The sequence below is a fragment of the Pongo abelii genome, chromosome 4 (assembly GCF_028885655.2).
Source record: "Pongo abelii isolate AG06213 chromosome 4, NHGRI_mPonAbe1-v2.0_pri, whole genome shotgun sequence".
In the NCBI taxonomy this organism is placed as follows: domain Eukaryota; kingdom Metazoa; phylum Chordata; class Mammalia; order Primates; family Hominidae; genus Pongo; species Pongo abelii.
In genome coordinates, this window is record NC_071989.2 from 169,914,952 (window position 1) to 170,491,667 (window position 576,716).

Consider the following 576,716-nt stretch of genomic DNA (forward strand, 5'->3'; position numbering starts at 1 on the left):
ATTTTCTTATTTGTTGTCTGTCTTCTCACTGGATTGCAGACTCTCTGAAAGCAGGGACCTTGTCTGTTACATGTCATGGTGTATCTCCTGACATTGCATTGCCTGGCCCTAACCTTGTGTTCTGTTGCTATTTGTTTAATGTATGCATGAATTAAATGGTTTCTTTTTTGTGGCATACATATTTCAATTAGCTCCCAACACACCACCAAAACCACCTCAACCGCTATAAGAACCCAGCAAAGTAAGATTTTGATAGTATTATGGTGGAAATCTTTGCCAACTCAGAGATATTCATTTTCTGTGCCTTTTTCTAGTTTTTCATTTTGCCCTTGGTATTTTCTGATCTGTAGCCCTTGCTGATAGCATTGAAAAATTGGGCTTGCCTAGACATGTTGATGCCTAAATCATAGCTTGGATCCTTCTTTCTGTTCAGCTTCAACATCCATCTGAATCTAAAAATTATATAGATTTTACACATCAACAAGGGTAATGTTAAAAGCATTCTAAGATAATAATGGAGTGCAGCCTATTGACAGGTGGCCCAGACAAGTCTAATATATAAGAAAAACAGAAGACTGAAACATAACTTTAAAAATGCCTTGATCCTAAAGAATAATGAGAACTGAATTATTATCAGAATAGATTTGTCACCGCTTAGAAAGCTAGCCCAATATAATACCCCAATTCTAATACACTATTATCTTTTCATTATTTGAATTCTCCAAAAACCGTTTTCTGATTTCTGTTTCTAAATTACATTAGGTGTATTAGACATTCTCTGATTCTACTAACATTCTGTGAACTTTCCATCAAGGTTATAGTCAAGAGTAATTGATTGGTTTCATGCACAATACATTGCAGCAGGTCATTTACTCCTATGTCTCTAGTCTGTGAGTTCTGTAAAATTCGTTTTTTGTTTGAAATGTATCTTTGGCACCCATCACAGTGACTAACATATGGGAAGAAATCAATAAATATTTGAATTATTGAAAATTTTAATTCCATAGTCTTGAGTTCCCATACCTAGTACACATAAATCGCCATAGGATGTTACCATTGGGAAGGATTTCACAGCATTTTCTAGTTGAGCTCCTTCACTATGTACATGAAGAAACTGAGGTACAACTAAGTATCTTAAACAAGTTTCACAAGTCACTTCTAAGAAGTGACTAATTGTGCCTTTTGATGTTCACAAACACCAAAACTTGATAGAATGTGTTTAATAATACAATCACAATGAATATAGTAGGATCTTTTCTCAGTAATTCTCCAGCCCTGAAACTTCTTGAGGTTTTTCTGAGTTCTTGTTAGGCATGATAATTTCTTGGAGAGATGTGCCAGTTAACAGAGTTTCCTGGATTTTTGGAATGTCAGATGACAGGGAGCTTCATTTTTTCTCTGGGTCAAAAACAACAACCAAAAAGTGTATCTAATTTGAAATGTAGCCAGTGCTTCTGATTAATAGATTAAAGACCTTCTAATGTTTATTTTTTACTTATTTTGTGCTAGACATTTTTCAAGGTGCTTTACATGAACTAGCTCATGTAACCCTCATGGCTGTCCTGTAAAGTAGGTTTTATTATTATCATTTTTATTTTGCAGGTTGAGGAAATCAAAGGACAGAGAAGTTAAGTTAGGAAGTTAACTTCTGCAAGGTCACACAGCCAGCTAGAAGAAAATTCAGGATATGAAACCAGACATAGCATTTAAAGACAACAGAGAAAGTGAAGTATTATCAATCTAGATGGAAGTTTCTCTTCCTAAATCATTTGCAAAGTGAATCATTCAGAAACACTCTCACAGACTCAACTGAATAATGTTTAATCAAATATCTGTGGACCCTGTGGCCCAGTCACATTGAAACATAAAATCATCTTTGGACTGTTGAATTATATGGGCTCATAAATACTCTATTGTGATTGGGCCTGCTAGAGCTGGATTTTGTGGTACTTGCCACCTTATTATTCCTAATTGATATAGTTTGATTAAATAAGTCATGTGTACACAGAGCTATGCCTAATACCTGGTATGTACCAATTATTCAACAATTTGTATTCAATATTATGCTAACCATGACTTTCTTTCTATTATTTTAAGCATTTCATTACTGCCTGTAAGCTGCTTTCTCAGGTTCTTAATCTCTCCAAAGCCCTCTTGACCCATTAAAATCTTATCTACATTTTGCAGTCCACCTCTCCTTTTCTCCAATGACTTTGCCCAGATCCCGGGTCTCTATCCAGCCTAAATGAGATGCTTACGGCCTCTTCCCCTGTGTTCACAGAGCACCTTTCTTCTGTAACTTTACACATGGCATTGTAATTGATTCTTTGTCTCCCCATTCCTTGAGGACAAGGACATGTTGTCTATGGCTGTTTACAGACTCACAGATAGTAGACACTCAATAAATCGAAGTTATCAAATTCAGTGAAGTTTCACTATGCAGACTCATCTTAGGAGTAATGCCCGTTGTATTAACCTAGGTTTTAAGGAGAAATGGAACTGATACCTACCTATCTGTCTGTCTGTCTGTCTATCTATCTATCTATCTGTCTAATAATAAATTGGCTTATATAGTTGTGGAGGAAAGAGACGTTCTAGGATCTGTAATCAATAAGATGGAGACTCAGAAGATCTGATGGTATAAGTTCTAGCTTGAGTCTGAGTCCAAAGGCAGAGAAAGACCAAATTCCCAGCTTGAAAACCAACAGGCAGAGCGAGGGAATTATCTCCCACCCAGGTTTTTAATGGATCAGATGAGACCCACCCACATTGGAGAGGGCAATCCGCTTCAGTCAATCTTCAGATTCTAAAGTTAATCTCATCCAGAAACACTTTCACAGACTTGGCAGAACAACGTTTAATCAACTATTTGTGCACCCTGTGGCCCAGTCAAATTGACACATAAAATTAACCATCACACCCATGGAGAGTGAATAGAAAGAACTCAAGAAAGCCTCCCTGATATATCAGAATCATATTAATAATTCATCCCTAAGTAGCATAGGAACAATAAAGCAGAGGCAGTTTTTCTAACTAACTACATATTTCTGAAAATAACGAGGGATTAGTTGACTGGAAGTTACGTATAAAGGTATAATGTATCAGAGTCTCTTGTAATGGTTCATAAAATCTTGATTTTTTTTTTTGTTAGAAAAATATTTTCTCACTTCCTCATCCTAATGCCCCATATTTAAAACTCATTTTTCAAGTATTGCCGAGCTTAGAATCCAACCAGAGGCTCCCAACCCACTCATGAAGAGTTTTTTCATCATTTCTGCCAGTGATCAGAGGAAAGGCTTGAAGTTTTAGGGAAGGGTGGGGGTTGCTAGGGGACTCCTTGCCTTGGCTGTCACAGTAGACAGAACTTCAGGCCAAATGTTTTCTTTTAATCCTCAAGTTGAAAGTAATTTCCACATTCTGTGAAAGGACCAGAGATAAGACTGAAGTGAGGTGTTCTGTGAGGGAATGAACAACCTCCTACAATAGGGCTTTCCAAGGAGACTGATTAGGTCTCTTGTATTGTTCAAGAGGAAAAAGGAGAGCAGAAAGCCATTTGATGCAGAACTCGAGCAGAGCCTCTCTGGGATCAAAAATGCTTCTATCCATCTACTCAGACTCTTAAGGTCAACTTCAAAACTCTGCTTCCGAAAGAAAAGCTGGAGTATAGGAGACTCCTCTCCCCTGTGTCCTGTGAAGCTGGACAGCCCGGAGCTTCCTCGTTTCATTGTACTGAACTGGCGATAAGAAACAGGAAACAAGGACAATGCCCTTTTCCAAATCCAAGGAGTGTGAGAAGGTCATCAAATATAAATATTTCAGTTCCAAATGATAATCACTTAGTTTTGGATTTCTAAAACCAATGCTGTTAATCACTATACAACATCTCTAGGCTTAGTAGAGATTTTTTTGTTTTTTGTTGCTTGTTTATATTGCCATATTGTGTTCTAGTTAAGAATCTCTGCTTACTCAGACTTTCTTACCTGAAACACAAGGTTTTCAGCAATGTTATTTCCACATCTAACATGATTTCAGGAAAGCCTTTTGATTGGAAATAATTTTATAATATCACCATAGCAACTTATGTAAATGTGCAGTTACTAAGATGTAAATCCACAGCTGAACTATTAGGAAGAAAAAACTTTAAGATATACAGTTAGCATTAAATAAAAACAGAATTGTGTTTTATAGGGATGATGGTACAAGAAGTGTTAAAAATGAATCAGGGCCAGGCGCAGTGGCTCACACCTGTAAACCAAGCACTTTGAGAGGCCGAGACAGATGGATGACTTGAGGTCAGGAGTTCAAGACCAGCCTGGCCAAAAATAGTGAAACCCTATCTCGATTAAAAAATACAAAAATTAGCCAGGCATGGTGGCACAGGCCTGTAGTCCGGGCATGGTGGCACATGCCAGCTATTCGAGAGGCTGAGGCAGGAGAATCACTTAAACCTGACAGGCGGAGGTTGCAGTGAGCTGAGATCACACTACTGCACTCCAGCCAGGACAACAGAGTGACTGCGTCTCAAAAAAAAAAAATCTGATACACACACACACACACACACACACATATATATATATATATATATATATTTTTTTTTTTCCTTGAGATAGAGTTTCACTCTTATAGCCCAGGCTGGAGTGCAATGGCACGATCTCGGCTCACTGCAGCCTCCGCCTCTCAGGTTCAAGCAATTCTCCTGCCTCAGCCTCCCGAGTAGCTGGGATTACAGGCACGTGCCACCATGCCTGGCTAATTTTGTATTTTTTTCAGTAGAGATGGGGTTTCTCCATGTTGGTCAGGGTGGTCTTGAACTCCTGACCTCAGGTGATCCACCTGCCTCTGTCCCCCAAAGTGCTGGGATTACAGGCGTGAGCCACCACACCCAGCCTGATTTATATTTTTAATATGAGAAACTGCAAGGGGAATTCAATGCAATGCGAACGTTTTAAAAAATTCCTGAAGAAAATAGCGCTTGTGCAGCAATATAAGACAGGCTTGCAGGAGTTTTCATATTAGAAGCAGGTTGAAAATGCAGAGTAGGCATAGCTGTTGAATAATTCAAGGATTGATGAAAATGATCAATAATGGTATTGTCAGATTAGTCCCTTCCCCAGTCAAATGTGCCCAAATTGGGAGTTTCAAAACTAGGGAATTTTTCAAAAAACTATTAGAACTGAAAGGATTCTTAGAGGTCATTAATGATGCTTGACTCCATTTTTCAGTAAATGAATATGCCAACAATTTTACAGTGGTGGATTTGGCTCTTTTGCCTGCACAGCTTCTGATCTTCCTTCATGTGGTAATATATACTGTGATTTTCTTTGGTAGACTACCCTCCCCATTATATCTTTGTGTTTGAGCAGAGCCTAATCCACCCTAACCCGAGGCTCCTGGGGAGATGCATGGCCCACAACATCATTCCCTGACCACAAAAATGAGATCAGAGCCTAAGCAAGGGCTGAAGTCCAACAGATGAGAGCTCACTCAGATTTTTTTCTGGAACTATTGGAAAAGAAGCTTTCTCTTTCCACTGGATTTGGTAAGGTGGTAGGATATAAGCCAAGAGAAGCAGGTAGTCATCTTAGCATAAACAGGATTGAGCCTGCCAGAGAATGAAGGCAGCCTCCAGAAATGTGACTGAAAACCTCAAGTGAGCACTTGGCTATGCCTGGCAATTCTTATATACAGTCCTAGTCAATCTACTTTCTCATTTTCTGTGAGGTCCATTTCCTTTTTTTCCTTCATTTTCCATTTCCTTTTTCCTTCCTTTCCCAGCATCCAATACATTCCCCTCACCATCCACTGGCATCTGATGATCCTGCCTTTTATTTCACTGTGAAAATAGAGGCAATCAGAAGAGCTTCCTCTGTCTCCAGTGGCAAACCTATCAACATTCCAGATTCTTTAGCCATATGTTTTTCTTTCTTCCATTACAATGACCTGTCTGTTCTCCCATCTAATAACAACTCCCTCTTATGTGCATTGGATCCCAAATTGCAGAACCTACTACTCAAAGAGGTTGCTCCTGGATTTACCCCTTGTTTTCCTTCATTGTCAATGTTCTCTTCTCTGTTGTGGTATTGCTACTAGTTCATACTTTTTGTGATTTGCTCAACTTAAAAACACATGTGCAAAAAAAAATGCCTTCCCTTAACTATCATATCTTTCTTCAAGTTCTGCCCTATTTTGTTGTTGTCATCTATAGTGAACATTTTTCGTAATATTATCCATGCTCCGTGTTTCCTCAGTCTCTCCTCTCATTTCCTCTTTAACCCTCACCAATCAGGACTAGAATCTCCTCATCCCCTGAAATCACTCTTGTCATGTTTTAATTTTCCACAATGTCTCAATAGCATTCGGCAGTTAATCACTCCTGCCCTCTTGACATATTGACTTCAGTTGACTTTGAAGACATCTGTTTTTCCCTTGTCATTTGCTGTTTCTTTTTCATTTTTGTGGCTAGACCCTTTTTCTCTGCTACAACAGGACTTGGTCCTAGCTCTTCTTCTCTTCTCCACTTACACTCAATGTGCATGGTTTTAAACATCATCTTGCTACTCATGAATAATTGCCATGTTTTCACTGTCATCCCTGACTTGTCCCCTGAGATGGTCTAATATGCATTTCTGTGAATCTCAGAATACACTCATGAATATTTTTTTCTGGTTAGATTCCAAAATATCAGAGTCAATCTTCGTTCCTCTTTTTGTCTTACACTGTACATCTAGTCCATTGGTAAGTCCTGTTGGTCACAAATCTGACAACCTCGCTCTCTCTATCTTTAAGCTTTTTCTTTGTTCATCTCTCACTTGGATAATAACCATAGTCCCCTAAGTGAGTATCCTGTTCTTGGAGTGCCTTGTTTCCCTCAGACAATACTAATCAGCAGGCAGATGAGTTATTTTAAAATATAAATCAGGTCATGTACTTCGGTGCTCTAAACCTCCAATGGTTTTGCATCAGTTTTGTAGGAAAACCGAAACTACTTACTCTAGCAACAAGTTCATACAGGTACTAGTTTCTTTTTGCTCCCAAATTTCTTTTCTGCCACTCTCACTCATTTGGCTACAACCAGGCAGAACTGCTTGATACTCCTCCAAATGCAGGTATGCTATGTGCGTGTTCCAGCCCTGGCACCTGTACACCTGCTGTTCTCTTCACTTGGGCTGCTCTCCTGAAGGATTTCTATGGCTTACCTCCTACTCATTGTCATCTCCCTGATCTGTTCTAGTCCAGCCTCAAATCTCACCATACCTCATTTTTCCTTAACCTTGTTTTATTGTTCCTCATAGCACTTATCACTCCCTATGATATTATATATTTATTTGTTTACTGATTGTCTCTACCACTTGAACATAACTTCATGAAGGCAGAGCTATGTCTACCCTACCACTATGTACTCGGCACCAGAATAGCATCTGACACGGAATGTGTGTTCAACAGATTTTTTTTGAAAATATCAGTGAATAAATGAATGAATGAAAGCATCAAAGTTTCTGTTACAACATTTGAGCACCCAAATCCAGCAATGCCAGAATGCAGCCCTCCCCACACATTCTCAAACACACGAATGAAAAGACCCTCTCTGACTTATATATAAGTTCAATTTCCTATAACTTACAGCTGAAATAATTTTGGTGCAGACAGTGATATCCTAGAACTGACTCACATTAGTTTATGAGCATGGAAAATACTATCATTTCTTCCCAACTCTGCTTTCAGTTATATTAGTTTGAAGTCAAGTACGTTGGGGTTATTTATACGATGGGAACCAGCAAACTTACAAACTAGGGCTTTACTTTCTTATGGAGAACTAGTTTGAAACATGTGCCAGATATTTAAAAAATATCACTCTGGTTTTTTTGTGGCGTGTAGATTCTCAGTATGAAGCATGTAGGCAGGGAGGCAAATTATAAACAATCCAAGAAAGATATGTAGCTTAGTATCATCAGTAGAAATGATTGTACCTTGAAGGATCTATTTTGAAGTCTGAGCCAATAACAATGGAGGATAAATTGAATGAAAGTACTGAGAAATCAAGAAAGAGTTCTTGGTTGGTGATATGCACAGGTTGATAGTGATGACATTTACTGAGATGAGAAAGAATGAAGTGAAACCAATTTTAAAAGGACCTAGGCCTTTCATGTCAGAGAAATAGGACAGCAAATCCTTTCAGATAGTTGCTGTCGAGGCTAAAGAATAATGCATGGCACACTAGTACAGATTTTCAGCTCTAGGTCTCTTGCTGATTATTAAGTGATCCCAAGTATTCCCCTTAACCACACCCAAGAAAGTCTTATATTTTTTAATTCTTTATGTGAGTGGACTAACTTGGGTTGTTTTGAAGGTTTCTTTCAGTTTTTCTCTTATTTCCAGGAACACCTGCTTCTCCACAGTCCGACACTCACAAGTTTCTGTTGTCTCATGAAAAGAGAACTCCTTGTTTCCAGAATCAGAGCTGGGTATTCTCTTCCTTGCCCTCTCATTTTAACTTATTTTGCATTTTTCTGTTGACCAGGCAACTGACTGAATAACGGTTTATATACATTCATATCCTAGCTTTTCCAGCTGTGTAAGTTCATCCCTTTAACACATAGACTTGAAAGAATTTACTTTGTTCAAATTGGGTCTTATAATTGGAGAAGTATATTAGGAGTGTGTTTATATATGAGGGAATCATATGTACTTCTTATCTCTATTGAAGGATATTTTCCAGTGGACAAATATGACATTTGTCCAAATGAAAGACATCCCAAAATGGTATGGGTAGGCATTTGTAAAGAAGGAGGGTAAAAGGAAACAAAGTAAGAAAGATTAATGAGTCCACCTTCAGGAGTAATGTGCTGCTTGCTTGAGAAAGAACCAAGTACTGTTAGTTCCAATAATGGTTCCATTAATCAAAACCTTGAAGTAACTGCATAATCAGGCAAAGAAGCTAATGGATATTAACAAATTGCTGTACTCTCTCCTTTGCTGGTATCAGCAGTAAGGTCAGGGTCTTCTTTCTGTCCCAAAATATTATAGCTGGGGAAAAAGAAGCAATGTCTACAATTCCCAAGCATTGAAATCTGCCCCCAAAGAAGGCAGGACAGTTTCTCAGATAACACATAGAGGGAACTTTGCATATTCTGTACTCATCTTGGAGATTTACGAAGCACATTATAAAGTCTCGCAGTAAAATAACTTGTTTAATTCTGTTGCATCCAAAGTTTCTGAAATTACTTTGCTGTTACTACAACAATCTAAAATACACTTTGAGAAAGGTTCTGTTGAGTCTCTACAGCTTTGTTTACTTAATCCTCTCTCTAAGGATAAACAAGCTAGAATTATACTACTTGGGCTCCACAAGTCTCTATAGCATGGCATTTATATTGTCTTTATCTGAGCAGAGTGCCTGGTATGGAATTTGTGCTAAGTCAGTCTCAAAAATTATTAACTCAATTTGAATTACATTGAATCTTATCATTTGCCTGATGTGAATATAGATTGTCCATTTCTGTTTCTGTCAAAATGTGAAGTCATTTTCCCAGTTTAGCCAATCCCTATTTGAAGTCTCTCTTCTAAGAACATGTTTTGAACTTATTTAAAGTCTCTGCTTTGAGAAAATTCCACAGTTACTTCCTGGTTTAAAATCTAGAATTACTTTTTATTTATTCAACACACTATTTTTAAGCTTCATGGAAGTCTTCCTGGTCTTCATTGTTATATGGTGTTTATTTTGTTTCAGAGAAAAGCTGCCATTTTAAAGTTTCCAATTGCCTTCTTTGAAGATGGTGAGTCTTAGAGCAGCTTTCTTTGTTCTTGGAAGAATCTGACTGGCTTTTCTGAGGTGAAGCCTAGATACAGAGGTCCATAGCACGTGTAGGGACTGTGTAACACAATCTTGACAGCCTCCAGGCTCAGCTAGGGAGGAAGATGGTTGTTTTCTATGGCTCAAATGAGCCTTTTGAGGGGGAAGGTATGGAAACCAACCTCTTACTTTTTGGAGAAGTTATTAGAAATTATCCGATAAATTAAAATGGTACTACAAAAGTTTTGCTATCTAAAACAAAAAAACCAAGGGCCCTCAAAATGGAATTCATCATGAGGAAAGGAAAATCTAATTTGGTGAGGAAATAGACAGTTATGAAGAAAAAACTAGTTTGGGCAGCGACCAGCATCCTAGCACTTAGAACAAGCTTAGGGACACTGGCCGAACCAGTGAGCATAATGTAAAGAGCTCACACAGAGGCAGGGAACTGCAGAAACAATGGTGTAGCACAGAATCCTGGCAAATTATACTACGTGGACTAATTTTCAGTAATCACACTGTGTGGCAGTAACAGACGCTCCTGTAAGTCAAACCCGGGAATCTTTCAGTAGAAAGATAACATTTTCTAATTATTTTGTGTGGAAATGGATTTAACCCACTTGGCTGGAGTAAGCCCCCAGTGGCCTGTAAATTTGAAGCAAGAGATTTGGGTAATTAATAGGCTTTTAAGAAGATATGTGACTTTATTCTGTATTTGTTCTTTTTCCCACCCCCAGAGTTGTTCCTATTGCTTCAGAAGTCTGACAGCTTGGCTATGTACTCTTATACCCTGTCCTCTTCCTTGGATAATTTTAGTAAAATACCCTCCTGATGTTATTCAAGATATTCTGTTTCCTATGGAAAGAATGTTTGCCTTTTTATTTTTTATTATTTTAACAGAAGAGCCTACTAAAAGCATGTGAGACAGCACAAAGAGGAAACTTTTCACTAAAAAGTTTCCTTATCTGATAAAAGGGGGTAATGTCAAAATTCCTCCCTATATTATCTAATATAAAAGCTTTTTTTTTAACCAAAGGAGTAATCTGTCTTTTTCATTTTCTCCAACATCTAGTAAAAATTCATACATATGTTAGGTATTCAAAAAATACTTACTGGTTGATAAGAGAGCAAGAAACATGGCAGTAACAGAATGATGTTTATGCAGAAGGCAAAGATGATAATGAATCCAGCCCTTGAATTTCCCAGGTGAGTCACCTAGCCTCTCCTGGCTTCACTTTTTCCTTTTGAATCATTAGGATTGACACTAAATTCTGGAGTACCATCTAGCACTGAAATTTTGAAGACCTAGGTTAAGTATAGTATTATTTAAGGGATTTATATTTTGAACAAGTTTCCTTGTTATTACAAGATGACAAATTCTAAATAAAGAAGCAGTCCTTGGTTATTATTAATAGAAGTGTGTTGATTTCCATTTAATTCCATTATTTATCACCAAGACACATAATCATCAGATTCTCCAAGGTTGAAATACAAGAAAAAATGTTAAGGGCAGCCAAAGAGGCCAAGTCATCTACAAAGGGAAGCCCATCAGACTAACAGCAGACCTCTCTGTGGAAACTCTACAGGCCAGAAAGATTGGGGGCCAATATTCAACATTCTTAAAGAAAATAAATTTCAACCCAGAATTTTATATCCAGCCAGACTAAGCTTCATAAGTGAAGGAGAAATAAGATTATTTTCAGATAAACACATGCCTAGTGAATTTGTTATCACCAGACCTGCCTGACAAGAGCTCTTGCAAAGTATGAAAGTATGAAGAGTAAAAACCATTACCAGCTACTACAAAAACACACTGAAGTTCACAGACCAGGGACACTATAAAGCAACCACATACACAAGTCTTCAAAATAACCAGCTAGCATCATGATGACAGGATAAAATCCACACATAACAATACTAACTTTAAATGTAAATGAGCTAAATGGCCAAATTAAAAGACATAGAGTAGCAAGCTGGATAAAGAACCAAGAAAGACCCATTGGTATGCTGTATTCAAGACACCAATCTCACATGCAAAGAAATACAGGATCAAAATAAAGGGAGAGAGGAACATTTACAAAGCAAAAGGAAAACATAAAAAACTAGGCATTGCAATCCTAGTTTCTGACAAAAAATACTTTAAATTAGCAAAGATCAAAAAAGACAAAGAAAAGCATTACATAATAGTAAAGAGTTTAATTCAACAAGAAGAGCTAACTATTTGAAATATATATGCACCCAACACAGGACCACTCAGATTCATAAAGCAAGTTCTTAGAGAGCTTCAAACAGACTTAGATTCTGATATAATAATTTTGGGAAATATTAAGACCCCACTGACAATATTAGACAGATCATTGAGACAGAAAATTAACAAAGATATTCAGGACCTGAACTCGGTTCTGGATCAAATGGACCTGATAGTTATCTATCAGGCAGGAGGGAGGCTATACCCTGCAAAACCACAGAGGCAGAGCTTCCCAAGACCATGGGAACCCACCTCTAGCATCAGTGTGACCTGGAAGTGAGGCATGAAGTCAAAGGAGATCATTTTGGAGGTTTAAGATTTCACCGGATTTCGGACTTGGGTGGGGCCTATAGCTGCTTTATTTTGGCCAATTTCTCCCAATGCTTGTACCCCATTGTATCTAGGAAGTAACTAACTTGGCTTTTGATTTTACAGGCTCATAGTTGAAAAAGACTCGCCTTGTCTCAGATGAGATCCTGGACTGCGGACTTTTGGGTTAATGCTGAAATGAGTTAAGACTTTGGGGGCCTTTTGGGAAGTCATGATTGGTTTTGAAATGTGAGGACATGAGATTTGGGAGAGGTCAGGGGCAGAATGATATGGCTTGGCTCTGTGTCCCCACCTAAATCTCATCTTATAGCTCCCATAATTCTCATGTGTTGTGGGAGGGACCCAGTGGGAGATAATTGAATCATGAGGGTGGTTTCCCCCATATTGTTCTTGTGGTAGTGAATACATCTCATGAGATCTGAGGGTTTCTGCTTTTGTTTTCTCCTCATTCTCTCTTGCTGCAACCATGTAAGAAGCACCTTTCACCTTCTGCCATGATTCTGAGGCCTCCCTAGCCACATGAAACTGTAAGTTCATTAAACCTCCTTTTCTTCCCACTCTCATGGATGTCTTTATCAGCAGCATGAAAATGGAATAATACACTAATTATTAGAGAAATGCAAGTCAAAAAAATCAAAACCACAAGGAGACACCATCTCACACCAGTCAGAATGGTGAATATTAAAAAGTCAAGAAACAACAGATGCTGGAGAGGTTGTGCAGAAAAAGGAATGCTTTACACTGTTGATGGGAATGTAGACTAGTTCAACTGTTGTGGAAGACAGTATGGCAATTCCTCAAAGACCTAAAGACAGAATTAGCATTTGACCCAGCAATCATATTACTGGGTATATACCCAAAGGAATATAAATTGTTCTATTATAAATACACATGAATGCATATGTTCATTGCAGCACTATTCACAATAGCAAAAACATGGAATCAACCTAAATGCCCATCAATGATAGACTGGATATAGAAAATTTGGTACATATACACCATGGAATACTATGCAGCCATAAAAAAGAATGAGAGCATGTCCTTTGCAGGAACTTGGATGGAGCTGGAGGCCATTATCCTTAGCAAACTAATGTAGGAAGAAAAACCCAAATACTGCGTGTTCTCACTTATAATAAATTATGTGAACACATGGACACATAGAGAAGAACAACACACTGGAAGGTGGAGGGTGGGAAAACGGAGAGCATCAGGAAAAATCAGTAGGCTTAATACCTGGGTGATGAAATAATCTGTACTACAAACACTTATGACACACATTTACCTATGTAACAAACCTGCACATCCTGCACTTGAACCACTGAAAAGCTCAAAAAAAAAAAAAGAAAACTAAAAAAAATTCCATTATTGTCAGAGAACATGCTTTGTTCCATTTTAACTTCTAAAAGTTTGTTGAGGTTTGTTTTATGGCCCCAAATATGGTCTATGTGTGCTTGAAAACAATGTTTATTCTACTGCTGCTGGGTGGAATGTGCTACGAATGTCAATCAGGTCTAATTGGTTGATGGTGTCGTTTGGGTCTCTTATAACTGTTGATTTTTCTAATTATTCTGTCAATTACTAAGAAAGGAATATTGAGTACTCCAACTATTATTGAGGTTTGTCCATTTTTCCTTTCTGTTTTATTAGGTTTGCTTCATGTGTTTCAAATCTCTGTTGTTAGCTGCGTTCACATTTAGAAAACTCATAACTTCTTGGAGAATTGACCCCTTTATCATTAGGTAATATCCTCTTTTTTATGGTAATATTTCTTTTTCTGAAGTCTACTTTTTCTGATATTAACATAGTCATTCCAAATTTGTTTTGATTCATGGTTGCATGGTACGTATTTTTCTATCCTTTGTTTATACAGACATTTCTACATTTAAATCATGTTTCTTGTAGACAGCATATAGTTGGGTCTTGCATTTTTATCCAACTTGTTAACCTATCATTAGTTAGTGTATTAGAACAATTTTAATTATTTATATTGTTGGATTTAAATCTACCATTTGTTTCATTTGCCTTTGTTCTTTCTTTTTGCCTTCTTTTGAATTAAGTGCTTTTTATTGTACTATTTTATTTCCACTATTGGTTTATTATTTATACCATTATTTCTAAGTTCCTTAGTGGTTGTCTTAAGGTTTACAATGTGAATCTTTAATTTATCATTGTTTACTTTCAAATAATATTACATGACTTCATACATTGTATAAGAACTTTATGAGTATATTTCCTGTTTCAATATCCTATCCTTTATGGTTTTGTTTTTCTGTTTTATTTTTACATATGTTGTACATATATTAAACAAAACTAAATATAAAAAGAAAATATTGAAAACTAAATATAACATAAAATATTACATTATTCTAACATATGTTTTCATGTGTTAAACAAAATAAATGTCAAATATTTTTGTTTTATATCATTGTCTTTTGGAGTGATTAAAATAATAAAAAATGTCTTCTACATTTACCTTCATTTGAATATTTTCTATTTCTAGAACTTTTTATTTTTTGTGTGTAGATCCAAATTTCTGTCAGGTATCACAGCCTTTTGAAGAATTTTATTTTACATTTATTATAGCACATGTCACCAATAATACATTTTCTCTACATTTCTTTGTCTGAAAAGCCTTTATTTCACCTTAATTTTTGGAAGATATTCTTACCGAGTATAAATTTCTGGGCTGATTTTTTTTTCCTTTTAGTACTTTTAATATGTAACTTTATCATATTCTAGCTTGACGTCAAATGACTTCTATCTTTATTCCTTCATAGGTAATAGTGTAATAATTTTATGCATATCTTCAAGAATTTTTGTTTATATTATAATTAATTTTCAGCAGTTTGTATAGTTTTGATTTTTTTTTCTCCCTCTGCTTGAAGATTTCTGCATTTATTGGACCTACGGTTTGATGCCTTTGAATATTTTTGGAGCATTCTTGGCCACTCTGTCTTCAAATACTTCTTATGCTCCATTCTTTTTTTTTTCTTTTTGAATTTCAAATTACAGGTATGTTAGATCCATTTACATTGTCAACAGACTCTTTAGAAACTGTATTTTTTCTGTCATGTTTCCTCTTTGTGTTTCAGTTTGAGTGATCTCTACTGACCTATCTTCAAATTCACCAATTATTTCTTTGACTGTGTTGAGCCTATTGCTAAGCCTGTTGAATAAATTCTTCATCTCCAATATTCTGTGTATTTGTCTTTTACTGTCGTTGTATCAAATCACTGTAAACTTAGTGGCTAAAAACAACACAAACTTATTATGTTACAGTTATGGAGGTCAGAAGTCTAAAATGGGTCAGCAGGACTATATTTTTTTTTCTGGAGGATTCAGGGGAGATTATGTTTCCTTGTCTTTTTCAGCTTCTAGAGGCTGCCTCCCTTACTTGGCTTGTGACTCCTCTCTCAGTCTTCATAGCTAGTGGCACACTATCTTCAAATCCCATTCCTTCTTTTTGATCTCCACTTCTGTCTTCCCATCTCCTTTTCTGACCTGACCTTTCTGCCTTCCTCTTTTAAGGATCTTTGTAATTATATTGGGCCCACCTTAAAAATACAGAATAATCTCCCCATCTTAAGATCTTTAACTTAATCACATCTGCAAAGTCCCTTCTGTCATGTAAGATAACATATTCACAGGTTTTTCTGAACTAGGATATGATTATCTTTGGGGGGCCATTATTTTGTCTACCACATCCTAGTTTTAATTTCTAGCATTTTCATTTATTTTTAAATTATAATATAATTAATTACTCATTTGCCCATGCCAATTCCCATCTTTTCCATTGTATCATTTAACCTGTTAACCATATTTATTTTAAATGCTGTGACCAACAGTTCTAACAACTGGTTACTCTCTGAGCCTTGTTCTTTGGTTTGCTTTGCCTTTTGACAATGGGTTGCTTTTGTCTTGCTTTTTTGTATGTATTATTATTCATGAAATTCCAGTCATCTTGTATAAAATAAAGGATACTGAGCTGAATAACATTTATATCAGGAAATAGACTTATTGCCCCTTCTTAGGCAATAAGTATAGAGAATTGAGTCACTCTAGCCAGGAATTGAGTTCATGTGAAGTTTGTTGTTGCTAGTTTCTTTCAGTGTTCTACCAGTTTTTAATTTCCCTAATGATGGCTTGGGCTTAGGGTAAGGCTAGAGCTGCCAGAGAGTTTGTAACATTTTTTTTCTTCCACTCTAAGCTTTCAGCCTTCCCTATATACCAGTGCACCAGAGGGACCTCTTCGTGCTCTTGTCCCACTACTAGTGGTAGATTCTGTTGCTTTACATGGTTCTTGCCAGGCTGGTTGTTAGGGTCAAGGTGTCTTCTGTGATCTATTATTGTTTCAGTTTTAGGCAGAACTTGTGTGCTCAGGGTTTCTCATAAGTCCTGTCCTTCTTCTCCATTGCCAGGAGCCAAACTCTCCCTTATACATATAGTGTGGGAGAATAACATTCCTGTACCCAGTGGTATGAGACCTCTAATAGTATTACTATAGGATCGTGTACTCTGGATTACTTGTTGCCCCTGCCTTATGGGTCTAATGCTGTTTTCCATTTATTTTCTGTAATATTTCCTCTTAACCCTGGCTCTTGGGGATTATAGAGTGTGCTATCCCTCTCTCAGATGCTTAAGACTTTGAGTAAAAAGCCAATATGAGGCTAGGGCTGATCTTTTGTCCACATTTGCAATGCCAACAGAGTCTTTCTATGGCCACCTGATGTGCCCCTAATCTTTCCCATGGGCATTGGTCAAAGTTCATAGAAAATAACCTGTGAGTAGGTCCAAACTCATTTTTGTCTGTGAATCCAGCAGGTCCATATTGTCACATTAGTCCACATTTGAGCTTTAGCAGTTTATAACAAATGTAACTGATACCTTTTAACCTATTTTTACGGTGGCCCCATGTTTTTCTTTTCCCCTCTTACAGATGAGGTCATCCAGTGTCCCACTTCTCCTTGGGGGTAAGGTAGGGTATTTCTCCTTGGATTTCAGCCTACTTGGTTTCTCTGCCAATCCACCTCTTTGAGGTGTAATGATAATAAATATTGTGATTTTCCAGTTTATCAAGCTTTTCTTTTTCATTGTTTGTGTAAGAGGGATTGACATTCTTTCCAAATTAATACATTCTAAATAGAAGCAGAACTACCTATAAAATTATTTACTAACAAAATATTGATGTTCTTTTCCAAAAGGGAGAAATGCTTTGGTGAACCATGTAATCTCATTCTTTTCAATTAACGGTCTTCCTAAGTAATAATAAAAATGATAATACTGATGGTATTGAAGATGCTATTGATGAGTATGCCAGCTACATTTCATTAAATGCTTACTGCGTTCCAGACGGTGAGCTAAATGCTTTACATGCTTGATTTATTTTTAATACTTTCAACAAACCTAGGGTATGGGTAATGTTATAATCATCCTCAGTCTATATATGGGAGAAGATGTTTAAAACTTTTCCAAGCTACTGATTAGAAGACTTAGTATTTAAGCCTGATACAGAGCCCCCTTCCAAGTTAATCCCCAGGTTATACCATTGCCTGCTTTACTTTCTTTGTATTTAAGTGCTCTTTTGCTCAGATGCCTTTTCTTTCCCTTGACCTTTGCTGGGATTTATGTCTTTTAAAACTGTGTCATTGCCCTTTTAAAATAATATATCATTTCTTATATTTATTGTCATTGCAAGTTTTACTTCTCTACTAGACTCCTGAACTTGAAACTCATGGTGGAATTCTAACAAATTTTAGTTCATTGTGGCCTCTAGTTTTTAGTGCAAAGCCTTAAACCTAGGTAAGTTTTACATATGGGTTTGCCAATCTATCACCTTCAATTAATTTATAGAAATTTTGAAAATAAATACTTCACTTTTTGCTACTTAACTTAGGAGAATGGTAGAAGATGTCTGAAAATGTCATAAATCACTCAGTCATTTCTAGACTTCTTCAGTTGTTGCTGTGGAGTTTGAAGGATCTATAGAGAACCCAAATAATTCATTCAACATCTCTCACTTCCTGATTCCACAAGATGTCCCTGCACCTAAGTGTGTGATTCTTCCTGCAAAGTTTCCTATCAAAGTAAAAGTCACAAATTAGCAGCTACCCTGTTTTTAAGACAGGAACCTTAATATAGTCTTTGTTTCCTATATTCCCACCCTCCAATCACCATATCCAATCTAGAACAAAACACTCTAGATGCTAGCTCTTACATAATTCTTGAATTACTCTCTTTATATCTCCTTGCATCACCCTAGTCAGGGCCACTTTTATAATGTCTGAATCTGTGCAATATTTTTCCAACTCATCTTCCTATTTTAAAGGAGGGATGATGAGTTTCTCACATATCGGAGCTAGAATGAGCCTTAATATGTTACTCCAACCCCGTTACCTGCTTAAAACCTTTGAGCAGCTCTCCACTCCTCAGAAAAAAAGGGACAAACTTACTAAGAACTGTTCTAGTTATTATTGCTGTATAACCGACTACCCCAGGTTGGGACTTTATCTGAGTACCCCATGGACTTTAGATAGTGAAGATGGCTTGTTTCTCTTCCACAATGTCTAGGGTCTTATTTGGGAAGAATTGAAGACTGGGAGTAACATGATGGCTGAGGGCTGGTATTGTCTAAAGGAGAATAGGAGAATTCACTCATATGTCTGGTGGCTGATGTTGGCTGTTGTTGCATATCAGCCAGCAATTGTTTAAATGTCTACATGTGATCTCTCTTTCTCATCTTTTTGCATGTGCTAGTTTAAGGATTTGTCACTGCAAGGTGACTGAGTTCCAAAAGCAAATGTCATCAGAGAGTAAGACAGAAGTGCTTGACATTTGGATAATCTAATCTGAGGAATCAAAATGATCACCCCGGTTCAAGGGGAGAGGTATAGACTACACCATTTGATGGGAGAAAACTGGGAAGGTCACATTCAAAAAAACATGTGGGATGGGAGCTACTGTTGTAGTTATCTTTCAAAAATACAATTTTTGTAAGGCTCTTCATGATTTGACCCCTGCATACATCCCTATGACAAGCCCTTCATCTGCCTTGAATCCCTCTCACCATGGTATCCTCTGAGGCTAGTATGTGCTGGCCTAGAGTAGGTGCTCCAAAATACTCATTGAAAACATAAATTACTGTGTTTTCTTGACAATATATAGAGGTCTGTTTGGGGAATTCATGGGGCTAGGCAGAGCTCTTTGAAGGAGGCTCCATGCTGGACCAGTGCTATATGAGCTGTAGTTAACAGAACTCTTCAGAGTTGTCATAAGTCTGTCGCTTTAGCATCCTAAGGTTTCTTGCAAGCTGATTCTCTTCATTCCCCACTCAAATCAACATTCTCTGCTCAAAGCAAATAAGCTAAATTGGTCACATAAAACTTGCAAAGGGAAGAGCATCTTAAAATTGCTGCCAGTAACTCCACTAGGGATTGAAAAAAGAGATTATATGGTTTTTCCTCCCTCAAATTGGCTAACAGAGCTATGTGAGCTTCTCAGTCTTCCTATAAACATTGCTATGGTGACTGACAGGTAATTAGCTGTTTATCATACACACTCACAGGCATACTCACAGAGTTCCAACCTGGAGTCCTCTTGCTGCAACAGCCTGTTAGAATAAGAAAAGGAAATCAATCTGCAGACTGTTTTTAAAATTACATTTTTTGGAAAGTCTTCCTATTGTGAATCTTCCAGTTAAACAAAATATTTATGGTATAGACAAACATTACTAAAAATGAGAATATTTTCAACTTTCCCCTAAACATTCTTTATTTCACTCCTCCCTTAAAAACAGCATTTGTGTTTAAAGTTTTATCATATAGTTTGAGCTGAGGAGCTGAGAGAAGAGATTACAAAGCAAAGGGATAGAGACAATAATAGCAGCATTAAAGGTGAACTCAACTGTTAAGAAAATACACAAGAAAACCAAGTTTTCTTTCAGCTAGAAGTCATAATGACTATTATTTTCTTTCTATTCCTGACATTCTCCATAGTGCTAATCTGAAAAAGAAATAGACAAAGCGGATATTAAAAAAGAGCAAATTGCTTATTTTAGTCCGATTCGATATTATTTTATGAGAACACTAAAGCCTATTGTATATTTTATTCACTTAATTTCTGAACACATTTGTATATAGTAACCTTCCGTAATTATATCCTATTTATGCATAATCAAAAGAGGCAGCTGGAAGAAAAACAAGCTCATAGTAAGATCTGCTGTAGAGATTAAGAGCCTAATTAATATTTTTAAGGAGCAATAAATTCTTTCTCAATGCACACTTATAATTATGTCATTTAAGTTTCTTCATGCACACCTTTATTTTGCAACATAAAGAAAAAAAACCTTTGAAATAAATTACCAGAGTATTTATTTGGTCTTGCTTTAAAGGAACATGGTAGCAGAAGCTTCAATGTATGGAGACATAACCTAAGCTAGCCTAATATTTATTAAATGAGAACACATATCATACATTAAGTGAGTTTAAAGAGCATATTTCAGAAATTGTGCTAATGTGTTTCTCAGCAAGGAGCCTGTGCTCGTTGATCACTTCTCTCCAGGAAGCCAAGTCTCGTGTTATGCATTACCGGAGAGGGAAGTTGAAGAAGACAAGTCATCAAGACGGAGAGAGGAAACTTCTTTTGTAAACTCTTGAAATCTGAATGTGTAATATATCTCTCAATCAACTATAACATCCTGAGTTATCACAGTTTATTCAGAGGCATATTTAATAGAAAAAAGGCAGGAGGTATATTTTCTGCCTCCTGAGTGTGACATTTAGGGATTATCTTCCTGGTTAAAGCAAGAAACTAGGAGTGCCACCTCCCTTTCCACATTCCAGATTCCCCAGTCCCTTCCAGATTCCCTAGTCTCAGCCCTCACCTCCAACGAGATGAGACTGTTCATTTGAGCTTTCTAGACTAAGACACCTAAAAGAGGGGCAATAATAGGCACCTGCAGCAAATCTGCTGGCTTATAGTTTGGAGAAAGAGGACACATACTCCTGTTCATCTGAGGTTAAGTTTTGATTTGATCTGACCATCACACCACTCTCATTGGAAGAGGAGATGCAGCACAACTCAGTTTTGCTTCCCTTGGCCCCTGCTCTTGGCTAAACTGGGTCCCCCACCAAATTCACATGTTGAAGCCTTATCACTAAATATTAATGTATTTGCAGATAGGGCCTATAAAGAGGAAATTAAATTAAATGAAGCCACGAGGGTGGGGGCCTCACGATGCTATAGTGGCCTTATTAGAAGAGACAGAGCCTGTGCATGTTCTCTCTTTCTCTCTGTCTCTCCACTGTGTGGATGGGGACATCCGGAAGCCAGGATGTGGGCCCTTATCAGAAATCAAATCAGCTGGCACACTGAACTTCCTAGCCACCAGAATTGTGAGAAATACATTTTGTTTTTCATAAACTGCCAAGTCTGTGGTATTTTGTGATGGCAGCCCCAGCCAAGACAGCCCCAGAGTCTCTGATGGAGCCCAAACTGACAATGACGTTGTCCATATATAAGGGATCTTTCTGGATCTGAAAGCTCCAGTCTTGCCATATCCCTGCCCTTTTATACTTGGGTTCCATCAATTAGTACTTCTAATTTAAGGAATGTTTACAAACATACAGCACTCCTAGTTCTCTAGCATCAACGCAATCATGTACTTCACTGTGCTGAGCCTGGGGCATATGAGAGAGGAAGGCATAGTCAGTGCCCAGAGTCCCTAAAGATTATCTCTGCCTCTAGCTTTCTAACTTTCGGGAAAACTCATGTTATTGTACTATCATTACTTCTGGGAAACTTCACCGCTTTCCAATAGCTAAAACCAGGATCATTTCTTATTCTTATAATTCTCACAACACTGTAAGGTGCTATTCACCTCATCACTCCAGAGGAGCCACCTGAGGAGTTCAGTCGTTTGCCCAAGATCATAGGTCCCAATTCTAGATTTGAGCCCAGGGCTGGCTGATCTCAAAGCCCAAGTTGATGATTGTAATGCAATAAATTCATCCAAATATCCAATGTGGATACATTGCAGAATGCAGAATTAGCCTGATGAAGGAATCCAGACTGATGAATAAGCTAATTCCTCTTAGACAATGTACTGGAATCTTAACAAACATCATTTTTCTGTAGAAATTTTCTCAAATTGGGGAGTACATTTTTGGCCTTTTTAATTAGATGCGTAAGAAATTTGATCTATAAGAAAAAATAATAAAAGGCTCATGGTCAGCTTTGTGGTTTATCCAAAGCATGCAAAGGATCCAGAAGACAAAATTCTGCTTTCCACAGCTAGTGCATTAAGATGAAAAATACTGGGTATGGGTTAGAGTATTATGATTATGAGTGTGCTTGTCTTTTTTCTCACGACTTCTGTAATGTTATTAAACTGCTTTCACAGGTGAAAAAAATTACAATTTTTATTAAAAACTTAACTCTTAAGCTGTACATGCTTAACTGATTATTAGCTCATTACATCCTTACAACAATCTTGTGAGTTAACTACTATCATTATATTTGTTTTACAGATGAGAAAACTGAGGCTCTGAGAGGTTTAATACTAGTAAGTGGCAGAGCCAAGATTTAAAGGCAGGTATTCTTTCCCCAGAGCCCATACACTGGCTATAAAAGGCTACAAAAAAGGCTACAAAAGCCTACAATGTACTGCTTTTTTGAATGTATAAATCTAGTGAAAAAGAGAAATTCAGAGTATTAGAGACTGGAGGTCTAAGAGAGAGGAGAACAAAAAGGAGATGGGATTAGGAATCTAGGGTGCTGGATAAAGATGCTTGGATACCTGAGAAGAAGTTGCTTCTGGTCCATAAGAGGTGTCAGAAAGAGCTTTGCTCTGTGGCAGTCCCCTTTCTAAATTTAATATGTTATTAACACCCAGTCTTAAAATACGTGAGTAGCTTTACATCCTTGTATTCTCATCCACAGTAATCATATTTCACGCTTTATTTCACTGAGAGTTTCTCATCACAAATTACAAGGTAAATGCCTTTAATGGGTATGTTTTAGCCTCCTAATTAGCAACCTTACATGGCAAATTATTTTTTAGGTAATCCCATCCAGAAAGGGCAATAACTGTAGTACTAAAGTGGTTTGCAAATAATGGAAACAAAATGTGCTATCTAGAAGCCAGGGCACTAAAAAAACTCAGGTCAAGCAAAACAACTTTCTGATACTTTATATTAACACATCATGCCTCAAAAATAAATACGTAAGTGATATCAGTTCTACTCAACTTGCAACAACGACAGTAATACAAATAAATCTGGGAGAGTAAATATCCTCCTACTGTGCATTCTAATGATTTCACCCTTTAGAATGAACACATTTTACCTCCTCTGAGGAGAACCTTTTGGCAATTAGTAAAATCACCATTTGGAAGGGCCACAGAGAAAAAGAAATCAAGTTCCTTGCCTCCATCCATCCAACTATCCTTTCATCTCTCCTCCCTTGATACCCACCAATCTAATAGTTATTTGTTGAGCACCTAACACTGAGTGGTACAGGTCAATCACAAACTGCCAGTTTGCTGCTATATACCTTGTTGAGTGCTTTCTCTTTATCATTTGCTCCTTGTTCATTTCTTTTCTAAGTATGTTCTGTGAACCACCTGCCTCAGAATATCCTGGGTGTGTTCTTAAAAACACATACTCCTGGTACTCATCATGGATCTACTTGGTCAGAATTGGTGGCAGGAATATTCATTTTTTTAAAATTCCAAAAATAAATTCCATCTAGTATAGATTAAGAAAACTAACCCAGACCAACTCTGTTCCATAAGAATTATTCTTAAAAAAAGGATCAGAATCACCACAATGTCTTCCACAATGGTTGAACTAGTTTACAGTCCCACCAACAGTGTAAAAGTAGTCCCATTTCTCCACATCCTCTCCAGCACCTGTTGTTTCTTGACTTTTTAATGATAACCATTCTAACTGGTGTGAGATGGTATCTCATTGTGGTTTTGATTTGTATTTGTCTGATGATCTAAAGGTAAGGAAGTGGAAAAGGGTGCAGAAGACCTTGAAAGGACATTAGCAGGAGCTGCATCTCCTTTGGCTGAACCTCAGAGGTAAGAGCCTAGACTGAGTGAGGTAAAATTAAAGATCTCTGCAAATTCTCAGACAACCTTGCTTGTTCATTCATTCATATCTGATGACCTTCTTTTATGACCTGTGACTACTTATATTCTCTTCCAAAGCCTACATACCTAACTCTGAATTTGGAATCAGAATCCCACATTATTTCTATGACCACAGGCAGGGCACTTAACCTTCCTGATCTTTAGATCCCCTATATGAAAAATGGGATGAATTATACCATGTATGTTAACTCTCAGACTGTTTAAAAGCAAATGCTGGTGGCTACATTCCTTTTGGTTTTGCAATCCTGCTCACCACTAAATTAGGCCGTGATGGTTCTCAGCTACCTGAAGCTCTCTAGTCATGTTAGACCTGTTTATTCTTTATTCCTTTACTTCTTCTAGCCATCTATCTCAAAGGTCTAAATCTGTCCTTTACGCTTACACTTCTGTTGGATATGAAGAATTATTTCTCTGTATAGCTGCATGCTAAGATCTAACAATGTAGTTACCCCAACAAGTTGAATTTTGAATAATTCAGAATAGGATTTTCTCTAGCAACCAGTGGCGAATTTCATAGCAGACAGCACTGAAAAAGGACAAATGGGAGCCCACACTACATATAAATCATACATTTTAGAAATGCTTCTGATGCAAATAATAACACTAAAACACCATTTATGGACATTCAATACTTAATTCATTCACTTATATGTGCATTTACTTAATTATTGATTGATTTTCTATGTCAGACAGTATGCTAGGGGCTAGGGTTTCAGCAGTAAGTAAAATACCTTGGATACCTTCTCTCACAGATCTTATAGTCTAGGGAGGGAATAGAAACACATGATTTTATGCATGTGGACGGAAAGACGAAAGACGTTCCTTTGTCTTAGTGATGTTCCAGCAAGTCAGTTTTACCTGTAGGTGGAAATTAAACTTGTGTCCGTAGGTAGATCTATGTGGAATGGACAAAATATCTAGCAGGGGAAAAAACTGGAAAGAGAAGTTTATATTTTAGTGGGTATAAATACAATACATTTTAGGACTTTTTGTCTCTGTTCTTTAGATTTGCCATGATTATCTTTTATGGAGTCAACACAGCATTGTTCATGGTCATGTTCAAAATTCTCCTCACTCAGTTTTGACATGTCAATTAAAGTGGTGGGTGACCCCTCTAAGGTAGAGCTCTCTGGTGTGCTTATGGAGGGGGTTGTGGGTGTGTGAGTGAATGAGGCAGAGAGGATGGTCTTTAAACTAGGGTTGAACTTTTCTGAAACTAAAGTGGCAAATAGCTCAGCACGAAGGTTGGAGGAAGTAGATGAGAGGAAACAACACCTATGAAAGGCCATAGTCTAGTTCTTGATAGGGGCTGGTCCCCAGAACCATTGGGGTACAAAAAACTCACAAATATTATCTCCAACATTAGCAAGTTGTCATACATAGAAAAGAAAAGTGCCTTATCAAAGGACATGATCAAATACTTCTCAAAAGAAGACATACATGAGGCCAAGAAACATGAGAAAATGCTCAGTATCACTAATCATCAGAATTACCATAAGATCATCCAAATTACCATAAGATACTATCTCACACCAGTCAGAATGGCTACTAAGAAAAAGTCAAAAATAACAGGTCAGCAAGGTGGTGGAGAAAAGGAAATGCTTATACACTGCTGGTGGGAATGTAAATTAGTTCAGCCACTAGGGAAAGCAATTGAGATACTTTCCAAAGAAATCAAAATGAACTACCATTCAACCCAACAGTCTCATTCCTGGGTATATACCCAAAGAAATACAAATCATCCTACTATAAAGACAAATGCACAAGTATGTTCATTACAGCACTGTTCACAATAGCAAAGACTTAGAATCAACCTGGATGACCATCAATGGTAGACTGAATAGAGAGAATGTGGCACATATACACAATGGAATACTATGCAGCCATAAAAAATAATGAGATAATGTTATTTGCAGAAACGTGAGTGCAGCTAGAGGCCATTATCCTAAACAAGTTAATGAGAAACAGAAAAATATGTCACATGTTCTCACTTACAAGTGGGAGCTAAATATTGAGCACACATGGACACAAAAAGAGGAATAATGGACACTGGGGTCTACATGAGAGTGGAGGATGGGAAGAGAATGGGGAGTGAAAAACTGCCTATTGGGTACCATGCTCACCACCTGGGTGACAAAACCATTTGTACACCAAACCTCAATGGCATGCAATTTACCCATGTAACAAACTTGCACATGTACCCCCTGGACCTAAAATAAAAGTTTGAAGAAAAAAATTAATTTGAATTTTACAAAAGAAATGTAAGCTAAAGTGAAAACAAAGCAGTGAACTCATCTCATATAATTATTAAAATGTAATTTTTCCAAAATAAAAAAGTGCCTTATCCAAGATCATGAAGTAAGTTGGCAAGAAAGCCCAAGGCGTTCCAGTTTTCTTTCTAATATTCTTTTTACCACATCTCACTGCCTTCATAGACTGAAGCTTGATACTGCTATCTAAGAGGCCACTCATCCTCTGGATCTCTCTCTGGAAACTGCTGACAGAAAACTCATTTTCCACTGACTATGTAACACAAGTTAAGATTTATACCAGATGCCCCAGTGACATTGGTAAACTTTTCCCTCCCATGGTGAAGATGAACTGCTTAGAGCAAGACGCTCTGAATGTGGGGCTGCAGCTCATATCAAGAAAGGCTCTATGCCAAAGGCCTTGTGCCATGGAACTGACACGTATTATCCTCATCATTGTTATAAATGTCAAAGTCATCAGCATCACTCAGACAAATCACATTAATTTGTTCCAGGCACTTCAACATGGTAAAGAACTCAAATAGCATAATCAGATATACACATATGCAGGCTTAACTTAACGTGCATGAATTCAGCTCTGCACAGTTGCTCCCTACCCCACAAAAATGTGTGTAGGGATTAAGGTAGAGACAGAAGTGGAAAAAACACAGAAAGAAAGAAAAATTGTTAAACAATATTGCCAATTTTACCCAGTCATCCCCAAATGTCTTTGCCATTTGGCAGAAGCAATGGCTAATTCCAGCCATAAGATTCTCTTCTTCAGGTAAAACATTTGGCAAATTGTACATTATGTGATATAACAGATATATACTAACATTGAGCACTCACTTCATGCCAAATATTCTGCAAAAAGCTCTGTGCATATTGTCGTGTTTAATCTTCCCAGCGGCTCAACAAGCCAATGGCAGCTTGCATATAGCACATGTTCTAGAATCATGAAACTGAAAAATTTTTATCTGGCAATACCAATTTTCATTTATGCTTGTGTTTATGGTTTTCAAAGTACATCCACATTCATAATCTTACGGAACTCAGTAATTTCACAGATGAGGAAATGGTAGGAATGGTGATTGTCTTTCTGAAGAGCAAGCTTTCCTCTGATGAGTGACTCTTTTCCCCTTCTATGTGGTCTTGGTGGGGATGTCAGTCATCATGCTCACAAGCTGCTACTTTGCCCATTACCCTCCCAACACTCAGTTAGCAGCCTAACTTCTTAGATGATCACCTTCACCTGGTTCCTTAATTTTTATAAATAGAACAGAGAGAGATGGAGAGACCCTTCCTGCTTTGGGTAGCAAGTTATAAGGCAAAATGCTTGAGCCTACCAATGGCTATATTTACTACCTCATTGAATCGACATGAGAAGAATGTCTATATAAGATGGGTCAGAGTTTAGGTTACCTCAAAAGAAGGAGGTCTTATAAATGGCAAAGAGACAGACATTGTTATAATTGATAAGACTTAGGATCCAGCCATGTCTGAAACCTTCCTTTCCTTGAACTTTGATTATGTAAACCAATCAATCTCTTTTTCCCATCCCCCTTCTTAAACTAGTTTGACCTGAGTTTCTAAAACTTCCAACCAAAGCAGTCATAATGAATACACCTACAGAACAGGGACAAGAACCATAATCCTGGTCTTTTCTGGTGTGTAGTGCTCTTTCTCCTAAATCATATGTTTCGGGCAATCTGGTGCTTAAGAAATCATCCAGGGAAGGCTACTCAGATAGGGTGGCAGAACTGGAACTATTTTGCTGCTGAAGAAAAGAGGAAGAATAACAGTGTGGAACTGCTTGTTCAGTAGGAAAGGGCAAAATGAAAGAGAACTAGTAAGTGAGTACAATGAAGACAAGTAACTTCTTTCTTAATTTTGTAGTTATTCCTAAAAATTATACTCAGTTGGCACCCACTGCTGACTCCAAGGCAATGTTTCTTATCAAGGAATTCACAGCTTCGTTACTTAGGCATGGTAACCAAAATGGGGATGATTTTACCTTTCTTTCCATCTTTACCACTGTTTTGCCCAATCCAGGACTTTTGACCTGCTTAGAATATGTTAATTCACAGAATATAGTCATTTCCCTTCTCAGACCCTCCAGGCAGTTTGGCAAGAAGTATTTTCAGCTACAGATCTTGCAATCAGCCACTCAGACCTGCTGGCTCTTGTGCACTGACAGATAGAGCTAATTAGCACTCAGCAGCTTTTATGCATTATCTCTGACTCCAGAACATCCCTATAAATGAGGGGAAGGTTTGTCTCCGCCCCGAGGGACAAGAAGAAAACCTCAGAGATTTGGAGGTTATACAACTTTCTAAAAGTTCCTCCTTCTATCTCAATTCTACTTATTCTTTAATGATCAGCTCTTGTCCTGTGTTTTCTGAGCAGCCTTAGGAGATTACATCAACCTTTTTTGAAGTTTTCTTTGTCATATAGGCTTGTATGTAATTTTTGTAACATACCATCACTATAGACAGTGCATCAATTGCTGGCATTGTTCTTATCCATCCATCATCCATTCCTCCATCAATCCATCCAGCATTTATTGAATGTCTACTATGTGTCAAACACAAGTGGGGATTCTTAGAACCATGTAGAAAAGAGCTTAGTTCCATACTAGTTGGGAGAGATAGATGATAGATAAGAGAACAAATTAGCAAGATATTTACTGATCATGATGAGAGTTATGGGGTTAATAAAATGAAATAATGGTATGCAGCATGAGGAAAGCATTGAGATAAGTAAAGACCTCTCTGAAGAGGTGATGTTGAGCTCAGATAAGAAAGTGTCAGCCAAGCAAAGATGAAGGGATGGACATTTTTTCAGAAAGTCCTGAGGAAACAATAAATGCAAAGGGCTTAGTGTGGAGATGAGGTCTCTGCATTTGAGAAACAGAAGGAAGGTCAGCATGGCTGGACCATGATGAGTGAGAAAGAAGAAGACTTGAAAAGAGGTAGAAGATTCACCTCCTCTTTGAAGTTTCATCTAACTGCAGTGGAAGATCATCAGAGGGCTTTTACACCATAAGGTGACATAAATGGATTTAAGTTTTCAAAAGATCCTTCTGGTTATTAAGTGGAGAATGGACTATGGGGCAGGAGACAAGCAGAAACTTTACTACCATCCTCCAGCTTACTATGGGCCTGACACTGTGCTACTTATGCCATTTCTTCTGCATCAAAGAGGCATTGAGTATACTTGTATTTCATAAATGAAGAACCAGTTGAGAATTTGCCCAATATTTCATAAATATTAAGCTAAGCCAAGATTCAAATCTACATTCAAACCACTCCAAAGCTTTTGTCCTTAAATATTTGATTTATTGCATTCAGCTATGCCATAGATGCTTTATCTTTATAGATAAGAAAACCAACATCCCGTGATATACTAATTTTAATTTTGTGGAAATGTCCATTTTTGTGCACTATAAAGGTGGTGTGTAGCAGGAAGACTGATGAGTGGTTTTTCAGTGGAAAATATGCAGTAACTACTATAAAAGATCTCTCTAGAGGATTAGCATAAGAAACATATGATTCTCCAGGGAACTGTGATTCAAGAGCAGTTTTTTCCTGATATATAGAATCAAGGATAAGAAGAAAACACTGCATTTTTCAAATATTACTTCTTTTTAAAGGGAATTTATATGCTATGGGAATATTTGCAAATTGGGGATTTCAGAACATCTGCTGACATATTTTTCAGAATGTCAAGAGTCTATAGTATATTTATAAGTGAAGGCTTGGGAATATCATCACCAGGCCCTCTTGGGGAGGCTGCCAGACTTTGTTCTGTCAATACCATGCTACAATTTACACGTGAAAATACCAATTTGATACAGAAGTCAATAGCTATGAACTCCATGATTAAATTTAATAAATTAAGCCATGCGAAGTTTTGTAGTTGCCTTCAAATCTGGTCTTGGAGATACTGGAGGTGTCAAACGTGTCATTTGGGAGATTTTCTTTCTTCTTTCTTTTTTTCTCTTTTTTTTTTTTTTTTTTTGAGACTGAGTCTTGCTCTCTCATCCAGGCTGAAGTACAATGGCATGATCTTGGCTCACTGCAACCACTGCCACCTGGGTTCAAGCGATTCTCCTGCCTCAGCCTCCTGAGTAGTTGGGATTACAGGCATGCACCACCACACCTAGCTAATTTATTTATTTTTATTTTTTTGTATTTTTAGTAGAGACGGGGTTTCACCATATTGGTCAGGCTGGTCTTGAACTCCCGACCTCGTGATCCGCCCGCCTCAGACTCCCAAAGTGCTGGGATTACAGGCATCAGCCACCGCACCCAGCTGAGATTTTCTTTTTAAGGAAAGAATGGCAAGTTGGGGTAAACCCCTCTTCTAAACTGTAGCATTCATTGGATAGAAAAGAATCACTTTCCTGGCTTTCCATGGGGACTAGCAGAATTCCAGTCTGTAGCCACTCACTGAAGTTGGGAGATAATTGGGGGAAATTGACAAAATTCACATAGCCTCTAGCACCCACAGTTAAGTCCTCCCTAAATTGGAGAGAGTACCACCCCATTGTGTACAATACTTTGTACTGAACAAACCTCTTCTCCCCTTAGAGCATACCTGCACTAGGTATTTACCTCTTTGGAGGCCAATAACTAATCTAATTATTTGTTCACATATCTCAGAATATATATACTTACCTCAGATAAAGTGATGACATTGTACTTGTGATTTTATACAGACAAGACCCATCCTAAAGACCCAGATGCTAGGGTAGCTCTGCGGGAAAGAAATATCTAGATAATCAGGCCTCATGGGCTCCCTAACTACCCCATTTACTCAAGGATTCCAGTGATTTGTTAAGGTTCAGGCCACAGAGATGCCTTAAACACAAGACAGTGGTAGACTATAGTGTCTAAAGGGTGAGAAAGCCCAGAAAGTTCTAGTTTTAGCAAATAGCCTCACTTTGCTCCCTATATTTTATTTATCCAATAAATTTTTATTGAGAATCTACTATGTTACAGGCACTGTTCTAGGTGCCTGGGATATATCAATGAACCAACCAAACAGAAATCCCTGCCTCATACTCCCAATAACCAAGATTTTGACTATTTTTTACAGATGAATTGATAAACAAAATGTATATAAACATACAAAGAAATAATGTGCAACCTTAAAACAGAAGGAAATCCTATCTCATGCTGCATCATCAATGAACCTTAGAGGATCTTATGCTAAGTGGAATAAATCAGTCACAAAAGAACAAATACTATGTAATTCCACTTATATGAGATGTCCAAAGTAGTCCAATCCATAAAAATAGAAAGAAATATAAGGTAGAATGGTAGTTACCAAGGATTGGGGACGGCAGGAGAAAGAATTGCTGTTTGTTGGGTGTAGAGTTTCAAACTTTGTAGTTCCTACAAAAAGAGTGTTTGGAACCTGGTGAATCAAAACACAGGCTCCATTCTGTGATATAAAACAGCACATCACAAAGCGTTTTTACAGATACCTTGTTTCTAATTTTTTTTTTTTTTTTTTTTTTAGACAGAGTTTTACTCTGTTGCCCAGGCTGGAGTGCAGTGGCATGATCTTGGCTCACTGCAACCTCTGCCTCCCAAGTTCAAGTGAGTCTTCTGCCTCAGCCTCCTGAGTAGCTGGGACTACAGGTGTGCACCACTACGCCTGGCTAATTTTTTCTTTTTTTTATATTTTTAGTAGAGATGGGGTTTCACCATATTGGCCAGGCTGGTCTTGATCTACTGACATTGTGATCTACCCGCCTTGGCCTCCCAAAGCGCTGGGATTACAGGTGTGAGCCCCCACACCCAGCCCCTTGTTTCTAATTTTTATCTGTGAATATGCACGTGTTCCTTCTTACAAGATGAAAAAATTCTGGAGATCCTTTTCACAATAATGTAAATATATGGAATGTTACTGAACTGTATACTTATGGATAAGATGGCAATTTTTTTTTTTTGAGACAGAATCTCGCTCTATCACCCAGGCTGGAGTGCAGTGGCACGATCTTGGCTCACTGCAACCCCCGCCTCCCGGGTTCAAGCAATTCTCCTGCCTCAGCCTCCTGAGTAGCTGGGACAAGAGGCGCCCAGCACCACGCCCAGCTACTTTTTGTATTTTTAGTAGAGACAAGGTTTCACCACGCTTGCCAGGCTGGTCTTGAACTCCTGACCTCAGGTGATCTGTCTGCTTTGGCCTCTCAAAGTGCTGGGATTACAGGTGTGAGCCACTGCACCTGGCCAAGATGGCAAATCTTATGCTGTCTATTTTTTTGCCACAATAAAAAACATCCTTGCATTATGGAATTTATATTTATTCTAGTGAGAGTTAGGATGCAGTGGGGCTAATTTCCAGTATATAATAAACATAATAATAAACTATCATAAAGTGTGTCAGAAGATGTTAAGTTCTAGGGAAAAGGTAAAAGGTAGAATAGGAAAGGGAGTATTCAAAGGGCCAATTGCAGACGGGAGTTCAGTATTCAATTAATAGCATTTAAGACCCATTAAAGGCGATATTTGAGAAGCACTTGAAACAAGTGAGTCAGCTAAACAAGTAACTAGGAGGAAGACACACATTTTAAGCAAAGGGAACAGGCAGAGTAGAGCACGTGTTGGGAATATACCTGTTCTGTTAGAATAGCAAGAAAGCCAGAATACCTGGGGGCCATTGAAGAATGTCTTTGTAGGGAAGTTGGTTAGAGTTTTCCTCCAAGGTTCATCATTTTTATGTCATGGTTGCATGCTTTCCTGTTCATGAAGTTCCCAGTATTGTGCTAGGTGTTAAAGATAAAGTGGTAAGTAAGCCAGGTATGTCCTTGTCGCCTGTAGGTGAGAGAAGCAATTACATCAGTAACAATAACTGTGGTCATGTTTGATATGAATGTAGAAAAGAACTAATTTCATCTTGGAGGTAAGAGAATGCTGAATGCTTCTCTGAGGATGGAATGGATGTTCCAATCAAAATGTCAGAGAGTAGCAGTTAGCCAATAAATGAGCAAGCAGAACAGTATTCTGTGTAATGGAGTAGCATCTCTAAAGGCCTGGAGGTAACAGATATCCATAATTTTATCATGTTGCAAAACTGAAACTCTGTATCCATTTTACGCTATTTCTCCATTTTCCTCTCCCCTTTCTCCTGGCAACCACCATTCTACTTTCTGCTTTGATGAGTTTGACTAGGTTAGATACCCAATATGAGTGGAATCATCTAGTATTTACCCTTTCATGATTGGCTTATTTCACTTAGCATGATGTCCTCAAGTTTCATCAATGTTGCATGTGACAAGATTTCCTTCTTTTTTAAAGATTGAACATTGTCTGAATATACCACATCACTTCCCTGTATTCATAAAAAGTATACTTTTACTTCTGCAAGAGCACTATTTCTGCTATTGGTGAAGTTTGGAGGAAGATGAAATAGTCCACAGGAGGACTGTTATATTCAAACTCCACTAGACGGATTGGCTCTAGAATCCTGTGAACTTAAGAGCTCAGTTAACCAGTTTCCCACGCCAGTGTATCACATGCTTCTAGCATGATGTTTGATGCCCGGGGACTATGATATCTGTGGTGAATCTGTTAGGATGCATGAAAATCCACTCCTGTCTCACAGTGTTGTGTCCGGAATTGGTGCGTTCTTGGTTTCACTGACTTCAAGAATAAAGCTGTGGACCCTCGTGGTGAGTGTTACAGTTCTTAAAGGCATTGTGTCCGGAGTTTGTTGCTTCTGATGTCCGGATGTGTTCGGAGTTTCTTCCTTCTGGTGGGTTCATGGTCTCACTGGCTCAGGAGTGAAGCTGCAGACCTTCATGGTGAATGTTACAGCTCTTAAGGCGGCGCATCCGGAGCTGTTCATTCCTCCCGGTGGGTTTGTGGTCGCGCTGGCTTCAGGAGTGAAGCTGCAGACCTTCACCATGAGTGTCACAGCTCATAAAGGTAGTGTGGACCCAAACAGCCACAAAACAAAGCATCCACTGTGGAAGGGCACCCCAGAAGGTTGCCACTGCTGGATCAGACAGCCTGCTTTTATTTTCTTATCTGGCCCCACCCACATCCTGCTGATTGGTCTATTTTACAGAGAGCCAATTGGTCCATTTTACAGAGAGCTGATTGGTCCGTTTTGACAGGGTGCTGATTGGTGCGTTTACAATCCCTGAGCTAGACACAAAAGTTCTCCACTTCCCCACTAGATTAGCTAGATACAGTGTGGACACCAAGGTTCTCCAAGTCCCCACCAGAGTAGCTAGATACAGAGTGTCAGTTGGTGAATTCACAAACCCTGAGCTAGACACAGAGTGCTGATTGGTGTATTTACAAACCTTGAGCTAGATACAGAGTGCTGACTGGTGTATTTACAATCCCCTAGCTGGACATAAAGGTTCTCCAAGTCCCCACCAGATTCAGGAGCCCAGCTGGCTTCACCCAGTGGATCCTGCATCAGGGTCGCAGGTGGAGCTGCCTGCCAGTCTGGCCCTGTGCACCTGCACTCCTCAGCCCTTGGGTGGTCAATGGGACTGGGCACTGTGCAGCAGGGGGCAGCACTGGTCAGGGAGGCTCGGTTGTGCAGGAGCCCACTGCAGGCCGGGCCGGGCTGGGGGCAGGGGTGGGGGGGAGGTTCAGGCATGGAGGGCTGCAGGTCCCGAGCCCTGCCCTGCGGGGAGGCAGCTAAGGCCGGGCGAGAAGTCGAGCACAGCAGCTGCTGGCCCAGGTGCTAAGCCCCTCACTGCCCGGGACTGTTGGGGCTGGCTGGCCGCTCTGAGCGCCGACGCGGACCCCATGCCCACCCAGAACTCCCGCTGGCCCGCAAGTGCCGCTCACAGCCCTGGTTCCCGCTCCTGCGGCTTCCTCCACACCTCCCTGCAAGCTGAGAGAGCTGGCTCTGGCCTTGGCCAGCCCAGAAAGGGGCTCCCACAGTACAGCGGCGGGCTGAAGGACTCCTCAAGCGCAGCCAGAGTGGGCGCCAAGGCCGAGGAGGCACGGAGAGTGAGCGAGGGCTGCCAGCACGCTATCACCTTTCAGTGTGAGATTAGATCGTTCCCATTAGCTAAAATATACAGCATTCTAAAGGCTCGAAGCAGGTAGGAAGACCACTATACTTCCTGGAATGGCCAAAGTGTTTTCTTTCATTTTTTTTTTCCAATAGGAAACCCTTTAAATCGAGTACCAGACACAGAAGTGAGAGCTTTTAATAGCGTGTTCTTTTCCTTTTCATTAATCCACATAGCCCCATTCTGGAACAGTTGTGAATAAACAGGAATTTAATGGGGTCAGGAAAAAAAAATCAAGATGGAGCTGTTACAGACTAAAATACTGGAGGAAAAGGAGAACAAAAAAAAGGGAGAGAGAGAATCCTGGGAGGCCAGAAATGCAGTCAGTGAGATGCAGATGGAGGTACACAAGGAAGAATATTTACCATGGCACAGAGCATTACAAAAGCCACAGAAACAAGTTGAAAAGGGGGTAGGAGAGGGAGAGAGGGCAGAGTAAGGGGCAGCGACCAGAGGCAGGAATTGGCCCAATGTAATCATGCCAACTCCCAGGGAGATTGCTGAGGGGTTCCAACCTGCAGATCCATCTGTCTCCTCGAATTCTAGGGCAAACCTCATTAGTGTGAGGAGGCACCCCACGGCTCAGTCCCTACCTCTCGGACCTCAGATCCCCATCTGGCAAGCTAACAAAGCAAGTGTGTTTGCTCTGCCATAAGAGTTAGATTTTCTTATTCATTCTTTTTCTGATAAGTAAAATGTAACTTTCCCACTATTTATTGGCTTTTATTTGGTGTGCCATGTTATGTTATTCTAGCCTTAAGAGTCACGTTAATTCATGTTGGGTTGATTGCTGCAGAAGGTGAATAACTTAACTCTTGGTGTAATTAAACTCTGAAATCCTCATTCTCAGTCATTTGACCTGGCAGGAGGCCAAGGACATGTACCAGACTTCCTAGTAGTGGTTCCTTGGATGCAGGCATGAGGCTACAGGGCTGGGGTTACTCTGAAGGCTATTGGGTCATGTGCTTGATGAGATGTTCTGTTTCCTCCTGGAAGAAAACAGAAGTTTAGGGGACCACTGAAAATCTAGATATTTACATTTCGGAGGGGGAAAATGTTATTGTATAGAGAACCCCCCCAAAATCTGAAAAATGTAACTAAAATTTATTCAAGATGTATCCATGCCACATAACCAGAGCTTACTTGATGGTGGTTAAAGTTTGCATAGGCAAGTTTGTTTCTTTTTTTTTTTTTTTTTATCCCCCAGACAGGGTCTTACACTGTCATGCAGGCTGGAGTGCAGCAGCATGATCACAGGTCACTGCAACTTCGACCTCTGGAGCTCAAGTGATTCTCCCTCCTCAGCCTCCCACGTAGCTGGGATTATGGGTGGATGCCACCATGCCCAGTTAATTTTTTTATTTTTTATTTTTTGTAGAGATGGGGTCCTAATGTGTTGCCCAAGCTGGTCTTGAACCCCTGGGCTCAAGCAATCCTCCCACCTTGGCCTCCCAAACTTTTGGGATTAAAGGCATGAGCCACTGCACCCAGCCCAAATTCATTCTTATCAGGGATTTGAGGGCTTGTCACTCTCTTTATATCTACTTAATTCACTGATTTATTCAACAAATATGTGTCAAGTTCTTACCCAATGCAGTAAAATATTTTTTTTCTTGCCCTCATGAAGCTTACAATGTTTTATAATAATTGAGGTTGGATTAGGAGAGGGGAAATTTTCAAGCAAACTTTCAGAAGACATAGATTACACTCCTCTTCTTTGGGATAGTTGAAGACACTGCTTCCGATTCTTCTCTTTCTTCCAATCCATTGAGAATGGAGCAAGAAGGTGAGATTGGAACCACATCCCCTGCCTTGTACTCCTGGCTCCTCTGCATATTGCTTGCGTGACCTTGGGCATATCATGTAACCTTTCTTTCTGAGTTTCATTTCTGGCATCTATAAAATCCAATGTATCAGATTTACTTAGCTTACCAAACTTCTATGTATTTGAAATAAAATCAAATACAAGAAGCACCTTGTTAATTGTAAAGCTTTATATGATGAGGTGTTCTCTTCTGCCTCTCTTACCTTTGGCTCTGGCTTGGGGCTTCAGGCTGATCCAATCCCCACTCTGCTGCGTCCAGCTCTGTGGCCTTAGGTGTTTTTGTGAGACTCTCTGAGGCTCAGTTTCCTCATCTGTAAAGTGGATGTTATTGTATTTAACACATATGACTGCAAGGATTTTTAAAAATAACAATATAAACTTCAACGCTGCTAGACAGAAGAGACGGAGTCTTGCTCTGTCACCCAGGCTGGAGTGCAGTGGCATGATCTTGGCTCACTGCAACCTCCGCCTCCCGGGTTCAAGCGAGTCTCCTGCCTCAGTCTCCTGAGTAGCTGGGATTATAGGCGGGCGCCACTACGCCCAGCTACTTTTTGTATTTTTAGTAGAGATGGGGTTTCACCATGTTGGCCAGGGTGGTCATGAACTCCTGACCTCAAGTGATCCACCTGCGTTGGCCTCCTAAAGTACTAGGCTTACAGGCATGAGCCACCATACCTGTCCATGTTTGCCTTCTTACTGCTCTGCCTGCTTTTCTTCCATTCTTAAGTTTACTTTTAAAAACCACTAGGGAAGCAAGATCAAGATTGCTGTGTGTGGGAGGAAAACTATAGAAAAGTTCATCTTTCCCCAACCATAATAATTTTTAAGCACTTGGCACCTCTCTTCTCTGCCAAAACAGTAGTCACTCTAATAGGGTTAATAATTGATGAGATATTAATAATAGCTAAAAAATTAAAGCTCACTCTGGAATTGTGATCTGAACACTTCATAAGAATATCTCATTTAATCATCCACTCTCTGAATTAGGTACTGTCATCACCTGCCTTTTGCAGTTGAGAAAAATGAGGAACAGAGAGGTTAATAACTTAAGGTTACAGTGATGGAGCCAAACCTTAAGCCCAGAAAGTCTGATACCAGTATCAGCGTTTTTAATCACTTGGTGTTCCGGGCTCCTAATCTTCATCTTTAATTTTTCTCCTTTCTATTTTTAGTTGATATGTAATAATTGTACATATTTACAGGATAGAGTGATATTTTGCTATGCGTATACAATGTAAAATTTTCCCATAAGGATAATTAGCATAAACACCACCTCAAATATTTATTATTTCTTTGTGTTGTGAGCATTTAAAATCCTCTCTTATAGCTTTTTGAATATATTCAAAAAATTATAGTTAATCATATTTACCCTATAGTGCTGCAAACACCAGAACTAATTCCCCCAATCTAGCCATAATTTTGTATTTATTAACCAACCTCTCCCCAACCTCCCCACCTACTTCCTTTCCCAGCTGCTAATACCCACAATTCTACTCTCAACTTTCATGAGCTGAAACTTTTTTTTTTTAGCTCCCACATATGAGTGAGAATATGTGGTATTTTTCCTTCTGTGCCTGGCTTATTTCATGTAACATAATGACTTCCAGTTCCATTCACGTTGCTACAAATGACAGGATTTCATTCTTTTTTTAATACTAAATTTTATCCTGTTGTGTGTGTGTGTGTATATATATGTATACATATATACAGTTCTTTTGCCCACTTTCTAATTGGATTCTGTTATTTGCTGTTGAGTTGTTTGAATTCCTTGTTTATTCTGAATATTAGTCTCTTGTGTGATGAATAATTTGGAAATATTTTCTCACATTTTACAGATTGTCTCTTTATTGTTTTCTTTGCTGAGCAGAAGCTTTGCAGCTCAATATAGTCCTATTATATATATATATATAATATATATATATATAAAATATTTTCTTTATTCATTAATTCTTTCATGACACTTAGGTTGATTCCATATCTTGGCTATTGTGAATAGAGCTGCAGTAAACATGGGGGTGCAGGTTATCCCTTTGATACACTGATTTCCTTTCCTTTGGATAAATACCCAGTAGTAGAATTTCTGAATTGCATGTTAGTTCTATTTTTGTTTTTCTGAGGAACATCCATACTGTTTTCCATAATGGCTATACTAATTTACACTCCCAGCAACAGTGTATGAGAGTCCCTTTTCTCCCTATCCTCACCAGCATTTTTTTTTTGTCTTTTTGATAATAACCATTCTAATTGGGATAAGATGATATCTCATTGTGGCTTTGCTTTGCATTTCTCTGATGATTAGTGATGCTGAGCATTTTTTAATGTATCTTGGCCATTTGTAGGTCTTCTTTTGAGAAATGTCTATTTAGTTCTTTTGCCCACTTTTTAATTGGATTCTGTTATTTGCTGTTGAGTTGTTTGAATTCCTTGTTTATTCTGAATGTTAGTCTCTTGTGTGATGAATAATTTGGAAATATTTTCTCACATTTTACAGGTTGTCTCCTTATTGTTTTCTTTGCTGGGCAGAAGCTTTGCAGCTCAATATAGTCCTATTTGTATATTTTTTATTTTGCTGCCTGTGCTTTTGAAGTTTTAGTCATAAAATCTTTGCTGAGACCAATGTTCTGAAGTGTTTCTCCTCTGTTTTCTTCTAGTAGTTTCATAGTTTTGGGTCTTACATTTAAATTTAATGCATTTTGAGTTAATTTTTATATATAGTGAGAGATAAGGGTCTAGTTTCATTCTTCTGCATATGGATATTCAGTTTTCCCAACACTATTTATTGAAGAGGATGTCCTTTTCTCAAAATATGTTCTTGGTGCATTTTCAAAAATCAGTTGGCTGAAAGTATGTAGATTTATAACTGGGTTCTCTATTCTGTTCCATTGGTCTATGTGTCTTTTTTCATCCAAATACTATGCTATAACAAGAGTGTTAAAAGTAGATGTCCTTATCTTGTTCCAGTTCTTAGAGGAAAGTCTTTTGACTTTTCCTCATTCAATATGATGTTATCTGTGGGTTTCTCATATAAGACTTTTATTATGTTGAGGTATGTTCCTTAATGCCTAATTCATTGAGAATTTTTATCATAAGGGGATGTTGAATTTTATTAAATACTTTTACTGCATCTATTAAGATGATAATATGGTTTTTGTCTTTCATTCAGTTGGTATGATATGTCACATTTATTGACTTTGCAGAACTTAGATAAGCAAGTCAGAAACATTGTCAATTTCCTTTGCCCAGCTCAAGACTTATAAAATATGAAGACCATACCACGATCATGTTAGATATATCCCAGGAATACAAAAGTGATTCAAAATACACATTCAGTGGGTTGTACGAATATATAACGACCTGTATCCATATAGAATATCATACAGAGTATTTTTACTTCCCTAAAAACCCTCTGTACTCCACCTATCCATTCCTCTCCCACTCTAAGGACTAGCAACCACTCATCTTCTCACTGTCTTCATAGTTTCACCTTTTCCAGAATGTCATACAGTTGAAATCATAGTATCCTGGCTTTTTAGATTGATTTCTTCCACTGAGTAATATTTAAGTTTAAATTTAAGTTTCCTACGTGTCTTTTTTTGGCTTGATAGCTCCTTTTCCAGTGGTGAATAATATTTCATTATCTGGACGTACCACAGTTTATTTGTCCAGTCATCTACTGAAGGACATCTTGGTTGCTTCCAGGTTTTGACAATTATAAATAAAGCTGCTGAAACACTCATGTGCAAGTGTTTCAATGAACATAGGTGCTCAACTCCTTTGGTAAATACCAAGGAGTTGATGTCTATTTCATCTTGTAACAGTATGTTTAGTTTTGTAAGAGACTGCCAAACTGTGTTACAAAGTGACCATATGATTTTGCATTCTCATAAATAATGTATGAGAGTTTCTGTTGCTCCACATTCTTACCTGCATTTGGTGTTGTTATTCAATGGATTTGGTTACTCTAATAGCTGTGTACTGATATCTCATTTTACTTTGCATTTTTCTGATGACACATGATGTAGAATGTTTTCATATGTTTATTTGCCATCTGAACATCTTATTTGGTGAGATCTTTGGCCTGTTTTAAAATCAGATTGTTTTCTTATTGTCGAGTGTTAAGAGTTCTTTGTATATTTTAGGTAATAGTCCTTTATCAGTTGTGTCTTTTGCAAATATTTTTTCTCAGTCTGTGGCTTGTCTTCTCATTCTCTCAACATTTGCTTAGAATGTTTTGCTCTTTTTATTTCCTAATTTTTCCTCTCCTTTTGTTTCAAACATGAACTGCCACATTCAACATGCCTTCTCTTTATAGGAATGTCACTGCTGCCATTGCAGTTTCAGCTATTACACTCAGATGATTTATTAAATTTCTTGGACCCCAATCAGTTTGGTTCAAGTTCTATACATCACAATTACTTTTTCATTCAACTCCAGTTTATTGGTTAGGAATAGCAGAGTGGCTGTGGATAATCAATTTGTTACCAATAAAATTGATAACATAACCATTTGTGAGTCCTTTGGAAGTCAAGAATTATAATAGATTGTTTTATCTTTTCCTCTTATTTCATTTGCATAATGTTCCTGCCAGATGTTATTCTGCTCAAGTTGCTGATGAGGACATTAGGTTCAGAGACAGTGACCACAATTAATATGTAATGCAATCAAGTTCCATGCCTGGGCCTGTGCTCTTTTTTTTTATACTGAGCAAATTTCCACTGTCCTCCAAGTTTCAACTTTCTGATTAGTGAAGTGTTAAATTGACCAGTAACTTCTTTTGGAGCTCAATATTACCCTTCAGAAAAAAATGCAAAATTGCTTTGTATGTGTTTCTATTATGAACATTATCTTTTTCTTTCTTGTTAAAAGAGCTGCCTCCTGATTGTAGTATTCTCTCAAGACCAGTGACACCTAAGAGATTTACTTCATTCTTACATTTTTAGTCACATCACTTTTATCCTTGCATAATCGTCACATATCTATTTTAGTGAGGAATGAAAAAATAGCATAAAATTCTCTTCTTTACTGTGAACGATGTGTTGTGACAATAAATATAAATAGCTTGAATTTATTCCAAGTTCCAGGTCTATTTCAGCAAATGCCCATTGTGAATATTCATTATAAATGTTAAAATACTGATCTCACCTTTGCACTGGGCAGGCAAAGTCAGGATAGGAGTTGTGACATTTTATTTTGCAATTACACCATGTAGGTCCATCTTCTATGCCATTTTCTTGTGCTTCTTGTGGAAGCAGCATAAAAATGTCGAAAAATATTCCTTCTTATAATCTTCAAGCATGCTTCATTATGTCGTCCTCCTGCTTCAGATGCATCAACGGTATCTGGGGAAAGCTATTATCTTAGTCTATTTTGTGTTGCTATAACAGAATACCGGATGAAATTTATAAAGAAAAGAGATTTATTTGGCTCACAGTCCTGGAGTCTGGGAAGCCCAAGACCAAGAGACCACATCTGGTAAAGTTCCTCTTGCTATGTCATAACCTGGCAGAAGGCAACACATGGTGGGGAAGTTCACCTGAAGACAGAGAGAGAAAGTTGGGCCAAACTCATCCTTTTATCAGGAATTCAGTTTTGAAATAATGGTATTAATCTGTTCATAGGGCAGAGCCCTCATGACTGAATCACCTCTTAAAGGTCTCATTTCTTGATAACATCACCACAATGTCAACTAAATATTAACATGAGTTTTGGAGAGGACATTCAAACCATAGAAGCTGTTAAAGCAGGCAGGTGCAGTCCTAGTTTTCGAGTGGAAGCTGTGTTAATTGTGTCCTCCGGGAAATAGATGACTATGTGGAATTAGGAGTATGAGAGTTTTATTGAGTGTGAAAGAGAAAAAGAAAAGAAGAAATAGTGGGCAGAGAAGCTTCCAACCACAGTGCAGAAATGAAAAAAGTCTTGACCAACCCAAAGGGGATCTCTGGAGCAAATATTTCCTGTTACGGGAGTTTTGGATTGGAGAAAAATATGCTGGCCCTAGAATCCTCACCATGCTTAGTCTTTAGGTGGAGTTGCTCAGAAGGAGCATAGATTCCACTTGAAAACTAAAGAGTCTTGTGAAGGTGTTAAAAACTGAAAGCTGTCAGCTTGCTGAACTGCTTGCAACAGAATGACAAGTTCTTTCTTCAAGGGAGATTCAAGTAGCACACCTCCCTGGCTGTCACAGCCCATGAGAAATCTGATCCTGTTCTCACATGGAACCAGTTAGCCCCAAAATCTCCTAAAACATTCTTCAGCATTCTGCATTCTCTTCCAATGCTTTTTATACTTCATTGCATTTTTAAAAATTGTTGTCTTACAGAAAACAATATTCAGTTCATTTAGAGTGAAGGTAGTGCCTCTTCACACAAATACAGTAACTTTGCAGTAGTCTACATCCATGTATACCCAAAACTTTGTTATAGTTGTTATAAACATATTCTATGTGTTATAAATTCATAACTATAATAAATTTTTCTTTTACCTGTTGTATAATTTATATAATCTTCCTCATAAGAAAGTACTAGTAAAATAAAATAGAATAAAATAATATTTTGAATTTATCCAGATATTTACCATTTTCAATGCTCTTCAGTATTGTCTAAGGATCTGAGTTTTTATCTGGCATCATTTCTTTTCAGTATGTAGGATTTTCTTAAGCATCTTTGCTAGAAAAAAAAAAAAAAGTCTCTCAGTTTGTCTTAGCCTGAACCTGTCTTCACTCTTGAAAGGAATTTTTTCCTGCGTGTAGAATTTGGTACAACCGTTTTCTGTTTCTTTCAGCACCTTACAAATATTGTTCTACTCTTCTGGCCTCTGTGGTTTCCAGGAAATCAGATGTTAGTTGGATCATTGTTCTTTTGTAAGGAAAGTATCATTTTTTCTTTGCTGCCTTCAAGATTTGCTTTTCATCTTCGGCCTTTAACAGTTTGACTGTGAGATAAACCTCGGTGCAGGCTTCTTCATGTTTCTTCTACTTTATGTTCATTAACTATCTTGTATCTGATATAGAGGTTTTTGAGCCATTATTTTCAAAAACTTTTGCTGTCATAATTTTAGAATTTTTACCCTCTCCTTCTGGGTTTCCAGTTGCATATATGTTGGATGCTTTGATACAATTTAAGAGGTCCCTGAGGCTCTATTTTATTTATTTATTGAAAACATTTTTCTTTCTTCAAGTTTGATAATGTCTGCTAATCTACCTTCACATTAGTGTACCTATATCTGTAATCTGCAGATTTTTTCTTTAGCTGAGCTGTTCTGATTCTGCCCATGTATGGTCCACAGATTAATTGGAGATGTGGGTAGAAAGAATTTGGAGATCCCCTTTTTTCCCCTCTGGCATTCTCCCATTCTCTTCAGCAGCCTCCGTTCCCTCTGCTAGAAAAAAAAATGCATTTGTTTTTCAGTTGCACTCTGCCACTGCATGTGAGCCATAGCGACTGCGCTTAGCCCTAGACTGAAAGCTGTGGTAATAAGATGTTCCTTGTTCAACTCCTCTCCTCTGCTCAGAATGTGCACTCTCCACTTAAGTCTGCCTTCTGCTCAGTCTCCAGTACCTCAGGTCGCTGCTCTTTTTATTATGCTTAGATTCTATAGGTTTTTTTTTATTTCTGGGGAGTCATCAGGTAGGATCTTACTCTGCCATTACTACTAGATGCTGTTTTAAAAACACTTCCTCTATATTTCAACTATGTGTGATTTTGTTAGTTTGTCAACTTCGCTCCCTAAATACCTATTGAATCCGGTCACCTCTTTCTAGATTGGCTGCCACCCTACTAGTACCATTACATCTGTGCTGTCAACTGGTTTCCTGTTTTGTTTTGTTTTTCTCAGTCACTCTCATTCCTCCTTAAGATCTCAGCTCAAATATCATCTTCTCCTGGTAAGACCTTCTGGCCCTTTGGGTTAGGAGAGAGGCCCTTGCGATAGGCTCTCAGAAGCCATAATTTTTTGACCATCAGTAGTGTATTATTCTAGCCATTTATTTTGAAACAACATCTTTCAATAGTAAATGTTTTGGTTTTACATTTAGGATTTTGAGAAAAAGTTATGTCTTAAAAGGTTCTGGGCCTTTTTTTAGTTTCTGTAGATTGAGGCTATCATGCATCGGCTGTGTCTCATTAAAGCATTGAAAGAATTACACATTACAGTAATTAGAGAATTCAGTATGTTTTGGCAGTCAGGGCATAGTAAGTTTATTTGCTATCAATGCTGTGCTTTTCAAAAATTCAACCCTGTTCTTGCATATTCACTTTTGGCAGCTTTCAAATATGATCATCATTTGAGTTTTGATAAATCTGAGTGCTTTTATATGATTCAGGCCCAGGGCAAAATTGTATTTATTTTGAATTTTTATTTTTGAAAAGAAGTTAAAGAATCTTGGAATTCATAAAAATTTAGTTTAAAAAGATGTTAGGTTTCAAAGTTTGAGCTGTGAATACATAAATAAAGTCCCCTGGGAGAGATGTAAGCAAAATGGGAGAATTGGATTTGTTGAAAAATGATATCTCTTCTCTTCACATTTAGGGAAAAGTATCTTTTATACCTCATGAAAACAGAATCAAAAAACTCAACTCGCCACCCTAAAAATGTCTTTGATTTCAGATTTTATATTCTTCAAGAGGACTGAAAAAATCTGACTTTTCTGGATTTATTTATGTAGATTTAATTACTACATGAAAATGGGGCTGTATACTCAAATTGTGCCTCATATATTCTTACGTTTTTCTTGCTTGCACTTGTTTTATTAGGAACTAAAGAAAAAAACAAAACCAGAAAAGCCACACTGCAAACATATCAGCATGTAGATTTCCACCTCAATACAATGCATCACTTTTTTAAAAGGCAAAATTTCATAACATAAAATTAACCACTTTAAAGCATAAAATGCAGTGAAATTTAGTATATTCACAATGTTATGAAACTATCAACTCTGTCTAGTTTCAAAACAGTATTATCACCAGAAAAGGAAAGCCATATTCATTAAGCAGTCACTCCCATTCATTTCCGCCCCCACTTCCCAACTCCTAGAAGCCACTAATTGGCTTTCCTTCTCTAGGTATTTGCCTATTTGGGGTATTTCATATAAACAGAATTATACAATATGTGACCTTTCACATTGCGGCATTATCAGTACTGCATTTCTTTTTATGGCTGAATAATATTCCATTGTATGCATATATCACATTTTAAAAATCTGTTTCCACTTTTTGGCTATTCTTAATAGTACTATTATGAACATTTGTATACAAGATTTTTTGAATACCTGTTTTCAATTTTTTCGGATATATATTTAGGGGTAGGATTCTTAGTCATATAGTAACTATGTTTAACATTTTGACAACCCACCAAACTGTTTTTCACAGTTGCTGCACTATTTTACTTTCCCACCAGCAATGGGTAAAGCTTCCAGTTTCTTAACATTCTCACCAAAACTTGTTATTTTCTTTGTTATTATTTTATTATTAAACAAGTTACTACAACTTGTTATGGTTTGTGTATTTTTAAAAATTTATAGACTAATGAGTGTGAAGCTGTTCCTAATTGTGGTTTTAATTGTATTTTCTTAATAACTAATGATGTTGAGCATCATTTTGTGTGCTTGCCAGTTCTTTGTGTATCTCTTTTGGAGAAATATCAATTCAGTTACTTTGCCCATTTTTATTTATTTTTATTTATTTTTATTTTTTGATAATGAATACACTAAACAGAGTTGGGAAGCATTTTACTGAAAGCAAACTATAGAAAATAGACTTTTTTTTTTTTTTTTCCGAGAAGGAGTCTTGCACTGTCTCCCAGGCTGGAGTGCAGTGGTGCGATTTCGGCTCACTGCATCCTCCGCCTCCTGGGTTCAAACGATTCTCCTACCTCAGCCTCCCGAGTAGCTGGGATTACAGGTGTGCGCCACCATGCCTGGCAAATTTTTTTTTTTTTTTGCTTTTTAAAAAATTATTATTATACTTTAAGTTTTAGGGTACATGTGCACAATGTGCAGGTTAGTTACATATGTATACATGTGCCATGCTGGTGTGCTGCACTCATTAACTCGCCATTTAGCATTAGGTATATCTCCTAATGCTATCCCTCCCCTCTCCCCCCACCCCACAACAGTCTCCAGAGTGTGATGTTCCCCTTCCTGTGTCCATGTGTTCTCATTGTTCAATTCCCATCTATGAGTGAGAACATGCAGTGTTTGGTTTTTTGTCCTTGCGACAGTTTACTGAGAATGATGATTTCCAATTTCATCCATGTCCCTACAAAGGACATGAACTCATCATTTTTTATGGCTGCAAAGTATTCCATGGTGTATATGTGCCATATTTTCTTAATCCAGTCTATCATTGTTGGACATTTGGGTTGGTTCCAAGTCTTTGCTATTGTGAATAGTGCCGCAATAAACATACGTGTGCATGTGTCTTTATAGCAGCATGATTTATAACGCCGCATATCTACAACTATCTGATCTTTGACAAACCTGAGAAAAACAAGCAATGGGGAAAGGATTCCCTATTTAATAAATGGTGCTGGGAAAACTGGCTAGCCATATGGAGAAAGCTGAAACTGGATCCCTTCCTTACACCTTATACGAAAGTTAATTCAAGATGGATTAAAGACTTAAACGTTAGACCTAAAACCATAAAAACCCTAGAAGAAAACCTAGGCATTACCATTCAGGACATAGGCATGGGCAAGGACTTCATGTCTAAAACACCAAAAGCAATGGCAACAAAAGCCAAAATTGACAAATGGGATCTACTTAAACTAAAGAGCTTCTGCACAGCAAAAGAAACTACCATCAGAATGAACAGGCAACCTACAGAATGGGAGAAAATTTTTGCAACCTACTCATCTGACAAAGGGCTAATATCCAGAATCTACAATGAACTCAAACAAATGTACAAGAAGAAAACAACCCCAACAAAAAGTGGGCGAAGGACATGAACAGACACTTCTCAAAAGAAGACATTTATGTAGCCAAAAAACACATGAAAAAATGCTCACCATCACTGGCCATCAGAGAAATGCAAATCAAAACCACAATGAGATACCATCTCACACCAGTTAGAATGGCAATCATTAAAAAGTCAGGAAACAACAGGTGCTGGAGAGGATGTGGAGAAATAGGAACACTTTTACACTGTTGGTGGGACTGTAAACTAGTTCAGTCATTGTGGAAGTCAGTGTGGCGATTCCTCAGGGATCTAGAACTAGAAATAGCATTTGACCCAGCCATCCCATTAGTGGGTATATACCCAAAGGACTATAAATCATACTTTGCCCATTTTTAAAATAATTGAATGGTGTGTCTTTTTGTTGTTGAATTGTAAGAGTTCTTTATCTATTCTGGATATTAGATCTTTTTCAGATACATGATTTGCAAATATATTCTCCCATTTTTATGTTGTTTTTTCACTTTCTTGATACTGTTCTCTGATGCACAAGCATTTTTGATTTTGATAAAGTCCAATTTATTTTTTTCTGTTAATTGTGCTTCTGGTATAATATATAAATATCCTTTTCCAAAATTAAGGTTATTAAGATTATCCTTATGGTTTCTTCTAAGAGTTCTATAGGTTTAACTCTAACATTTAGGTCTTGGATCCATTTTGAGTTGATATTTGTATATGAATTGAGGTATGGGTCTAACGTTATCTTTTTACACGTAGATATTCAGCTCTCAAAGCACCATTTGTTAAAGAGACTGTTCTTCAATTGACAATTGATGTATGGGTCTAATGCATTCTTGTTCAACAATGTTTTAACACCCATAAAAACTACCTTACTTGGATAATAGAAAAAAAAGTTTGTCTTTTAATTGGCATACGTTATTTATAAAAATCAGTCTAATCTCTACATTTTACTGGTTAGGGTAAATATTGATATTCTCTACTATAATATACTATGCTGTTCTTTTATTCAACTCTTCATTCTTTCATTGTAGAATTATGGCTTTTTGCAAAGGCCAGAATTATTGATGGGCATAGGTCCACACTTGCTATCTTGGTTCTTAAGTTTAATATAAATGTTAGGAGTGAGGCAGAACAACATGGCCAAATAGAAGCCTCTAGTAATTGTATCCTCAGCAGAAACACCAAAATTGAACAACTATTCACAAAAGAAAGCACCTTCCTAAGAGCCAAAAATCAGGTGAGCAATCACAGTATGTGGTTTTAGCATCATGTCAAGGAAAGAGGCATTGAAAAGGGTAAAAAAGACAGTCTTGAATTGCTGACATCACCCCTCACCCATCCCTCAGAAACAGCCACAAGGTATGGAGAGAGAATCTATGCTGTTAGGGGAGGGAGAGCACAGTGATGGTGGGACTTTGCATTGGAACTGAGTCCTGCCCTATCACAGTAGAAAGCAACATGGGGCAAAACTCAACCGGAGCCCACAGAGGTAGCATTTAGACCAGCCCTGGCCAGAAGGGAGTTACCCATTGCAGAGATCAGAACCTAAGTCTTGGCAGCCCTGCCACCACAGGCCAAAATGGTTTAGGGCCCTAAACAAACTTGAAAGACAGTCTAGGCTATAAGGACTGCAATTGCTGGGCAAGTTCTGGTGCTGCGTTTGGTTCGGAGTCAGTGAACTTGGGGGACATATGACACAGTGGGACACAAGTCAGAGAAGCCAACAGAGTGCCTGTGCCACAACTTCCCCAATCCCACACAGTACAGCTCACAGTTTCCCCTTCAGGAGAGGAGAGGAAAGAGTAAAGAAGACTTTGTCTTGCAACTTGGATACCAGCTCAGCCACAGTAGGATAGGGCATTAGACAGAGTCATGAGGCCTGCATTCCAAGCCCTAGCTCCCAGAGGACATTTCTAAATACACCCTAGGTCATTAGGGAAGCCATTTCCCTGAAGGGAAAGACCTAGTCCTAGCAGGATTAATCACCTGCTGACTAAGGAGCCCTTGGGCCTTGAAAATAAACATCAGTGGTATCCAAGCAGTTCTCACTTAGGTGAGACCCAGGGCCATCCTAGCTTCAGGTGTGACCCAGAACATTACCAGCTATGGTGGCCATGGGGAGAGATTCTTTCTGCTAGAGGAAAAGAGTAAAGGGGACTTAGTCTTGCAGCTTGGGCACCATATAGGCCACAGTGACGTAGAGCACAAAGTGGTTTCCTGGAGCCCCTGATTCCAGGCATTGGCTCCTGGACAGCATTTCTGGACCCACCCTGGGCCAGAGAGGAGCTCACTACACTGAAAGGAGAGACTCAGGCCTAGAAGCATTCACAAAAGCTGAATAAAGAGCCCCGGGGTCTTGAGTGAACATTTACAGTAACCAGGCAGTAATCCCCATGGGCCTATAGGTGGTGATATCCATGGAGAGGAATTCCTTCTTCAAGAGGAAAGAGCAAAGGCTTTGTCTTGTGGCTTAGATGTCAGCTCAGCTGCAGTAGGATAGAGCACCAGGTAGATTCATAATGTTCCCAACTTCAGGCCCTGGGTCTCAGACAACATTCTGGACCTGTCCTGGGCCAGGAGAGACCTCACCACTCTGAAGGGTAGGACACAAGCCTTGTTGGATTCTTCATCTGCTGATTGAAGAGTCCTGGGTCCTTGAGTAAAATCAGTGGTAGCCAAGCAGTGACTGCCATGGGCATTGGGTGAGACTCAGTCCTGTGCTGGATTTGGGTCTGATACAGCACAGTCCCTGTGTTGGTGGCCACAGGGTTGCTTGTGTCTTCCCTCTGCCAGCTCCATGTAATTTAGCATGGAAAGAGAGAGAACCTCTGTTTGTTAGTGGGAAAGTAGGGAGGAGAATAAGAGTCTCTGCCTTCCATTCCAGAGAATTCTCCCAGATCTTATCCAAGACCACTGACATGGTACCTCTTTGAGTTTGCTAGTGTCACAGTGTTATTAGGCTTGAGATGACCCCCAATGCAGATGTGACCAAAGCTTTAGATCACAGCAATCAATTCTCTTTTAATACCTGGAAAGCCTTCCTAAGAAGGATGGGTGCAAATAAGCCCAGAATGAAGACTATAAAAAATACCTAAGTCTTCAATGCCCAGACATCAGCAAACATTCACAAGCATCAATATTGTCCATGAAACCATGACCTCATCAAATGAACTAAGTAAGGAACCAGTGGCAATCCCAGAGTGACAGAGATGTGTGACCTACAGACAGAGAATTCAAAATAGCTGTTTTGACAAAGCTCAACAAAATTCAAGATAAAACAGAGAAGGAATTAAGAATCCTATCAGATAAATTACAAAGAGATAGAAAGACTTAAAAAAAATCAAGCAGAAATTCTGGAGCTGAAAAATTGAACTGACATACTGAAGAATTCAACAAAGTTTCCCAACAGTGGAATTGATCAAACAGAAAAAATATCCAATGAGCTTGAAGAAAGGCTACTTGAAAATACACAGAGGAGAAAAAAGAAAAAAAGAGTTAAAAGAATGAAACATGCCCATGAGATCTAGAAAATAGTCTCAAAAGGGCAAATCTTAGAGTTATTGGCCTTAAAGAAGAAGAAGAGAAAGAGATAGGGGTAGAAAGTTTATTCTAAGGGGTAATAGCAGAGGACTTTCCAAACCTACAGAAAGATATCAATATTTATGTGCAGGAGGATTATAGAACACCAACCCGATTTAATCCAAAAAAGACTAACTCAAGGCATTTAATAATCAAACTCCTAAAGATCAAGGATAAAGAAAGAATCCTAAAAACAGCAAGATAAAAGAAACAAAAAACTTACAAAGCAGCTCTAATATGTCTGGCAGAAGACTTTTCAATGGAAATCTTACATGCCAGGAGAGCATGGCATGACATATTTAAAGGGTTGACGGAAAAACTTTTATCCTAGAATGGCAAAAAAAAAAAAGAAATAGTAAAGATCAGAGAAGAAATAAATGAAATTGAAATAAAAATACAAAGGATCAATGAAACAAAAAGTTGTTTTTTAAAAAAGATAAAGAAAATTTGACAAACCTTTAGCCAGATTGACTGAGAAAGAGAGAAAATTCTAAAAAATAAAATCAGAGATAAAAGAGATACTACAACTGATATCACAAAAATTCAAAGAATCATTGGAGATTACTATGCACAACTATATGCCAAAAATTGAAAAACCTAGAAGAAATAGATAAATTCCTAGATACATATAACTACAAAGATTGAAGAACAAAGAAATCTAAAACCTGAATAGACAAATAAGTAATGAGGTCAAAGCCATAATAACAAGTCTCCAAGCAAAGAAAAACCTTCAACCCAATGGCTTCACTGCTGAATTTAACCAAACATTTAAGGAAAAATTAATACCAATCCTATTCAAACTATTACAAAAAATAGAGGAGGTGGAACAATTTCAAACTTATTCTACTACACCAGTACTGCCGTGATACCAAAACCAGAAAAGTACACATCCAAAAACAAAAAAAGAAAACTACAGGTCAATATCCTTGATAAATATTGATGCAAATATCTTCAACAACAGATTGGCGAAGTTAAACAACGCATTAAATAGATCATTCATTATGACCAAATGGGATTCATACCAGGATGCAAGGTTCATTCAACATAAGCAAATAATTCAATGAGATACATCATATGCACAGAATGAAAGACAAAAGCCATATGATCATTTCAATTGGTGCTGAAAAAGCATTTGATAAAATTCAGCATCCCTTCGTGATAAAAACTTTAAAAAATCTGGGTATAGAAGAAACATACCTCGATACAAGAAAAGTTATATATGACAGATTCACAGCTAGTACCATACTAAATGGGGGAAAAATAAATATTTCCTCTAAGATGTGAAAAAAATGAGGATGCCCCCTTACACCACTGTTGGTGGGAATGTAAATTAATACAGCCACTGTAGAACTGAGAACAGAATGGAGCTTCCACAAAAAACTAAAAATAAAACCACCGTATGATCCAGTAATCCCACTATTGGGTATATATCCAAAAGAAAGGAAATTAATATATTGGAGAGATATCTGCACTCCCACGTTCATTGCAGCATTATACACAATAGCCAAGATTTGGAAGCACCCTAAGTGTCCTTCGACAGATGAATGGATAAAGAAAATGTGGTACATACACACAATGGAGAACTACTCAGCCAAAAAAAAAAAGAATGAGATCCTGTCATTTGCAACAACATGGATGGAACTGAAAGTCATTATGTTAAGTGAAATAAGCCAGGCCCAGAAAGACAAACTTTGCATATTAGCGCTCATTCGTGGGATCTAGAAATGAAAATAATTGAACTCATGGAGAGGAGAAGGATGGTTACCAGAGGCTGGGAAGGGTAAGAGGGGTTGTGGGGATAGGGGATGGTTAATGGGTACAAACATATAGTTAGATAGAATGAACAAAATCTAGTATTTAGTAGCACAAGAGGATGACTACAGTTAACAATAATTTATTGTACATCTTAAAGCAATTAAAAGTATAATTGGAATGTTTGTAAAACAAATAAATAATAAATGTTTGTGGCAACAGATACTCCATTTACTCTGATGTGTTTATTAAACATTGTATGCCTGTAACAGACTATCTCATATACCCCATAAATATATGTACCTACTATGTACCCACAAAATAAGGAAATAAAATTTCATTAAATGTTAAAGAAGTCCTTATCACATCTACCATGCATGTTAGCCTATTATAAAAAATTATTAAGAAGGCTGTAGGAAATGCCATTGTTATTAAATATTTTGAACATATTTAATATGTAGTATTTTTATTATGTTTTTAAACTTTATGCTGAAATTGATGCTTTTTTTTTTTCTTTTTTTTTTGAGACAGAGTCTCGCTGTGTCGCCCAGGTTGGAGTGCAGTGGCGCGATGGTATCAGCTCACTGCAAGCTCCGCCTCCTGGGTTCACGCCATTCTCCTGCCTCAGCCTCCGGAGTAGCTGGGACTACAGGCGCCCGCCAACGCGCCCGGCTAATTTTTTGTATTTTTAGTAGAAACGGGGTTTCACCTTGTTAGCCAAGATGGTCTCGATCTCCTGACCTCGTGATCCGCCCGTCTCGGCCTCCCAAAGCGCTGGAATTACAGGTGTGATGATGCCTCTTGATTATACTGTGGCTACTAAATTATTTCTACTAAATTTCATTAAGTTAAAATGAATAATTTTCCATTTAAGGATCCATACTAAGCACAAATCAATTCCTATTGAATTTATAGTTTATAAAATTTGTCCAATGGACTTTCTTTTCAATTCTAACTCTACTGTAGAAATGCCTCTAAATATATAGAAATTGAAATCTAAAAGTAATGTGGACAAAAACCTAGGGAGATGAATGGAATCTCTAAGTATGTGTGAATGTAAGTTTTGCTGCATTTACTTTGATTTTTGTTAATATGTTTAGCTAAATTTCTAACCATAGGCTGCTGTGTATGTGTACTTAGTTGTGTGTGTATATGTATGTGTTCGTATGTGTATGTATGTATGTATATGTGTAGCCATATAACAAGGGAATGTCAAGAAAGAAGCACAAATTGATCAGGCAAATCTCTAAGTCAGTGGTTGGCAAACTGCAGCCAGTGAGACAAATCTGGCCTGGCACCTGCTTTGTATGATCCTTGTGCTAGAAATGGTTTTTAAATTTTTTAATAGCTGAAGCAGATAGTATCACATAAAAATTATGTGAAACTCAAACTTGACTCTTGAAAAGTAAAGTTGAATTGGAACATAGCCTGATTATTCATTTCCTTATTGTCCATGGTTGCTTTTGTGCTACAATGGCAGGGTTGAGACATTGTGACAGAGGCTCTATGGATCACAAGCAACGCCTGAAATATTTGCTATCTGAGTCTTTACAGAAAGTGTATGCTGACTTCTACTCTAAATGAAGGCTAGAGTAGAGTGGTAAGCAGGACGCTTTTGACCTAGGGATATTTTGAAACCGGTGAATTTGAGCTTCAGTTTCCCAGGGACTTTCCTTTCTGAAAAAGGAGTTTTAATAGGAAACTTCTACTGTGTAAATCTGGAAAAACACAGGGCAATGCTTTTAGAGTAAGTTACAAATCAGAAATAAATGGCTCTTCCCACCCCTAAGGACTGTAATTGAATGTTGCCTTGGTGCTAAGCAGAGTACAGGAACCTCTGAATTGTTTAATAATACGACCTCCTTGTAGGGGCTTCAAAGCACAAATTAATGCGACTTAGGTAGTCCAAAGAGCTTCAAGTTGTAAATTTATTTTAAATTTGTCCCAGAATACTTCCAGGTGCCTGGCAAAAGCAAGTTGATATATGTACTTTTATCATTATTATTTATTTATTATTTTTTCTAATTTGGTGTCAAATTCTCTCTCAAAAATGGCTACAGGCTGTGAGTAGTGGCTCATGCCTGTAATCCTAGCACTTTGGGAGGCCAAGGGGGGCGGATCACCAGAGTTCTAGAGTTCCAGACCAGCCTGGCCAACATGGCAAAATCCCGTCTCTTCTAAAAATAAAAAAATTACCCAGGCGTGGTGGTGGGTGCCTATAATCCCAGCTACTCAGGAGGCTGAGGCAGGAGCATTGCTTGAACCCGGGAGGCGAAGGTTGCAGTGAGCCGAGATCATGCCACTTCACTGTAGCCTGGGCGGAAGAGCAAAACTCCATCTCAAAAAAAAAAAAAAAAAAAAAAAAAAAGAAAAGAAAAAAAAGAAGAAGAATGGCTATAAACCCCAGCCCTGCCCTGTGGGACTCCAGAGGGTTTGGTTGTAGATGTTCGTAGTGTTCCTTTCATGGGATACTTCTTTTTCTTGGTGGATGGACTAATGTCTAAGTGGTTGACTTGTGACCAGGTGTCCTTCTCATAGGAAATTTGTTTAAACTGACAGATGCCCCTGTGGCTCTTGTCTGACCTGTGTCTAGTTTACTCCTACCAAGATACCCTAGGAGAGCCCTAACTAGGACAGAAGTTAGGCTCAGGTGTGCTGGTCAGGCGAGACACAGAGGAGGCAACTCAACAAAACACGTGAAATAACAGAAGCAGTTTATTTCTCACAGATCAGAGAGAGGCAGTCAGCATCCTTGTAGGGCCAATAGGAAGGAGGGAGGCCATCTGGCACACACATGCTCAGCCCATGGATGGGGAGCAAGAGAGAGAGATAGACCTGTGTACCAAAGCCTTTATTCGAGTCCAGGGCATTACCCAAGCAGGTTTTCTGTGGGGAGTTCTAATTGGGGGTTTTAGAGCAGGCAAGAGATCTGTAGAGACACACTGTGACTGCGAGGTGGTCACTGCAATGTATCTGCATAGTCCGTGCAGGGTTTGGGAGTCAGTGGGGTGAATCAAGTGTGTTGTATCTAGCTGTCCCATAGGGAGGTGGTCACCAGGAGTAAGTTGTGTAAGGCAGGTATCTAGATCGACCATATTGAGGAATTTGGAAGAGGCAGATAAATGGAAACTGTCAATGGTGACCAAGCCCTGCTTTGGTATGAGAAAGTGCACCTTATATTCAAAATGGATTCTGAGTCAACATAAAATTATAGGAAATCACTCATATCTCATTCTTCTCTTATTTTCATTGTTGGATAAAAAGTAGAGTTTGGAAAGTTGGTGTCTTAGGCTGTTCTTGCATTGCTATAAAGAACTGAGACTGGGTAATTTATAAAGAAAAGAGAAACCTTAGGAAAGAGGCCTCAGGAAACTTACAGTCATGGCAGAAGGTGATGGGGAAGCAGGCACGTCTTACATGGTTGAAGAAGAAAGAAGAGAGAGTGAAGGGGGAGGTGCTACACACTTTTAGATCTCGTGAGAACTCACTATCATGAGAACAGCAAGGAGGAAGTTCATCCCCATGATCAAATCACCTCCCACCAGGCCCCTCTTCCAACACTGGGGACTACAATTCGACATGAGATTGGATGGGGACAGAAATGAAAACCATATCAGTTGGTACAGTCTCTGTTAATTGTCTATATTGTCCATTTTTCTGTATTCTATTTCATTAATTTCTATTCTTGTGTTTAAGTTTTCCTCGCTTCTATTTACGGTGAGTTTAATTTGTTCTTTTTCTAACTTCATAAGTTAGAAACTTTGATCAATGGTTTTTAAACCCCTCGTTTTCTAATATAAACACTTGAAGTTATGATTGTTGTATGGTACAGATTCACTCTAAGCACTGCTGTGCATGCCTTCTACAATTATTTTTAACTTTTTACTTTGAACTAATTTTAGATTTAAGGAAAAAATTTAAAAAACAGAGTACAGAGAGTTGATGTGTACATGTCCTCAAGCTTTCCCTAATTTTGCTGCCTTTCATAACCGTGGGATGACTATCAAAACCAATACATTAATATCGGCACAATACTTCTAACTAAACTATGGACTTTGCATGGATTTCACCACTTTTTCCAATTTTTGTCTTGTTTTGTTGTTTCTTCTTGTTCTACTCCAAATGGACAATTCCACAGTGTTTTCTTGTCTTTTACAACCTTAACATTTTTTAAGAATGTTCGTCAATTATTGTGTAGAATGTCCTTCAATTTGGGTTTCTCTAGCACTTTCTCATGATTAGAATAAGACTATGCTTTATTCTTTGTAAAAATACCACAGAAATAATGTTTCGTACTTTTTAGTGAAACACATCAGGGAATTCATAACATTAAGTCTTATTATTTTTTATTTAACTTTGATCATTTCACTAAGTATGCTGTATGTTCTTTACGATTTGGACGAAAATGTTTTCTAACATTCTTTGTCATTTATTTTTTAAATGATTGATTATTTACAAGTGTGCTTTGTTTTATTTAACAAATATCTGGGATTTCTAAACATCAATTTATTAATTTCTAAATTAATTCAATTTCATCAGAGAGTGTACTTTGTAAGATTTTACTTTTGTTGGAATCTATTAAAACTTACTTTTAGCCAGGCATATGGGTTATCTTGGTGAACATTCTATGTGAACTTAAAAAGAATGCGCATTCTATGGTTATTAAGTGAAGTTCATAAATGTCAATTCGCTCAGGGTGTTTAAAATCTCCTACTGTGATTGAGAATTTATCTCTTTCTCCATTTAGTTTTATTAGTTTTTCCTTCGTACATTTTAAAGCTATGCTATTAAGGCATGTGCATTTATAGTTATTATATTCTTCTGAAGAATTTTCTGTCCATTATTACAAAATGTTCCTCTTTATCTCTGATAATGATTTTTGTCTTTAAGTCATTTTTTTCTGATGTTAATATAGCCTTTCAGCTTTTTATGCCTACTGTTTGCATGACATTTATTCTTTTAGTTTTAACCTATGTATGTTGTTATACTGAAAGTAGATTTTTTTTTTTTCTTTTGAGATGGATTCTTGCTCTTGTCGCCCAGGCTGGAGAGCAGTGGTGCGATCTCAGCTTATGGCAACCTCCACCTCCGGGGTTCAAGCGATTCTCCTGCCTCAGCCTCCTGAGTAGCTGGGATTACAGATGCCCGCCACCAGGCCTGGCTAATTTTTGTATTTTTAGTAGAGATGGGGTTTCACCATGTTGGCCAGGCTGGTCTCGAACTCCTGGCCTCTGGTGATTCACCTGCCTCGGCATCCAAAGTGCTGAGATTACAGGCATGAGCCACCATGCCTGGCCAGATTTCTTGTATACAGCTTATCTTATAACTGGGTCTTCTATTAAATCCAATCTAACAATCACTATCTTTTAATTGAAATGTTTAGTTAACTGAAATTTAACCATTGCTATGGATGAACGTAACTGCTATTTTGTAATTTATTTTCTATCTTTCTGCCTTTTTTTTTATTATACTTTAAGTTTTAGGGTACATGTGCACAACATGCAGGTTTGTTACATATGTATACATGTGTCATGTTGGTGTGCTGCACCCATTAAGTCGTCATTTACATTAGGTATATCTCCTAATGCTATCCCTCCCCCCTCCCCCAACCCCACAACAGGCCTCAGTGTGTGATGTTCCCCTTCCTGTGTCCATGTGTTCTCATTGTTCAATTCCCACCTATGAGTGAGAACATGCGGTGTTTGGTTTTTTTGTCCTTGGGATAGTTTGCTGAGAATGATGGTTTCCAGCTTCATCCATGTCCCTACAAAGGACATGAACTCATCATTTTTTTATGGCTGCATAGTATTCCCTGGTGTATACGTGCCACATTTTCTTAATCCAGTCTATCATTGTTGGACATTTGGGTTGGTTCCAAGTCTTTGTTATTGTGAATAGTGCCACAATAAACATACGTGTGCATGTGTCTTTATAGCAGCATGTTTTATAATCCTTTGGGTATATACCCAGTAATGGGATGGCTGGGTCAAATGGTATTTCTAGTTCTAGATCCCTGAGGAATCGCCACACTGACTTCCACAATGGTTGAACTAGTTTACAGTCCCACCAACTGTAAAAGTGTTCCTATTTCAAGCAAGTCTCCTGTCTCAGCCTCCCGAGTAGCTGGGATTACAGGCATGCGCCACCATGCCCAGCTAATTTTGTATTTTTAGTAAAGACGGGGTTTCTCCATGTTGGTCAGGTTGGTCTTGAACTCCCAACCTCAGGTGATCTGCCCACCTCGGCCTCCCAAAGTGATGGGACTACAGGCCGCGCCTGGCCTCTTTCTGCCTTTTAAAATAAATATTTTGCTTCTTTCTTTCTTAGGGTTAATACTTTTTTAAAAAATTTTCTCTTTTAATACTTCTCTTGTCTTTTTAGCTAAACCTTTTAGCATTATTTTAGTGACTGCTATAGGATTACAATATTTATTTTTACTGTATAATAATTTTCTTATAGTTAATTTGTACCACAACTAGTAAAATAAAAGAATTACAACAGTATAGTTTCAACTACTCTCTGGCCTTTGTGTTATTGTTACTTTACATATTACATCAATATATATTAATGAGCTCCATTAAACATGTTATAATTTTTCTTTGAACAGTCTTATGTCCTTTAAAGAAATTAAGAGAAGAAAAAAATCATATATATGTATATATATGTATGTATATATGTATATATATGTGTATATATATGTGTGTGTGTGTGTATATATATATATATTTAGTGCTCTTTCTTTCTTCTTGTAGATAGAGGTTTCCATCCAATAGTTTTTGGTTTCATTCCATCCTAAAGAATCTTGTTTAATATTTCTTGTAGTGTAGGTCAGATGATGATGAATTATTTTTTGTATCCTTTTATTTGCCAATCTGCTTTCCAGTTTATCCAGCCAATGTGTTCTTTCAAATATTATACTTTATAGTTCTAGAATTTTTATTTGATTCTTTTAAATCCAAATCAGGTTTAATTTCCGTCAGAAAAATTCTGACTTCACTTCCCAAGTCAAATAAATGTGTTAACAGGCATCCCAGTGACCACTTTACTTGATATAAAGTTTTCCTCTAAAGTAAGTCCCCTTCATGTCAGGTATTTTTAACTCACACTTTCCTTGCTTTGCTCCAGGACGATCTCACTCAGGCAAAATGCCACCTTTGACTGCACTTGGGGTGAATGAGAGGAAATCTTTAAATGAAAATACTCCTTGCTACCACATACTCTCTAATAGGCCTGAATTCAGAACACCACAATACAGGCCAACATAGGCCATTCATAATGCCTTGTCTTGCTGTTAAGGTATCCCAGGGAGGCACTTACCACCTTTTGAACAGCATTAGTTTGGAAGAATGAGTTTTAGAGCCTAAGAAGCCCGCTGCTGTCTCTCCCTTCCCAGGTAGCTCAGGGAAGGAGTGGCAGCCCACTGTGTCAGTTCCCACTAAACACTGATGACCAGTCAGTTTGCTCTGGTGAGGAAAGCACAGCAGGTGACTTAGCTCAGTCAAGACAAGCCTGAGACCCAAGGGATGGAATTGTGACTTCTAAGGTTAGAAAGCAGAGGCGAATGAGAACCTTTATTTTGTTCTTATGGTTTTTATTTCTCTGCTAAGTTTTCACGTTATTTTTCTATTATAAGCATATTTCCCCTGAAGTCCTTGAATGTATTTAGGATAAGCCTCAAAATCCAAATTTTGTCTTCCCTGTGGTGGGCAGCAAGGCAATTGTTCGGCTCTCCATCTTCCATCTATTGCTTTACACTGAGAATTTTGGAGCCTCCCTGATTTGGGAGCAGCTCAGGAATTGCCAGATAATTTAGGCAGAATGTATTTGTAGACCTTGACAGGCGGAGGTTCCTTCATTTCCACAATTGCCACCTTAATTTTCCAGGCTGTCTGCCTGCAGTGAATATCATTGCCTTATTCTCTAAACTAGTGAGAGTGAGGGACCATGCCTGAAGTGTTCAATTATATGAAGTAATAAATCCCTCATACACTTCTTTTTGTCTTAAGCTAGTTTGATTTTTTTTTTATCTGTTGCAATTGAAGAATGCCTGACTAATATAAAGTCTGTTGCTAATTAGCAAGCCCTCTGGCAAAAATTGTTCTTGTTTAGTGGGGAGTCATGGATTCCAATCCTCTTGTTTGTGTTAAATCTGTGCTTCACCTGTGCCTTTCCCTGTGTAAAGTCACAACTGTAATTGGTTATTTGTTTAATTTCTATATTTCTTGCTAGATTGCAAGATCCTACCAGAGACATCATCTTCTTTGCCACTGTTTTTCCAGTGCATAGCAGGGAGTGATCAACAAATATTTGTTTAGAGAATAAAATGTGGCATTTGAATTTCTCTATTGGATTGTAAGTTACTATTTATTCAAGCAGTTATCAAGTCAGGGATTAATTGTCAATCTATTCTCTATGCTATAGCCAAAGTAATCTATTAAAGAATCAAAACAAGTCATGTCACAGATAACTAAAATTATCCAATGGTTTCCAATGCATTCAAGACAAAATGTAATCTCATTTCCAAAGTACAGAAAGTGCTCCATGTTCTGGTAGTTTTCTCTCTCTCTAATCTCATGTCTTACCACTCCTCCTCTTTTTCATTATGCTCCAGCTTATTGGTCTTCTTTCTGCTTCAAGAACTTATTCTCGCCAAGCTTATTTCTGACCCAGAGCCTTTTCACTTGCAGTTGTTCATTCGGTTTACAATGTTCTTCCCGCAGCTTTCCACATGGCTGGTTCCTTATTCAGATGTCAGAAGCTCACTTCTTCAGAGAGCTTTCCCCTTATCTCCCTACCTCTTACTGCACATATGCATGAGTACTTTCTTACCACAAATATACTCTCTTCAGTGCATTACTTTATTTGTGCTACTTATAGAATTATTGCTTTAAGAAGCCATCATGATTATTTATTTATTTCCTTCTTTATGGTTTATCTCACGTCAAAAAAGATAATCTGCATGGGAGCAGACACTTCATCTGCCTTGTTCGTCTCTGTATCATGCATGGAGTGCCCCTGACAGTGCTTGCTGGATGCATAAAAAGGAATAAAAAGTATTTGATGAATAAGCTAGGCCCAGTGGCTCACACCTGTAATCCCAGCACTTTGGGAGGCTGAGGTGAGTGGATCACCTGAGGTCAGGAGTTCAAGACCAGCCTGGCCAACATAGTAAAATCCCATCTCTACTAGAAATAGAAAAAAAAAAAAGAAAGCTGGGCATAGTGGCACATGCCTGTAGTCCCAGGTACTACAGAGGCTGAGGCAGAAGAATCGCTTCAGCCCTGGTGGCGGTGGTTGCGGTGAGCCGAGATCGTGCCATTGCACTCTAGCCTGGGCAATAAGAGCAAATCTCCACCTCAAAAAAAAAAAAAAAAAAAGATTTGATGAATAAATAAATTTAATCCTAACAATAAAACCAAGGGTGATTGCAAATAACCCAGTTGTTAAAATGGTCAATGCACTCTAAACATAAGTCAAACCAGTTACTTGGAATCATGAGGTAAAACTGTCACTCCTCTGCTTCTGTATGGTGAGGAATTAGTTTGGATGACAGAAACACAGCCTCCTTACAAGGAAACTAATAAAGGACCAGCCCACATTGTTTTATTGTTCTGCTCTTTTTGAAGTAGAATTTATACATACAAATGAGAAGCATTAAAATTAATACTCTCATACAGCGAGACCACATCGATTTTTCTCCACAATTGATCTTATTCATTCTGAGCATTTACTATGTACTCGATATTCATTTAGGGGCAGGCATTGACCTCTATATTCATATGATCTTTTTTTTGTTGTTGTTTTTTTTTTTTTTTTTTTGGTTTTTTTTTTTTTGAGACGGAGTCTCGCTCTGTCGCCCAGGCAGGAGTGCAGTGGCACAATATCACATCCATATGAGTACCTCTGGTAATTTTTACTGTAGGATCTGTCATTGATTTAAATGTAGATCTCTTCTTAGCACACTTATTTATAAACAGAATAGACATGTATAGAACTACTTGACTGTTTATGCTATTTGCCCTGCAATTGTGTCTGGAGGTGGCATAGAGAAAATGACTTCACTACCAAGACTTCAGTAGTGTTAAGCAGGAATAAAGACAAGTATAGTTTTCTGGCTCTTTCTTTTACATGTTTTTCAGGCTTGCCAGTCTCTGGAGAGTTCTGTTCCTTCCTGAAGATTCCCATAAACCATGGAGGTGACTTGAGAATAAGTCTGGTCAGTAATCAGAAACAGAGTACTGTGTTTTCTCCCCTTTTTCTGGCTCTCTGTTAGGGAATGTCATATCGCTGCATATTCATCTTTGGGCACCACAGCTTTTTCTTTCTATGTGATTCACTACTTATTTTCTCTGGGTACTGCCATGCGCTATTACTGCCCCCATTGGTATGGGGCTCTGGTGCTCTGGTGTCTAGAAGCACTTAACTACCAATAGTTGGTACGTGGGGACGTACCAACTATTGGTAGTTAAGTGCTTCTAGACACCAGAACCCTTGAAGTGCCAAAGCCATGCTATTTTAGGAAAAACAGAGGGTTTGATTTTCCATTTTTTGTTGCTTACTTCTCCAGATGGCCTCCAACAAGGAGGTGGTGCTTCCTGGTGAGTTAGCTGCTTCTGATTCGGGGTTCTTTATCTTCACCTCTATTAAGACTTTTGCACAAATCCATAGTAAGGTATATAGGCAAGAAACAAATCTGCAATAATTGTGCACCCACTCTGATGACTTAAGTCCTTGTTACTGAACCATGTGTATCTGCCTGGATCAATAACAACTACTAATATTTATAGAGCATTAGTCATGTGCTTGGCACTATACCAAGTGTATTATGTCTTTAAAGCTCAATTAAATCCTATAACGTAGTATATTAGTCAGAGTTCTCCAGAGAAACAGAAGCAGTAGGATGTGTGTGAGTGTGTGTGTGTGTGTGTGTGTGTGTGTATTTCCAGTCTGAAGGCCAGCAGGCTTGAAACCTAGGAAGAGCTGAAGTTTCAGGTTGATTTTGTGGGCAGAAAACAATTACAACCACAACCTTTGTTCCAACTTGAAGGCAGTCCAGCACGAGGAGTTCCCTCTTATTTGAGGAAGAGTCAGCATTTTTGTTCCAGTCTGGAGGCCAGCAGCCTTGAGAACCAGGAAGAGCTGATGTTTCAGTACAAGGATCATACCAGCACAATCTTGACCACCCTGGTGAAAAGCTAGTTTTCTCTTCCAAGTGAACTTACTCATGGCATAACCAAGGCTATTGTTAAGCTAGTCAATAAATGGTGGCTGTTTATATTAATCATCTCAAATTGTGTAGAATGTGTCAGTTTTTTGTCAATTGCATGCTATTTTGAATATTTTTTGTGCACATGTCCTCTCTTCAGCTAGATCTCAAGAACCTTGAGGACAGAGTCCATCTTCCTTTTTGCTTTACTGCACACAATGGGGAGGATATTGTTAGATACTAACCGTTTGCTAGTGACTAGAATTGATTGGCAGACATGGTGATTACAACTGGGTAGGCTCTTGGCAAAGGATACTGCTCTTTGGCACCACTGTGCTTTTTTAAGCTCCACTGTGTTGAAACTCACGGTCAATATAATTCAGAACCAGAGTATAAAATTCCCAGTTAGAGAGTGTTGTATGGTAATGGTTGTATTCACTTGAGATTTTAATTTTTGATGAAAAGTTCAGTTGCTCACTTGTTGGAAGGTTTTCTAAAGTACCTAAGCAGTTCATAAGTGATTGTGGTTAAACTTTCTGGAGTAGAGAAAGTATGTAGGTACAGCATTTGTCCAGGGAAATTGATACTGACTATTTTCTTCTCCTGATGATGATTTTGCCTTGCTCAGCCGACCATGGCTCAAAAATCAGAAGAGTCTAAAATCTGTCAATATTACCTTAAATGGAAGTGCAGTACACAGAGAGTTAATTCAAGTTCTTCCTGAATGGTGATATGTCACCACAAATTGGATTTTTCTCAAGTCCAACATCACCTTACCCTGCAAGAAGTGCCACTAGCACCTAAGCCTTCCACTAGGGACACGGATATAGAGAAAAATCTAAGATGAAATATGCTGCATCTTCATGTGCTACAAAGTTTCTATGCCCTTGATTGGACTAAACATAAATTATAATATTTATGAGTTTCTGTAAACCTTTCCAATCAATCAAGATCATGTCTGAAGTGCTCAGAGATGTCACCTGTTTGTCTAACACTGAAAAGGAAGGGATTACCTGTTAACTCGTTGCAATTGTGTGCTTCATTTAAATAAGTCCATTCTGTCTCCAATATTTTCAATATGAGTACAGAATTATTTGGCCCTGGTATTTCTGGGTAATTATGCTTTTTCTCTAAATTGTTTTCTCATTTCAGCATAGTCAAAAATGAGAAAAAGATATCCTCCTAAATGTCTGTAAGGTATGACTTTAACTAGGACTTTGTATCTGTGAAGACATGTTGAAGCTGTAATTCTTGGCTGCTAGCACAAACCTTAATCTCAAATTGCATCATCTTAAAACATCTTTAAAAGCTGTCATTTCATCAATGACAGTTTTGAAATGATAGACTTATAGAGATGAAACTATATTATCCAAAGCAGATCACTTTGGACAGGACCCAGGAGCAGAAACAAAGATTACCATTCAGGACATAGGCATGGGCAAGGACTTCATGTCTAAAACACCAAAAGCAATGGCAACAAAAGCCAAAATTGACAAATGGGATCTAATTAAACCCAAGAGCTTCTGCACTGCAAAAGAAACTGCCATCAGAGTGAACAGGCAACCTACAAAATAGGAGAAAATTTTCACAACCTACTCATCTGACAAAGGGCTAATATCCAGAATCTACAATGAACTCCAACAAATTTACAAGAAAAAACCAAACAACCCCATCAAAAAGTGGGTGAAGGACATGAACAGACACTTCTCAAAAGAAGACATTTATGCAGCCAAAAAACACATGAAAAAATGCTCACCATCACTGGCTGTCAGAGAAATGCAAATCAAAACCACAATGAGACACCATCTCACACCAGTTAGAATGGCAATCATTAAAAAGTCAGGAAACAACAGGTGCTGGAGACGATGTGGAGAAATAGGAACACTTTTACACTGTTGGTGGGACTGTAAACTAGTTCAACCCTTGTGGAAGTCAGTGTGGCAATTCCTCAGGGACCTAGAACTAGAAATTCCATTCGACCCAGCCATCCCATTACTGGGTATATACCCAAAGGACTATAAATCATGCTGCTATAAAGACACATGCACACGTATGTTTATTGCGGCATTATTCACAATAGCAAAGACTTGGAACCAACCCAAATGTCCAACAATGGTAGACTGGATTAAGAAAATGTGGCACATATACACCATGGAATACTATGCAGCCATAAAAACTGATGAGTTCATGTCCTTTGTAGGGACATGGATGAAATTGGAAATCATCATTCTCAGTAAACTATCGCAAGAACAAAAAACCAAACACCGCATATTCTGACTCATAGGTGGGAATTGAACAATGAGAACACATGGACACAGGAAGGGGAACATCACACTTCGGGGACTGTTGTGAGGTGGGGGGAGGGGGGAGGGATAGCACTGGGAGATATACCTAATGCTAGATCATGAGTTAGTGGGTGCAGCGCACCAGTATGGCACATGCATACATATGTAACTTACCTGCACATTGCGCACATGTACCATAAAACCTAAAGTATAATAATAATAATAATAATAATAAAAGAAAAAAAAAAAAGAAAAGGCACCTCTTCAGATCTCAGCAGAAGGACACTGGATACTCAGATTTCTAAGCGTCTAAACCATGGCCATTTTGTAGAATAAAATGCATGGAGCTTACAACCTGTCTTAAACCTCATGCATTTGCTGAAATGTACTATAACTTACAAGTATCTTTTATATATGCTTGATATTTATTTTTATTTATTTATTTTGAAACAGAGTCTCACTTTTTGCCCAAGCTGGCATGTAATGGTGCAATCTCAGCTCACTGCAACCTCTGCCTCCAGGGTTCAAGTGATTCTCCAGCCTCAGCCTCTTAAGTAGCTGGGACCGCAGGCATGCACCACCATGCTCAGCCACTTGTTTTTTGTATTTTTTGTAGAGATGGGGTTTTGCCATGTTGCCCAGGCTGGTCTTGAACTCCTGAGCTCAAAGCAATCCACTTGCCTCGGCCACCCAAAGTGCTGGGATTACAGGTGTGAGCCACCATGCCTGACCTATATATGCTATTTAATTTGATCTTCTCAACCAACTTATAAAGCTGGCAGGACTACATCTGTATCAAAATGTGGAAATTGAGACATGGAAAGCTGATGATGGTATTGAGAACCTTGTTTGAGTTTTGGCTTGGCCAGAAACCCTTTGTAGCTATTAAGTCAAGTCAAGCAATATAATCTCATTGAGCTATAGCTTCTTTATCTTCTAAATGAGGACAAATAATACATATCCAACTTCTATGAGGAGTACATGAGGCAAAGTGTGTAAGGTGCTTACATAGCATAATGTCTGGCACATAGTTCGTGATTTGTTTTGGCTTTTTCAAGGTTACTAAGTTAATAAATCACTGAGCCAGGCTCAACACATCAATTTTTATTAAGAAGTAAATAGACTAAATATTGAAACTCAGTATAATATTATCTGTCCATTTACCCTTGACAACTTTTGAAATTCGTATCAGTGATGTCAAATACTAGGACAATGCAATAGCTGGCACCTTGCATTTCCATTGCATTTGGTATTTTCATAAAGGTTCCCAAAGGAGATTCTCTTTCCTCCTCACAAGAATCCTATGTAATCAGGGTACACCATATGCCTACTTTACAGACAGATCAGGAAATTAAAATGTAGGCCCAGCTGGTTCTCTGTCCATGGCACTCATCGCTCAGTAATGAAATTGGATGATACCACAAGATGACAGGGCTTTTTCTCAGTACCTCTTCAAATTAGAAATTGTTGTTGACTGGATTCACTTGTCCATATCTTTCCTCTTCCTTGCGAGTAAATATTTTGGATTATACTTTGAAAAGAATTTCAAATCCATCCACTTTTCTTCACCTAGGTCAGAACCCTGGGCCAAGCCACTATTCTTGTGGAGTCCTACAGTACCCATCTAAATGGACTTTGTTTTTACTCTTGTTTCCCTCTAATCCATACACCATGCTGCAGTCACAGAGACCACCTTAAAGTATGGTCACATCATGTCTCCATCCTCCAATGGCTTCCCATGCTTATAGGACAGAGTTACAAATTATCATTGTGATCTTGGAAGCCCAGGGCGACCTGGTCTTTATCTCAGGCCGCTCTCCCTCTTGATCATCAAGTATGAGACACATTGGCTGACTTTTGCTTTCTTTCTCTTTTTTTTGAGATGGAGTTTCACTCTTGTTGCCCAGGCTGTAGTGCAATGGCGTGATCTCAGCTCACTGAAACCTCTGCCTCCTGAGTTCAAGCAATTCTCCTGCCTCAGCCTCCCAAGTAGCTGAGATTACAGGTGTGCACCACCACGCCCAGCTAATTTTGTATTTTTAGTAGAGATGGGTTTCACCGTGTTAGTCAGGCTGGTCTCGAACTCCTGATCTCCAGTGATCCACCTGCCTCGGCCTCCCGAAGTACTGGGATTACAGGCATGTGCCACTGTACCTGGCCATGACTTTTGCTTTTTTGAGCTCAGGAAGCTCTTTTCCATCTCACTGTCTTTGCAAATGCTGTTCCTTCTCTTGAAATTCATGTTCTCCCAACGCCACCCATACATCCACAAGGATATGGCTGGTTCTTTCCAGTCTTTCCACTTTCACATAAATGTCCCCTTCACAGAGCTACTATCTTTGGCCTCCTTGACTGAAGTCACCTTGCATGGTTATTCTTCGCAGTCTTTCCCTACTATTTATCATAATGTGTAATATTTTATCTGTGTGTATTATTCAATGTTGTGCCTCCTCTTTTAGACTGAAAATTTCTTGACAGCAAATACTAGGCTTGTTTTGTTTATTGCTGTATCTTCAGCACCTAGAATAATACCTTTCTTATTCTAGGAAATTTCTGTAGATCACCAAAGCATATTTATTGAGTGAATGAATCAATCAACCCATTTGTTGTTTACTGGGCCATTCTTTGAGCCCAAAGAGGGCTCAGGGACCAACTAGTGGTTTTTGAACTGCTCTTAGGAGTCTTTTGTTCTATGTTGGTGTCTTAAGCAAGAGCTGATTTTCACCTAGCATGCCACAGATTGGCCTAGGTGTGCCCAATTCATCACTCCCTCAGCTTTGAAGTGACCTTAGACCCCCCGCCAAGTCTAAGCTAAACCTCCAAGTCATTCACTTTCACCCAGTCCTGCCATCAGCCCATCCATCTGCCTAGGTGAGCTACACCAACATTATCAGTTCCTATGTGTGCCGGAAGTGAAAAGAGTGCCTTAACCTTGGCTCAGTTTGAAGTAGGAGACTGTGGGTGAGTAGAATGGTTTGGGACTGAAGTCATCCTCCTTTCTTTCCACCTGCTGCCCTATCCCACCTGCAACCTGAGGATCAAAGCAGCTATAAACTTATCAGCTTTAACAAGTGAAGGTTCTGGTTAAATTTCACTTCTTAGATTTTTTTTTTCATGCAAAGGACTCTGTTCCTGAAAAGATAATTGCAAAATATTATTTAAAAGGCCTCATTTTACAAAATAAAGAAACTGAGGCAAATGATCCTCTATGATGATCTGTTCTTTATTTCCTCTCAACAAGACATTATAAGGCAGTGGTTCTCAACTTCTAAAGCTACAAGGTAGAATCTGCTGGACACTTAAATATTTTTCTAATACCCAGGCTATACCCCAGACCAAGTAAATCAGAATCTCTGGAAATGGTTCCCAGCCTTGAGGATATGATTAAAAATAACTAACACTTGTCAAGATTCATTATAATAATAAATAAAGTAAATCTCTGACCCTTCATCTCCCTAGTGACTTGTGGCTTCAGATGTCTCTGAATAATGGCAATAAAACTAAGAAATAATATTAACTTAGCTTTAAATTAACTGGCTTAAAGGCATTTATTCAGTAAAACTTTTTTAAATTGGAAAAGTTATCATTTTCTTTTAACAGTGAAAGAGCTCTGGAACTAAGGATTGATTTCTGGAAAAAGATAGGTACTTGCTAAATTTAGCAATTTGTTGCCTAATTGGAGATAGCTATTAACCTCTTTTTTTGAAGGCAACATAAAGTTTTTTTCATATTTATAATAGAGTATTGGAATACTATACAGGCTAGAGTACCTAATGCCAGTTTCAGATTTATGGGGAATATTACTTAATTCCATAAACAACCAACAGTATGTGGCCGTTTTTAGCCTGGGGGCTGTGATTCTCAGTGATGCTCCACCAAAGGCATGTCTGTTACATCAAGTGTGGTGATTAGGCAACTACAGTTTCCTCCTGGAACTGCCCACCTCTACTCTGGGGAAAAGAGTCATCACTTGCAGGTTTTCTGTGAGATTCAAATGTGAAAAATTTATATCAAGCACTTAGCACGATGCTTGGCAAATGACATATGCTCACTAAATGTTGTAGGCCATTGTCATTCTTATGATTGTGTTATTCTTATGATTCTTTTATTACTACAATTTTAAAACCAAGAGGGCTGAAAATACCCTTTTAGCACACTCCGTATTCCTTTAGCTCATTCTCAGCTCCCAGTGTTGTGTTTGGTGTACTCTTTTCTTACATATAAACTGTTACTGTACACTTAGATATTTAGTAAGTGAGTGACTTCACGGAAGAAAACCACATCCAGAAATTCTCCTAACTTGTTAATTAGTGGAGATCTTTACTGGTTCATCAATTTTTCAGGTTCTTATGAAGAAAACATTAATAGTATAAATTATATACACATTATTCCTCTGTCAGCACTGAAAAATTCTCGTTGATTCCTCTTTATGAAATCAGATTCCACGGAAGTCAAAGAGTAAGAAAATAAGGAATGCTTCCCCCTTAGTAGAGATAATATAAGGAAGGACAATACAAGCCCATTGTAAAATTACAGATCATAAGTCACTGCTATTACCCTGCAGGTCTTGGTGTTAAATGGAAAACACAGAAAGGGGAGGGAACATTGGTTAAGTTGTTTAAAAACATTTAACTATCTTCGCTTCCTGGAAGCATATATAGAAAGGCATACATTTAGGTGTCTACATAATAAGAGAAAGTACATTGCACCAGTACATCAAAACTAGAGCAACAACTACATTATGTCACTCTACAGTGCTGAATCATTAGGAAGCCACACTCAGCATCAGTGAAAAGAATATTTCCTTGAAATTGGATTGTTTAAATTACAGGATGTGCATTTGGATACTACATTCACCATGCTGGGTTTTAAATAAGAAAATTGAGTTACAAGTCTTGTGGAGTCCTGACTTCCATCCCCTTGCTTCTAAGCAAGAACAAATCTCCCTCACACACTTGCTCTCTTGAGCCCTAATCTTTTACTCTTTTCTCCCTTCCAAAGGATCACCAGGTTGTGGGTAGGAAAACACCATCAGCAGTTTTTCAAACAACTGTTGGGTTCTTTGCCAGCTACAAAGATTTTCTTAACTGCTCCTTCATTTAAGCAGGCTTCCCTGATAGTCATGTAACACTCCTGGATTGGAAGTGGACACGTCCTTTTGGGGGGCCCATAGTCTTGTCCAGTCTTGTTCATAGGAACTCGGGATGAAGTGAAGGGAAGTGGAGAGAAGGAAAGGTGGGGGAAGAGAAAAGAAAAGCACAGTGGCTCCTTCTTATCTTTGAGTCTCCACTCGAATGTCTTTCCTTAGTCTCCACTCAAATGCCCCCTTCCTTGTAAAAGCCTTTCCTGACCACCCAAGCCAAAACAGCGCTCTTTAGTCACCACCCTCCTGTTTTACCTCCTTCGTGCCATGTATTCCGTGGAATACTATTGTTCTTGTTTGTGTATCCCATTTCCTGTCTCTTTTCTCAGATGATGACTGTGCAGGCAGTGACCTTGTTTTCCTTGGTCACTATGGCTTTGAAGCCTAGAACAGTGCCTAGCACACATAGACATTCAATTTGTGAATGAGCTTTTGAAAAAAACCAGAAATATGATTTTTTCAGAGACTCAGAAGCCATAGATCAATATTTCTTTGTCCATACAGGGTACATTTGTCTGATGTCTTAGTGATAATTCATTTAAAAATATCAAAAGCTAAATTCTTCCAAAGGCCTTCTTCCCTCAAATCATGCTTCCCTTTTATATTTACTTTCTCAGTGAAGGATACTCTTCAAGATGTAAGAAGCACCTTCTAGAATTATTTAACTCAAGGCTATATGACTGTAAGCATTTCTCCTTCATTTTCCTTCCCAAATCTCATAGCAAAGAGGAATGGTGGATTGATTCCCCAGTTCTGGGGGAAAAAAAGCCTAAAGAAGAAAAGGAAATCACTAACCTCATTTGAAATTTTGCAAATGCTTGGCTTCCCTTACTAACTAACTTTGAGCTTTAAAATAGTTAAATGCTCTCCTGTACAATAGGAACTAATCACAGGGCAGAGGATTCATTCACTCATCATTTAAGCTAACTTTATTTGAGACCTATCATGGACAGGGAATAGGCTATACAAAACAAACACATGACTTTCCTCCAAGAGTTGATAATCTAATCGGACATTCTAAATGAGCACAAAACATAGTAAAAAATAAAAAATTAAAGAACTAGGGCTAAGTGCATAACTATACAGCACATAAAAGGAGCCATGAAAATTCATAGGTACAAGAGCTCATTTTTGGAGGTAAGGTAGCATTAATATTTGGCCAACTAATATTTGTTTATGAGCAATGATTAGACATTAGGCCCTGGGTGGGTAGGAAAGAATCGGTCTCTTTATTTAGAAGAGGGGAATGAGAAGAGATAAATAATTACAAATTATGATAAGTGCTATTACAGAAAAGATGAGGGTAGTATGAGAAAATTATCTTAGGTGACCTACTTTAGGTGGTAGGCAGGAGAAAAGTAGTCTTGAAACCTTTCTGAGAAGATAGAAGTTGGGCTTAGATCTAGAGCAAGAGAATGACATAGTCAAGAAGCAGAAGGATGCAGGCAGAGGAGACATATGTTTGAAGGACCTAAGGAAGAAATCACCCAGGGATGTTAAAGGAAATGAAAGAAAGTCACATGGCTGGAATAAAGAGAGCAGAATGGCCTGAGATGAGCTTGGAGAAGTGGGCTGATTATGCAAAGCCTTCTAGGACATTGTAAAGTGTTTGTTTGGTTGGGGAAGATTGAAAATTAACCAGGTATGTCATAGCTCCTAATTTATCTGGATATCAGTCAATTAATAATTACTGATTGGGCATAGTGCTAGGCACTGCTTCATGGCAAGTTGAAATAAATAGATCTCAGCTGAATATTGCTGAAACGGATTGTTGACATCTACTGGTAAGGATGCTTGCCTAAGAATATGATGCTTTCCCTCTGAAGTCCAATGCTCACCCTCGGTCTCATTAAAAGCATTCAGAGATATAAATAGCCTCATGTATTCTCTGCTCATTATTGGTAAGAGGAAATTACAAAAGGGGAAAATGCCTTCATCAGAAGAAACTTCTTTAATATAGTTATAACTAGATAATGTTTTATATCTGCTTCTGTGGCATCCCAAAGGGAGGTCTTTTATTATCAGCATCGCCAAAGTTGTGCTAAGTCTGCTGTATGCCAAATGCCTTGGAAAAATCCCACTGACAGCCATGGCTGTTGTGATGTTTGAAAATTACAAGTGGTGATAAGATGTCAGGAGTCCCACCTGCTTCAACGAGTTGGAAGAGACTAAAATAGTACTTTGAAGGTAATAAGTGTGAAGAAGAACATGAAGCTTTTTCTTGATTCTGGGAGAATGGGGAGGGGAAATTTCAAACATTTCTATAGCCAGTTATTTCCTCTTTGATCTGGAATATCTTAATAGGTTGGGAGAGCAAAATGGGATTTAGACCAACCTGCAGAATCTTTGCACAGCTTTTCCAACTTTAACATGCAGGTGATTCATCTGGAAAACTTGTTAAGATACAGATTCTGCCTCAGGAGTTACTGATGAGGCTTGACGTGATGTATTTCCAATAAACTTTTAGAGATGCAGGAGGCACTGGTCCACAAGCCACAATTTACAAGAAGCTAAACAACCTACTTTAGAAGTAGAGTGATGCAGAGCTGTTGAGGGATATTAGAAAGATACTTTTGACCCTAAATATTTTTCTACTTAGAAGTCTTTGTATCTGGAATGTTCCCAATAAGTTATTTCCTCCCGTGTTTTCCTGTCTTAATTTCTAGTTCAAAATGCAAATACTTTATGAGCTGAAAAACATCAAATCTCACCAAATTCTGTTGTGTTTACTTCCTAATATCTCCACCACAGCCTCTTAATTTTTCATGCTGTTTTTTCATGCCTTTATCATTTTTCCTGTAAACTGCTCCAGCAGCATGTTAACTAAACATCCTCCCTTTTGTCTCCTCCTTTTTCATACAGGAGGCAGAGTTATTTTTCTAAAATGCAAATCCTACGTCATTCACCATCCTAAGATCCTTCCACGGTGTCTTATTGCCATGAGGATAAAATTTAACGGTATCATGAGAGGGATTTTTCCTGTTATTCTGAAATTAAGTTAAGGCCCAAAGTTGAAGGCAAAAGTCCCTAAATTTTTTTATATACAAATTCATGAATTGCTAGGAGAGATTAGCAAGAGATAGAGAAATAGAGATAGAGATAGAAAGATAGATAGATAAAAAAATTTTGAACAAGGAATTGGCCTGAAACATTTGTGAAAGCCAGTTAAGCCATCTCTGTGAGCTGTTTTCTTTGTGCCTTGTAGGTAGAGAAGATGGATATAAAGTGGGGAGAACAGGAGTAAGGGGGAGCCCCACAAGACTGGCTGAAACCCTGCCAGGTTTTCTTGTCTCTGACTTTGGTGACAAATGTGCCTTGTAGAAGCCAGGGTCCTTCAGCTGGAAACTAAACACATAGACTTTGCCTAGAAGTTAAAGAAGCTAAAAAATGATCTAGAATAAAGTACAGCAGTTTCAGATCGCCTTCTGCTTTACTAAAACAGTGTCATCCAATCCAGAAATATGTGTGTGAGGTAAATAATGGCTGCTGCTTCCCTTTCTTTCTCCAAATTTTCCAAGGATCTTCCCTCAGCACACCCTAACTGGAGAGATACACAAAACAAATACTGGAAAATGTAGTCAACCTAATCAAGATGACACATTATAAAGTCATCACAGTTGAGTTCATTTTTAAAAATAGGCTCCTAAGATCATATTCTTTTTTTTTTTTTTTCCTCCAGAGTACTTACCTTAGAACTTGGGAATACATTTTTCTTTAACTAGGCAAGGAACTCTATTAAAGCATGAAATTTACTTGGTTTTGCCCCCAGATTATATTCAAAATGACTAGCAAAAGGCTTCACAATAATAGACACTCACATACTTGTTAAATAATACATGGATGAATGCACAAATATATAAAAGCCAAGAAAACTGTAGGAATAAAATATGTTAGTTTGTATCAAGTTTCTGATATATGGAGACCCTAAGCCCATGGGACATTTGAAGTAATTAAAGGTAATAGGACACAGTACTGGAGAGGAGAGAACTCGGAGAAATAGCCACAGAGGGTCTTCACAGAGTATACAGCAGAGTACTGATCAGTGTATGAATGTTAGAAAATTCCCTAAAATGAGAGACAGAACCATCCAAAAGGATTAAAGACTTAAGTGCTTGGCATTCACACAGGGCAAGAAACAGTGACACAGAAGTGACACAGATATTAGAATTAGCAGATGAATACTTTAAACTGGTAATTATAGCTGGGTGTGGTGCCACACGCCTGTTAATCCCAGCACTTTGGGAGGCTGAGGCAGGCGGATCACCTGAGATCAGGAGTTTGAGACTAGCCTGGCCAACATGGTGAAACCCCATCTCTACTAAAAATACAAAAATTAGCCAGACATGGTGGCAGATGCCTGAAATCCCAGCTACTTAGGAGGCTGAGGCAGGAGAATTGCTTGAACCTGGGAGGCAGAGGTTGCAGCGAGCCGAGATCACGCCACTGCACTCCAGCCTAGGTGACAGAGCGAGACTCTATCTCAAAATAATAATAATAAAAAATAAAGTGGCAATTATACATTAAAAAATTAAGTAGAGACAAGAAAGATGTAATAAACCAATCAATTTGAACTTCTAGATATGAAAACAACAATATCTAAGAAGAAAAATACACTGGATCGACTTAAAGGCAGATTAGGCATTGATTATATATTTCAGTATAGATTAGGGAATTTGAAGATATATCAATAGAACATATTCAAAACGAAACACAGTGAAAATAAAGAAGAGAAAAATCAATGAAAAGAACATCAGTGTGCCCAGGGACCACTTCCAGCAGCCTAGTATATGTGACAGTAGTGTCTACCAAAGAGAGGAGGAGTCCAGATCCATAAAATATTTATCAATAAACATTGGCCAAAAACTTCCAAGATTTGATGGAAACTATAAACCCACAGATGCAAGAAACAAAAAATTTTAATCTGAGCAATTATAATTTTAAAAGCTATGCAAGACACATCATAATCAAATTGCTCAAAACCAGTAATAAAGAATATTATGCATAAATTAGCAAAGTTAAGAATAACAGTAAACTTTTCACCAGAAACAATGCAATCATGTGTGAGAAGACATCATTAAAGTACTGAAAGTAAAATATGTCAGCTGAGAAATCTATACCCAGCAAAACTATCTTTTGAATAAGTGAAATAAGAAGGATTAAAAGGGAATACTGTGAATGACTGTATGTCAACAAATTATATAACCTAGAGAAAGACAAATATTTAGAAAGATTGAAACTACTGAAATAAACTCAAGAAGAAAATGAAAATGTGAATAGATCTGTAACAGAATATATTGAATTAGTAATCAAGAAATTTTCCCCAAAGAAAAGCCCATGACCAAATGGCTTTACTGATAAATTCTAATAAAAACTGAAAGAACTAACAACAGTTTTTCAAAAACTTCCAGTAAAATAGAAGATGGAGAATATTTCCTACCTTATTCTATGAAGACAATACTACCCTCATCCAAAAAGCAGACAAAGACATCATAAGAAAACTACAGATCAGCATCCATTATTCATGTAGACTCAAAGCTCCTCAACAAATAGTAGAAAACATAATTTATTAGCATGAAAAATAATCACACCACCACCAATTGTGATGTATCCCAGAAATGTAAGATTGCTTCAACATATGAAAATCAGTAAATGTGAATACACCGTATTAGTAGAATTAGAGACAAAATCCCTGTGATCATCTCATTTGATGCAGAAAAAGCATTAGAAAAAAAAAGCCAGCCCCCTTTCATCTTAAAAACATTAAGCAAACTAGGAATACAAGTGAGCTCCCTTAACCTGATAAAGAGCATCTATTAAAAAACCTCATAGCTCATGTCATGCTTCATGATCTAAGACTGAATACTTTCCCCCTGAGATCAGAAACAAGATAAGCACGCTTACCCTTGCCTCTTCTACTTGACATTGTACTGGAGGTTCTAGCCAGGGTAATTAGGCAAAAAAAAAAAAAAAAAAAAAAAAAAAAGAAAGAAAGAAAAAGCTTTCAGATGGGAAACAAAGAAGTAAAGTTATCTCCATTTGCACATGATTTTATATATATAAAATTCTAAGGAACACACATAAAAAACTATTGGAGTCAATAAACAAATTCAGCAAGTTTACAGAATAGAAAATCAATATATAATAATCAATTGTATAATGCTAACAACAAAAATTCTGAAAATAAAAATATTAAAATCAATTTATAATTGAATTAGAAAGAATAAAATACTGAGAAATAGTTTTACCTAAAAATATTCAAGGCTTGTGCACCGAAAACTGCAAAATATTATTAAAAGGAATTAAAGAAATCCTAAATAAATGGAAAGACATCACATGGTCATGGATTGATCTCTGCTCATGACTAGCCTTCACAAATAAGGGCTATGTTATTCTTCTACAGAGTTTTTGTGCGTGACTAGGATTGGGACTCTCTTTGCTACTTAACGTGAGCATCTTGGATGAGTCCAGAGCATGCTAAAGACTTCTTGGAATCTCCGTTTATCAGAGCTGAGGAACTGGGCAACTCAATCAGCCCTGCTTCTAGTCAGCACTGTTCTTTTGCATTGAAACCTAGCCTAAGCATTTACTCTTTCCTTTCATTTTCTTCAGTACACATCTCTTGGTTTTCCCCTTGTTTCTCCACTCAAGTTTCCCACAAATGAGGTGAGAGTATAGTGCTGAAGAGATCCTTGTGGCCTGGTTGTTTTCTTATATTTGTTCTCATCACTTGAATACGGGCAACTGTCAGTCTCCCAAACAAAATTGTCCATCTTACATGCAAATATTATGTAGCCAATATTAGAACACTGAAAATATTTCAAATAAATGACCTCAATGTCTACCATATGAAACTAGAAAAAAGGGGGCAATTAAATCAAATGTAAGCAGAAGAAAGGCCAGAATCAAAATTAAACCCAAAATAAATGAAATAGAATGCAGAAAATCAACTGAAAAAAATCAAGGAAGACAAGTGGTCTTTTTGAGATCAATAAGATTATCAACCTCTAGCCACACTAATAAAAAAATAGAATATACAAATTGCCAATATTAGCAATAAGAAAAGTGATATCACCACAGATTCTACAGTTATTAGTAGGATAACAAGAAAATATTATAAATGACTTTTTTCTATAAACTTTCTAAAATACACAAACTATAAAGAAAGAGATAACATTAGCCTTGTATCTACTAAAGAAGTTAAAACTGTACTTAAAATTTTTTCCATAAAGAAAACACCAACCCAAGATGACTTCACTGGTAAATTCTACCAGGTACTTAAGGGGAAAGTAATATCAATTCTACACAAAATTATCTAGAAAATTGAAGAAAAGGGAATAGTTTTGAACTCATTCTATGAGACAGCTACCAAAACCAAAGACCTTACAACTAAAGAAATCTACAGACCAATAACACTCATATACATGCATACAAACATTCCAAACAACATTTTAGCAAATTGAATATTGAGAAAGTACAACACATCGTGACTAATTGGGATTTATTTCAGGAATGCAAGTTTTGTTAAACATACAGAAATTAATCAATATTTTCAATATATCGCCTATCAAAAAAAGAATAGTCATCTCAATAGACAGAGAAAAAGCATTCAACATAATCCAGTATTTATTCCTGATAAAAACTCTCGGCAAAAGTAGAGGCCCGATGGAACAGAATAGAGAGACCAGAAATAAAGTTGCACATCTACAACCATCTGCTCTTCAACAAAGTCCACAAGAATGACCAATGGGGAAAAGACTCCCTATTCAATACATGGTGGTAGGGTAACTGGCTAGCCATATGCAAAGGATTGAAACTGGACCCATTTCTTAAATATCAAAATCAACTCAAGATGGATTAAAGACTTAAATGTAAAACCAAAAACTACAAAAACCCTGGAAGATAACCTAGGAAATAGCATTCTAGACATAGGCTCTGGAAAAGATTTCATGGCAAAGATGCCAAAAGCAATTGCAATAAAATAAAAAATTGACAAATGGGACCAATTAAACTAAAGAATTTCTGCACAACAAAAGGAACTATTAATACAGTAAACAGACAACCTACAGAATGGAAGAAAATATTTGCAAGCTATGCATCTGACAAAGGTCTAATATTCAGTATCTATAAGGAACTTAAACAAATTAACAAGCAAAAAACAAAAACCTTATTAAAAAGCAGGCAAAGGACATGAACAGATGCTTCTCAAAAGAAGACATCCATGCAGCCAACAAACAAATGAAAAGAAGTTCAACATCACTAGTCATCAGAGAAACACAAATGAAAATCACAATGAGATATCATCTCACGGCAGAGTGGCTATTATTAAAAAGTAAAGAAATTACAAATGCTGGCAAGGTTGAGGAGAGAAGGGAATGCTTTTATACTTTTTTCCACAATGGCTAGTTCAGACATTGTGGAAAGCAGTTTGGAAGTTTCTCAAGGAACTCAAAACAGAGCTCCATTCAACCCAGCAATCCAATTACTGTATATATTCCCAAAGGAATACGAATTGTTCTACCACAAAGACACATGCAGTACCTTTCACAATAGCAAAGATATGAAATCAACCTAAATGTCCATCAGTGTAGACTGGATAAAGAAAATGTGGTACATATACACCATGGAATACTATGCATCCATAATAAAGAATGAGACCACGTCCTTTGCAGCAACATGGGTGGAGCTGTAGGCTATTATCCCAAGTGTACTCTCTTTTTCTTTCCATGACTGCACTGGATAGAATCTTCAGTACAATGTCTAATACATGTAGTGACCAAGTGCAATGGCTAATGCCTATAATCCAAGCACTTTGGGAAGACTTAAGTGGGAGTATCATTTGCAGCCAGAAGCTTGAGACAAGCCCAGGAAACAAAGTGAGACCCCCATCTCTCCTAAAAATAAATAAACAAAAATTAGCCAGGCATGGTGGTACACACCTGTGATTCTAGCTACTTAGGAGAATACAGGGACAGAAAACCAAATACCACATGTTCTCATTTATAAGTGGGAGCAAAATATTGAGCACACATGCACACAAAGAAGGAAACCACACACACTGGGGCCTACTTGAGGGTGGAGGGTAGGAGAAAGGTGAGGATAAAAAAACTATCAGTTTGTACTAGGTACTATGCTTATTACCCGGGTGATGAAATAATCTGTACATCAAATCCCTGTGACATGTAATTTATCAATATAACAAACTTCCACATGTACCCTTGAACCTAAAAGTTTTTTTAAAAAAAGTAGGAATAGAAAAAGAACTTGCTCCTACCACTTGTTTGTTCATTTTTGAGACAATCTCGCTGTGTCACCCAGGCTGGAGTGCAGTGGCATGATCATGGCTCACTGCAGCCTGGAACTCCTGGGCTCAAGCTATCCTCGTTCCTCAGCCTCCCAAGTAGCTAGAACCACAGGTACGCCCCACCATGCCTGGATAATTTTTATTTATTTACTTTTAGTAAAATAGGGATCTTACTTTGTTTCCTAGGCTTGTCTCAAGCTCCTGGCTGCAAATGATCCTCCCAGTCCAGTCTTTCCAAAGTGCTTGGATTATAGGCATTAGCCACTGTGCCTGACCACCACACATATTAGACATGGTGCTAAGGATTCTATCTAGTGCAGTCAGGGAAAGAAAAAGAGAGAAAAGGAGGGAGGAAGTAAGGGAGAAATGAAGTAAACAAGGGAGGAAAAGAAGGAAGGAAAGGAGGAAATGAGGGAGGATGGAAAAAAGGGAGGGAGGAAGGGAAGAAAGGAGAGTGAGAAGAAGGAGAAGAGAGGAAGGGAGGGAGGGGGGAGAGAAGAAAAAAGAAAGGAAGAAAAAAATAAAGAGACATTCAGATTGGAAAAGTGAAATAAAACTACACTGGAAATGAGAGTCAGCTGATGCTTTTAGATGAAATTTACAAAAAAAGCTACTAGAACTAATAAATGAATTTAGCAAGTGTGTAATATAAAGTTTGACACACAAACATCAATTGTACTTCTGTATGTAATCAATGAACAATCAGAAATTGAAATTAAGAAAGCATAACTATAATATCATAAGAATGTTAAATACTCAGAGATGCATTTTACTAATGACATGAAAGCCCTACGATACTGAAAACTATAACAAATTTGTGGGAGAAATTAAAGATTTGAAAAAACAGGGAGTTATCAAAAGACTAAATACCGTTCAGGTATCAGTTCTCCCCAGATTGATCTATAGATTCAGCACAATCCCAATAGCATCAAAGGTTTTCCCAGAAATTGAAAAACTGATTTTAAAATCATTATGGAAATAAAATGGACCTAGGCTAGACAAAGCAACCTTAAAAATTAAAAAAAAAAAGCTGAATATTGGAGAATTGATACTACCTGATTTCAAGGCTTCGTATAAAGCTACAGTAATTGAGATGATGTGATTTTGGCACAAATATAGACAAATAGATCAACATAACAAAATAAAGACTCCAAAAGTAAACCTACACATTAAGGAACAACAAAATTTTGACAGTGGTGTGAAAGAAATTCAGGAGAAAAATAATAGTTTTTGACAAATTGTACTTGAACAATTGAATATTCATATACAAAACATCAACTTTGTTTTATACCATATAAAGAAATTTAACTAAAAATGAAACACAGAACTAAATGTAAAACCTAACATGTTAAAAGTTTAGAAGACTATATGGGAGAAAACTTTTGTAACCTTGAATTATGCAAAGAGTTTTTAGACATAACATCACAAGCACAATCCATAAGAGACCAAATTTTAAAATGTAAGCATCAAAATTAAAATCTTTTGCTCTTCGAAGAAGTTTGTTAAAAGAATGACAACAAAAGCCACTGGGATAAAATATTTGTTTATATCTCTACCTATCTATATATTATAAAGACTTGTATCCAGAATATATGTAGACTACTGAATAATTCCAGAAGAAAACAAACAATCCAATTTTTTTAATGGTCAGAAAATCTTAATCAACAAACACATGAAAAGATTCTCATGTCAGTAGTCATTAGGCAAATGTAAATTAAAATCACAATGGGTAACAACTACACACCTGTTAGAATGGCTAAGATTTAAAAGATCAACCCTACCAATGTTGGTAAGGATGTGAAAATCTGGAACTCATACTGTACTGTTGAGATTGTAAAATGAGACAATCATTTTGGAAAACAGTTTGCAATTTCTTATAAAGTTAAACATACTACTAATATGTGATCTAGCCATTCCATTTGTAAGTATATACCCCACCAAAATGAAAACATATGTCCCACAAAGTTGTACAATAATGCTTCTAGCAGCTTATTTGTCATAACCAAAAATTGGAAACTCCTATTCATTAACAGATGAATTGATAGATAAATTGAGGAATATCCATATAATGAATTCTACTAAGCAAAAAAGGGAATGAAACATTAATACACGCAACCACATGAAAGAATCTCAAAATAGTTATATTTAATAAGACAGGCCAAAAAGAATATGCATTGCATTTTTCTATTTATGTAAACATTTTGGATATGCAAACCAATATATGGTGACAGGAAACACATTAGTGATTGCCTGGGAGAGCAGTACAGGAATGGTGGGAATAAATGGTTATAGAAGACCAGGATGAAACTTCTGTGGGTGATGGATGTGTTCATTATTTTGATTGCGATGATGGTTTCATGGGTGTATAGATACGTCAAAGTTTATCAAACTGTACACTTTAAACTTGTGTAGTGTATTGTATGACAATTATACCTCTGCAAAACTGTTTCTTTTATTAAAGATCAGTTTTAACCTTCCAAGTATCACAAAGTTTGAATGATTCTAACTCTGTTATTTGATTGTCATAAAACGTTTATATCAGCATTAGGACAGATACCAAAGGGCACAGAAGAGCTCAGAATGCTCGTGACATCTTGTTATCTGCTGCCTACAGAATCCAATAAAGCAGCAGCTCCCTACAAGTACAGTCAGATCCTCTTAGAATTTTTTCTTATTTAGTTGAATGACTTTTCTTTTTTTCACTGAAACGAGGAGTAAAAAACAGCAGGAATTTAAATGTTGTCAAATGTATTTATACAACTCCATTTTCAGTCTTCACGTCTATTCAAAGTTCTTTCCCAATTTAAATTCAAACCCCAAATTTTCAATGTTAAATTTTGCACAATGTCGATTAATTTCTAATTTGCTATTATTTAAATGATTGGCACATGACAAATGTCATTAAAATAATGGAAAGAAGTCATTGCAGTGTCACTGCACAATATTTGTATTTATATGTATTTCAGACTTGGGTTTCTCATATTACCATGCCAGTGTTAAACTGTTGTGATTTAAAAAACAATAATAATAAGGCAACAACAATAAAAATAAGCCAGAATGATTCTGTTTTCTGCTATGGCACTCATTCAGCAAAAAGATGAACTGGTCACTCCCCATAGAAATAGCCATGGTATTGCCATTAGTCAATGTGCTAGCCTTTTAGTTGATCTATGTTTATTACTTCCATACCTGGTCAAAATGATTTATTATGTAATTCTCACTTTTTATTATCTTGTCTCATAGATTTTTCAATAAGGGGATGACCATAATTCTTTACAGTTGTACTAACAATAAAAGAAGGCTATCAGGATAGTTTTCTCTGGAGACCATTTAAAGTCCATAACACCTGGGATAACTTAAGTGATTTGTGGACTGCAAGTTACAGATGACACCCTGCAGAAAAGTTCCCAGCTGGAAATTTCACTTTGCAGTGAGGTCGCCTTGTGGTTGTACTATACCATCAGCTAATTCACAGAGATATTGAAACAGAGATTGAAAATACTTTTGAAACAAAGCAAGAAGAGTCCATTTAGGAGCGGGACCTGTGTTTTATCTACTATATATAACTTCATATGATTTAAATTTTTAAAAGTCAGTAATTCCTTTGCTGGTATAGTTTTATAGCATATATTCATTAATTCATTTAGCAAAGATTTACTAAGAGCCTACATTGTCCTAAGTGCTAGAGATACAGCAATACAGTCCCTGTCAAGACGTGACCAGTATACTGGAGAATAAGACTGCTTAGATATTTTTACCTTTGGAAACAACTTTGGAGAGTGTTACAGAATATATTATTTTTAATAACTATCTATGTACCCATCTATCTATTCATCTTTCCGAGACAAATAGGGATCTCTCTTCAGCTCATGTTCCCAATTAGATGTTACTTTGTCTCCAGTGAATAGCAGAATTTAATCTTTTCTATGAGAATCACAACACAGTTACCAGTTCAAATCTGCAGGACAAAGCTGCAACATCACCAAGGAAAGTCATTCCTGGGTAAGGAGAAATTAATACTGAGAGACACTGGAGAATAGAAGGATGGAGAGAAACAAATAAAGAATCTTTCCTTCCTATATACATGACAAAGGCTGTTACCTAAAGTAATTTTGAGTAATGTCATGAATGCATGAGGTTGGAGTAACATAGAATTGGATTGCAGTACTGGTTATGGATCACATACCCCATCCCATCCCACCCATTGCTTTCATCCCACTACCAGCTGTGGGACAATGGGCAATTATTTAATATTTTAGAGACTTGATTTCCTTCCTCTAATTTTCTATTAGGTCAGTGCAAAAGTGATTGCACTTTCAGACCATGAATGTTAAATCATTGTAACTAGGCTCAAACACATCTTTATTAATCAAAACAGGAACCATTAGGATCAACACATTTTTGCCAATGAGAAGTAAGTTTGCTTATTCCTGTGGTGTAAAAATCCTGGCTTTGGGATTTGGTGAACGCTTGAAAAGCATTTTCTGCATCCTGCTGATTATGGAAACGTTTTCCCTGCAAAAAGTTGTCAAGATGCTTGAAGAAGTGGTAGCTGCTTGGCGAGAGGTCAGGTGAATATGGTGGATAAGGCAAAACTTGGTAGCCCAATTTGTCCAATTTTTGAACTGTTGGTTGTGGAATGTGTGGTAGGGCATTGTCGTGGAGAAGAATTGGGCCCTTTCTGTTGACCAAAGCTGGCTGCAGGCATTGCAGTTTTCAGTGAATCTCATTGATTTGCTGAGCGTATTTCTCAGATGTAATGGTTTCACCGTGAGTCAGAAAGCTGTAGTGTGTCAGACCAGCAGCAGACCACCAAACTGTGACCATGACCTTTTTTTTGGTGAAAGTTTGACTTTGGGAAGTGCTTTGGAGCTTCTTCTCTGCCTAACCACTGAGCTGGTCATTGTTGTGTAAAATCCGTTTTTTCTCACACATCACAATCGGATCAAGAAGTGGTTTGTTGTTGCATAGAATAAGAGAAGATGACACTTCAAACTGATGATTTTTTTGATTTTCACTCAGCTTATGAGGCACTCACTTATTGAGCCTTTTCTCCTTTCCAATTTGCTTCAAATGCCAAATGACCTAGAATGGTCGACCTTGAGTTCTTCTTGTGTAGTTGTAAGAGATCAGCTTTGATGACTGGTCTCAATTGGTCGTTGTCAACTTCCAATGGCCTGCCACTAAGCTCCTCATCTTCAAGGCTCTGTCTCCTTTGCAAAACTTCTTCAGCCACCGCTGCAATGTACGTTCACTAGCAGCTCCTGGGCCAAATGCATTGTTGATGTTGTGAGTTGTCTCCCCTGCTGTACGACCCATTTCAAACTCAAATAAGAAAATAGTTCAAATTTACTTTTTGTCTAACATCATTTCCATAGTCTAAAATAAACATAAGCAGAAGGTAATAAGTCGTTAGCAAAAAATCATAAAGCAAGAAATGCCCATTAAAATGATGCATAACATAAGCACATTTATTTAAGAATGTATTCCAATATCAAATGGCAAGCTCCAGCAATGCAAAAATCACAATTACGTTTGCACCAACCTAATAGAATTGTTGTGTGTATTGAATCAGATGATCCATGGAATAGTTTAACATTGCCTAATGCTTATTAAGATTCAATAAGTATTTATTTGAATAGATAGAATTTGGTTGAACAATCATACAAAACTGAGTAATAATATATAAGATTTGAACATCACCACAATTGATTTATTCTTTCTACATAAATATAGATATAGATATAGAGTTAAGTAGACCTCATATATCTTATGCATATATAAATATCTATATCTATATAAAAGCAATGCATCTAATATGCAAAATATACATTCTTTTCAAGCACTCATGAGACATTTAAAAAAATTAACCCTGTAGTGGTAAATATAATATGTTACATTTTAAAAGGTTAAAATCATTGTGATGAATACAATAAATTATGCTGGATAACTATAGAATATTACTTGAAAGAATATATATACATATATTTGGAATTCAAGAAACACATCTAAAAAATACAAAATTTTAATATAATTTATAATATAATTATAATAATTATATATAATTTATCATTATAATAGTTATCTATAATTTATAATTTAATATAAATCACTAAGTGCTTTAAATTATATATATAATATATATAATAGTCATTCATTTAAGTCACTTGGTAATTTACATTAAAATTTTGTATTTGACTCATAGGTTCTTTAAATGTGTGTTTCTTGAATGCCAAATATATGTATATATATTTTTTCAAGTAATACTTTATAGTTATCCAGCATAGTTCATTGTAATCATCACAATGATTTTAACCTTTTAAAATGTGTTGTAACTTATTATATTTCCCATACAGGGTTAATTTTTGTAAATGTCCCATGAATGCTTGAAAAGAATGTATATTTTGCATATTAGATGCAATGTTTTTATATAGATATAGATAGTTACATATGTATAAGATATATGAGGTCTACTTAACTCTATATCTATATCTATATTTATGTAGAAAGAAAGAACAAATCAATGGTGCTGGTGTTCAAATCTTATATATTATTACTCAGTTTTGTATGATTGTTCAAAATATATATTATATATAAATATATAATATATATTCAAACACGTGGGACATATTATATCTATTATACTATATATTATAATCATTCATATATACTCATTCATGTTTATATATACTATATCAAATAATATATATTTGATATAATACATAGCAAAACATGTGGGATACAGCTAACCCTGTCCTTAAAAGGAAATTTGAAGTTTTAAATTCCTATAGAGCAAAAGAAGAAAGGATTATAATTAATAAGCTAAGTATTCATTTTAGGAATTTAGAAAAATAACACCAAATTAAGCCTAAAGGACATGGTAAGAACAGTCTAAAGATATGAGAAGAAATTAAATGGAAAACAAACCATGCAACAGAAGAATCAAGAAAGTCAAAAGTTGTTTCCTTGCAAGGACTATGAAGTTGGTAAGCCTTTAGGTGAGACCCATTCACACACACACACACAATGAAAAGTGGGTCCTCGCTACAGATTCTACAGACATTGAAAACAAAGAAACAAAAACCTAAACTAAATATTATAAAGAAGGTATGAGATTCTTTTTACTTTTTTAATCCACTGGGTGAGTGCTTTGTTTTTTTTTTTTTTTTTTTTTTTTGAGACAGAGTCTCACGCTGTTGCTCAGGCTGAAAGTTGTACTATCTAGGCTCACTGCAACCTCCACCTCCTGAACTCAAGCAATTCTCCCACCTCAGCCTCCCAAGAAAATGGAACTAGAAGTGTGCATCACCATGCCCAGCTAATTTTTCTAGTTTTTGTAGAGACAGGGTTTCACCATGTTGCCCAGGCTGATCTCAAACACCTAGTCTCAAGCGATCTGCCTGCCTTGGCCTCCCAAAGTGCTGGAATTACAGGTGTGAGCCAGCACACCAAGCCAAAGGGTGCTTTTAAAAGACTGAAGATAATTGATGTTTATGTCACAAAGGCAATTTATAATGGGCCTATTTGTGGGACAAGCTTGAAAATAAATGGTGCTACATAAGCCCTCTGTTCCTGAGGTAGAAGATTCATAAACACAAAGGTCAAATGACTGAGAAGATGCTTTGGATCATATATTATGCATCATGTGGCAATAAATAACATAACCTCTTTCTTCAGTAGCAATTTAGTGTTTCTCTCTTGTAATTCAATGTTTATGAGAACTGAGGTTCAGAAAGGCCAGGAATCTTGCCTAAGGTCACCCAACCTGTATAAGATGGCTTCATCTCAAATAGGTTTGTCTGCTTATAAATCTAATATTCTTCTTTGTTGTAGTTTAAAATCCATTCACCTCATTAATATGTAATTATGGTTTTATGTTGGTTTCAGACTAAGGAACTGAATACTATTAATTTGAAATTCTGAAGTTAATTTGTGTTTTAATATTTTGCTTTAAGTTTCATATTTTCAATAATAGGTGGGCTTATGTATGAGACCTATTCAAGGCTAATTTTGCATCACTTCTGATTCAGCTTTCAGACTTTTTCAGTTCTTCAATAGGGCCCCCCAGAAAATCATCTCTAGGGAAGAAAGTTGGAAGGGGCACCAATCTTACTCTCATTCTTTCTTGCTAGTACAAGAATGAAAACAAGTTAACAGGTATAACTGTTTTTCTCTTACCACTAGGCTGAATGACCCAAGGGTATTTTTTTTCTTTTTTCTTTTTTTTTTAAGAGAAGTCTATCTACTTCGGTCTAAATATGGTTCTTAAAAGCAATTTTTAAAATATACGGCATTGTATTTGTTAAAATTCAAAGTGATTTATGGGGAAGGCCAAAAATCCCAGCATAGTGTCAAGGAGCACAGGAAAGAATAACTGAATTCAAACATAACATGATAAGGAATAGAATAAGTGCCCAGTATGGAACAGTAAAAAGACTAAAAATGACCAATAGGGATGAACCCTTCTATTCACAGAAAAGAGGGTGATTTCTCAAAAAGACAAGAGTGAACAACTCAGCTAGGAGTTCAGCAGTGGGCTTACATGAGCCCAAACTAACTTATTTTACTCGATACATATTCACTGACCAATTTCAGCACTGATTTAATCATTGGGAAATCAGTAGTGACCAAATCAGATCAGGGCATGTTTTTGAAGCTTGTATTTTTAGCATTTTAAGTGAGAGGATCAAACAATAATTAAACACTTAAATATATATATATATATATATATATATATATACACACACACACACACACACATATATACATATATATACACACACACAGATACACATACTAGGTCAAATACAAGGGCAATGAAGAAGCATAAATCATAGTGGTGAGGAGAACTGAATGAGTGTGGAATAATGCTAATTTACATGTAATCAGTGATATACCCACTACAGCTATAATATTTGCCTAGAGGCATCAGTGAGGTGGGGGAAACAACTATACGAATATCAGGCGGAATATTACTGAAGGCAGAGGAAAGAGAAAATGCAAAGGCCCTGAGGCAGAAGTCTGCTTGACATATTCAAGGAACATTGAGAAAGCCAATGTGGCTGAAATGGGGCAAACTAGGTGGGAAGTTACAGGAACCAAAGTAGGACAGGTACCAGGGAGAGGAGTCAGCTGACTCCAGGTGTCGGAGCTTGTTACTACTACAAGGATTTGAATGCAAGACTACCAAATGATATTTAAATAAGGTGATATATTTAATAAATAATAGAAAATGTATAATGCTAATAAAATGATTTAAAGTGAGATTATTCTGGTTCATGTAGAAATTTTAAGTTATTTGCATTTTTGCACTAGTATAAAATAGTGCTGCCATGAACATAACCCTGTAGATGTATTTTTTCCTATTCACAATTTAATATTACATTTTTTTCTTTTGGAAGGGTTTGCATTTTAGCCTCATGTATTACTTTTCAATGAGGACAAAGTGAATGGTGTGATTTTCAGAGAAGTCAGACTTTCACATGTTGAAAATTGGAGAAAACTGCAATTATCAACAGTATGCTATCTTTAAGGTTAAGAGATATGATATCACATGATTCTATTTATTACCCCACCAAATATTTAATAAAAGCCTATTAAAACTGGAGATTTGGGAGGAATACAAACTTAACTGAAACACAACATAGCCTTTGATTTTTCAATGTCATGCAGTGTGGTTACTGTTATTGAAGTAGTCTCTGTACTTGAAATTGGAGTACAATTATTTTAGAATTTTGCTAGTGTAATAAAATGCTAATCACATTTAGAGTCAAAAGGTCGGGGTTTAACCTCAGTCTTTAATATCTACTAGCTGCAACCTTGAGCAATGTAGTAATTTCCTGTTTTCTAATTTGCAAAAGAAGGCTGATGAAATATTATTATAGTAATAGGATAACCTAAGATAAGATGATTAGAAATAATACAGTTTGTTAAAGGAAGTTCAATAATAACATCAATGATACTGCTAATAAGGGAAACAGTTCAATGTGGGGATTAAATGTGCTTGGATTTAAATCCCAGCTTTTGTGCTGGGATTAACTTTGGTCAAATTCCTTAACTTTTTCAAGCCTCAGTTTTTCAAAAGTAAAATAATGATAATTATGACAACTACTTGTCAGAATTGCGGAGAGACCATTTTTTGCTAAAGACATTTTTGAACGTCCATGAAGTGTTTAACAGAGTGTCTAGCATACCTTAAATGTTCAGTAAATTTTAGCTATTAAGGGTGATGAAGATGATAATTATGATGATGATTATACTACTCGTGAGCCATAACTGTAATCAAAAGAAAATACTTCTGGTTGATTTAAGGTGAGAGAAATAGAAGCGATGTTGGCAGCTCATAAAGCACAGGGTGAAAGACTAGAAAATTGGGTCCTGAAAACAGGCAAGAACAACTAGGACCTAGGTTACCCACATCACAGGCAAAGTCACTACAGAAGCAGATGGTGAGTACAGCAATGTACATGTGACATCATGCTTTGTGCTGCAGCCACTAGAAGCACAAAGCAGAGATAGTGCCAATTTTTCCATCAATACCACTGGAAATCTGTTTGCTACTCCTCACTTGTCCCTCTTTCTCTGAGTCACTAGTTTCCATCTGAAAGTTCCTGGTTATTGCTTTTGATAAGCAAAACCTAGGTCATATGTTTGTGTCTAACCTCTTAGAGGCATTAAAAATTCCTCATTTAGACCTTATTTCTCCCTTAGGAGCTCATAAGATAAGAAAAATGTTATTCAACACAGGAAAAAACTTCTAATACTGGGAAGCCAGAAAAAAAATCCACTAAAATGTTGAGGATTATAAATAGTGAAGATGACATACCCTCATGATATTTAGAGATAGCCCTGAATGGCAACAGAAATGAGCCACTTGTCTGAACTTTGCTTGCTCTTGCTTTTGTCACCACATAGTGGATGCTTTTTGCTCTCTGCTCTTCTTGGGACCATGTTGTAAATATTAGCAGAGAGCCTTTTGGATGCCCTGTGAACCCTACTATTTCCTTGTGGTAAAAGATGGCATAGACAGGCCTTCTTCGTATAAATCATCATTTTTATAAGAGCATTATTCTTTGACAGGATGCAGGAACAACAGACCAAGTAGCACACCTTTGTTTTATAGCTAATATTCATAATAAATCATTTTAAATCCATTATTTAAAAAGTTAAATGATCAATATTTACATGATACTGCTGTAATATAACCTAGAATAATAATTTAAAGTTTCGGGTAAATTCCACACAATTCTTCTCTGGATCCCAACATGTAAGCACTCCTTTTTGGTTGCCAGGCCTTCAGTTTTCAACTCCCACGAGAGCAATATGCACTGTGTTACTCATCATTACCATTCAGGAGTGACTCTGGAGACCTCCTAGTTTCTGAGTGAGTGGCATCCACTGTAGTACATCACTCAGTTTAAAAAATGTGATATTCTACAATATCGTACTTGTCTGAAAAGAAAAAGACTTTTCCTAAAAATATATCCTGTAAACAAATAACCTGCAAGTCCCTCATGTCTATGGTTTAAGTGATTTTAAAATGGTAAAGTTATTTCAATCAGGTTGCACTCTTTGCTGCTCCCATGTTTCCCTTGTTAATCAGTCTGGTGTTTGGGATCATTATTTTCTGGATTTTCTTGTTTGTGTTATGTTGTTTTGTTTTATTTGCTTTCCTGATTCCAGAGGTGCCACTGAGAGGTTGAGAAATGCCTTTTGACAGTCTAATGGGCTAGCAGAAAATGATTTGGAGTCCAAAGACTCCCAGTTGTGGATAAGTCTGGTGTAACCTCTCTCTTTGGGTAGTGTTCCCAGATGAATGCAGAATTGTACAGCCTTTATAGATATTTCAGCTCAGAATAGAATACGCCCAATCCCTGAAATTAGATTGAGGTGATCACAGAGTGCCAATGCTTCAAGGCATTCTATAGTATTAGTTCTCATAGGCCAAATATAAGTCTTTCCTAAAGAAAGATAACATCTTCTGAGAGTTTAAATCATTTGTAAAATATTTTTCAGACAAAATGCCTAGCACACATTATAAAATAACAAGGTACATAGCAGACTATGCAACATTGATGATATTGGACAATATAAAGAGACAGAGTCTTCAGTCATGAGTGTCTTGAAATACAGACATTTAAATAACATTTACATTTAAAGAAATTTATGCAAAAAAGATTAAAAATGGACTGTTTTGACTGAGAACTGGAAACTGTAAAAAAAAAAATTAAAAAACCAGAAAATAAATAATGTGAAATAAAAGACTGAAAAGATAAAGGCATAAGTAAAAAACAGAAAAAAATGAATATATATACCAGAAGGTGGGTAAAAATAAATAAATAAAAATAGCCAGAATAAAACACAGAAAGATAAAAAATTAGTAAAATTTTAAAGAATAAGAGGTGGTCAAGTATATGTGTAATAAATATTCCAGGAAAGGAGAAAGATAAGAACAATATTTGCAAAGATACTGGCTGAAAATGTTCAAAACATACAGACATTAGGTCACAGGGCAGGATATACAGTTTTAAACACTTTGAGCAAGAAAAACAGTAAGAAACCTATCTCTACACACATTATAGTAAAAATCTTCCAAACCAAGAAAAAAGATAATTTTAAAAGTAGCCAGAAAAAAACCTTTACAGCAGCAACAAAAGAACGGACAACTGACATTTTAACAAATACAGTATAAGGTCAAAGTCAATAGAAGCAAATGACCTTTCAAAATTGTGGACCCACAATTCTATATTCAGCAAAAAATATTATTCGAGAATAAAAGCAGAATTAAGACACTTTCAGACATAAAAACATCAAAGGAATTAGTCACTATCAGGTCTGTACAAACATAAATACAAAGATGTTCTTTGGACAGAAGGAAAAGGATCTCATAAGAATAGTCAAAGATGAAAAAAATAAAGAGCAGTGAAAAGGTAAAAAATGTGGGCAATTATAAATAAACATTGATAGTGCAACATAATGTTAATAATATTTTGTTGACTTTAAAAAACATGTAGAATTGAAATATTTTAAAATTATATAAATTAAGAACAAGGTACCCCAAATAAAAACATTCTAAGGTCTTTATCTAAGAAGATAAATAGTTATTAATGTTAGACTTTAATAAGTTAAAAATACATGCAAATCTTTAGAGACAACACTATATATATACATGAAAGACTACATATCCTTCAAGATAAGAGAGGAAGTAAAATCCCAAACAAATCAGTAATGAATAACAAAAATGAATCTATAATTTAAAAAAACTATCAATCAAAAAAAAGTCCTAGACCAGATGAATTTACAGCTGAATTCTATCGGACATATAATGAAGGGCTGGTACCAATCATACTGAAACTCTTCCAAAAAATAAGGAAGGAGTTACCTCTTCCTAACTCATTCTATTAAACCAGTATAATTCTGATACAAAAGTCCTGCAAAAACACAACAAAAAAAGAAAACTACAGGCCAATATCCCTGATGAACATAAAAACAAAAGTCTTCAACAAAATACAAGTAAACCAAATCCAGCAACACATCAAAAAGTTACTTCACCACAATCAAGTGGACTTTACTCTTGGGATGGAAGGATAGTTCAACATATGCAAATCAATAAATGTGATTCACCACATGAACGGAATTAAAAACAAAACCATAGAATCATCTCAATAGATGCAGAAAAAGCATTCAATATATCCAAAATCCTTTATGATAAAAATTCTTAATGAAATAGGCATCAAAGGAACATACCTCAAAATAAGAGTCATCTATGGTGTCCATTCTCACCATTGCTATTCAATATAGTACTGGAAGTCCTAGGCAGAGCAATCAGGCAAGAGAAAGAAACAAGCATTCAAACAGAAAAAGAGAAAATCAAATTAACTCTCTTCACTTAGGATATGATTCTATATCTAGAAATCTCTAAAGATTTTGCCAAAAGACTTTTCGACCTGATAAACGACTTTAGCAAAGTCTCAGCATACAAAACCAATGTATGAAAATCAGTAACATCTCTATAAACCAATAATGCTAAAGCTAAGGACCAAATCAACAACACAATCCCATTTACAATAGCCACAAAAAAATAAAATACCTAGAAATACACCTACTCAAGAAGATGAAAGATCTCTACAAGGAGAGCTACAAAACACTGCTGGAAGAAATCACAGATGACACAAACAAATGGAAAAGCATTCTATGCTCATGTGTTGGAAGAATTGATGTTCATACTGCCCAAAGCAATCTACAGATTCAGCGTTATTCCTATCAAACTGCGGATATCATTTTTCACAGTATTAGAAAAAAAACTATTCTAAAGCTCACATTGAACAACAAAAAAAGAAGCCCAAATAGCAAAGAAAATCCTAAGGAAAAAAAACTGAAAACATCCCATTACCTGAATTCAAACTATGATACAGGGACACAGGAACCAAAACAGCATGGTACTAATAAAGAAATAGACACATAGACTAATGGAACAGAAAGGAGAACACAGAAATAGAGCCACACACCTACAACCAATTCATCTTCAACAATTGACAAAAATAAACAATGGGGAAAAGATATCCTATTCAATAAATGGTGCCAGAAAAACTGACTAACCATATGGAGAAGAATGAACCTGGACTCCTACCTCTCATTATATACAAAAATTACCTCAAGATGACTTAAACACTTTAATGTAATACCTCAAACTATAAAAATTCTAGAAAAAAATTTAGGAAATACTCTTCTAGACACTGGCCTACGCAAATAATTTATAATGAAGACCTGAAAAGCAAATGCAACAAAATAAAAAATAGACGAACAGGACTTAATTAAACTAAAGAGTGTCTGCATAGCAAAAGAGAAACAGACAATCTGCAGAATGAGAGAAAATATTCTCAAACTATGCATCTGACAAAAGATTAATATACAGAATCTATAAGGAACTTAAACAAATTAATTAAAAAAATCAAACAACCTTATTAAAAAGTGGGCAAAGGACTTGAACAGACACTTCTCCAAAGAAGACATACAAGCAACCAACAAACATGAAAAAATATTTAACATCACTAACAATCAGAGAAATGCTAATCAATACCACACTGAGATACTATCTCACACCAGTCAGAATGGCTATTACTAAAAAGTAAAAAAGAAAAACTGATTTTGGCAAGGTTGCGGAAGAAAAGGGAACACATACTTATATAATATTGGCGGAAATGCAAATTAGTTTAGCCCCTAAGGAAAGCAGTTAGGAGATTTCTGAAAGAACTAAAAATACAACTACCATTTGATCCAGCAATCCCATTACTATATATAGAGTAATGTATATATATAATATATAAATAATGTATATATAATATATAATAATGTATAAATGTTTTATATATAATATATACGCAATATATACCTTATATATAATACATAATATATATAATATGTAATATATATTTTCTATATAATATGTAATATATAATATATAATATGTAATATATAATGTAATATATAATATATAATATGTAATATATAATATATATAACGTGTAATATATAATATATATAATATGTAATATATAATATATAATATATATTATATATAACATATGTAATATATAATATATAATATATAATATAACATATAATAAATATATTATATATAACATATAATATATAATATATAATGTATATATTATAAATACATAATGTATATATAATATATAATGTATATATTATATAATATATAATGTATATATAATATATAATATAATATATAATATATAATGTATATATAATATATAATATATATTTTATATATAATGTATATATTATATATAATAATGTATATATTATATATAATAATGTATATAGTATATATTTTATATGTAATGTATATAGTATATATTTTATATGTAATGTGTATAGTATATATTTTATATGTAATGTGTATAGTATATATTTTATATGTAATATATATAAATTATATATTATAGATTATATAATATATTATATATTATATATAATATATTATATAGTATATTATATATAATATATACTATAGATTATATAGAATATATATTCTATAGAATATATACTATACAATGTATATATAATATATATAATGTATACATTATATATTTTATATATAATGTATACATTATATATTTTATATATAATGTATACATTATATATTTTATATATAATGTATACATTATATATTTTATATATAATGTATACATTATATATAATATAATATATATTATATATAATGTATATATAATATATATGATATATAGAATATTTTATATATCATGTATACACTATATATAACATATATATGTTATATATAGTGTATATATAATATATAACATATATATGTTATATATAATGTATATATAATATATATGTTATATATAATGTATATATAATATATATGTTATATATAATGTATATATAATATATAATATATATGTTATATATAATGTATATATAATATATAATATATATGTTATATATAATGTATATATAATATATAATATATATGTTATATATAATGTATATATAATATATAATATATGTTATATATAATGTATATATAATATATAATATATATGTTATATATAATGTATATATATTTCATATATAATGTATATATAATATATATTTTATATATTTTATATATAATGTGTATATATACAATATTTATTTTCCTATAAATAGTTGTACCAAAAAGACACATGCTGTTCACAACAGCAAAGACATGTAATCAACCTAGGTGCCCATCAACAGTGGACTGGACTTTTTTTTTTTTTTTTTTTTTTTTTAGGTGTAGTCTGTTTCTGTCTCCCAGGCTGGAGGAGTGAAGTGGGGTGATCTTGGCTTACTGCAACCTCCGCCTCCCAGGTTCAAGTGATTCCCCTGCCTCAGCCTCTTGAGCAGCTGGGATTATAGGTGTGCGCTACCACAGCCAGCTAATTTTTGTATTTTTAGTAGAGATGGGGTTTTGCCATGTTGGCTAGGCTGGTCATGAACTCCTAACCTCTGGTAATCTGCCTGCCTCGTGGATTTTTTTTTTTTAATGTGATACATATACACCACAAAATACTACACAGCCATAAAAAGGAACAGGAGTGATGGGCATCAGAGTCCTTGTCTCATTCCATTTCTCAAGGGGAATGCTTCCAGTTTTAGCCATTCAGTATGCTACAATTGGGTGCGAATCCATCTATTATGGGCTTTTTTTGGTTGGTAATATTAGGTGACTAAGACAAGGTCCTCTATATTTTTAATGACGGTTTCATCACTTGAACTGTCTTGGATTGATGGGTATGTTCAAGTGAACTATTATTAGTCTGTTTTTCCTATTTCTTTATTTAAAATTGTTTTAAGTTCTGGGGTACATCTACAGGGTGTGCAGGTTTGTTACACAGGTAAACGTGTGCCATGGTAGTTTGTTTCACCTGTCAACCCATCACCTAGGTATGAAGCCCAGCATGCATTAGCTCTTTTCTCTAATGCTCTCTCCCCATCCGCACGCTTCCCCGACAGGCCCCAGTGTGTGATTTTCCGCTTCCTGTGTCCACGTTTTTCCTATATCTATTAGCATTACCTGTGGTTTCTTCTTGCTGAAACTTGCAGCTGTAGTATTTTGGTACGTAGATACTAATAATTGTTATATCTTCCTTGTGGACTGTGGTTTTAATTTCTATAAAATATTCTTCTCTGCTTGATTTTATTTTTGGCCTGATGTTTTTCTTGTTTGATAGCAAGACAATGACACTTGATTTCTTTGCATATGAATTTCTCTAGTATATCTTTGCTGTCTTTTTATTTATATGTCTTGAGATTCCCTTTGTTAAAGTTATGCATCTTATACGCAGCATCAAATTTTATTTTGCTTTGTTAGTAAATTTGAAAATATTTTTATTCAGATAAGGGGACTCCATTAACTGTATTGGCATGACATAATGTCTGTTCTTGTTTCTGATTTTTTTTTTATGATTTACTTAAAGTCTTTTACTGAGGTCTATTTTCCTTTTGAAAAAACAATTTTAATAGGAGAATTTGAATTTTTATTCTCTTCATTCCTTTGGTTTCTCTTCAATTTTAATACTTTCTGTAGTTTTCTACTACAAGGCATAACGAATTAATTAATAACCACTTCTTTCGTCTCCTGGCTAAAAGTGGGATAACTTAAGCATTAAAAAGAATGAGGGTGGAAATTCTTTTTTGTAACTATTTAACAGTTATCATGTCAGCAGGCCCCAAGCTATGGAAAAATATACAAGACTTAAAAGTTAGTTTATGCAATAGAAAATAGTGAAAAAAGAAAAAAGATGGAGTTACCTAAAAATTAAAAGATAATTAGGAGACATAACCATTCAAAGTGCATTGGCCTTATTTGGATCCCAATTCAAACAAAATGTAAACATACATACATACATTTATAAGAGAATTAGTGAAATAGAAAACTGACGTTATCTGGTGATTTTGAAAAATTATTTTTAACTTTGATTAGTTGCCATAATGGTAGTGTAGATGTGATTTTATTTTTAAATGGGTGTCTTTTTTATAAGCTATACATACAAATACTACAGAAAGATATAAAACATGAATTTGCTTGTAAATCATATGGTTTGGGGATGTAGAATGTGGACCTACAGGAAAAATACAATTGCTATAAATTATAAATTGCTTAAGCTGGAAGATAAACACATGGATTTGTGATTTACTATTCTCTCAATAATTACATACATTTGCAGTTTTCAATATTAACAGCTACAAAAAAGAAAAAAAAAGAATAATTACTGCAATTCGGTAGAAGGCATTAGTTATACTTTAAAAGCTACAAATTCATAAGACATATCTCCTACTCACCAAAATAAGGAGATACAGGAACAAAATACATGTCACTGGGAACCATAGAAGATTGCTAGGATTTCAACCATTCAGTATAACACTGGTAATTAAAGGGAAATAAATAAGTATTTATCATGCTTTTGCCTTTGACCTTGACCCCCAGGGGATTAAACAGCGGAAGTGAATGAGGGACATTTCTTTTTATAAAGAATTCCAGTCTCAAACTTCTGGGCTCTAGCAATCCTCCTGCCTTGGCCTCTCATAGTGCTGGGATTACAGGCATGAGCCATGGTGCCTGGCTAATTAAAAAAAAAAAAAAAAAAAAAAAAAAAAACGAAAGAAAAGAAAAGAAATGAAAATCCAGGTAATAAATGCAAAAGCAATGACAGAATTAGAAAAAATACATCGTTTTACAATCCATGATAACATAGATGATTCAAGTAAATGGTCGTCAAATAATGGTGACCATTAAGTGAAAGATTAATAAGTACTTTATAATGAAAGAATCAGGTTGTCTCCATCCATAAGTATTGATCAATCTTAGTACCACTAAAAGTGAGACATGTATCTTGTCTTATGATGCAATAGAAAAGATATGATACCACAAGGAATTCTGAAAAATTCAAATTCTGCATTTCATTGCACAGAAAATACAGTTATAATAAATAAGTTCAAGTATACAATAAGGACACAATCTGAAAAATCCAGAATGTGGAGTAGCACTTCATATTTGAATGCTTCAACAAATCAGTAGTATCAAAAGTACAAAAGGAAGAATTGTTCTATCTTAAAAGAAACTTACGAGTCCTAACCACTCAATACAGTTAGTGAGCCCTGCTTAAATGCTAATTTGAACAGACTGAATATAAAAAGACATTTTTTAGACAATTAAAGATATTTGAGTTTAGATTTGGTATTAGATGGCATTAACAAATTTATGTTGATTTTGTTTTGTGTGATAAGGCATTAAGATTATATAAGAAAATGTCATTTTTGAGATGCGCATTAAAATACCTTGAAGTTAAATGATGCTACACCTGAAATTTGCTATAAAATATTCCGGAAAAAAACCTCAGAGAATTAGTTGAGACAATAAAGCAAAAATATTGACGGCTATTAAAGTTGGGTAATTAGGAGATGGGGGTGATCTTTATGTTCTATTTGGGATATATTTAGAAACTTCTAAAATAAACGTGTGTTAAATGGTCAAAGTTAAAAAATATAAGATTTACAAACAAATCATGATGGCTGAGACAGATGTAAAATCAGCCTTTAACACTTTGCTAATGAAGCCATTAATCCTTATGTCCCACCCTTGAAACATATATACACATACACACATTTGCAAATCCAGAGTTATATGTTCCTTTTTGGAGATTTTGCCTTATAATTTTATCAATTCACAGAAGTTGAGGAGGAGAGTAAATCACAACTGCCTTTGGCAATCAGTTTGAAGTCTGACATTTGGTGATAAAGAATAGGCAAAAAGTCAGAACATATATGCCCTCAAAGACATAATTTTATGTTTTTCAAAACAAACCTGAATCATGCAAGCAAAATGCAAAAGGAATTGTTCAATGACCTAAAACATACAAGTGAAAGGCAATACGTGCATGTATATACAGAATATGTAAAACCTATGCAATGTCTTTGCAAGACAAACACTACTTTTCATTGAAGTCAAAAGAAATCTGAGTAATCACTTGAGAAGATATTTTTATTTCTTCTTGTTTTTTGAGTAGTCAAAGCTTTTATTTTTCTATGATCCAAACTGAATCTTATGAGACAAAGAAGAAGAAATCATGAATTTGATAGACCTTTTTGCCTCTTATTTGCTGGGTGAGCCTTGCATGCTAAATCTATATGATGAGTATAATAACAATTGCTTCATTCGTGAGGATTAAATAATAGGCACAGAATAAATTAAGTTCAGTACCTGACACATTGGAAGTCTTCAATGACAGGGAGTGCTTAAACAGGGATATCTGTTTATGATGTCTGTAGCAGACATCTCTTTTGATTTTGCTTGCCTGGAATGAATTTTTCCTTCCTCAGGCTGCGACATTTTTATTTTCCTTTGGAAACATTTCTTCTGTACTTCTCATCCTTGGTTACTCTTCTCTCATTCCAGGTATAGGCATTAGTTCCAGGTATGACCAACCACATTCTTCCCGTACATTGGCTATAGCAAGTTTTCCCAATCTTGGCACTATTAAATTTGGAGCTAATTATTTGTTGTGAGGGGCTAACCTGTGCACTGTAGAATGTTGAGCAGAAACCCTATCCTCTAACCTACTAGATACTGGTAACACACCCAAGTTGTGAAAACTGAAACTGTCTCCAGGCATTGCCACATGTGTGAAATTGCTCCCAGTTGAGATCCCTGGACAACAGTGCTTGACTCTGGGATACAGGATATAACTCAAGTCGATCCAACTAGAGTCAATTATTACAATTACTGTATAGGAGATGCACTGTTTCTGCTGGGTTTGCTCAGCCAAGGGATCGTAAAATTGGAACTACAATGGATTTCTTTTCACTATGTGGCAAGGCCTTTCCTAAAACTAAGAGTATAGTCCAGAGATGGAGAAAGCGGAAAAAACGTAGTTTTGGTGACCTTGTTTAAAAGCTTGTGCATAGCCATTTCTGAAACAAGATATTGCTGGACTTTTTTTAATAAGAAGAAATAACACATCCCATTTAATTCCTAAGTCAGTTTGAACTGGGTTTAGGCACTTGCAAACTAGAGACCAGCTGTATTGCAGCTGCAGGTCTGGAGTGGGAACTCAGATTCAGTATTCTGTGAGGCAAGCTAAGATTAGCAGTTTTTTAACATTTTCATGACAGGGAACCTTATTAAAATACAAAAAAATGTTGAAGTCTTTCTCTTACAACATGTAGATAAAACATAATTTTATATCAATTTCAGGAGACTCAGGGACAGCTCCCCAAAGCCCTAAATATAGTGAATTTCAGGTGTGAGTTTGAGAGTTACAAGTTCTGAAACCTGTTCTGATGCCAAGACATAGCCTAATAGATTCAGATACATTGAATTATTCAGTTGATGCAAAAGTAATTGCAGTTTTTGATGTTTACTTTTAATGGCAAAAACCACAATAACTTTTGCACCAACCTAGTATGTTTCTATTATCATTTTTTTTTCTTAAAGACACAGACTGAGAGTACAAAGACATGTTTCATTGTCCCTAGAGCCTCCATTCTCAGTGTCAAAGCCAGAAGATGATCAGGATGAAAAAGAGACTATTCGTTTCCCTTGTATTAAGAAAAAGAGATAGTCTTATGCCTCACAATGGTAATTACTGCCTGCCACACTAAAAAAGCTTTAACAATCAGTAGGAACTTCATTGAGCATTCTCTGGGCTGCTGGCAGTAAGACTGTACCACATGACCCCGTGCAGCTGGGAACAGCACAGGAGAGTAAATACAGCTGCCTGTGAGTCGTCCTATTTCAACTCACCTTGAACAATGACGAAGCTGGGAGATATTTTTTTCTTTCACCTAAGAATTGGAGCATCAAATAGGAGGCCTTCTCAGCAATCCACTTTGGGAAGAGCCTGGGGACTTACCAAGCAGCTTGAAGTAATCTTCTGCTTTACCTTTGAAACAGGTCTTTTCCCCCATGGCCTGCTAGCTCCAGCAGACACTCCTACCCTTTGGTTTTTGTGAGGGCGGAAAAAAAAAGGTGTTAGTAGTTTCAGGCACAGATCTTACGGTGGATGTTTCAGGCACAGGTCCGAAGGCTGGGCTACTGAATTCCTTACTGCCACTACACACATTTCTGCTATGTAGCTCATGTGACTTCTTTGTGATGTAAGGTTCAAACAAATAGCCTTGTTTAATCTCTACCTTACTTATAATAGCCTCCATTATTTCTACATCTCATTTTTTCCATCTTTACAAGGGGAAGTGATTTGATTAGGAAACCTCCCTATGTCCTTAATATCACAGTGATCAGGGCAGAGTGGGGACTTGGTCATTGAGTTCTAACTCCGTGTAAGTAACTCCGTAAGTGTTCCTTATGCATTATCTCATTTAGCCTTTACCACAGCCCTTTGGTAGGTAATGCTGTTATCCCATTTGAGAGGAAAGTGAAGCACAGTGATGGTAGATGATTTGCTTGCAGCTACGTAACTACATGATGGGAAGCCAAGCTTCTAACCAGGCCTCAGACTACTTTTTCACCTTCTTGTCAATGTTACCTGCTTGATTTTAGATCCTGTCCTTGGTAGCCAGATGTTCCTGACAACTACTTTTAAGGTTTGACATGAAAATCAATGTTCCATTATGCAGCATCTGTAACCAACCACCTCAAAGGGATGTTGCTGGCACTGTGTACCTATAACCCCAGTGTCAGGCACCTGGAGGAGCAATGCCTTTCAGCCTGCTGAAGTTATCTTGATCCTTGGCTTTTGACGTACAGCTGGAGTCCCAAGTATTATATGCTGAAAAATTCAGCATCTTCCTCACTATCTTTGTGGTTTCTTGTGAGAGTCATGTTTCTCCTGGTTATCTTATTTGGAATCTTTGCTTCCATTAATCTGTATCTTTCTCATGTCTCTTCTTGTGGCTACTTCCTTTTCTATGCTCTTTATTAAACACGTAGAACATTAAAGAAAAGGGCCATTTAATTTAATTTCTTTAATTTCTCCCTGTACCACTTAAATACTTTATGTAATAGATTTTATTGTTTGAGATGCAGATAAACATAGGGGAAGTTTTATTATCTTAAAATTTTTTCAGTCCCTTTAGTTTTAAGTGGCAATGATTTGGCAGGAAATGGCACAATTTTCAAATTCCCATCCTTAAAGACTGACATCAGTAACCTGCTACACTGGTACCTTGTTCTTTACTGCTTTGCCAAACACCAAAATAAACTAATGCAATAATGACAAATCTAGGTAAATTCATACCTGTCCAGTGGAAAAGGAGAAAAATAAACTTTTTCTAATTACCTAAACCGTGTTTATTCTCTTCAATCTTATAGCTAAGAGATTTGGGAGTATTATTTGGTTAAAAAATGGGACTAAATGAAATCTACAAAGGCTACTGATTTTCTCTGTGATAACAATGAATTTGGGAGTATGATTGCTTTCTAGAAATCCAGCTGATAGAAATCCAATGCAACAATCTATATGCAGAATTTATTATTTATTTGTTGAACTTTCAAACCGGCTAAAAGTGTAATACCTCCTTTATCTGTTGCTTTGTCAAATTTGAATCTTATCAGTGTAACCAGTACTATTTCCATTTATTTATATAAACTGTAAGACTTGAATGTGGCATCCTATGGGTTGTTGTGGGGTAAGACGTACCTATTAGATGGTATTTTAGTCAAGAGATCCTGGAATAAAATATTCCTGACCCAAGTTACGGCCTTCCTTCCTCTCTGTGTGTTTTCCAGTAAAACTACCAGCTGGAAAAAAAAAAAAAAAATCAAGTATCCCTTTAAGATGGGCTTAAACTTTAGAAGTGGAACTTTCCATTTAACCATAACCTTGCCTTACAGTACAGGCACAAGGGGGCACTCCTTTTTCCTAATCTCAAACATTCATCTTCAGCCTCTAGCTTTCTGCCTCCTACTGTCATAACAGAAGAGATCAGAGAGAGGAAAGGAGAAGAAGCTAACTGATCTATGTACTGCTCTTCTGATATAGTGACCCTATGTCCTAGGGAACCCTGTGCAACAAATATTCCAGAATCTGACAAAACTCTCTTCTCTTCTTGGTTTATAAAGGATAGGTGTGAGAAAGAGAAGAGGAACGTAACTGTTCTATGTGCTGCTCTTCTGATATAGTGATCCTATGTCCTAGGGAACCATGTGCAATGAATGTTCCAGAATCTGACCAATTCTCTTCTCTTCTTGGTTTATAAAGGATAGGTGTGAGAAAGACTTACCCTGAAGAGAAAAAAAGTTTCTTCCCAGTCCCTCTCCCCACCTCTGCTATTGCCTTCACTGTAGTCCTTCACAAATAAGGAATATGAAACACTTACAAAACCTAAGATAAATGCACCCTAATTTATTTTCATTATCTTGTTTTCGGTCTCTTCTTTTTCCAGTGAAAAAGGAATTAGGTTGATAAGAACACAGCTAGTGCAAAATATGTCAGCCAATAAGATACCAATTTTGAAATATATTACATAGGGGAACATGGAGGAATAATTTATCATGCTATATTTTAATAATTAATGTACTCTGGGAAGCTGTGAAAAAGCCACTTTCTGGGAGGCACTGGTATTTTGAGGCTCCATTCCTAATATTACATGTGATTAATAAGCACAGTGAAATTTAATTCAAAGTACTTTGCATATTAGAAACAAGACCTACACATATACCATGAAAATGAGATTTAAAGGAGATAGTTACCACCAGATAAGTTTGTAAATTAATTATTCCTACCAATTTGCAGCTCTTTAAAAGCTTTTATAGTTAGGTTCTTTAGCTCTAAGAGGTACATTAGGGATGTGAAAATATGTTTGTGGAACACAGCCATGACCAAAAGATGCTATTGAATTTTCCTTCTGCTTTATGCATATATTCATGGAGATAAAATTTGATTACCAAACTGGCCCACGGCAGATTGAAGTGGGAGAAAATTAACTTTGGGGGAACTCCCCACTTCTTCTTTCTGAACTTTTTGCTCTTTTTGTGACAGTGAGCTATCACCTTTCTTTTTGCTGATCACAATCTGCTCTAGAGAAAATCTAGGATATAGATCATTTTCAAACAGTTTAAATTTTAGTTCCTGTATTTTCCACCCAAAGGGGATTTTTATGTCTTGAGATTTTTGACGTTACAGCTTATTGAACAACTTCAAGCACCAAAAAGCAGATGGAGAAGGTTTTCCTAGATAGAAGGATCTTCTTACTTTCCACTATATTTAAACAAAAGTTAGAGACTATTTACCTAGTTTTAGTTTTGTTGAAATAATGAAAGAATTTTCCTATTGCAGTTTAAAACAACACATTACCTTAGAGTGACAAGGTATTTTCTTCTCATTTAATACATAGCTTAAACCCTAACAAAATGGCTGTTTCAATGGCCTTGTAAATACAGCTTTTATTCTTGAACCCCTTTGGCTGATTTCTTTATTCAGAGGTCAGGGGGATTGAGCGGCTGAAAGGGACTTACTGTGATATTAGAATACATCAATTCCACCAACCACAACTCATTTTGGTGATACTTACAAGATGGATATCCACAAAGTCTTGTGTTAGAAAAAATGAGGTTGATCATTTCATTTTGATGATAATTTTTGTCATCTTCAATAATCATGAATGCATCCACAGACAGAAATTTATTTCCCCTTTATTTTGTCAAATTCCAATGCACATTTAATTTCCTAAGTTCCATAGCGCTAGATGATAAATAATTGGTTGTGTTCAGTCAGCGATACCCAAATAATTTATATTTTTAGGGGACAGTTATTAAAAATGATCTTAATCAATGAAATCACTAAATCAGCAAGCACATTTTCATAAACAAGCAAGCAGCCATTAGGTAATTATCATTACCCCATTTTGTAATGCATTAATCATGTGATATAACAGAATACCGAAGACTGGATGATTTATAAAAAAAGAGGTTAATTGAGCACATGGTTCTGTAGGCTGGGGAGTTCAAGATTGGGCAATTGCATCTGGTGGCTTCTGGTGAGGATCTCATGCTGTGTCATAACATGGCAGGGAATCAGTAGCAGAAGTGGACATGTGAAAGGGACAAAACAGAAGGCACAATGTTTCTAACAACCCATTCTGACAAAAGCTAACCTAGTCTAGCAGGAACTAATCTAGTCTCACAAGAAATACATTAATCCATCTTATCAACCTAATCACATCTTAAAGGCTCTGCCTCTCAACAGCATTACTCTGGTAATTAAATTTCAACCTGAGTTTTGCTGGGGACAAACCACATTCAAACCATAGCATCTAGAGAGAGAATTAAAAACAAAAAACAAAAAACCTTCTAGATGTAACTTGTACTGAGCCTGAGGCTTGGGAAATATTTTGCAAATGCTTCAAGGAATCAGTTTCTAGCATAATGTCTATTTATAACAACCCCAGAAGCAGCATATTGGAGGTATTATATCATCTGATAGCTGAGAAGTGGCTAAGAATGTATGCTTTGGGAAGGCATACCTTAATTCAAATTCTGTCTCTTCTAGTTACTAGCTCTATGTATTGGTTAGGATGACCCTAGCTGCTGTAATAAATAAACCCCCAAGTCTCGGTGGTTTCACACAATAGGTATCTCTGGTTCTTTTATGAAAAGACTTGAATAAGTACTCTGATTTGTTAGTGGCACTTCAAGAACTCAGGCTCGGTCTGCCTTATGGGTTTGCCATTCTCAAACACAACTTCCAAAGTTTATGGTAGACAGAGGAAGAAGCATAGAGAATTGTCCATTGGAATATTATTATGAGTTAAGCCTAGAAGTGGGATTCCTCAATCCTCAAGAGTACTTTTGGTTAGAACTCAGTAACATGGCCACAATCAACTGAAAAGGAAAGCTGGGAAATCTCCTCTGAGTGTTTTTCCAGAAAGAAGACAGAATAGATTGGGTTATGAGGTAACCAAGCTCTGACATTCTGTGTGACCTGCGAAATACTTAATCTCTCAACACAATTTCCTCATTCATAAGTGGAGTTAAAATGCCTCTGCCCACTGGATTGTTGTGAGGAGTTTATCACAGTGTTCTCCAAATAGCAGCATGGCTATTGTAACTAATAATAACATTTCACTGAACATTTCCTCTATGTTGATAAAGGCTTTATTAACACCTATTTTTTGGCTATTCAATGTTAAACATTTATGCACAATTCAAATTGTATTGTTACAATAAATGACTCTTCCACCCCTACCCTAGCTGTATTCAAGAAAAGCAGGAAACATGAAAATGGTAAAGTGACAAAGGACATAGAATTTATGCATATTCAAATCAAATGCAGCAGAGGGGAAGACTTTTAAGACTGACTAAAGTAGTATACCCTTTCTATAATTGTAAGAATGAAGAAGGCTTGAATTTTCCATCACCTACTTACAATGGGAATTGTGAAGATGTCATTTAGCGAAAATCATAATGCTTTTATCAGAACTTCTTTCTTTTCTTTTAACTTGCTTCCCATTCTTTGGATAAAATATAAAGAATTCACCCTCCTAATTGCTGGTCTCAAGAAAACTAAAATGATAGTTAGACCTAGTCTAATTAATTGAGCCCTTCAGGTAATATCTTCATATACAAATTTATAAGAATTTTGATTGGTCTAAAACCATCTTACAATATCATATTTTTAATGCAAACGAAAGTTTTCAAAGGCTACCAGTTGAAAGTGGTTTATAAATCATAAAGAGGTATAATTGTTCTTCTCCACCAGGGCAGAATTTTTTACCCTGATGGTTACTGAATCTGTTGCATTTTCTTTATGAGACATTTTATTTTGGCTTATATCAGAAAAGCACCCATTCTTGGTTTGTTTTTATGAATGATTTCCACCGGCCTTTGGGAAAAATCTTTAGTGGCATTGATACATTCATGAACTAGTGATATTTTACCAACCTAAAATGACTATGATACAACCAAGAAAGACTTGGTTACCCCAATGGATCAAGAATGGATAACACTGGAAATAAAACCACTTTGGCACGCTTCAAACAATTGGGTGCCAACAATAGGATACAGAGGTGCTAAGTCAAACACGTGGCAAGGAGAATTTAATAGCATGGCTCTAGGAAAGATATGAGGATGGCTTTGTAAAATATATCTGCCACCTAAAGACACAGCTAAAATTACCCAGAAAGGGGCTAAGGGGCAGAGACTGGGGAGTATAGAATAAAGTAGGTGAGTCTAATCTTAAATATCTTCATAGGGCACATGAAGTGCCTTATGATACGGCTGCTACTCATCTCTTCTGCCTTATCTTTGTGCTCTCCCCTTATTGAACTCAGCTCTTGCTAGCTGGAAGTACTTGCAGCTCCACATTTTTCTCTTATTTTTATTGAATTTTATATTCTTTTAAGCACAAAGTCATGCTTCCCTTCTTGCTCTGGCAACTCTTACTCACCTCTTAGGTCTTGGCTTAACTGATGTTCTTTACAAATAGCCATTCCTGATGTTCTAAGACTGAATGGCATGTTCTTTTTTATAGGATCCTACTTTGATACAGTGATTACCTATTATGGCAGTTATGAATTGCCTGTATCTTTTATTAGCTTTTATGTTCTTTTAGTTTAGAAAATAGATAACTTGTTATTGTGTTCTTCTAGTATCTTATAAAGTGCTACACACATATTAGGTCTTCAATAATTTTGTTGAGTGAACAAATGACTGAAGAATGTTATCTGTCCTATCATTTCCCTTAGAAGGGTTATACCAGTTTTCATGTATTGGTGAGGCTATGCTATTAGATTTATGCTAAAGATCTATTGCCTTTGTTAAAGTCTAGCTTATTTCAAATAACTTGAACTCTGCTGAGATCTCCCTAGAGGTGGCAGATAAATAATCAAAAACACCAAGAACTGGCCAGGCACAGTGGCTCAAATCTGTAATCCCAGTGCTTTAGGATGCAAAGGCAAGAGGTTCACTTAAACCCAGGAGTTTGAGACCAACCTGGGCAATGTAGTGAAACCCCCATCTCTACAAATTTTTTTTGCTGTTTAATTAGCTGGACATGGTACAGTGAGCTATGATCGCACCCCTGCACTCCAGCATGGGCAAAGGAGTGAGACCCTGTCTCTGAAAACAAAACAAGTAAAAAGAAAACAGAAAACCACCAAGACCTATCTAATGGTTTGGTGGTTATTTGATCTGGGAAAAATGGTGACTCCTTCCCCTGTTCCTTTTTACATTTAAAAAGACATATTTCACATTTCTCAAAAGCTATTTCTTCTTGTCCAAGTCATTCAGAGCAAAATAAATTACGTTTATAAAAACCATTGTAATCTGAAGAAGAGCATAGCTATGTAAAGAGAAGATGCTGCATTGTTATCTTCAGTCACCTTGGAAGTTTTGCATCTGAAAAGCATCAGTTTCAAAATTAAATTATACTCCATTTCATATTTCTAACTCATGATTAAAACAGTGTTTGGACCAGCAGGTTTTCTACTAACACTCACTTGTATACAAGATGCTGCTCTGCCTTGCTGTCTAAATAATTCTTTGCAGAGATGAAAGGTTAATTACCAGCTGTTCTAATGATTTGTTGTTATTGATTTAAATGCTCCATTTATTTCAATCACATTAGTACAATTTATGTTACAAAAGTTTCCATTAACCCTCTAAAGAAAGTGCAGTTTCCCTATCAAATAATGCTTTCTAAAGGTCTGGGGCAAGGGTGGCAAGTTGGATGGGGGGAGGTGGCAGAGGAAAACAAACACTTTCGAAATCCTCTCAACAGAAATTTCCAGTGGTTTGTGAGTGATCGTCACTCCATGTGGGGAAAAAATATCAAGATTAACTATATAATATCATTACTTTGCATTTTGATTCTTAAAATGAGACCATGCACGTTCAAATTTCAAGTTTGCAACTGAGAGAAATGGGGAAATAGAAGTAATGTGATTGTTCAGGTATACCTACTAAATTAAAGCCAAATGCAAGTGTATTAGTCGGTTTTCACACTGCTGTAAAGATACTGTCCAAGACTGGGTAATTTACAAACAAATGAGGTTTAATTGATTTACAGTTCCTCATGGCTGGGGAGGCCTCAGGAAATATACAGTCATGGCAGAAGGGAAATCAGACACCTTCTTCACAAGGCAGCAGAAGAGAGAGAGCATGTAAAGGAGAAACTGTCAAACACTTATAAAACCATCAGATCTTGTGAGAACTCAATCACTATCAGGAGAACAGCATGGGGGAAACTGCTTTCATGAGCCAATCACCTCCTTCCTTTGGCACATGAGATTACAGGTCCCTCCCTTGACACCTGGGGATTATAATTTGAGATGAGATTTGGGTGGGGACACAGAGCTAAACCATATCAGCAAGACTACAATTTAGGTATCTTTTTCCATCTAGAACCCACACACACACACACACACACACACACACAAGTGGGCACCCTTGTAAACATTGAGAGAGATAAACAAGTACTCTATAAATAAATGCTATGTTTTTGCTTATTACCAAAGTAAATAAAGTTATGACTCTGAGGAACTCCTTCAACAGCAAAATTTCCCTTCTTTTTTATGTAATTGGAATAAAAATAAAATCAGTTTTGAAGAACTCCACAAAATACTCAACAGTAGACATTTTCAAAAAGGAGACTGAAACTCTAGGAGACCCTGAAAAGTCACCAGTTTTGTTACCTGGAAGTGAAGTTTTAGGCCTTGAAATCTCCATTTATTCTGATAATTCCTGCAAGAATTGTCATCAGGGTAGCTAACTAAAACCTGTTTAAATGGATCGAGTGCTATCTTAACTTCTGGTCTTGTATCCATTTTACATATTGTAGTGGTTTGTTAAGAATTAAGGCTGGTTCAGATCCACATAATAAATGCTCACTTCTCTTATCTATTCACTGTTTTTTTTTAACCTTATATTTTTAAAACCTTCAAAGGTTGTTGAAAGGTTTGCGTGAGCTAACTACAAAGCCCTTTGCACATAGCCTAGCACATAGTATACTCTCCACTAATGGCAGTCATTATTGATGCCATTACCAGCATTAACTACTTACAAGTGTGGCTAACAGAACCTCATAGGGAAATGCCAGCATTACAAAGTTAACTATGAAGTATTGTGAGTACATTATATCTTCATTAAATTTACTGCATGGATACATTTTAAGTATAACACTTCTTTAAAAATAGTTACCCTGGTTTTACACTTACACCAATTATGCTGCTATTCACTCAAAATGTTAAAACATAGCACTGAGACCAGACCATAGAACCAGCCACTATACCAAGTGAAGCACACAGATTTACCACTTTACCATTACGCCTTTTATATCCACATGACATTAAGGTTTATTTCTGAGGGTACAAGTATCTTCACACCTCATTTACTGCAAACCTTTGTGTCCTTAACTGACTTTAGAGCCTAAAATAAAAATCCTTTGTGAATGAAAAATAGTGAAGATTAGCCAGGAAAATGAAGTATTTGTGTCAGACCTCTGAGCCCAAGCTAAGCCATCACATCCCCTGTGACCTGCACGTACACATCCAGATGGCTGGTTCCTGCCTTAACTGATGGCATTCCACCACAAAAGAAGTGAAATTTGGTGCCATGACTCAGATCGGGGGACCTCCCTTGAGAGATCAATCCCCTGTCCTCCTGCTCTTTGCTCTGTGAAAAAGATCCACCTACGACCTCGGGTCCTCAGACCCACCAGCCCAAGGAATATCTCACCAATTTTAAATCGGGTAAGCGGCCTCTTCTTGCTCTCTTCTCCAACCTCTCTCACTATCCCTCAACCACTTTGTCCTTTCAATCTTGGTGCCACCCTTCAAACTCTCCCTTCTCTTAATTTCAATTCCTTTCATTTTCTGGTAGAGACATAGGAGACACATTTTATCCATGGAACCAAAACTGCAGCACCAGTCACGGGCTTGGGAAGGCAGCCTTCCCTTGGTGTTTAATCATTTCAGGGATGCCTCTCTGATTATTCACCCACGTTTCAAGGTGTCTGACCACACAGGGACACCTGCCTTGGTCCCTCACCCTTAGCTGCAAGTCCCGCTTTTCTGGGGGAGGGGCAAGGACCCTGACCCCTTCTCTCCCTGTCTCTACCCCTTCTCTGCTTTTCTGGGGGGCAAGAACCCCTTGATCCCTTATTTCCATGCCCCGACCTCTTATCTCTGTGCCCTGATCCCTTAATTCTGTGCCCTGACCTCTTATCTCTGCACCCCAACCCCTTATTTCTGTACCCCAACCTGTTATCTCTGTGCCCCGATCCCTTATTTCTGCACCCTGAACTTTTATCTCTGAGCCCCGAACCCTTTATTTCTGTGCCCTGACCCCTTTCCCACTTTTCTGGAGGGCAAGAACCCCCCAACCCTTCTCTCCATGTCTCTACTCTCTCTTTTCTCTAGGCTTGCCTCCTTCACTATGGGCAAGCTTCCACCCTCCATTCCCCCTTCTTCTGCCTTAGCCTATGTTCTTAAAAACCTAAAACCTCTTCAACTCACACCTGACCTAAACCTAAATGCCTTATTTTCTTCTACAATGCCACTTGACCCCAATACAAACTCGACAGTGGTTCCAAATAGCCAGAAAATGGCACTTTCAATTTTTCCATCCTACAAGATCTAAATAATTCTTGTCGTAAAATGGGCAAACGGTCTGAGGTGACTGATGTTCAGGCATTCTTTTACACATCAGTCCCTCCCTAGTCTTTGTTCCCAATGCAACTCATCCCAAACCATCCTTCTTTCCCTCCCACCTGTCCCCTCAGTCCCAACCCCAAGCATCACTGAGTCTTTCTAATCTTCCTTTTCTACAGACCCATCTGACCTCTCGCCTCCTTGCCAGGCCAAGCTAGGTCCCAATTCTTCCTCAGCCTCTGCTCCTCCACCCTATAATCCTTTTATCATCTCCCCTCCTCACACTCGGTCCGGCTTACAGTTTCCTTCCGTGACTAGCCCTCCCCCACCTGCCCAGCAATTTCCTCTTAAAAAGTTGGCTAGAGCTAAAGGCATAGTCAAGGTTAATGCTCCTTTTTCTTTATCCCAAATCAGAGAGCATTTAGGCTCCTTTTCATCAAATATAAAAACCTAGCCCAGTTCATGGCTCATTTGGCAGCAACCCTGAGAAGCTTTACAGCCCTAGACCCTAAAAGGTCAAAAGGCCGTCTTATTCTCAATATATTTTATTACCCAATCTGCTCCTGACATTAAATAAAACTCCAAAGGTTAAATTCCAGCCCTCAAAACCCACAACAGGACTTAATTAACCTTGCCTTCAAGGTGTACAATAATAGAGGCAGCCAAGTAGCAACATATTCCTGAGTTGCAATTCTTTGCCTCCACTGTGAGATAAACCCCAGCCACATCTCCAGCACACAAGAACTTCCAAATGCCTAAACCGCAGTGGCCAGGCGTTCCTCCAGGCCCACCTCCCCCAGGAGCTTGCTACAAGTGCCAGAAATCTGGCCACCAGGCCAAGAAATGCCCACAGCCTGGGATTCCTCCTAAGCCACGTCCCATCTGTGTGGGACCCCACTGAAAATTGGACTGTTCAACTCACCTGGCAACCACTCCCAGAGCCCCTGGAACTCTGGCCCAAGGCTCTCTGATTGACTCCTTCCCAGATTTTCTCGGCTTAGTGGCTGAAGACTGACGCTACTGGATCGCCTCAGAAGTCCCCTAGACCATCATGGACGCCGAGCTTTGGGTAACTCTCACAGTGGAGGGTAAGTCTGTCCCCTTCTTAATCAATACAGAGGCCTACCCACTCCACATTACCTTATTTTCAAGAGCTCGTTTCCCTTGCCTCCATAACTGTTGAGGGTATTGACATCCCGATTTCTAAACCTCTTAAAACTCCCCAACTCCAGTGCCAACTTGACAATACTTTTTTAAGCACTCCTTTTTAGTTATCCCCACCTGCCCAGTTCCCTTATTAGGCTGAGACACTTTAACTAAATTATCTGCTTCCCTGACTATTCCTGGACTACAGCCACATCTCATTGCCACCCTTCTTCCCAATCCAAAGTCTCCTTTGCATCCTCCTCTTGTATTCCCCCATCTTAACCCACAAGTATAGCATTCCTCTATTCCCTCCTTGGAGACTGATCATGTACCCCTTACCATCTCATTAAAACCTAATCATCCTTACTCCGCTCAATGCCAATATTCCATCCCACAGTGCACTTTAAAAAGATTAAAGCCTATTATCACTGGCCTGCTATAGCATGGCCTTTTAAAGCCTTTAAACTCTCCTTACAATTCCCCCATTTTACCTGTCCTAAAACCAGACAAGACTTACAAGTTAGTTCAGGATCTGAGCCTTATCAACCAAATTGTTTTGCTTATCCACCCCGTGGTGCCAAACCCATATACTCTCGTATCCTCAATACCTCCCTCTACAACCCATTATTCTGTTCTGGATCTCAAACATGCTTTCTTTACTATCCCTTTGCACCCTTCATAACTAGCCTCTCTTTGCTTTCACTGGGACTGACCCTGACACCCATTAGGCTCAGCAAATTACATAGGCTGTACTGTGGCAAGGCTTCACACACAGCCTCCATTACTTCAGTCAAGCCCAAATTTCATCCTCATCTGTTACCTATCTCGGCATAATTATCATAAAAACACAGGTGCTTTCCCTGCTGATCGTGTTAAACTAATCTCCCAAACCTCAATCCCTTCTACAAAACAACAACTCCTTTCCTTCCTAGGCATGGTTAGTGCAGTCAGAATTCTTACACAAGAGCTGAGACCGCACCCTGCAGCCTTTCTTTCCAAACAGCTTGACCTAACTGTTTTAGCCTAGCTCTCATGTCTGCGTGCAGTGACTGCCACTGCTTTAATACTTTTAGAGGCCCTAAAAATCACAAACTATGCTCAACTCACTCTCTACAGTTCTCATAACTTCCAAAATCTATTTTCTTCCTCATACCTGACACATATAGTTTCTGCTTCCCAGCTCCTTCAGCTATACTCACTCTTTGTTGAGTCTCCCACAATTACCATTGTTCCAGGCACGGACTTCAATCCGGCCTTCCACATTATTCTGGATACCACACCTGACCCTCATGACTGTATCTCTCTGATGCACCTGACATTCACCCCATTTCCCCATATTTCCTTATTTCTTGTTCCTCACCCTGATCACATTTAGTTTATTGATGGCAGCTCCACCAGGCCTAATCGCCACTCACCAGCAAAGGCAGGCTATGCTATAGTATCTTCCACATATATCATTGAGGCTACTGCTCTGCCCCCCTCCACTACCTCTCAGCTAGCCGAACTCATTGCCGTAATTCAAGCCCTCACTCTGGCAAAAGGACTAAACGTCAATATTTATACTGACTCTAAATATGCCTTCCATATCCTGCACCACCAAGCAACAGGTTTCCTCACTACACAAGGGTCCTCTATCATTAACGCCTCTTTAATAAGAATGCTTCTCAAAGCTGCTTTACTTCCAAAGGAAGCTAGAGTCATTCACTGCAAAGGCCAGCAAAGGGCATCAGATCCCATCACTCAGGACAATGCTTATGCTGATAAGATAGCTAAAAAAAGCAGCTGGCATTCCAACTTATATCCCTCACTTTCAGTTTTTCTCCTTCTGATCTGGCCACTCCCACCTACTCCCCCGCTGAACCTTCCACCTATCAATCTCTTCCCACACAGGCAAATAGTTCTTAGACCAAGGAAAATATCTCCTTCCAGCCTCACAGGCCCATTCTATTCTGTCGTCATTTCATAACCTCTTCCATGTAAGTTAGAAGCCACTAGCCCATCTCTTAGAACCTCTCATTTCATTTCCATCATGGAAATCTATCCTCAAGGAAATCACTTCTCAGTGTTCCATCTGCTATTCTACTACTCCTCAGGGATTGTTCAGGCCTCCTTCCTTTCCCAACACATCAAGCTCAGGGATTTGCCTCTGCCCAGGACTGGCAAATTGACTTTACTCACATGCCCTGAGTCAGAAAACTAAAATACCTCTTAGTCTGGGTAGATACTTTCACTGGATGGGTAGAGGCCTTTCCTACAGGGTCTGAGAAGGCCACCATGGTCATTTCTTCCCTTCTGTCAGACATAATTCCTCGGTTTGGCCTTCCCACCTCTACCAGTCCGATAGTCAACTGGCCTTTATTAGTCAAATCAGCCAAGCAGTTTTTCAAGCTGTTGGTATTCAGTGAAAGCTTTATATCCCTTGTGGTCCTCAGTCTTCAGGAAAAGTAGAACGGACTAATAGTCTTTTAAAAACACACCTCACCAAGCTCAGCCACCAACTTAAAAAGGACTAGACAATACTTTTACCTCTTTCTTTTCTCAGAATTCAGGCCTGTCCTCGGACTGCTACAGGGTACAGCCCATTTGAGCTCCTGTGTGGACACTCCTTTTTATTAGGCCCCAGTCTCATTCCAGACACCAGACCAACTTGGACTGTGCCCCCAAAAAACTTGTCATCCCTACTATCTTCTGTCTAGTCACACTCCTATTCACCGTTCTCAACTACTCATACATGCCCTGCTCTTTTTTACACTGCCAGTTTACACTGTTTCTCCAAGCCATCACAGCTGATATCTCCTGGTGCTATCCCCAAACTGCCACTCTTAACTCTCAAAGTAAATAAATAATCTTTGCTGGCAGGGCTATGCTGAACCTCTTTAGGCACTCTCTAATTAGATGTCCTGGGTCCTCCCAATTCTTAGACCTTTAATGCCTGTTTTTCTCCTTCTCTTATTCTGTTTAGTTTTTCAATTCATACAAAACTGTATCCAGGCCATCACCAATAATTCTAAATGACAAATGTTTCTTCTAACAGTCCCACAATATCACCCCTTACCACAAAATCTTCCTTCAGCTTAATCTCTCCCACTCTAGGTTCCCACGCCACCCCTAATCCCGCTCGAAGCAGCCCTGAGAAACATTGCCCATTATCTCTCCATACCATCCCCCCAAATTTTCACCGTCCCAACACTTTACCACTATTTCATTTTATTTTTCATATTAATATAAGAAGACAGGAATGTCAGGCCTCTGAGCCCAAGCTAAGCCATCATATCCCCTGTGACCTGCATGTACACATCCAGATGGCTGGTTCCTGCCTTAACTGATGACATTCCACCACAAAAGAAATGAAAATGGCCTGTTCCTGCCTTAACTGATGACATTGTCTTGTGAAATTCCTTCTCGTGGCTCATCCTGGCTCAAAAGCTCCCCTACTGAGCACCTTGTGACCCCCAATTCTGCCCCAGAGAACAACCCCTCTTTTTCCTTTACCTACCCAAATCCTATAAAATGGCCCCACCCCATCTCCCTTAGCTGACTCTCGTTTCGGACTAAGCCCACCTGCACCCAGGTGATTAAAAGCTTTATTGTTCACACAAAGCCTGTTTGGTGGTCTCTTCACAAGGATGCGAGTGAAAATTTGGGCCTGAAAGACAAGTACTTCTCTTGGTAATTTAACAAATAAATAAAGAATAAATAATTTGATTTTTCTACACAATTTGAAGCATTGCTTTCAAGTCACCTGCTGACATCTCTATGACAAGTTGGAGAAACAAATAGCAAGTCAGGCAGTCTGTGCACTTGACTTTTTAATTATTTTAGAGAGATGAAGGTCTCACTATGTTGCACAGACTAGATTGAAACTCTGGGCTCAAGCAATCCTCCCACCTCAGTGTCCCCCAGAGTAGCTAAGACTACAGGTGCAAGTCACTGTGCCTGGCTAGTTTGTGCACATCAGTTGTCTTTCTCAGCTACAGAAGAATAGAAGATTCCCATGTCAGTTTTGTTGAACAAAAGATCACCTCCTGTCAACCCAATGTCTCCCATTCTTTACGTTCCTACAGATCTCTGTTCTATTTTTTTTTCTTTAACATTTTTTAAAGTCACTTTTCAATGCCTTGAGACTCAGTATTACTACAGAATCCTTGCCCAGGTAAGTACTTTTGGTTTCAAGTAAGGAAAATCTGCTCAAAATGTATTAAGTCAAGAAAGCACCTTAGAAGGAAGCAGGAATCTATTGCAGAAGCATGAGCAGTCTAGTCTTAAAAAGGATGGAAATAAGAAAACAGATAATGTGCTTTGAGGCAGCCAGGGCCCATCCTCGTCTGTGGACCTGTCGCTGCCTCCCTGGAACCATATCAACTTTCATCACTGCTGCTCTCTTTTGCCTCACTCTTTCCCCTTGGCTGATTGGTTTTCCCTTCTTTCCCTGCCCATGATTCAAATGGTTGCCCTGTAACCCCTCAACTTATATCTCCTTAATGCAAACAAAATGAAAAAATGACCAGCATTTTGAAATGCAAATTCCAAACTCCAGGGAGAGGAATTAGCATTAATCCACTGGAGTCAGTCTAACAGCTTCTTTCTGGGACAGAGGATTTATGTAACACAAATGCCACATCAGTACCAGCCTCCACTTGCCCACCCCCCACCCCCATTCTCAGGATAGAACACACAATCTTCAGAGAGTGTGGTATGGACTGAGAACAAGTTTCCATTTTGAAAACATCATTTCTGATCCACATTATGTGGTAAAAAGGTTTTTCTGTTTTTATTACTTCAGGGAGAATGTGAGAAGGATACCTCCTGCCAAGCACTTCCAAAGCTATTCACATATTCAAAAGCAAATGAAGACACCACAGCTAATCTCTGGGAGACATCCTGTGCAGCTTGGTGATGCCCAACAAATGGATCAATGTGGTTGAAACAGAACCACACAGATTATCTTCCTGTAAACATGCTGAGCAGCCTCTTCCCTGCTTTTGCTTTGTAGTAGACGTTGGTGCTGATCCCATGGAAAATGTTGAGCACACGTTCCAGTCAATATGAGCTTTCTTCTGACACAAATACAAACACACTTACTGCCACATGCACAAATGCATTTTTTAAGAAGTAAAACTTACTTTTTTTTTTTTTTTTTTTTGAGATGGAGTCTTGCTCTGTCGCCCAGGCTGGAGTGCAGTGGTGCGATCTCTGCTCACTGCAACCTCCCGGCTTCAAGCGATTCTCCTTCCTCAGGCTCCCGAGTAGCTGAGATTACAGCCACCCACCACCATGCCTGGCTAATTTTTGTATTTTTAGTAGAGACAGAGATTCACCATGTTGGTCAGGCTGGTCTCGAACTCCTGACCTCGGGTGATCTGCCTGCCTCAGCCTCCCCAAGTGCTGGGACTACAGGCGTGAGCCATGGGGCCAGCCTTAGATACTTTTTAAAAACAGCTGGCATTCCAGTTCAAAATGACTGGACAGCACTGTACTCTATAGCCCAATCATTTGTGTCTAAATAATTTCTGAGGCTCTGCTAGCGCCAGATGAACTCAACTCAGCCTGATGATACTGGAGTGCACAAACCATGATCCATACCTTTAGAGGGATTTCAGTTTAGTAGAAGGGAGGGTTGAGCATACAGGTTATTAAGATGCAGAACATGAGTTTTAAGATGGGTGAAGGACAGAGTGCTTTGAAAGAATACTTTCTGAGATATGACCTGAAGGGAATTTGAGGGAGGAAGGAGAGACACTCAAGAGGCCAGTTCGGATGGAGGCGGGAACTCCAGGAAACATGGTGCAAGATGAAGTGGAAATGAAGGTAAAACCCACTTGTGCAGAGCCCTATGAATCAAAGGTTTTCAGGCCCCTGAGCTCAAGCTAAGCCATCATATCCCCTGTGACCTGCAGGTACACATCCAGATGGCCGGTTCCTGCCTTAACTGATGACATTCCACCACAAAAGAAGTGAAAATGGCCTGTTCCTGCCTTAACTGATGACACTGTCTTGTGAAATTCCTTCTGGCTCATCCTGGTTCAAAAGCTCCCCCACTGAGTACCTTGTGACCCCCCACTCCTGCCCATCAGAGAACAACCCCCGTTTGATTGTAATTTTACTTTACCTACCCAAATCTTATAAAGTGGGCCCACCCCTATCTCCCTTCACTGACTCTCTTTTCAGACTCAGCCTGCCTGCACCCAGGTGAAATAAACAGCCTTGTTGATCACACAAAGCCTGTTTGGTGGCCTCTTCACAGGGACGCAAGTGAAATTTGGTGCCGTGACTCAGATCGGGGGACCTCCCTTGGGAGATCAATCCCCTGTCCTCCTGCTCTTTGCTCTGTGAAAAAGATCCACCTACGACCTCGGGTCCTCAGACCCACCAGCCCAAGGAACATCTCACCAATTTTAAATCAGGTAAGCGGCCTCTTCTTACTCTCTTCTCCAGCCTCTCTCACTACCCCTCAACCACTTTCTCCTTTCAATCTTGGCGCCACCCTTCAATCTCTCCCTTCTCTTAATTTCAATTCCTTTCATTTTCTGGTAGAGACAAAGGAGACACATTTTATCCATGGACCCAAAACTCCAGCGCCAGTCACAGACTCGGGAAGACAGCCTACCCTTGGTGTTTAATCATTGCAGGGACACCTCTCTGATCATTCACCCACGTTTCAGAGGTGTCTGACCACACAGGGATGCCTGCCTTGGTCCTTCACCCTTAGCGGCAAGTCCTGCTTTTCTGTGGGAGAGGCAGGAACCCTGACCCCTTCTCTCCCTGTCTCTACTCCTTCTCTGCTTTTCTGGGGGGCAAGAACCCCCCATCCCTTATTTCTGTGCCCTGACCCCTTATCTCTGAGCCCCGATCCCTTATTTCCATGCCCCGACCTCTTATCTCTGCACCCAGATGCCTTATTTCCACGCCCCAACCTCTTATCTCTGCACCCTGATCCCTTATTTCTGCACCCTGACCTCTTATCTCTGCACCCCGATCCCTTATTTCTGCACCCAACCTCTTATCTCTGTGCCCCAACCCCTTATTTCTGTGCCCTGACCTCTTATCTCTGCGCCCCAACCCCTTATTTCTGCGCCCTGACCCCTTTCCCACTTTTCTGGAGGGTAAGAACCCCTGAAGCCCTTCCCTCCATGTCTTTACTCTCTTTTTTCTAGGCTTGCCTCCTTCACTATAGGCAAGCTTCTGTCCTATATTCCCTCTTCTTCTCCCTTAGCCTGTGTTCTTAAAAACCTAAAACCTCCTCAACACACAACTGACCTAAAACCTAAATTTCTTATTTTCTTCTACAATGCCGCCTGACCCCGATACAAACTCGACAGTGGTTCCAAATAGCCAGAAAATGGCACTTTCAATTTTTCCATCCTACAAGATCTAAATAATTCTTGTCGTAAAACAGGCAAACAGTCTGAGGTGCCTGACGTCCAGGCATTCTTTTACACATCACTCCCTCCCTAGTCTCTGTTCCCAATGCGACTTGTCCCAAATCTTCCTTCTTTCCCTCCCACCTGTCCTCTCAGTCCCAACCCCAAGCATCACTGAGTCTTTCTAATCTTCCTTTTCTACAGACCCATCTGACCTCTCCCCTCCTTGCCAGGCTGAGCTAGGTCCCAATTCTTCCTCAGCTTCTGCTCCTCCACCCTATAATCCTTTTATCACCTCCCCTCCTCACACCCCATCTGGCTTACAGTTTCGTTCTGTGATTAGCCCTCCCCCACATGCCCAGCAATTTCCTCTTAAAAAAGTGGCTAGAGCTAAAGGCATAGTCAAGGTTAATGCTCCTTTTTCTTTATCCCGCATCAGAGAGCATTTAGGCTCTTTTTCATCAAATATAAAAACCCAGCCCAGTTCATGGCTCGTGTGGCAGCAACCCTGAAATGCTTTACAGTCCTAGACCCTAAAAGGTCAAAAAGCTGTCTTATTCTCAATATACATTTTATTACCCTATCTGCTCCTGATATTAAATAAAACTCCAAAAATTAAATTCCGACTCTCAAACCCCACAACAGGACTTAATTAACCTCACCTTGAAGATGTACAATAATAAAGTGGAGGCAGCCAAGTAGCAACATACTCCTGAGTTGCAATTCTTTGCCTCCACTGTGAGACAAACCCCAGCCACATCTCCAGCACACGAGAACTTCCAAATGCCTAAGCCGCAGGGGCCAGGTGTTCCTCCAGGCCCACCTCCACAGGAGCTTGCTACAAGTGCTAGAAATCTGGCCACCAGGCCAAGGAATGCCTGCAGCCCGGGATTCCTCCTAAGCCATGTCCCATCTGTGTGGGACCCCACTGAAAATCGGACTGTTCAACTCACCTGGCAGCCTTTCCCAGAGCCCCTGGAACTCTGGCCCAAGGCTCTCTGATTGACTCCTTCCCAGATCTTCTCGGCTTAGCAGTTGAAGACTGACGCTGCCCAATTGTCTCAGAAGCCCCCTAGATCATCACGGACGCCAAGCTTTGGGTAACTCTCAGAGTGGAAGGTAAGTCCGTCCCCTTCTTAATTAATACGGAGGCCTACCCACTCCACATTACCTTCTTTTCAAAGGCCTGTTTCCCTTGCCTCCAAAACTGTTGTGGGTATTGACGGCCAGGCTTCTAAACCTCTTAAAACTCCCCAACTCTGATGTCAACTTAGACAATACATTTTTAAGCATTCCTTTTTAATTATCCCCACCTGTCCAGTTCCCTTATTAGGCCGAGACACTTTAACTAAATTATCTGCTTCCCTGACTATTCCTGGACTACAGCCACATCTCATTACCGCCCTTCTTCCCAATCCAAAGCGTCCTTTGTGTCCTCCCCTTGTATCCCCCCACCTTAACCCACAAGTATAGGATACCTCTACTCCCTCCTTGGTGACCGATCATGTTCTCCTTACCATCTCATTAAAACCTAATCACCCTTACTCCACTCAGCGCCAATATCCCATCCCACAGTGCACTTTAAAAAGATTAAAGCCTGTTATCACTCGCCTGCTACAGCATGGCCTTTTAAAGCCTATAAACTTTCCTTACAATTCTCCCATTTTACCTGTCCTAAAACCAGACAAGCCTTACAAGTTAGTTCAGGATCTGAGCCTTATCAACCAAATTGTTTTGCCTATCCACCCCGTGGTGCCAAACCCATATACTCTCGTATCCTCAATACCTCTCTCCACAACCCATTATTCTGCTCTAGATCTCAAACATGCTTTCTTTACTATCCCTTTGCACCCTTCATACCCAGCCTCTCTTTGCTTTCACTTGGACTGACCCTGACACCCATCAGGCTCAGCAAATTACCTGGGCTGTACTGCCACAAGCCTTCACAGACAGCCCCCATTACTTCAGTCAAGCCCAGATTTCATCCTCATCTGTTACCTATCGGCGTAATTCTCATAAAAACACACGTGCTCTCCCTGCTGATCATGTCCAACTAATCTGCCAAACCTCAATCCCTTCTACAAAACAACTCCTTTCCTTCCTAGGCATGGTTAGATACTTTCGACTTTAGATATCTAGTTTTGCCATCCTAACAAAACCATTATATAAACTCACAAAAAGAAACCTAGCTGACCCCATAGATCCTAAATCCTTTCCCCACTCCTCTTTCCATTCCTTAAAGACAGCTTTAGAGACTGCCCCCACACTAGCTCTCCCTGACTCATCCCAACCCTTTTCATTACCCACAGCTGAAGTGCAAGGCTGTGCAGTCAGAATTCTTATACAAGGACCAGGACTGCACCCTGTAGCCTTTTTATCCAAACAACTTGACCTTACTGTTTTGCCTAGCCCTCAAGTCTGTGTGTGGCGGCTGCCACTGCCCTAATACTTTTAAAGGCCCTTAAGATCACAAACTATGCTCAATTCACTCTCTACAGTTCTCCTAACTTCCAAAATCTATTTTCTTCCTCACACCTGACACATATACTTTCTGCTTCCCAGCTCCTTCAGCTGTACTCAGTCTTTGTTAAGTCTCCCACAATTACCATTGTTCCTGGCCCAGACTTCAATCTAGCCTCCCACATTATTCCTGATACCACACCTGACCCCCATGGGTGTATCTCTCTGATCCACCTGACTTTCACCCCATTTCCCCATATTCTTTCATGTTCCTCATCCTGAACACACTTAGTTTATTGATGGCAGTTCCACCAGGCCTAATCGCCACTCACCAGCAAAGGCACGCTATGCTATAGTTAGTATCTTCCACACCTATCATTGAGGCTACTGCTCTGCCCCACTTCACTACCTCTCAGCAAGCCAAACTCATTGCCTTAAGTCACGCCCTCACTCTTGCAAAAAGACTAAATGTCAATATTTATACTGACTCTAAATATGCCTTCCATATCCTGCACCACCATGCAAGAGGTTTCCTCACTACACAAAGGTCCACTATCATTAATGCCTCTTTAATAAAAACTCAGCTCAAGGCCGCTTTACTTCCAAAGGAAGCTAAGGTCATTCACTGCAAAAGGCATCAAAAGGCCTCAGATCCCATTGCTCTAGGCAACGCTTATGCTGATAAGGTGGCTAGACAAGCAGCTAACTTTCCAACTTCTGTCTCTCACAGCAAAGCTTATGCTGATAAGATGGCTAGACAAGTTGCTAGCTCTCCGACTTCTGTCCCTTACTTTCAGTTTTTCTCCTTCACATCGGTCACTCCCACCTACTCCCCCGCTGAAACTTCCACTTATCAGTCTCTTCCCACACAAGGTAAATAGTTCTTAGACCAAGAAAAATATCTCCTTCCAGCCTCACAGGCCCATTCTATTCTGTCATCATTTCATAACCTCTTCCATGTAAGTTATAAGCTGCTAGCCCATCTCTTAGAACCTCTCATTTCCTTTCCATCATGGAAATCTATCCTCAAGGAGATCACTTCTCAGTGTTCCGTCTGCTATTCTACTACTCCTCAGGGATTGCTCAGGCCCCCTCTCTTTCCCACACCTCAAGCTCAAGGATTTGTCTCTGCCCAAGACTGGCAAATTGACTTTACTCACATGCCCCAAGTCAGGAAACTAAAATACCTCTTAGTCTAAGTAGACACTTTCACTGGATGGGTAGAGGCCTTTCCTACAGGGTCTGAGAAGGCCACCATGGTCATTTCTTCCCTCCTGTCAGACATAATTACTCAGTTTGGCCTTCCCACCTCTATACAGTCTGATAGTGGACTGGCCTTTATTAGTCAAATCAGCCAAGCAGTTTTTCAGGCTCTTAGTATTCAGTGAAAGCTTTATATCCCTTACAGTCCTCAGTCTTCAGGAAAGGTAGAATGGACTAATAGTCTTTTAAAAACACACCTCACCAAGCTCAGCCACCAACTTAAAAAGGACTGGACAATACCTTTACCTCTTTTCTCAGAATTCAGGCCTGTCCTCGGAATGCTACAGGGTACAGCCCATTTGAGCTCCTGTATAGACGCTCCTTTTTATTAAGTGCCAGTCTCATTCCAGACACCACACCAACTTAGACTGTTCCCCAAAAAACTTGTCATCCCTACTATCTTCTGTCTAGTCATACTCCTATTCACCGTTCTCAACTACTCATACATGCCCTGCTCTTGTTTACACTGCCAGTTTACACTGTTTTTCCAAGTCATTACAGCTGATATCTCCTGGTGCTATCCCCAAACTGCCACGCTTGACTCTTAAAGTAAATAAATAATCTTTGCTGGCAGGACTATGCTGAATTTCCTTAGGCACTCTCTAATTAGATGTCCTGGGTCCTCCCAATTCTTAGACCTTTAATACCTGTTTTTCTCCTTCTCCTATTCCGTTTAATTTTTCAATTCATACAAAACTGTATCCAGGCCATCACCAATAATTCTAAATGACAAATGTTTCTCTAACAGTCCCACAATATCACCCCTTACCGCAAAATGTTCCTTCAGCTTAATCTCTCCCACTCTAAGTTCCCACGCCGCCCTTAATCCCGCTCGAAGCAGCCCTGAGAAACATCGCCTATTATCTCTCCATACCATCCCCCCAAATTTTTGCCATCCCAACACTTTACCACTATTTTGTTTTATTTTTCTTATTAATATAAGAAGACAGGAATGTCAGGCCTCTGAGCCCAAGCTAAGCCATCATATCCCCTGTGACCTGCATGTACACATCCAGATGGCTGGTTCCTGCCTTAACTGATGACATTCCACCACAAAAGAAGTGAAAATGGCCTGTTCCTGCCTTAACTCATGACATTGTCTTGTGAAATTCCTTCTCCTGGCTCACCCTGGCTCAAAAGCTCCCCTACTGAGCACCTTGTGACCCCCACTCCTGCCCATCAGAGAACAACCCCCTTTGACTGTAATTTTCCTTTACCTACCCAAATCCTATAAAATGGCCCCACCCCATCTCCCTTCGCTGAATCTCTTTTCGGACTCAGCCCGCCTGCACCCAGGTGAAATAAACAGCCTTGTTGCTCACACAAAGCCTGTTTAGTGGTCTCTTCACAGGGACGTGAGTGAAAAAGGTTAAAGACGTTGGCTCAAACTTAAGCCTAATACATTTCCACTGAGGGTTAGACAGAGAAGTGATGTGACTGCATTTCATTTTAAAAGATTACACTGACTGCTGTGGAGAACAGATCAGTGGTCAGGAGTGGGGAAGGCAAGAGTATGAAGTATAGGAACTAAAAATAACCCAGGCCGATTGAAAACTCAAGAATAATGTGGATGGAGGGTGATAAGATATGAGGTTATAGAGGTGAATTGGAGGTGGGGCATCATAGAGTATATTGTAATGATATGGGGAGATGTGTAGCCTATGATCTAACAATGTACACAGGACATTCATTTCTTCTACATCCTCCAAGTATTTCTTTGTTTTCAAGGCCAGCCATTTGACTACATTTAATGTCTCCTTTCCACCAAATCAATTTGTCCAAACAACCAATTTTTTAAAAGCTAGAGTCTAAAAGGAATACCTTTGATAAATGACATGATATATCCAATGCCAAGTGAGTTAGTTAGATCCTATCAGAAAGAAAGAATGAAAGAAAGACTTTTTATCCTTTTGTTTTAATGCCAAGCCTCACCATTGCAATTATGATTCATTTCATAAGATAAACGTTTCCAGAAACTAATATCACATTTGCACTTGCATTAATTATTCTGATTATATGTTATGTTGAAAGTACTCCACCAAAATGTTTGAGTCTTTCCTCCCCTTTATTTCAGCTTGTCAGGAGCCCAGAGACGGTGCCAAATGAATAGAATTTCTCAAATAAAAAAAAAATTAGGCATTATATTCTCTATGACTTACAGAGTTGAGCTCAATGCAAGAAGTTTCCAAAAATGATGAGTTCCTCATTTCTGAACACATTTAAGCAGATCCTGGAAGATTACTTGAGGGCAAGAAGGTGAAGTAGATGCACGAGAAAAATATGACCTTAAAAAATTCCTCCCAGCTATTCCCTTCAATAATTTATTGTCGGTCCACTCCACATAAAGATTGAACTGCATTTTAGCTCTTAAGCTTCATAACTCTCAAGAAACTAAAAATTTTTTTATACTTACAATTATTTACCTCCAATTGCAGAATCTTACCAAGGCTATTGGGCTTATCTTATTTATCCTGTTTATTAAAGGGGGTTTTAATTCACTGAGAATTGAATGAGGTTGCTTTTGAGTTCTTATGATGTGTGCTTTGCCAAAGCAGATTTTAGAAGATGTTAAGTTTCTGTTTGACCAAAATCATGCTTCCAAATGTGACTAAAATCTCTTTGTTTTACAGAGGAGGAAATTGAGTAATTTGAGTTTTGAATATAGGCATTAGCTGTAAATATTTTCAGCTTTCTATATCCTTCCATAGCCATACCCCAGCATAGCATGTGAAAAGTGCATAGATTTTAAAGATAGATAGACATGAGTTTATCTCTCAGCTCTGATATTTACTGTTTACCCTTGGATAATTTACTTAACCTCTCTGAGTCTCTACTTTCTCATCTCTAAAATGCAGATGTAGTAACTAACTTGCTATAACTATTAGAACAACATGAACAATGCTTGGCACACGGTAAGACACTGGAAATGGAAGTTACTATTATTATTAATAATGACCTCTCACTCCCAAGATATCAATCTCTGTCACATTTTGATTTTTTGTCCTCTCCTTTGTCTTAGGTAGTCTGGGGTCAACTTGTTCCCACTTTATCTCTGCTTGCTACCTCACTCCCACCTGTTCAAAGCCAGATCTTCAGGGCCAGAGCTGGAAATGGTAATAGGAGACAGAAAGGCCTTCTGTTGGTTTACTTGTGGAGCTGTGATGGTTCCAGCCACCTCCCACTTTTTCTGCTCCTTTTCTGGAAATCTGAGCCTCAGCCCAGGAATCCTGAGAACAATATCTTCCAGTGGATGTGGATGAGTCCTCTTTCAACCTTTTCATTCTTTTAGTATAAACACGCCCTATTAAGTGGCGACTCTTCCAGGAACTAAGAATAAAAAAAGTAAAATAAAATTATTATAAAGACAGTGCCTGCAGGAAAGGCAACATATAAACCTCCTGGCCACCTTTCCACTGCCAGCTGTCTGACCCACACCTCCCCACCTATACATACACTCTCTTTGCACCAGAAGTGAAACTGTGGCCATTCAACATAGGAGGAAGCAGCATAATGAAGAGCTGGCTGGAGTAGAACCACATTTTATAAAATCTTAGTCTGTGGCTCTTTTTACCAAGGCCTCAATCTCTAAAAGATATTCTTATGTAGAATTTGAATCAACTCTTTGTTTTTTCTAACTTAAACACAGTCAACACCCAATTTCCTGCACTGATGAAGAAAATAATTTATGGTTGATGCTAGAATACATTGTAGAATGAGTGTTAGTTTTCTAGAGATATACTTTTCTAATTACATTCAGCTGAAGGCAGCATAGTGGAAAGGAATGGGTAACAGCTTAGGTGTCAGGGTGTCTGAGTTATTATTTTGTAGACACTGTCTATATCATCTATCATTTGACCTTAAGATGACAATTCATCTCTCTAGGATCTTTAGCATTTTTTTCCTTTCGGAATATTCATGCATATTTAGAGAAACATGCCATACCAGAATTATGCATTTTAATAAAAGGTTGCATTGTGCAAATTCATCTATGTGTCCATGGCATGTACTGCAGAGCCGGGCACATAGTAGATGATCAGGTAATGCTTGTACAAAGAAGGGTCTGCTTTGCTTTGACCTCTGCCATGCACTAGTTGTATAATTTGAAGCAAGACCTCCCTTCTGGTTCTCAATTTCTTCCTCTACTAAATGAGGATTAAAAACCTTCCCTAATAAGTTATGATGATAATAATAATCATATCCAAAGCTTTTATAGATATGATAATTTACATTGGATACATCTGTGCACTTTTCTTGCTTCATTTCTTTTGTTCCATATGACAGCTTTATGCAGTAGGCATTATACTGGTTCCATTTAGCAGATGAGAAAATAGAGATCAAAAGCACTTAAATAAATTGGCTTATCTAGAGAAAGACTGTTTGGGAAAGAATTCAAACAATGTCTTTAGCTTTTCAAATTTAAGAACTACTAAAGTGGATTTTCATACCCTGAGCACATCACACTGGTTAAAGATGGAAGATGATCAGAAGGTGGCTGAGTGTCACCCAGAAGCCCTGAAGAGGGAAAGTTGCAGCAGGATAGAGTACATTCAGATGTAAATAATAAGGAGTACTGTCCTCTGCCTCAGCCATTTGTGGTAGGCCAGGATATTTAAAAACTGCAGTCTTCTGAGATGAGTAAGGCTCATGCTAGGAGAGTAAGGGGGGCAGCAAAGTATGAGAAAAATCACAGGTACGAAAAGAAAGCATGAGAGGGGATAGTGTGAAGGCATGGCTGTCAGTAGTGTAGCCTGTGTACAAATCTCTGTTCTTTATCATATGATTTGTGACCTTGAACAAGTTTCTGAACCTCTTTTTATCTCAGTTTGCTCATTTAAAATGTGGATAATAATAGTACTGACTTCCCTCAGTGGTCGTCAGTGGAGGATGAGATGATGTAGGTAAGTCCCCAAGACTGGGCACTTAGTAAGTGCTCAGTAAATATTAGCTAAAACTATTAGAGATGGAAAGATCTAGACCATTTCCTGTATGTAAATTGGTGAGTATGCTTAGATGTGTAAAGAGAAGGCATGCTTCCCTGTGCCCATTTGTGACTGTCCTACTTTGCCTGACAGTGGCTCTTTTTTGGGAGTGACATTTTAAATCAGTCCCCTCTGGTTTCTGAATAATGATGCTGCCTAATACAATGGTTATCTCTCAGGATCACATCACTGTCCTGTGGCAGTTGGTGGCAATGGGTTAGATTGGATGTCAGCAATAGCTTAACTCCAGAAGATGCTAAGAAAATCAGTGCTGCATAGCTTAGCCTAAGCAGTAGTTCAATGTACCACACTTTCCTCCAACTCCCCGTGGTCTTCACTCTCTGACTTTAGTTTTCTTTATTTTCTCCCACCCCTCCCCCTTCCCCTTTTCTCCTTTGAATTTGTCCCTGAGGGATGTGACTGTATTTTGAATCCAAACATGTATTATAGAAACACAGAAACAGATAAAAATTCTGCTTGGAGTTGAGACTGTGAGATAGTAAAGCAGATACTAAGGGTTATCAGAAGAGCAATATATCTCCAAATGTCAAATCTCTAAGAGTAAAGACCGGAGAAAGGAACCCACTGCCTTATAAACAAAAGATTTTGTGTATACAATTTGAATGTCCTCACTTCTCCAACACTGTGTCATTTTTTAAGTCGATGAACACAATCTGAGTTCCCATCCTCCACAGCTGCAGGAAATCTGTCAGTTTCTCTCCTTTACCCTTGCAAGTCATTGTGGAAATCCTCTGGGAATGGCAACATAGTGTGAAGATTCATTCTAGTTGCTTCTTGCTTTCTCTTACTCTCTTTACTATTCCTCTGATTATCTTTTCCTCCTATGGACACCCTTCCAGCCTACTTCAACCGGCACGTGAACCAAACATACGTCATCTCCCCCACCAACCATGGCTGACACCAGGTGCTCAACCAAGCTGAACTAAAGGCTTAAGTGTAACATATAGAAATTTAAATGCAGAAATAGTACACTTCCACCTCTACAACTGGCTATCAAATACCACTGTCCCCAGGGACCATGATTTCAGCTATTCTTGGGGGATCCCGAGGACTATCTTCCCTTCTTTCTCCTCTGCCCTGACCTACCACATTTTTGCAGATATGTATGTACTGCTCTCTTCTGACCCTTGCCCCTGCCAAGGCTTCCCTGTGGAAACAGGAAACAAAATTAAAAATCAAAGTAATTCGTGTGGAGTCATACTCTGCCACTCATGAAGACAAGACATTCAGCTCCCCATATCTGTACCCCTTCATTCCAGTATAGGCACTCAGCTTGACTTTGCAAAACTGAGATGTATTCAGTGGCATATTTTTCCGAAAACAAGAGAATTGTGACTCTTGATATCAAGTTTAAGACTCTATGAAATCACACAAAGTACTTACTAAAACTTGGCCTTTAATTTCTCTACTTAAGGCTTCATTCTAAGATCCATTTCTTAGGTTGGGCTCAAGGTCAATGTCACTGGCATTCCTTCCTGGTCCAGACTAAGCCTGTGGGAAGCTTTTCCAAATCTATGGCAGTGGTGGTGGGCAGCATTCAGACCAGGACTGAAGAGATCTTTCTATCCCTTTCAGAACAAAACTTGCGAGTCTCAGATTTATTTTCCTGAAAAATAGTGTAATACCACACTTTGTTCCTTTCTTTTTGGGAGAGAATAATGCATCCATAATAAGAAATTATTAGTATATTTTAGATAAGCACCGCAATTACCCTTTCTTGACATTCATTAGTTTCTTCATAAGGATTTGAGGGAAAAATAGAGAGATCTGAAGAGGCTAGCACTTCAACTTTCCCACATATGCACCATGAGCTAAATGTCACTGTGCCATTCATGTAGATGCCATTCAACTTATTTTTATCTGTTGTCTCTTACACAAAGGGTTTCAAATGTTTTACAATGAGAAAGATAAGAAGTAAGATGAAGGTGTTTGACAAACTGGGAGGAGTTATTGCTGGGGAAACAGAATAAAAATGGCAAAGCAATTTACCAAGAGGGAGAGAAAACTGAACTCTAAATAATGAGCAAGTTTGGAATGCTTTCCTAATGTGAACTTTGTTTGTATAATATTTAGGGGATAGAAAGAGGAAAATATCCAAAAATGTAAGACAAAATACTTGCAAATAACTATGTGGTTTAGGTAGGCTTGAAGGTGATCAGAATATAACACCACAAAATAAAGAGTAGAAGGTGCTATGAGAAAGGTAATAGGAGGCTGAGGAGGGAAGACTGCTTAGCCTAAGAGTTTGAGATCAGCCTGGTCAACATAGTGAGACCTTGTCTCAACTAAAAATCAGAAAAAAATTAGCTGGGTGTGGTAGCATGCACCTGCAGTCCCCTTGCTTAGAAGGTTGAGATGGGAAGATTGCTTGAGCCCAGGAGGTCAAGGTTGCAGTAAGCAGTGATTGCACCACTGCTCTCCAGGCTGGGTGGTGAGTGATAACCTGTCTCCACATAAATAAATAAATAAATGTAATAATTTAGTAGAAATAAAAATATGCTTGTAAAAGTGACTTTATTAAAGAATAGATTTGGTGAAAAGGTAGTGAAAGGTTTGTGTGGGTGAGGAGTGGAGTCCCCACTTTGTCCTTTTGGATGGAAATTTATCTGAGACACACAAAATAGCACTAAAGTCAGGCCATGTGTAACAAGCAAATGCAAAAACCAAGAATTTCTGTTGTTTGCCAAGCCAAGACTCAATAAAGGAGGAGCTGTGAGCAGAAACATAGAAGATAAAATCCTAAAGGTAAGACAATCAATTCTGGAGATTGGAGGTATAAAACCCACAAAGTCCACTCAGTAGGCAGAGAGGCTGCCTTTTCTGAAGGCCTTAACCACTGTACTGTTCTGCCAGTCAATCTGTAACCTGTGAAAGTTAAGGGAAGCAGAGTAGGAGGAGGATACTATTGAGTCGATCTCTCTGTGGCTTTGTTTGCCTAGAAAGTGCAGTATTATATTGTAATGGGAGTGTATCGGGTACAACTTTGCTGGATGCCAGGCACTGTGCTGGGTTCTTTTCATTCATCATCTCTAATCTCTACCTCCACTCTGCATGCGTTTTACAAATGAAGATTGAGATACAGATTCATATATGGTAGTGACTGGTGAAGCTGGGAACAATTAGGGCATTGTTGGAGGACTCGGTTAACAATTCTAATTAATAATAAACCAGGAACTTCTTTTATGAAACTGGGGTTTGGTCACAGGGCTTATCTTCTTCACCTTACAGAATATGCTGTGGAAGGTGCAGGAGTGTGGAAGTCCGAAGACTCCAGTATATTTCTGTTTCTGTCACATATGATTTATGTGGTTTTAGAGGTTGTTTAACCTTTCCATGCCTCCTTATTCTTATCTATAAAATGAATTTTGCTTCTATAGAATGGTATGGCAGTTAAATTTTGCAGTGGCTGTGAAAGCCCTTTGGCAATGATTGCCAGTTCTGTGAGTAGTTATTTTGAATGACGGTGCCCTGATTTGGCCACGAGTGTATTCTTGTTCTTCCTCTGTTCTAATGAATCTTCAGTTACTATCCATTTGTTTTAATCAAGATGAAGAAATAGGAAATTCTCAATCTGATAACAGCAAGAAATAGAAACTGACTCCTGGTAACTTACTAAAGTGAGGTGTATTCTAAGAGTCCTGGATATTTTGTGAAACTTGATAAGTAGAGCCCCATACTTCATGAGGACAACTGCCAAGAACTCAAGCAAATTTCTTTCCACTTCTGTTTTTCTTTTGACATTGGTATCTTGTAGACATTGGCTTAATCTTTTTCTTTTTAAGATCGGCTACCCTGCCCATTTATCTACATGCATATGGCCATTTCTTGCAACAATGGAAACCCCTGTAGTCTACATGATCCTTCATTTTGGCAGCCTTGCATCAGTTTCTGTGTTTCAATTCTAAATTCCTAAAGGAGAGCACGTGAAAGGCTCAGGTTAGTTCAGGTATATGCCTCTGTCTTCAATCAGAGAGACAGGTTCTGGGGCTGAGATTAAGTTCATCTTCTCTAGGCTACAATAGGACATTTGTTATAAGAGAGAAGTGGGGCTGAGGAAGAGGGCATTGGAAAAGGGTGTTATCAGCTCTTCTCTAGGTGGGCACATTATATGTCTTATGATAAACTCAAAATGTTTTACATGTAGTACCTTTCTACATTAAAATGATCCTTTGATATACCAGAAATAAAGAGTAAGAAAAGATAAGTCGTTTTTCCCAATATTAGTCAGGCATACTTGGATCTAATTATGTCACTGAGAAGAGCTCTAATGTCATTACAGGCGGTGATAAGACATTTAGGATAATACACATTATCCTTTTACTGTACAGCACATGCACTCTCTGTGCTTTACAAATATACCCTACCAGGTAAGTTTCATAGCTATAACCTTCTCTGATGCTGAAAATGTTCCTTTAGGGTTACTGGAACCCCATAGACAGTGAATTCAAAAGGCAGAAATGCGGTTTTACTATTTCTTTGGACATCTGTAGAGAAATCATTGTCCTGGGTTTGATTTAATCAGCCAAGAGCATTAAATTCTAAATATTTAAAATAGATAAGTTAATGATTCTTTAAGGATCATAAAGTTTCTTTGTATCCATTGGCAAATGCATTATTTAAAACCAGACAATCACTCCAGTGTTTAAAAGTTGAGTTCTGCTCCAGGATATGGGCTTCTTGCCAGGAATGAGCAAAGTCCAATAACTTAGAAAAGGCTAATAACTGTGAAATGTTATTACATTATTTGGACACTGCTCTGAGAAAGACTAATAGCAGTGACTTTAATGTGTGAACTGCTGGGCTACAGAAGCAAACAGAACTGGTTTTCTGTCCATCAATAATTCCAAGGGATAGCAGACCTTGTTCAATTGCCCTGTGTGCGAGCCTCATCAGAATCTGCAGGCTTTTGGATTGCCCCAAAACACTGCTACAGGCTCTTTCCCATCTCACCACTTTCCTTGGCTGAAGCTATGATTCTTTTTGTGCTTGAAAAAGTTGAGACCGATGGAATTAGTTTTTGAATTGCTTAGAGAATAAAAGTGTGGGACACTTTTGAAAAAGAAAGGTAAGGTGAGAAACAGCCATAGTGTGTCATAATAGCCACCTTTTGGGCAAAAATTCAACCCCATTCTCTCTGTCAGTTGCTGGAAGTGGCTCTCTGAACAACTTTATCTGAGCTAGGAGAAAAAGCTGAGCAATCTGGACTCATTACGTTCTCTTCTCAGAGTTTGGAATTCATTTTTCAAAGAATTTAAAATGTTCTTTTAGTATTTGAACTTAAAGGGTATTTAAACTTGGGAGCTGTAGGTATGGTCTTTTAAAATTATGTTCACAGAGCAGCACAAAGTGAGTGAAAGAGAAAAAAATGAGGCAGAAGTATAGAACAAAAAGTAAACATGTGAGTTTACAAGTTTCCATAGAAATAGAGAGTAAGAGTGGTCACCCTGCTGGCTGATGGCTTTCCCTCTGCTGATTCATTGTAAAGCATCTCCTGCTTTTGGTTTCTGGGAGATAATTCTGAAATCTTAACTAAAACAACAAATACTAAAGTATTCATATGTGAGGTAGTAGGAACAGGTTTCTGTTACTTGTAACCAAAGGAGCTTTGAGATAATTGACAGCAAGTTGATAAGTCAATGAGAATGGAGAAAGGATGAGATAATAAGGAGATTAGTTGAAGAGCCCTTTTACAAAGTTTCAAGAATTTGGTACTTATATTTATTTTGTTTGGGATTTTAAGCTTGTTTTTGAATGACAAGTCTTACAAATTCCTCTTTTAGAAAATAGAAAATTGAGCAAAATAATTCTTTGCATTTTATTTTACTTATATAAAGCTAGTCAAGGTATTAATTTGGGGGAACAAAATAATGAAGCCAGCTTACAAATTCTCAAAATGAATACTTGATTAAAGCAGACCTCTTCCTTGACAATCAAACTCAAAATGAGAGAAACTCTCTCAAAACAGAGCCCACTCTCTTAACCACAGAAACCATGGCCCAAAGAAATTATTTATTTTACATAATAGTGTGGCCACTTTTAATGATTATGGGTGTAACTGGTCATTTTCTTTAATAAGTATGAAGAGATAAGAATGACAAATCCACTATGTATAAGAGAAAAGACTGAATCAAGAGTACACATTGAAACAGAGGTATTGAAGATGGAGCCATTGCTCCTAAGACAAAAATAGAAGGAATGTTGATGGCTGCTGTCATTTCTCATGCACAATCAGACAATTCTCAGTCGGGGGCGATAAAGAGCCAACAGCTTCTCAGTACCAAAACTGAGGAGAGATGTGATTGGGCAATACTATCATTTCTAGGGGGAGCAGCTAATAAGAATGTAAAAGATGAAAAAAACACATTTATTTGATATAGAATTGAACTATGTTATTAATGGAAAAAATCAATATTTGTCTTCATGACAGGTGACGAGTAAAGGGAACCAGTCAGACTAAGGCTGAGTGTTGAGAAATCTGATCTGTAATAGTGGGATGTACATTCACCCATGTTAATACAAACTTCCTACCATATTGAAGAAACAGATAAGACCATCATGAACATCCTGCTTATGGCTGAAGCACTTGTTATGCTTTGGAAGACAGAAGCAATAGCCAAAAGGAAAACCTTCTAAAGAGAGAATTTGGGTTACCAGCTGCATGAGGCAGTAAAAGTGGGGTGATGAACTGCAAAAGACAATTACAGTTAAGAAAGTTGCAGTAATGGCATTCTGAGATTTTCTTATCCCATAAGTTTTGTATCTATGTTGTAGTCTAGGTGAAATAAAGTGACAGAGAAAGGCGTGGTTCGATAAATACTATTTCCTTTAAATTAGTAATTCTTGAATTTTAATGCGCCCATAAATTACTTCGGAATCTGGGCAAAATGCAGATTATGATTCAACAGATCTGGGAAACTGCCCCAAATTCTGTTCCCAGGTGATTCCAGTACTGCAGGTTTGGGGACCACACTTCAAAAAGCAATTCTTTCCACTCTGTGGAGAAGTGACTGGCAGGATGTCATTGTCGACAGGGAGGTTTTGAGGCAGAATCATCTTTGTTTACTCTCAGTACTAAGACTTTTTTTTTTTTTTTTTTTGAGACGGAGTCTCGCTCTGTCACCCAGGCTGGAGTGCAGTGGGGCAATCTCGGCTCACTGCAAGCTTCGCCTCCTGGGTTCACGCCATTCTCCTGCCTCAGCCTCCCCAGTAGCTGGGACTACAGGCACCCGCCACCATGCCCTGCTATTTTTTTTTTTTTTTTGTACTTTTAGTAGAGACAGGGTTTCGCCGTGTCCACAGGATGATCTCGATCTCCTGACTTCGTGATCCACCCACCTCAACCTCCTGAAGTGCTGGGATTACAGGCGTGAACCACCGCGCCTGGCCCTCAGTGCTAAGACTTCTATAGCTTGGGAGACAAAGAGAAGAGCCAAGTGCTGGTGAATGTCAGATTTAATTTAAGGTTGCCTTAAGACTCAAATTACTAAATTCTGAAATAAAAGAGGAAACATTACTATCATGCTTACAAAATAAAATGTATCCTAAGGTAATGTAATGAATATTTGTATGCCAACAGAGTACATAATCTAGATAAAGTGGAAAGATTTCTAGAAAAACTCAACCTATCAAAACTGACTCTAGAAATAATAGATATTTTGGGCAGACTTATAAAAAATAAAAAGATTGACTTAGTAATCAAAATCTTCCTATAAGGAAAGCCCAGGACCAATGGCTTCTTCACTGGTGTATTCTACCAAATATTTAAAGAATAATTAATATTAGTCCTCACAAATTCTTCCAAAAAATAGAAGAAGAAGAAATACTTTCTACAAGATAGGTTAAAGACTTAAATATTACACCTGAAACCGTAAACATTCTAGAAGAAAACCTAGGAAAAACTCTTCTGGATATTAACCTAGACAAATAATTTATGACTAAGACCCCAACACTAAATGCAACAAAAAAAGGAAAATAAATGAATGGGATTTAATTAAACTAAAAAGCTTCTGCACAGTAAAAGAAATAACCAACAGAGTAAATAGATAACGTACACAGTGAGAGAAAATATTTGCCAACTACAGATCTAATATACAGAATCTACAAGGAACTCAAAGAAATCAGCAAGAAAAAAAAATAAACCCATTAAAAAGCGGGCAAATGATGTGAACATTTTTCAAAAGAAGACATACGTGAAAAACAAATGTGAAAAAATGCTCAATATCACTAATCAAAGAAATGCAAATTAAAACAATGAGATATCAGCTTACTCCAGTGAGAATAGCCATTATTAAAAAATTGAAAAACAATAGATATTGGCACGGGTGAAGTGAAAAGGAAATGTTTATACCTTGTTGGCAGGAATGTAAATTAGTTCAACTTCTATGGAAAACAGTAGGGAGATTTCTGAAAGAGCTAAAAGTACATCTACCATTTGATCCAGCAATCCCACTACTCAGTATTTACTGAAAGGAAAAAAAGTCATAATATCAAAAAGATATATGCATTAATATGCTTATCACAGCATAATTCACAATATGGAATCAACCTAAGTGCCCATCAACTGGTGACTGGATAAAAAAAAAGTATGGAATTTTCTGTGGAATTCTACTGTGGAATACTACTCAGCCACAAAAAAGAATGAAATAATGACTTTTGCGGCAACTTGGATGGAATTAGAGACCATTATCCTAAGTGAAGTAACTCAGGAACAGAAAGTAAAATACTACACGTTTTCACCTACAAGTGAGAACTAAGCATTGAATATGCAGGGGCATACCGAGTAGTATAGTGGACATTGGAGACTCAGAAGTGAGAAGGATGGGAGAGGGGTAAGGGATTAAATATTATCTATTGAGTACAATGTACTCAATTATTTGGGTGACAGGTACACTAAAAGCCTAGACTTCACCACTGTACAGTTCATCCTTGTAACCAAAAACCCTTGTAACCCTAAATCTATTGAAATTAAAAAAAAATCTGAAAAAATTTGTTTAAAAGCCCAATTTGTAGTCTGTGAGGACATGGAGCACTTTCTAAAATTTCAGTAATTCCTCATGCCTTACTTCTTCATATTCCCTGCTTCCTAGGGCTTCTCCATCTCACAGATGTTCTGTTCACTTCGTCCTGCATCCATGTGGAAGAGAAACAAACTCCTCTTTAGTTTCCTCTACATTCCTTTACACTGACTATTTTGTAAATATAGGAATTAAGCTTTTAGTATACTTTCCAAAAACTGAAAGTTTCTTGAGAAACTTTTCCATTCAAAATCCAGAGTAATACTTTTTATGTCTTTGTTTATTTTCCTTTAATTGACAAATAAAAATTATATATATTTGTGGTGGATCACATGATGTTTGGATATAGGTATACATTGTAGAATGACTAAATCAAGCTAACTAACATATCAATTACCTCAATACTTATTTTTTGTATGTGATGAAAACATTTAAAATATACTTTCTTAGCAATTTTCACACATATGGTATGTTTTTATTTCACTGTAATCACCATGTTGCATAATAGATCTCCTGAACTTATTTCTTTTGTAATTGAAATTTTACTTTTCATTTACAAATAATAGTTGTACATATTTTGGGGTATATAGTGATGTTGTGATACATATAATACATAGTGATCAGACCAGGGTAATTAGCATATCTATCATCTGAAACATATATCATTTTTTGTGTGTGTGTTGAGGACATTCAATATCCTCCTTCTAGCTGTTTGAAACAATATATTAATTATAGTTAACTATAGTCATCCTTTAGTGCTATAGAACACTGGAATGCATTCGTTCTATCTATATGTAATTTTGTGTCCTTTAACACATTTTTTCCTATTGCCCCCTTCCCCCTACCCTCTCGTATCCTCTGTTCTACTCTTCACTTCTACGAGATCAGCTTTTTTTTTTTTTTTTTTTTTAAGCTCCCACACATTAGTGAGAACATGTGGTTTTTAACTTTCGATTCCTGGCTTATTTCACTTAACATAATGCCCTCCAGTTCCATCCATCTTGCAAATGACAGGATTTCATTCTTTTTGATGGCTGAATAGTATTCCATTGTGTATATATACACCACATTTTCTTTATCCATTCAACTCCTACCTGTGAGTGAAATTTTATTTTCTTTGACAAACATCTTCCCAATTCCCCATTTTACCCCTGCCCCCTACCCCCAGCTCCTGGTAACCACTGTCATACTCTGTGCTTCTATGAGTTTAACTTTTTAGATCCACATATAAGTGATATCATGTGGTATTTGTCCTTCTGCACTTGACTTGTTTCTCTTAGTTTAATGTCCTTCAGATGCATCCCTGTTGTTGCAAATGACAGGATTCACTTCTCTTTGAAGGCTGAGAAGTATTAACATTTCATTGTGCATGTATACCATGTTCTCCTTATCCATTCATCCACTGATGAACACTTGGGTCTACCCCACATCTTGGCTATTGTGAATAGTGTTATAATAATCTTGGAAGTGAAAATATTTTGTCAATGTACTGATTTCATTGATATCCAAAACTAATATTTTTTAAAGCTGCTTGTTCTTCATCTCATTTTTGTATTTTGTATGTCACATACACTATAGCTGCCTCCACAAGCTCTCTCCTCCCACACAAGTCTTCCCCAAACTGCCACCCCCATCTCAATCTAGGAAGGGCCTGTTTTCTTTTTTGTTTTTTAATTCCTGAGTCAGCTCTTTATTATACTAGATTCCTTCATTTAATTTTCTTCTCACCTATTTCCTGGAACTAATGTAAATAAGGAGGATGCTGAGGTTGATTTTTGAAGGCAAGATTTGTTCCTCTTTGGACCTAGAGATGGAGAAGGTGAGGATATTCTGCAGATGGTTAAGGTACTAGGAAACAGAAGGCATAGCCTTAAATTGAAATATTAAAAATACACACATAACTTTTTTGTGTGTGTTTTTTTGAGATGGAGTCTCGCTCTGTTGCCAGGCTGGAGTGCAGTGGCGCAATCTCGTCTCACTGCAACCTCCACCTCCCGGGTTCAAGCAATTCTCCTGCCTCAGCCTCCCAAGTAGCTGGGACTACAGGCACGCACCACCACACCCAGCTGATTTTTGTATTTTTAGTAGAGACGGGGTTTCACCATGTTGGCCAGGACGGTCTCGATCTCTTGACCATGAGATCCACCCACCTCAGCCTCCCAAGTAGCTGGGACTACAGGCACGCACCACCACACCCAGCTGATTTTTGTATTTTTAGTAGAGACGGGGTTTCACCACGTTGGCCAGGATGGTCTCGATCTCTTGACCACAAGATCCGCCCACCTCAGCCTCCCAAAGTGCTGGGATTATAGGCATGAGCCACCACGCTCAGCCAAAAATACACACATAACTTTCTATTGCTATTTTAAGGCAATAATTATTGTACTTCACAGATGGAATGGCTGAGCTTTTTGAAGGGTGATAACTTTCCCATGATGCATAGTCAGAAAAGTCTTTGGTTTATACTAAGAGGCTTACTGGGAGATTGAACTCTCTCACTCTGGAAAGACCCTCACTGTCTCATGGCTGATCAGTACTGTGGAAGCATGCAGGTCCATGAAAAGATTTAGATATTCCCCAGAGCTCATAATAATATAATAACCAGAAAAAATAGCTACTATGTGCTGGGATCTTTACCGAAAGGTATTTAGTTTATCTCCTGGTTACAGAAAATAAAACTGAGCCTCAAAGATCTTCAGCGATTTATTCAAGTTTTCCCACCTAATATGTGGAAGATATTGAATCTGTGATACTACATTCAAGTCTATGCTCATTTTACTATATCTCTCACAAACTGGTGATTATAATTGAAAATGAAATGCTAATGTTGAACTCTGCCTTCAGAACTCTCTAGGCCATTTTCAATAGCAAATTTAGCATCCCAGAGAGGGTAAATAGCTTATCAATGGTCATATGAAAAGTCAATAGCAGATCTGGAAGAATTATTATCTGATTTCCATCCAAGTATTTTATAGTGGGGTATGAGACATCTTTATTTTGTTCTATAAGTGATTTTCTTGTGTGAATCTTATTTCCTCAACAAGACTTCAAGATCTTTGAGGGAGGTATTGCCTCTTAGACTTTGCTAGCTGCCCCCTTTGTGTGCTCTCTCTCCTGTGTTTGCACATATCCAAACCTAATTGGAATAACATTGTATTTCCATAGTATTTTTCAGTAGGGGTTATCAACTTTTGATGCTTTTGACATTTTGGTCCTCATCATTCTTTGGTGGGCATGGAGAGAGGGGGCCAGGCTGTCCTCTGCATTGTAGGACGTTTCACAATATCCATGACCTTTAACCATTAGATGCCAGTAGTAGTACTCTCCTCCATCAGATGTGACAACCAAAAGCCTCTTTAGGTACTGCTAAATGTCCCCTGAATGGGTGGTGGGGGGAATGGGAGGAAATATCTCCAATTGAGAAACACGGCTTTCATTTTGCAAAGGGTACTTAAAATGTTTGCATTTATTTATATATTTTCAACTAACTCATAATTCTTAGCCATTGTGAGGAGGTGGACTGTCACCATTTTACAGAAGAGGCTTCAGGAGACTAAGAGCAGATCAGGTCAATTGACCCATAGGTTCGTCGTTTTTCTTCTACTTACCTCCTACTACCACAAAGTTAAAACACACAGAGGTTTCTGGGTAATATACACTAACTTTAACAATCTTTTTAAAAAATGTGCTATTTTCACTCTCAAATCCTTCATCTTTTATGTCCCAAGCTCTCCCATACTTGAAGCCTTCTTCAGTTAGGCAAGGTAGCCATTTTATCCTTTATTTTTCATATGAGGACACTGAGACTAAGACAGACGAAATTTGTTGGCCCAAACAAGAAACTGTTGAAGGTGTTCAATGATTGAATGTTCTTCTGTTTTTCCAGGGAACAGAGACTGTCATTTGTAAAGTTTATTCCTACATCCTAGTGTCTAATACATTGTCTGGTACATTATAGGTGTTTCATGAATGATGAAGGAAAGAGTAGAGGAAGGAAGAAGGAAAATCAAGATTTAAACCTGAGTCTGTCTGGTTTTATCTCCTTTGCTATCCTGCCTTATGATCTCCTCAAGGACTGTTGACTAAGTCCCAGTGACCTAGGCGGTCACTTCTGATAGGAAAAGTTTTAAGAATGGAGGGGGTGGAAGCAGGAGGAAAGACATGACCCAGAAGTCCTCCACTTAGCCTGGCATCCAAGGAGGTTGCACAGCCTATTCAATGGAGGAGGTCCAAATAAGAGTGAATCATCATTTGAGTTTGAAATTAGATAAATTCCACTCAAATTGGAGATGGGCTTTACAGCAGACATCAAATGCCTTTCCCATGCCTAGATGGGCTGGGGGTCCTTTCATTAGGATTCCATCAAAAAGGCAAGTAGGGATATATGCAAAGGTTTTGCCTTCAAGACTCCCTTGATCCCAAACTGTTGCTTGCAAACCTATTTCTCCATCTTCTTTACTGGTAGATTCTTACTACCGCTGAGGCCAGCTGCTCACACAATATGCTTGTAGCAGCATTCCTGGCAGGTTCTTTCTCAGCTAGTCTGGTTTATGGCCTTTCCAGGTGACTCCATGCTCTAACACTTACCTAGGCTTCAGAATCAGGAGATCACAAATGCCTGTAGGTATGGATGCCTAGGGTCAGGTCAAAATTAGTGGGTTAGAAATCACAGTTATGACACTCATAGCTTCGTATTAATATACCAACGATAACAATGGCAGCAGCAACATCCTGGAACACCTTTGTAAAATGCTTAAAATCAGCTAATCATTGCTGAAGACGACTGACTTTGCTGGCAGAATCAAGAGATGTGGGAGGACAAAGTTGTTTCCAGTTCTTTGTAACCTAGTATCTCAAACCAATGAAATTAGACTCTTAATGGATCAAATCTACTTAGCTCAAGAAGAAAAAGGGATTTTATTTACTCATGCAACTAAAGAGTCCTGGGCTTTTGTGATATTTAGATATAGGAACTAAACAATGCCATCAGGCATCTCTGTCTGTCCTCTGCGCAAGAAAAGAAAGATCTTTCTCCCAAATTCCATTATCTGTGTCTCCAGAAGAACTCCAAGTTGTCTGTGGGTGACATGTCCATCCCACAGCAAATTATTGAGGTGGGAGGGATTGGTTGATTGCTTCACAAACCACTCTGGAGGTAGAGAATGTGGGGAACCTCCACTGACAGTCCCACTTGCACACATGGGATAGGGCCCCTGATGGGCTCTACTCCATTGCTTACTGAGTGTGGAAAGTCAAGGAGTTGAGCTGGGTCTCATAGCTTCGTGTGAATTGGATGTGCCCTGCAGCACATCCATACAGAACTAATCCTTTCAGAATCTTTTCCTATACTTCTGACATTAAAAGCAGGGTCTTTTCCCGGTCATTCTCTGCCGTTTTTACATCAGAGGTAGAAGCTTATTTCTTATTCATTTTTCTACCCCTAGAACCCACTCATTAGGAATAGTGGCTTTCTTTTTATTGGATCAACTGGTTTGTCTTTGCCAGAGAAAGAAAATTTCAGTAACGACAACAACAACCAAAAAAAATTAAACAATTTTGAAGACAGGAACTTGCTTTTAGCAATTGAATATATTCATCTCAGATTACATAACTCAAATATCATATAATAATTGATAACTCATAACTTAATTATCATATATTAATTGATAACTTGTAACTCGATTATCATATAATCTGAGAATTATGATATAATCTGAGATGAGGGGAAAAAGCCTTGATGCCTATTCTTGTTTCTCATCTTTGGGGTCCGCAAAATAGACTCATCAAATCCTCCTATATTAAATACGTAAAATCTACCAATTACAAGCTCCTGCAACTTGATGTGATGTCATATATATTCTTTGACCTTGGACATAGTACATATTTTGATTAATCAGTTGCTATCTTGGGCTTTACTAAGTATCAAGGGCTAAGAAATTTGCAAATATTTATAAACTTACAAAGAAGAATAAGTTTTAGCCACATTTTACAGATAATGAAGTAGATCGGAAAGTTGTTCTAGCAAGGCCACTGAGCTAATGAGAGAATCTGGGATTCATATCCAGATCTGTCCTGGCTCTAAGCCCATCCAGCTTGACTCTCAGGACACAACATTTTTTATACATGAGACACTGTTCTTTGTCATTGGTGCAAAGATGTTTTTCAGTTGACTAGGTCTTATTAAAGTAGCTAAGTGAAGGCACTCTTAAATAAGAAATGCTCTGGATTTTTTGTTTTGTTTTGTTTTGTTTTGTTTTGTTTTGTTTTTTGACAAGACAGGGGAATATTGTTCATCCAAACCTTCTGGATCATTAATAGTTAATTTTTTTCTGCAAGTTGATTCTCTCACATCATTGTTTTTCCTTTTTTCTCACTCTACTTGAGTTAACAAGGGAATTAACATGATCAGTGCATAAATACCACAGCAAAATCTATGAGAGGCTGAAATCAAAGTTGAGTCATTCAAATGCTTGCCCCCATCCCCAAACAAAGAGGGGTAATAATTAAATATCTTAGAGAACAGTATGTAACAGAATAACCCCTGACTTGTTTAAAAAATGAAGCTTCTTTAAGTTTTAATTCCAGAAACCATGATTTGATGAATAAGAAATGAGACAAACCCAGGTGATTCAGATGCAAGTGACTCACCAGCATGTAAATTTTGAAAAAGTCTTGGCTAGGGACTCAGGTATTAACATGATTCTTATTTGATGTGGTCCTCATGACTAAATAGGAGATTGGTAGTTATAGTTTATAATTGCCAGATTATATTAGAAAGGAAGTAGTGGAGTGATAGCAGACTGGATTAAGTACCAAGGATCCATAGAGTTCTTTTATGACTGTGGAATTTCTTCTAAAATAATTTTGACAAGAATCTAAATCTATTTCTCCAGCCTTTTCATTATTCCAAAACCTAAGATGGATGTTTCAGTGTCTCCAGATACATACCCATAATATGTACCTAAAAATCATTGGGAAAAGAACAATAAAATACACTGATTGACAAAGATAGGCATGTTGCTGTTTTTGATTACTCATTAGTAGGAGGAGAAAAGCAAAGGACTTTGCCAGAAGTAATCAGAAATAATACAGTTTTTTAAAAAACATCCTTCAGGAAAGATCATCTGGGGATATTGGTCCAATTATAAGCTGCTTGTCATTCTGCTGAGCTCAACTCTGTTTAAACTAGTAGCCCAGAAATGTATCTATTTTCAAATTTGCACCTTCTGGGCAGCTCACAAAATAAGGAATAAAAATGGGCAATAAACAAAAAAAATTTAATCTCACTAACAATCAAATAAATGCAAAAGAAAATGGTTGTTTTTTTATGAATAACAAATTGGAAAATGCTTTAAGATGAGCAAAATTGTAACAGTGTTTGAGAGAATTGGGTAAGCAGGTACTATCATTTACAGAAGATAAAAAGCATGGTGCAGTGAAATGTATGAAATTTTCAAAAACATTCATATAGTTTGTCTTAGCAATTCCCTTTATAGTACAGTACTGCAAATAAGAGTAAGCATTAACTTGTCCAAGACTGATCTTCCAAAACCTAAAGTGCCACCCACTTAAGGAGTTTGTCACAACGGAAAGCTCTATGGAAAGGCTTCACCTCCAGGAAAAGCCACTCCAGTCTAGTGACTAATCAGTCCTGAGTGAATATAACGCTGGGCTCTTGTCCTGATCATGTCAAAAGAGAGGTGTCGTTTCCCCAGTCACGAACACTAATGTAGTAAATTATGTCAAATTAATTGCTACATCACACAGCTGCGAAACATGAAATAATAAGATGCAAATTTTAGAGGAGGGCCTTTGACAGGAATATCACCAGTAGGATCTTACTCTAGAACATAAGCCCCTCAAGAGCTGGGGAAAGATCTGAGGCTATTCTCCTTTCAATTTATGGTCCCTAGCAGGTTACTTGCAAATAATGCTGGTGATGATAATAATGCTGGTACAAATTAATGTTGATTGATTGTTTACCAGTATCAGAAATTTCACATTCACTATCAGGAGTAAATTCTGAGCCCTTTTTTTTTAAGGGAGAAGATGGACTACAGCTGCTGTAGTCTAACTGAAGTCTTTCTTACTTTTACTTAAATGTATTGCCATTTAGTTTGGCCTCTCAGGCAATCGATTAACATCTTCAGAGCAATAAATTATATTCTATACAATGGATGTATTTTTTCTACTCCTAGGGCCTATTCATTAGGAATAGTGGCATCCTTTTTATTGGATCAGTTGGTTTGTCTTTGGCAGTAAGATAAAATTTTGATACATAGGATGTATCCTACCCCTTCGTAACACACGGAATCCAACATATCACTCTTGTAAGAAATACACATCCCACTGTATATGGAGTGACCACGTATACAGTGTGGCTGTGCAGTCACTTTGGGATATCAGCAAACAAGGCCTTTTATGATTTCACAGTCTGGGCAATTAGTTTAGCACCTCTGTCTCTCTTGAGCAAATGCAAGGTGAGTTAAAAACAGAGTAGACAGAGAAAAGGGACCAAAGTAATCTCTCCCCATTACCTATATAAGCAAATGAACCTCTATTTTGGCTTATGTAAATTTGAGTTGAGTTTCTGTTACTTGAACCTTAAAGAGTCCTAAATCATAGAAAGATTATAGAAAGCTCTAAGATGAATGACTGAGAAAGCAAACTCTATGTTGAATGATTAAGAAAGTATTCACTGTCATAAAGAATGTGCTAGCTAGGAGAATAAAAAAGGAATGAAATCTGCTTTAGCAGGCTAGAGCTGCTGTAACAAAATATCATGGACTAGATTGCTTGAAAAACAGAAATTTATATTCTCACAGTTCTGGAGACTGGAATTTCCATGATCAAGATGCCAGCTGATTCAGTTCCTGGTGAGAGCTTTCTTGCAAGCTTATAGATGGCTGCCTTCTCAACAATGTCCTCATACAGCTTTTTATCCATCTGTGCATGGGGAGAGAGAGAACTAGAATTCTCTGTCTTTTTCCTTTTATAAAGCCACCTATGCAACCATGAAGGCCCCACCTTCATGACCTAAACTAACCCTGATTACCTCCCAAAGTCTCAATATCCAAATACCATCACATTGGGGGGTATTCAACACCTGAATTTCAGGGAGACACAAGTATTCAGTATAGAACATGATCTGAACTATAATAAAACAGTAAATAACAACAGCAATAATACTAGCTAGCATTTATTTAGTGAGCACATTTTGTGCTGAATATTCAATGATAATTAAATCATATAATCCTCAGAAAGAAATTTATGAAATTGGTATTGGTATTTATCATAACCTGTTTACAGATGTGGAGAGGAAATTAAGGACTGGTTCTGTACTTTGCCCGGAGACTTATATCATAAGGGGTAGGACTTCAGGTCTAGAGACTGTGATGCTAAAGCCCTTGCTGTTAACCATGACCCTTTACTTCTGTTGTAAATATTTTATATCCCCTACCTCCCTTGGCCACTGAAGTTGTGGAAATTCTATGAAGTGCATACACTGCCATTTGAACAACCAACCTCCTTTTTAATGTTTAAAATCTATTTTCCAAAATGGACACCTTGGGTATTTTAATGTATTTTCTGCCTTAAAATGAAAGCAACCATGGTCATTCACTCACTCATATACTTATCTGCTGGATACTAGTTGAGTTCCTGCCTGCACAAGCCATAATGCTGGGCATAATGATGCACAGAGAACCAGAGCCTTTTTCACTGTTACTATGGTTACTTCTGCCAAACTTCTAACTTCAGGAGAAATGCTTTAAATGAACAAAAATAATAAACTGTATGGGGCTTTATCTCAGAAACCATGTTGCCATACAGCTTCAGGAAAAAATTCTTTCCATTCTAGTGTGTGGAAGTGAGGGGTTTTGAACTATTCAAATATCTATGATAGGATGTTGAATCACCAGGTATGGGAAAAAAGTTGACTATCAGATAAAACTGCTGCTTCAGAAAAGTCAGAGAAGCCTGAAAGTAGATAATTGCAGTGAAAAAAGAAGATAAAAGCCAAGGGAAAAGTACCTAGGTCAATGTAAAAGCTTGTTTTTAAAAATGCAACAATGTGATATAGCAAACAATTCCCATCTTCATAGCTTAAAAGAGCAAGTATCTGTTCTTGGCTCATGGATCTGCTGGTCAGCTGAGAAAGCTCTGCTATAGGCAGTATGCAGAATTTAGATCTACTCTCTTTGCCCCTCTTTTTTTGGAATCAGTAGCTTCCAGGGACATCCCCTTCCCATGGTGGGTGGCAGGGCCAGACGCTGCAGGATTTAGGGGAGGATGTTTCCGTGCTTCTTCCTAGCTTCTAGTGGTTGCCAGTAATCTTTGGGATTCTTAGTTTGTGGTAGCACAACTCCAATCTCTGTCTTCGTCTTAACAGAGCCATCTTCCTTTTGTGTCTCTGTGTCCAAATTTCCTCTTCTTATGAGAACAACAATCCTTGGATTAGGACCCACTCTATCCCAGTATTATCTCATCTTCACTTGGTTACATTTGCAGATTTAATATCTCTCCTTCCATCTCCCAGACTTCATAGTCACCTAGGCAATTTCTCTTGCATGATATGTGCTTCCCTTTCTCTGCTTGTCTACTGATTCCTTAAGGCCTAATTCATCCATCTGCATCCTCCATTACATTCTAAATTGATTGTGGGCAGGTTTTGGAGACTTGCTCACTTCTCAACTTCTATCCTACTTGGTATTTGGTAAGGAGTCAAAAACAGTTTGTTGAATTTATTTTAATCAAGAAAAAAATCAGTCATAAGGATTTTACCCTCTGCCATCACATGCAGGAAACTGTCCTTCTCTAGGAAAATAGACTAAAGGGAAACGGCATTGAAATAAAAGGCTTCTATTTGGAATTCTGATAACTGATACTATTAGGCATGATTTTTTGAGATATCTCTAATTGGAGTCATGCCTCATTCAGAAGTGATTAAAGGTGTCATTTAGTTGAAAAATCAAACCTCTCGTTTTGATTACATCTGTAATTATAATGCATTAACAGAACGAATGTAAATACAGAAGACTCATGTGTTTTGACATCAAAATGTAGTTGTAATGGCAAAAATGAGATGCTGTGGCAGCCACTCATGTTAATTACCTCAGTATTTCCATATAGTCAATCCAGTGTCATAATGCATTATAGAAATTATGTTTTGCATGTTTAATTGATATGTTTTGGCAGGTGATTCAAGGTCCTTCTTCTATTTTCAAAGCTAGAACAGTTTCCAGAATTTCCGTCATGTACCGAGTTATGCCTGAGATAGACTTGGAAACTTTTGGAGTTTGAAGAAAAGTTTGAATCATCCTTCAATCATCTATTCTACTTTTCCCTCCCTCTCTCACTCTGTAGGTGGTGAAACTGCAGCTCAGAAGTGAGATGCACTAGAACTCAGGATTCTTTCATTGGGCCACGTGGCACACTTTACTTCTGACATGAACTAACCTTTCACTAGCGTGCCTCCCAATGTAAACCAAACTCCTTTTAACAAAGACTTTTGTTTCAGTTATATTCAGAGTGCAAGTGGTAAAATACAAAAATAAAACTAGTTTTGAACTTTCATATTCTCAAAAGTACAGGCACAGGTGTCTCCATGTGATCCAATGAAACCATCTGGACATGGTCTTACTCTTTGCATATCTTGTCTCTGCTCTCATTTGTGTTGGCTCAGTCCCCAGGTAGACACTCTCCTTGTGCTGGCAGATAGCTGCCAGGAGTGTCACTCTTATGTCCTGCCACGTCCTCAAATCCAGCTGCAATAAAGACATATCCCACCCACACACTGAAGTCCCAGGATTACAGGCCATGGATGGGACTGACTTGGTCTCCTACTTATCTTTCTACAAATTCCTGTGGCCAAGTGGGATAGATTAGATTAATTGGTCAGGCCTGAATCATGTGGCAGCTCTGAAGCCCTAGTCATCACAAGGGTTATGAGTGGAGAAAGGTGGTTCCCCAAGGTGTGGGTGGGATAATGAAGAAGTGTGATTCAGTTGGGGAAGTGGTATTTTACCTCTGAAATTGTTGATTGAGGGATTATGATGATAAGGCTAACTTTCAGTCAATTTTATTATTGTTTTGCAATTATTTTCAGACAGCACATCTCCTTATTGTCTATATCAGGGAGAACTCATCATATCTAATGGTAAGCCATTATCTTCAATATGGTATAGACAGGACAATATAAGAAATGTTCATTATAAATGTAGGTCGGAAAATGAAGATGACTAATTATGTCGATGTAAGCAGCATATACAGCATATACACTTTGCATTTATAGCAGCATATATACTTTACACATATAACAATAGGTATAGCATATACACTTTTTACTTTGAAGAATGTTTTCACATAAGTACCAAAAGATTATTCCTTCTACTTTATATATAAGAAACCTGAACTTCAGAGGGTTGAAATGAAGTTCCTGAGCTCATATAGCAAGTTAAGGCCTGTAGCTAGTTTTGTGACTAAGTTTTGGGCTTTTCTATTTATACCCTATATAAAATGTCTAGGTCTCATTTTCATTGTCATTCTCCTTTTCTCTAATAGGTGTTGCGGTCAAGAGAAGAGAAAATTGTGAGTTGCAAATAAATAAGATACATGTAAACATGACCCTGACCCTGTGGCAAACTTTGCCTGGGCATCCAGATGTTTCCATACATCTTCCAAAATCTAGGCTGAGGTCCGCTCTGAAACCCCAATTCTTAATTTCTGTGCACTTGCAGACTCAACACCAAATGGAAGCTGCCAAGGCTTGGGGCTTGCACTCTCTGAAGCCATGGCCCAAGCTCTACATTGGCCTTTTTCGGCCACGACTGGAGTGGCTGGAGCAGCTGGAGCACAGGGCACCAAGTCCCTCGACTGCACACAGCTCAAGGACTCTGGGTCCAGCTCAGGAAGCAGCTTTTTCCTCCTAGGTCTCTGGGACTGTGATAGGAGGGGCTGCCACGAAGACCTCTGACATGCCCTGGAGACATTTTCCCCATTATCTCGTAGATTAGCATTTGGTTCCTCATTACTTATGCAAATTTCTGCAGCTGGCTTAAATTTCTCCTCAGAAAATGGGATTTTCTTTTCTATTGCATTGTCAGGATGCAAATTTTCCATACTTTTATGCTCTGCTTCCCTTAGAAAACTGAATACCTTTAACAGCACCCAAGTCACCTCTTGAATGCTTTGCTGCTTAGAAATTCATTTTGCCAGATTCCCTAAGTCATCTCTCTCAAGTTGGAAGTTCCATAAATCTCTAGGGCAGGGGCAAAATGCCACTAATCTCTTTGCTAAAACATAACAAGAATCACATTTGCTCTAGTTCCCAACAAATTTCTCATCTCCATCTGAGACCACCTCAGCCTGAATTTCATTGTCCATATCATTATCAGCATTTTGGTCAAAGGCATTCAACAAGTCTCTGGGAGTTCCAAACTTTCCCACATTTTTCTTTCTTCTTCTGAATCCTCCAAACTGTTCCAACCTCTGCCTGTTACCCATTTCCAAAGTTGCTTTCACATTTTCAGGTATCTTTTCAGCAGCACCCACTCCTGCTATGAATTTACTGTATTCGTCTGTTTTCACACTGCTGATAAAAACATACCTGAGACTGGGAAGAAAAGAGGTTTAATGGACTTACAGTTCCACGTGGCTGGGGAGGCCTCACAATCATGGCGGAAGGCAAAGGGGAGCAAGTCACATCTTACATGGATGGTGGCAGGCAAAGAGAGAGAACTTGTGCAGGGGAACTCCTCTTTATAAAACCATCAGATCTCATGAGACTTATTCACTATCATGAGAACAGCACGGGAAAGTCTTGCTACCATAATTAAATTACCTTCCCCCAGGTCCCTCCTATAATATGTGGGAATTCAAGACTAGATTTTGGAGGGGACACAGCCAAACTACATCATTACGCACAACTTTTATTATAATTTAAGAAAAAAATGGGTCAGCAAACATTTTTTTTTCTCTGTTCAGGACACCCTTTGGGCCATGTGCTGATTTATAGATAGAATGAAATCTTTAACAAGAACACTGTTGTGGCAACTCAGGAAGTTTAGGAGGCACTGACCTTGTCAGGGTAAATTAGGACCTTGAGGGATCTTCAGCAGTGTTCTCAAACTTTAATGACTATGACAATATCTAGATTGCTTGTAAAAAATACAGGCCAGTGAGTCCACCCCCAAACTTACTAAATTAGAAACTTTGGTTGTTGCCAAGGCAATATTCATCTAGTAAGTGACCCAATTTATGCCTTGGATAGGTATTTGGGTATTAAACTTGTTTATTTATTCATTCCTCATTCAATAAATATTTATAAAATATCTACTGTACATATTTTTCTACATTGGGATAAATCAGTGAAAAATGCAAACAGGACACATACCCTTAAGGATCTATATTCTAGCAGGGGAGACAGGTGACAAAGAGCATAATGAATAAGTTGACTATGCAATAGCCTGGGTAAAGAAAATAACAAGTAGAGCAGAGAATGAGGTAAATATTGAGGATGGTGTAGTTAGGAAGTAGAGGGTTGGTAACAAAACCAAGTAAGGTGGTAAGGATGGGGCTCCTTGAAAGTTTTGAAGAGGGTGAGGGAGCTAAGCAGATTCCAGGGAGATGGGTCTGAAGAGAGGGAGCAGAGTGAAAGCCCTGGCAGGAGTGTGTCTGGCTTGTTGAGCTGAACAATGAGGCCAGGGTTGCTGGAGCTCAGAGTCAGGGGGAGTCAGCATCAGGGGGCCAGTGAGGGGAACCAGGCTGCCTATGGACTTTCAGAACATTGTAAGAAAGTGGTCTTTTACTCTGATTGAAATGAGGAGCCATTACAGTGTTTTGAGCAGAACAATTATGTGATCTGACTTGCTTTTTAAAGGGATTACTCTACTGCTATGTTGAAAACATTCTGTAGGGAGGCAAGAACAGCAGCGGGGAGACTAGCTAGGAGGCTATTGAAATAATCTGGGGAAAGATAGTGGTCACCCAGAAAGGGAGGTAATAGAGAAGGGAGTGAGAAGTGGTCAGATTCTGGTTATATTTTGAAGGAATGGCCATTTTAATTTTCTGATGGATTAGATGCAAGTTGAGAGGAAAAGAGGAATAAAATAGGACTACAAGGTTCTTGGCTGGAGAAACTAAAGTTGCCATCAAGTTTGGAAGAAAGATCAACTTGATATATTGTGTGTCTGGGATGTCCACTAGATGGTTAAAATAGGATCTCAAGAAGGTGCTTTGAGTTTAGGAGGGAAATGTGGAATGAAAATGTAAATTTGAGGCATTCCAACATGAAGAGGTTGAGGAGCAGATGAGGAACCAGCCAAGGACCCTGAAAAGGGGCAACCAATGAAGTAGGAGCAAAACTCAAAAATTGCTAACAAGATTGGTTCTATGAGCAAAAGCACCCATTATTAAATAGCATATTCTTTCCTTTTTTTCAGTATTACATAGATATGTGGTAAAATATTATTTTGAATGTCTCCATAAGGGTGTTTTTTGGGTGAGTTTACATTTAAATTGGTGGACTTTGAGCAAGGTAGATTGCCGTCTATAATGTAAGTGGGCCACATCCAATCAGTTGAAGGCCTGAATAGAATAAGAGATTGCCTCAGAGCAAGAAGAAACTCTGCCAGCAGATGGTTTTCAAAGTGGGAAGATGACTTTTTCCTGAGTCCCTAGCCTGCTAGTCTACCCTGAAGATTTTGGACTTGCCATTTTCCATAATCATGTAAGTAAATTATTTATAATAAGTATATCTCTAAATGTACACACATTCTGCTGTTTCTGTTTCTCTGGAGAGCCCTGACTAATACATCCTGGAAAGAAACATTGAAAGCCAGAGAGCCCACCAAGCTCTGCATGTGCTGTATGGGCTTGGGAAACTCCCCCAGCATTTGCCTTTCCCTGTCCACTGCAAACCAGGGATTCCAAAGTGGCTGTCCCAGTGCTCCAAGACTGCTCCTGGAACAAGAACTGTAGCCAGGAGCCCAGCGTCCCTACTATCTGCCAAGGCCAGAATGGGAAAACCTCCCTTACAAATTGGCAAGATCCCCCATGTAATTTAATTTTAGATGAAGCTTCTTAAACATTTAAAAGTTTTTTATTTATTAATCATTTTGTACTTTGTATGCATCAATAGTTTTGTTTTATATATAGTGAGAGATTCTCTAAATGTTCAAATGAATTCCTGGCAAGTGGAATGAGAAATTAAAATGAATAAATAAAGATTTGGCAAGCTACTTCAGAAAGGTCGCCAACCTTGAATGGAGCTTTGATCCCTCCGAGGGTGTTCTTAAGCTTGTAAAGAGAATGAGGCATGGGAAGAACACTTCCATTTTTTATCAGTCCAGTTTGGTTTACACAGAGAATGACAACTGTGACCTCTACGCTGGGCCTCTCCTGTATCAATGTACCCAGAACTGTGACATGTCCCTGACACAGATCTCACACAACTTTTGGGAGGGATTTATGAGCCTGCAAGTTCGCAAAATCACTTGCTTCCTTGGGAAGCTTCAGCTTCCTCATGTCTAGTTGCCCAGATGATGGGAGAAACATGCTTTCTCTCTCTGTGTTGTCTTAAGTATATTCAAGGCTTAGTTTGGGGGTGTAGAAAAAAACCATAATTTTCCACACTGAGAAGTATTGCATTTATAAATTCAAAACTGATTTAAATGAGGGCATAACAATAGCCATATGTAAAAAGAGATAAAACAAGCAGTAAAGTTGGCTTTCAAAAATTTGCAGAGGACATATTTAAGTTACTCACTTGGTTTATTTCAACGACCCTCTCCTGTCACCCAAATAAATTAAGGGAAACACCAACATATCTAGACTTTGGCAGTTCTCAGCTTTTCAGAATAACTGTAAAAATCTAAAACCGTAAACATAAAATAGAAGTTTGGAAATAAACACTTCTCCTTTTTTTTTTCTATCTTAAAGATTTAGCCTTATTTCTAATTTTACTCTCAAAGGTGCTGTATCCCCAGAAGCTAAACAGAAGTAAGTAATCTATTGGGTAGCAGTCAAGTAAAGGGGTGAAGTGCCTGAGGCTTAGAGCTAGCCCCCTGTGGCATGCAATGCCTGTGGTTGGCATTTTGTGTCCTCTGTAGCAGAAATATGGCAATAATTCATACCTTGCTTTAGCGTGTGAATTAAATTCACAGCTCATGCTGGGAGATGGTCAGGTGCTGAAAATGTTTCCAAATTTCATCTTTTCCTCTTCCTTTTCTTTCTTCCCTCCTTTGCTTTCTTTCTCCTTCTTTTCCTGGTCTTCTCCAGGGACACCAATGGGGGAGACCAGGTTCCTCAGCCCACCACAAGAGACTAGCAATTTTCAAACAGTTTTCTTTATCAGCTATACACATATATTATTATCATTAGAGTCAATTTCTTCTTCCTATTTGTACACTCCTTCCTTCCATCACTGCTGATTTATCCCAAAATTTCTGGATAACCTTCTATTAGTTCTGCACTTCAGGTTCATGACTAAACTCCAATCTACATTGAGTCTCAGGGTGGTGGAAATGTGTTAGCAGCTTCTATTGCTCATTTCATTTATGTCTCATTCTCTATCACCAGAGTTGTTGATGTAGTGAAGACAGGGCTCCCTGAGTCTCCTCTTGAGTCCTGAACCCCTTCCCACCCCTTGTCTCTCTCCAAGGCTCTTCCAACCATTCCTTACCCCTTCGTAACCCTTAGCTTCTCACTAAAATCCCTCTTCTGAGGGCTTTGTCTGTTAGTCTCAGTCAGGCCCACCTCAATGCAGAGTGAGTCCAGGAAACATTGGGAGGGTAAGGGGCTGCTGATGCAGAGGAGAGAGACACTCTGCTGATGCAGAGTGAGCCTTCTAAAAGCCAAACAGACTTTGTTCACACTGTGAAAACGTGTGCTCGCAATTTTCTGTACCCATTTATACTAACATGTTTCTATCACTTTCTTCTCTTTCAAGAACACACAAAAAAGCCCTGTTTTACTTTCTTACATTTGCAAGATGTCAACCACCAGGAAAGGGACATTGCTCCAGCTAAAATGGTATAAAAGTTTGTTCAGTCTATATAAATTCTCAGGGAGTTCCTAACATGCTCCCTCCTCAAATTCAGCTTGAGGCTGACAGCTATAGAAACATCCACGTAGAACTCTGGGCACAGGAAAACTTGATTTGCCAGCATCTCTCTGACCATTCTGTACCTGTCTGGACAGTGGAGGATTCAATGTTTTTTTTTTTTTTTTTTTTTTTTTTGTATTCGAAGATGAATCTGGCAACACTGAGCTTGCAATTCCTCACGGCAACAATCAGCTAGGGTTCAACAGTGGCTGGGTCTTTAGAGCATGTCATGCCAGTTCCCTATGGTTCCCTTGACACCCTATTGTATGACATCAGACCTTTATTACTTGATTACAATTCCCACTAAGCCCCCTGTATGCATTTGGGTTTGCAAGACATAGGATAATGGGCTATATTAATCCTCTACTCAAATTTTGGGTCTCATTAGCCTTCTGTCTTTCAGAACTGGAGCCATTACCTCTACACTCTTGGCTATCTATTTCTAGGAATAGCATACTAAATTCTGATATCAAATTCATCTTGTTGTTTCTCATATCACTCCCTGGGGTGGAGAGACAAGGGACCCACCAGGTCCCAGATGGAAGTGTAGTGATGAGCCTCACTTCTTAAATGAAGCTGTGTAGGAAATGCCACATTTCTTTTCTGCTGAGGTGTCCCAGCCTGTTTGATTGTTGCCCTGTGTTCCCAGGACTCTGCTGCTTTAGCAGTATGCCTGGGGCAGTGCCCAGGGCCTGGCATACTAAATGTCACTGTGCCATCTGCTCTGAGGCCTGCCATTCCCCAGGTCTCTACCATTGAAGAGATTGCATGTCTCTACTGCTATGGAGCCCTGCCGTCCTTCTTCCCCCTCCCAGTCTCTGAGAAACTGCTCCCCTTCTCCTTTCACGCTTACCCTTATACTTTCACTTTCCTGAGTGCTAAGCTTCATCTGCATGTCTCAGCAGTTTGTCTTTCCTTTACCATTAAAATTTCTGAAGTGCAAAAGCAAATATATAATCAATACTGTAGCTTATTTGAAACAAAAGAGGAGAAAAGACCAGAACACACACAAATCAATACATTGATAAAAGGACTAATTGTTTTGGGACTTGTCATCCCAAGATTATTCTTGGTTCTAATCCACATAGTGGGATGGGGTGCTATGGTGTAGAGGATGACAGAGGATTTGAACATTTGGCTATTGCTCCATCACAGAGATTTTAAGGAACATTCATGAATTTATGAAAATTGTCTCCATTAAACTGGTATTATTCTGGGAGATGGGTTTCCTGACTTAGAGAAATATTCTGCATGAAAAATGGCATGTAACATTTCAGAATTAGAACAAGTTTCAGAAGAGAGCAAGGGTATCTAAAGGGTCCACTTTAAGAAAATACAGCTTTTGGAATATGGAGGGGGGAAATTATCCCAACACCAACTGGTCAGCTTTTTGAGGGGACAATATATGGAGACTTTCCCTTTCTGAGGTAAGTTGTAAACTGTGAACCCCATCACTGGTAGCATTTACTACTGGCCCTCCCACCTTCCCCTGCCTATATGGGCTCATAGGCACACTCACATGCATACAGACTAACACCCTGACATACCATCGCCATTTATGTGAGCACGTGCATGTATGTGAGCTTACATGTATTCTCTCTGCTGAAAGGAAATACCGAAACTTACCATGAGGGATGTCAAGCACAGATGTAGGTATTTAATATTCCTAGGTTTTACCATTTACAACATAACCTGGTAACTGAGTCTTAAGCATTTTATAGGTGGGTCTTTTATGTAGCTCATACTACTCCTCGACCATAACTCTTTTTAGTCTGTGACTTTATTGGACAATTGTGTTCTGATAGGCTCTCTCTCAAGTTAGCAGAAGCTACCAACCTGCTGTTTGGGCATTCCAAAGTCACTAGGAGTGAAAAACACTAGGCTTGTCACCAAATGATTCACTGGAGTCAGGAGAGTTTCCCTGCCTTTGAGAGGTGCCACATAATTCAAGAAAGCAGGGACTTTGTGTTCGCCACTGTTTTTCCAGTGTTAGCACACACTCTGGCAGATGGCAACCTCTTGGCACGTGTCTTTTGGGAAATGTTTCTCCTAAATGAATGAGAATTGGACAAACCTGTTCCCCAGTTTTAATGATGAGGTAGAAAGAAGTTTCAAGGATGTGGGGTTGAGTCCAGCCTGGATAGAAATCCAGGCTCTTTCTGTCTCGTTGGCAAGGAACTTACTCTTCCTGAGCTCAAGTTTCTTGTACTTTCAGGAATATGGTGAGAATTAAATGAAGATCAATTTTTAAGAAGCGATTACCCAAATGTCTTCAGCAAATATATGTTGAATATGAACTAAATGAACACCTCATGTTTATCCTTTGTTTTCAGGATTAAAGCCAAATTTTTAATTAGTTATCCTTAATGTAAAATATCTAAACTTAGGGAATATTTACTAATTTTGGTGAAGTTTTGGATCTGGTAATAGCATTTGTGAGATATATGCAGAATCATCTGGAATGATGATAATAAAAAACAATAGCATCTACTCTTTATAGACCACTTACCACGTAGCTTGTACTGTGCTAAAGTCTTCTTTGGGGTTATTTCATTTCGCCTTCACAACTACCCTATGAAAAAGGTAAAATCATGTCTTTGCTTTATGGATAAGAAAACTGAGAGGCAGTTTGTCACTACACAATTACGCCTCAGAACTGGCAAATCAATGCTCAAATTCAAGTTTGCCTGACAGTAGGTCCCAAGTTCCCAGGCTTCTTATTTCATTTCACAAAAGCAATCATTCTACAATATAACTCATACTAACAGTTCGAACAAGAAATATTCTGAACACAATGAAACCACACACACAATCTTTTTATTTTTATTTATATTTCTTAGTTCAAGAATTACACACTAGCCAACATTATTATATATTTACATGCTGAAACTGGCTGCAATAAGTTTAAATTCAAGAAAATAATTCTTATGTGCTATTCATTTATAATCCTCATTTTTTACTAGCTCATGTATCCCAGAGATTTTAATAGTCCTGTTTTTAGAAAGACATGAAAATAGATGCAATGATATCCACTGTGTTTTGCATTTTTCTAGCCATTGGAAAATGTGCATTATGTGCATATTAAGAAAGGCTACAAGGTAATTAGTAAGGCTGATAATCACTACATTGTGAAGAAACTAGAATATCACTTTTTTTTTATAAAAGGACAATTTAGAACTGTGCAGGGACAATATTCATAACAGAACTATTTAAACACCCATGCAAAATAAATTAAAAATGCTGTGAGATTTAAATTAAACTATAGGCAACTTTGTTTGGATTAATTATGTTTAAAATGACCATGGTTGAACTCAAATTATTGAACCAAAAAAAAAAAAAAAACAACAACAACAAACTGATGGAACTGTCAACTTGCTTCAATTGGTGCAAGGACACACACATGGGCATCAGATTAGAGGATGTGACAGGGCAGTGACATTTGGTTTGGGAACTCAAAGGACATACAGTTTTGTTTTTCATCATTTGAATCATATTGATCTTCATCACAAATAAAACTTCTTTAAGCAAATTAAAATTTGATGTCAGAATTTTGAATATATCTACAGAAATACTGTACTTCAATTTCCAAAAACTTAATAGCTTTTTAAGAGTGCTGCTTTTTTTTTTTTTTTTTTTTTTTTTTTTGTACGGATTTCTTTAGGGCAGTATCTTCATTCGCATTCTGTTCACTCCTTTCTGGTTTTTACAATGTTCCTAGTGCATTTGGAAAATATTTTTTTAAACCTTTGGTGTGAAGCAGCGTCCTTTTTTCCCCCATTATCTCATTTTTTTTTCCTTTTTTGTTTTTCAATAACACTGGAGTCTTTGGTTGAAAGGAACAATACTACCTAAGGACAAAATACTATTATTAAAAAAAAAGTCTTCTAGTGTATATTGTGTAACACATTTCTGGAGCTGGTAGGAATAACCATTTTTATTTTTCTGTAGTGCCATCTATACAAACTTTTACTCTTTGAAAACTGAGATTTAAGTTGCAAACTTTGGTTTCTCGAACTCTGACATATAAAAAACTCTATGAAGTGATCAATGATCATTTTTGCTTTTCCCAATTGCCATTTCAAAGGCTATCTCTTGTTTGTTATATTGACTACATAAACAGTAGAGTGTTTCCCATAGACGGGCAGAGAGACAGAGTGGGTGAGCAAAAGATGATGTGTGTTTGAGTGTGTGTGTGTGTGTGTGTGTGACTGTGTGTGTGATAGCAAATTGAAACCCTTCTGTCTGGGATTCCCAAACCATTTATGCAAAAGGGTGTTTAAATTACTCTGCTGGGGGCACTGCAGTAATAGTACTTAGTAAAAAATAAATAAAAATTAAGAAAAAAACTAAATAATTATTTGTATCTATTGACTATTCATTTACATCATGTTTAATTATTTACATATTATAACACATCAACTTAAGCCATAAACAGAATTAGCACATTGCCTTACCATAAAGTACAAATTAGAAGTTAAAAATATTTAAGAAATCTGTTTTAATATTTACACACGCTCAGTGAAAGTTATGGTTGCTCACATTACATGTACTCTGTACATTTAGCCAAATGGCATGATTGCTACAGTTGTGAATACTTAGTATTTTGCCCTAACCAACATGGTGGGGTTTAGTTTTTTTTTTCTTCCTCTTTGGAGGAATTTTTATCATTTTTCATTTTCTTAAGACATGTTTGTTTTCGAATCACCAATGGACAATGTTATTTGTTTCCTTGAAAAAGAGAGCAATTGGACAAGCAATGTGACAACTACTTAACTTCTGATATTCTGGGGTACAGTACTATTGTTGAGTTAAACTGTGCAATGGTTCATAAAAACTGTAGGCATTGATTTGCTGATAGAGAAATGCTCAGTACCCTGTATTACTTATTTCAGTATGTTGATTTTTGTTTGCCAAATTAAAAATACTCATATACTGGTTTAATGAAGGAAATAAAACATATTAGCTTATTCCTTTTGTTTTCCAACATATGAATGCATATATATGTATGTATGTTTATATGAATCTATATATACACATATATACACGTAGATATGTTGTAAGACCTATTTTGATGATGTTGCTTTGCCATTTTTCTTGTTGAGTATGAAGGTAATCATTAAATTGGAACACAGTTACCTATAGAAAATGGAAATTATCTTAGTTGCCAATTTAATGCAGGTCTTGCTTTAAACATGATTCATTTCCCCATTACGCATTCCACTGCTCTTTCTTTATGTGTTGTGCTTTTGTAAGCTGACAGATTTTTTTGTGTGTGTTCCTAATGATAGAATGTAGTCTTTTGGTTCATAAACCATTTTTATTATTATTATTTTACTTAGCACTGCTTTTGAAGAAATGAGAAGAGAAAAGGTCTAGATGGCACTGCTTGAATCTTTTCCCCTGTTAATAAATTGCAGTAGAAAGAATTTTAACATTCCTTATGCAAACACATGATTATGTTGCATGAGTTTTCAATTCTGAAATGCATTTCATACCTACTAGCAGTCATGTACAATATATATATATACAGATTGAGATCAAAGATTTCATGTAGACTGTGCATTTTAGAGTCAGAATTTGTCCATGAATTTCACAAAGATGAAAAAACACCTTAATTGCTGGCTATCTGGCTGTTTGTAATTAAAAGAAAATCTATACATATGTATAAACTGATAGTAATCCCATATCAGAACTACTAAACACAACTTTGTGGTCCTTTAGTTTAACAACTGGCTATCAAGCTGACTGGTCTTCCTAGACTTATCAGGTCTAGCACCCCTCCTCGCATTTGATGACTGCATTTCACTTCAACGAAACATATATTTAAGAATAAATTCTACATCTACTGTTATTTCTGGAGAGGATGAGTCAGTTGTTTCTGTCTCTGTGGTTACTGAGTGCCAATGTATGCTTTTTACTCTAGGGCATTGCTTCTAAGGTCCCATCTTTTTTCCTTTGCCTCGTTTCTTGTATCACTGAGAGCAGAAATGAATTCCTGGTTTTATGCTTTTGAGGCTCAAGCTGCAAAGATGCTTCTCTACACTTTGATCTGGATTGCTCTGTTGACTTTCTTGTACATCTAAAATTTTGTTGTAATCATAAATGGCAATATCAAAGATTTTTATGGCTTTTACAGTGATTGCACATAAGAGCCCACTTCTACACTTGGGCTCTGAGTTGACTCTAGAAGAGCCTTTTCAGAATGGCATTTTGGAGTTGTGCCCCTGAGTTATCAATATGTTCCTTCCTGATGTTTTCTAGTCAAACTTTACCCCCTGTTGACAAGGGGCAGGCACTTTACTTAGTGTGATGCCCCAAAATGATTGCCTAGGAGAAAGTGTGTCCTGGAGAAACACGAGGAATCTCTACTCTGAGCCTATAAGAAGAATCTTGGTCAGATTCTGCCCAAAGATGATACTCAGAGATGCTCAAGATTATGTAATCAAAATATAACGGCCAAGGTTTCCTACATTGGTGAAAAAAAAATGCCATTCCATTTTGGGGCAAATTCAGAAAGCTGAAGGATAAAGGTTTCTTGTTGTTCTTGGACAGCTGGAATGCAAGGGCAATCGTACTCCATCATATTCCAAGCTGCTCAATCATGAAGGAAACAAGAAATCAAGAAAACATACGTGATTCACAGGTGGATACTGGTTGCTATGCACAATTAGGGATGTTACTCTAAAAAGAAGAGCTTTCTTTGTTTTTAAAATAGAAATAGCGAAGTCATCCTCCAAGAAAAAGTTCAATCAAATTCAACTTTAAGGAAAATTTAGCAATTCACTATTTTCTATAAGAAAAGCAAAATATGAACCTTATATTGATAGAAGGAAGACATATTAGCTTATTCTCTTTCTTGTCCAACATATGAATGCATATGTCCAATTAGTGTAGAAAGAAGCACAATGGCATAATTTAAAAATAGAAAAAAAAATACATCATGCCTGCCTGATTAACAGTTATATATTTTTCTGCAATATCAGCTGAGGCTCATAACATTTATCATGTTAATGTGGCTTTGTTTCTATTTTCCACTAGTTTTCATATTTTCCTTGGTTAGGCAGATTGCAACATATACAACGAAAGCACTCTTAAGAAAATCAAGCCCAAAACCAATGAATCCACAAATTAACTCTCCATGTGTTCATACTCCTTGAAGTATTATTTGCTTTGAAAAATACAATGGTGAACTTCATTGCACGTAAGAAAATACAGTTCACTCAATTGCTCCAAAGCCTTACTTTGCCAGTCTCCTAGGAATATAATCAGAATTTTGGAAGCAAAAAGAAAGCTGGAGAGGACCATGAATCCTTTAAATCGATGAACAAATCCTTCTCTTGAAATACCCTATTAAATTCAGAAATAAAATTATAGGGACAAAAATTGCAGGGACAGCCGACTTCGTCTGAGAAAAACAATCTGTTTGCTAGTTTGTGCTCTGTATTTGTATATTTGAATGACTCTGAATCTAACCTGAATACCTAAGACAATTCTCATTTCTCTAACTTTTGTATTTCATGGTTATCTTTGATTAAACTATAAAAACCTCTTTAGGTATGCTGTCAAAAGCTTGTAATGTTGGAAAAACAATCTCTCTTACTCACCCTTAGACACAGTACGTATAGACCAGATGCTGTGTGGAGCTGATAAGGGTCATGCTTGCTTGCTTGCTTGATTTTTGTTACAGCCGTCGTTTCTGATTTTCTACTCCGCTCTGTGTTGTTAACTCTTACTTTAACCACCTAGGAAATAACTGTTTAGCAAAAAATTTCCTTGGCCACCATGCATGATATTGTTCAGAAGTCTCCTCATCTCTAAATGCCAAAATGAAAGACATCGTAGTTGATTCTCTGTGCTCAAGCAGAGAGACTGGCCAAATCGGTTTCCCGAGTCTCTGTCTTGATTCCCCTAGCCTGCTCCAATCACAAGAGAATCTTTTAGAAACCAGTGGGAATAATCTTCCCATGACACTATTATCATCTTAGTAAGAAAAGCATAGATCATCTTCAAGTAATATATTTGCATGGCATTACAGATAATGTTTCATAAGCACAATGCCATCTCAACCGCATGCCAACCTTAAAAAGGAAGATGAGGAGTATCTGGTTATGACCAAATGACTGACAATGCTGTTGAGCCTTCTAAGAATATCTTCCAAATTATTCCCCTGTGAGTAGGCTGCATACTAAACAGACAACATGGAGCACTCAGGCTGTCTTGCCACCATGTGCACAAATCACTTGCATTTTAACTGGAAAACTACAAGGACCTTAGTGTATTCATTACTTAGCAGAAGCAACCCAAATGGTATGAAATGGACCACAGGATAGGCCAGCAACTAAGGTATTTTAGCATCACTTTTGTCCTGGATTGATGTGTTTTCCAAGTCCTACATCAGGCTGTACAACTGGTTTGAGGAGGAATCTAGTCCTTGCTTCCAGTGGGAGGCCATGTTTTAGTTCACATAATAAAGCCAATAGACGATGTTGAAGAAGGAAAAAACCACTGGGAAGAATATGCGGGACCACCGATCTATGGCATTCACATCAGTCAAGTCAGGGATGGTGATTTTCAGTTGGGAGGCGCGTCTCCTCAGGCGACTTTTCTTTTGTGCCACATGTCGTTCCAGAGCATTTCGGCCAAAACTATGCCTGGGCAACCCGGCTTTCCGATACTGGATGCTGGAGGCATCATATGCTAGCATTGTGCTTCTGGGGTCTCCAAGTCCCATCACGGCCTCAGATGTGGCCATTTCATTTTTTATCTCGAGAGTGCTCAGTAAGATGTTCTCATGGGGGTCCATCTGCAAGGGAAAAGAATCAAAAAGACAATCAGAACAATGAAGCTTTACAGGTGCTTACTAGGCAAGGCACGATGATCGGCACTTAAGGGATTTATAGGAGTGGTAAAGAGAGCTACCTTTGCGATTACATTACCAGAGTCTGAATTGAGACTCTACCACTAAAGCTATTTGAGGTTCAGTTTCTCCATTTATTAAATGATATAATAATCCAACCCTAGAGGATTGCTGTAATGATGTAATTATATAATAGACTGTTGCTAGTATCTTTTTCATTAGTTTTACTTAGGGCATGCAGAGAAATCGAAGGCATGGTACCCTTTTGAAGAATTTATAGTCTTGATATGAACACATAAAAATTAAGCTGTGCTAGGCATGCAACAGTGTTAGGAAATTAATTACTGAATTGTGCTCATAATAGTAGCCTAATTATAGATGAATTAATAACAAAACTAGAACTAAAAATAGTGGGTAACTATCAAGTACTTGCCATTTATGTCAGGCATTTTTTTGGATACAATTTCATCTAATTGATGTTTCTTAAAACCCCCAGTTATGAGATGTCACCTTGAATTTGCAATGTCAATATAAATAGGGTAAAGAAATAGTGTTGAAGAATACAAATGCAGGACATATGTGACTTGCCAAAGTAACCACGGTATTCAGAATAAGGAGGAATTCAAAAATAGGAGCATAACAGCCAGATCCACTGTTGGTGGGGAGGGCTGAGAAGAGGAAAGGGAAGAGGGTAGGATTAGAGAGGAAGCAACAAGCCTGCAGCTGACTGTGCTCAATTGAATTCTGGGCCTCAGGAGTACAATTAGTTGGCTATGCAGATAGTCAAATCATCTCTCTTGGATAATTTCTTCTTGCAAAGCTAAAAGCAAAGGATAAATAGATATCATGATTCCCAAACATTAAATTATTACACAATGTTCTTTCTTGTGTTAAGAAGGGAAGATTTGCATGCCTTATTTTTAAGAGGCCTCAACTGCTACAGATAATAAAACCTAGACGGAACAAGTTTTTATTAATAAGAGAGTATATTTATTTTGGTAGATAATCAAGATATACCATTTACCAGCAAAATTTCTGAAATTATAAGGAAAAAAGATGGCTAGTGATAGGTTCTGATGATATATGGAAACAAGGCATATAACCAAATGCTTAATTGGAAGATACAACGCTCTGAGCTTCATGAATTATGCAGAAAGCAAAAAAGAATGTTGCTAAGATTATATATTAACAATTAACTTTCAACTGTGGTTTAATGGCCATGTATTATGAATTCAAATCTAAAATCTTTTGAGAAATAGAAGCTATAAAATATGCTGGGACATAATAATTGACCAATTAATCTCTGCCTACTGATCAGACATTCTGCATGTTTACTTTATGGTATTATTTTGCTTAGAGGAAACACTAAACAAATATATTATTAAAATGAATTGTGAAAGTTTATATGATTTGGAAACAAAGCTGAATAAATGTTATAAAAGATCTGCCAAGGAAGGGCCAGGTAATGGCTTTAATGAGGGCTTTCTTGACCTACGGAAGGAAGGAACATTTAAAGGTTCCTGTTAAGTACCAGTGGTTTGCAGCAACTGATTCGTTGAATGCTCACATTCCTTGGAAGTGGCATTTTTTCCCAGAGGTTATAGGTGAGGGCCTTCACCATATTTCTCAAAGCCACATACTTACTAAATGGTGGAGCTGGAATTCAAATTTTGACCATTACAATACAAATGCTGGGAGTGGAGAGTCCTTTCCAACACTTAAGGAAAGTAAACTTGATGGAAATGGGACACCTATCCTTTACTGTTATTTCAACAGCATGGTTGTTTTCTCTTCTTCTCTGGGTTGTTAACTGTTGCTTTAGTGACTTGGAAAATAACTTAATTTGCAAAATTTCCTTGGCCACCATGCATGATGTTGTTCAGAAATTTCCCTTCTTTAACCATCAGGATATTTGCTTCTCTACTGAGCAATTATAATAAGAAGAGTTATGAGTTGACACCAGACCTGGCTGAGTTCAAACTATAAAATAGCAATAATGATCATAATAAAAATCATTGGCAGCTATGGATTACTATTAAGGGAAACTTGCCTAAAGCTTAAAACAAATTATTTTTGAGTAATTTATTTAATCTTAGTGGGTTTCTGTTTCATTATCCAAATTCAAGAGTTGAATTAGGTAATTCATAAAGTTCTATTAGTTACGTATTTTTTTCATTCATGAATTTAAAAAAATTGATTGAACATCCAATGTGTGTTTGGCCCTATGCCAAGCATCACAGATACAGTGGTGAGAAAGATGGAATTGCTGCTGCATCCTAGTGGGAATAACAATCTCCAAAATAATACTGGGGTTGGAGTCAGAGTCAAAAGATTGTACTTGTGGCTCTTCCATTTGTTATTTTTGACCCGGAAAAATTACCTAATCCTTTAAATCTAGTTTCTTCTGTGGACTAAGAATAGGATTCGGGAAAACTAAGTGAAATAAAATACGTGAAGAAAAACTTGGAAAAACTAAAGCACCAGGCAAAGTTGATTATTATGACATGCCATAGATGAAGTTTATTTACTTACTGGTTCCACTGACATGGCAAAAAACAACAAATAATTATACCTAAAAGAAAATTAAGTATGTTGCCCTTGTGGTGTATATGTATGAGTGATGAAATTTCTGTAGGTAAAAATCATCTCAGCCTTACTAGAGATCTTGACAGTCTGAAGTGGGAGGGTGGTGGGGTGGGGAAGGTGAGGTATGTTGAACACCCGTATCAATTTATGAAGTGCAGCTACTCCTTAGTGTCTTTCATATCAATAGAATACTTCAACTTAAAATAGACTTCTTATTTTAATTTTTATTATTATACATTAAGTTCTGGGATACATGTGCAGAACGTGCAGGTTTGTTACATAGGTATAAACGTGCCATGGTGGTTTGCTGCACCCATCAACCAGTCATCTACATTAGGTATTTCTCCTAATGCTATCCCTCCCCTAGTCCCCCACCCCCTGAAAAGCCTTGGTGTGTGATGTTCCCTTCCCTGTGTCTATGTGTTCTCATTGTTCAACTCCCAATTATGAGCGAGAACATGTAGTGCTTGGTTTTCTGTTCCTATCTTAATTTGCTGAAAATGATGGTTTCCAGCTTCATCCATGTCCTTGCAAGGGATGTGGACTCGTCCTTTTTTATGGCTGTATAGTATTCCATGGTATATACGTGTCACATTTGCTTTATCAAGTCTATTATTGACTGGCATTTGGGTTGGTTCCAATTCCTTTCTATTGTGAATAGTGCTGCAATAAACATACGTGTGCATGTGTCTTTATAGTAGAATGATTAATATTCTTTTGAGTATATACTCGGTAATGGGATTGCTGGGTCAAATGGTATTTCTGCTTCTAGGTCTTTGAGGAATCGCCACACTGTCTTCCACAATGGTTGAACTAATTTACACTCCCACCAACAGTGTAAAAGTGTTCCTATTTCTCCACATCCTCTCCAGCATCTGTTGTTTCCTGAATTTTTAATGATTGCCATTCTAACTGGCATGAGATAGTATCTCATTGTGGTTTTGATTTGCATTTCTCTAATGACCAGTGATGATGAGCTTTTTTTCATGTTTGTTGGCTGCATAAATGTCTTCTTTTGGGAAGTGTCTGTTCATATCCTTCATCCACCTTTTGATGGGGTTGTTTTTCTCTTGTTAATTTGTTTAAGTTCCTTATAGATTCTGGATATTAGCCCATTGTCAGATGAATAGATTCCAAATGTTTTCTCCCATTCTGTAGGTTGCCTGTTCACTCTGATGATCGTTTCTTTTGCTGTGCAGAAGCTCTTTAGTTTAATTAGATCCCATTTGTCAATTTTGGCTGTTGTTGCCATTGCTTTTGGCATTTTAATCATGAAGTCTTTGCCCGTGCCTATACTATTTACTTTATTTCTGTCTTCCCCACCATACTATACTTCTTGATGAAGAGAGACACAAAATCTGTCTCACTCATTATTGCATCCCCAAACTTCTGGCATGGCACCTGGCACATAGCAGATGCTCAATAAGTAAATATTTATTAATGGAATTAATTTTGTGAACTCTTAGTAACTCACTTCACCTCTTTGTGAGTCATCAATAAGATGGGTTTAACTTTGCAACACCAGCCTAAAGACTGGAACTTGTGGGACCACCTCTTGAGTTCCTTCCCTGCTCTAAGGCTTCTGCCTTTATTTATACAGGTCTCTTGCTAGAGCAGCATGCTCAAGTACCTGAGATCTGTAAACTGTATTTCCCACAGTGCTACTTCCATATCAGATGCCCCTTTTTAACCCTAGAGAAGGGAACTTTGTGAGTACAACTGGAAGCCATAACTAACCATTTTACATATTGACCTGCTTCAGTTATCCCAGTATCCCTGTGGGGCAGGCACTGATCTCATGTGTGGAAAATAAGACACAGAGAGGTTAAGACACTTCATACAAGTTTATGTACTGAATAGGTGGCAGAGCAAGAAGGAGAATCGGCTATTTTTATACTTTTTCATGCTAAGGCATGGCAGCCACCCAGATAATCCCTGCAGCATTCCGTGGCTCATAAAATAAGGCACTCTCAGTGCATGGTAGGGGCAGTCAACTGGAGGGGCATGGTAGGCTTGCAAAATTTTCCTTAATGAGGGATGGATAAGAGTGTCTAGAGTTAAATATGTCACTAAGTTTCAGAGTCCTGCTAACTGCAGCACTTACAAGTAAAGAGAATAGACATCTGTGCTTTGCCTGTTCATCAAGCACCACACACTCCCCTTTCTGTACAGGAAACCACCACTTCCCCATTCTCAGTTTCTATGTCTCTGCTGTGGGTGTAGGCCAATCAGAGCCATTCTGACACCATAATTGGCTCAGCGTTGGGCTCATGCCTTTTCTGAGCCAATGGCATGCCGTGAGTCTTCAGATGGGAATAGCAGAGTAAATACTCTCAAATTTTCTCCCTGGATCTGCACCTAGAAGTGAGTGGCCCCAAATCAACAGAATCTGCTGAGATGGTTCAACTGTAAGAGGAGATGCTAATTTGGAAAGAAGCCAACACTAAAATGAAGAGTCTATGACCTAATGGTGCCTTGTGTCTATATCTGGACATACCTGACTTGCTGATGCCAAGCAAGACATTATATTATCTTCCTTCCTTCCCCTGTCCCTTCCTCTTTCTTTCTCTCCCTCTTTCCCTCTTCCTCCTCTTCCTCTTCCTTCTTATTCCTCTTTCTCACCTGTTCCCTTTTCTCTTTCTTTCTTAAGTCAGTATTACTTTGTTTTTCTGTTATTTGCATTACAAAGAATCCTAACAGATATAATTCATCTCATTTAAAGATCTCAGCAACTCTATAAGACAGTATAGGTAGGGCAGGATGGAAATTAGAGGCATTTAATTTATAACAAAAATTTGCAAAACTCAAATTTTCTTATAACTAGGAAAATCTATTACAGTAATACCATCTTCAGTATGCAGAACTGTGTCGGGTTTCAATACTTTACGCTAGGACCTAACCTAGGTGCTGCTAAATTTTAGTGGCTGACTGCTAAACTGGCTTCATTTCCCTTTCTTTTCCTTGTCTTGTTTATTGTTCTTCTTTTCACTTCACACGGTGTGAGATGTGTTGGGAGCAAAATTACAAGGTCAAGAGCAAAGGTATAGGAGATTGACAAGACCTTTTACATGTGTGTTAAAGGGTAAAAGTGGAGAAAGCCTGCAGGTAAACTACTCATAAGTTTATAGAATTTTAATCTCTTTTACTGTTTATATAAAAGAAAAAATGACTTTACAAATCTGGATGTTAAATTCAATAGCAATTATCATACCTTTTTCCCCTTCGAAATATCTGTTTTCATAAGGTACTTTCTATTTTTAATTTTTACTTTTTTGGAGGCCTACTACACCACAGCAGAACAGCAGCAGAACAGGATAGATTCCCATTTGACAGGGCAGGAAACTGAAGTTCAGAAAAATGAACTGAATTACCTAAAATCTTATGACAAATAAGTCATAGAACATTTTAACAATTCTGGGTTGTTTATGTTTATCTTAATGCAGTAATATTCCATGTTGCCTCTAGGCTGTCTTAAAATCAACCAGGGAAGCCTGACTCAGGTAGTGGTTTGGTGAGGGATAGTCTATTTCAGTGCTTCCCACACTTGAATGCGTATCAGACTACTCTGGAGGCCTTGTTAAAACAGGTCTGGTCTCCACTCCCAGGACTCCTGAGTGAGTAAATCTGGAATGAATCTCAGTAATCTGCATTTCTAACAAGTACCCAGGTGATGCTGGGATGCTGGCTTGGTGTCCACACTTGGAAAACTGCTAGTCTATTGGACAGAACAACTTCAAATAAAGGAGTAGCAGAGGCCAGAGAAGTAATACACAAGCTGGAGACTGACCACAGTCCACACCGCCAAGCTGAAAAGCAGCTTTCATAGACAGAGAACAACATATGCAGCTTCCATTTATTGAGTATTTACTGGAGGCAGGCATTGCATTAAACGTTCTACACAACTATCCTATTTAATGTTGATCTTGAAAACACTATAAACAGGATTATTAATATTCCAATTCTAAAAATGAGGAAATTGAGAATTAGGGATAGTTAGCAATTTGCCCAGAGTTACACAGTAAGCAATGGAGCTGGCATTTAACCTGTTTGTTCCAAGGTTTCTGTTCCCAATTACCAAACTATACAACTGCATTCTCAAAACTCTCCTCAATTACGAGTTCTGTCTTGGTGTGCCTTCTCTGTACCAGGCTATATTTAGGGGACTCAATTTTAGCAAATGGAAGACATAGTAATGGTCACATGAATTTAGCTAATCCTTAAAGTCGAGTTTCCACACCAGCCCTCTTAGACTTGCCCAAATGGATTTCCTAATTATCTTTCTCTTCACCTGAGCAGTGGAGACACAAGAGAAACCACTAAACTTTCTTTTTTTTTTTTTTTTCGATTAGGACATTAAAGAAAGACAATTTCCCTTTTTCCTTTAACCAATCAGAAGGACCATGTGGCAATCTCTGTTGCCCTGGAAAACACAGAAAAATATTTATCAAATTTTTCTGTCTTGGCATTTTTGCCTATTCAAGGGGCCATGGGAATTTTGTTGTTAGTAGTTGAAACAAGAGGGAGGAAGAAGCAAAAGTAAATGAAATGAGAGGGAGGGGAGAGGTAGACTGGTGAATAAGCTGCTATTCTCTGCAGATAAATTGCCTTTACAAGGACCTATGCTGCAGGCCTTGCTTCAGTACGAGGCTCCCTACCATCTGCTTTCTCGTCTAGGTTTAACTCTCAAGTCCATTCCTGACAAGGTTTTTTGGAGAGGCTCTATTAAGCAGGCCAATGACAACAAAGAAGTCTCCTGCTTCCAATTCAACTATCTATTCTGGAAATCATGCTTTATCTGGAGTTACTGTGCTTATCAATCAAGAAACAAGTGCTGAAATTTTGAGATGGACTGATTTATTTGCACTAACATTCTGGAGCCTTCTCCAAATGATCCTCTGTGAATGAGGGCAGTTTGTATAGCAACTGAATCAGCCGTTCTGTTGGTTGAAAAATGGACTTCACTGCGGATTGAATTATTTTCCAGACTGACCCATGTGATGATGGTTCTAACAACCATCACGTTAAGTTTTGGATTAAGAAGTTTTCTTTCCCCTCTTTCTGTGTCTATCCTAACATTTTTCACGACAAGAAAAGAAACATGCTTGGTTAACAGAGTTCCATTTTATTTAAAATATATTGTATTAAACCCTGAAGAGGGGGCCTTATTGTTATATAATAATCAGTTTATTCCAAGTTTGGTTTAGGCTTGCTGCTTCCCTTCCTGCAACTTTCTTCATGGTAGGAATATACTCTGGAGAGATGTCCTTGTGATAGTCTATAGTCATATACAGAAAAACAACTCAAATCTCTCAATAACCTAACAACATCACACGCTTACCTTGCAAAGGGGAAATGGGACTATCTGAAATCCAAGTTTATCAGTCATATCATCAAGAGAAGAGTGAGAAATTGTAAAAATCGAAGAAATCCTAACTGTGAAATTTCCAGTTACTGTGACTTGTGTGTGGGTAGAGGAGATGGTGTTTTATCTTCCATGAAATGGCACTGTGACCCCAGTGACTAGAAATGCTTAAGCAATGGACTGTTAATCCCCTGGGAATATCCAAAGCACTCTTTCCAAAAATAGCACTCTGAGACTACCTACCATGTACTTAGTGTTTTAAGAGGTCAAAGAAAGTTCACTCAATCAGAATATGAAATGCAAATTCTACGAGAGCAAGGGAAGGCCAAAATCTTTGACTCTTCAAATCTCTGTGCCAAAGAAAATGCAGCAATACCAACAAAAATTGGGAGTTTGGAATTGGAAAGTAAACAGGAAATACTGCTAAAATACCCAGGTAGTTTCATGAAAGTAATTTTTAATAAAAAATGGTAGGAATAAAAGAGTGAGAATTCTTTTTACTCTTCCTTTTTTACTTCTATTGTGCAATGATAAAGTTAAATCTTACAACCAGACTATGAGAATGGAGTTAGTACTACCAGCATTTTATAACAGCCCTTCCCATCAAAACACAGAAATTCATGGCTTGTTCGAAGCTAGTTAAGTTGTAAAACAATAATTTAAACTTATGTTTATGGATTCAAACCTATGCTTTTTCTACTAATTGTTTTCAATATATAATGAAAAGACACTTATGAAGCGGACGCTGTTGGCTCTAAGATATGATGCTATCTAGTTGTTGTTGTTTTGATTCTTAAATTTTAAATTCTAATGAGTAAGCCACCTGAATGCCTATCTTCAAGTTTCCTTAGTAAACAAAACCTTTGTTAAAGAATCAAATTAATGAATTCATTCTTTATGGATCGGGGACCTACGTCATCTTCTACTTCTGACACGAAATAATTAATCTGATCAAGTGGGTAAATGTAGCTTTACACTGCTGTTTGAAGTGATGATGATTTTAGAGGAAGTAAGAGGTAGATATGTGGAGTACAAAGAGAAGAGTAAGATTTTACTCGTCAAAAGATCCCAGAAGATACAGTTAATTAATTAATCTGTATTAATTGCAAGGTGGTGAGAAGACCTTCGAAAGCATGAGCTGCCAAGAGAACTGACACCCCTTTGCCTTATGGTCCTTCTCAAAGGGGTTCCTGCCCCTCTCAAAGCCCACAAACAGAGTGAAAATAACACTAACCTCAGAGATGAGTGCAGGTTCTAATCCCATGTTACTGTCTCTGGCCCTCAGTGTTCTTTATCTAGGTGGGCTTGTGGAATCTTCTGCTAACTCCCTCCCCCAGTTTCAATCCTCTAACTATAAGTTCAACAAATTCGTGTTTCCTTTATGATGGGAAACATGTGGGCAGGGACTGTGTCTTGTTGCTTAAGTATCCCTAAAGCTGACCATTACAGTTGGTACAAAGTAAGTATTCAAAACAAAACTTGCTAAATTGAATTACTGAGACGGCTAGAGTAAGTCTGGGATCACACTTTCAAATAAGGCTAGGGAGGTCATATAAGAACGTGAAGCAGGCGTAGTGGAGATTAGGGAAAAGTTCATCCTGCAGTGAACTAGACTAAAACACAAAAGCCCTTCTGAAGGACATTTAAATTCCAAACTTTAAATACTATAGTGGCCCAAATCACATCTTGGTCTAAGGGTTTAGCCCACAGGCTGCTGCATCGAATTCCTTTTCAATTTAATGTATTAAAACTTTGCCTTCCACTTCCATTTAATATACAATTACCAACTGCCTTTAAAACATGTATGGCATAATAAAGGGATGAAGGTTAAGAAAAATTTGCCTGGCAAAAATCCCATAGTCTTGTAGCTTCATTGCTGTGATCTTGACCCAGTGCTAGTATTTCTTTTCCCCACTGTGTAGGCCTTGCTGTGGCAACTTCTCTAGTAACCTTTTGGATTAGAAATTCTTGAGGAGCCTGCTTAATTTTTTGCAGCTTGGTATCTTCCATTTCTTTTACTCTCACAGCATCAAATCCATTTCTTTTGGAAAATGGTTCCTTTCTACATATCTGTTAATATATGTGGAATTCATTAAGAATGGTAAATAAAATATAGATCACTGATTTGTTTTTTTTTCAAGAATAATATTCAGGTTGAGATAAGAAGATGAATGTTAAATTTTGGGGAGAAGAACAGTACATTCAAATTGTTACATTTAATATTATTAAAGCACATTTAATAAAATGCATGATGAATTGAATAATTTCTTTCAGAACGCTAGAATTATTTCTGGGTGCCTCTTATTATAAAGTACAGGCTACTAGTTTCAATTAAGATTGAAAGTAGGGATTCATTTTCATTGTGTGGGGAAAAAGATTGGGATCAGATTGAAAACACCTGAAGAAGGAAAAAGGGACGAAAACTGTATTTATGATATATCAATTTTAATAGACATTTCTTTCATTCAAAGAAGGCATTGGCTTCAAATTATTATGAACCCTCAGGAAGTGCAGAATGAAGTTAAGTTTTGCAATGAGCTTACATAAGCTCCAAATCCTATTTTTGACAAGTTTCAGGGAGGTAGGAATGAGAATCTGCCTACCCAATCCTGATAACTCAAAGAAGTTTTAACACCTGTGAGCTTACATCCTGACAGGTGAAGGCTTGCTCTAGTTTAATTTTCATCTAGCTTATTGACTCAACTCCCAACCTGGAGAGAGACAATTGATCTAATCTTTTCATTAGCTGGTTCACACAACTCAAAAGCATTATGGGTGATGACTTGCTAAAGATTTTTGCACACACCAGTTACCTAGTAATTCAAAGTATCCCAATCCATTTTTAAATAACACCACAGAGGACATTTGTTTTGGTTTCTTTCCACAGGACTGGAGACAGTCCAGTCAGTCAACCATTTCTAATGCACAGGAGTAAAGGCAGTGGGGAGAACAGCCAAATGTTAGGAGAAAAGGAGGTATGTTTTTTTCCCTGGGATTATACATATTGTCGATGACAGTGCACATCACTAAGAGGGAAAAGGGGTGGCTGACAGCCATACTCCTTTCCCCTTTATAATCTTCCAAAATCTCTGACAGTGAGTAGTAAATGTGAAAGTGGATCATGTTAAGTTTCAAGATTTACTGACAGGTCATGACTGACTTAAAGGTTGTCATCCAAATCTTCCCAGGTCGTTGGAGGACTCATGGTTCTCTCTTGTTCATGGGTTTTGAAACTGACGTCAATCTTGTCTCAAAAAGTAATGAGGATGGGTTTGGACATGCAAAACCAGTCACTGCCTCAGTTCCAGGCAAGAGGGAAATTACAACCTGCCCCTAGTTTTCTGTTGGAAGCAGAGAAGCCAAGGTTTGGTTTCTGTCCCCCTGAGGCAAGGCACTCATGTTTGAATCCTTCTAAAAATCTGACAACTCTTTCTCCCTGGAAGATATTGACTGAAAAAGAATTTCTAAGCTCAGAGGCTTCACAAACACCATCTAGACTATAAAAAGTTCTACTCAGATATATAGAGATATTTTTTCTATATATTCCTACTCCTACCTCCTCTTGTTTTTTATTTATTTGGCCAAGAAGCCAGAAAGCTGACCTAATGCAAACCTTATGGCAGGACTCCCAGTGAACACAGAACAAAAGGTTAACAGAGAGGCAACAGCCTTCTTTTTCATAGGTGTGTGGGGAACACAGCCAGTGGACTTCGCGTCTACAGATTCCGAGTTACATTTGGTTCTTGAATAGCAGGGGGCATGAGGGTAGTGCCAAAACAGAGATCTTGAACAGAGATGAGTTGGATGGGGAGGATACATGGAATTTCATGGATTACTGAATCCTGTGAGAAAAAGTTTTGACACATGTTTAATGCTCAACTAGCATTGGATCTAGTAGCTGTGCTTAAAAAAATTAGAAGCACTGAAGGGAACTGACTCAGCACTAATTAATAAAACATGATGTCATCAAAATAACTCAGCGTATGCTGGTAAGCCTGTGCTCACGGTGTCCAGCAAAAGCCAAATACCTAATGCTAAGGGGAGTGTGATTATGGAACAAATGTCTTTATAACAAATATGTATGGCAAATAACTAATTGCAAAAAGCCCTTATAAGCTAAAGTCAAATTCTTACTAGCGCATGGTTGATGCTAAATAATATGCAGCTGTTTGAATAGAACCAAGGGATTTCTAATATTTGCTGCATCATATAATTGAGAGGAGGATGATCCTTCTTCCTCCTTCCTCACCACTACACAGCTCCCATCTTTCAGACCTCAGTTCAAATTCTTTTTTCGTGAGGAAGTCTTTCCTGATCTTCCCTTATCTGATCAGGCACCCCATTATAGCAATGTAGGCACTTCCTTCACTGCTCTTATTTCCATTTATAATTATATATTACTTCTAAAGGAATTTGTTTAACCTGTGTCTTCACTTTAGAATGTGGTCATTGCGAGGGCAAGGCACATATTTGGTAAGGACTCAATAAATATCTGCTGAAATAATAATATAAAATCACATTTTGTAGATGGTCTTTTGAAAGTAGCATCCTGAATTCCAGTGTAGATAAGACCATTTATACAGTTTCTTAAGTTTTGAGGACATGAGGTTTGGAATCAGCTTTGAATGCTAGCTCCTCTGCTGATTAGCTATGTGACTTTGGGCATCTTCCATTGCTTAGTTGAGCCTTCGTTTCTTCATCTTTCAAATGAAGTTCTATGACCTAATCTTAAAATGAGCAATGTTATTCGTAGGGATGTTTTAAGACTGAGAAAAAAATTATATTCTTTTTGGTGAGATAAGATAGTTAAGGAACCTACCCTCATGTCTGACATACATGGGGGTAGGTGTTAGATGTTTTGTTAGATGTGTAACAAAAGATACCCATTGCTATGGATACTTGCAACTTTAAACTTCTCTACCTGAGAGAGAATATATAAATTCATTGATTTATATAGGCAGGTAAGACTAATTCTTTTTTTTTTGACAGAGTCTCGCTCTGTTGCCCAGGCTGGAGTGCAGTGGAGCAATCTCGGCTCACTGCAAGCTCCGCCTCCTGGGTTCATGCCATTCTCCTGCCTCAGCCTCCTGAGTAGCTGGGACTACAGGCGCCCACCACCACACCCGGCTAATTTTTTTTTGTATTTTTAGTAGAGATGGGGTTTCACCATGTTGGCCAGGATGGTCTCAATCTCCTGACCTCGTGATCTGCCCGCCTCGGCCTCCCAAAGTGCTGGGATTACAGGCGTGAGCCACCATGCCCAGCTGACTAATTCTTTATATTTCCTCTCTAGCTTCTCACAGTGGATGTTGTAGTTGAATCAATCCCATCCATTGCGACAATAGTTGAGACTGACCCCCTGTTTAGGTGTAGGCCTGATTGTTTTAAGTCAGTCTTGGTACCTCCCCTCCCTTGCGAAAGATTGGTTCAGGAATGGGAAGGACTACATCAATTGAGGCAATGAAATGAAAAGAGAAAAACATTCCATGCTAATGGCTACGAAGAATCAATATAATTAAAATGGCCATACTGCCCATAAGCAACTTATAGATTCAATACTATGCATATTAAACTATCATGGATATTCTTCTCAGAAATAGAAAAAACTATCCATATAGAACCAAATTCCTAAAGTACCAAAAAAGAGCCCAAATAGCCAAGGCAATCCTAAGCAAAAAGAACAAAGCTGGAGGCATCACTCTACCTGACTTCAAATTATGCTGTAGGGCTACAGTAACCAAAACAGCATGGTACTGGTACAAGAACAGACACATATACTAGTGGAGCAGAAGAGAGGACCCAGAAATGAGATCATACATCTACAACTGTCTGATCTTCTACAAACCTGACAAAAACAAGCAATGGGGAAAGGAATCCTATTCAATAAATGTTGCCAGGATAACTGGCTAGCCATATGCAGATGATTGAAACTGAACACCTTCCTCACACTATGTACAAAAATTAACTCAAGATGGATTAAAGACTTAAATGTAAAACCTAAAATGATAAAAACCCAGAAAACAACCTAGGCAATACAATTCAGGACATAGACACAGTCAAAGACTTCATGATGAAGACACCAAAAGCAGTACACAGCAAAGATTGACAAATGAGGTGTGATTAAACTAAAGAGCTCCTCTATAGCAAACGAAACTATCAACAGAGTAAACAACTTACAGAATGAGAGAACATTTTTGCAAACAATACATCTGGCAAGGGTTTAATATCCAGCATCTATAAGAAACTTAAGCAAATTTACAAGACAAAAATAAACAACTCCATCAAAAAGTGGACAAAGTACATGAACAGTCACTTTTCAAAAGAAGACACACATATGGCCAATAATCATATGAAGAAAAGCTTAACATCACTGATTATTGGAGAAATGCAAATCAAAACCACAATGAGATACCATCCCACACCAGTCAGAATGGTTATTATTAAAAAGTCAAAAAACAACAAATACTAATGAAGTTGTGGAGAAAAAGGGATGCTTATACACTGTTGAAGGGAGTGTAAATTAGTTCAACCATTGTGGAAGACAGTGTGGTGATTTCCCAGAGACCTAAAGGCAGAAATATCACTTGACCCAGCAATCCTATTACTGGGTATATACCCAAATGAATATATTTTTTTTCTATTATAAAGACACATGCACATGCATGTTCATTGCAGCACTATTCACAATAGCAAAGACATGAAATCAGCCTAAATGCCCATCAGTGATAGACTAAATTTTTTTTTTTTTTTTTTGAGATGGAGTCTCGCTCTGTCGCTCAGGCTGGAGTGCGGTGGCGCGATCTCAGCTCACTGCAAGCTCCGCCTCCCGGGTTCATGCCATTCTCCTGCCTCAGCCTCCCGAGTAGCTGGGACTACAGGCGCCCGCCACTATGCCCAAATAATTTTTTTGTATTTTTAGTAGAGATGGGGTTTCACTGTGTTAGCCAGGATGGTCTCTATCTCCTGACCTCGTGATCCGCCCGTGTTGGCCTCCCACAGTGCTGGGATTACAGGCTTGAGCCATCACGCCCGGCCCTAAATTTTTTTAAAAAGTGGTACATATATACTCTGGAATACTATGCAGACATAAAAAAGAAAAAGATTATATCCTTTGCAGGGACATGGATGGAGCTGGAGGCCATTATCCTTAGCAAACTAATGCAAGAACAGAAAATCAAATGCTACATGTTCTCATTTATAAGTGGGAGCTAAATAATTAGAACACATGGTCACATTGAGGGGAACAACACACACTAGGGCATTCTAGAGGATGGAGGGTGGGAGAAGGGAGAGGATCAGGAAAAAACTAATGGGTACTAGGCTTAATACCTGAGTGATCAAATAATCTGTACAACAAACCCCCATGACACAAGCTTACCTATGTAACAAACCTGCACATGTACCCCTGAACTTAAAATAAAAGTTAAAAAATAGAGAAATGAAAGGAAAGTTTTCTTGAAGGCTTTGTATAAAAATAAAATCTCCATCTCTCTTAGATATGAATGGAGAAACATGAAGCCTTGTGGCTACTGGAAGCCACCTTATCTCAGAACAAGAAATCATTACCAAGATTTCTGGCTGGCTGGCTTGTTTCTCTCTCTCTTTCTTCCCATGCCTATGCATGATTTTTCATAGGCCAGATACATGAAAGAGGAGTGGAAAATCAGAAAAGCCTCATTATCACAAACTCAAAATTGCAATCATTTCAGTTAAAATTCAACCTAGGACAGTGGCACGGTTTCTTTCGTGTACACACACATGCACACGCGCACGCACACACACACACAGATTTTTTATATCTTTTTCAAAAAATAAAAAACTTCAAAGAAAGTTTAAAGTTATCCTACAGCATTTTTTTTTTTTTTTTTTTTTTGAGATGGAGTCTCACTCTGTCGCCCAGGCTGGAGTACAGTGGTGCAATCTTGGCTCACTGCAAGCTCCGCCTCCCAAGTTCACGCCATTCTCCTGCCTCAGTCTCCTGTAGCTGGGATTACAGGCGCCCACCACCACGCCCGGCTAATTTTTTGTATTTTTAGTAGAGACGGGGTTTCACCGTGTTAGCCAAGATGGTCTCGATCTCCTCACCTCGTGATCTGCCCGCCTCAGCCTCCCAAAGTGCTAGGATTACAGGTGTGAGCCACAGCGCCTGGCCATTATCCTAAAGCAATTTTAACAAAAATGCCCTCATGTAAGTCTCCTATGTTTTGTCTAACTGCTTTCATATCTTTGATCTCCTTGCCATCTACACCATTAGAATATATGTGACATACCAGGCATGGACTTCCTCATCTCATGGATAATAAAACTAAAGGTCCAGAGAAATATTTTTCCATAAAGTTGCAGAGCTTTTCAGAGACTTAGCTAGGCTGAGTAACCCTGGCTTCTTGAATTCAAATTGGATTCTATGGTTGCCAATAATAGAACTGAAGAAAGATATTTTAAAACAGCTTCACACGCAATCTGTGATTCAAATGTGCAACTCAGAAAGAGAAATCTAGATTTATATTCCAGCTTTATTTAGTCCTAGTTCTAACCACTAACTTGCTTATGTGACCCTGAGCAAGTCACTGAAATTTCTGGGTTTCAATTTCTGTACGTAAAAGTGAAAGAGTATCTTCAGGTAGGTTTCCTGTTCTTAAACCTGTGGTAGGCACTGCTAATTGACCAGCTGGTCTCAGATTCAACTACAGAATCCTCAGTGTAGTTCTCAAGGCAGCAACCAAGAGTCACTCTGAGTTGGTACTTCAGGTATGACTTATTTATATTTCCTAGGATGGATCTTTGCTATTTAATTTAGTCCACAGATCAGCTTCTTTGGCATCTCTGAGAAGTTTGTTAAAAATGCAGAATCTCAAGCCTTACCCTAGACCTACTGAATAAGAATCTGCATTTTCATAAGATCCCTAGGTCGTTTTTAGGCATGTTAAAGATGAACAAGCACTGGGCTAGATAATATCTTAGATCCCTTAAAGTTATAAAAGTCAATGACTATAGGATTTATAAAACAGGTGTTACAGGGAGGAATTTTCCAAGAACCTTGGATAGCTCTGCAAGTCTGCTAAATGATCTTCATCTATTTGGTAAAGGGTAGAAGAGTTAATCAGTAATGTTTTGTGTGTGTGTGTGTGTGTGTGTGTGTGTGTGCTTCCCTTTCAGAATGCTAAATCAATCTCAACCAAGGTACAGACTAAACCCTCAGGGGAGTCTAAGATGTAGAGGGAACTATGAATTTGCCTCAGCCAGGGAGGCCTTGTGCAGCTGCAGTCTGATGGCTTCTGTGCATTTGGCCAATTACACAGTGAATTACCCCAGTGAGTATTCGTCAAATGCACCATCCGCTCTCACTCCTCAACTCTCTTGTTAGAATTCTTGTTAATTTGACACAGCCTTGTCAAATATCTCTCTCTTTCATTCTAACACCAAATTACCCTTGGCTCTGAGATCTGAAGATGACGGCAGACAGTGAAAGTTGCTAACTTTATAAAACATAAGCAGCAAGTTGAGTTGGGAAATTAAGAAAATTATAAATTTAGAAAGGTAACACGGAAGGTCAACCCCAGCTGATAATCTGATGCTTTGCCAAAGAATAAAATCTCAGCTAGATTCTGGGTCAAATATTGAAAACTCTCAAAGCAAAACAAAAAATACCTGGATTCAAATCCCAGGTTTGCCACTAACTAACTGTGTGAATGAATACGTTACTTTTCTCTGGGCCTCAGCTTTCTCACGTCAGTAAAATTAGAGCACATCAGTAAAATTGGGACTATATCACCTAGCGAACCAGCAAGATTTAAAGTTTTGTGAGCATCGAGTCGTTTTGGAAATTTGCTGAAATTTGTATTATTAGGCAAACAGAAATTCTGATTCAGCAAATCCAGGAATGAGGGACTTTACATTCTTAGATTGTTGATTCTGATGTTATAGTCTGAGAACGACCCTCTCTATAAAGTGCTGTTATGGGGCAGTGGACGGTAAGAGATAACTCAACCAGAGCAGCTCCTGGCTTTATGTAAGCTCTTGGTAAACACTAGCTTCTGAAAGACATCATTAGCAGTCCAGATAGTGGAAGTGGCTTGCTCGATTTTACACTGTGGGTAGGAGAAGGGATAGAACCTTTTCTACTGCACCTGAATGGTTTCCTTTGTGCTAGCATTTCTCAGATCAGCTTTGTTGGAACAATGCCAGGGACTGAGGAAGGATGCAGGTCAAGCTGTTACGTCCTATGAAGTCAAGGAATGAGAAGCAGTGCTGCAGAATGAGCACGCGATACTGGAGGCCTGGAATAGAGTCTAGTGTTTGTTACATAACGGCTCTGTGACCTTAGACTAGTAACTCCCTTCTCTAGGTATCAGTCTTTTCATTTACAAAATGACAGAATCCTTTAAACCTCTTTCCAGGGTTAAATTACTGTAATTCTACGGTAGACACATACATTCCGGTTGGACTGAGCAGCTCTTTGCGCCCCTCCCCACTACGGTTTTTTTGAGATGGAATGTACCTTTTACTGTGTGAATCTTTTCCTCAACATGCATCTGAAGAAAATACCTCCGTCCTCTGAAACTCAGCAGCATGTATTATCTGTACCATAGACTATTCATTCTGATTAACGATTCAAAAAACACCACCACCGAGACAGTGGACTGACTGTGCCGTTAGATTGAGAGAGCCAATGCTACTGAATTTAGAAATAGATCTTAGGAAAATGGGAAAAGTCAGAGTTCTGCCCTTGTGATCACTTTCCTGGTAGATATCAACTTCAAAGTTACCACCTTCCAAATGGCAGCTGCTGTTCCAAGCACTTGCCCTGTGCTTCTTCATGTGATCCTTAAGACATGTTTCCAGGGTGGGACTGTAAGCCCCATTTTACAAATGAGGGAACTGGGGCTCTGAGCGTTTTCCTATCCTCACGTAGTGATTAAGGGACAGTCTTGGGGCTTGGATTCTGGGCTTTCTCCAATCCATAATCGAGTAGGTTTGATTATGTTCAGGACTGTCCGTGCTCTTAACTGTTGGCTTGGTCTCCAAGAGCATTAGTTTGATAAATATTTGCTGATCAACACATTGGTGATGTGCCTCCTAAACTTCGTGAGGCAAGTGTCGTGTTGTACTGCAGCTGGCGGCGCCAGGGGGGCAACGTGCAAGGCTCTCACGGGAATGCAGCCCATGTTTGTGGCTCCAGAGACCAACATGCTCCACTACACAACTGAGGTCAACAATCCTGGATCATGGGCAAAGGAAATCTGAAATCCTCTGTCACGTGTGAGGACTCACTATTACAGTGTGCTTTCAAGGTGGCAGCTGGGGTTAGCAGGCTTGCCCTCTCATGACTCATAGATGCTTAACCTGAACCCTCTTTAGGGAGCCACAGTAGGTACCCTCTGACTCAAGGCAGCATGCCTGCTTTAGTGCCCTTGAAACCGGTCTAACTTCCAGAAATTTTCTGTAGTAGAAGCTAGCAGAAGTGTTGAGAGGCAAAGAGACAGCTTGTTTATTGCTGAGGGAGATTTCAGGATTATGTCAGGTTCATTTTTGTTATGTCTCCTGAGGTGCCCTTTGCCAAAACTAAGAAAGCATCAAGTAATCTTGCAAACCTCTTCTCAGCAGAGGCCATAAAAAGTTCCTAATTTCTATAGGAGCACAAGACTTGCTGGAGGTATTGTACTTGTTTTATTTTGACAAAATAATTGAATATTAATAATAAAATGGTAATAAAAAATTAATGCCAGCCCTTGATTCCCAAAGCTGTCCATGTAAAACAGTTTCTCTCTCTCTCTCTTTCCCTCTCTCTCTCCCCCCCACTTGCTGCTGTCTCCCTTCCTTCTTCCCTTTGTTCTTTCCCTCCCTCCTTCCTTCCTTCCTTTTCTTTCAATAAATAGTCCACAATCTTTCCAGAATGTTCTCATGAGAACTACTTTCATGATACCAGAATTTCCTAGGATCTGCTATCGATATATTGACAGATAAAAAAGGAAAGAAGGAAATAAATTAAATGTTAATAATATATGTAAGTCTCATACTAACTTTGGGGGCTTTAGAAAGGTAATCTTTGTCTTAAGATTGAAAACTATGGCACATTTTTCCTTAAAGGCTATGTTAATAATCCACTAGAGGTGGATTTGGCTTCTGGTAGTGATTTAGTAATATGGTAGAAGTATGTTAGTGTTGTTGTGTTTCAAATTCTAGAATAAAAATTGAGCATAAAAATAGGCAAAATATTACTGCATGCTTTGAAAAAACCACATGGCATTACATATAAACGTTTTTGTGATTTATTATATTTGGTTTAGTGCTGAGCTAGGTATTCTGACAGAATAAATATGTTTACAAAATTTAACTCATTGATTGTGATTCTTATGCTTGGAAGAAACCCAATTGAAAGAAAATTAGTCATAGTTAAGTCTTTCACTCTTTGCAGGGCAGGAGATGTCCAGGTTCACCGAATCAGGTGCAATTTAGAGAGAAACTGACTGCATTAATAAAATACATGGCAGGAAGATTCAAGGGCTTTGGTCCTGGGAGCCTGTTTCATCAATGACTTCCTAGGTGTCTTTTTTCACTTTCTCATCTATAAAATGGGGATTACATCTACCTTCTGTATATCTAGTGATTATTGAGATAAATGAAAACTATATCAGGACCCATTATTATTATAATCTAATGTGCCCGACTGCTTGGTTATTTATTACTTTACAACTTACAAAATATATAATTTGCATTCTAATTTATCCAGTGTAAGAAGCATCTTTTTATGGATTTTTAAATTATTATTTGTTATAGATACATAGTAATTATACATATTTATGGTGTACATGTGATATCTTGATACATACAATGTGTAATTATCAAATCAGAGAAATCAACCACCTCAAACATGTATCATTTCCTTGTGTCAAGAACATTTTAGGTCTTCTTGCTATTTTGAAATATACAACAAATCTTTATAGATGCATCATTTTTAGGACAGAAATCACATCCGAAGCACATTAAATTGTTGCTAACACAAGGAATTATTTTATAATATTTCTTTCCATAGACATTTTTCATATTTCCAAAAGGAAACTTGTTAAAGAGAATAGGTTTTAAATAACAGTAAGATGTATACTCTGTGTAAGTGTATGTAAATTGCACATTAATTACCACTCATTTGTAGTAGAAATAAATGAAAGTAGGTTTAATTGAAAAGAGGTAATGAGACTGATGAAATGCAGGCAAGGAAACAATGAGTATCTTAGAGCTATGTAATTTTGAGGTGACTGGATGAGATCTTGATGATCACATCCTTATTTTTTGACAGAGTTTGACATTTCTGATATCACATATATGGCTCCTCAGAGTTGAGACCTGAAGCCTGAGACTCCTGAACCTCGGTCTGCTGCACTGAAGTAGATAATTAATTTGTCTTCGTGAAGACCCATATCTGCAGAGCCACGAGCAACACTGCTATAGGTACATCCAAGATTGGAAAAAAATAATATTAGAGATGACTTTGTCTAAATGTGTCACTGGAATCTTGACTCTCTGGTTCTGGTGACAGCATTGCAAGAAAGGCGGTCAGCATGGGTTTACCTACACCCAGGGCAGGGCAGTTACTGTTCAGGCTTAACTATTCTTTCTTTTTGTTTATTTTTACTTTCCTTCCTCCTTTACTTCTTTCCCCTTTTTCTCTTCCTTGTCTTTTTTCCTTTCTTTCTTTGTTTCTCCCTGTCATTTATTCATTCATTCTTTCTTTCTTTTTTGACATAGAGTCTCACTCTGTCGCCCAGGCTGGAGTGCAGTGGTGCAATCTTGGCTCACAGAAAACCACCTCCATCTCCTGGGTTCAAGCGATTCTCCTGTCTCAGCCTCCTGAGTAGCTGGGATTACAGGTGCCTGCCATTATGCCTGGCTAATTTTTGTATTTTTAGCAGAGATGGGGTTTCACCATGTTGTCCAGGCTAGTCTTGAACTCCTAACTTCAGGTTATCCACCTGCCTCGGCCTCCCAAAGTGCTGGGATTACAAGTGTGAGCCCTTTCATTCTTACTTGACAGCAATAATCATTAGAAATCATTAGAAATGTTTAATGTGCTATATACATGGGGTTGTAATTATCTTGTGTTATTCCAGTTAAAGGCTATATAAATTGGAAAAAGTAGGAATTTTATTTGTGTGTGGTTTGTATGTGTGTGGCAGGTGAGTGTGTGTGTGCATGAGAGAGAGAGAAAAAAAACGACAATGTAATGAAAAGATCATACTGGCAAGTCAGGCGAGAATATGCACACAGACACACACTCACACACTTACGTATTTTAAAAGTGATATATACTAGTTGTAACAATTACTTAATGAGTACGGTGTATGTTATTTGGGTGATGGATAACCCAAAAGCCCTGGCTGGACCACTATTAAATTTACGCATGTAGCAAAATTGTATCTGTGCCCCATAAATTTATACAAATGAAACAAAAACAGAAACAAACACTTTAGAAAGATATACAGAGAAAAGCAGAAGTACCCCTACCAACCCATCCCACTCTCCAAATGTAACCACTAGGGAAAAGGTTCTAAAATAAGTAAATGATGCTTGTGTTACTCGTTTTACTTCTGGAAAAATATAAAGTTGATCATTCTTGCACTAACAATAACTCATCGTTCAAGACGCATTAAATGCAAAACATGAAATAATAAATTAGCTATTTTAAAAGTCTCAGAAAAATTTAGAAGACCATATGCTTAACCCAGCATTCCAAGAGGAATTTAGCTATTCCAGAAAACATACAGAGTATAATAGAATAAGTACATGGACAATTTAAAAATTAAAAACTTGTCATAGCATGAATGAGGGCTTGGGGAAAAATATCTGAAATACACATATTAATAAATGTTAATATTTTATTATACCCAGAACTCTTGAAACTGAAAACAAAAAAGCCCTTAATAAAAATGGGTAAGAATAAGAATAGGAAATTCACAGGGAAGCCAATTCAAACTGCATATGAATGTATGAAAAAATGCTCAATATTTTAAGAAATACAATAAATACAAGTTAAAATGACAAGATTATACCCATTATAAACTGCAAAGAGCAATCAACAATCAGTGCTGCTGAAGGGAAAGTGAGAAAGAAGGTCTTATAGATGCATAAATCGTTATATATATGAAAAACTGTTGTAAAGTACTGCTGGTGTTTTTTTTCTCAGGGAGATTGGGATTCAGAGAGTTTTACTTTCTTATATTTTTGACTATTATGTAAATGAAAATAACCATGTGTTTTAAAAATGTAATTAGAAAGAAAAAAATATGGTCACTGTAAAAGGAAAAGATTTATCTGATAAGATTGGTGAGAGAGAGAAAATGTATACAGAAATTAAATATTTTTGCAAGGTTAAGAATACTATCATTCTTTCATAGAGTCTGAATTTTCTGCCATGTTTTATCTAATCCATGTTTATTAAAACATTTATACATGATTTTTTGCCTTTTATGTATTTCTTCCTATTTTTAGAAAAATATTTCAATCTTTGACTTATCTAAAATTTAATTTGGAGAAAGGGGTAGGTTAGATACATGGTATTATATTTAAATACTCCCAAATCATTGCTCACTGTTTATTGAATAGTTCACAGATTTCCAATGATATGAAATTATACTTTTATTAAGAACTTAAATTTGTTATGCTCTAAATCAACTTATGTTTCCTTTACATAGAGAACATTGGGCCAGTGCTATATTGCATTCACTGCTGTGATTTTATCAGTCACTTAAACTTCTAGTACAAAAATTCTTCTCTAAAATTTTTCACTTTCTGGATTCCTCACATACATACTTTTCTTTCAAATAAACTTTAGAGTTATTGGGTCAAATTTCTAAAATAAACCACCAAAGAAATAAAATCAAAAATAAAACCCATTGGTTTCCAATGACATTACACAAAGCTCATAGAATACTTTAGAAAAAACTGATCTATTATAAATTTTACCTTTAAAAAATACTTTAAAAAAACACAAAGTTTTCTGTGCACATGTACCCTAAAACTTAAATCATGCTGCTATAAAGACACATGCACACGTATGTTTATTGCGGCATTATTCACAATAGCAAAGACTTGGAACCAACCCAAATGTCCAACAATGATAGACTGGATTAAGAAAATGTGGCACATCTACACCATGGAATACTATGCAGCCATAAGAAATGATGAGTTCATGTCCTTTGTAGGGACATGGATGAAATTGGAAATCATCATTCTCAGTAAACTATCGCAAGAACAAAAAACCAAACACCGCATATTCTCACTCATAGGTGGGAATTGAACAATGAGAACACATGGACACAGGAAGGGGAACATCACACTTCAGGGACTGTTGTGGGTTGGGGGGAGGGGGGAGGGATAACATTGGGAGATATACCTAATGCTAGATGACGAGTTGGTGGGTGCAGTGCACCAGCATGGCACATGTATACATATGTAACTTACTGCACATTGGGCACATGTACCATAAAACCTAAAGTATAATAATAATAATAATAATAATAATTACAATAAAAGAAAAAAAAAAAAAAAAAGATTATATAAAAATATCATTTTACATTTTCAGGGCTTTGAGAGTGAAAGCCAATGAAGGTTCTGTTTTAAAGGAAAAACTTTATGTAGCCCCTTAAACATTTCATCTGTAAAGACGGAAATAAACTATACAACTGTAAAAAAAAAAAAAAAAAAAAAAAAAAAAAAATCTTATTACTGCAAAAAGGGCTCTTTCCTTCCATTATATTTTTGTTATTGTTTATATATTCTCTATATAGGAAAAAAGCTGTGGGAACTTCCCAAACTTCTCATATTGTTTCTAAGTCTTTCGCAGTTAATTCCCTTAAATTTTGTTTGAATAAATTGTTGTTGTTCTTGTTTAAGAGTAAAATTATTTCTTATCCTTTTCCAATATTCCTTACTTTCCCTAATGTAATTTTATTAGCTGTTTTTTTTAAAAAAATAAACAATAGTGGTGATGGCGGGCATCCATTTCTTGTTCTAGCCTGAACTGTTCCATCCTAAGCCAAGAGGCAAGAGTCAGAGTTTTTCATAAGAAAGGTAGATAAAGAGAAATAAAGACAGAGACCCAGGCAAGGAAGCATCCTTCACTTTCTAATTTCCTAAGAGATTTTAAATTTATAACCAAGAATGAATATTACATTTTTGTTAATTTTTGTTAATGTCCTTTTTGGTATCTATGGAAAGGCTATAATATAAAAATATATTATATATATTTTATATATTTATTATATATATATATATATAAAGTTTTTCACCCTTTCAACTCATCTATATGGAAAATATTACCCTTATAATTTGAAATAGCACTCTGTGGTTATGAGGTAGTTTGCTTTCTGTATTTTCTGGATTTCACTTGAAAAATTAATTTTAAAAAATTTTCCCCACTAATGTTCACCAGTTAAGTGGGTCCATTGTTTCCTTCACATGCTTTTGTTTTTGAAATATAGTTTTGGTACCTTATTTATGTTATGTGACCATCTAAATCATTTGGAAGTTTTTCCTTCTCTTTGCTATTATTTACAAGAGTTTAAATACCACTAGAGGTATCTGAATTTTCATGTCTGATAGAATTCATTGTTGAAATCTTATGGGCTAGATGCTCTTTTTGAGTGGGAATTATATTTTTCTGTCAATTTTGTTAAGTTCATCTTTAGTTAATTGGTCGTTTTTCTTTTCTATTTCATCTAGGCTAATTTTTTTCTAATTCACAGTTTCTAAGGATGTCATGAATTATATATTCACATTTTCTAAGATCTTTGCATAGTTTTCTTTTAATTTCCCCTTAATGTTTAATTGTTATGCTTTTAAAAATTACCATTTGGGTATATTCATATTGTCTTCCTCTTTGTTTCCTTAATAGCCTTTTCCTTTATCAATTATGTCTTTATTTTACTTGTGGGTTATTTTACTTTTATTTTCTAATTTGTTAATTTATAATTGATCTTGATTATTCCTTCTGCTTTATTTAGGTATTTTGTTGCTGAACTTTTTCTAACTTCTTAAATTGTATGTTTAATTCAGTTTTTAAAATTACTTGCTAGAAAGATGTTTTAAGCTATGGCCATCTCACTGTTAAGTAATTTAACCACACAACTGAGGATTAATTATGTAGTATTTAAAATTAGTATTATTTTCTAAATGTTCTTCAATTTAATTTTTATTGTATCTTTGACACATGACTTATACATAAAAGAGTTTATACAAACAGTAAAATTTATAATTATACCACTTAACGTTTCTGTCATTTCCTCCTTTGATTTCCTATCACTTCAATTTATTTGGATGCTCTTTTGATTTAAATTATATGATGTATAATGATTGTATCTTTATTTGGAATAGTAATTATGATTATAAAACTATCTCTTGGTTGTGATACTTTTATCTTAAATTCATCTTTATATAGTAATAATGATCAATTCTCAGCTTTCTTCAGATTTGTAATTGCCTCATTTGTTTTTTCCCATGACTTTATTTAGAACATTTTCTAATACCTTTACTTTAGAAATATCTCTATTATAAAGCATTTTGTTGGGTTGGTTGCTAGATTCAATCTGAAAATCTTATTCTTTCCATAGATGAGTTGATATATGCTCTACACAGAGAAGCTTGGCCTTAATTTTGTCATCTGAATTTATGCTCTAAATTAGCTTTCTAGTCATCTTTATCTCTATTTCTGACATCAAAATTTAGCTACATCATCTGTATCTTTCTTCATTTCCTTCAGGTTATGAAGAGTTTTTGTAAGATTTATTATCAGTTTTTACATCTTCTACTATAATGGTCCTCAGGCTATCATGCTGTAGTGTATACCACAAAAACCTGGGGCACAGAAAAATGTAGATTACTAAGCTTTCCCCACTAAAGATTTTGATCTATATTTTCTCAGGTAGAATCTACTTTTAAGCAGATGTCCCAAGTGACTCTAGGTTGGCAATCTATGATAGATCCCTTGAGAAACACTGTCATAATGGTGATCTACGTTATCTATGCTGATTTTATTATTAATCTTTAACTTCTGGATTCATAAACTCTAAAAATAAAAGCGTAAAAATACTAAGTTCTTGTTATAAATTAGCAAACAAACATCTCCTCTCTCCTCAAAAATACCCCTGCATAATTTTAGTTTACATCATAAGATTATTCTCCTGTTTCACTGTTTTCACACATATTTAGTATCTAGCTTTTTAAAATATTTCAATTCTGTTTTATTTGGCAACCTTAACTCCTGGACATGTATAGCTTTAGTTCTACATGTTATCTTTAGTTCTAAATGCCAGCACACTGGTCTTTCCTGTTCCAAAGTTCCTAACTTTGACTACATTTTATCGGAGGCTAGATTGTTGTATTACAATATTATTTCCCACAAATAAGGACTCACGGACGCTATTCCTTAATATCTTGCAAATTGAGGATAAAGTATCTTTCATTTGTCATTATGTATCAATAGTAATAACTTAGGTTATACTTTCTCCCTCTCAGAAACTTATAAGAAATTTTCCATTGTCTAACAATATTTAACATGCTGTGGAGTATATTGAAACCTAACTTTTTTTTCTCCCTTGTAGCTCATTCACTTTTTCTTAACTGGAAATTTAGTAATTTCAGAGGAATATAATAAGTAGTTAAATATGTTGTATAATTTTTAATCTTGGAACCCATTACACCCTTTTAAACTTGTTATACATACCTGTAAATAAATTAATTAATGCAATTATTAATTAATTTCAAATGGTGCTAATAGGAATAGCAAAATTTTTCCAGGGAACAACCTGGTAATTAGCAGGATTCACTACTTTCATTACAAATATGTACAAATACAGAATGTACATCATAGTAGTTAAGTATGTAGCTTCTGTAGTCATATTTTCTGTTCAACCACTGCTTAGCTATCTAACATTAAGAAAGTTAATCATGTTCTCCGGGTCTCAGCTCACTACTCAAAAGAATATAATAATAACAATATGGGGTAATAATAAAGACTGACATAATATATGTAAATTGTCTAAGCATATAGTAGGCATTCAAGAAAGGTTTATTATGTTATTATTATTATTATTTTGAGATAGAGTCTCCCTCTTTCACCCAGGCTGGAGAGCAATGGTGCAGTCTTGGCCCATTGCAACCTCCACCTTCGAGGCTCAAACAATTATCCTGCCTCTGCCTCCCTTGTAGCTGGGACTGCAGGCATGTGCCACCATACCCAGATAATTTTTGTACTTTTTCTAGAGACAGGATTTTACCATGTTGCCTAGGCTGGTCTTGAACTCCTGGGATCAAGTGATCTGCCTGCCTCAGTCTCCCAAAGTGCTGGGATCACAGGTGTGAATCACTGTGCCTGGAGAAGAAGTGTTTATTATTATCAGCATTTCTATAATTAGATTCTGACATTAGACTTAAATATTTTTTTATTCCATTTTTTTTCCATTCTTTACTAACATTAAGGTTCTGCATGGTTAATCCACAGTACCTGTTCTGTATATTTATTATGCTTCCTCTAAAAGATTTTTATCCATACAACTTTTTCCTCTGCATTTGGCATGATTTACTATAGCCTGAACTTTGTGCTACTGCCTTGACTTTTTGGCCAAATTGATTATCTTTCTTACTGTTTTAGATTGATTTGTTAGTTTCATAAGGATTGCTTTGCCTTCATTTTCCCTCTTTTAATCGCTTCTTGTTTATTATTTTATTTTTGATTTTTGGTTTCACATATTCTTTCAATTTTGGTGAGAAAATATTTTGTTACAGGAAGTTTTAATTTATCTTGAAATATACTTTTTAAATACTTTTTAATACATTTTTAGTATCTTGAAATAAAAATAAACTTTTTTTTTTTTTTTTTTTTGGAAATGGAGTCTTACTCTGTCATCCAGGCTGCAGTGCGGTGGTGCAACCTCGGCTCACTGCAACCTCCACCCCCTGGGTTCAAGCATTCTCCTGCCTCAGCCTCCCTAGTAGCTGGGATTACAGGCACCCACCATCACACCCAGCTAATTTTTTGTATTTTTAGCAGAGACATGGTTTCACCATGTTGGCCAGACTGGTCTAGAACTCCTGACCTCAAGTGATCCGCCCACCTCAGCCTCCCAAAGTGCTGGGATTACAGGCGTGAGCCACCACACCCAGCCAAAATATACTTTTTTTAAAATATAAGAGTCATTATCTGTCTTTGCATGTTGAGGTCTTCTCCTTGCCTTCCCCATGTGGTAGTTTTCTCGCATAGCTGTCATGCTGTTTCTTTGTTTAGATGCTTCATCTTGATGGAGACATTGCTTCTGGGTTTTCCCATATGTTCACTTATAATTTAGGTAGATTTCTTCTGATTCTGCTTGCACTAATTACTGGATCTGCTTATGCATCTCTGCATCTTTGCAGAGCCTCAGTTTGAGCTGGGTGTTGATAGTTTCTATTTCATTTTTCTATTGACATTTTATTATTGATGGCTTTTGGAAAGAGAGGATAGAGACTAGACATGGGATTTTGGAGTCTTCTCTCTCTCCTCTTCTCCAGCACTTATCACAATTGGACCAAGTTAAACATGTTTTCTGTTTCTTCCTCATTTGTGGGAGTGCAAGGTAATTGCGTGCGTATACACTGTGTGTATGTGTTTATATGTACGTGTGTGTACTACCACACTCTCAGATGGCTATTAGGTATGTAAACTATCATAGAACCTTTCTAGTGAACAACCTGACAATAGATATCACCCCTTTAGAGTCATATAACTTTGAACCTAGCAAATCCATTTTAAGAAATATATCAGGAACAATGGTGTGTAAACCTGTCAGCAATGTGATGTTTATTTTATAGTTGTTTATAATGGAAAATCACTTAGAAACAATGCAAACATCAAACAATAGGTGCTCATTGAATATATGTTAAATAAATTATGGCACACACATTCAATTACATATCTTATAGCTATTAGAAATGGTGTATACTTATACTAAAAGATATGAAAAGTTAACTAGGAAATAACTGTATACAGAAGAGTAGAATATGATTTTTATATAAAATATGTCATTAAATGTGAATAAAAGGCAATGTTGATAATGATTACATCTGTGTGGGAGTGTGTAGGTGATTTTCACTATCTTTTGTGTAATTTTAAGAATGCCCATGAATTTGTTTTGTAATCAGAAAAATAGTTATAGAACTAAATAAAATCTGAGAAAGATACACAATCCCTGCCACCATCTCCAGAATAATTACAACTATTATTTGAATGTCCTTTGCTTGGTACTACATAAGGCCGTTAGTATAATTATCTCACTTATTCTTCTCAGCAGTTGTATAAGACAGAAATTCGTATTTTTAGTTTTCAGTTGAGGAATTAAAGCTTGGAAAGATTAAACATGTCTAATGTCACACAGCTTATAAATGACAATGCTTGAATATGAACCCAGTTCATATAGCTATAAAATCCACTAGTCTTCCCAGTACCTTTTGCAATTGTGACATATATCTTGATGCTCTTATAGGTTATAAGTTTACTAGAAAGCTTGTTATTTGAACTTTCAAATACTAGACCTTATTTCATAGTGTGAACTTAAAAAAGGACTCAAAGGACAGCATAAAGACATATCCAACATAGAAAAGTCTAAAAACAAAAGACGTTAGAATTCATATTTCAATGTAGAATTCATATTTTCATTGAATATTTCTGTTAATATGAATTTTATGAGATAGAGGAAGAGGTATTAACAAATTAGTGTTCAAATCATGAGATAAGAGAGTATTAACCCTTTCAAGCCATCAACTGGACAATTTAATGCACCAATGAGCAAATTTTCAAAAATATCCTCATCATATGAGGATATCCTGAATTTTCATGCGGTTTTACTCAGTCTTTACAATAATCATGTAGTGTGTTTGATTTTGGTTTTTAGAAATACAGCCTTCTTCAATCATTTTCATCATAAATCCAACTTCCATACATGTTTTCTTCTACATAATTAACAATTGACCCAGAATAATGCCCAATCAAATCAGTCTATTTTAATTTCAACAAGCGTAACTAAAGTTAAAAAATAAGGACAGCAGCAACAACATCAATGAGATAGTCTGAGAGCACAGACATAGTAGGTGATGGAATGTTTAGGGGATTGGAACAAAAAATAGTGATTAACAAAATTTCAAACATCTCTTCCATAATTTAATTATTACTATTTACTAGACTTTGTTACTATATAACACAAGTAATGAAGTCAAAAAGTGACAAAATACCAGCACAAAGGAGCAATTCAGTAGCTTATCCATTCTGTCCCCTACCCCAATGGCAACAACAATGATGTATTAAAGATTCTGGAGTCAAAGCCACAAAATTAAGGGATAGCCTGATACTTAGAACATATAATAATGGAAGCACTTCTGGCATCAAGTCCTCATAGAAAAGATTCACAAATATCCAATATCATTTGCTAAACACTGGAGTTGAACAAGTAGTAGATGATAGGGTGGAATGGTGACAATTATCATTTTCCTCCTCCAATTTGGAGGGCAATATGAATGACAACTTGCCAATTAAGATCACCAACACATGAGGATTCAGAAACTAAACTATGAGTCAAAAACAGGCTTTCTCTAGAGTTCATTTAAGTCAAGAGTTTTGGTAAACAACAATGTCAATTATTGGCTTTTATCTATCATTATAATAATGATGAGCCTGCCAATACAATACCTATTTGTAAAATAAGTAACAAGAAATCAACAAGGACTTGATGCAAGCATAACATTCTTAGACACAAGTTAGTAATGTAGACAAATTTCTGAATTCTTAGCCAACCAACAAAAGAAATGTTTAATTCACCTATTCAATCCAAAGAGTCTGAAAAAAGCAAACACAACAACAAAACTAAGAAATAATGACACTCTTTTCCTCTCAGTACAAATGAAAAAGATTCTCAAAATATGATCCATTTAATTTCTTTCCCTAACACAACAATAATTCCTGAGCGAAACACTGAAGCTTAGGTTCACCAAAGCTATACTGAAAAAGCAAACCTAGGAAAGTCCCAGTAAGGTCTCCTGAAAAAGTTTTAACTTATCCCCAAGACTCCGTGGATACATGTTCATAGGTTATCTGCAAAGACCCCGCACATTTTTTAAGGGAACAGCTAAACAAATTGGCCCCAACAGAAATACAAATAAATGGATTAAAAACTGGCTATCTAACCGTATACAGAGAGAAATCGTAATTGGTAGTCCGTCTAGTTGGGGAGAGGTTTCCAGTAGGGTCCCACAAGGATCGATATTGGGTCCCATTTTGTTTAATATCTTTATAAAAAATCTGGAAGACAAAGTAGAGAACGTGCTAATTAAGTCGATTGATGCTACTAGATTAGGCCTGATGGTTAAAGTAAATTGGATATAGATAAATGCTACTGGCCTTTAGAAATCCTTTAGATAAAGGCTAACAGAGAATGGGAATTTGAGTAAGTTTTTTAAAAATGTTTTGTTTTAAAAACATCAAATTCCAAGCAGTAGAAATAAATTGATTGAAAATATCTTAGTGGCTTTACATTAGAAAAGATTACACACAATGGATAAAGACAACACAAAGAGTCACAGCACCCATGAATGCAGAATAAAGAACACCCTTAAATGGAGATCTCTGTGGTGCAGCTTTCATTAGAAAACTGTTGGCTGCAGGTGCATTTGATATGTGCAAGTACCACGGTGGAAAGAGGCAAGAATAACTTGATTCTCAAATATGCATGTTCTTAGTATTTGGCAGAAAAATAAACAAGGAAACAATATAAAGCTTAAAAGAAAAGTAAGAGGAGTTGAAACTTGAAGCTATGGGCAAGAACAGTGGGTGAAATCAATCAAAAGCAAATTCCATTAGGACACACACAGACACACACACACACAGACACACACACACACACAAACTAGAAGAATGCAAGGGAAAATAGGAAAGACTCTCCTAGCATTAGAATAAAGATCATGTTTAAACTACTCCAAAGGACACTTGGGAAAAAATATTCAGTAGACCTCATGTTGGTTTAAAGTTTATTTTTAAAATCTTAGTACTTTACTACTTAACTTCTCACATGAAGACAATGGTGAAAGTGACACTTGCTTATAAACTTTCATGTGCAGGTAGCTGGGATTTTTCAGGTGAAATCAACTAAGTTGGAATACATAAACTAACATGGAATTAGCTTTTCAGTTTTTGATTTTTTTTTTTTTTTTTTGCCAGCACACTTGTATGTACACTAGAGAAGGATAGAAAAATCCAGATCAGAAGTTTTAAAAGCTTGCTATGTGACCTTGGCTACTTCACCTTCTTTAGGCACATAGGCTTTTACATCAGTGAAATGATAGGATGGGAATTATTTTAAGGCTGCAAATTCACTTATTAAAACAAAAATTTAAGAGAAGCTAATATAAAAAAGAGGCTGAAAAAATTGCGGTAGCATCTGCTGAATCAACACTGGGCTCCCACCTGGGCAGGCTTCCTGTTTTCAACCCTCCCTGACCTCAGGACAGAGCACAGCTCAAAAATCACTTTGGATAATCTGACACACTCCTTCCATCTTTAGGAAATCACCAAAGGAAGGTGAAAAATTTAATCCCACTCCTGATTTTCCCAGAGCAGCCAACAATGCTTAGCTGATTATAAGTGCTTGATCTTGGAAAAAAAAATAACTATAGAATTACAGTTGAAAAGAAGGGACATTCTTGATAAGAAATGGGGTGGTATTATTCATGATGCTGACACAAAAGACAGCACCGCATAATCAGGAGCAATGTGGACCTCCTCTAACCTTTCATGCTGGGTGAACAAAGAGTGGGAGTCTGGAAAGTTTGATGGTCAGCGTTTTGTTTTAATCTAATCAAAATGGGTTGTAGGTTTTCTGCTCTAAGAAATAATTAATAAAGTTTGATGCAGTTGATTTGCTATAGATTTTACAGCTAATACCCTTTGAAAAATGATTTTCTTGATTTGACTTTAAAACTTCTAACATAAAACATTCCTGTCTAAACAATACACTGCTTTAGGGATGCTACTGCATTCCACATGGTAGAGCATGTAGAACACACATACTAGCATCACCAATAAGTATGGGGACTGCAAATTTCATTTTAAAAAGTAATAATGCCTACTACTTATTATATTTTAATATTTTATTAATATTTATCTCTTCCTGAGTGCTTACCATGTATTGAGGAGTATATTACCCTCTTTCCACATTATCACAATTATGTTCATGAATAACTTTATAAGAGAGGAATTAACTCCATTTCACAGATGAGAAAACTAAAGGGCCAGAGAGGTTAAATTTTTTGTCTACTGTCACACAGATGTTAAATGGGAAGGTAAATATTGAACTTGAAAGACTCTAAAATATTTGTTCAGAACAATTGTTCTAAATCATGACTCATGATGTCTTGATTCTTACACATGCTGCTCAAAGAAAATGGAGAAACAACTTTGCTAAAGAATATTTAGACAACAAAGATATTATTTTTTCAGTACCTCAGTTTCTCATGTTTGAAAACAAGAAGTTACGGGGAAGCTATCCTGCGCACTGCCAAATGTGTAGCAGCAACCTGGGCCTCTACACACTAGATACCAGTAGTAAACCTCATCCCCTAGTTTTTACAATGAAAGATGTCTCCAGACAATGCCTAATGTCCTCTGAGAGAAGAAAATGACCCTGTTTTGAAAACCACTGAAAAATACTAAATAATCTCTGGTATCTTTTTTGTTCTCTCATATACCATCACTTGAATTGTAGGGTCTACCTTCAGCCAAGAGGATAGGCTTTTCACCACTATGGGGTAACTGCCTAGTGAACTTTTCTCTATTTCCATTTTAGAACTATCTGAAGCTCTGCAGGTTCAGTTTGTATAAAACCTCCTCTCTCTAGGTCTTAACTTTATCATTTAAATGCAAATTGGTATAAAAAATAGGGTAGATGAAGGTGAAGAGATCAGATGCGATCTTATTAAGTCAGCCTTGCATTATGCAATTGATTTAGACTCATTTTGAAGTCCTATGAGACAGCATTATTTGTTTGTTTGTTTGTTTATTTATTTATTTATTTATTCTCTTCTCTTGTCTAAGACTACTATGTCAGGAAAATCAGAAAATAGGTTTAGAAAATACTCTTTCATTTGACAGCCTGAGAGAACCATAATGGTAAATTGGAATCTATTGGCAGATTCCAATAAGTAAAACCTTGGGTGTGGGAAAGAATTTGACAATTTCCTAGACCCTTACGGTTTTTTGGTTTCCAAGGGCCATACCTAAAATTTGCATTGTTGCAAATATCATCTTCTAAGCAAGAAGTGCCTTGGATTAGAGAAGAGTCTAAAACCAAATATTAGACCTATGGATATGTGAAAAACATTACTGAGTTAGAAGCTTCCATATGGTTTGCTCCAAATACAACTCAATGGCAGAGATTATTTATGTTTTGCTATCCTTGGAATTAATTTGAAGTTAGAAACATCAAAACATCAAGGAAATGATCAGCTTCTGTTATAATTAATAATTCCAAATGGTTTAAGAGGATTGATTAATGTTTTCCTAGTCCCATCATGATGAACTATTTATTGGTCCAATATTAGACACTACTTTATAAACAGTATTTAGGGCAGATATGAAAATAGACTTTTCTTTGGCTATTGCTAAAGGTCTAAATGTGCCCTCTGGGAAAATACATATACAAGTATTCTGTTAGTGCAGAAAGTGCTATAACAGGAAGCCAGGTGAAGTTTAATATTGAGAGTAAAGAGAGCTGGCTCTACTGGGACTACCATCAAAAACCTTAAAGTGGTGATTCTCAAATTTGGATGCAGATTAGAATAACCTGGGGAACATTTAAAAATTATGTTGCCCATGCTTTCTCCAAGAAAATCAAATCAGATTTTCTGGGGAAGGGACCAAGGCTTCAGTATTTTTTTTAATCTGTTCAGGTCATTCCATTGGCACCCATGATTGAAAACTACTGACTTAACAAATAAATAGGGTTTATAGTTTTGTGGGAATCTTTGACCATGTCTGACTTAAGCAAGATGGTGGCCTCATCTAGTCAAATGCTGCAATGATAAGTGGTATATGTGCAAGGCATTGTCATTTAAGGAGAAAACTATTTGTCTTTTCCGCCTACTCTTCTTATGTTCTTCTGATTGTTTCAAAGAAAAAGTCTCAGTTTTTTGCTTGGTAGGTCTGTAACACATCTCTATACTTGCTTATCTTTCCTTTAAGTCAAAGAAAATGCAGATTTCAGGGCCAGAGACTTCATCTAGTATAAATTAGAACTTAATGATATAGTTTTTAAAATTTGTTACTTATATATTTGTAAAGCTATTGTCCAGCAAGTAATACTGACTGAAGCAACATTAAATTTCCTTTTTAAATAAATTAGGTGAATACATTTAAAGAATGCATAAATAATTATAGGTACTATACTCATATGTGAGAAAGCATCACAAAGGTCTTCTCATATTTGGGCACTCCTCTTGTTAATGGAAAGGGCATCCAAATCTTGTGTCATGAGTTTGGTCCCTAATTGTGCATCCATCATTAATTGTGTGCTTTGGGGAAAATTACCCATTCTCTTCCCTGGGCTTGGTTTCCTCATTTGCTCAACAAGGTCATCAACCTGTATTGCTAGCATTCTTCCATGAGTTTAAGAAGCAAGGAAGGCTTGCCCTCCGAATTTACCTTGTTGACATCCAGGCGCATCTTCTCATTGTTGGCACTGGCAGCCTTCTCAGCTGCTTTCTTTTGGCGTTGGGGCCCCCTCCCAAAGAAGATGTAGTTGACTAGGGCATATTCCAGAAGGGCCATGAAAACAAAGACAAAGCACCCCATCAGGTACATGTCAATGGCCTTCACATAGGGGATTTTAGGGAGAGTTTCCCGGAGGTGGGTGTTGATTGTGGTCATTGTGAGGACAGTTGTGATTCCTGAAAAAAAATGGGAGAGTTAGAGTAATAGTGTTCCTATCTCTTTTCTTCTTTCATAACAGCTAGAAAGGTCATCTATATTCATTTTCTCATTCATATATGCCACAATCTATTTATTGGGCCCTTATTATTGCATGCCAGCCCTAGGATAGGGTATGGAGATAGGTACAAATTAACTTACAGTGATCACTGAACGTTTTGATACCTTCTTTTAATTAAATTTTTGTATTTATAGTTATATGTCTAGTGCGGGGTTAAAATGTGAATTAAATGCTATGATGGGCACATGTGTAAGGTAAGAGTTCAGAATGTGGAGAGGACTCTAGGTCAACTTTCTGATGTGGCAGGGATGAGGTTAGGAAATAGAGACTTTTGAGCTGATTTCTGAAGAATGAGTGAAAGTCACCCAGGCAACCCAGAACTGGGGGTCAAAAGTCATGTTTGACTTATGGGGACTGCTGGTGGAGAGAGTTTTTATATCAAGGTTGGATTTGGGGGAGAGTACACAGCCCATTACCATGATCTCTGGAAAATCATTGTGGGTACATTGCAGGACAGGATGGGAAGAATCGTGAGAAGAGTGGAGGTTAAGGGCCATGCAGAGAGCCTAATGGGGGAGTTTGAACTTAAAATTAAAGGCAATGTGGAGCAGGGGCCAGCTTCAAGCAAGGAGGCAATTTGCATTTAGAACAATCACTGTGGTGACAGTGTGGAGGATGGGGAGAAGCAGGCATGGCAGGAGTAAAGAATGCCAGTTAAGAGGTTTTCAGAGTAATCCAACTGAATGATGGAAGTGAAGTCAATTAAAATAACAGCAAGGGTACTGAAATTAAAGAATATATTATACAGGCAATATCAATAAATGATTATAAACATTTGGGAATTAGAAGTGGAGGGTAACAGAGAAGCAGGAACCATAGCCCTCATGTATGTGGATCAGACAGGCACATAATGCCCAGATAAATAACACAGATGCATTCTAGGACTCCTTATGGAAAATGTGACACTGGGTCAGGCTGTAATTGTTTGTCCTGTTGAGCTGGTATCTCTGACAGTGGGAAGTAGTTTCCCTCTAAGCTGTGATCGGAAGGTAAATGCACTGAAAGTCCAAGGTCCTAAGTATGATAAAGTCCAGCTTTGTAGCAAAATAGTGATGTGAAAATAGACAAAGCTCAGAGGTCAAGATCACACAGATGGAAAGTTGTAGAGCTGCCACTGGAATGAGAATCTTTCTGACTCAGAGATCCAGGCCCTTAAACACTATCCAATAACACATCCTGAAAGTTAAATTTCATTCCTATGATTTTGGGGGGGACACAGTTTTCTGATTTAATTTTATCTCACTAGTAATAATGTCATAGTTTCTATTTTGTTTTTATACTCCACCAAGAAACAGCTATAGAAAAAATAAATCTGAGCATTTGTTTCTGAGCACGCCCATAAAACCTTGGTCTTGCTTTAGATACAGGTATCTTACATTTCTCATGTCCTCTTTATAGCCATCATTTTGAGACATTTTCCAGTTTCAATTTTCTCTTCATCATTTCAACTATGGATGATCCTGTATCATACGTATATAATAAAACTGACATTGCTGATTTTACTATTTATCTAAATCTCATTTTAAAGTATTTCTGAACCTAGTAATAAATTGCTCACATAAAGACATTTTAAAAGTGTCTTCTAAAGAGTTAATAAATTATTTATTGTTCCTGTAATAGATACAAAAAAGACATGTTTCAACTTTGGAAAAATGGGATATTTGCAAATTTTATTCACTCTTTCATTCAGCAAATGTTTACTGAGCACCATTCCCCATGCAAGACACTGCAGATATAAAACTAGATATGGACCTTCCCTCCATGGATCTTTCATTGCTGAAGGGGAAAAGGACAACACACAACTAAGAAAACATAAGTTGTAACTGTGGTTAGTCTACACACAGGGGAGGTCTATGGTACTGCAAGTGTATATATCACAGGTGCTTAACTCAGCCTGGGAGGTCATTCCTTCTCCTTCCTCCCATCCTTGAGCCACATAACTTAATCTTAACCCAGTAGCCGAAGTGATCCCTTTAAAACAGAAATCAAATCATGCCACTTTTATGCTCAGTCAATGGCTATTTCATTCAAAATAAAAGCAAAGCCTTTGTCCTGGCCTATCATCCCTTTGTAATAACCCTTTTGTGATCTTTTAGGCCTCTTTCCCTAACATTATCTTTGCTACTCCCCCTGAACTCACTTGGCCTCATTAGCCTCCTGCTGACACTGTTGGTTTATTCCTACCCAGGGCCTTTGCAGTCATCTGGAATATTATCACCCAGATATCCACATTGCTCTTAATCTTCAAGTCTTAGTTCCAATGACAACTTCTGAGTGAAGTCGGCCCTAATTATTCTAAACTGAACTTCTAGCAAACCCATGCCCCCTTGCTTTATATGACTCTATAGATTTACCACATTGTATAATTTATGTGGTTATTAAATTTATTGTATATCTTTTACTGCTAGATATAACTTTCAGAAAACTGCTCTATCTCCAGTGCTTAGTACAATTAGCATACATTAGGTATTTAACAATTATTTGTTGAATAATAAATGAGTGGTTCTTCTAAGAAAGTAATGATTGAATTGAGATCTAATGGTAAAAGTAAACAATTCAACATTTTAAAGGGAATAGTCAGAATCCACAATAATCAAGATTGTGTAAAAGGCCATAAATTTACTTTACCTGAAGTTAATAACAAAAATGTTCATAAAATGAAATTTATTCTCCTTTTGTGTTTGTTAGAAAAAAAAGCATAAGATGAGAGATGCCACAGATTACTTCTCAATATTCTTACTTGTTGTCTCTTGCCTTAGTCATGCTACTCTGAAATGTTAATAAGACTTTAGAATTCTTTCTGCTTATCCATTTGCTACACACATCTTCTTGTCTTTCATGCAGAAAAAAACGTAGAAGGGAGGTCTTCTTAGGTAAAGAAGCACAGATACAAATTGAACAATTATGCAAGCAATACTATATGAAATATGTTTCAATAAAAATATCAAACTGATGGGACTAATTTCATTATCAACAGCTATACGGTTAACTAATACTGACATGAAAGAGCTTTACTTCGTGTTTAATTGATTTAATGCTGAATCAGATCACCCAAAGTCTCATAGCGAAACTCTTGCAGTGTGAGAGGTTCAGTTGCTTCATGCACCACAAATTTCAGGATAAGGAAAACGCGGCATGCGAACACAGAAATGTACACACAGAGTCAAAATCCACAAGCAGTAATAAAATGGCCTACCTAATGCCACCCTTGCAGCTGAAGCATCGTAATTAATCCAGAAGGAGACCCAGGAGAGGATGGTAATCAGGATGGAAGGCATGTACGTTTGCAGGATAAAGTAGCCAATGTTTCTCTTAAGCTTAAAGCTGAGGGATAACCTGGGATAGGACCCTAGAAAGGCAATTTTAGAACATCATCATTATCAATCAATATTTATAGGATACTTTTCTTTAAAGGTCCATAAACAGTACATCTTCTCTCAGTTCAGTTTTAGCTCTTAGTGAAGGACACTTTCTTCTGCAAAAGTAGTCTGAGAGCCCGAGTTTCTAATTACCAGGAGTTACTCAGTGTGGAATGCATCCTGTACTCACCAGTAATTAAAAGAATTCCAGCTCTTCCTTACTCAGCCTCATAGAGTGAATCAAACATACCCCTCCTCTGTAATTGTTAGGACAATTTGGGATAGTTCTTTTTTTCATTCTTTCAGTTGTTCCTTAGTAAGTTCATCCTGTAAGTTTAATCTTATATGAGAGTGAGGCTGCATGTTCTGGTCATAGTAAAAGAAAACTCTTCTCAAGACACAGATCGCCGTTTAAGTCTGTGATCAGTGGTGATGTTTCAGGGAATGCAGGTTTTTGTAGGTTTTCACGTATATGCATTCTTTTCTTTTTTAATAGTTTCATTGCTTCCATTGGAGTTCTAAAAGTATACCTTACCAACCAAAAGGTGGAGACCCATTGCTTTTGAGCAATATTTGTGGGAGATACAACTAAAGAATCAGCTTCCTAAATCTGGGTTCCTTGATTGTGATGACCTGGGCAATTACCCTTTAATAAAACAAGACAAATAACAGAGCACAGTCTTAGACTATAGGAAGTTCACATGATAAGTAGCTGGGAGAGGATATTCTCATTGTTTGGAAGAAAGCCTTGTTTAGTTTTTGGAGGGCTAGGCTAAGTGTCTGAATACGATAGTAAGAATATTCTAAGTAGGAACTCATTTCCATAGATTTTTAGGAATTCAGCTGACCTCAAACTTAGGAAAAGTTTCTGTTTGTTGTTGTTGTTTTAAAGTTAAAGGCATTGTATTTTTATCAAGTCACACAGCTTTTGCCTGAAGTGGTTTGTAGGCACAAAAAGTGTCTGACTTCTTAGCAGAAGGGCCATTACAGTATTAGTTATTTCTGTGCCTGTGGGGTTTATTTCAATAAGAAAAATATAAAGAAGGATACCCCTGTGGGTTTAATATTTTTTGCCTAAATGAGTGTCTAGCAAATGATTGCTTTCCTCAGCTTTATTGCTATAAAAATGCAAAAATTTTGCTGATGAAATCAAGTATAACCATATAAAATCTCCATGCTGGAAGGGTGAAGATGGCAAAGGCCTTGGGATAATCTTAACACCTGAAACAGCTTTTAGATCACATAGGAGGTAAAACTGTGTAAAGAAATTCTTATCCTTTGAAGAAAATGTGAATTCCTTCCATTGTCTTTGGAGAATTTCACGTGATCAGACTTGAATGAACTACAACTTGGGTCTCCCAATCATAATCATAATCAAGGGATTATGGTCAATTCTGTGGGATGTATAATGTTATAATGTTGGGGAACATCTCTGAGCCAGGTCTTTATTTCTCTTCCTGTATTCTTTCTAAAAATTAGTCGCTTCTCTGGCAAATGGGATACACAGAGATGATCCTCTCAGCTCTGCTGGGGTGGCCTCTGGAAAATAATAGTATGGGTCCCTAGTAGAACAATAGGCTTCATGGAAAACTGAGGGTTTTCAGTGGATTTGTCTTGTAAAGTCATTGTGCTTCCCTGGGACAGAACTCTAATATAAGTGAACATGTTTAACAAAATATGGTGAAGATTATTTTCCCTTAACACTTTTCCATGATACAAACCTGTAGAAAAAACAACCTTCTTGGTGATAAGTTTGTAATCTACAATAGAGAACTGTGGAAGTTCAATTTTCGTTACTCCTGTTACTGCATTATCATCGCCACGCCAGTAAAACTCAATGTCATCAGTTGTGTATCCATCTGTGAAAGGAAACATACACACGCACACACACAAATACAGAAAACAAAAAAAAAACCAGACAAAACAGAAAAAAATATCATTTAGAAGATGACCTATATAAATAATATAAAGATATAGCTAAAGGCTGTTATGTGTTTGGTATCATACTAAACATTTCAAGTCTATTACTGTATTTAATCCTCATGACGATCTCATTAGGGTAGTATAATTAGGCCCATATTAGACTTACAAGAGCTTAGAGAAATTAACAGTATAGATTCTCTTGCAACTAGGAATAGTATAGTTGGGACTTAATAATAAAATAGGAATAGGTATAGTTGGGACTTAAACCCAGGTTTACCTGATTATGAATCCCATTCTATCAAACATTATCACATCATCATATAACATTATCACATAACACTAGTTTTTACTTTATGAGAAGATAAAATAAGAGAACAATAATTTAAACTATTAGTATAATGATGATTATCAAATTCTCCCCAATATAAAATATATGAATTACAATATATTTGAATTTCAAGTCAGAAGAGAAGTGATTACGAAGAAGAATCATCTGTTCAATATTCATGTAGTTGATTTTCAAATTTGACTTTGTAGCATATTTAGTTTCAAAGAAAATCTTCCACAGAAAAACTCAAAACAACATTAACTCCAATCGCTTTGAGGAGTAGTTATAATTGTATAGTGTACATTGGACATGCACAGTGCATTTTGGAGGCATGCTTCCATTCATTCCACAACTATTTATTAAACACCTACTATGCATAATAGGGCACAGTTGCTGGGGATGAAAGTTTATATAACAAAGACATATTCTCTGTTATTAATGATACTCTCAATTCACAGGGTGGAGTACAATCTTAAGAAATGAGCACACATATAATCCTAGCTAGTAAGCAAACATATAACAGCAATGAATAAGCACATATTAGATTGTAAACAGTGCTATACAGGGAAGTATGCCATAAAATCCAGTGAATATTAATAATATCTTACAAATTCACCCACCCTCCAAAAAAAAAAACCCAAATAAAAAGCATATGTCACACTCCATGTGAAGAGACATCACATTTATCTTTTCAAAGAACTTTTGCATCTGGATAGTTGATTTTCACAAGTCTGGGAGACAGGCAAGATGGATATTGCTCTGCCATTTCCAAAAACAACCCAATAAATTTAAAAGACTGCTTAAATTCTTTGCCTTTTGACATGTGACTAGTCAGTGTGACAGAGATGACAAGAATACCAATCCTTGACTCTTAGCCCCAGATGATTTTCAACGAACCACTTCTCTTCCCTCCAAAGAGAGGGAGTTCAATCTTTAAAATAAGGTAGAAAAAAATGTTTTTTTTTCAAAGAACTAGGATACCTTCAGTTGGAGAATCTACATCAAACAGCACAGCTCAGGCTGTATGGTTTAGCTTTTCTAGAAATCTACAGTTCCCTTTATTCATAAGAGTAGCCATCTCTATCTGATGCAGAACTACAGTCTTTTGGAAGAGTTATAGAGCATTTGAACTTCTAATACCACAAGCAAAGGCCTCCGGATATAGTTAATGATTTTTAAAAGGCTTCTTTACTTGCAAACACCACAAACTATATTGAAATCAAAATTGTAGAGTTTTAACTGATTATACGTCAGCAATATTTTATTAGTACTATCTAACGTAGAGCCATCTGCTTTGCTAAAAATTCTTTTTTTATATAACTTTCATTTCAAAGTAAATTTCGGGGCTAGGCACAGTGGCTCATGCCTGTAATCCTAGCACTTTGGGAGGCCAATGCAGGAGGATCACTTGAGGCCAGGAATTCAAACCATCCTGGGCAACATAGTAAGACCTTGTCTCTATGAAAAAATAATAAAAAATTAGCCAGGCATGGTGGTACATGCCTATAGTCCTATCTACTTGGGAGACTGAGGTGGGAGGATTAAGTTCAGGAATTTGAGGTTGAGGTGAGCTATGATGGCACCACTGCACTCCAGCCTGGGTGACAGAGCAAGACTCTGCCTCTAAAAAATATATAAATAAATACATAAAAGTAAATTTCAGACTCATGATTTCACATACATTCCAGGTATTAAGTGAATTGAACAGTAGGCAAATTCTCAGAAAAGAGCGCCTCGCTTCCGTATAAAATTCTCTACCCAATCCTGAGAAATGAGATGCCTATCCCATAGGATAACTGTACTTTTCCTATGATTTCAACTTTCCTAATATGGTGATAAAATACTCAGTCTGAGGCTCCATGTCAAATGTAATCCAATTTCTTATCAGTTCTTTATCCATATCTCTCAGTTATGAAATAGTTCAGAGACAATGACAATCCTACCTTTGATAAACCAGTTTAAAATAACAAAATGACTACAGCTCCTAGAATTGAACTAAGTACTCAGAAATGCACTGTAAAATTTTTTATTATATAAACATGAAAAAGGTTATTTATGAAAAAAGATGGTAATCATTTCCCATGAAGTTAGTCCTAACCAAGATTCTCCTTGGTTTTCCAAGATAGTAACTGGCAGCATGTTATAAAGTAGCAACTGCCATTTATTGCGTTAGTTGGTGGTATATACTAGGCACTTTGTTAACTAGACACCATCCCTTTCTACAGAGAGCTAAAGTCTCTACCTCAAGGACACTGGGTTTAAGATGCCCAAGAAACCAGTAGAGATTCTTATTTAGCTAATCAGGAATTGGCTTGGGGATCTGATTTTCTTTTTGATAAGGATTCCAGATAATTCTATTATAGGTGACACATAAAAACACTGAAAACCACTTGTCTAGCAAATGAAAAAGATAATGATAGCAATTAAAATAAATGCTGTTATTTATTGAGTGATGTTATTCGTTTTACTAGGAAGTCTATTAAGCGCTTCACTTTCATTATCTCATGTAATCTTCACAACAATCATTTTATAGGTGAACAGTATTTATACACATTATTTGAAATAATGAGCCCTGATACTGCAAGTTAGTTACTTTTGTCTTTATCTCATCATTGAGAAAACTAAGATTCAGAGAGATTAAGGACCTTGCTAAAAATCACACATCTGGCAAATGATAGAGTAAGGACTTGATGCCATATCTATGTGACTGACCTCAAAGAAAGCATTTTTTTCCACTGCATTCCCTGCCCCACCATTAGGACATAAAAAATACATGCTATGTTCAAGAAATGTCCATTTTTGTACAAACAAATGCAGCTATCTTCCAAAGAAGAGGAAAGAAAAATGAAACACTCAGTATTTCTTATATAAGGAACTAGGTCTAAACTAATAGAGTATATGTGGTCCTCCAGGTTTCTTTCCTCCTAATCTTCCTCAGTATTTACCTTCTTTTATCCATTGCTATAAATATTATAACAGAAGCTTACCTGTAGGCAGAGGAATGTGAATGTCTATAGCATTTCAACCAGGTTATATAAGAGATGCTGATTAGTTTTCCAACAGCAGAAACATTACTAGGAACTGCAAACTTTTGGCAAAATGACAGTGTTTGCTAGGCAACACCTCGTGTGAAGTAGGCACCCAGTAAACATTATTAAATTAATAAAACAATTATTTAATGCACATGTGACTTTGGCCTTGTGTTGGTTTATGTAAATGCTTTCTCTAGATGTTTATATATTGTAAAGGATCATGCACTGCATTTTTATTTCTGCCTCTTGCTCTTAGCATAGTGCTGGCACACAGTTGGCACTAAATAAACATTTTCTGAGTGAGTAAAGAAACACCCAACAAAGAGAACTCTTCAGAATAATTCGAGGTTCTTCACTATATATTTCTCCCTATGTATTAGTTCATCCTAAGTACTGCACATCTCTTTGTCTTCTGTTTCCCAACCTGTAAATTGCAACACTAATATAATAATAATGGCCACTTCATAGAGCTGTCAGGCAGAAAAATAAAGAAAAAAATGTAAAATGCTTAGTACAGCACGAGCAGATAATAACAAATATTTCAGTTGATAGTTATTCAAATAAGAATTATTAAAAATGAATGTAAAACATATTTTATGTCCCATTTTGTGGTTATTAAGTGAATACATACAATTTGCACAATGGAAAACATAGCTGTTCAACCACACTTACAGAACTCCTCAACGTTTTGGAAATTGCTAATAAGAAGTTTCAAAGTTATTTTGATGTTTTGGGTTTTGGAATCTGACACAATAAACAGCACACTGTATTTACTTCTGGCTACTGCCTGTCTTAGAAAATCAAATCCTCTTGACTTTATTTTAGGCCAACCAAGAATAGAAGATTGCAAATGGAAAGCAAATGTTGCTATTGCATCATTGGTTTCTGAAGACCAAAGAGCAATGAGCCCCATGACAGTTCCAGGGTGGTCAAGTTAAAAGCCAACTCAATATACTATGTAGGATGAGTTTAAAGCAGACCTCGTTTTCTTCTTTTCTTTGGATATTCTCTGGAGGAATACTTAGCAGTCTCTCTAAGTGATTAAAAACTAAAAGAAAACATATGCAAATATATATGACCTGACTTTTACAGCTTTCATAATAATGATGAGTAAAAAAAAAATTAGATTTCTTTAAAAAGATATCAGAAGGAAATGCACTGAAGCACTTCATTAATGTATTGCAAATTAAACTCATCATTTATATTTTATTCATGGGATTCCAGAAACTGAGTCATTAAATAATTTTGTATTGTTATCATCAAAAACATAAGACACATAATAATTCAGAGGGCCTATAAATAAACTAAAATACAAATTCACTGGCATTCACCTGAAGAAATTAGAGCAATATGAAATGTTACAAGCCTCTGATCAGGAAAAACAAATATAAAAATCTATAAAATATATATCTATAAGATACAAATGGTAGATATGCTCTCATTGAAACTGATAAAAACATGTATTATATGGGATCTAAGAAATAGAAATACCATTTTAAAACATTTACACAATAACTAAATATGATCTCACAATTGTGACATCTGATTATATAACATGGCATTTTAAAAAGTTATTTTCTCTCTTTACTGTCAATCTATAAATTTTGTTATCTACTAAGTCAATATTTCATTTTAGAATTGTTTTACTGTGCAAAAATTCTGAAACTGTGCCAAGATATTAAACAGCAGGAACCAATGAGAACATTTAGAAGAGGTGAATTAATGCCACTATTTATATTTTCTTTTTTATATATATATATATTTTATTATTATTTTTTCCAGTGGGAAATTAAGGTGACTTATTGTTCTCTCATTACTTATTTAAACTTTGTTTCTCATTTGGATTGGTAAATATTCTAGGATTGTATCCAATATAACAATTGTCACATAGCAGTTTCTTTAATCTGTTAATTTTGTCATCATAACTAATTGGCAAATAATGAGAACTATGGGTCAATGTTATTGTGATAGTTCACACTAGTCATGGTGGTTTCAATCTTTTAAGAACCATCTTAATTAAAAGGTGCATAAATTTAATGTGTACATCACAGCATTTTATGCATACATCACAGCACTTTTTGAATAAAATACCTCATCATAAAATAATTTAACACATACCCTCCATTTGTATCTAAAATGTTGTATAGTTACTATTATTAGTCTGTAAATAACTATTAGTAAAACTTGATTTCTGTTCTGAGAAACACTAATCTGTAATGTGCTTCATGGAAAAGGGTTACGCAATCAATATATTTGGGAGTAACTACACATTTTGGCTCCCTATTATAGAGTCATAAAACATTTAAAACCATAGTTTAGGAAAACCTGCAATAAATCATCTGCTTAATTTTACTTACTTCTGGAATATTCCAAATTTATTTAACCATATACATTTTTTAGCATATAAAAATACCCTCCCTGGTATAATCATTCCATAAAATACTAGATTGCAATTATTCACACACTTTAGGGAAGCATACACAGTGCTATTTATTTATGTCCCCTCAAAAGCCAGGTAAGCACTGGAGAAGACCCACAGTCTCTCAGAACCATATTCTGATTTTTAGTGGGTTAACCATTTTTCCCTCCAAAAATGTTTCCAGGAGAGAAAAAAGTTGCAATAACGTAGAGATAGAATTATCTTTTAATGGAGCAAGAGAGACAAATATTTCAGGGAAGCAGCATGATTGAATGTTCAGCCAGAAGGCAAGCATTCTTCTTATGACTAGCTTGAGTGACCATAATTAGAAGTCTGTCAGTCCACCATTAGAATGAAATCCACTCCATGCAGAGGCCTGTATGCTCTGCAAAGGCACAGGACTGAGTGCAGTCAATGCCAATTAGAGTCACTGGGATATTTCGACAGGCAGAGACAGACACACACTTCTCAGTCATAACTCTTTCAACTCAATATCGAAAGTGTTCCAAAGACACTCTGAGTGATTGCTCTGACTCCTTAATTGCATCTTATTCTTCACTCTGCTCTTTAGATGAACTGCTAGACACACATTTTTTTGCTGTCAAATCATTTCTAGACCTCAAGTAGCTCAAAATAATTGACCTAGGATAGGTCAGGCTTGATTATCTAGTGGCGTCTTAGTAAGGACACCATCAAGTAAGTCATGGTCCAGCATTCATCCTTCATCAGAGATGACCTATTATTTTTTTGTGCATGTACGGTTTTTTGAATTCAAATCTTATGATGCAGGAGAATAGGAAATCATTAATAATCAAGTAAAATGTCAGATTGTGGGTTTTAAAGACCATATATCCATTAAAATATCAATGCAAAACTGTGTATTTTTTGCCTTTGTATGGGAGCAAGGTGATCTGGTGCCTGTTTCTACAAATTTGGCTCCACAATGTGTTTCTTAAATTTTCTTACTTATGTTTAGAGAGACTAAGCAATTAATCTACTGACCCCGGTAAAAGAAAGCAGTTAATAATATTAAACAAAATAGCCACAACAACAAAAATAATATATAGCAGCTACCAACTATAGAGCCCTATGTACCAGGCACTGCCTTAAGCTCTTTATAAGGTTCGTCTCTACAGAGAACTGAAGTGTTATCATTATCAGGATTCTTCCCCTTCATCTAACCTTGATTTGTCCATATGCATGGGCTTTAAGTCCTGAAGTAATATTGACAAGTCAGAAAACCTTTGGCATACAGAGTAGGCCAATGCTTCTTAAGCTAATGTGCACAGAAATCACTTGAAAATCTTGTGAAAATGCAGATTCTGATTTAATAGGTGAAACCCCAGATAGTGAAGTTCTGATAAACTCCCAGGTGATGCTGATGCTTTTTGTCCATGGACCATCCTTAGCATAGCAGGAGATTGGGAGATTTTTACTGAGCATAAGTCATTTGCCATGTGGTAAGTGTCAGGCAAGGAAAATCTTGTATCTAGCTGTATCCAAAGAAGAACAAGGTTTTTTCTGAACAAAGGTTTTCATAAGCTCCAGCATTAAAATATTTTTTCCTAGTTCTATTTCCTTTACAAGGAATAGGAGGAAACATTGCTGATGCTGTTTCTATTCAGGGGCCTGGTTTCCTTAAATAGTCTATAACCTACAATCACCAATAGCAGAAAATACAGAGATGGGGCTAGGTCCAAAATTTTTCTGCAAATTTGTAGTTACGCTAGTTTTATTTAAATATTTTGCCTTATTAGGCTAAGAATACTGCACTCTGGCATTGGATTTCTGCATCTTTTATTCATATTCTTCAATAGACTTGTCAGCAACCTTTTAGGGTTTCCGCCTTCCTCCAATTTATGCTACATATGCTGGTACTATTTGTTTTTTTTAAAAAAAGTTGATGGGAAACAACAGATGCTGGTGAGGCTGTGGAAAAATGGGAATGCTTTTACACCGATGGTTGGAGTGTAAATTAGATCAACCATTGTGGGAGACAGTGTGGCTATTTCTCAAGGATCTACAACCAGACATACCATTTGATCCAGCAATCCCATTACTGAGTATATACCCAAAAGATTATCAATCATTCTACTATAAAGACACATGAACACATATGTTTATTGCAGCACTGTACCCAATAGCAAAGACTTGGAACCAATCCAAATGCCAATCAATGGATAGACTGGAAAAAGAAAATGTGGCACATAGTACACCATGGAATATTATGCAGCCCTAAAAAAGATGAGTTCATGTCATTTGCAGGGGCATGGATGCAGCTGGAAACCATCATTCTGAGCAAACTAACACAGGAACAGAAAACCAAACACCACATGTTCTCACTCATAAGTGGAAGTTGAACAATGAGAACACATGGACACAGGGAAGGGAACATCACACATGGTGCCCTGTTGGGGCCTGGGGGCTAGGGGAGGGATAGCATTAGGAGAAATACCTAATGTAGATGACGGGTTGATGGGTGCAGCAAACCACCATGGCACGTGTATACCTATCTAACAAACCTGCATGTTCTGCACATGTATCACAGAACTTAAAATATAATTTAAAAAAAAGAAAAAAAATTTGATTGGTATACTTAATATTTGTGCACTTTGTATCTTATAGCGCAATAAAAATTTTAAAAGATGAAAAAGAAGTTGATGATCTATTTCTATGCTTTAAAAACCAAAACAGAATGCAAAAACAAAAACATAGAAAACTCCTTGATGGAAGTGAGAATTTCCCACTTCAATTCAACTTCAATGCAAATTCTTCAGCCATTCAAAACTCCATCATTGTAGCTTCTACCTGCAGCCTCATTTTCTATTATTTTTATTCTTTTTCCAAATCTCTCATCTTTTGCTCATACTCTTCAGTAATCTTCAGAACTCTTTTGACCTCAAGGTTCTGGTTCAAGTTATTTCAGTTACTTTAAATATTTTCCCCTTTCACATCAAATTTCTGCACCCTTTAAAGACACATTTCAACTTCCAACTTTCCCAAGACACTATCTTGTTTTCCCTAAGTTGGAATTGTTCTCTCTTTACTCCTCTAATATTTCCACAGCACTCTAGTTGAATTTCTACTAGTGTGGTTCTCACATCCACTTTTGCATTAGAGGATTTGTGGATGTGTTGGATAGTCTTCCCCTCTAGACTATCTTTGAAGAGGGTGAAGAACCATGTCCGGTCCTTCTCTGTAGCTCTTTTCCTTCTTAATACAGGTCTTAATTCAGAGTGGCACTCACACAAGTTTGCTGAACTGAACTGTCAACTTGCTAATCCTTTTACTTGTGGCTCCTCAGATCCCCCTCTGAGAATATAGTGATGAACAGATGTCATTCACAGAATTGCAAGGTAGTCGGATTGCAATCCTAAGCGTCATTAGTGGCTTGGGATATGGAATATCCACGCGCTTGTCTCAGAGTATCAGAGTCATCAAAAGAAAGGCAATGCTGCCAGTACCTGTTTATAAAAGGTAGCTACCAAGTTGGAGTAAAGGCCTCTGTGTTGAGGGAAACTTCTTGATGTTGCTGACTTTTAATTCGTATTTTCATTCCTAAGTTGAAGAAAAGCTTCCTTTGAATGGCCATGACCCTCTGATAATGACTTTCTCTGGCCTGATAGATTTTGGAAACCACTCTGCCACAATTGTCTCCAGAAGGAGCTAATACCTACAGCTCAAATGGAATAATGTTCCCTGGCGAAAAGTGGATATAGTCACACAGAAGAGTTTGTTAACTCAAAAGTGATAATGGAAGATGTTTAAATTAACAAGGCCAATTGAATGGTCCAGGTGATATGCACAAATGTGAAATAAAGTGTCATCAGCTGTTACACCAACATATCTGCTTTCTAATAAGAGGTAACAGAGAAAGTAAAGTCCTAGCTGAATGATGTAGGAACTGGTCTGGGTCTCTCCATCTTAACCCATTCTTTTGTACATCTTCACTGGGATAGGGGTCAGGTGAAGACTTGCTTATTTAAGGAATTGCAGGCAGGATGCTCCTGAAGATAAACTTTGGGTCTAAAAGAGTTATTAGTCTGTAATATGGACTGTTAGCATGTATCTTGACTAATAAGACAAATTTTCATACTGTCCCTAAACTCTAGATATGAACCCTTATCTGTGCTATCCTCTCTTAGCACTTAGTAAATTTAATTGAAATTATCTGGTAAGGATTTTATCTTTTTTACTCAACTATGAGTTTTTATTTAAACAGAGATCATTTGTTCTTTAAATTTGTAACCATGGCTTGGAACAGAAAGGAGGCAAATATCAGCTATTTAGTACATATTTACTGAGATAGACTGAACTTGTGTTAGGAGAAAGGGCTCATGTAAATAGCAAGAAAGAGACTTTGGAGGTGGACAGCAAGCCTGCTGCTCATGCAGACATATATGCACAGTTAAACATGGCATTGCTATTTTGTCTAGGAGAGTCAGTTCAATGAATTGATCTAGAGCATGAGCTTTTTAAATGGCCACTAGCTAATATTTCTAAAGCATTTCTTGGGTGAAGCCAAGTACTTTACATGCATTGCCTCATCTAATCGTTAATAGAATCCTTTACTGGAGAAACTTATTTTTCTCATTTTACAGATGAAGAATGTGCAAGTTAAAAAGGTTAAGTGACTTGTCCAAATGCCAGAAATGACGATTGAACTCAATCTGCTTTAACACTGAAATTCAGTCCCATAGTCACTACATTTAACACTTGACACTATTATTCAAAGCCATATTTTTGAATTATTTTGTAAAATTACAAAAAAATCTGTAATTATGTACACTCTACTTTGTAATATGACTTTGTAGCTCCCCGCATGCAGAGGTAGAGTATTTCCCCACGCCTTGAATGTGAGCTGCCCTTGCTACTTGCTTTAATCAAAAACAGTATCCTTGGGCCAGGTCTAAACTTATGCTGCAAACAGGCCTTGGATAGCCTGCAGTATGATGAGGGCCATGTGACTCAGTTACCTTCATCATGGCAGCCAGCCAGACAGTCTTCAGCCCACCTGTATGAGGACCACAGATGCATATGTGAGCCCAGCTAAAATCAGCTGGGCCTGGCTTGGATTGGCAGAACCTCCCAGCTGACCTGCCTTCTGAGTGACAATAAATGTTTTTTGTTTTAATCTACTAGGTTTTGGGTTAGATTAAAAAGTAGCAAAATCTAATGGAGAATGCTGGGTTCTGTAGAAAACAGAAAACAAACCATTTTTTCCCCATTCATTGAATGATTTATACATCTTTACTTCCAGGATGACATTCATAATCACAGCTGGACATTGCTAAAGGGAATTTCCAACTATTTTATGAATATTATAGGTTAAGCCATATGACATAACATAAATCAGAAGACCTACCTAGGTTCCTGTCCCCGCCCTGCTATACATGAGCTGTAGAATTTTGAGCAAATCATATACTCTTTATAGAGCTCAGTTTCTATATCTGAAAAAAAATTGTTATTCTAAAACAGCAATTCTCAAATTTTTGGTCTTAGAACCTCTTTATACTGCAACATTATTAAGGATTACAAAATAATTTTGTTTATGTGGGTTATAGCACTTCATACTTACCATGTTAGGAATTAAAACATAAATTTAAAAATTTCATTAATTAATTGAAACCAACAAAAATGATCCTATTATCTAATGAATATAAATAACATTTTATGAAGAATAATATTTTCCAAAACAAAAGAAAATTAAGAAGACTATATTGTTGTAAATTTCTGTAAATCTCCTTAATGTTAATGATTAACAGAAGATAGTTGGATTCTCACATTTGCTTCTACATTTATTTTTGAAATACCTTATTTCATTTAGCTCCTGGAAAACATGACTGTACATTGTGAAAAAATGAAAGTGAATAAGGCAAGTCAAGTCTTGGTTTTGTTATGAAGAAAGTGTTGACCTCAAGGACATATCAAAAGGGTCTCTGAAACCCCCAAGTGTCTCTGTACCAAACTTTGAGAATCACAGTTCCAAAGGATCTGTAATCTAAAATCCTATGATTTAATTAAAATGATAAACAATTCATTAACATTTTAATTATTAAAAGTTACCAAAAACTAGCCAACTTGTCTTCCTCTGTAGTAGAAGCAAACATAATTCACCTTTGAATAGCTAGGGATTTAAAGGTCATTGTTATGTTTTAGACTAAATTAATATAAATATATATTTGAAAACTTTTAAATTTAATGTAACTCATTTGGTTATCCTTTGATGAAGTGGAGCTTGTATATTTTAAAAAGGAAACTAATGCATTTGTATATAATTGATGTTATTGTTCATTCATATCAGACTATCAACCTACTGAAAGTCCAACGTATGTGAATAAGGGAATTGCCAACTCTCTTCATATGCCCCTTAGATACCTATGCAAATTAATTCACACAAACAAGACTCTGAAAGTGACTTCATTAGTGCCGGCCAAGAAGTTACCATTTGGGGCTTCTCGCATAGAATAAAACATTTTCATCTCAAAAAACAGTTATGCAGAAAATAGCTCAAGTAATACAAAAAGCCTTAACCAATATTTATGCAAATCTGTTCTTTTCTAAACTACCAATTATATTCCTGGCTTCAGGAAAAAAAAATTCTTTAAATAAACTTAAAAAAAACCCAAAACAAAATACAGGACCTATAAGAGATATTAAATGATTATTAAGATACTGAAAATTAAATAACTGCCATTTATTAAAGAATCACCAAAACCCAAATTCAGTCAAGATAAATGCAACATCCTTAGGTATTTATAGTTCTCATATTCAAGTTGAATATGGAATTAGTATGCCGTGGTGATTTGAAAGATATGTACACAAATTCTTTGATAGTCCACAAATGGTGGAGCTTAATTCCCCTCCCCTGGAGGGTAGGCTGTATTTATTGATGCACTTCTGAAAAACAGAATACAAGAGAGGTGGTGCGGTGTTCCTTCTGAGATTAGGTTATAAAAAGATTGAAGGTTCTGTCCAGGATTTCCTTGCAGCCTTTTTCTGTCATTCTGATTTCTTGCTCTTCCATGTTGTAAACTGCCCCATGGAGAGACACGCATGGTGGGAAACTGAGGGAGCTCTCCAGATAACAGTCAGAAGAACTGATGCCCTTTTCCAACAGCCTGCAGGAAACTTAAGCTTGCCACAACTGCTTAAGTGGGCTTGAAAGAAGAGCCTTTCCTGTTTGGGCTTTCAAATGAGACCACAGCCCCAGAAAACAGCTTGATGGCAACTTCATGAGAGACCTTGAGCCGGAATTCTCTAGCTAAGCCAATCCTTATTTTTGATCCTCAAAAGTTATAAAATAAGAAATGTCTGTTTTAAGCTGTTAAGCTTTAGGGCAATTTGATAATCAGAAGTAAATAAATAACAAACCTTTTCATAATAAAAACTCTTAGCAAATTAGGTATAGAAGGAATGTAGTCAGAACAATAACGGCTGTCAATGACAAACCCACAGCTAACATTCTACTTAATGGAGAAAAGTTTAAAGCTTTTACGCTAGATCAGGAATAAGACAAGGAAGTCCACTCTTGTCCCTTCTATTCAACTGGAAGTCATAGAACAATTAGGCAAGAGAATATAAAAGCCATCCACATTAGAAAGGAAGAAGTTAAATTGTCCCAGTTTGCAGATGATATGATATATACAGAAAATCCAAAAGGTGCCACCAAAAATTTTTTACAGCTAATAAACAAATTCAATAAAGACTTAAGAGATAAAATCAGCATAAAAATCAGTAAAGTTTCTGTACACTAACAACAAAGTAACCAAAAAAGTAATCAATAAAACAATTCAATTTACAATAGCTAAAAAATAAAATAAGAATAAATTAAACCAAAGAGGTTAAAGACCTGTACACAGAAAGCTATAAAACACTCATAAAATACATCGGAGATAATACAAAGAAATGAAAAGATAGCACATTTTGATGTTTAATATTGAGTGTCAACCTGACTGGATTGAAGGATGTTCCTGAAGGCATCTGTGAGGGTGTTGCCAAAGGAGATTAACATTTGAGTCAGTAGACTGGGAGAAGCAGACCCACCCTCAATCTGGGTGGGCACCATCTAATTAGCTGCCAGTGCAGCCAGGATAAAAGCAGGCAGAGGAACATGGAAGGACTAGAATGACTAAGTCTTCTGGTCTCAATCTTTCTCCCATGCTCAATGCTTCCTGCCCTCGAACATCAGACTCCAAGTTCTTCAGCTTCTGGACTCTTGGACTTACACCAGTGACTTTCCAGGGGGTCTCGGGCCTTTGGTCACAGACTGAGGGCTGCACTATTGGCTTCCCTACTTTTGAAATTTGGGGACTGGCTTCCTGGCTTCTCAGCTTGCAGACGGCCTACTGTGGGACTTCACCTTGTGATCATGTGAGTCAATTCTCCCAATAAAGTCCCTTTCATATATTCATCTATCCCATTAGTTCTGTCCCTTTAGAGAATACACACATGTTCATGAGTTGGAAGAATTCAAATTATTAAAATGTTCATATTACACATTAAATGCATTCCTTATAAAAATTCCAATGATATTTTTCCGGAAATAGAAGTAACAATCCTAAAGTTCATAGGAAATTACAAAAGACTTTGAATAAACAAAGCAATTTTGAAGAAAAAAGAGCAAAGCTGGAGGCACTATACTACCTGACTTCAAAATATATTACAAAGCTATAGTAATCAAAATAGCATGGTACTGGCATAAAAACAAACACATAGACAAATGGAACAGAATAAGGAGCCCAGAAATAAATTCACATATTTATAGTCAATTGATTTTTAACAATGATGCCAAGAACACATAATGGGGAAGGACAATCTCTTCAATAAATAGCATTGGAACAACCAGTTATGCATATGCAGAAGAATGAAATTAAAACCCTCGTTACATGCCAGATACAAAAATCTATTCAAAATGGACTAAAGACTTAAATGTAAGACCTAAAAATGTAAAACTACTAGAAGAAAACAAAGGGGGAAAAGCTCCATGACATTTGTCTGGGCAATAATTTTTGGAGCTATTACCCAGAAAGCACAGGCAACAAAAGCAAAAACATACAAAAGGGGAATACATCTAATTAAAAGGCTTCTGCATAGCAAAAGAAACAATCAACAGATTGAAGAGATAACCTACAGAATAGAAGAATGTATTTGCACACCATACGTCTAATAAGGGGTTAATGTCCAAAATATATAAGGAACTCAAACAACTCGATAGCAAGAAAATAAATAATCCAATTAAAAAATGGGCATATAATCTAAATAGACATTTCTTAAAAGAAGACATACAAATGGCAAACAGGTATATAAAAATATGCTCAGTCTCACTAATCATCAGAGAAATGCAAATTAAAACCACAGTGAGATATCACTTCACGCCTGTTAGGATAGCTATTATCAACAAGACAAAAGATATGTATTGGTGAAGATGTGGAGAAAACGGGACCCTTATATACCACTGGCAAGAATGTAAATTTAATAAAGCCTCTGGCAAACAGTATAGAAGTTCTTCAAAAACTTAAAAATAGAACTACCATATATATGACCCAGTGATTGCACTACTGGGTATATATCAAAAGGAATTGAAATTAGTATGACAACAAAATACCCATACTCCCATGTTCACTGAAATACTATTTATAATAGCCAAGATATAAAATGAACCTGTGTCCATTAATGGATAAGTGTATAAAGAAAATTTGGTATATATACCCAGTGAAATACTACTCAGGGTTAAAAAGACAAAAAAAAAAAAATCCTGTCATTTGCGACAACATGAATGAAACTAGAGGACATTATGTTAAGTGAAATAAGCCAAGAACAGAAAGACAAATATTGCATAATTTCAATTATATGTGGAATCTAAAAAGTTGAACTCATCTAAGTAGAGAGTAGAATGATGGTTACCACAGGCTGGCAGGAGTGGGACTGGGGAGATGGTAATCAAAGGTTAAAAAATTTCAGTTAGATAGGAGAGACAAATTCAAAAGATCTATTGTCCCACATTGTGGCTATAGTTAATAACAAAGTATTTTATGCTTGAAAATTGCTGAGAATAGATTTTATGTGTTCTCGTTGCAAAAAATAAGTGTGTAAGGTAATGTATATGTTAATTAGCTTGAGCTTGTCTATTCTACTATGTGTACATATTTCAAACCTTCATGCTGTACATAATAATTTTATATATATACAATTTTTGTCAAGTAAAATTAATAAATAAAAAAACTAATAAACCTGTTATCTTGGAAATGGCTACACAGTCTTAGTAGAACAAACACAATTTTTGGAATCAGGTAGATTTCCATTCAAATTCTGCCTACTTTCTACTAAGTCACTAAAGCCTAACTACTGTAAAAAAGCCAACGATACTGCTTATATTTTGCATGTTGTTCTAAGAACTATAGAAAATACCTGCAAAGCAATTAGAACACTGTCTTAATGATTACTGGCTATTATTATTCTGATTACTTATATTTATAGCTAAGGCAAAATATTTATTTTTAATTTTAGATAGTTTAACAATTAAGCTTCCAATACAACTTTTGGCTTCAGTTCAAATTAGAAAATAGTTGTTTATTTCTTATGCACAAGCTACTAAGTGCTCACTCAGGGATTTGGAATTGGGCAAGCACTTAATCTGCATTGTCAGTGAATACTAAGCACATTAAAAATATCTGATAGAGTAATATACCTCCTGTTGCAGGACTGGACAGAGTAGTAAAGGAAGGAGTACCTTGACCACTACCTTCCCAAACTTGGTAAATCAGTTGAGAATGGGGAAGCCCCTTCCTTCCACATTGGTTATTGACAGATACAGGAACATTGCTCTTATCCTAACCTAAAGGTAATTAGGTCAGTGATTTCAAGCTGATAAATATCAAAAGCAAGCTCATAATTTCAAGATGATGAGGTATTTAGGTGAGGTGTGCAAGCTGTTACTGGCCTCCTGAATTGTAGCTCTAGTACTTACAACTTGAATCTGTAACCCAGCTTGTCTAAGACAAGTTGCCTAAACGTCTAAAAATAATTAAGGCAGTATATTTGATTTGGTAGCAGATAAGTCCAATGTACATGGTGTCTTTGTGCTGACCCTGCCAATCTAAATCAACTGTTTTTATTAGTAGTTTTCTATATAAAATGGATATTCTTAAGGATCCAACATTAAAGCAAACTAGCTACAGTGATTTAATAAAGCAAAACAAAAAACCTAAAGTACTAAAAGTTATTTCTTTAGTCCCCAAGGATTGTGCAATTGCAGATAATAGTGCAATTTTTTGACTGGAGCAAAACTCAATTGATTTTCAGATCAAAGGGGCAGTTTTCTCCAAGCTACATTATCTTTATAGAGCTATGGTTTTACACACAAATGGTTTCTACGATGAGAGAGAAAAGTAAAAGACTAATATTACCAACATAGCAAATTGGTATTTAAGAGAGTAGCACTAAGACTTAGTGGATGATTTTCCTCTACAGGGTCCTCAGATTTTACTGGGCCACCAAATCACCTATAGAACCTGCTAAATATGCCTAGTCCTGGGTCTAACTGTGTAGGCCTGAGGTTGGACCTAGGAGGCTACATATTTAATAAACGTACTAGCTGATTCTGATACAAGGACCACACCTCTATGCATAGAGTGAAACTCTGCTCTAAAGTTTGAACCATTCCTTAAAATAAATCAAGAATGTCCTATTTATATATACATGCATATATTTACATATTCTTAGATATGGGGTATCCTGGGACTATGAGACTCTCTAATATTTAAATCTATATCTAAGAGAATGAATAACAGATGTATCTGCAAATGTGACACAACCGCATCCCAAAAGAAAACTCTAGCAACTTCTATGGGCTCTACCTCCAAAATATATTAATCAAATTCTCCTTATCTCCCCCAGCTAATATCACAGACCATGACTACATCATCTCATGCTGGGGAAACTGATATAGATGCCTAATTGGTTTGCCTGCTTCCACTTTTATCCCGTTACAATCTGTGGTGGGAAGTGAGCTTAAAAAACAGCAACAAACAAACAAACAAAACACTAACTATGGCACCTTGCTCAAAATCTTTGAAAGGCTTCCCATTTTATCATATAAATAAAACAAACCTTTTTACACGATCTGACTGTGTTCCTGCCCACCTCTTTGAAGTCATCTATTAAGACTAATGCAAAAAAATTATTACTTTTGTAATTAAAAGTAATTACTTTTTGCAATTGCTTTTAGTTGCAAAAACTGCAATTACTTTTGTACCATCCTAATATTACTACTTTTTCCCCTGCTGTTTAAGCCAAACTATACTGGCCCTCTCTTTTCTCTTTAAACACAAATAGCTCATTTTTGTCTCTTAGCACTTCCCTTGTATTCCCTTCATGAAGATCTCTACATGGATGTTTCTTAATCCTCATTCAGGCTTTAGTTTCAATGAACTCCTCATAAAGCCTGACTTCTCTGTCTTATACTAAGATGTCACCCAGGTCCCCTATAATAATTGCTTTTTATAATATTTCCTTGGTTGATTTTCTTTATAGTTGATCATTCAGAAATAATATTCTCTACTAATTAATTCCATTATCTGTCTCCCTGAACTAGAATATAAATTCCTAGAGGGTAAAAATGTGTCTATTTTGTTCACTGTGACATATATATAATATATAGACAATATATAAAATATATGTTATATAAAAATACATTAAATATATAACATATGGTATATATGATATATACATATAACAATATATAATGATGTCATAACAATTGTCACAGTTGTGTATATATAACATATATACATACATATGTATATAACACACACATATATAACACCTATACACATACATATATGTATGCACATTGTATATACATATCAAATGTCATAGGCATTGCATATATATAACATCTGTGACATTGTTTGGAGGACAGTAGGTGCCTCATAACTGTTTTTGAATAAATAAGCTCTACTGATTAACATTTATACAATAGAAAAAATTGGTCTCTTTATCTGCTATGTGTTCAAAGTAAACCATAAACATCTTCAGTAGGTATGTAGTTAAAAATCTATCAGATTAGTAACTGATTAAAAAAAGGATCTGACTCAAACCATGTCAAACATATATACACAGATAGAAAGTTATTCTGATGGTTCTTTATTTAGATGGAAGCTTTGCCATTTTGCAATATGTATAGGAGTGTTTGAAGGTTTATTTAGTATCCAACCTACAGAAGAATAGGTCTTCTCAGTTTATTATTCATGCAAAAGGTTTTTATTTATACCAGAAAAAATATCTTACTCAAGAACCAACTTTATTTATTAATTTGCTGACATACCAACTTTAGTTCTCATTCCTTTTCTGCTCTCAACCTCAAGTTTCTCCAACATTAGAGGGCACGGGGTGGATATGTGCTTTTAGAAAATAAAAGAGCAAGGATGAGGTAATTTAAATTGAAAACAGAATTTAGAGCCAATGACATACACATGAATAGGATCATGTGAAGGCAACAGTAAACTAATGTTTTGTGACTTTTTCAGATGTACAAACTTACCAAAATTTAAGCAAATAGTAACTTGAATAGGCTAACTAGACAATGTGTTTTAAGATGTATTATAGTAAGAAACCACCAGAATAATTCCATTATTTTTTAAGTAGCAACATTATCTCCAAGGCCCTATGTGGTTTGAATCTGCCCGTCTGTCTTTGTAATTTCTGCTAGAAATACGGCACATTAAAAAGGATGACTATAGCGGATAAATTCAGGTTTCTCTGCCCATCCAGAGCCAACCTTATTGGGCACTGCTCCTCTCCATAGTCCCTGATGAACCAAGGACTATGTCCTCATGTTTGGCATGGCTAATTTTCCCTGGGTGGACAACTGTTTTAGGCTGTATCAATCATATTCTTTTCTTAAAAATGTGGACTCAAAATATTGAGAGAGTGAGTCAGTTCATTCATCAGTAGAATATGAAAAGGTCATGGTTTGGAAAGGGCGGAGAGGATAGCAACAGAGAGAACATAGCTGCCTACGAGAAAGTGGAGGAAGTCAATACACAGTGGCAGAACAATGAATCGCAGGTGCCATGGAAAACGTGCACAGGGCTTCTGAGCAAACCAGAGACACAGAGAAAGAAACACAGAGAGGCACTCTTTGTTCCTGAAGCCTGCTTTAGGTCCTAGTGCTCAAAGAACCCTGGATATTTTTGGAATACTGGATTTTCCCAAATCTTGGGCATCCTATTCTGGGATGTGTCTGAGATTGCTTGTTGTGTTCCTATTCAATAAATATTTATTTAGTGCATCCTATGTGCCAGGCACTGCTCTTGGCACTTATGGCACATTGGTTGAAACAAAAACAAAAACCACAGATTAAAAATATCTGCCCTCATTGAAAATACATTTTAGCAGGGGGAGATGGGCTATGGATAACAGGAGTAACAAATAGGTGAATTACATACTATGAAAATAATATGAGTTATAGGTGCTTTGGACAAATGAAAAAGTAGAGCAAGCTGAGAAGTATCTGTTGTCTTGGGAAGACACTGAAGTTGCAATTTTAAGCAGGACCATCAGTGAGGGCCTCATTGGCAAGCTGACATAAATGAACAAAGACTTAAAATGGATGAAGGCCTCAGTTATAATCCTATCTATAGAAGAGCATCCCAGGTAGAGAGGGCAGCTGCAAAGGACCAAAGCCAGGAAAATGTGTGGTATATTGGAGAGGCAATGAGAAATCCAGCATGGCTGGAACAGAATGTGCAATGGGAACGAGTAGAAAATGAGGTCAGAAAAGTGCAGTGTTGGGAGTCACATAATACTCAGTCTTATAGGCTATTGTTTGGAATTTGAGTGAGAGTTTTCACTATTCTGAGTGAGAGTTTTGAGTAAAAAAAAATGATATGATCTGGCCTGTGTGTTAAGAGAATTATTCTAAGCTTCTTTGTTGGGAATGTTCTACACTGAGTTGGTAAAAACTGAAGAAGGGAAACCAGTTAGAAGGCTCTTGTAGTAACCCAAATAAACCCAAATAAGAGATAATGGTAGCTTAGAGCAAGGTGGAAACTAAAGAAATGATGAGAAGTGATGGAATTTTATAAATATTTTGAAGATCCAGCTAATAGGATCTTCAAAATATTACAAGTGGGATATACGGAAGAGAGAGTGGACAATTATGACCTCAAGGTTCCTGATTTGAGCAAATGGAAGGTTGAAGTTGGCATCGAGAAAGATAGGGAAGGTTGCATGCATTACAGGTTTTAGAAGGACACAGGAGTGAAGTTTTGAACATACAAATTTGAATACACAAAGCTTGGCATTTAAGAGAGAAGCCTGATTGGAGACAAATATTTCAGTGCAATCAGCATACTGATAATATTTAAAGCCATGCAACTTATGAGAAATTCCAAAGAAGTGAATGCAGATTAAGAAGAAGACCAAGAATTAAGCCCTGATGTCTTGTATTAAGAATTCAGATTGATGAAAAGGAAACCATAAAGAAACCGCTGAGAAAAAATTATAAGTAAGGTAAGAAGGAAACCTAGTAAGAGTATGGTCAATAAAATCAAAGGAAGAAAATGTATTAAGGAGTGGAGGCTAAGGAACAGTTTCAAATGCTTCTGCTAAAACAGATCATGCAAGATAACACCTGGATTGTCCATTTAAGTTAGCAATGTGGAGGTCACTGGCAACCATAATGAACACAATTTGGGTGTCATGGTGGAAGGGAAAGGCATACTGGAATAGTTTTTTGTTAAAATAGAGACTAGGTGACTAAAGTAATTTTGCTAAAAAAAAAAGCGGTGGGAATAAGTGGCATGGTAGCTAGCAGGTTCATTGGGGAAAATTAATTTTTTTGAAGTTAGAAGAAATAACAGCATGTTTCTAATATTGTCAGTACAGAAGTAAAAAAAATGATGGTGTGGAAAAGAGAGGGTAAATGGCTGGCGCCATCCCCTTGAGTAGGCAAGATGGAGGGATTATATTTAGATGGAAGCATGAGAACAGCAGGGACAAGGCAGAGCATGTGGGTGTGGATTCTGGTAGGTGGGTAGAGGTAGTGGTGGGAGTATTCAATGCTCTTATATGACGATTCAGTTTTCTTAGTGAGGTGGGAAGCAAGGTCATTAGCTGAGAGTGAGAATGCAGAAGGAGGTGTTGAGAAAGTTAGGAGAGAGGGGAGAAGGTATGAAGTAGTTGTTAAGGACAGAAGGAGAATGAATGGGACAGGCAGGTAAAATGTTATTTTCCAGCAACGTCCAAGGCCTAGGGGGTTTGTGGTCATGAATTTAAAGTGTGAGCAGTCACTGTCCTTTACTTTAGTGAGTTTAAGTGGGCTTTTTCTTCGCATCCAAAAAGCCTTGACCAGAATATAAAATTGCATGGAAACAGCTTTGCCTCCTTGAAAATCTGTGGGTGGCAACTTTTTATTTTGATGTCTTAGTGATGAAAATCTAGGGCACCATTATGTGTGACTGTCTTTTTTTGCGTTGGCAGAGAGGGGGAAAAAACAAAAAAAACCCCAAACTCATCCAAGCATCTAAGCACACTTAGTCTGAACGGTTAATATTTCATGTGTAAAATGTACTACAAAAAATATATGTATTAAAAACTCAAAAAGATGATTATTTGCTATTTTTTCTCACCTATGTCATTTTCTTGTCCTTCACTATTATGTAGAGTTGACATAGTTTTAAGACTTCCATAAAACAACACTGATTAACTTCTATAAACCTAAGTTTTTTCCATTGTTTAAATGGCATTTTTAGCTAAGTTTGAAATGTAATACCTTTCAAGAGCACAAGATTGCATCTTGCACACACACACATACACACACACACACACACACACACACAGAGATTGCTCATGAAGGCACAGGAAGGCATAAGATTTCTTTCCCTCAGGGTATAAGGATGGCAGTAGGATAGGTACGCTTTTACCATAATATTGGTGATGATAATACATGATAACAAGAAGACTATTTTTAAAACTTTACCATTTGCCAAACACTATAAAATGTTCTAACTTACGTCTTTTTTTTTTTACTTTCTTTTACTTTTTTATTTCAATATGAATTATTTTTATCCCCTCTCTGATTTATAAACTGTTGATAACTGGGATTTTTATTAGGCTAGAAAAGCACTACAGATGAAAGATCAATGAGTAAGTAATTAACTCATGTTATACTTTGTCTTTAAAAAATGGAGGCCGGGTGCGGTGGCTCACGCCTATAATCCCAGCACTTTGGGAGGCTGAGGCAGGTGGATCACGAGGTCGAGAGATCAAGACCACGCTGGCCAACATGGTGAAACGCCGTGTGTATGGTGGCAGGCACCTGTAGTCCCAGCTACTCAGGAAGCTGAGGCAGGAGAAGCACTTGAACCCCAGAGGTGGAGGTTGTGCAGCAAGCCAAGATTGTGCCACTGCACTACAGCCTGGTGACACAGCGAGACTCCATCTCAAAAAAAAAAAAATGTAAAAAGATTATGTGTTTCATAGAGCAGGCTACTGAAAAGACCTTGCAAATGACAGTCCTGTAGCACTGGACACTCCTGTTACCTAGGTTGTAATCTGTAACTATTATTTTCCATTAAAAGCAACAATGGCTCTTTAGAAAAAAAAATGACTGATTCCCAGTCTGGGATAGGAAGAGTACAGGATGAGCTTAGAATATTTTATCATATTAGAAAGCAAGGAAGAAAACAAAGAACACTAGGTTTGTATCCAAGAAGGTTCAGATGTTGATGTAAAGAGGTTCCCAAGAGGCAAAAATAAGGGGATAATTTGGATATCAATAAAAATGGCATCTGCATGGATCAAAATACTTGTAATATGTTTATTTCTACAAGTTGTTCTCTTTTTCTCTTTCTTCAACAGTCAACACTGGATGATACTAGAGAACCAATTTATTATTTTAAAAACTGGCAAAAAGCCTTGTCCATTCTCAGGGTAATAAACGTTTGAAATAAGGGAAATTGTTTTTATGTAGAAATATTCCAGCTAAAATATTAAGAAAGAACAATAGAATGAGAATATGACCATTCTCTGATGTGTAATGAATAAATGAATTGAGGCTGCTAACACCACAAAAAGAGAGGCAACCAAATGTTACGTATTTCCTGATGCAAATACCTTTCTCATTTTGAATCATTTTGGTCAAAATATACAGTAACCTGAATATAAGTTTTTAAAACCTAAAAACAAACCCAAAACAAAGCAGTACAAAACACTATGGGAAATAGAAGAAAAAAAAAAAAAAACCAGAGATAACATGTTAAAGGATACTGCACCCTCACTTGAGCCCAAGAGTTAGAGGCTGCAGTGAACTATGATTGCACCACTGCACTCCATCCTGGGCATCATAGTGAGACCCCGTCTGTAATAAAAAAAGAAAAAAGAAAAGAAGATACTGCACTACAATAATACCATCAGCATTCTTTCAGACTGTGAGAAACTAAAAAAAAAAAAGACTCAGTTTTTCTAACATGAAAACTATAAGAGAAAAATAGAAAGAGAAGGAGCCAAGAAATGAGAGAAAATTACAATTGTATGGGCTTCATTTCTATCCTAATTTGAACAATCAAATTGTTAAAAAATGATATATCTAAGTATATAGGAACACTGAATTTTCAATGATGTTAAGAAATTATTTTATTATATTTTTATTTTTTAAACTTTTAGGGAAGGAATTATATTATATTGTTAAGTGTAACAATGGTATTTATTTATGCTTTAGAAATAATCCTTATCTTTTGGTGTTACAAGGAAATACTTATGGATATAATTGCATGATACCTATGATTTGATCCAGACATATCTGGATGACATTGGGGTATAATAAGGGAATAGACTAAATGGGACTGTTGAAGCTAGATTGTGAGTTCATGAGAGTTCAATATACTATATTTTCTATTTCTGTATATGGTTGAAATTTTTGATTATAAAAAATAAAAAGAAATAAGGAAAAAAGACAAGAGAATTTGAGTTTTCTTGCCTGTTGACATAGCACTGGTAGAGAACAGAGGTAGGATTTAAATTCAGGTCCATGGCTTGTGTTTTAACCTTTTCATTTTTTAAACTACATCTTCCTGTTTCTGCAGCACATGAAACATCATATTTGGGAAGCTGCAGCTGAAGGAACACTTGAAGTCAGGAATTCAAGTCCATCCTGGGCAACACAGCCAGATCCTGCCTTTATAAAAAATTTAAAAACTATTTGCCCATACATACGTCCTGAATGGTACTGCCTAGGTTTTCTAACTAGGGTTTTTATGGTTTTAGGTCTGACATTTAAGTATTTAATCCATCTTGAGTTAATTTTTGTATAAGGTGTAAGGTAGGGGTCCAGTTTCAGTTTTCTGCATATGGCTAGCCAGTTTTCCCAGCACTATTTATTAAATAGGGAATCCTTTCCCTGTTGCTTGTTTTTGTCAGGTTTGTCAAAGATCAGATGACTGTAGATGTGTGGTTTTCTTTCTGAGGCCTCTGTTCTGTTGCATTGGTCTATATATCTGTTTTGGTACCAGTACCATGCTGTTTTGGTTGCTGTAGCCATGTAGCATAGTTTGAAGTCAGGTAGTGTGATGCCTCCAGCTTTGTTCTTTTTGCTTAGGATTGTCTTGGCTATACGGGCTCTTTTTGTGGTTCCATATGAAATGTAAAGTGGATTTTCTAATTCTGTGAAGAAAGCCAATGGTAGCTTGATGGGGATAGCATTGAATCTATAAATTACTTTGGGTAGTATGGTCATTTTCATGATATTGATTCTTCCTATCCATGAGCATGGAATGTTTTTCCATTTTTTTGTTTCCTCTCTTATTTCCTTGAGCAGTAGGCATGGGTAAAGACTTCATGACTAAAACACCAAAATCAATGGCAACAAAAGCCAAAATTGGCAAATGGGATCTAATTAAACTCAAGAGCTTCTGCACAGCAAAAGAAACTTTCATCAGAGTGAACAGGCAACCTACAGAATGGGAGAAAATTTTTGCAATCTATCCATCTGACAAAGGGCTAATATCCAGAATCTACAAAGAACTTAAACAAATTTACAAGAAAAAAAACAACCCCATCAAAAAGTAGGCAAAGGATATGAACAGACACTTCTCAAAAGAAGACATTTATGCAGCCAACAAACATACGAAAAAAAGCTCATCATCACTGGTCATTAGAGAAATGTAAATCAAAACCACAATGAGATACCATCTCACGCCAGCCAGAATGGCCATCATTAATAAGTCAGGAAACAACAGATGCTGGAGAGGATGTGGAGAAATAGGAATGCTTTTACACTGTTGATGGGAGTGTAAATTAGTTCAAACATTGTGGAAGACAGTGTGGCGATTCCCTAAGGATCTAGAACCAGAAATACCATTTGACCCAGCAATCCCATTACTGGGTATATACCCAAAGGATTATAAATCATTCTACTATAAAGACACATGCACACATATGTTAATTGTGGCACTGTTCACAACAGCAAAGACTTGGAACCAACCCAAACGCCCATCAACGATAGAATGGATAAAGAAAATGTGGCACATATACACCATGGAATACTATGCAGTCATAAAAAAGGATGAGTTCATGTCCTTTGCAGGGACATGGATGAAGCTGGAAACCATCATTTTCAGCAAACTAACACAAGAACAGAAAACCAAACACCACATGTTCTCACTCATAAATGGGAGTTGAACAATGAGGACACATGGAGATAGGGAGGGGAACATCACACTCTGGTGCCTGTTCAGGGCTGGGGGGCTGAGGGAGGGATAGAATTAGGGGAAATACCTAATGTAGATGATGGGCTGATGGGTACAGCAACCCACCATGGCACGTGTATACCTATGTAACAAACCTGCACATTCTGCACATGTATCCCAGAACTTAAAGTATAATAAAAAAAATTAAATTTTTTAAAAAAATTAGCTGGGCATGGTGGCCCATGCCTATAGTCCCAGCTACTAAGCAGGCTGAGGCAGGAGGATCGCTTGAGCCCAGGAGTTCCAGGCTTCAGTGAGCTATGATGGTGCCACCGCACTCCAGCCTGTGCCACAGAGCAATGCCCTGTCTCAAAAAAACAAAAAGAAACATTAGGGTTAGAAAGCAATCATTCTTTCTTTAGCTGCAGAAACACAAACTATATTTACAAATAAGGCTGGACAGAACATTAGGAACAGTTAGTTTCTTGGAAACATAAATAGCTGGTGTTTCCTGAATAACCAGAGAGGCTAGAATCACTGTAGTTGTAATTGTAAAGAAGATTCTAAAAGAAGTAGATTTTAAATATTCAATGTTTTGTTTATAATTTTAACAAGTTACAGGGGAAAAATGTTATATGTTTTAGTAAGATTCATTTTCCTGTTTCACATTTTATCCAGGGTGCTGAAGTGATAAAAATCACACAGTATTTTCAAAATATAATACATTAAACATTCATTATGTGAATATTTAATCCAGGGTAACATGTGCAAGTTATAGTATTTATTCTGTATTCCACACTATGTCATTTTTAATGTATATATACTGAATGGGAGACACACAAAAATAGGATTATTTATGATTACACACACACACATATAAATCTATATAGGACAATATATTTATTTCTATAACCATAATTATATTTGGTAGTCATTTCATCTTTTATTCTTTGAAAGATTTTCCTCTAGTCTCCTGTTTTAAACTCATCTAGACATTGTGATAGCTAGGAAGAGTATACGATATAGTTTTGGGTTTTTTCTGTTTTGTTCACAGTATTACCTCCATTCCCTGGAACTGTGCCTAGCATATAGAGGTTCTTGATAAAGGCAGAATGAATGAATACTGAATTCTCGATGCTAAATTTCAAAATGGTAACATTCCAAAACATTCATATGTAGGATGATCACTTAAATATAAAATGTTGGAAATGTTGGATTTAAAGGGATCTTAAAATGTCTCTACTCCAACTACCCATTTCACATTTGGTTGTACTTCCCTCTGTATACATAGGTGTACACCCACAGCATACCTTAAAGTGAGAAATAAAAAATAACTTTTGATACTTCTTTCCCTCAAATATTTACATTAGATCCTTCTGGCTGACTGATAATAAGGCACTTAACCTAAAGAAGTACCATTCTAGTCACTGTAATGATTGCATACCATAAGCCAGGTTTCTTACAAATTCATTTTAAATTATTGAATAATTTTTATATTATTTAAAAGACTCTTCAACTATATAATAAAGAGACTTGTCCAGAAGAGCCATTCTGTAAGTACTTTTTAAAATGCTTTAATTAAGAAATCTTTTCTGGCTTTTATTATAAAATATTTCTCCCACCAAATCTCACTCCCATGAATTTTCCTGTGGTCCTTAATCATCATCACAAATGTATGCTTTTTCAAATGAAGAATGGTTTGGTCATGTTAAGACAAATTAGTAGGACTAAGAAAGGCTCAAGCTACAGCTAAAGAGAAACTGTTTTTTGGGCAGAGTTAGTAGGAAGTGCAGACCAATGCTGTTCATCATAGACTTATGATTCTTTAGCCTAGGTTTATGATCCTAGTTTCGTGGGGCTCTAACATACATTCCACTTGTGCAGAAAAGAAAACAAGGTGTCAATGTCAATAAATGTCTTTCAAGCATGAGGCCCAGATGAAATGGCTTAGAGGAAGAACTTATATCTTTAGTCCGTATTAAGTTCCCTCTATCTTGAATAACTTTAAAGCAAAATTTGTCATGTCTATAAAGTATTTCAATTTATTAGTTAATTACACCATGCCTCTTTGCCTTATTTTGTAATATACATTTCAATGTAGTATTGTTATGTTTTTATATTGACACATAATTGCACATATTTATGGGGTACATAGTGATGTTTTAATACAGATAATGTATAGTGATTAGATCAGGGTAATTATCATATGTGACTTCTCAAACACTTATCAATTTTTTGTGTTGGGAACATTCAATTTTTTAATGCACATTAAGTAACCCTATTAGAAAAACATAATTATTATGCAGTTTTGCAGATGAAGAATTAGAAACATGGAGAGGTTAAGATATCTACTCCAATCAACTAGTAAGCAGCAGAGCCATGATTCTTTCCTTTGCCTGTTTATCTCCAAAGCATGTTTAAATTCATTGTGCTTTGGAGCTTCTCTAGCTGACTGCCTCATTCAAATAAGATGCACAGGAGCCTCTTAGATAGCAGTGTAATGAAGACATCGCTAGTTACTAATGTTGCCATTTTATTTTTATTCTTTTATTCACTAGGATTTGGGAATGGCTATTTCTTTCTCTGAAATTTGACTGTATCACACAACTTGTGACATTCCTTATGGCTGGGGTAATACTTAGGTGAGCCTTTCACCTGCACCTGGCAGGTACTATTTACCTCAATTGTTCAATGAATTCACATGAGAAGTTCTCAAGTTATCTAGTATGAATTCCGTAAAGCCAGCTAAGTTGGCACTTCTATGTCAGGGAGCATTTTGTTCTGGCCAATTCCACAGAGATTCAATGTTATAAAAAGTAACCTAGATTCTACAGAATACAATAAACCACTGCGAAAGAAAATGACAGTCATAGAATGGAAACCTCTTTCAAAACTGCATCTAAAATGAAAAGTATGACTGGCACGGCTAGCTGCAAGGCAGAATGCTGCTGATGAAGCAATGACCGAAGAATACCTATTATCTCTCCATCATCTAAGGGTTTCTATGTTTCCATTGCTCTTAGCCATGAAATAGACAAGTGATTGTTCTCCACATTTGGATACTTGAATCTCATTCAAGTAAATGTGCACAAAGGACTATAAATTTAGAACCAACCATTTGACATTATCTGAACAAAATCAGCAGAGATCTAATTTAACTAAAAATTTTTTTCTATCCAAATGCCAGTCAATCTGGGTACCTGAGAGCAGAAATAACACTCACCATTATACTTTTAGCACAAGGTAAGTGCTCAATTAACTCTTAACTGAAAGAATCCATGCAAAAATGCATGAATGGTACCCTATTTTTAATAGAAAAGTAAGGACAAGGCCAGGCGAGGTGGCTCATGCCTGTAATCCCAGCACTTTGGGAGGATGAGGTGGGTGGATCACCTGAAGTCAGGAGTTTGAGACCAGCCTGACCAACATGGCAAAATCCCGTCTCTACTAATAAATACAAAAATTAAGCAGGCGTGGTGGCAGGCGCCTGTAATCGCAGCTACTCGGGAAGGCTAAGCCTAGAGAATCGCTTGAACCTGTGAGGCAGAGGTTGCAGTGATACGATATCACACCAATGCACTCCAGCCTGGGCAACAGAGAAAGACTCCATCTCAAAAAGAAAAGAAAATAAAAGAAAAGACAAATCAGTTAGTATCTACTCTATTGTTGACAAAGATTACTAAAATATTGTTTAAAGAAAAATCAACCTTTTCAGAAATTCAGATATTGCTCTAAGAATATATTCCACTGATAAGGAAAAAAATCTGTGAGAGACAATAACATATTTTCTAAGTTATTAATCTTTCACTGTCTTGTTTAGGAATCTCTTGATATCTATAGTCCATAAAAGTTCCAAATTCCATTCTTTGAATTTCTTCAAATTATCATTTTGCATTTTTAAAACTATTTCAAATTGTAGTCATGAAGGTAATGTTCTGCATGTGATTTAAAAAACATTAAAATACTACAACTTAATTCAAACATATGGGGCTGTTGTGAAGGTAAATGAGATAATTCACCTGAAAATGCTTAGCAATGAGACCTGGCATATACTCAGAACTTAATCAGTGTTAGTTATTATTGTTGTTATTATTGTTGAACATTTAAATAAAAATTGAAAAACAACCATATATTTTTCATTTGCTTAACTATTCTGAGTTAACATATTTTTTTCTCTAAAAGCAGAGACTAAGAATTATCATCTTTTTCCAGCCTTTTCCAATTTGCACTTTAGAATTTCTAGTTTGTTGTATTTAATTCCATTTCCCCTCCAAATTTTCTAACCACACAATTCATATGCACATACACATTTATTATATGTTGCATCTTCCTCAGTTGCATTAGATAAAGCCTAATTTTTATCATGTCTCTAAAACACGAAAAAAAATGTCACTTTGAGTGTCAAAAAATGTTACCACATGTTCCAAAGTTCAGTGGGAATCACATACACATTCAAAGACTAAGTTTAGCTTCAAAACACTAACACTAGGAAATAGTCAACAGAATTTCACAACATTAAATGTCTCTTCCAAAGATAAACAGGCATTCTAATGGGAGATTTTCAAGATGCATCTGGAAAAAAAAAAAAAAAACTTCCGAAGTCCATTTGCAGTCAGGCATCTCATCAGAGATTCAATTCACTGTACGTGGCATACCTGATGTAGGTAGAAATCTTAACACTATTGTCCAATGTGCACAGGTTGGTCTATGTGCCCCCCAAATTTGGGATCTCGTTTTACAAGAATATCCTATTTAATTTATAATTCAATTCTCTCTCTTTGTGTTGGATATTTATTAAATATCCTACTTAATTTATAATCCAATTCTCCCTCTCTGTCACACATACACACACACACACACACACACTCTTCCACCTCCTAAAATATTTTGAAAACCAAGTATAGATAAAACATATTAGGAAAGGTGGAAAAACTGGAGCTCTGTCAGCGAAAGACAAAAATACACACAAGGAAGCAATGTTTTTTCTGAAATTAACTGCTGAAAAGTCTATTCAATTAACAGTGAATGATCAATTATAGGCCAGAGATTTGATGAGAGACCTCTGTGTCACTTTGTTAGATATTACAGCTTAGGGGATGGAATAACACATTCAGCAAGGGGTCTATGATGCCCAAAGCTGTATGATGCCCTTATCTTCAAACAATTGTTTCTCAAATCCTAGTCTAGTAGAAATATCACTTTGCTCATTCTGTAAAAAATTCTGCTAGATTACGATTTGGAAGATTTCTAGCTTCTCTTGGAAAAAGAAAATTAGACCTGATGGAAATAATCCCCTGGAGTTGAGTAGACGTTGCCTGCTCGAGATGTTGCATACTCTGCACACCTGGACAAACTAATGTATACAACTTACCTGACATTTGGGGGCAATTCGTTTTTCAGTGCCAGTCTAAGAAGCGATAGTCATCCAAACAAGACGTGATAAAGACTTGGACTAGAGAAGTGTTTGTCAGGTTAGACAAGGGAAGAAGCTGAGACATTCTGAAGCAGGATTTGTAGAGATGTTAGAGATTAGATGGAAAGTGAGGTGTAATTTTAGTTAATTGTCTTCTAAGTTTCTGGATTGACAGACTGCTGGTTACTCAATCTTTACTTAAGGTAAAGGCTTCACATTTAGCTAAATGTTTGATGGTATAATGTAGGGCCCTGCATAGCAAATTGTATTTATGACAGAATCAGTTTTATTAGATCTTATTTTTAAAAAAGAGAAGGCAGAAATTGATCCAATTATACATGTTGACAACTAAGTAATGCCTATGGGCCCCACTGCATTTACATTTGGCAGCTTCTAACCCTGAAGCTTCTTATCTTTGAATTCTTTAGATCTTATTATTAGAACAACTTGCTTTAGAAATTCTGATAAAGTTCCCGGTTTCTCTCATGTGGCTGTGAACAGATTAGTATGCCGAAATCTATGCTGTGAAATAGATTTCCTGCAGGGAAACTGGCAGCTCCTGCTGTGAGACCATTGAATTGTTCTCAATCAAGGAGTTTTAAGAGCAATACTTTTTCTAAAAATAATATTTTAAATGACAGTTCTATTTTTGACTCTGTAGATAAGAATATGCATTAAGATAGGCATATAGTGCAGATTTCTCAAACATATGAGTGAATAGCCTCTTTTCTTTTATAAAGATGAAATTTATATGAGATGGATTTAAACTTGTCCTTTAGAAAGAACGAATGCTTTCTCAGAGAAAGAGAGAGAGAGAGAAAGAGAAAAAGAGAGAGAGAGAGAGACTGATGTCCCCTATCAGAAATTGGAATTTATTTGCATGTTAAATTGTTTAAATGATCAAACTTTATTGAGAAAGAGAGAGATGCTTAGGGGGAATGTTTTTTTAACCCTTGGGAATAGACTTGCCAAACTTCATATGGAATTTTCATAACAGGTTTGCTATATTTGCCAATAAATAGAACTTAACCATGTTAATATTGATCTGAAACCTTTCATACAATACTCTTTAGTGTATTTGCCTGTCCTCTTATTTGTCTTTCATCAGTGTTTAATATGAAATGGTGAATTTCTTACTGTGCATCTGACTTGTGAAGGCAATTTTAATGATGTTAAGGAAGTTTCCCTGACTGATCTCTTCAGACCTCTTATTTCAAAATAAATTAAATTGTTTCTGCTTGCCAGGTTCCTCCTTTCAACCTGCTGAAGACCAACTTATGACCAGAATCTTTGGGTAAGATCTAAGTTATCATCTCAGTGATGGCTAAAGTTCAGTATGATGAAACCTTCAGCAGGGCTAAAAATCTTAAGACCAAATTATGAAGAAGAAAAAAACAAGGTAAGACTTAGTTCAGTGTTGCATGGCATTGGGATATGACCTTGTCAAGAAGATATTTCCTTTTCAAAAATGAAATAGCAAAAAAGTCTAGATTGCTTACAGGAAAACAAAGGATAGACTTGCTACAAAGGAGGACTATAGTGAGTTAAAGCAAGTGTCATTTGGTGTCCTGTGCTTTTGTTAAGCAGTAGGTAAGCTTAGCTCAGTCTACCCATCACAGTGCTGATAAATCTGAATTTAGCTCCAGTTTTGAGAGGCTGGCTTCTGCAGAAGTAGAGTTGAAAATAATTCTAGGAGAACTACGTGACTTGGGATGGCCTACATGGGAAGAGAAAAGTGAACAGATCTACCGCCTCCATTTGTTAAAATATGCCAGGGGCTTTGTGGCCAAACTCTGTAGATCTGTCATTTCACCTAGAGAAAACTGCTCTGTGACTTCCTATGGGCTCTGGATCATCCAAAAAATCTTCTCTCCTTCTTCTCTCCCAGCATTCAATTAGGACTTTTGGCAAGACTGGGTACTCAGTGTCTTCCAGCAAGAGAATGAAATCTTCTGCAGCTTGTAAATAAACTTAACAATTTAATAGTCTAGATACTTCAGAAATCCTCCTGCCATGTAGGTGGCAATAAAACCTGAAGTCAATAGGCAGAGGCCACCTTTATTACTCACTGGAAAATTTAACCTGGAAGAGTAACCAAGTGGCCATTAAAATTTTTCTCTTAATTAGTAGGTTGGTGGAAAGAGCCATCCATGTGAACAAGTAACCCCAGACTTTAGCTTTTGGAAAAGTCAGCAATTACTTTGCTATAAATTTCCCAGAGAGCAAGAAATAATGTTCCTAACCTGTTTTTCAAAAAATCATGTAGCAGTATGTTAGTATTATTTAAGAGTTCTAAGGTTAGAATAATTCCTGCACTTTTTCTCACTTCTTCCTCCTCTTAGCTCTGACAGCTGGTCAGACTGGGCACTAAGAGAGTGTTAAGACATATTCTTGCCTCCAACCCCCTCTCTGACAAGAATCAATCTCCAGAATATAACAGGGTGGATTACAAGGCTGTTATTACAAGACAATACTTTGTTTCTGACCCATGATCTGGGCAGAAACTCTCTTGAAAATATACTTTTAGAAAGACCTCAAAGTTAAAAGACAGGAAAAATACTGACTAATTGTTTAAATATATATTTAAACCATAAAGAACTGTCCTATAATAATAATCTACATGTATGTATATCTGTATGCATGCATCTGTCTATTTTAGGCCATTTCTAAAATATGTATCTAAGGAGAAGATAAGATACAGTTCAATCTCTTTTAATAGCCTTCAGTGCATCTTTGCACCAGAAATAAAAAAGCTTATTGGTTTGAATTTCTATGAAAAGAAAGCGCTGATGGGATGATACAGCATAGCACCCCAATCAGCCTATGCAACAGAGCCTTATTCTAGAGCTGGTTGTCAGGGACAAGGGCAAGATCAGGTAACACATTTTCAATGAGATATTGAAGGAGATAAATTTTAAATTTAATGCTAAAAGTCTGAGGATAAAGAGGGGTAAAGTCCTGATACTAGAACCAAGGGAGAGCCAACTATACGGTTCATTAAAATGTTGGGGTTTTTTATTGTTTTTGAGACAGAGTCTCACTCTGTAGCCCAGGCTGGAGTGCACTGGCGCAATCACAGCTCACTGCAGCCACGACCTCTCAAGCTCTAGCGATCCTCCCTCCTCAACCTCCTGAGTAGCTAGAATCACAGGTGTGCACCACTATGCGTGGCTAATTATTTTCATTTTTATTTTTATTTTTGTAGAGACAGGGTCTCCTTATGTTGCCCAGGCTGGTCTTGAACTCCTGGGCTCAAGTAATCCTCCCCTCTCAACCTCCCAAAGTGTTGGGATTACAGGCATGTGTCACTGCACCTGTTCATAAAAATGTTTTATAATGAGATAAATTCTGTGATTACCTAGTCGATTAAATCCTTTTTCATTTGTTTTACTTAGAATTGGTAAACAGGTCAAATCAGATCTGCAGATGTGTTGCTCTGGACCACCCACAGTGTTTTATTTTTTAAAAAATTACTTGCCAGAATTTTCAGGTCCTCATTTTCTATAATTGAACTTGCAACTTCTCTTTGAAAAATTAGGAAGTGTGGATCCACTGGTGCTGCATCCCTGAAAAGGATGCTCCTGCATGGCCACGATCATCTGCAGCTGATGGTGCCTGCTCTCTTTAGGAGGAAGAATGTGCTCTTTTACTTATGCCTAGTCCCCATCACCACCTTTTGTTGTATACATGGTTAAGCTTACTTTTTTTCTTAACTCCCTAATTGCAATAGGTGTTTGACGTGATAGCTCCTATTTGGGGCTGTTTCTAAAATATGGCTTTAAGTCTGGGAAACTTACTCACTTACATCTTCCCTAAAACCCAGAATAACTTAGCATCCACTGAGGTATGGCTCCCCCTTTTCTTATACTGTTCTGCCCTCAAAGGGAAGCATTCATGTCCCTGTCTTCCCCTATCAATATTATTTAGATAATATTAACAATAGTAAAAGCAGTTAGTATTTATTCAATGTTTACTCTGTTCCAGACACTGTTCTAAGCATGCTACAGAATTCATTCATTCATTTAAAATTCACATCAATTCCAGCTGGGTATTGTAATTCCCTTTTTTACAGATAAAGCAGTTAAAGGACCAGTTATGAAAGCAGGGGCAGAGTCAGGCTGTGTACCCAGCAGTGTGACTTCAGAGCCTGCATTCCTCTCTGCTATGCTGCATGTACTAAGCTCTCCTGCATTAAAATCATGGGAACAGTGTTTCTCCATTCAGGCAATAAGTAGCTCCCAGCATGTTTAGGAAGAAAGCACTAACATAGGACATTTATTTATAGAAAAATTCAACACAGTGAAGTGCTATGAGTATCAAGTATTCCAAAGCAGCACACTTGCTACTGTATATATTGATGCTTATTTTTTTTCTTCTTAGAAATTCCTAACCGTATGCAAATGTGTGTTACATAAAGACATCCTTTGGGCATCCAAGTGCAATCAATATGGGTAAATAGTCATTAAAAGAAAACCAAAAGACCCAATTAAAAGTCCCTTCTCATCTCATACACAGATAAATTAGTCACAGACATGCAAGTTCTGCCTTTCTGATCTTACTGTCCCCACACATTCCCAATGATTCTGTGGCTTACAGAAGCATTTCAAACAGACAACGTATTTCAAGAGAATCAAATTCAGTACATTCATAAAATTAAGAAAAAGACTAAACAATATATAATATGCCCAACAGCACTGGTATTATCAGTTCCAGAACCATGCTCTTTAGGGGCTTACATCTGAGGAGAACCTCACTAAAAAAAACCCACCTCCTACGTATTGTTCCACTGATCAAACCCATTTTATCAGCCACTGTATACTAACCCTTTCTACTTTCACTTTGCAACATTTTTCTCACTGTCTCTTGATAACAGACCCTTTTTTGGAATAGATTCCTAAGTGTCAGAAGTATTGAGGACTGTTCTAAACAAAGAAGATGGGAAACTAAAGTATTTTGATTCTTTCTCAGTTATTATATATTCCCAGCTCTAGCCTCTGTGCATGCCAGGGCTTTGCTGTCTCTGAGTTTATTCTACAGCTTTTCCTTCTTTATGGTCCAACTCATTAGTAAGCAACTTCCAGCCTTTTCAGGCCACAGCAGTCTTTATTCTCTAAACCACAGTACTTCAAGTCTACGCCACTCCCTTGAGTTCCTTCTTTACCATCTCCTTCACATTGTTGTCTCCAGTTCAGTCTTCTCATCATTTTATTTTATTTTATTTTATTTATTTTATTTTATTTTATTTTATTTATTTTATTTTATTTTATTTTATTTTATTTTATTTTATTTTTTTATTTTATTTTATTTTATTTTTGTTGAGACTGAGTTTTGCTCATGTTGCCCAGGCTGGAATGCAGTGGCACGATCTTGGCTCACCGCAATCTCTGCCTCCCGGGTTAAAGCAATTGTCCTGCCTCAGCTTTCCTGAGTAGCTAGGATTACAGGCATGTGCCGCCCGGCTAATTTTGTATTTCTAGTAGAGACGGGGTTTCTCCATGTTGGTCAGGCTGGTCTCGAACTCCCGATCTCAGATGATCCGTCGGCCTCGGCCTCCCAAAGTTCTGGGATTACAGGCATGAGCCACCATGCCCGGCCCCAGTCTTCTCTTTTGAGCTCTATCCTATTGAATCCAAGTGCCTTCTTGATATTTCATCTAGCATCACCTCAAACTTAACATGCTCAAAATGGAAATCTTGATTCCTGGGACAGACTATTAATAGTTCCTCACATAATGGTCCCTACTTGTAAATGAAACATCCTTTCAATTATTCATCCATAACTCCTCATTTCTCTCAAGCTGTTCATTGAACCCATCAGCATACTGCACTGGCACTGTCTTCTAAATATACCTAAGATCCAATCATTTCTTACAAACTCCACCCTGTCAAAGCTATCAGATCTTGAGGCAATTAGCAAAAGCCTTCAAACCGCTGACCGTAGAGTCTTTGCATTTAATTTAGTTTCTTCCTAGGCATGCTCTTTACTCAATAAACACATGACTCAATACCTAACTTCCTTCTGTTCTCCGTTCAAATCCTACCTTATTGTAATGACCTTCCATGATCACTATATATTACTTAGCAGTTTTTTCCTCATTACTCTGTTTCCCTACATGGCCTTACTGATCTTCATGGGTACACATAACTACACACCACATTATATATTTATTAGTTTGTTATCTGCTTCCTCTATTGCAGTATTATCTCCTTAAGCCCAATAATTTTTTTAATTGCTTATATTCGGCTTATTGCTGAGGACAGGGCTGATGGTGCATAGTAGACATCCAATAAAGATTTGCTGAATAGATAAATAAATAAATATTCCCTCTAGACAAAAAGTCATTTTTTGCATGTTTTACTATTGCTAACTATGTATAGTTCAGTGTGAGACACAAAAGGATATTTAGAAACTGATTATTTGCTTTTCACATACTTCATTTTTCAGGAAGCTATTTGTGTGCATGAGCTGAGTCCTAGTCATCTTCCAGGGCTCAGACACTAACATACATCACAGCCCACAGTAAGCATTCAATGACTATTTACCAAATGAATGACTTGAAAGCACCAAGGGGAAAGAGAGCAAGTTTAAATCTTCATGATACAGGTTACAAAGAATTGGCCAGGGGACTAAATCTTATAACAGTGAGTGTTGCTTAAATATAATTTCATATAAAAATTTAGGTATCTAGTTTCCCTTGAAAAATCAGAAGATCTAGCAACAGTGGGTTGGTGTTCCCTTCAAGGAGTTATCAGGGGAGTGGAAGAATGGCTCATTGTTTCAGAAATGGTATGTGACTGTGATACTGTCCCTGCATTTCCTACTTCTCTCATGGATGTTTCTCCCCAGAGCCTTATAGTGGTTTGTCTTTGTGATTCTTTCTTTGCACAAATAACAATCCCTATCATCCCATAATTAAATAGCTTCTGAAAGAACAACATTATAGCAAGAGTAAGAACGAGGCTTTTGGAGTCAAACAGGCTTTGTTTTCAGCATCAGCACTCTCTTTCTAGCTGTGGGGTTAGAATAACTATTACTTCAGTTCTGTAAACCTCAGTTTTCTCATACTTAAGACAGGGGAAACACGACAACATCATACGGTTTAAATGAGATAATGCTTTTAAATAGCCCAGCATTTAAAAATACTCAATGGGTGTTAGCTATGATGTCAATAATGATGAAGAAGAAGAAGATGATTATTATAATGACTAGGATGATGATTCTTGACCAACCAGGATAAAAAGTACTACTATCTTTGGCTAATCATTAGAAAATGTAATCATTGCTTTAGGTTCTGTCATTAACGTTAGCCTTCTGTTGCTTATTCTATTTAATCCATAGTCAAGATGAAACATCTCCTTGGATAAAAATGTGCATCTTGATCCTTTTAAAAATTATTTATTTCATAGTACCCTCAGGATTTAGCCACATAGACTAAAATCTATTAAGTAAAAAAAATTTAAATGGTTCTGCATTCGTCACTGAAATAATCAAATCTAAAATCTGAAATCATGTATTGGGGATCACAAAGGCACAGCCTCATCCATCTTTTAAGCAGAAATAGAAAATAAAAGGGGAAGTGGGAACTCCTCTCTTAAAGACATGTGATGGGCTGATGGACAGATAATTAATTAAACTTAGTTTATGCGATCAATGGAGCTCACTTTCTATACATGAATATGTTTGAATTAGAATCAACCATGGTGTCAAGAGAATTCTGGGATATAGAGGAATTTAAACTTTATAAGACCTGACCAAATGCATAGGTAGCAATCAGAGGTAAAGTGGAAAAGGAAGCCCACATGTGAAAAGATGAGAAAAAAATGCCTTTTTTCTAAGTTGAGGAAAGAGAATAAAAAAAGATATTCAAGAGATATTGAGGGAGTGAGGTTGCAGAAACTCTAAAACTTTTGGTTTCATGTGCTGTTTATGTAAGGATATTTATGTGCTCCTGGATTTTGTAGGAAATTAGCTAATAGGTTAATTGAATATAAATTTATAACTAAATATATCTTATCTGCAGTAAAACATAATAATCCCAGCCCAACATTAACCAATACACTGAATGTTCATAAAAAACAATATAAACTGCCATATACCCTACTTCCTGCAATGCATTTTAATTACTGCTGTAATCATGGTAAATTCCGCTGCAGGTGCAAGGCAAATGGGCCATGTGCTAGAAGTAGGGAGAAAATAAATATGTACCCTGCATTTTAAAATGTTTAAAAAGGTAGCTTGGGTATATATAACAAAAAGAATTTATATAGAAACATCAAAAATGAGCAGGGAGGAAAAGAAGAAGAAAACAAAGAAGAAGGAATAAAAAGTAGGAATGGAACCTAGAGCAGCTAGGACAGGTTATTAAATATAACCATGTAATAATATTCAAAGCTTTATCTAAATTAAGAAAAACTATTTTAACTATTTCTGCTCTGTATATGAAATATAGAATTTAAAAAATTTAAGTCATAATTGGCAAGCTTTAAATAAGTTTAGGTAAATGATCTTTTAAAAATATATATGGGCATAAACATCACTTAATGAGTTTTGAGTGTCTGTAGAATCACTGTGTTTGCAGGCTGACACTTATGTGGAAATCAGCTTTTGCAGCCCAGCAGTATTTTGTAAAACCCTAATGGAGGAACAGGCCCTCTGTATCTTAAATCTGCCCCCCTAAAGGTAATAATCATCCCTTATCTTCAGGAATTAGTCATAAGTCTTTGAAGTAAGCTTTTCATTTTTATAGAGAATGTTTACTGACGGAGAAATATAACACATGATGCTGTTACTGAGAGATTAAACCTGTATCACTGAGAAAAGAGTATCCTCAGCAATAAATGTAATTAAAAATCATTCTTCCTGACAAGATTTTTTCTCTATTTAGTGACTTGAAGGTTTTATAAAAAGAAAACAAAACAAAGTTTCTAATGCCTGCTGAACAGAAATGATTAAGAATTGTTTTAGATTGCAACTTCTTTGATGGCACGGGTTACTTTAAACTGGAAAGCAATTTACAAAATATTCCAGAGTAAGTGTTCAGTATATTATTAAATTACTTGTTTTCACTAACTTATGTGTGGCATAGGATCCTAGAGATTTCAACATTTATTTTTCCCCTTACAAATAGCCCTTTATTAAATTTATAAACCAGTAATTTGGTATGTGAATCTTAATTTCCTATAGAAAACATACAGTGTCTACATTTGCAGATCAACTTCTAAATATTTTATATATGTTTAATTTGTGTAAAATATGCATGTAATACATATTTGTATGTATTTTTATTACACACATATTTAATACAAATACATAATTTGTCTAAATGTATTATTAAAATTGCTACAAAATATTTAACCAACATGCATAATGCTATTTAGATTGAAAATCTAGTCAGAGTTTCTTTCTTGGAATTCTAGTTTTCATTTTTATTACCTATTTAGTTGGGGTTGAGAACTCTGGGAACTCTGAAACTAAACATTTAAGACAACAGTCTTACTAGCTTTGTATCTTAACACAATTTATTTAACCTTTTGGAAAATCTGTTTCATTATCTGTAAATTGGAAGGATAATCATAGCTAATGGATGGTTGTAGTGAGACTTAAGAAGGCTAAATTATGTAACTGGGTAGTACATTATAAATGTTCAACAAGAGTTGCTCCTAATCATGAGAAGAAAAATATTCAGTTTTAAGTATACTGAAATATGAACTTCTAGATGAATTAAGCCATTGTTTGTATATCAATTTTGTTTTCCTACAATACCTATAAATAAATGTATTCCCGATACACTTATTCTAGCCCTTAAAATGAGCTAATGGTCACACATGTTTGGCTTTAGGTTATGTGTTTTTTGTTTCTTACTTGTTTACTGTGGTTCTAGGGGCAAACACATGTTTTTATCAATTGGTCATTTCTGGGTTCAAGGTGATAATGGCCTTGGTGATGTATTTACCATGATACTCAAATGAAAATGCTGTTATGGGAATTTCTAAGAGTAGATAAAGGGCATTTCCCTAACCTATTCCTATTATGCTAAAAATAACATTTAATATATGTAGATTACAATTACTCGGTTTGAAAGTTACAGCTACTAGTAGTGAAATGCCACAAAATGTCTCAATAACACAATAAAGAGTATATTTGAAAAGTGGCATCTTAAAATGTTGAAGCAAAAGTGAGAGCTATTAAAACGGAATCAGTTCCAGTGTAATCCAAGCTGGAGTGCCTCATGGAAGGCAACATATGTTGCAAAGGAGCACCTGCACACAAGGCCCAGGAGAGCTAGGCAAGCCATTTCATTTTAAAGCAATTTGGAGAAGTGGCCATCTAAAATGATTCAAATAGACTAGAAATTTGATCTCCTCATTTTCACCACTCTTCACTAAACTGCCTTCTCTTACTTTTTGGTTTAAAGTACCTTAGAAATGACATTAGTTATCATTTTAAATGAAACATCTAAAATACACTTTTAGTCTTTCAGTGAATCTGGCCCCCTTAAAAAGATGAGGTCTTCAGGAGCTGGTACTCAGTGAAAGACAGAACTGTTTAAAACATAAACTCATCGTAGTTATCTAAGCAATGTAAGACATATTTGTTAAATGCCAACAAAAGCAAAAACAAATTGTGGACATTGATACTCATTTCCATGATGTGGAGCTTATAATGAGATGCAAACACACCTCCTTAATATTCCAAGAATTACTACTGCAGGATGTGTGTGAGTGTATGTATGTATGTGAATTTCCTGAGTTTAAAGAATTTACATCTTTTCCTGAGAAGTATGCTTAGATTTATAAACATTTTAAATATTGAAGCACAATTTTAAAAAAATAAACTCACAGCAATCACAGAACAAGACACCTACAGATGATCTGTATTAAGATATTTCAAATAATACATTCTCAAATTTCATTCCATTTCTATTATGTTGATTCGCCCCTTCAGGTGCTGAAGTATTCTGGATGATGGAGTCCACACTCTGGCTACAGAAGCAGACTTTCATACATTAATTCTAGCATCTATTAAAATAAGTTTTCACTGCCTGCCACTTCCAATTACCCACTTTCTAAGTCAACTCAACTTGCACTACTAGAGCTTCATTCCTTGGTTGAAATGAAGCTCAGGGTTTAACACATGTTAAAATGTAAATGCAGCTTCCAGAAAGGGGAACATTTGAAGCCACTGTCAGTTACCAGTGCCACAGTGTGAAAGGGCTGACTTCACTCTTTCTGGAGAGAAAATGTGGTAAAATATGGAGGAAAATCCTGAAGAAGAAAAGGGACAAGGTGCAAAAAGAGGGGCAAAGAACACAATTAACTACAGCAATAAACTGAATGTCCTGCCAACTTTACAGTTTACCCCATTCAATTCCCTTATAAAATACTTATCTATGTGTCCCTAATTTTTCTTTGTTATGGCTTGGGCCCCTACTTCTATAGAATCTAATTCATTAAGCTTGAAATATGGCCCAGAAGTCTACATTTTAAGCAAATATCTCAGGTATTGATATAAGAAGTATAAAGACTACACATTAATAGACAAATGGATTTTGAAATAGAACCTATTGTTTTTGGAATCAGGTATGCCTTATCTCACAACTCTATAATAATAGAATTTCCTTCTATAAAATTTTACCTCTTTAGGAATTTAATTTACTACTGAGGGTGTGAATTGTCACCTAGGCCTTGGAAAGCAACCTTATTATTTTATGAAAAGCCAGATCACTTTCACTGTAGCCTACAAAAATTATGGACTTTACAATTTTCTTTCTCTTTCTTAATGAAATGCTCAAATCTCTATTTAAAACCCAATTGTAGTAACTTTGCACCCAATTGCATTTGCAGGTAACAACTACTGCCTTGAGGCATTGAGAGTTGAGCTGCATTCTGACAGTTGAGGGGAATGACCTTCCTGGGCAGAGTTTCAGGAGCATTGCTAAGTTGCTAACTTTTCTGTTTAGAACATGCAATGCTCTTGTGGAAAAAAAAAATCAGACGTTTTAAAATTGAAGAGCTGAGAGTTTCCAGAGCTGAGTTCAATCAAGCTTTAAGTAATGCAGAAACTTTGAAAAACACAAATGCTGCAAAGACAAGGGTGAGCACATGCTTACATGGAGCCAGAATGAAAGACTGTATAGTGAGGTGGAAATAAAATGGTTGTGTATTGGTACAACACAATCTTGAGGTCAATTTTTCTCAAGATTTTACAAGGGTAAAAAGAAATGGGCTTTACTGAATGTGGGGTGAGTAGGAGGGGTTTAAAGGAAAGGTATAAAAATGTCATGGGCTCTAAAACAAACAGATATTTATGTGACTTCATAGACCCTATCATGGAGCTTCAGAACAAAAAGGATGCAGAGACACAGAGGCTTGTCCACAAATGACAGAATTAAGAGACCTCTCAATCTTCCCTGTACATATACTTATTTCTCTTTTAATCTTTTACAGTAGCGAAAACATGAGCTTTGGAATCACACAGTACTGGGTTCAAGTTCTAGCATTTGCATGTACCAGCTTGAGTGACCATGGGTAAGTCACTTCAACTTTTTGAGCCTGAGTTTCTACATCTGTAAAATGAAGATCATAATATCTACTGTTGGGACTACTGTTAATGTGTAACACACTGAGTATAACTCCTTAGCTATATTAGATATTCAGTGAATGGAATCCATCACTCTCAGCAGCACTACCACCACATCCTTATAATGATAGCAGTATCATTATAAGGATTTATTTAGAATGATGAAAAGTATATGAAGTCAACTTGTGCCCTCCTTGGCACATAAGGCAAGAGAAGGACTCAGGGTGGGGAATTAAGGGTGAAAGGAGAGTCTGCAAGTGATTTGTATAGGTAATTCATTTATTACATGTAGAGATGGACTCTGACATGGTTGATGCATTGAAACAACATCCTAGAAGAGGAGATGGGCTTTATTCTGAAGGGGGTGAGTGGATATTCAGGGTACACTTTACAAAAGGAAAAATGTCTCTGCCACTTGGAGGCAGGTCAGGAGCCAAGTAGGGTGACACTGTCCATGGATCTCCATGCTGAAGATGAAATAATAAAGTATACTGAAGAGGTTATGAGCATGAGCTTTGGAGTGGGCAAACTCAGATTCAAATCCAGTCTCTGCTATCTTTTAGCTTTGCAGTTTATAACAAAAGATAAAGACTTCTGAGCTGTTTTCTCATCTATTAAATAATGATATATATTTCCTACATCTGGTGTGCAGATCAGATAAAATGATATTTATATACACAGTATAATATGGGATATGCAGTATAATTTCAACACATATAACCCATTAATATTATGATCCAGTTATATTATCTGGTTGCATGTTTGGCATCCTGTTCATTTCCATTTTGATATAATTACACCTTCAGTGAAGTGCCCTTGAAACAGTAAATCTAATCTCAGCCTTGCTGTGCAAATGAAGAAAATATCTAGTTTTTGTCCATACTTGGTCCAATACATTGAAGGCAAAGAAGGAAAGAAGGGGGAAGAACAGGGAGAAGAACCTCTAAGTGGCAGAGGAAAGCAAATGTCAGGGCTATGTGGTTCAGTTCCCTCCAGTCCCAGGAAGAGCGCTATCCTCTACAGCCAACTGGAAAGTCTGGAGAGCATGTCGTTATCGACTAAGAAAGTATTTCATCAGAAACTTTCCCAAAGTTACTGAGATACTCATCAGACTGAGGGGGTACAGAATTGAAGCTTCTCCCTGTTTCCTAGTGCAGCACAAATCCATTTATCCTCAGATGCTTTCACGGATCATGGCTTGAACTTCTGCAGTCCTTTATCTGGATCAGCCTTTAATCATGTAAGCGAATGACACCATATCAATAACACTTCTGTTAAAAAAAAAACAACTGCTTATTCCAAGCCCTTTTCTTTGCTCACTGGGTAAATAACATTGGGATATCTCCCTGATTCCCTGTGTCTTGCTTTATATTTTACCCTGGGCCTTCCTCCTTCCCAACCATACTCATTGTCCCATGACTTGGCTCCTAAGGACCTAAAATCTAGTCATTGGTTTAGAATATTCTGGCTTATGTGACATGTTATGTGTCTGTCCCTTATACATTATTGGAATGGCAGCATATGGCTCAATTCTAAAGCACCATTCATGCTCACCCTGCAATCTAGTCCTATAGGCCTATTCTTCACTTTGACAGATCAAGCTTCCATTTTCCTCTCGAGCAACTCTGTGGCTACTCAGAGCTGTCATGAGGTCCCCTGAGCCAATCTCTTGCAACCTCCTCTGAGAAGAGGCTGCCAAAAATCCAAAGAGCCTCTGCTCATCCTGCGAAGCGAGACTTGGATGGACATCAAAAAATAGGGCTTTAAAGGCTTAATTTTTCTCCTCTGCCTTTGTCTACTCAATGTTTTGTTTTCCCTTTTTTCTTAATTTTAAAATATGTAATTGACAAATAAAGATTGCATATATTCAAGCTGTACAACATAATGAGTTGATATATGAATACAATGGTTAATAATTATCATAATCAAATTAATTAACACATCCATCACCAACCATGCTGTACATTAGATCCCCAAAACTTTTCCATCTCATACCTGAACGTTTGTACCCTTTGATCAACACGTCTCCATTTCCTTCGCTCTCCAGACCTGGGAATCACCATTCTACTCTCTGTTTCTATCAGTTCAACTTTTTATGATTCTACATAATGCAATCATGTGGCATTTGTCTTTCTTTTTTTTTTCAATTTTTCTAAATTTTTATTATGGACTATTCCAAACATAGAATCAAGAAAATAACTTACATAAGTCATGTTCTCATTACCCAGCTTGAAGTATTATCGCTTGGTGCCAATTACATTTATCTGTTTCTGTGCTGTTAGCACAGTAGCCCTTCACCACTTATTAATTAAAATTAATTGATTAAAATTAAATACTATCAAAAATTCAGTTCCTTGACTGCACTAGCCGTATCTCAAGTGCTCAATAGCCACATGTGGTGAGTGACTACCATTTTGGATAGTGAAGCTCTACAAAACTGTTGAACATTTCCATCACTGCAGAACAATTTATTAGATAGTGCTAATCTACATCCAACCCTCTTCCCCCACCATAGATTATTTTGAACCAAATCCCAGGCAATATCATGTCACCTAAACTTAACACTAAGAAACTAGCAATACTTGCTGAATGACACTGAACATGTAGTTGACAAGGTTACAAGCAAAAATTTCTTAAAGTGTGTGTGTATAGATAGATATATGCATAAAATGTATATATGTGTGTGTATATACACACATATGCATGCACACTGGAGTGCAGTGGTGTGATCTCAGCTCATTGCAACCTCCACCTCCTGAGTTCAAGCGATTCTCCCGCCTTGGCCTCCCAAAGTGCTGGGATTACAGGCATAAGCAATGACACCTGGGCCATATAGATGATTTCTAAGGTCCAATGTATATATACACACACACATATGCATTTTATGGGAAGATGATTTATGGTGGTTCTCAATTTCTGATGAAGGTCATCTTCTCCAAATTTAAGAATTACTCCTTTAAAAAGATATGTTGTCAATTAATAATTCAAAAGATGAGACACTTTAATTGCAAAGGCCACTGTAAAACTACCTTTGTAAATATGGAATAAGGAATTTATTCACAGAGATAAATGTCTTGTATATATCTTATTTCTTTAACTTGTTAGAATGTAGATGAGTGCCTGGATTTTTCATCTGTTATATGGTGGTGTGTAATTGAGGAGGGGGTGGAGTGAGGTGAGACATGCTTATCAGTTTGTCTTTGTATTGATTAGGTTAAGACAGAAAAGTGGAGATTGCCTCAGGCTTCTTTCATGGTAACAGTGTTCAACTTCATTCCTTTATCCAGCCATTCAGCCATTCATTCATCCAACACCTACTTTCTAATAGCACCAGTTGTGTGCCAGGAGTATAAGTTCTTGGTTTTAATATGGATAAGAGATGGTCTCAGCTTTTGGTGAAACTTCACCCGAAATGCAAATTTGGCTCTTGGAACAGTTAGTATTACTGAGGATAATTGTGTCAAAGCCCAGAGACAACGTAAGAGAGTTTTCTTAATTTAACAACAAATATGAATATTTATCCAACACTTACTCTAAGGCAGGGCTTGTACTAGGTAAACCCAACAGATGAAATGCTTTCCTTATACAGATATATGCTCCCTTTCTATCCTGCCCACATACCCATTCTTATAGTTGGGGGAAGAATTGCCTCTTGATGTATGGTAGAAATGATGTAAGAATGAGAATTCTTACACACATATAGTTACACACATATAGTTACACACATATGCTGTGACTGCTTTTCTTTCATCCTCTGCCATCCTCTCAAAATAGAAGTTTGCCTATTCCCCTTTAAATATGCTTTTCCAGGACCACAGCCCAGGCACCCATTAAGTCGACTACAGAAGAAGCAATCCCCAGCTGCAGCTGGAATCTCCCGTACTGAGCATCCCTGACCTCTTCCAGAAAGTGCCGGGTCTCTGATTTCCTCTGCTCTCTTTTAAACTAAGAGACTCCATCACAAGAGCTGGGATGAATATTCCCTTCCACTCCAGATGCAAATATCTGCCAAGTGTATCTGCATCTCTACATACTCTGCACATATTCCCCACTGAATTCTAGCACATCAATCATTTTTGAAGTGTTTACTGCAAAATCTCTCATAAACATTTCACCGTGAAACTTTTTGCAGCAAATTTCTCTCTCCTTGTTCCTTTCTCATCTGTGGTATATTATGTAGAAGCTCTCTCATTTGAAAAATTCTTTTGGAACAAACAAAAACAGTCTTGGTAACCAATGCTTGAAACTGTCATTTCATATTATCCTTAGTATTTCAAGATTTTTTTCTTTTTGGGTGTGGACAAAAGACTCTGGGTAGAGAAATGGGAGCTAGAGAAATTGCCCTTAGCTTGTTAGCATTTTGTGGTTTAAGAATCACTATATTCACAAAATCTGAAAACAAAATTATTTTATGAAGTCAACAAATATTAGTGGATCATATAGCCTGTGCCATGCCCTGCATTAACTACTAGGTATAAAATATTGGGTGAAACAAACATGATCCCTGCTGTAGTGGTGCTTATACTTGAATGAGTACCAGAGTAAATACATAAGCTTAGTCTTTCAATGATGTATTCCAGTAAAACAGCAGGGGAATTAATAAGACAGCAGGTAAGTCTAAAGAGACTTTGTGTGGAAGACAGATTATAAGAAAAAAGTGAGATAAGTCAAGTAAAACATCTAAAACATTTAGGATAGTGCTTGGCACATAATTAACTTTTAGTAACTGTTACCTATTGTCTGGTGTGTGTGTGTGTGTGTGTGTGTATGTGTGTGTGTGTGTTACTTGAGAATTCCCAATTCGAATTATTTCTTTTCTACTGTTCTCCCTTTATGTCCAAGTTATTCAGCTAAATTGACAACTAGACAGTCTCCACAGATTTGTGATTTGATGCAATGGACCCAGTCATCATTTTCACCCATTTGAGGTTTGTATTTATCCTAAGTGGCCCTCATGGATTTATTTAAACCAGCAATATCTGCCAACATTTTAAATAGTGACATGATTTCTCCCATAAAATCTCCTAGCCTAAATGACCCTTATTGTGATTTAATGGCACAAGAACCACTTAAATATTTTTTGATGTCATTCAATTATCTCCACAGTAAAGACAGTCCAGAAGCTAAAAAATGAAATTAGCTTGGTGCCCTGATATGCTATAAAAGTAGACTGTGAACACCTCATATTCCTTTAGGAGCATACAGACCTTATTTCTCATACATTCTGGGAAGCTGAGTGATATTTAGAATGCTGCCAAATAACTTAAGGAGCTCAACTTGTTATGGAAATATTGAGTTATACCAGTATATTTGAAAAATATAAAATTTCATACTTTTTAAAAATTTTTTTGAGACAAGGTCTCTCTCTGTCGCCCTAGCTGGAATGCAGTGCCTTTACTTCTGCCTCCCAGGCTCAAGTGATTAACTGATTCTACCCATCCTTGCCCCAGTGCTCCCTTATGTGGGACCACAGGCATGCCACCATGCCCAGCTAATTTTTGTATTTTTGGTGGAGGTGGGGTTTCACCATGTTGCCCAGGCTGGTCTCCAATCCCTGAGCTCAAACCTCCCAAAGTGCTGGTATTGCAGGCATGAGCCACTGTGCCCAGCCAAAAAAAAAAAAAAATTATTATTGTTTAGTAGCAAAACATCACAAGAGAAACACAAAACCTGGAAGTCAGAAGGCAAGAAGACTAGCTGACTTGACCACGTAAAAATGTATAGTGTACTTGGGATGGAGAAGGAGGTACAGAAGAGTGTGCATAGAATATAGTTCTAAAGGGCACATAATCTATTAACACTGGCTACCTCTGGGGGATGGGGGGGAGGAATGATAAAGAAATTTTATATTTTAGTTTTTATATTTATATATCATGATCAAATAGAAATGCAATATTTTGTAATTAAAATAAATGTAATTATTTTCTAATAATGTCTGTTTTCTAATCCTGTGGCAGGTGTGCTGTGCTCCCTAGGTCTGAAGGCCTTGTGAATGACTGACTTCACCCTTCTGCACACTGATCTTCCTAACAATGTAAGTTAAATATGTTGGAATTGTTGGTACAATGTGGGGCTTCCTGTGTCCTGGCAGGCTCTCACCCAACACAAGCAAAATACCAATATCACCAAACCTCCCTATGGAACCGAGAGGCTGTGCTCACTGAAGCATTCTGCAGCCTGGTATCCTCTAGTCTTCTCTGCTGAGAATATATCCTTTGAGGTTATCACAGTAACCTGAAGCTTCTTGAAGGTTTACGTGTGATATTTTAACTTTTTGTCAAACCCAGCCCTCTGGGTTTTATAGAATCAAAAAGCATGTCCATTAAAGTCACTGGTGCAAATGATAAAGAGTTCCAGGAATATATGCCACACAGAATCCATCCACTACCTAGTAACTGCTCATACTTTTCTGTTTTTATGCTGAAATGGGTAATAAATCCCATGTAATAGATCTGAGAGACCCGATCTTTCATGTCAAACTGTTTACTTTAGGAAAGAACTATATAGCTAAAACTTAATACTTAAAGGCAGAAACTCTAAAATCAAATGCAGTATTATATTTAAAAACTTAGCTTAAATAAATAGTTAAACTATAATAGACTAGCATATCTAGAAATTTTTTAAATGGCATGAGTTTTGAAAATTAACCAAACATAATTAAATCTGGGGATATAGTAATATACAAACCCTAACAGTTTTAAGGATTTAATTTCAAAACTAAATCTTATAAAACTGGCACACAAAGCCAATAGCAAGTTTTGAAAGATGAAGTAAAAAAAAATGTAGGTTGGTCACAATACAAACAATAAAACTATTATTTGGGATCATAAACTAAGAACATGTATCTTTCAATTCCAAGTTGCTCTTAGTTCACTTGAAGTAAATTTGCTGACTATAATTCCAACAATCCATGGGAAGATTTGAGAGTAGAAAATGCTGTTTCAATACATATTCCTCTAAAGTGACTTTATGAGGTGCAAAAAGTATCTATGGATGTCATATATATGAGTTGCTGTCTCCTTAATTCTAACTTGTAAAAACATTTCTGAAAGATTCAGCAGAAAAGATACTCAAAACAGCATTCATCAAAGCTGTCAATAGAAGGGTTTAAAAATTAGTCTGTTAGTATATTAAAAATAGCCATTTAAAGATGTACTCTTCCACAAATTTATTACTTATAGCCTATCGAAATTTTTCAAACTGAGAGGTATAACTTGCTTTTGATGCTAGCTTTTTATTATGCACATCACATATTGCTGGAACAAGTGTTGTCTTATAAAGATATACACATTCTTGACTAATTTTAACCTAGAAGATGGATAATATGTATTGGCATTAATAATCTAATAATTCTTAATGCCTTTTATAATTAAAGAATAATTTAAGAATTAATCATTTAAGAATAATGATGTAAGAAATAATAATTCGTAATGCACTTAATAATTCTTATACCATACAACATCTTCCATAAAATTAGATGCTTTAGGGCTTTGTGTCTTTTTTTTAGCTTTTTACTACCAATAAGTAGTATAACGTTTACTACATCACCAAATCTTTAGCCTTCCTCCTATTCTAATTTGTCTTCAACAGCAACATGTTGCTTAATTATTCTATGTCAGAGTACAATAATTATGCTTTATTTTTGGTAAAAATGGAAATAAAATCACATACGATATCCATATAATGTGCCATAAGCCTTGAATAATTCTTTTTTATAATGAAATGTTAAAAATAAATATAATTAGAAAGCTTTATTTAACCAATACCTAACTCATTTATTTTCCAGAATCACAGACTATCAAGTAAGAAGAGACTTATAATCTATATGTTCTAGCCCTGATTCTGTCATTAACCAGATCAGTGACCTTGAAAATATTGATTACTTACCTGTAAAATGGGATTGTTAAACTAGACAATGTGTAGTTTTCAATTCAGTGAACTTTCTTATAACAACAGAGAGTGGGAACAATTCTAGAATTTGATGCATCCAAGTTGAGGCTTAAACCATTAGAAGCTATAGTTTTAATAGTTTGTAATCATCCAGATGGTTCAGTTTAGTAGGTGTACCTGATTTGATCTTAGCTTGTTTACCCTGTGAAAACTGTAGATAATTAAGCTTCTAATATATATTCCCCAAATTATTTCTTCTACTGACTCATGTTAACAGTGAAAAACACTGGACTTTGACTAATATCATCTTGGTACTGAAGCATAAGCAATTTCAACAATTAAGGAGGTTTGTTTCAAAAGTATGATCCTTAATATATCTCATATTCATTAAATCTGCAGATAGATAGATTGCTAGATATACACAAACACATAAAATGTGAATGTGGCCTGTGGGCTCTTGTGTATGTTTGTGGAGTGTGTGAGTGTGTATGTGTGTGTGTGTGTGTGTGTGTGTAGAGAGAGAGAAACAGAAAGAGAAATGAGAAAAAGAGAAGAAAATGAGAGATTAAGGAATTGTTTGGGAGTATGTGTCTAGCAGTGCCAAGGAAAGAAATCTTTTTTCTAAAAAGTTTTCACCAATATAATATCAGTATCTGTAATAACTCAAAAACCTCTAGGATGCATCTCAAAGGTAATATTTTACATGAGTTTCTCTCAGAGGAGGAACAAATTACACCAAACCTGAAGTTTTATTTCTTAATGAGTAGACAGGATGGCTTTTGGAGTCAGAAATTATGAGCTGTGCAACTGGGAACTTACGTAAATTTTTCATGAGTTGAAATTTCCTAAATTATAAAATAAAGATAATAATAATGATAGTATTAATAAAAACAGTAATACCTATTTCATAGGGCTGTTTGACAATAACAGTAGGCAATGTATAATTAGGCAACATATATTACTTGGTATTAGTTTTCTTTCAAGAAAGTGTGAAATCAATTTGCATATGACAAACTTACAACCATATGTAAACTAACAGATAATTAGGCCAGTTTAATCATGTTGATCTTTACGTGGCCAAATGTAAATATCTCCGTGTAGCCCTGCTACTCCCTCGCACTCAAGTCAGCTCTGCTGAATTTTGTGAACTTTCTTAAATAAGTAAATTAAATATTTGGGCAAACCACTCTAATGATGAGAAAATACCAGACAGAATGAAATTGAATGACATTCTAAAGAATACTTTCTGTTTCATGACCTTGCACTTCGGAAGAGTACTGGCTCTTCCAAAGAGCAAAAATTCCTCAGAAAGACTGAGAAATTCACATGCCAGAGGATACTAACTAGGCATGATAGCTAAATGCAACACCCTAGATTGGATTCATGAACAGAAAAAGACTGGATTCCATTAGTGGAAAACCTGTTGATATCTGAATAAAGACTAGTCTGGTTAATAAGATTTTATCAATGTTAATTTCCTAGTTTTGATGACTGCCCCATGGTTATATAAAATATCAACATTAGGCGAAGTTGGGTGAAGAGCATGAAGGAATCTCTGTACTATCTTTGCAACCTTTCCGTAAACCTCAAGTTATTTCAAAATTTTAAAAAATTTTAAAAAAATGGGTGAAATCTGAGAGCTAACACTTCTCCTCTGGCCTTTGTTACTAGTCTCCATGTCCTTTCTCCCAAATCTTTGCATCTAGTCTCATCCCATAACGTAAGGCTTTCAGCACCATCTCAAACTCACCTATGTTCTTGTTTCTAAACCAGTAAGCCACGTAAAATGGTTAAACATATTATACCTACACTTAACCATGTGCATCTTCTTAGGTTTCAAATAAGTGGCAAAAATAGAAAATATATGGTTCAGGGACTGTCAGTGTTGTTGGACAGAACTCATTCCAGTTAAGTTCTAAGAACACAACATCTTTTATTACTCTAATAAATTAACCAGCAATGACAGTTTTGTGGCAATTAGGTTATATAAACTTTTTCCCATAAAGATACATCATTAGGTTATATTTTTAAACCTCCATATGTCACCCAAACTTGGGCAGAAAGAAACATGCGATGCAATCTTTATGACAGATTTTCTTAAATTCACCAGTTTTTCCATTTCTCCTGACATTTTGTTGAAATTTTAATACTCTACACTTTGGCATTTGACAGGTTTGCTTCAACTAGCTTTGTTAAGCAGGAGCATATGTTTTAAAATGGCAAACTATGTCCCCCTCTTTTTTTATGGGTCAATTTAACGAGACAGGTTTTTAAACAATCTGTGATATCAAAGAAGGGTTAGTAGGCTATGCTCTTTGCAAAGCAACTTAAGCTTTTAACTTATTTAATCACTGAGATATTCTCCTGGGTGGTGGGAGCAGGGGAGGGTTGGATGTGAAATATTTCATAGCAGAATAAGGCCTTGTTCTATTTGAAATACAAATTCTGAATTCTCATATGGATTAGAAAACATAACATCATCGCCAAAAAAAGATCATGTAATATTAGCATTAGGAATCATGCCCAGAGAGAAAATGGGGACAACAAATTAAGAAATATCTTTATCTTTCTTTCTATATGCAAAATGTAAGTAAACATGTTTCATTATTTCTCCAATTAAAACGATAATAGGTACTGACCCACAGAAGTTGGTTGCAGATATCAACAAGATGTAATGGAAAATTTTGCCTTTCTAGAATGTAAAAGGCAAGAAATGAAAACAGACCACCAAACCAGGAGACTCAGCATTCACTGACCTAAGAAGGGACTGACTCTAAGAAGGGACTGACTGCTATTATGTTCCCACATCATGGAGCATTTCCTAGCCCTGTAACCTATGCTAAGCCTTCTGCTATCTGTGCAGCACCTCAAGACTACAACAGAGAAATTGACAGCAGGATTGGTGACAGATTTTGTGGGTGCAAAATTAAAATGTGGGGTCCCTTGCTCATAAATTATTAGGAATTTCAGTACCATGACAGCAGAGTATTAATGTGAGGCCCTTCTCATCATGGCCCCTGTGTTCCAGGCCCCTTCTCATCATGTCCCCTGTGTTCCAGGCCCCTTCTCATCATGGCCCCTGTGTTCCGGGCCTCATGCCCATGGAGCCAACGCTGCTAAAATCTAATTCTAAGGGAAGACAGAGCTGTGCTCAAAGCTCATTTCTGTTAGGCAAAAAATGTTTATCTAGGACCTTGACAGAAGTACTATGTGATAGTATTTATGATTATCCTTGCCTCTTCTTCATATGGAAATGATCAAATAACTAAGTAAACAAGGATAATAATAATATTTTGAGCTAAAGAATACCTAGTAACTTTTTGGTATAACGCCTCCATTCTTTGAGGAACTTAATTGAAATCTGGTACTTGTCAATGGCTCAGACTCAGGTCTCATCACCCAAAATCAATGCTCCTTCAGTAACAAAATGGTGCAAGAGAGGTTGTTAACAGCTCAGGCTTTGGGAGCAAACAGCCTGGGACCAAATTCGGAATTTACCACTCTGTGTAACCTTGGGCATGTTGTTTAACTTCTCTCTGTTTCACTTTCCAAATCTGGAAATGTGATTACTGATAGTACTTTATAGGATTAAATTAACTACTTCATATAAGCAATTCAAAACACTGACTGGCACATAGAAAGTGTTTAAGAGATGTTATCTATTCATAGTTCATGCTTCACTTACAGAAACAGCTGTTTTTGAATGTCTATAGATAGTCATTTTGATTAGTAGGTGAAATGAAAGCTAAATTAGAGGGTTAAGCAAATCTACAGCTAGTTAAGTAAATTCATAAAAAATTTATTAATGGGTTGACATTTATGTGACAGAGTGCATTGTTCTTGTATGTTATTCAAACTTTTTATTAACAATTCAGATAACATGTATGTAATATGGTTATAAAATGTGTTAACAGTACAATTCTGGGAGGAAATTCTTTTAATTGGGATGCAGAAATGACTGCCAGAAGGACCAAAGTAAACAAGATTAAATTTCTTACACAGATCTTTTTTTTTAAAAAAAAATAAAAACATGAAAGGTATCTGGTTGAAAATTTGACTGAAAACTCCATTTGAAATCACAGGATACCTGATTTCCCAGAAATAAGTATAACAATCAAGTTGCATTAATAGTGTATACAGTGAAGGAAAGGGTAATGGGGCCGAAAGGAACTGCTAAGGTATAAGATTTCCCTATATACTCCTTTTTATAACTCTTTAAAAATGTAAAAAAAAAAAAGCCACACACCCATTTTTTGTATGTGGGCAGTACAAAAAGGCCACAGGCTGGATTTGGCTTATGACTCATAGTTTGCCAACTATGGTCTTAACATTCTCATCCAACTAAAAAGCAGGAGGAACCGTCAAAACATACAAAAAGCAAGACTCTACTATGTGAGGCCTGAAAGAACCAATTTAAATATGAAGATACAGATAAAATAAAAATAAACAAAGAGAAAATATTTATTATGCAAAAAGTATGGATAATGTCAGAAAAATTATTTTAATATCCTATAAAATGCATTTTGAGACTAAGAATATTACCAGAGATAAAAAAGGACATTTCATGATGATAAATGAGAAAATTCATCAGGAAGGCCTAATAATTCTCAGTGTATATGCAACAAATAATGGTCTTAAGATAAATAAAGCAAACATTTGCAGAATCAAAGGAAATATAAATTACAAAAACATAGTAGGCATTTTTATACTTCTCTCAGCATTTGATAGAGCTAGAAAATAAGCTAATATAAACATAGAAAGTATGAACAACCACATTAACCATTTTGATCTAATTGTCACATTTAGAACAGTATCAATAACCTTCAACTGCACAATACACATTTTTAATGCATGATATATTTACCCAAGATGGACAATTCTCCATAAATTTTAAAAGGATAAAAACTATAAAACAAACTACAAAAGTATTGAGTTAAAAATTATTAAGAATACTATATACAGAAAAATGCCAACTAACTGGAAGTAAAACAATACAATTCCAAATAAATTATAAGACAAAAAAGAAATTACTAAACCAATTGGAAAATATTTTAAAAACAGCATGAAAATACATTAAGATTTTGGGAAAGTGAATAAAGCAGAGTATGTAAGAGGGAAATGTGTTTCTTTAAGCCCTTATAGTAGAATTCAAGCAAGATTTCAAATCGGTGGCTCAAAGTATCACCTTAAAAAAATCTAGAAAATAATAAGCAAAATAAATACAAATGAAGTGCAGGAAGAAAATAATGAAGAGCAGTAATCAATGAAATAGAAACTAGAAAATAGAGAAAACTAACAGAGTCAGAAGATAATTCTTTGAAAATACTAACAAAATTGACAAATATCCAGCAAAATTGATCAATGATACAGAATACAAATCACCATATTAAGAAAGAAAAGGGATTATTGCCACAGACACTATAGACATTAAAAGGATAATAGGCAAATACTGTGAATAACTTTATGCCAAATTTCAACATCTTAGAATAAATGGAAAAAATTATTGAGAACTAAAATGTACTAAACTAAATATGACACATGAAGAAACAGAAAGTCTGATCTGTTTAAAGTCCCATATCTGTTAAAGATATTGAATTTGTCAAGAACTTACTCAAAAGAAAACTTCAGGTCCAGATGACTTTAGCTGGAAATCTATCAAACATTCAAAAATGAAGAAAATGCCAAGTTTACAAATTTTCAGAAAATAGAGAAGGAAGATGGATCACTGTCCCCACTCATATTTTGAGGCTAATGTAACTCTAGTATCAATCCTAACAAAGGCATTTCCAAAAAAAAATAAATAGGAGTTACAATCCAATATCCTTCATGATGCAAAAATCTTCAACAAAATATTAGAATATCACATCTAACATCATGTAAAATGACAATCTATAATGGCTGCATAAGAGTTATCCTAGGAATGCAAGGTTGAGATAGGTTTATCATTAAAAATTAAATAATATAACCCACCATATTAGCACAATGAAGAAGAAAGGATATGATCATCCACTGAAGGGGCTACTTATCCTTCATCTTTGGTAAGGTTGGGAAGGATGCCAGCTGATAGCTGGAGCCCAATTTCTTTATGAAGGGATGGATATACTTTATATTCTGCGAGTTTCTAGCCTTACAAAACACAATAGTCCCATTTTTCCCCTTCTATCTTTCCATAGTTTGAAGAGCTAGTGATGACCTGAGTTTGAAGGCAAAAAAGAAAGGAGCTCCTTGAAGATAATAAATGATTAACAAACATGACTGGGACTGGCTATTCCTTATTCATCCAACTATTCATCTATCCATTCATTATTCAACAAATAGTTCTGAGATTTACAATGCTTTGCCCTCAGCACTTTGGGCTTAATGATTAAGAAAATAATCATTGTACTCGCCTAATGGAGCTGACAGTCAGGAAAAAAAAGTCAGACATTTATTATGAAATAACACATATAAGTATCGCAATTGTGCAAACTCCTGTGAAGAAATGTTACAGGTACTTTCAGAGAGGGAAATTAAGAAAGGCTTTGCTAAGAAATGAAATCTGAGTTTAGATTTGAAGGTGTGTAGGAGTTAGCTAAGCAAAAAAGGGAAGAAAATATATTGTAGGCAAAGAGAAGAGTAAAAAAATCCTTGAGGCTATTCAAGAAAATTTTTTTCTAGTACAATGACTTCCCTCTCTGGATCTTAAAGAATGACTGGGCTGAAGAGCCAAGACTGCCCACTCCAGCCCGTATACCTTCTACCTTGCTGTCATCAAAAGGTAATTCTCTCCAACTCAATGTGATCTGCAAGAGTATAATAAGTACATGATCTTTGGAGAATTTGTGATTAAGATTTTAAGTGGAAGGTCCAGGAAATAATGTCAAGGAGAAGTTTCTATTTTCTGATCTTCTCTTCCTGCATTCCATAGCCAAAGAAAAAAGAGAAAAACTTACTTTCTTTGAGTGGAAATTTTAGACGATTGTCTTCTATGTGGCATATTGTGCTTCAGAAATTGTTCTGATATTTTGGGCTCTTATAACTGCACACAATGGTTAACCAAAAAGCTTAAAATACCAGAAACGAGGACTAGAAAAATAACAGCTCCATCAGGAAGTGGAAAACCACACTGAGCCCAAGTAAACCCCATCCATTCCTCCCAGGGAGGAGTTAGATCACAGCCTGCTTGGACTTTACTATGTTAGAGTACAGTGATTAGAGGGACTGAAGGTTTCTCCTGGCTTCAGGACTGTCATTCAACTCCTATTTGGCAATGGAGAATTAGGCAGATCATTTGTCTTTTTCTTTCTGGAAAAATGGATACAGCATTCTCCTCATCTCTGGCTTCTCAGAAGAGAGAGGTTGTTAAAACGAGAATAACAAACCCACTTTTGTTAATAATGAATCCCTTCTGTGGCTCTTGAAAGAGTCTTTTTACATACCTTCTCTGAATTCTTTCCACGGTTTTCCAAGCCTAGTAAAGTATCAGTAAGTATATGTTAAATTGATTATCAGCTACAGGATGCCTGTTTTTTGAGCCTGTACTGTTTTTATTAACTAAATGAGAGAGTATCACTAGCATAGTTGAATTGCCAAACTCTGTGTTTGTGGTAGTCGTTTCATAATGTATTTATATACCAAAATATCACATTGTACATAGTAAATATACTCAATTTTATTTGTCAATTATACCTTAATAAAGTTATAAAAAATAGCTTAACACATTACCAGATTGTAATTAGACTTTCAGGAGCAAATTAATTCCAATCTCAACACTTCCAAATGTGACTTTTAAATTCTTTAAGCCCCAGTCTCCTTATTCGTAAAATAGGAATGATATTATACCTGTCCAAGGGGCTGCTGTGAAGATTAAATGAGATGATAAATGTAAAGAGCTTACCTAGAATGTGTAGCACAAAATGACATTCCGAATAGCAGCTATTGCTCATCTTACATTGAAGATATTTCTTTAAAACTTAAAAGAGCCTTTTTGTTAAACCTTATGGTATATTTTATCAATGTATCTTCACAATAAAAAAAATTCTATCCCGTTAGCATGACCTTCACTTAAAGCACTAATAAGAAAACAGTGGAATTAGAAAGACACAGTCAAATAACTTTTCTACATCTGTAAATAATCTATAATTCTTTCTGTCTTCTGCTCCCATATTAAAGTGATTTTGATACAATTATAATTCAAAGCAGCCACAATTTTACAACTCAAGGCCAGCTCATCTGTAATAGATGTTTCCCATTTCTGTCCACCAACCTTTACCATTTAGCAGTACATTTAATTAAATTTATACTCAATAGTACTTTATGTAAGTGTTTTAAGTATAAGCAAAATTCCTCAATATATAACCATAATAAATATTTATTTCTAAAGGTGGCAAAAAGTGGCATGTGAAATCAATTAATATAACAATGAGAGTGGCTTTGTGTCTTAATTAAAAATAAATCTTTTTTAAAAAGTCCTGTTTATCAGAAACAAATTTAAGAAACAAAGTGAGTAGCAGTTATTTAAAATACTCTTGACCAATTTATGGATATTATGCTGACAATGTATAAACACTTCTCTTAATAACAAGGACTGAAAGGGACACAAGAATCACTTCCTATATTAAAAGAGTTTAACACCTTAACGCCCAGTTCTGACAGTGCTCATATGACTTAAGCATCATTTTTTCTCAGTATATTTTAAATGTAGTTGTAGCTTGTTGTTATGCTGATTGAGAGCATGACACCTGAGGATAGACTGTCTGGGATTGAATCCTGACTTCACATCTCATTAGCTGTGTGACCCTTACTTAATCTCTTTGTGCCTCATTTTATTATCATAGGGTAGATACACCACAATGAGAAAATGAACATAAGGCATTTAGTATAGAGTAAGTGTTCAATAATTGATAGACAAAGGTAGATAGATGATAGATAGACAGATAGATAGATAGATAGAGACAGATAAATAAATATGACCATAGGATAATTTACATAAAGTACCTAATATATTTGTTTAAGTAGTCAGAAATCACTTATCAAATGGTTTGTGGCCAGGGTTATACATCCCAGCAGAGGGTCATATATATTAGGGGATTCCTAATTTCACTATTTTGTATTTTCTCTTGAGAAGACCTATATCTAGAGTAAACTTTAGTGAAATTAGTTAAATTGATAAATTTCCTGACTGGCTGTCATATACAAAGAAGTAGAAGAGATAAAAGATAACACAGGACATAATCCTTCCTTCAATAAGCATAGGAGTCAAAGTACTTAGCTGCAAACAACAAAAACTGACTTTGGCTAAATTAAACTGATAATGAACAGATCATAGAAGGCAGAGGACCCACTGTGGAAACTATGCAGTCAGCAACAATGCCCAAATGTACAGGGCAGAAATGGTCCTGTGAAGTTGTCAGTGCTGCCTCCACTGAGCATCAGTTTCCACCGCAGATACCATCAGCATGTGCCACTAAACACTGCTTGCCATCCACTGCCACAGCTGCCATCCTTAGGCTGGACTTTTCCATAGACACTATTTTTTGTTTGTTTGTTTGGCTGGTTTTTTTGTTGTTGTTTTTGTTTTGTTTTGAGACAGAGTCTCGCTCTGTTGCCAGACTGAAGTTCAATGGTGCGATCTCAGCTCACTGCAACCTCTGCCTCCCAGGTTCAAGAGATTCTCCTGCCTCAGCCTCCTGAGTAGCTGGGACTACAGGCGCGCGCCACCATGTCCAGCTAATTTTTGTACTTTTAGTAGAGATGGGGTTTCACCACGTTGGCCAGGATGGTATCGATCTCTTCACTGTTTTATTTTTTGCCACCAATTTCCAACTCAAAGTTAAGTGATTGGCAGTGCCTTGGTTTTGCACCTGCCTTCTAGTTATAAGAGTGACTGAGAAGATGATTCTCTGACTTTTTAAACTTCTGTTACGGAGGTGGGTTCTGTCTCATAAAGTAAGGAATTCTACAAATATAGTGTTTGGGTATGGGCCAGGCAAAGAAATGTCCACTGAAAGCATACACTTCAGTAGGTAGCATTTGATGAAGTTATCATGCAAAGAGGAATGTGTTAATCATATGTTAGATAAATAAACAAGGAAACAATATGTACACTGATTAAAGACATGGGTTCTAAAATCAGAATGACCTCAGTTTAAATCCCAGCTTAGCCACTCTGCTTGATACTGGGTCCTGACTTACCACAAACTACACTTTCCAGGCTCACTTTTTTCTATGGTTCTAAACGTGATCCAGACTCTGCCAGTCAGATGTACTTGCAGGGGACTTGAATTCAGGACTGGGTTGAATGGAGAGAGAAGTATGGCACAGAACATCTGTTGTGCTAATGCAGACTACATGAGAAGCACTGTGGTTTCCATCTAGCAGCTAGAGCAGTGACTACTTTATTCAGCAGGTGCTCCCAATATACCAGCAGGACTAGCGGCTGCCTTGGCAATACATGACTGGGCTGTAATTTTGGGAGTCATCTCTAAAAGCACAGCCTCACATCTCTTTCTTTTTTTTTAAGGAATCCAGTCAATAATTCCTTAACCCATATAATCCCCTTCTGTTGAAACTAGCTTTATTGGATTCAATTTTCTTGAATCCAATTGCCTTAGCAATACATGACTGGGCTATAATTTTGGGAGTCATCTCTAAAAGCACAGCCTCACATCACATTCTTTTTTTTTAATGAGTCCAGTCAATAATTCCTTAATCCATATAATCACCTTCTGTTGAAACTAGCTTTATTGGATTCAATTTTCTTCAACTAAACCTTAATCAATACATTCACTTGCTAACATGGGCAGCCTTAAGTAAGTTATACAACTTCTCCAAGACCCCATGTCCTCATCTGTAAAGAGGAAATATATGTAGCTGCCCCATAAGAGGGTTGGATGAGATCTTGTTTGTAAGTACACAGCACAAGATCTGGCACAAAGTAAGCATTAAATACAGGGTAGTTACTACTGATGGTGATGGTGATAATGTAATTTTCATGGAGCTGGCAGCAGTGGAGGTGTGAGCAGGGGTAGATGGTAGATTCTGGAGGCTATCATGAAGAAAGAGGTATTCGATTTGCAAAAACTAGCACGCATTATTGAAAATCTATGGAAAGAAAAACATCTTCAAGCAGTAACACAGGAAGCCAAGTCTAGAATCTGAGAAAAGTCAGTCTGTGTTGCAGTTCAATGGGCTGCAACTATCAAACAAAAACAACAGGAGGTTTCTGGAATTGCTTCAGGGAAGGTTTGTGGGTGTATTTACGCCTCTGGCTTATGATGTTCACATCAGGTTTCACAAAGTGCTCTCCAGCATTCACTAAAAATGCTAAGAAATCCACAAATGTGGCATTTTCACCTAATTAGGATCAAGTATAAAATGAAGCCCAGCCAAGAAGGGAGTTTTTGCAGGATGACGGCATTGTTGGCACCTTTCCTGAGCCTAAAAGTAAACTAAGTAAACACATTTGCACTCCCACCACCCTCCCGCTATGAAATTTGCCCACAGAGAGATTTATAATATGTTGTGAAGACCTAAACTGCCTTTTTTAGATGTAATGGGCAATTTGAAGGCAGGGGGAAAATTAGCATTAGAAACTTAAAAGAAGGTGTCCATCTTCTTCAGAAAGGTAAATGGACACAATGTCGGTTTTTGAGTAGAGCCTTATCAAACACTCAGTGTCCTGAGAGACATAAGAAATCATTTAGGCGTTAAGAAAATGCGTCACTTTTGAGAAGCGATAATGGGAATCAGTATCCTTGTAACTGCTCCTGGCTTTTCTTTGAGTTGAAAGCTGAGCCTTGTGCCAACACATTCCTAAGCTTGACAGCTGTGCTTACCACCTGGTCAAAGGGGTGAGTTGTTCTCAGGCTCTGGGCTCATTTAGTTACAAGTTGGCTTGTTACATGTGAGGGATTGGAAGCCCGTGGATTCAACTTACCCAGGTTTTACATAGAATTTATAACGATTTTTTTCAATGTTACAGGGTAAAAATGTAATAGGGGGTGGTGTCTACTGCTAAAAGACTTCCCCTCAATCTCTGTCTTTTATCTAAAATTCTAGGTTCCAAAATGTGTCTACTGATTCATGGGAAAGTCTTGACCACTGCCAGGATGATACAGGTAGTCTACCCACACTCTGCCCTCCGGGCCAGCAGTTATTATGGTATACACATGCCCTTCATTAACTATTTCACTTTGCACACTATATCAGAAACAGTCTAATGGTGTCTTGAGGGAAATGAACCCAGAAGGTGGGTTTTCACTTTGAGAGTGGGAGATAGTAATTTGATAACATTATGAATTATGTTTCTTTCTGGTTTTTCCACTTAGAAATAGTAAAATAATAATTTGCAAATACAAAAATAACTATATTTCAATTCTAAATGTACTTGGGGTCCCCTTTACATGAGGAATGCGTAGAATATATCTACCAAGAGATGAATACATTCAGGGCAGGATTTCATTATTCTTATTAATATAATAGTGAAACTTACAACCGATAGTATTTAAGGGTAGAAAATAGTTATTTGCCATAGTGATACCTTATAAAATAGATACCCTGCACTGCTATAAGATCTGTTCAAGGCTTACCTTGTACAATAATTGTAATGCCTCAAGTATTAAATTATATCTGCCTTTAACCCATTAATTTTACATTAGAAAAAATGCTGCCCATGTAACATTCAAGTCGCATCAAATGTCATGAATGTAAACCAAGTCTAAAGAAGTGATACCATAAAACATTCATCCTGGAAGTTTAAGTAGAAAATTTCCTATGGCACAATATCCAATTGTATATTCTCTATGACGTGCAAACTGAGTATTTCAATTATATATTCTCTATGATGTGAAAATTCAACTTCTATGCGTTCATCTTATATATTAGTGTATTCAGCAGACTTTTCTGAGATGATGGAAATGTTCTATTTGTCTCTACTGTCCAGTATGGCAGCCACTTGTTACATGTGGCTATTGAGCACATGAAAATATGCCTCCTGTAAATGAGGCATTAAATTTATAGTTTTACTTAAGTTTAATTAATTTACATTTAATTTTACATACCATATAGAATAGAATAGTTATATATATTATATAAAAATTTATGTTTCTGTACACATATATATACATTCATACATATAAAATCATGGTTGTATTTAATGATACAGCCTCAATCATATACAAATTATAACACTTAAAATAGAAACACAATAGAAATAATTTATGCTCTAAAACAGGCAACTGGTTACAGAAATTACGGTTCATTTAAACGTAGATACTAGGGAGGAACTGCAAATTATATTCTAAAGAATATTTCAGAAAATAAGATATATGTGATAACACTGAAATTTTTAAAATGAGGTTAAATATTGCATGTGCAGTTAAACATTAATATGTGTATTTAAAAAAGTGAGTTCCAGTTTATGACAGCATATTTACCTTTCCCGCCCACTCCAATCTCACAGGAATAACTCTAAAAGGAAGGAATAGTAATAAATCCATACTAGCATTACAAAATGGAAAAGTATGCCATCATTCAGCCAAAAATATTGAAAAATGTAGAAAAGTTAGAATGTAAATGAGGTTACATAGATTCAAAAATTAAAAAGAGAAACATCAACCTAAAAAAGGATTTGGATGAAGCAGGGCTAAGGAGAGAGCCAATCTTCCCACTAAAGTCCAGAGCAGTGACTTTCAAGCTGTGGTCCCTGCACCAGCAGTATCTGTATGGCCTGGGAATTTGTTAGAAATGCACATTCTCAGACCTCACCCAGGTCCACTGAGTTAGAAAGCCTGGAGATGGGGCCCCAGCAATGTGGGTTTTAATAAGCCCTCCAGGAGATTCTCCTGCCCATTCACATGTGAGAATCACGTTCCAGAACACTCATTCCCAATGCTGGCTGTTCATTATAGTCACCTGAAGAACTTCTAAAATTGCTAATTTAATAGGCCTGTGGTGTGGCCTGATCATTTGAATTAAAAAAAAATCCCCAGTGATTTTATAATATGCAGCAAGGTTGAGAACGTATGCCCTAGAGAATTGCCAAACTCAGTCAGCAAGTTCAACGTGAGAGCGTGTCCATGGATCTGACAGACTGGTTCTCTTTCTCTCCTACAACTGGCTGTGGTTATTTAACCCAGGATTACAACGTAAGAAAGCCCCTTAACAAAGTGGGGGCTGCCTAGCTCCTAATTTAGATATTGGACTGAAGAGAATCAGGACAGAGTTTCAGATAGCTCTGGGCATTTCTATAAATAGAGGGGAAAAATGAATCCCATTTCCTCCTAGGAGTGAGAGTGAAATAATCTGAAGTGCAGGAGGCCCAGATGAAAGTTGTGGTTATCTGTGAAAGGTCCTAGTACGCTCTCTTAAAGAGGGAGACTGGTGACATGCCCAGGTCTCCTCCTGTACCATCCTCTTCAGCAAAGAGGCTGGCTATGGAAACCATCATGTAAAAGTGCTGAGGAAATGCATATAGGTTTTAAAAACCCATATGAGAGACCTGATCTGGTCAAATTAGTCTTTTATTTACAAACATGAAATGAATTCCAAGATTAGCAGACATCTGAAGAAAATCATCAGCATGAAAAAAGAAAGACCAAGATAAGCCAACATACATCGTCACAAAAAGAAAGAGAAACATAGCAGAAAACATGTAAAATAACTTAAATTTTCATGTTTAAAACCAAAAGGACATTCCATGAGAACAAGTGACTATGGAAAATGAGTAACCACATAATAAGGAAGAGTTCTTAGAAACTGAAAACGTGACTCCCAAAACATTTACCAATAATAATTTCTTTAGAATAAAATAAATATTAGCAATCTGGAAGATAAGAATTGAAAATTTCAGTTCAGATCCATGGCAGATTTATGTAGGAGACCAACAATCTATTTAGTGCAAACCTCAGAGGGAGAAAACAGAGACATTAAAAGAGGACATTAAACAAATATGATTTCTCTTTACTAGGGGAAAGAACACTTTAGATAGAAAGGATTTCCTTGTGTTATTTTTAATATTCAATATTAAGACATATCCTTTATACCCAAGTCGCTAGTTTACTTTCTAATATTGGAAAAATTGAAAAGGCAGAGTCTTCAAGTCCAGATATACGTCAAGGTCAGAAATATCCACAGGAAATGCCAGAGGTTCAACATGCACATCCAAGCACTTGTCTATGGTCATGAGGGACCAACTGTTAAACAAAGACCACATTCCGACAAAGTATCTTCACACAGCAAGGATGGAAAATAAATTTCCCACTTCCACAACACTGGACACAATTCAAGAAAATATCAAAATAGGACAGTGATGCAAATTAAATTTGTATGCAGTGACACCATGGAGCATTTGCAGTGCACTTTGCTTTTTTCCCAATAAATAATTATAACTAAGCTTCACTGTAGTTTTACAGTAGTATTTTTCTAATTTAAAATAACTCAAAGATCACCTAAAATATTTATCAGCTTCATTATGTGACACCTCCACTTTACACCCCCCTTTCACACACATACATGAACAGACACATGCACACATACCTTCTCTTCTGTTGAGCCTTAAGAAGATCAAAATATTCAAGAAGGTTTAGATTATTCAGAAAGACAGAAAAATATTAGGGTTTTAGCCTTTTTCCTCATAGACACAAGTGTGAGATGTATTCCTATGAGGAAAATCTGAGAGAAGAAAGATTGCTAGCTAAACAACAACAGACCATCAGCAGAACACATACGCTGTTCTACTTTAAATTTTAGCAGGGATGTGATTTTCATCTTTTCCTAAATAGCATTGCTCTCAGAGGTATATGCATATGGGATCTGCATCCTAACATAAACCAGGGCCTGCCTAGTTGTCCTTTAACTGAAGTCCTACATATTTTTGCTTGTGCCAAGTAACCCTTAACCTACAGCTACTTAGAGATCATGTAATCCCATCACTTGCTCAGTGAAATAATTCCTTTATTCCCAGCAAATGGTTTCACAGAATACGGCAGCCCATCTGATTTTTCACCAGCTGTAACTGCTATGAACTTTTCTTTTTTTAACTTTCAGCCAAAAATTGCCTTTTGGCATCTTTTACCATTAGTCAATTTTGTCCTTAGGGTACACAGAGTCTACTCTCTTTCCTTAAGAGGAAATTCTGCATTTATTTGAAAATAGTTATCCTGTTCAACCACTGCCATCCTTCCTAGCCTCAGTGTTCCTTCCTCACGGTAAATGTTCCGTCCATCACTCCAGTTCCTTCTACTGGCTTTCCAGACTCCATGGTTTATATATCATTCATATTTTGGTTGTTCTGATTGCTAAATATCCCTCTTAAAATGTAACTCTAACTGAGCATAGTATTCCAGCAGTAATTTCATAATGATAATGATGATGCTATAATGATAACAGCTGCTACTTATGGAAATATCAGTACCAAGCATTGCACAAAGATCTCTATCTTGATTATCTTATTACCTTTAAGGGTCACAATATTGTACAAATGAGAAACTGCAGCTTGAAGAAGCTAAGTGACCTGTTTAGTTAGCTTGAGGAAACCATAATAGACAAGTCTATCTCTATTCAAACAATACCCTCTTAATACTACACCACATTTGCAAAGAGCCCCACCTGCTCACTACTTCCTCTGTTACAGATGTTTTGAGACTACTGTTATACTCTAAGGTGCTATCGATGTTTACCTGGGGGTGGAGAAACACAATGCACTTTTCATTTTTTTAAGTTATTAAAAATACTGCATTTATGTTTATTGAAATATTAGTGAATATATAGCATAACCCAATACAAAAATATATTAGCTCCTTGCTATAATAAATTTGGATGTAATACCTCAAATGCTTCAATGTATCAGTCTATACTGACCTCTTCGACAAGGATGATTTAGAATAAAATTGTTGAATAAAGAAAATACAGCCTTTATTCCATCAATGACCCAACAACATGTTGTCTTTATATAATATACAAATTGGAATTCAGTAACACAACAGGCATATTTCTATCTTCTGCCTTCCTAAAGCATGGTGCATACTCTAAGAAAAAGAGATGCTTGTACCAAAACACTCTCACACACTCACAAGTACCTTTTGCTATATCAATCAAATAGGCTTTAGATGACCACCAGGGTTGATTGCCTTCCTTGGCCAATTGAAATGTTAATAAAACCTTGAAGGGATTATATTTATAAATGGGCTGTTCTTTCACTTAATCAAAATCCAGATGTCAAAATGTTTTAAAATATCCATCTTTGGATTTTGAAGCTAGCTATTAATTCTTTTCCCTACAAAGTAAAATAAATTAATTTGCACTTTATACTGCTGTAGTCACAGCTGGCTAAAACATTCTATGAGGAAGTAGATAGCACTACAGAAAATGAGACTTAATTGGAATGTCAAAGCAAGGGCCAGAATAAAATCTACGGAGGTTGAGAAGGGTGATGTTGGGCTCTGGGTCTCCTCGGCTAGGTTTACTAATCTCATAATTAGTGCAATCCGTGGCAGTATGGGACTTTTAAAATATAACAACCAAAACTGGGATTATTATAGTTATAATAATTATTAATTGCTGAAGTTGCTATTTATTAGATGTCTACCATGGACCAAAGCAATGTGTTAGATTCTTTGTCTAAAGGACTTCATGTGAGCTTCATAACAATCCCCTGTGTTAGGTGTTTCCATTTTACCCCTGAAGAAAGAGGGTCTACTAAGGGAATGACTTTGCCAGTGTCTCTCAGGTAATCAGTCACTCTGAGAGGCCAGCAACAATTGGTTTCTGATGCTGTCACAAAGGGGAGTGTGTAGGACTTTTTTCTTTTTCTAAATCTTAGAAGGAGATGCCTGACTGGCTGTCTCAGTAAACACTTTGTGTATCCCTGTGAAGGTGCCTGTGAAAGAGCTGCTGATAAAGTTTTATGTCTTCTACTTCTTCGTAGATCCCACTATGGCTGAGATTGACTGAAAAATCCACAATGTTGAAAATGAGAACACTAAGCTTCTTCTCTGAGACACTGACTCTGGCCAGTCCAACTTACTCCGAGATAAGATGAGACAAAAACACATAATGAATGAACAAGAAATGATCCTTTGGAATTTTAGTAATTTCAGCAGCTTATCAATGGGTTTAGTTTAGAGAGTTCCTTCTTCCTTTTCAGACAAGCGGTTCACACGCCCTAAGTGGAAAACCTGGAACCAGAGTGAAGACCAGATAAGGCAGCTTTTCTCCTGAGGGAGGGAGGAGGGGGCATAATGAGGCCATGTAGTTGACATTGGTATCGTGTAGCTGAGCTGGCACAGAATACAGCTGAGTATCCCCCTGACTATTTCCATTTCAAAGATATATAATACTTTCAGCACCTCCTTTTCACTATTTTTTATGTCTGGATGGGACATATTAAGTGGCCTCGCAGTGTAATGAGTTTCAATGTCCTCCTGACAATGTGATTAAAACTTATTTTTTTTTAAAGAGAGAAATCTTTGATTTGTACTAACAGTTCTAAATTATACTTGGCAGCATCAGAGTCCCAAAGCATTGGCACACCTGGGAAGATTCACTATTTCTGTACTAGAACTCATTCCTAAACAGCAAGTACATTCAAAAGAACTTTGTTTATGTAGGCTTGGGCATAACTTTGTTGTTGTTTGGTGCTTTTTGGGTGACATTACCCTAGAAAAATAGGCAGTATTCCAGCGTCCCTTTCCCAACCTGTACTAAAAGTTTCAGAGAGAGATATAAACACAATGCACGCTATGTAGACAAAATATGGTGAGTTGCCTCTGACCACACAGGTAACGGCAACATGTAAGTAAAAGGTGGCTTTAGGAGACAGAATTGGAAAATGCCTAGGAATGGATATCTCCTTTCAATTTTAGCAGTTAAGTTTCATGGCCTTCATAGTGATAAATATTATCAAGACCCATTTAATTCTGCAAATTTCAAGAATTCTATGAAACATCCCCCATCCCTGTATATTTAAGAAAAGTTATGAAGTCGATGTAGTCCATATTAACCTTCTAGAGCCCTCAGTACTTTATTTCAAGGCTTGCTTTAAACAGCCTCTCTTTAAGATGCTATAGAACTAAGTACTTCATCTTGGCAGCAGTTTTTAGCAATGCAATTTTATATTCATGCAAGTATTGACTTAAATTAGACATTGAGTATCCTTAATCCAAAAATCTGAAATATGAAAGGCTCCAAAATCCAAATCAATTTGAGTGCTGGCATGACACTCAAATAAAATGCTCATTGGAGCACTTCAGATTTTGGATTAGGGAGGCTCAACTGCGAAGTATGGTAATATACTACTTACAAATATATTGCAAATATTCTAAAATCTGAAACAATCTGAAGTTCAAAACATTTCTGGTCTAAAGCATGTCAGATTTGTGATATACAATCTATATATCTATCTCTCACACCTTAATAAAGGAGGCCAGGGATATTGCATATTGCTATTCACTATTAGATCTTTAGCGCTTATTACGATACCTGGTAAAAGATTAGTGTTCAATAACAATTTAATGAACAAATACATTCCTGAGTGAATGAATGAATGAACAATTAGCTCAATCCTAATGTTCCCCAACTCCAAGCTGCCAAGAGTCAGGTTATGTTATCCTCTCCTGAACTGACCCAATGTACTGATTGTTGATATGCTGACAAGGTATTAATAATTTAGCAATGCCACAGTTAGGTTAATTTTCATTTGCCAGAGGGAGGGAAAAACAGAGGGAAGGAGGAGGGAGAAGGACAGAGAGAAGGATAAAGACAGAGATGGGGGGGAGATGGGATGGGAAAGATGAGAGAGGAAGACAGATGGGAGAAAGAGAATGAGAATGAATGAATGCCTAGGGTATGATTAAAGTAAAGGAATGAATGAATAAGGCAGAATGAGAAGCATCAATTGGAGAACTAGTAGTTTAAGGAATGGGATCCTAAATTCACATCAATATGTTTAGTTAGTAAACAACCTATTTACAACAATAAAGCCTGGATATCATGTATATTATTAATATAACACCATATCTAATTCTCTGTAGCAATGATTTGCTAACAGTCTAAATATGAATAAGTCCCAATTTTCCATAAGGCCAGGCTATTTCTTGCTTTTTAGACTAAGGGGTTTTAGAATAAGGGTCTGTTAATCTGGTCCCTCCAAAATCAGTGTCTTTTCTAAGTCAGCTATCTTCCAAATCAGCACAGAGCCACTGTACCACTAAGTGGCTGAATGATCTTGAACAAATCACCTTACCTCCTTGATTTTGATTTCCTATAGTTGTAAAGACGGAAATATTAATATCGACCTTATTTAACAAGGTGATTGTGAATTGAAGTGAGATATGTAAAGCCTAAAGAATTATCATGTTAATTTTTAAATATTTGAGTCAAAATTATAATTTAATAACAGAAAACACTTGGGTGTTGCCTGCATCATTAGGCATCCATTCTTTAAAATAAAGAGGCCTTGTTTACTTATCTGAGAGGGTTGTGGAAGGCTCAAATGAAATAATATCCATGAAAGTCCTTCACCTACCTACAACTGTGATTATTTGATATCCCAGAATAACTTTCCCACAAAAAAATGCTCTTTTGCCCTCTCTGACAGCACATATACCAAAACTGGAACAAAACATACTTTCATCACAGAAATTCATGAGTGGTACATAGCAACGTGCTTATTTCAGCATATACTTACATCAACAATGTGAAATTACAAAAGAATTTGAACTTTGTAAAACATTATTATGCTTTCTAAATTGTAGCCATAAATTTAGAAAATGCAACATGCAATGCTATCCTAAAAATATTTACATAAAGTTAATCATTGAAATCCTATGGACTAATTTCATTAACTAGTTCTGTAAGGCAAAAATATAATTTGAAAATAATGATGATTGGAAATACAAGTATGCAATCAGTTTCTTCAAAAATACATGTAATTTAATTACCCCAGAAGCTATCTTTTAAATTGCGCAAAAATATCCACAATGTGTCACAAATGCCATATTTCTGCTCACAGCAATGATTTAGTCATGCTGCTTGCCAGAGCTAGAACTCCTCATAAAGGCTAAGAGTACCCTTACAGCAGTCCAGTTACTCATTGTTTAGAATTCTGGATATAAAATTGTCAGCTTCCAATTATTTAGTGGGATAAAGATTTAGTGAGATGAAGTATGGAAACATTGCAAAGAAGTGACAGAGACTCAAAATGTTCTTCTACCTCAAACCACCTCCCTATGTGACCTCCAAAATGGAGATGCGTTATAAAACCACCATTTTAGCCCACCCAATAGGGCAGCTGACTGAATCATCAATGTGGACGCTGAAATCATGGCCTAGGAAAGCAAGCACATTGCAAAACAGGTCAGCACAGTAAACAGAATTCACACACACACACACACACACACACACACACTCACAATCTTGCTCATCAGATGGCCTTCAGCAAAAAATATACTTTAGAGACTGAAAATAGTCCCTTGAAACAACAACAGAAAACATTCTATAAAACCTTACTCTATGAATGTTTTAACTAATCTGAAAGACCACATTTATTTTGCAATTACAAAGATAGAAAGTTTATGAGAGGCAAAGACAGGACAACTTGTGACACTCTGCCACCTCCACCTATTTTCCAAAGTCTGTTGTAACTGTTTGCACCAATTCCATATTTTAAATGCCTGAAATAGCCCTTGGTCTCCTTCCAGGCTGTTAGCATATTCCTTTTATTGCCAGATTATTTCTTCCCTAAATATCTCTCGCGAAGATTTAGGGATGAAACTAAGAGGGTGGCAGCATAACTGAGAAAAGATGCTGTCAATGCTTCCCTCAACCAAATTTAGTTGGGCTAGCAGAACCTTTGCAGGGCCTGTGGTCTGGACATGAGCCAGGACTGGAGGCCTCTGCGTTAAGAACCTTAAAGCAGAGTCCAGTCTAGCTGGATTCTCAGAACGACTTACAGCTCTCAATTTCCAAGGTGCAGTTTTGTTCATCCAGTGGGTACCTCCTTAGGTCCATCATGCAGGCAGCTGTGGTTGTGATTCTAGAAGATAAATAGCAATGATGAGTGTTGTTAGCAGGTCTAAGGCTGAAGCTGGAAATTTAAATCTAAGTATCAAAGAAGAGACTGTGATCTACCCTAAGAACTAATGAAAATGACTGATGCAACTTTGGATAACCATATTCCTTTATGAATCTCACACTGATTCAGAAGATAGAGACTGGACTAAATCTGCATTTCCCAAAGTATGGTCCATTATCAACTTGTATCAAAATAATCTGAGAGGGTTTCTTCAAAAGGCACTTCTCATGCCTCCAGAATGTGTTTGGGAGAGGTGGAGTGGTGCCAAGACTCTATTTTACAAGCATCACTGCTGACTGAGAATGTGGGCAAAGAATATTCCCATTTCTCTCACATTTATTTTCTTCTCCTTTCCTCAAGATCAGAAACATGCAATCTATCAATCTTAGTTTTGATCCATCATTTTTCACCTTTCTATACATGGTATAGTATTTTGCAGTGCTTTAATAAACACACAATCAGCCATTTATCTATACCGATTTTGGTATTTTATCTATACCAGATTTCTGTCCTGAGTAATCTGATGTTTTCATGATCCCCTAGACAGTATACTCCTATGGGATGGCACAGTTATTTATTTAGAACACTTAGTACCTTTATTATTTTATCACGAATAAATAAATACATTCCTTCAATTTGTCTTTATATTTCTGTCATGATTTTTTACTAATCTTTCTACTGACGTTCTAGAAGCCAAAAAATATATACATTTAGAGTTTATATGTATATATATATATATATGAGTTATCAAGGTATGTTTTCTGATTAATGAGGCATCATAGGATCATGAAAGAACACAAGTTTTAAAATATTCCAAATGTAGGTATGAGTTCCATTTTTTAGTAAAAACTCCAACAGAGTACTTGGCACATAGTAGACCCTTTAAAAATTTACATCTGCTGAGGGAAACTGAAAGTAGAAACTAATGTTGAATTTGATCAACTTTAGCTTACTCTAGTGTGAGGGGCACTACACTATGTGTTGGGAACAGAGAAGTAAGATATAGCTCCAGCTTGGGAGAAACGATCTATAGCTAGATATTTTTATTTAAAAAGTCTTGGACAAAATCTAAACCATAACCCAGGTAGACTGAGCCTATGGAATTCCTGAGTCAGGTGTGGGAGTCTCACTCCTCAGGTGCAGAATGGAAACGTGATTAACTTGAAGTAAGTCATTCTTGGCTCTTTAGTTTGATTTCTGTTTCATTAAGGTTTGTGCTCTGTTAGTTCTGTAAGTCTTCTAGAGCTGACGTTTGTCCCAATTCCTTCATTTCTTTCCCCAAGTCCTGTTGGCTCTGCTGCATCGATTCCTTACCATCTCCACTGCCTCCCCTCTGAGTCTACAACCCTGATGCCTTACATCCAAATCACTGCAGGAACTTGGTCTCCCAGCCACTCTATTCACTGCTCCACTAAACATTATCCACACAACCGTCAGATCTTTTAAAAACATAAATTAGATCTTTTCACTCCTCTGCTTAACATTTTCAATGGCTCTTCCAAGATGAGCCAGAGTCCTGGCTATAGCCTGTTGTATCTGGAATACTCTAGTCCTTTCCTTCCTTCCCAGTATCATCTCACTCCATGTCCTCAATCAATATCTTTTGGCCTTCTTACTTGTTCTCTCTGCCTAGAACACGTGTCTCCCTGATCTTTACAGAGCCATCGTTCCTGATCCTTCAGTTAAAAATGACCTTTTCTGAGAGTCCCTTTCCAAGCAGCCCACCCAAAGTGGTTGCCTTAACTAATGCTCCATCTTATCTTTCTGTTTATTTCCTTCAAGCAATCACCAAAATCTGAAATTATTTTGCTTATTCACGGCTTGTCTGTTTTTAGAGACAGGTTCTTGCTTTGTTGTCCAGGCTGGAATGCAGTGGCACAATCTCAGCTCACTGCAGCCTCAACCTCCTGGTCTCAAGCAATCCTCTCACATCCTCCCAGATTGCTGGGATTACAGGCATGAGCCACTGCACTCAGCCTTATTTATGTTTTATAAGAATCTGTCTTCCAATAAAGTTTAAGCTGTTTAAGGGCACAGACTTTGTTCTATTTGCTGTTAAGGAACTCAATAAGTATATGATGGATGAATAAATAAATAAATTTATAAAGATGCCAGGAGTTGGTTTTGCTCATTGTAAGTCTTTCTATTAATATTTGGAAGATTATTTTATTACATTATTTCTCTTTTTTTTAATTTAAAATTAGAATGTGTCTTACGTTGTAGAGGTTCTTTTTATATTTTAACAATAGATACATTTTAATTCATTTAATTAAGATTACATAAATAGTACCAGAGTTTATCTTATCAACTTGATTGTTTATGTTTTCAATGGGATTTACCAAATTCTTATATTCTATAAATTCTATTAAAAGTTACATTCGCATTTTATTGTTCACTCAAGGTTAAAAAATTATAACTTATTTTGGCTCTGTGACACTTGGCTAAATTTCTCACTGGTCTACTGATGTTTTTTGTTTTTTAGTTTGGTTTTACATGTACATTCTGAATTGCCAATAACATACAGAGATCTTTACTATAGAGAACAGGCATTTTCAACAGAAATAAAATTAGGTACATGATGAGCATATTAAACACCAATGCTATTTATGTAAAATGGCAGAAATAATCCTGTCTTGAGAAACTAGAGAAAATTAACCTCATCTGATAGAATGAATACAAAAGATATGAAAGTTACAAGGGCATATATACAATTAAAAAAAGAGAGAGAGCCAAGTATAGAAGGCTTGATTGTGTTAATGGGTGAAGTTTGCAATTGCTACTAGAGATTGTGGCTCACACTTTCTGCTGATACATACATGTTCACGGCAACTAGCATCCATGAACTGGTGCTGGAAACACCAAGAAAAATATGTTGGCTAATGCTACTGCAGGAGCAATGAGTTCTACTCATGTTTTAAAAATAAATTAGAGGAAAGTGTTTTCCTCACAAACACATTCCTATTTAGTCCAGCATTTCACTGTTGTTTTAATGATATAATACACTTCATAAAGCTAAAAGACATTTATAATGTCTTATAGTCAATATTTACAAAGCATTTGTAAGTGTCTTCTATTGGATTAGAACAGAAACTTTGGAGCCAAAATAGTCCATTTGGAGTCCTGATCATATGGTCGATGAGTAACAGACAAGTCATTGTATTCTCTGACACTTAGTTGCCTCATCCTGAAAATTTCAGTGAAAACTTGCCACCCTACTTTGCTGTGCTATAACAAAAGTAGGAATGTTTTTAACTCATAAAATATTCTGCAACTTTTTTTATAGTTATTACTACCTGCTAATGTGTAGATACTGTGATAACTCATTTTACTAGAAGTTATTTGGCAGTATGAGTACGTGTTTATATACATAAAGACATGTAGAATACCCACACACTTACATTATAAGCAAGGCAGAGATATCAAGATGGATATAAATAGCTTCCCAACACATAAATATGCAAAATAAATAATTGCTCCCTACATATATATGGAATTCTATGAAACAAAATATAGATATACAACAAACTTGCATCTTTTCAGGTGTGTTATGAGATCAGGAGCCACATCTGTTCTGTCATACTTATATCTCAAGCCCTTTGATAAGTACCTGGCACATGCCACCAACCCCAAATAAAAAATATTAATTATTATTATAATAATAAAACAAATATAACAATAAAACAAAGGGAGGGATCAATAAACATAAGCATCCCAAAACTAAGGATTTTGATGCAATTATCTATATTTAGTAAGTGCCTTATTTAACTCATGTAAAAACTCTCAAATATATTTGGAAGTTAAAATACAGAAGAAGCTGTCTTGGAATTAATCTATTCCAAAAAGCTCAGGAATAAACATCTAAATCTGTTGTTTGAGACTTTTTGATTTATAACAGAGCTATTTCTACAGGATGAAGTCAACCCAATAAACACAGTTAATGAGCTTTTCATGAACATGTCTTTCTGAGTCATGACAAACACGCTTAATGGACCTTAAATAACTCAACGCCACTACTAGGAGTCTTTGAAGTGAGGCTAGTACACCATTATGCAGGTATCCTGATTAATTTTTAAGACCATTGTGAAACAGCTCTGTCTTCAATCAAAGGAAAGAGTCAATGATGCCTCAAGAATGTGTCTTATTTATCCGTAGTAAATCGTCTATAGTTAAAAGTGGAAATGTGCCTTCTGTGGGGTAAATTCTATTGTATGATGAAGACCACCCTTGGGAAACACTAATATTCTGACTGGACTAAGAGATGTTTGGGTAAATTTTTTACTACTTAGCCATTGGGAAATATTATCCAAAAATGAATTGTATCATAAAATATTAACATAGAGCAAGAAAACAAATACATAGCACAGCCTAAACAGTCACTCAAGGCACCTATAAAATCAAGAAATGCAACAAGTAAGCCAGGATTTTGTACCAAAGCCATACTAAATATTTTATAGTGTCACTACCTGAGATTTATTGATGCTAACATAGTATTCCAAGTTTGGGTTTTTTGTTTGTTTGTTTTTGTTTTTTGTTTTGAGATGGAGTTTTGCTCTTTTGCTCAGGCTGGAATAAAGTGGCGCTATCTCGGCTCACTGCAACCTCCACCACCCCAGGTTCAAGCAATTCTCCTGCCTCAGCCTCCCTAGTAGCTGGGATTATAGGCAACTGCCACCACGCCCAGCTAATTTTTGTATTTTTAGTAGAGACGGGGTTTTGCTATGTTGGCCAGCCTGGTCTCAAACTCCTGACCTCAGGTGATCCACTCACCCCAGCCTCCCAAAGTGCTAGGATTACAGGCATGATCCACCGCACCTGGCCCCAAGTTTGTTTTTGTTTTGTTTTGTTTTGTTTTGTTTTGAGACAGGGTCTCACTCTGTCATCCAGGCTGGAGGGCAGTGGCATGATCTCAGCTCACTGCAACCTCCACTCCCCAGGTTCAAGCAATCCTCCTGCCTGAGCCTTGTAAGTAGCTGGAACTACAGGTGTGCACCACCACACTTGGCTAACTTTTTAAATTTTTTGTAGAGACAAGGTCTCACTATATTGTCCAGGCAGGTCTTGAATTCCTGTGCTCAAGCAATCCTCTCATCTCGGCCTCCCTAAGTGTTGAGATTGCAGAGATGAGCCACCATGCCCAGCCAGCATTCCAAGTTTGGATATGACATCTGGATCCAAGTTTGATAATGACCAAAGATAGCCATTAATCAATAACAAATGACTTTGCCAGCCAATACGAAAACCTCAGAATCATAATCAAGGTGACATAACTTGGGCCTTTCAGTAGACTCCTTAAGAGGGGCTTCAGGACTAGAATATATGTTCAAACATGTGACTAAACATGTGAGAATCTTGTTAGGATTTTAACCACAAATTATAAGAAAGTGACTTTGAACTTCTACCTTGTTTGATTTCTTTATATAAGCAACCATCCAATTATTCCACGAGAAAAAAAAAATTTTCAACATCTTTGTATGTTTAAAAAAATTAGATGCCTTGGCTGAGGCAGGAGAATGGCGTGAACCCGGGAGGCGGAGCTTGCTGTGAGCCGAGATCGCGCCGCTGCACTCCAGCCTGGGCGGCAGAGCGAGACTCCGTCACAAAAAAAAAAAAAAAAAAAAAAAAAAATTAGATGCCTTAACACTAACTATATTCAAAAAATATTGTTGTAATACACAGCATGCTTTTACTTTGCTCAAAATGTGCATTTACATAAAAGCACAATTTATTCTAATTACAAAGAATAAAGAAATTCTCCAGCATTAGTGGGCATCAGTTACTAGAGAAAAATTAACACGTTAAAAAGGCCAATTATAAAAAATATATTGATATATATTTTTGCAAACTACAAAGCAAACTAATATAAAAACTTTAGCTAGTGGGGGGAAAGATCTAATTGCTGAATTTAAGCATTAGAGTATGAACTAGACTTCCGAAAATTCTAAAGAGCTCACCTGAGTCTTTTCCTCCAACGTTACTTTAAAAAATTCTTACTTTCAAATTATCCAAGAAGACTTGATGTTATTCTGTGTCTCACAACCATTTTAGTTAGAAAATGGAATTAATATCTTACTTATATTTCCCTTATAATATGCTCTTATGTTTTGTAGAACAGGTAAAACATTGGTTGTAGGAGTTAGGTGACTTTCACTTTGGCACTCTCACTAATAACTAACATATTAATTGATCACTTACTATGTTCACGACACTATCTAGTGTCACTGACATATATCATCTCATTTAATGTGAGTTAAGTCCTATTGTTATTCCCATTTTATACATGAGAAAATTGAGGCACAGAAAAGTAGAGTGATTTTCCCCAAGAGTCACACAGTGAGTGGTAGAGCTGGAATATGAATTTTGGATGTTTGACTCCAGAGACCACATTTTTAACTAGAATGTGGTAGCTAACTTCCTAGTTGACCTTGGTAAAGTCATTTAGCTTCTCTGGAGGATTGATCAATTTCTTATATACCAAATGAGCTTAGAAATTCTATAATCCCATGAAAATACATTACATGTTCTGTGACCTTGTATATTTTGTAATTTTGTTTTACCCACACATTCAAATGCTGTATTTCACAGCTGTTCATTCTGTTTTAGTCAATTATGTAGATTAGCCCACCCCAGACAAGCAAATACAGGCCTCTCCCCAAGGAGTCCCGCTTAATATTTTTCCCTGATTGAAGGTCTCCCTCAGCATTCCTCGCCATTCTATCCTCTTGATTTACCTCCACAGAGGCCTTCTGCTCAGATTAAAATCTCCAAGACTCATGCATAATTGTTTTTAAAAGCTCTTTAAAAGTCCTCATAGTCACATGCACTACTACGCTCAACTTTGTAATCACCAAAAAAAGTAAGATTGCTAGCAATCATGTTCCCATTTGATAAATCATGCATTTCAGATTAGAGCTATTTGTACTCTTCTGCAGCTGTTTGGCCTTCTGTGACTCTTTCATTTTCTGGAATCTTATCCTCTGCAAAGAAACTGTGACCATTAAAGGGCTACACAGGTTTCTGCCACAAATTCAGGCACGATTATGAAGACATTCCCTTAAATAGCATGCTGTGGAATCAAAGCAGCACTATGCAACAAAAATCTCATTTTTGTGAGCATATAAATACTACTCAATTGAAAATATTAATAGATATAGATATATCAGCCTCAGCCATTATTCTTCTTCTGTTGTTAGTTCTTTGATGACCAACCTTTCTCGTATTACATTCCTGGCGGTCTCATCTATAGGTACTTTGTTTATCTCAGAGGTGAGAATATACTATCTTCTAAGTTATGTCTTAGAGGAAGACTGCATCCCTGAAAAAGAGTAATCATTCTCTTTTTTAAATTGTAACCACTGAAATCTGGACTCCTATCTCTCACCATATACAAAAATTAACTCAAAATGAATTAAGTAGTTAACCATAAGACCCAAAACTATAAAACTCCCAGAAGTAAACGTAAGAAAAACTCTTCTTGACCCTTGATCTAGGCAAATAATTTATGACTAAGACTTCAAAAGCAAATGCAACATAAACAAAAATAGACAAACGGGACGTAATTAAACCAAAGGGCTTCTGCACAGCAAAAGAAATAACCAACAACAGACAACCTATAGAATGGGAGAAAATGTTTGCAAACTAGGCATCTGACAACGACTAATATCCAGAATCTACAAGGAACTCAAACAATGGAACAAGAAAAAAAAACATCATTAAAAAGTGGGCAAAAGATATTAACAGAGATTTCTGGCCAAGTGCTATGGCTCACACCTATAATCCCAGCACTTTGGGATGCCGAGGAGGGAAGATTGCTTGAGCCCATGAGTTCGAGACCAGCGGGGGAAGCATGGCAAAATCCTGTCTCTACAAAAAATACAGAAATTAGCTGGGCATGGTGGCGTATGCCTGTGGTCCCAGCTACTCGGAAGGCTGAGATGGGAGGATCACCTGAGCCTTGGAGGTCAAGGCTGCAGTGAGCCTTGGTTGAGACATTGCACTCCAGCCTGGGTGACAGAGTGAGACCCTGTGTCAAAAACAAACAAACAAACAAACTAAAGATATTTCTCAAAATAAGCCATACAAGTGGTCCACAAACATATGAAAAAATGTTCAACATCACTAATCATCAGAGAAATGCATGTTAAACCCATAATAAGATACCATCTCACCCCCGTCAGAATGGCTATTATGAAAAAGTAAAAAATAGCAGATGTTGGCAAGGATACGGTGAAAAGGGAACACTTACACACTGTTGGTGGGAATGAAAATTAGTATAACCTTTATGAAAAACAGTATGGAGATTCCTCAAAGAACTGTAAATAGAGCTACCAACCAACCAAGCAATCCAACTACTGGGTATCTAACCAAAGGAAAATAAACCACTACACCAAAAGGATAACTGCTCTTATACGTTTATCTCAGCACTATTCACAATAGCAAAGTCATGGAATCAACCTACGTGTCCATCAACAAATGACTGGATAAGGAAAATGTGGTATATATACACTGTAGAATGCTATGCATTAATGAAAAAGAATGAAATCTTGTCTTTGCAGCAACACAGATGGGGCTGGAGGCCATTATCCTGAGTGAAATAATTCAGAAACAGAAAGGTAAATACGGCATGTTCCTCACTTGTAAGTGGGAGCTAAACAATGTGTACACATGTACCTACAAAGGAAAGCAACACACACTGGGGACTGCAAAAGGCAGGGAGATAGGAGGGCAGTGATGGTTGGCAAATTACCTACAAAGTTGTGTTCACTATTTGGGTAATGGGTACCCTAGAAGCCCAGGCCTCACCATTATGAAATATATCCACATAACAAACCTGACCATGTAACCTCTGAATCTATAAAAATAAAAATAAATAAAAATTTAAAATGATCATGATAAGAAATATAGTTGAACCAGAGTCTCTTACAGACTAGAAAGCCACTCTCTATTTCAAAAGTGATTAATTTTTTCTCAATGTAAAACAAATGCCTCAGCATGCCAGATACTTTTTATTGCATTCATTAAAATATCTCTCTAATATTTTATTTTGATTTGTGACACATCAGAGTCATACCATTTCAGAACAAGTTTATTAGTTTTGTCCCAGTCTTTTAATTATTTTAAGAAATGCAAAAAAAATTTGGCTTGAAGATGTTTATGTACAACTAGCCAGTGACAGACCAAGTGACAGCCTCAGCTGGGTCTCTTTTCACTTATTCCAAATATTATTTTTCACCCTTGCAAATATTATTTTAAAATGAGAGCTACACATGTTGGGTGTCTTCCCTTCCTTTGCAGTTCCACAATCTACCTTTAACCACCAAGCTGTGTGTCCCTAAAGAGTAGACAGTTTGGACTTCCGAAACAGGCTCCCTGGGCGTCAGGGCAGATGTGGCCAACGGGGAGCAGAGCAGGAGTCTGAGATTGGAGGAGAGGGGGACCAGGGAAATTGTCTCCCTCTGCAAAATGTGTGGCCAGGTTGCCCTGTCTTGCTTCTGTAAGACCTGTGGCCAGATTCCCTTGTCTGTTCCCTCCTTTTACCCTTCAGAAATGGAAGGCTGCAGAGCTGGTGGCAACCTGGGGATTCTATCTCTGGGAGGGAGGGAGTGCTGCTCTTCTTTTTGTAAACAGTCTTTTCATTGCACTCTCCTCAAATTACCCCTTTTCAGTGTGCCATCTGCTGCCTCTCAGGTCTCTGACTGATAGAATACATTGTAGAAGTGTATTTAAAATCTGAGGTTCTTCTAGCTAGGCTGTCCATCAAAAAATTAGAACTCTTCCATTCCTGGGTCCTTTGTGTTGGGATTTTGGGGTTAAGGGAATGAAGGTTCCTACCACCTTAAATGAACTTCCCCCTTTCTGTCATTTTGATGTCAGCTCATCATAACCCACCTAAGGAGCCTTCTCCCACCACCCAACTAAAGCAGCTCTTCTTCCCTCACCATTGGCCACTGCCTCATCCCCAGTTTTATTTTCTTCATGATATTTGTCACCATCTGAAACTATCCTGTGTGTGAATTTGCTTAATTGCTATTTTCTAGGCCCTTTAGTGCATTCAGCTCTGTGTAGTGTTGGGTTTTCCAGAGGCAGACCCTGAAGGACATTTATTAAGGACCACCACCTGTGAAAGAAAGGAAGCTGTGGGGTTGAACAAAGACGGCAAACTGTGCTGCATGATGCAAGCTCCATGGAGCCTCAGCAACCCAGCAGGGGAGATCTGGCAGGAGTGTTGCCATTAGAGCGACCCTCAGATAACTGATATGGCCTTTATATCCTGTCTTTCTCACCGCCACATGTTTACACACCTTCCTGGGACATGCAGCATCAGTGGACGGAGGAAAAAATATGTGCAATTAATTTTTTTCTCTCTCTCATGGTAGGGCACTTGCTGAAATTTCGTTCAGTGGGCAACATATTCTGTGGCTGACTCAATCTCTAACATGCTCCTACACATATTTTCACTGCAGTACATGGTTGCAACTGCATGGAAAATATGTGTGAGAGCTTGTTAGAGGGTCCTTTGGTGTCGGCTTCAGGAGAACCCAACATCAGACAGACCCTTCAATCCACTATGGGGCCCAGAAAATAGCAATTAAGCAAATACATCCACAGGATATTTTCAGATGGTGACAAATGTCATGAAGAAAATAAAATGAGTCGGTTACCAATGGTCAGGGAGGAAAGGCTGCTTTAACTGGGTGGTGGAGAAGGCTTCTTAGGTGAGCTATGATGAGCTGAAATTTTCTATAACATAAAATAAATATTTTCTTTTACATAAAATAAGCAGTAAATATGTGGAAAAATGCTTAACAGCATTAGAAACCACAAATATGTATTAGAAATACAAATTAAGCCATGACGATTATTGCTTATCTAATCAGCAAAAATTAAAGGAATTATAATATCTGGTACTACAAATTCTGCAGGGAAATAGATCCTCTTGCACATACTGGCAGGAGGACTGTAAATTGGCACAAACTTTCTGGAGGGTAATTAGACAATATTTATCAAAATCCACCAAATGTGCAAATATGTGTTCCTAAAAATTCCACTCTAATAAATTAATGTGAATTTATACAAAACTATATGCCAGGATGTTAAACACAACTTTATTTATAGTTGGGCAAAAAATCTCAGAAACATTCTAGGTAAGTACTATATAGGTATATATGTATATATAGCTAATATACAAGTAGATTTAAATGAATTTTGATTCATTCCATATACATACTATATAGATGTAAGTGTATATATAGCTAATATATAAGAATGTGTAAACGAATTTTAATCCAGTCACATGATATAATAAAAAACACTTTAAGAAGAGTGAGGACATAGGAAAGTTTTATTAATAAGTGAAAGTTAAAAGAGCATACAGGAAATCAAGTTGTATAGTATGATTTCACATTTATTTAAAAAGGTTTATTAAGTGTACAAATGACTGAAATTATACTAAAATAAGCAGTGGAAATATGGTTGATTTTTGTTTTCTTATATTTTCTATAGTTTTGCTGTTTCTATGGTGAATATGCATTTTTCCCTCTAAAAAATGTTATTAAGAGAATTTTCCCTAAGTTTGCACTAAGGGTATTCCTTGTCAATAACTTACTCTATTTGCATTAGCTTATGTTCTCTACATGAGATATGGAATATGCATGGGATACTAACATTCCACGGGTTGTAAATGATCAGCATAACTATATCAAATTTAGGTGCTTCCATAAACTGCATGTGGCATTTAAATGTTGGTGGAAATATCATCATTTAATTACAGGTTTTCAAAGTAGAAAAGATGATAAAATGATGTCTATACAAATATCTTTCTAATGATTGAATTCCATCCATAAGAGCTCTATAATTATTGTTCTAATGAATCTCTTCAGTGCTTTGGAACTCATTCTCTCTGAAAGGAAACTATTCCATCTTTGAAAAGCTATGATTACCAGGAAGTTTTTCTGTATTTAACAGTTTCAATTCCGTTCTTTAATTGTAAATTATTTATTCATGTACTTGCAGGTTGTTTTTTTGTGTGTGTGTCTGAGGGGTGTTTCTCTTTTGCTTAGTGATGCATTCTAGTTTTTGATATTTTGTTGTGATAAAAGTTATCAATCATTTACATTGTTATTTCTTAAACTGTTTTGTGTTGGGAAAAATTCCCTCTTCATCCTGAGAGAAGATAAAGATTTCGAGATAGGCATACCTCCTTTTATTGTACTTTGCTTTATTGCACCTTGCAGACATTGTGTTCTTTACAAATTGAAGTTTTGTGGTAACCATGTGTCAAGCAAGTCTATTTGTTCCCATTTTCTTCCAAATCATGTGCTCACTTCCTGTCTCTGTGTCAAATTTTGGTAATTCTCATAATATTTCAAACTTTTCAATTTTTTTTATGTCTGTCACAGTCATCTGTGATCAGTGATTTTTGACATTACTATTGTAATTGTTCTGGGGAGCCACGAAGCATGTCCATATAAGACAGTCAACTTAATAGAATGTTTGTTTTATGACCAGCCATACCCATCTCTCTCTCTCTCCTCAGGCCTTCCTATTCCCTGAGACACAACAATATTGAAATTAGGTCAATTAATAATTCTACAATGGCCTCTAGGTGTTCTAGTGAAAGAAAGGTTTCCATATGTCTCACGTTAAAGTAAAAGCTAGAAATGATTACGTTTAGTAAGAAAGGCATGTGATAACCAAAACAGGCTGAAAACTAGGCCTCTTGTGCCACATAGCCATGTTATGAATGCAAAACAAAAGTTCCTGAAGGAAATTTAAAGTTCTATGCTAGTGAACACATGAATGATAAGAAAGCAAAACAACATTATCGCTGACGTGGAGAAAGTTTTAGTGATCTGGATGGAAGATCAAATCATCCACAACATTCCCTTAAGCTGAAGCCTAATCCAGAGAAAAGCTCTAAATCTCTTTAATTCCATGAAGGCTATGAGAGGTGAGGAAGCTGCAGAAGGCAAGTTGGAAGCTAGCAGAGGTTGGTTCATGAAGTTTAAGGAAGGAAGGCATCTCCATAACATAAAAGTGCAAGGTGAAGTTCAAGTGCTGATGGAGAAAAGCTGTAGAAAATTATCCAGAAGATGTAGCTAAGGTAATCGATGAAGGTGGCTGCTCCACACAACAAAGTTTAAATGTAGACAAAACAGCCTTCCATTGGAAGAAGATGCTATCTAGGACTTTCATAGCTAGAGAGGAGAAGTCAATTCCTTGATTCAAAGCTTGAAAGGACAGGCTGACCTTCTTGTTAAGGGCTGGTGACTCTTGTTAATGCAGGTGGTGACTTTAAGTTGAATGTAGGGCTCACTGACCATTCCCAAAATCATAAGGCCCTTAAAAGTTAAGCTAAATCTGCTTTGCCTGTGTTCTGTAAATGGAAAGACAAAGCCAGGATAATAGCACATCTGTTTACAGCATGATTTACTAACTATTTTAAGCCTACTGTTGAGACCTACTGCTCAGAAAACATAGGTTCCTTTCAAAATGTTACTCTTCATTGACAATGCACCTGGTTACCCACAAGCTCTTATGGAGATATACAAGGAAATTAATATTTTTAGGCCTGCTACCATGACATCCATCCTGCTGTCTATGGATCAAGGAGTAATTTTGACTTCCAAGTCTCATTATTTAAGAAATACATTTCATAAGGTTATTGCTGTCATGTATAGTGATTCCTTTGATGGATCTGGGCAAAGTAAATTGAAAACCTGGAAAGAATTCACCATTCTTGATGCCATTAAGACCAATAATGATTCATGGGAGGAGTTCAAAATACCAACATTAATAAGAGTTTAGAATAAGCTGATTCTACTCTCACTGATGACTTTAAGGAGTTTATGACTACAGTTGAGGAAGTCACTACAGATATAGTAGAAACAGTAAGAGAGCTAGAATTAGAAGTGGATCTTGAAGATGTGACTGAATTTATGCAACCTTATGATGATACTTTAATGATTGAGAATTTTCTTCTTATGGATAGACAAAGAAAGTGACTTCTTGAGATAAAACCTATTCCAGGTGAAAATGCTATGAATATCATTGAAATAACAATGAAGAACTTACAATATTACATGAACTTAGTTGATAAAACAGCAGCATGGTTTGAAGGATTGACTCCAATTTTGAAAGTTCTATGGGTAAAATGCTATCAAGCAGCAAAGCATGCCACAGAGAAATCTTTTGAGAAATGAAGACTCAATAAATATGACAAACTTCATTGTTGTCTTATTTTAATAAATTGTTCCAGACACCCCAAATCAGCAATCACCACCCTGATCATTCAGCAGCCATAAACATCAAGGCAAGGCTCCCCCCCTCCAAAAAGATTATGACTTACTGAAGTCTCAGATGATCATTAGTACATTTTTTAGCAATTAAGTATTTTAAATAAGGAATGTACATTATTTTTATTAAATATAATGTTACTGCACACAATACACTACAGTATAGTGTAAGCATAAGTTTTTGTGCGTTGGGAAACAAAAAGTTGTGATTCACTTTATTGTGATATTTGCTTTATCGCAATGGTCTAGAAAAAAAACCTGCAATATCTCTGAGGTATGCCTCATATTTCTATCTGTCTTATGGTCTCAATATTTATAGTTAATTATTAAATCTATCAGAAGTTAATATTGACATATGGTGTGCATGAGGACATAGCTTACATTTTTCATAGAAATAATGGGGTACCATCTTTCTCCTAGCAAATTGTCTTTTGTTTTTTCAAATATAATATGTGATGAGGATGTGAATAAACTGACTTTCTCATAATTGCTTGTAGAATATAAATTGGCTCAATCTTTATAAAGGGCAACTTGGATATCAAGGATCTCTCACATGTTGACCCAGTACTATTACTTACAGGATTTTATCCAGTGGAAGCAATTAGAAAAGATAAAGAAGCGTACACAAGGATCTGCATCACTACATGACTCATAACAGTGAGAAGTGGGAGCACAGTGTTTGGTAAAGGAACGTAAGTTTGTCAGGCACACAGGCACCGAGGGCGAGAATGGGATTATAGAAATCAAGCAGTGCTGGACTTCGGTCTTGATTTTACCTCTTGCTATGTAGACGAGCTGCTAATACGCAAAAGGTCCTTTTGAACTTTGGACAAAAATGTATTCAGAATTGAGTGGAAGCAGAACCCTGAGACTCTCCCCAAAAAGCAATAAGCATAATTTTCTTCTAACTTGTGGAAATCATTTCATTCCTTCAGAAGCTTTTAATTACTTAGAGGAGTTCTAAAGGGTCGACTGGGGGAGGATGGTACATGCAAATCAGGGCAACCAAAACTGAAACTGAGAGAACCTTTTATAATTGAAGACAGATTAAAATAAAAATCATGTAGAAGACAAATCAGGAAAAAAAATGTACTTCACTGAAAATTCCCTCTCAAAACACACATCTGTAATGCAGGGTTGTTTAAAAACACAAGATGAAATGAAGAAAAACATCCCCTTGTACCCAAATGATGGCATATTTAGTAAGAAGCTCAGTTGACTAAATAAAGAATTAAAGCAGAATGAAATGAATCATAATAAAAAGAAACTGGGGCTCATTTTAAAGAAGGATTTCAAAGAAACAAAAAGACTCAGAAGAAAAGGGTATAAATACTCATGTTGGAAATTACACACGATTTACAATAAAAAGCACTAACAATATTATAACACATTGGCAAAAAAGCAAGGATGAAAGCAATCACACTTGATCCCTGGATGAAAAAAAGAAAATTGATAACAGGAGCTATTAGAAAATAAGATGTGTATGACACCACTGTCATATGAACAATTTCATTTCATACAAGCTGGAAGATGGGAACAGGGTTGAAAGAATGAGAGAATGGTCAACCAAGATAAAGCACAGCTGTGTTGTGACTATTTCCCAATAATTCCCCATCCTGGTCTCTGACTTTTTCCTATCTCTGTCTTCTGTTTCTCTTCCTCTTAAAAAATAAAGAGCAAAAAATATGGCAAAGGGCTTCACATTTCAGTGAAATGATACTGGATATTAAAATCTGAAAATTAATTGTTTAACTAATAGCTGAATGAACTCTGTTTGTCTAACTGGAGAAGGAGAAGACTAATAGATGTAATAACAGTCTCCATTTATATAGAGGGCTTTAGGGAGTGATGATCAGCTGTTCACATTTTGTTCAACAGACCAAACAGGAAGCTTTGACCATAAATTATAACATAAATGACTTGGAGGATTTAGGTTAAATGGAAAGATTACTTGGTGGATAGTGAGGGCTGTAAAATAATGAAATAACTCTACTGAGTAGATGGTAGATTTTCCTTTCTGGAGATGATGGGTAAAGAATAGGTTCACCTGTCAAGGGGATGGAGGCAGGGCCCACCAATGACTCATAATGGTCTCAGTGGGGTTCTGTACGTTCAGGTTCACCAAAGCAGCCTCTATCTTTAATTCCTGGGAACTGAAGCAAATGCCTAAATCCTTTGCAGCCTCAGCACAACTTTGTTAATTTGGTTTGTAATGAATTTTAGCTTAAAAAAACAGACAAAAACTTTAGGGATTGCTAAACGTAATTACATAACTAAAGAGTGCTAATACAGCCTAGAAATATTAAAGTATCTCAAAGCATGTTTAATGACAACAAGGGCTAGGTAAAGATATATTTCTGTCAGGTAATTATTAACAAAATGGTTTAGGAGTATTCTCAGAGCACTGGGATGCAACATTATAAGTTGGTTACAATTTTCATGCCCAGTGTTCACGGTAGTTAAGGCATTTGAGGTGGTGTAACACTATAACATTGCTAATGAGTAATTATTTCTAGAGCAATTATTTTTAAGTGATTAAGATGCACTGTACTGCTGTGACACAACTGATTTTACATTTACTTTCTCAATAGTCTCCTTGCCTTTCCCACTCCATCCCCTCTCCCCCTGCCCCATTCAAAAGCATATTAGACTCTGTTTTCCTGAGAGGAAAAAAAGATAGACTAATAATTACCAAATGCATTCCATCTCTTGAGAGAAATACAATGCATTAGGCTAGTGGCTCCTAAATCCTTTGTTTTGTTTTGTTTTTTGTAGTTGCAACTTTGAGGTTTACAACAGAATTTGACAGGATACATATAGACAGTAAAATGGTTACTATAGTGAAGCAAATTAACATATCTATCATCTCAGTTACGTGTGTGTGTGTGTGTGTGACAAGAGCAGCTGAAATCCACTTGACAAAAATTACTAACACAATTTTATTTCTAAAGTCTTCATGTAGAACATTAGCTTTCCAGACTGGTTCATCCTACATATTTGCTACTTTGTATCCTTTGACCTATATCTCCTCATTTCATCCCCTACACCCTGGGTAACCACTGTTTTATTCTCCACCATCAGGGAATTAAGGCAATTATAAGAATTTTGAATAGGATAATATATAAATTCAAAATCTAAAATGTGCAAGTTTATTATAATGTCGTCAATAAATTTCAAAAAGTCATTGAACTACTGAGTTGTAATACACCTGAATGACAATAAATGAATTAATCAATATTAATCTATTCATAGATAGCCTTCATTCAGCATGGTGCTTGCTAAAGCCTGTAGAAGGCATTGTATAAAATTGTTATGATGTGGTCTTTGACCTTAAGGACCTTAAAATCAAAGCTCAGATACAGGATAAGCTAATCTAGGAAGCTATTGCCTCTGCAACCTTGGATACGTTATTTAACCTACTTGAGACTCAATAATAACGAAAGCACAAAAACAATTAGGCCATCTACCTCTGAACATGGATATAAAGACTAAAACAATGCATAGAAACTGTTTGTCATGGAAAAAGCATTTCCACAAATTTGATCTACAAATGTAAAATAATTATATTTATTTTTATTTATGTTTATTATTATTAGGCATCAGAAGGTAAGTACCAGTAATGTATGTTATAAGACCTGAAATTGGCCAGGCATGGTGGCTCACTCCTGTAATCCCAGCACTTTGGGAGGCTCAGGCGGGCAGATCACCTGAGGTCAGGAGTTCGAAACCAGTCTGGCCAATATGGTGAAACCCCGTCTCTACTAAAAATACAAAAATGAGCTGGGCATGGTGATGCACACCTGTAATCCCATCTACTTAGGAGGCTGAGGCAGGAGAATCGCTTGAACAAGGGGGCAGAAGTTGCGGTGAGCTGAGATAGCACCACTGCACTCCAGCCTGGGCGATAGAGCAAGACTCCGTCTCAAAAAAAAAAAAAAAAAAAAAAAATTCCTGAAATAAGGAAAATGATTGGAAGCTGAGGCAGCCATTGCAGAGAAAATGAGCTAATGAGCTACAAGTTAGGTGATGAAAGACATACAAGATTTTGCTAGATACAGTGTTTTTAGCCTGGAGGGATAGCCAGTCAGCATGGAGTAACGTGAACACATGACCAGAACCAGGACATATTGGTAAGATGAATAGGTCAACTTGACTGGTAGGCAAATGTGTTGAGATTTAAACCTGGTGAAGGATGGATGAAAGTAAACAATAGTTGACTTTAAATTCCAGGCTTACTAGTTTGTATTTTATCCATTGAAAACTTCAGAGCATAATTATGACATAATACACACAAATTGCTAAAATTATAAGGGATTTAAGTCTAATCAAGAAGCCACAAACTCAGATGCATAGAGGGCAGGCTTATGACCTCTGCAGTATGAGGAGTAGGTTCAACATAAGACAAAAGGGAATGGTGGGGAATGTGGTGAACTACAGAAAACACTCCGTCTAGCTAAGGTATCAATTTCCCAGCTTTAGCTTATTGTTACCTGTGGGAAAGAAGGCCCAGTGTTCATGCTCTTTACATTTTTAAAAAGATAAATAGGAAGTCTAAATTTTAAAATGAAATGTCCTAATTTTAAAAGTACTGTGTTGGTCAAATAAAGTATTTATATGAACTGGTCTGTCCTGAGGGCTAATGTTAAGCAGCACTTGATAAAATCTGTAATTTGTAACGTGGTATAAAAGTCTCCGAGAAACTAAGTGATTCACCCTAATCGAAACAGAGAGTTAGTTAGAGGTTAGCAGTGGCAACTCTACCCAACACCAAACTAAAACTCACAGAAGGTTAAGGATTGATTCCAGTCAGTATGGAACTGTATGAGTACATGGCCACAGCCAGGATATCTATGAGGTTTCAGAACAACTTTCCTTTTACTAATACAGTACCTTTCTTTGAATTTTAGATTATTTTTTCATCACAGCCTTAAACAATGTAGCAGATGAACACAGGACAGAAAAAAATGTGAGTGTTAGCCCACTTTTCTTTGGTATCAGTTCAGTAGAGAGGAAAGAACATGCCTTGGGTAGCTACCCAGTCACTTAGACTTGGGGACAAACACCAGAGTTTACCATTTTCTAGTCTTATAACCCAAAGAGGTCAGTTTGCTTGTCTTTAAAATGGAAATAATGATGCCTAGCATATAGAGTTGCTGTCAGGATAGCATGGACTTGGATAGCTTGATAACATGCTATCATGACCATTTGAGTGACAGGGTCATGAAACTTGGTTTAAAAACATTGATTGAAGAAAGAAAGAGAAATATTGAGTTAAGGATCAGGAAAGGATGTTCTGATGTGAGTACTTATGTTCAAGCTCCCTGGGAAGTGTAATTTAAAGCTCAAACATGATAAAAGCCAATTAAATTACTATTAAACTACTCTCCCATTCACCTAATATTAGTAGGTGAAAATTTCATACTATGGTAAAGCAGAAGTAAGAATAGGTTATGCATGGTATTGTTAACACAAATTGCTTTTATAATTCATTACAAGATAGAAGACTTGTGAGTTTAAGGCAATTTTCACAGTTCAGGAAAAAAAGCAAGATTTGTAATAGAACAGGGAAGTTCTCCTGGATTTACAATTGTGTCTCCAAAAAAACAGAATTATCCTTTTGAAAAAGAGAAGGGATAACATTTGGAATCAGGCTTGGAAATAAATCTGGACCTGGCATTTCCAGCTCTGTGACACTGGTATTTTATTAATTCCTCTAACTCTGTTTCCTTTTCTATAAAACTTAGATGAAAATGCCTGTTTTATTTCAGTGCCTGTGATAATTCAAACAAGAGGATATATATGAAGTGCTTAGAACAATCATTTGCAAATTATTGCTCAATATATGCTAAGCACTCTTATCATCATGATTACAATCTAGTCTAATACTCTGAGTGAGGCCAGGGGAAGCACGGTAGAACATTTTCTACCATGACAAGAAAGACAAGAAAGAATGAAGCAAGAAAAATATCATTGTAAGCGATAGCAATTAATGCTTTTGAGACATATATGCATGTATGATGATGTTTTCTATTAAAAGTATACAACTTATAACAGGTCAAATTCATGTTTATGCCTGTACATAACTGGGAAGAATGCTCTTCCAAACAGTAGCCTCCATAACAATAAGTAACACGTTAAATATACCTTTTGTTTCATCACAACAACTAGTATTTGACAAAAAGCCGGTAAAGCGCCCAAGAATATAAAGCAGTTTCTAGATTTCTCCTGCACAGTCTTTATACTTATTTCTCTAAAACTGATTTTTCTTTAAAGAAGAGATGCAAACCACACAGACAGATATACCACTTACATACTTAGATTCATTTGAAAATAAACATCTAAGATTAGTACCTTCCTAAGGTGGATATTAATCAATTTTCTTAATTCCGGATAACATGGTTTTATATTCAATGCATAATTACTGTAAGATTTAAGTAGATATTGAACTGGTAGCGTTTATAAGACAAGTATTCATATGAAATGTTCAATAAAAGTTTTCAGAGTACTTTGAAGAACTAGGCCATGTGCAACAAGTTATATAGAGCAGAGTTATATACAGAATAGTTATACAGAGAATAATACAATGTATAGGACAAATTACTGGACCACAGGGTGCATTTAATCAACAACTTACTTCAATTGGTTAGCACATTGCTTTAAAAATGTGAGCCCAAATGCCTTTCAGAAGAATGTGGTTTCTCCAGTTTCTCTCAGTCTCCATCCTTTGCATCACACCAGATTCTCCTTACTTTGTAATATAACAAGCCCCAGTGGGTATCTGAGTTTGCAACCCTGCTCACAAGATACTTGGTCTGCCTCATAGCAGGTATCAGCAGTCCAAGGGCGGAATCCTAACAAGGTTTTGAATGAATTAGTCTGATTCTTGCTTTTTATCATATCAACATATAAGAGTGTTTTGGAATTCAGCTAGCACAATTTCTACTGTGAGCTCCCTCCATTTTTGAGGGAAATAAACTCATTTCCAAGTCAAATGGATAGATTTATGAGTTATCAGTGCAAAGGACAATCAAATTAGGTAAATAGCAGCGTCTTTAAGAGATCTCAAAGAGATAGTAAGCAGGTACTCTAAAATTCTGGGAGTCATGCACATGCTCTCCAGAGTCTAATTTAGCAATATGTCAATGAATTATAAACAGGTGCATGCTTTTTAACTTTTATTGAAATAAAACAGTTTAAAACTTTTTATTGAATTATATGTCTGGAAAAGGGCTCAATGTATAAGCATATAACTAGATGAGTGTAGGGCCCAGAATTGAGTGAAAGCACCCAGATGAAGATGAGTTATTATTTCCAGCACCCCAGAGTCCTCCCCATGGGCTCCCCAGAAACTGCTGTTCCCCGAGAGTCACCACACCGCTGACTGTCACAAACTTAGACTGGCTTTGCCTGTTTTTGTACTTTATATAAAAGGAATATTAATGTATGCTCCATTTTGTGTCTGGCTGTTTTTGTTTAATATAACCTTTGAGATTCATCTTGTACTTTATGGGGATGAGGAGATCACGTGTTTACATAGTAGACTCATATTACATTATGTGCCAAGGGCTTTGACAGTGTGCTCACAGGGATGCATGCCAATATGTATGCTCTTCAATTTGTGAGCAATTTGGAGGGATGATGCACAGTAGAGATAAAAAAAAATCATAGATATAAGCTGTAACAGGTATTATGTGTTAAGAAGCACTCCAGAAAAAAATCCAATATTTCTTTATCTATAGATATATACATTGAGAAACATGTATATATCTATAGATAAACATCCAAGGTATTAAACAAAATCACTTTTACTAATTTATACAGTAATTCCAGTAATTCTTTGACAGTAATTTCTTTGACCTCTGGCCATACGAAAAGAGAATTATGGCTACGTGTGATGGCTCATGCTTGTAATCCCAGCACTTTGGGAGACTGAGGCGGGCAGACTGCCTGAGCCCAGGAGTTTGAGACAAGCCTGGGCAACATGGCAAAACCCCATCTCTACTAAAAATACAAAAAAAAAAAAAAAAAAAAAATTAGTCGGGCAAGGTGGTGCTTGCCTGTAGTCCCAGCTACCCGAGAGACTTAGGTGGGAAGATCCCTTGGGCTGGGGATGTTGAGGCTGCAGTGAGCTGTGATCCTGTCACTGCACTCCAGCCTGGGCAATGGAGTGATACCCTGGCTCCAAAAAATAAAAATAAAAAAAAGAAAAAGAAATATAAAACAGAATTATGCTTATTATTTTTATGAATTACCCTCTTCTCATCAATTCTTGATTACTTACCATATAAACATTCATTCAACTTTATTAAAATTGTCCCTAAAAATACATTATCAATTTATTTACAGGTTCTTTCCTATTGGAAGAACCCTGCAGGATGATTCTCTGTTAATATTCAAATATTGAAAAATAATTTATAAAGCAATTATTTTCTTATATGTTTCTATGAAAGTATCGTTCATCTATTTGTCAATCCTTTACAAAAAAGAGTTAAACTTCTTAGAAAATGTTATAGATCTCCTTAAAACATGCTAAATCTCTGTCTCGATGCTTGATATTTATTTATCATGATGAAAACGTTACTGAAATGTCTCATTATCTTTCCCTACGTATTCGAATTTTAGTGTAATATTTTCAAAGAAAAAGCACCGTGGAAGGATTTCTAAATATTAAAATAATGTATTGTGGATTTAGAGAGAATGTGCACCCAGGTATCACTCTGATGTAAACCTCAGGGCTAAATTCAGCTCATGAACTGAGAAAATTTTAATATTATATGGTTTACATTTATTATTCTGTCAAGTGACACTTTGTAACCACCAGTTCAAAAAATTTTCATTGCAATAATAAATGCTATTTATCTGTAGTCAAGACCTAAGAACTCAAAAATTCTAAATTGATTTCTAGGTTATCAAAAAGACAAGTAAATGCAAATTTGATCATGTACTCTCTGATTAAAATTATCAGTGACATCCCTTCCCCTAAAGATAAAGTCCAAGCTCTTAAAAGTTACTAACAAAAGACTCTTCTTCCCTCTCTAACCTCTCTCATTTCTCATAGTTCCCCAGCTCATAGCCCATGTTCCAGCCTATCTCAAATTCTTTTACTTACCTTTCTTCCTTTACTTTCATTCATCACATGTGCTGTTCCCTCTACCTGGAATCTCCTTCCCTCTGCTCTTCTTCACACTCTACTTTATCTGGGTAACCCTAAGTCTTTAAGTTGTCCCCTATGTCTCAGTGTACTTGTCACCCCCTCCCCATCACCCCATAAGCATACACCAAACAGATTACTTAGAAAATTATTTATTTTTACACTTTCTCATCTGATGGGACCTACGTGCCCTAAGTAGCTAGGTATCCTGGAGGCAAATAAGCTATTATAACTATTTTACAAATGAGGCCACAGTGGCCAATGAAATCAGATAATTTTGCAGGAGGGAACTAGAAATCTGGATATCAGCCCACTATATCCAGAGTAGCGCAAAGTTCTCTCCGTATTGCAACTCTGGTTTGATGAACAAGCATGTCCCATTCTCAGCTGGGTCAGAAGTCAGGTTACTATCATTATCACAATGCAGTGTTATATAGAGATGTCTGTGTTTCAAAAGCCTTAAAATGTTCATACACATTGACCCAGGAATATGGGTCTAGTTATTATTATAGAATTTTTCTCTCTTCTTAAAAATAGCACTTTATTTTCCTTATGAAAATTATACAAGTTTTGAAAAATCTAGTCAATACTAAAAATTATAATCAAAAAATGGAAAATCAACTAGAAGGTGTCAATGACAGCATTAAAACAGTAAAAGTTGGAATGCACTTAAATATTACAAAGCAGATTTTTGGCCAAATACAGAATTACACACAAATATGGTAGATTATGTAGCCTTCAAGATAAAACTGCAGAAAAAGGAATAAATATTCACCACATAATAAGTGAATAAAGCAAATTATTAAATGGACATATAATCACAATTTTCTGTGAAAATAAAAAACATTTATTCAAAGAATATAGAAGGAAATTCTGCCTAACCTGTTAGTGATGAGTATTTCTAAAGGTACAATTATAGGGTACTTTTTTCTAACATTTAACATTTTAAAATTATTTACATTCCAAATTTTCTAGGATGAACATGTGTTATTTAGGTAACCAGAAAAGAAACTCTTACTGTTATTAAAAGGAGGTGAGAGGGAAGAAGGCGGGAAAGAGAGAAAAATACAATTTTTGAATAAGTTAGTACAGGATGGTGGCAGAGGGCCCAATAATGGCATCCATTGCCTCTTATTTCTACAAGCACATAATTTTACACGAATGTCAACAATTTATGTTGCAAACCTTAGCAGCCCATCTAGCCTATAGATGTGGTAGACGTGGAACAGTAATATCCTAAGTTGAATAAATATATCAGCAAAACTTCTTGCCTACAACATATGTGGCTTGAATTTAAATTTATAGATTTTATTTTCTTTAACATAGGAGCTATAACTAATAAAGCTAATCATTCACACATTATGTATCTTCCAATATAAAGAGGATGTTTTTGTCAATTATAATATCATGATTTCATAGAAGGATAAAGGTAAGAGGGGCAATACAGAGTAACTGTTATAATTTCAGGGGTCAAAGAGACTTGGATCCAATATTTAGCTCTACCGTTGCCCTCTGTGTGACTTTAGGAACATTGCTTAATCTTTCTGAGATTCACTTTCCTCATGTGTAAAAATAGCCACCTCTTGGATTGAAAAGCTTGTAAAATATTTAATATGGTGCCTGGCAGAAAATAACTACTCAATAAACATGAATTAAAACAAATGATTGGAGGTTGAGTGCAGTGGCTCACGCTTGCAATCCCAGCACTTTGGGAAGCCAAGGCGGGTGGATTACAAGGTCAGTAGGTCGAGACCAGCGTGGTCAGCATAGTGAAACCCCATCTCTACTAAAAATACAAAAAAATTATCTGGGTATGGTGGCGCACATCTGTAATCCCAGCTACTAGGCAGGCTGAGGCAGCAGAATTGCTTGAACTTGGGAGGCGGAGGTTGCAGTGAGCCAGGATCTCACCACTGCACTCCAGCCTGGGTGACAGAGCAAGATACTGTCAAAAAAAAAAAAAAAAAAAAAGACAACGATTGAGGGAGGTGGAGCAAGAGCAAGATGGCAGAATAGAGAGCTCTACTGATTGTTCCCCTCCCAAGGACACCAAGTTAACAACTATCTACACAGAAAAATACACTTTCATAAGAACTAAATATCAAGTGAGCATTCATAGTACCTGTTTTTAACTTCATATTGCTGAAAGAGGCACAGAAGAGATGGAAAAAAGAGTTCGAATTGCTAGCGCCACCCCCTCCCCACCCCTAGCCGTCTTAGAGTAGTGCTGAGAGCATCTCTGGTTGCTGGGGGAGGGAGAACACAGCAATTTTGAGGCACCGAATTCAGTGCTGTCCTGTTAGAATAGAAAGGAAAACCAGAGCAAACTCAGCTGATACTTGCCCACAGAGGAAGCATTTAAACCAGCCCTAGCCAGAGAGGAATCACGGATCCCAGCAGTCCAAACTTGAGTTCCCATGAACCTTGCTCTCAAGGGCTACAGTACTCTGAGTCTCCAAGTAAACTTGAGAGGCGGTCTAGGCCATAAGGACTGCAACTATTTTGTGAGTCCTAGGGCGGATTTAGGCCCAGAGACAGTGGACTGAGAGAGGGTATGTGACATACTGAGATAGCAGCTGGGACAGTCAGTGGAGTGTTGGCATCACCATCCCTCCACCCAATCCCAGGCTGCATAGCTTGTGGTTCCAAAAGAGACCCCTTCCTTCTGCTTGAGGAGAGGAGAGGAAGGAGGTGGGAGGGCTTGGTCTTATATCTTGAATACCAGCCCAGCCACAGCAGGATAGGCCAGTGGTCAGAGTTATGAGGCCCCCATTTCAAGCACTAGCTCCCAGACAACATATCTAGACACATCCTGGGCCAGAAGGGAATACCTCGCCTTGAAGGAAAAGACCTAGTCCTGGCAGCATTCATCACTTGCTAACTGAAGACCCGTTGGGCCCTGACTAACCAGCAGTGATACCGAGGTACTACACTGAGGACCTTGGGTTATCCTTTGAATCTTGCTGGCGTCAGGTAACAGCATACCCACAGGGGAGCAGAGCACCAAGTGGGCTCTTGGGGCCCCCTATTCCAGGACCCGACACTTGGACAGCATTTCTGGACATGCCCTGGGCCAGAGGGGAGTCCACTACCCTGAAGGTTGAGTCCCAGGCCAGGCAGCATTCACCACAAGCTGACTTAAGAGAACCTGGACCTTAGGAGAACAATGATAATAGTCTGGCATAGCCTGGGGTGGTGTGGGTAAGGGTGAGGCTATTCTGCCATTGGATAAGGGGAGGGAAGGGTAGGAAAGACTGTGTCTTACGGTATGAGTGATAGCTCAGCTGCAACACAACAGAACACCAGGTAGACTTCTAAGGCTTTTGGCTCCAGTCCCTGAGTACTGCAAGGCACTTCTGGACCCACCTGGGGCCTGGGGGCCTTGCTGCCCTGAAGGGAAGGATGCAGGCCCAGCTGGCTTTGCCACTTGCTGATTGTAGAGGGTTAGGGCCTTGAATGAACCAAGGCAGTAGCCAGGGAGTGGCTACAGCAGGCCTTGGCCAAGACCCAGCGTTGTCCTGGCTTTAGGTTTGACCTAACACAGTCATAGTGGTGGTGGCAACAGGGGGGCTTGTATCACTGCACCCCCAGCTTGAGGTGCGAAGAACAGAGAAAGAGACTTTGTATGTTTGGGAGAAAGTAAGGGAAGAGAACAAGACTGTGCCTGGTAATCCAGAGAATTCTCATGAGTCTGGTCTAAGACGATCAAGGTGGTACCTTTATGAGTCTGCAAGAACCACATCATTACTGGACTTGAGGTGCTCCCTCAAACACATACAGCTTGGATCACAACATGCAAATCATTTCAAACATCTGGAAAGCCTCCCCAAGAGAGACAGCTACAAATAAGTCCAGACACTGAAGACCACAATACACAGCTAACTCCTCAATGTCCAGATGCCAAAGAACATCTATTGGCATGAACACCATCCAGGAAAACATGACCTCACTAAATGAATGAAATAAAGCACCAGACACCAATCCTGTAGAAAGAGAGATGTGTGACCTTTCAGACACAGAATTCAAAATAGCTGTGTTGAGGAAACTCAAAGAAATTCAAGATAACACAGAGAAGAAATTCAGAACTCTATCAGATGAATTTAACAAAGAGATCAAAATAATGAAAAAAAGTATCAAGCAAAAATTGAGTGGAAGAATACAATTGGCATACCAAAGGATGCATCAGGGTCCCCTAATAGCAGAATGGATCAAGCAGAAGAAGAAATTAGTGAGCTTGAAAACAGGCTCTTTGAAAATACACAGTCAGAGGGGACAAAAGAAAAAAGAATGGAACACACTGACATATGCCTACAGGATCTTGCAAACAGCCTAAAAAGGGCAAATCTAAGAGTTATTGGCCTTAAAGAGGAGGTAGAGAGATAGGAAGAGAAAGTTTATTCAAAGTGATAATAATAGAGAACTTCCCAAACCTGGAGAAAGATAACATCCAAGTACAAGAAGGTTATAGAACACTAAGCAGATTTAACCCAAAGAAGGCTAATTGAAACCTAGAGAAAGATAACATCCAAGTACAAGAAGGTTATAGAACACAAAGCAGATTTAACCCAAAGAAGGCTAATTCAAAGCATTTAATAATCAAATTCTCAAAGGTCAAGGATAAATAAACAATCCTAAAAGCATCAAGAGAAAAACAAACAAATAACAATGACACTCCAATATGTCTGGTAGCAGACTTTTCAGTGGAAACCTTACAGGCCAAGAGACAGTGGCATGACATATTTAAAGTGCTGAAAGAAAATAACTTTTAGCCTAAAATTGTGTATCCAATGACAATATCTCTTAAACATGAAGGAGAAATAAAGACTTTCTCAGATGAACAAAAACTGAAGGACTTCATCAATTCCAGCCCTGTCTTACAAGAAATGTTATAAGGAGTACTTCCCTCAGAAAAAAGGCCAATAATTGAGCAATAAATAATCACCTCAAGGTAAAAAAAAAACTCACTGATAATAGAAAGTACAAAGAAAAACACAGAATATTATAACAATGTAACTGGGGTGTGTAAGCTACTCTTTTCCTAAGTAGAAAGGCTAAATGATGAATCAATAAAAAATAATAACTACAACTTTTCAAGACATAGTCAGTACAATAAGATATAAATAGAAAAAACAAAAAGCTTAAAAGTAGGGGGACGAAGTTAAAGAGTAGAATTTTTATTAGTTTTCTTTTTGCTTGTCTGCTTGTATGCTTATGCAAATATTGTTTGTTATCAGGTTAAAATAATGGGTTATATGATGAGAATACATGGACATGTGGTGGGGAACAACACACATGACAGCCTGCCATTGGTGGGGGTAGGGGGAGGGAGGGCATAAGGAAGAATAGCTAATGGATGCTGGGCTTAATACCTAGGTGATGGGTTGATCTGTACAGCAAACCACAATAGCACATGTTTACCTATATAACAAACCTGCACATCTAGCACATGTACTCCAGAACTTAAAAGTTGCAGAGAAAAACAAAATAAAGACAATCACATAAAAATGGGTTATAAAATACTATTTGCAAGCCTCATGGTAACCTCAAACCAAAAAAAAAAAAAAAAAACACCACATACCACATATACACAAAAAATAAAAAGCAAGAAACTAAATCATATCCAGAGAAAATCACCCTCACGAGAGGAAGACAGGAAGGAAAGAAAGAAGAGAATACCATAAGCAACCAGGAAATAAATAACAAAATGGTAGGAGTAAGTCTTTATTTATCAATAATGACATGAATGTAAATGGATTAAACTCTCCAATCAAAACACATTGCTGACTGAATGGATGAAAAAACAAGACTCATTGATCTGTTGCCTACAAGAAATACACTTCAACTATAAAGACACACATAGACTGAAAATAAATAAATGAAAGAAGGTATTCCATGCCAGTGGAAACCAAAACAGAGCAGTAGTAGCTATACTTATACCTGACAAAATATATTTCAACATCAAAACTACAGGAGACAAAGGTTATTATATAATGATAAAAGGCCAATTTAGCAAGAGGATATAATGATTGTAAATACATATGCACCCAACATTGGTGCACCCAGATACATAAGGCAAATATTATTAGAAGCAAACAGAGATATAGGCCCCAGTACAACAAAAGACCCAGAATAGCCAAAGTTATTCTAAGTTATTCTAAGCAAAAAGAACAAAACTGGAGGAATCACATTACTTGACTTCCAAATATACTACAGTACTCTAGTAACCAAACAGCATGGTAGTGGCATAGAAACAGACACATAGGCAAATGGAGCAGAATAGAGGCCCCCGAAACAAATCCACACACCTACAGTGAACCCATTTTTGACAAAGGTGTCTATAACACATACTGGCAAAAAGACAATCTCTTCAATAACTGGTGCTGGTAAAACTGTATATGCGTAAGCAAAATACTAAACTAGACCCCTATGTATCACCATATACAAAAATAAAATCAAAGTGGACTAAAGACTTTAAGACTTCAAACTATGAAATTTCTACAAGAAAACATTGGGAAAGATCTCCAAGACATTGGTCTGGGCAAATATTTCGTGAGCAGTACCTGCAAGCATAGGCAACCAAAGCAAAAATAGACAACTGGGATCACATCAAGTTAAAAAGCATCTGCACAGTAAAGGGTACATTCAACAGAGTGAGGAGACAACCCAAAGAATGAGAGAAAATATTTGTCAACTGCCCATCTGAAAAGGAATCAATAACCAGAATATATAAGGAGCTCAAACAACTCTATAGGAAAAAGTCTGCTAAAAAAATTGGCAAAATATTTGAATAGACATTTCTCAAAAGAAGTCATACAAATCACAAACAGGAATATAAAAAGATTCTCAACATCTCAGATCATCAGAGAAATGCAATTCAAAACTACAATAAGATATCTTCTCACACCAGTTAAAATGGCTTATATCCAAAAGACAAGCAATAACAAATGGTGATGACGATGTGAAGAAATGGGAATCCTTGTACACTGCTAGTGGGAATGTAAATTAGTATAACAACTATGGAGAACAGTTTGGTGGTTCCTCAAAAAACTAAAAATAAAACTACCATATGATCAGCTATCGCACTGCTGGGTATATACCCAAAAGAGGAAATTCGTGTATCAAACAGATTTCTGTACTCCTATGTTTGTTGCAGCACTGTTTACAATGGCTAAGATTTGGAAGCAACCTAAGTGTCCATCAACAGACGAATGAATAAATAAAATGTGATACCTATAAACAATAGAGTCCTATTCAGCCATAAAAAGGAATAAGATCCATTCATTTGCAACATGAATGGAACTGGAGTTCATTATGTTAAGTGAATTAAGCCATGCAGAGGAAGACATACATCTCATGTTCTCACTTATTTGGAGAATCCAAAAATCAAAACAATTGAACTCATAGACATAGAGTGAAGAAGATTGATTATCAGTGGCTGAGAATGGTAATGGAGGGCTAACTGGGGAGGGAGGAGGGAGATGGGGATGGTTATTGCGTACAAAAATAGAAAGAATGAATAAGACCTATAGGGTGACTATAGTCAATGGTGACTTAATTGTACATTTTAAAATAACTTAAAGAGTGTAATTGGATTGCTTGTAACTCAAAGGATAAATATTTGAGGCTATGGAAAACCCATTGCCCATAATGTACTTACTTCACATTCCATGCCTCTATCAAAACATCTCATGTATCCCATAAATACAAATACCTACTATGTACCACTACAAATGTACTTTTTTAAATAAATAAAATAAAAATGGAATGATTGAATATGCATATGAATGAATGAAAAAAATAAACACGTAAGTAAATAAAGTATCATGAGCAAAAGTATATGCTTTTTGTCAACTTGGGGGAAATTAGCGATGATGAGGTACCCAATCTTGTGCAGAATCTTCCACCAGGACACTGAGGCAGCCCTTTTACTGGCCTGTAGCCACATGGAAAACTTAATGGAAACCAAACCATGCTGTCCTCCCTGTGGAGTTGTAACTGACAGCATCAGGGATCTCCTCTTGTCAGCACAAAGAAACAGAGGTATGTGCCCATTCCTACTGCTGAGCAATATGCCTGCTGTAATGCTGAGCAGCACTGTCCTGGGGACCCATGGACTCCACAGGTGGCAGCCATTCAGTGACCACTACCTGGGTCAGGTTGCAAAGAATTCCCAGCCACTGACACTCATTCTGCTTTACCCTGCCATTGCATTCACTCATTCCCTTTTCAATTCTCTCTCTCTCTTTTTTTTTTTTTTTTTTTGATCTCAGAGTCCCCTTCTAGCCCTGTGACAAGTTCCCCCATCTGTTCATGCAGATGGTGCTACCCAAAGACATCAAAAATTCTAGTGTCCCCAAATCTCTCTTGATTCAGTTGGTCCCCTTTACCACAGAGCAGTGGGAAAAATAAGAAAATGAAAGCCACATTTTGAAACACAGAGATGTCATGGCTCATATGAGGAATACATTCACGTTCAGTACCTGGTTTGAAGTAAGTGCTATCTACAGAGGTAAGCCCTTACCCTGATGTTCTCCTGAACATAAAATTGTGTCTGCAATAACTGGATAGCACCTAGAATACAGAATTACACCCTCCCCTCCCTGCTTCCTATTCTTCTCCCCCACCAAATCTTTGTCGTCAGCAATTACAATGATCTATTTTAAATTTAGTTCTATGTATATTTTACACTCTGTTCTATCCATGCCTACAGAAACTGACAACTTGCAAGGATAAAATAGCTTTTTGTAATTAAGGAACATTGCCACTGAACAATAATAATTTCAACAAGAATAACACTTTTTCATAATTTTAAAATACTACGAATAACAAAGGTGAACCAAGGATCCCATTTATGATAGAACAAACAGAAGCCTGAACAAGATACTAAAAAATCAAAATCACAAGAAAGGAAAGTGGGCCAGGGATATAGCTGCTTCCTTGTCTAAGATGCCTGAGATTTTCGCAATAAAATAAATATTAGACCTAAAACCTATTTAGTGACGCAGATTTTATTCAGCTCCATAAGTGAGTCCAGAGTTTGAGGTTCCCCAAATCGGAATCTCTGATAATCCATATTATTTGGAACTTGGTCTTTCAGATTAAAACCTGTTTTTCTCCTGCTTAGAATTTAGGCAAAGTTCATTTTCACACCTGTGTTGTTCTTCTCCTCTGTTTTTTCAGTGCATAGCTCTGCCCAGCCCCTGGCCACCCATGTGGTGGACACAGCATTTTTCTTCTCCTCGGTAACTTCATCTGCCATCAAATAAGGGCCAGACATGTGGTTTGTCTCATGCCATCATCAGGGGTAATGACCAATGAGTAGAGCAGTAATTTAGGGAGGCTCCATAAATTAACCCTTAATGAAGCATCTTAGTGTAGCAGTAAGAAATATAATTTATTCACATACTAAATTAGCTAAGAAGAGCCAATTTGGGTGGGAAAAAGTGTTTCTCATTATCACATCATAAGCCTTGTTTACACTGGTATATGACTAATCCTCATGTTATGTCTAACTTCCCAGAGGGAAAATCAATGTATAGGTCCAGTCAAATGGGCTTAAATACTTAATATTTGGGAAAAAATACTGTTCTGAGCAAATGTGTTTTCTTTTTCCCCAGATAGTATTCTCCTTTCATTCCTTACACACATGTGCATGCACACGCACAGAAACACACATTCCCTCTGAAGGATAGGCAAGATACTCCAAATTACATAAAGACATACCCTATGCCAATGAAATAATATGATACCACTGCTCTGCAATCAATAAAAAGTTACATACATTTTAGTCACATAACATTTGATTATCATGAATAAAAGAGAACATCCCTTTGAACTTAGCTGTAATGAAGTTCTGAGACATGTTTCTGAAAAGCACTGGCTCTCACTAGAAAGGGTTTTCTCATTGACTCATTCTATGCTAGGAGGCTAATATGGGTCACCTAAATTCTACCACAGTATAATTCCCTCTACTTTGACATTTCTGTATATCTTTGAGAATATCGCAGTGATTGCAAATGATAACATAACATAAGAAAATGCGATGCCAATGGAAATTTTAACATGGTCAACTCATATTTGCACTTAAATTATAATTTGGGAAACTGTATTCATGATAATTGCTGATCCCATCTTCAAAATGTCTTCTTATCAGCTGTTAAAATTGACATCACCTGAAGCATAGTCTCACTATTAATGAAGTTTCTTACCAATACAGTGAAATGCCACACATTTTCTACTAGATGGGACAATCAGATTTTTTTCACCTCATTTAAACATAGTAGTCTTTGATAATTGGGTTTTAAATAATATCAGTTTGATTTAATGCTTCTCTTTTTACTCCTCTTAATTTACCTCAGTATGCAAATCCATTGTTTGACCCTATTTTGTATGAATTGCATTCATTGACAGACAGAGTAATAAATCAATTTAAGATAAACCCTGCAGAAACCTCAGATTCCACAAACTGATAGAGTCAGGAGTCAGACTGATAAACTAGAAAAGTGCTGTGGCAAAATGGCAATTACTCATTCGTGCATACATATACTCATTCAGCAAATTTTTTAAATTGTCTCTTGTAGGATGTGCACTCCTCAAGATGCTGGGGTACAAACAGTTGGGGAAAAAGCAGAGGTTTCTACTCTCACAGAGCTTATATTCTAGTGGTGATAGGCCATTAAATAGTAAACAAATACATAATGCATGTAGTTATAAAGAATAAAAAAGGCAGTGATATGAAAGAGAGGGAACATAAAGTTCAGGGTAAAGTAGTTGGCTTTCTCTTCTTGCAAGCACAGGAGTTTGTTCTGCCCTTAGGACTACTGTACTTTCATTCTTTCTAACTGGAACACTCATTCCTCAGATCTGTGCTTTTTGAATGTAAACTAAAAATAAAATTCTAAGCCCCCCAACCCCCACCATCTGAATGGATCCCTCCTCTCAGCAAGGGCATTCCAAAGTTAACCTGAAAAATCAGTTCAGACCATGATGGGAAGGGGGAGTTGGACATGTCTCATTACAGCTTCATCGCTTTTGCAATTACAAACAGAACAGACTCTTTAAGTGTGATAAGAAACATTTATAATTTTCTCTCTTAAAGCTGCTATCTGGAGGCTTCATCTGCATGATAAAACCTTGGTCTTGAAAACATCTTATCACAACCCAGACATTCTTTCTATTGATAATAACTCTTTCAACCAATTGCCAATCCGAAAATATTTGAATCCATTACCTGAAAGCCTCCTGCTGCCCCACCTTTCTGGGCCAAACCAATGTCCATCTTACGTGTATTAATTGATGCCTTGTATCTCCCTAAAATGTGTAGAAACCAAGTAGTGTCTTGACCACCTTGGGCACATGTTCTCAGAATTTCCTAAGAGATGTGCCATAGGCCATTGATAACTCATATTTGATGCAGAATAAATCTCTTCAAATATTTCACAGAGTTTGACAAAATCAACAATACCAACCTTTAGTGATGATATTTCAATTCAAATGTCACTTCCTAAAGTAGGATTCCACTTTCTCCTCCAGTAACTCTTTATCATATTATTATGTTTAACTTCCACAATTCAATTCATCACAATTTATAAACTTTATCATTAACATTAAATATCCCTTTTGCTGGTAGTTTATATCTTTCCTTCTCCAAGTACAAGCTTATGGAGTAAGGATTATATGTAGCTTATTCACTACTGTACCTTCTATCCTCCACCTAGAGCAACAAGAGGTGCTCACTCAGGACTTGATTGGATGGATTGATGGATAAATGAATTAAAGCTTCAGTAATTCACTTACCTGGAGTGTGCCTGTTTTACTAAACATAAATTAGAGTTTATTATTATTTTTTCTGGCTTCTTTCTGGAACACTGTACAGACATTCCTAATATTTAGGTAATCAAAGTGAATAATTGCATTCAGCTATTCATCTTAAGAGAATTCTGAGTATGTCCCTGTCTGCTCTGCCACTTCCAACTGCATGCATGGGGTCATTTCTTCACATTCAACCCATTAAATCATCATGAAAGGTACAGTCTTTGGAGTCAAACAGACTTGGAACCTATCCCCATCTTTGACGTGTATAGTAGTACAACTTTGAACAAGTTACTGAATTTGTCTAAGCTTCAGTTCACTTTTCTTTAAAAATGCAATGATTTATTATTTACTTTTGACCAAATTCCTATAAGTTAAATAATACTATTTTGGATTGAGAGTTGTTAGTTGACTTATGAAAGACACATGGTCTGTAAAACAACCCCTGTGTCTTTGACTCCAGATTTTGGCTCTTACTTAGCCTATCCTACCTCTCATCATCTGTTACATATTTTCTTCTCCCACTAGCCTCCAAGTTTTTGAGTCACAGAGACTGGATGTGTCATTTATCTTCCTGTATCTCCAAAGCCTGGCACGGTATTGATACATAATAAGAATTTACCACCACCATTTTATCTTGCAAAAAAAAAAAAAAAGTCATCTCCCTCTTATCCTGACGAAAAATGCAAAAAAGGTCAAGGCTGGTACCAGCAGTGAGGCTAATAATAGCAACTAATCTTTACAAACAACTTATGTGCCAGGCACTTTAGTAAATTCTTTACAAGCATTTTTTGTAGCTTAATCCCCTCAGTAATTGTACAAGATAGGAATTATTAAACCCTATTTTACTGATGAGGAAACTGAAGCTTAGAAAGATAGAGCACAGCTAAAGGTATTGAAGCAAGGCAGTCAGGTCTCCAATCCATACTCTTAACACATTGCAATACTGCTATTCTAAGTTTTGTGTTATTTGGCCTCATTATGCAATGATGTAAAATGCACAGATGCCTCCTAGTATTTTTATGCCAGAAGATTTGGTCTTTATCCTGGTCTTTTCAATAGTTTTTCTTAGTTGTCAGCTTCTTACAGCTGCTAAAATATAAAGTCCTAATTATTTTCTCCATTATGGCTAGTGGGAACAATTCAACATGGAGTTAGTATCTTTCTCTAGGGATTTATGGCCATTTAGCATTTTGTTGCCTTTTATTCTGTCCATAAGAGTGCAGATAATGAGCTACTTCTGAGACGTAAAATAGCTTGAGCATTCTGTAATGTGGTGAATGTGATTTGAGTCATTAACCTATTACCTTGGTTTGGTTTTTCAAGGAAAAGCTTGCTTTATATGTGATCTCCAAAATAAGGAGACAGGAATGAGGTAGAAATCTTCCCTGAACATCCATTAGCAAAGCAAGTGGTTAAAATTTTTACCAAAAGTCTTCCAACAAACATTTTTGGCAGTAACTTCCATAGGTTGTGTAATTTTTTAATCTTCTACCTATTTTATTATCCGCATGGGAAATAAGCCTGAAACTCCTGTTACTTATTATAGAAAATAAGTATAGATTTTCTTCATGTACTTTGGACTCTTTCCCAATATTCTGGTAGCCAGAGGTACTTTTCTAGTTGCTTGACAGTTAGAGAATAGCTATTGGTCCGGTACTCTCTGATTTCCCCTTTAGAATGATTATTGATGCTCAATATAGAATCAAGAAACTCAAAGGGATAATGATGTTTGTGCAGCCTTGAAATTAAAATGTACAGGTTATTTGGGTAATTTCTTCTTGAATTACAAAGTAAGAATTAAATTTCTTGGGGAGAGGAATAGTCGCTCATGCCTGTAATCCCAGCACTTTGGGAGGCTGAGACAGGAAGATCACTCGTGAATAGGAGTTCAAGACCAGCCTGGGGAACATAGTGAGACCTTGTCTCTACTAAAAGTTTAAAAATTAGCCATATGTAGTGGTGTGCACCTGTAGTCCCAGCTACTGGGGAGGCTGAGGTAGGAGGTTTGCTAGAGCCCAGGAGTTCGAAGCTGCCCTGAACTATGAGAACACCAGACTGGGAGGACAGAATGAGACCCTGTATCTAAAAAAACTGAGTTTCTTCAATCGAGCAGAAAACCTGTGGGCAGGGTAATTCTCTGGCAGCCTTCAGAGTCTCTGGGAGCCTTAGAAGTCATGCAGAGATATTTCCTTGCAGACCACTTTGCATGGCCTTCTAACTTCCAATAAAGTTTTGTATCTTTGGCTAATTAAACTGAGGGTTAATCTAATCTTTCAATGGTCTGTTTTCCCTAATCTGGAGTTTTTTTGAAACTTAACAACATGGTTGTATAACTGTGAAATAGAACAGATTTTCAAAATTTTTATACCTCAAATTACAAACTTTGCATGTAGATTTTACTTGGACTTGGTCGTTCAGAAAAGTGTAACAAAATGACCTTCCATGTGTAAGTAGTTGCATAAGAGAAACCCCTTTAAGAATAATAGATAAAAGGAATTATCATATTAAGTTACACCTGAGGAATGTACTTTATGTGCTGTATTTATAAGAAAAGCAATGGGCCAGCCAGAAACAGTGCATCAGTCCATATTGTGGAGTCTTGTTTAAAATTAATAGAGCCATATTTATCCATTAATGAATGATGACTAAGACATCTCTCTAGAGGGGAATCTCTTTAGAGGGGAGATGAATGACTACTCAGTTCTTTTTAAGGGACCTTGGAAATCTAGACTCTTCAGTCTTCTCCATCCATCAACACTTTCAGTACCTGCTTTCTCAAGAGTCTTTTGCATTCATTTACTTGGATGAAGATTGCATTCTTTCAGACTTTGAGGAAGTGACTGAGATCATGGGCTTTGAGTTCAATCTGAGCCCTGAAACTCATTAGCAAGTTACTTATTCCCCCAAAGTCTCAGTTTCCTCAACTATAAAACGGACATAATAATAGCTTGTTTCACAAAATTGTTTGATGTAAATGAGATAATTCAGGGCTTGACATATAAAAGTACCCAATAAAGGTTACTACTACTACTACAACTGACTCAAGTATTCATTTGCATTTGCTTTGAATGTCTTTATCTAATTAAAACTCTGCTTTAAGTGAACTCATTATACTAGTCTAACTCTGTATTTTTCCCACTTGCCAAGTAAGCTGCCAGCAAAAGCTGCCAACAAAATTTACCAATTTCATGAAATCAAAGTGATGCAAAAGTTACTCCAAATGTAATTAGAGAAAACTTAATCATTAAACCAACGCTGAGAACAATCTGCATTATTTCAAGGCTTGAAACAATGGAAGTCTCTTCTGTTGTTTTTCAGTCTAAATGTAAGACAGACGAAAAAACTGTGCTCTTATAGGTGTGTGTACTTCACATACACACATATATACAAACATATCTACAGACATATAGATATATATACACCTATACCTATAAATGAAGATACACAAACACACACACACGCACACACACAATAGCAACAATTTTAAACATCTACTGGGAAATACTTTGCTAAAAAAAAAAAAATAGAGTAAAATGAAGACCTGGCTTCTTTCCATGTTCACAGTATTCTGGTGACTCAGAGAGTTAACTCCTAATGAAATCAGGAATATGCAAGTACTACCTTTGAATGTACTATGTATAACAATGCTATATATAGATATTTTCAAAAGCCCATTAATAAAATGTCCTCAATAGATTTCAATAATTTTCCTCTTTGCAGACAAGGTCTACTTCCATAACACTACTGTACACATTCTTCAGGCCTGCAATATAAAACCCCTACCTTTCTTGGAAGCGCAGCTGGCTTCTTCCCTACTTCAAAATCTCTGGAGTCTCCAACCATTCCTCTTTCCTAAAGCAATCCCCTTCACAACTTTGGTTTCAGTGCTGCCACAGCGAACTTTCATTCCACTGAAATCAACAGACGTGAGAACAACTAGGGACCCACGTAGCCAACAGTCAAGGAGATCCATTGGCTACCAGAACATGATGGGTCAGAAATACTTTAGAAAAAAAAGAAAAGAGGCAAACTTGCTTTTCCTCTTTAAGTGTTTTTTATTTAAAAATCCAGTAAAAGGTTGCAACAAAATGAGCCCTAGATTATTTCCTAGGGTTGCTAAATACAAGTCTCTCCATTTCTAAGGCTGAAGAATGATGCATTTCTGATCCTGCTATTGTTGGCTTGGATTTAAATTGTTTTCTAACATCAGTCAGGCAAGGATGACTCCAAGTAACTAAATAACTCCAGCAGTAGCAGTAGCAACAATAATAACAAGCCCTGGGCTAAGAGTTAGGAGTTTGGGATTCTGCTCTGTGGTTTGCCATCGTCTCTAGGATGTTAGGCATAATTACTTCCCGCTCTGAGCCTCCCTTTTCCTTGCTATAAAAAAAGGAGGTGAACTTGAATATATCAGAAATTAATTCTAAATATATTTATTTTTAATCTTATAGGACAATCATGGAAAACATCTTTTTTAAAAAGGTAATTGCAGCTCGTTAAAGAGGTTGCATTCTATAACAACCCATTGTATGCATTTTTTTCACATACAGGTGGAGACAGGTGCTTTGAAGACTGGCAAAATTTAGAAAATAGGTTCTCACATTCTGTCCAGAAGGACTCATATTCTTAATGAAATCTCTTTTGTTCTGCTTGACAAAATATATTCACTCAATATCTTTATGAAAATGAATTAGGAAATCCAAGTTAAAAATTGATATATTAATGTTCGATAAAATATATTTCAGTGTGAGATGACTACTCAGTCATCCTGTGGTAAAACTTTCAGAGTAGAGGAAGAGGATAAAATGAATAAAATCCTGCCTGTCTAAATTCATTACAGACTAACATTATCCTTTGCCATTTTACCAATGACAGAACATACAAAGCAGGAGGTGGTTGAATTACCTTCTGCTTCCTGCTGAATCTTCCTTTAAGAATGTGAGCATTTAATCAGAAGTGACAAGTTTCTGATCTAATGCTACATATGGGAGGTGTATACACATGTGAAGTCAAGGTCTCCCCCCTTAAGCAGAAAGACAAACAATTGTTTTTAGATGGGTCAGCTACAACTGAGAACATAAGAAAGTCATTCCTTCCATAAGAACTGTCCTAACAAAATCAGGAGTATATACCCTGAGCCATTTCTTCAACTAATGAGACTACAAATTACAACAAGACAACTATAAGATTATAAATTGTGTCACAAATAATTTTGCCCATTTCTCATTAAAATACGGAGTAAATTTTAAATAACAGTCCTGCATTTGATAGCCACAACCAAATATTTCATCTTATATCAAAACCATAAGCCATATCCTATATTGGATCAAGAAATATATTTTAAATATGTCCTATCATGGATGAAGAATGATGGTGAGGAGGGTTTTATTGACGTGACAAACATGCTTACTATACATTCATTGTTAATTTAAAAAGATACAAAATTGTGTATATAAGATGAATGTTTTCATAATAAACTACATATATACTTTTTTAAAAGAAAAATACTTTAAAGGCATATACAGCAAGACCAAGGTGGTGGTTATCTCTGTGTGGTAGGATTGGGGTACTTTTATTTTCATAAGAACTATGGTTTCTAAATAGTCAATAAGAAACATGGATTATTTCATGATTCAACGAGGATTTTACTGTGTTTGTTGAAGAGTTTTCAATGTGATTAAGTATGATGTAATATTAATGACTTGGCATAAATAATATATAGCCAACTTATATTTAGATTCTAAGTTTAAATGAAAATGTGTACTGTTATGCTCACAAAAACATGTCATCAATTGATAATTCAAGTCGACTGCTCTTTTGTGTACCTGAATGTTATGATATTTTTGATTTCTTAATAAATCAGGGTTTTCTTCAAGGAGATAAATACAGTTTCTTGAGCAACTGAAATATTTTAAATACTGTTTTATGCATAACGAGATGGAAGTGCTAAAAGGATATATGCCATACATTAACAAAGTCACAGAATTAATGGGCTTAGGGAAGCTAGAATAAACATTTAGCAATCATTTAAATGAGTGATCAGAAGAATCACTAATTTTGGACAATAATGCAGGTCTTCTGATTTCCTGTCCATTGTAATTATTCATTAGTTTTTGAAACCCAATAAATATCCTAAGTGAATAATAGTCTGAATTATACCTACGTGACTTTCTTTATGATGAGCATGTCAACACCAGATTAAATCTGATTTTTACCTGCTTGCACTTCAGCTGAGTTCATTGATAGAATTCTGCTTTCTATTTAATATTTGGGTGATGGGCTCAACAGAAGTGCAAACCCCAGCATTGCGCAATATACCTCAAGTATACAAACCTGCACTTGTACCTCCTGAACCTAAAATAATTTTTTTAAAAAAATTCTAGGCCGAGCACAGAAGATTAGACCTGTAATCCTAGCACTTTGGGAAGCCAAGGCAGGTGGATGGCTTGAGCCCAGGAGTTCAAGAACAGCCTGGGCAACAAGGAGAAACCTCACCTCTACAAAAATGACACAAAAAATACCCAAGTGTGATGGCACGTGCCTGTAGGTCCAGCTACTCAGGAGGCTGAGGTGGGAGAATTACTTGGGCCCAGGAAGCGGAGGTTGCTGTGAGCTGAGATTGCATCATTGCACTTTAGCCTGGGTGACAGAGTGAGACGCTGTCTCACACACAAAAAAAATTTCTATATTTTCTATATCATTTTTCTTTAAACTATTCTGAAAATGATCTAATTGGGTCAACGTTATTTTGGAATAGACCATATTTCAATCTGTTTTAAATATCTGCTTTTTAAATTGCTAGGATTTCTTCTGCCTAGTCAACTGGAACGTCTTTTGTTGCCACGTTTACAGCTAAGCTACTCCCAAGAAAACATTCTTCCCCACATCTAGCCATATCTCTTGATGGAAATCTCTAAATAGTTTGGTAAATTACAGGAAGTATTTAATTTTATAATTAGATTGTCCTGAGTTATCAACAGTGACCAAGAGTGAAGGTGAGTGGTATCTTGTGAATGTCTGTGTCCCACAAATTCATGAGTTGAACCTAATTTCCAATGTAATGGCAGTGGGAGAAAGAGCCTTTGGGGAGATGATTAGGTCCTGAGGGCAGGATCTAATGGGATTAGTGCCCATAGTTTGCCTTGCTGCTTTCACCCGGTGAGAACAAAGTGAAAAGGTATCATCTGTGAATCAGGAAACCAGCCCTCATCAGACACCATATCTGCTGGTGACTTCATTTTGGACTTCCCAGCCTGCAGAACTGTGAGAAATAATTTTCTGCTGTTTACAAAGCCTCCCAGTTTATGGCATTTTATTATAGCAGCCCAAATCAACTGAGACAGTGAGAATTTTGTATTCAAGGCTTTCAATATTCTTTGGTAACAAACTGCAATTTTAAGCTTTTTTAATAAAAAAAAGAAGCACTTGGTCTAGCATAGTGGCTCATGCCTGTAATCCTAGCACACTGGGAGGTCGAGGTGGGCAGATCATTTGAAATCAGGAGTTGAAGACCAGCCTGGCCAACATGTTGAAATCCTTCTCTACTAAAAATCCAAATAATTAGCCAGGTGTGGTGGTGAGCACCTGTAATCCTAGTTACTTGGGAGGCTGGGGCAGGAGAATTGCTTGCACCCGGGAGGCAGAGGTTGCAGTAAGCCAAGATTGCACTACCGCACTCCAGCCTTGGAGACAGAGTGAGATTCCAAAAAAAAAAAAAAAAAAAGCACTATTCATAACTTAATTACTCCTGAAGCTCTTCAAATAAAGTTAAGAAAATGGAGGAGTGATCAGACATGATGAGAAGAAAAGGAGAGGCTTGGTTTAGAAAGAACCATACAACACATTATTAAATGAAAATTATTGAAGGCATGCTACAACTGAGGCACTTGGCTTGGGGATTGAGGGTCTCAGTTAAGAGTTGTCATGACCACCTGGTTCCCATGCCAGGCATCTAATTTCCTCACTCGTGATCTCAAACTGACAAATGCAATGGCTGGAGATACCTGGTTCCACTATAAGTTTGTGTCCTCAACACTGTTTGACAACCCTTTGAATTTTCTTTAGCAGTTTTCTTTTGCATTCTAGACATGCCTGGCCTAGGTTTTTCCCATTCCTTTCAATGCACTTGCTCAGTCTCGCTCTTTTTGTTCTACACAAAGAAACTAGTGTCTTACTTCACAGAACAATGAAAAGATAACTAGGGTAAAGTTCTATAATTTCCCATCCATGCTTCCATTTATTTATTAAATATTAAGTGGTACTGAGCACTTACTATCCACCAATTACTGTGCTACTCCAACTATATGATTTCATTTTTTATTCTCATAGATTATACATTATTTTACATTGATTGATCACTGACTCAAAGAATGACTGGGTAGAAAATATTGATAGCATCTAATTCACCCCTCTTCCTATGAATGAGGACAATAAAACCTGGAAAATATGCTTAAGGTTCAATGAGAAGCCACTGACAAAAGTCCAAATTAAGACCCAACTTCCATTATCATTACTCTTTGTTAAGGAAATTGGTTGGATTGCCCATTTGGGTCCATTTATCTATCTGCAAAGCATTAGAAATCTGTTCTCAGAGCCCCTGGAATGATTTTCATACTGAAAAGCAAAGGAATAACTAAGAGTATGCTGCAATCGTGTGCTTTTAGAGATGGGAAAACAGAGATCCAATAGGATGAAAACTGTTAGAACTTAGTCTATAAAAAAAAGGGTCCATATTTCTAAAACTTCATCTCATCTCTTGAAATCCTCAAGACCACTATACCTTAATACAAGCTTGCTGAGCAGCTGGTGTGCATGCTTAAATTTCTTGCTAACCAAGCACAAAATATGAGCATGAGTAGACTTAGAGCTCTTGTACGCCATCAGAAGCAGTGGGCATGCTTTTGCAGAAAGAAAACTTGACAAGAGTGGTAGCAAGGTTCTGACTGAAGAGCTTTGAGCACCCCTCTCCAGATAATGGATCATCCTGGCTATCTGTGATCATGGATATCACCCACTGAGCCACACATCTTCTGAGATGAGATGACCCCCTCTTCTGACACAGGTACTCAAAGGATGTGTTCATAGAAGATTCTCTACACACGAGAGATGGGAACTATCATCCCATGGCTGCAGACCTTTTAAATGTTGAGTGGTATTTCCCAGATAATAGAACCAAAGGTCCCTAGGCCTCTGAAACACAAAATTTTGTTCCCCATTTTTTTTTTTTTCAGACAGGGTATGGCTCTGTCATCCATGCTGTAGTGCAGTGGCATGAATTTGCTCATTGCAACATCCGCCTCCTGGGCTCAAGCCATCCTCCCACCTCAGCCTCCTCCAGAGAAGCAGGCACTACAGGCACATGCCACCACACCCAGCTAATTTTCATATGTTTTGTAGAGACAGGGTTTTGCTATTTTGCCCAGGCTGGTCCTGAACTCCTGAGGTCAAGCAATCTGCCCACCTCAGCCTCCCAAAGTCCTGAGATTACAGGGATGCCCAGACCCAAATTTTATTATGAAGACATTCAAACAGACAAGTTGAAAGAACAATACAATGAACACTTACATACCTACCATTAAATTCAATAAGCATTGATATTTTGCAATACTTCTTTCTCTATCTGTATTATGTTTCAATACCTGAAGATTTCACTGAAGAAAACCTATGAAAGAAACTTACTCAGATGCTGTAAATGACTGTCCCTCCTTTAAGCTACCCCACCAATCTTTGTTTGTCTTAATGGGAAAGAAGTTTAAGCCCTTAGATTTTGCCTTAAACTCACAAGTCATTCAGCTTACAGGCTTAGTTCTACCCAATTTCTTGGTCACTGCCTTGATATTTAAAGTTTTTCTTGTGGCAGCTTCCCATATCCAGGTCTTCATGGTTGCCCTTCAATATGTCTTACCCAGACTAGTAAATTTTGCCACTGCCAAATTATTTACAAAGATCTTGCCTGTGCCTCAGAAATCCAGACAGCAAGATTCCCTACTAAACTGGAACCAGTGTGAACCACAGGACCTAATAATGCACCTTTCATAGAAGATTCAGGCAGGTTGTTCATTAGGGCCTTATTTTTATCAGTCCAGAATAAAGCCTGTACTTATGGATTAATAAAAGTTGTTTCCATCTAAACACTTTTTTATCTTTTTTGTTCCCTGCATGCTCTCAGGTGATTCCTAGTATTCTTTATTTCCATCTTGCCAGTACATAAGAAGCAGGACAGAAGAGTGAAGATCAACGTATTTACCTTCAGATAACTAAGCTCTTCTGCAGGGCAGCTGTGTAATTTTGTCAGCAAGTTCCTTCATTTCTTCATGTAAGACGGAGAAAATGATGGTACCCATTTTGCAGGGCTAAAGTTAATATTAATAAGATAACATATGTAAAGTTCTGGCACTGTGACAAGTACATGCTAAGTCTCTTATTGAGTACTAGCTACTGATATTAATATTATTACTATTTTAAGTGTCGTTTCAGTGCAGCCCTATGGAATACAGACACAAAATAAACTTCTTACTACATTGTCAGCAATAGAAAATTACTGGCTGGGGGTGGATAAGTAGCAGGAGGGGCTAAGTATTGTAGAATCAACTATAACAATAGAATAATATAGTTTAGCATTATATAAAATGGAGCTAGAAATTAAATAGAAAAATAGCTAACTTTAACTGAATTCCTTTTACTTATCTATTGCAAATGAACCTCCTTGAGTTGAGAAAGATTTGATATGCATAAATTTCTCGCTAAGGAACAAATTGTTCTACTATTTGCCCATTAAAACTGGAATTGGACATTTATATATTTCCTGATGAATGTTCTTATTAAACAGCCCTTCACAATTAACAATACAGCTGAGAGAACAATCACCATTCATGAGCCCTCTCCGTGGGGAAGTGTAAATTCTATGTATGTTAGATGTGTTCAGGAACCTGCATATTTTGTTCATAGCCCTTGATGGAAGTGGGAATGGGAGAATGATTATTTTCCAATGTCACGAGTTAAAGGTACAACAATAGCGTCCAGGTGATCTTAATGATAAGAATAACTTGTCATCATTTTTGTTTGATTAATGATATAAAGAAGCCAATTTATCATCTATAATATTGATTTACCCCTTTTCCCTCTCAATTCTTTTTTGTTTTGTTTGTTTGTTTGTTTGTTTGTTTGAGATGCAGTCTTGCCCTGTCACCCAGGCTGGAGAGCAGTGGCGCGATCTCGGCTCACTACAAGCTCCGCCTCCCAGGTTCACACCATTCTCCTGCCTCAGCCTCCCGAGTAGCTGGGACTACAGGCCCCTGCCGCTACGCCTGGCAATTTTTTTTTTATTTTTAGTAGAGACGGGCTTTCACCGTGTTAGTCAGGATGGTCTTGATTTCCTGACCTCATGATCCGCCCGCTTCGGCCTCCCAAAATGCTGGTATTACAGGCGTGAGCCACCGAGCTCAGCCCCCTTTTCCTCTCAATTCTAAAAGCATTCTGATTGTTGATTTTGCTGTCCACTCAACTTTGTCTATATGCATTTATGAATTCATCCTTAACCTTTATTGCACTGCTATTTACAGTGTAGGTGCTTAGTCAGTATTGGGTATACAAAGGAGAATATGACATGTCCTGTGCCCAGACATGTCATAGTTTCATAGTGCCAGACATGTCTAGTTTCTACAGAAAATAGGTATTCTGGGGAAACAGGAAGAGCCCAGGGTGATTTCTGCATTATTCCTGTGAAGATGAAGTGATATGATGGACAAAATGCATCCAGCACTGGGTCTGCTCTGGGTAACTTATCATTTCTAAGTCTCCTGCCTTCTTCTAGATTCTTACCTCCCTCCATGCTTAACTTTCTAAAAATGTTAAACTACAGTCTTTTTTCATTCCCTGTTCTCCACTGCACACATGGTCACCCTCTCATCAAGGTCTCTCTGATACTGTATGTTTTGTAGTTGATTCCAAGTAATAATTTTAGTATCATGTATCCTCTGAACACAATTCTTTCCATTAGTACTTTCGAAGTCCACCACTTCAGTAGAATCTTTTCAGACTTTACCAGTCAACTTACCTTCTCTCTCTTCTATTTCCTTCTTTTCTGAGGCATATATGTGGGCAATGCCTGTATCTAACTCATTTCTCTACCACCAGTGCTTGCCACAGAGTACAAATGTGCTCTCATTCTGCCTCTGCTATCCCTCCCTCCCTTGAAGGCCAAATGCCTTTTTCTCTACAAATGTCATAAACAAAACAGCTGAGTCTAGGGATCTAAGATAAAGTATCAGTCAGGAGTACTGAATAAAGCAGAAAATAAAAATGAGATAGAATAGACAAGAAATATGTGGAATTGGAGGCATCCTGTTGAGGGCTCTGGCTCTGAACTTGGAACAGGGTTTATGTACCATCTCCAGAGTTTACTTTCTTTGTAATCTTTGGCAAATTGCATCAGCCTCTGTTTCTTCATTTGAAAATAAAGACAATAGCAGTTCCTAATGTATGAGGTTGTTGTAAGGGTTAACTATAATAATGCATGAAAGCACTTAGCTCAATGTCTGACCCATAGCAAGTGTTCAATAAATGAATATTATTATTATTATTATCACCATTATGAGAAGGTAACCACATATTCATGTAACACAGAATAAATTAGGCAACTGAAAATCTGACTTTAGAATTTCTTCCACTCTAATGAAGAGAAATCCTTTCTATTATAGTGTTTTCAGAGAAAGATATATTTTTTCTTCTTTTTTTTTCTAGAAAACCATCTTTTAATATGAAACCATGCTTTCAGTACAGAATAAACTTTAAAAGAAAAACTATCTTATTCTATAAATTATCCTCACCCAGATATCAGAGTATCACAATTATTTCCTGACATAGAGGTATATTTGAGTATAAATTTCCTATTAATAAACATGAGATGACTGCTTTATTTATTTGCAAGTCTGATTGCTCCTTGGAAGGTAAGAGGTCACAATAAGCTTTCTCATCATCAGAGGGCCATGATCCCGTCAAGGCAGCTCAGAAGCAATTTATAAAACACAGCATCTCCCATATTCAAACAATTATTTGGCATTCACAAAGTTTTTGCATTTTAAAGAAACCCTATGTCTCAGCTATTTTGATATTGTTTATCCCTAGTCCTTAAAGAAAGCAGCTTTAGGATCAGCAGCTGATATTGGAAGATAATTCAGAAAAATGTAGTCTTAGCTGAGGTTAAGTCCCTTTGTAACTATGCTACCTTAAGCTCTCAAATGTCTAGTGGATAGGAGGCTTAACTGTTTCTTAGTAGAATTGAGGAACGATAAGGAAAATAGCACAATATTTCCATCCAATGAAAAGTAACAGCTATTTTGTTCAGGAAAAGTTATATTTTGAATTGGGGACAACAGACCTGAGTCCATAAAGGACAGTGCCATCAGGATGCAGGCGAATCATGCGGTTCTTAACAGTCACTCCGTGCACAAATGACTTCTTATCGTTCAGGAAATAGGTATCAGGCACCCAGAGCTGGTCTGCCACTCTGTTGTCCAGAGTCAAGTTTAAAGGTATTACATTATAGGACAGCCTCTTATCTCTCCAGGCTTGTTGAAAGTACATTGTCAAGGTATAATCCTGTAAATGTGAGAAAAAAAAAACATGGTTAGTTTACACCCAGACAGATCTGGGGGATAAGCAAACATCTCAGTATTAATAAGAAAATAAATTCATTTTTAATTTATTTTTATTTTTTTGAGACAGGGTCTCACTCTGTCACCCAGGCTGGAGTGCACTGGCGCAATCTCGTCTCAATGCAGCCTCCCTCTCCCGGGTTCAAGCAATTCTCCTGCCTCAGCCTTCCAACTAGCTGAGATTACAGGCGTGTACCATCACACCCAGCTATTTTTTTGTATTTTTAGTAGAGATGGGGTTTCACCTTGTTGGACAGGCTGGTCTCGAACTCTTGACCTCAGGTAATCTGGCCACCACGACCTCCCAAAGTGCTGGGATTACAGGCATGAGCCACCACATCCAGCCAAGAAAACAAATTTATATATGTATATATGTGTGTGTGTGTGTGTGTGTGTGTGTGTGTGTGTGTATGGCCACAAGGTACAAACATACACTATTCACATAGAGAGGCAAATACTAATTTATTAAACCCATTCTTACCCAGTACCTGGCATGGGCCAGGCACAGTGGTGGGCACTATGAATACAGAAGTGAAGAGAATATATTCACATGAAATTTTTGAAATATTTCCAAGGAAGAAAGATATTAAGGAATAATTACCTAACGATTAATTTGTGCTGCCCAAAGTGGAGTACACAGGACTCTTTTAGGTGAGATATAAACACAATTTTAAAAATAGTTATGTATTTGTTTCTATGTGTACTAAAAAAATTAACTAGCACATCCAAACCTAAGAATTCATCAATTCATTCTTCCATTCATTCATTCATTAAATACATAATTTGTATCTAGTATTTGACAGGAACCATTGAGGTGTTGAGATGAAAGTGGTAAACAAGACAGATTAAATGCCTGCTCTCACGGAATTTAAAAACAAAGCATAGATAAATCAACAGAATCATGTAAAATTATGCTACATTTTATGAGGCACATAAATCAAGGTGCGAAATATCTAACTGGAATGGTGACGAAAAGCTTTTCTTGGGAGCTGGCACTGTGCAGAGAGCAGAGAAGGAGCCCAAACCACTGGCTCTTCGGAAAAGAACATGCTGAGAAGAGGGGAATCTGTAGAGGCCCTAAGATAAATAGACAGGCTTGGCATGTTTGAAGAATCAGTAAGACCTGCTCGTTTGAGCCAGTGATACATAGGGAGAGTAGAAACACAGCAGTCAAGAAAATTAGCCCCATGAAATTTTAGAAGGGTATGCATATTTAAAATAGATTGTTACAAAGTGGCTAACTTATTATGGTAGTAATTGTAAGAGTTTGTAAATGAGAATCCTAAACAGTCTAGTCTAATCAAGGTGGGTTTTCCAGAAAAGGTGACACGTACACTGAGGCTAACGTAAGCTTCTCAGCTATCTAAACAATATTAATTCAGTCAGTTTATCATGAGAATTTTAATCCCAGCCTTATGGACAAGTAGGCTGGGCTGTAACTTTTAGAAACAGTGGGCTGGCTCCTGTAATGTGAGCAGTGCTCTTGGGGTCTCAATTCTATCATTTCTCAATTCTGTTTCTAGGACGTAAATATACATAACTTCTTTTAGTTTCAGTTCCATTAAATATAAATGGGGCTTTTAATACATGCCTGATCTAATCAGAAGGTTATTATGAAAATTAAATGTACAACTCAAATGCGATTTGTAAACTACAAAAAGCTATATACTATGAATGAAGCATTTATAAGTGACATATTTTATCCATTAGAAGCCTATGGGTACAATGTAATTGCTCTCTCACCCTCATCTGAATGACTAAGTGAAGGTCCAAATATTCATTTGAAAAGGATAATTACAATTCTATTTTAAAATCAGTTCACAATGTCCTACTTGAGGGTTTTTTAAAAACTGGAATCATGTATTAATTATCTCTGCAACCTGAGAGGCTAGAGCAGTGCCCAGGGCTCAAATAACGAATGAATGAAAGAATATACGTCCAGTAAGCTATGCCTAGTGGATTTCTGCACAAATCTGCATAATTTTGTGTATAAGACACATACTTAAATTTCAGTGAAATCTTGCATTTTTCTAACCTTTGTTGAGATTTATACATCTTAATTTGGTTATATCATTTTAAAATATGACTCATATTATCTGCTCTAACACCGAACAGTTTTCATGGGAACAACGTAACTCATAAAAAATATTTAAATATTTTCTGTGGCTTAGAAAACACACACATTTTGACCTAACTCAGAAATCAGTTAGGACCTTCTAATTTTACAATCAAACTTCTATCCTAACAAAAGACATATTAATATCCTAAATGTGTATCAAATAGTTGTCAGTGAAATTCGCTTTAGTGGATTACTCTGGTTAGCATTCTGGACTGTTCTGCAGCACTCTGCTTTAGTGAAGAACTAGTTTGAGGATCTCTAGAGGTGCATGTTAATTTATAATAAAAGCAAGATGAAGATTCATGAATTATATAACTAGAAAACAGAAAAAGGATCAGATATATATTTTTGTATGTGCCTATGTTACAAATAACCTAAAAACAGGACATAAAAAATAAAACATGCAATTAATATTGGGCTGGAAAGAACGCATTTAGTGATTTCCAATTCTTGAAATGGAAAATTTGACTATTATCTCTACAAGAAGAGAAAGCTACTTACACTTCTTTCATAAGCCCTCGTGAGAGTTAGGAGAAATAATACTGTTTGGAAGGTGCTGAAGTTTATCAATCAGCTGAGATGTGTTTGGACACAGGAAATTATCTTATCTTTTGGACTAAATAAATGTTAAGATTGTGAGACCCTGCATTACATGCTAATTTCTGTTATTTGTCAGCAAGGCAGTGCCTGCTAAAAAATGCTCCCAGACAGGCCCTGGTGATTCTGCAAACTGTCACATCAATTTTGATTTCATTGATTTTCAAATACACATCATGACACTGTCAAGAAAGGAAGAAGCTCCTGATTCTAACTCAATGTTAGTGCACATAAAAAGAAAACATGGTCCTGTCTTCTACCCTTTCCCTTAGGCTCCCATCCACCTGAGATAAATCCTTTGCACTTTAATATTATAAGGCTATCCTTCACATTTGACAACTCCACCTTTGGGAACTTGTCTCAGAGTTGGTTTATTCAAACTGAAAAACCCCAAATAAACCACTTCTGGGTGCTCCTTGATCCACGTCATCACCACCCGAGAAGGATTTACATAATAAAAACTAAAGCCAATTGATTTTCAATACCAAACAAGATAAAGTAAACCCATTGCAGGTTATTTCTTCCATGAATTACAACAAAAAATTCTAGAAGAAATAAAACCGCACCTACCTGATGACTATGCAAAGTAGAAAGACTGAGGAAATAATCAAAATGTGAGAAATGCTACTATAAGAGTGAGTTTCTTGATTATTTTTCTTCTTCCTCTTGTACTCCTTAAAGTAGCATGCATGTACACACACACACACACACACACACACACACACACACCTGCAGCCAAAAGTATAAAGACCTCAATAAACAGAGAGAGATGTTTCTGGACTCACAAAGTGAATATTGTTAAGATGTTGATACTCCCTAAATTGGTCTACAGATGAAATGCAATCTCATTTCATCTCAAATGTTATTCACTTCATTTCAAATCCTATCAGGAATTTTTGTAGATGTTGACAAGGTGATTCCAAATCACTTCATTTCAAATCCTATCAGGAATTTTTGTAGATGTTGACAAGGTGATTCCAAAAATTGATATATATATATATATATATATATATATATGAAAGAGAATATATATATGAAATATATATATATATGAAACATATATATATGAAAGAGAATAGCCAAAACAATTTTGAAAGAGAAAAACAATGGTGGAAGACTCACACAATCTGATATCAGGACTTACTATACTGATTTAAATACTTACTTATACTACCACAGTGTGGTAGTATTGATAGAAACGTAGGGTCTAAAGCAGAAGAGTCTAAAAATAAACCCATGCACCAATATGTTCAATTGATTTCTGACAAAGGTACAAAGACAGTAGACTGGAGAAAGCATAATCTTATTATATAACAAATGGTTTGGATCAAATGGAACTTCCATATACAAGTAGATAAATGGATGTGTAGATTAAAAAATTTGACCCGTACTTCACATTGTGTATAAAATTTAATTCCAGATATGTCATCGACTTAAGTGTAAAATGTAATACTATAAAACCTTAAGAGAAAAACAGAAGAAATTCTCTGACTTTGGCTTCAGCAAAGACTTCTTAGATACAAACCTAAAAGTATAAGCAATAAAACAAAAAAATGATAAATTGGACCTCAACAGAATTTAAAAGTTTTTTTTTTTCTTTAGGAATGACACTATTAAGGGAGGGAAAATATAAACTACAGACTGGAAGAACATATTTGCAAATCACGTATCTGACAAACAACTTATATCCATAAATATAAGCATATTATAATTCTCAAAATTCAAACAATCCAACAAAGATAAGCAAAAGATGTGAACAGACGCTTAACCAAAGATACAAATATAGTAAATAAGTTTATAAAATGATGCTCAACATCACTAGTCATTATGGAAAACAAATTAAAAAACACAATGAGATCCTACTACACACTCATTAAAAAAGTGCAAATAAAAACATCAAAAAACAACTGACAATTCCGAGTGCTGGTGAGAAGGTATGCCAGAAGTCTCACACATTGCAAGCGGAAATACAAAACTGTCAGCCATGTGGGAAGCAGTTTGACAATTTATTATAATGTTAACATACATTTGACACAGAACCTAGCAATCCCACTCCTTTGTGCAATTGTTTACAGCAGTTTCATTTTAATTGCCAGAAGTGGAAGCCATCTGAATGCTCTTCAGCCGATATAGGGATAGACAAATTGGAATGCATCCCTGAAACAGAATACTACTCAGCGATAAAAAGGAAACAACTTATTGATATAAGCAATATCATTAATGGTTTTTAAATACAGAAAGCTAAGTGAAAGAAGCCAGATTCAAAAGGATACATATTGTATCATTCCATTTGTATGACATGAAAAAGGTGAAACTATAGGGATGAAGAACAGATGAATGGTCCCCTGGGATTCAAGATGGGGGAGCAGTTGACCTCAAAGGGCAAGCATGAGAGAATGATTTTGGGTAATAGAACTGTTCTGCTTCTTAATAGCAGTGGTGGTGTTAGGACTTTAGGGATTTGTCAAAATCAGAACTGTATACCAAAGCGAATGCATTTTTCTGTATGCAAATAAAAAATAAATGTTTCAATTGCTTTCAAAAAAGCATCGTCTCTGGGGTCAGATACACCTAGGTCCATATCCCAGTACGTTTATGTTCCTCTGATGTGACCTTGAGGAAATCCTTTCAAATCTCTGAGCCTGTTTCCAAGTCAAAAGAACAACTATAGCTAATTAACATAGGAACTGGGGGAAACAAAAGCTGTCTGACATCTGGAGGGGGAAAAAAAAGGTAGAGTTATGCTACAAATTAAGTCTCCTTCGTGAATGCACAGGGACATAGGGCTCCACCAGGACAGGCTGACAGGGCCACCCTAAATGGTTATAGGCTCTCAATTCCCAAATTGTACAACAATGCACTTAGAGTAGGTGGTTTCAAAGGCCATTTCTAGGGATGAAATAATTCCATTCTAGAAAATCCTCTGCTGACCTTATATTCAAACTCATGTTGTCATTTAAAAATCTTCTATATGTCTAAACACTTTTTGTTTTTGCTTTTGTTGTCTTTATAGTTTGTTTTCTATTGCCAAGATTTAAACCTTTCTTGTCTCTCTGCTCAGTGTCTAAAAAATACATACTGTAAAAAATGTGTCTGCCTTTCTTATCTTTTTTAAGTTTATTGTTTTGTAAAGTGCCTATTCATCCTCATTGAACATTTTTTTATTTGGACATTTACTTCTTGTTATAGTATATTTGAATATACACACACACATACATATATATCATATGTTATTGTCTTTTACATTCCTTTTAACTTTATAGTTTGAAACAAAAACTAGTACAGAGTTTCTGCATAGTTTTTACATAGCTTTCTCTAAGACTAACATTTTGCAAAGCCATAAAGTAATATAAAACCAGGAAACTGACATATATAATATTAACTACAGACCTTATTAGACTATCTTTCATATCAATAATGCCCTTTTTCTGTTCAAGGATCCAACCCAAGAACCACCTTACACTTAATACGCTTCTTAACCTTCAACCTGTGACAGTTCCTCAATGTTTCCATGTCTTTGATGACTAGTGGTCAGTTTCTTTGTTGTTGTTGAATGTCTTTCAGTTTGGATTTGCTTGATGTGTGCTTATGATTAGATTGAGATTATACCGCTTGGGTCAGTGTATCACCTAAGCAATATTGTATCCATCATATAAAGTGTACATATAAAGTGTACATAATGTCAAAATGACATTCTGGAAAATTCCTGTTCATCTTAATCTTGAATAGTTGGTTAAGGTAGCATCTGCTGGGCTTCTGCACTGTGAAGCACTATTATCCTTTGTAATAAACAAATATCTTTGGTAGATATTTTAGGATTAGGGAAAGTAATAACATATTTACGCTGATATCTATAATCACTGCATTTTGGGGAGTGTTTTTGAATGCTTTCTAAATTTCTCTTCACTCATCTAAACCTGAATCAACATATTCATTCAATTACAATTTTTAAGTACTAATAAGACAAACCAAAAAAAAAGGAAACACCAACATTAGCCATCAAAAGAGTTTTATCATTAGAAAGTGAGAAGTATCTCCTTGAGAATCACTTTCCATTTACCCTCATTTTCCAGACTAGTGGCATTGTTCTGGCCACTTGAAGCTATAGAACTACATTCTCGATGTGTGGTGCAGCGTCTTCCCCTGTCTCAAGCCTGCAGGTTGCATGTGAGTCGCCTCTATCCCCACCTGGACCTGAATGCCTACTCAACCGTGAGCTTCGGCCCTCCCCTTCCCCTTCATTTATCTTCATTTATATAGTTTCCAATATGCATTTTTTTTCTGTAGAGACTTCAGCATTTATTATCTATGGAGTTTTTCCTCTTTTCTTTTAAAGCATGGCTATGTATATGGGGAAATTGTCAATATAATTATGTCTTTTTCCCTACCATTTCTCTATTTGACAATAAGATAGCAGGGTAAGGGGTTGGTTTCACATGTATTTGGTCTGTCATTTAAAGACATACAGACACCTAACAGCTTATTTTTTAATGATCAGAATTTAAAGTTTATTTTCATCAGTGATAAGGTGTAGTTTGTTTAATTTGCTTTGTCCATTAGAACTACACTTTCTAAGTTTTGAAAATTACAATTACTGAACTAAAATGTTGAGCTTTGGTGATTAAACCTGCTTGTTGAGTTCTTCTAGATAACAGCTTTGTCTCCAAAATTAGATGGTTTCAGAGAAATCACTCTCTCTGCTATCAGGCTCTTGTAATTTTAAAAGACAAAATATTTAACTTCATCTTAATTACCACTTGTTGAAAGAACAACTGTGTCTAATATACCATCATTTGTTATTTTCCTTCACTTATGCTATATCAAAGTTGAGGTTTTGAGCTGAGAATCTGACCTTCTGTCTTTCATAAGACAAGGCTAATGTTAAGGTAGTAAAAATCTGTGATTTAGAAACTACGAGAGCAAGTGTTATTTAATTTAAATGTAATACAAGTTTCATGTGAATAAAACTCCACAATTGTTCAGCATAGCATATTTGTAGCTTTTACTATCATTCTGGGTAGAACGTTTTAACTTTAGGCATTTTAGAAAAGTATTTCAGTTTTTTTGTTGGTATTTCCATTTTTCAAAAATATGACACAACAGGACTGATTTCCAAAGATTAGAATACCAAACTATTTTCACAATTAAAAACTTATTTTTTCGACTTCATGGGAGAAAATACATCTGATGTGTAAAGTATTACCTGAATAATACCAAAATGAGGCCTAAGTTATACAGTACGTACATTCTCAACATCATAGGCTGTGAGAGTAAAGATTCCGTCTTAGTTATGATGTGTATAAAGTCAATATTTCTGGTAAATGGTAGAAACTACAATTGCCTCTTACATGGTATAAATTTCCTGTTGGATACATGGGAATATGCACAGAGATTTCTACAATGTGCATATTCTTTGCTCTGATCTTTGCATTTGCATGCTCTGGAATATTTATAGAAAATAATTAAGCAGCAAGTTTTGACCGCTTTATTTCCAAATATTGTCACAAGCCTATTACATCTGTCTCCAATACAAACAATCTAGTTTAAGGCACTATTATTTATGAGTTCCTGTAATGCCATTGTTACTATCTCCTTGAGGCTAACCCTTGCTCCTACAGTGTAGCAGAAATGTAAAGCAAATCGTGTCTTTTCCTTGCTTAAGATGGTCTAAAAGCATTTTATTGCACTTAGAATAAAATCCAAGCTTATTACGATGGCCTTTAAGGTCTACGTAACCTGGATTCTGCCTATCTCCTTGATCTCACCACCTATTCCCTCTTCCTTTCCCTCAACTCCACTCACTAAGCCCATCCACACTGGCCTGTTCTGTTTTGCAAATACTTCAAGTTCCTTCAGACTTCGTCTTAACAACTGACTGAAAACCTAACTGACAGGCTATGTCCCCAAGCATGGTTGGTTCCTTCCTGGGACTCAGAGCTCAACTCAAAGCTCAGACCTCCTTGGTGGGGTTTTCCCTTCCTCTCAGTCCTAACAATCTCTGTCACATCCCTCATTTTTATAATGTTCACAGCACTTACCATATTTTTTCAGTTAATAACATTCATTTATTTGTCTCCTCATGTATTTTCATGTCGACCAACTAGAAGGTAAGTTCCATGAAAGTAAGAAACTTTCTTAGCTTATTCACTGATGTACCCCTATGCCTAAAACAGAGCTTAGAACTTAGTAGCAATTAAAAAAAAACCCAAATTATTAAAAGATGTGAAAGCATGAATGAAAGACACCACACAGACCTTAAGACCCCCAAAATATTTATTGTTATATTAGCAATAAAATAAAAATTAGTAAAAACTTAACTGTTCATCAATATAGTATATATGAAACATAGTACAAATATATAATGAAATACATAGTCATAAATATTATAAAAATATTTATGACATGAATAGATGTTATTACTATAACAACTTATTATATTATTAGATTTTATCTTTTTCAGAAGACTACAAAACAATATGCACAATATGACCCAATTTGGGAAACATACATATAGATTGAGAAAATGTGTCCAAAATATTTCTAATATTAATAGTAGTATCTCTCTGTGTGATGATATGTCAAGTGATTTTCAATTATTTTTGTTAATCTGTGTTTTGTTAGGTGTATTATTTCTATAACAAAACTAAACAAATAATTACTTGTTGAGTTAAATCATAAAACTAGTATCTAACATTACAAATATGTCTTTATGCATATTTCAGAGGTTGGTATGAAGAGAAAGAAAATTTACTCATAGTCACAAATAAATGAGAAGTCTCTACCTTTAGGCTTGTTATTAACAAAGTATAAATTTCTTTTATATTGAAAAGGAGTTCATTTAGAATCACACAAAAAGTAAGAGCACCAATTGTTCCACCGTTTTTCCTCTTCCAGGGAAGCAAACACTTAAGCCATCATTGATCAGTGAAATCACTACTATGTTTCCTCTTAAACACCAAAAAAAAAAAAAAAAAAAAAAAAAAAAAAAAAAAAAAAAAAACAACAACAAAAAAGGTAATCACTAACTTCAGTCTTCTTCACCTCACCTTCAGGAAAAGTTATTTCATTTTTAAGGTAAAGACTTCATATCTGCTTCTTGTCTAATACTCAGAGGAGATGTAAACATTATTCACACATACACATACACATACAGCTGTTCACTTAAGTCTAATAGCACCCTCTGTACTGCAATGGAAGTTCAAGTCAAAGGATTCCTCTGCAAAAGCTTTCAAAGAAACCCTGTGGCCATGAAGTACAAGCTCCTTACAAAGCTCTTCACAATCTGTTCTACTCACTTCACCTTTCTTTATCTCTGTTTTCAATCTGAGATAGAAAGGATGATCCCTGTTTAAGAGTCTCAGACATCGTATGCATCTCTGACACTACACTTATCTTCAATGAATCACTTTCCTGATCTTTTGCTTGAATTAAACTTTTCTATCACTCTTGATACATCTTCTCTTTCCTTTCATGTTTTTTTTTTTAAATCATGGAGAATTGCTGCCCCTCTTTTCTGTCTATCCAAACCCTACCTATCTTTCAAACTTCCATGAAGATTCTTCCACTTCCCCTACACATCAACATTCATCCTCTGAGCCTTCTAATGCATGTTCTGTGGTAAGCCAAACACTACTGAATTGAACGGTTATTTAGATGAGGGGAATAATCTCCACAACTAAACTACAAAATAGCCCCCACTTTATCCATGGGGGACACGTATCAAGACCCCCACTGGATGTCTGAAGCCACAGATAGTGCAGAACTCTATGTATACTAGATTTTTCCTATGTAAACATACCCATGATAAGTTTAAATTATAAATCTGGCACAGTAAGGAATTAACAACAACAATAATAAAATAGAACAACTATAACAATATGCCAAAAGCTTTTCTCTTGAGCTTCAGGGCCATCATTAAGTAAAATAAGTGTCACTTGAACACAAGTAATGTGATACTGTGACAGCTGATCTGCTAACCAAGAATGCTCCTGAGTGATGAACAGGCAGATAACACAGACAGCATGGAGCTGCTGGACAAAGGCATGGTTCACTTTCTATGTGGGACAGAGCGGGATGGCGAGAGATTTCATCACACTCCTCTGAATGGCACTCTATTTAAAATTTATGAATTGTTTATTTCTATAATTTTCCATTTAATATTTTTGGACAGTGGTTGACCACTGGTAACTGAAACCATGGAAATAGAAACCTGAGATAAAGGGAAACTACCATACTATGCTCCCGAAGTCGGAAACCATGTCATCATTTCTTTGTTAAGTGATCCAGGCATCTTATCTTTAACATAGGTGACCCTTCATGAGTATTTCTTCATGGATATACTAAAGCTTGTTCATGCTTCCTGCATGGGTTTTAAATGTTGATTTTAAAATCCTCTTTAGTAATCATTATTCCTGAATCCCCCAAGGAATTTGTTCTCTCCACGCACTGGCATTTGAGAGCTAGGTTTCATTTTTTCTCTTTCTTACCTGTTTCAAACACCCTCAGAGCTACTGGTGATCTCTCAGTGTTTCATAGCTGTTCCAGTTCTACTAACCAAGGTCCCAGAGCTGGGAATAAGGATTTCTGAAGGACATAGTTTATCTATCAAAAGCAAACGAAACTCAGAGAGGAATGCAAGTATTCCCACGAAGCTGTTTCCACACTCCTAGTTCTTTAAAATGCTCTGTCTTCCACATCTGAGCCAACAAATCGCAGATCCAATTATAGGTCATGGTAATATTTCCTCATTCTCAACCTCCTAAACTAGAATGTAATGGAGTAAAACTCAGCTCCCCCTTAATAGAAGGCATCACGCCAGATGTTCAATTGCAGCATTTTGGAAGAAGCACATGGTAGCAGCCCTGACTAATTGCTAGAGACACATTCAGGACATGGAAGCTGCACCTAAGATCACCCATAAGGGAAATCCAAGTTCAGAAGTGACTAATTATTTTCTTGTATGTGAAACACAAATGCACATGGTCCAGGCAATCAGTTTTTCCACTATGTTGCTTAGTTCATTTTACATCTTATCATAGACCTACATTCTAGGTGATAATGGGACTGGTTCTAAGGATTGCTAAAATAATCCAGCCCTATAACTGGCTATCTCTGACCCTTATCTTAATATGTAAAATTCCTAGTAGAGGACTCAGTTCACCTTGAGATAATCAACATTAAAAGTGTACTTTGTGTATATGATTTATTCGCTATCAATTTGTGCTTTTTATTGCCCTATAAATTTATCTCAAATTGCTTTAGAGTATTTTATCTTCTAATTAGTCTGTACCCAATGTTAATACTTAACATTGTCCCTAGGTTCTTGTTTTTTTGCGTGCATTATTTCATTAATCATCACAATAGCAGTATAAGTTATATATTAGATTAACCACTTAACTAGCTGCTGTGAGACCTTTGGCATGCTACTTAACCTTCCTGAGACACCATGTTTCATAAAACAAGAGAGATCATAGTTTCTATGAGTAAATAAATTCACCCAAAGAAAGTGATTAGTAGAATGCCCGGCTCAGATTAAATCTACAAATGTTTGTTATTATTATTAATGTTTGTTATTATTATTAATCTCATTATTTCCATTTTCCAAGTGACACATCTGAGACACATAAAGGCAAGTGATAATTCCAATATCAATCAGTCAATAATTTTCTAAGACCTGGTTTGGTTGTGGGATTCTCTGACCATTAGCCCATGTTCTTAGTACTATACCAAGCTGCCTCTGGAACATCCGTCTTACTGCTAGTTTTGATTCTGACCCATCCTTTGCCAACATTGCTTCTATTACCCTCCACCTTCCCTCCAAAACACACACACACACATACATGCGCACACACACACACGCACACACACACGTGCACACACACACAGTCATATACTAGAACTATTTGGGACATACACAAAATAAATTATTTCTCGGGTGGAAGTGGGGAGATGAATGTCAGTCCCTGAGAATTCTGTGTGATTTGAACACTGAAGTTGTGCAGACATACACGTACTCCTAAACACACACAATTTTACACAAACGGTAATTACATAAATTAACTTTGTGTTAAATTATTAAAGCATCCCTAGTTTTGGCAGAGGGTGTACTTTAGCACTGAGGGGCCTAAAGTAATTAGAGGGATGTACGGTGCTACCTGTAACAATGTGCTCATTCAGAAATAATTCAACTGGAGAAATATGTCCAACAAACTAAAACATGCTCAGCATAAATTCATACCATCAGGAAGATTCTTTTCAGCAGAATGGTGACAATTATTACTTAACACTTGGGTTGAATCATTAAAAATTAACATTTTTTTCAGTTAAAAAATGTGTGACTTTTACCAATTTCATGTGGTTCAACATGGACATAGTAGAGAATATAAGGGTAAAGTTATTAAATTTATTTCACTATGATTAAGAATTTCAGATTCTAAATAATTAGCAACACTCACACAGCCTAATTTATCAAGTTATCAAGCCTAATTTTGAAAAATGAAAAGCTTATTATTTTTATATTGAGTTTTTTAGATGGCTCTGTAATTTGTGTTCAGAATAAGAGGGAAATTCAGATTATGCCCTAATGCTTAGAGGATTTTCCAAATTCTCTATTAAACATCTTGCCTTGATAAAGCAATGATAGCGAAGCTATGTAGATTGTATCCCTTTGAATGCAACCATTCCATAGAGAAACTCAGCAGATTTTTCTAAATAATACAATGATAGCCATTTATATAACTAACTTATTAGAAAATGCTGAAGTTAGGCAGTAGGCCATGATCCAAGATGAGGAAAAAGTGTTAAGTATGGTGGCAGGTTCCATGAATATAAAGCATTAAAGACAACATTGTACTTACCTCGAGTAGGAAAAAAATACAAGAACAAACTTCCTACCAAGAGCATAGGAACACAAATTGACAATTTCATTTGTTTCATGTGTAAGACATCAAGTGGGAGTAATTTTGATTAAAGGAAAAATAACATTAGAATAAGGGTTTGATCTCACTTAAAAATCAAACTGAATTTTGCTGCTTGATTTGGTGGATTCTTAGGAAAAAAATTAGCATCCTCTGCCTCTCTCCTGCTGCTCTTACCCAGATTGTATGAATACATTTTTATCATTAATAGAAAAATCCTATTTGAATATCATTAGCCACTGTTAGACCCAACAAGCTCTCCAGCCATGTTAAAGGTGCTAAGTGGCACCTCAGTATTTGCTGACTTTTTAAGATGTAGAGTCAAGTAAAATTTGCTGTCTCCATTACAGACAAGGAAATGTGCTAAGGGCTGAATGGATCTTCGTCTAAGACAACCAGAACCCCTGTTTTCACCAGACATCAGTCTGGTACAAGAGAAAAAGTATAAACAAGGAAACAAATATCAGAAAACAGAAAGGGCAGATGAAGAGGTAACCTCTGAGGAGGTGGATATTTGAGCAGAGAGGTGAATGTGTAGAAAAGCCCAGCCATGCAAAGCTATGAAGAAAGTCCCAAGCCCAGGAAACAGCCAGTGCCAAGGCCCTAGAGCAGGGATGGATTGGGAAGAGACCAGCTCTAAGCACCTTATAATGTATTTTTGGCGTACTGGCTTTTCCTTATCAGAGCTTGGGGAAGATCTAAAGATTGGTCTATAGCTTTTGAGAGGCAAACCTTCCAAAGATCATCAGCAGTCCTTTCATTCCTCCCTGTTATCTTGCAGATGAACTCAATTTTGCGATGACATTCATTTAGTCAGGATGTTTTGCTCAGTTTCCCTCAGAAATTGACTCATTACAAAATCCTAAATGCGTTTTCTCCCTTTCATATGTTTCCCATTCTTTCTATACCGCCATACAGTGCGGGGCCTAATTTTATGAACTAGAGAATTTTCTTTGTTACATTTTAATTTAAGAAAATGTCATAATTTAGCTTTTCTAATGCTTCAGAATCATTGTTATTTTCAGAAACACAGCATTGTATATATACAAGAGGTAGCATGGCAATTTATTTTTTATTATTATCAGTCTAGAAGAAACACATTTTCAGAAGAATAGGTGTCAATGTGTTCTGCTATTCCCCTTTTGCTTTTTTGCTCTCTCTGAGAAGCATTTGGTGATTGTTGGGAAATCATCCATTTTCAGGGAAACTCATAACTAAAAGGAAATTACATTACGTCAGATATAATACCAGAGTCTTTAACACATTTGTCTTTTTCTCTAACTACATTCAAAATAAATTGTTTTTATATCTGCTCATAACTTCATGGTATAGTCAATTACATACCCCAAAATCCTTTTTGATCAGGAGTTAATTTTATATCCCTAGGCCGATACTATAAAAGCAGTCTCCTAGGGGTGCATCTAATTATAATGTCTCTGAGAGCTGGTTGTTCTAGACTAAACGTGACCACCAAAACTCATGTTGACTTCTCATATGCATTCAGAGAAGGCAAAATGTCAACACACCAGCTGGAGAGAGGGAGAGGGTGCAATGAAAAGAATAGTTAATAGGCAAGTTGGAGGGATGCTTGAGGACTACCTCCACCAATTAACACCTGATGGTTTCAGAGTGAAATAGCTTAATATCTCTAAGTTTCATGTTTTGCTTCTGTGAAACAGAATTACTACTACCTCTGTAACATGTTCCAAGATACACAATTACACATGACATGTGAACTTTGCCCCAAGACACACAATTACATATGATATGTGAAAGTCTAAGTCTATATGTGGGAAGACAGTGTGGCCTAATGTTATTCCTCACTTTATTATTATTATTCCTCACCTTATAGTTGAAACCCAAGAGAAGATGACTTCACTAGTGAATTCTGCCAAACATTTATAAAATAATTAGAATCAATCCTCTCCAATCTCATCCAAAAAAAATAGGGAACACTTCCAAACTCATTTTATGTGGCCAGCATTACACTAATCCCAAAGTCAAAGACACTATGGGGAAAGAAAACTAGAGACCAATATTGAATATTGATGCAAAAATCCTCAACTAAATACTAGCAAACTGAGCTCAATAGCACATGAGAAGGAATATACATCATAACAAGTAGAATTTATTCCTGGAATGCAAAGATGGTTCAACATATGAAAATTAATCAATGTAATACACTGCATTAACAAATTTAAGAAAAAATCATATGACCATTTCAACTGATACAGAAAAACATTTACAAAATTTAGCATCTTTCATTATGAAAACCCTCAACAAACTAAAAAGGAAACTACCTCAACATAATAAAGACCATATACAAAATGTCCATAGCTAATATCATACTCCATAGTGGAAGACTGAAAGCTTTTCTTCTGAGATCAGAACAAGACAAAGATGTCCACTTTCACCATTTCTATTTAGCACAGCCCTAGAAAGTCTAGCCAGAGCAAATAGGAATGAAAAGACATCCTAATTGGAAAGGAAAAAGTAAAATAATCTCTGTTTGCAGATAACATAATCCAATATATAGAAAATCCTAAATATTCCATAAAAAAACTGTTAAAATTATTAAATGAATTTGGCCAAGTTGCAGAACACAAAATCAACATTCAAAAATCAGTTGCATTTCTATACACTAACAATGAGAAATACAAAAAAGGAAATTAAGAAAACGACTTCATTTACAATAGTATCAAAAAGAGTAAAATACTTAGGAATAAACTTAACCAAGGTAACAAAAGATTTGTACTCTGCAAACTGTAATATAATGATAAAGAAATTAAAGACACAAATGAATGAAAATAAATACCATCTTCAAGGTTTGGAAGGCTTAGTATTGTTAACATGTCAACACTACCCACAGTAAACTACAGTTTTAATGCAATTCTCATCAAAATCTGAATAGCACTATGGTATTTATTTTCAAAATAGAAAACTGTATCCTAAAATTTATAGAAAACTTCAATACACCCCAAATAAACAAAATAATCTTGAAAAAGAACAAAGTTGGTAGTCTCACCCCTCCTGACTTCAAAACTTATTACTAAGCTATAGTAATCAAAACAGTGTGGTAGGGGCATAAACACAAATATATGGCCAATGGAATAGAATAGAAAGTCCAGAAATAAACCCTCAAATGTACGAATAAATGCTCTTAAGCAAGGGTGCCAAGACTACCCAATAAAGATGAGACAGTGTCTTCAACAAATGGTATTGGAATAACTGGATAACTCTAGGCAAAAGAATGAAGTTGGGCTCTTATTTTATGCCATATACAAAAATTAACCCAAAATGGATTAAAGGCCTAAATGTAAGACCTAAAGTTATAAAACGCCTAGAAGAAAGTACACAGAAAAGTTTAATGACATTGGATTTTGCAATAACTTCTGGATATAACCAATAACTTTAGCAACAATAGCCAATGGGATTACATCAAATTTAAAGACTTATGCATACCAAATGAAACAATCAGCAGAGCTAAAGGGCAACCTAAGGAATAGGAGAAAATACTTGTAAACCATATATCTGACAAGGTGTTAACATACAGGATATGTTTTTAAAAACTCCTACAACTCATAAAAAAGGAACAAACAACCTGATTAAAAAATTGGCTGAAGATTTTAATATATTTCTCCAAAAGATAATATATAAATGACCAACAAGCATATGTATATATTCTGAAAATCACTAATCATTATAAAAATGCAAATCAAAACTACAATGAGATATCTATCACTTCATATATATTATTATAACTACTAAAAACAAACAAACAAAAGCAAAAAAAAAAAAAAAGAACAGTAAGTGTTGATGAAGATGTGGAGAAACTGGAATCCTTATACTGTTAGTAGGAATGTAAAATGGTGCAGCTGCTTTGGAAAACAGTATGGCTGTTCCTAAAAACATAAAAACAGAATTGCTGTACGATCCAGCAAGTCAAGTTCTGGCTATATATATCCAAAATAATTGAAAGTAGGATCTCAAAGAGATAGTTGCATATCCATGTTCATAGCAGTATTAATCACAACAGTCAAGAGGTGGAAGCAACTCAAGTGTCCATCAGTGGATAACAGGATAAACAAAATGGGGTTGAAACATACAACGGCATGTGTTTCAGCCTTAAAAAGATAGATATTCTGACACATGCTACGACATGGATGAACACTGACAACATTATGCTAAGTGAAATAAGCCAGTCACAGAATGCCAAACACGATATGATTCCACTTGTATGATGTATCTAGAGTAGTGAAGTTCATAGAGACATAAAGTAGCATAGTGGTTTTCAGGAGCTGGGGACTGAGAGAAATTGAGAGTTGTTGTTTAAAGGGTATAGGGTTTCAGTTTTGCAAAAGAAAAAGAGTTCTCAAGATTGGTGGCACAACTATGTATATGTAATAACACCACTATAAACTGTTAACTTTTAAAAAGTATATTAGGGACATTTGTTAATTACAGCTTTGTGTATGGTAAACACAAAATCATTTTGCAAAGAAACCTTCACTTGCTTTGTAAATTTGGATTTCTACATAGTTATTTAGCAAACTTTCCTGTTTTTAAAAAATATAAGAATAACTGGAGCTATTCTTCCCCTCTCCTTTTGAACAATTACACTGAGCAAATAAACCATATTAATCACAAAGTCTCTGTTGCTACAGAGTGCAGAGAGATTGGTTTGTTCAAAGTGATCAGGAAAAAATTAACTTGGAATACATTCATTCTCTATGAAGGGAAGACATGTAAGGGAAATTGCATTTATGAGTCTCTGACATAACACCATTAAGTTATTTTTAAACCTCACCTTGAATTACAAAGGTTGCATACATATTAACATTCTATTTTCAAACCAAATAAACTCACTGACATAAATTGCTACTTTGACCAGATATGGTAAATCTGATGATGGTCTTGAAAATGATCTTTGAAATCTGTGCCATCAAGTTTTAATAATTAATTTTCTGCCTACAACACATTGGCCAGAAGTATATATTATTATTAAGCACATCAAAACAAAATTATTTACAATATGCTTCTTGTGTTTTCTGACCTTTATGGAGTTTTCTTCAAAGGTTGTTAGTTTGCTGGTTAGAAAAGAATAACCTTGAAAGAGACATTGGGAGAGGATTGGGAAGACAAACTGATATCCCACATAGATTTCCATGAATATCTTTCATGGTTGAGTACAATGCATACTACATCATACTATGTGCCCTTCAGATAAATCTGCCTTATTTATGCATACTTGTGATGAGCAGGGTCCATCCCATCTTAACTATTTTATTTTTTCCTTCAATTCTAAGCAGGGAAAAAGTGTGAGGAAACTGGCAGAGAGAGACAAAAAGCGCTATGTAGATCCTTTTCAATATTTTAGGTGCTTATTTTCATTTTGCTCAGCATGGGCTAGGCTCATTCTCTCTGAAGCAGCAGGCTCTGAAGAGATCTGACAGTAGTAAAAAGAAAGGACATTTTAAAATAAGTACATATCCCTGCTTTTATGCTTTTGACAAGCTTGTAGAAGCTGAGAAGAAGACCAATTTGCAGACCCAGGCTGGTACAACAACAAAAAATATGCTTAGTCAAGAGAATTCTCATGCTTCCAAGAGAATACCTGATGGACCAAGATGAAACATAAATGCATATGACTACTTTTAGATGCAACGACAATGTTTTTAAAAAATTGAGACCAAAGTGTCTTTGGGCACAAAGTTTTATCACTCACTCTGTCTACATCAGATATTCTTTATATACACTGAATGCACAAACAGGCCAGGACTGTCAGGGTTGAAGTGGCATACCCTCCTTTGGTGAGTACGACCTCCCAACCACCACACAACTTACCTTCTGCAAGTGCAGAGTTAGCATTTACACAGTACTTCTTACATTGTGCAACATAATCAGCTCACTCTAGCCCTGCCTGCGTAATATATAGACATGAATTTCAGTAGTTTCTAAAATGATGGCTATCAATTTTCATTATGATAAAATCACCAAAAATTTGAAGACCATGAAAAATTATAATGAAGAAAATTTAAGTTGCTCAAAATAGCAGAGTAACCATGAACACATGGAAACAATTTTTTTTTTTTTTTTTTGAGATGTAGTCTCACTCTGTCACCCAGGCTGGAGTGAGTGCAGTGGCACAATCTCAGCTCACAGCAACCTCCGCCTCCCAGTTTCAAGCAATTCTCCTGCCTCAGCCTCCTGAGTAGCTGAGAGTACAGGTGCATGCCACCACAACTGGCTAATTTTTGGATTTTTAGTAGAGACGAGGTTTCACCATGTTGGTCAGGCTGGTCTCCGATTCCTGACCTTGTGATCCACCCGCCTCAGCCTCCCAAAGTACTGGGATTACAGGTGTGAGTCACCGTGCCCAGCTGAAACTTCTTTATAAAGTACCTTTTTCAATGCAGTGCTCTCCGTATTGCAAATTTAGTATTTTATACTACATGAGTATATGTATACATGTGTACATACACCCATACACACACAGACTTCATAATCCCTGTATTCTATGAGACCACTACACTTTTTCCTCAGCTTTCCCCACCACCACCACCACTACCTCACTGTTATCATTTTGAGGCCATCAAATGTCAGTCAGTACAAGGGTAGTCCTTTCTGTTCCTCTCCATGACCCTGAAGAATGACACAGCCCCCAAAATAGAAATGGATGAGTTCCTGAGTAACAACATAGGGGAAAGCTGCTTGGTAAAATAAGAGCAGTATCACTGGTCTGTTCAATGAGTGAGAAACAAACTTTTATTGTGTTAAGTCACTGAAATTTGGGGTTGATTACAGAAGCTGGTAATATATATGCAGATAATAATAATAGATGATGTTTTACACACAAATACATAAATATATTAATGAGATATTTATCTATTAAACTCACAGGTCATAATAGGTATTCCTTGACTACTTTTGTGTGGCTGCCAACAAGGGGAGTCCTGCAGTCTCCTCTGCAAACTGGAGATAATGTTTACAAAGTAAGATTATTATAAGAATTAAAGAGCAGATGTGCCTGGTACAGCACTTCTGTGTCTGATACAAAGAAAGTGTTTGGCATTGGTGGTAATTGTTTAAACAAACACAGGAAACAAATAACAGACATTAAGGAAACATATTAGCATTCCTTTACTACTTTATATTTTGTACCTCACCTAATTCTCAAGATGATTTGAGTCAGTTCATTTAAAACATGTTTACCAGGAATTAGTGTTGAAGCAAATCACTTATCACTAAAATGGAAAACCTGGCCAAGTTGGGACCATTAGTGCACTTCATAAAATTTAATAAGTGCTACTTTTATCCATTAAGAAATGCATAAAAGCTTAATTTCAGGGTGAATGTGGCAATGCCTCTTATTTTAGCATATCTTAAGGAAAATGATGGGAAAACATTCCTATTATCAGTTAAGATAAAGGGTCATAGATTTGGGATTTTAAATCAATAGTAAATGTATACTTTCATTAACAGGTATATCACAGACGAAAAAGTCATATGAACACTATATAAACATTAACGACATAAATCTACATCTATTTAAACAACAAATGCATTTAACCAAATATGTGGTTATCTGGTACGTATCAAGTGCCTTGCCAAATGTGATACATGGGCCCAGTTTTCAAGCACAGTATTTTATATACTAAATCCAGTTTTCCCTGAAAACACTGAGTAAAGGTAACTAGATGAATGGAATCCATATTAGATGTGGCCACATAAGTGAAGAAGCCAACTGGCAGAATCTTTGTAACTATGAGAAGTAAAATATATAAAGGCCTGGCACACATAGGAAATCAATATGTGATCACTATTGTCATTTTCAGTACTTTCTCTTCAATAGGCCTCCTTCTAATTATTACTCATACTTACTACTGAAAATAAATTGCCATAGACAGAGGTACAAGGACCGTATAGTAAATGAAGATGTTCCTTACACCAAAATGAATTTCTGACTTCCTCAAAGTGAAGCTGTAAATGACAGCTTAAAAATATGTTACCTACTTCCAGACATGGCACAAATATCACTTAGAATAACCCTATTTTGTGAATAATTTTTCTGCAAAGTAACAGTATCTAGCCTCATCCAGAGCAGAAGGAAGCTAATAGTATACAGTTCATTCCATCAAAAATATGGTATTAACCATGGTTAGCTTTAATCCATTCAAGAAAAATTAATAATAAAAGTATGGTAATACTCTTATAAAAAGTTCATATACATCTTGACCCACAAGCTTTGAAGGTAGAGTGGTTAATGTGCTTTCAGGGCTTAATAAAAATGGAAAATTCATAGTCTGGAACTAGAATGACTTAGCTAAAGCAAAAATTTATTTTTCCCAGGCTCTAGATTAAATGATCCAGAAAGGAGTCAATGGTCATAAATCCCTCAATCATCACAAGGAATCCAATACTTAGAAATGGGAGGCCTTTATTCCACCGAAATCTCAATCCTCTAAATTTAAAGAAGATAAAATTGAAACCCTGAAACTTGTCATTTTGCCTGAGACCACACAGCCACTTCAAGGCTGGCTGAGGACAGACCCCAGTGCATGGGATTCCCCAGTCTAAACTCCTTCCCCATTCTCAGCTATACCATGAATAGTGAGCTTTGCTGCCTTTAAACTTTCCCATTCAACATTAAAGTACTCTCCAGGGATGTGGGTTGCAAACATCCCTCACGAGGTGTGCATGTGTTTCTTGGTATCAGCGATTTAGAAGATGAACCTACGTGCCTTCTACAAAGGAGACCTACAAAAGGAGTCTGCTAAGTCTATCCAGCTATTGTTTCTGTTCTTTTTGGTTTCATGTAGTAGGGGTGATTCTTGATTGAAAGAATTCAGATAACATTGTGGCAAAGTGGTTACCTGTGACAATTTTCAAAGTCCAACATAATTTCTTCTCACTTTAATTCTTCTTTCTCAATATTGTCTCAGAGACTACCTCGTGGCAGAAAAGGAGCATCTTGAATGTCTGTTAACACTGTAGCTCCCTTCTTTATGGTAGCCACTCACATCTAGTTAGAGCACTGTAACTCTCCCCAATATAGTGTTAAATCCACAACTTCTAGTTTAAAAAGGTGATACCTCAAAGGCATGGGCATAACTATGGAATTTATTTAAAAAATAAATACTTTATAAATCTGCATGTCATAGTTATCCAAAGATGCCCCTATGGCGTACAAGCCCATAGATGAAGTCTGCTTTATATAATGCAGAAGTTTGACAGGGCTAATAAAATACTTTCAAACTTATTTTAAGTTCGGTATTTTGTTCCATATTTAATTGTTACTTCTAAAAAGTTGTGAAAACTAGGCAGCAACTGTTCTATTTGATTTCAGAGTCATTAGACTTTCACAGAATATTTCCTACCTGTCTGTGCTAGGATTTTACATATCATCAGCCTAGACAAAATGTGCTCTACACAGTGATAGTTCCACTAATTTTTCAAAAAATATGTGTCATGATCAAATGTGTCAGGAGAGCATTACATGCATTCTGTATCTTTCTTAGAAATTTGCTATGCACATTAATTTAATGGCTACCAATAAGTCCTACAGCAAAGAAATTTCTTAATCTTGTGTAACCCAGCATTTCTCAAACTCGTTTGACTGTGTAATGAGTAGGAACTAGTGGGGAATTAGAATTCTTCAAAACACACCTTGAGACATGATAACATATTGCATCGAACACCATTCCCAACCTTTTATAATTTAAAATTGACGTCTCTGTGTTATGCAGCTTCCTCCATTTGTTCTTATTTCTTCTTAGCCTGCAAGCTATACCAAGACAAGACTCCTCTATGTTTGCTTCTGCATATTTCCAGGGATGAACAGAGAACAACACGTGATTGCCTCTCAAAAAATAATTCTGAATGAATAAAGAAAAGGATTCGTTATTTAAAAATTAAGATGAAACCAGGGGCAGGGGGGGTGGTAGGGGAGGACAAAAGACTAAATAGTAGATGAAATATTCTGTAAGACTCCTGGCCTGACCTCTTTATTGAAACAGTGTTATAAAAAAGAGACAAATTAAAACAGACTTAACATGAATAGCTCTCAGGTGCATGTTGTAATCCTGGATTCAGCATTCTGGTTCGGAAAGGCCTACTGTTAAAACTTTGGAAAAATTTTAATGTGGTATGGGGTAAGAACAAACACATTGTAACAGAAAGACAGAAATCATTGCTAGTTTAAAATACAGCATAAAATAAATATATTTATGGTTTTGACTAGAAAATACAGTAAAATGTTAAAAGTGGTGGGATTACCATGATTTTATTTTCTTTTTCCAACCTTCCTCTTTAATGAAAAAAGTCTTTCTCCCAAATCCCTGACAGATGGTAACCCAAATTCTGCTTGGATACTTCCAGTAACAAAAATCTCTACCTGGCAAGGTTAGTATGGCATTTTTGGATGGTTACAATTGTAATAAATATACTTCCTTGTGATTTTCACCCATTGGTATACTAAAGAGGATTCTATCTTTACAAATCTAACTGTTGTGGCTTGAGAAAATGCCATAAATTAAATCTCAAAAACAAGGAAATGAAAAAAAAAGCAGAGCTTTATTTTATCTGAATATGTTCTATACCCACTCTGATTGAGACTATGCCTATCTTAATTGGTTCATTCCATCAATTTGTTTAAATGGATGGCTTCAGTGATTATCACATGTACTTTATAAGCATTCCCAGATTTAAAACATCAGCACAAAAATATTTAGAGAGAGAGATTTATTTTCTGGAGACATCCACAGGTATTTACCATTCACTCTAAAGTTAAAAAGAAGTCATCAACTTGTGTTCATTTCTTTTCTTTCAGGAACTCTTTCTTACTAACTTCCCTTCTCCAGGGTGCCCTAGACACTTCACCATGTGGTTAAGTGTAACTGCACACTTCTCCACTGAGAAATGACCCACCTTTCACGTACAAAAGCGGAGCAAAGATGAGACAGTCTCAGAGCAGACCGGCTGGGGAGAAAGGCCTCCAACAGTGTTGGTCCATAAATTCATCCTCCCACCCTATTCCTCTCAAAGGAAACTGAAAGTAATGCTTAGTATTTTCATTGTTAGTTTTACAGAAATACTAGGCTATGTATACAACTGAAAACCTAAAGGTACATCCAAGGTCCACAGCAAAGAGCTTACTTTGCGTTATGTAAACTCTACATATACAATGAATTCACTTGTCTCTATTTCACAGCCTCCACTGTATTTAGGCCCCCATCATGTCTCACCTGGATTATTACAACTAGTCTCACTTCATCTGGCCTTGTTACCTCTAAAGCATTTTCCACACTTTTGCTAAAGATAGCTTCCCAAAATGCAGTTTTGGCCATTGCATCACCCTGCTTACAATTCCTTCAGTAGTGCTCCAGAGCCTTCAGCATAGGGTTCAAACTTCTTAGTATGGGTTATGAGGACCTGCCCAGGCTCACAGTTTATGCTTCTGAATATTGAATGTCCTTAATTTGCTTGATCTGCTAGGCTCCCAAAGAGCTAGATCTTTGCATAAGCTGTTTCTTCTGTCTGTATGACCATTCCCTTCTCCTCTTCATTTGAGCAACTACTTTTCATTCTCTACTAGGTCCTAAAATATATACCACTTCCTGTAGGAAGCCCTGTCTAAGGACGGACTCCTCACCTTCACTGCCATCCTCTACCCCTGCATCCTAATCTGGGTTAGATGCCTTCCAATATACTGTCACAACAATTCATATTTCTCCTGGAACAGTGTTTATAATAGGCCATTGTAATTTCTCATTTGCTATTTCCCCCTGTGGTCTATAAATTGTACTAAAATAGAGACTATGTCTGCCATATTCAGCCTATATTCCCAGTGCCTAGCAATGGCACAGAACAAGCAGTTAATAAGGTTGGTTGGGAACTCACCAATATAAGAGAAAATGGAGGTCACTACCTTTGCTTTCATTGAGCTGAGCATCATTCTTTTTAAGGCATACATAGCTTTCTTCTCATAGAAACTCTGCTCTGACCTCTACTGAATAAACAGGTCTTCCAGTTATACAATGTCAGCACCCTTTGTCAATTCATTTTATAGTACCTGTCCAAAAGCATCCATTTGTAGTCATAGCAAACCAATAATTCCCTTCGAAAATCAGCCCTCTCCCACACCATGTTCATGTCATTCAGATGGTACTGACCTACCCCTTCTGAGGTGTTCATGTGCGATAACAACTGCTTAGATTATTTCATCCTCCTAGTTCATAGATTGCCATGTGATTCAAGCTAGGTCAATGGTCAGTGAGACTCAATTCTGCAACTGCTGTTGTAGCAATTTGGAAAAAAATAATGTTTTCCTTTACACCCTGGAACTTTCCAGGGCAGAGTGATTTGTGGGGTGTTGCAGTGGGGGTGTGGGTGCATTAGGAAAGCACCTGCCTGGGTAGAAAGGCAACAAAAAGGAAAGTACAGCCAAAAGATGGAAAATGGTTGGTTCTTGATGGTATTGCTTGAGCACCTAGTCTCAGTCATACTCTAGACCAAAACAACCCCTTGTTATTTTAATTACTGGGACAATACATTCCCTCTTTGCTTATGCCTTTTTGTGTTCTGTTTCTGCCACTGGCCATTTAAGTAAACTGTAATACATTGAATGTATACTTATGGTTAGGGTAGTCACAGACAGACAGGTCCACACTGAACTTTGAAGAGTAGAAAGGATTAGCAGAGAAAAAAGGCAAAGGGTCTTCCTCTTCAGCTACACAAATATTTCTCAAACATCCACCCTGTACCAGATCACTTGTTTGGAAATAGGCACCATAAAATTAATAAGCCACCATTCCTGCCCCTAGAGTTCACAGAGTTTGGTCTGTAGTTTTCATCTACCACAAATGAGCAGCCTCTGGAAGTAAACATCTTGCCCATTGACTCTAAATTCCTGGAAAATGCATACTGTAAGGTACGTTGTCAACAATGATGGATTGCATTTTAATCTCTTACATATATCACTGAAAAATGTTCTGATCCCATCTATGATATGCCCAGCCTGGTTCTTCCAGGCATACCGTCTCAGCCTGGGCACATAACAGGTTAGTCTGGAAGGACGGCACATGGATTTGAAGTGCATCAGTGTGTGGCATGTGAAGTGAGCCATGTAATGCATAAATTTATTCATCATCTCGGTCACTTTCTTTGTGCCACTCTGAAAAAGACAGATAAGCTTTTCCCTCCCATTTAGTTCTATCCTCCTAAGTCTCCTCCTCCATAGCTGGAGATAATAAATACTCTTTTCAGAGAGGCTTCAGCTCAACACTGGTACTCTTCTGTTTTCCAAATGCCAGAAAGTTCATTGTGATGAACTACCTCACACAAAGAATTTTGGACATCATTGAACATAGCTCATGTGCCACTAGCTTTTTGATATCCTCTGAAGTCAGGTAGAGAAAGAATCTTTACCAAATCTAACAGGAGAAAGGCTGAAATTAAGTCTTCAATTTAGCAATAAGACTAGGTAGTTCTTAAGCAAATTTCAAGTAAATTACAAGTTCCATGTTCCATAGCTTGTCTTCATGCTGCCAAGAAGAACAAAGAATTGATATTCTTTCCAGGTCTGCCTGCCTTTGTGAAAACACAGATACTGAAAATCTTCTTTTCCCAATATTTTCTGGTAAAAACTACTCATCTTTTGTTCCTTGCTCTTTTGTGGGGTGACAAGCCAATCAGGAAAATCATTCTAGGTTTGGTACTTTTTACCTCATTATAGCACTTTCATTGATATATATAAAACAATCCTACATAAATGATCACAGAGACCTTCAATACTTTTCCCAAAGTGGTAAAGTGATACAAATTGGACTGGAGCAGGTAATAAGAGAGATTTGAGGGAGAGTCATTGTCATTCTCGTTGCCCACACTCTTATTGATTGCTTCCGTGAAAAATGCCATGCATGATCAATTGTAAACATACTACTATTTGGGTTGAAAACTATGGAACTTGAATGAAAGGGAAACACTCAAATTCATTTTTAGCATATGGAGTCAAACAGAAAAGGTTTTAGAAAGGTTGTTAAATGTGAGGACAGTACTTCCTATCAAGCCCATGCATGGGTTTGGAACCCAGTCCTGGTTCTGCTCCTGTTTCATTTGTATGAATTTGGACTGCTTATTTATCCTTTCTGTCAGGTTTCTCATCTGTAAAATAGTAACATTAATGCCCAATTCCCAGAGTAGTTGTGAAGATTAAACAAAATAACATGTAAAAAGCTCTTTCTCTAGGACCTAATATATAGTAAACACTGGATAAATGGTAGCTGGAGTTATAGGAATTACAAATGGTTAAAGAGAACTCTCCCACTGCTGCGCTCCTAAATTCTTACAATTTGTACTTTTACTACCCATGAGTTCGAAGAAGAATTTGGCAATTCCTAACACTGAAAAGCTATTGACTGATCCCAGATGATCCAGTGTCATAGGCTAAACATCCCTTAAGAACTACAGGAGAACAGTTTGCCCATCTCTATTAAAATACAGATGAACACTTTTTTATATACCTTCCTTCACAAGAATAATTGATCAGGCGAATGGCATAAACAGATTAATCATTGTTCCTCCTCTATGGCTTTGTCTTTTAGTAGGATTACTGCTTCAAGGGTCAAAATGATTTGGATGAAAAGTGGAGAACCCTAGAGAGAATGGAATAGAAAAATTTGGCTTGACACAAGTGGTTTGGAGTTTTGCTTTTAGGGTTTTTTTTTTTTTTTTCCCCACTTCCTTCTAAAAGGAACTTAAGACTCCAATCACTTCAAGAGGCCCTACCAGTCACATATTGATATGGACATTTAGGTTTAGTCCTAGGAATATGTTTTGGGGCCAGCAAACCTTGTTCCTTAGCCTCTGGAGGAAGGATATGATATTTCTCTCACTGCGGTCTTTAGTCTTCTTTACCTGTGGATCATTACCTCACTTTAACAATGCAGTTTTGGTGAAATATGATTGTATAAATATGTTTTTACAGCTAGAAAGATACTTATGAAACCTCTAGGCTGGGAAAAAAGTTATTGCCTCTAACTACTTTATGATTATTGGGTTTTGATTACAGAATGTTTTAAAGAAATCTCCCAGTTATAAAAATGGCTGATTTTTGCATATTGCAGTTATATTTTTATTATCCCCAGTGCTAAAATTAATTTCTCTTCTAAATTCTCGTATAATCCATTCAGTAGTCACTACACCAAGAAAGATCCTTTCCAGACTAAAGCAAAATATGTTTATCTATTTCTTTGTTAATAATTTTATGTGGTTCCTTTCTGAGAAAAAAAAATATTTACAAAAGGTATACACTAATGTCATGGCTATAGCGCAAGCAATTGGTGTTATTCCTAGCTAGGAAAAAATAGTTGGCAAGCTCATGAACCAAAAATGTGTTCATGGTTATGCTGCAAAGATCATGATTTTTGACATTATGTTAAGTGTCTATACTTGACTTTGTGTCAAGAGATAAACATATATCTCATAGAGATGAGAGAGGCTTTCGAAAGAAATGCAAGACATACTGAAATTCAAGCTGATCATCATCTGATGGTTGAAACTATGAAATCTAATGAAACCGCTGCCATTCTTCAAACAAATAGACTATTAATGCTGAGAATGGGTGGCTTGTAACAAAGCCATAAGTAATAGATTTTCTAATCAGTTTCTTCCCTACAGAGAAGATCAGCCTAGTTTTTGCTTAAACTGTTTATTTTGTAGTAATATGAGCACAGTAGAAGATAGAATGACCCTTATATTTATGTATACAGCTTTTTCTTAGTAGCCCATGAAAAAAGGCAAGCAACATAAATGAGGCAGATAATAATGGGTAACACTGATTTAGCTCGCAGTCTGTGCCAAGCAATTTACATAAATTGTATCACTTATTTAATCTTCACTAATAATGGTATCAGATAGACATTACCATCATCTTTCTTTCTTATGTATGAGGAAAGCAAAAGACAAACAGAGTAAATAAATTTGTTAAGGTCACACAGGTAGGAAATGAGAGGATCTAAACTCAAACTCAGGTGGTTTGACCAAGGAGTTGAAGTCTTCACTAGCTTAGCATCTCAGTGAAATTACTGAGACAGGCTACATTGATAAAGGTATATCAGGTCATACGTTCAAGCAATATTTCAGCTGCCATATAGGTCTTTTTCTGCATAGCAAGTTAAATGAACTGCATTGAGGGAATATTTAGTCAAGAAGCTGTTCTTTGAGAAGAAAAGAAAAAATGCTACCCAAAAATGTTTAGCCTTAGGCTTATCAAAAGTCACTGCTTACATTAAGCCTAATAGCTTTAGGCTTATTTTAGTCACCACTTGAATATAAGAATACAAGCTCCTTCTCTTTATGAGATTGCACTGTTTTATAAACTTAAATCCAAAGTTAAATCAAATGTTTCCCTAAAGCATACCAATGGGTTTCAAATTATAAATTGTGGATCACGGGATAGGGAAAATGGTTTTTGTAGTTAAGTCAGAAAATCCAATGTTTGTGCTGTAAGCATAGAAGCTGATCACTAGACTTCAGAGAAAAAAAAATCTGCCCTACATATAAATGTTTTCAGGAAAAAATATTGTCTCAGCTCTAAATGTGTTTAGTGATAAACCATTTATGCCACTTACCTATACTTACTGTCTCTGGCTAGGAGTCTTAACAATTTCACAAATTAATTATCTCATTTTGTCTTGTATTACACATGCCATGTCTAAAAACAATTTTTAAAAATATAAACTGTATGTCCAGCATTTTGAGAGACAGAATAAACATAAATCTCCAAAATAAAAAAATGTCCAAAGAAGTCATAAACATTTGAGAGTACCAGTTGAGAATTCAGGTTTAGAGCCTGGTTAGAGCCTTGTGAACACATGGTTCACAAGGGTGGTTTACAGTTTATCACCAATATGACCTTAAGTCACATAGGCACCTCCTAAACCCTTTTCATCAATTATAAAATAAGGATGAAAAACTCTGCCAGATTGAACCCTTACGAGGCTTAATTGAGATATTATAAGTCATTAAGCATTTAGTGTACTGCCCAGCATAGCATAAGTGCTCATAAGCATCCAGAATCATTACTGTCTGCCCAGCCCATAAACTCTAAGATTGTTAAACTTATCTCAGTTTTACAGAAGAGGAAACATGGGTCTAAAATCAGTGAGTAACTTGATAGAAATTTCAAAGCCTTATATAGTACTTGTCACACAGTAAATTCACATTAAATTTTGATAAGGAGTTAATAAAAACATATAAGTGCCTCCTGGTGAACATTTTCTTCAAAACATTCTCTCAAACTATGCTTCTAGAGCAAGATATCCTTTCTCACGTGCTTATTGTTACTAAGTTGTTTCTACAAAGTCCTTTCCTCTGGGTCTGTCTCCAAATAGCTGTCAGGTTAATGCCAATTCAGAGATTTGCTTCCTCACTCTAGTATCCGATCACTGTTCTGGGAGGGTTCTTAATGCTATCACAATGCCATCGGTCCCTCCCTCATTTGTAAAACTTTCTGCATAAAAGGGAAGTGCTTTTTGGGAGTGCCAGCATTATAAAATGAAACTAGTACTTACCAAATATGCCCATGACAGCAAAATTGATTTTTAAAATGACATAACTGTTGGTCTTGTAATTCACAAAAAGGTCAGAAAAATAGTAATAATAAAAGAAAACAAGTTTCCTATGTATGATGCATGAGTTACAGCAAATTATTTATAGTAAAAAATTCTTGCTATATATATAATAAAGGTAAAAACTGAATGAAGAGTTGGAAGACCAAAGTTCGATCCTATGAGATTTAAGTCAATGGCTCATGACTTAATGGCACTTACCATTAGTTAGCGTCCCTTAAGAAAGAAATGTGTTTATTTATAGTTCATCAGTTCATGTTCTCGATTTAAAACTTCTCAGATGCAAATACAATTTATGGGAATTATGCAAATTAAACTATTAAAATAATTACAGAAAAGCAATTATTTGATCATCTGATAAGAACAGTACCAGTTCCAAACCAGAAGAAAAGCTTGTGGAGATGTCATTTGGAATTCTTTTTAAGGCCCCATCAATACTGCAATGATTGTTTTATTCATTTGGGGAGGTGCTTGCCTGAGGGCATAGTAGGCAGCACCCAATTCAGAACCTTCAAAACCAAGAAGGATGACTGGTCTTCCAGCTGTTAATTATAAAGGTAAGAGAGGTACGCCTAGAAAATTCTCAGCTTGAGAACTCTATTCCATATTTTACTGGAGATTATGCCTTAGAGCAAATTAAGTAAAATGGCATTCTGAATTGCAAACACACTGCCTTCTATCTATAAAGGAGCATCTGTTTTATCTTTCGATATGTATTCAGACTCATGAACAGAACCAAAATGAGTAACGAGGCAGTGACATATCTGTCAAGTCTTGATAACCTTAATAGCATCATGTGAACTGCTCAATAATGAAAAGAATGTGCTATGAAGGGTGACTCCCCGTAACTCAGAAACAAAAACAGATTAATAACTAAGTTAATGTACCCATTAATGAAAAAAAGTATGGTAGGTTTGTGAATTCTGTCTGATTAAAGTCCATATTTCAATCTTGCTTTTTAAATAAGAACTTATGCCTTTACTATAAGATCTCAGAAAGTAAATATTAGGATTCCAGAACTTTTCTTAAATTAACTCATAAAATACCTTTCATCATACCTATAATCCAGGTAGAGGGTCTTAATTTAGTAATTAAAAAATAATCCTCCATGTTTTATCATTGGACGTTATCGTTTGTGCTTCTTTGTCTCTTCTCTTTATCTAATCATGTTGAATCTGCCCTCTAAATAGCTATAGAATCTAGTCGCTTCTCATTATTCTATTCCGTACTTGATAAGTGATCATCTATGCCTGAATTAATGCAGGCCTTAAAAGTTCTGCTTGCTAATCATCCCATTTCCTTGAAACCCAAGCACACGTCACATGGCTACCAGGGTCTAATGACTTTGCATTTCTTTATTTTTTTCCTTTGGAATTTCTTTGTTGTAATGTGTGTGTGTGTGTGTGTGTGTGTGTGTGTGTGTGTGTGTGCTTTTTACCTACACTACACAGATGTATGTTAGTTGTAATTTAAATAGTAACAAAGACATATTTGGTCATAAATTCTAATAATGAAGTATACAATATAAAAAGGAAATGCTCCTTTGTTACCAGTTGTACATCTACACCACAAAAGGTACCCACCGCAAAACAGTTTGGTGTGAGTCAAACGGGATCGTCCTGCACAAGTTTAGCTCCACAGGCATTTTCACTCTATGATATATCTCAGACATCTTTCAAATGAGTACATGTGAGTTTACTTTACTCTTTTTATTTCTACCTCATATTCTATTTTACTGGCTTACAAAAGTGTATCTTCCCCCATTGACAGATTTTATGTTTTTTCAGTCTTCTTGTTACAAATAAATGCTAGAACAAATATCATTGCAAATATATATTTTTGCACTAATGCTAGCATTTCTGAATGATAGATTGCTAAAAGAAAGATTGTGTTAAGTGAAAGTAAGCTGCATCAAGTGATATATGAATTTTTAATTTTGATACATACTATTAAATGGCAAACAAAAAGTTTTGAATTGTTTAGAATACTAATAACATTTGAATGTCTTCCAAAAATAAGGTGGTACCTCTTTATTATTCTAATTTATAATACCTTTAATTTTGACTGAAGCTGAGGAACATTTCACAATGCCTCTTCTCATTTTTCCATTTTTTCCTTATTGATACAAATGAGATGCTTAGATATTATAGATAATTACACTTTGTTCTATGTGTCCCCACCTCCCACCCCCCGCATCAATTCTCGAAAATAAGTATGAGAGAAAAATCTTCTAATTTATTAATTATAAGTTTACCATGTAGCTACTAATCATCATAGTTATTTCATTATTTCCCCATTGGTTTGAAATGTCACCTTTTTATGTGCTAGGTTTCACTGAGCTACTTAATTTACAAATTTACTCTTCGAGATGAAAGATTCTGTTTAAAAAAAATTCTCATTGAAATTTTGATGAAAAGTCCAATGTGTTTTCAGATCAATCTGGAAAAACCGCTGTCTTTATACCATTTGTTCCAACAAAGTAAGAAAGTGTATATTTTAAAAATTATGCAGGTTTAGTTTTGCTCTTCCTTCCACAAATAACTATGCATATTTTAGGGTATGTTTCCATCACATTGTAACGGATTGTTGCTGGTACAGAGGAAAACTACCAATTTGATAGAAGTAGCTGACCAACTTCATGGACTATCTTTTTAGAATCTAGGGAAATTATAATATATTTTTTGCCTTTAATCTATTCATATAGTGAATTATTCTAATGCATTTGCTAATGTTGAAGCATTCTAGGTTTATAAAACTTTTACTTGATGTGAAGTAATTACATATGTTAATTAGCTTGATTTAGTGATTCCACAATGTGTACATATTCCACAATGTATACATATTTCACGACAAATACATACAATTTTTATTTGTCAATTAAAAACCAAAATTTAAAAATCCTATTTAATATGGTACATCTTTCTCAAAACACACTGCTAAATATATATCTACAGTTACCATAAAACATAATCTCTAAAAATATTACAAACTTAAATGCTTATAGGAACCAAGCATTGTAGGTACTATAGTAGTGACAAGATTGGATAAACATTCCTTTCTTTCAACTAGATAATTAGAGCTTGTAATCTATTCAGAAAGATACCCAAAAACATTATATGAGTTATTAGATTGTAGTATGCTATTGACTGTCTATACTTGGTGACACAAAAAGAAGAATTTAAGAATGCTTAGTGGATTACATAATAGATGAGAAGAGACAATGAGAGTTGACTTTATTTTTCTTCTACTGTCCTAGTTCCAATATGTAAATCATGGTTGTTTTACCATATACTGTCTAAGTAAGTTGACTTATGGTTAGAAACACATTTACGTTCACAATTTAAAAGGCAGTGGGAATATATTTACTATTAGGTATGCATGCGTGTGTGTGTGTGTGTGTGTGTGTGTGTGTGTGTACGATTACTGACAACTGAAAACATTTCCAGAATCTTCCAAAGTATAAAAAGTAAGTTTACTTTTCTAAGTGGAGAAGTATTAAATGTAAAGGGTTTTCTTAAGTGAGTCCTTATTTTGCACTATATAATTTACCTGATGTTTCTCCAGGCAGCAAATAATGTTCACAAGGGAATACTGAGCATTTTCAAACTTTAAATGCCACTCGGTGTCTTTGATGTTTTTAATTGTATTTAAAGAAAATTCAGATCAGTAAGGAAGCATTTCATCAACATTTGTCATAATGCTTCCTCCAAGACAATATATGCTATTACTCAGAAATTCTCTATATATAAGTAGTAAAAATGTAAAATATAAGCCTACATAAAGTATTTTAATTGTTTTCAGGCTTTTAACTCATCTTTCCTAGTACTTTGACATTTGAAATTCTAATTGAATTACAAAAGATTCCTTGTTTAAAGTGGCTGCTGTTGTGATTGTTTTTAGTTAACACCAAAGATCACATAATGCTTAGTCACAAATTAACATCCAGCTATTCCCAAAGTTATAATCTTCATATTTTGAACACTTTAAAGTTTATTCGCAAGTATTATTTCATTTTTATATGGTTAAATGTCAGATCATCTGAACACTGTTATTGTAAAGAAACTTTCCTTGAATAAGTCCCATCTTAATACTCGTGAGAGTTATCTATTATTTATAATATCTAGTTATTTGAAACCTAAGTTTGTTCAAAAATAAATATAAGAATAATATATAAAAAAACAATGATTATTCTATAGCAAAATACTATAGAAGAAAGAAAAAGCTGATTAACATAGCAAAATAATTTGAAAACAAGTGAATGGTTTAATGCCATTAGACCTTATGAAAAAATCCTTCTGTTTCACTGATTTTAATGAATTTTTTAATGATTTTTTTCTAATAAAGAAATTTGAAAACGTTTGCCCCAAATTATCCTGATAGTTCACTATATCAAGGTATCCCTGAGAAATTAAATGTTAACAACTCAAAATAGTGTATTCTATACTCCAGAAGGTGAATGGCATTCAAGGCTCAATAATTTAAATTGTGGCCATAAATGGAAGATTTCTTTGCTAGTATTTGTAGGTTTTCAAGCATGCTATTAGCTGAACCAGAGATAAAGTCAGGGGCAACTCCAAAAGGAGATGTGCTACTCCAAAATAGAGGCTGTGTGAGACTTCCTCATGAGGTGGCAGCACACAAGAAAGGGATTTTGTAGTTCCCTATCCTTATGTCTTCTATGATGAGTTGGAAAATTAAAATAAACTGAAGCAGATAAGCTGGCATGCTTCCTTTGATCTACTACTGCAAGCCTTCATATTATACATTCTGTAATCAAGTAGAACTTCACATTTGCATCCCCACTGGACTTATGAGAAGTCAGGAATATTGCTATAACCCACACGGGAAGGTGGAGGTGTTAAGGAGGTCTACTAGCAATAGTGACAAGAACATACCATCTCCTCTTTCTGAGGCTGTTAAGTCACTGGGAACGGGCCACCAAACTGCAATGTGGCACAGGAAGAAAACTCAGAGAAACCTGGGAGTGATCCCTGATTCTATTCCTTACTAGCTATGTGATTTGACTTTGAACTAATTATGCAACCTCCCTAGCTCTTTTTTCCTACCTGTATAATGTGATCATAATACCTCCTTAGAGGATTGTTAGAAGGATTAAGTAAATCAATCATTCCAAATGTCTAAACAAGTAGATAGTAGCTACTCATTATTTTGATTCATTTTTTAATTTTAGTCTCTAGTTAATATTATTTTCTCAAAATTAAAATGAGGTTTATTGATTTTCTTAGAAAAATAATCAGCTAGTTATTTAACAATGTATATGTACCTTGAAATATTATGTTATACATGATAAATATATAGTGTTATCTGTCAAATTAAAAAAAAGAGAAAAGAAAAAAGAATCCGTAGTAATTGTAGAAAAACTGGAAATCAGAAAAAAAGAAAATAAGCATAATCTACAACCTAGAAATAACCACTGTTAGTGGCTGTCATATATCCATACAGAAAAGCAATATGAGCATTTTATGACCTTACTAAATGTGATATTTTATTTTTAAAATTTAAAACGTATCTTAGGTATATTCGACATCATAATTTTAACATCTGCAGAGTAGTCACCTCAGTTTTAGACACCACCAATACTCTTGTACTGGATAATGTGATATTTTTCTTCACAACATTTTTTTCAACTAATATTGATAACTCTGCAAGGTGCATTCTTAAATATTATATCTTTATGCCCTTGGCAAAATATTTTATCCAAGAATAGTTTAATCATATATATGTATACACCTATATCAAATTTACTAAAATTGCTTATAATAAGGCTGTATTTCCCATAAAACTCATGATCCTCAGATGCCTTTGGATATTTTTCCATTCACAAAGTACGGAATTCAGTAACATCCAACATTTAAGGGGAGACATCCCTCATCCTCATGTTAGAAGTTTTGTATTTTAGGTATGAAATGTTTAAAAACTTAGTTCAAAGTTATTGAACCTCCCAAGATAAGTTCTATGGGAGCTCTTGTATTATGCTTTAGATCAAGAATATGTTGTTGAAACTCACAGGTGATCTCAACATGATTGCATCACTTCTTTAAGTCCATGAGGCAGCAGTGTTCCTTAGCAATAGTTCTCTTAACATATGGCAAACCTCTCCCAAACCCTGATCTTTGAAGCTTGCTACAGGACTGAATCTGAAGGACACAACCCCAGGTGTGGTGACGGACATTAGCACTTCTCAGGAAGAAAGCACCACTGAGCCTATGGCATGAGGATTGCTAAAGTGTTCTATCTCGTAGCTAGAAACTAATCTGAACTCAGGAGAGTATAATCATGAGATCCCATGGGGACTCAAGTTTTAAATGCATTGCCATTTTGGACTTCGTGTGTGTGAGTGTGTGTGTGTGTGTGTGTGTGTGTGTGTGTGTGTGTGTGTGTGTGTGTTTTATTCAGTAACAAAGACTAGAATCTCCCAAGGCTGAGTTCAGTCAGTATGTGATGCTGATGAACACCTACAAAGCCTAGAATATGAGACAGCACAATCAGGACAATAATACCAACATCATTCTCTTCACAAGATCCCTTAGTGCCTTGTCAACTCCGCCCTCTAGAACATTACACAAGCTAAGTTCTATTACAGCCTTTCAAGGTGACTGGTAAAGGAGACAGAGAGGCCTTGGAACATTCATTTCATCTTCAGCTAGGATGCTGGCCTGCCCTCAAACCCAACTGGACTCAAGAAGCCTCTGGTGACTCTGACTTTGCTCTTGGAGTGCAGCTGTCACTTGTCTATCTCTTTGAGTAAAAATTTCCCTTATTTGAGATTTTTAATTCAAATGCAAAATTATTTTAAAATTATAAGATTGTGAAATGTTTCTTTTAGAAACATTCTGAAATACTCAACATTAAGAAATAGAGAGAGTAAACATAGCTTCACCCATAATTTTTGTTGAAAAGCTAACACATAATGCAGCCATAAAAATAATATTTTATTGCATGAAATTTAGAAGGCTTTCCATGGATCTTTGAGTCATGTTTCAGACCTATGTGAAACAAATATAAAAAAAGAAAGGGGACTGACATGGATGTCTTAAAATAGATCATATTGGGTCCTTACAAGTATTCAAATAACAAAGAGTATATGTGTCATGTAACTCTTCATGTTAACTCTCCTGGTTATTTTTGATGAACCACCACTCTTTCTTTAATGAAAAGTTGAGACAGAGTCAAAATATTTAGTTTTCTTTTTCTAGCTATACTTATAATGGCATAATGCATTTCTATTCTGTATCTATTGGCTTTGAGATGCTGGAGCTGAAATGACCCTGTATTTTGGTTGAACAACTGTCCATGAAGTTGCACTCACCAAATCAAGAATGATAACCTACTAAATTCTTCTTGCAGGTACCCTTTTTCAAAGCCTATGCATTCATCATTTTCTTCAATATTATCTTATCAATCACTGTATTTTAAAAATGTTGGTAGAAGAGCTGAGGCAGGACTGGCTTGTCTGTCATAATGTAAAAGAGTCTTGGAACATGTCCTGGGTCCAGGGTCCAAACACCCTCGTGGCCTTTGGAACACCAGGCTCTGCGCCAAAGGGTGGAAGGTTGCCCTGCCACACTGCAATATAAACGCAGGCATAAAACCCCTCGTGGCTTGAATGGAATCCAAGGCTCAGGGCATAAAACCCCTCGTGGCCTCTGGAATGTGCACAGACTTGTTCGTTCCTTGCTTCTTGCTCTCCCAGGCTCGTAAACATGTTCTCCATTATCTTAAGCAGTAGAACATATTACATATGCAACAAATAAAATGCTAAACTGTCACAAGCTACGCTTGATGTTCTGCTACCTTTCTACCCCCACGTCCTCATGTCCTCACCTGTTTACCCCCACATCCACACATCCTTACCACCTGCTTCTTTGTTTGATCACCAATAAATAGTGTGGGCTTCCAGAGCTCGGGCCTTCACAGCCTCTATACTAGCATTGGCCCCCTGGACCCACTTTATGCACTCTTAACTTGTCTTGTCTCATTCCTTTACCTCTGCCAGACTTTGTAGCCCCCACGGCCAGGTGTTGGGGCTGATCACCCCAATTAAAAATACTTCAAAATAGAAAAATAAGTATTATTTCTCTCCCTTATTTGAGAGAGAAACCATGCCCCACTTATTGTGGCTCAAATTATGAGCAATAATAAGTAGCAAACATGGGAACAGCAAACTGGGAGTCAAAATGACTTTAAGCAAATAATTCTCCTTATTGGGGTCCATTACTTCATCTCTAACATAAAGACTAGCTAACTTCCACAGGCCCTTGTCAGCTGTGAAAGTTCATGGACTTCCGCCTAAACACTCAAGGGTTTAAGATTTCAATGGGCAGTTGAAACTGGTCAAGTGTATGCAGTGTAACTATCTCTAAATGATGGAATTTTGGAACCTCTCTGGATATCACCAATACCATACTTGTTAATGGCCATGCAGTATTTTTAAAACAACCAACTAAACAAAACTAAAATACAACAAAAATAATTGTTATTCTAATATAAGAACCATCCAGGGAAACATTTTCAAGTAATTTATCACAATCCCCACTGGATAGACTGCATAAAATAAAAGCATGGAAAGGTCAAGTGTTCTGTCGTCATTCTAGGAGGATGCATAAGGCAGTGGTGGCGGGGGGCAGTGCAAAACATGGTGAACATGAATGCTTCCTAAATTGCCTTGCTTGTCTCTATTAATAATTTTTTTTAGAGAAAGTACTATATCCTGTAGCCCTTCACACTCTAAGATGAGGAAAATTGGTTTCATGGTTCAAATACCAAGCCCACCGGCTAGGAGAGCAATGAAAAAAAGAAGTCATTCAAAAACAATAAAACAAGCCAAGTAGTTCAAAGTCCTCAGGATGTAAGTTCCATGAGTTCTGTGAGTGCAGAATTTTAGCTTTAAAAATAATTGAATATGTTAGTTCTCTCTGAGTTCATTTACTAAGATAATTTTTATCACTCTGAGGATAATGTTCCCGAGTCCACTACAGAGAATAGCACTGAGGATATGGATGTCCAAGACTGAATATTCAGACTACTACTTACTGTGGGTCCTTAATTAAGTAAACTAAGTACCTCCATCTTTCTGAGACTCAGGTTTGGTTTTTTGAGTTTGGCTGGTTGGTTGGTTGGCTTTTTTTCTCTTTTTTTTCATTCTTTCCTTTTTTTTTTTCCACCCACATATAAAACAGATGGTTGGAGTGGATGACCCTGAAGTCAATATAGAGTAATGAAAAGAACACAGCCTTCCTTAGGGTTCTGGTAAATGGGCCTCCATTTGATTGTTACCGGGATAAAATATATATTAAGTGCCTATTATTTTGTGCAATCTGTAACAGGGAATTAGTTAATAGATTTTTTGGCTTGCTTGTTTCTCATTTCTGTTGTCCTTGTTGTGTTTTCCTTTCCCTTCTCTCACTTTATAATCCCTTTTCAAGTAATGTCTAAACTACTAGCATGAATCTCTCTTATGTCTGCAATGATTATAGACCCGTATGTATAATAATTTTTCATTGTGAAAGTAAAAATCCATTTCATTACAGGGAGATTATTGATAAGTGAATTCCATTTCAGATTTTATGCCACTGAAAGATGTTTCCAAACATATCAGGCAATGTCAAAATTTCCCCCAAATGTTTTAAACTCAAATTATTAACTTAATCAAATGTTTCTTGATATTTTTAAATGGGCATGTATCATCTAGTTAATAGAATGTTTTAAATAATAAACTTCCAGCACTAGTGTAACATCTGAAAAGGTCCTGAATAAGTGGCCCTGTAAAAACATTCATTATAAACTCACTGAATAAATTATAAAACTATCTAGAAATCAAGAAAAAAATCACAAAGAGCTATGCACATGTATGAGATCTGCCTTCTAAAAGAAGTTTGAACTTCTTTTTAAAAAATCTGCTTTGTGACAAGTCTTTGTTAAAAAAAAAAAAAGTGCTGTGGGTAGTATTCAAAGGATGAGAAAATAATTTGCCTTTAGCAAGGTGGAATTAATTACCTTTCAACAGACAGTTGTGATTTTTCCATTATCTATTTTATATTGCAGTATTCTTTTGAGTGCTTTATTTTTGAAGTTGTTAACTATGCTATTTCCCTTTTGACAGTTTAAAAGATAGTGACCTAATTATGCTTTAATTTTTCAATGTTATTGGCACAGATTCAGAGACCTACTAACTTAAGTGCTTGGGCTTAGCTTACTACCACAGTTTTTCAATATTGTACAGATATTCCTAATGTATTTTCCAAGGACAATTTGGCAAAATTTGTTTGACATTGAACCCGATTATCTTTTAAGTGCATTGTGTTTGTGTCTGCATTTAAATATAGGTTTTCTCTAGTTACTCTTATCTACAACCAGAAGAAAACCAGATAAGTTAAATAACCTAAAATATAAGTTAAATAACCTAAATATAAGTTAAATAACCTAATATGAAATATAACCTAATAACCTAAAATATAAGTTAAATAACCTAAAATATAAAATATCTTAACAATAAACATTTCATTATTAAAATTATTTCATATATACATATAAAATAAATGTAAAATATGTAAATATAAATTATTTTACACATTTTAAATTATAATTACTTCATGAATTTATTTTATATTTATTTTTATATGGTATATAAAAATTTTATATATTTAAGGTAAAAATGTTATATTATCTTACATAAAATACTTTATGCATTATATAATTTATAATAATTTTTCTACATTTTCATAATGTTAGGGAAACCTGAATGTACCTTCATTATGTTGATGGGGAAATCATGATCTAAATTAAAATATAAAACAGGGTGAAAAAATAAAGTTGCTTTGATACAATGAACTTCACTATACTATAGACTTAGCTACATTCCAGTATAAATTATGATAAAAAATATAGATTAATTAAAATATCAGTACTTTCATTATTTAATATAGTCATAAAAGAAATGCATTATTTATTAGAATAGATACAAAACACATACATTTGTGTGCAAGAATTGGGCTAATCTACAAATCTAATGTTATCTTGGATGAGCAATACGAGATGAAAACATATGTCTAACTTCTGGTTCTGACTATGAGGAGTATGAGCATTAGACATGTTGCCACACCTCATGTTTCTTCTCTCTCTACTGCCTATTTTAAACAGTCAATCAAACTGTATGAAATATATGAATCAATTGTGTTTAAGTATTGAACATCAGACAGCCCGGGGCTGTGATCTTTAGAGGAAAGAAACACGGGAAATTCAGGTTCATAAACATCACAACTTCCTGCCTGGGATCACTGCCTAAAGCACAGCAAAGGAAATCATACCTTCAACAGGGAACAATGCTTTGGCTATGGAGAAAAAAGATTAAGATTTGGAGGCTGATGAGGTAGCAGAAATTTGTAAAGCAAGCTACTGGGTAGGATACTGGAGAGGAGGGATTTGCACAGAGAAGAAACTACAGAAATCTCCATAAGGTTTTTTTCACTGAGACATGGCCAAATACTAAGCAGTGGTTGAACAGGTCAAAACTTTCTAAGGCCTTGTAGAAAACAATATCTGGAGATGTGTGAGTTGACTGGGAATTACACAGGTCATACAGTATTTGCAGACACTGGACTTGCAACAAGACAGAGGATGAAAAACATTAAAGGAACTCCTAGACTAGAAGCAGCAAGAAAATGAGACCGATAAATAGGAAAGAAAATAGTTGGTGAAAGAAGATCAAGAGGTGATTGTTGTTATTGTTTTTTTTTTTCCAGAAATTTTGGTATTCTTAGATAAAGACTTTAAAGCAGTTTTTATACATATTTTTATGTATTCAAGGGAAAAGGATGTGTATAATAAGATAGCAGATGGGAAATCTCAGCAGAGATATAGAAACTATTTTTAAAAATCAAGTAGAAATTCTAGAATTGAAAAAGAGCAGAAAAATTGGTAACTAAAAGATCTTCAATAAGCATGGCAGAAAAGAATAAAAAAGAGGAACAAAAGACATTTAGGACAAATGGAAAAGAAATAGCAATAAGGTTGGTTTAAACTTCCAAATAGATAATCACTTAAAAGTAAAATGTATTGGGAGGCTGAGGCGGGCAGATCACCTGAGGTTGGGAGTTCGAGAACAGCCTGACCAACTTGGAGAAACCTCGTCTCCACTAAAAATACAAAGTTAGCCGGGCATGGTGGCGCATGCCTGCAATCCCAGCTACTCAGGAGGCTGAGAGCAGGAGAATTCCTTGAACCTGGGAGGCAGAGGTTGCGGTGAGCTGAGATCGTGCCATTGCACTCCCACCAGGACAACAAGAGCGAAATTCCATCTCAAAAAAAAGTAAAATGTAATGAAATAGATATTCCATTTATCAGACAGAGATTGTCAAACTGGACAAGAAAGGAAGACTCATTTATTTGCCCTTCACAAGAGAGGCATTTTAAATATAATGATATAGGCAGGTATGAAAGAATGAAAAAAAATTCTGAAACTAAAAATAGGAAAACTAGAATGATTACATTAAAAACTGACAAATTAGACTTCTACATAAGGAACATCTCTAAATATAAAGATGGACTGTCCCAATGACAAAAACATCAATACATCAAAAAGCATACTATGAAATGTATATGCAACTAATCACAGATCTTTAAAATAAATGAAGCAAAAACTTACCTATCCGAAGGGAAAAACAGAGAAAAATCCACAATGTAAATTGGAAATTTTAACAACTATCTCTCAGCAGTTGATGAATCAAATAGATAAAAAAAAAGTCAAGAAGGATATTGAAGATGTAAATAAATCTACAAACTAAGTAACCTAATGAATATTTATAGAACACCACACCTAGAAACAGCAGAATACAATACACATGGAATATTTACTAAAATAACCTAATAAACCACGTGCAAGGATATTCAATGAGTCTTAATAATTTATGAAAACTAATGTCATTTACTGTATGTTCTCTGACAACAACAGAATCACATTAGATTTTCATATCAATGACAAAAAAATACCTTGGGAAATCACACAACATTTAGAAATTAAAATACTTTAAAAAAATTCACAGCTTTCATAATAAATCACAAGAGATACTAAAATATTTTAAACTGAATAATAAAACCATAATATTTCAAAATTCTTGAAGCACAGCCAAAAAAGTGTTCAGAGGGAAATTTATAGCTTTATATGCCTATATTTGAAAAGAAGAAAGCCTTAACATTAATAATCTAGGATAAACCTTAACGAATTATAAAAAGAAATGCAAATTAAGCACAAACTGGAAAGAAGGAAATAATAAATAAGAGTAAAAAACAATAAAAATGAAAAATGGTTAAGTAAATCAATAAGACTAATATCTAGAATAAAAAAAAGGTATATCACCACAGAGCCTAAAGGAATTAAAAAGAAAATAAGGAAATATTATGAACAACTTTCCATGAACATTTTAGAAATTAGTTGAAGGGGAACAAGTTCATTCAGAGAGACAATTCACAAAACTGACAAAAAGAAGAAATAGTAAATATGAATAGGTCAATAACTATGAAATATGATTCCAAATGAAAAATTTTGCGCACAAAAATCCCTCACAATTGCAGATGACTCCACTGGTGAGTTCTATCAAATTTAAACAAGAAATGCTGTAAATTCTATATAAACAACTTTAAAAAATGAATGAAGAGTCCAACATTCTGAAGTCTTTTCTTTTTTCCTTTTTTTGTTTGTTTGTTTGTTTTGTTTTTTGAGACTGAGTCTCGCTCTGTCTCTCAGGCTGGAGTCCAATGGCACAATCTCGGCTCACTGCAACCTCAGCCTCCTAGGTTCAAGCGATACTCCTGCCTCAGCCTCCCGAGTAGCTGGGATTACAGGCATGTGCCACCTCGCCCGACTAATTTTTGTATTTTTAGTAGAGACAGGGTTTCACCATGTTTGCCAGGCTGGTCTTGAACTCCTGAGCTCTGGTGATCCACCCTCCTCCGCCTCCCAAAGTGCTGAGATTACAGGCGTGAGCCACCGCAGCCAGCCAAGCCTTTTCTTGAGACCAGCAAAAACCCTAATACCAAAACCAGGAAAGGATATTATAAGGACAGAAAACTGTGCATCTATTTTTCACAGGAACATAAACACAAAAATCCTTAATAAAATATTTACAAAAAAATTAGTAATATGTTAAAAGGGTAATAGAGCATGATAAAATAGAATGTAGCCCAGAAATGTCAACACACTTTAAAATTTAAAATCAATTAACACATCTCCATGACTCATTAACTGAATAGAAAAGAAAAATAAATGATCACATCACTAAGTTCAGAGAAAACGTGGCGAAATTCAATACTGATTCATGATCTAAAAAGAAACTCTGCAGCAATTATAAACAGGATAGAATTTTCTTCCTCCAGTAAAGGACATCTATAAAAACTTTGTAAATAATATCAGACTTAATATTTGGAAACTTATTTCCTTCCAGCACTAGAAATCAAGCTAGCATGCCTGCTATCATCGTTTCTATTTCTAATCAATAATGCATTAGAAATTAAAGCCAATGTGATAAGTAAGTAAATAAGTAAAATCATAAAGATTAGAAAAGAAGATGTAAGACTGTCTTTTTTCATAAATGACATGATTTTGTGTATATATATATATATATATGTATATATAACCTAATGAATCTACATACAAAGTACTAGGATTAATAAAGGATGTTAGAAAGCTCACAGACTGTAAGGTCAGCAATTATACAACTGGAAAATAAATTGTGATAAACTTTATAAAAACATTAAAAATTCAACATACTAGGGAAAAGTTTTAACAAATGGGCAAAACCTCTATACAAACATTCAGGAGATAAAAAAGACCCATATCAATGAAGACGTATGGTTTGAAAAAGAAAATATTGTTAAGATGTCAAATTTCCCCAAATTGATCTATAAACTCAATGCAAATAAGATAAAACTCCCATTAGGCATTTTGTAGAAACTGATAAGCTTTTTCTATCATTTACATGAGCCTGTGTAGGAACTAGCCTAACCAAAACGATTATGAAAAGCAAGAATCAAGTTGAAGGGCTTACATTATCTGATTTCAAGTTTTACTCTAAATAAATAGCAAATAATTTTCCACACATTGTTCTTTGTTTTTGTAAATTAAATTTCAGTGGATCATAGCCACAGCCATTCATTTATATATTATCTATGGCTGTTGTCATGCTTTAATGACAGACCTGAATAATTGTGAGAAAGACTTGATGACATGAAATTATAAAATAGTTATTATGTACCTCTTTTGGAAGAAGTTTACCAACCACTACTCTAACATGACAGTAATCAAGGTAGTGATATTGGAAAAAGAGACAAGTAGAGCAATGGAGCCAACTAGAATCTGGAAATAGACCCATACTTAATATATTTTATATTTTTGAAAAAGACACCAAAGCAATACAATGAGAAAAGGTCAATATTTGTAAACAAATAATGTTGGAAAACTAGTTATCCATATAGAAAAAAATGATTTTCTACCTCAAATCCATACATAGAAATTAATTCAAACTTCTTGAAGGAGCCACAGGAGAACGTTTCCATAACCTTCAGATAGTGACAGATTTTTTGACTAGGACATACAAATTAATCAGGCAAGAAAACACTGATGAATTGAACTTTGTAAGAATTTTAAAGCTCTGTTCATCAAAATGCCAAAATTAAAGGACATTCTGAAAATACCTAAGTGGAACTCTGAAAAATTGTCATGAAAGACAAGGGAAACCTGAGAAACCATCATACGATGGGAGGGAAATGGGAGTCATGAAAAACAAATGTAATGTAGTATCCTGGATAGGGTACTGGATTGGATCCTGGAACAGAAAAATAATGTTAATATAAAAATTGGAAAAGTATAAATAAAGCCTGTTATTTAATGGCGAATAATAAAGTAGGACATTTAATAGTATTGTACCAACGTTAATTTCTTAATCTTGATAAATATAACATGGTTATATAAGATGTTAACATCAGAGGAAGCTAAGTGAAGGTTATTTGGGAACTTTCTGTATCATCTTTGCAACTCTTCTGTAAGTCTAAAATTATTTTGAAATAAAAGTACTGAAGGATAAAAGGCTGTTATGAAAGTGAGTAGGCATGTCAAAGACAAGGAGAAAATTTATCTATATGTAAAAATATGTGTGTACACACACACATGCACACACACGCATATATGTCTTGTAACAGACTATACCCAGAATGTATACACAACTGCTACAACTCAATAACAACGTGACACACAACTCAATTAAAAATGAGCAAAAGACTAAAACAGACCCTTCACAAAAGAAGATATGCAAAGTGGACAATAGGCATATGAAAAATTGCTCAACAGCATTAGTCATCAGAGAAAATGCAAATTAAAACCACAATGAGATACCACTACACCCCCACTAGAATGGCTAAATTTATAAAGAACAACACCAACTGTTGTCAAGGATGTAGAGCAACCCAAATTTCCATACATCGTTGGTGACAGTGAAAATGAAGGGACCATTTTGAAGAACAGTTTGGCAGAATCTTATAAAGTTAAACATACATCTACATCAAGACCCAGTAATCCCACTTGTACGTATTTACCCAAGAGGAATGGAAACATATGTATGCAAAAAGACTTGAACAAAAAATATTCAAGTACTGTTTAAATATAAATACTGTTTTAAGTACTATTTATTAAATAAAAATATTTTATATCACTAAATGCCTACTCTGCTATAGATACTATACTAAGAGATTTCTAGACATAAACCTATTTATGCCTCACTAAATCCCTACCTAGCTACATGTGCTGTGTATTAATTCATCTATTCCACAGCAATTTATTAAGAGCTTATGGTGTGCCAATGTTTTAGGCAATAGAGACATAGCAAAGTAGATACCAGGTTCCCTGATCTCATAAACTGGCATGCTAGATGGAGAGACAAGTGATAAGCATATTAAGACAACATTGACACGAATAGCAACGTCCCAATTTTAGAGATGAGGCTTGAGAGGTGGATAATGGGATTTGCATGCAATTCCTTTGATCCAAGACCGAGAACCCCTGACTACTACACTACACTCTCATGCCAAAACGAGTAACTTATTTCTTGTCTCCCACGATGATGTTCCTCCTCTCAAGTTGTTGCCACATTAACAAGTAGATAGACATTAAAATACACTTGCGTAAGTAATTGTAGTTACATTCATAACAAGGGAAATAAACTGTCTAGTTTTCTAAAGGGAAAAAAGACTGAGTCTGTGGTTTCCATGAGGAAGAGACAAGCACAGATCTGAAGGCTGCAGTTGTCTGGATAAGAGGATGAATGCATAGCATTTTGCCTGACACCAGTTCATAATAGTGTAGGCCAAATTATTTCCCCTCTGTATTCTTAATTGGTTGCATATGTCACATAGATACTCATCTTCGTTCATATTCTAGGAATCATAAAGTTTTCTGCTAATATAAACATACGGCATGAAAATCTATAAACCTCTATTGTATAAGTAAGGTAGAATAATTAATTTGCCAGAACAACCCAATTTCCTCTAAGCTATTCTGTCTTTGGAGAGGCTTTGTGGCTCCTTTTTTAACTAGCAATATGAAATTTCATTATAGATAGCTATATAAAGAAATGAGGCAACACTACATAAATGGAGTGCTAGATTTCTCTTATTTCATTCATTCTGAATTAGCCTCAAAATAAGAGACATAAAACACAACATGGAAAATTCACCCTTTGATTAAAGCATACCAACAACCAGTACAGAATTATGTACTGATACAAAGCATATATTAAATATGATTAGCTGAGTAAACTCTAATGATTTCCATCTATGACAATATTTTGTAAGATAAAAAACTTTCCACTAATATTTCTACCATTTCTTCATATTTTGTAAATACAGTCCAGCAATATCAATTAATGTGTAGATCCCCGGATATCACATTCAATTTTAGCACTTCCCACATTGGGAGCATGCAGTTTCCTTTGCCTGAAAAGCACTTATCCCATTTTCTGCATAAGGAAAATCAGTTACGGCATCACATTCTCTGAAAAGTCTTTTCTGACATCCTCAGAGAAAAAGTTATTCACATTCCTCTTGGAATCAGCTCCACACCTTACACATATTCATGTCGATTTCTGCACTCAGGGCACTCTATTGCATCATTTATTTACACATCTCTGCTTTTGACTCTGTCTCCTAAATATTTCTCAATCATCTCTTCACATCACCACCTTCAAGGAGTAATACTCGAGATATTTTACACTCAGAATGAGATGCAAACTAATCAGTCAGAACAAACAGTGGTTCCATACAACCAGCACAGCTTTATTGCATGAATAGAAATCCTTCTTCCACACTCTATTGCTACTATCTTAGGAAAGGCCACTATCATCTCTGCTTTGCCTCTTGAAATAGTTCCTTAAGGCCTCCCTACCTCATGACCTGCATGATCTTTCTATAACATTAATCTATAACTACTCTAAGATTAGGATGGAGTTTCACCTTCCTAGAAAATTATTTTTGTTTTGTTTTGTTTTTGTTTTATTTTTAATTATTTTTAGTTTTAATTTTTGTGGATACATAGTAGGTGTGTACATCTACGGGGTACATGAGATGTTGTGATACAGGCATGCAACGTAAAATAATCAAATTATGGAGACTGGGGTATCTATCCCCTCGAGCATTTATCCTTTGTGTTACAAACAATCTAATTATACTCTTTTAGTCATTTAAAAATGTACAATTTATTATTGACTATAGTTACTCATTGTGCTATTAAATAGTATGTCTTATTCATTCTTCAAATTATTTTTCTGCCCCAGCTCCCTACTAACCTCCACAGCCTCTAGTAACCATCCTTCTACTCTCTATGTCCATAAGTTCAATTGCTTTGATTTTTTAGACCCCACTAATAAGTGAGAACATGCGAGGTTTGTCTTTCTACGCCTGGCTTATTTTACTTAACATAATAATCTCCACTTCCATCCATGTTGTTGCAAATGACAGCATCTCATTCTTTTTTATGGCCGAATAGTAGTATATTGTGTACATGTACCATATTTTCGAAAAATTCTTTTTGAACATAAATCAAAAGCACAAAGTTTTCTCAGTAATCATATTTAAAAACATATCTTTTATTACATAGCATTTGTGAATTTTAATTATTGAAGCCTAGGTTTTCACTATGGCCTTGAGGATAATAAATGTTTTGTTTTGTTTTGTTTTGTTTTGTTTTGTTTGAGACGGAGTTTCATTCTTGTCACCCAGGCTGTAGTGCAATGGCACGATCTTGGCTCACTGCAATCTCCAACTCATAAACGGGTACTTTTATTTGCATATCTATGAGTGTAAATGCCAACCCTTATGTCCAGCATTTAGGGTTCACTTAAAAAATCATTATGGGAAGAAGACAAAGGGGAAGAAAAAATTCATTTCCCATGAGGATTTGTATATCTCCAAGGTTTTACACCTTCTGCTTTCATCCCTTGAAGTAATATCCATAGTTGCTTAGAGGCTCATAATCACATTCTTTCTATATGGTAACCAAACTAATGATGATCACATTATAGTAACAATCATAACACCAACAGTATTTTGATTATTTGTACCCATACTAATAATTGATCACAGTATAGTTTTAAAGAAAAATAAAAATATTTGCCTATAATAATTGAGAAAGTGGAAACATCGCAAATGTACTAAATGCATCATTACAGGGGTACTTTCTCAAAAACATATTTAATTTCATAGCAAAAGTGATGGTTCTGTCCTACATCAAAAGAGAGAAGGAGAGGTTAAAAAGACAGATCAAAGGACCTAAATAATCTTGCTCTTTTCTTTTCTAAACTGCATAAAACTCTGTTATGTTTATATCCAAAAGTTGACCTTTAAATTGTTCTTTTCAGTTTGTAAAATATGCAATCTTTGGGAAAAAGTGATAAAAATCGAGATTTACACACAAACTTGGGTAATCACTGTTCCCCAGTTCTATCTCACAGTAAACTGTTCTTATTAAGCTACTAGTTCAGACAAAACCAAACAAGGTTTGTTCATCACTCAAACTGAAAACGTGGGATAATATTCTGGAATAAAAAATATATCCAAGTACTATTTTTACCATATGTATATTATGTATTTCTTGTTTTCATAATTAATGGTTATCTTTGTTTTCTAGGGCTGACACAACAAAGTACTACAAACTAGGTGACTTAGGCAAAATAGATTTATTGTCTCACAGTTCTGGAGGCAAGCTCAAAATTAAGGTGTCTGCAAGATTGGTTCCTTCTGAGGGCTGTAAGGGAAGAATCTGTTCCAGACCTCCCTCCTAGGCTCATGGATGACCATCTTCTCCCTATGTCTCTTCATATTGTCTTCCCACTATGAATGTCTCTGTTCCATTCCCTTTTTATGAGAACACTGGTCATACTGAATTAGGAGCTACCTTCCTAACTTCACTTTAACTTGATTTCCTCTGAAAGACCCTATTTCTAAATAAGGTCTCATTCAGAGGAACTGGAAGTTAGTACTTTAAAATATGAATTTGAGTCACACAATTCAACCCATGGTTAATATCAACAAGACAGACTAATTCATTTTCAAACAGCATATTATAACAACCTAATTGGGTTTTGGTAAAGCTCTACCCCTCGAATCTCCTGTAAGAAAGTATCTATAAAAGTCAATTAAAAGTGACTATTCCATGCTCAAGTGTTGGAAAAATCAATCTACTTAAAATGGCCATACTGCCCAAAGCAATCTGCAGATTCAACTCTATTCCTATCAAACTACCAAAGTCATTTGTTCACAAAATTATTTTTTTTTAAATCTAACATTCATATGGAATGAAAAAAAGAGCCTGAATAGCCCAGGCAATACTAAGCAAAAAGAACAAAGCTGAAGGCATCACCTTACTCAACTTCAAACAATACCATAAGGCTACAATAACCAAAACAGCATGGTACTGACACAAAAATAGACATGTAGATCCTGAAATAAAGTCACACGCATACAGTCATCTGATTTTGATGAAGTCAATGAAAATAAGCAATGGAAAAGGGACTCTCTACTCATAAATGGTGCTGGGATAGCTGGCTAGCCATATGCAGAAGAATGAAATGGATCACCTACCTTTCCCATATAAAAAAACTAATTCAGGGTGGATTAAATATTTAAATGTAAGACCTCAAACTATAAGAATCTTAGAAGAATACCTAGGAAATATCATTCTGGACATTAGCTTTGGGAAAGAATTTATGACTAAGTCCCCAAAAGTAATTGCAACAAAAATAAAAATTGACAAGTGGGACCTAATTGAACTAAAGAGCTTCTGCACAGCAAAAGGATTGACAGAGCAAACAGATGACCTACAGACTGGGAGAAAATACTAGCAGAGAATGCATCCAACAAAGGTCTAGTATTCAGACTCTACAAGGAATTTATATGATTAAACAAGCAAAATAAATTAAAAAGTGGGCAAAAAATATGGGCAGACACTTCTCAAAAGAAGACATACAAGAGCAAACAAACACATGAAAAAATGTTCAACATCCCTAATCATCAGAGGAATACAAATCAAAACTACAGTGAGATACCATTACACACCAGTCAGAATGGCAATGACTACAGAGATCGAAAAGAAAAAAAAACAAGAGATGCTGGTGGGGCTGTGGATAAAAGGGAACGCTTACACACTGTTGGTGGGAATGTAAATTAGAACAACCACTGTGGAAAGCAGTTTGGAGAGAGGACTTAAAATATTAAGAACTACTTAAGCTACTTAACTACCTGAACTACCAAATTGTTAAAATAATAATAGAACTACCATTCGACTCGGCAATCCCATTACTGGATATATATTCAATGGAAAATAAATCATTCTACCATGAAAACACATGCACTAGTATGTTCATTGCAGCACTGTTCACAATAGCAAAAGACACAGAATCAACCTAAGTGCCCATCAACAGCGGATTCATAAAGAAAATGTGGTATATATACACAATGGAATACTATGCAGCCATTAAAAAGAACAAAATCATGTCAGTTGCTGCAACATGGATGCAGCTGGAGACCATTATCCTAAGTGAATTAATGCAGGAATGGAAAACCAAATACTGCATATTATCATTTATAACTGGGAGCTAAACACTGGGTACTCATGGACATACGGATGGCAGCAATAGACTCTGGGGGAGGGAGGACAATGGCTGGCAAGGGTTGAAAAACTAACTGTTGGGTACTGTGCTCACTATCTGGGTGATGGGCTCATTTGCATCCGAGGCCTCAGCATTCATATAGTATATCTGTAATAAACCTGCACGTGCACCTCCTGAATCTAAAATAAAAGTTGAAATTATTTTAAAAATTAAACATGAAATAGAAATAAATTTCCTTTCCAAAAAACTCCACAACTGACAGTTAATAGAAATTGCAACAAAAATCACACACACTGGAAATGCTAACTACAATGAAGCTGGAGATGAGCTATAATATTACTAAAATTTAGCTTCCTCATCATTCTGTTGCTTTTTCAAAAACAAATTCATTTCAGTCAGTCATTTTTGGCCACATTTCATTTGAAGCAAGAAAGCAGATGTTTTTCGTATAGTTGTACTCTTCCCATGCCAAAAATATCAGCTAAGTGTGATTTCATTCCAGAACTTCATGATCGCAGTTCCAGGGAGCACAGTGATGTGCTCATCACCTGACACTTTTGCTTAAATGGTTACAAATGTGTTTGCTGATTATATGACCAGAGTGCAGACACCTCTTCTTCTCCCACCTCTTCCCAAGGCTTGCCCTCCCATTCTTCACAGCCCAGCTTAAATAAAACCTCCTTGAAACGCCAACCTCTTGTTCTAAAACAGTTCCTCCATCCATAAGCTACTCTCTCATACATCCACCTGCTTAGTTCCTGCACAGAATACTCTGTAATTTTCTTAATTGCATGTTGACTTGATTATTGTTTGTCTCCTGCACTAGAATAAGCAACATAAGAGAAAACATCTGGTCTGTCTTGTTCATCTTTTTATCTCCCAGATATAGTGTCTGCCCTAGAGCAAATGCTTAATGAGTATTTGTTGAATAAATAAAATGAAAACAAGAGATTTGTCTTTTCTCTATCCCTAAAAGTATATATATGTGTGTGTGTGTGTATGTGTGTGTAAATTGGGCCATCCATATAAGGTGTACTGCTCCAAATGGTCCTTAATGTGCATGTAAAATGATGTGCACTAATTATGAAATATGTACAGTGACTCCATAATCACTTAGATTCATGGCTATGAGGTCTCCCAGATGTCTCAGCCAAGATTAATGTCTACACACCTCTCCAAATTCTAGTCATCTCAAGCCTTCGCTTGAATTTTGAATCAAACCAATCTCTTTCATTTATCTGTGAGAGTTTAGGAAACTGATTAATCTTTCTAATCTCTACTTTCTTCACATTAAATATACTTTACTCTCATAATTGTTAATGACTTTAAGATGAGAAAATGTATGTGAACCCAAGGCCTTATCAGAGAACATGCTCATTAGGGAGTAGCTATTGTACCATTTATCCATATTTGTCAATGCTGCCATGCATAATAATGTATGATAAATTTAGGTCAGTTAATGTCAACTGCTACTGAGTTCACTTGAACATGGCTTAGATAGGTAGAAAAAAGGACCATGTTAAGCAAAATAAACCCTGTTTCTAAAGTTAATCTCTTCTTTGAGTGACATTATTTTTTCATTAAAATATCCCTTCTTATCATTCCCACATTAAAATCTTCAAGTTTTTCTGAAGCTGTATTTAACATTTTGGGTAAATAAAAGTAAAAAGGGAATTAGAATTATTTTTTAAAAAATTCAAAAGTAGAAGGAACTGTTTTGTTTTCAGCAATATTTGGTCTATTATTAGAAAATATGTTATTTTCTATTCGGGGGATAGTTTGCAAAACAGATCTTTTTACTTTGGAAAATGAATGAGTATATTATTGCATACAACTGTAGCTATGAGAAACTCAATTTTACTAGAGATTTTTCTGTTTCTATTTTTCCTAAGCACTTTAATTAGCTAAAAAGAAAAAGGATGTTTAAGGTCTGGTATGCTTCACATAGCCTATTAATTCCACAGTAGATTTAATTTCCTTTAAACGTCACTGAATTTTAATTACCAGGCAAACGTATTATCTAAGCTTGTTAGAGTTAAAGGTTAGAAGCACATGTAGAAGAACTCATAAAGGAATTTACCTCTTTCATGTTAATAACAAAAATAATTTGTAAATTGCTACTCCGTGGCTGAAAATTTTTAAGATTATTTCCAATACACAAATAACTTAATTCTCAAATAGCTTCATTTGATAAGTAAGAAAACATGCTCAATTTCAGTCTACGGACTAATCAACAGGTATCAAAAACAGACATAGTAACATAGGTAAAACAAAAAGACAAGCAGCATGCAGTACTAGAAACGTATGTGAAGAAGTCAGAGGCACTATTAACCTGACATGCAAAAGTCAGCCAGATTCCGTGGCAGCTTTTCTGCCTGCTGCTTCATGGAGGTTTGTCAAGAGGCAGTTGCTATAGAAAATAAGCCTGGACTTTGTAGTGTCACTCATAAGCCTTGGAGTCTTCACTCTGACATTTACTACTTGAGTTGCTATGAGTATTTTACTTTATCTCTCACCTTTATTTATTTTACTTTATATCTCACCTTTACTATATAGCAAGTCTGCATATAGTAGAACTTAAATAAATTAAAGATTTTTTTACTGTTGTTGATAAAACTTAACTCCTTTGGATACATATATTGACCATCAATATTTTAGCTAATATCAATTGGTTGTGTAGTACATACCTGAAAGAAACTATGCTAAGGGCTTTATAAGGATTCTTTCATTTAATGTTCATAACAACACCATGAGGTAGGTATTATTGCCATCCCTGCTTTGCAGATGAGGAAATTATGTGAGTTCGCCTTGCCTTCACTCAGGATGGGTGAGTGAGTGCCTACCAACAATGTAATTTGCATGTAAGCAGGTTACTGCTTCTATGCCCGTATTACAGAAGATGGAAATGAGGTTAAGAAAGGCAATGAAACTTCTTCAAAGATGAATAATAAGGGAGCAAACAAATTTGAACTTGGCATTTCATAACTTCGAGAGCATTTGTTTTTGATATGCCACACACTCCCTATATATTTGCTGCAGGGTTTGCAAAGAAAGTAAAGATTTGTTTTATTGAAAAAGTTTATAAATCAATGGATTTTATTATTGTAAGTTTCACTGCCTAGCACATTTCACCAAATGCTCATACTGAGAAGCTGAATTTATTTTGTCCAGAAATTGTTTTGCTCAATCCATGTTCGAGCAATCCAACAACAAGGTAGTGTGGACTGCTATCAGTATCCCAGGTGACAAAGACAAAGATGGAAATAAAGCTCTGACCCAAGGAACTGAAAAACATTGGTACCCATGTCTATTAGTTCCCAACCCTTCAGATGTCTCCCCTTTTGTATCTAGTAACAACTTATACTTTACTTAAGAGAGTTAGCAAACATCTCACTTCTTTCATGTCTTTACGGCACTACCAATTTGTCAGAGAGGCTCCTATGCCCTGTTCTGCTCTGTGACTAAGTTTTGATGGCTCAGGGATTTCCTATGGTTTCAATATAAGAATTACCAAGACAGAAAGTGACACAATGAAGGTTATTATATAGAACATTCATTAGGTGTTTGGGACCCAAACCTTTCATAAAGATAGCTGTGATGAAGGGGTTATATTAGTGACCCTGAGAAAATATCTTACATCATTCTGGGAGAAGTAAAATGGTCCTACCTGCCAAAGTCAACAAGGAAAACTCTTGATCTAATAGGATATACAGGCTTCTCAGGGCTAGGGTTAACTCAGATTTGAGTTTTTCTCCAAAAATAAATTTGTGTAGCAAAGGGTGATATCCTTATTTTTAAAATGTGAGCTAGATTATAAGGGTTAGCTTTCATCTCGGTTTATAAGTAATGATAAATAACTACTGTTTTTTTTTTCCCCAGTGACTTAAGTTGAAGTCAATTGAGAAAATATATAGATCATATACTTTTCTTTTTTAATGTATGTGCATCCTCATTGTTGCCTGGAAAAACACTTGAGGGGGGACTGGTGTAAACACTCTCTACAGATACCCAGGGTAAATTAGCTGGGCACTGCCGCTATTGCAGTGGTCCACCGCCTCCATTACTGCATCATGTGCCCAAAAGGTGTCATAGTAATTCCCAGAACTGTGACTACAGTGGCATAAAAGTCAATTTAAAGGGCCAAATCTAATCAACACATCTTATCTAAATTCTGGCATGAAGGAAGGAAGTGCAACTGAAAATTTCTGATTTTTTTTTTTTTTTTTTTTGAGACAGAGTCTCGCTCTGTCACCCAGGCTGGAGTGCAGTGGGGCAATCTTGGCTCACTGCAAGCTCTGCCTCCCGGGTTCACGCCATTCTCCTGCCTCAGCCTCCCAAGTAACTGGGACTACAGGTGCCCACCACCACACTCGGCTAATTTTTTGTATTTTTAGTAGAGGCAGGGTTTCCCCGTGTTAGCCAGGATGGTCTCAATCTCCTGACCTCGTGATCCGCCTGCCTCGGCCTCCCAAAGTGTTGGGATTACCGGCGTGAGCCACTGCACCTGGCCAATTTCTGATTTTTTCATGAGAGAATACTGAGGTACATTTGAAGAAAAGAATTTTAGCCAATCATTCTCCACTGAATGGGGGAAGATTCTATTCTTAACATTTTATACAAAATAAAAAGTATGAACAGTAAGAATTCCTTTGAGAATAGGGAAAAGCAGTCATTTTTCAGAAACCCTTAGCTAGAAAAATTCCAATGGCTTAAAAAATGAATTATTTACAGTTTCAATCCATCTCCCAAGTGGAGGCCTCATACAGACCTCGGTAGTTGTGGACATTACTACCCCTGTTGACATAACTTAACTGAGAAACAGGTAGTCAGGATTGCCTTGTAATGTTTCTAATAGTAAATTAAAATCTTCTGAATGTCCTTGACTTTTGTGATGGTTCATAGTAAAAAATCGCATTTGACTGTGAGAACTGAAATTATATCTGTTACTATCTATGACCCCACCGTAACGCAGGTTTTTTATAGGTGATGCTACTAGACTATAAAATTATTCTTGATTATTGAGAGCACAACATTCATAAACACTGCATCATGCATAAGTCAAAGACTTCTAGGAGTTGCTCTAAATATACCCACATCACGGAGATATTTTGATTCATGCACAGTAACAGAAAAGAGATGCTGATAAAGTCACTGGGTACATTGAGAGGTCACCTTAAAGCATGCTCATTATTTTCAAATGTAGAAAAAGACATATGACAAACTGCAATTTATAAATTAATATCAGAACTCTTTGTATCATACCTACAAATTATTGAGTTATGCTTAGATATTAAATTTTAGTTAAAAGTGGAATTTATTAGCTTTTAAAACAAATCACTGTAGACAGCAGTAGTGACGGTTTCTTAGGCACCAACCTCATAACAACCACCTTTTGAGTTTTATAAGGTTAACAAAGAACAGTAAGTAGCTTCAGGGCAGAGTTTATGAAGTGGTAATGAACATGTTCAGATGGCCATTTCAGAGGCTGTAAAGAAAGGTTAAGTTTCATGTCACTATTTTGAAAACCACTATGCCCTTTAGCACAAACTAGAAAAGAGATGAATAGGCAGGTCACAGGGTCTCTTTTGGAGACTGTAAGCCACAACTGAACTGATAATATTTTGGAAAGTGAATAGAAATTGATCCATGCACACATATAGACTCACAGCTTTTCATTATGTTCATCTCAATTATCTTGCAGTTGAAAACTACTTTGCTTGGCATTACAGTAATTATGTTGGGCCTACACTAAGGCATTACCCCTTGTTTAAAGAAGAACATATTTCCCAGATACACACCCATGACTTTACGAAGAAGGCTTTATGAAGCTCTCCTCTAGGTGCCTGCCCTTCTGACAATCATTCTACCACTAAAGGTGGCCACACGATCTTCCAATGAAGGCAAAAATCAATGAAGCCTCACATTGAACCCTCTAGGATGTAACAGTTATTTAATATTTTCATATTAGAGAAATTCATTAAAGAACCTGTTACTTGTAAATCTCATCAAAAATTGAGGATTAATTAAAGCATAAAGACTATCAATAAATGGTTTATAATTACTAAAAAATGAAAATTAAAGGAATGGGACTAAATTCAGAAAAATCTTTCACATTTTTATGGGAAACTAAAAAGAATCAATACCATCCCAATTTAAGAAGACAACAAATTTGATTTTAAATGATCAAGGTGAGGAAAGATGAAATTTTACAAGTCATTCTGCAGTTTGTTTTTTAATCTATGAAACTTGTGATATAAAATGTAAGTCTAAGAAATCATTTCAACAAGCCAAGCAAGGTCAAAGAGGAATAAACTAAATTTGATATTTTCAATTACATATCTAACATCATGATCATATTTTCTTTTTATAGTTCTTTTTCCAATGTTGGTTTTTCCTCCTTATCCAATGTTGATACTATATTAGATTTTGCATGAAAATGGAACATAAAATGGGCCATAGCTACTTGCTTTTAGGACAATTTAATACCAAGTGAAATATAAGGACATTAAAGATAGGAGAAAAAGTTCAGAGCAACCTTAAAAAATATAACCACACCTTCCAGCTGGCCATGAGATTATGTGAGTTGTATAATTAAGAAGTATGTCTGCACCTGCCCCTGGTAGTAGGTTAAGCGCTGTAGCTTATAACAGCTGGATGTCAGATTACTTGTGTTGTGTCATCTACAACCTTGAACATTCACCTAACTGATACTCAGCTCTTCCATCATAAAATAAAGGGATTTGAACTTGGTGAAATGTAAAATGCTTTTTGCTTTGCTAATTTTTATTCGTATGCTTTAATTTAACAAAGAACAAATCTTCATGAAACCATGTAGTTACAAAATAAAATGATCCTATTTTTTATTTTAGTCTGTTCAATTTCTTAATATTCAGTTACTGGCTGCCCACTATTTCATCCTATATGATAATACAGATATACTATATGATAATAATATCATACTTCATCTTCACCCAACTTCAAGAGATTTATTTACCTCATTTTACAGTTGAAGAGATTGGGGCTCAGAGATTAAGTAACTTGCCTAAATTCACAAGTGTTTGTGTTATAAATGCCAGCTCTCTGGGTTCAGACCCTTCAGTGCTGTGAAACTGGTTCACAAAAGTGCATATACCCTATGCTAGCTGGTACTGTAGCTAATCCCAGAAAAGAAATTCTGTTGTTTTGGTGTGGGCTCCAGGATTATGGACAAAGGATATTTACCTTAGTGAAATGAATGAAAAAGAAGCACTGCCAAACTCCTCATCACAGCTTGCCCTATTAGACCTTAATGATCAATACATCTTGCCAACAATCAATAGTTGCTGCAATACATTGACTCACAGAACAGGGATAAAAATAATACTTATTGATTTTTATGCTGTCTGAAGGAGATCTATGTCTTGTTGGCTGTGACTGAGAACATCCATGATTTACAACACTTAATTGAATGTGTCAATTCTTCAGACTGAGACAATTTCCTATGGACAGGCAAGCTGGAGGACTATTGGTTTTACTGCTTTTCTGAGGTTACCCAATGCATTAAAATGAAATGGTGCTTAGCAAGTCCTAGCTGCCCCTTTAGGATTTACTATTAGGTTTATTGGCTCTTTGAAGGAATATATTTGCTGCTTGCTCCAAGTACCTTACCCATAATCACTAAAACCTCCATCACTCTTTATTCCTATCTTTATTTTTTGTTACCTTGATTATACTTCCAATAACTTGCTTCCTGAATCAGTAAGTAGAGCAGTGAATGTGAGTCTGTAGAATCAGAATTCTAGTTGAAATTCTATTTAGGAACCATATAACTTGAGGTGATAACCAGATGCTTAAATTTCTGGAGTTTATTTTCGAAAAAAAAGACAGCAAAGAAGGAAGGAGAGCAGTAGGAAAGGAAGTAATGAAGAAAGGAAAGGAAGAGGAAAGGAAGAAGAAACACAAACACTTGTTATGTTCACCTCACAGAAACGGTGGGAAAATCAAATGATGTGGATCATATTAAAGCACTTTTAAAGTCCCAGAATGTGGTAAAAATGTTAGTGTTGGTATTATCATTGTTGTACATATTTATACTCAATCAGGAAATGCCACTGGTAAAACAGAGTAAAGTTCAGAATGTGATAGTTCTTAATGCATGGTAAAAGACCATATCTAAACCAACTTATGGAGGTTGATACCTGAACAAGTTTGTAATGTCAAAGTCATAAACCTCTGCCTCAACAAAGCAGGTAAACCAAACTTTGAAGGTAGAATGGGCCATGTCTTCTGAATCTTTGTATTTTATTTTACAATTTTTTAAAACTCTGAGAAAGACCTTGACAAATATTTCCAAATGAATCAGAGAAGATTGAGTTGCCTTTCTAGCATTACTAAGCTGCACAACCAGTTCCTTAATTTTTCCTCTATCACAGAAGTCAAATAGAAGTTATAAAGTTAGTAGGACATCTGCATTTCCCTAGGTGCAATCCTATGCTATTTTCAGTAAGAAGGGTGTCATTTTCTGTACATGAATCTTGGATCTTTGTCATTTGAAGATAAAGCTCTTGTTAGCCTCATGTACATTTAATAGGCCCCTAGGTGTTATCACACATTTAAGATTAGACACATTTGATTCAGAAATAAAACTACCTCTGGAGAGAGTATCCAGTTTTGCATTTAGCTTTTCAATAAAATTCTTCTCAGCCTTATGAACTGACATTACCATATAAAAAATACAGCATCCAACAACAACACTACTGCAGACTCCTGCAGGCACGATACCTTAGGAGGATTATACCTCTAAAGCTCTACAGAGTCAGCATTGCGCTTATTCTGAAAAACAATTGCAAACTATTCTGGCGCAAAAAAGCAAACTTTCTGATAAACAACACAACCACTGTTTGTCAGCTCTTTTTCTAGCCTAATAAGCAATGCTTGTTTTTTTCTACATCTTTCCAACTTTAGTTGCAAATTTTAAAATAAAGATCTACTGCTTTTTTTCTTTTTGTAACTCAAAGATTTTCAGGATTTCAAGACTAAAAGGATATATCAACCCCTTCCTTTCTTCTCCCCACAGAAATGGAACTAAGTTCCAGAAAAACAACAACGAAAAGAGACATACTCAAGGTCACACATGAGTGAGTAGGTGTATCAGGTTTAAAATCTAGGTCTCCTGAATCGTAGCCCAGTGTCCTAGGATTCTCCTTTAACACACAGCTGTTTTGACCATTAAATTTTAATGTGCTTTTCTGGATATTATCATTCTTGACTTGGTGTTAATTGTGTATAAACACAGGTCATGAGTGTTTTGGAGGTTTTGTGACATCATGTAAAATTAAATTTGTGTGTGTGTAATATTATGAATAGATATAATTTATTGAGTTTTAGTATGTGCAGAGAATTTTAATAAGCCTTATACATACAGTAAATCATTTAATTTTTGGAATCTTTTGAGCTTGATACTATTATTATTTATATTCATACCCAAATTATTCATATGGAGGAGAAAAGTTATAATTTAATAAATCAAGTAATTTGGACCACATTAACATAGCTAGTAAGTGGCAGAGCCAAGATTCCTTAACCCAGATCTTTAACTACTATGAACTGCCACCAATGTTTATAAAAGCATCAAGTGAAAATACATGCATCCTACAAATTTTCACAAGTAATCCTACCTTTATTAGTTTTAAGAAAAAATTCCTGCATTTCTACCAGTTGGAGAAGTAACAACCAAATGCATTTTGTTCTAATCAAGCTAAAAAACCGACTGTGTTACATTTGTTCTTTAAATACATTTCAACCAATTTCAAAGACATTCAATATTAAAAGACATTCAAGAATTGCAGTTAAAAATTGACTCTGACAGGCCACATTAGTTCATTGCTGACTTTCCTGCTTTGCTTACATCTGAAATATTTACTAACTGTTAAGTTACAACAATTAAACCTCATTTATGTACAATCTGGTACTTCTGCTTGGCTCTGTTCTTTGGTTTAGTTTTTAAGCCTAGCCATAATTTCAGTGTACAAATTTCAGAAATGAATGTTGTCTGCCTAACGATGTCAAGTTGCATCTGCTGACCAACAAATAAGAACTATACTTTGAAGAGTTCTGAATATTCTATTGTTACCTCCATTGCTACACAAAATCTCATATAACTGTAGGACTACTATGATCATGCAGTATAAAAGCTTCCAGAGAAAATTCCAAAAATCAAAGGAAATATTTTGAGTAGATACTGAAAGTCGAATGGAAGAAAGAATTTCAATTTCTGAAGGAAACAATAATTTTGTTGTTCTACAACTTCTTAGTAGCAAGAAAAACTAATAAAAGGGATTGGAGGTTATTCTGACATTAATTTCAGTAGTTTCTTATGTAACCACCACTAGTCAGATTCCTTTTGAGCTAGACGTGCCTTTGGTTAGAATAGTCAGAAAAGCAGACATGGCCCTGACTTCATGAAGCATAGTCTAATGGGATCTGAGATTATTTCTTCAGTAGAATGAAACTTTTAAGAACCAAGAGCAGAAAATATTTTATTAATTCTCCTTCTTACATTAATGTAAACATTAATGTTCTCAAAAGTATCCATATGGTATTTGGCCATACAACTTCATAATTTACTACAAAGCAAACTTGAACATAAGCTACAATTACTCTCCTCATTTTATAGTAGAAATGTGACAGTAAAATATGTAGAACTCTTTAAACAATGATTCTTATTTGCTGGCAAGCAGATGCAACTTGACATCTATAGACAGACAACACCAGTTTCTGGAGTCTGTATCCTGAAAGTATGGCTAAGAGTAAAAATTAAACCACAGAGCAGACCTGAGCAGGAGCACCAGATTGTACATAAAGTGAGATTCCATTGTTGTGACTTAACAGTTAGCAAACAGTAAATATATCATAATACCTCAGATGTAAGAAAAGCAGAAAAGTCAGCAATGAACTGATTTAGCCAATCAGATCAAGAAAGCCAAGTTTTAATGCAATCCTAGTGAGAATCTTTATTAATACTGAAAAAAATTCGTTAAAATATATTAATAGAATAGAATACAACATGATCTGTTTTTAATGCAAACCTCAGACTCATTAACATGAGGCAGAGACCCTCATATTATTTTCTGTAATTCTTTCAATTTTACTACTAAAGATATTTTGCTTCTTATACTTTCCATAACATGATTTTTTTCATAAAATGTATTTAGCTATGAAATCTCACACTTTCAACACAATTCTTATTTAATTTGAACCATCGCTCATTCAAGTCTTAGCAAATATATAAGCATGAAAATAAGTAATAATATGCAATTAAATAGGCTATGGCTTTCATTTCTGGTTTATATACAAAGTACTTTCTATTTTATGTTGTAGTTAATGTTCAGAATCAGAAAAAAAATTTCTGTACCAACCAGGCAGTAAGTATTTTGGCTTTGCAGGCCATATAGTCTCTCTTCTGGCTACTCAATTCTGTGTTGGGAGTGCAAAAGCAGGCATAGACAGTGTGTAACCTAATGGGTACAAGTGTGCCCCAATAAAAATTTATTCATCAAAACAGGTACCTGGTCAGATCTGGCTGATGCCTGATCTAAAATATCAATAATGTTTTGGCCAACACTAGTTAAATAGAGATAAGTATGATCATCAGGATCATGGTTCCCTGAATTCCAGTTTAACAAATAAAATATTCTAATGTATATCTTTGAAGATAAAAATTTAATAATTTTTAGATTGGAAAATAAATCTATAGACCATTAAGAGTAAAAAAGATCTTTCAATTGTAATTTAGTAAGCATTCTATTTATAAAAGTATTTTCTCTATATTTTTTATGAAAATATACAGAACCAATACACAATTGTCAAAAGACCGCACTTCTGTTGATACATCAAATCAGAAGCCTGAAATTATAGAAATGTAGTGCATTATATACTTTAATATGAAAACAACCATCTAGTATAGATATTTCATTTTGCATTTGAAATGTATATTTAGTAAAATAATGCATAATAGCACGGGATACCAGCTTTGTTTTAATTTGCCTAGATTGAATTACAAGAAGCACTTTTTCTTATCCAAGGACATAGTTCTTTCAAACTGACACAAGTGGCATTGTTATTTATTTTACCTTATATCCCATCCGACTAATGCATCTAACTTAAGTTTCCCAGTATTAAATAAATCAACCTGGAGGTGATAAGTTCTTATTTAAACAGAAAAAGTAAAAATTTCATACCCAAATTCATACATATGTGTGTAGAGGTGAGTGTACACATGCACAAATCTACATGTATGACAACCAAATATTGCATGCTGTTGATAAGGCTGGCCTAGTTTATATAAATTCCTTTATCCTACAATTTCTGAGCTTTCGCCTTTTTCTCAAAGGTGCATTTGATATAACCAACACAAAAGTTACAATTCAATGAAAGACTTTCTAAATCTTCTAAAATGTATATAGTATATGCATTCTAAAAGACATAACATATTTTGAGATAATTTCTAGAAATCTTGAACTTCATGCACAACTAAACCATTCTTAGCTAAGTGGATCAACATGATAATAAAAATTGTTCGGTAAAGCAGACTGACAATTCAATGTGTTCAAAATGGTCAAACCAATTGTGAACTCAGACTACCATAGTGGGAGAGCTTTTGTGACCCTCAGTCTTTAGGTGATCAAGCCTCTGAATGTAAGTCATGTCCTGATTTAGTATTGAATGGAGACAAGTTATCACTCTAAAACAGGTGTACGAGGCAATATCACACACATTGTGTCAGTTAATTTGTTTTATTCTGAGTGTAGATGCTCTTATTATAGAAGATCTCTTATTTGTAATGATATCATTTATACTTCAATTAAGGGACAACAGAGTTTAGACACAGCATGTGCTGATGATTTGGCTTACTACATTCAAAGAAGTTTTTTATTTTTTTATTTCCATAAGACATCCAAAGCACCTCATGCATACATTGAAATGGAAATGCTAGCCTAAGTTGTAAAGTTAAAAGACAACCATCTTCCGAAAGTTATATAATCTTTGTTCATTTGGCCAAGAATCAAAAATGATAATTGAATATAAGAATCCCATTGACAATAACCATAAAAACTATAAAGTACTGAAGTATAAATTTAACAAGAATTATGTAAGACTTATGGGCACAATTTAATAAGAAATATGCAAGACCTACATGGAGAAAACTGTAAAATTTTACCAAAGAACATAACAGAATATGTATAAAACGGGAAACATATCATGTCCTTCAATAGAAAGAACCAACCCCATTGAAAAGTAAATTTCCTTCTGTATTCCTCAATAAATTTTAAAGCAATTACAACAAAAATAGTAGTAGCATTTTTAAATTGCCAAAACTTAAAGATTGTATGGAAGCATAACTATTTCATAATGGTCAAGTATAATTAAGTAGAAACATAATAAGAGATCTTTCTTACATTTAATGTTAGAGTAATTAAAACCACATAGTGTTGGCACAAAAATAGGGAGAAATATTAATGAAGCAAATTACAGAGTAGAAACACACACCTAAGGACAAGAAGGATTTCCTATGTGGTAAAGAACATTTCAAATTAGTAGTGAAAGGACAGATTATTTCAGTAAATTTTATTATTACAACTATCTGTCAATCAATCTACCTACCTGTCTACCTATCAGTATTTCTGCTTCAGAACTTACCCCAAAATATATTTCAAATGAACTCAAATTTTATGCAAAAATTTTCATAAAATACTGGAATAATATCTGCATATTTATTTTTTAAAAATATTGGTGTGGAGTTTTCAAAGTCTGAAAACCAGGATCAAAAATCATAAAGTAAGAAATTAACCTATTTTGGTGTGCATAAATAAAAACCTTCTGGACAATCAAATATATTATTCACAAAGTTATTATACAAGGAAATATATCTGCAATATGTGATATAGGCTCAATAGCCTTAATACATAAAAAGTTACAACAAATCAATAAGAATTGTCCAATATGGACAATTTGAATTGTCCAATAGAAAATAAATTCATAAATGACATAAAAAGGCAATTCGGGGAGAAGAAATACAAATGGCCTATAAACACAGAATAGTATCTGAGATAGTTAACTGGCAATAAAATTTAGTTAATCATGTTAATTAACTATTTTACAGGTTAGCAAAGATGAAAAGAATGTATATACTGACAGAGATGCCCAGGACTGAGAGGTGTGAGTGCGAATGGAATTCGCACACACAGGTGGTGTGAATATAAACTAGCACATTTTTAAGGAACCGTGGCTTTGTAACAAGTATCAGTGCCTAAAATATACATGTTCTGGGGTCCAGTAATCCAACTCCTAAGAATTTACCAAAGAAAATAATTTTACAAATGCATCAAATATGAATACACAGGAGTGTTTAATATAACTTAGTTCACAATAGCCAAAGTACCCAAATGATCATAATGTCCATCAACAGAGGACTGATTTAACAAGTATGCTGCATTCACACAAGGGAATTCTATGCAACTGATATAAAAATTATACATTGCATCAAAAGATGTTTACAAAACATTAAGAGCAAAAATCATATTTGAAACACAATATATAACACATCTTATTTTATTTCATGTGCGTTCATGTGAATTCCTATGAAGTCTGAAGATACTGTGATCGTTTTGCTAACAGTAGTTTTATCTAGGTGATGACACTGAGATCTTCACTTTTCATTATAGTTTATTATATTTACTGATTTCTATGGTGGACATAAATAAGTAACAAAAATGATTCTGATAAAAATATGCCAGAATATTAAGAAAATTATGTAACAAGGAAATTTACCTGCTTTACAAAGTAAACATAATGGCTTTCATTTAATTACCATAATTTCTAAATATATAAATAGTTTGCTAGAATTTAAGAAATTTGTACAGGTTTAAATATCATCAGTGACAAATTCAGGACAAAGCCAGGACTGCCAAGTCTCCTGTCTTTGATACAAATGTTGACCTTTTCAGAATAATTATAGAAATAATTTATCAAAAACAGTAATAGCATTTTTTAACCTAAGGATTGTTTGCTTTCCAAAGAAATACAGACCTTGGTTACTATTTTTAAATAGTATGCATGGATGTAGTATTATACATATGGTACATCTAAAAGGATTTTGTTATTAATTTTTATTAATCCAGTTGAATATTTGATAAAGCAGAAAAAAACAGATTAGAAACTTTTCTGAACAACAGATTATTCCCAATCTTAAAAATCACAAGTGAATTCAAACTAAAGTCTTTGAATTGATCTTGAAATACAATACAATTGTTATTTCACACAAAGTTTAACATCAGTTTACTAAGTATTCTGAGATAGGTATGCCACCTCATTAAAATAACATGTATGACATGAAGGGCTGCATCTAAAAGTCTCTTATAAAATTTAATCAAAACATAATTTTGCTCTTAATTCTCAGGATTAGCATATACCTTTTTTCAGAATGGATTTTTGGGGCAAGAATTGCATTAATTCTCCAGTAATGAAAAATGATTTACAACAACCAAGAAAAAAGTAAATTATAATTTTTCAATGTATGTACAAATTTAAATGATGCTGAAATAGAGATAATTACTAGTTGAATTAATTTCAAAATAACTTAGACTGTGTACTTCTATAATAGTACAGATTTTATTATTTACGTTCTATTTGTTTGATTTATGTGGGTTTCCCAAAAGTCATTTAGGAAGCTGGCATGCTGACTATTAACAATCAACCTGGGAGACTATGAAGGAGGCGCTTCCATTTGAAAATTTCAAATTTTCTTTCCTTTAACATCAGAAGAACACAAAATAAATGGGATAGGAGAAAAATCGGGCCCAAATCCCAGCTCCAGCACTTTCTAGCTGTAGCACAGGAAGTTTGTATTGTCTTGGTTCTCACAGGTTCTAGCTTCACAAAAATCTAACCTTCGATTTCTCCATTTGTAAAATGTGATAATACTTATTTCATAGCTTTTGAGAATGAAATAGGAAATTATTTTAAAATTACATTTCATTTCATAGAAGTTTCTCAATAAATGGTAGTAATTTTTGGTAGTGTTACTAGTCATAATCAAATATATCCCAATTGTATGTCAAAGTTCTAATGTAATTTTTTCAAATCTTATTTTCAACTGACCCTTCTAAATTAAAATTTTGGTTTGTAACCTATTAAATGGTTAGAAGAACAAAGAGAATTTACATGTTTTTGATATTTTTATTCCGTATTATTTAAATCTAAAACAACAATTCCTGATTATAAACACATTCTTACATGGTAAGTCTTTACTACATACTTTTAATATTCTTTTATACCAAACAAAACACAGCTACAATGTAAAATAGGCCTTCTGCTATTTCTCAAATACTGAATACACATTCCTTAAGGATAGTAACCTCATATGTCTTCCCCTCTCTCTCCATCTCCTTCTCTGGATCCCTCTGTCTCTGTATTTCTTTGAAGTCCAACAGCATAAGTAGCATTTGACTGAATTGGGTTTTAGTCTCACCTCGAGTGCACTATGTACTAAAACAACAACAAAACAGGAAACCCAGAGCTCCAGCATTGTGACTATTTTTTAAACGAGAACGTGAACAATTAAGACATATTTTGTCCAAATCTGGGAATTTTAACACCTGGACATATTTATAACATTTTCCTAAATGCTATATTTGACTAAAGCAGCCTAATTAAAAATGTCCACTAAATGACAAATTACTATCTAACTGGACTACCTGGTGATAATGATCAGAGCTGTTGGTAAAATAACAAGATAAAGCCATTTTAAAACATGGTTTTCAAGCTGGCCCATTAAATAGACAGGAAGAGGTTTATGGTCTCTTAGGAAATGTACAATTATGATATTAAAACGATGGTTGATCTTTCTAAATAACCAGAGGGATATATTTGCCAGGAAATCTTACTCTGTAGTGTTACAAAGCAATTGGAAAAAATATATCTCTTCCAATTTCTTATAGAAGAGAAATTTGCCTCAAAATTGCAGTCTAAGATAAAGCATTCCCCCAAATCTGAAGGAAACGTAAGGAAATTCTTTGCTTTTTCTTGTGGTCTATAATTCTACAGCTCTTTCCTCTGAAAATGTGGCAAGGACTTAAAATATGACTTTTAAAATAACAAAGGTGCCATTTTTCAGTGAATTCTGTTTAAAAAAGAATGGTTTGCTACACATGCATACTAATAGGATTCAAGTAAACACTTTTGAGCATTCTCTCAAGGCATACACCAGATGCAAATGTGCACAGCCTCCCAGATCAGCCCTACCCACGTCAGAAGCGCACTGGCTTAACGGTGCTTGAAAGAGGAATGGTGCACCCAACTGATCAAAGAACACTTCAAGAGATCTTCCGTCTATTAACTCAAATATTCATTTGGCAAAAGAAACACAAATATGAATTACAGAATAAGTCCTGAAGTTTCTTTGTCTGTATGTCAAGGAAAATAATAAACAAAAGTATCTAAATTGTGTTTTTTGGAGTGTGGTGGCTTGAACAACGAAAGGCACACAGAAATGGTGATTAGATTTTACAACCTAAAAATTGGCACCTGCTCACTCATATTTAAAACTCTTTTAACATCTCTGCTTCTTAGTTTATGGCATTCCTTAAAATAATTCACAAATCATTTCATTCACGATTAATGTTAAAAGTATTTCTGGAAAAATCTACAGTTGATGAAAATTCTATACCCTCACAAAAACCTAACAATTTTTTAAAGATTATCTTTATATGCTTGTTTAAAAGCCAGCTGTTCAATTATTCAGCCCTTTGTCAATTCAGTTAACTTGTAGTTCAAAGAAAATTCAATACTGATTTCAAAACAAACACTCCCTCTTCAGAGGGATGAAAAACACACTCTACAAAACATTATTTTTTTTCTATGTTAATGCTTTAGACTCTACAGAGGTTTAGACTCTAGAGGTTGCAAGGTAGGAATAAATGTGACTATATTCATAGAAAACAGTAATCACTTTTGAGTGATCCATATTACATACCTATGATCCAATATCTCCCAGTAGCAGATGAATATGCAGAACAAAACCTACTGTAATCTTCCATTATTAATCACTATATTATTTCTATGAGAAATTAAAAAAAACCCTCAAAACTGGTGTCAGGGTGAATATGAGATGAAAACATTACAGCTTGCTTATATTTTATCAGATCCTCTTTAAATTTCTATTTTGGATATGTTTGATAACAAACACTGCATATTAATACATAAATAAATAAATATTTATTTATTGAGGCTCCATTCTCAACAACACTGCTTAACAGCATGTGACCTTGGACAAGTTCACTACTCAAACTTTAGTTTGCTCATCTTTAAAATGAGCACATTTTAATAGTCCCTAAGTTATGAAGTTAATGTGAGGTTTAAGTTACCTAAAACTTACTGTACATCTTCACGCAGGGTACTTAGCACATGGTAAGAGCTCAACAGCCATGAACTATTACTAGAGACACACACAGGGATGAATGTTTGGGTGGTCAAAATTTTGAATTATTTTTCACACTTTTGTTTCAATTATCACAAACTTGTATGTAACACACCCTAGGTAAATAAGCATTCATATGTATGTATATATGCGTATATCTATGTATACGTGTAGTATATCTGTGTGTATAAGTATGTGTGTGTCTGTATTACCCACTCAGTTAGTCCACTTCAATTATTGTCACAAAAGCCCATATTACAACTAGAGACTGGTTAGTTGCTGTCCAATTACTTTATACATGATAATGTTAGCTTCCAATTTCATTATAAAACTAGTATTCCAAAACAGCGATCCTCCCAGAGAGTACCTGAACACCATCTCGGACCTACTGACCCGGATTCAGGTGTAGGCCCAGAAAATATGAATATTCACACTAGACTCAGGTGATTATTGCACAGAAAAGTTTGAGAATCACTCTAAAAATGTATTCTCAACATTTTATTTTGAGTCCTCTACCTGAGGGTTACACCCCTCTCATGTCCACTGTCTGAGACATTCTTCTCTCCCTCAACTCTTCACTTCCCCCATAGGGCAATTAAGATGATTCCTTCTAGATTCCAGGGAGAGCCATACCTGTGTGTAAGAACTATCTCATATCTTTCTTCTGCACAGCTTAATTGGTGTAGAGCCAATTAAGTTAGCAGTTGATAAATATTTCCTGGTTGCCTGATATGACAGTCCTTCAACTACTCCTCCAACAAATTCATTCCATATTTCTTGAGCTTCTAAATTGAATGGCATGTGAGAAGAACTGGGGATGCATGCAAACACTGTCCATATATTTGTGCACATGGACATCTCCTGTCTTTCTCTGTGGCTTACTCACGTATTGCTTTTCTAAGACACATGCAGATTCACCTTAAAGACTTCATTAATTTAATGGTTGCCTTTGTGTTAGGAGAGAAGTCATTTCATCTTCAATTGCCCAGACAATTACTTCTAGGTTAAGACCGCTTGGGAGGTAAATAGGCAGTAGATGCCAAATTGTATGGCAAGAAAATGAAAGTTGGCAATAGGAATGCCGATAGAATGTGAACAAAGAGAACACCAGCAAGAGCCAATGGGCTAAACGTACCCCCTATATTTTTCTATATAAATCATGACAAGATATTATAAACCAATTTGTCTCCTTGTGTAATAAAATATATATTTTTCAAATAAAATGCACAAATGGAAGCAACATAAATCCTTCATTTTTATCTTTTAAAACTCACAGATATCTAATTACTTTATTCTCTTTTAACAGTCTGTTTCAAAGTATCTTTATGCCATCCAAAAATGTAATGGATTTTGGAAAAACTAAGTAATATTAAGATGGAAACAGAGTAAAGTATAGCTGTATAAATATGAGTTAGAGTCATATAAAACTTAAAAAACAGATTTACATTTAGATGCTATTTAAATTCAGTTATTTATTTTGCATATAATTTGCATGTTATTGTTATTGTTGCTTAAGTAAATAATGGGTTCCTTCATTTTCAAATAATCTATAGCAAAAATCTTGGCCAGTAATCTATAAAACATATTTACTAAGATTCCTTTCTTTGCAAAAAAAAGATAATAAATTAAAATGTAATTATCAATGTGCTCATACGTTTGCATATGTTGTAAGCTCATAGAACATGGAAAAACACACAATAGTTTACATCGGTGGTAGTAGTGGTATGTATTTTTTAATAAAACTGTAAAACTATTTATGGTCTGTTAATCGCAAATGTAGACTATAATACTCTATAAAATAAGTGAATGCAATGTGTAAGATATGAATAAGAAAATAGACTAAAACTGGAAGGTAATATAGGCAAGTGAAAACACAATGTTAACGAAGTGATAGGGATATAGATAATATTTACCTTTGATGTTTGTTGGTATTTTAAAATTGTTTTTCCCAAAATGTGCTACTAACCATAAATGAAAATGGTAATTAGGCAAAAAAAACATTACTCAAAAAGAAAATCTCTCCTCTACTTTCATAGAGACAAAAGCACAGCACAATTTTTTACAATAGTGGCTCTCAACCTGAAACAATTTTGCCCCCAGGGCACATTTGATAATTTTTTAAGACATTTTTGGTTTTCACCATTTCAGGGATGCCAGTGGCATCCATTAGGTAGAAACAAGGGATTCAGTTAAACATCTTACAATGCACAAGATAGCCCTGACAAGAGAGAATTATCTGGCTCCAAATTCCAGTAGAGCCAAGGTAAAGAAAACCTGCTATAGAATGATTATAAAATAAATAATTGCCCTTTCCCCTCACCAGATCTAAGCCCTCCTTCCCAAGAAAAATACTTTCTCTGACTTACATTCTTGTAGGAATTTCCATGAATATTTAATCCTCTCGGGAAGAGAGAAAGCTAAAACACGCATGATGCGCTTCTGAAATATGAAATTCAAGATACTTCCCTTGTCTGCTTTCACTTGCAGGGTAAACGCACAGTCAGATCCTTGCTTCGCACTAGAGTCAAGTCAGAGGATTGTTGAAGGAAAAAAGCAAGAGTAAAGGATGTGCTGTAAGAATTAACCAAGAGAAATAGAAACTGGCACTGTCAAGTGGGTACTGCCTAAAAATAGATGAATTAAGTATTCTAGAGATGTAAACTTTATGATGAAATGTATTTATATTATGTGGGATACAGCGAGGAAAGACTGGAAAAAAAAGAAGAAAAAAACCCAGAGAAGAAAAATACTCAACGACCTTTAAGAGAATTATATGCAGGAGAAATTTCTTAGTAAGCACAAAAATTCATTCTCATTATTGAAAATTCAACTGAAAATTACGTCTTGATAATGAAAGAAAAAAAGAAAAAGATGTAGAATATTCATATAGTGCCCACACATATCCTAAAACTACTGAGACAGCTTACAGTTCTTGAACATATACCAGGCAACATTTCCTGATAAATATTTACCATAAATTTTTGACATTAATGGTTACCTGACAGATTTTGCTGAAGCAATAGGAAAATTATTAGACAAGTTAACAAATGGTACCTGTTCACAATGAAAGAAATTATGACACAATCAACATCTTCAACTCCTCAATGTTTTATATAAATCTTTCTTTATTGCTTGGTTTAAATTGTGCTCAAGAGATGTAATATAAAATATAAGTTTATCAAGGAGAGTTATATTATTTTCACTGTGAATATTATATAATGCACTGTGTATTACATTTAACACACTGTGAATAAAGTACCTACTTAAAAAAACATATATTTTAATTAAATTAAGGTTTTTTTCAAGGTGGAGTAGAGAGCAGAAACAGTAATATTTGAGGAAGGATTAGTTTATTTGGTCCACCAACTGTTTCCAAAAAAATAAGAATAAAAACAACAACTATAACGAAACAAGGTCCTCATGGAATGCAAATGATCAAAAAATATGGCTTTGCTACATTTTAAAATGCAGTGTAACAAGATGGCTAAGATTGAGAGATGTGAAGGCAGTCATTTGCTAGCTATGTGACCTTGAACAAATCATTTAACCTCTCTGGGCCTCAGTTTCCCCTTTTTAAATAGGCTAATAGTGGCTATCTCAGTTTTCATAAGAGGACTGGTTAACTTGAAGTGCATTAACACAATACCTGCACAAGTTAAAAACTCAATACAAGGTAGTGCCCTGGTTTGGATGTTTGTCCTCTCCAAACCCCATGTTGAAATTTGATCCCCAGTGTGGCTCTGTTGGGAGTTTGGGCCTGATGGGAGGTGCTAAGAGTCACGGGGGCAGAGCTCTTATGGGTAGATTGATGCCTTATCTGGGGAGTAAGTTCTCATTTTATTAGTTCCGCTAAGAGCTAATTATTAAAAAGAGCCTGGCACCTCCCCCTACTGGCTTCCTCTTGTGCCAGGTGATGTCTCTGCACAGGAAGCCGGTTCCATGTCTGCTTCTGCCTTTAGTTGAAGCAGCCTGATGAGGACCTCACCAGATGCAGATGTTCAGTTGAAATTTCTAGCCACCAGAATGGTGAACCAAATAAACTTCTTTTCTTTATTGACTATACAGTCTCAGGTACTCTGTTGTAGCAACACTAAATGGACTAAGACAAGTAGCTATAATTATCTCCTTATATTCATGTTATGATGATGGTGGAGAATGTTGAGCACTGTACGAAAGTTCAGGAAGGGATGAGAGGAGAAACGGAAGGAGGAAAAGAGGAAGGAGAAAACAACAGTTCGCCAAAATTGTGCCCAAAATTGTGTGGGCATAATTTGTTTGGAATTAAGGCTGTCTGTGGTCACAGAGTGTTCACACCTCCTTTACTCTACTTTATGCTTCCTGAGTGAACTCATTTACCTATTTTCACAGCAGCCAATTTTAACCTCCTCTAATTTCAATGTAAAGTGTCTAGTACGTTCACAGAGAATATATAAGTCTTCAGGCAAGCCTTTAGTTTCCAGTCCTGCTACCCACTTTGTATCTTCAACCTACTCCTTTCTAAAGATTGTTTCTCCACCAAACTATATATGACTCTTACTCTGTCGCCCAGGCTGGAGTGCAGTGGCACGATCTCGGCTCACTACAACCTCCGCCTCCCAGGTTCAAGCAATTCTCCCTGCCTCAGCCTCCTGAGTAGCTGGGATTACAGGCATGCACCACCATGCCCAGCTAATTTTTGTATTTTTATTAGAGACGGGGTTTTGTAATGTTTGCCAGGCTGGTCTTGAACTCCTGACCTCAGGTGATTCACCCACCTCGGCCTCCCAAAGTGCTGGGATTACAGGTGTGAGCCACCGTGCCTGGGTATATATGACTTTTTAAAAACAATTTCCCTCTCCCTACGTCCCTTCAGAACCAAACTTCTCAAAAGTGTAGTCGTCGACCACCGAAACTCCTCTTGCTACATTTCACCAGTGCGCTCCTGTTACTCTATCTGTGAGAAAATTTTCACGATTTATTTCAATTGATCACTGTGGCATCTGACACAGCTGACTATTTGCTTCTCAAACTCAGGTTTTAAGACATGATTATCTGGAGTATCTTGTACTAACTCTCTGACTGCTACTTATTTATCTCTTCTGTGAGCTCCTTTTCTGTCTTCCACTATCTAAAATACGAGGCTCACCAGATTTCCATTTTTAGCTGTCTTTGCATTTTGCCTTTTAAATTTTATGTATTCACAAAGTTAGAAGCAGTACTTATATGCTGACAATGCTCAGTTCGTCTCTCTATATGACTGCTTCCTGATTTGTACACCTATATTTTCCAATTGCCTGCTGGTTGTATCCATTTGGAGATTCCATGTGTATAGAAAAAAAAAATCAACATTTCCCAAAGTGAACTCACTATCTGCCCACATGCCTCATCGCCTTGACCTCCACTCCCCTTCCTGTCTTCCCTGTATCAGTAAAGGACACTATGAGAATCATGGGATTCACCAAGTCCTGTCACTTTCATCTTATAAACACAATCATTTTATATCTTCTTTTTTTGTATTCCTGTCTTAGTTCATCACATCTTCCTGAAATTTTGCAGTAGGTTTTCAACTCATCTTCCAATGTTAAATTTTGCTCCACTTCAACCCACCCTCTACACTTCAGAACCATCTTTGATAGGTGTGAATCTGTTCATGCAATTCTATTGACACCATTTCATGGGCCCCTACAGGCTTTGGACAAATATTCAATTATTGAGCAAGACACAAAAATGGTCTTCATCTTTTGATCCCCACCTACGGCTTCAACACCAACTCTATCCTTTCCTCACTCCCACTCCAGTCTTTTAAAATGACTTCCAAATCCCTAATACCATTTATTTATCCTGTGTCACACCCTCCTCTATGTGATTCTTTCTGCTTGGAACATCTATCCACACACTTCTAACCCCCTTCTTCACCTGACTCGTTTCCGTGTAATACATTAGTATATTCCCACTATGCCCTGTGTATATCCTCTTTCAAAGCACTCATGACCCCACATTGTGATTCTTTCTACACTTGTTTTTCCAAATGGTGAATACCTGACTTTGTGGGCTATGATTCTGTGTTCTATTTCCCCACATAAATAGTACAGTGTGTAGCAAATAACAATAAATTACTACTATAGAAGTGAATTTTTCACTCAATACTTGTGGCATTCACCCGGGGTCAAATATCCAAACAACCATTTGTATATAAAGCAAAACCACACCGGGAGAGACACCATAACCTTGTTGTAATGTAATTTATAAACATGATGGAGGAAGACAGAATAAATATGTAAAATATAAACCATTTGAAATACCAAATACCCAGACAAGTGACAAAGTCAACAAGTGACGAAGGAACTTATAGGAGACAAAGACTGTGAGGCACTTACTTGGCTGCTAAGAAAGTCTTACAGAAAAGGAAAGACGTAAGCTAGGCATAAATACAGTAAGAATCTGATGTAACTATAAGAATAGTAAACGCCTACCTGGGCGGCGGTGGCTCACGCCTATAATCCCAGCACTCTGGGAGGCCGAGGGTGGGGAAATCGCTTGAGCTCAGGAGTTTGAAACCAGCCTGGGCAACGTGGTGAAACCTCATCTCTACTAAAAATACAAAAATTAGTTGGGCATCGTGGCACGTGCCTGTAGTCCCAGCTACTCGGGAGACTGAGATGACAGAATTGTTTGGGTCCAAGAAGTGGAGGTTGCAGTGAGCCAAGATTGTGCCACTGCACTGCCCGGGCAACAAAGCAAGACAACTGTCTCAAAAGAAAAAAAAAAAAGTAAACACCTAGATAATATATTTCATGAGGTCAAGGGATGGGTTGGTCTCATTCACTACTCTGTCCATAAGGCCTAACACATGCTTGGATCATAGTAGCTGCTAAATAAGTTTGTTGAATGAAATTTTAAACCGTGCAGCTGGTGATGCAAGAAAACATCTGTTTAAAAAACAGCAGCACTTTTCTCCATTTGCCATTCCATAAAAAGGTAATTTGTGTATGTGTTTACTAGAACTCTTTCCTCAAAAGTGAAATATTGCTTCACTCTTTGGTTGGCAAATGTGTTGTTTTAAGATGGAGAAGAATCTGCTTTAAATGAAGAGGAAGCTATTTCAGTCCATAATCCTCAGAGCCAAAATTTGAATCTTAAAATGCACTTTTCATCAAAGAATCTTAACAAAAAGATTCCTGCCAATTTAACCACGACATCTAAAAATATTTAATTCCAAGGCCAAGCTTTCTGCTCGGGAGCATTCTAATTGAGACCACATTCTTCCAAAGATCTATTGAGCTGACAGTCACCTAAGTCACATGGTTCTGACACCACCACTAGCTCCCTCAGTAAGGACTCACAACTGCATGCCATTTAGGAGTTCTGCATTTTCCTCATGATTTTCTAGATTTTCAAATTTTCCTGGAACTTCTTTATATCCAATAGAGCTACTATAACTAGCCAAGTCAGAGAAACATGGAACTTTGAGTTGCAAGCCAAGTTAATATAACCTTTCTCAATTAAAACATAGTAAAACTGAGACTTAATAAATTATATTGCCAACCCAAGCACACTTAAGACAGCAGCTGGAGTGGACATTGGGTCTCTTGAGTTGTCTTCACTAAGTATGTTCATAGACAACCAATAAACTTACATGAAGGCATACCTCAGAAAGATACTGCTGGCTCAGTTCCAGACCACCATAATAAAGTGAATATCCCAATAAAGCGAGTCTCACAAATTTTTGGTTTCTTAGTGCATACAGAAGTTATGGTTACACTATACTGTATCTAATAAGTGTGAAATAGCATCATGTTAAAAATGTACATACCTTAATTTTAAAATACTTTATTGCTAGAAAACACTAACAATCATCTGAGCCTTCACGGAGTAGTAATCTTTCTGCTGACAGGACGTCTTGGCTCCATGTTGATGGCTGCTGACTGAGCAGGGCTTTGGTTGCTAAACGCTGGGGTGGCTGAGACAGTTTCTTAAAATGAGACAACAATGAAGTTTGCTATGTCAATGGACTCTTCCTTTCACAAAAGATTTCTCTGTGGCATGCTATCCTGTGTGATAGCATTTTACCCACAGCAGAAATTATTTCAAAATTGAAGTCAAACCTCTCAAATCTGGCTGCCGCTTTATCAACTGAGTTTATGTAATATTCTAAATCCTTTGTTGTCGCTTCAACAATGTTCACAGCGTCTTCACCAAAAGTAGATTCTATCTCAAGAAACCACATTCTTTGCTCATCCATAAGAAGCAACTTGTGCATTGAAGTTTGATCATGAGATTGCAGCAATTCAATCACATCTTCAGGCTCCTCTTCTAATTCTAGTTCTCTTGCTATTTCCACCACATCTGCAGTGACTTCCTCCACTCAGGCCTTGAACACCTCAAAGTCATTCGTGAGAGCTGGAATCAATGTCTTCCAAACTCCTGTTAATGTTGCTATTTGAACCTCCTCTCATGAATCATGAATGTTCTTAATGGTATCTAGAATGTGAATCCTTTCCAGAAGGTTTTCAACACTTTGCCCAGATTCATCAGAGGAATCACTGCCTATGGCAGCTATAGCCTTACAAATTGTACTTCTAAAATAAGACTTGAAAGTCAAAATTGCTCCTTGATTTATGGGCTACAGAATGGATGTTGTGTTAGCAAGCATGAAAACAACATTAATCTCTTTGTACATCTCCATCAGAGCTCATGTGTGAATAGATGCATTGTCAATGAGCAGCCATTATTTTCTTGTTGTTGTTTGTTTGTTTTCTAATTTTAATCTCATTATTATTATTATTATTATTTTGAGACAAGTTCTCACTCTGTCACCCAGGTTGCGGTGCAGTGGTGTGATCTCAGTTCACTGCAACCTTTGCCACCCAGGCACAAGTGATCCTCCACCTCAGCCTCCTGAGTAGCTGGGACTACAGGCACATGCCACCATGCCTAGCTAATTTTTGTATTTTTTGTAGAGACAGGGCTTCACCATGTTGCCCAGGCTGGTCTTGAATGTCTGGGCTCAAGGTATTTGCCAGCCTCAGCCTCCCAAAGTGTTGGAATTACAGGCGTCAGCCATTGCACCTGGTTGAGCAGTAAGTCAGTAAGAATCTTTTTTTTTTTTTTTCTGAGCAGTAAGTCTCAACTGTGGGCTTAAAATGTTCAATAAATCATGCTGTAAACAGATATGCTGTCTTCTGGGCTGTGGTTTTCCATTTCTAGAGCACAGGCCGAGTAGATTTAGCATCATTCTTAAGGGACCTAGGATTTGAGACAGCATTAACTTAAGGTAACCAGCTGCATTAACACCTAACAAAAGTCAACCTGTGCCTTGAAGCTTTGAAGCCAGGCATTGACTTCTCCTCTTTAGCTATGACAGTCTTAGATGTCATCTTCTTCTGATAGAAGACTCTCTTATCTAATAAAGTCTTTTGTGCAGAATAGCCAGCCAACTTCATTGATTACCTTGCATCTTCTGCATAAATTGCTGTAGCTTCTCCATCAGCATTTGCTAATACACCTTGTACTTTTATGTTATGAAGACAGCTTTTTTCCATAAACATCCTAAAGCAGCCTCTGCTAGCTTCCAACATTTCTTCTGCATCTCCTAAGCCTTCATAGAATCAAATACAGTTATGGTCTTGTTCTGGTAATCTGGCTTTGTCTCTAAGGGAATGTTGTAACTAGTTTGATCTTCTGTCAAGAGCACTAAAACTTTCTCCATATCATCAATAAGCCTTTTCCATTTTCTTATCTTTCATGTGTTCACTGGACTACCACTTCTAAGTTCCTTCATGGACTCCTCCTTTGCATTCAAAACTTGGCTGCTTTGAGCAAGAGACCTAGCTATCTGCCTGTCCCAGCTTTTGACACAGATTGCTCACTGATCTTAATCATTTCTAGCTTTTGATTTAAAGTGAGAGATGTGCAACTCTCATTGTAGGGCTGTGAATTGGCCCAATTTCCATATTGTTGTGTCTCAGGGAATAGGGAAGCTCACAGAGAGGGAGACAGACAGCGGGATGACCCATTGGTGGAACTGTCAGAACACACACAACATTTATCCATTAAGTTTGCTGTCTTACATCAGTGCAGTTCATGGTGCTCCCAAACAATTGCAATAGTAACATCAGAGATCACTGATCACTGATCACCACAGCAAATATAATAATAATGAAACAATTTGAAATATTGTGATAATTACCAAAATGTGACACAGAGACACAAAGTGAACACACGCTACTAGAGAAACAGGCTCATTATAGACTTGCTCATTTCAAGGTTGCCACAAACCTTCAATTTATAAAAATGCAATGTTTGCAAGGCACAATAAAGCAAACTAGAATAAAACAAGGTATATCTATATTCTTGTATTCACCCAAGATAGGTAAAATGGCACTATTACTCCCCTTCAATGAATGAGTAAAGTGAGCCCAGTCTATCTGCGAATATCCTCAGGATGACTAAGCAACAGAAGTAGAACTCGCATCTGAGACTCCTGATTCACTTCACGGTCTTTCTATCATTGTGATTTACAAGGAGCATCACACTGACATGGACATTCATTTGTCCAGTACAAATGAGTCAATGACAATTTAAATGGTCTGGTTCCCTACCATTCTTCAAAGGAAGACATGCTATAATAAGAGAAAGTTACAATTACCAGAGATTGCAGTCCACAAAGGATAATGAGGGATAAATGTGTCTGTTAAATCAATTTTGAAGTTTCATTTAAGTAACCAATCAGCCATTCTTTCAGACCTGAAGCTAATCAAAAGGCCCTAACACTCAGACCTACATACAGGGGACAACAAACCATAAACATCTGCTATTTAGACACCAGAGATGGAATTTCCCATCTGTTGCTTCAAAACAAATAATCATCTTTAAAAAATAAAACAAACATCATAAAAATTTCTTTGAAGATAATTTTAGGTTATTAAGGTTGCTAGCTGAAATAAATGTTAATTTTTCAACAAGTGACAATCTAGCTGGACAAATCCATGGGTGTAGCATAAGGCTAAGTAAGGAATCTGGCTTGGAATTTTCAATACTTGGTTCTAATCATTAATGTTGCAATGTTGCCCCATTTACAACCTGACATTCATTTTTGCACTTCAACATCTCATGATTTTTCAGCAACAGTAAATAGCTTTAAGTGATGACACCTTGCCTTAGCTGGATCTATATTTTGACTAGCAGGTCTTGGCATTGTTTCCACCTCGGATATCTCTCCAAAATGTTGCATGTAGGCAAAAAATGAATAGAACTTAAAGGAAAGAAAAATAAAAATTCTATCACTCTAAACAATGTTAGGATATAATACCTTTAAGTTATTAGCTAACCTACTGCAGCAACCTCTAGTCATCTCATGATTATCTCTTTGGGTTCTAAATTTTTCTTGATATGTTTCACAAAATCTCATTTTGTGATGCTCTAAAGAGGGAGGTGGTGGTAAAATAAGACTCGGGACTGAGAGAAGAGCATAAAAAAAGCAAAATGCAAAAGAGAGGAGTCTGAATCAATCACGTGTAGGATGCATAGAATCACACCTGATTTCTATATTACTTTGTCTTAAACAGAATAATTTAGATTCATATTCCTGAGACATAAGAAGGTACCCACATTAAAACATCTTTTATTTTTATGCTGAAGCTCAAAATATAAACTGATGAAAGACCTTTCAAATTCACCAAAAATGAATATTCGTATATCTGAGAAATTAAATACTATCCCAAGAAACATTCTCTAATGACACAGATCTTCATGTGAGGGAAATCTATGGTTCTGAAACATCCAATATTATCTTTAGTCTGAGTTTATATTGCATGTGATAAAAACTTTCTCTAAATTAGAATACGAGAAGATTGATGTCATTAAAACATTTCAGAAATAGCAGAGTTCCCTTGTGTACTCATAAGTATAAGCATAGTATTCATTTGCTTCAGAATCTTGTGAAATCTCCTATCTTTAGACAGTGTATGAAGACTATGCTGGTTACTGAGCTACTTCTTGTTTGAATTCTGGGAATACAGAAATTTATATAATGTTGAGAACTAATTTTCAAGTCCTGAGGGGTGGCTTAGAAATGTTTTGCATAAAAGTTTATATACTATACCCCCTTGTTTAATAATTAATCCAATTTCTAGACAGAACTATGCCAAAACACAACCTTCTGAAACGTGCTGTGTACTATCAGGACTGAAAGTAACACTGGAATTCTACATTAAAATGTGGCCTATCTAGAGGGACTTTTCCAAAGCATGGGATTTTAAAAACACAGAGTAGAAAAGTCACTGGAGGAATGCCCCCAAGTATGTGGGGGCGTCTGGGACGCTTGTCATTGCATTGCATGTCTGCAGTGCTCCAATACGGGCAGCAGGGGGAGCTCCCGATTGAAGCAAACCCCCCAACACGTGTTTCCTAGTTGGGAACACAGGCTTTTTCCTCTTAGCACTTGCCCCAAGTCCACGGAGGCAGCCACTAAGGAGTACTGCTGTCAATTAGCTGTACAAGCTTAGGACATGTGGTGAATGAATTGCTGGAGTGAACGGGAATGACACATGGGTCTGAGCCCACCTTTTAGAAACAGGATGGCCAATTTTTATTTTGGTGGGCAGGAGGTATTAAAGCAAGCAGCAAACAACGGAGTTGGGGCAGGACTGGGGGATGGGGGCTTGCCATTAACTGTAAACAGCGATCTTTGAAAGCAACGAGTGGGCATCAGTATTCCAGGGCCTTTATTACAGTTTTGTTTGTAGGCTATATTCTCCATTAAATGTCAAATCAAAACTCTCCCTTCTTCCCATGACCCCATATCAAATCCAGAAAATCACTTGATGAACTGGATTTCTCACTGAGCCTTAGGAGATGAGGCTTCTGTAGGGGGTCTCCTGCACGTGGCTGTGTTTTACACATGAATGTGTGATGCATTTTACTCCAAGTATCTGAACCAGGTTGAAAAAATCATTAGGGACGAGAAAGAGCCAACTCTCTAAGCTCAACACAGGGGATTCTAGGGTGAAATTCCATGCTCTCACCCCCACCTGATACACATAGCCAGGCACACCCCCACCCCCAATAGCTGGCTCATTTCTCCTTCCTGTCCCCAAATGAAAGTTTGCAAAGAAGTAGTCATAAACGTCAATACTCACCATATTGACTTCTGAAACCATATCGATGCTGGCAATGTCAATGTTCATCCCCACAGCCACGGGGGGACCTGCAAAGCAAGATGGCCAGCCACGTGATTTCTTTGAACTTCATTCATTCTCAGCAAGAGTTATCCCTGGGCATAAGACACTCTGCCCAAAACCCTTCTGCACTACTCAATCTCAAATTTTTCAATTCTCTGCTTTTTTTGTTAAAACAAACAAAAAAAAAAGGTAGCAGGCACACACTCCTCTAAGAAATGCTGTATTGAATATGCACACATGTATGCTGTGAACAAGGGATTCCAGCTCTGTCTACATATGCATATGTCTCAGCATGTGAATGCACACAACTCACAGAAGCACAAGAATCCTTCTAGTCTAAGGGATTTTTATATTTTGCGCTGAAACCCCCTCCTCCTCAGTCTTTCCCACCCTCTTCTGTGCACAGGTTTTAACTCTTTGAGCTTCATAAGAGTCTGAAGCAATATTAAATGAGTCTATCAGCATATCTGGGGCTGCAGCCAGAGAGAGATTCTTCTTTCCCCTATCCTCTCTAACCCTCCCATTTTCTCCCTACCCTCCCATCCCCCAGTCCTCCCCACTTCTGTGAGGCTGGGAAGAGTGGATTATACCCAGAAATGAGCCAATGTAACCCTGGCCAGAAGAACTCTTCCAAAGTAGGCAGGCACAGGGGGTTAATGCCACCTCTCAACCAACTGCCTGCACGTCTTGTCCTAAAAAATGTTAACGGTGGCCTTCTGCAATCCAGGTTCTCTCGGCACACCATTAACTAAACTTAAGAGGTTTGTATCTCAACAAAGCAAAGACAGGGAAGCAAAGGATTCATAACAGTGAAGCTGAAAGACAGCAGTCACCAAATTTGAGTACACACTAAGAGGGTCTCATTGAAAGACCACGCAAGTGCTGGGTAGCAATAATCCAGCTTAAGTTTTGATCAGTTTCTCAATATGGTAAAATAGAGACACATTCAGGACACCACATGCACCCACAACTAGGGAGAGGGAAGAGAGCGCGCACAAAGCTCAAAAGACAGCTTCGGCTGTAGCTGGACTTATTTGCAAGGCAACCCCATTACCTCCAAAATCTGGTCTCAGACGAATGTCATAGCCTTTCAGGAGTCTATCCACCGTCTCTTTAACCAGCGACATATTACTAGGGTCATTGACACTAAAGAAAGAAATGACAATAAGCAGGCATCAATAAGGAAGCAGGCACAGCGTTTTCAGCATCGGATCCCTACTACATTTCCCTGCTCACAGAGGTATGCAGACAGAACCCTTCAAAGTGAGAACGGAAAAGAGAAACGCTGGGCACACTTACCTCTGCGCACAGACAGCGGCGATTATTAAGGGGAAGGACCAAATCCCAAAGTAGCCCCTTTTCCGCACTCTCCACATCCCTTTAGTTTTTGATGGAATTGAGGGTTTCACTGAAGAGAGGAGATCCAACTTAGTCTGCCCAGTGCAGTAATTCTAATGTGAGGCGCATGCGCACGGCGTACCAAAACATCAAAGGGGAAGCGGCGGCTGCCGGGGACCGAGCAGATTTCCTTGTTTAAAAAGAAAAAAAAAATTAAAAGGGAAAAAGGAAAAACATATATATGTATAATACATACATATTTGAATAATATAGAAAAGTCACCCCACAGCAGCATCCAGAATAAAATTTTTGTTGTTATCCTTTCGTTAAGACAAAATAACTACAGCGTCTGGTAAGTTTCGGTAGTTGCAAGAGGCAGTTTTGCACCTAGCGGTTTGTGGGGTTTTGGTGTGTGTGTGTGTCCTTTTAAATATGCAAAACCAAATTAGAAAATTAGAGGAGAGCAGGTGTGGGGTGCCAGCGGAAGATGGGTGCCGGTAAGCCCACTTCTGGTCTCAGCTGGACACAGGGGCAAAGAGTTTGAACTTTATTTCCTTGGCAAATAGCATGTCCTGCCTGGGGCTAGACTGGGATGGGGGGGGCGGGGGTTGTGCAGCGGGTGGGAGGAGGGGGGAGGGGGCGTTGGGAGTCGAAGCGGGAAGGAGGGAAAAAACCAATGGGAGGAATGCTGAGCAACCCGTTGGATTTGGGGCGGGGGGTTGGGGAGGCGGGTGCAGAATAAGAAAGGCACAGAAAAATAAAAAAGGAAGAAAGAGAGAGAAAAGAAGAATAAAATAATGGCTGGTCTCTTCCAGTAGTCAAAGAGCAAGCTTTTCTTCACTACTCACGAGCGATTTCTTTCTCCTCTCCTCACCCTTTGCCCCCTATTCCCAGAGAAGAAAACCTCGGGGTCCTGTTTTCTCGCCGTGTGACGTTCCTGACCCGCTAGTCCGGGTTATTTATAGCAGGAGGGGAGGGGGGCGAGGGGAGCAGAAAAGCAATGCTGTCTCTCCAGGTTTGGGTCTGATTCTGCAGTGGGAAGTATTAGTGGGTAGGGTGGGGTTTGGATGAGGGGGAGATGGGACGTGGAGGCGTGAGGGATGCGGGTGACGGGCGCCCTAACGTAGGTGCGGGGGACTGGAGGGCGTGGGCGACGGCACAGCGCAGGAAGGGCAGGTGGCCGGGTGGGACGTGCCCCGGCCAGTCCCCCCGCGCCCCCTCCGCGGCGCGTACCCGCGCGCACACACGTGCAGGCGCACTCCCCACCGGCCGCCATCCCTCCTAACCTCGCGAGCCCGCGCTCACCGCCCACTCCCGCCGCGTGCGGAGCTGGCGCCCCTGGCCCCTGGTCCGGGACACGGGACGGGGACTCCCGGCTGTTCAGGGGCTGTACCTCTGGATACAAGAAGCCCGAGCGGTCCCTAGAAGGCAGGCAAAATGAGGAAGAGCCCCCCACCTCCGGAGGCACTGTGTTCTCCCGCGGTCTCCGCGCCACCTCGTCCTCTTCTTCCCTTCCCCGCGCCCAGGGGACTCGCACACCCAGAGACTGCCTCTTCCCTTCCTCCTGAAGCTCAGGCCGCCTCGCCGTGGCAGCCGGGACCCGGAGGAGGCAGCAAGCTTGGGGTGGGGAAATTGGGGGAGGGAGATACTCAATTCACAAAAGAAGTCTTCCCTCCGCTCCAAGGAAAGAGAGGAGCCACGGGCGGCGTGAGGTGCTACGAGTCTGGGGACACAAGGCCGTCCGAAGGAACCCGAGTCCAAACCAGCGGCTCTCCGGGTACTCCTGAGTTTATCTTGGAACTGGGGAAGAGGCGGGTAGAGTAGGTGCTCCCGTTACCCCTCCCCCAGCCCCACCCTGGGTGAAGAACTGGAAAGGCCAGAGCTCAAATCTCTATTCTGGACCCCAATGCTTAGCCTCTCACTGCTGCTGCCAGTCATGGTCACTATTAAGTGAGTGCTTACTTCGCGCCAGAGCGCTGCATTCATTAATTCTGACAACAGTTCTAGCGTTTAGCTATCACTTCAGTGTCCCCATTTTATAGATTCAGAAATTGGCTCACTGAAGTCAAGAAGCTTGCCCAAGGTCACTCAGATGGTATGAGGTGAAACCAGGATTGGACTTCAGAGCCAGCGTTCCTAACCACTGAACTAGACAGCCTAGACTCCGGAGTCTCCTGAGTCAGCGACCTTGCCCGCTGCCAGCGCTTTGCTGCGGCGGGTCAAGCTCCCGGCGCCCGAGGAGCCCGCGGCGGCTGCGGGTGGAGTTGCGCGCGGACCGCGCCAGCTAGACCCGGCCGGTGTCTGCGGAGAGGAGGGGTCGCCGGCCCGCAGGGTTGGCGGCAGGCGGCGGGAGTAGCTCCACAGGCTTGCGACCCCCGCAGCCCTGGGGGCTCCTCAGGGTCCGGTTCCGTGCTGCACTCTTGACCCACTTACCTTCCGATAACCTTTCCCCTCCCCAACTTCGGTCAGAGGGTCATCTGGGGGCAGTTTGTGGGGATGACTCCAGGGGAAGTGTGGAGGCGGGAGGGCTGTGAAAGGGGGGAATCCGACAGCTCCTCTGGGATGGATGATAAACGGGAAAAGAAAGCCGAGTTCCTTCACCGACCAAGGGAGTTTCTAGGTTAGGAACAGGTAAAGCCCAGCACCATGAACATAGTGCTGATCTACTGTGCGGCGCTCTATAGACTCCCAGGCTCATAGGAGCCCAGCCAAAGACACACGCGCGAGTACTCACACACACGCACACACACATACACACGAGGGTGGGGGAGGAAGGTCTGTAAGTCTCCCATCTGTAGTTACTTGGGTTTAGCGTTACCTCAGAGTGTACAATGATGGCCAAGGAAAACTGCTGATTTTCCTTTCTCTTTACTCCTATACACAGTGAGACTCTTTTGCACCAGCTGAGTAGAATGATGGGTCGGGGGAGGAGCGGGGTGGGGGTGGGGGGGTTAGGACATTATCAGCATGATGTCCAGAAGATTCCTAAAGCAGTTTAGTCTCAAGTAACCAAATGATGAAGCCCTAAAATGCTCCCCTTCCCCTCGAACCTCTAACACATCTCAAAATAGAGTTTTCCTTCTGACCCTTAGTTACCCACGTTTGTTCTTTCTGCACCATCAGCCCCTTCTACCTAGGCTCGCTTCAGTGTAGGTTGAGAGAACAAAATTCAGTAGACAGAACAAACCACAAATTCTGTCACCCATCTATAATGATAATAATAATAATAATGGCCCAGGGAATGATGAAACAAGTATATATTAAAGGTCTACTATATACAGAAAATTAAGAAAGAGAGGGGCAAAGAGTTAAAACGAAAATAACTTGCATCTCAGCAAGTAAAATAGTGTAGTGTAAACTGAGAGCATAAAAGAACTGGAGGTAAATCTTTGGGTTCAAAACCCAGGTCAAATACTTTGTAACTCAGGCAAGTCATTTAACCTCTAAGCCTCAGTTTCCTCTTCTGGAAAACTGAGAAGGAAAAGAATACCCTCTCCACTGGATTGCTCTAGAATGAAATAAATATATGTGTAGTATTTGACTGTGATTAATAAATATTAGTAATCTTTTAATGAATAAGCCATAATGAATGTACAGGAAAACAAACAAGGTTTAGTGTCACTCAGCTATAAAGATTGAGTAGATATAGATTTGGTGCCATTATTATTATTATTGTTATTTAAATATACTTTAAGTTATGGGATACATGTGCAGAACGTGTAGGTTTGTTACATAGGTATACACGTGCTGCGGTGGTTTGCTGTGCTCATCAACCGGTCATCTACATTAGGTATTTCTCCTAATGCTATCCCTACCCTAGCCCCTCACCCGCCGACAGGCTCTGGTGTGTGATGTTCCCCTCCCTGTGTCCATGTGTTTTCATTGTTGAACTTCCACTTATGAGTGAGAACATGCAGTGTTTGGTTTTCTGTTCCTGTGTTAGTTTGCTGAGAATGATGGTTTCCAGCTTCATCCATGTCCCTGCAAAGGACATGAACTCATCCGTTTTTATGGCTGCATAGTATTCCATGGTGTATATGTGCCACATTTTCTTTATCCAGTCTATCGTTGATGGGCATTTGGGTGGGTTCCAAGTCTTTGCTATTGTGAATAGTGCTGCAATATACATACGTGTGCATGTGTCTTTATAGTAGAATGGTTTATAATCCTTTGGGTATATACCCAGTAATGGCATTGCTGGGTCAAATGGTATTTCTGGTTCTAGATCCTTGAGGAATCACCACCCTGTCTTCCACAATGGTTGAACTAATTTACACTTCCACCAACAGTATAAAAGCATTCCTATTCCTCCGCATCCTCTCCAGCATCTGTTGTTTTCTGACTTTTTAATGATCACGATTCTAACTGGCATGAGATGATGTCTCATTGTGGTTTTGATTTGCATTTCTCTAATGACCAGTGATGATGAGCTTTTTTTCATATGTTTGTTGGCTACATAAATGTCTTCTTTAGATAAGTGTCTGTTTATATCCTTTGCTTATTTTTTGATGGGGTTGTTTGTTTTTCCCTTGTAAATCTGTTTAAGTTCCTTGTAGATTCTGGATATTAGTCCTTTGTCAGACAGACAGATTGTAAAAATTTTCTCCCATTTTGTAGGTTGCCTGTTCACTCTGATGGTAGTTTCTTTTGCTGTTCAGAAGCTCTTTAGTTTAATTATATACCATTTGTCATTTTCACATTTGTTGCCATTGCTTTTAGTATTTTAGTCATGAAGGCTTTGCCCATGACTGTGTCCTGAATGGTATTGCCTAGGTTTTCTTCTAGGGTTTTTATGATCTTAGGTCTTACATGTAAGTCTTTAATCCATCTCGAGTTAATTTTTGTATAAGGTGTAAGGAAGGGGTCCAGTTTCAGTTTTCTGCATATGGCTAGCCAGTTTTCACAACACCATTTATTAAATAGGGAATCCTTTCCCTATTGCTTGTTTTTGTCAGATTTGTCAAAGATCAGATGGTTGTAGATGTGTGGCATTATTTCTGAGGCCTCTGTTCTGTTCCATTTGTCTGTATACCTATTTTGGCACCAGTACCATGCTGTTTTGGTTACTGTAGCCTTGTAGTATAGTTTGAAGTCAGGTAGCATGATGCCTCCAGCTTTGTTCTTTTTGTTTAGGAATGTCTTGGCTATACAGGCTCTTTTTTGGTTCCAAATGAAATTTAAAGTAGTTTTTTTCTAATTGTGTGAAGAAAGTCAATGGTAGCTTGGTGGGGATAGCATTGAATCTATAAATTACTTTGGGTAGTATGGCCATTTTCACCATATTGATTCGTCTTATCCATGGGCATGGAATGTTTTTCCATTTGTTTGTATCCTCTCTTACTTCCTTTAGCGGTGGTTTGTAGTTCTCCTTGAAGAGGTCCTTCACATCCCTTGTAAGTTGTATTTCTAGGTATTTTATTCTCTTTGCAGCAATTGTGAATGGGAGTTCACTCATGATTTTGCTCTCTGTCTATTATTGGTGTATAGGAATGCTTGTGATTTTTGCACACTGATTTTGTTTCCTGAGACTTTGCTGAAGTTGCTTATCAGCTTAAGGAGATTTGGGGCCAAGACGATGGGGTTTTCTAAATAGACAATCATGTCATCTGCAAACAGAGACAATTTGACTTCCTCTCTTCCTATTTGAATACCCTTTATTTCTTTCTCTTGCTTGATTGGTGCCATTATTATAAGTCAGCCTGAGAATAAAGGAGCAGACATTTCATGGGAATTAAGGAAGGGTGAAGAAGAAGAAGATGTATTAAAAATCCAAGCAGCAATCAAACAGAGAAAAGATTAAAGAATATGTTTTCTCTATGCAATAACATCTCAGGGATATCCCTTACCAACAACAGTAACTAATATAATTAAAAATACGTTTCTGGCTGGGCATGGTGGCTCATGCCTGTAATCCCAGCACTTTGGGAGGCTGAGGAGGGCAGATCACAGGTCAGGAGACCAGACCATCCTGGCTAACACGGTGAAACCCCGTCTGTACTAAAACTACAAAAAAATTAGCCGGGCATGGTGGCACGCGCCTGTAGTCTCAGCTACCCCAGAGCCTGAGGCAGAAGAATGGCTTGAACCCGGGAGGCAGAGATTGTAGTGAGCCAAGATCGCGCCAATGCACTCCAGCCTGGTGAAAGAGTGAGACTATGTCTCAAAAACAAACAAAAAAACATTTTCGACTAGTTACAAAACTAAGGTCAACTTATGCCTAAAGTGAGTCTCAGTCATACAACAGGAGCAACACTGGCCATCTATCTGGACTTTGCTGACAATCCTGCCTCAGAAGATGCAAAATGAGAACAATAACATGGAATCTGGAGATGTGTTAGTTGCTGAAGAGTATCCTCCACGATCCCAAATGTAGAGTGAGAAGGCAAAATGTAAGTACTCTTAACAGGCCATATTTCAAAATCATCTCAGCATGAAACATATAAATACAAGTTTAAAAACCAACCATCTTCCATTAGTCTTTAATGTAATATGGAAACATTATTCAGTAAATATGTAGCAGGCTTCTAATCTTTTTCTTTTTGAATTTTATTATTATTATTATACTTTAAGTTTTAAGGTACATGTGCACAACGTGCAGGTTTGTTACATATGTATACATGTGCCATGTTGGTGTGCTGCACCCATTAACTCGTCATTTACGTTAGGTATATCTCCTGATGCTATCCCTCTCCCCTCCCCCCACCCCACAACAGGCCCTGGTATGTGATGTTCCCCTTCCTGTGTCCATGTGTTCTCATTGTTCAGTTTCCACCTATGAGTGAGAACATGTGGTGTTTGGTTTTTTGTCCTTGCGATAGTTTGCTGAGAATGATGGTTTCCAGTTTCATCCATGTCCCTGCAAAGGACATGAACTCATCATTTTTTATGGCTGCATAGTATTCCATGGTGTATATGTGCCACATTTTCTTAATCCAGTCTATCATTGTTGGACATTTGGGTTGGTTCCAAGTCTTTGCTATTGTGAATAGTGCTGCAATAAACATACGTGTGCATGTGTCTTTATAGCAGCATGATTTATATAATCCTTTGAGTATATACCCAGTAATGGGATGACTGGGTCAAATGGTATTTCTAGTTCTAGATCCCTGAGGAATCGCCACACTGACTTCCACAATGGTTGAACTAGTTTACAGTCCCACCAACAGTGTAGAAGTGTTCCTATTTCTCCACATCCTCTGAAGCACCTGTTGTTTCCTGACTTTTTAATGATCGCCATTCTAACTGGTGTGAGATGGTATCTCATTGTGGTTTTGATTTCAAAATTGTTTTACAAGTACTGGGGGATGGTGTGCAGAAAAAGCAAACATGTGGTCCTTTTCCTCTTGGATTTTATGCTGTAGTGTAGGAAGGAGCCAAGAGCCATCATGGAATTTATTATATGTATAACATGTAAACTGGGAAAGATAGGAGATTATGGAATTCATAATTGGTGCAGATAACTCAATTTGAGGATTTGGTAAAAGCTTTTTTCTGATGAAGTCATGCTTCAGTGGAAATTTCAAAGCTATGCTAGCCGAATAAAAGATTGTGGGAAGAAAGTTCCAGACAGAGGAAATAGTATGTACAAACATCCTGAGTCAAGAGAGGATGGCATGAATGAAGAATGAAGGAAGAACAGTCAGACTAGAGGACAAGGGCAAGAGTGGCTGTTGACACAGTTGAAAATTACAGACCATGATAGGTTGAAGCAGAGGGGTGACAGGATGAGTTTTAATCACACTGGAGGAAGATGATAATGGCTGTAGGGGATCTGTTAGGAAGCTATTGCAAGAATCCAGGTGAGAGGTGATGTTGTTCTGAACTATAATAGTGACAGTGAAGATGAAGAGAAGTGACCATAGTCATGCGGAGGAAGTGGCTGAACTTTGTGACAGATGTAATGTGGAGAATGAGATGGGGAAGGAAGGATTCAAGCATGACTCATACATTCCTGGCTTGAGGAACTCAGTGGTGGTGGTAGAAGAAAGTTGATGAGGGTGATACATCTAGTTTGGGTCATGTTGAGTTCAGGGTACCTGCTAGCTATCCAAGGTACGCTAGACATTTTGATAAATGCACCTGAAGCTCAGCACCAAGGGCTGGGCTGGGGCCAGTGCAAAATCTCCATGCTCCATCTTGACAGTATATTTCCCTTTCTTTATTTAATTTTTCTCTGTATAATTCATAACTGTGTAATTATAACTGTATTTTACCCATTTTATATCCATCTTCCTTCATGGAAAGAAAGTTTTAAAAAAATTGTGATTTTTGTTGGCTTGGTCATTGTTGTATCCCAGTAACTAGTTCCCATAGTAGACATCTAACACGTATGTTTTGAATGAATGAGTGTATATTTGATGATCCTGAAGATGTAATCCACTTATATTATGAAAGTATATGAAGAATAAACAGACTGGGAAGACTGGAATGCCGAGAAGATAAACTTCTGGTAAAGGACAGTTGCAGCCACCAGAAGGGTCAAATTAACATTGACACGGAAGGTAGAAAGAAAATGAGTGTGGTGTGATCACAGCCAAGGAAACAGAATATTCTGATGAAGGATGGACTAATCAACTGTATTAAATCATTTCCAAAGATTTTGCATTTTAGAACAGGTATTATGGTTTATAGTGTACAGTTCAAGAGTAAGTCACTCTGTCCTTCTGCCCCCATGATCCTCTTTCTAAAAACTAACACAGTTCATTTTCTGGAGGGAATAGTAATGAGATAGTTCATATCATAGCCTTTCATCTGTTAACAAACAGGTATGAAATACGTCCACAGGTGCCAGGTAGCCCTCCCTGCCTTACTGCTGCTGGTGAAGCAGCAGAATTATGATTTTGAAGAAGGTTCTCATGGAATGTGTATTACCTGTTTTGCCTAATCATTTAAACTTTTGAATTCATAATTCTTTAAATAAATGAATAAAAGGTCTCTTAGCTCTGAATATTGATTGGGGTCTTTTGAAATAGTGTGCAGAAATTTCAGTAATATTGAAGGGTAGGAAGAAAGTCAGAAATAACATGTAGAAAGAAAATATATGCCTAATACTGTCAGCATATACAATAGCACAGACTTTCCAATTACTAATAAATTGTCAGATATATGGCTTTCTGAGCCTGTGTAATATACATATAAGAACTCTTTTAAATAACCTTTTCATGTATCTTATATATAAATGTAGTTTTATTTATGTTATGTACTAAATTGTATGTCTATAGTAGTTTAAATTTTATTAAATATTTTTCCCTTACGCTCATCAAAAATGCCCCTAATTTATTTGTCTGGCAAACCTTGCCTTCATAAGTACTGGAAAAGAAATTTCTCCTAAATTACCATAAATTCCATATTATGTGTTTATGACTTAATGAGATTTTACTGTGCAGAATTAGAAATGCAAATTACATGTCTACTGAGTCCACTTTCTCCTTCAGCAGGTATAACTAATGCTATACATAAGTTTCTGTAAAACTATCAGCCATATTAACCCTTATGACATAGAAATCAATTTAGATTATTTAACTAAAAATATAATATAAATAATAAAATAAGACCAATGTGTCACTGTTCCAAATCCTGTCTCTATTGTAACTTATTTAATCCTTACAATATACCTGTAAAAATGTTCATGATTTTTATCCCCATTTTATATGTGAGGAAACAGCAGCAAAAATTAATAGCTCTAAGATCACACAGTTAATTTTTTAAAAAGTTAAAGGGCTTGGGCCCTTCCTGACAAGTATATGACTTTGTAAATGAAACTCCTGTAGATTTATCTACTGTGCATTCTCAGCTTGTCTCATTCACCGAGTTAATATAATAGAAACAAAACCTCAGCCCAGTCAGAGGATCTCTGCACTTTAACAATCAAATGACTAATAGGAAATTTTGAGAATTGAGTTTCTGGGCATCTTTTAAAGGAGGACTACCTCAGATTAATCGATCTTCCAGAGCGTAGAAAGAAAAGTATGCCTCAGAGTACAAAATGAAATTAGTGATGCTTCCAATGGAGGTAAAATTGTTGTATGAGGAAATTACCTAAGCTCTGACACCGTGGGGATGCTAATTATATTCACATACTGTCTTGGAAGAAATAAAGCACCACATCCTTTATGCTAGAAAAGGATAAAATGGGAAGGAAGTCCCTTTTTACCAACTGCTATTCAAAGTCCCAAGGAGGGAGAAGAGATATGCCTTATCAATGAGCAAAACTGATGTACAAACAAGAACATTAAAAAGTCTGAGCAATAATTTCTCAAAATCCCTATCAGGTTGGTTTCTTAGGGATGGCCATTGACAGATAGCCAAAGATAGCTAATCCAATGTGTAAAATGGGATTTTCCAGAAGGTGGGTCATGCATCTCAAAGGCCTTTCCCAATGCTCCTTTACTAGAACTGTGTATCCACTTATATACCATAGTTAGGGATCCTAAGGTTAATAAGTCTTTTGCGGCTCTACCAAAACTCTTGAAATTCTAAAAAATGTACATTATGACTCTAAATTTAAAAAATACTTGAATGTTGAAATTAATGTTTAATTAAATGTCTATGACATGTAATACCGTGCCTATAATTATACATGATTATATTCAATATAGGAAATATAAACTTTAATCTGCTTTGTATTATGTGTCAAGGGGTCTCCACAACTTGAAGAACTTGGACATATGATGGTTTTTCAAAGCTCCAGGTAGCTACAGCCTCAGGCAGAGTTAATCACTTTCAAATTCTATGCATCTAAAGCCAATTGCAGTGTTCTGTTCTTTTTTTCCCCTTAAATCCTTTTTTAAGGCATTCCATTGCTAATTCTACAAGAAACAAGACGGTATTTTACTTTTGTTTTTATTAGCCAATGTATTATACTCAGCACACTTACTTAACTTGTATTAGCACTTGTAAGTTATAATTACAATTATTATTTTTGTTAATACTTATAGAGTGCTGACTTACTAGCTTGTTTACTCTTTGATGAACAACAATAATTCATTTTTCATTTAATTCTTTCAAGCTTATGTGTAGTGCTTTTGGGGTTGTAAGTGACAGAAACCAAGCACAAACTATCTCAGACAAGTGAATTTTTGGTCATATAGCTGAAACTGTCAAGGATGAGCAGCATTGAGGACAGGTGTATTCAGGGGCTTAAGCTATTTTGTTTCTCAATTCCATTTTATGAAAATTGGCCACATTCTTAGGTGGGGTCTCTTGTCAAAATGACAAGCAAGCAGCTACTCCACTTTAGCAACCCTGAGATTAACAATTTGGTAACACCAAAATTACAAGATAAAATATTGTGTGAAGGCTTGGATCATAGTCCTATATTCAACCAATCATTTGCTCTGATCAATGATCTTGTGCCCACCTCCGGTCCTGAAGCTGGAGTAAACTGTATTTAAACCATGTGGACCATGGGTTGTTGAGGAATGAGAACCCAGAGAAGGATACTTAACATATTGTTTCTACAAAGAGGAGGAATGGATCCGGAACAGGCAAAAGTCAAAGATGTCTACTATGGGCAGAATAGGTGTCATTACTAACCTCATCTTTTCGATAAATCAGTTGTGGCATAGGGACTTGAATATGGCTAAAAGAGAGACCCAAATTCACCACATCCATCTTACATTAATGTCCTTGTAACTGTCCTGTAAAGATGAATGAATGAATGAATGAATACATAAATCTAGAACATCTGTGATCTCATATTCATGTCAATTATGGTTGATTGCTACTTACATTTTAGCAATCTGCATAGTCATATGTGAAACAACCACCTCAAAATTGTTTGAAAATAGTCATGGTATAACTGGATGAATATAAGTAAATACATGCAGGAATTGATACAAAAATTTAATAAAATTATAAGCAAGAATGGCTAGGGATAGAAGGTCCTGAAAATTCAATATTTGAGTAACTGAGTACTACTAGTAAAAATATTATAATGTTAGTGCTAAATAATTGCATTAACTTCACTTCTACATAGTAAAACTTGATTAATATTTGTTGAATAAATAAACATTTGAATGAATAAATTCCTCAAAAACCTTTTTGGCTGCCTGATATGGTTTGACTGTGGCTTCACCCAAAATCTCATCTTGAATTGTAATTTGCATAATCCCCATAATCTCCATGTGTCAAGGGAGAGACCAGGTAGAGGTAATTGAATTGTGGGGCTGCTTTCACCCATGCTGTTCTTGTGGTAGTGCATGAGTTCTCACGAGATCTGATTGTTTTATAAGTGTTTGTGTTCATTTCTTCTTCCTACTGCCTTGTGAAGTGGGGGCCTTGTTTCACCCTCACCTTCCCCCATGATTGTAAGTTTCCTGAGGCCTCCTTAGCCATACTGAACTCTGAGTCAATTAAGCTTCTTTCTTTTATAAATTACCCAGTATCAAGGAGTTCTTTATAGCAGTGTGAAAATGAACTAAAATGTTGCCTAAGCATTTAAATATGTCCCATGCTAATAATCATAAGATAGTTTCTAAATTTTTGTTAACATATGATTTATTTTAATAATAAAAATATATTATTGTATATAGTATTTAAAATATATGTCATTGTGGATAGAAAATGACCTTCCTAGCCAGGCATAGTGGCTCACGCCTGTAATCCCAGCATTTTGGGAGGCCAAGGCGGGCGAATCACGAGGTCAGGAGTTCGAGACCAGCCTGACCAACATGGTGAAACTCTACTGAAAATACAAAAATTAGCCGGGCATGGTGGCGGGTGCCTGTAGTCCCAGCTACTCAGGAGGCTGAGGCAGGAGAATTGCTTGAACCTGGGACATGGAGGTTGCAGTGAGTTGAGAGCTGAAATCGTGCCACTGCACTCCAGCCTGGGTGACAGAGCGAGATACTGTCTCAAAAAAAAAAAAAAAAAAAAAAGAAAAAAGAAAATGACCTTCCCTGATACTTATATTCTAACCTCTCTACACTTTTTTTAATTTTCACAAAACACTATGAGGTATATTCTAATATTATCTTCATTTGACAATATTCTGAAAATGTCAAAGGTTTTGCGATTAAGAAAAGCGTCTTTTCAGAAACAGAAGAATGGAGAATAACGAGTCAAAGTTGTCAGAGTGAAGATTTTCTTTAATTGGAAACCTAATGAGTAGGTGATAATAACCACTGTTTTCTTTCATTTGTTTTAGCATGGTTATCTCATAATAGAAAAGGCATGAAGACGTTTTTTGTTCCTAGTTCCTGAGAAGATTAATTTGGTTCTAGCTTCAAATAAGATGATTAAGGGCTGTGAGTGGAAGTGTTCCTACTGAGGGTGTGGTATGTGGTGGCGTAGAGCAAAGTCATAGCTCTGTAAGATAAAGTCTTTTGCAGGAAAGAAAGTCCAACAACCAATTCTACTGATGTTTATTTTTTAAAATATAATTTCTTTTAATGTGAGCTCAGAATTAAGTGATTGGCTCTTGAAACCAGTGATGCATCAACAAGAACCAATGAGTACTTTGGGGATTTGGTATGTTCCAACCATGCATTTTGTCCAGAATTGTGCATGTGGATTGTTCAGGAGATGATTTTGTATATTACATGGACATGTGTTGTAAATTTAAGGAAAATAGATAAAGTAGTAATGTAGTTGGTGCTTGGGTGTGACAAAAATAATGTAGGTGGTATGCCAACATTTGGGAATCGTTGACTAAACAAATTAGGAAGGAACTATCTGCCAAATTTCTGTAAGAGAAATTCTCATACTTTAAGCTGAAGTGAGGAACTTCCAACTCTTAAGTGTCTGTGGTTATTAGAAGTCCCTAGTGTGGGTGATCAGCAGCCATGAGATGTGAGGTGAATATGAACATCATCAGACAACAAGGTCACCTTTTTGACACAGGGATCAAAATCTAATTCAGGAATTCAGTGAATATACTGACCCTCTGTGTATGTGGACATGTTCTGCAGGGAACAAACAGATGAATTTACAATATTATTCCCCTCAAGAAGCTTACAGGGGGAGGGGGGGAGGAAGAATGGCAAAAATAATTACAATTAGTCTAAGCAGCAGAATATTAATGTCACAAGAAACAAAGGAAGAAGGGAATAATCCAAGGGGATTGCAGGAAAAGAGAGATCAGAACTGGCTGGGAGTAAATGGGAAAGCCTTTACTGAAAACATGCTACTTGAAATGGACCTTGAAGGATGGCCAAGATATTATTGCAGTTTTTAGGGGGTGATGGGAGGTTTGAAATAAATTTTTGCATAAATGTAGCATCTAGCTAAAGTACAAAATCGGCCAAGTTGTGAAGATCCTTGATATCAGGATGAGGATTTCAAATGATGTAGATAGATGTAGGGTACTCTGGGATCTAGTCCTCCTTCCATCTTTCATCAGCAATGTTATAGTTGCTACATCATTTTTATCAGGGATCAGCTGACTTGTTATGATAACAAGTATCAGGTTTTGCAGGATACTCTGATCCACAGTAGTATGAAAGCAGCCATAAAAAAACAGTAAAGGTGAGTCATGATTTAATAGGAGTAATGGAAAAGGTTGAAAAAAAAAAAGGAAAAACACAGTAAGATTTTTATCCAGAAAGAAATAAACAACCAAACTAGCAATTTATCATGTTACACAAATAGGCACTAGTAATCTGAGAGGGTCTTTTATGTTACCTCCATTTTTAAAGGGGCATGAGAGTATTTGAAAAGAATGGCATGACATCGTAGATCATTTTAATCTTAGTGTGAAGTTGAGCTGACTAGAGGAAAAAACCTCAGATCTCAGATTCTTTTAAAATTATACTGGAAATGTACTGAAGAATTTACTGTAAAAAATAGTAAAATGGATGCTTATCTAATTGTTCTATTTATTTCCTTGGGAGCTGGGGTAGGTAGTACCCATAGAGAAGCTCGCTGTCCCCTTCCATTCTTCTATAAGGAAGGGAAGAATAAATGGGACGGGAGAAAAGAGAACCATTAAGATGTTATTTTAACTGAAAGTTCTGGGAGAGTAATTTTTTTTTTTTAAAAAAGCTAAAATTTAAAGATTAAATAAAACAGATATCAGAGAAAACAGCTTCTGAAGATAGCAAATCAAACTTACAGATTTGGAAAGACCCTGAAGCAATCATTGATATATTACAGAAAATAGGCAGTTCATTTGAAAATTCATAGATAAAACAAGAAACTTCAAAGAGGTATCTAGCTTGCCGCGGGCATCTTTGATCTACACCTTTAAACAGGTTATGTATTTTTCTCTATTATTAAAGGCATGCAAAAGATGGTTATGTTGGTGCAGGCTCTCAAGATGCCCATCACCAGTGATTATGAGGTGAGGAATAGAACAATTCTTGAGAAACTTACACACCAGAGCTTCCTCATAGGATCAGACTCAGCCTATCCTCTACACGGCTCTTGCTTGAAACCTCCCTTGTCTTAGTTTCCCTCTTTCCCTGTCTTACTTTTTCCTGTTTCTCATCATCTGCACAGAAATCCTTCTCTCAAGGTCAGCTTCTGGGAATTGAACCTAACACAATTGGGTACTTTTGGATGCATTCTGGAGGAGAACTGTTTCTGGAAAATAAGACGTCCTTACTGGAACTCTGCAGATGAGAATGACACCATGAGTCGTGGAAGAACAATAACTAGCTGCTGTGTTGTTAACACTACTTGTATGATTTTTTGAGACATGGGGTGACTCCCAAGTTACATTCTCTTCCTTTCAGTTGTATCAAATGTAAAATGAGAGTGTAAAACTGGGTGATTGCTAAAGTTCCTTCCAGCTGGAAAAATTCTATGATGTAAATCAGGGGTTGGCAAATTATGGACCTCTGGCCAAGTCCAGCCATACCTCCTTTTTTTTTGAGTAAAGTTTTACTGGAACGCAGCACTGCTCATTAGTTTAGGTATTGTTTATACCTGCTTCATGCTGCAGAGTTGAGTACCCTAGGCTACTCTGCAACTCCATGAGACTCATAATGATTATTACTCTCAACATTTTAAAAAACAGGTGAGGAAATTGAGACAAAGCAAATTTAAGTTGCCCAAGTTTACAGGATGAGTAATGGCAGAGCTGAGATTCATATTCAGCCAATCTGCCTCCAGAGTTGGTGCTTTTAACCACAGTGCTAAACTGATCTGATTTAAGAAGCCCACAATGAAAGTGAATGTTAAAACCTTTTGACTCATAGTAATTAAGATGTGCTTGCTTTGTTTTTATTATTAGGGTTAACATTAACAGGAACACATATGGAAGCATAAATGGAGGTGAGGGAAGGGGAAAAATTCTGCAAGCTCAACAAAGTTAGAAAATAATATCAACAATAAAATATAGCCTGTTTATTTTTTTTTTACCATCACGTGCAATCCTACAATGTGGTTTCATGTTCCCTTCATTTTTCCTCATGGTGCAAATCACAGACACATTTACAAACAAATTCACAACTAAGATGCTTAACTTGGTCCTCAGCATGCCAGCATCCTGTGTCTGTGGAGCAGAACTAATCATTTTATGTCACTTCTCACTTCTCCTCCCCTCCCACTTCCTTTGAGATTGCAATTCTGCTTAGGCAATGTGATGAATGACAATGCCAAGGGTAGATAATTTTGCTTTTGACAATTTACACTTTTACAGTGCATCAGCACAATGTTTTGTAAATGTTTTTGGTTTTTAGATCACATTGACATTAATCCTCTCAAAATATATTTGTGTATCCTTTTCCGCTGTGGTGAAGGCTCATTTGAATGGAACAAGTTTAAACACTAACTTAAATTGAAGAAGGAAATATCTTAAAGGGGAAAGGATGGAGAGGTATTTTCCAATTTATCTTTCTTAAATCACAGCTAGAATTCAAGTCATAGAGGAGTAGGAGTTGCTAATATAAATTTTTGTTTCCTTTCCTTTTTTTTATTTGAGATGGAATATTGCTCTTATTGCCCAGGCTGAAGTGCAGTGGTGTGATCTCAGCTCACTGCAACCTCCGCCTCCCGGGTTCAAGCAATTCTCCTGCCTCAGCCTCCCAAGTAGGTGGGATTAGAGGCATGTGCCACCATGCCCAACTAATTTTTGTGTTTTTAGTAGAGATAGGTTTCACCATGTTGGCCAGGCTGGTCTTGAACTCCTGACCTCAGGTAATCTGCCTGCCTAGCTTCCCAAAGTGCTGGGATTACAGGTGTGAGCCACCGTGCCCGGCTTCTGTTTCTTTTTTGGTAAATATTTTGTCATAGTATTTTAACAATAACCCACAATGTGAACTTTTCTCAAAAAATTTGGTTTTGGCCATTATAGCTATAAAGTTAAAAACAGGCTGTTTAAAAGTATAAATTGTGCCTCCCTAACACTTTAATTTTAGGAGGATTCTCCATAAAGAACATAATGCATTTAGAATCTAACTTGATTTGTCAAAAGTTTCTCTTAAGATTTGACCAAGAAGAAAACTGAACTGTTCCTCAAGTGTTTGCTAAGACTAAAACAGAAGCAAAAACAACAAACCAACAAAAAAGCAAAATTGAATCCAAAATGAGGAAACTAGCCCTGGAGTATATTAGAATTGGTGATTAACTTCTGTTAACAGTCCACAGAAACCTTTTAAGAAAAACTGGTGACTGTGGCGTCCAATTCCCTTTGCTTGAATCTAAAGCAGTACTTTGAGAACTTACACAAATAACACCTTTTCATTTCAGCCAGGCTCATTTTTGCTTGTCTAATTATTTTCAATGTTTTTTTGTCACCCAGGCTGGAATGCAGTGGCATGATCACAGCTCACTGCAGCCTTGACCTCCTCAGGCCCAGGGGCTCAGGTGATCCTCCCACCTCATCCACCTGAGTAGTTGGGACTACAAGCATGCACTACCACGCCTGGCTAAGTTTTGTATTTTTTGTTGAGATGAGGTTTCATCATGTTACGCAGGCTGGTCTTGAACTCCTGAGCTCAAGTAATCCTCCCACCTCGACCTCCCAAAGTGCTGGGATTGCAGGCATGAGCCTCCGCATCTGACCCTTGTCTGATTTATTAGGCTAAGGTTTCTTTCTTCTACAGTGGTGGTTTTACTTGTGCTGTTTTCTTGCACAACTTTAGTGGGTGCAGCAGATCCATCTAATCAAATCCTTTCACTCCCTGGCCCTCCACATGTTCTATGTTACTTCTGGAATCTCACCTGGTTCACTTTCTTCCTCCTTCACTACTCTCCACCTACGCTTCTCATCAATACCAAGCAGGCTTCTGCCCCCGAGCTGTCAGTGTTGCTTCTCTGCCTGGAAAGCTCGTCTCCTAGATCTTCCTCTGGCTAGCTGCATATTCAGGTCTCATTTCACATATGACCTGCTCAGAGTGGCCAACCATGTGCCTCCCCAGCACCAGTCAGTATCACTCTATTATATTACAGCCTTTCAATGTCTTTTCATCTGAACTGTACTTTTTAACTTGTTTATTGTCTTCTCCCATTAAAATGTAGACTTTAACAAATTGTGTATATCTTCTTCAATGCAGTATCCAAATAATCTGACACATAATAGGGCTAAAATAAAATGTACATTGAATGGGAGACTGAATTTCAAATCTCTCTCTCTGTGAATCTTTCTTCTTTGACTTGATATTGCTACTTTCCTCCTCTAATCAGCTCAAGATTTGCACGTTTTTTGAGAAGGAGTACATGAGACACTTTACATACATTATATATTTTAATCCTTGCAACAATTCAGTAAGGTAACTATGAATATGTCCATGGAAACTGACAAAGCTAATGAACAACCAGAATTCAAAGGTCAAATGACTTCCAAGCTGATCTTCTTGTCATTAAGTCATGTCACTGTTTGCTATCTGAATGGTAAAGTGAGGCTCTTGTTTGTACTCAGAAGCTCACTTTATCCCAAGCTGTCTCATTGGTTTTTCTACCGCGTCCTCTCCCTTACCTAAGCATGGGTTTAATTCTTGTAACATGCATATGGTTAGGAGTTATTTGGATACTTTGCCATGGATTCCTTTTGCAATCCCATAGCAACAGGGATTGTGTAAGGCCATTTTAGACATGTTATCAATATTTGTTGTGGTGAGTTGATTAAACAGATAGATAACACAAATAAGGAAATCTAGGAAGCCCTTGAGAGGACTTGCTGGTTCTGGATTGAATGGTGATATGGTTTGGCTCTGTATCCCCACCCAAATTTCATCTGGAATTGTAATCCCTACGTTTCACTGGAGGGACCTGGTGGGAGGTGATTGGATTATAGGAGTGGTTTCTCCCATGCTGTTCTCATGATATAGAGTTCTCATGAGAACTGATGATTTTAACGTGTGGCACTTGCCCTTTGCTTGCACTCTCTTGCCTGCCACCAGGTAAGACGTTCCTTGCTTCACCTTCTGCCATGATTGCAAGTTTCCTCAGGCCTCCCCAGCCATGTGGAACTGTGAGTCAATTAAACCTCCTTTCTGTATGGATTGCCCATTCTCAGTAGTATCTTTATAGCAGTGTGAGAATGGACTAATACAAAGGGAGTCTACTGGTCAAACAAATGTGGAGTTGGAGTCATCACCATATATTTCTTATGAGGAAATACTTGAAGGGAATAGTATAGTTATATGTAAAATTTAACCAGCCAACTCAAAATTTCCTCAAGGAAATTTCTGGAAATTGACTTGAGGTAAAATATTTCCTTATGAGATTACCAAGTCCTATCACAAAACTCTCCTATTGAAATGAACTCTTATCCTCAGGTTACTTTCTGCTTCTGAGAATTTTCTTGAATTTACATTGATTCTCAATGACTTCCTACATGTAAATCACTTTCCAAAAAAACTAGCAGACTATTGAATGGGAACAGTATATATTGAGTTGGTAATTCATTTCTAAACATCAGTTAAGAACACTAAAATGAGGAAAAACAACTGCATGTAAGTTACATCACTTAATAAGACTGTTAATGAAGAAAACCAATTCAATTTTTAGGAATTAAATCAGCTTATACCTACAAATACTTAATATTCAATGCTTTTACTGAGCAACTACTGTGTAGCCAGCTATTTTTTTAGGCACTAGAAATACAGTGGTAAAAAAAAAAAAAACACTATTCATTTGTTCAATAAAGATACATTTTAGTAGGGAATAAACTGCAAGTAAATATATCAGAACAAATTGTGATTCAATGGTTTTTTAAATAAGGGGAAATTATGAGGGGAAGAGTTAGAGGTCAAGATATGCTACATGAACAAATTATGTTTAAATTGGAATCTAAAGGTGTTACCCAAGCTTAGGGTGGTAGTTATGAGGTTCTAGTGGAAGGAGTATAGGGTAGTAGGGGAAGACGAGTCTAGTGGAGGGAAGAGCAAAGGTGAAATCCCCCTCCCATTCTAAGGCAGAAGAAAGACTCACTGGATTGAGGAACTCCAGCATGGCTGCAGTAAAATGAGCATTCAAGGCCCCAAATAAAGAGAGCAATCCACGTTTGGTAGGCAAACCAAATAAGGTAGAGTGAGTGACAGTGGCTGTTGAACATGCATTATGATGTGTGGTTTTTGTTTTTGGGTTTCGTTTGTTTGATTTTTGGTGATAGGCCTGATTTGATCAGCTACCTCTGTTTTCTTTTACAAAGTCCTAATGAGTTCATTTATTTCATCATTTAAAAATTAGTTACTGAATACCTTCTATATGCAAGAGAGTACAATATGTGATGATGACATCTAGAAATGGCCAATCAAATCTGAACATTTACAATCTGAGTTATAGAATACAGAATAGTTATTTTCATATTAAGAATTGCTTTGTATTTAATAGCCTTGGGTTATTGGGTTAACAGGAAAAATGAAAGAATCTACAAATTGTTCTCAGAGTTTATAAATTGGACCAAACATCAGGCTCCAAGTCTCACTTCCTTAGGTTGAATCCTGACTTCACTGCTTCCTAATTTTCTGTGTGTGGGCAACTGCATTTTTTCTTTGAGCTTCAGTTTACTATTTTGTAAACTGAGAGTAATGGCAAAATTCTTACATGGTTATCTACAGGGGAGGGGATAAGAGAGGTAGAGTGACTGAATAGATATTACATGAAACACAGGTCCAATATTTGGCACATAATATTGACTTAATAAATAGTAAGCATTATATTTTACTCCATACAAATAACTCAAAGATAATTTTTTATTGTAATCCTCAGTTTGAGGACATGTACTTGACCCTTCTCATACTTGTCTGGTTGTTGGAAGTACCAGACATAATCATTTGATTGGTCTGTGGATATGGTTGAGCAACTGTAGTTGTTAAAGCTTCCTAGGTGATTCCACTGTACAGTGATAGTTGCAAACCACTGACCTAGAGGCTGCTGGAGGTTGACAACATCCTGCTCCACTCTGCATCCTGACCTACCTCAGTAAGAATTTAAGTAAGTGGCGAAATCGCCAAAGGTCAGATAAAAGAGGATACATACTGGGGTGTTACAGGAACCTGATAGATTTATATAGTGTGTTCCTAGGGCTCTGTTTATACTGCATTTTCAGTCTGTTTGGTGAGAGTTTCTAACCAGATGTGTATATTCAGTTTCTCTCATCCCTGGGATCCTAGGTGCCATTACGTCTTTGCAGAATTCATTGACGCCAAGAGCGGAAATTACTCTTTAAAGTCATTAATAGGCACACTGTTGCATCATAAAATGTTAGTACATTTAATAGTCTCCCAGCATCCTGAATAAAGCCTATGTATTTCTGAAAATGTCTGATGGACTTGAAGGAGTATCTGACATGGAAGATTTTAGACTAAAGATCCCTCTGCTCTTTCACAAAGGATCTCCTTTCCCCAACTATGCTAGATAAATCTTCCTAAGCCATCCCTTTGATTACATCATTCTCCAGTGCAAAAACTTCCAATGGCTCCCCACAACTGCAGGAAAACTTCTAACCACTTGAAAATGGCTTTCAAGTTTCTTGGCTGCCTGGACCAGTCATCATTTTCACACATGCCAATATTTTTCTCTTGCACAAACCCTGTGCTTTAGCCAAATGATCTATTGACTGTACCCTGAACATACTTTGTGCGTTTTGCCCTCTGTATCAATGCTTCTCAAACTTTCATATGTATACAGATCAACTGAGAATCATGTTAAAATACAGATTTGGGTTCATTAGTTGGAGCAGAAGTGCAATGAGTTTCTTCATTGCTAACAATCCTTCAGGTGTTGTATGTGGTGTTGGTACCAGAACTCCACTTGGGGAGTAAGGCTCTACGCATACTTAATAAAAGCTGTCAGGTAAACCAGAATAATTTATCTTCTCCTCATTGCATATTTCATTCCTGTTTATTTTCAATGTTTGTGTGACAAAGTTATTAATTGAGATATTAATTTTTAACTCCTCATGATATTTCTCCTTTTCAATCCATTTTCCAAAAATATCATGGTCTTGTGTGACCCCTTCTCTCAAGACAGGTTTGTGTTTCTGGGCCATGAGAAAGGTGGCTTGCAAGATGCATCCTGGTCTGGTTTGGTTTTCGTATAGCCTAAGACATTCAAAAAAATGTTGCTGGATTTCTTGGGGAAGAGAAAATGGTCTGGCTCTTTGAGGAGCAGACAGCAGTGAGGAGAATCCTCTGGCCCAGAAGGGGATGGAGGTTTGAGGAGGCTACTCTTCTGAGGGACGGCTGTGTGTTATACACACACAGGTTACTGGAACCTTAAGAACACAGCTGCAAAGCTTGCCAGAGAAGTAAGTACCCCAAGCTTGACAAGTAAACTAGAGAATCTTGTGCATTAAAGGAGAGAAGCTGCTTTGTCCCCATTTTAGAGCAAACTTAGAACCTCTGCAAAAATGGGGCTGGGGGTGAAATAAAAAATGCCAGATAAATTAGATGCCCCACATGTTGGAGAATAGAAAAAGGTTTTAGGTAGAAAATAAATTGATATTCCTTTTAAGGCTCAATGTTTGAATCAAAATTCGAATGTGCTAAACTTACTTCAGATCCAGTATCCTCCTGAAACCTGCTTTGGTGTATACAAGGGCATCATGACTGAAGGAAGCAGACCTGACTCTGGGATCAAATGAGCCCAGTTTGAAATTTTAATTTGATATATATGTGCGCATCAGAGTTTTTATTTGCAAAAATGTGGCTAATGACATTTATTTCACTGGATTGTTGAGAGGGTTAGAAATCATAAATATACCCATGTTGCATGTAGTGTATAGTCAGTAAATGCTATTATTATAGCTATTGCTTCTTTACTACTACCTGTAACACTTTTACTATGATCCAAGTAGCATTTGAGGATGCCAAATGCATCCAAAAAAATTCCTAAAATCGTGTTGTCTACATAATTAATTAGAATATTATTAATAATCTTTGATAGTAACCAGACACTAATAACTTTTGATCATAACGATGCTCGTTAATTTATTACCTACTCTTAACAGTTATTTCCCAAGTGTCTCAGTATTGTACCTGTAACATAAACTCTGAAGCAGGAGACTGTAATTTGTACTTCTTGGTAATGCATTGATGTTTAGTCTAGTGTCTCATATATAGTAGATACTCAGCAAATCCTTGGCACCTGGTATTGCAAAACTATGGCTTCTCATAATTTAGTAGAATGTTAGGGGACAAATATTTTCAATAAAATTTTTGCAGTGTGGAATTAGGAAAAGTGCTGCATTTTAATCTATGTTACTTCCTTATTGCTTGAAGAACTATAATATACTCCCAGTCTGAAGCAAGTGAGCTTCATGCTTCATCACATCCAAATCTGCTTATGTTTTGTTTCTTACCAAGTAGGCTGAATTTTAAGGTAGATGCAACTATGGAAACCAGAGTGGGGACAAGCAGACCAATGAAGAGAATCACTGTTTCTTTATCTGTTGTATAAATATTTTTGCAGAGCTTTTGAACCCAGAGTATCAAGGCAGAAGTCATTATGCTTTTTAATTTAATTAAATAGGATTTAATATTTTTCAAGTAATATCCTGATATATATTTCAGGAAAATATAACAAAGAATCAATTTTGTAGAATTCAGTTAGCTAGGGGTTAAATTCTACCCTAGCAACAGAAACTTTACAGCTGCTGTCAGAAACAGTAATTACTCTGGTCAACATTCTCTAAGAAACTCCAGCTGTCTTATCAAGCTTGCTTTGTCAGAAAGACTCCTTTCCTGTTAGGGGCATCAGTTGTAGAATAACCATGATGGTGCCAATGAAAGAGTTGAAAAAAAATGTTTAGAAGCCATAGTGTGGCATATATATATATATATATATATATATATATATATATATATATATATTTGTTTTTTGCTTAAATTTAAAGTTCTGATAATATCTACTGTGCTTTTAGACAACCTTCCACTGAATTTTAAAGAAAGTACAAAAATGAGAATTTTTCTCTATGAAACAAACTCCTAAGAAATTAATACTAATGATGGCCTTCCATGCAAATCTCAACCCACCTGACAAACAAAGCTAAAGATAGTAGCAACTTATATCCTGGAGGCTCTAAGATGTTGTCACCTCAATGTGACATCCTATGAATAGGAGCTTAGCTTTAAACCTAGTCAGAGGTCACAAATGATTCATTATGTTCGTGTAAATATTCATGGGAATTCTCATCATTCTTAGAGATATGGTTCTTCAGAGGTGACTTTTAGCTCATACAATTACTTACCATGATATTTCCCGTTTTCTACTGGTGGGGAAAATTTAGGAAGGAGGAAATAGGGACTAATAAGCCTATACTCAGGTGACAAAAAGGGATATATGAGGAAATGAATGAGCAGTTGGTGTTAATGGAACTGATTAGAGTACAATTAGAATTGAAACCCTATGTTATAGCACTTAGCAGTGGAAAGTTTCAGTAGAAAACTAGAGCTAATTATTACCATCCCCATTTTACCTAAAATAAAACTTCAACTTTTTAACCTGAGTTAATTTCCGTGATCGATGCTTAAACACTTTTTTAGCATCATCCTATGCCATGCTTAGACACTGAGACCTTTTTTAATTCTCAGACTTACCAAGCCTGTTCTTAACTTAGGCACTTTGAGCTAGATGTTTTTGGGGTTTTCTTTCTCATGTTGTTGTTCCCTCTGTCCGTGTTGCCATCTCCTGATCTTTGTATGGCTGGCTCTTGCTTATAATTACAATTTCATCTTAAATGCCTCATCTCCCAAGGGGTCTCACTTGATCATCATACATAAGGTTGTCACCCACTAGGTTTCTATCTGCCTTAATTATCTATATGACACTTACTATTACTTCCCCCTTCTAAATACACTTGATTATTATCTTCCTCCACTTGAAGATAAACTCCGCAGAAGCAAGGATCTGGTTAGTTTTATTCACTTTGATATCAGAAATTACATTGATGCCAATTATCAGTAGACACTGACTAAACTGGTCTTTGAAGGGGTTAATGAATTTAAGAACACAAGTTACCTTAGAGATTTTTATTCATGGCATCCTTAAGTTGAAATCCATAGATTACATAAATATTTTCAAATAAATAATGCTTTCTTTTCTCTGAAGATGAGCCATGGTTTTCAACAGAGTCTCAAAGGGGTCTCAACCTATTGTTTGAAGTCTCAAGCTGGGTTTCCCAGAAGTGGTGCTGAGATGAGAAATCATGTAAAAGTGGTGTGTTAAGAAGTGTTTTTAGGAGAAACAGGTTGTCAAGTAGGAAGCAAGGCTGGGAAGGGAAGGAAGCCAAGCAAGGGTGTGGCATCAAACCAAGTCCCACTGGGGTGCTTTAGAGACAAGCAGCCTCGTTCAGAGTTGTATCAAGGGTCTAAAGAATTTATTTATTTATTTATTTATTTATTTATTATTATTATACTTTAGGTTTTATGGTACATGTGCGCAATGTGCAGGTAGGTTACATATGTATACATGTGCCATGCTGGTGTGCTGCACCCACTAACTTGTCATCTAGCATTAGGTATATCTCCCAGTGCTATCCCTCCCCCCTCTCCCCACCCCACAACAGTCCCCGAAGTGTGATGTTCCCCTTCCTGTGTCCGTGTGTTCTCATTGTTCAATTCCCACCTATGAGTGAGAATATGCAGTGTTTGGCCTAAGGAATTTATACCTCCACATCCTTAGACATTGGCTCATGGTTTCCCTGGGGAAAAGGAGGGTGTAATTCCAGGTCTTTCAGTTTGCACATAAAGCAGTATCAGGATGCCTGAAGGTGGCCCTGCAAATGAAGGGAGGTGAGTTCTAGCCATTAGCAGTAAAATTTCCTGAGATCTCATGTTCATGTTCCTGAGATCTCATAATCATGGAATCATGATCTTCCATGTTTCAGAGGCTGTGGGTGGAACACTCACAGTATATGCTACAGCTCATTCAAAAGAAAAACTAGTAGTTTAATAATTATCACTCAGTCTATTATAATTCCCTCATTCTATAAATTGGGAAAATAAATTCTACTGAAGTGAGGTGGTTTTCTTAATAATTCTTTGGTAAACTTTGTTTGGATCAGATCCAAGGTTGAAAGACTACCAGCCTATTTATTCATTATTGAAAACTCAATAAATAATTATACACATATATACACATAGATATTTATTAAATGTAAGATTTCTTCCCAGAAGTTATGGAAAATACAAAATCAATAAATTACTACCATCCTCAGTGACTCTGTAGTGCAGTAAAAGACAAAAGATGTATATCAGCAAGGAGCACTATAAAATACGATCACATAAGAAGGAATACACTTTTACCAAGATACAGAGCAGAGAGTAATCACATCCAGTTTTGGCACTCAGGGAACAGTTCACTGAAGTTGAGACCCTTAACCTCAATGTATCTTTCTTGTTAAAAGAAAATATGTCCATTCAGAGATATTTGAACGAGTGTCTACTATATTCTAGACAGAGTAATGAGCACTGAGAATATGGTGGCAAATGAAAAAGGCAAAATTCCTACTCTCCTCTAGTTTATATGTATTTGGATAAAGAACAATGACTAGGAAGAATGACAAACAAGAGAATGTCAAATACTGACAAGAACTATAAAGCAAGGATAATTGAACAGAAGTGGAGGGAGGAAAGTTGACACTGGTTTAGATGTAGTGATTAGGGAAGATTCCTCTGACAGTAAAAATTTGGATTGAAACCTGAAGAATGAAAGGAGCCAGAAGCAGAGAGGAGCACGCATAGGAGAAAAGAAATCCAAATATAAAGGGCAAGTTCAAAGGCTCTGAGGCATGAACAAGCTTGGAATAATCAAGAAATAAAAAGACAGTGAATTTGTATTTCAGTAGTCAAAGAGGAACCCAGTAACAGATTATTTTAGAGAGATTGGCAGGGTCTTGTAGCCCAGAGTGAGGAGTTTGCCTTTTAAGTGCAGTGGTTAAACATGACATTGCTCGTGTTTTAAAACCTCTGTGTACCAACTATTAGAAACTGGAATTAAAATTAAAAAACATACTATTTAATTAGCATCAAAAATTTATTAGTTATATATGTAACAAAATATGTTCAAGATCTGTAGGAGGAAAACTAAAAACAACAACAACAACAACAACAACAAAAACATTGATGAGAAAATCAAAGAGCTTGATAAATCTAGAGGTATTCCATTTTCATTGACCAGAAGACTCAGTGTTGTTCAGATGTTCTTCCCAGCTTGATCTATGAATTCCATGGTATCCTAATTAAAATTCTAGCAAGCTATTTTGTAGATAACAACAAACTGACTCTATTATTTATATACAAATATAAAGGAAACAGAATGACCAACACGACGCTGTAGATGTAAAACAAAATTAGGGAACTGACACTATCCTACTTTAGGATTTACTATAAAGCTGCAGTAATCACAACACCTTGTTATCAGTGAAAGAATAGACAAATAGATCAATGTAATAAAATAGAGGCTTCAGAAATAGACTCATACAAACTTGGTTAACTTATTTTTAACAAAGCCAAAAGGCAATTTGATGGAGAAAGGATAATCTTTTTAACCAATGCTACTGAAACAATTGAATGTCAATATAAAAAATTTGTACCTAATCACAGGTATTACATGTTACACAAAAAACAATTTTAAATGACTTAGAAATTTAAATGTAAAATAAAAAATATAAACCTTCTAGAAGAAGCCATAGGGGAAAAAAATCGATGTGAACTTAGATTTGGTGATGACTTCTAGATACAACTCCAAAAGCGTAATTCATAAAAGAAAAATATGATATATTGAACTTTATTAAAATTAAAAACTTTAACTCTACAGAAGACTAAGAAGATCTCTCAGTTTCTAATACTATTCTCCAATAAAATAACACAGATCTCTTTGAATAAAAGCCTCTTCCAAGGCTGGGGCAAGGTATATACAAACTGAGCCTAAAGCACATTGTAGTGCCAGAAAGTAAGGAAGTGCTGAACACACTCACACAAAAATGAAATCAAACTCTTACACGATGATAGAGTATGCCAAAAGGCATCGAAGCCAACTGACAGAGCTCCCAATGGCCAAAACTGGAACAATTTGAGGGGAAAAATAAATAATATACTGTTAGATTATAACACAAAGTATAAAATAAATATCATTTAATCTGTACTTATATAAATGATTAAATAAATGAATGAATGGGAAATGAGAAACATATTTCCTTTGCAGATGAATTCCGAATCCTTTTTGTACATACTCCACCCTCAAGTCAGGGTTGGGTGGAGCGTAATTCTCCACCTTCCTGTTGGCTGTTCATGGTCACTTCCTTTCAAAGAGTGCAGTGTATGAAGGAGGAAACAGAGTACGACAGTGGATAAACCCGACAGACACGACCTCAGCCAGGTAATCACAATTTAGACCCAAAGTGATATCATCATGTTGGTATCATGAACCCTTGCTATGATGTGATGGCAGCGGAACCTGACCTCTGTCTCTCTTCCCCAAAACCTTAGTTTAACCATAAGAAAAAGAAGAAAAAAATAACTCCACCAATTCAGGGCTATTCTACAAAATGTCTCTCCAATACCCTCAAAACTCTCAAAGTCATCAAAAACAAATGAACAGAAAAGTTTGAGATAAACATATCAACTAAGTGTAATGAGATATCCTGGAATTAAAAAGGAAATAAAGTAAATTGTAAAGAAATATGAATAAAATGTGAACTTTTGGTAATAATGTATCAACATTGGTTTAGTAGTTATGACAGATGTACCATACTAACATAAGATGCTAATGATAGGGGAAACTGGGTGTGGGGTGTGGGGGAACTCCTTTTACTATCTGCATAACTCTCCTACAAACCCAAACCTCTTCTAGGACAATGTTTACTAAAAATTCTGTGGCATTATAACCAAAAATAGGAAATAAAAGTCCATCCGAAGTAAAATGGTTATGCAAATTTAGGTCCATGCTCATGATGGAATACTACACTGCATTAAAAATAACACACTTCTGATGCATGCAACAATACAGATACATTTCAAAATATTTTGTTGAGGATAGAAGCCAGAGAAGCCAGAATCAAAAGAGTGCATACTCCATGATTTCATTTATATAAAACTCAAGAATAGGCAAAGCTAATTCATGTAAAAGTAATCAAAATGATGATTGCCTCTGAGGGGTAGGGATTGAAAGAAGGCATGAGAGAAATTTCTAGAGTGTTGGAAATGTCTTGTATCTCAATTTTGGTAGTAGTTGATGAAGTATATATTTATCAAAACTCATTGAATTGTAATTTTACAATCTGTTCCTTTCATGGCATGCAAATTTTACTTCAAAAATGCCTACATTAAAATTTTATAAAAACACTTGGGCTACTGGGAAGAGAGTGAGTTTCAGGGAGCAAGGATACCACCAAAGAGATCATTCAGGAAGCTACTTCAGAAGTCTAAAGGAGAAGTGATGGTGACTTTTCATCGTGATATAATAGAGAATGAGATAAAGGTGTGTTTTTAGATATATTTTGGAGCTGGAGGCAACCAGGATATGCTGTTTTAGTAGATATAAAAAGTAGCAATTCTTATAGAAAGAACACTGAGCTTAATCGACAGACCCAAATATGAGCTTCAGCTTTGCTATCTTTTCAATTTTGTGATCATCCACAAATAGCTTAATCTATCTGTGCCTTTAATATTTCATTTTTAAGTGAGCTGATTAGACTCATTCTAGGTAGCTCACAGGTTACAGAATGTGTATGTGGAAACAGTTTGTACATTGTAATATATCACATATGTTAAACTCACTAAATACATAAGGAATATGTAGTACTGGAAAATATATCATGGATTACTTAATCATCAACTACAGACAGATAAACTATTCTGACTTAAACAGCTCTATTTCTTTGCACTAACACTGTATTTATTTAACTACACAGCTCAATTTCTTTGTAGTTGGGCTAAAACTCTCAACTATGGACATTAAGAATCTGAGACTACAGATCAGAAAAAAAATGTTATGTACACAGTAAGAGATCAAAGTTGCAGTACTGAGGACATTTTGTTATACAGTGTCTAAAAGTTCAAAATTCCATGGACAGATCTGACTGAGACATGATGACGCCTCAAACAAACTCAGTTTAGTTTACATCTGTTTGCAAGTAAGCATGGAAAGCATTGTTATATCTTCAGAACGATTTAACCAAGGCTATGCCACTCTAAATCTATGCTCAAAACTCTCATGATAAATCCATGAGAACAGCCAATCAAACCTTAGTCTACTAAGATTTCCTAGGTGACTTACACATAGTTAGAGAAATGGATTGTACACAGTTGAGAAAAAAAAAAAACAAACGCTGCAGCAATTTCACCTTACTGAAACTTTCCCTTTCTAAAAAGATCACACACACACACACACACACACACACACACATAATTATTTGGAAAATAAAAAAAGGACCATCACAGCCATGAGGCAAAGGACCTGAACACTCATTAGAATCTATGAGTACCATTGTCTTCTACATTATGGTTGCAGATGATAATACTGCAAATAGTGATGTGATTTGAAAAAATGTGTTTAACTTCTTAGGAATGCTCCTTGGGATAGCATCCATGTTATGGTCTCATTCTAAACTAGGAATTTTTAAATTATATTTGTACAAAAACCTGATTGGGTAGGTATTCAAAAATGTGTATTTATTTCTTTATTTTCAGAATGTAGAAAGTGCTCAAGATAATGTCCTATTCTATCCTCAACTCAAGGCACACTCATGATTAGCTCAGTGGGTGACCAATAAGCATCAGTATTCTTGGCCATTTCCCCTTTTCTAATTTGACTCCATTGACTCCATATCTAGAATACAATCAATTTGCCTAGTTAAGCTTAAGGAGATGAAATGAATCCCTTCCTCTCACCATTATATTCCTGTATGTGGATTTGGCACTTTAAGAAAAGGTGAAACTGAGTAGTTAATTCATCTAAAACATATTTATTTAGTATTTAGTATGAGCCAGGTAATGGAAATGTTGATTGGTATACTAACTAATTTTGTACAAATACTTAACATCTAAAATTCATTGTAAATTGTGCCTAGCCAAATCTAGTAGACTTTTATAGCTGGAAAGAACTCTGCTGGCATGTGGCAAGATTCAGGATTTCTAAATCCTTAAATGCTATCTCATCAGCCACCACCATGATAGATTAGAAACTGAGTGATGCACACAGAAAACTAGCCAGCCAAATGCATTTTCTTTGTTACTAGCTAAGATTTAACTCTCAGTCCTACTTGTTTGATCTCTTTCCCTCATACACCACACGTGTGCCTCCAGAACTTCTAAAGCCAGGTTGAGTTATCAAATCTAGCCTAGAAGATGGTTGAAGTATCAGAATATAAAAGTTGTTAGATGGAGTTCATATCTGCTTGTTTACCCCTATATTCTGAGTGCCAGCGCTGAAGCTGAGTTTAAGTTTTGTTGGGTGAAGACATGAAGGTAAGCTGCTTCATGCCTCTTTTCCTTAGAATCTCGTTTTAGTAGGCCAGGAGAACAGGGACACTGATTAGGGATCTGAGAGGAAGCCCTGATCTCCATGGAAGGATTAGATGAAGTCACTACTATTCAAGAGTCATTTATTGTAATTCCTTCATTGAATAGATGCAAACAATTATTCCAGGAATGGCAATGTTTGCTCAACGTCATTGCATTAGTCTGTTCTCACACTGCTAATAAAGACATACCCAAGACTGGGTAATTTATAAAGGAAACAGGTTTAATTGACTCACAGTTCAGTATGGCTGGGAGACCTCAGGAAACTTATAAATGTGATGGAAACAAAGCCAACATGCCCTTCTTCAAATGATGGCAGGAAAGAGAAGAACGAATGCCTAGCGAAGGGGAAAGCTCCTTGTAAAATCATCAGATCTTTGTGAGAACTAACTCACTATCATGAGAACAGGATAGAGGAAACCACCCCCATTATTCAATTATCTCCCCTTGGTCCCTCTCATGACACATGGGGATGTATCAGTTCAAGATGAGATTTGGGTGGGGACACAGCTAAACCATATCAGTCATATGTCTAATTTGTGGGATATTTTCAAAACTTGTTCCATTTTCCTATTGCACCACAGTGTGATTGCAAGGAATTAACAGACTGATTGTTGGATGATGAAATTTGGTGCAGCCTCTCTAAAAGGAAATATACTTGGTTCTTCAGAGGGTGGAATCTGGACTACTGAGAGTAAATATCTGCATATTAATGATAACAAAAAGGTAATAAAACTGAAAAACATCATTCTTATGATTTTTAAATCATACTACAGTTCCAAATGTTCTGTGGATCTTATTTTTGAAAGTTTTCTATGTAAGAATACATAAAGAGAAATATCTAGAGTGATCTACAATGAAATATTTTCAGAGCTCCCTGGGAAGTAAAATTTTTGGTCATCACATACTTATTGAACAATAATGTTGATTCTAAGACCATTTTTCAGCAACATGTTTATTACTTGTATTAGGTCTAAGATAAATATACGAATATACAACCTCATGCATATAGACATATGAGTTTGTGTATAATACAGTGCCTGGCATATAGTAGGTGTTTAATGTACGTTAGAATGATTTATATGTAATTATGCAGATATACAAACATTCATGCATATATACAAACACACTATATAGAATTGATTGTACTGCTTTCAGAGTTTTGGATTTTATGAAAATCTTAAATCTTTTATTTGGCTTTATGCATACACCAAAAGATATATCAAAATGAATGATTTTAAAAGGAAAACAAGGCTGCAAATGAAAAGTAAGGCAGGACTGCTGCTCTTCCAAGTATAGCTCACCAAAGCAAAAATCACTAAGGTAATTACAGGCTTGATTATGGTCTTTAAACTGTCAAAATACTCAATTCCATATACTCTCTATTTTCTCCTGTTTGTGGATTGCCAAAGATAGAGGGAAAAGGATAGAAATATATACTGCCCAATATAGCTATTCTTAGATGATTCTCTCAGGTGGTTAATCACTGGGATTAATTAGCAAGCAGCTACTGTGAGAACTTGATCTTTTTCCTTCATTCTTAGTCTTACATCACCAGGTATTTTCTAAAATCAGCCTGAGCACATCCATAAATTAAGTATCAAAGCTTGTCACTGAGGGAAGAATACTCACAGGTATCCATCCTGACAGTAGGAGTCGCGCTTTGTGTGCTAAGTGAGGCGGTGACTCGAAAAATACATTTGTTTCCACCCACACCATCTCCCACTGACAAATGCTGTGCCTCTCAGGGCCAAAATTCTAGAATTATATTCCAACAAATAGATTTACTAAAAAAAAAAAAGAAAAAGAAATAAGAAAAAATTAAAAGTAAAAAAAAGAAAGAACTGTCAGAGTTATAGCACCTGCCTAAAATTGATTATCTAGTTGTTCTCCTACCCCAAAAACAATACTTTCTAAATCAATCTAGTGTTGCTGTCTCAAACCAGGGCACGTGTCTAAATGGGCCCATAGTTAAACACATCTGGTCATAGGGCTGGTAGACTTGCTGGAACTATATAAAACATCTATTCTTTTATAACTCCAAGTGCTCAGCTGGTTAAGAATACCACCTACTTTCTGCCACCCAATCTGGAGCACCATATCGAGAAGCTTCTCTAGGCTTTCAACACATAACAAACTAGATACCTGAATTGGTATTAAGCATCATCATCATTTTTATCTGTGTTTTTTACAGACAGGGTCTCACTATGTTGCCCTGGCTTATGTGGAGTGGCTATTCACAGGCACCTGCAACTCCTGTGCTCAAGCAATCCTCCTTCCTCAGCCTCCTGAGTAGCTGGGACTACAGGCAGCCCCACTGTGCCCAGCTCAACATTTGTTTTTTAATAAATATTTTTAAGCCTGTGATGGAGCCGTAGGGAGGTGGTGAAAGAACGAGGGGTGGGGACAGGTACTACCAAATATACGTGACTCATTTCTTCTTCTCATAAGTAACTTATCATTGAATAAGTGTATTATTTGTCAATCATATTATTAATTTATATATCCGTGATTTTGTGTAGAACACCTTTACGTTGTACATAAAAATACAGAACCTGAATATTCATTAGTACATGATTGAAAGAAGGCTGAATAATTGATATCAGGTTTCAAAGAAAAATGGATAACTGGAAGACTAAGAGGTAATACTGAAACCATCTAACTAAAAAGAAATAGTCACTGAGTGCATATGTGTGAGGAACTATGCGAGTCGCTTTCTGAGAGCTTTGGTTTTCTCCACTATTTCCTCCTCTGACTTGCTTATCTGTAATGGTTATCTGGATTAGAAGGCTGAATATTTTTGAGATCACAGAGAGTCAACCTGAATCACAGTCTTCAGAATGGAAGAACAGTCGGAGGGCTTCCAGGGAAAGAACCACAATGTCATTTACAAAGCAAGATCTATTTGCAAGCCTTTTTCCTTTTTTGAAACATCGGGAAGATAGCTCTGGGATAGCTCTCAATAAAGTAGGTTCAATATGTGGTAGACATGTACTTAGAAACTCAAAGTGCTTTGCAATATCATAAAATATTCCAACATAATCACAGTATTTCTGTTTGCAATTATTTTTTAAGGAAGCAAAACAAGTATTTAAGGGGGAGAGAAATTATTTCATATCACAGAATAAACTAGGCACTCAAGTTTCTGTCTGATTGTCCAGGTTTCTGCTTCACTGGGCAAGGCGTTCTAAGTGTGATTATGAAAACCTTAAAATCATTTCTGTGTGTAAAACACAACTTAACTGAAATAATAATAATACAACATAATAAAACATTATTGAGTCTTTAATATATGTGCCAGGCATTTATGAAAAGAATTTCATCTTTGTGTAATTTTACAACTAGTTTGTGCCAATGATTAGGGCTGCCCTTCAAATATTTCCAAATCTCCTCCAAGGCATATGATAGGATTACACATTTCTGCCCCCTTCAAGTTGAGTGAGGCCATATGGCTTTCGTTGGCCCCCAAAATATAAGCAGTTAAAACCAAGTCAGGGCACAGTTAGCTGCTCACACTTTCCCTCAGCCCTGGTGATCAACAAAATCTTATGTGGTGGCTACTGTATCAGCAAAAGTTTCTGAGTGAGAAGGAATGGTGTTAAACTCACAACTGATCCACTAAGGACATGTAGCATAAGTGAGGAAGAAAAACAAACAAGACTGTGTTGTGTCAGACTGTACAATTTTGGAATATTTTTGTCACTGCAGCATAACCTGTCTTAGCTTATCTTAATTGATAGATTATCAAATAGATATTATCTACATTTACTGATGAGAAGTTGAAAACTCAAATAATACTTATAATATGGCCTAGGTCAAAGAGTCAATAAAAGAGAGAACTGTGATTTGAACTCAGTTCTTTCTGACTTTAGAGTCCAACTCATCATCACTAAACTTATTTCACTAACTTTATTGCTTGCAATAAGTTTACTTTTATGTGATCTTCCTTAGACTTAGTGGTTCTAGGAAAGACTTGTTTTTGACACTATTTCATTGGAATATATTTTTAAAGCTAAGCTGAATTAATAAAACACATCTCCTATAGCACTTTATGATTTACAAAACATTTTCACAGATATTGTTAACTCATTGTTTCCTCAGAATAAACCTGTGACTTAGGCAGGGAAGGTATATTATCCCATTGTTACAGCTGAAGAAAATCTAGGTACCAAAAAATCAATAGCTAACTGATATTCCAAGGTCATATAGCTAGGCAGTGACAAACTCTGGAATCAGAACCCCATTCTCAAGAATTCTGCTTTAGTAATAGCAGCAGGAGGGATGTCTGTAGAGGCTGATTCCTGGCACAATAGAGAGAAGCAGGTTGTTAAACTTAGCTCTGCAATTTGCAATTTTATTTTGCCATCAAGATCATTGATAACATTTTCAAAGCACTCTTCATCATAATCAGTGGTAAAAATAGCATTGATTAATAATGCCATAAAATAGTAGAGCAATTCAAGTTTAGACTATAAAATGATAACAAGAAAGTTATCCAAACAGCGTCCTAAACCTATAGGGACATACTTTACAAATACAGCATATTTCTGATCCTTTAACTATCACCTGTGGCCAGGCACACTGGATCGTGTCTATAATCTCAGCACTTTGCCAGGCCAAGGTGGGAGGATTGCTTGAGCCCAGGAGTTCGAGACCAGCCTAGGCAACATAGTGAAACGCCATGTAGAAAAGAAAAAATAGCTGGGTATGGTGGCATGCACCTGTGATCTTAGCTATTTTGGAGGCTGAGGTGGGAGGATCACCTGCGCCCAAGGAGGTCAAGACTGCAATGAGCCATGATCACACCACTGCATTCCATCCTAGGAAACAGAGCAAGACTGTCTCAAAAACAAACAAACAAACAAACACACATCACTTGACAATTTCTAAAAGACATAGATTATCAATAAGGAAAAACTTTATATTGTCTAGAAAATTTGCTGGATTTTTGTGTAAAAGCAAACATTCTAATAATTTGACAGTGGGACGTTGCTGCTATTTTTTTAACTTAAAAAAAAGCAATTTGTCCCCATTGATAACAATTTTAAAGGTTTATTTCAATGAACGGTTATTCATCACTAATTAAGAATATGCTTGATTAAATGTCTTCATAACTTCATTTTATTTTTATTTTATGTGGCTAAAACTATTTTTCAGCCTGTAGTTATTAAATGTGGTATAATAAAAAATTCTGAAAGTGCCACAAGAATATATGTCAATTTCAGCCTGATAGTTCTTCCACTTTTTTAGAATGTTGACAGAATCATTTTTGTAAATGTTATCTGGAAGGGAAATGAGAGGGCTTTGTGGTTTTTGGGGTGCTGCCCCCTTTCAATTTTGAACAAAAGATATTGTTTCACTAGGCTAACTTCACAGCAAGTAGCTGAGTCAGGGCTAGAACCCAAAATTAAAAATATTTGTCTCCCTGTCATTGAATCACACTGTGCTCCAATGGTTAGCTCTCTCTTATGTTAGTATAGCATGGCTTACCAGACCATCTAGGGTTGTTAACATTTAGTCTTACATCATAGAGAAGAAGGCTGGAATATTTTATGTAATAAACTCCATTTGTAGCACCACTGGAATTTCTAATATCGTCTGAAGCCACCATCAGATTAGCTTCAGAGATAGCAAAAACTTAGGACTGAGGCACACATTTTGCAGTTCTCTTGAATAAGAAAGTTTGTATCCATATTTTAAGTGTCAGACACATTGCAAATTCTGGTTTTAGCATGCCTCTGATGAAGGGAGTAAAATAATTCTGGTAAATGCATTGAACTCACATGTTGCATGATTTTCCTTGAACTCTTTAGATTTGCAAAAGTATTAGTATACAGGCCTTTTGACCTTGTTCTTGATGTATTTTTAAATGACATTTATAATTCTAATGTATTTTCTTAAATGCATATGTTTGTATCTATATCTATATAGACATATTTAATTTGTATATACATCTACATCTGTATCTATATATAGCCCTATATACATCTTATATATACAGGTATGCATAGATACATACATATATACATAATTGTGTATGTAAATACATATATGTATACATAGATGTATATATATACACATACATATAGATATCTAGATATAGACTATATCTTTACATATACAGACATAGATATACACATGTGGATACTTATATGCTTACAGAGATGTAGAAGGATGTATTATGTATATGTGAAACACTGCAAACAAATATCTTGAATTAAATAACTTCGATCCCTCAAGGCCTGCCTCAAATGTTAAATTCCCCTAAAGAGCCTCTTCTCCAAATGGAAATTGTTGCTGCCTCCTTTGGGCCTCTTAACAGTACTCTTCTCAGGAAACTTTTTTCAATCAACTTTGGAATAATATTAATGAGAACTCACAACTGTTGATGTGCCAACAGTACCTAATTCACTTTATCTCCAACGGAAATCTGAGAAGTAGCTATGTTATTCTCTTCATTTGAAGGAAGAGAAAAATCTAAGACAAAGAGGTTGAGAGACTTTCCCAGTATCAATATTAAAAAAAAAAAATGCAGAGGAGGAATCTGAACTAAGGTCTGTCTGACTCCAATGCTTCGTGTATTGTTTAGTCTCATTAATTAATTAATTAATTAATTCACAATATTTGTCGAGGCTTACTAAAGGCTGTACCAAGTTCTAGGCAGTGTGGTAGGCTGAGGCTCCAGTGTTAAGAGTACATACCTGCAGCAGCAGGCATTCTAACAGGAAGCCAACACCAGGGGCATCTGACCGGCAGAAACTGACAGTTATTAATTAAAGGATTATTAACTCTATTTTAAGGCAACTTCAGCAGCTACAAAGTGAAACAGGAAATGTTAGACAGAAGAGTTACAGAGTACATGTCCCCAAATCTTCATATAAACTCCAATTAACTGTCTGGATAATCATGAACTATCCATGTGTGGAACAGAATCCAAGATTACTAGCTAGGACAAATGAACTGAATAGAACTCTCAGAGATAGGAAACAGTGTACAGTGTTTGAGTTCAGCAGCCTAATTTTATAAATTTTACATTCTTGAGAAGACCAAAATAGAATCCGCAGTATCTGTAACAAAGTATTGACAATATTTAGGATACAATCCAAAGTACAATGTATAAAGAAACTGAAAAACACTTTCCATACTCAATACAAAAGACAATCAATGGAGACTGACCCAAGATGAGCCAGAATTTGGAATTGGCAAACATTTTAAAGTAGCCATTATAACTACAGATGTAAATGAAAGTAAGATCATAAACAATAAAAAGCCTCGAGAGGCTGAGGTGGGAGGATTGGCTGAGCTCAGGAGGTTGAGACTGCAGTGAACCATGATTGCACCACTGTGCTCCAGCCTGGCCAGCAGAAAAATAAAAGCTATGGAAAGAATCAAGTGGAAATTAGAGGACCAAAAAACACAATGTCTGAAGTATAAAATTCACTTGATATATTTAAAGGAAGATTTGAGATGACAAAAGGAGATCATTAAGATAGATTCATAGATATATCCAATCTGAAAAATGGAGGGAAAAAGATTGAAAATGATGAGCAAGAGCTCAGAGATTTGTGGAGAGATACCAAATGGTGTAACACATGTAGTTGAAGGCCTAGAGGAGATCAGAAACAAAATGGGACAGAAAAAAATTTCTTAAATTTGATGAAAGACAAAAATTATGTGTTTCAGAAAACTCAGCAAAATCTATGAAGTATAAATGCAAAGAAAACTACATTTGGTTTATCATAGTTACCTTACTGAAGAACAAAGATGAGAAAAATCTTTAAAGTAGCTAGAGAAATATGACACATTATATAAAAGGGAATCAGTTCTCTCTCAGTCAAAAAGATATCAACTATTGCTGAAGAATTATCAGAAACAATGGTGTTAAGAAGACAGAGGAACAATTTATCTGAAGTTCTGAGAGAAGGTTAAAAACCTGTCAACAAAAAATTACACGTATAGGCTGGGTGCGGTAGCTTACACCAGTAATCCCAGCACTTTGGGAGGCCGAGACAGGCAGATCATCTGAGGTCAGGAGTGGGAGACCAGCCTAGCCAACATGGTGAAACCTCATCTCTACTAAAAATACAAAAATTAGCCGGGCACGGTGGTGGGTGCCTGTAATCCCAGCTGCTGGGGAGGCTGAGGCAGGAGAATCGCTTGAACCTGGGTGCCAGAGGTTGCAGTGAGACAAGATCACACCACTGCACTCCAGCCTGGGTGACAGAGCAAGACTCTGTCAAAAAAAAAAAAAAAATTACATATATAAAAATATCACTACACAATGAAAATTAAATACAAACATTTTCATAGAAATAAAATCTATATGTGTGACTTGCAAACATGGACATGAAAGAAATGCCACAGGAAGTTCTGACTGAAGGCAAATGATCCTGGATGAAATTTGAATCTTCAGAAAAGATCACTAGACATCATAAATATGGAAGTATAAACACGAGAAAATGCGGTATTTGGTTTTCTCTTTCTGCATTAGTTTGCTTAGGTAATGACCTCCAGCTGCATCCATGTTGCTGCAAAGGACAAATTATTTACATGTAGAAATATATATTTTTTTTTTTTTGCTGTGTAGATTTCATGGTGTATATGTATCACATTTTAAAAAAATCAAATCCACTTTTGGTGGGCACCTAGATCGATTCCATGTCTTTGCTACTGTGAAGAGTACTGCAATAAATGTATACATGTGTCTTTTTGCTAGAAAGATTATTTTCCTTTGGATACATACCCAGTAATGAGATTGCTGCACTGAATGGTAGTTGTATTGTTAATTCTTTAAAAAATCTACAAACTGCTTTCCAAAAAGGTTGAACTAATTTGCATTCCCACCAGAATTGTACAAATAAGTGTTCTCTTTTCTCCACAACTTTCCCCAAATGTTTTATTTTTTGACTTTTTAATAGTGGCCATTCCGACTGCTGTGACATAACATCTCAAGGTGGCTTTGATTTGCATTTCTCTGAACTTTAGTGAATCTGAACTTTTTTTTATGTTTGTTAGCTGTTTGATGTCTTCTTTTGAGAAGTGTCTGTTCATGTCCTTTGCCCACTTTTTAGTGGGGTTGTTTGCTTTTTCCTTAGATGATTTTTAAGTTCCTTATACATAAATTCTGGATATTAATCTTTTGTCAGATGCATAGTTTGTAAATATTTTCTCCCATTCTGTAGGTTTTCTATTTGCTCTGTTGAGGGTTTTTTGTTTGTTTGTTTCTGTACAGAAGCTCTTTAGTTTAATTAAGTCTCAATTGTCTATTTTGATTTTGCTGCATTTGCTTTTGAGGTCTTCATCATAAATTCTTTGCCTAGGCCAGTGTCTAGAATACTATTTTCTGTTTTCCTCTAGAATTTTTATACTTTGAGGTCATTCATTTAAGTCTTGAATTCATCTTTTTAAAAAAATTATTATTATACTTTAAGTTTTAGTGTACATGTGCACAACGTGCAGGTTTGTTACATATGTATACATGTGCCATGTTGGTGTGGTGCACCCAATAACTCATCATTTAGCATTAGGTATATCTCCTAATGCTATCCCTCCTCCCTCCCCCCACCCCACAACAGTCCCCGGTGTGTGACATTCCCCTTCCTGTGTCCATGTGTTCTCATTGTTCAATTCCCACCTATGAGTGAGAACATGTCGTGTTTGGTTTTTTGTCCTTGCAATAGTTTGCTGAGAGTGATGGTTTCCAGCTTCATCCATGTCCCTACAAAGGATATGAACCCATCACTTTTTATGGCTGCGTAGTATTCCATGGTGTATATGTGCCACATTTTCTTAATCCAGTCTATCATTGTTGGACATTTGGGTTGGTTCCAAGTCTTTGCTATTGTGAATAGTGCTGCAATAAACATACGTGTGCATGTGTCTTTATAGCAGCATGATTTATATTCCTTTGGGTATATACCCAGTAATGGGGTGGCTGGGTCAAATGGTATTTCTAGTTCAAGATCCCTGAGAAATCGCCACACTGACTTCCACAATGGTTGAACTAGTTTACAGTCCCACCAACAGTGTAAAAGTGTTCCTATTTCTCCACATCCTCTGTGGCACCTGTTGTTTCCTGACTTTTTAATGATCGCCATTCTAACTGGTGTGAGATGGTATCTCATTGTGGTTTTGATTTGCATTTCTCTGACGGCCAGTGCTGATGAGCATTTTTTCATGTGACTGTTGGATGCATAAATATCTTCTTTTGAGAAGTGTCTGTTTATATCCTTTGCCCACTTTTTGATGGAGTTGTTTTTTTCTTGTACATTTGCTTGAGTTCTTCGTAGATTCTGGATATTAGCCGTTTGTCAGATCAGTAGATTGCAAAAATTTTCCCCCATTCTGTAGGTTGCCTGTTCACTCTGATGGTAGTTTCTTTTGGTGTGCTGAAGCTCTTTGCTTGAATTAGATCCCATTTGTCAATTTTGTTGCCATTGCTTTTGGTGTTTTAGAAGTGAAGTCCTTGCCCATGCCTATGTCTTGAATGGTATTGCCTGAGTTTTCTTCTAGAGTTTTTATGGCTTTAGGTCTGACATTTAAGTCTTTAATCCATCTTGAATTAATTTTTATATAAGGTGTAAGGAAGGGATCCAGTTTCAGCTTTCTACATATGGCTAGCTGGTTTTCCCAACACCATTTATTAAATAGGGAATCCTTTCCCCATTTCTTGTTTTTGTCAGGTTTGCCAAAGATCAGATGGTTGTAGATGTGTGGTATTATTTCTGAGGGCTCTGTTCTGTTCCGTTGGTCTATATCTCTGTTTTGGTACAAGTACCATGCTGTTTTGGTTACTGTAGCCTTGTAGTATAGTTTGAAGTCAGGTAGCGTGATGCCTCCAGCTTTGTTCTTTTGGCTTAGGATTGTCTTGGCAATGTGGGCTCTTTTTTGGTTCTATATGAACGTTAAAGTAGTTTTTTCCAATTCTGTGAAGAAAGTCATTGGTAGCTTGATGGGGATGGCATTGAATCTATAAATTACTTTGGGCAGTATGGCCATTTTCACGATATTGATTCTTCCTATCCATGAGCATGGAATGTTCTTCCATCTGTTTATATCCTCTTTTACTTCAGTGAGCAGTGGTTCGTAGTTCTCCTTGAAGAGATCCTTCACATCCCTTGTAAGTTGGATTCCTAGGTATTTTATTCTCTTTGAAGCAATTGTGAATGGGAGTTCACTCATGATTTGGCTTTCTGTTTGTCTGTTATTGGTGTGTAAGAATGCTTGTGATTTTTGTACACTGATTTTGTATCCTGAGACTTTGCTGAAGCTGCTTATCAGCTTAAGGAGATTTTGGGCTGAGATGATGGGATTTTCTAGATATACAATCATGTCATCTGCAAACAGGGACAATTTGACTTCCTCTTTTCCTAATTGAATACCCTTTATTCCTTTCTCCTGCCTAATTGCCCTGGCCAGAACTTCCAACAATATGTTGAATAGGATTGAGAGAGGGCATCCCTGTCTTGTGCCAGATTTCAAAGGGAATGCTTCCAGTTTTTGCGCATTCAGTATGATATTGGCTGTGGGTTTGTCATAAATAGCTCTTATTATTTTGAGATATGTCCCATCAATACCTAATTTATTGAGAGTTTTTAGCATGAAGTGCTGTTGAATTTTGTCAAAGGCCTTTTCTGCATCTATTGAGATAATCATGTGGTTTTTGTCTTTGGTTCTGTTTATATGCTGGATAATGTTTATTGATTTGCATATGTTGAACCAGCCTTGCATCCCATGGATGAAGCCCATTTGATCATGGTGGATAAGCTTTTTGATGTGCTGCTGGATTCAGTTTCCCAGTATTTTATTGAGTATTTTTGCATCAATGTTTATCAGGGATATTGGTCTAAAATTCTCTTTTTTTGTTGTGTCTCTGCCAGGCTTTGGTATCAGGATGATGTTGGCCTCATAAAATGAATTAGGGAGGATTCCCTCTTTTTCTATTGATTGGAATAGTTTCAGAAGGAATGGTACAAGCTCCTCCTTGTACCTCTGGTAGAATTCGGCTGCGAATCCGCCTGGTTCTGGACTTTTTTTGGTTTGTAGGCTATTAATTATTGCCTCAACTTCACCAGTTAGAATGGCGATCATTAAAAAGTCAGGAAACAACAGGTGCTGGAGAGGATGTGGAGAAATCAGAACACTTTTACACTGTTGGTGGGACTGTAAACTAGTGCAACCACTGTGGAAGACAGTGTGGCAATTCCTCAAGGATCTAGAACTAGAAATACCATTTGACCCAGCCATCCCATTACTGGGTATATACCCAAAGGATTATAAATCATGCTGCCATAAAGACACATGCACACGTTTGTTTATTGCGGCACTATTCACAATAGCAAAGACTTGGAACCAACCCAAATGTCCATCAATGATAGACTGGATTAAGAAAATGTGGCACATATACACCATGGAATACTATGCAGCCATAAAAAATGGTGAGTTCATGTCCTTTGTAGGGACATGGATGTAGCTGGAAACCATCATTCTCAGCAAACTATCACAAGGACACAAAATCAAACATGACATGTTCTCACTCATAGGTGGGAATTGAACAATGAGAACACTTGGACACAGGGTGGGGAACATCACATACCAGGGCCTGTCATGGGATGAGGAGATGGGGAGTGATAGCATTAGGAGATATACCTAATGTAAATGACGAGTTAGTGGGTGCACCACACCAACATGGCACATATATACATATGTAACAAACCTGCACATTGTGCACATGTACCCTAGAACTTAAAGTATTAAAAAAAAAAAAGTTAGCTGCTGAGTCACATGGTTTAAATGATTGTCTGAGAATTTCATTGATGCAGTTTCCAACTGTTGATCAACACCATTTAAGCCTGGTCTGCAAGTCATCAGTTTTAGTGGCTATATAAACCCTAGTGGTTTTGTGAAATATTTCGGATTTGTTATTTCTTGAAGCAACTTTGTTAAAGTCAGCAAATTGGAGGTAGAAACATCTATTAGAAAAAAATAACAAATATTGGCAAAGGTGTGGGAAAAAAGGAATCCTACTACACAGTTGGTGGAAATGTAAATTGGTACAGCCGTTAAGGAAAACAGTATGGAAGTTCATAAAAAAAAATAGAGCTACCATATAACGCAGTAATCCCTCTTCTGAGTATATACCCAAGTAAATACAAGTCACCACTGTGTGAACATACCTGCACTCTTGTGTTCATTGCAGCATTTTTCACAATAGCCAATATATGGAAATAACCTAAGTCCCCATTTATGAGCAAATGGATAAAGAAAAGGATACACACACACAAACACACACACACACGTATATATACATATATATATATATATGGAATGTAACATATATGGAATGTACATATTGATGTAACGTTAATCCATTATTCAACCTTAAAAAAGAAGGAGATTCTGCCATTCGGGTCCATCTGGTTTCTTTGGATGGACTCGAAGAACATTTTGATAAGTGAAATAAGCCAGATAAAGAAAAAAATATTGCAAATACAAAGAGATAGAGAGTAAAACAGTGGTTGGCAGTGGTTACCATGGGTGAGTTGTCGGTAGGAGAGGAAATGGAGATATGTAGGTCAAAGAATACAAAATAGCAGATATGGAAGATGAACAAGCTAAAGTATAACATGTAGATTAAAGTCAGTAAAATTGTATTGTATTAGGGATTTTTATTAAATAAGAAGATTTTAGCTGTTCTTGTCACAAAAAGTAACTATGTGAGATGTAAAACGTATTAATGTATTTCACTATAGTAATAATTTACTATTTGTATGTATCCCATAATATCATATCACCATGTTGTAAACCTCAAATATACACAATAAAACGTATCCAATTTTGTAAAAGCCTGGTCACTGTAACAGAAGTCAACAGAGGAAGGAGATATCTGCTGGCCAAGCTCCTTGCTTTCAATTCTCCTGACTGACACCCTCTCTCGGGAAGTTGTCCAGGAAAAATGATAAGTCATTCCAGGCCCCATCAGGAAAGCTGTTTGGGTTGGAAGATGATTTTCCTTGTTTTCATCAAACTCTCCCAAAAATGAAGTGAAAAAAATATATATATATAAAAGAAGAAGCTGCAAATCTTCTCTCTAAATATTAACTTATTCTTACATTCAAAACAACAATAACGCTGGCTATAGGATCTAATTTGTGGTCCTACTCTAAATGATAAATCTTGTCCTGATGTTCTTCATCTATAAAATGTAAAGCTTTTCTTTTGTGTATGACCTCTATGGGCTCGCTACATTTTATTCATTTAGCTTTATTTCCACTCCTATGTTCAGAAATCGTGTTTGAGGGTCACTCTTGTTACAGTTTTACTTAGAAATAAGAAGAAAAGGCATTCTTCATACCTCAAATTTAGCATATTCAAAGGGCAAATTAAAATCAAATTAGGTCTAGAAAATTTCTACAGGTGAAACAAACTCATCCAGTGTTAGCTGAGACAGTATCTTCTCATTTTGAGGTTTCTGAAACTCTGTATGTATGTGTGTGTTTGTATAGGTGTCTATCAGGTGTATAAGTGTTTTCTTATAAGGTTGACTGAGATATAACTTTCATAATACTTTGTCATTGGGTCAATTTAGCTTTCTTCTGTAATATTTAAAAAAATGTTTCAGGCCTAGATTACTAGACTAGTTTTAACAAAAAAATCTTATACTTTAGCATTATTTCAGTAAATACAGTGCTCCATAAATATGTATCTTAAAGATGAGGGCATTGCTAAGGCCAGTGTCATAGATTAAATTGTGGCCCCCTACTGTTGATCAGTTTCAGTGCAAAGCCCCAGTACCTCAGAATGTGACTTTACTTGGAAATAGTCATTGCATATATAATCGGTTAAGATGGAACTCATCCTGGGGTAAGGTGACTCCTAATCTAATGTGAAAGGTATCCATATAAAAGGGAAAATTTGAACACAGACACACATATATGGGATAATTTCATGTGAACATGAAGAAAAATACTAGTCAAGGAAAGCCAAAGATCACCAGCAAACCCCTCAAAGCTAAGAGACAGGTGTGGAAAATATTTTCCCACATAGTCCTCACACAGAACCAATCCTGACAACACCTTGATTTTGGATCTTTAGCTTCCACAACTGTGAGACAATAAATTTTTCTAGTTTTAAGTCATCAGTTTGTGTCCCTTTGTTCAGGAACCCTAAGAAGTACAAAGAGAAATAAAAGGGTCAGTTATAAAGTGGCCAAGAAGAGGGAGAAGAGAAGTTATACCCAAAGAGGAGTAAGTTATTCTTGTTGAATCTGTCCCCAGTCTTGCTGACAAGCCACTTTACTCATGAGAAATGCCACGCGAACATGCATGTCTGTGTGGGTGGCATTGTTAGTGACTGAAGTCCCTAGGGTAAGGAATTTGGGGGCTTTTTCCACCTCATCAAAGCTCTTCTACTTTATGACCCTCTCTCTCCCATATCTTTTTCTTAACATTGAACTTTGATTCCTAGAATTTTTTTTTTAAGAGACAGGGTTGTGCTCTGTCACCCAGGCTAGAGGGCAGTGGTATGATAATAGTTCAGTGTAGCCTCCATCTCCTGTGCTTAAGCAGTCCTCCTTTCTCAGCCTCCCAAGTAACTGGGACTACAGCTGCACAATACTTACTGAAACTGGCTAATTTTTTCATTTTTTGTAGAAACAGGGGTCTCACATTGTTGGTCAGGCTGGTCCTGAACTCCTGGGCCCAAGAGATCTTCCCACCTCAGCCTCCCAAAGTGCTGGGATTACAGGCATAAGCCACCATGCCTGGCCTGAGTCCTAGCATTAAGACTATGTCTTCTGTTTCTTTCGTCCTATTTATTGACCTGCATGACCCTCAGATATACTGAATAAATTGTGTTTGGAATTTAGGTTTGTTTTTTTGATTTCAGAAGTGGTTAATTAAAAAAAAAAGAGAACTGCAAGTTAAATAAACTTTTATTTTAAAATTTAAAATGGTGCGGGTTATCATGATAGAGTCAGAAGTAACTGACCAAAAATTTAAGTAACATTGATAGAGGACTGTTTCCTTCTATTTCTCAGATCTGCCTTCTTTTCTTGGTGGGAGTTTTAATGTAATTGGGAGCCATGTTGAAAACCCCCTCCTCCTTGTGGTGGCTCCTTAGAAAGTCTTGGCATTCACTCTGATTGGACCAACGTGGATCATGTGTCTATTTATGAGCCAGTCACTGTGAAAATTCTTCAGATTGACTTGGGCTTAGATGGCATACATTTATCTAAAGTTCTGATGGAGCATGGATTAAAGTCATGGAGAGATGCTTTACCAAGAAAATTAAGGGGTTGTAATCAGAATAAAGGGGAAATGATTGTTGTTATTAAATATGAAAGAATTCTGCTTAAATCATCTTAAAATAGGTTAATATGAACTCTGTAGAAGGTACTGTGCAAGGTACTGAGTATTCAGAGTTGAATTAGACATGGTCCTACTTTTGAGAGGTTTATAGTCTACTGAGAAGACAACTGTATAAGGCAATAAGTATACTAGTGTGTTATGTGTTTTGTAACAGCAGTGCAAGTGAAGTGGTATGTGAAGAGAGAGGAGGTAAAAGTTACTACTATTCACTCCATTTGGGGCATGGCAGGTCTTGGAGTTGGTGGAGATGTTTGAAAACACTCCACATAATGAGTTTTTCTGAACTGGATTTGACAGATAAATGAGGGTAAAAGAGATGGGGATGGAGAGGGAAGCATTAAAGTAGAAGAACAAAATATTTCTACCAGTTATAAATAGGAGACATAGCTTCTGTGAGGATGGCCTGCCACCACTAAACTGTTAAAATGATTAGACTTAAAACATTCATCTCTGGCTGTTTATGTGCCTATCCAAACCAGAGCTTATGTTTGGTTTCATTTTTTTTTGAGAATTTTAATCACATAAAATTATGGCATATACTATATTTATTGTGTGGAGGTGATCAAGAGTGGCGTCTGACAGGCAAATGTATTTAAGTGATAAAGAATTAACTCGGGAGGGAGGAGCCAAGATGGCCGAATAGGAACAGCTCCGGTCTACAGCTCCCAGCGCGAGCGACGCAGAAGACGGGTGATTTCTGCATTTCCATCTGAGGTACCGTGTTCATCTCACTAGGGAGTGCCAGACAGTGGGCGCAGGTCAGTGGGTGAGCGCACCGTGCGCCAGCCGAAGCAGGGGCGAGGCATTGCCTCACTCGGGAAGCACAAGGGGTCAGGGAGTTCCCCTTCCAGAGGTGACAGACGGCACCTGGAAAATCGGGCCACTCCCACCCGAATACTGTGCTTTTCCGACGGGCTTAGGAAACGGTGCCCCAGGAGAGTATAGCCCGCACCTGGCTCAGAGGGTCCTACGCCCACGGAGTCTCGCTGATTGCTAGCACAGCAGTCTGAGATCAAGCAGCAAGTCGGCAGCGAGGCTGGGGGAGGGGCGCCCGCCATTGCCCAGGCTCGCTTAGGTAAACAAAGCAGCCTGGAAGCTTAAACTGGGTGGAGCCCACCACAGCTCAAGGAGGCCTGCCTGCCTCTGTAGGCTCCACCTCTGGGGGCAGGGCACAGACAAACAAAAAGACAGCAGTAACCTCTGCAGACTTAAATGTCCCTGTCTGACAGCTGTGAGGAGAGCAGTGGTTCTCCCAGCACGCAGCTGGAGATCTGAGAACGGGCTGACTGCCTCCTCAAGTGGGTCCCTGACCCCTGACCCCCGAGCAGCCTAACTGGGAGGCACCCCCCAGCAGGGGCAGACTGACACCTCACACGGCCGGCCAGGTACTCCAACAGACCTGCAGCTGAGGGTTCTGTCTGTTAGAAGGAAAACTAACAGAAAGGACATCCACACCAAAAACCCATCTGTACATCACCATCATCAAAGACCAAAAGTAGATAAAACCACAAAGATGGGGAAAAAACAGAGCAGAAAAACTGGAAACTCTAAAAACCAGAGTACCTCTCCTCCTCCAAAGGAACGCAGTTCCTCACCAGCAACGGAACAAAGCTGGACGGAGAATGACTTTGACGAGCTGAGAGAAGAAGGCTTCAGACGATCAAATTACTCCGAGCTACGGGAGGATATTCAATCCAAAGGCAAAGAAGTTGAAAACTTTGAAAAAAATTTAGAAGAATGTATAACTAGAATAACCAATACAGAGAAGTGCTTAAAGGAGCTGATGGAGCTGAAAACCAAGGCTCGAGAACTACGTGAAGAATGCAGAAGCCTCAGGAGCCGATGCGATCAAATGGAAGAAAGGGTATCAGCCCTGGAAGATGAAATGAATGAAATGAAGCGAGAAGGGAAGTTTAGAGAAAAAAGAATAAAAAGAAACGAGCAAAGCCTCCAAGAAATGTGGGACTATGTGAAAAGACCAAATCTACGTCTGATTGGTGTACCTGAAAGTGATGGGGAGAATGGAAACAAGTTGGAAAACACTCTGCAGGATATTATCCAGGAGAACTTCCCCAATCTAGCAAGGCAGGCCAACATTCAGATTCAGGAAATACAGAGAACGCCACAAAGATACTCTTCGAGAAGAGCAACTCCAAGACACATAATTGTCAGATTCACCAAAGTTGAAATGAAGGAAAAAATGTTAAGGGCAGCCAGAGAGAAAGGACGGGTTACCATCAAAGGGAAGCCCATCAGACTAACAGCGCATCTCTCGGCAGAAACCCTACAAGCCAGAAGAGAGTGGGGGCCAATATTCAACATTCTTAAAGAAAAGAATTTTCAACCCAGAATTTCATATCCTGCCAAACTAAGCTTCATAAGTGAAGGAGAAATAAAATACTTTACAGACAAGCAAATGCTGAGAGATTTTGTCACCACCAGGCCTGCCCTAAAAGAGCTCTTGAAGGAAGCGCTAAACATGGAAAGGCACAACCGGTACCAGCCACTGCAAAATCATACCGAAATGTAAAGACCATTGAGACTAGGAAGAGACTGCATCAACTAACGAGCAAAACATCGAGCTAACATCATAATGACAGGATCAAATTCACACATAACAATATTAACTTTAAATGTAAATGGACTAAATGGTCCAATTAAAAGACACAGACTGGCAAATTGGATAAAGACTCAAGACCCATCAGTGTGCTGTATTCAGGAAACCCATCTCATGTGCAGAGACACACATAGGCTCAAAATAAAAGGATGGAGGAAGATCTACCAAGCAAATGGAAAACAAAAAAAGGCAGGGGTTGCAATCCTAGTCTCTGATAAAACAGACTTTAAACCAACAAAGATCAAAAGAGACAAAGAAGGCCATTACATAATGGTAAAGGGATCAATTCAACAAGAAGAGCTAACTATCCTAAATATATATGCACCCAATACAGGAGCACCCAGATTCATAAAGCAAGTCCTGAGTGACCTACAAAGAGACTTAGACTCCCACACATTAATAATGGGAGACTTTAACACCCCACTGTCAACATTAGACAGATCAACGAGACAGAAAGTCAACAAGGATACCCAGGAATTGAACTCAGCTCTGCACCAAGCAGACCTAATAGACATCTACAGAACTCTCCACCCCAAATCAACAGAATATACATTTTTTTCAGCACCACACCACACCTATTCCAAAATTGACCATATCCTTGGAAGTAAAGCTCTCCTCAATAAATGTAAAAGAACAGAAATTGTAACAAACTGTCTCTCAGATCACAGTGCAATCAAGCTAGAACTCAGGATTAAGAATCTCACTCAAAACCGCTCAACTACGTGGAAACTGAACAACCTGCTCCTGAATGACTACTGGGTACATAACGAAATGAAGGCAGAAATAAAGATGTTCTTTGAAACCAACGAGAACCAAGACACAACATACCAGAATCTCTGGGATGCATTCAAAGCAGTGTGTAGAGGGAAATTTATAGCACTAAATGCCCACAAGAGAAAGCAGGAAAGATCCAAAATTGACACCCTAACATCACAATTAAAAGAACTAGAAAAGCAAGAGCAAACACATTCAAAAGCTAGCAGAAGGCAAGAAATAACTAAAATCAGAGCAGAACTGAAGGAAATAGAGACACAAAAAACCCTTCAAAAAATTAATGAATCCAGGAGCTGGTTTTTTGAAAGGATCAACAAAATTGATAGACCGCTAGCAAGATTAATAAAGAAAAAAAGAGAGAAGAATCAAATAGATGCAATAAAAAATGATAAAGGGGATATCACCACCGATCCCACAGAAATACAAACTACCATCAGAGAATATTACAAACACCTCTATGCAAATAAACTAGAAAATCTAGAAGAAATGGATAAATTCCTCAACACATACACCCTCCCAAGACTAAACCAAGAAGAAGTTCAATCTCTGAATAGACCAATAACAGGAGCTGAAATTATGGCAATAATCAATAGCTTACCAACCAAAAAAAGTCCAGGACCAGATGGGTTCACAGCCGAATTCTACCAGAGGTACAAGGAGGAGCTGGTACCATTCCTTCTGAAACTATTCCAATCAATAGAAAAAGAGGGAATCCTCCCTAACTCATTTTATGAGGCCAGCATCATCCTGATACCAAAGCCTGGCAGAGACACAACAAAAAAAGAGAATTTTAGACCAATATCCTTGATGAACATTGATGCAAAAATCCTCAATAAAATACTGGCAAACAGAATCCAGCAGCACATCAAAAAGCTTATCCACCATGATCAAGTGGGCTTCATCCCTGGGATGCAAGGCTGGTTCAATATACGCAAATCAATAAATGTAATCCAGCATATAAACAGAACCAAAGACAAAAACCACATGATTATCTCAATAGATGCAGAAAAGGCCTTTGACAAAATTCAACAACCCTTCATGCTAAAAACTCTCAATAAATTAGGAATTGATGGGACGTATCTCAAAATAATAAGAGCTATTTATGACAAACCCACAGCCAATATCATACTGAATGGGCAAAAACTGGAAGCATTCCCTTTGAAAACTGGCACAAGACAGGGATGCCCTCTCTCGCCACTTCTATTCAACATAGTGTTGGAAGTTCTGGCCAGGGCAATTAGGCAGGAGAAGGAAATCAAGGGTATTCAATTAGGAAAAGAGGAAGTCAAATTGTCCCTGTTTGCAGATGACATGATAGTATATCTAGAAAACCCCATTGTCTCAGCCCAAAATCTCCTTAAGCTGATAAGCAACTTCAGCAAAGTCTCAGGATACAAAATCAATGTGCAAAAATCACAAGCATTCTTATACATCAATAACAGACAAACAGAGAGCCAAATCATGAGTGAACTCCCATTCACAATTGCTTCAAAGAGAATAAAATACCTAGGAATCCAACTTACAAGGGATGTGAAAGACCTCTTCAAGGAGAACTACAAACCACTGCTCAAGGAAATAAAAGAGGATACAAACAAATGGAAGAACATTCCATGCTCATGGGTAGGAAGAATCAATATCATGAAAATGGCCATCCTTCCCAAGGTAATTTACAGATTCAATGCCATCCCCATCAAGCTACCAATGACTTTCTTCACAGAATTGGAAAAAACTACTTTAAAGTTCATATGGAACCAAAAAAGAGCCCGCATCGCCAAGTCAATCCTAAGCCAAAAGAACAAAGCTGGAGGCATCACGCTACCTGACTTCAAACTATACTACAAGGCTACAGTAACCAAAACAGCATGGTACTGGTACCAAAACAGAGATATAGATCAATGGAACAGAACAGAGCCGTCAGAAATAATGCCACATATCTACAACCATCTGATCTTTGACAAACCTGAGAAAAACAAGAAATGGGGAAAGGATTCCCTATTTAATAAATGGTGCTGGGAAAACTGGCTAGCCATATGTAGAAAGCTGAAACTGGATCCCTTCCTTACACCTTATACAAAAATCAATTCAAGATGGATTAAAGACTTAAATGTTAGACCTAAAACCATAAAAACCCTAGAAGAAAACCTAGGCAATACCATTCAGGACATAGGCATGGGCAAGGACTTCATGTCTAAAACACCAAAAGCAATGGCAACAAAAGCCAAAATTGACAAATGGGATCTAATTAAACTAAAGAGCTTCTGCACAGCAAAGGAAACTACCATCAGAGTGAACAGGCAACCTACAAAATGGGAGAAAATTTTCGCAACCTACTCATCTGACAAAGGGCTAATATCCAGAATCTACAATGAACTCCAACAAATTTACAAGAAAAAAACAAACAACCCCATCAAAAAGTGGGCAAAGGACATGAACAGACACTTCTCAAAAGAAGACATTTATGCAGCCAAAAGACACATGAAAAAATGCTCACCATCACTGGCCATCAGAGAAATGCAAATCAAAACCACAATGAGATACCATCTCACACCAGTTAGAATGGCAATCATTAAAAAGTCAGGAAACAACAGGTGCTGGAGAGGATGTGGAGAAATAGGAACACTTTTACACTGTTGGTGGGACTGTAAACTAGTTCAACCCTTGTGGAAGTCAGTGTGGCGATTCCTCAGGGATCTAGAACTAGAAATTCCATTCGACCCAGCCATCCCATTACTGGGTATATACCCAAAGGACTATAAATCATGCTGCTATAAAGACACATGCACACGTATGTTTATTGCGGCATTATTCACAATAGCAAAGACTTGGAACCAACCCAAATGTCCAACAATGATAGACTGGATTAAGAAAATGTGGCACATCTACACCATGGAATACTATGCAGCCATAAGAAATGATGAGTTCATGTCCTTTGTAGGGACATGGATGAAATTGGAAATCATCATTCTCAGTAAACTATCGCAAGAACAAAAAACCAAACACCGCATATTCTCACTCATAGGTGGGAATTGAACAATGAGAACACATGGACACAGGAAGGGGAACATCACACTTCAGGGACTGTTGTGGGTTGGGGGGAGGGGGGAGGGATAACATTGGGAGATATACCTAATGCTAGATGACGAGTTGGTGGGTGCAGTGCACCAGCATGGCACATGTATACATATGTAACTAACTGCACATTGGGCACATGTACCATAAAACCTAAAGTATAATAATAATAATAATAATAATTACAATAAAAGGAAAAAAAAAAAAAAAAAAAAAAGAATTAACTCATCTAATCCTTATAACAAAGCTGTCTTATGAACATATAAACAATCATTAATTTCATGACAATGTCCTTTGTGTTTCCATGTTATTTCTACTTATTTTATATAGGGATATCACTTTTTGTGGTTAAATACTCTAATTCACTGGAATGTTAAAATATTAAATTCAGAGTCCTATTGATGTTTTTATAATAATAGTTAATGGTAATGCCTTTAATCCAAATAAGTTTGTATTTTAACCTTGGATTCCAACACCAGCTGTGTGATCCTGTAAAATTATTCAGACTCTCTAGGCCTCTATTCTATCAATAAAGTGATTATAATAGTATAATCCCTTAGGATTTTTATGGCGATTAAAGAAGATAATATATGCAAGTGCTTAGTAGAATCTTTGGGACAAAATAAATGTTTATTAAATTTGACTGCTAGAATGACAATAAAAGCAATTTGATGGTTTAATAACCAAATCACTGTTGAAATGGATTACTGTAGACCCATTTTGCCCAGAATGCTGATCTTCATTATTCTAATTAAAGATGATTCAATCATAGAGCCCCATTTAAAAAAAATGAATTTTTTCATAGAGCATTGATCACAGGATTGGGTGTGACAGTGTCCCAATCTTAGTTCTTTCGCGGTTAGGTTGAGTTTTGTTATGAACCCAAAGCTTCCTCTTAAGACTTCAGTTTTTGCATTCATAAAATGACATTAATGACCTCTATTGCCTTTCAAATAAAAATTATATATTTTTAATACCATAAGAAGCCCTTTACAATAGCCCTTCTTGCTCACTAGCCTGTGGTTTTGTCAAAAACATTTTGTTATGTATAGTATATTCAGGCATTACATCGGAATATGAAAGTGCTGATTCAGCAAACGTGTTAAAGTTTCATTTTATGGTGATGCATTTTATGAGAGTATGTGCATTAAACCTCAAGTACAAAAAGCGCATACCCATTTAAGTGTAAATATATGTATATGTGACATTTATCCTCCTATAAATAAACCTGTGGATATACAAAAAAAAGCAAAATATGATAAATATTTATTTCCTAAGCCTAGCTCTAAAAGATTTCACTTCCAAGCGCTGTGAGCCTACCAGACAAATGCTGGCCTAAACTGAAAACTTTGAAATGTGCCTTAGGAGACAGGAGATTTTGATTTTGTAGCAAAGATGCAGAGGGCCACTGTCGATGTAGTTCCCCTTCCAACCATTTTGACTCAATAGCGAGGTCGATTTTCACGTATGATTCTGATGACATTACCTAAGTGGAAAAGGATACTCTTCCTATAGTACCAGATCAATCCAAATGCTTTTGATAGTCTTCAGAAAGAAGACCCAAGTACATTAAACAAAGTGAAGTCCTGGGGACTCAAGTAAGCCTTCTAGCCTAAATGTATTAAGAGATTGTCTGAAGCAACAATTTCACTATCCTGGCAGATGTGTTTATTTGGTTTTGATGCTGATATATATCCTCTTGTATTATCCATCAATGGGAAAAGGATTGGACACCACTAATGAACACTATGATCAAAAAATAAATACAATAGAACAATAACAAAAAAGAAAAACCAATTTTCTTAGAAGGTTATCTGAACTTAGTATATATTATTTTATTATTTATTTATTTATTTATTTTAGAGAGAAGATCTTACTCTTTTGCCTAGGCTGAACACGGTGGCTGTGATCATAGCTCTTTGTAACCTTGAACTCCTGTGCTTAAGTGATCGTCTGCCTCAGCCTTTCTGGTAGCTGGGGACTACAGGTGTGGGCCACCATGCCCACCTAATGGAGATCAGGCTTTGCTATGTTGCTCAAGCTGGTCTTGAACTTCTGTCCGTAAGTGATCCTCCTGCTTCATTCTCCAAAAGCATTGAGATTACAGATGTGAGTCACTGTGCCTAACCCTTAACAGCATATTTTAAAGAAAGGACACAGAAACACAGAAATCCCCGGAAGAACTTGCTATAGAACTGCATGGAGGCTGGGAGTGTGTTCTGCTATATTTGTTAAAGGACTGCAAAGATGAACACAGAGTACATATTAGAAAAATTCTGATTACCTGATGTACTCAAACAAAACGGGAGTAGAATATAAACCAGCAGAGCATTTAGAAAAGAGTACTGAACAATGAACTGGCTGTCCCAGGATGAAGCCCTGAATCCTCCACTAATAATGTCAGAGATATTGGCAAATTCATAAACTCTCTGAGCTTCTTGTGTAAAATGGAATCCTTTGCATTTGTTTAGTCAAACTCAGATTATTGTGACACAAACTGTATAACATGTTTAAGTGATTTATAAATTTTATTTGTTAATTCAAAATTTAAATCTTGCACATTTATGAAGACCTACCTAAATCACTACAGGGAATGGCCAGATAAAAGACAAGGTATCTCTTACATCAAACTCTTCCTGTGTAGTTTACAGACAAGTCACATGCGTGAATCAAGTAGAGAATGAGAGAGAGTGAATTATGATATCTCTTCAACTATGTATAAACATAGCAGCTAGAAGCATTAAGTATGTATATTGAGTTTTTTCTCCTCCTCCAATAACTGGACTTTTGCTGGGCTCCACTTTTAGTGGCTTTTTATATAAATGTCCTCCACAGCTTTCTCTCAGCCATTTTTGTTGTATCCTTTCTCACAAGATGAACTCAATTACTCTGCCATCAATGCAAGGTGGAACTTCCTGCATTCTTCACTGATACAACTATACTAGCTACCTACAGCCAGCAAATGTTCTGATTGCCCAGAGCCCATGCCCTATTGCTGATGACCGGTACCATGTTAGTTATTAACTGTTGGCTTTACATGGATAACTCTTGTCCACATTTCCATCCTCCTTCCCAAACACTGCACCTGGAAGTCTTGCCAACTTGTTAAGGTTATTGCTAAACCTTAACACATCATCTTCTTTCCTCAAATTGGCTTTCTTTTCTCTAGCGCTTATTTTGATACAGGGTTTATTGTTTTAGTTGTGTCCCTTTCTCCATACTTACTAAGTGCTTTTTCTTTTCTTTTCCATTTTGAAATAACTCTTGTACACTTTTTTGTTCAGTTCATAATTACTGTACTTAAGTTGAGGGCCGTTTCCTTGAATCATCGCACATTTTTTTTTTTTTTGCTCCTAGTTCATTTTCTCTCTAATTTCACAACCAATGTTTACAGATTAACCTTAAGTCATTTTTTTATTTTTTAAAACTTCAATGCTATTTCTCTAGCTAATAAAATCACCATTCAACAGGCTTCAGATTAATACTTTGGGTCCAACATGCCTTCCCTTTCATATTTTCACTCACACACTGTATGCTGTGTTCAAGTGCACTGAGACTTATTATATTCTAATCAGAAAAGACTTCATGGAAGAAGTAGTATCTCATAAGTGTCAGGAACCTTGCTTTATGCTTGTGTGAAACCCTGAATAAATCCCTTATAATGCTAATTTTCTAACTAGATCGAGTTTCCAAACCCATCCACCTCAATGGTTTTTGCACAGTAAAATGTGATTTCTCCCTATTTGAAAACTTCACAGTAGTTTATTCTTGTTTAAAAATGACTTACCACTTTCTGCCTTTCATTATAATGATTTTTTTTATACTTGTAGTTCTCCCTCATTAGATTTCAAGCCCCTTGAGAGAAGGAACTTTATCTTATATTCTTTGCAGTATCTTTGACTATATTTATATTTGATTTTTTGCAGTATCAATGGCCATTGAATTGAAAGAGTCCAACAGAAAAACTAATGCTTGTTTTGACTCTCATTTACAGGACTGCAACTAAACTAAAATACAAAAATTACACACACACATACATTCACACACAGACACATGCACACACATACACACACACACACATACTAAAATTCATCATCAATGGTGCGTTGGTATATCAGGTAATCAGAGTCTTCCTAGCATATAACCTGTGTCCATCTTTATCGTCCTCTGCTGAATGTGGCAGAACACCCTCTCAAACCCCATGCCTTACTGTAGATAGTTTTTTTAGAAAATTTATTTCATTCAACAATCTGAATGAATTTTTCCTCTTATGCATAAATTTAGAAGCCACGATTGCTACTAGTTGTGTTTTCTTTTCTAATATATTTTAATATAATATCTTATTCCAATGGCAAATAAAATCAGTGCTTCCAGGTAAATAAAAATTGGCTAGCCTATTTATTTATTTATTTATTTATTTTAAATTCACTTTCTAGTTGAAAGAGACTTAAAGTGCTGTCAATTCACAAACTTCTGTCTCTGAAAATAACATGGCAATTTTCCCAGGTGATGGTGTTTCTGTAGCTGTTTAAACCCAGTTAAAATTTCACATACAATAACGGGTTCTATTAATCTTTTAGAAAGCAGTCACTTTAAAAGACAACAGTTAAATGAGATAAAGAGTGATGATGCCTCATCAGTATATAGAGTGAAGCTAAAAGCCTTTTAAATATATCTCCATCCACTGAGGTCACTATCATAAAGATAAACTATCTCCTTATCACCACAAGATGGTGACACTTTCTGAACCAGGATTTGATAATGGATGGACCGTAGATGTAAATTATTATGAATGTACATGCAATTTTAATTACCATTTATCCTTTCTGCAGAATTGTATTAAGTGGCCACAGTATCCTGGGAATTGTATGAGAGGCTAAACCTATAAAAAAGATTTTGTTCTAAATGTATTCTTTAATATATTTACTGTAATAGATGCTCTTTGGAGAAAAAAATCCTCTTGTCAAATAATGTTGGGAAACGTCTCTATCTCCCTTTTAGAAATGTACGTGCATATTAGCATATGACAATTTCAGATAATGCTGGCACTAAAAAACACCCTGCTTGACTTTGTTTACTACAGTTTCTCCCACACATTTTTGATAAGAAAATGTTTGTGTTTATGTCCCCTCTTGCCTGGTCATAACTGTCACCAATAGACAATACTCTGGATAAGCCTCTGGGACTTTCCATCATCTCAGTATAGCTTATAAAGTCTTGATTACACACTGACATACACATATTGAGGGAGACACACGTCTCATAGGAAACTTGTCCCTTGTATGGAAGAGGAGTAAGATTTCAATTTTTATCCTCACTTGCAATCTGTTTAACTTTGAGAAAATCACTTCACCTCTCTGGGCCAAATTATTTCCATTGCATAAAAGTAAAAATAACAATGAATTTGTACTCTAAAGTTGAGGAGCAGATCTTATGATGGCGGTTAGTATTATGATGATAGCATAACCTTATGATGATATTACGATATTACTGCCAACTTTGAGAATGAGAATGTATGCTTATAATACTATTAGGATGAAATATAAACTATAGTGCACCTAACAAGTTATGAACACAAATGAAGAACATGTTGGGTTTGGCTCACATCCAGGTGATATAGCTTATTTAAAGATACATGGCTCTCCTGAAGAGACATCTGGAGATTTTGGGTGATTTTCCCCCAGTTTTCTAGAATATAGCACTAAAAGGTTTTTACTGTTCACTTATACATGATTAGATTTGGCTATGCATGTCCCTGAAATAGTTGATAAAGAAAATATATGGTTGACTTGAGCATTTGAAAGGATGTAAAATTTCATAATAAATAAAAGCAGTTATTAAGAATTTTTAAGGAGCCAATGTACCAAGGGAAAATTGAATGCTGTGATGATATTTAATATAAATTCAATCCAAAACAGCCATTTTATGGAAACCCAGTGAGTTAATCAACACTATTTCAGAGGTTAAATAGACATGGGCAAGAGATTTATGCTATTTTACTAGCAAATAATTTTTGTTATACTTTCTTTTAAATGTAAAAAATTTTAAAATTTCAAGGAGAGGTAAATTTATTACCTGAGTTCTAAATCTGCCCCTAAAGAGCTGTGTGATATTAGGCAATGTCGCTTTACTTCTATGCTCTCATGTTTTATATATACATAGAGAAAGACTTCAACCATATCTATTTTCAGGTATAAAAATTATTATCTAAGAAATAATGCAGAGATGTCAGAACTCTGATGAAAATGAAGGTAAGTCATTCCAATACATATTTTCTATTCGCCTCAGTTGAAAATTGACCTTTAGTATGAAGTTATTTGAAAATACTAATTCATGGGTAAATTCAGTTATAGCTACTTTGAGTTAATATGATTTGTGGAAATGCACAATTCAAATGGTATTGGATGTATATTTGAGAGATTGCAACAGTCTAATAAGTTACTAAATATGAAGGAGTCACAAGACAGACATCATACTCAAGCATTACAAAATTTAGTTGTGTGGTCCTTATACAGAGCCAAAGAAAATATCTTATTTAACATCTTAGAAAAAGTGTGTGTTTGAGCCATGGAAATAATAATATAGATACATTTTAATCACCTTTTGGTAGCAAGGAATAAATGCAATATATAAAGATCACAGGCCAGATTGCCTATCTTTAAACTCTGGAACTGAAACTCCTGGGGCAGTTCTTTCAGTTATGTGCTTTGGGGAAGGAACCCTCATTCTCTATGGTTCAGTTTTCTCATCTGAAAAACAGGAATAATAATAGTAAGTATCTTACAAAACGTTTTTTGGTAACTAAGTTAACAATGCATGCAAAACATAGTAGCTGTTTCTTACAGAAAGTGCTTTATTAATGTAAGCAATTTTTAAGATTAATACTCAAAAACTGCTTTCAATAAAGGTAGAGTAGCTTGATTTATACTAATTATTCTGCTAATAACAATAATAAGCAATTATTAAAATAACTGCTATAAAAAAATTTGTCTAAAGCACTGGAAACTAGAGAGAAACAATCCTTTTTTTAATTTTATTATTATTATACTTTAAGTTTTAGGGTACATGTGCACAATATGCAGGTTAGTTACATATGTATACATGTGCCATGCTGGTGTGCTGCACCCACTAACTCATCATTTAGAATTAGGTATATCTCCTAAAGCTATCCCTCCCCCCTCCCCCCACCCCACAACAGTCCCCAGAGTGTGATGTCCCCCTTCCTGTGTCCATGTGTTCTCATTTTTCAATTCCCACCTATGAGTGAGAATATGTGGTGTTTGGTTTTTTGTTCTTGCGATAGTTTACTGAGAATGATGATTTCCAATTTCATCCATGTCCCCCCGCAAAGGACATGATCTCATCATTTTTTATGGCTGCATAGTATTCCATGGTGTATATGTGCCACATTTTCTTAATCCAGTCTATCATTGTTGGACATTTGGGTTGGTGCCAAGTCTTTGCTATTGTGAATAGTGCTGCAATAGACATACGTGTGCATATGTCTTTATAGCAGCATGATTTATATTCCTTTGGGTATATACCCAGTAATGGGATGGCTGGGTCAAATGGTATTTCTAGTTCTAGATCCCTGAGGAATTGCCACACTGACTTCCACAAGGGTTGAACTAGTTTACAGTCCCACCAACAGTGTAAAAGTGTTCCTATTTCTCCACATCCTCTCCAGCACCTGTTGTTTCCTGACTTTTTAATGATCACCATTCTAACTGGTGTGAGATGGTATCTCATTGTGGTTTTCATTTGCATTTCTCTGATGGCCAGTGATGGTGAGCATTTTTTCATGTGTTTTTTGGCTACATAAATGTCTTCTTTTGAGAAGTGTCTGTTCATGTCCTTTGCCCACTTTTTGATGGGGCTGTTTGTTTTTTTCTTGTAAATTGGTTTGAGTTCATTGTAGATTCTGGATATTAGGCCTTTGTCAGATGAGTAGGTTGTGAAAATTTTCTCCCATTTTGTAGGTTGCCTGTTCACTCTGATGGTAGTTTCTTTTGCTGTGCAGAAGCTCTTTAGTTTAATTAGATCCCATTTGTGAATTTTGGCTTTTGTTGCCATTGCTTTTGGTGTTTTAGACATGAAGTCCCTGCCCATGCCTATGTCCTCAATGGTAATGCCTAGGTTTTCTTCTAGGGTTTTTATGGTTTTAGGTCTAACATTTAAGTCTTTAATCCATCTTGAATTAATTTTTGTAGAAGGTGTAAGGAAGGGATCCAGTTTCAGCTTTCTACATATGGCTAGTCGGTTTTCCCAGCACCATTTATTAAATAGGGAATCTTTTCCCCATTGCTTGTTTTTCTCAGGTTTGTCAAAGATCAGATAGTTGTAGATATGCGGCGTTATTTCTGAGGGCTCTGTTCTGTTCCATTGATCTATATCTCTGTTTTGGTACCAGTACCATGCTGTTTTGGTTACTGTAGCCTTGTAGTATAGTTTGAAGTCAGGTAGTGTGATGCCTCCAGCTTTGTTCTTTTGGCTTAGGATTGACTTGGCGATGCGGGCTCTTTTTTGGTTCCATATGAACTTTAAAGTAGTTTTTTCCAATTCTGTGAAGAAAGACATTGGTAGCTTGATGGGGATGGCATTGAATCTGTGAATTACCTTGGGCAGTATGGCCATTTTCACAATATTGATTCTTCCTACCCATGAGCATGGAATGTTCTTCCATTTGTTTGTATCCTCTTTTATTTCATTGAGCAGTGGTTTGTAGTTCTCCTTGAAGAGGTCCTTCACGTCCCTTGTAAGTTGGATTCCTAGGTATTTTATTCTCTTTGAAGCAATTGTGAACGGGAGTTCACTCATAATTTGGCTCTCTGTTTGTCTGTTATTGGTGTATAAGAATGCTTGTGATTTTTGTACACTGATTTTGTATCCTGAGACTTTGCTGAAGTTGCTTATCAGCTTAAGGAGATTTTGGGCTGAGACGATGGGGTTTTCTAGATATAAAATCATGTCATCTGCAAACAGGGACAATTTGACTTCCTCTTTTCCTAATTGAATACCCTTTCTTTCCTTCTCCTGCCTAATTGCCCTGGCCAGAACTTCCAACACTATGTTGAATAGGAGTGGTGAGAGAGGGCATCCCTGTCTTGTGCCAGATTTCAAAGGGAATGCTTCCAGTTTTTGCCCATTCAGTATGATATTGGCTGTGGGTTTGTAATAGACAGCTGTTATTATTTTGAGATACGTCCTATCAATACCTAATTAATTGAGAGTTTTTAGCATGAAGTGCTGTTGAATTTTGTCAAAGGCCTTTTCTGCATCTATTGAGATAATCATGTGGTTTTTGTCTTTGATTCTGTTTATATGCTGGATTACATTTATTGATTTGCGTATATTGAACCAGCCTTGCATCCCAGGGATGAAGCCCACTTGATCATGGTGGATAAGCTTTTTGATGTGCTGCTGGATTTGGTTTGCCAGTATTTTATTGAGGATTTTAGCATCAATGTTCATCAAGGACATTGGTCTAAAATTCTCTTTTTTGGTTGTGTCTCTGCCCGGCTTTGGTATCAGCATGATGCTGGCCTCATAAAATGAGTTAGGGAGGATTCCTTCTTTTTCTATTGATTGGAATAGTTTCAGAAGGAATGGTACCAGTTCCTCCTTGTACCTCTGGTAGAATTCAGCTGTGAATCCATCTGGTCTTGGACTCTTTGGTTGGTAAGCTATTGATTATTGCCACAATTTCAGAGCCTGTTATTGGTCTATTCAGAGAGTCAACTTCTTCCTGGTTTAGTCTTGGGAGGGTGTGTGTATCGAGGAATTTATCCATTTCTTCTAGATTTTCTAGTTTATTTATGTAGAGGTGTTTGTAGTATTCTCCAATGGTAGTTTGTATTTCTGTGGGATTGGTGGTGATACCCCCTTTATCATTTTTTATTGCATCTATTTGATTCTTCTCTCTTTTCTTCCTTATTAGTCTTGCTAGTGGTCTATCAATTTTGTTGATCCTTTCAAAAAACCAGCTCCTGGATTCATTAATTTTTGAAGGGTTTTTTGTGTCTCTATTTCCTTCAGTTCTGCTCTGATTTTAGTTATTTCTTGCCTTCTGCTAGCTTTTGAATGTGTTTGCTCTTATTTCTCTAGTTCTTTTAATTGTGATGTTAGGGTGTCAATTTTGGATCTTTCCTGCTTTCTCTTATGGGTATTTAGTGCTATAAATTTCCCTCTACACACTGCTTTGAATGTGTCCCAGAGATTCTGGTATGTTGTGTCTTTGTTCTCATTGTCTTTGTTATCGTTGGTTTCAAAGAACATCTTTATTTCTGCCTTCATTTCCTTATGTACTCAGTAGTCATTCAGGAGCAGGTTGTTCAGTTTCCATGTAGTTGAGCAGTTTTGAGTGAGTTTCTTAATCCTGAGTTCTAGTATGATTGCGAAACAATCCTTTTTAAAAAAGGATTTTAAAAAAATTCTGAGAGTTTTGGAATTCAATAGCTTTTCTCCAAAGGAATCTCTAATATACCTTGGATCCTTCTGGGTGCAAGGCCTACAAAAACACAGAAGCAGGCTGAATCTGGGAGAATAAAGACTTGGGCAGAAATTAAAGCAGCTCTATGTTTGAGAAACACTTGGGGTTCAAGTCTCAACAAGTTAGAGGGGTTCAGTAAACACCTTTGGATTTTCATGGAAATCCCTGAAGAACCATGCCTTACAAGTAAAGATAAATGGCTACATCCTAGTTCTAAGAGCAAAACCAGTATTCTTAACAGCCCCACTTAAAACAGAACTTAAATAAGATAAATGAAACTTCCCATTTTCTAATTCCCTACTGAAACAAAACACATTTTTTTTTAAAATGGATGACATAATTCAGATTTTCTACAACATGGTATGCGTAATGTCCGGTGCGCAGCTACAATTTAAAATGTATAGGAATATAGAGGAAAACTGAACACAAAATTAAAAAAAAAAAAAACAGAAATAGACCTACGGATGACCCAGATACTGGAATTAGCAATAAAATTCTTTAAAGCAGGTTTAATATACATTAAAATGGGTTTTATACATATATGAGAGGAATCAGGAAAATATGATGAAAATAGGTAAACAGATGGAGAACCAAAGCAGAGATGGAAAAATCTAAAAAGGAACCACATGGAATTATTACAAGAGAATAATATATCATCTACAGTATAAAAGATCTTTGGATGGACTAGACATAGCAGAAAAATGAATCAACATGTGAAAACAAATAAAATATCAAAGATGCTAGAACCCCCCAAACACTTTAAGCCTTGAGAAAGATGTGACTGTGATCCGAGTCACATATGGTTACAGCTTCTGTTCTAAGATTATAGATTAAATCGCTTTTTTTTTTATTCTGTACAATGACTGGAGAGAATTAAATGATGTAAGGGATAAAAAAAATCCTGCTTTCCTAATTAATGACCCTTATTATAGATTAACTTCTTGTTGTCCTGCTTTGCTTAGACAAGATGACAGAAAACCCATGTTTATTACATCTTGTGTAAAACATGTTAAATTTTCATTTCCTAAAAAGAAGCACTGACTATATCCAGTCAAAATGCTGTAACTATGTGCCAAACTTGTGTGAATAATGTTGTAATCTTCCAAAAAACTCCTTTGTCTCTGCCTATAGAATGAAGCACTAACTTCTCTGCTTCGGAATGCCAACTCCATTGCTCTGCAGTTGGAGTTTCCAGGTGGTCCATTCTCACACGTTGTGCTAGAATAACCTTTTTAAATTTGATTCTGACCCTTTTGGTTAATTTAAGTTGGCAAACAGATACAAGGACACATCACTAGAAATTATTTGAACTGAAACACAGAATATATGAAAATGAAAAGTCATAATAGAGCCTTTAAGTCTTGTATCATGGCCAGGTGCAGTGGCTCACATCTGTAATCCCATCACTTTTGGAGGCTGAGGTGGGAGGATCACTTGAGCCCAGTACAAGATCAGCCTGAGCAATATAGCAAGATCCCATCTCAAAAAAGGGCCTGTATTATAATACCAAATGATAATATGTAATTATCAAGCAGAGGAGTGAATAGAGAAGAAAATAAATATTTGAAGATATAATAGTGAAAATATTTCTAAAAATGACACAATGTATTTAGCCATAGACCTAGAATCCACAAAACTCTAAGCAAAAACAAAAGCAAAAAAGAAAAACACACCTGTAGGCATTATATCAGACTATTAAAAACAAAAATAAAGAACAAAAATGATAAAAGCAGTCGAATATAATGGTACAATAATAAGGATTTAACAACAGTAAGGAGGATAACTCACTTATTATCAGAAAAAAAATGAAAGCCATGAAATAAAAATATATCTTCTAAGTACTGGGGGTGGTAGTGAAAGGAGCTATGAACCTAGTATTTTCCAAATATATTTAATAGAAGAAGAAATTCTTTTGGAGGGAGGAAATAAAAACTAAAATAATCTGTCATGAAAAAGTGAAGAAAAGATTAAGACAACTGGAAATAGTAAATATATGGGTATATAAAATAGGTTATATTTTTCTTATTAAAAAATGTCTAACTGTTTAGGGCAATAAATACTGATATTCACAGAAGTAAAATATTAGCAGATTTGGCAAATAAAATTATACATGTTAAGGTATAATATTAACTTGAGTAGCAACCATTGAGAAATAAAACAAAGAAATATAGCTAATAGATTACAAGGGGAGATCAAATGAAATAATACGAAGTACTCAACTAGGACAAAAAAAAGAAGGAAGAATGGAGCAAAGTACCAGACAGAACTTTTAGGAAACACATAGCCAGATGTCGGACTTAAACTCAATATAACTATAATTTTATTTGATATATATGGACTGAACACTCCAATTAAAAGAAACATATTGTCAGACTAGTTTTAGTGATGGATCATACTACAAGCATATATGAAGACATAGCTAGGTTGAAAATGATAGATTGGGAAAAGATAGGCAAAGCAACCACATATCATAAGAAAGCCATATTAATAGCAAACAAAGTGGGTTTCAGGAAAGTGAGTATTATCAGAGGTAAAGAAGGATATTTTGCAAATATAAATGATTTTTTTCAAAAATTAATAGAACATAAAGACAGAAATCAGTAAGGATATATAAAAATTGGGCAACAGTAGTAACCAATGTGATGAAATTGACATTTACAACATACCACCTGGAACACCTTCAGAATACATATTCATCTCAGGTATGTATAAAACATTTATTAAAAAATAGACCAAATGCTGTAAATCAAGTATTAATTGATTCAAGATTAAAAATAAACAGTATGTGTTCTTGACTCATAATAAAATTAAAAATACATGACAAAAATAAAATTAGAACTTTTCAAATATTTGAAATCAAGCAACACACTTATAGTCAGTGGACTGAAGAAGAAATCACGAAAGACATTAGAATAGTCCAGGTGTGGTGGCTCACCCCTGTAATCCCAGTCTTTGGGAGACTGAGGTGGAAGGATCTCTTGAGGCCACGAGTTCAAGACCAACCCAAGCAACATAGTGAGACCCCACTCCACACACACACACACACACACACAAATTTTAAAAATTAGCCAAGTATAGTGGTATGCCTCTGTAATCCTAGCTACTTAGGAGACTGAGCCCAAGTGTGTGAGGCTGCAGTGAGCCATGATCCAGCCACTGCACTCCAGCCTGGATGACAGAGTGAGATCCTGTCTCAAAAAAAAGAAAGAAGAGAAAAGAAAAGAAAGAAAGAAAGAAAGAAAGAAAGAAAGAAAGAAAGAAAGAAAGAAAAGAAAAGAAATTAGAAAATATTTTGACATGATAATATATAGAAAATTTAAAAATTGAGAGGGAAATATTTATGGTCTCAAATTTATACATTAGAAAACATGAAAGTTTTGAAATAAGATAATAACTCAAGGAGATTTTTAAAAAGATGAGTAATTAAACCTAAACAGACAAGAGTAAAGCAAATATAAGTAAGAATAAGATGGTACTTCCATAAAAAGACACATAGACAAATGGAACAGAATAGAGAACTGATAAGTAAATCTATGCATTTAAAGCCAACTGATTTTTTACAAAGACACCAAGAACACGCACTGGGAAAAGAACAGTGTCTTCAGTAAATGATGCTGAGAAAACTCGATATATATTTGCAGAAGAAAGAAATTAGACCCATATCTCTCACTATATATATATATAAAAATATATATAAATAAATATATATAAATATATAAATCAATATAGATAAATATATATATAAATATATATAAATGTATATAAATCAATATATATATAAATATATATATAAATATATATATAAATATATATAAATATATATAAATATATATATAAATATATATAAATATATATATATAAATATATATATAAATATATATAAATATATATAAATATATATATAAATATATATAAATATATATATAAATATATATAAATATATATATAAATATATATAAATAAATATAAATATATATATAAATAAATATAAATATATATATATAAATATATATAAATATATATATATAAATAAATATATATAAATATATATATAAATATATATAAATATATATAAATAAATATATAAAAATATATATAAATATATATAAAAATATATATCTAAATAAATATATATAAATATATAAATATATACAAATATATATATAAATATATAAATATATAAATAAATATATATATAAATATATCAATAAATATATATGTGTGTATATATATATATATAAACCCTAAATGGATTGAAGATTTAAATGTAAAACCCAAAACCAAAACTGTGAAACAACTAGAGTAAAACATAGGGGAAATGCTTGACAAAATTGGACTGAACAAGGATTTAAAAAAAAAAATACCTCAAAAGCACAGGCAGCAAAAACAAAAATAGACATATATTATTATGTCAAACTTAAGAGCTTCTGCACAGTAAAGGAAGAAATAGTGTGAACAAATATCTATAGAATGGAAGAAAATATTTGAAAACTATGCATCTAACAAGGGATTAATATCCAGAATATATAAGGGACACAAACAACTCAATAACGAAAATACAAATAATCCAATATAAACATGGACAAAGGGTTTGAATAGGCATTTGTCCAAAGAAGACATACAGATAGCAATCAGTTAAAATTTTTTAATAAAACATTTCAATATCACTAATCATCAGGGAAATGCAAATCAAAATCACAATGAGACCTTACCTCGGTTAGAATGGTTACAATCAAAAACACAAAAAATAACGAATGCTTGTAAGGATGTGGAGAAAGAGGAACTCTTAGGCAGTCTTGGTGGGAATGTAAACAGCCGTTATACAAAAGAGTATGGGCCGGGTGTGGTGGCTCACACCAGTAATCCCAGCACTTTGGGAGGCCAAGATGGGCAGAACACCAGAGGTCAGGAGTTGGAGGCCAGCCTGGCCAACACGGTGAAACCGTCTCTCTACTAAAATACAAAAATTAGTCAGACATGGTGTTGGGTCAGGCACCTGTAATCCCAGCTGCTTGGGAGGCTGAGGCAAGAGAATTGCTTGAATCCGGGAGGTGGAGGCTGCAGTAAGCTGAGATCGTGTCACTGCACTCCAGCCTGGGCAACAGAAAGAGACTCTGTCTCAAAAAAAAAAAAAAAAAAAAGAAAGAAAGAAGAGTATGAATGTTCCTCAAAAAATTAAAAATAGAACTACCATCTAATTCAAATCCCATTATTTGGCATATATCCAAAGGAAATGAAATTAGTATGTTGAAGAGATAATTGAACTCCTGTTTATTGCAGGGCTATTCACAATAACCAAGATGAATGCTCCACCTAAATGCCCAACTACAGATAAATGAATAAAGAAAATATGAATACTATTCTTCATAAAAAAAGAGTGAAACCCTATCATTTTTTGGTAGCAGATATATACCTGGAGGACATTACATGAAATAAGCAAAGCACAGAAAGTCAAAGACCACATAATCACACTCACATGTGGGATGTAAAATTGTGATTTTATAGAAGTAGAGACTAGAATAGTGGTTATTAGAGGCTGTGGAGGATAGGGAAGATGTGAGGACTAGGAGATGTTGGTTAACCAATACAAAGTTGCAGTTAGGAATTATAAGTTCTGGTGTTCTATTAGACAATAGGGTGACTATAGCTTTAACAATGTATTGTATATTTCAAGAATAGAAAATATTTAAATCAAGAAAAAAGCAATAGAAAATAATTAACAAAAGAAAAAGTTTTTTTTAAATTAAAAATTGACAGGATCAATATCAACACTTTTCAAGAAAAAAGAAGGAAGGAACACAAATATCTAGAAGGAAATAGGAAACATCACTATACAGGTTACAGAAACAAAAAGGATAATGAAGGGATAACATTAAAAACTTTAGCCTAATAAATTCAATAATTCATATGACAAGGACAATCTCCCTAACTCACTAAAATGAATACAAAAAGAAGCAGTTAAACTAATAACTAGACAACTTCTCACAAAGAAAACTCCAGGGCCAGATGGTTTCACTGATGAATCATATCAAATATTTAAGAAATAATACCAATTTACATTAATTCTTTCAAAAATAGATGAGGAAATGTGTGTCGATTTTTTAAAATGGTGCCAGTATAAATCAGGTGTGAAAATCTGACAATAAACATTATAAGAAAAGAAAAATTTAGACAGTATTCCTTACTAACACAAATGCAGACATGTCACTGAAATCTTAACAAACACAAAAATATATAAAAAATGATAATATACCAGGATTAAGTTATTGGAACACAAAATTGACATACCTTTGAAATCAGTTATTGTAATTTGTTACATAAGAATAAAGAAGAAAAATCACATAATTTTCTTAATAAACAGAAAACTCCTTTGATAAAATTCAATAATCTTGAAACTTGTAACAAGTAGAAATTAAGAGATATATTAAAATCTAAAATTAGATATTTATAAAATGAAGCTACAGCTAACATCATACTTAATGGAGAAGTGTTAACATTTCTACAATTAGGAGCAAAGGAAGGATGCCACTTTCAAGTTTTCTCTTCAACATTATTCTGGATTAGCATCATGGCAGTAAGACAAGAAAGAATAGCATAAAAATTAGAGAACAAAAAGAAAATGGACATTTGTTAACACATTGTTTAACTAACATTTAAAATAATCTACAGATTAGATTTTTTAAAGTAGCAGGATACAAGGTCAATATAAAATAATCAATAGTATTTCAGTATTCTAGTAAAAAACAATTAGAAAACATATTAGAGTTCTCTAGAGGGACAGGACTAATAGGATAGATGTATATATGAAAGGGAGTTTATTAAGGAGTATTGACTCACACGATCACAAGGCGAAGTCCCATAATAGGCCATCTGCGAGCTGAGGAGCAGGAAAGCCAGTTTGAGTTCCAAAACCTCAAAAGTAGTGAACCCAACAGTGCAGCCTTCAGTGTGTGGTGAAGGCCTGAGCTGCCCTGGCAAACTACTGGTATGAACCAAGAGTTCAAAAGCTGAAGAACTTGGAATCTGATGTTCCAAGGCAGAAAGCATCCAGCACGAGAGAAAGATGAAGGCTGGAAACCTCAGCCAATGTAATCCTTCCATGTTCCTCTGCCTGGTTTTATCCTACCCACGCCGGCAGCTGATTAGATGGTGCCCACCCAGATTGAGGGTAGGTCTGCCTCTCCCAGTCCATTGCCTCAAATGTTAATCTGTTTTAGTACCATCCTCACAAACACACCCAGGAGCAATACTTTGGATCCTTCAATCCAATCAAGTTGACAATATTAACCATCACAGAAAAGAAATTTTAAAAACAGCATATTTATGAAAGCATGATAAAACCTAAAATTCTAAGAGTAACTTAATCAAAACATATGCAAAAATTTTACAGTGAAAGCTTTACACTTTGCTGATAGAAATTAAAGAAGATCTGCATAAATGGAAAGATTGAAAAAGGAAATACTATTAAGAGATGCTGATACTCTCTAATTGTGTCTACACACTTTGCAACCCCAATCAATATCCGGTAGCCTTTTAAAAAATTGACTAACTGCATCTAAAATTTGTATAGGAATGCATAGTATCTACTGTATGCAACACAATCTTGAAACAGAAGCACAAATTTGAATTACTTACACTTCTTTAATACCTGCTATAAAATATGTAATTAAGACAGTGGGGCCGGGCGCAGTGGCTCATGCCTGTAATCCCAGCACTTTGGGAGGCTGAGGCGGGAGGATCACGAGGTCACGAGTTCACGACCAGCCTGGCCAATATGGTGAAACCCCGTTTCTACTAAAAATACAGAAATTAGCCAGGCGTGGTGGCAGGCGCCTGTAGTCCCAACTACTCGGGAGGCTGAGACTAGAGAATCACTTGAACCCAGGAGGTGGAGGTTGCAGTGAGCCAAGATGGCGCCATTGCTCTCCGGCCTGGGTGACAGAGTGAGAGAGACTCTATCAAAAAAAAAAAAAAAGACAGTGGAATATTTGTGTGACCACAGATAATTATTGGAATAAAATCTAGAGTTCAGAAATAGATCCACATATATACAGTTAATTAATTTTCAACAAATACATCCATATAATTCTGGGTGGAAAAATATACTTTTTTCTCCAACAAATTATGCTGAGTAATTGAATACTTATATAAAATATAAATTTTCAATCCTACCTAATACATTAAAATATATAACTATATATTATGCCTATAAGTTTTTTGTTTTTTTTTTTTTTTTTGAGATGGAGTCTTGCTCTTTTGTCCAGGCCAGAGTGCAGTGGCACTATCGGCTCACTGCAAGCTCTGCCTCCAGGGTTCACGCCATTCTCCTGCCTCAGCCTCCCAAGTAACTGGGACTATAGGCTCCCGCCACCACACCCGGCTAATTTTTTGTATTTTTAGTAGAGACAGGGTTTCACCGTGTTAGCCAAGATGGTCTCGATCTCCTGACCTCGTGATCTGCCCGCCTCGGCCTCCCAAAGTGCTGGGATTACAGGCGTGAGCCACCGCGCCTGGCTGCCTATAAGTTTTATATAAGAAAGCAAAAGAGAATATATTCAAGAGGCAATAATTTTTCAGAAAGAATACAAAAACTTTGACAATAAAATTCAGAATTGAAAATTGGACTTTGCCCAAATAAAAAATATTCTGCTAATCAAAAGACACTTAGAATATATATACATTATATATATATATACACATTATATATATATATACACACACACACGACACAAGGAGATAACATTTTTCATATAGTTATCTGAAAGAATTCCTATCCATAAAATATGTAGAACTTCTACAGATCCCTAATGAAAAGATAAGTAGCAGAAAAATTTTGGGTCAGCCATGGTGGCTCATGCCTATAATATCCCAGCACATTAGGAGGCTGAGGTGGGGGGATTGCTTGAGTCCAGGAGGTGGAGGCTGCAGTGAGCCATGATCAGGCCACTGTGCCACTGCATTCCAGCCGGGGTGTCAGTGAGACTCTATCTTAAAAAAAAAAAAGATGGCGTGAACCCGGGGGGCAGAGCTTGCAGTGAGCCGAGATTGAGCCACTGCACTCCAGCCTGGGCGACAGAGCGAGACTCCGTCTCAAAAAAAAAAAAAAAAAAAAAAAAAAAAAGATAGTTAGATAGATAGATGTACTATATATACGCAAAATTCTTTAAGCAACAATTTACATAGGAAGGTACAAAAATGGTCAATGATCATATGAAAAAATTCTCACCTTCCTTAGATATCATAGAGAAGCAAAGCAAAGCCACCACACACTTACTGGCATAGCTAAAATTAAGATCTCTCTCTGTTCCTGTGTTAGTTTGCTGAGAATGAACAGAAAAACAAACACTACATGTTCTCACTCATAAGTGGGAGTTGAACTATGAGAACACATGGACACAGGGAGAGGAACATCACACAGTGGGGCCTGCCAGCGGTGGGGGCTAGGGGAGGGATAGCATTAGGAGAAATACCTAATGTAGATGACGGATTGATAGGCGCAGCAAACCACCATGGCACATGTATGCCTATGTAACAAACCTGCATGTTCTGCACATGTATCCCAGAACTTAAAGTATAATAAAAAATAATAATAATTTAAAAAATCTCTCACAATAACAAGCAAGTATTGACAAGAATGTGAAGAAACTAGAATTACGTTGCTGGTAGAAGTGTGAAATGGTAAAACCATTTTGCAAAAGTACTAGACGGTTTCCATTGATTTCAAAGATATATATACCCTATAATCCAGAAATTCCATTATTAGTTGTCTACTCAAGAAAAATAAAATCATATGCTTTCAATTATAAATAATATTTACAGAAGCTTTATGCATAATAGTCAAACACTGGAAACAACCCAAATGTTCATCAACAACGAGGGAATAAACAAATTTTGGTATATAAATATAGTGTAATATAATAAAAATGATGCACACAACATAGATCATTCTAAAAAATATACTGCATAATTCTTTTATGTCAAGTCTAAAACAGGCAAAAGTTATCAACAGTAACAGACAACATATCAGCTATTGTTTCTAAAGACAACTGACTGAAAAGGGGCATGAGGGAACATTGTGGGGTGATGGTAATATTCTATATTTATGTTTGTGTGATTGTTACATTGATGTATTTATTTGTCAAAACTTATAGAACTGTAAACTTAAGATTCATTCTTTCTACTATATATAAAATTTTTCTCAATGAAAAAGAAAAATAGAGAAAACAAAAGCCCAAGGTCACAGAGTTAATGGTTGCAACGCATGAGTTAGAATGTCAATTGCTCATTTCTTTTCTAGGACATTTAGGATTTCAATAATTTTCATGTGAGCTGAAAAATTCCTAACAGTAATAATACCAGTCATTTTGGACTGGTGCGAGACATTGAATTTAGGTTAACATCTGTGCCAGGACATTGAACTTAGATTCATCTATGCCAAGGAAATCTTTTTGGTATTAAAAGTGTACAGCACGTTGTTAAAGAATAGTGGTACTGGATATCACAGGGAAGTACCTAAGAAACAAGCAATGAAATGTTGTTTTTACCTACAGAGGCAGCTAAGAAAAATACATATTAGAGAAAGGTGAAGATATCAAGTTTTATAGCACAAGCAAGACTGAAGAGGCAAAAGTTTCAAATAATTTGGGCTAAAAAATAATCAATGATATAGAAATGCTTCCATACGAGAAGAGACTAAAAGCTTTCTTTTATTCTAGCAAGACAGAAAATAGCAAGGGCATGACTAACAAGCTTTAAATGGATGGGAGAGATAATTGAATTCACTTAGAAGGAAACTTTGGTAAACTCTTCTAATCACTAACTTATTGAGGAGTTTCTTCTATCTCCTCAATAAATAACAACAATATTTCAGCTAAAATACTGATTATTTCACTAGTAATTGCTGCCTGAAATCCTATGTTAAGACATATTCTGGAATCTATCTAGGTTCAGTGTAAAGAACACCATAGTTGACATGTTCTCTAGTCATGGAAGAGGAAAAGTGGAGTGCTCTCCAGCACTCCTGACCAAGGATTATAAAACATATTCCCTGAATAGCTACAGTCTCCCGAGGGCAAGTGCCAATATTGGATACTCCATTGTGAGCTAGAATGGCCTTCACTGGGTGTTACCTCTGGTCTGTTGGGTTACATGACATCTAATCTTCCTTCAACATCTCAGCATTTTAGATATTTGGAAAAATCTATCATATTCTTATTATTTTCTTATTTAAGTCAAATATCTATTTCATTCAGTTATTGCTCATAATCCCAGTTGCTGTTCCTGCTTAAAAATGCCAAATGGCACCTTATTCCAGGAGGGTTGGAACCATATCCTGCTTATCTTTGTATCTTAAGCACCTCCCACAAACTAGACAATGAAAACTTGTTGAGTGAATAGGACACTTTACTTTTTTCAGTCTTGTACTTAAATTTTGATGTTAAGATTTTAGATTTCATTTTAAATGCTCTCTCCATAATGTAGAAGTATCTGCTATATACCTAGTAACAAATTTACAAAGTTTTCAAGATAATACTTCAGGTGTTAGAGCAGACTGATATTTAACTATATACAAAATGAAATCAGAGCAGTGTATGCTTCCTATGTATGGTCCTGACATTTTGTGTCTATTAGTCTGAGTTACAAAGCAGATATTTTCATCATAGCACAGTTGTAACCATAATTTTTTTTCCATTGCCTATACTATGCTCAGCACTGGTTTAGGTGATTTCACACATTTGATCTCATTTGGTTTAAGAGAGATTTGCAGAGTACTTCAGTTGTGGCTATTGCTCAGCGGTTATTTTCTTGTCTTGTGTTTTTCCACTAACATGGTATATAAGCTTTAATAGGCCTTTTATTCTGGTCTAATTACTAGTTTCACCATTTTAAACTATAGGCAAGTATAGTGTCTCTCACCATGGCACCTCCATTACATAGGGCAATGTCTGGCATACAGTAGATGATCAATAAAACTTTGGTGATTACATGGATGATAGAATGAATTCAAACAACCATCTCTGCCTTGAAGCTTTTGCTAGTAGTTCAACATTGATCTTTTCCTGTTTGAATCAGCAATGGCAAAATCATAGGTTTTGAACAGCGACTTTGTTCTAAGAATTTCACTATATACTTTACATATATTATTTGTTACACAGCACAATTTATTAGGGTCAAAATTCCATTATATGCATGACTCTCTATCCTCTGCTACTGCCAAAAAATATACATTAGAAAATAATTTCTTTAAATTTGTGGATCATAAGATGAATGCCGCGTTACTTATAAATGACAATTTTGCACACCCAATTAAACAAAAGTGCTGTGTAAACAGAAAATTCTATGTTACTGCAGATAATATCTATGTTTCTGGTGAATATTTTTGAAAAATTACAAATTAATTTTATGCTACTGTTAATTATGATTTTATAGCACCATTAAATTTAAGATAGTTTCTTTTATGATACAAATGTAATTATTTGGGGTGAATAGAGGTAAAATACATTATTAACACTGATGTTTATTGCAATTAACTCCCAAGACAAATAATTTCATTTATAATTCTATGTCAAAACTACAGTGCTTTCAACATTCATTATACAAATTATTTTTTACATCTTTTCATAATTTAATTTACTCACCTAAATGACTATAAAATACATCAAAATAATTAGGAATAACTGATTATGTCATTCTTATATGTCCATAAATATATTTGAGATGTTATGCTGCATATATTATATTAATCTCTAATAAAATAAACTTCTATAAAATCAAAATTATTTTATCTTAGTATAATTTCCCTGGGATACATTTTTTAAAATAATAATACAATTATCACATTCTTTCAAGATAATTAGCAGATCTAGACTAAATTAAAAGATTACTAATTAAAATATTAGTAATCTTTTAATTTATAACCCAAGATTATTATTTGTTTGTTTGTTTTTAATTGGCTCCCATTTGTACTATTTTGTGATGTTGTTCTTTCCATGAATACACTTCTTCTTCAATAGAAAAACTCAGATTTTCTGCACATCACCCCCCACAAGACTTTAAAGCAATTTCAATCCCATAAGCAATAATTACAGTGCAATTTATAAATAGGGAGTTATAAAATAATAGAGTATGGTGTTACAATACCATCCCACTTCCCACTCTACCATCTCTTCGAATAAAGATGTTAAGATAAGTTAATTTCTTCTAATGAAGTCAGAGTGTATGGTTCTCCCAAGAACTGAGTATGAGTCACTTTTTACGGTATCTCAGATCTTAGAAGGGAAGGAATTGCTGGTGGTGATACGTTACAGTGGTTTCTAAAAGGTAAGATATTTTGATTTGTACATGATAGAGGTTGCATTTGAGGCCCAGAGAAGTTGTTGCATGCTGGAATTAGTAATACAACTAGTAAAGTCCTAATACCTCAAGTTCCTGGATTTAGGTCTAGGTTTAGTTGCTGTACTATGTAAATTTGTTAGAAGAAATGCTTGTTCTCTTCCATTTGTGTTTCTAGAGAGAGGAAGAGACTTCCGATTCTAAGGGATGATTATTTGGATGCGCATTTCCAGCTCCTTCCTTTGGCTCCTTATTTTTTCCTCTCCACGGTGACATCCATCAATCTAAGGAAATTTAGCAATAGGTCTCAAATGCATGCTAGATAGAATTTGCCAAGGTTTTTTGTGTTACATTATCTATCTATTTTACAGTAATGTTGAGAACTCTCCTTTATTTGGCTAATAAAGGCTATTTATCAGTATGTTAGGAATCTAGGAAAGGAGGGGTGAATAACCCATGGCCCCACATCTCCAAAAAATTGGAAAAAATTACCCCCACCAATTAAGATTCTAGGGTGCTTCCCAGTCCTTGTCACATCAAGACATACACATGAAATTACATTCTTTAGCACATTAGGGTAAATAGACGAGGCTGTCTGGAAATAGCCAGAAAAGGAATCCCACTGCCTTAGACCCAGATCATTCCCTCCCAGATGCAAAGACAACCTCTTACTGTTTACCAAATTTTTCTTCTGTCCTCATTCCCTTCCTCCATCCTTCTCTCTCTTTTTCTATCTTCTCTCTTGTCTTTTCCATTCCTTTCCTCATGGTTGTTAAAGAGTAGTAATCTTAAGGAAAAAGCACCCTCATTGCATGAAACCCAAGGGCAGTCAAGAAGAGCTAGAATCCAGCCAATTATAACATTAATACTTACTGGTAGTTTGATATGCCAGTTACAACTATTCTTATATATTCCTTAAAAGTCCAACAGACTTTTATACTAGGCAACATTGGAGAATGGTATAGTGTTGCAATTACTTGTCTACTTTTCTAATAAATAACAGTCTATATTTTAAACCATCTGTTTCTCAAATGTATCCTAATTAGGCTAAACCATAACAGAAACAGGACTATATTCTGTTTGAAAAAACTTTTGTCATTTACCAAGAAGGAAATATTTCCTTTTTTTTTTTTTTTTTTGCTTTGATTCTATCCTCCTCTTCCAATTAAATGATCGAGTAGTGTTTGGTTCAGTTGAAAATGTGTTATTAATTATCTTTGATGCTCTATAATTCAGTGCATGCCCTAGATAACTTAGCTTCATGATCTGTTGGTTTACTTGGCCCAGAAGGACATGAATAGTGAGGCTTTGGAACTACAGAAACTCAAGGCAGAAAGTTCTAAGTAAGCATCTAAACAGAGATAAGCATCTAAGCCATCTAAACTGCAAAATGTCAAATGGTGTCTTTTCAGTGTTGCCGACTAGACAGGTCGCCCTAGGGACTACTCAACTCTGCTGTGGTAGGGCAGCCAGGCACCCATAGACAATACCTAAGTGAATGAGTGTGGCTGGCTCTGGCTCATGGACTATAATTTTCCAACCTCTGATCTAAATGTGCCATTTGTAGATATAGAATGTGCTATCTCAAGAGGATATAACTTCTGTATGGTTTCAGATCCATGGCAGGAAGCCAGGTCTCCTACTTCCCAGATGTTCACTCTTTACATACTATCACACTGCTTCCACTTGTGGCCCAATACTAGGGCAGATAATGATGCTAAAATAATCAGGGGTGTTTTATTTGTAAAGTAAATATAAAAATTAAACAGACAAATACCACTAGCTAATATTTATTTATACAGTACTATGCATTATGTAATATGCTAAATTTTTACACATACTTATTTAACCAGCTCCCAACCCTGTGAGAGTAGATACTTTTATTATGCCTAGTTTGTGCATAAGAAACTGAAGCTTAGAGATTTTAAGTTAAGTTGCGGAGGCTACAAAGTCAGTAAGAGGCACAGCTAAGATTCAAACCTGGTTACCAAATCTGATAGGGATACTCATATCATATTGCTTCCACTTACAAATATGTTGAGTCTGTGGGGCATCCATTGTTTAGGGCCACTAGGCTCTCATTTCATATTGTTGGGTAACTGTAATGGGTTGAATATTATCCACTCAAATGTCACCAGGATAATGCCAGCCTAAGCAGTTTGAATTTTTATTTTGACAGTTTTTTTTTCAATTTAATCTCCTGATCCACAGTCATGGCTACTTAATGAATCCCAAATAGCTTGGGATGCCCCAAGAGATTTATGATCCTTTGCCAAATACCAGAGGGAAATAAGAACCATGTCAGATGGGTTCAAGTGAGAACTGGTGCCCTGTCCCCCTCCATTTACCTTTAAATCATTAACATATAATTGTAATGCTGAAGTCTCCACCCATAGGAGAAAATCATCATGATTTTCTAAATATACATCATACGAAGAGGGATGTGTATGATCTGTGCCTTCACTCTGGAGTTCCTGCCTGCACGTGTTTACATACCTCCCCACCCCACATCTCGATTCTAAAAATTCCCCAGCTTCACATAGCTCAGCTCCTAGAGGTAGGAAGGGGTTCTTTAGAGTGACAGCTCACTCCATCTCCATTCCTGGCCAGGAATAAAACCTGCTTGCCTTTTTCCCAACTGGGTGTTCTTTCTTTGTGATCAAAATAAAGTAGAGAAAGAACCCGGTTCACCAGTGACACAAAGACATCACATCCTAATCCTTAAACCTTTTGTACATTTTATCATGTTTGGAAAAAGAACCTGTGTAGATATAATTAAAGATCTTGAGCTGAAGAGATCACTCTGGATTATATGGCTGGAACATAAATAAACTTACAGATCTAATACGAGCTTTGAGAGAAACAGAAGAGGCAATGTGATGATGAAATCCAGGCTGGCAATGGAGTGATGCAGCCACAAGCCAAGGAGTGCCTGGGGCCATCAGAACCTGAGAGAGGCCTGGATTCCATTCTTCCCTAAAGTCCCTGGAGGGAGATGGCTCCTGCAAAATTTTGAGTTTCTTGCCAACAAAGCTGTGGAAGAATAAATTTGTATTGATTTAAGCCACCCAGTTTGTAGTAACTTGTTACAATAGTCTCAGGACACTGATCCAGAAACCATGTCCTGATTTCCCTCTGGACCGTCTCCCCTTCCCCACCTTCTGCCCATGTGCTTCGCATTGGAAGTGGCTGCTCCCTTGTCTCTAGGAGTGGTACATTTGACCCCGTCCTAAGCCAGTTCAACTTTACATTTCTCTGGCCTCAAGATTAGCTCAGGAATGAACACATAACTTAGACATCCAATGAAAGTGAGTATATGACATTCATAGCTACTAGAAATACTTTCTCTTTCCTGCTGGATTGGAAAACAAACAAACAAACAAACAAAAGGGGCTATAGTTGGATTACCTGAATGGTATCCTGCAACCATGAGGGAAGAGGTTGCTGAGTAATGGAAGCAACTAGAAGAAATCAATCCTGAGATTGGTAGATTTGAGTTTGAGTGGTTTCTTTTGGGCCCATGTCTAAAGCTTGCAGTAGGACAAGCCCTGCTATTGGAATTCCTGAATACAGGAGCCAAACATTTCCTTTTATAGATAAGGGTAGGTAATAATGAGTTTTCTGTCATCTCAGCATAGAGTCTCCTAATTATGGTGGGCTAAGCTTTTTAGAAACTTTATATAAAGCGAAATTTATGCCAGCTTGTGAAATCCTATTTTATGAACTTTTAAAAAATCTCATTGATAATGTAGAATCTGCCAGAAAAATATTTGCACATCAAAGTATGTTGTGTCAAGACTAGTTGATATTTTATCCTAGTGAAACGGGAGAGTTCCCTTATCCCCCTCGCAGGGTATGCGACAGGGGTTTGTTCTCTTCTTCATGACCTGATGCTCAAACCCCTGGGGGGAGCATGCAGGCATGTTGTAGGGAGCGTTCTGGGGCTCCCACCCCATGGCAGCATCTTGGAGTGAGTGTTTACAACTCCTGAAGCCCCAGTGGGTGTGTGTTAGCGTGCTCTTTCAGCTTCGCTGTCTACAGGTGGCTTGTGTTGATTAGCTCGGTTAGACCCTCTGTCTTATCGAAAGGACAGAGGGCTTTCTGTACCCGGGGTTCTTGTTCTTGTATACTGGAAAAATTAGATCACATGTGGGCTTGGAGGATGAGTACAAGATTGTATTGAGTGGTGAAGGTAGCTCCCCGTGAGATGGATGGGGGGCCACAAGGGGGATGGAGTGGGAAGGTGGTCTCCCCCTGGAGTCAGGCTGCCCAGAGGCGGGACTCTCCTCCCATCGCCCCAGGGCATTCCTCTGGCCTCCACCTTGTTTAGCCTTCCGTGGCCTGTCGGTATCTGTTGGTGTCTGCCAGTGTGTTCTTCTGCGTCTCTTGATGTCCAGCTGCTTGTGTCTATGCCTGCTAGGGTCTCGGGTTTTTATGGGAACAAGATGGGGGGCGTGGCAGACCAAAAGGCAACATTCTGGGCAGAAAACAGAAAGGCCTGTCTTCATTTAGGTCTGTGGGCACAGGCCCCAGGGTGGAGCCCTCCAAGGACCACGCCCCTTTCTTTTCTACCCAACACTTCTCTGATCCCCTGCCTCATCAATAGTGCTTTGAGGGGAGGAGAACAGCCTCCTTTTCAGTCTTCATTCTTTATCTAACAGCTGAAATGGTATCACAACAATAACATTATTTTATCACTTCTTTCATATTGTTCTCTAAACCTACTTCTTGCTTCCAAAAATGTTCAGCAACTGTATAATTCTTGTGAATTTGTCACTGTTTCTCATTGCTGCATTAATCTCTTACTCTCTTCCTCGTTCTGTTTTTGTTTTGTTTTGTTTTGAGACAGGGCCTTACTCTGTCACTCAGGCTGGATGGAGTGCAGTGGCACGATCATCACTGCAACCTTGACCTTCTGGGCTCTGATGACCCTCCCACCTCAGCCACCTGAGCAGCTGGGACCACAGGTATGTGCCACCATGCCCTGCTAATTTTTGTTTGTTGTTTGTTTTTGCTTTTGTAGAGATGAGGTTTGGCCATGTTGCTCAGACTGGTCTCAAACTCCTGGGCTGAAGTGGTCTGTCTGCTTTGGCCTTCCCAAAGTGTTGGGATTACTGGCGTGAACCACCACACTCAACCTCATTCTTAACTCATACATTTAAGTATTAGTTTTATTTTCTAATAAAAGTAATCAGAGGAAGATAATTTTTCCATATTTTTTGGACAGGTGCTTTTGTATTTTACCTCAAAACAAATGATTTCACCATAGTTATCTGTAGCCGAAATGATCTCTCTTCATAGTTTGATTAAAACTAAAAACTTAAAACCAACTAAAAATTCAAGTGTTCATTCTGGAAGTTTTTTTTTGTTTTTGTTTTTTGTTTTTAAGACAAAGTCAGCATATGTGATAGCACATTCAAGAGGGCTTTTCCTAATTTAATAAATATCAACCAGTAATACGTAACTAAAACAACACAGTTTAATTAATTATCCATAATTTCAATGTTCCCAACTTTGTTTAAAAACATTTTTCTTTGGGAGGCCTAGGCGGGCAGATCACGAGGTCAGGAGATTGAGACCATACTGGCTAACACGGTGAAACCCTGTCTCTACCAAAAATACAAAAACAAAATTAGCCGGGCGTGGTGGCGGGTGCCTGTAGTCCCAGACACCACTGCACTCCAGCCTGGGTGACAGAGTGAGACTCCTTCTCAAAAAAAAAAAATTTCTTTTGTCAACCCCTGTATAGAAAAGGTAGCTGAACAAATGACATAAACTTTAAAGAAAAGAAATGAAATAATACAGGCATTGAATATGCACATATGACAATCATTACAGCATAGTGCTTCCTTTGACTGAATGGGTGTTTGAATTTTTTGCTAAGAAAATCACTGAATATAGGAAGTTTCTGGTAAAGACAGAAAGAAACCAGTGACTAAGTTAACAACACTTTGTAATACTTGGCATATCCACATTTTCATGCAGAATAAAATTGTTTCATAATATAGCATGCATGGTTTTCCTTACATCTAAGAAATGTTGTCATCACAGCTATTGCTGATGCACAGAAGAAATAAAAAACATGGTGTAAGTTGACTCTATGAATTACAAGAAGTTGAATACTTTGGAAAGAATCATCTTATGAACTACGGTTCCCTGATGCATTTCCTAGGTTATGTGCATGGTGGTTGAGCTAAGTGTGTGGGTCACAGTTCTCATTATTTTATACATAGATGATTAAATTAACACCATGCTTGGTTGTTTTAATCTTCAAATCACCATATCCCAAATTTTTCTGAAATTCAGGTTTCTTCTATCTAAATTCAAAACATAACTAGAAATATAGTCTTCATATCATAGACACATTGCTCTTTTGTGCAAATTTGGGCAGTGTGTGGAAACACACCTGGGAAAATTTTTGTTTGGCCTGTTATTCTGGGAATAGATAGACATAACTGAAATTAATTTTGTTTGCATGGCTCATCCTTCCTATCACTGGGGTCGGTATCCTGCCTCTAGAAGCTGTGTCTTATTTTCTTTATTCCCTTATTTTCTGAATGAGTAGATCTGTCGAATATTGAAATTCCAAAAATCCTCATATTATGTAGAAAAAAGGGGAAGGTGAAATATTTTGAGATGAAAGGCTTAGATAGATGAGTCTCTGGTGGTTAAATTTAAGAAATGAAGAGGGCCAGGCGCTGTGGCTCACGCCTGTAATCCCAGCCTTTTGGGAGGCCGAGGCGGGCGGATCGCGAGGTCAGGAGATGGAGACCACCCTGGCTGACACGGTGAAACCCCGTCTTTACTAAAAACACAAAAAAATTAGCCGGGGGTGGTGGCGGGCGCCTGTGGTCCCAGCTACTGGGGAGACTGAGGCAGGAGAATGGCGTGAACCCGGGAGGTGGAGGTTGCAGTGAGTTGAGATCACGCCACTGCACTCCAGCCTGGGCGACAGAGCGAGACTCCATCTAAAAAAAAAAAAAAAAAGAAATGAAGAACTACAGAGTGATAGAAAGAGGACTAAATCATAAGCTAAAGCTAATAGCACATGATCCAGAATGGTTGTGATACCAGTTAATCAGGAAGTCTTAACATAGTGCTTCATTCCTGCTAAAGTCAGTCTCAGCATGTGCTAGCAGGTATAGAGGCAGATAGTATTTCAAAAGGAAAACAACAAATATTCATGGGTGTCTGCTTTGTGCCAGTCACTTTGCCCAGTAGTCTTCTTGCAACATCATGTGTGATGCTCATGACCTCATCATAATTAAATAATTAATAATATATATTAAGTAAATACTAGATAGAAAATAAAAGAAGACTTATATTTCAACAGCTGAAAAGATGGATTATTCAGTATTTATTTTGGTAATAGGAGAAACAATTTAGAAAAAATAAATTATGCATCAAAATAGATTTTGAATGCAATAAAAAGTTAAATGTAATAAGTAAAACATTAATAATACAACTTAGAGAATCATAATTAAATAAACCACCAATTTTTTATTCAGTGCCTACTACATATGCTGCATTAGATTTTATGGTCAATATAAAAGTTTTATGCTTTTCGGTTTTTCTGAGTAACATAAAGTTACTTGGAAACAATTGGTTCTCAAAATGGTTTCCCTAGAGAAGGTGGAAGTAGAGTGTATTGAACACCTCTTATACACTGCTTCAAAATGTTTTGGTCCCGCTTCTCATTCTGGTACTGCTTCTGTGATCAGTTCAGAACAGGTTTTTAACTGCTTCATCCAAACAGAACCTCCTAGCATTTGCATCCAACTCTAAGATTTTTTATTAGGTACTCCAAAATGTGCAACCTGGAAATGAGCTTGAATTAATTTCCTGGAGGTCACTCCTGGTCAGTGGAGGATGAGACTCTGTGAATAAATAATACCCCCTTTCATCACCAGGTGGACATTTTTGAGGACATATTTTATAAGATTCCTTAGAATATCCCTCAGGATGCAGGATCAATAGTACATTAGTGGTGGCAACCTGGATAACATGTTTGCATTAACTTATTTCCTGTTTTACAACTTTGTCCTGAAATCTGGCTGTCTACAAGTAATCACAGGAATCAGAAGGACTGTGTTTTGAATATAGGCTCCACTCATTCTAGCAAAGTAAATCTCAGACTACCTAATTAATAGGTCTAGGCCTCGGTTTCCTTATCTACAAAGGGTTAATGATAGAATTTTTGTGAATTTAATGTGATAATGTTTGGTAAATAGTAAGCATAAAATAAAAAAATGACAATTTTTTCAATGAAGAGGGCAGTATTAGGAAGAGAAGAATTTTTATACCAGGGACATTTAAATATTCAGTAGGGTGTGTTTGGATTATACTCAAAATGCTGCTATTAGGGGCATCACATACATAAAGAAGCTGTTAAAGACATAATTGTGTATTATCATTCCTCACTATTGGATTTGTTTGCCATATAGATAAAACAAATCCAATGCAAATCCAAAAATCAAATCACTACTGATCAATTTCATTTCTTATCTACTTTATCAGTGAGTAAAATGAAACCAATATTCAGGAAGGTTGTCTTCTCTATGTTAGAGTTTGTTCAGCAAATTCATTTTTTTAAGATTCCTTACCCCATCGACATCCCTAGCATCCTTAACGCCAAGTTCAAGACCTAAAAATGAAATAATTGACAATATTTTAGTAGGTGGTAGAGGAATATGTGATTGATACCCACTAAATTATTTGTTCTGAGCTCTTTCAATTTTACTTGTTTAGGAGAACCATTATCATATCATTTTCTTAAAACTGATTGTTGGTTACTTGTTAAGTGATCTTTTTTTTTTAAAAAAAAAGGTAAAGTTTCATTTTTGAGGTAGACAGTATTTTCTAAGGACCTCTGAACTAAACAAAGGCTTCCAGCTCTTTGTCATATTTTACATACTTTTTTTCTATTTGCTATAACATTTCTTTTCTCTATTCTCAAGGCTTGATAGCAAAGAGAAATAGCAAAATTCTATTTGTCATAGCAAATAAAAATAGTAGTGCTACATTACATAAGATTCAGAAGATATGTCAAAAAAAGCAATTTTGTAGATTTGGTTACCCAACTTATTCTGCTATATCCATTCATCTGTCTCATGTATATGATGAATTGCTAATTTTTCTGTAACTAAATTGTATTTTTGTTAACATGTCTTAACTTCCACATTAATCGTTTTCTGCTGTTTTTATTTTTGCTTATTTAGATATGTTTAAAATGACTTACAGTGCTTTTTCGGTGGAGTGGACTATTTAAAAGATTGTTGAATTTACTTAACTTCATAGTTTGTACGTGTGGAACCTGTAACCACAATAATTTTAGACCCAACATTAAGTACAGAACAATAATTTTGTGCCAGCTTCATGCTTGTCTAGTGACTTATCTTTGCATTTTTGCTTTGAAAGCTGAGCATTTTTATAATTCCATTGGTAAAGAATAGAATTTTCAATTTTTTCTTTTATCATTGTTTATGAAGTTTTTGATCAGTTATCTAGATGCATTGAGTAAAGTAGACTTATAATCTAAAATTTGATGTACTTTGTATATTCATTATTGAAAAATTGATTACATTTTCTCTTTCTTTTCTTTATATATCAATTTCTTTTTCTGTAAATTCCTTTTCTATGAATTCAACAAATATTTGGATGTTATAAAATTCCAACCATTATTAAAATACTTTCATTTTATACAATTTAACTGAATTCATCAATTCATATAGGATTTAAAGAGTAACGACTTTATTAAGTGTCATGAACAGTATCCAAACTGAGCATCATTGTCATGATCCCCACATAGGAATAACTATTTCAATAAAACAAAGGTTTAATTTTGTTTTGTCAGTTCGTTTTCACAAAAAATTTTAACAGGAAATTACACACTTGTGAAATTCACTTTTTTCTTTCTTTGAATAATAATCAGCCCAAAGTCCATGTGGTCAGACACAAAAGAGCCATCGATTGCTGAACCTGTTCACTCCTACCTTCAAAGGCACAAAAAGAACACAGGAAGCCAATATAAAGCAGGTAATTTGATGTGATGTTTTATAAGAGGTTATGTGGAAATTACTAATGAGTCTGTATGTGCAGAGCTAAAGCTGTTAAAGTTACATCTTAAGAAATTGCTGAACCATAAATTTAATCTTTGTCTTGGCTTCCAAAGGACTTACATAAAAGAAATACTCTTTTTTAGAACCTCACTTGGCCATTTTGCTGTCAAACAATAGTCATTGACAAGCCAGAGGCAGGACACGAGGTGTGAAAATAGAATGATAGCTATGAAGGAAAGTACTCCTAAAAATTTATGTAGGTGTTAACTCAGTAGTATCAAAAGTGAGAGGAATGCTAGTCTCCTTTCACACTTTGCTGATACATCCTTTGAACATATGTCCAGCATCAAAGACTCTTCCCTGAAACATCTTTGGATCAAATTGAAGTTAGGTGACATGTTTCAGGCTGAACAGATCTGTTAAGATGGCATTTTCAGGAACAGGAAGAGCACAGGGAATTGAGGATCTGGGATGTGAATCTCTGTTTTCCTGCTCTCAATACTCAAAGGACACAGATTGTACTGAAATACCCTGTGTCATCACTTCCTGGGGAGACTGGCACTTATTTAAGTGATTCTAGACTCTCTACTAACACTCTTGATAGAATTATGTTGGTGAAATTAACTGAGAAGCTGGTTATTCTCATTTTAAAACCTCATTTGTCTTTTAAAAACCCATGTCTCTTCTGAAGTGCAAAAGAAAGAAATTTTCCAGCCAAAACACATCCAAAAGTAGATCGAGGACAAATCAAGTAAGAGTACAGAAATGCCTGCTTTTCCCTATTTTACACTCTCCCCTTTTCACACAACTTTTCTTTCCTATGTCTCTCTTATAAGGCAAGCAGCTTCCTTGAGATATTGGCAAGAATTCTCTCCAAAACTACTGTGAACTTGAAAAGAAAATGGGATCTGTAGATATTTCGAAAGTATCACTCACCTCCCTGCCAGACCAAATGTGTCACTTTCCTTCCAATTTGCTTTCCATCCAAGTAGAATGAACAACTATATGCCAGAAAACTCCAGGCTGGTTTACCTGAGGTACTTTATTGTAATGAATTCCCTGAAGCCTTTTCAATATCAAGGGCACAAACTCTTTAATTGCTACCCAGTAAAAAAAAAAAAAAAATGTTGTATTTGGTGTTAAGATAAGCAAGAAGAGTGCTGAACAAGTCTAAAATGTTTTTTTACAGGAGTTTGGGAAAGAGATGTATTTGAATGCAATTTTAAGTACATGGGTACCATAATGATGCTTATCACAAAAATCTGAAAGAACCACATTGTAGTAATTTTGTAAATAAAACAGAAAAAAATTATTCAATCATTGGGAAGGAAATATCTTGATACTGCATTCTCACAGCTGAAACACTGAATTTATAAGGACTTATATACCTCTTGTACATACAGAAAAACATCTTTTTTCTCTACCTGTTTTCCAGAACCTGTAACATGTAGCCTATAGGCAAGCTGAAGAACTACTCAGACTGCCTTTTCCTCTTCTTTTCTTCCCCTTCCAAGTATCAGTGATGTGACTCAAATTAAGTTATAGAAAATTTGCATCTCTGCTTTCTGAGATTGAAACCACCAATTCAAAACACCACGGCTCAATTTATTTTTCTTGTTAGGCTTTGCCCTAATAATTTATTTGTCTTTATTTTATAAGACAGGGAGCTAATACTTGTTTTTATTATGGAGTATAATTTAATAGAACAAACCCCATAAGAGCTAAACAAGCACTGTAGAGTACAAAGTAATGAATTACAGAATTGCCAATAGTTTTATTAGGCTTTCAAAGACTCAAGAGTCATACGTTGTAAGAAAGTAGTAGCAAAAAACCTCATCTTATATTTGACAGTCTATTATACTAGATAATATCTTTTTATACTACTATCAACATTTATATGTCAGGAAGTTACGAACATAATTGGATGGGATGGAGTTAGGAGGAGGCCAGCCAAGGAGGGTGCACCAAATGCCTTTAATATAAAAGGGAGCAAAAAGATTTCAGTACAGTTAGAGAAAACATGTTAATATACAAAAACCAGAAAGATCTGAATAGATAACTCAAATACAGTTGGATATGGAATACAACTTATAATTCATGAATCAGGTAAGATGTGCCTATGCTAAGAATATAACAGCAATTCTCATCTGGCCTAGATTAAATGATCTTTCTAGCTAAGGGAGGACAAATTCATATCCATAATAGAAACTTGTTCCTGTCATATTGTATTGCTTACATATAGATGTATAGATGTTACAAACAATAAAGTTTGAACTTCAGTTATGCAAAATATTATGTCAAAGAACTCACTTCTGTCAGGCTGAGTGCCTTCCAAGGACTGGAGAACACCTAAGTAATTGGAGAAATTTTCTTATGTTTTCCCATATCTGGATGTCCTATCTGCAAAATGCTTAATCAGATATTAAGTAAGAAGTGGGAAGAACTCACAATCCTTTTTTCTAGTAAGAAGAACTTTTTACAATAACTTTTAAAAAACATTTACCTCACAATTTTCCCTGTGCAATTTTTTCTATTTCCTTGTTAACTAGAGATAATAAAATGAACTTATAAAAATAAAATTGATGGTCAAAACCCCACTACTCAATTATCCAGTGATCAACAGTTTTGCTGTTTTAAATGATTTTATAAGTAGTTATAATTATATTGAAAAATACATATAACATATAGAAAAACTGTATCATTACTTCCTCATTTGTTTTTATCGTCAAATTTTATGTCAATAATATTTAATTACTTCTCACTAATTTATATACAGTTATTATTTACTTACCTTTGTTCTACATCAATGCAGAAAGAAAATTCTTGATTTAAAAGGTTGATTAAAAATATAGCCATTGTTTAATGTTTTTCTCTGTCAAAGTTCTTTTAAATTCTTGTTTTAATAGACCAGATAAATTTATTTATTTAACAATTCACTCTTCCTTAAAGCTGTTATTATAAATGAACATGTATTTTTGTTGCTATGGAAAATTTAATTGTAAATGTATTCTCCTTTGCTAAAAAGAATCTCGATTTTACAAATAGAACTCAGATTAACTCATATTTTATTAACATTTTACAATTTTTTACAAAATTTTACAAGTTGCAATCTTGCAAAATTCAAATATTACCCACTACAAGCTCTCATTTTGAAGATGAAATAAAGAACAAAATGACAAAAGTTTCTCTCAAGATCATTTTGGAACTTTAAGGTTAAGTGACTGCCCTATTGGATTTCAAAATTGCATGGGGCCTAGAAGCCCCTTTGTTTTGATCAATTTCTCCCAGTTGGAATGGGTGTATTTACCCATTGCCTGTATCCCTATTTTATCTAGAAAGTAACTAACTTGCTTTTGATTTTACAGGCTGATAGGTGGAAGGGACTTCCCTTGTCTCAGATGAGACTTCGGATTGGACTTTCGGGTTAATGCTGTAATGAGGTAAGAATTTGGGAGACTATTGGAAGGGCGTGATTGTGTTTTGAAATCTGAGGACATGAGATTTGAGAGGGACTGGGGCAGAATAATATGGTTTGGCTGTGTCCCCACTCAAATCTCACCTTGACTTGTAATAATTCTCATGTATCAAGAGCAGGACTAGGTGGAGATAATTGAATCATGGGGTCAGTTTCCTCCATACTGTCCTTGTGATAGTTAGTTCTCACAAGATCTGATGGTTTTATAAGGGGTCTCCCCCTTTGCTTGGCACTCATTCTCTCTCCTGCCACCCTGTGAAGAGGTGCCATTTGCCATGATTGTAAGTTTCCTGAGGCCTCCCAGCCATCCAGAACTGTGAGTCAATTAAACCTCTTTTCTTTATAAATTACCCAGTCTTGGATATTTCTTCATAGCAGCATGAGAACGGATTAATACAGTAAATCCATTTCCCAATTCAGCTCTCTTCTCATATCATTGCACCATTTTGAGGCAAAATTTTCAACTGTTTATTTGCTTTTACTGCTTCTTCACATTTTATTCTTCTATCTCAATCAATCAGATTTTTGTCTCCACCACTACTTAGAAACTGCTTTTGTCAAGTCCACAGTAACCCTCAACTTTACTGAAGTTATTTCTGAATATATCTTACTTATTCAGTGTTTAACTCAGTGGAACTTTTTGTTTTTTCTGAAGAATAAGCATCTCAGCTTAACATAGTCAACAATGACCTCTTAATTTCTTATCAAGCACCTCCTCTCCTCCCAACTGTGCCTCCCTGTATCCCCTCTCTCAGTTAATTATGTATCATTCACTTAATTATCCAGGTCAAATGCCTAAAAGTTTGGTCCTATCCCTTTTTCCCCTTCTTGATAGTCAATTAATCAGCAAATTCTCTTAGCTTTTCCTTCAAAGTACAGCCTGAATATAACCACATCTCATCAACTCTTCTGCTTCTGACTTGGCCCAAGTAAGCAGCTCCCTCTTGTAAAATGTAACTGTCCTCTTAACCAGGCATGTTGCCTCATTCCTTGCTACACACCTTTCTTTGTATATTCCAAAGAAAATAGTTTTGGCATTTAAAACTGTGTAACAGATAATATGGTTTCCCTGAGTAAAACTGCAGTAGCTTCACACAATACATGTTTTAAATTGTACAATGTTCTACATAATAATTAATTCTAAACTCCTTTCTGTGACTCATGTGGCCCTCTCTAAAATATGTTTCCTCTATGAACTTTCCTTCTACTCATGTATCACCATCACCCATCACTTTACAGATAACGCAGTTTTGATTTGGTCATAGAACACCCTGGGCTTTTTTCCCTGTTTTGTTGACTTTGGGACTCTGTACTTGATCTTTCTTTGTCGGGGGTGACAGTTCTGAAGATGTAAGTAGGTGTAGTGGACATTATTTATTATATTATTCAAGCTTCTTCCCTTTCCTATTTCATGTAGTGTTGATGTATCTGTAAATCAAGGTAATATTTTTTCTCCTGGCCAAGAGCAGGCATGTTACTTAAGCTTAGTCAATAAGCTTCTTTCTCACAGAATTGTGTACTTTGATCTGTAAGGATGGACAGAATTCACACTTTATCAGTGCAAAAGCTGCAGTTCTGAATTAAATATTTATTAATTTTTAAGACAATTCCTGGATATAACCGTATTTTCATCCTTTCTGAGACTTGATTCTTCAGGAATGTATCTGTTTGCTAGGGCTAGCATAACAAAATACCACAGAATGAACGATTTAACAACAGAAATTTACTTCCTCACAGTTCTGGAAGCTAGAAGACTGAGGTCATGGTTTGGTTTCTTCTGAGGCCTTTCTCTCTGCCTTGGAGATGATTGTCTTCTTCCCTTGTTCACACATGATCTTCTTTCTGTGTATGACTGTGTCCTAATTTTCTCTTCTTATAAAGGCACCAGTCATATTAGGTTAGGGTCCACCTACATGACCTTTTTTTTACCTTAATTGCCTCTTTAAAAGGTCTGTCTCAAATACAGTCACATTTTGAGGTACTTGGGGTTAGGACTCCAATATGAATTTTAGGAGGACACAGTGTAGTCCATACCAAATAATCTCTTTGATTTTATGACCGACCCTATAACCTTCCCCTATACATACATATTTTATTTTGCATATCCTGAGTCAGTCTCTGTTGCTTGCAAAGAACCCACATGACTAAAATGGACTACTTATTTTTACTCAGTATATGTGTATCTCAGATACAGGACTCGTTGAACTATTATGCCATTTTATGGCCTGTTTACAGAGAATATAAAAATACATGGCCGTTCAGTTGTGTGAGAGAGACTTTTTGAGGCCTGACTGAGCAGGGACACTTTTGCTCTCTTTATTTAGGGCCAACTGATTTCTTTGAAATTTTGTATTCATAGTTTTTTTGTTTGTTCGTTTTTCATTGTGGTGACAATGAGAATATTTTGCTTGATCAAGGGGAAGAAAAAGCCATTTAAGGAACTAGCATAAATAGCAGTCAAACTTTATTAAGCTTATACTAACCTAGAATCAGATTATTAAATTTGTACACACGTTTTACAATCAGACTTTATTTTGCAATGGAAAGTCTAAGTTACCTAATAAAATGCAAAGTGATTTGAGACATTATTTCAATCTTCATTAAAGCGTCATCATTTATTTATTTAAGTTTAAAGAATAACATATTATACTTACCCTTCTTCAAAAAGGTGCATCACATAATCAAATGTCTAGTCTTCTGTACACAAGAATGCTGGTAGCAGATTTTTAAAAGACACTATATGGCCGGGCGAGGTGGCTCACACCTGTAATCCCAGCACTTTGGGAGGCTGAGGGTGGCAGATCACAAGGTCAGGAGATGGAGAATATCTTGGTCAACATGGTGAAACCCCATCTCTACTAAAAAGACAAAAATTAGCTGGGTGTGGTGGTGCGTGTCAGTAATCCCAGCTACTTGGGAGGCTGAGGCAGGAGAATCACTTGAACCTGGAAGGCAGAGGTTGCGGTGAGCTGAGAACTCACCATTGCACTCCAGCCTGGGCAACAAAAGCGAAACTCCATCTCAAAAAAAAAACAAAAACAAAAACAAAAACAAAAGACACTATATTGATACAATATTCAAAAGAGAAAAATATATAGTATATAAATTAAGTTTTTTTTATTTTCCTACCTTTGTTCACTAGTCTTTCAACCTGTATTTATCATTAGACAATATCAATTGATTATCCCAATGACATTGGAAAACTGGATATGTTATCTTATTCTTGCCTCAGAGGTACTCCTATTTCTATTTTTACATTTACTGACTTTTTCTGTTTTTACATATATTCAGTAACTAAGCCAAAGACTTGAAATCATACTTATTGATTTTTTTTTTAATTTGGACTTGTTTTATCACTAAGACTCATTTCTCTTGAGTTACCACCTCACTGTCAGTCCATAGGGATTAGGTAGAGATGATTGTATCATTAGGTTCTGAGGCATCCCACTGTACTTTATTGTAGTGGTAAGTGATGAACCAAATTAGCTTGTCAAATTAGACTCAATCTTGGATTTTTTGAGGGGAGTGATTAGCAAGGAGTAGCCATATTTTCTAGAGATGCCACTGAGCTGGAAAAATATAAACCTGGAGTTGTTACTAGTCACCTTCTGTCATAAGGTAGAAGCCTTTCAAGAATAAAGCCAACCAAGGTAAACCAGTGACTATAGAGAGATACACATATTCAAAGACACTTTTGAACTCCTAGTTCCATTCATTTTTCATGTCAGCAGATATCTTTGAGCTTTTTAGTTCCCTGAACAAATAAACTTTTCTTTGTTGCTTCAGTTTCAGTGGAGTTCTGTCAATTACGGTGGAAAGAATCCAGAATATTGCAACTCAACAAATGAATAAGTATCATTTTAGCATTTTGGGAAGTCATTTTCCAAATGCACTAACACTCATGGTATTCCCTGCTTTCATGGACTCCTTGCTTCCTTTATGTCATTATTTAGATGCTTGTTATAACACTCTTTTTTTTTTTTTTTTTTTTTAATGGAGTCTCACTCTGTCGCCTAGGCTGGAGTGCAATGGCGTGATCTTGGCTCACTGCAACCTCTGCCTCCTGGGTTCAAGTGATTCTCCTGCCTCAGCCTCCTGAGTAGCCGGGATTACTGGCGCCCACCGCCATGGCCAGCTAATTTTTGTATTTTTTGTAGAGATGAGGTTTCACCATGTTTGCCAGGCTGGTCTCAAACTCCTGGCCCCAGGTGATCCACCTGCCTTGGCCTCCCAAAATGCTGGTTGTTATAACTTCTATTCCTCTTATCCTTTGGCCCAGTTTACAGAAGAAGTACACATTTGGATCTTGGCTGTTCTGTAATTGTTAAAATTGCTGAAGATCTCTGTGAGTGTGTGTGTAAAGAGTGGGGAGTTATGCTCCATTTCCTCGAAGTTAAAGTAACAAACTTTAACTTCTTAAACTAACAAAAATTTCTTTGAATTCTTCTACATGGTAGATATGTCTATTTCCCGCATTTATTTATTTCTTTAAGGTTTTTTATATTAGCATAGACTCATGGATATTTATTTTATTCTTCATGTTATATTCCAATACTAAATTATTTATTTCGTTTCTCAAGGAGCTCTTGATTTTTTTTTTTTTTAATTGTGAATAGTAGGAGCAAACAAGATCTGGGCAGTAGGTGTGCTCACTGCTACTGGGGAATCACGCTTCTAGACCCTCTCAGATGACAGAGGAAGAAAACATATGTATATATACTATACCACATATAAACTCTTACTATAAATATTTTAATATTTATCCATCCATATATATATTCAGGTAGACATGAGATAATACTGATGTATCCAACTCTAAACCATTACCATATGAATTATCCTAGATTTCTTTCCTTCATTGTCTGTAACCTCCCAGTTCAACAGTGAGAATCCTGGCTTCCACACTTCACCACTGATTTACTTAATTATTTAATTGCTTGTACATGGATAATAATTTCCAAATTGTTAATCACAGTCTTGTGGGGAAAATACTTTATGAGCTATAGTGTACATATACAGTTCCTTTTGCTTTAGTCTTGCAGATTCCACTTATTTCCAAAGCTGCTTAGATCAGCAATATTTTCCCCAGCCCCTTCAGTGAGGTGGTTTCAGATATTTGTAATACAATTTGATTTTTTCATTCTTAATTTTATTTCTAGTTCTGCCAAATTCCTAAATAATTTAATTTAATTTGTGTATACTAAAGTTCACCCTTTCTATTTTAATTTTTTAAATTTTAAAAAAATGTTTTATTTATGTTTATTTTTTAATTCAATAGTTTTTGGGGTACAGGTGTTTTTTTAATACATGGATGGGTTCTTTAGTGGTGATTTCTAAGATTTTGGTGCACCCGCCACCCAGGTAATGTACACTGTAACCATCGTGTAGTCTTTTATCCCTTGCCCGCTTCCCACCATTCGTCCAAGTCCCCAAAGTCCATGCCTTTATGTTCTCATAGTTTAGCTCCCACTTATAAGTGAGAACACCTGATGTTTGGTTTTCCATTCCTGAGTTACTTCACTTAGAATAACGGTCTCCAGCCAGGGGTGGTGGCTCATGCCTATAATCGCAGCACTTTGGGAGGCCTAGGTGGGCGGACCACCTGAGGTCCAGAGTTCCAGACCAGCCTGACCAACATGGAGAAACCCCATCTCTACTAAAAATATGCAAAAAAAAAAAAAATAGCCGGGCGTGATGGTGCATGCCTGTAATTCCAGCTACTTGGGAGGCTGAGGCAGGAGAATCACTTGAACTTGGAAGGTGGGAGTTGTGGTGAGCCAAGATCATGCCATTGCACTCCAGCCTGGGCAACAAGAGTGAAATTCTGTCTCAAAATAATAATAATAATAATAATAATAATAATAATAATAATACTCTCTAACTCCATCCAGGCTTGTAGCGAATTGCCATTATGTCATTCCTTCTTATGGCTGAGTAGTATTTCATGGTGTGTATGTGTGTGTGTGTGTGTGTATATATATATATATATATACACATACAGATATATATACACACACATACACATTTTTATATATACATTTATATATTTATATATACATTTATATATATGTGTATATATACATCAACCAACGAGTGGAACATATATACATATATTTTTATATACAGATATATAAAATGTATATATACACAGATATATATATATATAAAATGTGTGTGTGTATGTGTGTGTGTGTGTGTATATATATGTACATATATATTCCACTCATTGGTTGATGAGCATTTAGGTTGGTTCCATATTTTTGCAATTGCGAATTGTGCTGCTATAAACATGAGTGTGCAAGTGTCTTTTTCATATAATGACTTATTTTCCTCTGGGTAGATACCCAGTAGTAGGATTGCTGGATTAAGTTGCAGTTCTACTTTTAGTTATTTAAGGAATCTCCATACTATTTTCCAGAGTGGTCGTACTACTTTACATTCCTACCAGTGATGTAGAAGTGTACTCTTTTCACTACATCAATGCCAACATCTATTTTTTTTTTAATTTTTTAACTATAATCATTCTTGCAGAAGTAAGATGTTATATCATTGTGGTTTTAATTTGCATCTCCCGGATAATTAGTAATGTTGAGCATATTTTCATATGTCGTTGGACATTCTTATCTTTTCTTTTGAGAATTGTCTATTCATGTTATTTGTCCACTTTTTGATGGGATTATTTGCCTTTTTCTTGCTGATTGTTTGAGTTCCTTGTAGATTCTGTATATTATTCCTTTGTTGGATGCACAGTATGTGAATATTTTCTCCCACTCTGTGGATTGTCTGTTTAATCTGCTGGTTATTTCTTTTGCTGTGCAGATGCTGTTTAGTTTCTATTATAAATTTCTATAGGTTTGATAAACACATAGTGTCATGATCTATGATTACAGCATCATACAAAATCTTTTCACATCTTACTGTAATCCCCTATACTTTACTTCCTCAACCCATATAACCTATTTTTGAAAGGCATTGTTTTCTTTCTTTAAATAGCTTTTTAAATTTACAGTAGTTTTACATTTACAAAAAATATGCAAAGATAGTACAGAGAGTCCCCATATATCCCAAGCCAGTTTATTCTTGGTGGAGATACTTTCCTTTTTACCTAGATACTTTTGAGGGACAGTGGCCAGGTATTTTTGTAGGATTTCCCTTATTGAGATCTATCTGCTGTTTTTCTCATGATTAGACTGAGATGATAGATTTAGGGGAAGCAGATCACAGAGTTAATGTGCCATTCTTGTCACATTATATCAAAGTTGCCAAAAAACCCTGGCAATCACAGATTTGTTTACCATCTCTATAGTTATACTTCTTACAGAATATTTTATGACTGAAATCATACAATATGTAGCCTTTTTATAGACTTTTAAGAAAAGAGTAGTTTTAGGTTCACAGAAAAATTAAGAGGAAGGTACAGGAAGTTCCCACATACTTTTTGCTCAACACATGCACAACCTCCTACACCATCAACATACCCCTTCAGAGTGATTTATTTGTTACAAATGATGAAGCTCCACTGACATATCATCAACACCCAAAGCCTCTGGTTTAGAGTTCACTCTTGGTGTTGTAAATTCCATGGTTTTGGACAAGTGTGAGATGATATGTACTCATTATGATAGTATACAGGGTAGTTTCACTGCTCTCAATTTTTTCCATGCTCTGCCAATACATCCCTTCCTTCCCATCCCAGCTGCTGACAACCACTAATCACTTACTGTCTCTGTAGTTTTGCTTTTTCTAGAATGTCAAATAGTTGGAATCGTGCAGTGTTTAGCGTTTTCATATTGGCTTATTTTACTGAGTAGTTTTACTGAAGGTGCTTCCATGTCTTTTCAGGACCCCATGGCTTGTTTTTTTTTTGTTGTTCTTTTTTTTTTTTTTAATCACTGAATAATATTTCATTGTCTGGATGTACCACAGTTTATCCATTCACCTTCTGATGGACATTTTGGCTGCTTCTAAGTATTCGTGTTTATAAATAAAGTCATATAAACATCTTTGTGCAGGTTTTTGTGTACACATATATTTTCAGTTCCTTTGGGCAAATATCAAGGAACATGATGGCTGGATCATATGGAAAGAATACGTTTAGTTTTGTAAGAAGCTGCAAAGCTGTCTTCCAAAGTGGCTGTAGCATTTTTCATTCCCACCTGCGATGAATGAGTTATTGTTGCTCCACATTTTCTCCAGAATTTGGTTTTGTCAGTGTTCCAAATTTTGACTATTTTAGTAGATGTGTAGAGATATCTCATTGTTGTTTTAATATGTATTTTCCAGATAATGTATAATGGGGTGTGATATGGTTAGGCTCTGTGGCCCCACCCATTTCTCATCTTGAATTGTAATCCCCATAATGCCCAGGTGTTGAGGGTAGGACCTGGTGGGAGGTGATTTGATCATGGGGTGGTTCCCCCATGCTGTTTTCATAATAGTGAGTGAGATCTCAGGAGATCTGATGCTTTTATACGTGTTTGACAGTTCCTCATATGCATGCATTCCGTCTCTCCCCTGCCACCATGTAAGACATGCCTCTTCCCCTTCTGCCATGATTGTGTAAGTTTTCTGAGGCTTTTCCAGCCATGCAGAACTGTGAGTCAATTAGACCTCTTTTTTTCATAAATTACTCAGTCTCGAATATTTCTTTATAGCAACATGAGAACAGACTAATACAGGGGGCATCTTTTCATATGTTTATATGCATCTGTGTAACTTTTTAAAAGAGGTGTCTATTCAGGTGCTCGGCCCATTTTTAAATAGAGTTGTTTGCTTTCTCATTGTTAAGTTTTATTACTTCTCTGTGTATATTGGATAACAGTCCTTATCAAATGTGTCTTTCCAAATATTTTCTCCCAATCAATGGCTTGTCTTATTCTCTTGATATTGTCTTTCACATGGCAGATTTTTTTTAATGAAGTCCAACTTATTCATTTTTAAAAAATAGATCATGCCCTTGGCATTACATCTAAAATGTCATTTCAATACCCAAGGTCGTGTAGGTTTTCTCCTACGTAATTTTCAGGGAGTTTCATAGTTTTACAATTGACATTTAGCTCTATAATCCAGTGTCATAATGCAGTCTTTTCAGACTGGCTTCTTTCACTGAGCAATGTGCACTTAAAATTCATTAATATTTTCAGGGTCTTGATTCCTTTTAGTTCCTGAATAGTGTTCTATTATATGCATGTATTATGGCTTATTAGTATGTTCACTTTTTTTGGCAATTATGAAACATTTTGGCTACCATAAGCACTTACATGCAAATTTTTGTATAGACATAACTTTTCAGATCAGTTGGGTTGTATGGTTTGCTGTGTGAGAAACTGCCAACTGTCTTCTAAAGTTTCTCCTCCACTTTTCATTCTTAGTAGCAGTGAATGAGAATTCCTATTACTCCACATCCTTGACAGCAATTAATATCAGTTTTTTTGGACTTTAGACATTCCATTATGTGTGTAGTAATTTCTCATTGTTGTTTTAATTTGCGCTTCCCTAATGATGAATTATGCTGTACTTTTTATCATATGCTTATTTAGCATTCACATATATTGTTTGATATTCAAATCTTTTGTTTATTTTTTAATTAGGTTGTTAGTTTTAACAGGACTTTGTACATTTTGGATGCAATTCTTTGATGAAATACATGTTTTGCAAATATTTTTCCCAGTCTGAGTCTTGTCTTTCCATTCTCTTAATGGTGTCTTTCTCAGAGCACACATTTATAACCTTAAGGAAATAAACAATATCCAGGAATTATTTACATGTTAGTAATTTATTTACTAACAAAAACATTATTGGAATGATGATGAGAGCCTGATCCCATTTTCTTGCTGTCCCTGAAGTCTAGCTTGCCCTCATCAGTAAACAGGCTCAGTGAACCAATGTCATCTTTAAGAAGCTTTATTTTCACACTTAGACGTGTGATTCATCTGGAATTGATTCTGTGTATGGTTTGAGGTACAGACCAAGGTTTCTCATGTAAATTTCATGTTTATTTAACATTTATCCAAAGGTATCTTTTCTGCACTGCCGTGGTACCTTAATGATAGATAATTCAGTTGTCTGGAGTCATCGTGGATCTAAATGTGAATTCACTATTCTGTTTCTGGTATAATTATTTGCATATCCCTATACAAGTACACATCTTTTAAATTACAATAGATATTTAAATATGTTTGAATGTCTAGTAATATGAGCTTCATTATTTAGGGTCTTTTGCTTGCATTTCTACATAAATTTTAGAATTAGCTTGTTTGCTTCCATAAAAGAAAATGCTTTGCTTTTAAGTTATAATGGGTAAATCTATAGATTAACTGAGAGATAAGACCTTTATCATACTGAATTTTGCAATCCATAAACTTGATATAGTTCTCCATTTGTTTATCTTCTGTAATTCTTACATAAATGTTTTAAATCTGTGTAGATATCTTTCACATATTTTTATACTTATTTCTATAGATTTAATTTTGATACCTTTCTAAATGATAGCTTTGAAAATTTTCACCATTATCAATTCGTTACAGTATTAAAATATAGAAATAGTTGATTTTATATATTAACTTTATTCAGAAACCTTCCTAAAATAATTTATTGATTTTTAGAGTTTATCAGTGAATCCTTTTGGATTTCTCAATATAAATATTTATGTCATATGGGAATGATAACAATTTTATTTCTTAGTTCTTTTACTTTTTGGTAGAGGGTAGTGGTGAGGCTTATCCACTAGCTTTGACTTTCTAATATACCATTGAATAGGGTTCATGTCAGTGGACATCATTGCTCATTTTTTATCTCAGGAATAAGTTTTTAATATTTCACAGCTAAATAAAATATGATATTTCATGGAAATGTTATAAGCTTAAGAAAGTTTAATTTCTTCCCCTAGGTATTTGGGAAGGCACTTAAAATTATAAATGGGTAATTATCATTATCAGATGTCTTTTTTGTGTATATATTAAATGATATTGTGATTTTCCTATTTTACTTCATTAATATGGTGACTGACATTGATTGATTATTTTATGTTTGGAGAGCCTTGCATTGCTGCAATAAATACCAACTCGTCATAATGTACTATCCTTTTTACATATTGCTAACATTTATTTGCTAATGTTTTGTTTAGGATTTCTGCACTTAAATTCATGAGACATTTGTCCTCTGATCTTACTAACTTGCAATATTTTGGTCAAGTTGTGAAATCAATGCTTATCTCATAAAAGGCATTATCGGGGGACCTGCCCCGATAATCACGTAGGTTCTTTTCTATTTTTCCTAAGCATCAGCCGGCTTGAGAAATAAAGGGACAGAGTACAAAAGAGAGAAATTTTAAAGCTGGGCATCTGGGGGAGACATCACAGGTTGGTAGGATCCATGATGCCCCACAAGCCACAAAAACCAGCAAGTTTTTATTAGGGATTTTCAAAAGGGGAGGGAGTGTACAAATAGGTGTGGGTGACAGACATCAAGTACTTAACAGGATAATAGAATATCACAAGGCAAGTGGAAGCAGGGTGAGATCACAGGACCACAGGACCCAGGCGAAATTAAAATTGCTAATGAAGTTTCGGGCACCATTGTCATTGATAACATCTTATCAGGAGACAGCATTTTGAGATCAACCGGTCTGACCAAAATTTATTAGATGGGAATTTCCTCTTCCTAATAAGCCTGGGAGCACTATGGGAGACTGGGGTCTATTTCACCCCTGCAGCCTCAACCATAAGAGACAGGCCACGCCCAAGGGGGCTGTTTATAAGCCGATACCTCCAGGTGCGTATTCTCTTTCTCAGGGATGTTCCATGCTGAGAAAAAGAATTCAGTGATATTTCTCCCATTTGCTTTTGAAAGAAGAGAAATATGGCTCTGTTCTGCCTGGCTCACTGGCAGTCAGAATTTAAGATTATCTCTCTTATTCCCTGAACAATTGCTGTTATCCTGTGCTTTTCTCAAGGTGCTCAGATTTCATATTGCTCAAACACCCATGCTGTACAATTTGTGCAGTTAATGCAATTATCACATGGTCCTGAAGCAACATACATCCTCCTCAGCTGACAGGATTAAGAGATTAAAGTAAAGACAGGCATAGGAAAGCACAAGGGTATTGATTGGGGAAGTGATAAATGTCCATGAAATATTTACAATTTATGTTTAGAGATTGCAGTAAAGACAGGCATAAGAAATTACAAAAGTATTAATTTGGGGAACTAATAAATGTCCATAAAATCTTCACGATCCATGTTTTTCTGCCATGGCTTCAGCCGGTTCCTCTGTTTGGGGTCCCTGACTTCCCGCAACAAGGCATGATCACTTTTGTAAAAATGGTTGCAGCAGTGGCTTTATTTTTCATTCTTTCCAAATCCACAAATAAAAATATGCAGAACAACTATAAGGAAAAAAAAAATCCTTGGACAACACTGACAACAAAACTAGATGAAAAATTATTCTCATGGATGCTAAAATAAAAGTGGGTACACATACGCCATCAAAAGACCTGAATAGTATTGGCATTAGTGCTGGAGAAATAAGAAAAACAAAATTGGAGTGGCATCTGACAATGACATGAGAAAAGGATAATACCCAAATAGCCAACTGGTATTCACTGTAGCATAAGGAGTTTGGTTTTAAGGCAGCAGCTGAAATGGGCAGAGGTTTTGTTCACTCTAATAGTGAGTGAATGCAAAGGGTTCCCAGAAAGGGATAAATGAGCTGCCCCAGAGGCAGTCTTGCTCTCACTGTTTCTCCAATTGATTCATCAAATTTTCCTTCAAAATATAGCCTGTGAAGATAAACTGCTGATGGTGGAATCAAAATTGGTCAGGATAGGGACAAGAATGAAGAAGGGAAGAGAGTCTACAGACCAAAGATTGTGAGGGAAGAGCCAGAAAATCTCAAAAAGCAAGCATCTATAGTGTTAAACTTTACACAAAAACAATAGAAGAGTAAGTTCTGTGATGCTGGAAATTGTTTAGTGAACCACACTTCAATTCTAAGAGTTTAAGGATACTAATTTTACATGAGGAAGAGCAAAAGAAAAATATCATGATAAGACCCAGTACAAAGATGTAGAATAAGAAGCAGAATAATCTCCCTGAAGACAACAAAAGCACATCAGAAGACTAGGTGCACAACCAAAATCAAAAGTGTAACTCATTTTAAAATGAGTTAACATATACTTGGAAAATTATGAAAAACATGAAGGAATAATGCAAATCAGAATTAGAAAAAATCAGAAACATGATGAAGGAATTCAGGAGAGTTTTGATGTCTTATCAATGGCTTCTAGAAATTTTACTATGATATGCCAGGGAATTATTTGTTTTGTTTGTTTTGTATCTGTGCTTGCTATTTATAAGTTTTCATACATCTGTACACTGATGTTTCCCCTTTTTTGGAAAAATTGTAGCAGATATTTCTTCAAATATTGCTTCTATCTAAGTATCTTTCTTTCTCCTCCCCTTCTGAGACTTCAACTATACATACCTCAGGTTTTTCACTATGCCACACACACACATATTGATATGCAAATATGATGTCCATTTCTGCATTTTAAAATATGTGGGTATTTTCTACCAGTTTCCTTTCCAGGTTACTTATTCTTTCTCTGACACATCAAATCTACTATTAAATCTGTGCTTTCAATTCTAAATTTAAATTTAAATATTTAGTTCTTGGCAGTGACTCTTAAATATTAAGGTTATTTGGTGAAAATTTCTAATTTTTCTAATGTTTATGAAAATTATTCATCATAGGTTTAATAATATTTCTTTCTGGTGACTAAAATATCTGAATCAGTATGGGTCTACTGTTATTATTTACCTGTTCTCTTGAATTTTGGTCATTTGCTCCCTGATGAACATCATAGCCAAAATCTGCAATAAATTACTGACAAACCAAAAAGCTTATCCACCATGATCAAGTTGGCTTCATCCCCAGGATGCAAGGCTGGTTCAACATCAGCAAATGAATAAATGTAATTCATCACATAAACTGAACTAAAGACAAAAACCATATGATTATCTCAATAGATGTATAAAAGGCCTTCAATAATATTCAACATCCTTTCATGTTAAAAGCTCTCAATAAACTAGGTAATGAACTAATATATCTCAAAATAATAAGAGACATTTATGACAAACCCAAAGTAAATATAATACTGAATGGGCAAAAGCTGAAAGCATTCCCCTTGAAAACTGGCACAAAACAAGGATGCCCTCTCTCACAACTCCTATTCAACATAGCATTGGAAGTTCTGGACAGGGCAATCAGGCAAGAGAAAGAAATAAAGTGTATTCAAATAGGAAGAGGGAAGTCAAATTGTCTTTGTTTGCAGATTACATGATCCTATATCTAGAAAACTCCATCGTCTCAGTCCAAAAGCTCCTTAAGTTTATAAGTAACTTCAGGAAACTCTCAGGACACAAAATTGTTGTGCAAAAATCATAAGCATTCCTATACACCAACAACAGACAAGCAGAGAGCCAAATCATGAATGAACTCCCATTCACAATGGCTACAAAGAGAATAAAATACGTAGGAATTAAGCTAACAAGGAAAGTGAAGGGCCTCTTCAAGGAGAACTAGAAACCACTGCTCAAGGAAATCAGAGAGGACACAAACAAATGAAAAAGCACGCTGTGCTCGTGGATAGGAAAAAATCAATATCATGAAAATGGCCATACTGCCCAAAGTAATTTATAGATTCAATGCTATTCCCATTAAACTATCATTGACATTTTTCACAGAATTAGAAAATACTATTTTAAAATTAACGTGGAACAAAAAAAAGAGCTTGTATAGCCAACACAATTCTAAGAAAAAATAACAACACTAGAGGTATCATGCTACCTGACTTCAAACTGTATACTACAAGGCTACAGTAACCAAAAGAGCATGGTACTGGTACAAAAGCAGACACATAGACCAAGGGATCAGATGGAGAACTCAGCTATAAGACCTCACATCTACAACCATCTGATCTTCAACAAACCTGACAAAAAGAAGCAGCGAGGAAAGGATTCCTTATTTAATAAATGATGCTGGGAGAACTGGCTAGCCATACGCAGAAAATTGAATCTGGACCCCTTTCTTACATCTTATAAAAAAATTAACTCAAGATGAATTAAATAATTTAATTGTAAAACCCAAAACTATAAAAACCCTAGAAGAAAATCTAGGTAATACCATTCAGGACATAGGCACAGGCAAAGATTTCATGACAAAATTGCCCAAAGCAATTGCAACAAAATCAAAAATTGATAAATGGTATTTAATTAAACTAAAGAGCTTCTGCACAGCAAAAGAAAATTTCATCAGAACAAACAGACAACCTCCTGAGTGGGGAAAATTTTTGCAATCTATCCATCTGACAAACGTCTGATACCCAGGGTCTACAAGGAACTTTAACAAATTGACAACAACAGAAATCATCATTCTCAGTAAACTATCACAAGGACAAAAAACCAAACACCGCATGTTCTCACTCATAGATGGGAATTGAACAATGAGAACACATGGACACAGGAAGGGGAACATCACACTCTGGAGACTGTTGTGGGGTGGGGGGAGGGGGCAGGGATAGCATTAGGAGATATACCTAATGCTAAATGACGAGTTAGTGGGTGCAGCACACCAGCATGGCACATGTATACATATGTAACTAACCTGCACATTGTGCACATTAAAGTATAATAATAATTAAAAAAAACATTAAAAAGTGGGCAAAAGACATGAACAGACACTCCTCAAAAGAAGACATTCATGTGGGCAACAAACATATGAAAAAAAGTTCAATAGAGAAATGCAAATCAATGTTACAATGAGATACCATCTCACACCAGTCAGTATGGTGATTTTTAAAAAGTCAAGAAACAACAGATGCTGCCTAGGTTCCAGAGAAGTAGGAATGCTTTTACACTGTTGGTGGAAATGTAAATTAGTTCAACCATTGTGGAAGATGGTGTGGAGATTTCTCAAAGATCTAGTACCAGAAATACCATTTGACCCAGCAATCTCATTAGTGGGTATATACCCAGAGGAATATAAATTATTCTGTTATAAAGATACATGCACATGTATGTTCTTTGCAGCACTATTCACAATAGAAAAGACATAAAATCAACCCTAATGCCCATCAATGATAGACTGGATAAAGAAAATGTCAACATATACACCATGGAATACTATGAAGCCATAAAAAAGAACAAGATCATGTCCTTTGCAGGGACATGGATGGAGCTGGAAGCCATTATCCTCCGCAGACTAACACAGGAACAGAAAACCAAACACTGCATGTTCTCACTTATAAGTGGGAGCTGAACAATGAGAACACATGAACACAGGGAGGGGAACAACACAAACACACTGGGGCCTGTCAGGGGTCACGGGCAAGGGAGAGCATTAGGGAAAATAGCTAATGCATGCTGGGCTTAATACCTAGGTGATGGGTTGATAGGTGCAGCAAACCACCATGGCACACATTTACCTATGTAACAAACCTGTACCTCCTTCACGTGTATCCCGGAACTTAAAATAAAAATAAAATAATTTTTTTAAAAAAGTTATAAAATAATAATAAAATAGATTCTGGAGTTTAAAAATACAATAACTCAAATACAAATTTATTAAAGAGAGTCACAGCAGATGACAGCTAGAAGAATAAATAATCAATAAACTTGGACAAAATTAAATTGATTTTTTTTCAGTGTGAGAAACAGAAATAAAAAAGAATGACTAAAAACAACCTATAGGATACCATCAAACATACATATGTATGTGTGTGTGTGTGTGTGTGTGCATATTTATATTGTGAAAGTTCCAGAAGGAGAATGAGAGAAAATGGGCAGACAGAGTATTTTAATAAACAATGGTTTGAAACTTTCTAATTTTAATGAAAAATATTAATTCACACATCAAAGAAATGCAACAACCTCCAAATACAATAAGTATACAAGATCTACATCTAGAAACATCATAATAAAACTGTGGAAACAATATAAACACTTCATCAGTAAAAATAAATCCATAATTTTATTAACAGGTGATTTCTGATCTGATTTCTAGTATTCAGAAAATATAAAGATAACATAATGTATTGATAGTAAAATACTATCAAAAAAGAGTCCTATATACAGAAAAAAGACTATCGTTCAAGTATGAAGGAGAAATTTAAAATTTTACAGGTACACGAAAACTTAGAGAATGAATCTCTAAAAGTTATACCCTGCATAAAATTCTAAAAGGAGAGCTTTAGGGTGAAAGGAAAGGATACTAGATAGTAAAATGAATCTACAGGAAGATATAAAGAATACTGATAAAGGTGCTTAAATATAAAAGAGGGTATGAATGCATTCTTGCTTCTAATTATTTTTCCTATCTGATTTAAAGAAAAAAGCATTCAAGAATCATAAATCAGTGTTAATGAACTCAGAAAATATAAAATAAAATTAGCATGACAATTGTAGCTCAAGGTCAGGAGAAAAAATGGAAATATATAGGAGCAAAAATGTTCTATAATCTTGAAACTAAATTCATTTCATCCAGTCTAGATGGTTATAAATTTAGATGCTAATTGTACCTTGAGGGAAGTGACAAAGAAAACAAATACAAACAGTAAATAAGTGAATTAGAATGATATAGAAGATAATATCAATTTAACACAAAACGAGGTAGTAAAGGATGGAAAGGGTTTCATAAGGAATACAGAAAGATACTAAATTGAAAAATGTAAATCTAACAGTATCAATAGTTAAATTAAATGTGAATGTATTTGAAACTCCAATTGAAATGCAGTCTACTAGGGTTTTTATGATTTTAGGTCTAATGTTTAAGTCTTTAATCCATCTTGAATTAATTTTTCTATAAGGTGTAAGGAAGAGATCCATTCAGGACATAGGCATGGGCAAGGACTTCATGTCTAAAATACCAAAAGCAATGGCAACAAAAGCCAAAATTGACAAATGGGATCTAATTAAACTAAAGAGCTTCTGCACAGCAAAAGAAACTACCATCAGAGTGAACAGTCAACCTACAAAATGGGAGAAAATTTTCACAACCTACTCATCTGACAAAGGGCTAATATCCAGAATCTACAATGAACTCAAACAAATTTACAAGAAAAAAACAAACAACCCCATCAAAAAGTGGGCGAAGGACATGAACAGACACTTCTCAAAAGAAGACATTTATGCAGCCAAAAAACACATGAAAAAATGCTCACCATCACTGGCCATCAGAGAAATGCAAATCAAAACCACAATGAGATACCATCTCACACCAGTTACAATGGCAATCATTAAAAAGTCAGGAAACAACAGGTGCTGGAGACGATGTGGAGAAATAGGAACACTTTTACACTGTTGGTGGGACTGTAAACTAGTTCAACCCTTCTGGAAGTCAGTGTGGCAATTCCTCAGGGATCTAGAACTAGAAATGCCATTTGACCCAGCCATCCCATTACTGGGTATATACCCAAAGGAATATAAATCATGCTGCTATAAAGACATATGCACAGGTATGTTTATTGCGGCACTATTCACAATAGCAAAGACTTGGAACCAACCCAAATGTCCAACAATGATAGACTGGATTAAGAAAATGTGACACATATACACCATGGAATACTATGCAGCCATAACAAATGATGAGTTCATGTCCTTTGTAGGGACATGGATGAAATTGGAAATCATCATTCTCAGTAAACTATCACAAGAACAAAAAACCAAACACCACATATTCTCACTCATAGGTGGGAAATGAACAATGAGAACACATGGACACAGGAAGGGGAACATCACACTCTGGGGACTGTTGTGGGGTGGGGGGAGGGGGGAGGGATAGCTTTAGGAGATACACCTAATGCTAAATGACGAGTTAGTGGGTGCAGCACACCAGCATGGCACATGTATACATATGTAACTAACCTGCACATTGTGCACATGTACCCTAAAACTTAAAGTATAATAATAATAAAATAAATAAAAAAAGAAATGCAGTCTAAAAGAATGAATTAAAAGTACATGAATTTTGAATTACTTGCTGTTTACAAGAGATATTATAGATTTAAAGAGAAATAATTTCAGACTTCATCAAATGGAAAAATATATACTACAAATGACAATGATATGACAAATAGAGTGGGTATTCTAATGTAACCCAAAATAATCTTTGAGACAAAGATTATTATTAGAGACAAATAATAATACTTTATAGAAATAAAAGAATCAATCCATCAAAGACATAACAATTACAAATATGTATGTAACTAACAACAAAGCTTCCAAATACATGCCACAGCAAGTGACAGAATGAAAAATAGCCTTTGAAAAATCAACAGTAATAGCTGAAGACGTCACCTTCCTATTTTTCATAACGGATGGATTAACTAGGCAGAAAATCAGCAAACAATTATGAGACTTAAGCAACACTATAAATGAAATAGACCTAAGAAATATCTACAGACTGTTCTTCTCCAAAACATCAAAATACACATTATTCTCAAGTACATATGCAATATTCTATAAAACAGATGATGTATTAGGCCATGAAACAAGAATAGGTAAATTTAAGAAGATTAAAATCATATGTATATATTATCAAACCACAAGGAAATGAAACTATGTATCATCAAAGATAGAAATTTGAGAAATTAACAAATATATGAAAATTCAATACACTTCTAAATGACCAAAGTATAAATCAGAGAAATTTTTTAAAAAATGCTTTGAAATAAGCCAAAGCAAAAATACAGTATTCCAAAATTTATCAGATGCAGTTAATGCTGTGCTCAGAAGAATATTTATGGATATTTGCATACAGTTTGAAGGAAGAAGTGCTAATGTTCTATAGTAGAGTAGGGTGACTGTAGTTAGCAACAATCTGTTGCATATTTCAAAATAGTAGAAGAGAGGACTTGAAATGTTCCCAACATATAGAAATGATAAATGCTCAAGATGGCAGATATCCTAAATACTGACTTGATTATTACATATTCTATGCATGTAAAAAAATATCACATGTACCCCATAACTATGTACAAATATTATATATTAATAAAAAATACAAGAATATATCAAATCAATGATTTGACTTTCTACCTGAAGAAACTATATAAAGAAGAGCATGACAAATTCAAAACAAGCAGAAGGAAGAAAATAAGAAATGTTAGAGCAAAAATAAACTAGTTAATGGAGAAAATCAATGGGACCCAAAAGTTTGTTCTTTGAAAACATCAATAAAATGCACAAATATTTAGCTTGATTGACCAAGAACCAAAATCAAGAATGATGTTGCTAACATTAGGAATAAAGTAAATTACATTACTGATGATCCTTTAAAAATATGAAAAGAATTAGAATACTATGAACAATTGTATTCCAGCAAATTAGATAAATCAGGTGGATTGGCCATATTTCTAGGAAAAAAAAAATCAAAACTGACTCAAAAACAAATACCAAATCTGAATAGACCTAAAAAAAAGTAAAGAATATGAATTTAGTAATAAAAATAATTCTCATAGAGAAAAACTCTGGCCCATATCTCTTTACTGGTATGTTCTACCTTAATTGTAAAGAATAATTAACACTAATTCTTTACAAAGTCTTTCAAGAAATAGAAGAGGGCACTTTTCAATTTCTTCTATAGAGTGATATATTACTCAGATATCAGTCAAAAATATCATAAGAAAAGAAAACTAGAAGCCAATATTTCTTATGAAATATTGATTCTCTTATGAAATATTCTTATGAAATATGGATTCTCAAACCAACCATCAAAACCTAAAAAGCCTACTATACACTGTAACCAGTGAGATTTATCCCAGCAAGTCAACATTAGTTCAACCTACAAGAATCAGTGAATGCAATGCACTGTATTAATACAATGAAGGACAAAAACCATGTGACCATTTCAGTTGACATAGAAAACACATTTGACAACTTCCAATATACGTGACCATTTCAGTTGACATAGAAAACACATTTGACAACTTCCAATATACTTCCATGATAAAAGTGCAACAAAATAGGATCAGAAGGGAACTGTCTCAAAGTGATAAAAGACAGCCACAAAACCCCACAGGTAAACATCATAGTTAATGGTGAAAGACAGAATGCTCTCTCTGAAGATCAGCAAGAAACAAGACAAAGGTATCTGATCTTGATACTTCTATTTAATATTGTGATGGAAGTTTTAGTCAGAGCAATTAAGCAAGAAAAATTATTAAAATATATCAACACTGGAAAGGAAGCAGTAAAACTGTCTATTTGAAAATGAGATCTTATATACAGAAAATCCTAAGGATACCATGAAAAGGCCATTAGAAGTAATAAACAAGTTCAGGAATGTATTGGGATAGAAGATAAATGTACAATCTATTGTGTTTCTACAAACCAGCAATAGGCTACATATAATTGTAATTAACAAAATAATTCCATTTACAATAGCACCAAAAGAATAAAGTGCTTTCTAATAAATGTAACAAAGAATGCAAGACTTGTACACTGAAAACTACAAAATATTTTTGAAAGAAACTAAATAAACCCTAAATAAGCAAAAAGAAATCTCATGTTTATGGATAGGGAGAGTTAATGTTAAAATGGCAATAGTCCTCAAATTTATTTTCAGATTCTGTTCAATACCTATCAAAATTTATGCCACTCTTTTGAGAAAATTGACAAGGTGATTATAAAATTCATATAAAGATGCAAAGGACTTGGAATAGCCAGAACAATTTTAAAAAGAACGAAGTTGTTGTGGTTACACTTCTTGATTTCATATCTTACTACAGAGCTACAGTATCAGCGTGATATGGTAACAGCATAAGGTTAGGCATGCAGCTCAATAGAGTATAATTCAGTAAAGAATTATAGAAGAAGGAGGGAAAAGAGAAAGAAGAGCTGCAGGCCCTTGGGGAGCCCAGACCTAGGAGGTCCCTTGAGCCATGACTGTGACACCCTCTTTAGGGCTCTGCAATTCCTGGCGTCTCTAAGCCTCTGAGAGCCACTGTGTTGCCCGGTGCCAGCTGTGGAAGCTGCTTGTGGTACGCCTGGTCCAGCTGCAGCCTCACAGGCAGCCGGCGCCCATGCCGGCGCCTGGAGTTGCCTACCCCACTGCAGGCAACGTATCTGGCTATGCGCAGTGACTAAGAGCCCAAGCTCGCTTGCTTGCACCCCCCTCGCTGCTCCATTTGTCTTTGGCAGGCATGGGATACAGGCCAATAGCACAAGCCAAGCACAGCCTGCCAGATCAAGTGGGCTTAATGGTCCCGAGCAAAACTGGGGCAAAGGCACCACTGGCCACAGAGGTTTCCTGCTGGTGAAGTGACACCCCAAGGATCCTGTAACACAATGATCTCCAAACTTCTTTGATTACGTATTCTGGCAATGAAAAATATTTGTGTCCAGATTAACAGTAAATGTACATTTCATTATTTATATATATTGTGGTACTAATACATTATATAAGCTTAATATAATCTGAAAAGAAATCAATAAAAAGCAAGTAAAACATGGGAAAAAAAAGAATTAAACTCTTACATTTATGGTGAATTGATTTTTCACAGAATGCCAAGACCATTCAATAGGGAAAAGATAGACATATTGACAAATGGTGTTGGAAGTACTGGATGTCTGCATGCAAAAAAAAAAAAAAAAAACAATTGGACACCTACCCCACACAATAGATGAAAAATAATCAATATGAATGATAGACCTGAACATAAAAATAAAATCTATAAAACTTTTAGTAGAAACCATTGAAATACATTCTCATGATCTTGAATGAGGAAAGTTTTTTAGATATGACACCAAAATCACATGGGAAAAAACAAAAAGAAGGTAAACTGGACTTTATAATTTAATTTAATTGAAGTTTGTAATTAAAGCCTTTTGTACATTAAAAGACACCATTGATAAAGTGAAAAAACAACCATCAGAATGGGAAAAAAATGTTTTAATGAGGGACTTGAATACAGAATAAAGAATTCTTATTCTCAGCAATAAAAAGACAACCCAAGAAAAAATGGTAAAAAGGATTTGAGTAGACATTTTTCTAAAGGTAATATATAAATGACACATAAGCTCAACAAGATAATCAAAATCATTACTTCTTTAAAAAATAATGATCAAAACCAAGGTGAATTGCCACTTCACGTACACTAACATGACTAAAATAAAAAAAAAAAAAAACCAGAAAGTAACAAATGTTGACAAGAATGGGGAATAACTGACACCCCCATATATTGCTGGGAGAGGAATTGTAAAACACTGCAGCCACTGAGAAAAAGAGTTTGACAGTTCCTTAAGATATTAAACATTGGTTTACCATGTGACCCAGCAATTCAATGCCTAGGTATAATCCCAAGGGAATTGAAAACCCATATCCTCACAATAACATCTATAGAAATATGCATAGCGGCATTATTTATAATGGCCCCAAATGGAAACAATACATTTAATGGTGAATAGATAAACTATGTGAAGTATATTTATATAATGGAACATTATTCAGGAATAAAATGGATTAATTCCCAGTATAACTAAATGATTGAGTAAATAATGGGGAAAAAGGCAATTCTCCCATCCACAAGAATTACAAATAATTTATTTAGATACTCCTCACCCAGGGAAGTGATGCATGAATCCCTTCTCCTTATGTGTGGCCTATATATAGTGATTTCTTTCCATAGAGCACAGTAACTTAACAGTAAATATATCTGATAAATGCTATTTCAGCCAGGTTTTCAAAGCCAATATCAACAATAATAAATCAATGACATTAAGTACCTTTAATGTCGGTGATGAAAATGACGCTTTTCCCCCAGGCTCTTCCTCCCCCAAATCTATAACCCCAGTTTAATCATGAGAAAAACATCAGACATATCCCAGTTGAGAGACATACTGCAAAATATTTGACAAGCCCTCCTTAAAACTGTTAAGGTCATTGAAAACAAGGTAAATCTGGGAAACTGTCATAGCGAAGAAAAACCTAACAAGACTTGGAGAAGAAATATAATGTGAAATCCTAGATGAGACCCTGGAACGGAAAAATTTTATTATACAAAAACAAAGGAAATCTGAAAAAAGTATAGACTTACAGTTAATAATAATGTATCAATATTGATTGTAATTACTGTAAATGTACTAATATAAGAGGTTGATGATAGGAAAGCTTGTTATGGAGTGTATGGTAACACTTCCCCTATCTTCACACTTTTTCTGTAACCTAAAACTTCTCTAAGAATAAATAAGAAAGAATGAAGTATTGATACATGCTATCACATGGGGATGGGATTCACGTTGAAAACATCCTGTGAAAGAAGCCAGTACAATAAGCACCAAGTGGTATGATTTCATTTCTATCAAATGTTCAGAATAGACAAATCTATAGAAGCAGAAAGTAGATCAGTAGTTACTAGGGGCAAGAAAGGGGAGTTACAGGGCGAGAGTAGATAAGGATTGTACTCTGTAGTTGATACAAAATTTCTATTTAGTATTAAAAAAAGTCTTCTGGATTTAGTAATGATGGTTACATAACCTTGTAAATATACTAAAAATTACTGAATCATCTAATTTTAAGGGTGAATTTTATGACCTGTGAATTAAATATCAATAAGCATGTTATTTAAAAAAACACACGGAGATATAATGTTAAAATAAAATAGAAAATAATAATGACAAAATTGTAAAATCTGCCAAAATCCACCACATTTTTGATGAATCTATTTGATATGGGTAACTTTCAATGGACTACCATTTAAATAATTGCTTTTCTTTACAGCTAATTGGTTTAAGTATTTCTATTAAACAAATGAGTTTCATATTTTGGGCACATTTACTACTGTCTGTGAAGAAGAGTGAAGGTGAGAAAGGTGTAAAATGTCTATATTGTTCCATTTCCTGACCTGATAAAACTATCCAAATTTGGAATTTTGAGGTGCAGCATGAGGTGTTAGGAAGCTGTTTGTAAGTTATTTATATTAAGAAAAGGGAAAAATTTTCTCAGTACAAAAATTAACGTTGCAAAATTTTCCAATTTTTTTTACGTTCTTCTCCTTTTTCATGTGGTTGTTTATGGTGTTAGGTTCTGTATTACCCAACAGGCAATCTAACCATGTGCATAGTTTCCATCAAAATAAAAACACCAGGGTAGTAAAAATAATTGAATGAATTTGTTATATAATATTTTTAAAAACTCCATGAGCTACCATGAACTAAAAACCAGTAACATTTATTGGCTTTCCTTACTCATATTTTGTCGTTTGGGTTATATAATTTGAAATCCCTATGCAGAAACATTATATTAGTTCAATAATGCTTTTAAAATGTTCCTGAATACTTTGTAATAGAAAGGAAGTGAATAATTGGCAAATAATTATGATATTGAAATTTATACATTCTCTCCTCGAATATCTTTTTTTTTTTTAAGCATATAGTCTTGGAGGATATCATGTATTCAACAAAACCTCCTGAGTCTTTACTAACCAAGTACTTTCTGTGGAATCTTGTAGCAGGGAGAATGGTCCTTATTAATTGACTCAGATGAAGATTTATAACAGGCATCAGAGAGCACGGAAGAGCAAGGCGATAAGGAATAAGCCAAAGGAGTGATAATTATACACATAGGCCTGATAATTTTGGACAATATGGATTTAAGTGTGTTTATAATATTGATGGCTTGAGATTTTTTTTTCCAACAGCAAATAGTAATCTGAGAAGGTGGTGCTCAGAATTGAGTTGTTTGCTTGGCAGATATGATAGTGATACAAATGCAGCAGCAAATGAGAGCTACTGGGTAAGAAAAAAAGTTAAGACAATCAAGCCTGTGATTCCATTAAAGTAGGGAAGAGCTGCTAAGAAGAGGCTTATAGACTGAGGGAATTAGAAATATCAAAAGATTATACATCTGTATAACAACAAAGAGTAGAAGCAGTGAGAATGAGGTGATCAGAAATGGGTTGACAAGGCTTCATGCTCAGACAGTAAATATTGTTCTGTATGACTTTTTAGGTGGGGCTTTTCTAGGTCCTGAAGATTTTAGGATATGTGTCTGGAAATAGATGGATAAAGTGCAATCAAAGAAAACATTGTTGAAGTAAAATAAATCCAGGATGAGACAGTTACATGGACAATTAAATATCTCATAATTATGATTGAAGTTTTAGTGGAGATAAAAGCTGAGCAACATACTTCTAAATGAGTAGGGATAAGTGACTCAAAGGAGAATAGGTGACTTTAGATTCCCTGTCATTTCTTTATGAAAATATTTGAACTAATCCACAAGACTCCCTGTCTATGGCAGTCACTCATGCTATTTGTCTAATATTCTGACTTTTTGCCCAACAAATACATAATAGAATTGTACATCATAGCCCTCTTGAAAACCAAGATGGTAGATTTTAGATGCACTCAAACCTTTATTAGTTCTATTAATTTAAGTAATGGTAATAACAGTTAATATTTATTATTTCTTTTGGTTCTGACCTGTGCTGAGCAATTGAAATATATTATCTCATTTAAACTTTACCACCACCCTAGGAAGTTGAAGCTGCTATTATCTCTGGGAAACAGATGAAGTGAAGGCACAGAATGTTTGTAACTTGAAAGTAATGTAACTATTTTCAACCAAGGCATTCTGACAATGAAAGAACAAAAATGGGTTGTAATAGTTAATTTTATGTGTCAATTTGATTGGGCCATAGGGTGCCCAGAAATTTGGCTAAATATTTTTTTCTAGGTATATCTGTGAGGTGTTTCTGGATGAGATTAGCATTTGAATTGATTTATTTTGGCCAAATAGACTGCCCTCCCCAACGTGAGACATCATCCAATCCAGGGGCTAACTAGGCCAAAAAGGTGTAGTAAAGCCCAATTTCCTCTCTCTCTCTCTCTCTCTGTCTCTCTCTCTGCCTGACTGTCTTTCAGCTCAGCTGTGATGTTTATCTTCTCCTGCACTTGGACTGGAATTCACACCTTTAGCTTTCCTGGTTCTATGGTCTTTGGACTTGGATTGGAATTACACCACTAGTTCTCTAGGGTCTCCAGCTTGCCAACTACAGACTGTAGGATTTCTCAGCCACAACCTTTTGTGACTATGCTTTATGAGAAAACTTTCTATACACCTATCTATCTATCTTATTGTTTTGGTTTTTCTGAAGAACACTGATTAATATAAGGTAACAGAATTTGGGTAGGTCTTTTTGCTGCTAATGTAGATTTCTACCATTTTCTATCCTACTACTCCCTCCCTTTCTACCTTAATGCAGATTCTAAGAACATCATTATTTCCTCTATTGAGTTTTTGTTCTATTTATCAGCAGATACTTAGTGAGCATCAGCCAAATAAGACTGTGATTTAATTAGAATGCTTGAGGTTTTGTTCTTTTTCAGCTTTAATATAATATTGCCTGTACATTTCTGGGCAGTTTATCAGGTTAAACAAGGACCTCATATGGCTAATCCATTTACACTTTTTACCTAAGAACAAAAATCCACACTAAAAAAAAAAAAGCACATTTTTGGAAATTCAATATTGTAACGTCTTTTGGGAAGATGTCCTTATAAATAATTCCAAGTAAAGAGCATTAGGAATAGGTATACATTTACATACACCTTTCTACTACAGAAAAATTAGCAGTAAAAGTACTGCTGAAATACCTAGTTTTGTGTTAGTATCCATATCCACTTGTATTCTAATCACTCACATATTGACACTTGCTAGTGGGTATGAATTACATTATTTGTTACCATGTAAACATTTTCATAGCCCATTAAATATATTTTTAATTAAATACATTAAGCACTACAAATTATGCTATTTCACGGATATAAGCAGTACATAAAAATAAAATTTAAAGAAACTATATCAAACCATGAGGCAAAATGAGTGCCTTTTAAAAATTATTTCCTAATCTTGTGCATCAAGAGTAGGAATACAACAGAAATCATAAAAGTTGTCTTAATGTTTATTTTATATTTATTAAAACAACATGCTAATGTGATTATGGCGTTTCTGATCCAAGTCACCTAAAACAGAAATGAACCGCCTGTTACTGGGTTTCACCTCTTGTGTAATTTTTTTATTACCACTCGTAAACAATAAGATATTGTGCACTAATGGGAGACCATATTTTATCTGTCACAAATCTTCAGATACTTGTGTTCTTAGGACCTTCAAATGTAACTGATCAATGTGATTGATATGATGTGACAAATTACAAGTAATTTTTAATGGGTTGGTTTGGTCACTTTGGGAATTGCATTTTATTTTGCCATTTTCATTTTTTTTCTTGATAATGTTCTTTGACATTAAGGTTCTGTTACTTACCCACACACTGTGGGTTGGAGGTATGTAATTATATTTTTTCTTAATGAGTTTTTTTTTTGCATAAAAAGCTAATCTGGAGCCCCATAAATCTCTCAGATGTGCAAATATATGAAGAGTACTCCAGGAGAGACATGTAAGTGAATAATAAACTTGAATTGCTCATCACATCATGGCTCTCATTTAGGCACATAGATATCCTTGAGTATGCTTTTTTGGAATATTACACAAGCGTGGTGCAACAGCAAAGGCTACAGAAAGGAATGCAGCAAAATCTTTCATTCAGCTTTCATGTTTCAATCTACTTATTTTCATAACAAATGTTAGCACCTGATATATTTCTTACCCTTTGTAAAATGACAGTCATCTAAAATATTGTCTTTAAAATAGCTAGTGCATGTGGGGCTTAATACCTAGGTGATGGGTTGATAGGGGCAGCAAACCACCATGGCACACATTTACTTATGTAACAAATCTCCACATTCTGCACATGTATTCCGGAACTTAAAGTAAAATAAAAATAATTTTTAAATAAAGTTTATTATATCTATCTATCTATCTATCTATCTATCTATATCTATCTGTTTATCTATCTATCTATCTATCTATCTATCTATCTATCTTACCAGTAACTTAAAGAGAGGATAGAATATATTCTACAAGTAGAATCAAAACACTAATTAATCCCTGCCTCAAGTCTTCTTGGAGTGAGGTCATATGCAAATAAGTGAAATCAACATAATTTAATTTTGTGTATGCCTCTCATTTTTTTCCATCAGCTCTCAATCATCATGTAAAAGCTCTTGCCCCTCTGAGTTCATGCTAAGCTCTATTCCACTCTCTCCATCCCCCAATCCATTTCCGTTACCTTCTGATGTGTAGACATTCCCTTTATGGATAAAGACTCTGGTACCTCATTTGGGGTCTTCATCATAGAAAAAAATAAAAAATGAAATGTTGTCTTTTCATAGAATATATGCACATACATACACAAACATGCATGTATATATACATATATGTGTATATATGTAATTGAGAAAAATTGAAACAGTAAATTGAAGTTTATTCAGTCACATACTCCCTCTCTGTGGCAGTCAGAAATATTTATTAAATAGTTATTGTGCATCAAACATTGTGCTAAGTGCTATGGAAGTAACTCATCAACTAACATTCTAATTGGAAGGGAGCCCAAAACAGAGAATTACACACAGAAAAGATTTTACTATGATTAAAAGTGCACAGTAGAAGTATTATGTGCTTTGAGAATACATAATTGAAGAATCAAAACTTGTTATTTTTGGAAGTTGGGAATAAGTAGATTTAGCTGTGGAATTGACATTTAAACTGCGACTTGGAGTATGAGCTGAAAGATAATGAGGAATAGCAAGTGATATCTATCACAATAGATTCATTCCTTAGATAATAAATTCATACATTTCTCAGGGATATGCCTCAGTGGGAATGACGTTAGGTAATGAATAAAAGCTTAGGCATCAAGTACGTGAATATTTAGCAATACCCTCTACCACCATTATAAATGAGATTTTGCAACTAGAGACTGAGGTTAAAAAGTGTTTCTGAGAAGAAAAATTAGTTCATTGCTTCCATTCTTCTGTTCTAAGTATCGTTTTCTGCATAAATTATTTTCTCATTTTGACCCCCAACAGTCCTAAAGGTGGATTATGAAATAATGAATGAAGTAGTATTTGAACAAAAAGCAAATAATGAACAAGAGACCAAAACATTACACTTTTCTTGCAGACATAGATCTCAGGTGACAAATTCTGGCACACAGGAAATGAAACTTTCTCTCTCCTGATACTACAGCAATAGGGTCCTATGCAGTGCCAAGACATGGGTTGAGGACAGGGCATCTGTTCTTAAGCATCAGTTCACTGAGTTGACAGTGAAATATAATTGTCTCTGTCTGCATGGTCTTGTGAGGTGTAGCAGTTTTCTATGGCTTCTGAGCTATTCCTGCGGGACAGACGTCTGTTTGTAATCCCGTTTTCCTAACCTCCCATGACACTGTTTCTACTCTGGTACTATGTGTCCAGGTGGTGTAGCTAGGATGCATGGCACAGTTCTTTTGTACTTTCCAGACCTACATATATTTCTATGTTTCTCTACTCCCCTAGCCTGGGGGAATATATTTGTAGTCTGTGTGAAATATTCCTCCTTTTATTTTTCTCCAAGCAACCTTGTTTATGCCTGTACCTTCAGGTCTTTCCAAAAACAAATCTAGAAACTAGTGTATTATCTGCTTTCTGCCTTGCCACAAACACTCCTGAGGCAAGAAAAGACAGAATTTGCCACTGCTTGAAGACGACAAAATATACAGTTAAGTTAAAGGGGAAAAAATAAAACATAAATTAAAATTTCAAAATATTTTTCAAAAAAATATGGAATAAGAATTGTCCAGAAGAAATAGTTAAAATGAGACAAATAATTCATTAATAACTGGAATAAAATAAAGCCTTCAAGTGAGATCTCAATAATCTGATTTCTCACTGCGTTCTGTACCTCTGCATCGCGTTGATAATAGCCTGTTTGCATTATGTTATTTCATACTTGTCTTATTATTCCTTGAGACAGGTATAGTTTCTTGCTTTTCTAATTGTTTTCCTTTAACAAAAAACACTTCAATATTTGGCTCATAATAACTGCCCACTGAATATATTAAGCAAATTAATGAATATGAAAGAGGAATATTTGAATCACAGCATTTCAAATATATAGTCAAATAGAAATATTGGCATAGTGGTTAAAAGAAGGCCAATGGATGAGCAAGAGGCTTCATGATGCCCGTTTTTTTTAATTTCTCAAGTCATGTATAAGGTCTAGTACAAAATAAATGTGAATGCTATTTTGACATTTTTTGGGGGGAGGGAAAAGCATAGGGTTTACGTTTTCATGATATAATCTTTCAAAACACTCTTTAGTGATACTTTTGTAATTACATATATGTTATAACTCTCCATTTTGACATAGTGGCAGATCTTAAGAACAGGTAGCAGACCACTTAAAAAGATAGGGGATAAAAATTAATATATATTTAAAACTGTGCTGAAGGCCACAAACTGGCAGATTGTCAATAAAATCTGATTTGAGTCAGAAACTGTATTCTTCAGAAAGCAGATTCTGAGACAGAGGTTAGCCTGCAGGTGATTCAGTAGTGAGTTCCTGTTGAATTACTACATGTGGAAAGGAAGGGGGGTTGGGCTGGAAAAGTTCCAGTCTCAACAACTTCAATCTCAAAGTTGCCTCAGCCAACCCCATGGAGCTCTGAAGATGAGATGATCCTAGAAATGTGTTTCAAAGCTTGTGCAGAGGGCTGTACATTTGTATATATGTCAGTGAATGTTTCCTGCCCAAATAAATGTTCAACAAGTTTATTCAACTGAGGGAATTTCTAAGGGGACTCGCAGCAACTAGAGAAATAAATCCTTTGGTCTCAAATGGGAATTAGTGGGAAGAGGAACACCAAAACATCCAAGACACATTTTATCTAAGGGAAAAAAAGTGAAACAAACAGGTGTGCATAGAACTGAAAAAGTCAGTGAAACAGAATCAAGAGTCCAAAATACATTCTCCAGCAAAAATGGGAAAATAATTATATTATAGAGTGAATATTAAAAATGTATCTTACTCCAGTTTCTGGTGTTATAGCAAAAGGCCACAAAATAGGTAATTAAAAAGATAAGAAGTTTATTTGGCTCACGATTCTGTAGGCTGCAAAGTCCAAGAACATGGTGCCAGTGTCTGGTGAAGGTCTTCACGCTATGCCATTGCTTGGTGAAAGGACAAGTGAGCATGCTAAACAGAGAGGAAATTGGGCCAAACCCATCTTTTTATCAGGAGCCCCTCCCATGATAACTAACCCACTGCCATTATAAAGGTGTTAATCTATTAATGAGAGCAGAGGTCTCATGATCTAATCATCCCTTAATGATTCCACCTCCTAATGCAATGTATTTGTTACAATGGCAATCAAGTTTCTAATACATGAACTTTAGGGAGATGCTTCAAACCATAGCAAAACCAATGGGGAAAAAATAGACTATTCCCCACTTGCTATTAGAACAATTGCATTATAATTAGAAAAATAAAATAGAGTCTTAGTACTACTCATTCATAAAAGTATATCACAGATAACTAAGAATTTAGGCTGGGCGCGGTGGCTCACACCTGTAATCCCAGCACTTTGGGAGGCTGAGGCAGGTGGATCACAAGGTCAGGAGATCAAGCCCATCCTGGCTAACACAGTGAAACCCCGTCTCTACTAAAAATACAAAAAATTAGCTGGGCGCGGTGGCGGGCACCTGTAGTCCCAGCTACTTGGGAGGCTGAGACAGGAGAATGGCGTGAATCCAGGAGGCGGAGCTTGCAGTAAGCTGAGATTGCGCCACTGCACTCCAGCCTGGGCTACAGAGTGAGACTCCTTCTCAAAAAAAAAAAAAAAAAAAAAAAAGAATTTAAACAGTAAAATTTAAGTGTAATAGTTATCTACCAGCTAACTAAGGATTTAAATAGAGTACTGCTAAACTATTGGAAGAAAATGTGTAAGTTTTTTTATAATGATCACAGTGTACAAACTTTATTCTATTTTGTTCTCATAAAAAGTATGTGAAGTATTATTAAGCTTGGATTATCGATGAGGACACTGAGGCTCAGGAACTTAAGTGACTTATCTAAGGACTCACAGCTAGTAAGTGGCAGAGTCTGAAATCAGATACACATTGGTCTGATCCACAAATAAGAGCTCTCTGAACCATCACACCATATTGTTCACTCTCTCTGAACAACTCATTTGAGATTCAGAAGTCCACTTAGCAGAGATACAGACGAAATTCAGACAGATGAGTATAAACACCATCAAAACTTTCAATTTTATGATGACATTATCAAGGTGTTCAAAGATGGGAGAGAAAAAAAAATAAGATGGGTTTACAGTGGGAGCTCAGACTTAAGGGTTCATTTTCATAGAGATTTTTGTCCATTTCTCCTGAAGTCATTTGTATGCCCATCAGGAAGACAGGAGAAAGGGAATGGGCATATTCCTTTGAGACTCATAGTTAATTATCCAAAATAATGTGTAAGATATTTTAACTTATAGAAGGAAATACTTTATTAGATAGGCCCTGAGATCACTGTTAATAAGAAAAAACAAAATACACTTTATCATATTATTTTTTTTAATCTGTGGGACAAAATATACAATAAACAAACTAACAGATTGGGGGAAAAAAGCACCAGGTAAACATATAAAAGCAAAGTATTAAATAAATAAATATATGAATAAATGAGTAATAAAATAGATAAAGGCTATAGAATGGATAAAGGCAATTGAAATATGAAGAAGTCCAAGTAACCATTAAACATTAAAATAAAGTTCAAGCTTAATAATAAAGGGATACAAATTAAAGTAACAATGAAATATCAACTTCTCAGATTAGCAAAACAACTTGAACGTCAAATGTCTCAGATTAGCAAAATAAAAGCCTGTTGATATCAAAATTTGGTACAAAATAGATAAGAACTTTCATGTAATAATTCTGTTTAATTGGTGAGTTGCTACAACAGACTTCAGCTTTGTCTGGAATGTTCTATAAGAATAAGCAATGACGAGTTGATGGGTGCAGCAAACCAACATGGCACATGTATACCTCTGTAACAAACCTGCATGTTGTGCACAAGTACCATAGAATGTAAAGTATACATACATATCATGTTTAGGCTGGGTGCGGTGGCTCACTGGATCATGCCTGTAATACCAACACTTTGGGAGGCTAAGGCATGTGGATCACCTGAGATCAGGAGTTCGAGACCAGCCTGGCCAACGTGGTCAAACCCTGTCTCTACCAAAAATACAAAAATTAGCTGGGCTTGGTGGCATGTCCCTGTAATCCCAGCTACTCAGGAGGCTGAGGCAGGAGAATCTCTTGAACCCTGAAGGAAGAGGTTGCAGTGAGCCAAGATGTCGCCATTGTACTCCAGCCTGGGTGACAAGAGCGAAACTCCGTCTGAAAAAAAAAAAAAAAAAAAAAGAAAGAAAGAAAAAGAAAAAGCATGTTTATGTTTGTGATTCTGTTTCTGTGTACTGATAAGTATTCTCTCAACACTTTTGTATTTTTAAAAATCTCATCAAATAAAATGACAATAAAAAGAAACAATTTCTTCACCACTATTTATAAGAATCACAGTTAGCACTCTCTAAAACAAATTCCAATTGAAAAAATATTGAAGAAAACATAGGAGAAAATCTTGAGTTAGGCAGTTTTTTTAAAATTTTCTTTCAGGTGTTTATTATATTTATAGATTGTATTTGTCATAATTGTAATCAAAGTACAAATACAATTTTGTATTCTGAATTTTGTTTCATGTAACTCTAAGTATTTCCCATGTTGCTATGAATTCTTTGTAAAAATCTGTAATAGTTGTGTGGTATTTCACCATGTTTGATCATTTATTTTTCTAGATTTGAAAACTTAGCTTTAAAATTATATCTAATATCTTCAATCATTTTCCCCACAGTATTTTTAGTTTTTTATTTAGGATCCATTTTAGGCAGTGAAATCTCTAGGTAAAGGGTGTGAACACTTTTTAACTCTTATTTTAAGTACAAGGGTACAAGTACAGGTTTGTTACATAGGTAAACTTGTGTCATGGGGATTTGTTGTACAGATTATTTCATCACCCAGCTATTAAGCTTAGTACCCATTAGTTGTTTTTCCTCTCCCTCCTCACACCTTCCACCTTCCAAAAGGCCCCAGTGTGTGTTATTCCCTGCTATGTGTCCATGTGTTCTCATCATTTAGTTCCCACTTATAAGTGAGAACATGTGGTATTTGGTTGTCTGTTTCTGTGTTAGTTTGCTAACAATAATGACCTCCAGCTCCATCTATGTCCCTGTAAAGGATATAATTTCATTCTTTTTTGTGGCTGCATAGTATTCCATGGTGTATATGTGCCTGCCACATTTTCTTTATTCAGTCTAACATTGATGGGTATATAGGTTGATTCCATGTATTTGCATTTTTGAATAGCACTGCAATGAACATATGAGTACATGTGTATTTATAATATAATGATTTCATATTCCTTTGGGTATATACCCAGTAATGGAGTTGCTGGGTTGAATGGTATTTCTGCCTCTAGGTCTTTGAGGAATTGCCACATTGTCTTCTACGATGGCTGAATTAATTTAAACTCCTACCAACAGTGTGTAAACGTTCCTTTTTCTCCACAACCTCACCAGCATTATTTTTGGCTTTTTAATAATAGCCATTCTGACTGGCATTAGATTGTATCTCATTGTGGTTTAAATATTACCACCAAGTTGTACCTTACTATAGAAAACATTGACATATTGGACTTCCTCAAAATTAAATATCCTTGTTCTGCAAAAGACGCTGTTAAATAATGAAAAGTCAAGTTACTGACTGGGAGCAAATTACCTATTTGAAAAGGTGTTTATTTAGAAAATGTTAAGAACTCTTAAAGTTTAAAAATAATAAACAATAGAATATTCTCAAAATATGCAAAAAGTTTGAACCAAGATATATACATAGCAAATAAGCAATTATGCTTATTGCTCATTAGGAAAAGGAGATTAAAACAATGCCACTGTGCACCTATTAGAATGATAAACAATTGTGCCAAGTACTGGTATAAATTTGGAGCAACTGAAACTCATAAATTGCTGATAGGTGTATAAAATAATACATATATTTTGGAAGATATTTTAGTAGTTTCTAAATAAAGTTAGTCATCAATTTACAAAACAACCTAGCAATCTCACTCCTAGATATTTAATCTAAGGAACAGAAAACTTACACTTACACAAAAATCTCTGTATGAATGTTTATAGCAGCATTATTCATAATCACTAAAAATTGGAAACAACCCAGTTGTCCTTTAATTGATGAATGGATAAACAAATTGTGGTACATTGTTACAATAAAATACTAATTTCTTTAAAATTTGAACAAATTATTGATGCAGTCAACAACATGGATACATCTCTAATGAATTATGCTAAGTGAAAAAACCTAACCATTAGATTACATGCCGTGTGTGTGACATTCTGAAGAAGAAAAAAGTATAGCTGTGAAAAGCACCATTGGTGGATGCCAAAGATTAGGGATTTTTGGAAGGTTTGGCTACAAAACAGCAGCATAAGGGAAATTTGGGGGAGTAAATTTTTGGGTTTATAATAATTCAAAGAGCCATACACCAAAATAAGTAAATATTAATGTATGTAAAAACCAAATTAAAAAAATTAACATTAAAAATTGCAGTTTCACATAAAGAAAAATTTCTTCTTTAAAGACTGGAAGATATGTAATATTTTACTCAAGTAGTTTCAAATATAAGTTGGCTGAATGTGAACAGTAACTGTCTCCTTTCTGTAAAACATATACTCCACAGTGTAGTGCCTGATTTTCCTAGAACCTTCTGGTTCTAAGTCTCCTTTAAGAGTTAATGTCTTCTCCATTCTGGATTCATCCATTTCGTTCTTGGTTTTAGTTTAAACACTACTCCAGATCAAGTAATCAGTAGGTAATATGAATATAATTGTTTCGAATAACTCAGTGGCCCAAGAAAATCATCAATTACTATCTCATTCACTACTATTTATTTGCATCCCACTCCTTCCTGCAGAATTTTGAGGAGCCTCCTAAACCAAGACAAGTACTAAGTACAGAGTAGCAATAGAAAAACAGGCACAAGAATAATAGAAGACCAACACCAACAAAAGTCAGCTATACTTCAGTTTTGACTTTGAGTTCCCTGGCAGCAAGGCTGCAAGGAGAAACACTCTCAGTTATGCGTTTGTAGAAAGAAGAAAGCATGTCAAATCCTCATGAAGACAAAGATTTTCTTATCACTTAATTTTATATGAAATTTCTCAGGTGGGATTTAATAAAATGAATACTAATTGATGGAATATCTTTAATTTGTAAAAATCATTTCCTGTAAGAAACTTTAAAAAACTGCCAGTATATAACTTAGAAATACAACACAGACAGGGAAATTCTGGGAAGTGCTAAACTAATGTGTTTCATGAATTTCAGGCCTTTTGAAGGCCTGGATTCTTTAACTAAATATCAGGTCTCACTTGCCATCAGCTCTTGGAAAGTAACTGCATTACTCATATTCAATGGCAATGGAATTCTTCAGAATATCTTAAAAATACTAATGACTTTAAGGAAAGGACTTCGCATAATTCTCATTAGAATGGGCCATTCACTAGTTCGCTAGGCTTATCTACGTATGTGTGCAGATAGAGCATGGCCCAAAAGCTGAGTGGGCAGTGGCAACAGAAATGCAGGCTACACTCTGCTCCCTAAGTATTCATCCCAGAGTCAAGGATACCTGCTGTAATTAACATGCCTGGAGGGAGTTCTCTGACTGTGACAAATCTTTCAGATGGACAATTTAATAATGATTTGCAACTCTCATCTTTCTCTGCCACCTACAATTTAAAGAACGAAAAACTTAATAAGACTATCCCTTGCTATTGAAATCTGTTCATTTTCCTAGGTTTCAATAGTAACAAAAGATATTTTGTAGAATTCATCTGAACATTTATCTGTATATATTAGTTTTCTAATTTTCTAATTCAGAAATCAAGGGGTAGCTTACAATTTCCCTAGCCACAGTGTAGCTAGAGGTGGCCATGTGACTCAGTTTTTTACTTCTGTTGTATACCAATATGAAACTGAGGCAATCACAAGATAAGGCAACATGAAATACAGAGATGTCAGCTCTGCTGTCTCTTAGCTGCCAAAGCCAGGAGTTTCCTACCTCCATATTTTTTCTAGTGTAAGAAATGTAAGCTATTTTGTTTTACCACTGTAAGTTAGATCTTTCTGTTTTAATAACTAACATGTTCCTTAATAACCAAAAGGACAACAACAACAATTAACCCACAGCAAGTCCACAGTTATGTAGCTCTTTTAATTCTGACAGTACCAAATACTCTACTCCTAGCACATTCTCTCCAAAGCCTGTTTGTTAAAAATCTATTTTAAATAACTCATTTATTTCTTGGAGAGTCAGGATTTGTTAGAGAGAATCTTTACCAATTTTTTTTGGTGCAATGTTATCAATCACCAATGAGTCAGTAGCTCCGAATTGTGTATCAAACACCTCTTAGCTTCTTCTCTGAGTCCCCCGAACCCACCATTATTTATATTTTTCTTCTGTCACATTGGATCACTCATATAAAAATGGCAATTCTTTTACATTTAATCCTAATACAAAACACTGTCATTTAAAATAATAATATGAAGAACACCTTAATATTCTTCACATAATGACATGAAGAACCTGCATTCCCATGAAGTCCTCTGACCTTTCCAAGTCACTTTCAGCATTTTATTTGTACTCTTGCTCTGAGAATGTCCCTGTGCATGGCAGTAGCTTTGGAGTTTACATCTTATCCAAGTCCAACAGAATCCATGTTTAATTGACTTCCACTCTGCTTTTGCTTTTATAACATTTCCCCAGAGAACATCACTGGGCTTGAACCCAAAATTCTGTCCTCTCTTTTCTATACTCCAAGCATTTGATAAATAGGCAGATTCCAGGGCATGAGTAGCACTGCCAGAAGACGATGCTCAGTAGTCCCCTAGTGGCCTGAAAGAGTTCACGCAGTTTACTAACGTGCTTATTCTGTTCCATGGAGGTGTGAGAGACTCATTAAGCAGCAGTTCATTAAGTAACTGCCAATTAGCTTGATCCTTTCTGGAATGGCCAGGAAGCAAGTTCAGGATTCCACCTTTTCTAGGTTTGCTCTCTTATGAGTGACACAACCTATCCGAGTGTCCTACTCTATTGTCACAGTCTGAAATTCTGCTTTCATATTTGGAATACAGCCTTCTGAGTTAAGCTCCTTTGAGAACCTAGTGATAGAAAACATTTAATTTGCCTTGAACAAAAAAGAGGAATTTGTAATAAAGACACAACCCTTTCTTGGGGGAAACCAAAGGCAGAAATGACATCTAGATTATGGAGGAATAAAATCAGGGAGGCTGTCAGAGATCCAGACAGCTGCTCTCTCAGATTTTGGGGTTGCAGTGACTCTTGCCTATGCCTCCTTCCATGGGGCTGCTGCAGTTCGGTTTCTTTCTGTCTCTGTTGTCGCATTAACTCAGCCAAACATGCCCGCCCCCAAAACCGACAGCCTTAGGAAATGACACTGAGCAAACGCTAATTTCTCAACCCCATTTCTAAATGCTGGAGAGAAAAGGTTTGATATGGCCAAAAATGATGATGACAATGATGATTATGGTGATGATGGTGGTGATGATGTTGATAGATATTTTTATTTATTGTTTACTATAGATATGCCCCATGATAATTACTTCCATGAACATTTCATTTCATCCTTGTCATGAACCGATTACCCCGTTTCCTAGGTAATGACAATGATGCCTAGAGATAGTAAATAATTTTCATAAGTAACTTGCCTGCTGGTGACTTCAAGTTTCCCGATTCCAAAGGCCTCTAATCAATCCATGGTTAAGCCTGTAGCACAAACATTGCAAGGCCCTATTTCATGCCTGAATTTCTAACAGCCTCCCTGATTTTATTCCTGAGGGCAATTCTCAGAGAAACAGTGCTGTTAAAAATTGTTTAGGCAGTTGTGTTCTGGTCTGCTATAGAAGTCCATGCCTTTTCTCAAATCCTCCAGTGAGGAGCATGCTCCTCTACAGGACTCCATCTTCTCCTCCAGTCTTTTCATCTATTGCATTTCTCTTTGCTTCCTGTATTTTCTCGGTTTGTTTTTTACAAACACAACATGCATTGTGTCACCTCTGAGCTCATAATGCAGCCTGAAATGGTCTTTTCTACTGCTAACAGTCTATTCAATCTCAGAATTTTAGCCTAAATATCATTTCTTTGATGAAATAATCCCTGATCCCATTCTCTACCATTGGTGCCTCCTCATTCAGTGTCTCCATAGCACATGGCTAACAATTCTACTTTTTAGCACCTGACATCTTGTCAGTACTATTATGTTGCATAGGGATACCTAGAATGTGAGCTTTCTGAAGGTGATCTTTCTCAAAATATATAAAAAAACTTGATAAATAAAAGTTAAATTGAATGAATACCGGTTGAGCAAATATAAATCATACATTCATATACATGTGCTCTTTAAGGAGTGTCTTTTTGGTTCTTTGGTATTTGTGTTTTGAAGTTTGAAACAGCTATTCCCTGCCTATGTTTTTTGGGGGTCCCAGAATGCCCTCTCATGTACTCAACTTTCTACTCCTAACCAAGCCAAAACAATTTAAAGCTGCAGTCCAGAGAAGTGTCGCTTTATTGTCCTTTGCTTCCCAGAGCAATTATGTCCTTATTGCACTGGATCCTCCAAAGGGATCACAAGGGGATTTTGTCACAGTGTCCACTGAGATGGCGGGTATTATTTAACAACAATATAAAAACTATTACTGGTCCAGAGAGTTTAAGAGCCCTAACTTTAGATAAAGGGTCAGATCTGATATAATATATAAAGCACAATGTATAAAAGAGTGTATTTTGGCATCAGAGGTAATAATAGCTCTGAGTCCTCAGGTAATAACATATTTTTGTGAGTCTCATTCTCCTCTTTTGTAAAATGAACATAAAAAGGCTATTTTGTAAAGTAGTTGCACAGATTAGAGACAGTATCATTGCATATACTTGAAATACGTTGTCTTCAATAAATGTTATTATATAATCCATTACTTTTGCTCCCTCTTTTAGTATAACTCCTTAAGCCCTCTTCTTTTTTCTCCTTAACAGTACATTTTACCACCAGGAATCTCTTTAAATTTTCTTTCTCACATCACTCCAAAGAAACTCTGTAATAGAATTTTCATTACTCCAAATATTCACTTGAGATCTCTATCAATCAGATCGTCTTTAGAATACCCGCAAGTAGCCTCAGTGTCCTGCTGAATGTTCATGGGGACCATGTAATTTCCTCATAAAACATACATCCCCAGCCAGGCATGGTGGCTTACGTCTGTAATCCTAGCACTTTGGGAGGCTGAAGTGGGCGGATCATGAGGTCAAGAGATTGAGACCATCCTGGCCAACATGGAGAAACCCCATCTCTACTAAAAATACAAAAATTAGCCAGGCATGGTGGTGTGTGCCTGTAGTCCCAGCTACTCGGGAGGCTGAGGCAGGAGAATCACTTGAATCCGGCAGGTGGAGGTTGCAATGAGCCAAGATCATGCCACTGCACTCCAGCCTGGTGACAGAGTGAGACTCTGTCAAAAAAAAAAAAAAAAAGAAAAGAAAAGAAATCCCCATACAGATGTATTCCATATTATAGTTGAATACTGTTGTTAGTGGGAAACTCATTTTTTCTTGTGATAGCCCATTCTGCCCTTCAATAGATAATGACAGTCAGAACTTTTTCCTTTAATAGAACTGAAACTTACTTTTCACTGACGTCTGGCCATTGGCCTTGGCTTCTACCTAGTTGCTTTTGAGTTAGAATAATCTAGTTTTAAATCTTCATTCTGCCATTTATTAGCAATGTAAGATTGAGCAAGTTACATATCCTGCTGATCTATCAAATTGGCACAATTATAGGCAACTCATAGACGTTCGTGTTAGCAATGAATGAGTTAGAGTCTGTAGATTTATTAACATAATTCTTGATACACAGTTAATGTTAAACATTTGCTATTATTAGTGTTATGTTAATTTCTCCATATACAGCCCTAAATTGTATTTATTGTTTTTTGACTGATTTGATCTTCATTACAGGTTCTAAGACAGTTAAGGAAAAACGTTCCAAGTATTCTGGTACTGAATGGGAAGTAGTTACACAAATACTGAAATTCTTTGGTTCCAGACCCTCATACTGTTGAGAAAACTAATACTCAGAGAGAAGTAATTTGAGTTATTAGTAGACAAAGCAAGGGCTTACGTTTTTGAAGCTCAGTTTCATTCTCCCCTGTCATTACATGATAACTGAAAACTATTTTAGTCAAAATCAACTTAGCGGCAACAAGAGCCTCGCATATTGGTTTATCTGACTTACTTAAGAATTATTTGAATATGAATCTACAGATTTGTGTTCAGCTCTACCCTTTAATAGCTTTGCAATCATGGAGAAATTATTTGACCTCTCCAGGTCTTATATGTACCCAAGTAATGAGAATAATAACACCATTCTGCTTAATTTGTTTGGAGAGGGAGATAAAAGTGATATATTGTACTTGTAAATGATTTATGTATCTGAATATGCTACACAATTAAAGCAAATTATATCATATGTTTATGTAGTACCAAACTTACATGTTACCAATAATTTCACCTATGACAAATATCTCAAAAGAAACTTTTGAATCCAATTTACTCTTAGGACTTCTGGAAATTATGTTAAAAATCCCTTTTCTGCTTACCTTTTTGGCTCAATATCATTAATATTCTTCTTTCTACCAATCTCCAAATAGGCTTTAGAGTATTTGGGGATTATTTTTAAGCCACATATGTTTAAAGAGGAGCCAATTACAAAATGCAGGATGTGTCATCACTTAACTGGTGAGATTTGTTCCTGTAGCCAATGCAAAGATTATTGGAATACATCCTTCATTGTGCAGATTTAGATGCCACTTAATAATGCTAGAATAAAGGAGGCTGTTCAAGAAAATTGCATTTGAAGGAGAGAAAAAATTGCTGTTCAGCCTTGCTGTAACCCCTTCTGTGACAGGTTGGACAAACAATACAGCTGCCAATTGCTATATGTCCTCAACACCTTTTTTGGAGGTAGGCCTCTTCTTGCATGGTCAGGTGGCTACATGGGGTGATCAATGTTTCTGCCCTTCCACCTGCCTTTATGTTCCTTCATACAAAGCCATGTGAGTCACTAGAATCCACTTGTGCACTCTTGCAATTCTTCCAGAAACTGGAATGGAGAGGGTTACTTCCCTCTTTTCTTAATCATACTACATCACACTGTGTTCAAGCCCCACTAAAATTTGCTATTTTGGGAGGCCTCTGGTATATAGATTGGAAGGTAGACCAGTCTATGTGTTTATATATGTATGCCTATGCCTCAGGAGAACAATACCAAACTCCCTTGTGTCTCTCTCTGGGGCCTCTGTGTGGGCCTTCTGCTTTTCTCAGAGCAAGGATGTTGCCAAGAAAGAGGATGTCAGTAGGTTCTTCTTCTAGACATTTTCAATTTTTAGGAATGAATAGCTTACCATTTTATCATCTCTTTTACTTGTCAGAGAGGGGACTGGCTCTTCCTTCCTACAGAAGGTGATAGAAAACTCTAATCCAATGGTTTTTCCCAAATATCTATGTCCTTTTTCTTCTCCCCAGTTATGTACTTAATTTGGGAGGGAATAGGTTAATGAGATTAGTTTTGCTAATCTACTGTAAACTAATCTAAGTTTTTGGATGCAGAAAGATGGCTGATCCAAAGAGCAGGTATTTCTTTGAACTTAGCCTGCAGAGCCTTTAGCACATTTTAGTTTTAACTATGAACTCTAGTCTAATTATTGCATGTTGCACTCATAATGTTCTCAACTGGGAAAAATAACTCCCAACTATAAAGCATTTTAAAATATGAAGAGAATATTTGGTTGTTAGCATGCATAGAGAACACTAGAGACACTCCATGAGTAAGAGCAAGAGATCCTAAGTATTCTGAAATGTGTGGGACAGTCTTGCCTCATGAGGAATTGCCCTTCTTCAAATATAAATAGCATATCCCATTGAAAACACTTCACTGAACATCAGTCTGTAAGAATTCTTAATAATTTATGACAATGAGATAAATTTACAAAATTTTTGTTTCATTTGAATTGAATTGATTTCTCTTAATCAAGAGACCACCTTTTATGTTTCTTAACTATTTTCATTGTGAATTGTAAACTTATATATATATCCATATATCAATTGAAGTTATTTGCCTGCTTTTAACTTATTGTATATTTACATAGCAATCCTTTTGTAAACTCGCAAATATAATCTGTATATTTGTGTTGCTTGTTTTAACTCCTTTAATAGTGTGCTCATTTAACATCCTTATTTGTTTCAGAAACATAGATATGTTTGTATGTTTGGACAAGTAGCTATCCTCAATATATCATAAGGGGGAAGTAAAGACTTACAAGAACACTATGCTATGGAGATACTGTGAAATGAATGGACTTGAGAGGCTAAATCATTCATCTAGGAACATTTTACTAAAGTTTGAGTGGTTTTATTCTAGGGCAAGTTTTCTCAGCGTTGGTAATACTGATGTGTTTTGGCAAGATAATTATTTTTTGAGGGGACTGTCCTATGCATTGTAGGATAACAGCATTCCTGGCCTCTACACAATGGCTGCCAGGGTATATAATCCCCCACTTGTGGAGGAACACAATTTCTGTAGAAAGCACATTTCCAATGCTGTTTTTGAAAAGATCAATGGAGATTTTTAGGGAGAAAGTGCAAGTAAATGTTATCCAAGAGGCAATTCTGTAGCTATCTTGAATATTTGGTTTGTTTATATATACATGCATAGACATATTGATTTTTTGTATTATAAAAAGTGCCATTTAGTGTCTAGTGCCAAGTTTGCTCTTTCTGTGCAATAATTTTCTCTAATTAGCACTACATCTTTAATAAGTCATTTTATATAAACAAAGCAGTGTTGGTGTGGGTGGTATATGTAATTAAAGTACAGGACACAAAAGGAATGATTTCACATTATTCTTTTACAAAATCCAGCATGTTAATAGCACTACTGTTGAAGAGGATGGTAGTCCTAGGCTTCCCAGTGGAGATAAACAACAAAGCATGCAAGTGTTTGTCTAAGGTGATTCATAAAAAGAACATATTTTGGAGAAACAGCTATGAAATATGCAGATATAAGATAGATATTCTCATATTTGCCAAACAGAAGTAATTCCCTAAATGAGAGAGCTCTGATAACTGGTTTACATAGTCAAAACACTACATAAATATGACCATATATCTCCCAAAGTTGTAGCCATTGTCATATTCTTAAACTCCTTTTTTTTTGCTAATTCCACAGGAAAATAATAATTGTAATCTAATTAACAGTGTTGCTAATAGATCTTGTCTGCCCTAATTCTGACAGAGATGTGTGAACAAGGGACTTCATTACATATAGACACTAACATACAATACAAATTCTCAGATTACAGAACTTGAGTATCTTAGATATCACTAGGTCTGTCACATTCTTTTAAAGGTAAGCTCAGCAGAGGGAAAATGATTAAGATTACATAGCTTATTATCCGTTCTAGCTCTACTATTATTTTTTCCTATTGAGAGTAAAAAAGTCTTCCTTCTCTTACATTAATTTCTTATATGAAAAAATAAAATCAGGTGTGTTAATCTTTTGTTTAGAGACAACTGTAATTTATTAAGTGTTTCTTGTTGAAAAAATCATTTTAATGAGAAAAGCATGCCTATTCTATAAGAATATTTGTAAAAATGTACAATATCATCCACGATTTTTTTTTACATGTGAAAAAATTTCTGACAATCTGCAGAATGGGAGACAACTTTTGCAATCTATCCATACGACAAAGGTCTGATATCGAAATCCACTTGGAACTTAAACAAATTTACAGAAAAAAAACATTAAAAATTAGGTAAAGGAAATGAACAGACGTTTCTCAAAAGAAGACATTTATGCAGCCAACAAACATAAAAAAAGTTCAACATCACTGATCATTAGAGAAATGCAAATCAAAACAATGAGATACCATCTCACACCAGTCAGAATGACGATTATTAAAAATTCAAGAAACAACAGATGCTGGAGAGGCTGTGGAGAAATAGGAAATTTCTTCACTGTTGATGAGAGTGTAAATTAGTTCAACCAAGATAGTGTGACAATTCTTCAAAGACTTAGAACCAGAAATACCATTTGGCCCAGCAATCCCATTACTGGGTATAAAGGAATAAAAATCATTCTATTATAAAGATACAGGCATGTGTATGTTCATTGCAGCACTATTCACAATAACAAAGACATAGAATCAACCCAAATGCCCATCAATGATAGACTGGATAAAGAAAATGTGATACATATACACCATGGAGTACTATGCAGCCATATAAAGGAATGGGATCATGTCTTTGCAGGGACATGGATGGAGGTGGAAGCCATTATCCTCAGCAAAATAACACAGGAACAGGAAACAAAACAAAACAACACATGTTCTTATAAGTAGGAGGTGAACAATAGAACACATGGACACAGGAAGGGGAAAAACAACACAAAGCTGTGGCCTGTTGGGGATGTGGGGAAAGGGAGAGCATCAGGTTAAGTAGTTAATGCGTGCAGGGCTTAATACTTAGGTGATGGGTTGATAGGTGCAGCACAACACGATGGCACACGTTTACCTATGTAACAAACCTGCACGTTCTGCACATGTATGCTGGAACTTAAATTTAAATTAAATTAAATTTAAAAAAGAAAAGACAAAAACATTCGGTCTGAAAACCCTTACAAAGCTTTCTCTCTGATGACACAAATCAGAGATGAATGGTAAACATTTCAATAGGAAAAAAAAGAAACACATCTAAAAAGATAACAGGGATAAATATAGGGTTCTCTGGTTGAAAAAAAGTTGTGATTAATCTGAAGAGAATTATTTCATAGCATCATATATACCAGATATTTAGGGGATTTAAGTAATAGCACAATTAATGTGAGTTGAAAATACATTGTGGTCACCAGTGGCAGTAGGTTTAAAGGAGAATAAAAAGAATGAGTAGAGATGTGAAAATTGGATCCCATAACAAACACGAAAAGGTTTTAGGGGTGTTTCCCTTAAATTAGAGAAAACATTGTAGGTATCTTCATTTAAATGGCTGCCATGTGTCTTTCTCTGACAATAATGTATTCAAATGTTCCTCAAATGATTTATGTCATGTTCTCAAGTGTGACTGTTACGGCTGTGCTGTGTGTCTGCAATAGTTTCCATGGCCTTTGTAGAATTTGAATTCCAAAGGTACAGACTGTGAACTCGGTGAGTAAGAAATGAATTTGGCAGGAAGATGGTGAATTGAGACTTTTGATCCTTAATCTTATGTTCCTGAATTTAAATATCTATGTATATGTGTGTGTGTGTATAATATATATTATAAAATGTAATATTTTATATTATATATTTTTATAATATATATTTTATATTATATATGTTATAATATATATTCTATATAATATATATTCTATATAATAGATATACACACTGACATATATATTCACAATGCCTTTTAAAATTTTTTTATTTAATAAATTTTTATTGAAAGAAAAGATGAAAATTTTAAGGCTGAAATGAACTTTTTTTGACTACAACTTCCTCCTAGCAGAACTGAGAATAGAATGCTGTTTCTTGGATTCAGACATTTTCTTTTCGACCTGTGGCAAGCCTAATAAAATAGTGCCAGAATCATCAACATTAACCACGTGTATAGATGCTTTATTTTTGCAACATTTCTGCATGAGGAGATTTAACCTGCTATTTCTCAGGCATTGTCTCCTATAGGTGGCATTCAAGAAACTGACCAGGTCTCTATTGATAGCAGTAGATCCCACTTCTGTCTTAGCTTGAGATGACACACCTTTGACAAGAAGGGTCAGCAAAGTACCTTTAAAAAAATATTTACTCAACAGTAAGATGGCCGCGAGTTGTTCTGTTGTGTTACAAGTGCTGGTAAATAAATCATGAGGAATAATTTTTAAATACATAAGGTTGTGGCTGTAGCTAGTAATGCTGATGAATATCAGAAAGGGAATCCAAGAGGGTCCCAATAGCGTTACACTTTTTAAACAGTAAGAGCTGTGTAGGAATCCTTCTGTGAACCATAAAAATAATAAACGCTGAGTCCATTGGAACATAATCTCAATCAGCAAGATGCCAATGCTTTCCAGATTTCTTCACAGGGCCCTGCTAATGCCATGCCAAAACTGGCAGTGGATTTCTTCCTTCTAATCTCCCTTAATGCCTTATTCGATTATTGTCACTGCTCTCCGACCATGCACTGTCCCTTCAGACTCTCATTTCCCAACTGAGTCAGTCAGAGGAGCCTGGGTGTCTGCAGGACATAATCTAAGACCACAAACCACCTTGTTCCACGTAAGAAGAAGGAAACAAGAAAGAAGGAAGCCAGGGGAATCCTGCAAATTTTTAGGCAACCTCTTTATCTATTGGATTACTGACTTGAGGCAAACAAGGAACAGAGATATGAAGGGTTTGAAAGATTTCTCCAGTTGATTGGCAGAGGAGAGCTGGCTAGCAGGGAGGACGACCCTGGGAGGGTGAATTCTGCATTTCAGTGCACTGCAGGATGGCGTCACCTCTGCCCTGGCTGTGCATTATTCTGTGGTGAGTAAGATTCTTTTTCCTGATTTTTCTTTTTATCTCAGAGGAAAGGAAAAGTATACATCCATTGGGTGACTCCTATATCAAATCATGAAAGAGGCCAGAAGTGGTGTAGCATGTATTTGTAACAGGGTGGAACAGAGTAGATTAGACAAAACCTCTTCTCTGAGCCTGGGAGTAAGGATCATTGACTGTCTACACACAGGCTAGAAAATGCCCTAGGGAAACTCGAAGTTGAAGGCAACTTCTACTCAGAAAATGTCAGTCGGATCCTGGACAACTTGCTTGAAGGCTATGATAATCGGCTGCGGCCGGGATTTGGAGGTAAGAAGCTGCATCTTTGCTACACAAACACCTGTAGTCTCCTTCCTCCATTTCTGCCCTTTGAAGACCCAGAAGAGTCAGAAACTAGTGGGAAGGGGCAGGATAGTGGGTAGGTAGTGGGAAGGGGCAGGGGTATGGGAGAGAGACCATGTGTATGTTCCCATCCAGTCTCTGCCTCATCCACCATTAGTAGTCTTGTTCAAGTTATCTGAACTCTCTAAGCCTCATATCCTAAATTGTAGTGTGGGTATGTGATCAATGTTTGCTTCATAGAGTTGTATGAGTGCAAAATGAGATTATTTATGTAAAACAGTTTTCTTAGCACTTTCCCATTAAAGCCATCAATATACATTAGTTATTATCATTTTCATTAGAAAGAATCTAGCTACTTTCATTCCTTAATGTTCTCCCAATTGACTGTAATAAATTCAAAACAAGGCCACTGACGTGAGTTTTCAGAGTTGAGAGACCCAAGGATCCCCACTACTGGAATGCAATAGGACACATTGCAGATACTGGCTATGATAAGTAAGGGGTTTTGTGGTAGAGGGCTGAGATCAATCCCCTTAACATCAGTGGTGATAATCGTTTCATCCCTCTGGGCTAATTTCAGGTGCTGTCACTGAAGTCAAAACAGACATTTATGTGACCAGTTTTGGGCCCGTGTCAGATGTGGAGATGGTGAGTAAGTTCTAAGTGAGTTGGGTGTTTTCATTTCGGGGAGGAGAGTGGAGTCCAAAAACTAATGATAATGGGTATTGCCGCCAAGCTTGGCTGCAGATTCATGACACAATATGTGTATTCATGCTGGGAGGGCATGACCATTAGAGCAGATTCCTGGCTTAATCTTCACATTTCACTAAGGGCTTGAACATTTTAAGCTGAGGGACTTTTTAAAATTATGTCCTCTCTTCCATCCACATACCATGCACTAATTCTTCCCTCCAAAGAGAAGAGTTTTTTCCCTTTCTTTGTGAAGCTCTAGCAAATTTATTGGAGGAAGAAAAAAACACACAGATCTTCTTCCACATAAAAATGTATTGAGTATGTCTATAAAACCTAAAGCATAATTGTCTTTTGTGGCAACATCATTATCAGTATATTTTATTAAAACAGTAAAGAGGTCATTTGGAAAGGCCGATGCTCTCCACCTTTTACATTGAGGATGGACCAGTAGGTGTTCTGGGGACTCTGTTCCAGGTACAGATGGCTGTAGCATTCGTAAGAGGGTATTTATAGTAAGTAGCAATGAAAACTTGAACTCATCTTTTAGAACAAAGTGTATCATGGTATTCTTTTACGGTTCTCAGGTGGCATTTCTCTCTAAAACAGAAGTGTAAATATGAATGCTGAAGTAAACATAACTGTCTTTAAAGAGGTTCATCATTAGGTTTTATTAGGGAAATGTAATTCTAAAGAAACAGTTATTGGAGACTTTTTCATTTTCTGCTTTTATAAGTTGGCAAGAAAAGAAGATGTAAAGAAAGGAAAAAGGAAGGAGTAAAGGAAGAAGAGAAAGGGATATGGAGGAAAAGAAAGAAGAAATAAAATTGAAAGAAAGGGAAAGAGGGAGGAAGGGCTTTATTCAAGAGATAATTATCTTACTATATAAGGAGAAAAAAGAGTTAGCAATATTCAGAATCCTGAATTATTTTAGTATCATATTTTTCATTCACATTCTAAGCCACTCCAAGTATAAACAACTACAACAATTTGCTATTGTATTGTTGAAGTCTGGGTATACTTAGTGTTCTAGCTTATGCTTGTGTCTGTTTTTACAGTTTATTTGCGCAATAGATCCCTATTATATCCTGAGTCATTATTGTATGGGTATATTGCTTGTCAAATTATATTTTTAAAATGTAATCACTACTTGCCATAATAAGTTTCATAAAGGAATTTATATAGTAGGCAAAGCAATTATTGGCAATACTTTGATATAATTACAAATTGTTATTTGTTATTGACTTTTGCAATAGCTTTCATTATAATTCTTAAACATTTTAATGTTATTTCATAAAAGCCACAAATTAACTCATAATTTTGATGATACATACTTAAATGATACCCTCTGTAGAATAGTCATGGTAACACTTGTTTTTATGTTCCCTGAGAACAATATAAAATAATTTTGATGTGCAGCTATAGTGTGTTTATCAAGTAAGGTTTATCTGTGTGTGGAATTTTACTGAATGGCACTCTGAAGCTCTGAGATACCTTTGAGGGTGAATGAGGTGCAAAGGGGAATAGTTAGTCTAACCGATGGTATAAAGGCCAGCCAGCACAAAGGCTAAACTAAATATTTCCATAATTTTTTTCTAGATTAAGGAGGACGTATTGATAGATGGAAATATGGATGACTGGATAGATAAAGAGGAAGGATATTAAGGAAAGTCAAGGTGGAGAAGGGAAGTTTACACATCACAGCACTATCTTTTATAACAATGCAAACTTTCTGAGTTTGAGAATAATAATAACTGGCTAAAATTATAGCTTTGTGAGAAATTATTGCGATAAAAAGTTGCTTTATTGCTTAAGTTTTGAGATTGAGTGTATAGGCTAGTGAATAAACTATTCTTAGCAAACTGTCTTTCCAGCCCGCACAAATATTTTATTTTCTCTTAGGAGTATACGATGGATGTTTTTTTCCGCCAGACTTGGACTGATGAGAGGTTGAAGTTTGGGGGGCCAACTGAGATTCTGAGTCTGAATAACTTGATGGTCAGTAAAATCTGGACGCCTGACACCTTTTTCAGAAACGGTAAAAAGTCCATTGCTCACAACATGACAACTCCTAATAAACTCTTCAGAATAATGCAGAATGGAACCATTTTATACACCATGAGGTGAGGTTTCTCCAATTCTATTTCCCCTGCCTAGATGATATGTCCACAATACTAACTCAGAACCATTGATTTCAATGTTTCTAGGCTTACCATCAATGCTGACTGTCCCATGAGGCTGGTTAACTTTCCTATGGATGGGCATGCTTGTCCACTCAAGTTTGGGAGCTGTAAGTTACAACAGGCTTCTGAGAGTCACATAATACATCCAAAATATATAATTACTTGGTTTTAGTTGATACTGGAAATCAAGGAAGAAATAGAATCATGACACTATCAGTGCGATTCTAGGAATATACTTAATCATTCTGTCAATCTCATAAATTGAGGCTTTAGTCATCAAGATTAAAGAAAACATTAAATACAATTTATGTTTGTATTTCCTTTTTTTATAGACAATGTGCACTTTGAAGGGAAAAAAGACAACTCGTCAAATTCACTGCTATATTTAATTTGTTTCAAATATTTAGATGCTTATCCCAAAAGTGAGATCATATATACATGGAAAAAAGGACCACTTTACTCAGTAGAAGTCCCAGAAGAATCTTCAAGCCTTCTCCAGTATGATCTAATTGGACAAACAGTATCTAGTGAGACAATTAAATCTAACACAGGTAAGAATTTGACCAAAGGATGGAAATAATCCCTCAGGATGACTCCAGTGCACATTTTCAAAATATCTATTTCTTTTTCCTTTGCCTTAGCCATTCTCAGCTAAGCATGCTGTTTTGAAGTGATGAGTAGCTTTCCTTAAAATTGATTATGCAACCAGGTGCATATAAAGATTTGTGTAATCTTGGAATAAGTAGTTTTTTTTATGTATATAATATAAAGAACCCTACTGAAAACAATGAGTTGATGTGTCTCTTCGCTCTATCATCTGCTGATCAAGTAGCTTTCTCATATACTGAAATGTACCTTTGCTTGTTTTCTTCCAGTCAATGTTAATTTAAAAATTGTCAAGATTTATATTCAACTGCATTCTTTTTGCAGACTGTCAGCAGTAATAATACTGATGTATGTGTCTTCCAACAGGTGAATACGTTATAATGACAGTTTACTTCCACTTGCAAAGGAAGATGGGCTACTTCATGATACAGATATACACTCCTTGCATTATGACAGTCATTCTTTCCCAGGTGTCTTTCTGGATTAATAAGGAGTCCGTCCCAGCAAGAACTGTTTTTGGTATGTGTCACATTTTGTACTTCAGGTACATTCATCTTCCACCTTCCATTGCTTGTGTATTTTGAGTAAATATTCACACTGGTGCACTTTTTCAATCCACAAAGAAATAGGTTCCTGTCTCATCCAGACATATGTATCATGCAAAATCACTATCATTATATCACAAGTTGTGTGATGAATCAACAAAAATTTTGTCTCAGTGAGAATTATGACTGGTTTCCTATGACTTTCATGTGTCCTGTTTGCAGTGCTTTATCTTGATTTTCTTTGTTATAACTGAGGAAAAGCAGAAAGTTAAAAACTGCATGTAAATCCATGAAAGCAAAAGATTAAGGTATTGAACACAGTAATACATAAGTTGTATACCCCTTTTATTAGGTTGAACCATATAAAATTGTCATTTCGTCAATTTTTTTATGATTCAACCTACATATTTAGTTCCACTTATAGATAGAATCACTGATAATTTTAATAAAAACAAAATTAAATAATAAGAAAAAGAGCTTCAACTGGAAACATCAGTGACACATTCCAGTGTTTTTCCTGGGTTTAATGATTATAAATTTAGTAGTCTGTAAGATAGACCTGAATTGAATAGAAATCATAAATCTTGATTTTTTAAATTTACTAAGTTAAAATAGATTTTTTGAAAATTACAAAAGAATGCCAACATAATGATGTTGACCATCAATATTATACATCTCCTAATTGTATAAATTCCCCAGGCCATAGTTCAAGAAGGAAAACTGCCAGCAAGTGAGTGATAAATTGTATCTTCTAATGAGTAAATATTATACCTTAAAATCTAGCTAAAAATACAAACAAATTAGGTAACCTAATTTTATGCTAATATTTATACCATATTTATTTATTAACTATCATTTAATATGTTAGCTGGTAAAATTGGTCTGAAATTCAAGTTTTTTTTCTTTTTCTTTTTTTTTTTTTTTTTTTTTTTTGGGACGGAGTCTCCGTCTGTCGCTCAGGCTGGAGGGCAGAGTGCAGTGGCGCGATCTCGGCTCACTGCAAGATCCGCCTCCCGGGTTCACGCCATTCTCCTGCCTCACCCTCCGGAGTAGCTGGGACTACAGGCGCGCGCCACCAAGCCCGGCTAATTTTTTGTGTTTTTAGTAGAGACGGGGTTTCACCGTGTTAGCCAGGATAGAATGGTCTCGATCTCCTGACCTCGTGATCCGCCCGCCTTGGCCTCCCAAACTGTTGGGATTACAGGTGTGAGCCACCGCGCCCGGCCTCAAGTTTTTTTTTTCTTAAGTGGTAATAATTGTTACAAGTTCTCTCAAGCCCTAAACAACTAGAACTATTTACGACTTAAATTTTACAATAACTAATTCCATTCAGTAAACTCAAAATTTTTTGAGCAGTTATAATGTATAAGTCACTTCACTAAATATTGAAAGATTCAGAAATGATAATACTTATGATAATAATTATGAACAATTATAATACAAAAAGTATTTTTAAAAATTACTTTGCCTTGGTAGAGTGTTTTATCTTCTCCTCTGACACATTCTCATTTGATTTTGCCATAGGATTCCCAGTACTAATATTACATTTCCTATTCTTTTTTATTTTAGGGATCACCACTGTTTTAACTATGACCACTTTGAGCATTAGTGCCCGGCACTCTTTGCCAAAAGTGTCATATGCCACTGCCATGGATTGGTTCATAGCTGTTTGCTTTGCTTTCGTCTTCTCTGCTCTTATCGAGTTCGCAGCTGTCAACTACTTTACCAATCTTCAGACACAGAAGGCCAAAAGGAAGGCACAGATTGCAGCCCCACCCACAGTGACAATATCAAAAGCTACTGAACCTTTGGAAGCTGAGATTGTTTTGGTAATTGTTTACTTTTTCTATCATTACCTACCGTAGGAAAAAGCAGCCTAAATAGTGATCACAAACAACGAAAGTGTCCAAAAGTAATGTGAGTTGAACACAGGTTATATAACTGTAGTTTCAAGAGCAAGGCCAGTTTCTGTTCCAGCTTCACAGAGAAAAGCTATGGAACAATCCTTCATTTATCTTTGCTGTAAACTTTGGGCATTCTTCTTTCATCATCCTCACTTATACTGGCAGATTCCAGGCTCTCAGAGGAAACTAGAAAATTCTAAGCCTTTCGATATTCTTTTGAACAAAGTCACTTGTACCAACTAGGGGGAAAAAGTAAAAAAAAAAAAAAAAATGTTTTTTCTAATGAGGTTTCAGAGTCTGCAGGAAAAAAACAGGGACTTCTATGGAATGTACAATTTTTGTTATAAATCTGCTTGCTGCTTTATTTCAAGAGGGCAAGGCATCTGTGAATAATGAATAATAGATTTTCTGAATGTTGAGTCATAACCCAAGAATTTGATTCATATTAAAACATTTTCATATTCACATTTGTATATTAAATATATGTATATCAATAAGTTTGTAGTCAATGGCTTACGTTCAGTGAGAAATAGTTATAAATTTTTGTTAAATTTGCTGTGGCTAAGCTCTGGTCCCCAGAGGTTTTTGAATAAGAAACAAATGGTAACATTAATAGTTCAAGGGCCATTAATATGCCCCCAGATTTCAATTTTGCATAAAAGTAAATTATAACAACAATTAAGCTGAACATACTTATTTTAATGGATAATAAAACTGATTGACAGGCATACATTTTTATTTTAATACAAATCTTAAAGAGTAGCTCTTAGAAGAGAAATATTTTGCTCTGTGAATTCAAGTAAGACAGACACTTTGAACTGGAAATTTTTTTACAACTGATCAATTCTAGTAAGCATTTCCATATCTGAAAACTACGTGCAGCCCAGTAATCCTCAGTTTAACTTTATGATAAAAGTTTTAAAGCGATTTGTTTTTTACTTTTCAGAATCTGTGGCACTTGTTGACTAAAAAGGTGATCATTTTCATATTGAAATTTTGTCTTTGATAAACTAAGAAACTTGTTTGGGAATTTATATTTTCTCCAAGAAATGAGAGGCCATCCCCATAATATGTAGAAATATATAATTTAAGGATTTTTTATTAGCCCTTATTTTAAAAAATAAAGAAAAAAGAAAAAAATGCCATTCAGTGATCCAGTTTAATTACCTTCTTTTACAAGTGGAAAACACAGTCTAGAAGAGGGAAAATATTAGTTTCTAGTTGGTAGAAAATCTAGGAATTGGTTCAAAAACTCTGTATAAGCCGAGTGTGGTGGCTCATGCCTGTCATCCCAGCATTTTGGGAGGCTGAGTTGGGAGGATCACTTGAAGCCAGGAGTTAAAAATCAGAATGGGCAACATAGCAGGCTGACCTCCATATCTGCAAAAATAAAAAAAAAAATTGCTCTGTGTTGGTGGCATATGCTTGCAGTTCTAGCTATTCAGGGAACTGAGGCAAGAAGATGGCTTGCATGCAGGATTTTGAAGTTACAGTGAGCCATGATCACGCCACTGAACTCCTTCCTGGGCGACACATTTAGATACTGTCTTTGTAATAATAATAGTAATAATCAGAAGAAGAAGAAGAACCTCTGAAATCCACAACATTACAGAGACTGAGGCCACCCTTCCCAAGAATTTCTTAAAGACTGAAATATGCCTGGGTGCATACCACAGGATAAAACATTTTAAGAATGTAGTTGAGTCCCAAAATTCTTCCTTTGACTTAAAAATATATTCTTTATGTATCTGTAGTTTGAAAGGTCGCCAAAATATAAATTTTGTAACAAAATATCCTAGTCTGTAGACTTGCTCCACAATGTTAAAACCATTTTTTGTCATGATAAATTCCAAATGTTTCTGAGAATTATTTCATATTAGTAGAAATAAGTGATTCTGTTACGAGATATCTGTATGCATATAAGTATATAATCTATATATTGTCCATAGGTCGTATACATATTAATATATATCTATAAATGAAAAAAGTGCTTATCAGAATTCAGCTTACCAGTTTCTTATTTGAGTAATGTAGTAAAAGTGAAAAAAAAAGATATTCAAAAACAGAAAAAAATGGATCCATTTTGAATATGCTCATAGGTCAGATATTGAAATAAAAAGAAAGACCAATTTTTTTGCTTTACCTTTTTTGAAATATGCAGTACTGAGAAGAGGATGATTTCAAATCCTTGGAGAAAACATAATCACCCCCTCAGGCTATTATTTTAAAGATATAATTTATTAATTTAAGATGGAATTTAAGATCTCAGGTTTTGATATAAACTGTCTCCTATAAACCTAAAATAGTAACATATAATGAGTAGGTCCTCTGGGAAGCTAGATTTTAAAAAATGGTATGTGAATAATCTCCAAGTACTTTTTTCCTGCAGGTAGCATTTATTTTTTCTTGTGAAAAATTATATTTCTGAACCTGGTTTTACTTAAAATATTTTAAAGCAACACATAGGGAAATTTTGATTCTAAAAGGCTGAAGTGTAAAAATAAACATAAAAACAAAAATGACCAAATCAAACAATGTAAACCTTGAAGGTATCAAAACTAAATATAGGTGATTACATAGGACATTTGCATTACATTTGTTCTTGTCAAACCTTGGCAAGTTGTCTTATATGACGTAGAGGAACAAACATAAATTACACATTTGCAATTTATACTACACAATGGTGTATTTTGATTGCAAGACATTTTCTTCCAAATACCATGACATTTAAAAATATCTATTCAGTTGTAATCAAAACAACATTATTTGAATAAGTTTGACATTGAAACAGCAAACTAATGTGGTGAAGTTGAAATGAAATTAAGTGCTTGGATATTTCATGTGATTCTATGTTGTATATTTTAATATGTTCATTGCTTTTCACAAGAAACTACTTACAGTGAATGTGGGTAAAAATTTATTCATTTTATCACTTTGATTCTGACCTTAAAACATAATAATAATGGAGAAACTCAAGCATTTAAAATCCAGATCTCAAGCCCGAAAAGACACCTTAAAGCTAAATCTTCAGAAATGCTCTATAGACGAATTATCTTTCTGTTTTTAAGACATATGGAATTGGATATTTTATTTTTTATTAATTATTTCTGTAAAAGAAATTGTCAACAGTGTTTTTCCCGCTTATATGGTGATTTTTTCTTGTTGTTTTTATCTAGCATGCTACCTTAACATTAGAGAGTTACTTATGTCTTCATGAGTTTCAGAGCCTATTAACATGTCTGGAGTATACCTGTACCTATACTGTGTGTAAGACCAACTTTGGTCCTTGATTTCTTTTTGCATAGTTTGCTAGTTTCCTTGTTATTTTAAAGGCCTAAGCCCTCATCACTATGTTCCAGACAGTCAATCACTCACCCATTCCATCTGCAATCCTTTGAGCAGTGTCATTACTCTCAATGTAGCTTCTCTTCTTTACATGGGTGTGATGCCTTTTGTAAATTATATAACACAAAATGAACCAAAATTTCATTAGTCAGGACAATTACTATATTTATGTTGATTGCATTATTTATTCATTTCTTTTTTTTTCTTTTCATCTGGCACCTATTTATTGACTACTTATGCATTCGTTGAAGTATTCATACCATATATATTTGATAAGTGCCTTTATGTGCCAGGCCTTTTGTAGAGTGCTGAGGATATATTAGTGAGCGATATCAGAGGGCCTCTTCCCTCATGGAGCTTCTTGTCCAGCAGGAAGTGAGAGAGATCAATGAGCCTTAATAATACCTTGGAATACAGCCCGGCATTAGAGATGTATAGTGGTCATTAGAGATGTATAGTGAGCTGCAGAAGAGCCATCCAAAAGTGTCTAACTCAGTCTGGAGAGGTTTTCGTTTCTAGCAGAGTGATGTCGAAGCTAAGAACAAAAAAGAAATTAGCCTGGCTCTGTGCTAGAAACTCTAAGCCAGTTGCTACAAACTTGGGCATAGAGAGGGAAATAAGATCTATACCCTTCCTGTGCTCCTTTTTAAGGTGGTAAGGTGCACTGGGCCATTACCATGTGGCTTTCATCTATGTAGAGAGATGTGAAGAATAGAATACTGAAAGGTTTACATTGCCTACTCCAAATATTGCACAGATTTTATTTTATTTATTTATTTATTTTTTTGAAACAGAGTCTCGCTCTGTCGCCCAGGCTGGAGCAGATTTTTTTTGAGTACTGTCATTCCTCCCTACAATTAAGGACTGAATTAAGACCATTAAAGACTCTATGTGCCAGAAAGATCACAGTGCCCTTCTTGGTTGTGCCATTGTATGGTTTATGGGGAAGGCAGGATGGATTAGATGAGGGTTGTAGGTGGTTAGCCCCTTCCCCATACCTTCTATCAAATCCCCACCCAATACTTTATTATGAACCCTCCAAACATTCTGATATGTTTTCTAGACATGCTCCCTAGCACCATGGATCAACCATTCAATATATTGCTGCCAATAAGCTATGTGTCTGTAGGAATTCTGGAGTTGTGTCTGTTTTCAACTCTACCAGCTGAAACACAAACACAGGAAAACCCAACAGAGTTCTAATTTTCCCCATAATGATTAATATGATGACTTTTGCAAACTATCAATACTAAGTGTTTTCAAAAAAATATTTTCTCTCATTTGTGTTGTCTCTCTTTGCTCTTTCTAAAAACAAATGCTTGGTTTATCCCTTCAGTAAGGCAGCCCTGGTTAGAATATCGTTTTAAATGGTGGGGGTGATAGGTTACCTCTCAGACCTACTGAGACTCATTGAATTACATATAAAAATCTGCCTAAATACTTCCTAAACACCTTTTCCCTCTATCAAATAGTTGATTATCATAAAGTCCAGTTTGACTTAAAGTACCTTTGCAATATGACATTACTTGAAACAAAGCAGTGCTCTATAAATACCTAAAGCAGGATGGCACTCAGCAGCAGGGGAGCCCTGCAAAAATTCAAAACCACAGGCATTCCACTCAAAACAGTGACAGCCCCAAGCTGAGCCCTCATCTGGACTCTGACAAAAGCCTATTTTACCATCAGCTGAAGCCGCTATGCTTACAATAGAGCAGGAAGGGACTGAAGCAAACCTGTAGCTTAAACGGCTCACAAAATTTGCTTTCTTTTCATTTCAGAAATTCAGCATGTTCCTTCTAAACTGGTGACCAATCTCCTTGTTCTGTCAATTGCCAGTTATTTAGCAGCTGATTATCCAGATGTAGGGTAGCCAGGCCTCTTGCATTTCCTTTAGCCTATCATATTTGCTGCCTGTAGAAATTTCCCCAATCATTCCTGGGCAGTGGAACACTTGTGAATCTAAGCCAGTGATTTCCTATGGGGAGCTATTTCTCCCCAGAGACATTTGGTAATGTCTGGAGATACAACTTGAGGTGGAGGTGGCTAATGGTATCATGTTGGTAGAGGCCAGGGATGCTGCTCTACATCCCAGGACACAGAGGATGGTCCTCCATAACAAAGAGTGATTGGCCCCAAAAGGTCAGTAGTTCTGAGCTTGAGACACTGTGCCCAAAACGCTAAAGCTGATAGGAAGAATAGCATAATAATTGTTAAGAGTGCGGTCTGTAGCATCAGAGGGAAGTTGAATTCAGGTCCTGCCACTCATTACCTTTGTGAGCTTCCTGCTTAAGCCTCCGTTTGCTCATCTATCAAATGAAGATAATATGACATTGTGGATTTTTTGAAGAAAATCGTGAAATAATATTTGAAAATTGCCTTGTAATGCTAGTCAACAATAAGCATTTAGAACCGGTACTTATAATGTAATATAAAACTGCATTAAAATACAATGTAACATAATCATAAAACTTTTCATCCCCCTCTTTGCCTACTTCCTCCAACAAATCTTGGGAAATGTTTAGATTTTTTTCATTTGTTGATTCGGCCTTTGTTTATTAAAGAAATACTGTGTTTTAAATACTTGCTAGGCACTGTGGAATGCTCATACATATGAATAATGTGCCTTCTACCATTAAAGAGTTTCCATGCTAGGAAAGGAGATAAGCCACAACAAAAATAATTATACCTACAAAACAGAAAATAATAATATCTACAAGAGTCATAATAACTAGGCAGAAAAATGCATAAGGCTGGAGAAATCAGTGATGGTAGGTGTTAATGAGTTTGGTAGCAAAAGATATGAGGGAAAGATAAAAATGGGTGGCAGGTGGATGTTATTTCAGACAAAGAAGAAATAAAGATAGGTGAGTGGTGAGAATGAGAAGCAGACATATTTTGAAAATGATTTAAAAAATATATATAGCTAAGATTCCTGAGCAAAAAATATATGTACATATGTATATGTGTATATATATACACATATATATGTTTGTGTATGTATCTTTATATCATGCCTTTTTCTTAAATTCTTAAAAACATAGGAAAAAACTTATGTGTTAAGTAATATTTGTCCCTACCTTCACAGATAGAAACTTGAAGCTGAGAGAGAATTAGAGCCTATGGCACCCAGGAGGTGTTTAAATCATATTGCACGCAATTAGTAGCTATGAAACTGTAATCTAGGGATTTCCGACTCTCCTTGTTCTCTTAACTCCTAGAAAACCCTCCATAGAGATTGTTTGGGGAAGTAGATGAGGAAAAAGGGAATGCTAATGTAGGAAATCTTTAATTTCAATATTATTTAATTTTAATTTTTTAATTTAGGTAAAATTGCAGTATCCATTTTACTATAAATTTTTCATGGTGTTTAGTTCTGAATGGTACTTCTGACCTCTGGACCATAATTATTTGGGAATCCTCATTCAGTCTTTTGTGACATTGTGACAATGCACAGATTCACACATAACTGCCCCCACCACGTCTCTAAAAAACAGGAGGAGAATAAGCAAGGCTTTACATTTTTATGGTACTTAATGTTTTATAGTCACTGCTTTATTCCAATGAACTAGGCATGTCTTCCCTCTTTCTACCTAAAATAGAAAGAAAAACATGTTTCAGACAGATAATGCATGCTGTTAAAAGTCAAAATGAGTGTAGAAAGAAAATCTGCTCTGAAGGCTGGCTTCTTTCTACTCTATCATAATTCTTATAAATGTTTGCTAGAGGAGAGTATTTTAGTGTTCCATATGTGGGAGGAGGATGGCTCTTTTTAGAGGGTGAAACAGTGACACCTTTTGCTCTTTCAGGTAGAGAATATTTTAATACTATATTTAATAGGTGAAAATTTAGAGTCTGAGAAACATGATAGAAAATTCTTGAAAAATGGTTCTGTGTTCTCTAGGAAAGGCAGCATGCACTGAGACAGTTACTCTGCTCCTATCCGCACACAGCCTGGTGATTCTGGGCACGGTAGTCCTCAGCTATCATCCTGTTTTGTTTTGTTTTTTTTTAATGGAGTCTTGCTCTGTCCCCAGGCTGGAGTGCAGTGGCGCCATTTTGGCTAACTGCAATCTCTGCCTCCCGGGTTCAAGTGATTCTCCTGCCTCAGCCTCCTGAGTAGTTGGGATTACAGGTGCCTGCCACCATTCCGGCTAATTTTTGTATTTCTAATAGAGATGGGGTTTCACCATGTTGGCCAGGCTGGTCTTGAACTCCTGACGTTGTGATCCACCCACCTCGGCCTCCCAAAGCTGGGATTACAAGCGTCAGCCACCATGTGCGGCCCATCTATTTTTAATAGAAAGTTTCCCTCATCTCCTCTTCAAGAGCAGCATACTAGCCCTTCTAATATCTTAAACTCTCTTCTACCTCTAAGACCTATGACTAATTTAATTCTGTCCAGAGTACCACAGTACTGGGCCAATATATAAGAAAGATAGCCCTTGCTTGGAATTCACTGTGGTTTTTTCAAATCAAATCTTGACTACACCATTTGTTTTTGCTTTTGGTAAAGAAACACATTTCTCCATGGCCCCTAAAAACAGTGAATTTAAGCTCTCTACAAGAACTATTATTATTTAGATACCCAGTAAGTTTCATGGCAAATCAAACAGCAAAAACAAGAGGGGAATATAGAAAAGAAGTTTTGGGGGTTGTTGTCCCTGTAGTCCAAATGTCACCACATCGGCAGGTCATTTTGGTCCTGTGGCTCAACCAGCACAGGGGAGGCAGCTGTCTTATGCTGTTGCCGCAGTGTTGCTGGCTAAAGCCACGGGAGTTTGCCCACGTGGGTCACATACCCTGCCAGGCAGCAAAGTGGTGATTTTGCTGCCAGCAAGGAAACAAGGCCATTTTACAATATCAGGGGTAATGCACAGCAAGTGTTTGAAGGCAGAGGCCCAGCAAAGACAAGCTAGCCACAAGCAGGATGTTTGTTACAGGATGCAGATAAGAAAAGATAGGAATCAGAGGAGGGCCCCCTAGACACCAACAGCATGAAAGGAATCTAAATCAAACAGAATCAGAGTCTCTGAACTAGGCCCAATACTTTAGAATAAAGATGAGAGAAATGTTGGAATGAAACAGGCACTGAAATTGACCATTGGAGTGTATTGCTAGCCCTACCATCATGGACAAGGCATTTCCCCTATCTGGACCCTAGCCTCACTTGCCAGTTATTGCATTAAACACCCCATTGAAGACTATAGTTGATTGTGTCATGATTTCAGTGAGACAGGAGGTTTAGTGATAGAAAGGAGCATATAACAAAACTGAGTTTAGTAAATGAATCATTTTTAGTGACTGAAGATAGAGAAAGACCAGTTAGAAAGTTCTGAGCGGGAAGTAAGGAGTGTACAATATAGAAATTCTGAGCTAAGAGGCAGGTGTATTTCAAGGTATGAACAGTCATCCTACTCAATTTAAGGATATTTATTCTTTGTCACTGGCCTTTGGCATACATAGGCTAATTTTATTTATTTTTTAAATCCTTAAATCATAGCTGATTCAAGCTTATGAGTGTGCAAAGATGAGAATGTAGGCTGGGAATGTGTACAGAAGAATGGTGTTAATAAACCAGCCTGTAATTTTTTTGTACTAATAGTCCACATATTCCAAATTGGAATTCACCCCTCCTCCCAGTACACACCATTGCCCAAACCCATTGCCCTACAGACTAATGCACAACCAGGGGTGGCTATGCCTCTGCAACCTGGCTTGTCTTTCCCTAAGGATGCAATGCTTACCGTAGTTCTATGACATGAAACATGCTTTGTGTTGTTTGCTGACATATTGAATAATAGAATGTCAGATGGAAGCAAGTAAATTATTTTACAATGTATTTTAAGCCTTACTTGGAAAAGTAACACCATAAAATACTATTAAGAATTCGCTGATGTTTGACCTTACATAGAAAGTAAATCGTCAGTAAGTATTTGTCAATGGTGAAAGAATGAATAAATAAGCAATTAAGCAATATCTATTCTTTCATTTGGGCTTAATATTTGTCTTTTTTCCACAGCATCCTGACTCCAAATATCATCTGAAGAAAAGAATCACTTCTCTGTCCTTGCCAATAGTTTCATCTTCCGAGGCCAATGAAGTGCTCACTAGAGCGCCCATCTTACAATCAACACCTGTCACGCCCCCACCACTCTCGCCAGCCTTTGGAGGCACCAGTAAAATAGACCAGTATTCTCGAATTCTCTTCCCAGTTGCATTTGCAGGATTCAACCTTGTGTACTGGGTAGTTT

General features: G+C 36.4%; 2 protein-coding genes across 4 annotated transcripts in view; one reads left to right on the plus strand and one right to left on the minus strand.

Moving 5' to 3' along the window:
* Positions 1–162,092: 162,092 nt before the first annotated feature.
* GABRB2 (gamma-aminobutyric acid type A receptor subunit beta2) lies at positions 162,093–421,917 on the minus strand. Of its 3 annotated transcripts, XM_054556185.2 has the most exons (11): positions 420,964–421,303; positions 420,077–420,305; positions 419,832–419,923; positions 418,736–418,803; positions 333,459–333,679; positions 284,703–284,785; positions 210,221–210,358; positions 208,337–208,489; positions 204,795–205,039; positions 200,289–200,402; positions 162,093–168,084 (listed from the first exon to the last, which is right to left on the minus strand). In XM_054556185.2, the coding sequence occupies exons 2-11, from the start codon at positions 420,151–420,153 to the stop codon at positions 167,737–167,739; spliced, it is 1,539 nt and encodes a 512-aa protein (XP_054412160.1). In that variant the 5' UTR covers positions 420,154–420,305; positions 420,964–421,303; the 3' UTR covers positions 162,093–167,736. The 3 variants fall into 3 exon arrangements, with proteins under 3 accessions (XP_054412160.1, XP_002816204.1, XP_054412159.1); XM_002816158.5 differs by lacking the exons at positions 200,289–200,402; positions 420,964–421,303 and adding an exon at positions 421,572–421,917; XM_054556184.2 differs by lacking the exon at positions 200,289–200,402 and having other exon boundaries at positions 420,964–421,313.
* A 138,611-nt stretch (positions 421,918–560,528) lies between these two features.
* GABRA6 (gamma-aminobutyric acid type A receptor subunit alpha6) overlaps positions 560,529–576,716 on the plus strand; it is a 17,051-nt gene continuing 863 nt past the window's right edge. Inside the window, exons 1-9 of the mRNA XM_002816159.4 lie at positions 560,529–560,838; positions 561,041–561,159; positions 561,773–561,840; positions 563,785–564,005; positions 564,090–564,172; positions 564,473–564,616; positions 565,038–565,190; positions 566,786–567,045; positions 576,485–576,716. The exon at positions 576,485–576,716 is cut by the window's right edge and continues 863 nt beyond it. Coding sequence (XP_002816205.1) covers positions 560,801–560,838; positions 561,041–561,159; positions 561,773–561,840; positions 563,785–564,005; positions 564,090–564,172; positions 564,473–564,616; positions 565,038–565,190; positions 566,786–567,045; positions 576,485–576,716 — 1,318 coding nt within the window. The 5' untranslated portion in view covers positions 560,529–560,800. The remainder of the gene's footprint in view (positions 560,839–561,040; positions 561,160–561,772; positions 561,841–563,784; positions 564,006–564,089; positions 564,173–564,472; positions 564,617–565,037; positions 565,191–566,785; positions 567,046–576,484) is intronic.

Bases quoted from the DNA above. Each gene is read 5' to 3' on its own strand.
- GABRB2 (XM_054556185.2), bottom strand. From the start codon at position 420,153: ATGTGGAGAGTGCGGAAAAGGGGCTACTTTGGGATTTGGTCCTTCCCC. The intron at 419,924-420,076 runs GTAAGTGTGCCC...TTCTTTCTTTAG, and splicing joins GCCGCTGTCTGTGCGCAGAG to TGTCAATGACCCTAGTAATA. The intron at 200,403-204,794 runs GTAAATTCGGAG...TTTGTCTTCCAG, and splicing joins TGCGCCTGGATGTCAACAAG to ATTTTTTATAAAGATATTAA.